This window comes from Equus asinus, chromosome 4, assembly GCF_041296235.1.
Source record: "Equus asinus isolate D_3611 breed Donkey chromosome 4, EquAss-T2T_v2, whole genome shotgun sequence".
Classification (NCBI taxonomy): domain Eukaryota; kingdom Metazoa; phylum Chordata; class Mammalia; order Perissodactyla; family Equidae; genus Equus; species Equus asinus.
The window spans coordinates 108,562,171-109,128,770 of NC_091793.1; the positions used below are offsets into that span (position 1 = coordinate 108,562,171).

Genomic DNA, 566,600 nt, shown 5'->3' on the forward strand with positions numbered 1-566,600 from the left:
TACAAGACAATCACACTACTCGTAGAATCCTGATTTTAAGGAAACGTGTTCTGCTGTCTGGATAATCACATCACTTCCACCCCAATCCAGGTTGAATTAATTAATCAGTTAGGTGTGGTTATTTAGCATTATCCATTTAATGATCTGTCAATGTTTCACAAATACAATAACTTCAATTTCAGCATAATGGATACTATTTTTTGTTTACTCTTTATTTGGATACGAAATTTTTAACAGTCAGAAAACAGTTTCAGTAATTTTTTTAGGTCATTACTAGTTCGAGATAATCAATTTTTTCCCTCAGCTTTGCAATAATGCTTGGACCATCTCTCTAATGCATTCCTGATGGAATCTGGCAGAGCATAACTGATGCATGAGCAAAACGGAAAAAGAGTTCCATAGCAAGGCTTTGAGATATTCATGACTGACACAGGCTGCAACTATATCTCAGACAAAAGTGAACATCTCGTAGCAGACTCATTTTTCTGCCCTCTTTACTGGACTATTTTTGTTACGTTGACTCCAACTATGAGTGAGCAGAAACATCCAGATGGTCCTCATGGGAGCAAGTTCCTCATAATAAATCTCTCCCTCTCTCTCTCTCTCTCTGTACACACACACACGTATCGTTTCTGTTTCTCTGGAGACAGTAACACGTGTATATACCACATTCTGCTTATCCATTCGTCTATTGATGGACATTTGGATTGCTTCCACCTTTTGGTCATTATGAATAATGCTGCTTATGAACATGAGTGTACAGAAAATGTTGGTTTTTATTTATAATAATTAAATTTTGATCTTATTGTGGTGGGCAGAATAGTTGATGCCGCTGAGCTAAGGTACCTACATGAATGTGAAATTTTGTGCCTTCTACCTCTCTACTAGTCCTTTCTCAGGTTCCTCTTCTCTTCCCTAATCTCTAAATGTAGATGGTTCCCAAAGTCCTTGACTCTTTTTCCCGCTGACTTATTTCCCAGGGTAATCTTATCCCGTCTCACAGATGTCTCTCAGATTCAGTCCTGCCTTGCCCAGTTTTCTGCATTCCGGTCACATACTTCCAGCCACCTGCTGGTCATATCACATGGATTCCCCACTAGCGATATTTCAAAAAACAAAATTATCATTTTCTTGTTAAATATTCCTTTTCTTTTAATAGCACTGGCGTTCTCCTAGTCCTCAAGTTTAGAATCTTGGAGTCTTTCATGACTTTCATAGTAACTGGTTGCCAACACTATAGGTTCATCTATATCTCCCTTCCCCCTCCCCTTTTTTGATCTTCTAGATCTCTGTTCAGGCCTTTACCGCCTGGTTCTTGCCTCCAGACTCTTGCTCTCCCGCTCTGTTTTGCCCACCATTGCCACTATAATCTCAGAATGCACTTTTGTTATATCGCTTCCCTGTTCAGAACAGTTTCAGGGTTCCTCCATTATTTTAAAAACATGGCCCAGGGGCTGGCCTGGTGGCATAGTGGTTAAATTTACATGCTCTACTTGGTGGCCCAGGGATTCACGGGTTCAGATCCCGGGCGTGGACCTGCACACCACTCATCAAAGCGTGCTGTGGCAGCATTCCACATACAAAAAATAGAGTAAGACTGGCACAGATGTTAGCTCAGGGGCAATCTCCCTCCAGCAAAAAGAGGAAGATTGGGAACAGATGTTAGCTCAGTGGCAATCTTCCTCACTCACATGAAAACACACACACACAAAAACATAGCCCGTACTCCTTAGTGGCATTCAAGTCAAATCTTTGAGTGACTTGGTCTCAATTTACCATTTTACCCTTGTTGTTTGTTTACTTTATACTGTTTATATTCCAGCAGAAATAAATAATCAGCCCTGAACTACGTTAGTTCCTTGATTTTGTTCATACAGTTCCTATTTTTAAAAATTTTATTACAATTTTTAAAATTTCTAACATACATAAAATTTCTAACGTAGACAAAAATAAGTAGAATAATATAATGAACCTGTCATTTACCCATCATTGAACCCTAGCTACCATCAACCACTGACCAATCCTGTTATATCCACATTCCATCCACTACCCCAGACAACACGTCATTTCACTCATAAATATCTCAGGACGTCTTTCTGAAAGTTAGACTCATTTTATTTTATTTTATTTTATTTTATTTTATTTTATTTTATTTTGAGGAACATTAGCCCTGAGCTAACTGCTGCCAATCCTCCTCTTTTTGCTGAGGAAGACTGGCCCTGAGCTAACATCCATGCCCATCTTCCTCTACTTTATATGTGGGACATCTACCACAGCATGGCTTTTGCCAAGTGGTGCCATGTCCCCACCCGGGATCCGAACCAGCGAACCCCGGGCCTCCGAGAAGCAGAATGTGCGAACTTAACCGCTGTGCCATGGGGCCAGCCCCTAGACTCATTTTAATATAACCGCAATACCATTATCATATTAAAAACATTAACATTAACTGATTAACATGTTACATTTAAAAACTATTTTTTAAATACAATGTTTTACATTTATAAGACAAGTGAAAATTTCAACAATTTTAATTTTTTGATTGTCTCATAAATGTCAAAAATGGAAATTTCTTTTACAGTTTTTTAATGCAATATATTTCAGCTGGAGTATTTTCTCCATTTCATCCTGCAGCTTTGCATTTCTAAATTCTACTCATCTATCGAGGTCTAGCCATTTGCCACCTCCTCCACAAAGGCTTCCCTAATCTCATAAACTGAAAGTCATAGCTGACTTTCCTCTTGTCCACTCACTCCATCTGTCAGCCCCTAAGGGCACAGTGGTGTTGTTTATGTAAATATCTTATCTTCCGTATGAGACCACAAGCCCCTTGAGGTATGAGTTATCCCTGTCCTACCAGTGCCTGTAAGAATCAACGTCTTACACTAGGGCTTCTCCAAAGTGTGGTTCCCCACCCAGCAGCATCACCCTCATCTAGGAACTTGTTAGAAATGCAAATTCTCAAGCCGCTCTCCGTTCCTACTGAATTAAAAACTCTGGAGCGGGTCCCAGTAATCAGTGTTTTCACAAGTCCTCCAGGTGATTCTGATGCATGCTAAAATTTGAGAAACTGCCTTAAATACAGTAAGCACTCTTAATGCCACCTATAAAATATGAACCCAGCTATAAAATATCTTAACTGTACTGTGAAGGAAATTAATGGTACTGCTCAAGGGGCAACTCTGTTGGGTCCTTTGGTGATCCAAGGAAACGTTTATGGATGTAGGTCATGATCATTTCTAGAGAAGAATGCATGCATAAGACTGATGGGGGGGGGGTACGTGGAACAGCTGTAGCCAGGTCACTTATAGTAGTGTTATTGTGGAATGCCAATATTCCTGGGAGGCTAGCCAGAATGGAGGTAATTATTTTCTGAAAGTCACTAGGGTCTAAACTCAGTCTGAAATAAATCCATTTTACATTGCAAGGTGACACTAGAGAGATCTCAAATACAATTTATTTTAAAGAAGGCAGATAAGCTTGTGATAAAAGGATAATGACCACGCCCAGAGACATTAAAGGTCAATGCCTCCAAAATATATTTTTGTTTACTGCCACTGCACAGGTGACACAAGCTAAAGTCAAATATCCCTAAATGATGTTGAATTGCAGTGAGCACTATATCTCAGAGATTAATGGTTCATCATATGATAAAAATATATCTTGTGGTTATATAATATCTAGAATGGCAAAACATACTGAAGAAATTCTAGCCTCTCTCCTACAGACTGCAATTTAAAACAGGCAGAGTTTATTGCAAATCAAAACCTCAGTAAAATCTAAATGAATCCAAATAAGAAAGTTCTAGAAAGAACTGGAGTTATTCAACTATTGGAATTAACTAAAAACAAGGCAACAGTACAGGGTTTGGAGACTGACTGTAGTATTAAAAGATTTTTAAAAGGTCATTAAAAGGAAGGAAGTCATTAGGACAAGCAAATCATGCTGGGGAGACTGGAGTACTGAAGATAACTCTGAAGAAAATGAGCAACTGAGGGATCCTGGGCATAGCCAACATGGACAGTGGATGGGATTCCAGTGCGCCTTACGCTATCCTTCACTTGTCCGGGTCAGGGATCCCACTGAGAATCTTGTGAGAGCTGTGGCTGCTTCCAAGAAATGTGCACATGCACTAACATTTTGCATACAATTTCAGAAAGTGCAATGACCTCTAAATAAATCAAATTCAGGTTATGGACTCCTGGCCTACTGCCTAAGGAGATTTGGCTAATATTAGATGCAAAAGCACGCTCTCTTAAAGATTCCTTCGGCTCAAAAGTACTTTGGCACAGCAGAGTTCTAGTCTTTGAACAGAACATGGAGCAATCAAAAGCAGAGTTCTATCACAGGAGGAAGAAAAGGTGTTGATTCTGAAGGGAATGGTGGTTGAGTGTGCAATTTTCTGAAGACCCTCATTATGCAAAGGACATCTAGCTTGATTCCAAGATGCAGTGGTGATAAATTCAGATTTGGCTCAGCTCTCTCGGACTTCTCTTTGCTCTCAGGCTACAGGAGAAGGTTGAAGTTTGTGATCAACTCAAAGACTTAGATCCATAAGTATTTAGTGTGAGAAAGAAGGAGGATGGAACAGAGGGAAGGAGGGGGAAAAAGAGAGAGAGAGGAAGAAGAAGAGAGAAAAGAGAGACAGAGGAAGAGGCAGAGATGTCACAGTGCAAAGGAGAAGCAAGAGAAGAATTGTATAAGACTGAAATTGTATCACTTTGCCCTACTTCCATTCTGATAAAGAATCTTGCAATTGGAGATCAGCTCCACTTTTACAAACTATTTGGCAAAATAAGAATAACTAATGTTAATTACAGGAAATATTTTTTGAGTGTTTACCATGGGCCTTAGATTAAAAAAGAGAATGAAAGGGCTGACCCCAGGGCCAAAGTGGTTAAGTTTGCTCACTCTACTTTGGTGGCCCAGGGTTTGTGGGTTCAGATCCCAGGCATGGACCTACTTACCACTCATCAAGTCATACTGTGGCGGCATCCCACATACAAAATAGAGGAAGATTGCCACAGATATTAGCTCAGCAACAATCTTCCTCAGGCAGAAAGAGGAAGATTGACAACAGATATTAGCCTAGGGCCAATCTTCTTCACCAAAAAAAAGAGGAGGAGAGAGAGAAAGAGAGAATGAAAAGGAAATTCTAAAAGGAGAGATGCAAGAACACACCAATCCTGCATCCATGAGAAAGAGTGGAGTAGTGCAGATCTCAAATGAAGTAATCAAGGAAAAAATGCCTTAGGGTAAAAGTTGAGAAAGTAGTATAAGGAAGGGTCAACCACATACAGGATGCACAGAAGGAGTAGGACACCTTATATCAAGGGAGAGATGAATTAAGATGGAGCTTCTAAAATTTGATGTGCATAAGAACCGCGTAGGAAGCTGACTAAAAAACACATTTCTGGAGCATTTTCCCTAAGAGTCTGATTCTGTGATCTGCAGTAGTCCTGGGAAAACGCATGCAGGTGGGGAGACCACAGTGGTCCACAGACCACACTTTGAGAAAGCCAACCTCAAAAGGAGGCTGAGGGTGGAGGCAGATGTACCCTTTTTTGGATCGTGGTCTGTGTAGCTTAAACTTGGCTCTGCTGCACCATTTGGTGAACTGATTTGAGACAAACCTTAACCCTAACTTTAAACTTTTAACTTTTAACTTTTTTAACTTTAAAAGGACTCAGCTTATCAAGCAGGCTCTAGTATTGGAGGGAAAAGCTCCACGTAAAGATTATTAGTACCAGACAGAACCAACTCCTGCATCTCCCTCAGGCCGTGACCCCCAGAGGGTAAGTACTGGGGTGCATTCCCACCCAAGCCACAGCAACTCTGGCGGCAGAGAGCAAACTGAGGAGGACTAAGGAAATGCTTATAAAAAGATGTCCCACAGGAACAAACTCATAAAACACATATAAGTGTTATAGAGGTGGAAGTGAATAATTCCCAAGTCTGATGGGCCAAGTAAGTGTTGTTTTCTTTTTTATTGTTTGTTTCATTTTAAAATTTTTGTATGAGTTGCTTTTTAAATTTGTTTTTATTTTATAATTATGTAATATATTTACGTGGTTTCAAAGTCAAATCTAGAAAATAAGTATATTTAAAGAAGTCTAGCTTTTGCTGTTCCCTCCACTCTGTTCCCTTCTTTCCTTATAGATAAACTTAAATCATTTTTTTATTGTTTATTCTTCTATTCTCTTTAAACATAAGCAGATGTGTATATATATATTATGCTTTTCTTAAATAAACATTATATATAATTTTCTCCACCTTAAAAGAAGCTTTCTTGACCTCTCCACTTTATAACATTATCTCTGTGGAAAAATGTATTTTGATTTTAGAGTAAATAAATAACATATATGTATATATATATATATATATATATATATATATATTGGTAAGGAAGATTGGTCCTGAGCTAACATCTGTGGCAATCTTCCTCTATTTTTTATGTGGGATGCCGCTACAGCATGGCTTGATGCTGTGTGCAGGTTCGCACCCAGGATCTGAATTTTGAACCCTGGGCTGCTGAAGCAGAGTGTGCAAATTTAACTGCTACGCCACGAGGCTGGCCCCCAACATATATTTTTTTAAACAGAGCCACTTTGTAAGTTAACACTCACATCAAGTCTTGTTCAAAAATTCATTCATTCAAGAAACATTTACTGAATAACTGCCATAGGCCCAGGGACATTTCCAAGTTTTGTGGGATCTAAAGCTCCTCTAATATTGAGACTTCTCTTTAATAAAAAGAATGTAAAATTATTAATATGCTCTGCAACTCCCAGCAGCTCCCAGCAATAACCTGAATGACAGGGCCTCGTGCACGCTTCACTAGCTTCATAGGAAAACGGCTCCACCCGGGCCTGGATGAGCAGCTGCGCTAGTGCCTGGTCCACAAAGCAAACAGGATCCCTTATTTATTTATTTTATTTTTTTGAGGAAGATCACTCCTGAGCTAACATCTGCTGCCAATCCTCCTCTTTTTTCTTGTTTTTTCTTTTCTTTTTTTTTTTGCTGAGAAAGACTGGCCCTGAGCTAACATCCATCTTCCTTTACTTTATATGTGGGATGCCTACTACAGCATGGCTTGCCAAGTGGTGCCGTGTCCACACCCGGATCCGAACCGGCGAACCCCGGGCCACCGAAGCAGAACGTTTGAACTTAACCGCTGCACCACCAGGCCGGCCCCAGGATCCCTTATTTTATGGAACTTGTACTGTGGTTCAGGAGAGATAGATTAAACATATAAACTCAAAACAAATATGTGACAAAATTGTAACTGAATCCCAGTTATGGGCTGAATTGTGTCCCCCCAAATTCATATGTTCAAGTCCTAACCCTCAGTATCTCAGAATGTGACTATTTGGAGACAGAGTCTTTAAAGAGGTAATTAGCTTAAAATGAGGTCATTAGGGTGGGACCTAATCCAATACAACTGGTGTCCTTGTAAGAAGAGATTGGGACACATCCATATAGAAGGAAGATCGTGTGAAGACACAAGGAGAAAGTGGCCAGCAAGCCAAGAGGCCTCAGAAGAAACCAACTCTGTCGACACCTTAATCTCAGAATTGTAGCCTTCAGAATTATGAGAAGATAAACTTCTGTTGTTTAAACCACCCAGTCTAGTACTTTGTATGTCAGCCCCAGCAGACGAATACAATTCCTGAAAAGAAAAGAGTGTTTGAGAGAAAGCACTGTTAAAGGAATGGTGAGGATGCTGGGCAGAGAAGGTGTCCACGAGGAAGCACAAGGATATAAAAAGACTAAAAATGATGAACTATGGAGAATAAGCAGATTTAGCAGATCCTGTTAAAAGACAAAAGGAATTAAGGTGCTTTGGCTTCAGTTAATTATCCCACAGTCTACGGAACCAGATAGTCCTCAGGAGACAGTCTTTCTAAATTAACTACCTAAGATGAAAAGCTAATGCACAGCCAGCTTCATCACAGTCCACAGACTCTGAAGCCTTGAATGAGCAAGAAGTTGAATTTTTAATCGTAAGACAAAACGTATTTGATACCATTCTCACCTTGATTTAAGGACAAGACATTTCTGAAGAAAATGAATATTATGAAATATGTAGCTCAAATACATCTTAGAAAAAGAATAAAGCAAAGTAATGTCCTTCCTCATCGCTCATTAAAAAGATTATGGAAATTAGAGAAACTGTATATGCAAAACGAGAAAGCCAGAAGCACGGACTCTGATTAGTCAAGGCTAGTATCTCATATAGAGTACCTCAATAAATTGATTTGTCTTTGGCAAGCTAGTGTGTAGCCTCACTTTTAACTCAATGAATGATAAGAATTATAAATCACAGGTTAGACAAGAGATTCCCTTATTTCTTCATGGGATGCCACGTAAAGTACTTCTGACATGTGCTAATTCCGTTTGGCTTGTGAGAGATTCAACATACAAATGGACAACGGCCAAACCAAACATGACAGTAGAATTCTGACTCACAAACTCTGAAGCAAAACTCCCAGAATGATTAGGACTTGGTCAATGACTGCCAGTTTCCCTATTTTTTGCCCCTGCTTCCAACTCAGGACCAACTAGAGAAAGCCGACTACGCTCCCCAAACCAATCACATAAGACGCTCTGCTTCTAGTTAAGCCATCTCCAGCTTGTCCATGCCAACAACTTCTAATCAGAGCGTATCTAAAGGCTCCCTTGTTTTCACTATAAAGCTTTCCTTCACCCCTGCCCACTTTTGAGTCTTTGTCAAATACAAGTGATTGTGGCCAACTCTTACTATGGCAAGTTCAGAATAAATAGCCTCTGTTCTCATTTGGGTGGCCTTCACCCACTTCCATACTTGGCTGTCCCCAGAGAAGAAAATGTGTGCAGGGTCCCAAGGCCATCAGTAGAGGATGGGACTCAGAGCCACCTCCGAGCCCTGAGATGCCCATCTTAGTGTCACTTGATATTTCCTCCAGGGAAGATGTCAGTGACTGGGAAGGTAACATAGCCACTGCACCCCCATAACAACAGTGTCTCTGCTGTCAAAGGATGGGATAAGCCATTCAACAGAATTTGAAGTGGTGATTCTGTCTGTGAAGTTCTCCCAGTGATATGGCAGCTGGCCAGATATGCTTCTGTGTCAACCATTTGTCTCTCAGGACTACACGAAAAAGCTTTTTAGTTGGAGTGATGATACAGATGAATTCCATTCTCGTCTGGGTAGTTAAACGCATTTGAACTAAGGTGATTATAGCCTCAGCTTTTATTCATTTTGCAATTGATTTAAATCTCACCTACGTTGGCCTTGACCAACCTGGACACAGCCTAGACTAAGAAGCAGCTTTGCTCTGGAAATAAAATTTAGTCCCCAAACAGGGCTCCTGCACTAAGCTGGGGCAGGTTATCTGTACATTTTCTCATCACTATAACAAAGATTACTGGACCACCATGAAGTTAAAATTGGATAATAAGAGAGTGTTTTTAAAGGTAAATAATTGGAAGAACATAAATGCAAGGCGTTCTAAAGCACAACTGAGTTTTCAGCACAACTGATTTTACCCCAACACATGTATCATTCGGATCAGATTAGCACACCAGTGGGAGAACAGAGGGTGGGTGTAATTCATGGACTGCTTGTGGGCAGAGCAAACTATGGGAGAGCCAGTGCTGGCTGACTACTTCCTGATTCTCCTACTGAAAAGACAAGAATGATAAAGGAGATTGGTAAAGCTCTCACCCTGGATAGAGATTAATATGCATTTCCTGGTAGTCATTTAAAGTCGCTTTCTGAAAAATGACCTGGTGTCGCTTGTGATCCCACTTTGTGACTGTCAAACTAGAGTTCTCATCCACAGAATCCAGGCTGTATTTTAATTTCCTTCCAGGTGAACATCACAAAAACTTCAGTGAAGACAGCTGCCATCAGCATGCCCTGTTTTATCAGGAGTACATTTCGATTGTCTCCATTGCTTCACCTCTTCTGGCCCACAATCAAGTTCGTATATAAACTGTCACCAGCTGGATAATTTCTCATTAGAGTTTTCTTTAATTCTAGAGATAGGCTTTCTGAAGTCTTGACAAAAAGATAAATCATCAGTGTAAAAATCGAATTTAACAGGAAAATCCATTTATATCCAATAACTTACATATTAAAAGTATTTAAACTTCTTAACGCTTGACTTTTGGGAGGGGGAGGAGCTTAAGGCTGAAAGAACAAGTAATATATGAACTACTTTATCACAATAATTCTCAACCCCAACTTCACATTGGAATCGCTTGGAAACTATTTTTAAAATAGCAGTGCCTGAGTCCCCTCACCAGATATTTAACTTGCCTGGGAAGGACAAAAGTATGACATTTTAAAAAAGCGCCTCAAAAGATTTTAATGGTCAGTCAAAACATTTCCTCCAGGGGAGGCAAAAGAGGCTGGGAAGGTACCTATAAACACTGGATCCCCATAACAATGGTGCTGTTAAATGATGGGGCAGGACTCCAAGAGAAATTCAAGGTGATATTCACAGCTGGTGAAGAAGGTTCCTATGAAGGAGGCTATGATTAGCAAAGACAACTATGAATGGGAAGATAACAAGTAAGGTTACCTACCTCCACCCTCCACTACCTGGTGGGGCTTGAGTGCTTTCACAGGAATCCTCCAATCCTCAAAGACATAATTTAGCTCTAAATCCAGCATCTGGCTTCTGACTTGGATCCGTAGGTCTCTTTCAGCTGCCCTTCTGTTTATTCCCATTCTACACGTTTGCTTCGGTGGTTCCCACGTCCGTCTACCGAACACTCTGTTTTCCATAGACCATTTTGCTGATTGGTCAAAAGCCCTTCAGAGTCTATTCCCATCTTTCTGTCACATGAGCAACTCCCCAGTGCTCTCAATTGTATTCTCCGCTCAGTAAAAATATGACTCTGTCCTAACATTGTTCTATCTTCCACGTATTTCCTTCTCTGTTGCATATATATCATATCATTCTCTTTGCTAACAAAGAAATATCACAATATTTTTATTTAAAAGTCTGCAATCAGAAAATAATCTGTCATATCATATAAATTTTTCATGCCCAGATATTTACTCATCTGTTTTCCTCAAAGACCTAATAAAATAGTCAAAGAGCCGCAGTCTATTTTAAATTAAAATGCATGGCTTTAAGGGCTATTTGACATGCAGTAATTATTTGCATAGTCTTCTAGCCAAGCATAGAAATTGCTAATGTCTCTGCCCTTGAGGGAAATGAACTGTGCAAAAAATTTAGAGCAAACATGATCCAACTGTTCACACAAAAGGGAGGTTGCATAAGAAATTCATTGTGTCTCAACCCAAATTTTCCCTCGACTTGCCACAAATTAGCATGTACTTCACCTCTTTGGCACCAATTAAAATCATAAACAGATGAGCTTTTTAGCAGAGGAGGGCCGATGTGCCCTCTCCACACATGGTCAGTATCACATGTTGCAGTAATGGCTGGACACGCCACAGGGGTACCGTATAAAAACAGACTGAGAGCACTGCAGCTCCAATTGCTCCATGTTTAGAATTGCCTCTCTTTCAAGATGGATTTCCTTCATAGGAATGGAGTGCTCATTATTCAGCATTTGCAGAAGGACTACCGAGCTTACTACAATTTTCTAAATTTTATGTCCAGTGTTGGAGACCCCCGGAATATCTTTTCTATTTATTTTCCTCTTTGGTTTCAACTTAATCAGACAGTTGGAACCAAGATGATATGGGTAGCAGTCGTTGGGGATTGGTTCAATCTTATTTTTAAATGGTAAGACTTCTGTTTTGTTTCATTTTTCCTAAAGCTTATTCTTGAATTTGTAGATTTGGCTTAATGATCACACTTCAAATGCGTGTAGTTTTACTTGGAAAATCTTTGAAACATATCAGCTAACTTGAAACATCGATTCAGAAATAGAACTTACAAAAGCATAGAAATGTATAGTTTATCTGACTTATAAGTAAATTCCAAAACCCTGTAACACATATGCTGTGATTAACCAAGAAGTTAGTTAAATAAGCAGCACCACAAAGAACAGATCGAGGATTCCAGGGACCACTTTGATATTCCCAGGCTAAGTACCCAAAGCACCCACAGGATTTCCCCTGCAAGGAAAAAAGTCCCTGTTTTATTGGAAACTAGGATGCCCAAACTCCAAATGACTGTGTCATCCTCCATAATGAGAGACAGACAAGAATCCAAGTTCTTTCTAAGTCTCTTAACCATGAGATTTCTCCATCAACCCTCTGCTTGAGTCATTTTTAGAGATGAGAATAGCTAGTCTCCAATTCAGTAATAGTTGTGTATTTAAATACAAATGCATATTTATATTTCCTTAAATACAGGATATTATTTGGTCATCGGCCCTACTGGTGGGTCCAAGAAACTCAGATTTACCCAAATCACTCAAGTCCATGCCTTGAACAGTTCCCCACTACATGCGAAACAGGTCCAGGTAAGCAACTATAGCAGCCTCGAGTTACTAAAGATATTAGAGAGTCATTATGTATGATTATCATCTAATAACTGTATGATACTATATAGGGTATTAAAGAAAATGTCGTGGGTGAGGATGCCAAAAGTTCATAAGCACAAAAATTGCTAATGAGAAAGGAAAGAAGTTTTATGAAGAATCAAATTTCACTTTGTTATTTGTAAAAGGGTAAGTTAGGAGAATACTACCCAAATGATTTTATATTTGGCATTTATTTCTTGGAAGAACGTAATGCTTTGATACTAAAACAGACAAAAAAACAGCTAGAACCAATTCCCAAAGAACTATATTAAAATCCCAGAAATGTAGATTTATCTGCTGCTGAGCAGCTTTCAAAGTTATTATAGGTTTTCTGAGAATCTCATGAATGAAGGAAGAATAGACAAGTTTTCTGTACGAAAGGTAAGGACTTCCTGGTGTTACTATTGCCAGTACAGATTATCTCTAATCCTAGAATGATTTCTTCAAAATTTCTTTTTTTCTCTCATGTATATAGTATGTAAGTAGATTTCTTGGACCCTTTCCCTTTTTATTATAAGTAAGATTCTGTATGAGTGTAAAATCTTTACTTATGGAAGTTGAGTTATTGAAATACATATATAAAGGAAAATTTTGAAGGTTTTTTGAAATATATATATAAAGAAAAATTACGTTATTTTAATTTCTAAGACTGTTTTATGGTACCTCACCACAGTTTGTCACATAGCATAAACTTCTTGCCATTTGACATCTTGAAACTAACCCTGATATATAGTGAATGTGTAAGTTCTCAATGAATTTTCTGAACGTCTTTCTTTTTTGCTCCCATAAGAGTACACATCCGTCTGTTATATTATGTACCACACTGTACCATTGTTAATTCTTTATATGTCTGGTTCCCCCAATAGACTGTGGGTTCCATCAGGTCAGGGAGGGTGTGTACTTTATCTTTGTGAAACTAGTTTGTGATGGACGGATGGATGGATTGGAGGATGGATAGATGGATAAACTTTGAGACAACTGAAATGCTACCTTGGTTTATCCCAGTATTTCCCAGCATGTGTTCTATCTTATGAGACCTTTTTCGGAAAAAAAAAAAAAGAGAAAAAGAAAAAAAATACTGCATTCTATATTCACTCCTTGGAAATTTACAACTCATTTAAGTATATAAAAGGTTCTGAAAATTCCCACGTAATAAATAGATTTGAAAGAAACAGATCTATGAGAAATAGATTTGTCTTTGTTTAATTTAGAGTTTTTCAAGAAGAGACTGGTATTTAACCTGAATGAATCTCCACTTGGTGAAAACTCAGTGAGAATATTAAAGTAAAGTGATAAACAAAAAACCAAGCAGCGTGGGAAAGCTATTCTGAGAGTAGAACAGCTATGTGTCTGCAGACTTCTTCTCCCAGAATTGATGCCCCCTTTCCCGCTTCTCTTTGTCCATTTAATAGCAAAGATTCCCATTGTGGTGGCCGGCCACAAGATGGGCATACAGGTAGCTGCTAGTACCTAGTAGTCAGTTGGTAAATCAGACATGGTAATGACATCCTTCAGATGCTTAAGTTTTCAGCCCAAAGAAAATAAACTGATTCAAGATCCAACACAAGTACTTTCATTTTCTCGTCAATTAGAAACAATTAGATATGAAGAATGAATACGGATGTGGCAGATTTTGGTGCAACACCCTGAGTTCTTAATTAGCCTTGAATGTTGTAATTTCTGGAATTTGATGAACTTGAAAAATCTAGAAAAAAACTTTTGAACTAGTGTTTTCAGGCTCAATCTGACTCAATTTTCTTTATTTCTACCTATGTCTAAACACTACCTATAATCTGTGCCCTCTGGTGTTTTCTGAGTTATTTGTAATTTTCATGGCTAATATGCTATTCTGCTGTCCATTTCTGATAGTGATACTCTATTAACTACCATTCAAATGGATTGACATTTTGTTTTATCAGGAAGTCCCTCTGGCCATGCAATGGGCTCATCATGCGTCTGGTATGTCATGGTAACGGCTGCCCTGAGCCACACTGTCAGTCAGGGGGATAAGTCATCGACCACTCTGCACAGGTGAGCTTTACTCCAGTTTCTGTAGCACTGTAATACGACAGTTTTGAACACAAAAAGTCTTTTTAAAAATTCATTTTAGCCTATTTTTCATTGTTGAAATGTGCTTATTCTACTCTATCATAGCCAAAATAGCAAAATGAATAGAAAATTAATATTTTGCTTTATGATAATGTCATAATTAGCTCACAGCTATTACTGGAAATGTTTAATTGATTGATGATTTGCTAAATGTGCCTTTGGGTTTCCATAGTACAATAATCACTTTGGTAGCTCATAAATAAGTCATCTAAAATTATGTAAGGAAATGTTTTTGCATGTACATTCCCTTGCTTTAAGATTAACTAGAAATTTTGAGAATCATCATTCCCCTTGAACGCATCAGTTAATTTAGTATAATTATGCTTCCTTCTTTGAATAGCCAATACTTGTGACATCAATAACATGCATTCTAGCTTTAAAGACTATGCAACCTTTTTAAAAAACTAAAAACGTTCTAGAAGCAAACTCAAAAGTGAAAATCAGTAGATTTAATGTTAGTAGATTTGTAATGTTTAGAAAAGCCTAGAATTTTAAATTAAGATTACTTAAAATTTTTATAGGAATTGGACTGTTTCCTTTTCTTTCCTGAAATATTTTAACTATCATTAAAACTATCCTGAGCACAACTTTAATCATAAATTTTTAGGCTACCTGAGATAAGATTTGTCAGCTAATTGCTTAAAAAATATTATAACATATACCATTAGATAAAAGTTCTTTTAAAATAAAAAATTTCTGAGATCCACCATATATTCCACTTTTTAGAGTAGTATTGGGTAATATAGGAAACAAATGACCAAAAGAATTTCAGCATCTCTAAGGTTTATTCTAATAAGACTGCAGCCTATATGCCTTAATGTATTCATTATCCAACCGAAAACAACAAAAGCAGTAGAAGGTTGTTGTAAATTAAAGAAATTAGCATTTTCCATCCAGAGACAATTTCTCAAAGTAGGAATCAAGATAACCCTCACCTTTTCTCTGTAGTTCATTTCTTCCTCCAATTTCCAAACCTAGAAAAATATTTCTTTCTTCTAAACAATTTTTTTCTTAACTCATTTTCAATTGTTATAACTGCAAGATTTACTTCATCCATCAAAATTTAGTGAGTGCCTACACTGTACCTTAATATTACCAAATCCTTTTTGACTGTTCTTCCATATTCATAACCCCAGCTTACTGCCTCTTTGAAAGTCTCATTTCTCTCTGTTCCTTAATCTTTCAATAACCAAAATTTGGTCTGGTTATCTGGAATAAACCATTCAGAACCTCCAAGGATTCCTAGAACTCAATATTGCTAATTCTTTTTATTAAAATGATGAGATTATTTGGATTTTATTATTTTTATGATTTTTGCATGTTGCTGCTTCTAATCCATATTATATAACCTATAGGTCAATTCCCTTGTTCCTTATTTTCTATATGTCAAAAAACGAGGAACCAGGACTCGAGAGTCTGTGAAATTAAACCTAGTGAGAGCCGGCCCTTGATGGAATGCCTGTGTGCTTTTCATCAGAGTGGCAGCTGCCTCTCCAGCGAGTTTTCTTCAAGCAAAGAAAGCTTGAGAGAGGAGGGTAAAGAGGAGGCACATATGACAGGGAGTAAAAATATGTGTAATTCATTCTTGATCATTCTGGATATTAGTAATGCCCCCAAACTTGAATTTCCCCTACATCATTAAAATAACTCTCAGGATGTCAATTTGGTTTCCTTGTATAGCATTTATTAAAATCTCAGGATATAGCACTGGTTAAGCTTAATGCATTGATAAATGTAGAAACCTCTATTAAATCTTTTCAAATTCTATGGAGCACATGGAGACAACATTTTAAAAAAAGACTCTAGAATCATGATGTTATATCACAGCTAGGAGATTCCTCTGGGAAAGATCATTTGGTGTCACCCCCCTGTTTTTATGAGTGATACAATTTCTTTGCTTTTTATGTTTGTATCTATTCTTCCATCGTAGACTGACCTGGTCATTTCTTTGGAGTCTTTTTTGGTTGATTCAAATCAGTGTCTGCATCTCCAGAGTATTCATAGCAACACATTTTCCTCATCAAGTTATTCTTGGAGTGATTGGTGGTAAATATGATCACTTACCTTTAGTTGGGTCATTGGAAAGCTTTAGTGTCAGTTCATGTTGTCAGATTCTTCCTGGTAATCACTTCCCCAATCTCAGGTAATTCTGTCAAGGCACTGATACTTAATGCTACCATGGGAGCTTAAGTGGTTCAACACACCTCTCAAATCCTCCACGTCTGCAATGGCACACCCAATAAACACCCAACCTCTTACTGAGGCAGGCTTCTCTGAAGTGACTAGAGCTAAATCCAACTCTCAAACCACCACTTCAGACAGCCTGCTTGTGTCTTGGCTTGGGGGACTTAAAAACAGCCTTCCATCCTGCACACCACGCCACTCTCTCTGAAACATCTGGAGTGATTATTACATGGCTATGTACTTCATTTAACGGCTGCTTTGTATGCCCGAAGCAGCATTCACCATGACTGAGTCTCTGCAGTTCAGCCCCACATGCCTTTCAAAGGCTTTCTAAGGTAATTGGCTATGGCAGTTGGAATATCAATTGCAGGCACCTAGATCAGTGCTCTGCCTATAAAGTAGGTTGTCACTCAGTGCTGTGGACCCCTGAAAGATCTACCTGTGCTAATGCAGATGATGAAAAGACCATGGGGCAAGTGTGTGTTTTTAGTTATTGCCTAAAAAAAGGCTTTGGAAAATGGATAGAACCTGGGTGTCTAAAGCCCTTTATCAAACTATGGCTAAATTCTTTAATTCAGAGAAGAATGATTCCCGAGGGGCTCAAGGGCAAATAATCATCTTCAGTGTCTCTTTCCTAATCCCCAGGCATGCTTGTGGCAGAGGCCTTTGAACACACTCCAGGCATCCAAACAGCCAGCCTGAGCACATACTTGAAGACCAACCTCTTCCTTTTCCTGTTTGCACTCGGCTTTTACCTGCTTCTCAGACTGCTTGACATTGACCTGCTGTGGTCTGTGCCCATAGCCAAGAAGTGGTGTGCCAACCCCGACTGGATCCACATTGACACCACACCTTTTGCTGGACTTGTGAGAAACCTTGGGGTCCTCTTTGGCTTGGGCTTTGCCATCAACTCAGAGATGTTCCTTCAGAGCTGCCGAGGGGAAAATCGCTACAAGCTGAGCTTCCGGCTGCTCTGCGCAGCGGCCTCACTGACCATACTGCAGCTCTACCATTTCATCAAGATACCCACTCACTCGGAGCATTTATTTTATGTGCTGTCGTTCTGTAAAAGTGCCTGCATCCCACTCGCTGTGGTTGCTGTCATTCCCTATTGTATTCATATGTTAATGAAACCAAGTGAAAAGAAGATTAATTAGAGCTGTGCACAGAGTTATTGCTCTGTGGTCCCAGGATGACCCTCATCCTCCATCCTCCAGTAGAACCACAGAGCAGGGAGAGACTGGAGGCTTCCAAGCGGAGGTCACAAAATGGCAGCCACAGGCCCCATCCCACGTGTGTTTAGTTTGGCCTTCACAGTGGTCTTCTTTTTGTCTTTATTTCTATTTTAAATTAGTTGGCAACATTTAAAAACCAGAATATTTGACATAAAAATCTGAATTTCTGTATCGTTTTGAAAAATCTGTCAACATGGCAATAGGGAGGTCTGCATTCCCATCTGGAATCAATCAACTATTGCTGATTGTGCCCAAAAGGAGGCATGTACTCCATTTTATCACAGTCTTCAGCACCCAGACAGGGGTCCCAGTATCAGACACCTTTATCATCTTAAGGTCAGGCTGCTTCTGGCTCCTGTGGAAATCGTAATGGAGACCTTAGTCAAATCCAATCCCCTCAGTTTTCAGAGAAGACAATGGAGGTTCACTCAGGTGAAAGAGCTTGCTGTTGTCACACCACCATCAAAACAGGAATTAGAACCCAAGTCTTCTGACATGCATTTCCATTACACTATGTTTTGTTTCTTTATTTTCAAGAGGTAAAAATCTGTAAGAGTGAATGCTTTTATGTAGATTGTATGATAATTGCCATGTAAGTTAGCTATTTTTCCAGAAAAGACATTAAAATGCCACATTCTACTCGACTTGGGTCTTTATGGAGCCAGCAATGGCTCTAGATATGGACACATATCCAGAGGAAAGGAAACAGGCCAGGCTACTCTCTAGCCTTGAACTTCTGCCTAACCCCTGGTCTCTGTTTTACAGTAGTGATTTCCAAAATTTCAATAAATTCTGCTGAAGATACTCTGCTTAGAACATTATTTACCCAAAAAGGCTTATCTCTTCACTATGACATCCCCATACTTTTTTTTGAGAAGCCAATCTTTCAAAACCGGGGAAATCAAGTGACTTCTTCAAGGTCATGCTCCAACCCAGGAAAACTATTAAATGCTTGTATCTGTTAGCTGGGTTGATCTCTATGTATACTGAACTGTGATGAAAATCAACAGCTTTACTTTAGAAAATTATTACTGATGGAATATTAATATTATACTAAGAATTTCTCAGTAAGGGTTTTTTTTCCTCATTGGACCCAGTAATTCTGGACTTTAAGTTAATAACTGTGCCATTTCAATCAAGTACATTTTGAGTCAGATTTTGCTACATATCTTAGTGACCTGTGATCCATCTCAATGTTTTATGTAACTCTTCTCAAGAATATCAATACATGAATTATTTTAGATGATGACATGTTAAATAACCCATAAATATATATGAAAACAAAACAGTTGAAACGAATGCCATTTGACAAGATATTAGTTGAGGATAACAAAACCTCTAAAATCAAAGTAATTATTGGCTCCCTTCTAAGTGTATTTATAGACTATATACTGTTGCTTTTACAAAACACACTTAATAACTTTCTTTTTAAAAGGTTACTGAACTTGATTTCAGCGGTTGGGTGATTCCTAAGCAAAAAGCTAAGGTATGAAGAAAGATTATCTTGAGAATCAAATTTGTCTCATGTTGATGTGACATTTGGGGTAAGGAGAGAAGAATGATTCTTAAAGTGATGACCCTGGTTCATTTGTTCAAGCCCGTCACCCAGTGTTGTGTTTAGAAGGTCATTTCAATCATTTAACATGTTATGATGCATTGGCCCCATCACATAATCTTTTGCAGTTGTCAGAGATCTCATTCCTGTCTAAGTGCCCTTTGCCAAAGTTTCTTTTGAGAGTAATAATAGTCTTGAAGAATTCTCCATCCCATTACAGTCTCAGCTTCCTCTTACCAAGGCCTGAGGAATCTGGGCCGTTAATAGCCGGAGCATTGTGTCACAATGCTTGACTCTACCATAAATGCCTCCTTGGTTCCCAGAGAGAAGCTCTCTTCAGCCACCCCACAGTGAGTGCTGTCCGTTGGGTGATACATGATCTCAGAAAGGGACTAGGATGAGGTGTGGGCTCATTTTCTGTAATTGATCACCAACAACTCTTTCCCTATCTGCTGCAAGGCCCTAGAGTCCCTGTGTGATGAGATCTCCCTTTCTACTCTAGTGGAAGTCTCCTGGAGGGATCCATATGGTGGCAAATTGCTTTTGCAATTGAAATGGCCTAGGCAGCAAGAGGAACAGCTTCTCACAGCCTTGGAGAAAATGCCTGCCTTTAATAATGATGGAAAAGACTCTTCGGCTTCCAATTTATTTGCCAAAAGTAAGTAGAATTGAGCTCATTTGACTTACTGGTACTTTGTCCATATATTCAAAATGCCTGCACACCTACATATTCAGGAGAAAAATGTTGATATCATGAGCTTTCAGAATGAGAAAATCTAGACAAGTGACTTGAGAAACTATCCAAACATATATTTGAAAAGAAATGGAAAGAAATTTATTATTGCTGAAACTAGCTGTCAAAAGGAGTGTTGAATTTCTTTTCTTTGACAACCTATTGCTTGGACATCTGCCTTGGAAGGTTAAATTGGTGCCTTCTCTTGACCTATTTCAATATAAAAGAAGAGTGATTAAAAAATTTATTGTAAGATGTCCTTGAAACTCAGTTATATTTCTAAATGCTTTATATTTATTCAAAACCTGTAAATAAATTAAAGATCAAATTATACATACACATACGAAAAAACCTTGGTATAAGAGAAAGTCAAAAGACTTGGTTTTTGAAATGTGATTCATTTCTCAAGTATATTAAAACTACATATTCCAGCACTCTTTAATTAAACTTTTTACAACAACGGAAATGTTCTATATCTCTGTTGTCCAATATAGTAGCCACTAGCCACGTGTGGCTATTGAACTGTTGAAATGCAGTGAATGCAACTGAGGAATTGCATTCTTAAATTTTATTTACTTTTAATTAATTTAAATTTAAATAGTCATGTGCGTCTAGTGGCTACTAAAATTAGACAGCACAGATCAAGTCCCACAGTGCTTTTCCCTGAAAAACAAAGTATTTTTTTATATTGTCATCTGTACCACATTCTTGTGAGACAACGTGACTCAGTATTAACTGCTTTGTTTTATGCGAAGAAACTGAGACATGAGTGATTTGTTGGCAGAACATAAACAAGGTATGTTTACCCCTGACCAAGAATCTTTTGATTAACCCACAGATGTTATTTACTAGATGAAAAAAAATAATAGTTAGTGTTAACAAGGTATAAGACAGGTGTGGTAACAGGTAAATCCCATCATAATCTTTACACCCTTAAAAGAAAACTTTAACTCACGTGGTAACTGACACTAAACATTTCTGATGCTTGAAGGATTAAAGTGACTTTGAAAAGTTAACAGACTCGGCAGCATTTTCAAGGGACATCCTCCGTGGACCTGGGATTCTGTGCAGCTCTCTTCTCTCCTCCTCTGTCCTGTGAGCTCTAGCCGCCTTGGTCTCCCCAAACTCTTAGCTCATTGCCTCAAATCACAGAGTCTGGATTCCCCCTCCCCTCGCCGTGTCGTGAAAATGGGTGAGGCTTTACCCAATATTCATGACCGCATTCTGGATGCTTAGATGACTTCCTGACGAAGTTTTCCTGCTTGTCTGGGTCTACCAGACCTGTATGCTGGACACCAGCACTTCTGTCGATATTCAGAAACTGTTCAAAAAAGGGTCACTGGTGTCCAGTTGCATCTGAGGATTCTCCCCTCATTGACCGACTGTTCTAGCCACTCTGGAAATTGCTGCTTTCTGGATGAACACCTGGACTTCAATGTTGCCAAGAAACTAATGTCAACCTTCAAAAACAGAGGCAAAGCGTTTATTTGGGATCAAAGAATTGCTACTCAGGGAGCACAGTTTCAGGTAGAAACCCATACAGTGTCCCACTGGGGAGTAAAAGTCGAGGGCTTTTAAAGGCAAAGAATAGGAGGTTGTATTACTAGGAATTTTAATTGGAGTGGGAAGCAGAGAACTAGTCTTGGCTGAACATTGATTGACTATTGATTCTATCTTCAGAAAGTCCACAGTCCTTGTTGTTTATGACCAGGATGTCTGTTCTCCTGCTGACTTCCCAAACAATTGCTTATAAAACAATTTGGGCTTTGGCCCAGTCCAAGGTTTGAGACAGGAAGGCAGTTTCTCTGGAAAGGCAGCTCCGGCTCCATTTAAAATGGCTCCACTATAGTCAATTATGACACTATGGTGGCATGTCTAACATCTCTTCTCCCCTTTACCTTTAATGCTTTTCGACGGTGATTCCACGTGGAAGGTAATGTGGTGCTATTTGTTGACTTTTTTTAAAAAGAAGATTTTATTTTGTTTTTCTTTAAAAAAATGTTAACAGCAGGAAAGGTCTATAAGAAACAACAGCTCCAGAAACCTCTGCCAAATGACAGCAACTCGTGGGAAAATTCTAAGAATTACAAGTGCTTCATTTTAGCTCTGCAAAGGACAAATGCAGTTTATGTCAAATTTGAGGCTGAGTTGGTGTGGAGTGCTAATTACTGTCTTTGCTCTTTGATGGAAATCACGGTAATGACTTGGAAGAAATCACATCTCACTTCTTTTGGCAGAACAGAAGTGATTGCTTTCAAGGAGGGAGGAAATTCAGTGATTGAGGTTATGAAGGTTAGCGTAAAGCTGATTAATTATTTTCTGTTTTGAATTTTTAAATTTCTTAGAATCTTTTCTTCGCTTCTAACATTTTTCCGTGTGATTCTGAAAAGAATCTGTCTTCAGTTCATGAACCGTGACATTTCCCCCGGGGAACACTATGTTCTGAAGGAGCTGCTGGAACAGGGAAGGCAATCAGCGAAGGGCAGCAGCTGTGGCCCTGCCGAGTGGAGTTTGTGGCGCAGACCAGGACTGCCCAGAGCACTAAGGTCCACCTCCAGTGCTGGCCCGAGTGAGAGCAGAAACTGCTTCCCTGGGACAATCTGCCTACTGTGCAGGAGGAGCAGGCCATATGTGTGGCTGGAAAAGAAACCCAGGACTAATTAAGATGAAGAGCTGCTTTCCTCCTCTAGCTCTCAGCCACCCTTGCACTTCAATTAGGCCAATCACACTCTAACTTCTTTTCAAAGAACCGACTTTTTCCTGGATTCAGTCTGTCTTATGAACAGTACTGGCCAGACTGTCATCCTTGCTCACTCATCCTGCCATTAATGGAAGAGTTTTCTAAAGGTGGGCGTTGCATTCACTCATCACTACCTTTGCCCTCAGCTCACCCTTGCCCTCAAGCTCAATAATTCTGCATTAAAAGCATCTGATCCTCGAGATCTCTTTTTTCTACAGAATCATTCCAAACCCTGCCTTTTTTACAATTCTTTGAATGAAAGAAATGGTAAAGGCCCTTCTAGCTTTCTATATGAAGATTGCATTGACTTAACAAAGGAAGAGTAAATGTTCCTGTCTGAGTTTGTGAGATTTTATTGTGCATCTTATTCTTTTAGCATTGGAATGTTGATGCCCTGCTCATGCTGTCAACCAAGAGGCCGTGCCACACATCCCGATACAAAGGGTATCGGAACATGAGAGGCAGGTGCTAGCAAATTCAAAGACAGATAGATATACAACATACTTCCTGGAGTTTGGCAGTAAGCATCCCGGACTGGAGTCACCAGACTTGCACTCTAGTCTCTCACTGCATCTAACCACTGTGATGCGGCGAGGCCATTTAACGTTGGTGGCCTCAGTTGCATAATTTCTCAAATGAGGGCCTTAAAATGGGCTTAGAACGGAAGGTTTATTCCAGCTTCAACATTCTGAGGATCTCATTCAATAAAATTGGAAAAAGAACCAGAGCATATTAAATTTTACTTACATGCAATGAACAAAGCTGTAAATTCTAAAGAGTACTCCATTTTGTAATTCGCTACATTAATAAACAATTTTAGATTTATGTAATACATTTCAGTCTTTAAAACATTCTATTCCAATTAGGATCTGATTTTTATAGCTATGAAAAGAGATGCATGGAGACTTGAAATAATTTAACTGATGTAATGGCGCAAAATTATTAACATGAGAATATTCATAGGCTTCCTGTTCACCTATCTTACAAAAGAGATCCTGTAATTAAATTACCAGCTCCATTTTCCCTTCCTCAACATCCTAAAGGGGAAATTCTTCTTGCTGGAAGAAAGAAGTGGGTATACATAATAAGAAGCTGAGTGAGGAGAAGGGAAGTTTGCTTTGTGGAAGGGGGGTTGGAGATGCTTAACCAACTGTGCTGTGTGAGGAAAGTGACTAGAAGTTTGAAATAGCATTTTAGTAGCTTCGTTTTGGGCTGACTGTGGATCACTCAAAGACGTAAAGATAAAATTTACTTTTTAATTCTATATGGCTGTTGAAGTGTGCTTCTTGAATGCAACACAACTCTAAAACCAAATTATATGATACCAAGATTTTTGAGAACAACCCTGCTAAATGAAAATTAGAGATCCAGTTCCAAATAGCTTCTAAAATCTTCTCTGGCTCAAACAGGACCTATTCTGTCCGTGCTTTTCTCTTCTCTCTAATCCCGCTATCCATCCACCTGACAAACACTGGTTAATTGCCTTTAGGTGCTAGAGATGCAAGGATGAGTTCAGTATAGGCCTTTCACTGGGGAGATACCCATGAGTTCTGGGCTCCCTTGTTGCAGGTCTGGTTGGAGTCCAGGAATATCTCTGGCCTGTGGGCTTGGAAGGATTGGATTGAGACTCTATCTAGCTACAAATTAGCTGGTAACATTATTCCCCATCTCATACAACCTTCGCTGTTTCAAACTCATCCTCTCCTTGAGTCACTTTCTTTCCAACTCTGGTTATAACCTGCCGATGGAATCCAGACCATTCCCAGTCTAACACCAGTTTTATCATGTGAGAGGATAGGAAAGCATAATCACGAAATGCTAAGTTCCTAAGTGAATGCCTCCTTCACTTAAAGCATAATAAAGCAGGACACATGGAATGTTCCTAGAAAACCACAAGAATGGGCCAGAAGGACTTCCATCCAGTGATATCTGCTTTTCATAGCAATTTGGAAAAAGGCTATGATTAATTCCTTCTTTCACTCAATATTTTTGGAATGTCTCTAGATATAAAGGTCATATTTTAAGGTCAGTTAAGCACACATCAATATTTTAATACTGCATTATTTTTTTTATACTCCTGTTTCAGTATTTTTATTAATAAAAATCTAACTGTATCTTTTGTGTTAATCCATAATTAGCAACAAAACTACAACTGCAAAAAACTACCTCCGTGGCTTAAACAGGTGAGAGGTGTCTTTTTCTCACGTAACAGGATGGCTGGAGGTAGGCAGCCCAGGCTGGAGGAGCGACTCAAAGATATCCAGAAATCAGGCTCAATCTGTCTTCCTGCTCTCCCATTTAAGGTGTGGGTCTGTCCAAATGACCACAGCATGGCTGCTGTGCATCCAGGAAAGAAGAAAGAGGCAAGGAAAACAGACTTTCTCTGACCCAGGCTTTATCCCAGAAGGGAGAGCCTCCATAGAGATTTGTGCCTATATTTCATTGAGCAGAACAGAGTCACATGGCCTCCCCTAGCTGCAAGGGAATCTTGGAAGATAAAGACTATACTTTCCAATCTCTGTAACAGAGGCAAGCAAGGGATAAGGGTGTAGGATTGAGTGTCAAGTGAGCCAACCTATGACGCCTGCCATCATGACTTCTCACGGACATAACAATGAATGCAACTCACAGCTGTGTTCCTCCCCTGCAGCTGCTAAATGGTTTCACAACAACATACAACAATTATGAGGGCAAAATGCTTTCTAAATTATAAAATGCTTTATGAGTGTTACCACAAAGTATATTTAAATGATTGAATTTTCAACTTCCAAGAAATTTTATTAAAATATTGCTCATCTCTTACTTTGATTCCATACTTGATATATTAGAAATAGATACTCTCAACCAACAAGTTGAGAATCTCTTTTCTTTCCTGTAGTCATTCATAATAATTGTAGGCGCTGTTCTGGGTTGCCTTGGGTGAACATTTCCCTTTCTATCTATCTCCAGCTATTCTGTTGTTCTTGAATTTATCTCTTTGTATCTGAGAGTAGGAGCCGTACCTGAATTATTGAAAGGAGGAAATTGCCAATTCACCAGCTGGCTGTGTATGCTTCTTCCTTTTTCTACTGCACATTTTGTCCCAGTGCTATTTATTGGGTTGAGTAGTTGCATCCAGACAGCTACATGCCAATCACGTGTACCCTGATTACTCATTATGAGCCCTAGGATACCATACAGCTCACTAATGAGCACATTATAATGCTGGCCAGTGCTAATTAGATGATAATCATGTGCACCGCTTTATTTACACTCTACCCATTTAAATTAATTGGGTATTTAATTGAACACAGTGTGAAATAAATTGGAATTGGATTTCAAAGTTCATTTAAGTTACTTTTGCCTACCATCTCTTACAGGCAGGTGAGATTATTCACTTGATGTGGAAATTCACAGCAAATAAAAATGGACATAATGCTTATTTTATAATGGTACACACGCACATATAAATGTATCTCAAAATATGTGTGGAAATAGCAACCAAATTTGCAATTTTTTAAATTTCCACTAACATCCTTATGTGACCTGATTACAGAGACATTCTGCATGCATAAGAGATATGAATAAATCCAGCCCTTAGTTGGAAATGTGAGGTGCGATCCTAAACCAACCTGATGAGAATGTTCTGATATTTTCTTAGGATAGGAAACTTACATTTAATTCATGAATAAATATGTGGCAAACTATACCTAATTAGGATCCTCTGTGTTTTCCTCTTTCAGGACATGATATCAAAATATTCCAGGACCTACATTTTCAAATGAGTGTATAATTGCCAAAAATTGCATGCATGAGTGCACCATTAAATTCAAAGTGTCTTTTCATTGAAATAATTTCCTAAAAGCACATGTAGAGTAGACCTAGAGTAATTATATGAAAAACAGTTTCTAGACAAAAGAATCTAGAGGCCAACTCTTCTACTTTTTTCTCAAATAGCATTTCTGGTTTGTGGGCATCTGCTCTCCTGCAGTTTTGAGATGCACCAAATGACTGAGGGTCTCTTCTCAAAATAAGTTGGAAAAATGTGCTGCTCCAATTACCCATATGAATTGTTCACAGAAAAAAATCATAGGGGCCGGCCCTGTGGCTGAGTGGTTAGGTGTAAGCACTCTGCTTCGGTGGCCCAGGGTTTCACTGGTTCGAATCCTGAGCACGGGCATGGCACCGCTCATCAGACCATGCTGAGGCAGCATCCCGACATAGCGCAACCAGAGGGACCTACAGCTAGAATATACAACTATGTACTGGGGGGCTTTGGGGAGAAGAGGAAGAAGAAAAAAAAGAAGATCAGCAATAGTTGTTAGCTCAGGTGCCCATCTTTAAAAAAAAATCATAAATAATTCTTGTAAGTTAATTGGAACAAAACTTGTTTTGGGAAGAGGACCTCAGGGGGATTAGATAAAAGGGAAGTTTTTAAAGTTATATTGTGTTACACTAAACTATCATAGTTCTTTCTGACTGTCAACTCAAACAGGTGAATCAAGTAGAATGAATGATGTAAAGAGTTTTAACCACTCTTATAAGGCAAACATGATTCTCTTTGTAACTTCTGATATCATAATGTTTGATTCTACCAAGTTCTCTCCTTAGTCCAAATGGTATCATGACCTTTAGCCTAAAAAAATTTTGCAAAGTTTCCAAGTACAGTATAAGAGCATATTCCAAGGAGAAGCCAGACCCATGTTTCTATTAAGGCTCAAATTGTGGAGGGACAACTGAGACTCAGACCAAGAAATCCATGAACCTGGCTGCTTTAACCTTATCTGTCTGACATACAGCCTCTAGTCACTTGTAGCTACTGAGAACTTGACATGTGGCTAGTCTGAACTGAGCTGTGCTGTAAACATAAATACACATCAGATTTTGAATATTTAATATGATAAAGTAATGTAAAATATCTCAATAATTTTTATATTGATTACAAGTTGTGATGACAATATTTTGAATATATTGGGTTAAATGAAATATATTAACATTGATTTCCTTTGTCTAATGTGACCAGAAAATTTGAAATTACATATGTGGCTCACATTAGTGACCCATATTTCAATTAGAAGGCCCTGCTCTAACCTAATGGGTTAGTTATCTTGAGGCTGACAAATTACAGACTACTTGCATGAATTTAAAATGATTATTCAACTAAGATGTTGAGCTACCCCTGTGTGCCAAGTACTTAATAAGGTACTAGGGATATTCAGATGAACTAGATACAGTCCTTGCCCTCGAGGGCCACAGGCATTCAGTATGTGCAGGGCGCTCTGGTCACAGAGTGGATGAATGCCTAGAAATAAAGGCTACCAAAATTTGGGTAGAAATCTTTCCAGACATTGAAGCATACAGATATGTACAAGCACACACACACACATATACACATAACAGATGTGTGAGATGTGTGTGTGTGTTTGTGTATGGATAGAGAGAGAAAGAGAAAGAGAGAGAGAGAGGGATAGATGGCATCATACTCCATGATAATCTAAAACTTGCTTTTTCTACACAACTTATCATGGACATTGTCCCACAAAAACAGAAAACATGGGTCAATATCATCATTTTATTGGCTTCATGATAAACATCATTGTATATATGTGCCAAACTAATTTTACCTTTTCCCCATCCTTTTATTTATGGACTTTTAGATTATTTCCAAGTTATTGTGAGCAATGCTGGAAGAGACAACCATGCTCACTTTTGTGATTAGAAATTTAGAATAAACTATGAGAAATGGGATTCCTGGTGAATCTATTTCTGGATACTCTTCTCTTCCACTGATACATCTTTCAAATCTAGTTTCAGTGTCTACTGTTTCCTATTTTCCACATCCCCTCCAAAATTAGTTGCTTTTGTCTTGGTAATTATAGCCATTCTGACAGGTGTTAGGTGATATCTCATTGAAGTTTTGATTTGCACTTCCCTGATGATTAGCCTATCCCTTCATCCCTGAGTTAGAATGAGGTCCATATTATCCTGTTTCTTTGTTTACTTGTTTTGGGGAAACTCTCTTTCTGTGGCTTCCTGGGAAAAGCTGCATGGAGAGTAAAAGTTTTGAGACTTTCCAAAACTGAAAATTTGTTTAGACTTCTCTCATTCTTAAGACTAATTTGCTGAATATAGAATTCCAAGAGGGATATCTTTTCCCCTCAGAATTTTGAAGGCAAATCTTTGTCTCTTCTGACTTTTAGTGTCATTTTCACTAGGTCCTATGTCATTATGATTCTTTATTATATGTAACTGTCTCCCCCTCTCCTGGAAAATTGTAGTATCTTCCCCTTTTCCCCCAGTTATCTAAAATTGCATAATAGTGTGCCCAGGTAGGATCTTTGTTTATTTACTATATTTGACACGTGGTGAACTCTTTCAGGTTAGAAATTCATGGATGTCCAATTATATGAAATATTCTCGGACTGTTTAATAATCTCTTCCCCTCAGTTTTCTCTACGCTTTCTTTCTAGAACTGCTATTAGATGATTATTGCACCTCCTGGTTTGTTCTACATTTTTTCTTTTTTTCTACTTCTCATCTCTATCTTTTTATCCTATCTGCAGGGAAATTTCCCTAACTTTATCTTCTAATCTTTCTGTTTTTTTCCCTTTGTGAACTTTCATTACCTGGGGTTATCAGAAGAGTTTGCTCACAGCACAAACACACGCTGAAAACATTAGAAATTACAGAAAGACTTGAGATAAGTGTCAGACAGAAAGATTAAGCAAGTCCCTGGGTCATCTGAGAAACATTAGCAATATGAAATCAAAGATATCAAATCTGTGTCAGGAATGAAGGATGCAAGATAAAAATGGAGACATTGGCACTCCTTGGTGTTGTAAAACAAACTTGCAACTTTATTCTCATATTTTTGAAGTTATAATTCTCCCTCTTGTCCCTGAGCCTCAAAAAGCAATCATTTGCCCAAATCATTTCAAGCCCTCTCCAGTCGACATTTTCCCTCTCATCAAGAACTTCCAAGTAACTGATGTGAAAAATAGTTCTTATTCATTCCTTTTTCACACCCCACACATTTCATTCCAGGAAACTGGAGCCACTCAGCACAGAGCTTATGTTATTTCTCTTTGTAATGCAAACTTAAACAAATGGATTTTCGTCTTTTTTCTTCAGTATTATAGGATGAGCATGTACTTACTGCAAAACTTAATTCCTTCTAGCTGCATCTTTATTCTACAACTTACTTGTCACTGCCATTTTCCATTACTTAACCAGAATGCATTCCTCCAACCTCTCCCTCCCAGACATGGCAACCAGCTACTCTTCTGATCTAACTGGTTAACCTGCTATGCCATCTTTATGTCTATTTACCAGGAAACACGGGACCAGAGACATCAATAATACACCTCGATATACAACAGCTCAGGCTTAATTTGTAGGGAGAATTTCATTTGCTGGTCATGAGAAGAAAAAATGTATACTTTGAGTGGGCTTGGGAAGGAGATGACATAAGGAGAAGACATCTTGATGGCGGGACCACTTCTTGGGAACTGTCACTCCTCCTATTGAATTTTTCATTTCTGCTATCAAGAGCTCTTTTTTGTACGTTCATTTTTACGAACTCTTGTTTTTATTTAAATAGATGGGAATATCTTCTCTTATCTCATGGAGTAAATTTATCAGCACTATTTGAATGTTTTCCTAATCTTGCATTGTCTCTGTTACCTCTAATATCCTTTTTCCAAGGTGTTCTGTTGTCATTTTTGCTTTTTATGTTAAAATATTTCCTTGTTGTCTGGTCATCGTTGGCAGTCTGCTCCCATACAAGAGTGAGGCTCTGAAAAGCCAATGGCAGCTCTGAGTGAGTGGGTGCATGTTGTTGGCAGGTGGGCTTCGCAGTAGGGTAATCTGACTGGGGAGTTTCTTTGGAGGATCCTTAGCATGGACTAGTTGGTCTCTTTCCTTGGAATGGCCAGTTTCCCAGAGAATAACACTTCAATCTCTTGTGAGAAGAGTGGGCGGGGAGCTGGAGATTTTTTCTGTTCACATATAGCTTTACATTCAATCCCGTCTCCTGTATGTTAGCTGTCCCTTCAACTGTGACTTGTGTCCCTAAGCATGAGCCTTTCTGTGAGCTTCTTCAGAGAGGGAATATCCAGTCTTCTGCTGGGATTGGCGGAGGGTAGCCATCCGGCTGCAGAAGAGGGCTCCACACTTCTGTTTCTATGTGGGCTTTCAGCCCATTCTTCTGTCTTCAGTCCCATCTGCCCTCCCCTCACCCTTACCAGAAAGATCCATTGTCTTTCCATTCTGAGCCTTTCTTGGGATCTGTGGTACAAAATGAGTTGTTCCTAGGCTTCCCCCACTAACATATTACATCTTTGTTTTCTCTCCTCTTTTAAATCCATTATCAGTTGTCCATTTGCTTTCTGGCTCCCAAAATATGTTGCTATCATCACTTTGTTTTCTTCATTCTTGTGAGTTTTATGCCTTCTGGAATTCTTTTAACGTCATTTAGTGGTGTCCTAAGGGAACAAGGACAAACCTTTTTCTGCCATGTTTAACTGGCTTTTTTGTATAACACTATATGAAGCTACACTAGGTAAAATGCACTGTGTTTTATTTCATAGATAGGATTTTGTAGAAACAAAGAACAGCACCCAATGTGGAAGGGTCGATGAGGAGCACAAGGCCTGGGATAGAGTCCACTGCTCCAGCCACACCTGCAGATTCTCGTCTAGTAAATGGTGACTTCACCACCCACACCCCACAGCCTGAACCTGTAAATCAACACCTCTAACTGGTAAGCCCCTGCTAATACTTGCTCCTTTCTGCCTCCCTCAGCCTGAGAGCATCCAGTGTGTCAAAGACCTCCTTTCCCCATCCTCATCTTAGTGATGAATGAATCTGCTTTCACAGGCAAGAACACTTTTCAAGAAATACAGTTGGTCTTCAGTTTTCACATATGACCTTGGTCTAACTCAACAAACACCTGCTGAGTACCCATTATGGACCAAGTTCTGTGTACATTGAGGGTTCAAAAATACAAAGGGCAGTCCTTTGCCCTTGAGGAGTTCAAAGTCTCATTTACCCCAAGACTTCTTGCTAATTCCCATGTAGTAATTGGGACTGGCTCCTGCATGGAGAAAGTACTGGGTGATGGCTGAGCAGCTGCTTGACACTAGATTTTTACTCATGCTAATCCTAGTTTCTTTCATTTTCTATATATAGACACTGAAACTAAATTATTATTGAAGGTCACTAGAATTGAAGGGCACCAGAAATTAGCTTAGATCCTAGTGTACAACAATGTAAAGTAAAAGTAAAAGTAAAATATCCACATTTCTCCTTAACAACAGCAACAAAATAACTCATAGCACCCCTGTTATTGGCGCATCATCTGTGCATGAAGTTCTTGAGTCAGGTCAACTGATGGGGGCTCCTGTGGTGACAAGTTTGTAGTAGGCTTCTTTTTGGGCCATCAGTTCCTCGTGGGTCCCCTTTTCAATCACTATCCCCTGTGACATGACAGCAATGATATCCGAGTTCTGGATGGTGGACAAGCGATGGGCAATGACAATGCAGGTCCGACCTTCTCTGGCTTTGTCCAGGGCAATCTGCACTGTCTGTGAAGAGAAGACAGAAAGTTGATGAAAAGGCACATGATTGTTCCCAGGTCCACCGTTGCAAGAATTCAATTTAATACCACCTGAATAATAATGCTATACTCAGGCGTCAAACTCAAAGGCTTGACATGAGAGAGAGGACTAAATAAGTATTTGCTGAATGCAATGCATTAATGATCTAAATTGCAGTCCACAGGCTGAGAAATTTCAGTGAAGCAAGAATGAACCAAACCATGAGGTCACTACGTAATTTTACAATACTTGACGGTCCGGTTTGCTAAAATGAAAGCAAGGAAACAATGTAGGTTAGCAATTAAGTGGTCATTCCTGATACTGTTCTTCATTGAGGACATTTAGCTCCCTCCAAAATGGAATCCTGATTTTTAAGGAGTTAATTATAAGTGGTAAATTTCATAATGCTCAAATGCATTTCCTTTCATGCAAACTGCGTATCAGATACTGCCTCTTTCTTTCCATTGCATGCTGTCTGCTCTGCCATGTAGCTTTAGAACTATAAGATACAAAATGCCTAACAGATGACCTGGACTATTTTACTTTACTTAAGAAAGCTAATTATTTGCTCTTGAAAAAAATGTCACCTAGCCTAGAGAATCTTAAAAACAGTTCTTGGGGCTGGCCCCATGGCCGAGTGGTTAAGTTCGTGCGCTCCGCTGTAGGCCGCCCAGTGTTTTGTTGGTTCGAATCCTGGGCGCGGACATGGCACTGCTCATCAAACCACGCTGAGGCAGCATCCCACATGCCACAACTAGAAGGACCCGCAACGAAGAATATACAACTATGTACCGGGGGGCTTTGGGGAGAAAAAGGAAAAGAAAAAAAAACCAATTCTTATTTTAAAGTTCATTTTTTTAAAATTTGAAACAATCCTATTTTAAATCACTTTCTCCAGATTGCTGTCTTTTGGTTCCACAAAGTATTGGCAATTCCTACTATTAATGAATTGGAAAATTGAAAATAGTGCCATTTTATAAGGATAAATCTTACAGCAAAAGAGTCATTTATAATATCTAAGACTTTAGAAAGTCAATACGTACCTTTTCACTTTCCGTGTCTAAGGCAGACGTAGCTTCATCCAGCAGCAAGATTTTAGGATCTCGTACAATGGCCCGAGCAATAGCAATGCGTTGTTTCTCCCCTCGAGAGAGCTGAGACCCCTGGGACCCAACATTAGTTTCATATTTCTGGAAAAAAGTATGGTTAAGTTTGAGAACCAGAAACAACCATGCTCCTACGCCATACGCAGCCCACATCAATGACCTCTCTGTGAATATAAACAATTTGTTGTTTTTGAAATTGGAAGTAGTGAATGAGTCCATCTATAAAGGATGTCAAATCCATTTAGGAATATAAGAAAAATATGGAGTTTGTGACCTTTCATGTTTGGAAACGAGGGGACATTATAGCCCCTCTCTGCGTTTCTTTTAGGTTTATATTTTTAATCTCTTTCTCCCTGACTATGAGATCCTCCCTGATTCGAGATTCCCTGATTTCCAAATTCCTATGTGGAAGATCTTTCCAAGACATCATTCTGGAACACAAGCCTAGGTTCGAATCTCTACTCTGCTGCTCACTAGCTCTGTGATCATGAATAAATTATTTAAATTTATTTGAGCTGTAAACTCATCAGAAAACTGCAGATATTAATAACTAGTTCACATATTTGTTGTTTTAGATGGAATTATGAGGGAAAATCCCTAGCTAGATGCCTTGCATAGCTACATAAGTAATAGTTAACATTCATGGAGTATTTACTATGCCTTAGGTATTGTGCTAACTATTCTAGCCAGATTACCATGGAATATTCCCAGAAATCATTTTCTCCCTATTTTATAGATTACAAAACTTTGGCACAGACAGGTAAGAAAATTGTGCGAAGACAAACAAATGAATGTCAGCGAAGGTGAAATGTAAATCCAGGTGTGTCTAGCTTCTGAGCCCTTGCCCTTGACCACTCCTCTACCTGCCTCCACAACAACGTCTGTTCCCTGCCCCTACCTCCCTTGGCTCCTGACGAATGCTCAACCAAGGCAGGTGAGACTCATGACACCATACTTCATCCTTTTGGAGAAAAAGTGCTCAGTGAAGGCTATTATGGGTAAGTCTGTATGAGAAAAAAAGCAATAAACCAACTCTAAGCCAGTGTCTTCCAGAAAATGAGTAGGTGCTCAACAAAGATTTTTGGAAGAAATCAGTTTTCCAGGGAACACACAGCTTTGCTTTTCACTCAGGATACAGCAAACAGTAATTTCCACATGCTTGTGGGTTAGGCTAACCAGATGAGAACTGGGCTGAGCCCAAGACTAAGGAGCCTTTTTGAAAAGAACAAAGAAAAAAGCCCACCACAAACACCACAAAATCTATAAACATGATCACTTACAAAAAAAAAAAAGCAATTTTCCAGTGTTATTTAAAAGAAAGAAGTGGAAGAGGTAAAAGGTAATATTTGGCTCCTAAAATTCAGTTTCCATGTCTTAATTTTCCTTGTGATCAAGCACCAAGAGACACCCTTGGTGGATGACAAAAATGCAGAGTCAACATTGTGCTTGGTTCAGACTTGGCTCTGGAAAAGTGAGATGCACCAAGGCAGACGCACCCTCCCCCACACGCACGGTCTAGGCTGCCAAGGAATGAAATAACGATGACGACAATGAGAACAGCCGCAGCTGTCTTCCTGTGGCTATTATGTATATTCTTTCATTTGAATGTTATTTTTTACATTTTGCAGATAATTGAGTCTCAGAAAAGATAAGTAATTGTCCCAAAGTTAGTAGGTAGGTTAGCAGGTAGTAAGTGGCAGATCTTGGATTCAAACCAAAGTTTGCTCCAAATCCCAGGATTCTTTTCCACTATGCTAGGCTGATGCTCAATGTAGTACTGTTTGACGTGCAAGTTCTATGCGTCTTTTGTGTCAGGTAATACAATATTTTCCAAAACTAAAGAGTATGTTGATGAAGGACTTTTATTTTGCTTAAAGACTGAGACAATCTCAGGCACTAGGAAATAAATTGTGTGGCCTTTGATTATCTCCTTGAGCCACAATCATAAGACCTTTTGGTCATTCTACTCTCTCCCTCCCCACCCGTCATAGAGAACGACTCTGACTTGGTACTCACCTCTGGGAGTGACATGACAAAGTCATGCAGCTGAGCCTGCTTTGCAGCTTCTATGACTTTTTCCATGGGAATATCTTTGGTGTTGTCCCCATACTTGATATTGTCCATTATGCTACAGGCAAACAACACCGGTTCCTGGGAAACAATTCCAATGTTCGAGCGGAGAAACTGGACATTCACTTTTTTGCTGTCATGCCCATCTATCATCTGCCAATAGAGGTGACAACCAGGGCATTTAGTTTTAGATTCCAGCAACCAGGAAACTTTATATTCTAGAGTTAGTGCTCTGCAGGACATGTGCTTTGCTTAAGAGACAACAATCCCAGAGCTTCTGGAAATAAATGATGTTGCCTTTGACCCCTGAAGGTGGTGTCTCTCGGGAGCGGTGTCGAAGTTATGATCAGATTATGGATGTGTTTGTCTCACAAACTCTAGCTCTACAGGTGGCACAAAGGACAAAGTCACTTGGGACAGTATTTAGTTAAAAAAACTTCCCCTTCTACTTCGTTGCAGCGCATCCTGTAAAGTAACGTAGAACTGCTCAATTCCGAGACTCCACGGGTTATGAAACAGGTTTTTCTGTATAAAGCTATGGGACAATATAAGAGTCAAACCTGTTTCCTTGATTTTACTGATACTAACCTCTCAATAATTGACACAATACACCCAAGTAAGACAGCAGTACATTTATTCACTTAGCCAATCAACAAATATATATTGAATTACCTTCCACAAAGACACCATGCTAGGCAGTCTCTTGTCTACCATATGAAGAAAAAATAATCTCTGTTTTCTAGGGACTCATGGTCTAGTTAGGCAGTTAAGTACAGGAATTCAAATATCTACCATTTGAGCTGTTTAACTTAAAAACCCTAGAATAGTAAAGGTGCAGCATGTCTAAGATACTACTGTAAAGTATCGGCCCTATGATTTCAGAAAAAGATTATGTTCAATGATGTCAACATATTATGTTTTAGATAATTTCTCAGCAATGGAAAAAGCAAACACTATTAGAAAAAACGTAAGGCATTCCTCAGTAACGATTAGCCCTTGCTCATCTTCCTCTACTCATTTTTCATAGTACTTATAGACGATGCGAAGCAAAATTTAATACTTAATTGAATACAGTCATGTGCTAAATCATGTTTCGGTCATTGATGGACCACATATATGACAGCGATCCCATAAGATCGGTACCATATAGCCTAGGTGTACAATAGGCTATACCATCTAGGTTTGTGTAAGTACACTCTGTGATGTTCACACAATGATGAAATCACCTAACAACACATTTCTCAGAACCTGTCCCTGTTGTTAAGTGACACACGATGTACTGGAGCAGTTTGCTAATTGTTGTACATGTGCTAGTATTTTAAGCTCCTGAAGACAGAAGACATGTTTCATGCTCCTTAGAATCTCCCACAGGGCCTAATGCAGTACTGCACATCACAGGTTCCAATCAAATGTCAAAAACGTTGAATGCCTGCATTTGGTAGCTTCCTTAAGAGGAAAGAGGATTTTTAAAAATTGCATAAAAGGTGGTATTTTCCTACTTAAAAATATTTGTAGAAATGTTTTACAATGCTATAACAAAATATATTGTATCTATGAAATGCAAAGAATCACCATGATTTCTTCATGGGCATTGCTTCCTACCTATGACTAGAACATTCACTGAGCACATTGAGAAAAGTGTACTTAATACATATGTTATTGTTGGAGACGTGAAACATGAAGGATTCAGGTCCCTGTGTGTCACGTGGTTCACAGTCTACCCAGGTGATAGACATGACAGATCTGACATTTTGGGAAACTGGACCCTCTCCTTTGCAGGGATCAGACCCCCATGTGCTTTCTAGGTTCATTAATCACCAAATACTTTCAAACAAATTAAAATCTTTAGAACTAAAATTAATAATAGAAGTGATCATAAATTACAGATCATCAACTTTTACTCCTTATTTTCATAATTTCCTGGATTCTACCAATAACTGTTTGCTCGTTTCCTTGCTTTGCTTTATAGAAGGGAATCTGCTTGTCTCTTTCAAGTTTCTCTCAGCTTTTCTCTTCATAGTGTTATCCATCCCCATTGCAGTGAAGATTATACTATTCAGAAAGGTCTTTTTCAAAATATTAGGATTAAACAATCATCAAGTATAGAGCAGAATAAAACATTTTCAGACTCATGCCTCTGAATCATTTCTTAGAAAACTACTTGTGGATGCACTCCAACAAAATGCGAGTGAAAGCCAAGAAAGAGAAAGATATGGGAACTAGGAAATAATGGATCTAATCCAAGAAAACATGGCAGGAAACTCACAGGGTGACAATTGTTCAGCAGGTGCAGGTTGTAATTAGTCCAGGCAGTGGCAGAAATAAGGGAAAGAAGCAGGTCTCTCAGAATAGGTAGCAAGATAGAGACAATGGAAGAACATAAAGATTTTATAAAAACAGAGAATGCAAGAAAAAAGAAAGTCTTTTAGAAAAACAAGAAAGAAAATGTAATGCTAATATACTTCACTACTTGACTATGGGATGAACAATATTTACATAATCATAATAAAAGTTGTTAACTGATTTTCAACTTTTAGAATCAGCCTACAGTGAAAGCATGAAAGACAGTAAATGTTATAAACAGAATGTAAGCATTTTGTATTCTTGACAATATAAAAGTGCAGTTATTAGGATTTGAGAGGTAAAAGGAGAGAGGAAGAGGTGAAAATAAAGGTAGAATTGCTAATATTCTCATCTTAAAAAGTGAGAATTCAAGAGATGTTATTTATAGGTGTTAGAAGAGAAACAGAAGTGTGTTAGTTAAATTTACAACTAGAGGAAATGTAAAAAGTGATATATCTATAGTGGGAGGAGGTGGGTAAAAGGATAGGAGAGATGAGGGTCAGCTAAATTTCCATCTCGAGAATAAGTCAACAGAGAGTATAAATTTGTTAAATTGTGAAAGAGCAGTATACACATATTATTCAGAGACACTGAGATAATCACTGGGAGATCTAAAAACATCAAGAGGTTAAAAATAGTCTCCTTTGAGCAGAAAAATGGGGGGGGTTGGAAATGGTACAATAGGTGTTGCTTTTTATTACAAATCTTTCTTATTTTATTCTGCACTCCTCTGCATATATTATTTGGAAAGAAAGAAAAGACAAGAGAAAAGAAGAGAAAGAAATGCTGTAGAAATAAGCAATGAAGCAATCTACCAATTTTTCAAATATCTTCGCCAAGTTTTATGGCACATGACTACCGATTTGAGTTCCTTATATTATTTACATTTAAGCTTCTTGAATCAGGATTGTCTCAGATTTTTCCTACAAAAGCCTCTTTCTTGCTCGTTTATCATTGTGTTCCTTATCACCCCCACTTTTTCCGTTCCCAGTCATTAGTTTCCTGATTAGTCTGCACTTTCTGCTCCATTTACGGGCAAGTGAATGCTTCTGTTAAATACACATCTCCCAGCTTTACAGTGTGCCCAGTTTTCTTTGCCTAACTGGTCAGCAAGCCATCTGGAACTGGGAAGAATATGATGGTAGAAATTGTGAGGTAGAATCAGGTCAACTAGCAAATGACTGAAACTGGAAAATATCCATGGCAAGCACTTTAGAATGAGTCCAGCAAGGCACAATCTTGAAGACCACTTTTAGGGGTTGGAGATACTCTGCAGAAAGCAAAACTCTCAAAAGTATTTGCATTCTTACCACCTTCCCTCGGTCAGGATCATAGAAACGTTCCAACAGTTGAATACTGGTGCTTTTGCCACATCCACTGCTTCCAACAAATGCCAGTGTTTGCCCTGGACTAACCGAGACTGAGAGACCATTCAGAACTTGTACATCAGGTCGAGAAGGATATGTAAATTTACAGTCAACAAAGTCAATCTGCCCCTGGAAGTTGTCCTGTGGATGGGAAGATTGGAATTACATATGACCCTACTAGAATCTAGAATACTGAAATTGCACCTAAATCTGAGTTTTAAATCCCTGCTTAAGATACTCTCAACACCATGCCTCCAAAGTGCAAAGTATAAAGACGGCGATTTAATGGAATGGTATTCTATTGCCTATTCTGGCAGGTGTGGAATAGAGGGAGGCTTGAGCAATGAAATTAAAGATATTTGATCTCTAATTCCTATTTTAACCTAAGGGGATTTCCTTGTCTTCCATTTGTTGACATTCTGAATGGAAGAAACTAGCTAGAAGATATGATTGCATCACAGAAGCAAGTAGCTGTTCAGACGCCTACAGCTCTGCTCCCCCGAAGATTTGAAATGATAGCGTTACACTTGGAATGACTTAGAAAGTTTCTTGAGTCCTGTATTGCAAAGGTGAATCCCTTCAGTTGTACTCCTGGAATCATGAATTCCAGAAATAGATAGACATTAAATAGACCACACAGAGACTTTCCTTTCATTGAGCTGAAGGAGAAACAGGTCATTTGACCAATTTAAAAAGATTTGTGAATTGAATTTAGCTTTGCTAGGGTTTAGGTTTGTTTGGCTCTCTCGGACACACTGGGATATTAAAAACTAGGCAGGAAAGATTAAAAAACATGTGTGGGGACTATCACTTAGAAGAAAAGATATTTTGTTGAGATCAAATTAATTTTCTGGGAGTCCACATGAGCTCAAACTTGAACACAGATAATCATGGATTAAACCAATATTATTGGGCAGGAAGAACTGGTTTTTCTACAGTCCATACAAGAACATCAGCAGAAAACATGGTGGTTGGTAGGTCTCAAAAGATGTCTAGCTTCATACATTCTGGAACCAAGTGTGTTTTTTTGTTTGTTTGTTTTTTGAGGAAGATTGACACTGAGCTAACTGCTGCCAATCCTCCTCTTTTCGCTGAGGAAGACTGGCCCTGAGCTAACATCCATGTCCATCTTCCTCTACTTTATATGTGGGACGCCTACCACAGCGTGGCATGCCAAGCGGTGCCATGTCCGCACCTGGGATCCGAACCTGCGAACCCTGGGCCTCCGAACCGGAACGTGTACACTTAACCTCTGCGCCACCAGGCTGGCCCCCAAGTGTGTTTTATATTACACGGAATTTAGCATTCACTGGATATCGTTGCCTTATTCAAATGCCAGCTTTATGAATAATTTTTAAAGCTAATTTACTTCATTCCTTTATAAATCTACTGCCTGTCCATTCTGAGTGAGTACGAATGAACCTATATACTGTAGGAATTTAGAAGCTAAGTGGTATTATGTGACCGGCCCCAGTGGCTGCTCTGCACACGCACACACACACACACACACACACACACACACACACACAGTGCAACTCTCCCTCACTGTCCTCCTACCCCGACCTCAGTACTTACCCATTTTTCACCGGCATTGCTGTATACATTGATTGGCGGTTGTCGGTCCAGCAGTTTAAAAAAACGTGCAGCTGATACTTTAGCTTTGGCATAACTTGGGGTGTAAGAAGAGGCTCTTCCAAGAGCTGTTGCGCTCAACACAACTGAAGAGATCACCCTGCAAAGGGACAGACACCCAGGTGGAGAGGGGCGGGGTGTGGTTATGGGATGGGCTAAGAGGCAGGAGTTTGGGGCTCTAGACAGGGTTCTGAGCAGCCTTGAGCAGGTCACCTTAAACTTGTCTGGGAATGCGGGGTTGGAGAGATGAGCAGTTTTCAAAAGTTCTATGAACAAAGGGTGAGGGGAGGATTGAATAAGAGGGGCTCAGATGTCCAAACCCTGCTTCAACTACAATAGACTCTTTTTTTAATTTGTTTGAGAAAAAAAGACTTCTTGGGAAAAAAAAAAGGGGGGGCTTAAAAGATGATTAAATTAGGGTGATTTTTTACAATGCTAACATTCTTTGAATCTATGATAAGTGTATAAAAGATAATGATTGGTGATAGAAATATCAATTCTGTACCAAACATGCATATCATTCATGCTTCAGACAGCATGAGAAAGATATAATTGCCTGTATCCTTCTACTTGTCCTAGCCTCTAACTATATTCAACATGTGCATAATTAATGAGCAAATGAGTGAATGCATAAATGAATGATAAACACGATGAGAGAGAGTTCTGTTGCTGTATAGACTATGATGCGAAGGGCATCCTCCAAAGGTCTCCACCTGCACTGCGTGCGCATAGGACCTCGCTCGGTGGTGGTGGGGGCAGTGTCTCTGTGTGTTTTACTGCTCAGTTCATAAGCAGGAGTTGTTTTAGGCCAGACGTGCAAACCCAAACATCTCCAGAAGCCCAGACCAAAGCTTAAAGCGATGAAAAACATCTGGAATGAAATGGGAAATGGTAGAAAGTGATCTTTCAGTTTTTAGAGAGAAGCAGAAATTGGGAGTTTTCCGTAGTCTCCCAATCTTCACACGTTGGCAAATAATTCTTCAAAAATGTTTCATAACCGAAACAAGTAAACAGTTTGTGATTTCTGATTTGGGTTTGTGGCTCTAAATATGCAAAACTTTAGAAAAAAGACTTTCCTAAGTTGGGGTGGGTGTAGTGGGGCAGGAGAAAAAATGTCTTCATCTTTTTAGAAGAAAGATGGAAAGTAAGAAGACAGAATTCATGGCTTGAGAATGAACCCAAAAGAATAGATTTCTGTTGGGACCACTTTTCCTAATGCCCTCCAAAGCTTTCTCAGACCATCTCCTCCTCACCCCTCCACCATCCCCACTCCACCACACCACACCCATATACATGTGCACCCAGTCCTTTGGCACCCTGACACCCTACTTCTCTCACCTCTGGAGCTCAAAGCTAATTTTATTAGAACAGCCTCCAGCTATAAGAAAGGAACATAATTCCCCTGTAGTGGCCTTTGCTGTCTCTACCTAGGAGAAGTCAGCTGGAAACATGCCCTCTTTGCAAGAAGTATAATTCAAATAAGATAGTTCTATGAACCATCTCATTCAAGGCTTCTAGATTTTGTTCAGCATTTAACCAGTAAGGTAGATTGTCAAAATGGTTAATTAATCCTATTACTCTGTACACACCCCTTTGCAATATCACTTTTTTACTTCTCTGTGATATTGAGATTTATAATAAGAAACATATATTTGGTCTTCAGTACCCATTCCTAGCACAGAGCTCCTAAACCTTAGGAATTTCATAAATTTGGAGAATGAGCAAGGTGTCTTCTTTTATGCTAATGAAGTGACCTTTGGAAAGAGGGTAGGCAACCTAAGGATGGGAGCCTGTTGCCAGGGGAAGCAGCCATATGATTAGAGGGGTGGAACTTTCAGTCCCACCCCCACCCCCACCCCACCCCCACCTCCAGGGAAGAATAGGGTGTCTGAGGGGTCTGAACTGGGTAGGGTGGGGAGTCTTGTAGGACTGGGCCCTCAATCTGTAGGATCTGATGCTATCTCCAGGTAGATGGTGTCAAAATTAAGTTGAATTATAGGAGATCCATCAGGTGTCAGAAGTGTTGTGTGATAGCCGTGTGAGAGTAAAGGAGAAATGCACATCAGATGCTTTCATCAAAAGGTGGATTCCATTTCTCTATTCTTTAAATCTGGGCTTGGTAGTATGACTTTCTTTGGCCAAAGAGATATTAGAAAATGTGATGCATGCAGAGACTTGAAAAGTGCTTGCACATGGGGCTTGCTCTCTGTTACATTTGGAACTCTGAGGACATAATGTGAAGAAAACAAGTTCAGGTGAGCTGGAGAAGCCACATGGGGACAGAAGCCCCTCAGAAGCCTGCCTGAGTTGGCCCAGTCCAGAAGAACCATGCTGACAACTCACAGACTCTTCAGAGATAATAAATCCCAGCTGTTTAAGACACCAAGTGTGGTATGGTTTGTTAAGCAGCAAAAGCTAACTGATAGAACCAGGCTATTTCTCCCTAGAGTGTTGATCTTTTATGATCTTGGCTGGACAGACCTCACCTGAACACATAGCTGAAATGGAGACCCTCATTGAGAATTAAGTAGCCTCCATATCTGTAGGAAGCAGAATTCGCAACAAACACTATGCATTGGGAAAAACCAAAGCAGAATCCATAAATATTCGCTTTTCGAATAGCTGTCTTGAATGGCTTCTCCAGCTCAGTCTCAAAGGCTCCAATAAACTGCCTCTCCTTTCCAATTCCAGCAACAGTGCGGATATTACTGAGGGCTTCACTCGTAATCTGGAGAATGAAAAAGAATCTTAGGTCGAAAAAAGCAGAAATGACTACTTTTGTGACATCAGCTGTTAAATGATTAGATCTGGAGCAAATGGCAGAATGTGGTGCAAATCAGAGAAGAAGGCATCATCTGGGAACACAACGAAGTTGCTGGAGATCAACCCAACTGCACTATGAGTCAGTTAAACTCAAGTTCTACTTAATACTAACATGGCTTTGTTGCCTCCACTTGTTGTAGAAGAGAGAAGGGAGAACAAGGTACATGTGGTTGTCCTTAAAAGCTTTTTAGCTTCTTTCTGAATTCATTTGGAATATCTAAAATAGTTTCTTTAGATATCTTCTGAGACAAAAGATATTTAATAATATAAATTTAAAATATTATATGATGTACACCTGAAAGTTATATAATGTTATAATCCAATGTTACTGCTATAAAAACAAAAATTAAAATTAATAAATTAATAAATAAATAAAATAGATTCTATTTTCTTAAAAAATTAATCTGGCAAATATTATATGAGATAAATTAAAATTAAGTGTAAGGTTTATATTTTAGTCTATACTATGAATTTGTGTATTTGTTTCAATGCACACTCTAGGGTAAATAATTGCTGTTTCTCAATTAGGATCCTATCCTAATAAAAGCACAAAGGTGGGCTACTTCCTACCATTGGCATATGAAATCCTTTTGGCTTCTTCCTACTTTGGCAGTGTTCACATTCCCTCTCTTAAAAGAGACAAAACTTAGATTATAGTAAATTTGTTAACAGAGTGAAGCTGTATATACATGTGTGTGCATGGTTTCTTATACCTAATAAATGTCTGTGCCACCATCCCCTCGTTTACCCCTGGTAACTAGATAGTAAGTAGAACATACTTTTAAAAGTGCATTTGGAATCTAAAACCTAAGTGTATTTGAAACCTAAACTGTCCTTCATGATTCTATTTAGGAAAGATATTTGCCACAAGTCTAGCAGATACTAAAGTGTGAAGATTAAAAGTGTACGTCATTACAAAGGTGATGGTTCCTTTCTGTGTGGCCAATATGACCTGGGGAAATCATTAAGCTGAAAATGCCAAATAGACAGAAAACTGAACTATCCACTCTTGCAAATGAAAAGACACCAAATTGGGATATGGAAAAAATAACTATTTGAGTAGAAATTGAACACATCACTCTCTGTATTTTCTCCACTAGCTGTCCACAGCTACTCAAACTCATAGCCTTATAGCTTTATTGTCACAGCCTTTGGGTGGAGGCACATATGAAACGGGCTGGTGGGAGGTCGCTAATCATGGATGTTTGTAGGCTAACAGTTTCCTTAAGTCTGTTTGTACTACTCATTCTTAACAGTTTGTCTGACAGCCACTCAACCATAATAGTCTGAAAATTGGGTCTAAGATTACCTGTCCCGCCATCTCCAGAGCCTGCTTGTCTTGAGAGGCAAATCCTGTCAACATTCTGGTCTGTACAGCTCCCGATAAAGCCAAGAAAGGGAAAAAGCACACTATGACCAGGCTTAGCTTCCAGCTAAAGGAGAAAGCAATGATCATGGCCACAGTGATGTTAGTGAAGGAATTGACCATCATCCCAATTTGTGAGCCGGCAGCCTGCAAAGCAAAAGCAATGAGCCAATCTCAGACACACAGTCTCTTTTACCAAGTACTGTTATGTGAAAAGGCTATTTTATACCAAAAAGGTAGATTTAAAAAAATTATTGTGATAAAATATATAGAACATAATGTATATCATTGTAGCCATTCATAAGTGTACAATTCAGTAGCATTAAATACATTCACAGTGTTGTGTAACGATCACCACCATCTATACCCAAAACTTTTTCATTGTCCCCAACCAAAACTCTTGTACCCATTAAATAATAACCCCCCTTCATCCTCTCCCCAGCCCCTGGTAACCTATATTCTACTTTCTGTCTCTATGAATTTGCTTATTCTAGGTACCTTATATAAGTGGAATCATACGATATCCTTCTGTGTCTAGCTTATTTTACTGAGCATAAAGTTTTCAAGGTCCATCCATGTTTTAGCACGTTTCAGAATTTCATTCCTTTTAAAGTTAAATAATATTCCATTGTATGTACATACCACATGTGGCTTTTATTCACTCATCTGTTGATGAACACTTGGGTCGTTTTCACCTTATGGCCATAATGAATAATGCTGTTATGAACACTGGTATACAAATATCTGTTTGTGTTCCTGCTTTCAATTCTTTTGGGTATATACCTAGGAATGGAATTACTGGGTCATATGGTAGTTCTATGTTTAAAGAGGTAGGTTCTTTTTCTATTTTTTAAAATTTCATTTATTAATTTATTTATTTTGCTAAGGAAGATTCACCCGGAGCTAACATCTGTGCCAATCTTCCTCTATTTTGTATGTGGGTCACGACCAAAGCATGGCTGCCAGTGAGTGATGTAGCTCCACACCTGGGAACCAAACCCAGGCTGCCGAAACAGAGCATGCTGAACTTAACCACTAGGCCACAGGCCCGGCTCCTAAAAAGGTAGGTTCTTTTAAATAATGAACTCCTATAATGCATTTGAAGGCTGGATTAATGAAAGTCCGTTTTATTCACAGCTTCTTGGGAGCTCATCTAGCGACTAATCTCATTTCATGAGTGTCAGAGTTAGAGAAGTCAGTCTGAGATTAATTCAGCCCTAAGCATGGGCTGCCCATGTGTCAGGTACCTATGCATTTGGCTTGCTTGAAAATGCCCAGGCATTGGGCTTATGGTAATATTTCTGATTATTCAGTGAAGATTTATGCTTGCTCTATAGTTCGAGTTTTGAAATTCATACAAGACTGTTATAAGACACTACATTGATTCTCGTTGAACTTAGCCTACTCACTGGCACAAAGCTACATGCTGACTTAATATACAACTGTTTAGTCAACACAGATGGACAAAATGGATTCAGTCCCAATGTAGGTGGATGTCAGACCACTGTGATAACTATTATATATACTAATCAAAAATATTCGATGATTCCAAGTCTTCATTTCAGTTGCAGCTATGCAGATGTGACCAAAGGTTGATGCCTTGTGAGTAGAAAACACTTGGATGGTTACAACTAGAGGACTACTTGTCAAAATTGTAGAGACTTTAACGTTGTTTAAGACAAAGAAGATAAAACAACCAAAGGTAAGGTGTTAGGTAATCACCAGTGCCAAGGCAGTGCTGTTCAAGAAGAATCTGCAGTTTCACACTGTATTGAAGACTCAAATGGAACAGGAACCCTGTGGTCCAAAGAATTCCCATGTGTTGGTACTAACCCCCTTGAGGACAGGAGTAAAAAGCTAAATTAAGAGTTTACTTGTACGCCCATGTTCATAGCAGCATTATCCACAATAACCAAAAGGTGGAAGCAACCCAAGTGCCCATCTACAGCAGAATGGATAAACAAAATGTGGTCTGTACACACAATGGTATATCATTCAGCCTTAAAAAGGAAGTGAAATTCTGACACATTCTACAACATGGATGAACTCTGAAAACATTAAGCTAAGTGAAACAGGCCAGACACAAAGGGACAAACATTGTATAATTCTGCTTATATGCGGTTCCTGGAATAGTCAAATCCATGGAGACAGAGTAGAATGGTAGTTATCAGGGGCTGGGGAGAGGGAGCAATAGGAAGTTACTGTTTAATGGGTACAGAGTGTCTATTTGGGATGATGAAAAAGTTCTGGATATGGATAGTGGTAATGGTTGCCTAACAATGTGAAAGTACTTAATGACAGAATTATACACTTAAAAATGGCTAAAACAGTAAATTTTGTTTTACCACAATTTTTTCTTTAAAGAATTTCTGGTTGGCAAGGACTGTCAGGCATTTCTTGAATGTCAGGCAGTATTTGAAAAACAGCTGTGCAGTTATTCTTTGGGATATCATTATTTTGTTTTCTTTTACATTTTATTTGATTGATAACTTAAAACCATTTTTATTAGTTAATTTCTGTTCTCTTATCAATTTCAGGAGCACTACACATATTAGAGTTATTAAGTATATTAATTCTTGTTACAAATGTTTTCTTAGTTTATCATTTGTCTATACAAAAGTTTTACATTTTTATGTAGTCTGACAAGTCTGCTTTATGGTTTTCTGTCTTGCTTAAGAGACTCTCCTCTATTCCTACAATTACTGCTCTACTCAAAAGTGTTTGTAAGTTCTAGTAATGAAATAAACAAGCAAATAAAATAATTGGTATAAATATTGAATAAGAAAGGAAGAGATAAAATTATCTTTGCACATAATTTTTGCATATTAAAAAACCAGACTATGTAAATTTTTTTAAAAATTCTAATAAGAGAATTTGAAAAAAGTGGACAGCTATAAGATAAATATGCAAAAACTAATAGCTTTAGTCTCAACCTACAAGATTCACTTAAAAATAGAATTGAGCAAAATATCCCATTCAAAATAGCAAAAAAAAAAAAAACCCATAAGAAAAAATGAACAAGATAGAGGGATATATTAACAAAACTGTAAATCTTGCTAAAAACCAAAGAGTCCTGTTTGTATGTCTCTCTCGGAAACTTTTAATATCCCCACAAGAGCAATCCATGGGTGTGTTTAATCAGCATCAAAATGAAATTTTTGAAGAAGCGAAGATTATTTTAAAGTACACTTAGAATAATTAATGTCCAGGAATAGATAAAAGGGGAAAAATTTGAAGGGGAAAGTTATTGTGAGAGGAATCTGCCTTACCAGATAATAAAAGCTTATCATAAAGCCACAGTAATTAAAACTGTAAGATTCTGACATAGAATAAATGAACTTGATCAATGAAAGAGAATAGAGAACCCCCAAATAGTTCTAAGTGTACATTGGAAGTTGATATTCACTACAAGCAGTAGGATTTCACATCAGTGGAAAATGGAACCTGTATTAAATCCTTTTGGAATGTTGTCTATCCCGCTTGAGGGAAAAAAAAGCCAAATTTCTACCTTATACAATCTTAAGATAAATTTGACCTGCATTAGCTACCTCACTTAAACAGCAACTACAACAAAAATATTAGAAAAACTCTTAGAAACTTTTGTTTTTTGAAGGGTTAGTAAAATTTTTGTAAGATGGTTAGATGCTACTCTCTGAATTCTGGTTCTAGTGAAGAACCTGAAAAACCCCCTTGCAGACTGAAGGATGAAAAAATAGAAGAAATAAGATTATGGCTTATTTGTTTAACCTAAGTTCAAGAGTTAGGTGAACTGGACACTGGAATACTCAGACGATGAAAGTGAAATTGATACATTTCTTACACCATATGCAAAAATAAACTCAAAATGGATTAACGACTTAAATGTAAGACTAGAAACCATAAAGCTCCTAGAATAAAATATAGGCAGTAAACTCTTTGACGCTGGTCTTAGCAAAATTTTTTGGGATCTGTCTTCTCAGGCAAGCGCAAACAAAGCAAAAATAAACAAATGGGATGATATCAAACTAAAAAGCTTTGCATAGTGAAGGAAACCATCAACAAGTGAAAAGGCTACCTACTGAATGGAAGAAGATATTTGCAAAAGATACATCCAATCAGGGATTATATCCAAAATATATAAAGAACTCATACAACTCAATATCAAAAATTAAACAATCCTATTAAAAAATAGGCAGAGAGGGGTTGGCCTGGTGGCATAGTGGTTAAGTTCGCACACTCCACTTGGGCGGCCCAGGGTTCACAGGTTTGGATCTTGGTCACAGACCTACACACTGCTCATCAAGCCATGCTATGGAGGCATCCCACATATAAAAAAGAGAAAGATTGGCAATAGATATTAGCTCAGGGCCAATCTTCCTCACTAAAAAGAAAAACAAAGGGGCAGAGAACCTGAAGAGACATATTTCCAAAGAAGACATAAGATGGCCAACAGACACATGAAAAAATGGTGAACATCAGTAACAATAAAAATCTCAATGAGACATCACCCTCACACTTGTCAGAATGACTATCATCAAAAAGACAACAAATAAGAGTTGACGAGGATGTGGCAAAAAGGGAACCCTCATACAATGTTTGTTCAGCCACTATAAAAAACAGTATGGAGGTTCCTCAAAAAATTAAAAATAGAACAACCATACAATTCAGCAATTCTACCTCTGGGTATTTAGCCAAAGAAAACAAAAACACTACTTTGAAAAGATATATGCACCCCCATGTTCATTGCAGCATTATTTAGAATAGCTAAGATATGGAAGCAACCTAAGTAAGTGCCCATTGATGGATGAATAGATAAAAAGATGTGGTATCTATATATACAGTGAAATATTACCCAGCCATAAAAAAGAATGAAATCTTGCCACTTGTGACAACTTGGATGGACCCAGAGGGTATGATACTAAGCAAAATAAGTCAGACAGAGAAAGACAAATACGATATGATTTCACTTATTTGTGGAACCTAAAAAACAAAACAAATGAACACAAAACAGAACAGAAACAGACTCACAGATACAGAGAACAAACTGGGGTGGCCAGAAGGGAAGGAGGTAAGGGGTTGGGCAAAATAGGTGAAGGGGATTAAGAGGTACAAACTTCCAGTTATAAAATAAATAAGTCACAAGGATGTAATGTACAACATGTGGGAATATAGTCAATAATATTATAATAACTTTCTATGGTTACTAGACTTATCATGGAGATTATTTCGTAATGTTTAAAACTGCAGAATCCACTGTCATATACCTGAAACCAACATAATATTGTATACTTCAATAAGAAATAATAATCCTAAAATAAAATAACAAAAAAGAAAGTGAAATTGGCACAAACTTTCTTTAAGCAGTAAGACAATGCATAATAAAACCCTTCAAAATGATTACACGTTTTGATCCAGTGATTACATTTTGAGAACTAAAAAAATAATCAAGGATGTTCCAAGCTTGATGTAAAGTGATACAAATTGCTTGGGGGGCTGGGCAACAGGGAAAAACATAAATAGGCAATTCTTTAAGAAATGGTGATACATTAACATGACGAATTATTCAGTCATTAAAAATCTATTATAGAAGAATATTTAATGACGAAAATATGCTCACATCAGATTGTTTTAGGGGAAAAAAAGAAAGATTACAAAACAATAGGTAGAGTGTCACCCAAAGTCTGTGGGAAACACATGTGTACATAGAAAAAACCTAGAAGGATGGAAAGTAAAATATTTACAGGGATTTTCCTCTGAGTGAGAGGGTTCCATGTGCCTTTGGAATTCTCCCATACCATCGTCCGCATTTTTGGTGGAACTGGCTAGGAGTCAAGACACACGGCTCAGCACTATCAATCTGGAGAGTTTTTTTCTTCCATTAACCTCCCAAACAAACCACGATTTTTCTTTTTTCCTTTTTTTTTTTTTCATTCTCATAGAAAAGGAGTAGAGGTGTTAGGAGGCAAACTTGATTCTCGTCACTTTAATCCAAGTGCCTGTTTTTATCAAGGTGTAACCTCATCTTATACATGTGTGTAGGTCCCTTGAACAAGGCTGCAGTTTCTGGGGATTAGAAATCACAGCTTTGCCTGTTGACAGGGGCTCTCACAGAGGCAGCTCAGAGTAGCTTCTCCTTTCCTAAGACTAACTCTGCCCTGGGCACCTGTGTAAGGAGGCTTTTGTCCCGCACACTCTTTGCCTCCACCCCCTGGGGGATGCTATTAAGTCTTGTGGAGTCTGAGCCTCTGGGCCTGAAAACCATCTGAGGAATGAGTCTCAGGGAAGTTCTTCTCAGTTGCTAGACTCAGAGGAAATCCAAAACCCTGACAGAATTTTGACTCCTGATTCTGAGACCTGCCGAGGAGACGCTGTGCTTTGGCTGCTGTTTGTCAGCACTGGAAATGGGGGACATGCGGCTCGAGGGTATCTCAAGCCAGCAAGTTCCTATTCTATAGAAAATACATAGATGGTTGTCAGAAAACTCGAAGGAAAGAAGGTCTACTTAACGCCCCTGGTTTCCCCCAGAGCTCACCCCTTGAACTTGGGAAGCGTCTGTAGCAAGCCTTGTGGTTAGCGCTCCAGGGCTATTTCTGAGGTCATCAAACCAGCCAATGTCTTGCCCCAATATTGCTCTGAAACCAAATTTGCGTAGCCTTTTTGTGAGGAGTTCTCCAGATTTAGCAAAAGCATACCCCTAAAACAGAAAGGAGTCTTTAGTGATATTTTTAACATGAAAAGAGGAGAAATAGCTAAATTACTAACTAAAAAATAAAATTCCTTACCTGCAGAAATTGAGTGCAAAGGGATACACAGCCCATTGCTACAAAGAGCAGGCACACACCATTGATCTGTGACCTTTGTTCTTCTTTATCAGGAAGTGAAAAAGTCTTTGCAAGATGGTGAGCAAGGAAATAACTTTATTATCAAAAATAATACCGAAAGAAACAAATTCAAATGTTTAAAAGAAATTTCTCTTAAGCCTTGGGTTAAAAACAGTTTCACTTTAAACAAACTAGTAATTAAACCAAAGTTAACTGGGAATTTGTGCATTTTAATTCCATATGGGGAAGGAAGCCTGGTGAATGAAAAGCCATAGTTAGGGTTTTTGTCTTGTTTCTTTGCCTGATGTAGGCAGTTGTTTTGGTTTTTCTTTGATAGAGATGAAAAATATAATGAAATGCTTCAAGTCCTTTATGTAATAAGGCGAAGGAAAAACAGGAAGGAAGGAAAGGAGGAAGGAAACAGGGAAGAAGGAAGGAAGGAAGGAAGAAAGAAAGAATGGAAGGGAGGGAGGAAGAAAGGTGAGGAAGATACTTGAGAATCTGAGAATGTTATCTGGGACAAAATTCAAAGTATTGTTACGACCTCTGTCTTTCTCAAATAATAGATGCAATAAAGATGATTTTCACACTCAGGTATCTTACCTGTTATAAGTTTTATAGATTATATGTATACAAATAATACAATCGTTAAAGAAGCAACTAGCTATCAGGACACTGACAAGTTTGTATCCATCTGAGACTGAGGTTGTTGCCTCGACATCACTAGAAGCTGAAAAAGTTCCCCCCAAAAACTCATGGAAATTGAGGGTGTTTTGTTATTTTTTAGTTTATAGTAAGTAGTAAGCTATACTCATAAGCATATTGTGAACTGTCAGCCACGTGCTCCAGTAACTGACTGGGGACCATGCAGTTGCAGGAAGACAATGGGAAGAACAGCTGCATATTCTACCGACATTGACCTACAGTGACACAGATTTTAGGTACAATAAAACCTTCCCAATTCAGACTAAGGGAGGCAACTGTGAGAGTTCAGAAAAAGTATGCATTAGAGAGCTGTACAATAAATCCCTATTTATTGTTCTGAATTAATTTGAGTAACTAAAACAAGGCCAACAAGCAGTTGCTCAAAAAAATCCCATTTATTCAATAAACATTCATCGAGTACCTGCCATATGCCAAATAAATCTCCTGAAAGCATTGTGCACCATTCCACTGACAAACGTGAAGCAAAAATAACCTGTTCAAATGATCACAAATTCCAAAAGTGGTGGGATGGGTTCTACATTCATGAGATCTACTGGTTTCTAGGACAAGAGTTTCTAGAGCCTTCATGGTTCTTAACACAGATGAAAGTGGGCTCAGAAGTCACCACAGTCATTCTTCCCAGCATGGAATAACTCGCGTGTTTACAGGGTTTGCAAATTCAGGGGTTTAAAGACATATTTCAGTTTGGTTTTAAATATCCCTATACGGATCTCCTGCAGCCCCAAGCTGCGATGTGACAAGTCCCTTTCCTCCCTACAGGTCTCCTATCATAATCCTGGACTGTAGAACCACAGATTAGCCAGCTCAACTCATTTTACAGATGGAAAACTAAAGCCCAAAACATCGAGTCTTCTGTCCAAGTTCATTTAGCTAGTAGTTATTATTGGATAAGGAAATGCCTATTTTTAAGATTCCAGTGCAGTGGTTTTCTTCTGGACACGTTCTCCTGGTTCTTGGTATTACCCATCTTCTCAGTGTTAAAAAAGAATGTGTGGCTAATGTTAAACCCACACAACTGTCCAGTTCAAGATTGGGCATCTATCTATCCATAATCTTTTTTCACAAAATTCTCCTCCATGAGTTCTTTGTACATTCTTGTTGAAACGCAACCCAATGGGCTGCCCGTCCATAGGTTCCTCTGTTCTTAGACTAGCTGTGGTTTGAGCATCCGTCTGTGCCATTTTTGTAATGCTAAATGTGCCTAAGGATAAAATGAACATTCAAGAAACTCTTAATATTTACCAGACGCCAAATGTGCCACTTAATTTAATTTGAGAGAATTTCCTTAAATTAGGATCCTTAAAACAACCCAGTGAGGTAGATTTTCTTGCTCCATATTCTAGATGAGGAAACTAAGGCTCATCAAGGAGAGGCCCCTTGCCCAAATGCACACAGAGAGTACAGAGCAGAAACTTACTACAAATGCAGGGCTGGCTGACTCCAAAGTTCATGCTTTTCCCCAGCATGCTACATCCAAATTGCTGTGCTTGGAACATTTGGCACATTTTCCAAGTCAAAGAGACCCAGGGAAAGCGAATCAGATAAATTATGCCTTACATGTATACTAAGACTTCACTAGATTAGCAACCAGGTTTTTAACAATGCCCAATCATTTGCTGGGTCCGCGTTCCCAAATGTGGTCTCAAAACACCAGATGTGAATATTGTGCCCTTTAGATATGTCAGAATGAAAATAGCACAATTGAAAACAGACTATTATCCGATTCGTGATTATACCCTATGAGATGAAAGCATCGTGAATCTGCTGATGAATATGTGATAATTATGCTAAGAGACAAACAGAAACAATCTTCTTTATCAGAGAGAAAAAAATAGTAGTTTGTTTAGGTTCATTCTCTTAGCAAATCCAACCATATGAGAACAGTATCCAGGAGCAAACTTTGGATCTCACTCGCTAGATTCAGCTACTCTGGTCCTGCAGCCCTTAAGTGAAAAGCTCCATTGCTCGGGCTAAGTCCTTCCTAGGACTTCTGGTGGTGATCAGAAGAATTGCCCAGAATACTCTCACCACCAGTATCTGGTGGGTGCTCTAGGAAGGCAGGGGTTATTGATGAATCAAGTGTTTTCTGACTTAGCCATTTCATAGACCACTTAAGCTGGACGTTTGTCTTAGAAATCATCTTTGTCAATCCTTCATGTTATAATTGAGGGAACCGGAGGCCCAGAGAAGTGGCATGAGGTGACCTCAGGGCATACAGTACTTGATAAGTAACCAGCACAGCCAGTTTCAGAGTAAAGGTCTCCTGACAGGGAACCCAGGACTTTTTCCACAGCAGCTCACATATAGGGTTTAGGTGCAGTTAGATGAGTATATTTCTTAGTCCGCTTTTATAAGAGAGAAATGATCAGCAAAGATGCTGACAACCTGGATTTATTTTAAAAGCAAACACCTAGAGCACAGTCTTGGGTCTTTATGGATTCAACTCTATCCCCCATGCCTTCTACAGCTACATCAATGCTCAGTGAGATGCATTTCCAGAGCCTCTCCCTGCTAGAATGTCAGCTTTATGAGGGCAGGAAGGGGCTCTGGTTTTCTCCTTCACAACTCTGACCCCAACATCAGCAACAGTGTCTGGTAAACAATAAATGATCAATAAATATTTGTTGAACGATGAGTGGATTTTTCTGTTTACTCTCTGTCTTCCTCATGGACCTGAATCTCCATTAGGGAAGGCACCATGACTGATACTGCCCTCCCAAATTCCTAGCACTGCATCTAGGGGAGATAATCAACACATATCTGTTGAATGAATAAACGACATTTCTATTATATTTAGTATATTGTAATTACTAGGCATTAAGAGATATAAATTAATTATTTCAAATATTTTCAGCATAAAATTTTTCACATAACCAGAAATTCAATTTACCAGAGTTGAAGGTCCCTATGTTTCCAATTTCCTACCTCCCTGAAATTAACATGATTTCCTCACTCACCACAAGGGGGCAGTGTGAAGACTGAAGCCGTGGCTGGAGCCTTCCCCACAAAATTGATTGTGTTTGCAGACTATCCACCTCTTTCTTTACAACCTATGCCTGTGGGAACATTTTTCTGGTCAGGACTTCTACCAGAGAGGTGGCAAGAGAGAGATGTAGAAGGGGAAACTAAACCTTAGGACTCTTACTAAGCTCTGACGGTGTGTCATGCTGGCAAATCCTTTAGGCTAGGCTTCAGAAAACTGGGTTCTAGTCCTGGCCCCATCACCTAACGCCTGTGTCACTGAACATGTCAATAAAGTACTCTAAATTCTAGGTTTGCCTCCATGTTGATCTCACAGGATTTGCGTGTGTGTGTGTAAATTTCAACTAAGAAAACATGATAGCATTTTGATAGCTAATTTTGCAACGATAAGCTTTTATTAGAACCTGGCTCTGCAGTCACACTGTCCGGCTTTGAATCTCAGAGTCCACTTCTTGCTATCCTAAGTTCTCTATGCCTTGGTTTGCTCTTTTGTAAAATGGGAACAATAAGAATACCTACCACAGGTGGTTATTAGGAAAGTTTAGTGAACTATTATATATAAAGTGCTTAGCATTTAATGAATGTTTGCAGTTATTATTATTATTTTATTATAGCAACAAAGTCAGATAGAGAATACCAAAACTCCTAGGAAGTGAAAAATTGAAATAAACTTATTCTTTATCCATGCCTTATTTTACTTCTCTCTTCTTTGTCCTGTTTCCTCCTCACCTCCCCCATTTCAATGGTGCCATCAGCAGGAAAGCAAAGAATTATACAACATGCACTAACATCTGCTATTATGAATCAGACTTTGTACCTCAGCTGTTCAGCAAGATCAAAATGGCCCTGAAATCCTTTCGCATTATTCAATGAACATGCTTTGCATTATGATTTGGTTTGCATATAGGTAAATCGCCCTCTTCTAACACTAAATTTGCAGCCACAGTGCCATTTTTTACAGACATGATGACTCTACGAGTGTCCTGCCAGCCCAAATGAGTGCTCAGCTTCGCCTTCTTACCTTCTGTGTGATGGAGACTCGAGGCCTTTTTAATCCTTTAGAGATGAAAAAAAAGAGCTAACCAAAAAGAGCTGAATACGTTAAAACAAAGAGCCAACCTACCAAAAATGACACTATCTACTGATGGAAAAACAAAAGGTATGAGGAGAATAAAGCTAGTCCAGCCTTTTGCTTACCCCAAGAATCTGGCTGAACAGAAAGGCATAGACGGGTGTAACTGTGCCATTGACAGCTGCACCCACGGTCCCTACCAGCATGTAGGGCCATTCCGGAGCATTGAATTTCAGAATCCTTCTAACTGGGGCAGGTTCAACTTCTTCTTCTTCCACAGGAATGTCCTTGTCCTTGAGGGGAGAGAGGGTTACAGTAGTCATTCAGAAATGTACACACAGACATTCTGCATCTACTCTTCTATTACACAGCAGACCACTCAGCAGCCACAGATTTAAGAGTCATGGATTGATTGGTTATGAGTGACCTCAAAGATCTACGAGATGCAGTGATTGTTATTTTGTGAGGAACAGTCTTGAACTGCTTGAGACCATGCTATGACTCGGAAGGGACTGAGCCTAGAGGGAGAACTCATCTGGAGGTGACCTTACAGTTCTCATTTCATAATCACATACGTATTAACTCTCAGGGAGTAATACATATGTTGGATCTTTCAGAAAAGGAACCCTCTAATTTAAAAAAATTTTTGTGCTTTAGTGATATTTACATATTTGAGGACTTCTGAAATTTTCAAGATATGCCCTTCCTAAATATCAAAGCTCTTTAATCTAGTAACTGGCTAAAGCTCTAAGGCAGGCCAGTGTATCTGAAACAGGCAAAATAATTTAAAAAATTTATTAAGTGCTGTCAACAATTATAATTTACATGTTTTTTGTAGAGTTTTTCTTAATGAGTACCCAGAAGTACATGATAACCCATTTGGACTTCTAACTTCTACATTTTCATCACAAGGAGTAAAAATTATTTCAATATTTCCCTATCCTGATCTCTTTAGTTGCATTAAAATGTCAGAGCTAGCAAATTTTTATTCTCTTGAAGGCAAATATTATTTCCAGAAGTCTATTATTATAACCATCACTTTTCCTTGCTATAGATATTACTCAGTCTATAGGCCCATTTATTCAATGTTATCAAATTTATTACTCACTTTGTTTGAGAAAGGATTTTAGATGGTTTATATAGATCTATATTGAATTTTTTTTACTTTTTCTATTAAAATATACTAAAAATATGTATAGCAAATTGACTACAAAACTATTAGTTAGCACTCTCTTTCATTAACATGTAGTAATTTACCCTTTAGACAGCTGAATGTCAGGAACAGACAATAGTGAGGAACTTCAAATACTTTCCTTCGGTTTACAAAGTCAAAGACCACGTTACCAATTCCATTTAAATATATGTCTGGTGTCATGTCCATGTCATGATAGTTGCAAGCCAAACAGGATAGAGGAAGGCAACTCAGCTGGTGATGGATTTGTTAGTGCCTCCATTTCAAGTTCTCTCTTGGCCCGCCCTCAACACTTGGACTTGTCATTACTACTCCCTCATGCAGCAAAGCCTTCTGTTCAATGATTTCATCTCTGACAGCTTACTAGCTCTAGGAAATCAATGCCAGAGAGAAAGAAGCACACCTAGGAAAGCATGAGTGGAACAGATGTAGAAAGAACGGGGTTCTTGGATGAGCCCCTTACGACCACCAGTGTAATACACCACCAAACACTTTAGCTCTCTGGGGCTCAATATCTCATCCTCAAAATGACAGAGTTGGACTAAGTTGTTTTGGGAAGGCAAGTCTATATCAGTCTCTGATATGTGCTTCTGCATATCTTGTGAACAGGGGCACTGACTACCTTTGTTTAGATTATTTTTTCAGGGATGTTTGTGTAGCAAATAGCCTTGGAGCACAGAGATGGTGCCACCATCCCAAGAAAAGAGCAGGTGTGCTTATTGCCCATTATAAATGAATCAGGTGCCTTAAGCCTGGGATTTCTTTCCTGTAACACATGCCCCTTCACTTGCTGGTATCATCTAGCCCTCTTTGCATCAACTTATGGGAAGTAAGCATTGGGCTGGGAAAACAGTGCAAATGCTGTATTCTGGCTACTGCTCTTGCTGTGAGTAATAACGTCTTTTGTCTCTGACATAGGACTCGTGTATTCTGCCAGCATCCATGAAACTGTGGCAGGCTAACTTGATAGTTTGCAAAAGAGCAAAATATCAGACCCTTTACAGTTCTAGACAGTGGTTGGTGTCCAGATGTGGGTGCATACTGACTCACGTGGGTCAATGATCAGATATACAGGTTCTTGTGCCCCATCACCAGAAATTCTAATGTAGTAATCCTAAGTGTGTATCTGTATTTTAAAAAATACTCCCCGGGTAATTCTGGTAACAAAGCCTAGTTTGTGAGATCCTCAGTATATGATCTTCAAGACTCCTTCCAGCACTAATTGTCTAAGATTCCACAATTACACATTTTGAAAGTGTCAGCTGTGTTGTACCCTGTAAGGGCATTAAACTCCAACATTCCCAGAACCACTGCCCTACAGGATGATCCACTCACAGCCTGACATGACAGAAATTTTCCTGGCCTTCTGATACCTGAAAGTAAACCTAACTCTAAACAACAAAACCTAAGACATTTAAAAGCAATATGAAGTAACTTTTGTCAAGTAGTTATCATTCCAAGATAAACTAACAAGAGGCAAAATTTAATTAATTTGAATACAAGTTTGACTTTAAAGAAAACTCTCCCCCAAGCCCAAAGGCGATGTGATTATCAAGTCTGAATGATGCAAAAACTAGGAAACCTGTCTCTGAGTAATTGATTTTTAATTGACATTTATTTGATATAGCTAAAAGAATAATAGAAGAATAAAAGAAAAAATATAATTGAAGTCATTATGTATAGAAGGGCTTTAATCTCTGATTTTGCAAAGCTAAAGACGTGTTTACTCATCTAAAAGCTAAAGATGAATTTATTCATCTTCCCTCTATATATAAAGGGAGAGAGAGAGAAAATGGCAAAAGTCTACATGTGTTTCAGCACTGCGGAGTTCCTGCCCCTGTTGTAGCAATGTCAAGTTGCACAGTGCTCTTTTATCACATGTAAAGAAAAATCCTACCAGCAACTCCAGTGCAGGGAGGAGGACAGTGGCTCTTGCTCATCTTTGCGTTCCTACCACAATACCGGGCACATAATAGGTGTGCAATCAATGTTTATTGGATGAAAGAACGAATGAAGCTTTTATGCCCATGGTGCATACATGCAACAAAACATTTACTTGAAAAAATACTGATGGCTCCCCTACTATGGAGATGGTTCAATGAGAGACACTGGACTTTTCCCAGTTTCCTTCCCTCCCTCTCCTTGTGTAGGTCAAGTGAAAATAGAACTTCCTACTTAAATATTATGTCTTGCTTTCTCTACTTTGTTACACTGATTTCATCATGACAATCCCCAGGGGCCTCCTGCCTCAATAATGGCTTTAAGATTTGATGATAAGAAATGGTAATTATGACAAGGGAGCAGAGAGTCTCCAAATGAACAAATACTGATAGTCATTTTAATGGGTCCTGTCTTTGTCCTCTCTCTTAACCAATACCTAAAGCCTATCTTACAGTTAGCTGTAACAAAGTGATGGGTCTCTAATATTTGACCTTGACTTGATCTCATATATATTCTACCTTGTTTTTTGGTTTTCATGAAAGAGATGCCTAGATATCAGAGACTAGAACCTCTAACCTGCAGGTTTCCCCTAATCCTAAAGTTAACTTTATCAGCATTATGACTAAGATCTGACTCCATTTATGGGAAGCACGAGCACAGGTTGGAGAGCAAGAGAGACAAGCTGTAGTTTTAGTTCTGTCACCAGCTGACTATGAGATCTTGGGTCAGACACTCCTCAGATTTTGGAAGCACAGACTTATGAAAATATCTCTTCTATGTTTTCAGAGTCAAAACTCTAAGAGACCACAAGATGGAGATAACTCCTTTATGTAAGTAATCCTTTTGCACTGCAACATAAGACAGAACATCTCCCAATTAAAAGAAGGTAAGGTTAGAGCTTCCCCAACAAAATGAGGAAAAGAAAGGATTTCACCAGGACTTGTGCTTGCAAGACTTAACTATTAAAGTACTTTAAAAGATACTTGGGATTAGAATAACCCAGATATTTAAAATATTTTAAAATTTAGTTGGATTAGAAATCCCATAAGTTAAATTTTATTAACCCTAATTCTGTTGTTTCCTTTTTAAAAATACGGAATTCTTTAAATCTAAGAGACTCCAATATAATTGTCACACAAACAAGCAATATTAATACAAGCATAAGACGTTCTCCTCTTGGAGCTCTAGCAAAATCGTGTTGGCTTTCCTGTCATTTTTTTCCTTCTTCTTCCTTTTTCTCCCTTAACTAGAGAGAGAATATAAAGTGGCATCTTTTTAAAATTACAGTCGCTTACATTTAATTGAATTGTTCCATTCTAATTTACAATGCTGATGAGTAGAATATTATATGGAGCATTTTTATTTCTCTAAAACTAATCTGTATATTTGATTGAGGTTTCCTTTTATTTCAATGACTCCCTTCTGAGTTTTCCCTGCATCATAAGAACTCTATGGGAATCGATGTCCAGGTCTCCGGGAATCTAATTGTTCTCTGCAACTATGCTGGGCCATCTACCAATTTCAGCAATAACAACAACAAAATCAGATTTTCTTTTCCTTCCTTCCTAACTCTCTTGCTTTTATTGTCAAACGTCTACCTAGAAACTAGAAAGAAAAAACATGAAAATGCAAAAATTGAATATGATTGGTGCTATTATGTTTGACAATTCAGTGTAGTGCTTTGTCCCTTCTCCCTTGAAGTTCTATTAAAGTCCATACATAATGCATTTTGTAGTTATTAGTGGCAGCACCATGGACATAAATGAAATACCCATTTCAAGAACTAGAAGAGGAGCCGAATCGTTAATGGCAAGACGCAGTAGACAATCATGCTTAGAGAAATACATTTCTCTCATTGTGGTTCATCCTGCTGCTTCTGAGAACAGGTGTTCTTCTATGAAATTTATTTAAACCAACTCTATTAGTTATGAGTCCTCTATTCATTCATTACTAATACGTGAAAACTGAAAGAGAGCCTTAACAATCCTTCTACCATAGTCACCAGATCATAAGCAGTACTGTACTTTTTTCCAAATTTGTCATTGTGAACCAACGTTTATAATTACTTCCAAAATGAATTCTCACATTGAAATTTTTTAAAGACACTTTGCAATTACATCATGCATAATGGATGTGCTTGTAATTAAAATACTCTCTGACTTATTTGCTTGGATAAATCTTGTGGTTTGGGCTTTATTTTATTGTAGAAATTCAATTTTTCATCCTACTTCTAAAATCTCCTGATGTCCTGCTAAGCGCAGGGCACTGGGCTAGGTGCCCAAGTCCATACAAATACAAATAATACTTAGTCATTCACTTTGGAAACTTTTAATTTAGTAAGGGGATAAGACAGCATGACCTCAAATGAGGCTCAGTAAGAGAATTGCCATGAAAAGACTCAAATGAAGAGTAACGGGGGATGGATGTGAAAGCATCAGGGCTGAAGAGTGAGGTACAGTGATCAAGGAAGGCTCTCAGGAGGAGGGATGTTCTCCTTACCTGAAAGTTAGACTGTGCCCACAACAGCTTCGGCTACTTGCATCTTTATGGAGAAAGTTTTATATGGCTCTAGGAGTTGATTCCTCTCCCATCTCTTTAATTTTTGTGTTATTTTGAATTATGTTAAAATTAATAGTGTTAGTTTTAAATGCATTCTAAAACAATTATTATAAAATTGTATGAAGTAAACAAATGTCCATAAGACCAAACCAGCCCCCATTAATTCAAAATTTGTGATGACTTGTATAAGGGCTAGCCTTATCAAATACCTTTGTTGACAAGACAATTCAGGCAATTATAATTTAAGAAAGAGATTTACAAATTTGAAAAAAAGTTTTCAGATATCCTTAAATTGGTGCCTGACCTGTCTGTCTTCTGCAGGAGTAGACTTATGATCTATAACACCTACTGGAGGATCATGTACCAGGTAAGAAAGCTGAGACTTGGAACGCTGCCGGATGGAAGATCTGTAAACAAACAGAAAGATGAAAGAATCTGTAGACTGTGGGCAGGCTAGAACAGGACTCAACTAGTGTCCAAGGTTGCATCACATGTGTCAAATAAACAGAAATGTTCACTAGGTCACATGGTAACCAGATAAAGGAGCTTCCTTGTTAGGTTTCACAAACCTCTTCTTAGGGCAGAGCTAATCAGGTTAGTTGCTGTGGGTCCCAAGCTAGACTTTGATTCAGAGTGTACCCAAGAAGAGAGAAAGAGAAGGGTGTTCAAGTTGTCCCACTAGTCCGCCAAAAAAAAAAGTCTAAGACTCAAATCCATTCCAAATCTACATGGTTCTGCTAATTGCTATAATGGCAGTGGTCCATCGGCTTTACCTCCCTTCTGGTTGTAGGTTGTAGTTTTGATCTCTTTCCCTTTCTCTGTCTATATTTCATGTTTACTTTAGCATAATGCCACGTGGATACAAATGAGCTAGCTGGAGGAAATAGGGCCCCTAGTAAGATTTTCTCCAGGCTATGTACCACCCTTGGGGATGCACTTAGTTAACAAATATCTTACTGAAATATAATTTAGCTTCACCTGTTCGTTCATTCATTCATTCATTCAACAGAGGCTTATTGGACACCTACAACACGCAAACCATTGCCAGGTGCTGGGGGGATACAAACACTGGTCAATCACAGACTTCTCCCTCAAGGAACGTAAAATCTCATAGATGAGCAATGTGTGCACCCAACCCTGATGTAAGGAAGAATGTGGTAAGTGCTGTAAGGCAGGTTTGAATAAAGAAATGTACGGCAGGCATTACCATGAAAGGCTTCATGGAAGAGGCGGCTAAGGTAGGATTTGGGTATTTGTAGACTAGAGAGGGAAGAGCATTTCTGATTGAGAGAACAGTGTGAACAGAAGCACAGAGGCAGGAGAAAACAGGCTTACTGATTACATACACTTAGTACGAGATAGACAGGAAGCGATTGGTTCGGTTGCTTTGGTTTTTTTCCTGAGACTTTTGGGAAGAAGACTCCTACTCTCCTCTGAGTTAAACTTGAAAGTGTGCAGCACTGGGAGCTGCTGGCAATTATGTCAAGACCCTCAAAGTAAGAAGCTTCCTGAAAAATGAAGCCAATAGTGAAAACAGGTAGAGTTGAGAAGGGAAGAGGGAGAATCTGTATGTATCTTGGACGTATCATTGAAGCCCCAGCCTTGCCTGAAGCCAAAGCATCCTTGGACTATTTAGTTATCTTAACTGATTCCCTCATTTTAAAGGTTAAACCAGGTGGGGTTAGATTTTGAGTCATTTGAAAATAGTCCTAAGTGATAGAGGCAATGCTGAAGACTTTAGAGGCAGGCAGTTACGTTACCAAAGCACGTAATCTGAAGTAATATGTTGTAAAGAGAGAGATGTTAGAGAGCAGAAGACCTGCATCAACTGTTTTAGTGCCATCTAGACTTGGGAACCATTCCCAAGTCTCTCTCTATCATTTGTATTCAGGTGAGATTAGACTGAAACAAACATCAAGGTGGTGCCTGCCTATTATATGTGGTCATCCAGCCTTCTTGTGAAGGCAGTAACACACCAACTTAACCATTTTAATTTGTTCCCACATTCTGTTAATGGCTTTGCCATTCTCTTAGTCACCCAGGTTCAACAAGGTGCATTTACCTCAAGTAATCCCTCTTCCTTGCTCTTGCACATTCAAGTTCTTGCAAGTCTTATTATGACCAGGCACGAAATCACTCCTCACTCCTACTCCTGCTGCCAGACTGGCCTCCGGGACACTCCAGTTCCCTCCCACCAGCCCCGAAACTTTACAGCAACAGAGTCGTTTCCTTGGGTTAGGTAACCAAGGTTGAGATGTCTTTTCCAGAAGGTGTGAGGAGTAGGCATGTGTCAACTGGAGAGAGCAGAGTCATGATAGAGCTGAGACTTAGGGTCATGGACCTAAAAAGCAAACTCAGAGCCTTGGAAGCCAAGGTAGGAGTATGTGGAAAAGGAGAGGGTCTCAAAATATAGTTGACTTCTTCTGGTTCTGGGCAAGGAAGACCTAAATCCTTGTCCCCTTGGATTTCTACTACTTCAGTCTTATATTTCTTAAGTCTCTCTCTCTCCCTATTCCCCAAACCCTTCCACCTGTCTAGCATAGGCTGTCCCAATGAGACTGTGGGCAGTAAGGGTGCTAGGCAGGTACCCTACTTGGCAGCCACTTGCCCCTCTTATGGTCTACCATAAACTCCAGAGTTAGGATTCTATCACACCCCTTTTCAGAAACCTATAGCATCTGCGTCTTCCTTTCTCAGAAGCTGTGCACCACTTCTCACCACAAATAAAAACAGCTAATTCAGGGAATAAATGCTCTCTCTGTTGCAACATTATTATTTAGAAAATTAATTACTGTCATCCATGAAATTACTCTTGAACCTAAAATATATTACTAAAGAGGGACTTAGCCATCAGAAAGATCAAAGCCAAGGAAAGAGGATACAAATTAACATTTCATTTGGTCATCTTTTAGCAAAAAAATGTGTCAGCGTACACAATGAGATATTTTTAACAGAGCTTCTTACTCAGACTTACAAATCTTTCTCTGCAGGAGGTTAATAGCTACTTCCTGTGTATAGATTATATTCCTGGATTTCTCATCCTAGTCATCAAAATGTAGAATTTGTGAGAACTAATGGCCAGATAGGAAATGTTTATATTAAAAATGGTTGTCTGGTCCTCATAGTGAACTGTAAGTAAACTACTTAGAATGGGTAGAATTTTGTTCATCTGAAAAGTTAAGAAAATATTGATCTTCTTGTTAACAGACCATGAGATAAACCTCCTCTCTGCAACCTTTCACCTAGTGATCAATAGAGATGCCGAGGCATTCTCTCTGTTGAAGAAATTAGTTGGTATCTTCAGGTTGTGATTCTAATGGCCCTTATAATTTAATTTTTTTATTCCAATCAAAAAAGCATGATTAAGTGTAATGCCAGATGTCTATAAAAGTTGCCTAATAATTTTGGCAATTTTTATAGCTTTTACTTTATAAAGGAACTTGAAGCTATGCTTTATTATTTTCCAAATTCAATAAATTCATTAAAGCTAGCAATTCTTGAAAATTTTCTGAATAGACCTGTTCTCAAAAGGAAAAATAAAAAACCCCAAGCATAAACTCAGTGAACTACTCTTCAAATACTAAAATAAATACATCCATGTTTGAACTACTTGGAGTTGTTACCTGAATATTCTATTTTAAGCCTCTTTAACCAATTTTCAATAAACAATTCGCTATCTTGAATGAGCAAGTCCTATAACTGAGCCTTCGCTCAGAGCACAGCCATGAATCAAATATCCTAGAAATGGTGAGGACAACTGTAGAGAAATAAGCTGTCAGCCCATTGCCTACCAATAGTCTCTTAACAAGAAAAAAATCTTGAATAACATTTTCACAAATATAGACAAATACTCTGGGGCAGAATTTTTCTTAATACACAAACTTTTAACATTAAAGGAAGTATTTTATTGAAACTCTTAAACCAGGATGGAAGACTAAAATTTACAGTCTTGCTATAGCATACGCCAAAAATATGCTTTGAAAGTGATTACTCCTATTTTGATCCACAGAAAAATAAATAGCTCATGTTTAGGAAAATTCTCTGTAAGGGTTAGAAAATACACTTCTTGGGGCCAGCCTGGTGGCATAGTGGTTAAGTCTGCATGCTCCACTTAGGTGGCCCAGGGTTCACAGGTTTGGATCCTGGGCACAGACCTAGCACCACTCATGAAGGCATGATGTGGCAGCGTCCCACATACAAAATAGAGGAAGACTGGCACAGATGTTAGCTCAGTGACAATCTTCCTCACAAAAAGAAAAAGAAAAAGGAAATACATTTCTTATTTCATCTAGTTAAGGAATGATTTCACTTTGGATGGGTTACTCTGGGAGCAGAAATATCTGTAATTCAGTTGTAGCTCCGCAGGTTAAAGAATGGAGCTAAAGGCATGCATTTGACCTTCATATAAGACAGTGCTTCATACTACAATTAGTTTTGGGGACCAGACTCAACACAAATTTTTTTTAAATCTCCTTTCTAAGCTCAATAACAATATTTTAACAATAGAGCATCTCTATCATGATCCCATCCCCAATAAAATGAGAAGCCAAATTTAAATTAAAAATCTCCATGAACTGGAGACAGAAATGTCAGTACTGTAACCAAGGATTCCCTTACATGTTTCTATTACACGAGACCTAGGGATATGCTTGGGACTCTCCTTGTCGTACTCAAGATACTGTGACCTGAGGGTCACAGCTGCAGAAGGCTCCTAAGAATATCTGAAAACTTTAAAATCTCCCCCACCACTTAGGCTTACCTTAAACTAGCCTGGTAGCTCCCTCTGCTAAAGGTCTGTTTTCTCTCAAGTAAGGCACCTTCAGTTTCATCTTTTCCTATTCAATACAACATGAGTGATTCCTTAGTGTGTACAATAAGCAGAACCATATACAATAAAATTATTTACTATGTTTGCCTAGCACATCATTACTATATTTGATGCTAAGACAGTCTATTAACTTTAGTGCAGTAAATGAAACTTAGCACTTGTCCAGCACCTTCTAACGAGAAATTCCAAAATACTCAGCAAGATTGAATCTTAACCTGAGACAGCCTATGTTTTATCAGCACAGAAATGGATATCCTATAGCTATAGCCTATATAAATCATTAAAAACTTAAGGGAAGCCCACTAGAAGTGGGAAAATAAACGATAGACTCACCAAATTTTTAAAAACTCTTTTTAGAATAAATTACATGTTCAATGTTATCATACCCAATGGAGTTCACAAATCCAGATGTGATATGGTAGAGAGAGTTTGAAGTGGTTGGTTAATGTAGGCTGGGATAAACCAGCAAATCTGAAAATTCAGATTGAAAAAGAGAAGGCACCCTAGGGCCTGAAGTACCCATTTACATTAGTGAAAATACGCATAAAACATTTTAGTCATTGATTAGTTCACTCAGCCAGTAAGAAGAGAGCTCCTACTGTGTGCAGGCACTATAGGAAGCATCTTCTATTTGCAAAGTGTTGGGGGGGGACAAAGAAGGATGGAATTGAAAGTTCTTCCACAGAAGACCTGGATTTTACTCTATGACTTGATCAGGGAGCTAAACCTCCTGAGCTTCTGTTCTTTCCTACATCATCTATATAATGCCTCCCAGGGCTTTGGGGAGAACAAATAAGACAGTGTATATTAAAATGCATAGAAATCCATAAAGCACTATATATGCTAACTATCTAGTATAATGTGCAAGCATAATGGAAAAGTCACTTGCCCTTTATGTCCTCTTCATTAAGAGCTTGATCTCCTTGACTTTGCAAAGTCACTAGAGTGAAGTAAACTCCTTTTCTTTCCAGCAGTTCTTCATGGGTGCCTCTTTCCACTGCTGTACCTTGTTCAAAACCAATAATGACATCGGCAGCTCTGACTGTGGATAGGCGATGAGAAACTGAAATGATTGTATGTCCACGCTGAATCTGCAAGAAGGTAGAGTGCACCATTAAACGAGACTGTAAGACAGAGCCGACATCGACATTTGGATCATCTCAGAATCCACAAGTAAGTCAGAGCCTTGTCCCTGGGAAAATCCTTCAATAATAGGCTGTGCAGATATTAGAAAAGACCGGCCCACTTTCTCATGGTAATAAACATCATCACACATTGATCCAATTTCTGCTATTAATTAACAGCTAAAAACAAAAAAGGAAAATTTTTTAATCACATAAGTTAGACTTAACAAAATTTTAAATTTTACATGTGCAGCTTTTGGAAACAAATCATACTGTCTTCTATTCAACTTTGAGGAACATTGTAGTCAGCCAATATTTTTTAACAGTCAAACTGGATACACTGACCCATGTAGTCTCTCTCTCTCTGTCTGCTCTCTCAATAAGCTGTGTTTCCTACAGCAGCACAAGCATTTCCACATGGACTCATAAAATGAGCTCAGATTTTCAACAAACCTTACTCAGTGCCTCTTGTACCATGGCTTCACTCTCATTGTCCAACGCTGAGGTGGCCATGTCCAACAGCAGGATCTTGGGATTTCGGACAAGGGCTCTAGCAATGGCTATTCTTTGTTTCTGGCCGCCACTCATCTGGCTTCCTCCTTCTCCAACAAGAGTGTCAAATTGCTAGGAAGAAGGTGACACCAGTAATGAAGAAGAAGAATTTGATGGCTCCTGAAAGTGATCCACTACGAGATCCTTTCTAACTTCCTCCTCAAGCATGAATTTTCACAGGTTCAACTTTCACTGAAATACCCTGTCCTGAAACAGGTTATTATCTAAGCAATATTCATGTGTAAAATGCAGAAACTGATTTATTCTTTCATTCCCAGGTTTACTGGGCTGTATAAATGTTTCTCTTTAGCTCAATTTCAAATAAAATTTTTCCACCAAAGTAAAAGTTGCTCAGGGTCCTGAAAATCCATCTTAAAGGATTAAAGCACATATCAAATCCTCATCTCTTTTCTCTAGCTAGACAACATCTCTAGTCTTTATATTGGGAAGGAAAGCTCAAACTAGCTTTATCATCATTACCATCAATAGCAAATAGTTACTGAGTATCTTGCATGTCTAGCATTACACTAGAATCTCACAACAAGGCATGATTGTGAGACTCTTATCTTGCTTGTTATTACCCAACATGACTTGAGCATCTACCATATATAAAGCATGGAGCTAAGCTCTTTACACATATCAGCTCATTTAGTCCTCACAGATGCCCTATGAGGTAGGTACTGCTGTTCTCCTCAACTGACAGCCAGGGTGTAAAGGGTAGAATAATGTGCACAAGTTCATAATGCTTGGAGGTGGAGAAACTGGAATTTATATGGAGGTAGTTTGATTCTAAAGTTTTATATGCTTTAACCACTAGATAAAGCTTTAACCACTAGATGATATCATACTCACAGCTACAATTGTATTCATACAGGTAGTTTAGAAGGCTGAATAGGAAGTGTTCTAGAGCACAGACTCTGGAGCCAGACCATCTGGGTGTGAACCTTGTCTCTCCTGCCTTGAGCAAGTTATTTGAACTCTCAGAACCTCAGTTCTCCATCTGTAGATGGGGGTAATAAGAGTAGCCGCCTGACAGGATGGTTGTAAGAGTTAAATGAGTTTATAGATGTAAAGTACTTAGAACAGTGCCTGGTATGTAGTAAGCACTATATATGTGTTAACTAATAATAATAATTCTTCTTTGATTTAAACCATTGGTTGCAAAATCCATGTAACTATAATAACATGGAGTTGTTTTCTCTTGTCTTTGTTGTTTACAATGAAGATAAATGAGGAATTTTTCAATATGTTAGATACAGTACTGAGGACACAATATCAGCTGCCTAAGAACAAGAAAATTAAAGAGCAGTGACAATGGTAGACATCAAAAAAGCCTCGTGCAAGTTATTGCCACATGACAAATTTATCATCTGCTTAGACAAATGCTTAATAGATGGAATAAGAAAATTGTATCTATGTCAAAGGGAGCTTTTACAGGAAAGTTCCCCAGTTTGGTCAATTTTTGATATATTAACAATGTGTTTTCAGACAAAGGGGAAAACTCATGGTACATTTCCAAGCATGAAACTAAAACATGGCATTAAGAATTTAATGATTTAGGATTCAAATGAAAAGAAATGCATGTTATTGTGTAACTTTCTTTCCTTCTGTGACTTCTGGGTTTCCCTCTGGAATGAGAGGTTCAGGGTACCTGTGGCAGGTCCATGATGAAGTTGTAGGCATTGGCTTCCTTGGCAGCTCGGACTATGTCTTCCATCGTTGCATCTTCTCTGCCATAGCGAATATTCTCTGCAATGGTGGTGGAAAACAGGACAGGCTCTTGCTCCACTATACCAATCTGAGCTCTAAGCCACTGAATGTTAAGAGAGCGAATGTCATGGCCATCCAAAGTCACCTAAAGAACATGAGCACAACATCATATCCCTTAGAATCCTTCTGAATCATAATACTATGGTGCACTTGACCTACAGGGAGAAAAAATAGGGACTGACAAGATTGTAACAGAAACGATTCCTCTTGTAATGTGGTTGTTAGTATAAAGACGACAATATATAGTATAAATCAAGTATAGCTGTAGGACAATTCATTGTAGAAACACAAATGAAGTAAGGGTCACTTAATTTAACAGTATTGGTCCAGGAATGGAGAAGTTTTTAATTCCTCAATAAAGAGTGGAATCACTTGTTTATCATGCTTTGAATATTTTTATTATCTTTTGACGGGTGACCAAAAATGGACTTCAAAAAGATACAACAAAAATAAGCAATGATCCCTATCTTGTATATATGTTTTATAGTAAAATCTTGCTTTCTGGCCAGATTCATCAAACAACATTTGGCTGTTCAAAAGCAATTGAAACTGTAAGTGGGATGAACAAATAAAAATGACTATTAGCAAAAACATGAAAATTTTACATCAAAAAACCATTTCTATATATTCAGAGTATAGTTATGGTGATATGTAGCAAAGAATACCCAATCAGAGAATGAAATATCTGCCAAAAAGGAAAACTCAGTTATGTTTGCCATGTCAGTATAATAGTACATGCATTATAGAAACTCATTGCATTCAAGCCATTTAATATACGGTCAAATGATTCTATCTCAAGGCATCAAGGAGACGTCAGCAAGGATAATTTTGAGACAGAGAGAAAAGAGCATAGGCTTTGGCATCCAACAGACCTGGGTTCAAATCTGGGGCAAGTCTCAATTTCTTTAACTCTCTGCTTCCTCATTTGTAGAATGGTCATATTTCCCTTTGGAGGTCATTGTGAAAATGACTAATCATTTTTATAAAGTACTTGACAAATATGTAAATAAATGACAATTATTAATATTTACTTAGTTTCAGTCTATATTTATAGTCAAATAAACACAAGGCAAAAGAGACTATGTAGTCTGTGAAATTGTTTATTTTTTTAAAACCTAACTTCTCTAAGTAGTAATCAAGAGCTGTTTTCCATGAATCCTAGTCATGTAAGCTTTCCTATATTTAGTGTTTGGAGAACTTTAGGAAACAATAATGATTATGTTACAACATGAAGAAAGAAATGGAAACGTTAGTTCACTGAAGAGGCAGTTATACCATTTTGAATGTATCTGCCCATTCAGTTACATTACTGAGTGACTGGGTTGGTTATTCATTGAACATGACCACAACACAGGGAATTAGTCCAGTCACTTCAGTCTAAAATGATTATCAACTATGTATGCCAGATGGTCTCAGTGTATGCTAGGCCTTTGTGTTTGACCAATAGAGCACCATTTGCAATCTCCTATCCCCATGTACTGAGAGGTTTCTGGAAGACACATACCATGCCTTCACTGGGGTCATAGAATCGCTGAATGAGCTGTAGTGCTGTGCTTTTCCCGGCTCCACTGGATCCTACCACACCTGTCATTTCCCCTGATTTAATGACCATGCTGAGGTTATTTAAAATCTGTGGAGAAAAGAAATGAACAATGTTTAGATTGTCAACAATTAGGCTACAAGTTAGGATGCTTCGTGAGGACACTGTGTATGTGTTTACTTACGTACCCAAAACAACATTCATTGATACTCATCAATAACCAACAAATTAGTAAACAGTGCCTAGGATGAGGCTTTAGCATTTAACGCATTAGTTATTATTTAACTCATAGCTGCAGCCAACAAATAAAATGATGTGTAGTAACACTGTTGAAATAAATAAGCCATGCCAACTATTAAAAGTATGTTTCAGAATCTAATTTAAAAGACTTATGCCATATTAGGATACCTCAAGGAGACTGCCTCAATTAGTTAAGGGAAAAAAGCCATTAGGTTAGAAATATAATACTAATTTACTGATCACGGTTTAATAACAAACCAATTAGCAAATTTTAAGCTGTGCCACACTTGTATTCAAACATATTGTTTGAATAACTTTACCCAACAAATGTTGACAGTATTTGCTAGGTACAAACCACTGTCAAAGGTGGAAACTGAATGCTGGTAAGTCTAGAAAGGGAAGAACAAGAAGCTAATTCACAGCCATTTGTTGGATATTTTCACGAAGTCAGTGGTGATTTTTGTCCTTATTGTGTAAAGGTGGCTTGGGGTCCTCTGTGTGACAAAAATCTCACGTCTTTCATTTCACACTGGAGAGTCAGGCTTGCAAATACATTTCTGCTCACTGGACTGTATAGGACTATACTCTCCCCTGAGGCAAGCAGGCCTTGAGAGTGCTTTTTGTTGTTGTTGTTGAGGAAGACTAGGCTTGAGCTAACATCTGTGCAATCTTCCTCTAGTTTATATGTGGGTTGCCACCACAGCATGGCTGAAAAGTGGTGTAGTTCCATGCCCAGGATCCAAACCGGCAGACCTGGGCCACTGAAGCGGAGCACGCTGAACTTAACCACTATTCCACAGGGCCAGCCCCAAGTGTGATATCTTACAGTATAGCCCCAGTACAATGTAGCACCCAGCAGGGCTAAATACATACTCGTGGTAAGAATGAAGAACATTTACAGAGTAAGTAAGAAGATTTTATTAAAACAAAATTTGGTATTGGAAATAGAAGATAAAACAGAGATGAAATAAATGTGTTTCAATTCAACCGGTATTTGTTGAACAGCTATTATGAGTTGGTTCTGAATAGATGTAAGAAAGGATGTTTTTAGCCATTCATTCAAAAATCTTTACTGAGTGACTGCTACCTTGTGATTTATATTTCACAAATCTCTTTTACGTATGTTATGACACATATTATATACATATGTATTTAATGTTTACATACATATGTGATATATAACATTAATCAAAAATACACTTTAGAGGGGTTGACCCAGTGGCATAAGGGTTAAGTTTGCATGCTCCTCTTTGGCGGCGTGGGGTTTGAGATTTCGGATCCCAGGCACGGACCTAGCACCACTTGTCAAGCCAAGCTGTGGCAGCATCCCACATAAAATAGAGGAAGATGGGCACAGATGTTAGCTCAGCAACAATCTTCCTCAAGGAAAAAGAGGAAGCTTGGCAACAGATGTTAGCTCAGGGCCAATCTTCCCCCCCACACACACAAAAATACACATATACTTTAGAAATGTAAAAATAAGAATATATTATGTCCCTATGTTATATATATATGTATGATATATGTGTGTGTGTATATATTTACCTACATTATAGGTATGTAGAATCAGAATTAAGTTGCTTGGGATTTAGTTCTGTGGGGATCACAGAAGTGTTATCAAAACAGGGTGGCTAGAGATACTCTGTTAAAAATGAATAAGTCTCATTTCAAAGCCAATTCATTCAGGGACAGTAGATCCTAATTTTCCTATAGAGTGAATTGTCTTTAAAGATACCTGCTTGGCAGGTGCAGGAAAACTGTAAATTTTCTTCACTACATGCCTGGACAATCACCTAGTACAAGGCACGTAAGCACAATATCACAAGATTACCTTTCCTCCAAGGATGGATCGAGTGACCCTTGTGAAGTTACAGACAGGAAATAAAAAATGACAAAGACAGCAGCTTTCCTTTGCCACTGCACGCCCTACCCACTGAGTGTGCTCCACCTTCTGCAGTCTCGAAAGAGGTAGTTGACAAAGCTGTACCTCTCGATTGTTCTGACTGCCTCAGAGTTATTTAGCTTTGCTTACAATGACAGGACTCAGCACTCATTTCACCAGAGCATCACACAGTTGACTTAACCCGAATGTGTGCCAGACTGCGTTCCCAGCAGAGGGATTTGCACATTATTGCGATCACAAAGGAATGTGGCTTGTCACCTGAGAAATGACATGACACCTGAGGACACATTAAAGAAACATGCTTTCTGTTCCTTGTTCCTGGAAACTGAGTCATGCTTCAGAAAAACAAGTAACTTGTGGCTCTGGAAATGAATCAAGAAAGAAGAAAATGCCGTTGTTCCTGGGGAAAAGGTTGGCACTTACCTGCACCTCTGGTCTGGAAGGATAGTGGAAGGTCACATTATGGAACTCAATTTCACCCTTAATTCGATCCAACTTGTAACCATCTTCTGACATGCAATCAATGATGGGTTTCTGGAGTGGAATATAAAAGAGATACAGCAACAACATGTATTATATGCATTTACTGTCCATCTTGGTTTGAATTTACTCATAAAACAGAACAACAACCAGGTAAAACATTGCAGAGATATGCTAAAGAAAAATTACTTCCACATTAAATAATTATTTATATTAGTAATAATACTCACTACCAACTATTGAGATAGTAATATGAGATATATTACTATATATTAATAGCATTGATATGTTACATTACATATATAATATATTGATATATAATCAAGCATACACAAATTATATACAATTAATTATAATTGATATAAAACACATCAATTAACATGTTATTGCATTAGTAAATGTAATTTAATTAGTTTTATTATTTATTGATAATTACTATGTCATACTATGTTATTACATAATAATATAATATATAGTATTGACATAATTAATATATTTGTATATAATATGTTAATATTACCATGTATTGTCATATTATTGAGATATAATGAAAGACAATGTACAAGGTGTTTTAATATGCTTTTTTCATTTATGTAGTTTCCCTATGACCTAACTAGGCATTTTTTCATTTGAGGAAGCACAGGGGTCTCAGAGAGGTTAAGTATTTTGCCTAAGGCCACCCACAACTAGCCCACCAAGCCGGGGTCCAATAGGACTCTAGATTTGAGTATCTATTGTAGATGACTAAAAATAACTGAACGTCCTCCAGCAGTGTCTTCAAATGCTACCAACTTTCAACTGATGTGTTGAATTCCACCTCTGTTGTTACTAGTGAGCCCAATCTAGAACTTAACCATTCTAGTTAATCAGACAAGACTGAGGGCCATCTCCTGCTACCAGAACACTTTATGGTCATCTTCTTCCCTCTTCCACACTAGTGAGAAAAATTTGTCATCATATCTCTATTTGCAGCTATAGTGTAATCTACTTTCTTCTTCTTGGGTCTCTAGTAAAGATAATAAAATAAATTTTAAATGCCTTAATTGTTTGTAATAGCTTCAGGGGTGTTTTAGACTCATCCTCTTATTTGAGCATATACCAACCCTAAGAATGAGGTAGAATTTGAATTGTCCAACATTTCTATGTGGTTTTCAACAACCTCTTTATACCCTAATATATGAAACCCCAAAATATAAAACAGATAAAGTGGTGAGCAGTTTCCTCAGATAAGTTGTAGCCTCATTGTTTGACAAAAAATACTTAGGATTTAGGGGACTCACGAAGCACCCTTGGATTTCCAGGGCTGCTGACTCTTAGCCCAGGGCATTTTTTCAAAGAGGAAGAACAACGTATTGCCATCTTCCCTCTTCTGTTCTTGGAATTTGACTTTCTAGCTTGATGGCCAATGTGCTTCAATAGATTAACCAGGAAAATCCCAGCCAGGCTACCAGGGTCCTTTACAAGCTCATAGAGAATTCCTGTCGCATTTAGAGGACAATCCAATCTTATGAACCTGGCCCCTTCCCATCCCTCCAGCCTCTGTCCCTTGCTCACTCTGTTCAGTCGCACCAACTTTGTTTTAGTTCCTTGAATTCACCAAGCCGTTTTCCAACCTGGAGCTCTCTCTTACATGAATACCCTCCCTGCTCTCACCTTCATGCACCACTCCTCCCCCCAGGCCCCCTTTGCACTGGCTGATTCTCCTCCTTTGTGTCTCAGGTCAAATCCTGCCTGTTCTGAGATGATGTCACTCATCATAAAGACTCCTTCCCCCACCCCAATCAGTATCACATTGCCCTATTTTATGTCCTTCATTGTACTTATCACTGTCTAATATTATCTTTATTATTGTGTGCTTACTTCTTTATTGCCTGTTTCCCAGTATGACATGAAAGCAGGGGCCGTACTTGTTCTATTTCACTCTTGCTCTCCCAACTCAGAATGGGGTCTGGCTCATGACAGCTCTTATTAAGTAACAGTGAATTAAGGGCACTGTGATAGTTCCCCATATTTTTTAATTTTGAAGGTGAAAGTCTCAGGAGTTCATTCCTCTCCCCACCCCCAACTTGCTAATTGCCTTTACTTTTGGCTTTTACCTACCCGGTCTATTGTCTCAAAAATACTGGTGGCTGCTGCACGTCCAGCTGCAAAGGCTTCCAAACAAGAAGAAGCATTGCCAAGATTTAAAGCTCCTACTATGACACCGAGGAAAATCTGAAATGAAAAGAGATAGACGTAGTTTTCATGTGTTTTTGTCTATTTGTCAATAGTGCTCACTATCATTTGGGCTATCCATGTGATGTCAGAGACTTCTCAGAAAGACTCCTACATGGCAGTTTGAAAACTAGATAGCTCTTTGGAAACACCTGGAATAGTTTCTGTTCCGTAAAGCATCTCCAATATTTCTACTTTTATGATGTAAAAGACTACATTGTTTTTGACTGAACAATACTCTTCTACAAAGAACATGTGGTTTGTTTTGTTTTGTTTTGTTTTTGGTGAGGAAGCTTGGCCCTGAGCTAACATCTGTGCCAATCTTCCTCTGTTTTGTGTATGTGCGGTGCCGCCACAGTGCGGCTTGATGAGTGGCGTGTAGGTTTGCACCTGGGATCTGAACCCGCAAACTCTTGGCTGCTGAAGCAGAGCACACAAACCTAACCACTACACCACTAGACCAGCCCCTAGAGAACATGTTCTTAAGTGAGTAAGAGGTCTAAGTAAGTCAGCATATAGACACAAAGTGGGTTAGAATAGTGATATGATAATTTGATTCATTATATAGACAGCCTTATAATGGTTTTCTGGTTAAAGGGTCACTGAAAACAATAAAGACACTATGGTTAGCTTGGCTGTCCTAGAGATTGCTACATGCAATATATCTAGTTCTGCTGCTACAACTACTACACTACTACTGGCAACAATAATAATAATAATAGTAATAGTAATAATATGTTTCTAAGTTCTTTACCTATATTACTTGATTTAATCCTTACAACGGAAGAGGAAACAGAGGTACATGGAGCTTACCTAACTTACCCTATGTCACAACGTGTATGAACCTAGGCTCTCGAATGACATTCTGTCTAGCTTCCAGGCTCATTTGCTGCTGGCCGCATGCAGGTGGAGTGGCCAGATTACTGTGCAGAGCTGGGAAGCTGTCCTTTGACTCACCAACCCAGCCAAATCATTAAGTTAGGAGAAGCCTACCTGATCAGTACCAGATGTTCCTAGCAAATAGCCCTCTTTATTAAGAGGCAATGAGGCAATTCCTCATACTGGCCTCTACAAGGAGCACAAGACTCCTTCTCCCCACCCCTTCAACCAAAGAATGGGTGTTAGTCATGTGACTCCCATGGAGGATGCTTCATTGGCCACCATCTTTTGGAGACTGGAGTTATTTGCTGAGCTAAAGGTTGGCTTTTGCAGGAATATAGTCCTTTCCAAGTAATCAAATGATCCTAGTCTGTGGCGGTTTCCACGAGCTGGATTCTCTCACTGGTTACATCACATCAGGGCTAAATACTCCAGAGTCCCTCCTGGCTCTCTTTCTTCCTTGTGGCTGGACCATGAGGCTTCTCAGAGCCTCCCAGCCATTTCCTTCCTTCTCCAGTAACCTCTCCATTCCACACATCACAATGATGTGGTCCAGCCCCCTCTTACCTTCTCCCCAAATTCCTCACTCTATATATAGGGACAAACATTTTCTCTTCATCTGCCCTTATTGTTCCTTTTTCTTAATTATGACAGGTAATTCCTCCCATGGACAGATTACTTAATCTTTCAAGCCCCAATTTCTTTATCTGTAACACATGATGATGATAGTATATACCTCATGAGAGTGTTATGAGGATGAAATGAGATAATATGTGTAAAACTGATTAATCGAATGCCAGCCACATAAATGATAGTGATGATGGTGATGAAAGAAGTGAGATTCCATGCTCAGGAAATGATAAGGTGAAGAGACAGAACAGTAATTGTGGTCTAAGTTGCGTTAAGACAACCTTCACCAGAGGGCTTCCTACCTGAGCAAAGGAAGCCTTCTACATGTCCTGGATCAGGGGTCAGCAAATATTTTCTATAAAGGGCCAGATAGTAAATATTTTAGGCTTTTCAGGCCATATGGGCTCTGAAGTAATTAGTATTCAACTTTGGTATGTAGTTCAAAAGCAGCCATAGATCACAGTAAACAAATGATTGTGGCTGTGTTCCAATAAAACTTTATTTACAAAAACAGGCATCAGGCTGGATTTGGCTTGTGGGTCATAGTTTGCTACCCCTGGTCTAGATTCTAGACTGACTCACTAGGAGCCTAAACTGAGGTTTGGGGTCAAACTCTTGCTCAGCCTGACTTTGCAAGCATTACCTCCAGCAAATGTCTCTCGGGTTTCCTAGGGGGGAAGTGAGTAAGACAGAACAGAGGCATATACCTAATACCGTCACAGTAGCTAGCACACATCCCAACAGACCATCGTTCTCATCCCAAATATCACCTTCTTCAGGCCTGCAGAGAAGGAAGAGGGAGGAAAAGAGAGACCACTTGGGAACAATCTATCCGTTGGCATGCTATGGCAGAGAAAAGGGACAGCACCTCTTGGAAGACGGATCCAGAGGTAAGAAAACAGTGGTCAATGGATCAGGCCATAGAGTCACAGAGGCCTGAGTTCAAATCCCTCTCTATGCCACTTGGCACGTATTTCTCAACCTCATGGCTCTGTTTCATTTCTAAGTGGTAGTATGACACCAATTACGAATGAAGTTGTGAGTATTACATATGGTAATTATGCTAAATACCCCACTCAGTGCTTGACAACTTGTACACCCTCAATAATGCTACTCTGTTAATACTGTGTATGATTTTTTATTATTGAGTCCAGAAACTTAAGCGGGGCATGAAAGAGCAGGCTTCTGCACCATTCAGTTCCCTTTCATCTTTTTTGTCTGTGTACAAGTGATACTGATTACAGTCTTTATGTGAACTACTTACCATTTATGCCCAATTACCATGCAGCCTATAATGATTTTGTGCATCACAAAATGTGTTAGATTAACCTAATTGTTAATTAGTTTAGTGGATTAAAAACACTCAACTTACCTCAGGCATACTCAGCCATCATAGTTTGCTGCTCAGAAGTACAGCCAAAAATGTGCATGCATATGCGAGCGAGAGCAAGAGAGAAATAGAGAGAGAGGAGAATAATCAATGATTATGCTGTTAAAGGATGTCTCTCATCTTCCCAAAGAAAAATTTCCTATGGTGTAAGCGGAGGCTTGCAGGAAGAGGTTAGGAGTAAGAGGTGAGGTTAGTAATTGATGATTAAAATGTTAGAGACACATAATATGCCTTGTCTGCACATAGTAAGTACTCAAGAAATACCATGAAACTTGAAGGTGAGAACTGTTAAATTAGGTAAACAAGGAGGCTATTAGACTAAGGTGGCTTTAATGCCTTAATGGCCTATATAAGCAAACCAAAACCCAAGCCTGAATGCCTCAAAGTTGAGAAATCAAAACCTAAGGACAGCTGATCACAAACAGCCAATTAGGCTTTCCCAAATAAGATCATCGCTTCAGGAGTAGCCAATCAAATCATTTCCTTGCTTTGCTTCCACCTCTTCTCTATAAAAGTCTTTCCCCTCTACTCTATGATCCAGGAGAAAAAAAAACAAAACTCTTTCCCCTGGCTCCAATGGGTGGAGTCCCTCTAATGACTTCTGGATTAGAGCTGCCTGATTGGAATTATCTTTGCTCAAATAGATTCCTAAAACTTTTAATATGCCTCAGTTTATCTTTTAACAGAACCATAAAATTGGATTCTTGCTAGAAAGATCTACCAACGGTTTTTTTAAATTCAGCGTTTCCAATTGGAATTATGTATTTGTTAATTTTCAATTTACCAATTCATTTTCCCCTCTGAATTGTTATTTGTGCACACCTCTGTCCCCTCCTTGCAGCATGGAATGAAAGGAAGGATGTCTTTCTCAATGCATATCTCTCTGCAGAATGAGCAGATACTCCGGACTAAAGTCAGCTACTGGTATCTCTGGTTTGGTAAATGTTGAAAATTCTTAAAAGTCATTAGATCAACAAAGACAGGGAATTTTACAGCCAGGTTTCAGACCTGCAGTACTTTCACTGGCTTTTCAAATGTGCAAAGCTACATTAAAGTTGTTAAGAAAGGTGCTTCAATTATGATAATAGTAACACTTTCCATCTATACTATCCTTTTAAGGTTTGCAAAACACTTTAACATGTATCATCATATCTAATTTTTTTAAACAAGTTTCAGATGATGCCAGTTGTTCACCTTGCAAAGAAGAACTGTATTTTAAAAAGCTGCTCTTAGTGTTTTATCATGCACTTAATGAAATAAAGTCAGTGTCTTAGAATGATTATAGTTTGACCTTGATAGTCATTTCTATTTCCAAATAAAATTCCCATTCAACTTTCCCTAGAAATGTATTTATATTAAAGAAGTAGATCTCAAAATTGCAGGCAATAGGCTAGCAAATTTCTCGTATACAAGATTTTGGTATTTTTCACTGTTTAATTGGTACCTGTCCTACCTAGAATCTGGAGCCAAAATATTTTATTTAAGAATCTTATATGAAACCACTTCCCATCCCCATGCTTTTTAAATAATATACTTAATTAAATAGTTAATAGGCCAAATGAAACATGTATTTCATGTTTAACCTCCCTGACTTCAGGGAGCTTAGTGCCTGAGGGCAGGAACGGGTGGAAACCAATGTACATAAGTGCAAACATTCAATTTCACTCAAGTGCTCTGAAGGAAGAGTTCAGCAAGCCATACAAGAGAGTGAAAGGTTAGATGAGCATGGAGAGGTTCACTGAGGCAGTGCCATTCAGCTGAGAATCTGAACAATGGCAAGTGTCTAACTGCAAATAGAAGGTCCATAAGCTAGGGAGGAAAGGCCTTGGGATAGTGAGTAGGAGAAAGAGCTTTCCCTGACCCCAGCCATACCTGGTTACCCTGCTATTCACTGCCAAGTTCCCTGTCCTCTACTTTGTAGCATGTTACCATTTGTCATTATGTGACTATTTAATTGTTGTTTATCTTCCCCCCCAAACTATAAATTCCACTAGGGCAAAGATGACATCTCTTTTGCTCACTATTGGATCCCCTGCACTTTGTATGGGCCTGGCGTATGGCAGATGCTCAATAATTAATTCTTGAAAGGACAACGAAAAGGACACTGAAAATTAAAGTAGACATGGCATTAGCTATAGCATGGCTATAGCACAAGTGACCCATAAAAGATGTGTGTATTACTTACTTAGTTGAGGATATTATTGGCTTGATATTTTAATAACTCATTAAGTTTCACAAATACATCCATTAGCACATATCTTGTACTATGATTAAGCTTTACTGCATGAGCTGTTAACTCTTAGCTGAGAGATCACTGACTTTCCATTTTCATGGCATATTATCTTTTGGACTCAATCAGAAAAATCATTGTTTTACAGCTGTAAAATCTTCAGATAATTGGAAATCATTAAATCGCTGGTCTCATCAATTCAAATGCTCAGCATCCCTTTACTACAACATGTATAAGTATTGCTTGTTTCTGCAGATGGACTCCATCAAATGATCGATGCTTTCCTCTCTCCGACACTAAAGGACTAAACAAAATGCCTTAACTGTGGCCTTTTCTGAGATGCCAGCAGGAAATGTTACATCTAGTTCATCAAGATCAAAGTACCTGGACAAGGGTTCCTGCTGTATATTCTCCTTCATCCAGGACGAGTTTGGAGCCATACCAGAAGGCCAGTGCATAACACAAGAAGATGAGACACCACATGAATCCAGTAAAGAATCCCATCACTATCCCTTTTCTAATTCCCCAGCGCTGGGCAAACACAAGATTTTTCTCATACCTGTGAAGAGAAAACATTTGAGTCTACTTCAGCAGCAGCTGCAGCTGCAGAGCAAGTTAGAATGTTACAAGTCCCCAATGTAGCAGTTTTACTCAATGATTACAAAATCACCCCAAACACAGAGCAGCTTTAGGGAAAGAAAATGGCAATAACTTCTGTGTAGTTATTTAAAGTTTGTTTCAACCTGGCAATGAAACGTGTTGAAGGATGATGCCTTCTAAGAAAGCTCTCATAGTTGATTACTTTTTGGATCAGTACAGCAGTGTAAGCTTTGCGCCAAGAAAAAATTTCCACACAAATGCTTGGACATGAAAGACCTAGTACTATTTGTGCTTGAACTGTTTTATGAAGTCACAAGACATGCTTTCTATCTGAAAATGATGCACCTGTTTGCCCCCCAGGTTTGAAACTAATGTTTGCACCAACCCATCTGCCCTGTGACCAAGAATGTTGTGTTGCAACATGACTGGTCAGGTTCACAGCCGTGGGACATGGGTAACTTTGTGGAAATTCAACCCAAGCACTAACCTGCAGTAAGTCTGTGATTTAGCCGTTAATAATGGGCATTGTCTTAAAACTCAGGCATTCTGTAACTTCCTTCCTATATCTCAAAAACTAAATGCATGGAGAACTTTCAATATTTCATAGGACAAAACTGAATGTCTATCCTATGTTTGTTAACATTTTTAACCATTTAAACCACTTCTTTTATTAAGAATAAAAGATAATATCTTTCATGGAGGAGGGAGTATGCTACTGAAATTTTTTTATGAGAAATAACGTACTTTTACTCCACAAACCAAAAGAAGCAAAAGGAAAAAAGGATAATTAGGGATTGTAAATTCTGTTCTCTTTTTTATTTGGTGAATTTGGTGGCAATTGAGAATAACATCGGACTAGATCTACAACTCACGAAATAAGGGTTTAATTAAGTTGGTGGTTATTTTATAAAATCAGTTCCTGGCACATGCTAAGTGCTCAATAAATACTAGGTAAATGGAAGAATAAACAAAAGCAAATTTTTGACATCTGTGTTGTCACTAAGGTTTTTATTTTCATTAAGAATTAATCTCCTAGAATGATGGTCTACAATATACCAATGCTAGATTTTGTTTGATCAAATGGAAATCTTATCAGACTTTATAAAGAGCATGTAGTACAGTAGCTGAATAAAACACATTGAATAAAAAAATTCAAAAAATGTGTGAATTGCAATTTAGATCATGTAGGCTTTTCCTTAATGGCAGCAAACAGTGTTACAGACTGGCATGAAGTATAGTATGCATACATAGACATCACCAGAGTTTAAAATAAATATCTAACCTAAGAAGCCTTTCTAAAAATCACCCACTATAACATCTTCAAAAACACATAGCTAAAGGCTTGGGAATCCTTTCAGTGCTTTGACCAATCTAATTACTCTGCTTGGCTACCTCTTGAAAAAAATCTCCCTCAGGGTACCATAGACCACGGTGAATCTGCCACTTTGTACAAAATGGGGAAGATTCAGGGTAGTATGTGGATCAATGAAATTCAGCAAAGTGGCAGACATTTCAATTAACCAACCTTTCAACCTCTTTTTTCTCACCACCGAAAGCAGCCACTGTTCTCATAGATGAAATGACTTCATCAGCCACTGACCCTGCTTTGGCATAGGCCTTCAATTCATGGTCAGTAAACTTGGACACACTCTAAAATCCAAAAGAAAATAAAATGTGAAGACTAGGCAACTAGGTAAGTCAGCCTGTCACTCAGTGATTCATTTAGCAGAGCAAACATATGGCATGGTTTAATACAAGACTAGATTCTCACTGTAATAGAATTTACCGAGGAAAGAATTTGGTCCAAGTTGATTCATGTTAAGCCCCATCCGTGAGTGTTTGGTTGTTGACATGTAAAAATGAGTCCATTAAAAGTCAGCCCCAAAACCTCTCTCACAGAGTAAGTCCCAAATAGGACATTCTGTGAGACCACAGTGTTTCCGTCGTTATGCTAATAAAGGTTTCAAGTCAAACCATGGTACATTTCATTGCTATTGGCCAAAGGCCGTTGTATAATTTACAGACAAACACCAGAGGCAAAGATGGGAGGCCCATGCAGGCATCAAATTGGTTAGAACATAGAATGAGGGAGAGGTTCTGAGCATGCAAAGACAAGGTGCTGCAAAGGCCATTCCACAGGAGAGAGCTTCAGATACATGTGACACTATTTCTACTCAACTGGAGGGGTTTAACTAACTAGCTTTGCTTTTTACAAAAGGAAATAAAAAGCACTTAATATTAAACAAATCACTTTTTCTAAATTTGGACTTGGATTAAGTCCTAGTTGGAATTAACCACTAAAGAATTCCCTGGCACAGATTAGGAAAGAAGGGGAAGAAGTAAATATTGTGGAAGATCAGCTAACTCAGAAACCTAAAAAATACCCAGACTAAGTACCCAAATAGGGAGTTCATTCTCCAAGAGTTTTTCCAAACTTTTAGCAGCAAAACTCTTATCAAACAAAATCTTAAGCAGAATTCTAAGATACAAAATAAGTAAAAATAGCCTTTTACTACAATATATTTATCACACAAGTCCATATTTTATAAAATTTGGGAATTAAAAAGGCAACAATAGGGAAAATGAGGCTATTTTTATCAACATTAAAGTTTGAATTTGGGTGTTATGGATGACTGCAGTTTTTATCACAATCCTCTTCTATTTTATTTCTGAAACATGTTTTAGCAGCACAGTAAGGAGAAAATTAAGTGGTTGTGAACGATAATCTGTTTTTGTTGTAATGGCATATTCAATAATCTCAGGATACTTCAATTAAGCTGATATAGCTTAAAAGATGCGTATTAGGAAATGTCTAACAATTGCTCACATTTCTCATTGCAGGGATAAAAGTCAGACACAGGCATACAAAACCCACAACAGAGGCTGGCCCATGGCCCAGTGGTTAAGTTTGTGTGCTCCGTATCGGTGGCCCACGGTTTTGCTGGTTCAGGTCCTGGGCGCCGACATGGCACCGCTCATCAAGCCATGCTGAGGCGGCGTCCCACATGCCACAACTAGAAGGACCCACAGGTAAAAATATGCAACTATGTACCTGGGGGCTTTGGAGAGAAAAAGGAAAAATAAAATCTTAAAAAAAAAAAACCCCACAACAACTTCTAATGCGTCATGAAGTACACCTCCACCTTTTTTTGGTCCTGCTTTTGAATTGAGCCCAATGAAGCTGCTTCTATCATTTTACACAAACATGCATCGACTTGAATTCAAGAAAAAACCAGCGAAGAGCTACAGCATTCCAAGTCAGTGAGGCATTTACAAGAAGTTGAAACATGGGCACTTGTCGTGTCAGTTTGGTAGAAAAATTTTGTCTACAGTTTGGTAGAGTTTGGTAGAAAATCTATTGGAAAGCTTGTGTGATGTGGTGGATTGGAAAAAATAAAAGCTAATATCTCTTTATCAATTAATTCTGTATCAGACACCATGCAAAGTGCATAACATGGGTTATAGCTTGAATCATCAAAAAGACTTTGGGAGATATTATTCTTATTTTAAAGATGAAGAAACTGAAGTTTTTTGGTTTTTTGTTTTTGAGGAAGACTGGCCCTGAGCTAACATCCATGCCCATCTTCCTCTACCTTATATGTGGGATGCCTACCACAGCATGGCTTGCCAAGCGGTGCCATGTCCACACCCGGGATCCGGACCAGAAAATCACAGGCCTCCAAAGTGGAACATGCAAACTTAACCACTGCACCACCAGGCCGGCCCGGAAACTGAAGTTTTGACCAGTTAAACATATCTTTCTTGAACCAGGTGGTACAGCCAGGTGATGACCTAGTTAAGTGGAATGAGCTTTTTGCTGTTGTCACTCTATATTACCTGGGAAACATTGGAATAATATCGCCAGTGGATTGTAGAGAATATTTGGCTGGAAAATATCATCACGGTACCTGTTGCTCAATGATGTGTGAGTGTGTCTGCAGCGTTTCACTTGAATTCTATTCTTTTACAATTTATTATTAGTGCGCCTGGTCCCATGACCTGCTATCTACTGTGGCTGCTCTAAAAGTAAGAAATAATAATTTCTCAGTTCTTGGGAGAGTTTTTTAACTTAGATAACCCAAAATTCTTACTCCTACACTTTGTCTTGGCCTGCATACCTGGGGAAAGGAGGCTGGGACCGGGATACTGCTCAGGACGGATCAGGTAACCTCTCTCTCAAACTGATCAGATGGAATGGAGAACACAGTGTGATTGCAGAAATCTCTTTTATGTGCGTGTTACTGATCTGGGTATGTTTATTGGGCCTTTTTGAAGGGAGCATCTGAGCTTGGGAGACCATGGGAAGCAATGGGTGTATTGCAGGGGGGGCCTGGGATTTGAAGTCAGACTCCTTTGACCTTGAATCCTATTCTGTCATTCGCTAGCTGTGCAGTCCCAGACAAGTCCCTTTATCTCTCTAAGCCTCCATTTCATATATTTAAAATGATGTTAATACTTTATAAGATTGTGGCAAAGATTAGAGATAATGTATAAGAAGCCCCTAACACTGCCTGGCAAAGCAGTAAATGCTCAATAAATGTAGTTGTTATTGCTATTAATACAATAATACTTATGTTGTTAAAGCATCATTAGTCCCTAATCTATGGAAGATTATTTGGTACTGGGGAATAATCAAACAAAATAAATCAAAATAGTAATAATGATGTTGACTAAACAAACTGAGAAGAGAATCAAGCTTCACATTTTTTACTGTTTCTGGGTGCAAATGTCTTTCCACAGAGAAAAGTGAGAACACATTCTTACCAGACCAATGATGGCTGCTCCAATCCCAATGAGAGGGCTGACAGAGATAATCACCAAGGTCAGCTTCCAGCCCTGGTAAAATCCCAGCAGGAATCCACAGACGCTTGTGGTCATGCGCTGAATGAAGATGGCCATTTGGTCGGCAATGGCATCATTGATCTTATTAACATCACTGGAAACAAGAGGCTTTGATCACTAAAACTGGACTTGGTCAATTCAAATGTCTTGCTGAGGAATCTCAATCTTTCCCTTCCAAACATTCCCATCTCTGTACTCCATTACCCTTGGGAAACATAGCCTCTCACATCTTAGAAAAGTTGCTGCAACTTGGGAAGTTATCAAGCCTCTCCCCTCATAGGCAAGTAAGTTTGTCTTTAACCCAGTTTTCCCAACTAATGTCCATTTAATGTTGTCAAAGCCTTTTGGAAACTACTTTATTCGTCTCATTCTTTCTTATAGCTGATTTCCTTTGTCTGTCTTGAAGGCCCTTCTTTCCTTCTTTATACGTGCCAAATTCTTTCAGCCTCAAGGTTCTCCTCACACGTCACCTAATTCATTAAACCCTATAAACCCCCCAGGAAGAACTAACATCTTTCTCCCTGTGTTCCCATAGCAATGTAATTAATCTGTATACGTGTGTGTATGTGTATGTATAAATTACTGTCGTCTGCTTAGGGGCAGTATAGAATAGTGGTTAAGAACACAACTCCAGAGCCAGACTCTGAATTTGAACACAAGCTCTCCTTAGGCAAATTACTCAACCTTCCTGTGCCTCAGTTTTCTCATCCGTAAAATGGGGATAATAACAGAACCTACCTCAAGGAATAGTAATGAGGATTAAATTGGTTAATATATGTAAAGCATGTATCAGTGCCTGGCATATAGTAAGTAATTAATATGTATTAGCTCTGATTATTTATTTACTTGCACCTTTTATTCTTCCTTCTAGACTGTAAGTTCCTTGAGATCAGGAGTTCTGTCGTCTATCTTTGTGCCTTGTATAGGGTAAGTGCTTGAGAATATTGGTTGAATATAATTGCATTAAATTCATATTCCCAGCAACATTCTCATAATCTCTTGTCCAGTTGAAGCAAACAGGGCTTGGGTCTTGATAGCAAAAAAAGGACGTAAGACATCACTCAGAGATTAGAAAATTGTATTCTAGCAGGGTTAAGTATCTGTTCAAGGTCACAATAAATAAGGGACAGAATGAGAGCTGGAATGTAGGAGTCCCAACATTCGGTCTGCTTGTATTTTCACTGCACAGTCTTTCATGGGACCTCAAAGTTCAATTCAATAGGCTTCAACAGTTTCTAATTACTAAGGGCTCGTTCAGAATTAATGGGGGGCTATTAATAACCCAAACTAGTATTTAGGTGTAAACTGAACTTAAATCCAGTTTTCAGTTTGACTAGTTCTCAAACTATTTTGGATTTCTTTTTGTTTTTTGTGTGTGTGCAGAAATTGCCTCAACAGGCAAAGCAAGATAATTAGTTCTAATTGTATTGTTTTTCTTACAGACACATAGATTGTGACATGTCTCAATTTCTTCTTTTGAGTCCAAACAACCCTATTTCTTTTAACTCTCTTCCATAATACTTCGTTTCTAATATTTTAATAAGGAGCCTACAAACCAAATTATAGTATCCTGGCGCTCAATTTTTAATGATCACATTTGATAAGACATTACCTATGAAAAAGCCATGCTACCTACAAAAGCCCAACTTAAGAGACAAAACATATAAAAAATAACTGAAAATGTGTTTCCAATTGTTATGTAATTTAGAAACAAGGATTTTATTATCAAAAAATCACACATACATTAAAACATCCTACTAGCTACTTACTCAGAAAATCTTGTGCTCAGCTCTCCCACTGAATTGCAGTCAAACCATCCTATTTCCATTCTCATTATTCTTCTAAAGTAAAATTTTCTTATTTTCTGTACCTGACGAGCTGCAGCAATTACCCAAAAGCATATCTGGAAACAGAGCAAGGACTGTTTAGCATCATGATGTAAAGAATATTCGTTAATTCCTTTTCTGTTTTCAGAAGAAAACATTTTCAGTAACAGTTGCAAAAAGGAGGAACGTAATTCACAAAATGCCTCTTCTTGAGATCTAAGTCTGAATTCTGGCATCTGCTACCAAAAGTGGAGGTGAGCAGAACAACTGTGAACAGGAAAGCCAGGAAATTTGGGTTTGAATTCAACTCTGACATGTTTAGACTTAACTTTATTGAGCTTCACTTTCCTCATGTGTAAAATAAGGCTCACAGAGCCAAAAAGTCAATTATTGCTCTTAAATCACTATTTTTCCATGCCACTTCTGAGTCAACTTTTGCCCTGGAAGGTCTGCCAACAAGTATCCATGCATAGTTTTCAGGCTGTTGGACAACGATTTTCAGAGAAAGTACAACAAAAATTATAACATATGCAGGGAATCGACTGAGAGTGTCCACCAACCAAGCAAAATAAGCCTGTCGTTAAAACTCTCAAAGTCAGAACCGGAAAAATGGATTCATTTCTCTTTACAACTAACACTAACTTCCTGGAATTCTTGAATATATAGGGGTGGGAAGATTCATTATTTTTTCTATAGAGGAAGGAAAAAGATGAAATACTTTTCTTCCTTAATAAGGGTTAAGAAACTCCAAGCCTTTCCATGGCTTAAATCTAGAATATGCTCTAGATTCGGTTTACAGAATTGGGGTTGGACTCTAGCAACGTTTGGTGAGACATTAGCATTGAAAGAGGAAAAGAAAGTAAAGCTGGCTTTCCTCCAACCCCCCATGCCCGGCTTTCTCGAGGCTGCCCACTCTCCCTCTACAGACACGCCCACAGCTATTTCTGAGTTTAGGAGCGAGGATGAAGTCAGAGGGCAGGGAAGAACAGGATGTTGAAACTAAAAGTCTATTCTCCATCTCCCTAGACAGCTGCTGGTATCCTCCTCCCCTCACTGAGAGGAAGAACCTGTCCCATTCCCTCACGTTCCCCCTGGAATTAAACTGTAGTCCTTAGGGCTTCCGAATAATTTAAAAGTTAAAGAGTACCCTTTGGATTTCATTGTAGTGTCTTTGAACCCAGATGTTGATCTATAAATAAAATGGAAGTGCTACTAACTTGCATATATCCTGTGATAAGGACGGTGACAGCGACTACAGCATAATAACTGGCAAATCTGATCATTTCACTTTCAATGTTCAGCAACCTTCAAAAGAGGGGGAAAAAGGTTAAGACTCACAAGCAGGATCAAGCTACCAAAGATTATATTTGTGAGTACAGAAGAATTTAAAATATATGTATTATATATTTCTATTTAATATTGGTAAAGCATTTTATCTATGTCAAACTATAATCAATCCAACCAAATCCCTAAATAAACGTTATGGTACCAATCACAGCAAAGATGCTTACCTGCTTCATTTTTATAGGCAGAGGTTCTAAGGTTGTAAAATAATTAATTGGTGGTTGTTGGAAGCCGGGGGACCCTAGATGGCAGCCCAGTGCTCTGTCCACTCAGGCTCCTTTCACTCATGCTTGTTACGCAGTGCTAGAGCACTCATAGCCAGAGAAAGTTATTAAAAAGCCAGACAGATGTCTGAAAAGACCCTGGTAGAGAGATGTGTGCTGTAAATCAGGACGTTTACTGTTACCCGCTCTAGGAATCTAAACCAGCTTTTCAACTCCTCTATATCAGAGGGACACTGTGAGAAATGTGTGTCATCTTCCCATAGAGGGAGAAAAACACTTTATTAACCCAGTCTTTCTGCTGATTGCAGCCCATGAAGCTTCATTCTCTAGGACAATTTCTAAGATTGAAGCCAAAGAGCTTGTGGGAAATAGCAAGAAAGCTCTACAGCATTTTTCCAGCACAACTATCACACTGCAGCCCAGGGTTTGGGATTGGCAGGGGCAGGGAGGGGAGGAATTATTCTGAAATTGTGATACCGACCCTGATATCAGTTTCCCCACATTAAACCCAGCATATATGGGGTTAAAACCAAAACACTCATTCCCTGCTTACTCTCTGCCTTCCTGGCTCCAGAATCCGCTATCCGCCATGGAGATAAACACCGTCAAGGACAAGCACCTGGACTATCTCCTCCCCACAAAGAGATAGGGGCTGGTGGGAAAGCTGCTGACCAGCAAGGTCACGGGCTCCCTCCTCTCTGCAAGTGTCTCAAGGCCAAAGACAGGCTGATGGGAAAGCTCCGACCAGCAAGGCCATATGCTCCCACTCCCGTACCTAAAACCCCAAATAAAAACCCTTCCTTTTAGGTTTTCGGGGAGTTTGGGATTTGAGCGTTAGCTGCCCTCTCTCCTTGCTCAGCGCTGTGCAAAAGTAAAATTCCTACTTTCTTCCACCACACCCGGTGTCAGAGATTGGCTTGCTGCGCAAGGGGTGAGCAAACTCACTTCAGGTTCCGTAACAATTGCTTTCAGGAAATTAGGAATTTCGCATTTAGAAAATTAACATATTGGTTGATGAGAATTCTGCTCCTCGGGGACAAGCTAAATCATATAGAGTCCACTTCTTTAGCAAATCAGAAAGCAGCATCTTTAGCATAGATGTTCCCATCCTACGTGCTTCCTGCTCTCAGGCCTTCCTTTGTGACCCAAGCTTGAATTGTTCTCTCCCTCTGTTGAACTCAGACCAAATATTGAAGTATAATACAGAGCAAGCTATTATTCCACAACAGATTTTATTGCCATCTTGCACTATTACTCAATATCTTTACTGAATATATTTTTATTGAGTATATTTATGTTTGTCTTGCTAGTAAATTGCAAGCTACTTGAGGGCAAGAGCTAGGTTTAAGCTGCTTACTCACACTGCCCGAATCCTAGTACAATACCTTACACACAGTAGGTACTGAAGAAATGTTTGTTGATTTTGCTTTGACTTTAAAAATATTAGTGAGGAAGGGAAATAACTGCCTTGGTCAACCTCTCTGACAATCTCCAAACCAGCTTATACATCTGTGTTCACCACATTCCCAGCCTTTCATGATGATTCAGGGGACTCAGAGAATGAACAAGACCTAGAAAATCATACAGTTATATATAAATATCCACAATCAGAGGCTCTTATAAGAGCTAAGTACCTCCACAGAGAGTGTATAATGTAATATTACCAGTAAAGCCTTCTAATATATAAAGTAGTCCATACTCTTTGTCTTCTGTTTGTGAAATGAAATTTGGGTGTCCCCAAAGGGAAAACTATGAGCGTTTATCAAAAAGTTTACTTAGATTTCCTGCAGTGCATTCATTCTACAGACACTCTAAGCAGAGGTGATAAAGCGTCTGTCACAAAAAACACAGCTGCCAGTTATGAACAAACTTAGGCAGATCGAGAGTCCTTGGTACTCCCTTAACCCCTGGCTACCACTAATCTGTTGTCTATTGCTATAGTTTTGTCATTTGAAAAATGTTGTATAAATGGAATCACATAATATACAACCTTTTGGGATTGGCATTTTTTCACTCAGCATAATTCTTTCAAGTTTCCTCCATAGTTTGCTCCTTTTTATTGTTAAGAAGTGTTCCGTGGTATAGATGTATGGCAGTTTGTTTAACCACTCACCCTTTGAAGGTTGTCCGGATTGTTTCTAGTTTTTGTCTATTACAAATAAAGCTTCTATAAACATTTGTGTACGGATTTTTATGTGAACATAAGTTTTCATTTTTTCTGTGATAAATCTCCAAGAGTAGACTTGCTAGGTTGTATAGCAGTTCTATGTGTCATTTTTTTAAAAACCTGCAAAACAGTTTTCCAGGGTGGCTGCACCATTTAACGTTCTCATCAGCAAGGTATAAGTGATCCACTTCCTCCAGGTCCTCACCAGCCTTTGGTGTCACCACTGCTTTTTATTTTAGCCATTCTGATAGATCTGTACTGATATCTCATTTTGATTTTAATTTGCATTCCCTAACAACTAACATTGCTGAACATTTTTTCCTGTGCTCATTTGCCATCTTTACTTCTTAGTGAAATACCTCTTCATGTATTTTTCCCATATTCTATTTGGAGTTTTTTAACCATTGAGTTTTGAGAGTTCTTTATATATTCTAGAGCCTAGTCCTTTGTTAGATATCTGATTTGTAAATATGTTCTCCCAGTCTGTAGCCTGTCTTTTCATCCTCTTAACAGTGTCCTTTTGCAGAGCAAAATTTTTAATTTTGATGATGTCTAATTTATTAATTCTTCCTTTTATGGATTGTGCTTTTGGTGTTAAGTCTAAGAGCTCTTTGTCTAGCCCTAGACCTGAAAATGATCTCCTACATATTTTTATAAAAGTTTACAGTTTATTTTTTACATTGAAGTTCATAATTCATTTTGAGCTAATTTTTGTATAAGTTCCTTTTTTTCCCATGGATGTCCAGTTACTCCAGCACCATTTGATTAAAAATTTGTCTGTCCTCCGTTGAATTGCTTTTCTACCTTTGTCAACAATCAGTTGGACATACTCCTGTAGGTCTATTCCTGAGTTCTCTATTGTGTTCCTCTGTCAATAATATACAACTTTATTGCTGTAGCTATATAATATGTCTTGAAATTGGGTAGTTTTTTCCTCAGGCACTATTTTTTTCAAAGTTGTTCTAGATATTCTAGTTCTTTTGCCTTTTCATATAAATTTTAGACTAATCTTGTGTACAGTTACAAAAAAATCATGCTGAGATTTTGATAGGAATTGTATTAAACCTGTATATCAATTTGGGGGATATCTTTACTATATCTTTATATCTTTATCTTTATTATAGTGAATCTTTACTATACTGATATCTTTACTATATTGAATCTTCCAATTCATTAACATGGTATGTCTCCCCATTTATTTGTCTTCTCTGATTTCTTTCATCAGAATTTTGCAGTTTTCAGCATACAAGTCCTGTACATGTTTTGTTAGATTTACACTTAAGTAAATTTTTTGAGCAATTGTAAATGGCATTATATTTTGAATTTTGGTGCCCACATGTTCATTGCTAATTTATAGAAATACTACTGAATTTTGTACAGTCACTGACTTACAATGGTTTGACTTACGATTTTTCAACTTTATGATGGTGCAAAAGTGATATGCATTCAGTGGAAATCACACTTCGAATTTTGAATTTTGACCTTTTTCCAGCCTAGCGATATGCAATACATATCTCTTGTTTGTGATGCTGGGCAGTGGCAGCAAGCCACAGCTCCCAGTCAGCCATGCAACCAGGAGGGTAAACAACCAATACACTTACTACCATTCTGTGCCCAGACAACCATTCTGTTTTTCACTATCAGTACAGTATTCAATCAATTACATAAGATATTCAACACTTTATTATAAAATAGGCTTTGTATTAGACAATTTTGCCCAACTGTAGGCTAATGTAAGTGATCCGAGTACGTTTGAAGGTAGGCCAGGCTAAGCTATGATGCTTGGTAGGTTAGGTGTATTAAATGCACTTTCAACTTAACAATATTTTTAATTTATGATGGGTTTATCAAGATGTAATGTGACCATACATCAAGGAAGATCTGTTTGTTTATCTGGTATTTTATGTCCTTGCTGAACTCACTTATTGATTCTAGGAGATTTTTGGAGATTCTTTGGGATTTTCTATGTCAACAACGTCATCTCCAATAGAGATGTGTGTACTTCTTCCTTTTAGATCTCTAGTCTCTTTTTTTTGTTTTTGTATTTAAAAAATTTTAATTTCAATAAAAAACACGTAACATAAAATTTAGCAACTTTACCATTTTTAAGTGCACAGTTAAGCAGTAAGTATTAGATCAGTATTCCTTCTATTTCCTCTCCTTCCTTACTGTACAGGCTAGAACTTCGAGTGCTATGGTGAATTATAGTGGTGAGAGCATATGTCTTTTGCTATGTTTATTTTCTGTTTTCTGTTTGTTTTCTCCCTTTTTTATTTCTCTGTTTCCTTTCTCCTGCTTTCTTGTGGGCTACTCAAACAGTTTTTAGAATTCAGTTTTGATTTATTTATAGTGTTTTCAAGTGTATCTCTTTGTATAGTTTTTTTAGTGGTCCTCTAGGAATTATATTATAGGCATACCACTTATCACAGTCTACTAGCATCGTCATTTTACCAGTTTGAACAAAGTACAGAAATTTTATCTCTTTTTACATACCTTTACTCTCCCCTGTTAATAATATAATTGTCTTTAATATTTCCAAATAAATCTCACATCAGACAATGTTATAAAAGGACCATATCAGACAGGGTTAGAGTTTTTGCTTCGACTATCAAACATAATTCAGAAAACTCAAGAAAAGAAGAAAAGTCGATTGCATTTACCCATGGTTTTGCCTACCATGTTCTTCCTTCTTGATGTCCAAGATTTTATTTTAAACCATTTTCTTTCTGTTTACAGAACTTCCTTTAGATCTTCTTTTAAGGTAAGTCAGCTTACAATACTCTTTGTTTCCTTCACCTGAGAATGTCTTGATTTCCCCTTCCATGGAGATGATGGTGAACGTTCTAACTCTCTGACACTATCTGAGCAGGAAGGGGAAAGAGTGCCTCATTACAGTAAGGATGGTTCAGGCCTCCACATGTTCTCGATTGACACCACAGGGGTGGGGTAGGGGAGAAACACAGCAGAGGCTCAGTGCCACCTGGCAAGGGGGGAGGTCTAGGTTCCCAACTCAAGCTTTGCTGGCATGGATAAAAGTGAGGTTACAATTTTTTCCTGTAGTATTTCTGTAGTGCTGGAGTACAGTAGTTATTGTCTGAAAGTTTTCTGTTAGTCTGCCTCTTTCTGATCCATTATCTAGAGAGAGCAGGATTTTGTTGGGTCTTTTGTGGACTGAACTCATTATATTCCCAGGTTGTAGCTTTCCCAGCACCCAATATAGTAAATATGAGGCCTAAAGAAAACCTAGGGAACTCAGAACCGTGTTATTACTTGTGTCTTGAGATCTCTAGTCAGTCTGCCTCTTTTAGTCACTTTTGAGAGTATTACATTTGTTTTATATATGTAATAGATTAAACAATCCAATCAAAAGGCAGAGATTGTCAGACTAGATAAACAAGCTCCAACTATAGGCTGTCTACAAGAGACACATTTTAGATTCAAAGATACAAACAAGATGAAAGTAAAAGGATGCAAAAAATATGTCATGACAAAGAGCAACCATGAGAAAGCAGGGGTGGCTGTACTAACAACAGACAAATAAACTTTAAAACATTATTGTTAGAGATAAATATCATTTTATAATTATAAAAGGATCAACCTATCAGGAAATTATAACAATTATAAAAATATATGTACCTAACAACAGAGACCTAAAACACATGAAGCAAAGTCTAACAGATTCATGGGAAGAAACAGATAGTTCAACAATAATAGTCAAAGACCAACTATTCCACACTTTCAATATTGGATAGAACAACTAGGTGGAAGATCAACAGGAATAGAAGATTTGAACAACAATATAAACCAATTAGACCTAACAGACATCTTCAGAACACTCTACCCGATAACAGCAGAATATATATTCCTCTCAAATGCACATGGAACACTCTTCAGTATAGACACATGCTAGGCTATAAAATAAGCTTCAATACATTTAAAAGAATTAAAATAATACTAAGTATGTTCTATGATCACAATGGAGTGAAAGCAGAAATTAATGACCAAAAAATTGAGGACTTTCACAAATATGTGGAAATAAAATAGTACAATCAGAAATAGCCAATGTGTCAAAGAAAAAATCACAAGAGAAACTAGAAAATACTTGGAGATTAATGAACATGAAAACGTAACATATAAAAACTTATGGGATGTAGCTAAAGCAGTTCTTAGAGAGAAATATATAACTCTTTTTGCCTCTATTAAAAAAAGAACAAAATCTTATACCAATAACCCAATGTCTCACCTTAAGTCACTAGAAAAGAAGAGAAAACTAAGCCTAAGACAAGCAGAAGAAAAAAAAGTAAAGATTGGAGTGGAAATAAATGAAATAGAGATAGAAAAACAATAGAAGATGTTTGATTCTTCAACTCCCCCATCCCAAGAACTTTAACTTGATCACATCTGCATAGATTCTTTTTTCCACATAAGGTAACATTTACAGATTCTAGGAATTAGGATTTGGATATCTTTGGGGGCCATTACTTAGCCTATTAGAGCTACAATCAAAATATAGATAATAAGTGTTGGTGAGGATGTGAAGAAATTGGAATTCTCATACACTGTTAGCGGGAATGCAAAATGGTACAACCACTTTGAAAAACAGTCTGGCATTTCTTCCAATGGTTAAACATATAGTTACTGTATGACTCAGCAATTCCACTCCTATGTATGTACTCAGAAGAATCGAAAACATGTGTCCTCACAAAGCCTTGTACACAAATGTTCATAGCAGCATTACTTGTAATAACCAAAAAGTAGAAACAACTCAAATGTCTATCAACTGATGAATGGATAAACAAAATGTATTATATCCATACAATGAAACATTATTCAGGAATAAAAAGAAATGAAGGACTAATTCAGGCTATAACATGGATGAACCTTGAAAACATTATGTTAAGTTAAAGAAGCCAGTCACAAAGGACTACATACTGTATGATTCCATTTATATGAAATGTCAAGAAGAGACAAACCTACAGAGACAGAAAGTAGATTAGTGGTTGTCCAGGGCTGAGGGAGGTTGGGGAATTGTGGAGTGATAGCTAAGGGGTATGGGGTTTTTTCTTGTGGTAACGAAAATGTTCTGAAATTGATTGTGCTGATGGATGCATAACTTTGTGAATACACTAAAAAAATTGAGTTGTATACTTTAAATGGGTGAATTGTATGGTATGTGAATTGGATCTCAATAAAGTTCTTTTAAAAAGTGTATGGTCTTTCAGTGTCTAACTTCAAAATAGTGCTTGAATGCATTAACTAAATGTACGTTGCTAAGAAAATAGACTGAAATCCAAGAGAAAGTACAGATTCAGATGAGTACATTGACACAATCATTTGTGGGGCAAGCGAGGCCATGAGCTTCCCAATGGCTATGGTAGTCAGCCTCCAAGGAGCCCCTAATGATTCTTATCTCTTGGTATTCACACTCTTGGTAGTCCCCTCCCAAACTGCACCAGGGTTGGTCTGTGTGACCAATAGGATGTGGCAGAAATAGTGGTACATCACTTCCACAATTAAGTTACAAGACTTTGTGGCTTGCATTTGAGTTTTTACACTTCAGTTGGATAAAATAAAAGGAAAATAAACTGCATTGTGATATTTAGACTTCCCCTTATTTCATCTTCTTTTATTCTTTTACCTTATTGATTAACTCCTCTGAGCAAATAAATTCTAATAAGCAAATCAGGAGGCCTGATGTTCTGTAATCCTTTTCAACATTATTCACTGAGAGCCATTTGGAAGGCTTTAGCTTAAAAATTCCATCCAATGGATTGTAATTGATATGTGGAAACCAATATATTGAAAGAGAAAAACAAAACAATCTCCTACCATTGTACATGCATTCTAATGTTGATAAAATCATTGAGTTGCCTTATGTAGTCCAAGATTAATACATCTATTACAATAGGTGCAGAAGTTTACTTTTAATATACCTTTTCCAAGAAAGAAAGTTGGGAAAGAGTTGGGCAATTTGGAAGGCATATTAACTATTTACAGGTAGAAAAATGTCCTCTCCCTTCTCCTTTATCCATCTCCTCTGTCCTCAAGTCCATTTTCACAGTGATTTTACTACATAGAAGCTGAACAAACATTTATTCAGAACAGCAACAAACAGTATCATGTCAGTTACCATAATAGCTCACAATTAAAGTATTTAACTCATCAAAGGAGTTCTTGGTAAAGCAATGGCCTAAGAAAGGTGTGGGCCACACAGTTCCGAATATCTCTATGAAATTTTTTTTAAAAAAGGACAAATGCCCATTTACTTCATGTGAATTCTGCCAAAGCCAATGAATTTCTGAAAGTCCCTCTTTGTTTTGCACTACTTGCTCATCTTCAAGTGTACTACCCAGTAAGAATGAATAAAGTGTGAGTAATGCGCAGCCATACTGAATTCCTTTCTAATGGATGCCTATGATGCAGGCATTAAAGGTAGATTCATTCTTTAACTCATCTAATAAATGTTTATGAGCACCCAATACCATAGATATATCTGAAATTTTGGCCCCTCTAACATTTATTTCCAAATTTTAAGGCACAACAGGATATAGTTACAGGAATTTTCCCTTGAAAAATTTATCTTCATCAGTGTTATTAATGATTTGGATCAATTTGCATCATACATAAGTCTGAATGCATTTTTTTTCAAAGGAGGAAGTGACAAACATCACATTTTGCAGTTATCTTACTCTGTAAAAAGCAGTTCATTTCTGTCCTCCAACGCAAATGAAAGACTTAGAAGATTGTCATTGAAGACAGTCTCTTGTACACAAACTGTTCTGAATTATACAGATGAAAAAAACTTTCAAATTTAGAAAGAAACATACATATTTAGATATTAGGAAATTTATTTCTAACAAGTAGGTTTATTATTTTTTAAAGGGAAATTCTGCACATTGTATGTTATCTTGTGCTTTTCTGTCAAGCACCAACCAGTTTGCAGCTACATATTTATCTGAAAGGTGATTGATTTAATGATGGTCTCACTGACTAGACTTAAGTTCCACGAAGATAAAGACCATGACTCTTAAGATGACCACTATATCCTTGATACTTACATGAGCTCCTAGTACTTACTTGACATTCAAAAAATGTTGATTGAATGAGTGAATGAATGAAAGACCCTAAGAATAGATAATATTATGGAAGAGCATCAGTGCTTTAGAAGAAATTGTTCATAATCTGGAACCAAGCCTGTTGGTAATTTTAAAAATAAAAGTGAAAAAATACAAATTCACTTGGGGGAGCCATTTTAAGCATCTTTCTAGCCAGGATGTGCCCGGCCGTTGGCTCTTGAACCTGAGTGTGTGGGTTCATACGTGCAAATGAGCTTGTTCTGGCCCTGAGGCATCATGAGGCAGGCTGCAAAGTCCACGCTATGATGGTGAGTCAGTCTGTGTACGCTACAGACTCACTGATTACAAGGCAGCCTGTCGGGCTTACCACAAGGAGAACAGTAGCACAGTGAGCTCTGACTAATTCTTCACGACTGCCCTCTGTTCAGAGCACCACACCACTCTTCCATAGAAACTCAACCACTGAGACTGGCGGCCCCTGCTCCAAGTCCTGTAGCATACTAATGAAATTCCCCTTAGAGAGAGCCGGCTGAGGATCAAGTGAGTCATCAACCACAGTCAAGAAGCTGAGGAACAGAAGGGAGTTAGCAAAAGAAAAAGGAAGTCTTGGATATGGGACACAACAAGGACTCAAGTGAAATTCATGGGTCAACTTCCTAGTAGCAATAACTATTGGTAGTGTCATCCTCAAGCTTGTAGTCTAAAAAGAGGTTAAAATTGGGTGATGTATTTTTTTTTTTGAGGAAGGTTGGCTCTGAGCTAACATCTGTTTCCAATCTTCCTCTTTCTTTTTTTTCTCCCCAAAGCCCCAGTGCATAGTTGTATATCCTAGTTGTAGGTCATTCTAGTTCTTCTATGTGGGGTGCTGCCACAGCATGGATTGATGAGCGAGCACTGTGTAGGTCTGCACCCAGGATCTAAACTGGCAAACTTTGGGGTGCGAGTGCACGAACTTAACCACTTGGCCACAGGGCTGGCCCCTGGGTGATGTAATTAGTGGCCAATTTCCAATTCCATTTTTTGTTAGGATTTGAAAACCTGTTAGGATAGGAAGAACCTTGGGGCAGAGTAATTTGTAGACATATTGATAAATTTATGTTTCTCTTCTCTCTGTGTTAGATACCACCCCAACTCAGTCAATAAAGTCCTCTTTACACATTTTGAATTACAATTTAAGATATGAGCAAAAAATGGAAAAAGTAAAAAATATCAGCCTACCCACAACGTGTTGCATTTGTCACGTTCTCGTTGAGGGAGCTGTTGATCCACACTATGGTGTTATTCACACACGCTTTTCCCGGGATCTTGAGTTCTTGTAATTCAACATCATAGTCAACAAAAGCATCTGTCATTGTGCCAAAAATGAGTAGCACGCCTGGATAGGCTAGTCCATGGAGAAATGCACATAAAGCTCCCACAAACATCAGCCAAATGTCACTTGTTGAAGAAAATCGAAACTTGAAAAACAAAAGGATTCACAGGTAATTTATGGGTGAAAGGCAGCAGAGGTCGGAGGACTGCTGAATTTTAGTTACTAGATTCTGATAAATAACAACCAACACCAAATTTTATGGGCATCATCTTAATTGAACAGTCGAGTTCTCACTAATTATATTGAAATAAATGATCATCAATTATCTAAGACATTAGACTCTTACATTGCTAATTCATGGTATTTCTTTCCTAGCCTCTGAATTCATCCTTTTTACCTCAAGAGCTTACTTTAGTTCTTGGCTATTCATCCACAACTTGAGGGAGAAACAATCACTGGCACTGATGTCATCGCCGTGTAAATGTACTGTGTGGGCCATTCCGCAAAAGTGTAAGGTGGCTCCCAGAACTGATACTGACAATGAAGAGTGCCTACTTTTGCCTAGAAATGCTTCCACCCCATGTAAATTTGGAGAAAATGCCTATACTCCGAAATTTCTAAGGACTTTAAGAATAAATATACATGATCTGATTGCTATGATGGTTTTCCTTACTAAAATGATAATTATGGGCTTAGCAATTATTTTCCAGGACACTTTCTGATCTATCAGATAGCATTTGTGTGTTTAATCAGCAATATATTTCTAGTTGCTATTCAGCATGTTATCACAGAGATAAGCTTTAAGAAAAAGTGGTCACTGTAGTTAAAAACCTGCCAATATGACTCAAGTTTTAACACTTTCTCCATGATCTGAACAATTCACAGTTGCAAAACCTATGTCATAAATCAGCACAGTTTTATTACCAATTGAAAGAAGCCAACTTGACTGCTGTTACTTTTCTTCTCATCTTGTAACCTGAGAAGAAAAACATAGGGATTTACAGACCATCTTTTCCAGAACAATGAGAAATTCTGCCTAGGTGGTGATTTCTTTTTTAAAGATTGGCACTTGAGCTAACAGCTGCTGCCAATCCTCTTTTTTTTCTTTCTTTCTTCTTCTCCCTGGAGCCCCCCAGTATATAGTTGTATATTCTAGTTCTAGATCCTTCTGGTCGAGCTATGCGGGACGCCTCCTCAGCATGGCCCAATGAGCAGTGCTAGGTCTGAGCCCAGGATCCAAACCTGCAAAACCCTGGGACACTGAAGCAGACCGTGCAAATTTGACCACTCAGCCATGGGGCCGGCCCTAGGAGGCAATTTTTTGAGTCATTCTTTAGTAAGAAAGAAAGTCTCCACTGGCTGAGAAATTCTTGCCAAACCTGGCATCTTAAAAACAAGCTTTTATTCTTGAAATTTACTTCTTCTAGAAACTTCTGTATAACTATATCTCATGTTCAGCAGAGATTCAATGAGGTTTTTCTGAGAGGTATTGAAAGAAAATAAAAATGCTCTAGGTCTGGCCCAGTGGTATGGTGGTTAAGTTCACACACTCTGCTTCAGCAGTCCACAGTTTGCAGGCCCAGATCCCAGGCATGGACCTACACACCACTCATTGAGCCACGCTGTGGCAGCATCCTACAGATAAAATGGAGGAAGATTGGCACAGACATTAGCTCAGTGACAGTCTTCTTCAAGCAAAAAGAGGAAGATTGGCAACAGATGTTAGTTCAGGGCCAATCTTCCTCACCAAAAAAAAAAAAAGTGCTCTGTACTTCTGGTTACAGAAACAAATAACTATTGGACATCAGCCTTTACCCTCGACCTACTTCTACCTACATTTTCTTGTGGGTAAATTAAGGTGGTTGAATTAGCTGATTTAAAGCTTCCTTGTAGCCCTTAAAAATTTGACTACATAAAATAGTATTGATATGATGAAAATTCAGAAAAACTCCCAGACTTCCCATAAAATCGTATTTCCTTAGTATTTCTTATTCATTTCATTTCTCATAAAGTTGTGCTTAATCCTTCTTTGACCTTCTCAACTCCAGGGATCTCTACTTCACCTGAGTCATCTGTTCACGGACATACGCTGGACCTTGCTTTTACTGGGAACCACTCTACTACATTGGCACTCTGGAACTGCCCATGTACCTTGTTTTAGCACTTCCCTCCTCCTTCCACACTTATTTGTCATCTCAGTTGAGACCTGCAGTCCCTTAAACCCTTCATTTACTTACAGTTGCTACACTCCATGAAGATTTTGCCTCCTTCTCCACGCATCTCAGGTCCCACTGCTTGCCATTTGGACCACACTCTCACCATCATCCTCAATCCTTTTCCCCAAATGCTTCCTTGGAAAGTCCATCTCTGCATCCACCCAGCTGTTTGCCCTTCTCCTCCTGAAGCCGGCCTGCTGGGCCTGCTGGAGACAACCTCTCCCCATGTGAACTGATGCCGACACATGCCATGCCTGGCACTCAGCTGCCCTATGCTTCTCTTCTAGCTCAGAGTAGAATGCCAAGTTCCTGCTGAAACGTCCAAGGCCCTCCACAGTCTGGCCAGTTGGCTCTCTGACCTTGTCTCCTCCTACTGTACTCCAGTTCTCACCACCCAAGCCACCTGGCCTCTTTGCTGACCTTTGTCCATGCCAAATTTGTTCCCACCTCTGGGCCTTTGCACTTGCTATTTTCCTCTCATCAGAATGCTCTTTCTTCAGATACCTGAATGGCCAACTCCCTCACCTCCTTCAGACCTTCTCTCAAAAGTCAGCTTCTCAGTGGGGCCTTCCCTGGCCAAAGTCTTTAAAATTTCAACTTTCCTCCATATCATTTTATAACTCCATTCCAATTTTTACTTTTTCTTCCTAGAAAGAAAGTGTTAGATTATCCCTAGCTACTATACTATATATTTTATTTATTTATGGTGATTATTGTGTCTCCCTCACTAAAATGTAAGCTCCTCAAGGGCAGAGGTATTTGCCTATTTTGGTCTTTTCTGTATCCTCAGCACCTATAATAGTGTCTGACTACTGATAGGCACTCAATCAATACCTGTGGAATGAGTGAGTAAATAAGTATTGTCTCCATCATTAGCTTGATCCAACAACCCTGTACTTCCTCCCACATCCCCACGGATTGCTCCCATTCTCCTCAGCAGATGTATCAAACTTTCACTGTGATCGTCTCATTCCACGTTACCGCACCCATCAGAAAATAGATTCAATTCCTCTAAAAACCAAAGAATTCACTCCACCTTCCTGCTCATCCTCTTTTTGCCATTTATCTGAGCCACATCTATTTTCATCTTCTCCCTACCCAGTGAGAAAAGTGTGGTTCTTCTGGGCACAGGCTGACCCTACCACTCCTAGTCCAAAGCTAATGTTACCACATCCAACACCTCCCTCTGCCGTGAATTACTTAAGATTCCTGAAATACCTTCAACCTCTCCCTTTCACCATCTTTATTTCAGGAGCTTGCCCTTCTGTCTCCCAAGTTAGACTCCATCTAATCCTGCTCGAAGTATGATTAGCTGACATGTGTTTTATATGAGGATTTAAACTCTTAAACTAAAGATAAATATCTAATAATTAAATTTTAGATGTCTACTATTTGCCTATGGGAAGAATTTGGGGTGTAGGGACCTGCCCTGTGCCCATGAAACCAAACTTGTCCAACTTTGCCTCTGCCTGTTTCGATGAGAAATTCTGTGGTGTTCCCAGATGCATAGGGGAGATTAGGACCTAATCCAGAAGGGATATTCCAAAAGGTTTTTGAAATCAAATTACAGAAATGTTTTTAAGAGAAAAAGAACGGATTATCTATACCACTTTATAGAAAGTACAATATGCACAAAAATATTCTCTCTACTTTGTGCCTTTTATAGGAATATTATGGAGTTATTCTAGAAAGGAGGTTGTGTTGTCAAAATAGTCACTTACCTTGAGTTTTTATCATTGCTATCTGTCAGAACAAAAACAATGCATAAAGCAGTTAATGACAATGACAAAATGCAACATAGTCATTAACAATTTTGCTCTGGAAAAACATTCTTATAAGTTACTTTTATTTGTGGAACATTGCAAAGTGATTATTTGCTTTTACTCCTTTCTCTCATATTCTCTCTCTCCCCACAGTATAGAAGAGGACATTCTTTCAGGTTCAGGACTGCTGGCTTGACTACATTTCTGGACTTTTCTCCAAGATATAAAATATTTGTATCTTCTGACATCAACTGGAGACCAATATTTCTAAATTAGCTAAAGAAAATCTGATTTTTTGAATTACCAAGTAAAACGAATATTTATTTATTGTTTGGTTCTTTAGAAACATGAGAATTTATCTGTTTAAAATTTAGACCATAAACTAACTAGACAATAAAAGGTCAATGACACATCCATGCCAGTAGAAGCCATAAGATTAAGCCACATATTATTTTCTCCAGCATAGATCAGAGCAGATGGAGGGTAGGAAGTGAAAGTGGCGGCTCAGGGTCATGAGTGTAGGGAAGCCAAGGTGCTAATGTCAACCATCACCATGGGACAGCACATCCTGATTCCCCTGGCATTTCAACTTAATTTATTTCAAGTAAGAGTAAAGAGGCATTATAGTGTAGACAGAGATTAATATTTTGGGTGTGGGAATCAGACAGAATCGAATTAGGATTATGGCTCCATTAATTACTAGTGAAGTGATTTTTGCCAAGTTTTTAAAAATTTATCCAACTCTCAGTTTCTTTTTATGTAAAATCTAAAATCACAAGATTTGTTTTCAAAAATAATGACTACTTTGAACCAGCTGTGCTCACTACATGCTGGGTATGAGTGTGTTTTCACCTGGCTCTTTCAGACATTCCATTACATGGATTCTAGGAGCAACCGCCCATGCATGTGTAAGAAACGTGTCCAGTAAGGATCCTACATAGGATTGCTGATTTTCTCTGCCCCTTAAAACTTCGCTAGCTTGTTCCAACCCCTTTGTGCAAGAGATGGTGAGAGAAAAAGGCCACTTACGTGATCCATCTGACTCAAAGCCATAATTCTCTTCTCCAAATTTCTTTACACTGCGAAGAATTACTGAGTCAGACATGGTGATTGCAATTTGCAGGCAATAACCCTATAAAAGAAAACAAGACCAAAAAAAAGAATTATTGCAATTATTATCTCTTTTCTCTGTAATCAAAGTAGCCAAATGAAAGAACAATTTGGTTCAAGAAATAACCTTCACTAACAATCACAGACAAAAGCAGGTTTTTTTATTTGGTTAGTAACTCCATGAAACAGTCTAATTATTAGGAAAGATAAACTCAAACATTGATAATGATTTCTTCTGGTCGATGAATGGATAGTTGTTTTTTATTTGTTGTTCTTTCTGCTTATCTGTGCTTTATGTATTTAATTAATTATTTATTTTTTAAAGAGTAAAAATAAAAACCGCTAGAAGGGCACAACCAACTGGCAACATTCTTGGGTTAGTGTAGCTGACCAGCAACGCCCAAATAAATACTGCTGGGTTGCCTTAGTGCTCCTTTGTAAATGCAGCCCCTACATCCAAGATATGGAGAACCCAGCAGGGACCAGGGGAACTGCTACCCAGTGCATTTTATAAAACAAGCATAACCTTGACATAAAAACAAACAAGATGGTTATAAGAAAAAAATAGAATTACTTTTGAAAATAGACTTAAAAATTCTAAATAAGATGTTAAATATAATTCATCAGTTTATGAAAAAAATATAATGAGCAACATTGATCCCAGCAATGTAATGATTGCTTAGTGTAAAATATTTGATCATTTTGATAGATGTGGAAAAAATATTCAATAAAAATCAATATCTATTCCTGATTTTTAAAAGCCTATGAAATTAGAAAAATCATTATTTTACAACCCCAATGAATAAATTTTGGGCAATGATCAGCAATGAATTGTTGTATACAGCGGAGTCAATTGCAACTTCTAAGGACCCTGTGTACAGGAGAGGGGAACACTGCCTGGTCTTCTTGCACCATCCTCTCATCTTCTTGTGCTATATCAGAGAATGTTCAGCACCTATTCATAGGGTTTTTGTGGTCAATTTTTTCAGAAGTGAGTGACCAGGTCCTTCTTCCTAGTCTGTCTGAGTCTAGAAGCTCTACTGAAACCTGTCCACCATGGGTGATCCTGCTAGTATTTGAAATACCAGTGGCACAGCTTTTAGCATCACAGCAACATGCAGCTGCCACAGTGCGACAATCAACAGATGGGTGGTGTGCTTCCCCGACAAGGAAAGGACCTTGGAGGTGAGAGCACCAAATCTTAACCACCAGACCACAAGGACTGACTCAAACATGATTTATAAAAAATAACTTGCAAAAAATAAATTCAATATTAAGAAGCAGAGTGGGAAACATTATTTAAGTAGTTTACGAGGTAAGTAAAAATTAAAAGACAAAATGAACCAGATTCAAAATTCTTTTATTCAACAACAAAATTTGTTCAATATAAGTAGTATTATATTCAGAGACTGCAATGTTTGCTGGTTTTATCATTTTTGAAATTTTAACTCTCAATTTTTTTTCAAGAATAAAAGAAAGAAATTCTTTGAAAATAAGAAAATAATAAAATGACTAACAACAGTTGTAATATTGCATCTCTTAATTTTAAAATAAGACTTTTTAAAACAAATCAGTCTCCAATTATTTTTTTCTTGGCTTAGCTCTTCATTTAAAATGGTTTCTTCCCACTGGTGTGCAAGTACTTGGCAGCACTTAGAGGCCAATGGTGAAGTGTCTTGCTATGAACTTTGACATCTCACAGACCCAGGTACTGCCTATGGCTTCACTCTACGTTGTTGGACGTGCTTTTTAACCTCTCTCCAGGCCCTAATTTCTCCATCTTTCAAGTCAGGGAGCAGCGGTGACCGTGCTAAAATCTGCCAAACTGCTGTGAAAATGAAATGAAATTGTGTCTGTACATCAGCTGGCAAAAAGGGAGAAGGCTGCTGAAATTCCCTCTACCCTTCAAGCTTAGAGATGGAGCCGCCCCCTGCCCCGTCTCCTACCCCTCCCTTCTGGGGTCATTAATAGTAACACACTTCATATTAAGGAAGAAAATGCTGATCAACGAACCTACTCTCTTCACTTTCCCTCTCTGTCCTCTCAGCAATTCTGTACACTAGATTTCATGTTAGGTTTGCTTACATTTTACTTCCTTCTGAATATAGTGATTTTTGTGATTTCTATTTTAATACTAAAAAGTAACATTCTCAAAGATGAAAATCCAGGCATAGCAAGGATTTCTATCTCATAGCATTGTCAATGCCCTTCAGCCAAAGACCACTAGGAGCACACCTGTAATTGAACAATCTGGATTTATTACTTATTGCAGGGAGAGACAACACACTGTGGGGGATGATAGGGTGTCTCGGTTATGGGGTATTAGGAAGAAAATCTATTACAGGACTTGGGTTTTAGCTGGGTGGTTTCGGAGAGCGTCCAAGGAAGTGGGGGTTTGCTCCAGATTCTATGCTGTCAGAAAGCTCGAGCAATTCTATGATTGAACACAGAAATAACAGTTACTCACTTAGCAAGACAAAGAGATGTTTAGTATTTTGAGGATTGCACAATGACCTTGTTTTTGCCTGTGCTTGGACAAAATTATGAACTGGCCTTGCTTTGTCATATTTTATCCTGATCTTAGAGTGACCTTGTCTGAGGTTGGTGCGATGGTTAGTTTTACGTGTCAATTCGAATGGGCTAAGGGTTGTCCAGATGGCTGGTAAAACATTATTTCTGGATGTGTCTGTGAGGGTGTCTCCAGAAAAGATTAGCATTTGAATTCGTAGAAGATCGCCCTCAGCAATGCAGATGGACATCATTCATCCAATCCTTGGAGGGCTTGAATAGAACAAAAATCAGGAAAACTGAGGGCAGAGGACCTGAATAGAAATTTTCCAAAGAAGACATCCAAATGGCCAACGGGTACATGAAAAGATGCTCAACATCACTAATCATCAGGGAAATGGAAATCAAAATCATGATGAAATATCACCTCACACCTGTTAGAATGGCAAGCGATAACAAGTGTTGGCAAGGATATGGAGAAAAGGGAATCCTTGAGCACTGTTGGTGGGAATGTAAATTGGTTCAGCCACTATGGAAAACAGTATGGAGGCTCCTCAAAAAATTCAAAATACAACTACCATATGATCCGCCAATCTCTCTTCTGGGTATATATCCAAAGGAAATTAAAACAGGATATCAAAGAGATATATGCACTCTCATGTTTATTGTAGCATTATTCACAATAGCCAAGACATGGAAACAGCCTAAGTGTCCATCAACAGATGAATGGATGAAGATGTGGTGTGTGTGTATATATATATATATATATATATATATATATATATACACACACAATGCAATATTATTCAGCCAGGAGAAAGAAGGAAATCCTGCCATTTGCAACAACATGGATGGACTTTGAGGGCATTGTGCTTAGTGAGATAAGCCAGACAAAGATAAATATTGTAAGCTTTCACCTATATATGGAATCTAAAAAATTTGAACTCATAGAAACAGAGAGTAGCATGGTGGTTACCAGAGGTTGGGGCATGGGGAAGCTGGGGAAATGTTGTTAAAGGATACACACTTGCATCTAGAAGATGAGTAAATTCTAGAGATCTAATGCACTGCATAGTGATTAGAGTCAACAGTACTGTATTGCATACTTCAAAATTGCTAAGAGACTAGATCTTAAATGTTCTCACCACAAATAAGAAGTGATAATTATGTGACTTGATAAAGATGCGAGCTAAAGCTATGGTGGTAATTATATTGCAATATACAAATGTGTCAAATCAACACATTGTACATCTTAAATTTACACAATGTTATATGTCAATTGTATCTCAATAAAAAAAATTATCTAATTTTTTCTAAAGACTGAGGAAGGGTGAATTTACTTTTTTTCTTTAGTTGGGATATCCATCTTTTCCTGCCCTGGGACATTGGAGCTCCTGGTTCTCGGGCCTTCAGACTCAGATTGGAACTTAAATCATTGACTCTGCTGGTTCTCAGGCCTTTGGATTTGGACTGGACCTATACCACCGGCTTCCCGGGGCCTCCAGCTTGCAGCTGGGACTTTTCAGACTTCATAATCCCATGAGTCAATCTCTTATAATAAATCTCTCTCTGCATATCTGTATGAATCACTTTGGTTCTGTTTCTCTGGAGAATGCTGACTAATACAGTTGGTATTCTTTGAGATTGTTTTTTTCTAATAGGAGAATGACATGGCTTAGCTGAGAGTGCCAGGCCAGCTACTGAATATCTGCGGCTGCCCTTTTGTTTGTTTCTTTTCTTTCTCAGCATTCAGTGCATCACCCTGAACTTTGATAGTCCCTGTTGCCTTTTGACATACCAAAGAGCAGTACTTCAAAAGATGTATACTCTCTAGCATTACAGGGCATGCACTGGTTGCTCAGTTAGAAATGGAAGCTAGCTGCCTTATCTCTGGCCAGCTCAGAAATGGCAAGGATGACTTTTGAGGGCTTTATGTTGAAAATGTTAATTACTTGAGTGCTCCCACAAAAACAGCAGCAATTTCATAATACTAAATTTGGGAAAATGCAATGAGATACCAAAATTACTGGAAAGAATAAACCAAGGCCTTGCTTATAATATTTTCCAGAAAAGGTGATGTTTCCAGAATTCGATGTTAGATGAATTGCCTCATATTATTACAGGTGTAGAACAAAATTCTGACATATCATTAGACCACGTTTTCTCCCACTGGTTAATTCCCTTTGTGTTAGAGAAGACCTTGGAAAACTCATAAAGCAGATGGTGGAGAATATCTCTGCTAGTCTCTGAAAGCCTGGAAACATAGTGGGAATCTCGTTTTCAGTGATAAACAGATTTGTTTTATAGGGTCAAGAGAGGATATCCCCTCCTCACTTGTATATTCTATAATTCAAGAGTGCAATGGTGTTTTGTCACGTTATTCTTCCCCATCAATATAAGCAGATGTGACGTCGTCTAATTCTATTCTCTCAGCTGCTATCTATGACAGCTAAGCTAACAATTCGTTCTTGAGTTTCCTGAAGTGTGTGAAAGGTACTTCGATATCATACATTGCAGAAAACTTTGATTAGGGATTCTTAACAGCTGCCAATAATAAAATTTTACTTCTTGGGGCCAGTGTTGTGGCCCAGTGGTTAAGTTCGCGTGCTCTGCTTCGGCGGCCCAGGGTTTTGCTGGTTCAGATCCTGGGGGTGAACATGGCACCACTCATCAAGCCATGCTGAGGAGGCAACCCACACGCCACAACTAGAAGGATCCACAACTAAAAATATATAACTATGTACCGGGGGGTCTGGGGAGAAAAAGGAAAAATAAAATCTTTAAAAAAAAAATTTTACATCAACCAACACAAAAGAACTCACAGTTGAAAATAATGTACCATGCTATTTCCTTTCACTCTGCCTTTTTGTTTTTTGGTTTTTTTTGAGGAAGATTAGCACTGAGATAACTACTGCCAGTCCTCCTCTTTTTGCTGAGGAAGCCTGGCCCTGAGCTAACATCCATGCTCATCTTCCTCTACTTTATATGTGGGACACCTATCTCAGCATGGCATGCCAAGTGGTGCCATGTCTGCACTCAGGATCCGAACCGGCAAATCCCAGGCCGCTGAGAAGTGGAACCTGCGAACTTAACCACTGTGCCACCAGTCTGGCCCCCACTCTGCCTTTTTATATAGTAAATTATTTTAATCTCTTTGGGAACAGATTGAGAATTTTCAAGGTCTTCCAGAAAAATTGTCTTTCAATGAACTTAAGAGAATCTAGGAGTTAAAGCAGGAAATCAAGATTTTTAAACACTAGTCGGCAGACTTTGGCCACCTAATCATGGAACTCCCCAGGAATTCTTAATTGCCCATGCCAAGACCAGTGTCCCTCTCTGCTAAATGGCATGTGGTCTACAACCTATGTACCACGTTGTGCTTCTGTTTAACTATCCAGGGTTGAAGTTTTCTTTTCTGTGATAAAATGTGTAATCTTATCAAGACATAAACTCATTAGAGGACAATCTCCTGACCTTTATGGATGGACATATCAAAGATTTTTCTACCTTAGAACATTAGTAACAACATTCTGGAAGACCAACGCTGGGGAAGAGAAAGCAGCACCTGGATGGGTCACCCAAGAGAACCTGGGACATTGACAGACCTCAGAAAGGGGGCTAAGTGAGCAGTGCCACAGGGGACTTGAGGTGTCAAAAGTGGAGGAGATACAGGGCTCTACAAGCCACGCCAGGAGCAAATCAAGGATCCTAAGAGTAGAAAATGTCAGTGCCCACCATGGGACATGACACCAAGGCTGCTAGTGTGACTTTAAGACAGAGGCCTGCAGCAACAGATGAGTGGGTTGACCTTCACCAAAGGCTGGGATCAACACTAGCAACTGGCTCTTGATGCTGCAGGAGAAGTGAAAAAGAAAGAAAGAAAGAAAGGAGGGAAAGAAGGAAGGAAGGAAAGAGAGAGAGAGAGAGAAAGAGAAAGAGGGAAACCGAGAAAGTGAGAAAGAAAGAGAGAGAGAGAGAGAGAAAGGAAGGAAGGAAGGAAAGAAGGAAGAAAAAGAAAAGAAACAAGTTGGGGTTGAGAAGAGTTCTCCCAGGAGCTAGAATCCTGTCAAGCTGAAGGATATGACTACAGTAGCAGCATTTAGTCCACTGCCTGTTTTTATAAACAAAGTTTTATTGGGACACAGTCATGGCCATTTGGGTTTGTTTTGTCGTTGGCTGCTTTGGTGTTACAATCGCAGAGATGAGTAGCTGTGACAGAACCTATACCCACCTCTCCCCACCAATGCCTAAAACATTTACTGTCTAGCCATTTACGGAAAATGTTTGCCGACCCTTGTATTATGAGGTCAGTTCAGTACAGCCTGAAGCCGAGGGAGACATCCTCCAGATCCTGATTTACCAAACCTAACAATCCTTTGGAGCGTCAGCCCTCCATTCAGCCCAATCCTCATTGAGCTTATAGAGTGGCAGGGAAGACAGGTGGCACGTAAGAAATTATAAGCATGATGACCGAAAGTAAAGAGGAAGCGTGGGCGTCTCCTAGACCCTCAAGCAGAGGACTCCCTTGTCTAGAGAGTTGGGGAAGGCTCTGGAACCAGCGCAGTTAGCATGGGACCTTGAAGATGAAGGCAAGTTAGGCAAGAGAATAAAAGAGAGAAGAGTGTTCCAGGCAGGGAAGAGCACAGGCAAAGACCCAGACCCAAGAGACATGCAAGGACCCAAGGAGGTCCCTTGAGTCTGCAGGAAAGTCGATGGAGCAGCTCTGAAGGATGTGGCTGGGTGATTCCTTGGGGTCTCATAATTCTTAACGTTAAGGACTTGGGATCTTATCGCAAGGGCAATAGGAACTAATAAAGACTTTTAGGTGAGAGAAGGATACGATCATATTTATGCTTTAAAAAAACCTCAACACTCTGAGAAAGCTTGGGACTTGGGAGCCCACACCCAGAGAAACTAGGAAATCAGTCTGAGAAGGACAGAAATCCCCGCAGGCCAAGCAGGAGCACACCCTCATTCAGCAAGGCCAGCAGCATATGCAGTTCATCTCCCTCCCAGGCGTATCCTGAAGGATTGAAGTGACCAAAGGAAACAGGCTGTGTGATGCGACACAGCCAAGCCAACGGTGTCCAGGCTCTTGTCACTTTAGGAGATGACCTCGCCACTCTATCAGTACTCTAGGTTTTGAATTTTCTCTGGGGAGATTTGTTCTGCTTTCCATTTCATTTTCTCCCAAATACTGCTTTTGAAACGTGTTGCTCTTGCTTAGGCTGAATTCTGGAAGAAGAGGTTGAGTTTTTTTCCACATCCAGGCTAAGATGGTTAGGAGGATGTAAATGCCCTAACAGCCGTTGAGGAGCTGGGAGGACAAGAAGTGTGCAAGGCCAGGCTCAGGAGTGGAGGGGCCCTCCCCAGCCCCACATCATACTGTGAATATTCTCCTTGGCTTTTCTCCTGTGAAATCTTCCCCTCTGTAAAACCTCCCAAGGATGCCAGTGCCACAAACTCCCCTTCCCTGAGCTGCTCAGAGAAAAAAAGCAGAACTTTAGTCCATCTCAATTGTGACTCTGTGAAGAAAGGCCATTCACGTGTCCCATGAGGTTCACTGTGTATTTCTTTCCCTTCCCCATCAGATGTAGCCCTCAGGGCTAAAGGGACCCCATTTTATCCTACGCTCAGAGCAAAAAGTAGTCACTTTCTAAGCCACAAATTCCAATTTTTTAAAAAGACTTTAAAATTTCTTTCATTGTTGACACTTAGGGATGTAGGTAGGTTACCTTTGGTATTACCAAACCCAGCAATTGATTTATTTCTCCAATGATTATTAGAGGAGGAAAGAAATATTAACTTATGCTAAGAAGCAAAACAAAAACAAAAGAAGAAAAATATTGATTTACAGATCAGCCAGTTGTGTGTGTCAAAAATGCAGAAAACACTGTCCAGGGATAGGATAAAATGGGGCCCCTTTAGCCCTGAGGGCTACATCTGATGGGGAAGGGAAAGAAATACACAGTGATCTCCATGGGACACATGAATATCCTTTCTTCACAGAGTCACAACTGAGATGAAGAACTAAGAACTGCTCTTCAACAAAATAGAATTTAACGCCAAAGTTACTCAGAGCTCTGCTTTGCCTCTAAACGCATAATTCTGTCATCTTCACAAAGCAACCCACAACTCTAATATGTGATTCCTGCAGTGGAACTCAGGGGTTTTTTAGTGCTTTCAGTGACTTTTAAAACCACAGAGTGAGCAATTTTTTTCTAAAGTACTTCCTAATCCACTTCCAGCATTCATCAGCAAATATCTGTCACCATTCCTCCCGGTAGTAAGATACACAAATTATTCAGGAGGCTTGCAATCAAGTGGGGAGAGGGGCATCTGAACAGTAACTCCTAGGCAGCAAAAGGGAGGCTTCAAATAGGAATAATTAGAGTTACGGAGCGGAGTAGGAAGGTAACTACGTCAGGAGGGGTGGGGGTGTGGGATGTGGCTGCACACAGAAAGGCTTCTATTAAACAAGAGCCTATAAATACGTTAGTACTTTAACAGTTTAATAATAACCACTATTAGATACCAATATTAAGAGTTTTAGATACAATCATTATTATTTGTCTCTAACATGTCAAGAAAGCTATTCTCCCCTCAAAACAGTTAGAAACACTGCACTTTACTCTCAGTCTTATATGTAAATGGTATTTGACCTATGTGTTCAAAGCATCAGCAACATGCGATTTCTACTGGCTAGGGAACATAAAAAGGCAGTTAGATTCTAGAAACCAATTCTCCCCCTCCAGCCATGCATCCAGAGCTCACATTGTTTAGCATCTAAATTATCGAGAACTGGGAGAATGAGGTAATGATCGTGCCGTTGAAGAAAAGATAGTCGGTATAGTTCTGTATTAAACCAGCAGCAGCTTTGCGGGGTAGGATGTGCAGTTATCGGTGGAAACAGAATCGTCCTTTCATAAAGCTAAGTTAGAAAAGAAGTTCACTGGCATTTTTACTATGGGTAGATTATTCTATCTATTCATCCATTTGCACCACAAAACCCCATACACCGGACACACACATACACACACGCGCACACTCGCATTCTCAAGAGAATTGATGCATAAATAGTATTGCTATAAACGAGATAGCAACCGAGAGTCATCTGTATTGTATGTAATGTTATGAAATCATTAATGCATTCTGCAAGTTCCTATCCAGGCATTATAATATTCTTTATCATATGACAGGAGACCAACCTTCAGTGAATGAGAATCACAATCCCCCGCTGCGAGCCTTAGAGGAAATGGGCTTGCAGAAACACAGTCCTCAACTCCTGTAGACAGTATAAGTCACTCACCTGTGAACGGGAACTTGAGGAAGCCAGAAGAAACAACGGACTCCACTGTGGAGAGTCAAAGGGTTTTACAACCTTTTCCGACTTCAGTTTTCATCGTTATAAAGCACTGAACAGAATTCAAGCTTTTTCGAGAACGTTATCTATTTGCTTAAGGGTCAACGCCCGGAAGGCCAGCCTGAGCACAGTTCAGTGACATCTGAAGAAAGGTTGAACATGCTTAAAACAATAACCCCAAACACAGAGTGTACTCGGAAGCCCATTGCGAGTACACTTTGCAAAGTGTAGTTTGGAAAGTGCTGACTCACCTTGGAAGGAGAGGCTTTGGAAAGTGCTGACTCACCTTGGAAGGAGAGGCAAGACGGGGCAGCCAGCAAGAGCACCGGGATTCTGGCTATGTCCAACTCTTCTTCTCAGAGGCCTTTATTTTTGAAAAGTTACTTAAAAGCATAAGAAGACAAAAAAAAAAAAAACACCTTTAGACTGTTCTCAATTTGAATGATTACTCTTGGAAAATCCTTAGGTTGCAGCCCGTGAGTACATTCTTAGGTGCAGCCCCAGAGTTTCACGGGAACAGATAACCTAAAAGAACACCCGGAACAGCCTTTTGCTGGAAACTCTGAGTGCTCAGATGACCCTTGCACTCTGGCCTGAACAATCGATAACCTCAGGCTCTACCCACCAGATGAAGCCTGTGTGAGTAGAGATTAATGATTTTTTACGAAGTTCAAATTAACAGAAATCCAAATCAAATAAACACATACAGCTTCTCCAATGGCTTTGTGCCGCCGGTATCTGTTCTTCTCCCTTCTTGTTAATCCTTCCATTTTCTCAAATGCTCTTATTTTTTACCTATCTCCCTGCCTGAGCTAACCTTTTGCTAAGTGTGCCTCACTATGATGAATAGCAGCTAAGATTGGTCCAGTCCTTGCTGGGTACCTGGCTCAGTTGAAGAGTTTTCTTTGTACCATCTTATTTGGGCTTCTCAACAACCCTAGGAGGTAGGTGCTATCATCATTATTCCCATTTTATAGCTGAGGAAATTCGAGTATGGAGAGGTCTTACCTCTCATATGCACCCCAGGTCTTACCACTCATAGGTCTGGAGCCTTTGGTCCCGACCACTCTGTGCTAACCTTCTTCCACCCCATGCTCTGGAAGTCAGTCAATAGGCCAGTGCTTCTCAGTTTGTGAAAAATAAGATCAAATTAAATGAGAAGATCACATTGTCTCCATTTAAAATTTTTCTGCCATAAATTTTCCTTTAAAATTTAGTATCTACTACTGTTTATCTCTATTGGAATCTATATACAAGATGGTTTACGATTTAGCCCCAAATTTTGTGTCGTTATATTTTATGTGTTAAAATTTCAATATGTCAAGGTCAGAAAAGAAAAGAAATTTCTAGATATTCCCTTATCTAAACTGGTTTGAGAAGCCCTGGGATGGGTGGACTTCTGAGTGATAATACTGGGTTTGGTACTTATTAGGACCCAGGAAAAAGATACTTCTAAGACTCATGTCAAAGAGCACACTGCCTATGTTTTCTCACATTCAAGTTTTAAATCCATTTTGAGTTCATTTTGGGGTATGGTAAAAGATAATGGTCTACTTTCATTTGTGACCATGGCTGTCCAGTTTTCCCAACTCTATTTACTGAAGAGATTTTCCTTTCTCCATTGTATGTTCTTGATTGTTTTGTCAAAAATTAGCTGTCCATAGATGTGTGGGTTTATTTCTGGGCTGTCAGTTCTGTTCCATTGAGCTGTGTTCTGTTTTTCTGCCAGTACCAAGCTGTTTTGATTACTATAGCTTTGTAGTATATTTTGAAATTAGGGAGTGTGATATCTCCAGCTTTGTTCTTTTTTCACAGGATTGCTTTGGCTATTTGGGGTCTTTTGTTGTTCCGTATAAATTTTAGGATTCTTTGTTCTGTTTCCGTGAAAAATGTCATTGGGACTTTGATAGGGATTGTATCGAATCTGTAGATTGCTTTAGGAAGTATGGACATTTTAACCATGCTAATTCTTCCAGTCCATGAGCACACAATACCTTTCCATATTTTTGTGTCTTCTGCAATTTCTTTCAACAATGTTTTGTAGTTTTCAGTTACAGGTCTTTCACTTTCTTGGTCAAATTTATTCTTAGGTATTTTATTCTTTTTGTTGAGATTGTGAGTAGGATTGTATTCTTGGATTTCTCTTCCTGATATTTCATTGTTAGTATACAGAAATGCAACTGATTTTTGTGCATTGATTTTGTGCCCTGCAACTTTACTGTATTTGTTTATTATTTCTAACAGTTTTTTGGTGGGTTCTTGAGGGTTTTCTATATATAAAATCATGTCCTCTGCCAATAGCTTTACTTTTTCCTTTCCAGTTTGGATCCCTTTTATTTCTTTCTTTTTCTTCCCTAATTGTTCTGACTAGGACTTCTAGTTCTATTTGAATAAGAGTGGCGAAAGTGGGCATCCTTGTCTTGTTCCTAGTCTTAGGGGGATAGTTTTCAGTTTTTTACAGTTGAGTATGATGTTAGCTGTGGGTTTGTCATCTATGGGCTTTATTGGTTGAGGTACTTTCCTTCCACACCCATGTTATTCAGAGTTTTTTTAATCATAAATGGGTGCTGTATCTTGCTGTATCTTTTTTGTGTGTTGTCCTTGTTTGGTTTTGGTATCAGAGTAGTGTTGGCCTCATAGAACATGTTAGGAAGCATCCCCTCCTCTTCAATTTTTTGGAAGAGTTTGAGAAGGATAGGTATTAAATCTCTTTGAATGTTTGGTAGAATTCATCTGGGGAGCCGTCTGATCCTGGACTTTACTTTTTTGGGAGGTTTTTGACAACTGTTTTGCTTTACGCAGTTGGGTGCTCCTGTGATGGGGGCATAGACATTTACAAGTGTTATATCTTCTTGTTAGATTGTTCCTTTTATTATTATGTAATGCCCTTGTTTATCTCTAGTCAGTTTTTGTTTTAAATTTTATTTTGTCTATATAAGTATTGCTACCCCAGCTTTCTTTTCATTTCCATTTGCATGGAATATCTTTTTCCATCCTTTTACTTTCAGTTTGTGACTGTCTTTAGATCTGAAGTTGTCTCTTGTATGCAGACTATATATGGGTCTTGTTTTTTAATCCATTCAGCCATCCTAGGCCTTTTGATTAGAACATTTAGCTCATTTACATTTAAAGTAACTATTGATAAGTGTGTGCTTCTTGCTATTCCATTACTTTTTTCTCTGGATGTTTTTGTAGTTCTTCTCTCTTCCTTTCTTCTCTTGCCCTCTTCCCTTTTGGTTTGATGGCTTTCTTTATTGTCCTGTTTGAGTTACTTTCTCTCTTTTTTTTTTTGTATATTTATTATAGGTTTTTGGTTTGTGGTTACCATGAGGTTCACAATTAATAACTTATGTATATAGCAATCTATATTAAGTTGATGCTCTCTTAAGTTCAACCTCACACACTTTTACTCTCTGCCTGACATTTTGTGTTTTTGACATCATATTTTACCTCTTTTATTTTTGTGTATCCCTTAACCTCTTATCCTAGATATAGATGATTTTAGTACTTTTGTCTCTTGACACTTATACTGGCTTTACAGGTGATTGATTCACTACTTTTACTGTATATTTCCTTTACCAGTGATATTTTTTCTTTGATAATTTTCCTATTCCTATTTGTGGCTTTTTCTTTTGCACTTAAATAAATCCCTCTAACATTTCTTGTAAGGCTGGTTTAGTGTTGATGAATGCCTTTACTTCTTTCTTGTCTGGAAAACTCCTTCTCTCTGCTTCCATTCTGAATGATAACTGCCAGGTAGATTATTCTTGTTAGTACGTTTTTCCTTTCAGCACTTTGAATATATCATGTCACCACCTTCTAGCCTGTAAGGTTTCTGCTGAAGAGTCAGTTGATAGCCTTTATGGGATTTCCTTTGTATGTAACTTGTTGCTTTTCTCTTGCAGTTTTTAGGATTCTCTCTTTATCTTTAATTCTTTATGTTTTCATTATAATGTGTCTTGGTGTGGGCTTTCTTGGGTTCATCTTATTTGGTAATCTGTGTACTTCCTGTACCTGGACGTCTGTTTTCTTCCCCAGGTTAGGGAAGTTTTCAGCTATTATTTCTTCAAATAAGTTATCTGCCCCTTTGTCTTTCTCTTCTCCTTCTGGGACATGTAATGCAATGTTAATACACATAATGTTATCCCAGAGGTCCCTTAGACTGTCCTTCTTCTTCTAAATTCTTTTTTCTTTTTAATGTTCAGCTTGGGTGGTTTCCTCTACTCTTTCTCCCATCTTGCTGATCTTTTCTTCTGTATCATCTACTCTGCTATTGATTCCCTCTAGTGAAGTTTTCATTTCCATTACTGTATTCTTCAGCTCTGATTGGTTCTTTTTTATATTTTCTATTTCTTTGTTGAAGATCTCACTGTGTCCTTCTATTCTTCCCCCCAGTTCTGGAAGCATCATTATGATCATTAGTTTGTACACTTTATTAGGTACATTGTTTATCTCTGTTTTGTTTACTTCTTTTTCTGAGGATTTGTCTTGTTCTTTTATTTGGAACATATTTCTTTGTCTCCTCATTTTGCCTACTTATCTGTGCTTATTTCTATGTATTAGGTAAATCAGCTACTTCTCTCTATCTTGAAAATGTGGGCTTATGTAGGAGACGTTTTATGGGGCCCAGCAGCATGCTCCCCTCCCATCACCTGTGCCAAATGCTCCAGGAGAGTCCTCTGTGTGGGTTGTGTGTGCCCTTCTGTTGTGGCAAGATTGCTATTTCTGTGGGTACACAGATAGGCTGGGCTGGCTCCAGGCTGGTTGGTTGTGAGACCCAACCATGTGTGGCTGTTGTGGGCATGTTTATTGGGTGGGCCAAGTCCCTGGCTTGGCTATTTGCAAAGTCTGGTAGTACACAATTACTGTGGTTTTTCAGGTAAGCGAATCAGGCCCTCAGTGTGGCTGGTTGCTAGGCCTGGGAGGTACACAACTATTTGTTGCAGGCTCCTGGTGTGGCTGGCTCCATGGCTCTGCTGTCCCTGGCTGTCTCAGATGCATTGGTGGGCAGGACAGGCTTCTGGAGAGACTAGTTGTGCAGTGTGCAGCTATTGCTAGCTTGTACTTAGTTGGCGCTGGCCTCTGGTGAGAACTGGCTACGTGACCTCGTGGTGCACAGCTGCCTCACGAGTGCTGGTGGGTGGGGCAAGCCCCAGGCTCATCATCACACAAATATTTCAGACATTGTCAGGTGGAACAGATGTCCTGTGTGGCTGTTTGTGAGGGCCAGCAGCGCAAGTCTGCTATGGGCTTGCTGGTGGGCAGGCCTGGTTCCTGGGGTGGGCTGCCTGCCCTGCCTTATTATGCTTGATTGCCTTACATGCTCTAGTGGGAAGACAGACCCCTGAGCTAACAGGCTAGAGGAAGGATTCCAATGGTGCCTACCAGCGTCTGTGTCATCTGTGTCAGTGCAGATGAACTAGGTCACAATAATGGATGCCACCAGTGTCTAAGTCCCTGGGAATGGGCCCAGCCACCTCCTACCTGTCCAGGATGCACTGTGAGCTTAGTAAGTGAGTCTCTTTTACCAACGGACTATGCAGTTTCCTATCTGGTGTTTTTGTGTTGTTTTCTGGGTCAACTGAGTCTGTGCATGGGCCCTTTTAAGGCAGATTTTCCTTTCTCTAAAGTTCTGTAGTTTTCCTGGGTGTATTTCCCCATCGTTTTTCAAAGCCAGGTATTTGGGATCTCATCTCTCTTGTGCTGGATCTATGGGCTGAGGTGCATAATGTGAAATTCGAATTTCCTGCTCCTCCGGGAAAAGCTCCGTACCTTGGAGATCGCTCCTGAACATGAAGTACCACAGCTAGAGTATGATTTTTTTCTCAGCAGTGCTATATCTCTGCCTCTTCCACTCCTCTTTGTGTTGTCCCTTGTTGTGGAGGTTCTTTTGATCCAGTTTCCAGATCTCTCTCAGAGGAATTGTTCCACAGGTAATTGTGGGTTTGTTGTGTTCATGGGAGGAGGCAAGTTCAGGATCCTCCTACACTGCCATCTTCCAAACTCCTCCTGAATATTTAAATGTGTGCAGATTCATGGCAATACTGTGCAAGGAATTAATTTTATTTTGTGGGTTGTTACCTAAGCACTTTGTCTTCCAAGTCTTTCATTCATAGTATTATACATATATCTTTTGCTTGTTGATTCATCTTCTCATTCAGCATTGCACTTTTGTTCTTTTTTTTTTCACTAAATTGTCTTCTTTCATTAAGAGAGGTATCAGTTTCATCCAAATACTAGGGTGCATATGTGTAACCAAATGAAGCCACAATGAAACCCAAACTGTGTTATTTCATCTTCTATGGCAAAATTGCCTTTATGGCCAACTAGTTGTGCAGCAAAAATGTTTGCAGCAAAATTGCTTGTGGCAAAGATTCTTGAGGCAAAAATACCTAGAAGCTGTATCCTGGTTCTGCCACTTAGTTGCAATGTGATTTTGTTAAGTTAATACTTGCTAATTATTTCCCCCTCATATAGAATCCAAAAGGCCTTAAGTGAAGGGAGGTTTGTGGCCAGGGAAGGTGCTTTGCTCCACAAGTCATCAGGGACCCAGGCTGATAGAGGTCTGCCATCCTTAACACGTGGCTTTTTCAAGGTCTTAACATGTGGCTTTTTCAAGGTCTCCTTGGACAATGACGTCTAGCCGTCACACAGAGGAAAAGAAAATATGGAACATTATGGGTGGACAGTTTCCACAGGCCAAACCTGGAAGTGGCATCCATCACTTCCACCTACATGACATTGACCATGACTCTGTCGTATGGCCACATCTACCTGCCAAAGAGACTAAGAAATGAGGTTTAACTGTATACCCAGGAGGTCTGGTTAGAGGCTAGCCAGTCTCAAGAGGTGGGCTTTGGAATCACAACAATTTGACTTTACTTACTAGTTATGTGACTTTGGGCAGGTTATTTAACCTTCATTACCTTCAGTTTCTTAATCTGCAAAATGGGAGTGGTGATACCACCTTCAAAAGGTGTTGAAGCCTGTGTGAACTCATCTGTGCCATAGATCCTGGGCAAACATGCTGCATGTGGAATGAAAGTGTTCTGGATGCAGGGGCAAAGCAGTTTCTCCTCCAGCAGGCATGGCACCCACCAGTTGACCTGACTCGCAGGGATTATGCCCTAAAATTAGGAAGTTTTAGTTTTGAGTCTGAGATTTCGGTCTATCTGGCTGGCAGTGAAGATACATCCCAGACCCAACCTCCTCCAAGCTGCTGATTAGGTACCCTCCTTAACCATACCCTGCAACCGTAAGTCTTGCTGGCTCTGCCCTGAAAAGTGTGTTTAAGATTCTTTAAATGAACTTTCCCAATCTCATTCTGTCTAGTCAAAGGTGCCCCTGATTGCCCCCATGATAAGATGTCAATAATCCTGGGGTGGAGTCCCTTCCCCATGTCGGTGATATCCAAAAAAGTTGGGCAGGGTGATTTGGCACAGTGTAGTAGGAGAACACTGTGAACCAGTAACCCAAGTATTTTTCCTCTTCCACTTTCTTTCATCCTGTGATTCTCCCCCAGGCAGGCAGCTAGGTGAATTTTGTATATTTTGCCTCTACCAAATTAGTATAAAATTAGTATATTTTAGAATAAAATTAGTATATTCCTAATTTTGTTTTGTAGACATGTAAAAAAGACAAAATACATGAAAATATAAAAGTGATTATCTATAGGTTATAAAAATGTAAATGTAGGTGAGTGTTACTGTATTCTTTGTGCTTTTCTGCATCTTCTAAATTGTATACAATAAGAGCGACCTTGTCTTTTGGTAATATACAAGTTATTAAGTGGAAAGAATGAAGTATATGACTAAAGTAATGCCTATAAGGATGCTTAATAAGATTTATACAAATAGTGATTTTTAAAAAATATATCTGGAGATTCCGGGAGTTCTCTAAATATTAGCTGTGGTTCAGTCAATGCTTTTCTGCCCTGAAAGCCATAGCCTCTGCCAAAAATATGGGGCCCTCATCTGGCTATCACAAGCAAAGTTTCTGTGGATTTGAAGTCTTTGTCTGCATTGCAATCCTGGCTTATCCTAACGCAGACCAGCCCAGGGAGGTGGTGCCTGAAGCTGCTACTCAGTGGTATGGCCCAATGATCCTAAACCTGTAGGTAGCCCCATCCCACTTCAGACCTCTGCCCCTGGGCCCACTTCTTCCAAAAGCTCGCTGTAATCTGAACAGCCTTCAAGATCCCCTTTGGCTCCATGAACAGTCTGTCCCAACCCTATGTCATGTCTGGCCTTGACTCCTGGAACTCCTCTAGGCCCTGCTTGTTTGGCTAATTAGAGTCAAACACTTGACACATACAACACTTCATGATGGTCTTCAAATTGTGTTTCTTTTAAGATGGTCAAGGGGATAAAAGTTAAAAGTAGTGACTTGAGTAACTTCAATATGTTTTTAGATGTTTTATGCTCTCTCTGTAGAATTACCAGCACCGAATAAGACCATTTAATCACACTCTTAGCCGGTTATAGCTTACGATTATCTGAATGAAATACCTTAAACTCCCCAGCTATTTATCTTCTTCAGCACTAAGTATTTGATCAGAATTTCTGTTTTTGTTTCTCTCTCTAATAAGGAAAACTGGCACAAAAATATAGCCTTTATTCATGAGCAAATCTTTTGTAATATTTTTGAGCGTGGTATTTCTCATCTTTCTCTGAGGGCTCATCATCGCACATATAGTTATAAAAATTATGAGGGAACGTCAGCAATTGGAGAAAGGAGAGGAATAGGTGAAATAAACAAAGAAGAAGAAAATCAGAGAGAATCTTGCTATAGAACAAAATTCGTTAGCAAGTGGTTGTGCCTACGGTGTTAAGGAGTCATCTGAACTGTCCAGTGAATTCATTTCTCCTCAAGGAGGGGCAAGCCTACCTGAGACTTTGGGCAGATTGGGTTTTCATGTCTCTGCTTCACACAAGGACACCTCTCTTCTTAAAGTGATGTATCAGTCTTGGAAACCATTCCTTTGGTGACCTAAGGTTATACATAAGGTATGAGTAGTATCTACTACTCCCTCGCTTAAAGCAAGGCAATTCATTCTTAACACAACATACCTTGGCAACAAGGAACCAGTTTTACCAAATTAGTCAACCTGTCTTTGGACAACAATCCAATAACCTCGTAAAACCAAAACCCAGTTCTCTATGTAAGCTTTTCAATCCAAGCAGATGTTAGTAAACTAGTGTTTTTACCTTTGAGGAGAAAAATTGAAGGCAGACACATTATTTTTATTGTTACGTTTGTTGCAGATGGCTGTTCATTGCTCCCCAATTCCACTCTTACAAACTCTGGGTGACCCCTCACTATATCAGGAAACTTAGCTTGTGAAACGCTGCTTTAAAGCAGTGAGCTATCTAGACCTGATTCACTAATTCATTCCTTCTCACTGACACTTGTCTAGACTCACGCTTGAGAATGTCACAAATTTAAATAACAATGATTAAGAATGATTATCTAGGGCACCCTGGTCACAAGCATCAAACCTCAAACTGAGATAGGACAAAATAAAGGACTGGCAGCCAAGTCCAACCAGAATCTGACTCTGATAGAAATGTTGAGGTGGCTGCCATAACGCTAGGGACTCTCTCTCAGTTCAGCCCACGGGTTTCAACAGAGCTCCTGTCAGAGTTCACACTTACCTCTCCCACGATGCAGTCAGACATCCTTACCTTTAGATCACAGCCCATCCCACATTAGCTGACGGCCACATCCTCACTTCCTTATTGGGTATGGAAGGGTGGTTTCCTGCATTCTTAGGAACTCATTTCAGAAGCAAAATTATAATGTGTCATATTTTAAGTTATAAAATTTCTCTCCAAGTCAGACCTCAAGGAATTGTATCTAGTGACCATGAGGTGACATACCAAAAAGTGAAGAGCCACATGTTGACGATAGCAGGGTAGAAAGATAGAAACATCCTGAGCCTTGATGATATGACTGAGCCACTAAAACCAACCCTGAAACTAAATACCTCCAGATTTCATGTAATGTGGAAAAATTGCTCTTATTACTTGAGTGACCATTACCAGGATCTTGTTTCATATGCAGCTAGATATATGCTAATGAATTCTCCTTATATTCCTAGATAGCTCCAGAAACTAAATGGCATCATTACTTTTCAAGGAGGTATAGGCAAACACACACACACAATTTTATACTTTCTGAAGATTTTATCGTAGGGAATTCAGAAAATAACACAAGAGAGTAAGAAAAGGAAAGATGGAAGAAACAGTCCAACTAAGTGACTCTTCAATGATTAATCTCAAATTTTCATTCCAATGACTTCTCATGCCTTCTCGGAGTGATCCCCCACTGAAGTGATTATTAACTTGCCTCTCCTCCCTCTCTTCCCGCTTCCTGATGTGTCACTGCTAGTTCAAATCCACTGTTAAAGCATTAAGCTTTTCTCTCCTCCACACCTCTACTTCCTGGATCCCTTCCATATTATCAGTCTTGTGAAATACCTATACCCAATTCAGTCAGCTATTCAGAGTGACAAACTTTCCATCCTAGAAACAAGGGCCAATTTGTCCACAGCCTCACTGAGAAGGCTCTGATGCTGATAAATGCTGCTAAGACTTACTCAAAGCTGGGATTAGCCACATTTTGGCATGACCTTAACATTAAGCTTGTCTCTCAAACCCCTGTTGAGATACCTAGAACTACTTAGAGCCTGAAAAAAATAATCCATAGTGCTCAAACTGGTAGCTGCAAAAAGCTCACAATTAAGGAAGCTGTGCTGAATGGTTTGGTGGCTGCTGAGTTGTGGATGTGGTTTTATATTGGTGAGATTATAGGCAAGTGTGGCATCATTGGCTATAATGTTTGAGGACCAATCTTTAACATCTGATTATATTTGTTTTATTATTTCGGTGTTCTTGGACTATGTGTGATCAGATAAGTATCTGAATAAAATAAGATAATGTATGATTTAAAAAATACCTACCCCATCACGCATGAAACCCCATTTATCACTTCTGATATCTCCTACTATGTCCTAAATTCCAAAACATTCATGTTTAAATTTTATAATAGGAGTAAAATTCACAGCACTGCTAAGTTCGCACATCCTTCCTCATAATTTCCAGTGTTGCTTCCCAATCATCAAGTTTAAATCTCTAAGCCCCTAAACTACTTATAACTCCCACTCTGGGAAGCCACTTCCTCTTTTCTTCACACTCCCACTGGATTCACATTTTTTTTTATTTCCCCTTGCAAGGGCCTGCAGCTGTGTTTTCTAACACAGTTGTTGGATTTTATCTTAACTCTAGTGTCCTTTGCTCTCATTTTTATTTCGTTCTATCATCATAACATTTCTGATAAATCCCTCTTATATACCCATGGTGTTTTGAACTTCTTAAACAATCCAGTGGATTTAGCTTCTGTCCTTCTTCATTGGTAATTCCTCATTCATCTTGAACATACAGAAGACTCCTCTCCTGCCCTTAGCTCATCTTGGTATTCCATTCCTCCATCCCAGAGCCAAGTCTTTGAACAAAGCAGACCACATTCCTGACACACACGATGGGGAGAACAAGGGAAAGTTAGGAGTTCACTCTCATTGCTGGAATGTGGGCAGGTACCCAGGAAAAAATTATTGCTTGTTACTCCTTGGGAAGAATCAGATTAAGACTTCTTCTGACCTCTAACCCATTCATTCTCACATTTATTCATTCAATTATTATTTATTTATCAATGACTATTAGCTTTGCGTCTTCATAGGCACTATGGCTAGAGATGGTAAGGAAAACAGACATGGTCTCATGAAGCTTATAGTCCGAAGGAGAACCAATAATAAATAATCATACACATAACCATAGAAATGATGATAAAGATCATAAGGTCTATTAAGGAAAAGTTCAAGAGGCTATGGGAGAGTTGAGCAGAGGGATTTAACTTATATTGAGGATTTATAGAAGGCTGGCCTAAGGAAGGGATGCTGAAGGGATTGGCTAGGAAAAGGGTGGGAGGAAGAGAACAACAGAAAAGGGAAAATAGCTCATACAAATGCCCTAAAGCAGGAGGGAGTTTATACATTAGAGTAACTACAAGAAGGCCACTGCAGCCTGATAGTGGTGAGAAAGGGAGTGGTCTGTGGCTGAACAGGTGGGTAGAAGGCTGATCTTGCAGGACTTCGTGAGACACCTTAATGAGCTATGATTCATCAGAAGAGTAATGTGATCTAATTTGCATTATAAAACATTCACTCTAATTGCAGGATGAGTTGAGGGGGTGGTAAGCATGGAAGCAGAGAAACAGATAGAAAGCAATTGGAATAGTATAGGCAAAATATAATATGGCAGCTAAATTTATGGTGCTGATAGTGGAATTGTGAAGAATTGACCACTTCCGAGAAACATATATAGGATTAATTATTATTTACTAATTATTAAGATTAATAGAGTTTGGGGGTCAGGAGGAGTGGAAAGTCAAGGATGACTCCAAAGTTTCCAGGATAAATGACTAGATGGATAGAGGTGTCATTTAGTATGATAGGGAAAAACCAAAGAGAAAAATAACTGCAAGAGTGAGAACTAAATGCTTGCTTTTTAATATGTTTGAGATATTGTGAGATATTAAGAAATGTCAAGTAGCAATTGGGTCTGGGTTCAGTAAGTTACTCTGGACTGGAGATACCAATTTTGTAGTATCTTTGGTATTTACGGGCTTGGAAGAATACAAAATCTCCTAGGAGAGTATAGAGTGAAAAAAAAATCCTACAGTTGATCCCTAAAGGACTCCATCATTTAAGTTTGGGCCAAAGAAGGGAGAATCAGCAAAGGAGATTAAAAACTCACTTCTAGAAATGTAGATTAAAAACTGGAAGAATCTCCAGTAGTGGATTCCGGAAACTAAGTTTTTCAGATAGTCCATCTTTTCAGCATATCAGAGAGCCAGACATTGAGCCAGAAAAAGATCCTACAATTATCCTCCATAATCATCAAAGAAGAAAGTATACTAGAACGTAGAAGTTAAATTAGTAGTATTCAGATCAATCTGCTATCCAATTGGAGATATACAGAAGGAATTCAATCATCATCCAAGTGGACTGGTAACATCAGTGAAGATGGCAGAGTAGGGACCTCAAAGGCTTGTCCCTCCCCAGAAACACTAAATAATATGGCAAAAACTATGAGAATAAACTTTCTTGGAACTCTGAGAGATAGGCAAATGTTTACAGTAATTAATTGAACATTTAACCAGAAGAAAGGCCACTAGAACATAGTAAGAGAACTCGGTGGCATTTTAACTTTCCCTTACACCACCATCCCCCCACCAGCATGGTTGCAGTCTTCAAGATTGCAGCTAGGATCCCCAATATGAATACATGGTACTGGAGGGAGTAGAGAAAACTTTGTTCCCAAGGAATCACATTTGTTTTGACCTGTCTGTAGGTTCCTTGAAGAACTAACACAAGGAGCTTGCCTTTGTTTCACTTAACTTGGAACTCTCTCAGGGTGGAGAATGTTCCTCAAACATATTGACAGCCAAATGAATAAGCTGCTGCCACCTGGGAAAAAATCAACAGCTAAGGAACACTAGACATGACAAAAGCTGAGAAGAAAAAGCTGAGGAGTAAGACTCTTTGGGGAATGAAGGATTTGAAAAGCTCCTGAGTGTACCAGGTGTATGGGAGGAAGATAAATTCTCTACCCTCTAGGTCCTTCCAGCGGGTCTGTGAAATTAATTGACAGGAGACAGAATAACAGGAGAAAATCAAACAAAGCTTTATAACACGTATACATGAGAGAAACCCAGGAAAACTGAGCAACTTACCAAAATGGCTGAGGTTGCCACCTTAAATACTATTTTTAGCTAAAGACAAAGGAAGGTGTTGGGGATAGTGGTTTGGGACTTCAAAGGGGAGGAAGGCAATTTACATGGAGCTGGAAATGCAAGTGGGCCAACTATAGACAATGTGACCTGAGAGACACATTTTACGTTACATTACAGTTATCTTATGGTATTAGCTCCTTCCTGGAACAGGCCCTTCTATTTTAAATTTTTTTAGGCAGTTGCAGGGGTGGGGAGGTCAAAGTTTCTTTCAGAATCTTTTGTTCTCAAAAATAATCAAGGCAGGGGCTGGCCCTGTGGCATAGTGGTTAAGTTCACATGCTCCACTTTGGCAGCCTGGGGTTTGCAGGTTTGGATCCCAGGCACGGAGCTACACACTGCTTGTCAAGCCATGCTGTAGCAGCATCCCACATACAAAATTGAGGAAGGTTGGCACAGATGTTAGCTCAAGGACAATCTTCCTCACCAAAAAAATAAAAAATCAAGCCAAAGAGACACATTTTGGGGTGGCCAATTCTGATCCCCTACAGTTCCACCTTTGAAACTTTAAGAAGCTTCACAGTCTTTTGAAATTTTAAGAAGTTTGATGGTTCAGAAGCTGAGTTGGTAAATTGTTCCATCTCACTGAACATGTTTCTTAGTCCTCGTAATAGAACAATCCCATTAAATCCGTTTTAGAAGCCAGTGATGCAGGTGGGCTCCCAAAGTCAGGCCTGTATTGTGGAAGCAAGCAATCAGGGTTTTAGTGAGAAGCATTTCCACGAAACAAAAAGAAAAACAATGTTAATGGTTGCAGTGAATTATAAACCGGTTTCTGATCCCAGGGGACAGCCAGTCAAGACTTTTAGACGTCAGAGTTGAAGCATCTTTTGCAGCTTGAAATGTCTCTGGTGATGTCCTTGAGTATTCAGGTATTCTTTTAAGTGGCTTACACAGCAGCAGGCATGCTATCATGGTGATCTCTCTTAAGTTTATATTAAGTTATTCGGCTTCAGTTTGCAGGGCTTTAAGAACAAGGGTAGTTTCAGTTTTCAATGATTTCAAATAAAAATGATGGAAAATGTTAGTTTGGAGATTTGTGGCCAGATATTTCAGGACACTAGCAGAATTCAAGATCCAGCTTGGTTTATAGGTAGAAAACAAAAACCTCAAAGACAATTAATAGAGCTAGAATCTAATATTCACAAATGTGTACTATAGTTTTTTACTGAAATGTTATTTTTCTCTCTAAAATCACCCTCATTGTTACCAAAGATAGCCAAATTAAGGGGCTGTCCCCATGGCTGAGTGGTTAAGTTTGTGCGCTCCGCTGCAGGCGGCCCAGTGTTTCGTTAGTTCGAATCCTGGGCGTGGACATGGCACTGCTCGTCAGACCACGCTGAGGCAGTATCCCACATGCCACAACTAGAAGAACCCACAACGAAGAATACACAACTATGTACCGGGGGGCTTTGGGGAGAAAAAGGAAAAAAATAAAATCTTTAAAAAAAAAAAAAAAAAGATAGCCAAATTAAGACTACTTGATTTGTAAAGTAAATCTAGTTTCAATAAATTTGGCTCAATTATTTACCTAAGTACAGCAAGAATAGCAATTGATCATATAGGCTCTTTTAAACCCGCTTTGCAGGAACATTTTATAAGGAATATCAGATTGAATTTTATAGGCCTCTTGAGGCCAGGAAAACTAAGTCAAAGACTTTGTCATCAGACTTTGCCTGCAATAACTATAGCTTTGGGTGAACGTCTCTCTTCTTTTGAGGTTCCCCCCAAATATTTCAAGGTTCCAGGCACCTGCCAGAGGAGTGACCTTCTTTACTCACCTGAGGTTGCTGGAAACCCTGTAAACAAGGTAGCAGGCCAATATTTCCAAGAGGCTTTATTTCATAAAGTCCAATCTTCTTCCTCAAAAGCTGTCTGGCCATCTCTGAGTCTATGTATGTTTCTCTCAAATATGACATTCCAGTCAAAGCTCTGGTAATATAACCAATGTTTCCAATTGTGTCCTGTAATAAGGAGAACAGATTCATATCAAACTTATGCAAATAACTATATTGCCATGAAAATAAGAATATTCACTCACTAAGAGTTTTCAAATTATGGAGGGATCAGGTAGTGAGAAAAAGATAAATGTTCCAATTCTGTTTACAAACATATGATTTACCAAATTTCTATAGTTCATAGCTTAAGAGAAAAGAGAAAATGTTTTCCTTAATCTGAAAAAATAAAACATTGTTCAAAATCAGCGATATTTTAAATAAAAAGTCACACAAATTAAAATCATCCTCATCAGTTCATTCAGTCCCATGTAATCAACTTTTGATCTTGATCTTTTATTGGCAGTTTCATGAAGTCATCAGTTTCTCTGTTAGAGTTCTATAATTTTCTTTTACCCTGTCCAGTTTTATGATCTGAAAGTTTATCAGAAACATGTATTTTAGAGGAAGTGTCAGAATCTTTTCTGTGAATCTCTCTGAAATGAAACATATTTTCAAAAGCATCAGAGTAAAATAATAACTGTCTGTAAATGACAAAAGATTTGAAAATGACAATTGACAAGGAAACTTGGTTATTTCTGTGACATAAAACACTAAAATAATAACTAGAATTATGACCGACAACCAGGATAGATTTGAATTTCAAGAATGGTATATAATTTTTAAAACATTTATATCAATAACATTTACCCACATAATATCATAGGTCCCTTGGAAACAATGTTTAGCTATCCATTTAACCATGGTGACAGTTGAAGATTTTGAGACGAATGCAGAAGATCAAATAGCTATAAGGAAAACTTAACACCTGTGATTAAAGACCTGATAAAAACAATACAGGAAATTTATTTTGATAAAACATAAAATCCCTACCCTTCTGGTAGACTACTCAAAGAAAAACCCTTTCACAATCCCTTTATTCAGAGCAGACTAAAAGTTTAAGAAAAATTATCCTTTTAAGAGAGGGAAAAAGCCAAATTCTAATTTTTCACTAGCTTACTTTTGATATTAAAACTCATTTTCTTAATTAAATTCATTTTAATCTTAGCCAATTTGATCATGTACAAAACTTTTTTCAGAATTCCTCTTTCACATATCTTCTATAACTTTCTTTTTTTACATTCAGAATTTGTCCTATGCCTTTTTCCTTTTTTTCCTCCTGGTACTTTAGGACAAACTTATCCTTTTTAACCAAGCAAACAAAAGTATTTCCATTCTTTATACCTTCTTTACTGAAAACATACACCTTACTTTCCCTGAATACAAACATGTTTTCCTTAACTTTTAGTAGCTTTAATCACAATTAGAATTTTTAGCCCTTAGAAACCTTAATTTTTAAGTAAAAATTAACTAAGCAATTATAAACTGTCTTACATTAGCATTCTGTGGCTTGGCAAGTTATAAACACTTTTTGTAATTTCTAGAAACATTTACTTTTATAGTAGGATCTTTTAATAAAATTCAAGACGTGTTTACTAATATACCCAAACACTTTTTAGTTTCTCTGTAAGACAAAAGTAGGTAAACTTAGATATGTTTAGCAATTAGTGTTTTAGTATTTTATCTTATTTGGAAATGATCTAGATATTCAATGAGTTTTCCATCATTTAATTTAATTGAGCAAAACTTCAAAGTTTCAAGTCACTAAAGAGATTTTGGAAGCTATTAAAAACATGTCATAAAATATAATTATTGTTAAAAAGTTTAAACTTTTATCTCATTTGCACCAAAATTATTTGTTCCCAACAATTATGTTTAGATTACTCCTGAAAACTTCATGAGACATTAGACAAAATTAGCTATCATTCTAAGCTATTTTTGCTGACAAGTTTGTAAAAGGGATAACAAGAGATTATTTCACTAGTAAACCCAGACTGCATGTCTGCATCATATCTAATGCTGATGACTCTGAGGACATGTCTATTTTAATCAAATCTATACTTAAATAAGTTTTCATTCACCAAAGATTATTTCATATCACGTTAAGCTGAAAGACATTTGGGTTAGTTTCTATTATATTTAGAAATAATTTATGTAAGCGCTTACTTTAAGCCAGTTAAGCAGAGCTCTTAATTTTTGGCCATACCATCTGGAGGTGAAATATCACACATGCATAACATACATATAGACACACATGAACACACAGGTTGACACAGACAAAACTTATAGCTTCTGTTAAATTTTTTTTAAGAATACAAAACTCACTAGTTTATGAGAAACATTTGCATTTCAAAGAATGGCTCTCAGGTCCTAGGGAAGATGGGAGCAGAAAATCTTCATCATAAAGACACAGAGAAAGCAGTCAAGTTTTCTCCAAGATCAAGTTTCTGGGGCATATTTGCCTTATCAGTTTCTAATGTCTCAATATTTTGTCTCAGTCAATATCTAGGAGCATTTTGGGAGGAATAGGGGAGGCTTTTGGATTTGGCAAAGTACAGTGAACTTTGAATTGCATTCCGGAGCAATACCTCCTGCCTTGCAGACATTTGCAAGACATAGACGGTTGCTTCTAGTTCCCCAAAGAACTGGATTACAGTCTGAATGACAAAAAGAAATTGATGCACACTACAGCTAAATTTTTTCCAATTGCTTCTTTATATCAGGGAAATTTTTAACTTAAGAGGTAAATCAAAAGATTTTTGTGTTCTAAAACTTCAGGACAATGCATCACACCTTGAAAAGTCTGCACAAAGCATTTAACAAAGGCCCTTTTTTCTAAGTGTACATTTAACCCTAGACCAATTTACTTTGGGGGAGGGGAGAGATTTTATTATCTTTTTTATTAGCACTTGATATTAGCCTCTAGTTTTTATCTCATATGGTGTAGTTCAGGCAACCCTATTGACTTCCCTTTAGCATGTTTAATTAAGACTGTCTGAAGGGCAGGTTTATATGCTGTCTTACAATCAGGCATGCAAAAGGTTTCCTTTCCTCAGTGAGACACAATGTCTATCCCCACAATGCAATCCATAATACAATCAGAAAAAAAGAGATACAATCACTTCACATAAAGCCTATAACTATACCAGTTTTTCTACAAAATTTCATCTGAATTCCATCAACAATTATGCCTCTAATCATAGCTTTCATTAGGACTTTATCAATAGGTCTTTGTGTCATAATTTTGGATAGGGGAAGCATTCCCAGTCAGACATTTTAAAACACACTCAGGCAGAGATGATGTAACCTCTTTATATAAAATTAGCTCAAACATTCCAATCTTTATAATCTTAGCAACATTTGCGCTTTTACATTTTCTCAATTTAATTGTAACCTGACTCAAGGTCTTAAGGATAGTCTTTTTTATTTATTTTGCATTTCTTTTTTTAATTTGGCCTCTTCATATGCACCAATAAAACAATTATGATGAGAGCTTTCACAATTTTTTCCTCCCAATTTAAATGTTTCCCCAATTTAAATGATCATTGGTCTGGCTACATCGATGAGTAGGATCTTAATAGTGACTCATACCAATAAGCTTAACCATGGACACAAGAGGCATCCCCAAAAGAGATCAAGAAAGTTCACTCCCAAAAATAGTCTAAGAGAGCAAAGGCCATCATTGCACATCAAGCAACAAAGGTTGAGATGAGAAAGGCCCCTGATGAAAGCAATTGGCTCCCCTTATGACAAACTCCCCTGAGAGCTGACATAGCTGGACAAAGAGAGTGTGTCTCAGAACCCCAGTCTACTCAACTGGCTGATGAGATGTATGCCAGTGCATGCATCCTCCAGACGGCAGACACCAGAAAGGTCACAAAACCAAGCTCTCAAGACATAGAACAAGACAAAAGAAAAATACCTCATCTTATATGCATATTAACAGCTTTAGCTAAGCCTTTCATCTCTCACAGCCAGATTAATGCCTGAGAGGGAGGTGCCTCAGAATCGGGGAATGTATGTGGTTTTAAAGAGTATCTCATCATTGCAAGGACATTTTCTTGTGACTGACTTATCCTTTCACAGGAAACTTCTTGAGGTGGCAAGCACCCTAATGGCTCTTAACTGTTCGACCAGCACCCACCAAATTTACAGCCTCTTTGGCTTCCAAGATGCCCTTGGCAATAGCTTTCACCTCAGGCACATATTTCCGGACAACAGGCTTATAGACACCTGCATCTTGCCCTATGGTTTTTCCTTTTTATGACAAATGACCAAAAAATAGACAGACAAGGAGAAAGACTCTCTCTGGTAGGAAAAAGGTCAATATACCAAGGAGTACTCAACCCAAATCCTAGGGTCTCTGAGTCCAAGAACATGGTTTCACCAATATTTTCTCCTGCTAATCTAAATTTAGAAAAGGAAAAAAAACTCACCACTCTTGCTTCCTTTGGACCCTGCAAGCAGAGATCTGGGAGACTGATGTGGTAAGAACTCCTACTTCCTGCCAGCTCTTGTCAGGGGTCCAGGATCTCTCAGCTGCAGTGGTACAGGAGCCAACAGTGTCCAGCCAGTGGAATTTTATCCCATCCAAGTCGCCAAACTATAGGAGAAGAAGATAAATCCTTTACCCTCTAGGTCCTTCTGGCTGGCCTATGAAATAAATTGATAGGAGACAAAATAACAGGAGAAAATCAAATAGAGCTTTATAACATGGGGGAAACCCAGGAAAACTGAGCAACTCTCCAAAACAGCTGAGGTCATCACTTTAAATACTATTTTTAGCTAAAAACAAAGGAAGTTGTTGGGGGTAGTGGTTTGGGACCTCAAGGGGGAGGAAGGCAATTTACATGGAGATGGAAATGCAAATGGGCCAACTATAGATAATGTGACCTAAGAGATACATTTTACATTACATTACATTTGTCGATGAAAATAATCCATAACCAATCTATAAATGAAAATTTGGGTGAGTTTATTCTGAGCTTAAATCTGAGGATTATAACCCTGGAGAGTCTTTCCACAAAGGAACAGAGCACTCCAAAGAAGTGGGGGTATACAGGATGGTTATATACCCTCAAAGAGTAAGTTTCACATATGATTGAAATGTCCCTTTTACAATAGTCACGAGGCTGCTCTGTCAGCACAGCGATTGATGGAAACAGAAGATAGGCCTGCTGTCTCAGTGAACCCCGCAGGCTGGCAGGTCCGTTGCCTCGAGCTGGGCAGTCACAGATGAGCGCTACAATCAGTTCCCAGGCTAAAGAAAGATGCTTAATCTTTAAGGAGATGCCAACATTGGGAGGGGGAGGGAAGTTGCACCTTTATCTCAAAATGTCTAAGCAGATATACAATGCATGCTCAATGGCCACAGTCAGGCCCTTTTGGAAAAACAAAGTCAGGCCGAATTAGGTTTATACCAAATGGCTTCCTCATATACTCCAATATATCCTATTGCTTGCCATTTTTATTTGTCACATTACAGTTATTTTGTGGTATTAGCTCCTTCCTGGAACAGGCCCTTCTATTTTAAATTCTTTTATGCAGTTGCGGGGGAGGTCAAAGTTTCTTTCAGAGTCTTTTGTTCTTAAAAATAATCAAGCCAGGGGCTGGCCCAATGGCCGAGTGGTTGAATTCTCGCGCTCTGCTGCAGGCGGCCCAGTGTTTCCTTGGTTCGGATTCTGGGTGCGGACATGGCACTGCTCATCAAGCCACGCTGGGGCGGCGTTCCACATGCCACAACTAGAAGGACCCACAACAAAGAATATACAACTATGTACCGGGGGGCTTTGGGAAGAAAAAGAAAAAAATAAAATCTTTAAAAATAATAATAATAATAATAATCAAGCCAAAGAGACACATTCTGAGGTGGCCAATTCTGATCCCCCACATAGGTAATCTAGAAAGCCATGTGCATGCCCAGGGCAGCATGCATGCTCAGAAAAGACTAGAATAGACTGTAAGTTTTCACTTCTAGTCGATTGTTAGGCTCAGCATAAGCAGGAAGTGATGGCTAATTCAAAGTTGCAAATGGGCTGGCTAAGCATTGAGGAGTGGCCCAACACAGAACCAATCTGTAAAGACCTGGAAACAATTTCCTTTTTTTTTTCTTGGCTCCAGCATTTCCGGAAGTATCTATCAAACAACTAGCTGACTACTAAGCTAAAAAAGTAGAGACTTCAGACATCAACAAAGAATACATTTTTTGCAAAAATAGCTTAGAAAAGTCACTAAACAAACAACTACAATTCATGAACTAAGGAGAAGGGAGTAGGGGTCTGGGACTTCAAAGGGGAGAAAGACAATTCACAAGAAGATGGGAAAAGCCAATGTTTGGTAAACAAATGTTTGCCATGCCACACAGAAGCAATGGGACACAGACAAGAATGTGATCACCAGGCCCTGCCGAGCTCCCCGCCCTAGCTTACCACACTTACCCCTTATCCTTTGTAGTTATCTCTGGTTATAGATGTCTTTCTGAACCAGGCTCTCTATTTTAGACAGTTAAGGGAAGGTAAAAACAATTCTTCCTGAGTCTTTCGGGCCTTGATTGTCTTCAGCTCAAAACAGTGTGCATACCAAAGTGGCACATTCTGGGGGAATGTGTTCTGAATCCTATAGGGGAGCAGAATTTCTCACCCTTAAATACGCCTCTTTGACATAAGGATTATTTTAAAGAAATTGCAGACACAGGAGAAACTCTGAAAGCTGAGTAAAAATTACCCTTTTGTAAGAGACATTTACATTTATAAGGGAAATATCCATTTGTAAGGATGTCTCACTAGCTGGACCAGGAAGAGGGGGAGGGCCAAATCTCTAGAAATTCTTACAGAATGGAGAAAGCAGTGACTTAAATTTGCATAACAACCTTACCCTTGTTTTCTGTGCCTTTCCTAGTAACTGCTCATATCTGGCCCCCCACCCCCAACATCCTCTTTTGTCTTTAGCTGAAGACACTATTTAAGGTGATGGTTTCTGCCATTTCAGAGATACTCAGTTCCCCTGAGTCTCTCCCACGTATACATGTTATTGAACTTTTGTTTGTTTCTCTCCTGTTAGTCTGCTTTATGTCAATTTAATTATTAGGCCAGCCAAGGAATCTAGAAGGGGAGAAAGAAAACTTTTCCTCCCACAACCCCTTCTCTGTTTTTGTAAAACAATAAATATAATATATATTGAGACACACAAACACATATCATAGAAAAAAAGACTAAATGTACTCTATATTTTAATAGTGATTAGAAGTATAATGGTATGGATTTTGAAGTAAGACAAATCTTGGTCTGAGTAACCAGGTAAGTAAATTTGATGAATTACTTAACCCCTCTGAGTCGCAATTTTCTCAACTATAAATTAGTTTATAGTCTAACAACTGATAGGGTTGTGAGGATTAAATAAGATAGAGCTTGTTGTCTAGTGCTTGGCAAACTAAATGAAAGTCTGTTAGTCTTGTTCTGATTTGCTAAATAAGAAATCATTTTTCTGTCTTTTCCCCATTTTTCTCTGATGAGACTGCTTTATTTAATAACAAAGCTGACTGAAAAGAATAGTAAAAAACATTTCTTGGAATTATTGAGATTTTGTTTAAATGTTAAACAAGGCTCCATACAGATGGAACAGAGTCAAAACCCAAGTTCCACAGCCCCCTGTTCAGCAAAGGAAAGGCTCCCCACTAGAGAGCCTGTGGAGAAACCAGCCCCCCTGCATTGAGAAGCTGCCAGTCAGGAAGTACTCCAAGTGCGTTGCAAAGATAAGGCACAGATTTCACCTGGGACATTTACTTAAATGTTTGGTGTTGCACTGAGGGCCACTGATAGCTGGGCAGTTAACCTGTAAGTAAGCCAGATCTACTTTATTGTGGGCCGTCTTCTGTGCCTGCAGCCAACCAGCTTCAACAAGGTGTTGTAATGACGATGTGTCCACCTTTTTGGGGTAGGTTTCATTAACATTGCCATTTCCAGGATGTGATGTTTTGTACTCAAATTAGTTTATAGGCAGTTTGCTTTCAAGCTAATAACTTATGTTTTAAAATAAACAATCACCAAAAAGCCAAGTTTTACTTAATTGCATTCAAGCAGGACAAGAACATTATATTCAGAAAAAGCAAAGAGGCAAATACTATTTCAAAAATGTTGGTCAATATAATAGTGTCAATAAATCTTGCAAACTAAATGAACCCAGTGCATCTAGATGATAAAGATATTTAGGTTTAAAGGCATTAATTGTTTCAAACATTGCAAGCTTGTTGATGGCCAATTCTGTGTTCCATATTATTTGTATTTCCCGTAACACCTGGCAAAGTATTTTGCACAAGAAATACCGGGGGCCTGGTTGGTTTTGTTGACTAATACCCAATACACTTGAATTGACATTTCAGCAATGTTGCCTTGAAAATACAGGCTTGACTCCATAACCATAGAGAAAGCACTTGATGCATTTTATGAAGCAGCAGTGAGGTATCTTAATCATTATGGCAAAGGAGCAGGGAAAATTTGAAAACATATTTAGAAGTGCAAAAACCCTACAGCAAAACGACACTTTCCATTAGGTGGGCAGTCTATTCTTAACAAGATGTTCATCCCAGGCACAGGTTATGAGACCTGAAGGTAATCTCAGCACGTCCTCCTCCTCTATGATGCTTTAATTCAGGAGAACATTGATTACATATATGTATATAACATATATACATATATATAGTTTACTTAATTGTATTCAAGCAGTACAAGAACACTATATTCAGAAAAGCAGAAGGCCAATAGCATTTCAAAAATTTTAATATCTCTCTCCATGTATACATATATGTCAGTCTTTCTTTTTAATTTACTTAAAATTACATTTAAAATTTAATTTCTTTTAAAACTACACACACGTTTGTAAAAAATTTTACTAAATAACAAAGTGTGGTTATATCATGTTTTAAATTTTTTTGTAATAAGATATTTCAAATATACATAAAAGCAGACAGATAGTATCCCGATCTCCCACATACTCGTCACCAGCTCCACCATCAACCCACAGCTAAACCTGGCCCAGCCACACCCTTATCCACTCCTCCCACTCTTGTAGTATTTAGAAACCATTCCCAGACATGATATTATTTCATCCATTAATATTCCAGTAATTAGCCTAAAGGATAAGGACTCTTTTTTAATAACCATAATGCCATCATTACATCTGAGAAATGAACAATAATTACTTAATATAGTCAACTATCAATTATTTAAATTTCCAGTTGTCTCATAAACATTGTCATAAGTGGATTTATTGTTTTCAAGTATGTTCCTAAAGAGCACTACTGCCAGAAAAAAAATAAAGTATGTTCCTTTGAATCAGGATTCAAACAAGATCTGAATATTGCAATTGACTACTATACCTTCTAAGCCTCATTTAATTAGTAGATTCCTTCCCCATTTTTGTATGTGTGATCTATTTTTATTGAATAAATCATTTGCCCTTAGAATTCCCACCTTGATTTGCTGATTAGAACTCCAGGATATAGTTTAACTTGTTCCGCTTTCCCTGTATTTCCTGAAAATTAGTCATTGGATTAAAAGCCTCTATTAGAGTCAAGTTTTTTTGTTTTGGGGGTTTTTTTGGCGGGGGAAAGGGGAGTGCCAGGACTTTTTCCTAGCTGGCATTGTGCTGGATAACACCATTTTCAGTGCAGTCTTTTTTTTCTTTTTTCTGAGGAAGGTTCACCCTGAGCTAACGTCTGTGCCAACCTTCCTCTGTGTTATATGTGCACTGCTGTCACAGCATGGCTGCCAACAGGTGGTGTAGGTCTGCACCCAGGAACTGAACCCACACCACTGAAGCAGAACACGCCAAACTTGACCACTAGGCCATGGGGCCAGCCACTCAGTGCAGTCTTTTAAAAATGTCTTTTCCTTTTCCTCTTGCCTCATCCTCTCTTTGATTCACCTGCGCCACCTATCTACAAGTGACCCATACCAACAACCCACTACCTATCCCTCCACACTTTCTCCATGTTCACTGAAACATCTTTATGCACATGCATACATGTGCATGTCTGCTTTACAAAAATAAGATCATGGAAAACCTTCCAAGCCAAATAGTAGAGCTCTGATTTGTTCTTTTTAATGGCTGCAAAATAATATTCCATGTGCACATCTACCACAATTTACTCAGCCATGCCACTTGGAGCAGCAGTCACTTTGTTCCTGGTTCTTATTGCCGTATCTTGTTCATGTATACATATATACTGGCTTTTGTTTTTATAGGATGGATCGCCAGGAGTGGGATTGCTGGGTCAAAAAGTAATATGTATTTTTTATTTTAATAGATGTTTCCAGATAGCTTTCAAAAAATGCTGTCGCCGTTCACATAGCCACCAGCAAAAGATGAGATCGTCCTTTCCACCACAATCTAAAACAGTCTCAAGAAGTGAAAAAATAGTCACAAATGAGAGTCACATGTTGGGAGCCAGCAAGGAACAGGGGTCACTCAAGGGGAGGATGAAGCTCTAAGGGATTGCTTAATCAGCAGTTGACGAGCTTATGGTGAGTGATTCATCAATGGAAATTCGTTCATTTTGTATCTCGTGAGCCTAACACAGGCCTGGCACTGAACAAACAATTCAGAATACCCCCAAACAGTCTGAAGACACTAATCTCTAACTGCTGAGAATTATCTCTAACTCTTCTCCATTTCATGGATCCCAGTTGAGTTCTTTCCTACTGCATGGTACTTGCATATACACGCTGTGATGTATCTAGCATCTGCTCTTAATTTCATATGATTCTTTATTTATCTCAGCTAAGATTTGGGAAAAAGTTGTCTTGGATTGGAAGAAACCATTAGGAATTATTCTTAAATCAGGTCAGGTTTTTTTCTTTCAACATTCTACATGTGATGGTCACACCAAAAGGAGTACCCACTTCCTTCCCTCTGTGAGAGACACATTTTTCTTATTAAGTCTCCACTCTCATTTCTTGAAAATTTCCCTGTTCCCATTGTTTCTGGCCCTTTACCTCCATTATCATCCATCTTCTTTCTTGCTCTATTCGCCTTTCCAGGACAATGATCCCCAATACAATACTCCTCACCCTACCTTTCAAACCAAGACCTCTTGTTTGAGTATGCTAAAAGAGCGTGTGTTATGCAAATTACAAAAGTCTTTTTTCAAAGAATCTACTAAACGTTCCCATGACTCAGTCCCTAACTATTAGTATATCTAAAGATCTTACAGTATAGGAGAACAAAAGATTAGCCCAGCTTCATATTACAGTGGGGAAAGTCAGGAAATGCCAAACGACTAACAAATCTCCTAGTTTTGACCAAGCCTAGCTATGCATTTATGGGCAGTATTTGCAATTAAGCTGATTGCATGTCAAAGGCATTGTTGACGTAGTAAGGGGGAGTTTTATGGTGGAACCAAGAGAGCTGTCTGTAGACAGAGGGAGGAGGCATAAATTACAAAGTCCACTTTTTAAAATGTGAAGTCATGATGCCAATTCATAGTTATTCAGAGAAACACACTCCACTGAAAATAACCTTGAAGAAATGATTGCCTTATTAGGCCACGAAGGAGGAGGTCAACATGGACACTCCAGAAACAGCCTTGCCCTTGGCACCCCACAAGAGTGACACCAGACATATTCCAGGAGTTGGATCGACCATAGCTTGTAGTGCTGGGGTAAGTGCTTTTCTCCATTCGACTCCCATTTCAGGATTATCTGTGGCTTGGAGCACCCCAGCATGGTGCAGTTGCAAGAAGCCCGATGTATGTCACTTGAGACAGCCTTGAATCTGGATCTTCTCCTTGTGTTTTGGTGTCTGGAAAAGGATAGAGAAGGCACCCTTGAGCTGAAATTGGAGGGAAATATGAGGAACACATGAATTTAGAAGAAAAAGGAGAGTCTCATGTTTAGTGTTTTGTCTATGGCAGTATCTAGCTTAACCCCTATTTAATTACCACCCAATGATCAACGTCGAAATTTACATCTGAATGAAATCCACAGTGCAATCTTCTGTTTTAAAAAGGATCTAGGAAAAAAATAGAATAGCAATTTGGTTCTGGATTTTGTACATCACCTTTGATGACCAGAAGTCTAACGTAGGCAGAGTTCTGAACAAATTCGCACTTTTGCACTCATAGGTTACCTTATTAAGGAATGGAATGAAAGAAAATTTAGCACTTAAGATGTGAATTTGAATGCAGATATGCTTACAGTCCAGATAAGGCATTGGTGACAAACGATTCCATTAACTGAACACCTAAATGGGACTGTTTGACAAGGAGAGCAAGTGTTCCAACACTGGTGCCAGGGCTATTGAAACTGAACTCTTACATTGGGTCCACTGGAATTGAGGGATCCAGACACATGGCAAGAATTCCAGTTCTCGATATGCAAATCTGTCAAAACATCTGATTTTTCGAAAAGCCTATTCGGGAAGTTTTAAAAACAGGGCTGCACTACATAAGAGTATTGAATCAGAAAAACTTACTAATGTTACAGCCTTTCTTTGCCCTTTTCCGTTCTCTGCTCCATGACTGCCCAGGTGCCTATAGCTCTTGCCACCTCTTGGTGACAATAACTTGCTCACAGGAAGGGTCCAACACTAACCATTTATGTCTTTCTTCATGTAGGTTTAGTCAATGTATTATTTCTCTAAGAGGTTTTCTATTTAATCCTTGACTTGTGGAATGTTAAAGGGGAAGAAGTCTATTTGGCAGCCTAAATCTTTAGCTGAGTAAATTTCAGTCTTAGTTTTTTGTTCTTTTGAAGAAAAAATATCTCTGTTTCATTTCCAGGGTGATAGCAGTGTCTAGACTCTACCTAGACAGACATGTTCATTCATCCAGTCACCCCAGCTAAACCATAATAAACTGTATTTTTCAAAGAAGGAACACAGAAGCCTAGGAAATCTGAGACTTACAGCAGAAAATTGGTATATAAGGAAACTGAAAGTAAACAATCAGTGGAGTTCGTATGCGCCTGTCTGTAGTGAGGGTAGGGGGTGCATATTAGCACCATCTCTTCACCCTCGTCACCTGCAGCCTCAATACTTTCCATTGCAGTCCCAGGACATGCCAGGTCGATTGTGACAGATTAGCAGACATTTGGTCCTTTTGGTGTGGACCAAATGTCTTATGGAGTTTGGGACAGGACCAAATGTCTTGCAAGGATTGTGATAAGCTCTGAAACAGACCAACTCTGGGAAGGGAGGGAGCATCCTTTCCTATTCTCAGTGATCTAAGTTCCAGAAACCGCTTCAGTAAGATCTCTTTGTCATACCTTAAAATACAAATTAAGACTCATAAATAAGTCTAAAATCTTGTTTCATTAAATTGTTTTGATCTCCTTGCTCACCAATGTTAAAAAAAAAGGGGGGAGGTGAAAAGAATCATCAGAGATGGATCCTCCCCAGCTACTATCTTAGGAGGGAAGGAGTACTGAATCAGCAGAGGCATGTTAACGGGAAGAAAAAAAAACCTAGTGATCATGAACAACAGTCATAATTTAAAAATTAAATGATTAAAACAATGCACCAGGCAGTTTACAAAATGCGTCCATGTTACATTATTTCTGCTGCTGAATTTGGTCAATTCAGCAAAATTTGGTACAATTTTGATTGTACCCACAGTTAAAGGAATGTTATCGATCATTTTTAAGTCCCTTCTAAAGGTTGCTGAATTTAATCTAGTGAAGATACTGCGATTTCTTTGGAAACACATGACCCACAGCTTCTTGGCTTCTTTAGCCACTGAAGAGAGATTTAGTCATCACCCAGTGTCACAAGGAGGGTGACTCACAAACTGGGAACCTGAGCACTCCTCACACATATTGGTACTCAAAGCTTGACGGACGGCAGCCCAGGCTCCTCCACCACAAGAGGACCAGCGAGGTCAGGGTGGCTCAACTCTTCCTTCCTCCAGCGCAGCGGGCAGGTTGCAATCGGCCCAGCAAGTCCACAACAGCTTTTGTGTCCCAGTTCATCTTGAATAAGGTAACTGATGACTGAGTTTTGTCATTTATTCCTTCATTTCTTATGTCAAGCTGCCAACTGTCTTTGATTTTCCTCACTCTTACAGAATTAATCAAGTTGTCTTTCATACTGTGGTCAACTGTCACTATAAAAAAATAATCATAATATATTAGAAGGCTGTGATGAGCACTGGGTCCATCTCACCATAGAGGTGATGTCAATGTCACCCAGGACCTTGCCTTGAACTTCCCCAGGTCTCCCTTTGAATGTTCTTTAGCACTAGAGTTACAATTAAATTTACATCTGGTTATTCTCTCTGTGCCTTTTCAACACCATCTGTGAGTCTTATAATTAAAATTGGAAACTGGAGCGGGGAGGGGCTTCAAAGAGAGGAATCTTGGCTGAGTTTCTTTCTGGAACAACAGTTTGGCTACCAACTGTGGGTCTGATCTGTTTGCCCACCTGCTTTACCAATGTTACCAGATGTTAGTTTAGGCAAATGCACACACACACTAAACTGAGTGAGAAAAATGCCTTTTGGGTCAGAAGGAAGCAAAGGAACTGCTCACAGGGCACACTGGGTTCCTGGATACTGGGATGACAGCAATAAACCCGTTTTAGATATTTACTCTCCATTTGATGGTAAAGTGGTTGGTATTTTACCTGAAAGACATTGGATGGCGGACCGAGTCGAACTCTATTCTCACTTTGACTCCCAACACTCAATGGGAAACAGAAAAAGTCAGTTTAGTGGCTTCTCTGCCACTTACCCTGGCAGCCCTTATTAAAGGTTTTATTATTCAAATGGTGCTATGGTGCATGCTCTCTCTCAGTAAATTGATCTTTAGCAGTTGGGGGAAAAGTTTAAAAAACCACATTTCTAAACTAAAAATCAATTTAGGGCTGGACAAATAGTTCTGAAGTGTCCCGCTACACTCTTTAACTCCAGGATAAGAGTTGTGCTTTATTTATCTTAGTATTCCTTGGCATATATTAGGTTCTCTAAAAATATCCTTGGCTTGATGCTGCATAAAATGAAATTTAAGTGTTGTATCACATTTGTGTTGTATTTTTGAGACTTGAAAAGTGTGTCCAATTTTTAGAACAAATCTCAATGTTTAAATACAAGGAAAACATTATTATCTCATACATTTCAAACGGGAAAAATGGGACTTGTTCTTAAAGCCCTTATAGCAAATGTTAGTATCTTAAGGTACTGTCTTTAAAAACTCAGATCTTTTCTTCTGCCTGAAGATAACTGCTATTGAAACAAACATACTGAAGCTTAGAACACACTTTCCGCTTCTATATCTAACGTTCTTTCTATAGTCTAAATTTCTTTGAAGCATTGTAACTATAAGCTATAATAATATACAATATATAATCTCTTCCAGTTAGCAATTTTTATTCAGTAACCACGTCTTTAACAATAATTCTTAACCTACCAATACTGTTAGGAAGCATATTGGCAAAATAATAAACCTAGGAGGGACCAGGAGTATTAATTAACAAATTAATAACTATGGTGGTTATGGCAAATTAAAATTACAAAGTTTTGAGAGAAGGCGAAAGAAAATCAGAGATCCTTTTATCCTTAGGACTAAAAATACAAAACGTCAATCTATGAGGGCCTCCCTACTAAAAAGTGCGCTGGCACACCTCTGCTAGGAGTCTGTCTGAGCCCGCAGCGGAGACATACACTCTCCACACCTCACTGTCCCACTATGCAAAGCAGAGTCTGGGTACCAGGGGCCACCTTCCTCCTGCAGGAAGCAGGATTCGAGGGAAAGGTAACTGCTGGAGGAGTTTCTTCACCCCAGTAAGCGAGGAAACTTACTTTCCATGATGATGAATATATTCATCTCAACTATACCAGCAGCAGCATCATAATCATCGTTATTATTTTAATCAGACCCTCAAAGGAGCATTTGTTGCTTAATGTAAGCCTATTTCTTGTAGAATCCCTTAGCTCCACTTAAAAAATCTTTTTAAATTTTCTGGGTGCCCAAATTGACCATTTTTTCCACAGAAACATAATTCATCAGTCGTATGAATGTGTCATTAGGTCCAAAAGTTCATTTTTCTTAAAGAAAAGCTCAGCAGAAATCTCTGAAAGGCCGCTTGGGTTAAGAAGTAATACAATTTCTTACTTCAATGAAAAGGTAAAAATAAAAAGGAGTTTGGTCTAAGTTAACCAGGTTTACAATATTAAAATGTACGAGGGACATACATGTGCAGACTGCTGTCCACATTAGGAAGCTTGTGCAAGAGAACCTCAAAAAGAAAACATTTTAGAAAGCTATTGCTAAATGCTCTCTAACTGATGTATCTAGATAAACAACTTAGTTGTTGATTCTACTTAGGCCAGGATTGCAACAAATTGAAAGTAGATCAAGATTCTACAAATTCCTTTCAGTCGGTGTGATTAACTAGTTTTGGTGTTGCTTTCTAAAATAAAGCCCCTCATGGAGTTATGTGGGAAGAAAATCAGGTCTTGCAGGAGGAAGTATCCAGAAAGGACCCTCCATTTCTTACAAAAATACCTATGACAATGAAACATTAAGATATTACTTTCTGGGTTTTTTTTTAACTGTGTCATTTATTTTCAAAGCTCAGAGAAAGATGAATAAGGGAAGTGAAATCAAAGGATCTCATTTTAGACTTTTTCCTAGGAAAAGAAACTCAGGAAGAGAAAGTTAAAAAAAAAAAAGCAGACGTGAAGAAGGACAGTAATCAAGTTGCAATATTTTCTCATAGCTACAAACAGTTACTATTTTTAAGCATTTTGCAGGCAAATGAAAGAGAAAATTAGTTCTCCTTTCTTGGTTCCTTTTGAATCTTTGTGGTATGTTAGAGAAGTTTGAAAAATTATTTTCTGATTGACTGATAATGTGTTAATCTCTTTGCAGTTCTTCCTTTTTTAAAAAAGGAACTGGTTCTTTTTAACAAGTTTAGGAGGTCAAAGATCAAAATTTTTATTTTGTTCACCCTCTGGCAGATGACCTTATGTATGGTAACTACCCTCCTTAGCTCACAGAAATATCTTGACAGGTGAATGACATAAATATTACTTGAACACTTTTCAAAATTTTTTAAAGTTAGGAAGTGTGAATATTGTATTGTTATTATTATTATCCTTTGGGCCTGCTGATTCAGAGGGCTCAGAGACTAATCCAATTATCACCAGGACCCTGGGTTAGAGTGGAGACTTCCTTCTTCTCTCTGTCTCTTTGTTCTTTCCTTCCACGACATTTGTTTACTCACTGCCAAGTATCACGCAAGGCACCCACGATGTAGAGAAGTGCCCCATAGCCCAGACCCCCCAGAGCTGAGTGGGAATCTGGGTGGCCATGGAGCCGAGGATTAAAGCATGGATGGTGGGATCAGAGGGGCCTGGAAACAGTCCTCGAAACAGCACCTCAATTGTACCTTGAGCCAATTAACATGCAATTCCAAATTAGGTTCCTCATCTATAAAATGGAGATAATTTCATTATAAGGTTTACATGAGGTAAATATTCATGGATCCTAGTGGAGGACCTAGAATATGGTGAGCACTCAATAAACCATAGCAGAGTAATCTCCTTCCTACTTGACTGGGTCAACTGGGAATCCTAAGGGCCAGGGGTTTTCTAGGAGCATATTGTGAACTTTATTGAGTCAACTGGCCACACCTGAAGGGGCCCCCCAGAGGAGTCTGTAGTGGACCAAACTCAAAATCCTCAGCCAGAATTTAGGCCTCGCAAATGCTGTGAATGCTAATTTAGTAATTTCTAAATTCACAAGTGGTGTCATACATGAATTTGGCTTTATTCAGTGCCTCCTATCCTCCTATGACAAAAAGACTTTTTTTTTTCCTAAATCATAGAAATTAATGCTTACAGCAGCAAGATATGAGTAATATTTATAAATAACAAAACTTTTCTGGTAAGGCTATAAAAAAATAAACTCTCTTCAATGTGGCACTACCAAGGAACCAAATGACTGAGTTCCCAGAGAAAGTAGCTCTGGGGGCTGTGAAGCTCTGGACCCCCAAGACGAGCAAGCTCTACAGCAGTGGTTCTCAACCGGAGGTGATTTTGTCCCCCCGGGGACGTTTGGCAATGTCTGGAGACATTTTTGGTTGTCACAACTGGTGAAGGGGGTTACGGGCATCTAGGGTAGAGGCCAGGGGTGCTGCTAAACATCCTGCAATACACAGGAGGGACCCCGCAACAACGAGTTATCTGGGCCCAAATATCCAAAGTACCAAGGTTGAGAACCCCATGCCTAGATATGAGCAATGCATATAGCAGACTCTCCCAAAGTGCAAGTGATCCTGCCATAATGAGAAGGCTCTTCCAGTGTACCAGGCGTTAAGTCACTATTTTATCAGATACTCTCCAACATAGATGCTATGATCTCTGTTTTACAGATAGGAAAATAGAGGCTAAGACAAGATAAGTAATTTGTCCAAAGGCCTTCTGATGATAGAGGAACTGAGAGCGACCCTCTACTTGCCTGTTTCTGAGGCCTGGGCTCCTAACCCATGCCCTATTGTCACGTGTGTGTGTGTGTTTGTCTGGCCTCGGTCCTTGCTTCCCATATTTTTACTAGCAAAGTGGCTAGTGTTTATTTTTGGATTAAGAAAAAATCTCCTTGACCAGTTCAGAGGATGTATATTTAGAATTGCACCCGTTCTCCTGCACAGCAGTGTAGGGGCTGCAGATCTGCTTTCCCTTCCTCTGTTCTGAGCCTGGATGAGCCCGGAGGCTCCTAGGCACTGGGTGCTAAGAGGACTGGTACAGTCAGAGGCGCATCTTGCCTTGAGCCAAGAGATTGTATCCCTTTTAAGCAGTTTGTTGTGAGATAAATTGGGAGACATAGCAGAGAAGCAAACAACCCAAGCAACTAAGGTCGGTGCCGAGTCTCCGAATTGTTGGGTCTGGGAGCCATGTGGAAGTGACCACAGCCAGCAGAGCATGGTTGAAGCAGCCCTATTACTGCTGTTACTCATTTACTTCTCAATGATCAATGAACCAATCAGCCATCAATCAGCTTCTGTATACAGGTCATGTTCCCCATGACTCTGACCAAGGGCTGCTGTTCAGAGGTGGCCTCTTGGCTAAAATACTATTAGAGGCCAAAGGTGTGCGTTGGTTTGTGGCTGACTTAGACCAATGACCTAGAGGAATGTGAACCTTAGGGATTGAAGATGAACCAATATTTTTGGACAATAATATTTGGGGTGAGGGTTTGCAAAACTCTAGGTCAAAAAGTTGACAGTCCCTTAGATTTAGGCTGCAGGCTGGGACACCAGCATCTGAAATGACCCTCAGTCCAGAGGTGTACCTAATGAGGACAACACATTTTAATGTGAGCCCATTCTTAACAACTGAAACGCTCTTATCTGTCATCACCAGGGAAAATGAGTTTGGCGAGGTAAGGAGGAGGTTGAGGGGGAGATGTAGATGATAAGGAGGGAAGAGGGAGTCTGACTGCTTTGGTTTGAGTTTTTGTTTTTCTCCAGTGGTTGTGAAGGTGAACTTTCCAAAAGAGAAGGCAGGAAACTTGGTGACCAAGCTCACTAGGTTCTGAAGTCCTGGGGTTCTTACCTATTACGTGCGGGGAACCCAAAGCAGTCCAATGAAGTCTTTTCTCTGAAAAAAAATGTTTTATTTTCTCTAGCCAAATTTTTAACTTTTTATTTTGAAGTAATTTCAAAGTTATGAGAAAGTTAAAAGAATAGTATAATCCAGATTCCCCGTGTTAACATTTTACCATATTTTCATTCTCATTCTCTCTTTATACACATATATGTGTATTTTTAATATGTTTATTTACATATATGTTATTATTATTTTCTGAACTGTTTGAGAATAAATTGAAGACACAGTGCTCCTTAGTAATCTTTAAATCCTTCAATGTGTATTTCCTAAAAAGTAGGAATTTTCTACATAATCATGGTATAACTATCAAAATTGGGAAATTAATATTAATGCAATATTATTTATCAGATCTACAGATCTCACTCAAATTTCACAAGTTGACCTAATAATGTTCTTTCTGGCAAAAGAAAAACAGTGGTTTTCTGGCCCAAGATCACATGCTACATTGAGTTGTCACATCCTTTTAGTCTCCTTTAATCTGGAACAGTTCTCAGTCTTTCTTTTCCTTCATGACTGATATTTTTGAAGAGTACAGGCCATATATTGTGTAGAATTCCAGGACGTGTCCTCCTGCATGATTAGCTTCTGGTTATGCACAGAGGTGCTGCTGTGTCCTTCCCACTCCACCGTACCAGGAGACACACGATGTTGGTCTATCCCATAGCTAGTGATGTTAATTGTTATCACCCGGTTGTGGTGGTATCTGTCAGTTTCCTCCACTGTGAAATTGCTATTGCTCTCTTTTTAATTAGCATGTGTCTTATGGGGAGATTCTTTGAGAACATATAAATACTGTTTCTCATCAAAATTTCACCCACTAGTTTTAGCATCCATGGATCATTCTTGCCTAAGACAATTGTTACTAGGCCAGTTGCCAAATGGTGATTTTCTAATTCCATCATTCCATTTCTAATTCCATCATTCCATTTCTAATTCCATCATTGCTTTTACATTTATTAGTTGGCATATTAATTCTTCTATAAAATGAGGCAACTGATATACCATCTCTAACTCAAAAGGCTGTAGAGAGGATCAGATGAGACCTATAGCTAAACCTGCAGAGAGGAGTGCTTGCCCCGGCAAAGGACGGCAACACAGAAACGTTCCACTCTCTGCCCCAGGGAACATTAAACCCCACGAATATTCGCCTTCTTCAAATAGCTCCCATGGGAGTTCGGATTTCAATGAAAGCTACAGAATCCATGTGGGGAATACATTCCTTAAAATTTCCTTAGAATGTGTAAATATGTAGTGCTGCAAGAGTTAGTTACACCAAACCCCTCCCTCAAAATTATACATTTTTAATGTATATATTTGAGAAGGGGAAATCCTCTCATGGACATTGATTTGCAATAAGTTAATAACTCCTACACAAGAAAGATTTGGGGAAATTATACCAAATTATTAAGTTGGGATAGTCTAAAAACTTGACTGCTTTAGAAATAATCACAGTTATACCACAAGACTCAACTACTTTTCCCAAACTTACTAAACTTACTAAAATAGTATCTACTTCTGATTTGTTTTTAGCAATTGACAATTATTTTACCCTTTCTTTCTTTAGTTACACATCTTTTGGTGGGAAAAAAAGGTGAAAGCAGAGCCCAAAACTTCCTTAAGGAGTAAAGAAGCTGTATTACACTGAGTTGTTTTATATCTGAAATAATCTGTTCCTCATACAGCAGTAGAAATAAAATTGTGTGTATGTGTGCACATGCATGTGTGTGCAGAGTTCTGTGTGTATGTTTATATTCCTTATTAGGGAAAGAAATACATATACAGGCAAAAAAACTGGAAGAAAATGTTTCAAAATTGAGTCAAATGTGATAATGGTCACATCCTTGTTTAATTTTTTCTGTATTTACTGAATTTTTTTTTTACCGTGAACATGTTACATTTACAAGCAGAAAAATGGGTTTTAAAAAATGGGTCAAAGGAAAAAACAAGAAATAATTGTAACAAAATAAAGTCAAAACAAAGTTTTTAAAATTGCTTGGCCTTGCAAGTACTTTTTAAGTAGTGTCCATAAACAGTCATGATTCCAGAAGCATCCATGAGGTCTAAACTTCAATTCAGGTCCTATCAATTGTGCTCCACGAGGCACTCAAGGACCATCTTGATTTTAAGGGTGGATCCGGATCAAGGGCAATGATATTGTGTGGACACGGGGCAAAGCAAGGAAACTTTCTGAGTCATGAGGGAAGGAAATAAAGTTTTTCGCACTTGTGGTGCTTTCTGGGGCCCCTCTTCCACAGGCTGAGAGAGCCAATACGGGCCCAAGCCTGTGCCTCTGTGGGGAGGGACCTGATGATCTTCCCTTGGGTTGCCCTGTGGCTCTGAGTTAGGAGGCCTGGGCCGCCATGATGCTCAGAACTGAGGCAAGCAGGCAAAGGCCCTCTGATTCCTGTTCACTTCCCCCTACAAGGTGGCTTACTCTTCCCGGGCTGCCATAAAAGTCATAGTGTTGGCTCTCTTTGTAAATAACAAACATTGCATTATATGCGGAATTTTATACCCCAAAATAGTTGGAAATCTTTCCCGGAGATGTTTTTAATATTATACTTTCAAATTGATATTACACTTGTTTTCAATGATACAGTTGTCTGATTCATCCACAACTGTTCTTTTGCAGCCAAACCCTTATAGTCATTAGTGGAACTTTCAAGATAGCAGTATACATTTAAATGGTCACGAGTATAAAATAAATACAGTATTCTTTCTTCAACATTTATTTTTAATTCAAAAATAATTGTGATGATATTTCTAAATTGGTGTAGTGAGTGTACATGAAATGAAATTTCCTTAAAAAACTTTTTAAGTGATATACGCTGAGGGGAAATGCAGGTGCAGGCTGCTGAGGAAAGAAGAAAGGAAGCCTTCTGCCTGTTTGATTTTAGGCCCCAGGCTGCCTCTAGCTCTGACAAAATTAGTTTTTTAGGTAGTTCTGCTGCATCTATGGTTAAAGCTTCACAGTTTTAAAGTATGAATTTGCTGTACTTTGTCCTCTATACATGTGATTTTTTTCCTCACAAGAAGCTGGTGTCTAGAGAGGACAGAATTTGAGGATTCAGGACTTTGGTTTGGGATGCTGTGCCATTGGCCATCATCTCTCTCAATCTCTTCCTATTCATCTCACTCTCTATTGTTGAACTCACTGGTGGCCTCAAAACTTTAATATTCTCTACATTGAGTTGTAAGGGCCTCAGAGTTGGGTTGAAGGATGACTTTAACCCATTTATAATAGGCAAATGGAAACCAACTTGGAAATGTTTTTATAGTGGCAACACCAGAACACTCTCCTTTTCCTGATAATCTGAAAATAATTGAGTCTGATAGAACAATTACAATTGAATGACACTTTCTAGTAGATTTTGAGTCTATTGTGCTCTTGGATTTCATGAAGTAGCAAGAGGTAAGATTTTACGTGAAAGTCTATCTTTCAGATAGATAAATTCACATATGAGATAAGTGACACATCAACCCAATTCCCATGTCAGCACAATGACACTTGCCAGCTTTGCCACAGCACCTCTCTCTCTCTCTTCCATTTTCTTTCTCTGACTACTACTTGGTTAGGTTTTGCATTAATTTAGAGGGATGGTTGAGCACTTAACTGGTCATCTTACCAACTGAATAAGAGTTATTATTTTTTAACTATCTATCAAATACATTAAAATATTTCATGGATTATAATATCTTGATGGTTCTAATTTGAATTTTCTTTCTAATTTTGAACACTTAGAACATCATCTTCTTTTATTGTTCGAGAAAGGACTACCCCTGTCACATACAGGAGAAAAATGTTCTTTTGGTTGTTAGCCCTCCTGATCCTCTGTCATTTTCTGTGGAATTATAAAAGACAACTAAAGATTGCAGACATCACTGATAAGTACATTTTCATCACTGGGTGTGACACGGGCTTTGGAAACTTGGCAGCCAGAACTTTTGATAAAAAAGGATTTCGTGTAATTGCTGCCTGCCTGACTGAATCAGGATCAAAAGCTTTAAAGGCAGAAACCTCAGAGAGGCTTCACACTGTGCTTCTGGATGTAACTGACCCAGAGAATGTCAAGAGGACTGCCCAGTGGGTGAAAGACCAAGTCGGGGAAAAAGGTGAGTGCTATGGGTGTAGGAAGAAAGGGAATGGGAGTGGCGAAGTAACTAAAGCTAAATAAAATGTGTTGGGATTTTCAATGGCCTTTCAAGAAAAATCTCCTAAAATATCAGCTGTGTACTGGAGAAGATTGGCGGAATCATAGGGTAGCCCCTGAATAGTTTCAAGTTGCAAGCTCTCTGTGTACATGAGAGACACAGCTCAAGTTACCCTCAGTCTTAAGTCCCAGTGGGTAAACTTAGAATTGAGATGGAGGCATTGACTTTTCTTTGTCTTCTCCCATGAAGCGCTACTCTAGCCTCATGCAGAGCAAAGGGACACAGGGCTACCATCTACAGGAGAACACGGGAGCAATCCCAAAATTGCCATGTGGATACCCGGGCCCCACTTCTCACTACAAAATGTTTCCAGAGCTCATACATTTTCAGTAGGAAAGGCAGAAGAAGGTCTGTGAATTTGAGCACGGTCTATCAGATAGTCATGAGAGAGCAGTGAGCCAGTGGACCTCATTCTGCGTTAGATTCTGCTAAGATGGCTGCATTCTGAACTAAAGGGCTTTTATCGGTTTGAGTGAAGTTTGAAATATTTTAACAGATGAAGATACTTGGGCCCACAAAAGAAAAAAAAAAAGTATGTGATTTTTCTCTATCACATCTTTATCACATAGTTGAGACTCCAAAGCTCAAAAGCAATGGTTTGATAAGGCTCCAGACCATTTTTAAAGCTTAAATTCCAAACCCTTTCACCAACGCTAAATGTTTCCCTTCATAAAATAAACTAAGCAGATGATGGCAATTTTTACCAAAAATAAATGTGAAGCAGATGAATGTTGTTCTTTGTCCTTATAGAACAGTTCATAAATATTCTCTGCCCTTGCCATCTAGCAAGGTAGGAAAAATAAACCCATTTACTCTACATCTGGGATTTAAAAGCAAACCATCTCACTGAGACAGTATAGGTATTTGACATTCAAAACCAGAAATAGGACAACTGTGAGATTGGATTCCAGTAACGTAACTTCAACTATTTCAACTTAGCCTCCTACCCTCTCTGCTACCACTCCCTAAAACTGCAGTGTTTCAGGGCAGGAGCATGACCAGGAGGAAATGGCACCATTGTACAAAGCAGGGGCCATACTTCCAACAAGGATGCCCATATAAGTGTCACCTTCTACCATACCTCCTTTCTTTCCTCTCTGTTCTGTTCCAGGACTCTGGGGTCTGATCAACAACGCTGGTGTTCTCGGTGTGCTGGCTCCCACCGACTGGCTGACGGTGGAGGACTACAGAGAACCTATTGAAGTGAACCTGTTTGGACTCATCAATGTGACATTAAATATGCTTCCCTTGGTCAAAAAAGCTCGAGGGAGGGTTATCAATGTCTCCAGCATTGGGGGTCGACTTGCATTCTGTGGAGGAGGTTATACTCTATCCAAATACGCAGTAGAAGGCTTCAACGACAGCTTAAGGTAAAGCAAACAGTGATACATTATTAGGAAATAACAGTTGCTAACATTTATTGAATGATTATTATGTACCAGACACTCTGTTTAGTGCTTTAAATTATTCCCAATTTACAGATGATATCACTGAAACTAAGCGATTAAGTAACTTGCCCAAGGTGACCAGCTGGTAGGTGGTAGAGCTGAGATTTGAACCTAAGTCATTGAAGTCTTTTTTACTTTTTGCATTAATCCATGATGTGGATAGTAGTGGCGAATTTATATTCAACAGGCTAGTTTGTTAGAGAATCACAGGCAGAGGCTAAATCAGGGTAGGTCTCTCCACTGATCTTACGTCAGTTGCAGACACAACAGTACTATCCTATGTAAATCCTCGGTAGAAAAGCATCTGGTAAAGTAAATGTAATTATCACAAAGCAATGACTCAGCTGTGCAGCTTTTTTTTCTCTTGGTGCAAATTCTGGTCGTAAATCTTCATACATCTCAGATGCTAGAGTTAAATGGATGGTAACCTCCCCCACTTCACCCCAAGGACAAGAAAATAGCTTTCCTCTGATGCTTCCGTTCCCAAATGAAACTCACAGCAGGAATTTGCTAATCAGAGGGGAAGATTTCACTACCACAAGAAAGCCCTGACCACATCTTTTTGCTCTGTCCTACCAGGGAACCCCAGAGCATAAAACAGAGGACCAATTTAGCAAAGGCCCAACTCAATGCCCCAGGCATGGATTTCTTTGGGTTTATGTTTGAAGTTCACAGGGCTTCTTGAATCTGTAGGTTGATGTCTTTTGACAGATTTGGGGAGTTTTCAGTCATTATTTCTCCAAACATCTTTTCTTCAATCTACTCTTTCTGTTCTCCTTCTGGGACTCTAGTACAAATGTTTGACCTTTTGGTTTTGTCCCACAGGTCCCTAAAGTTCTGTTCACCTTTTCAATCATTTTTCTCTCTGCTGTTCAGATTGGATAATTTCTAATGCTCTATCTTCAAATTCACCAACTTTCCTCATCATCTTCATTTTGCTATTGAGTCCAACTAGTAAAAATTTTCTTCTGGTTACTGTATTTTTCAAGTGTAAAATTTTCATTTGATTCTTATTTATATCTTTCCTTTCTTTTCTGAAGCTTTCTAACTTTCCATTACTTTAAGAGTGTTTTCCCTTATGTCTTGGAGCACTTTATAATAGCTGCTTTAAAGACTTTGATAATTCCAACATCTGGGTCACCTCGGCATTGGAATCTGTCCATTATCTTTTCCCGTGTGAGCTGAGACTTGCCTAGTTCTTTTTATGCATTGTATGCTGAACACTTGGAGTAATATGAGACTTTGGGCCTTATTTAAGTCCTACAGAAAATGTTGATATTTTTGTTTAGCAGACAATTGACCAAGTTGTGTTCAAGTGACAACTTCCAACCAAACTTCTGTGGTTTGAGATTCCAACATTTGTTCAGTTTTCAAAGCCTTTGTTGTGCCCTTCAGATCTGTCCCACGTATGCACTACACAGTAGCCTGTCTGATATGCAGAAGATGGTCTGTTCCGTAGTTGGGTTCTCTGAGTCAGATCCACACATCACATGTGCAGTGCATGAACAACGTGGTGGGGTCACTTTCCTTGGCCCCTCACTTTCTGTGACCTCTCCAGTTTCTTGTTTCCTGGGACTACCCTCCAGCCAGAAGTTACTCCATTCTGTCATCTACTTCCCAAGTGTGTAACAGGCACAGGACCACGTGATGGAAGGAAAGAGAGAGACAAAAAGCAACAGGGTTTCTTCTCACTCTCTTGGGACTACAGTAACTCTGATTGGAGAGGAAAAGTCCCCTCCATCAGAGTTTTAGGCAACTACAGGCCCCCACTACTGCACTATTGGGGCTGCCACTGCCATTGCCACAAAGTTACCTGGGAACAGGGTTAAGAGAGAACAGAGAAAAGAAAGCAAGGAAGGAAGAAAGGATTCCTCTCCCTTTCTCTGAGTGTTAGGATTCCACTTGCCAACTCCTCAAGCCAGATCAATGGGCTTCTCCTGGAGTTTTCTCTGCTTGTGAATAGTGTCTCTCCTGGAACTCTTTCCTTCTGCTTCTGAGCTTCAGGTTGATTTGAGTTCAGACCATGGGGTCCAGCGGCACTTCAAAATCTGCTCTTCTTCCCCAATTTGCCTACAATCATGCTGTTAACAGACAAAATTGGGGTTCTCTTACCCAATGCATATAAAAAAGCCAATTATTATGGCATCACATTTTGGGAAAAGAAATGTAGCTTTATTTTATTTTTTATTTTTTGGAGGAAGATTAGCCCTCAGCTAACTACTGCCAGTCCTCCTCTTTTTGCTGAGGAAGCCTGGCTCTAAGCTAACATCCGTGCCCATCTTCCTCTAGTTTATATGTGGGACGCCTACCACAGCATGGCTGCCAAGCAGTGCCATGTCCGCACCCGGGATCCGAACCAGCGAACCCGGGCCGCCGAGAAGCGGAACGTGCGAACTTAACCGCTGCGCCACCGGGCCGGCCCCAATGTAGCTTTATTTTGGAGATTGATCTGCAAGGAGACAGGGGGTGTGTGTCCTCAGATCTGTCACCCTTATCCAGGACTTGGGGCACAATTTAGGGGATGAAAGGCAGGGTGATCTGAAATGTGGAGATAGATGATTGGAGGTAAGAAATGAGGTAATTGATCTGCACGAGCGTAATCAAACTTCATGCCTCTTCATAGGACGCATGTTCACAAAATGATGGCGTTACCATGATCTGAGGGTGGAATTTTTAGCTCCTTGGCATCAAAAGGTTCACTTGTAGAGCATTTTCACAGACCCAGTTGATAGGTTGGTGGTCTCAACCAGCCTGAACTGGACAACGGGTCTCAGTTCCTGAAAAACCACTCTTAATTACTCTGTTGATAAGATGGGGTCAGTTAATCTGGTCCTGGAGGGCCTGTGGTTACAGTCCGTGCTTATTAGAAGATTCACCTTCCTCAGTTTTAGTTACCTGTGGTCAACTGCCATCCAAAAATATTAAATAGAAAACTCCAGAAATAAACAAGTCACGATTTTTAAATTGTTTGCCATTCTGAGCAGTGTGATAAAATGACTCCATCCTGCCCAGTATGACTCATCCCTTTGTCCAGTGCATCCACAACCCTTATTTTACTTACTAATGGCCCCAAAGCCGGCTTCATTATCAGTTGTTAATCTCGTACTGTCCTAATCTATAACTTAAACTTTAGTATAGGTGTGTACGTATAGGAAAAAACATAGTGTATATAGGGTTCAGTGACTATCCACAGTTTCAAGCATCCACTGGGGGTCTTGGAATGTATCCCTCATGGATAAGGGGGGGTCTACTGTACTAACATTTGCTCCTCAGGCTTCTTACATAGCTATTGCATGCCTTCTGTCCAGGTATTGCAGCTGCATTCAGTGGGAGAGACAGGAGTGTGTGTGCTTAATCCATCTTCTCTGAAACCAGAACCTATCAGTATCAGTTCAAAGCCCCTAAATTGCAAGTGGTTGTATCAGTCAAGGTTCTGGCACGAAATGGAGGCAATTAAAATTGGGTAAATGGAGCAGAGTTTACTCTGCTGAGTTTACCCTGCGGAGTTTAATCCACAGGATTATTTGCAAACATGAGAGCTGTATAATGAAATCCCAAAGGATAGTGTAGTATCGAGGGGCTAATGACAGCAGGGGCATTTCTGTCCATAAGACTGAAGGGACAAGGAGGTTCCAGAACCTGGGTACATAAAGGCTGTCACCTTCAGTTGAGGGATGAAATTAACCAGTGCCAATACCACAGGAGGAATAACTTGCCCGATCTCTCCTCATCTCTCCCTCTGATCTCCTGCCGATACTCCCAATTGACTGTACCCAACAGAAGCCAAAATACAGTTAATCGAGGTCAGTCTCCCAGGATACAATTCAAGCAGAAGGGTGAAGGAGACTAGAGAAGCAGATGGAAGGTATCAGGCTGAATGGTGCTGTAATAGGCATGAAGGAATACAAAATTAGATACAGGCTTTTCTTCAATTCATCCATCTATTCATCTAGTATTTGTTGAAGGCACATGTCAGAGCTTATGATCTATACTGTGGATCTAGGTTTAGCTTACTAATAAAAGGTTAGATTATCCCACTGAGATTAATAAAGATAGAGCAACTCCATTTTGCCATTTGATCAGGTTGCCAGATTTGATTCTTCCGGGAAATAAACACAATAATGTCAGAACAATGTTTCACAAATGTAAATGTGCATATGAATCACCTTGATCTTGTCAAGATGCAGATCCTGATTCAGTGGCTCTAAGGTGGGGCCTGAGTTTCCGCATTTCTAACGAGCACCCAAGTGCTGCCCATGGGCCAGAGCTGACACTTTGGGTAGCTAGGTCTTGAAGAACCTCCATTAGTTTCCTTGGTTGCCTTTTGGTTCCACTCTATCAGCAACAATGTCATAATAAAATTTTAGTATTTTAGAGATTTACTCACTTTTAAAAAGAGATTTCCGCGAGAGGGTTTGTAGGATTTGCAGTGCAGATATACCATGCCTGAAAGTAATGAATAAAGAATGTTTATTTCTCTCAAAATCATGGAAATGGTATTGGAAATGGTTTTGTGCATGCAGGCCACAGTCCAGGGGCAGCTCCAGAATTTCTACATCTAGGAGGGTTTAGGGGCAGCAATCCAGTTGGGACAGGGTTGGGGCTCTTTACAGTTGTGTTTGCTATACAAGTTGTATTTTATATACTGGTTTCACGCTGGTTTTACTTACCTGGTAAACTTAGGTGGGTGGCTTTAAACAATTTGTCCCTAGATTGTACGTTATTTTCATGAGTTTTGGGCAGACAAGTCTTCCCAAATACCCCCTTGGCCCTGTTACTGTCTAAAGTCCAAAGCAGATGAAATGATAGGTGAGTAAAATATAATTAAGTTGGAAAATAACCTTTTTTTTCTTAATGCAAGCAATATACTTTTAAAAATCTTTCAAGGTCAAGCAAATTTGCAATTTTAGTAAAATATGCTTCAAACTAAACAATAGATATATTGCTAGAAATCAGAACCTAAGATTAATTAAATCATATTTTCTCACTGGTAGAGTTCTTAAAAAATTTTATGGTGAAGTCTTCTGTAAAATGAATAATTACTTTCTTATAAACTCCTGGTAGAAATATAAATTAAGTGTGAGAAATGATTACTCATGTAATGGTTTGTAATACATTGATTTGCTTTAAAGAAAGGGACACCATGATTCCACTAAAACCTTGGTGCCCAGTAAATGAGTAGACTTCAGGTTTGCTGAGGCGACATGATAAAAGAGCTTGCTGAGCAGCATAGGGAGCAGGTTAGTCAGGTCAGGGATTGTCACATTGTGTCCCATAGCATATCCTCATTTGTGATGCAATCTCCTCACATTCCTAGAATGAAGGTTAACTTGTCCATCCAGGCCAGTCATTAGTCGATTTCACCATTAGGTGCTCTGAGTCCTGAGAAGAAGCCTGTCCTTAGTCCAAATGCTTGTCAACTAAGTATGGCTTAGGGGGAGTACTGGACTGCGAGTGGGTCCATCCAGATCCCTTTCCTGTTCTGCCACTAAACCAGCCTTCATTTCACCCTTTGAACATCAGTTTCCTGCAAAATGACAGGGTACAACAAGATGCTCCTTTCCAATGCACCCAATTCTGTGATCCCATGAAAGGATTCACCAGAAAATAGTCACCCAAATAGCAAACATTCTCCAAATAAACCTGGATTAACCATCTTCAACGGGTTCTTTTCATAGACGGGACATGAAAGCTTTCGGCGTGCACGTCTCATGCATTGAACCAGGATTGTTCAAAACAGCGTTGGCAGATCCACTAAAGACCACAGAAAAAAAACTCGCCATTTGGAAGCATCTGTCTCCAGACATCAAACAGCAATATGGAGAAGGTTACATTGAAAAAAGTGAGTTTCTGGGTGGACCTAAGATCCTCTGGGATTCCTTGTCCTAGGCAGCATGGAGGACACTCAACTATAAATGAAAAAAATAAGGTTCCCACAGTAATACACCAATAGGGATCTTAAATATGGAGCAGGGACCCATATTGATTCCAGTGCCATCTCTTGCTTCTCCTAATGTTTATAAACATTTACTAAGTGCCAAGTTCTATACTAAGCACCATATGAATTATGTCATTTACTTCTCTAAAGAACTACAGGAGGGGGCCGGCCCCGTGGCCGAATGGTTAAGTTCGCTCGCTCTGTTTTGGTGGTGCAGGTTTCGCCAGTTCGAATCCTGGGCATGGACACGGCACCACACATCAAGCTGTGCTGAGGCGGCATCCCACATACCACAACTAGAAGGACTCACAACTAAAAATACACAACTATGTAACGGGGGCTTTGGGGAGGAAAAGGAAAAATGAAATCTTTAAAAAAGAACTACAGGAGTAGTGAGCAGAGGCTTGAGAAGGTGAAATGTCCTGCCCCGTGTTATACAACTCCACCTGTCATGCCCAGACTAGAGTCCACAGTCTTCACTTCTACGTAAAACTCCTGTTTTTGGTAAACACCAACCTCTGACTCAACATTGTTTCAGGATTTATGGAGGTTATGTATATAAAGACTCAGACTCTGACCCGTAACTAGCTTACAATCTAGTTGAAAACAAAAGGTAACCAAGTGAGACTATAAAACAAAGAGATTGTACAGCATACAAGAAAATTGATGCTTTACTTATTAGACATAGCCCAACAGCCCAGAAGGGGGCTAGATGTTGTGGTCCCTAATTGCCCAAGGAATTCAGAGCAGGAAAAAACTATTGCTGGTTAAGAAGCCTTTATGAGACAGGTCACGTTCGAGTAAAGCATAGAGGACAGGAATTAAGTGGGTAGAAAGGATTTTTTGGGTAGATACTTTCTGGAGCAGGAATGCCTGGGGAACAGAGATGGAAGGAGAAGTAACAAAAGTCAAGAGATTGAGTCAGGGGTGGAGGAATGATAATAAAGATTAGACTATGATGACTAACACATAGTGAACATTTACCACGTCCTTGTCACCATTCTAAGAGCTTTACATAGACTCTTTCATTTAAAATGCCCAAATAAATCTTATGAATTACACACCACCTTCATTTTATAGAAACAGGCAGAGAGAAGTAACTCACTCAAAGTAGCACAGCTAGAAAGTGGAAGAGGCAGATTTGAACCCAGGCAGCCTGACTTTGCCATTTATTCTTGGGCGCCACATATAATGTGAACAAGGCATTAAGGAGCTTGTTGAACCTCCTGTGTCAGGGCTCCACCTCCACCTCAAACTTCCTGGTCCTGTTGAAGTTGACTTGATGTTCCTCACTTACTAAGCTCCTGCTTTGAGCTGAACAGGGCCCCACCTCCCTTTGCGTCACTCTATCTCTCCACGCTGTGATCCTGCCCTTCATCAGGGCGCCTGGTAAGACAGCCAACTGTGGCAAGGTTCAAGGCCAAGAGTTTGCAAGGTGGAGTCAAGAGCCAAGTCAGATCTTCCTGAGGAGACACACAAGCACAGACACACACATATATATCAACTAGAACGACTGGTTTGACAAAAACTCCCAGTGCTAAAATGTCACTATAGGTTTAGAACCACTGACATTAGATGCTCTGTTTCTCACTCACTTACTGACTTTGAAGGTTCTCAGTAGGTTCAGAAACAAAATTCCTCATTTAGAAGAGCTTTCTCTGTTTGATATTGACATTGACACTTTCTAAATGCCTATGAGTATATCATCAAACTTCATCTCAAAATTATTTTTGACTTGGCCCCTGGTTCTGTTGTCCTGTCTCAGTACCCAAAGGCTTTGAGCCCAATTTTGCATTGGTTGATCTTAGTAGAATTCTCCAAGTCAGGACTTGCATCAGCCAGACTCAAGGTTCTAAAGCAGACCACAAATTTAAGCTCACATTTCTTCACTTCCCAGGCTGGAGTAATAGGAGTTTGACTCCCATTAAGTGGAGTCCTATTAAGACTCCACTAAGACTTATTAGGTACCTTCAGTTAGGCTCTTTGAACAACTTGTGGCTACTGGGGCCTAAAGTTGAAAGGAAGATTTAAAATAATAGATTTTTTCCTTGAGAAGACACAACTCAGGTATGTTTTAAGAGCATAGGAGGAATGGTCTAAACCATTGCCAACCTCTTGATAAAATACCTGCTCTTTAAAGCTGTCTTAGCTCACTACTCAAACACTTCATTTGCCTGAGAACCAGGATTCATTTAGCTTCCTGAGTCAGGGCTTTTGGGGGATGATTCTCTCTTTATTCACTGAATTATAGAGGCATATGGTACATGAGTGCACGCACGCATGTGCACACTCACATTTGCTGTAAACATAGTACTCCCTTAAAACAAATTCAGAATCAAACCCGTAACTTGCTAGGTTCAGGGGCCTAATAGACTTTACGAAGTATCTTTCCCTCATTGCTTTAAAGCATCGCTTCTCAAAGTTTTGACCCTGGACCGGGGCCATCAGCATCACCTGGAAACTTGATTAGAAATGCAAATTCTTGGGGCAAGCCCAGTGGTGTAGTGGTTAAGTTCGCCCACTCCACTTCGGCAGCCCAAGGTTTGTAGGTTCAAATCCTGGGCATGGACCTACACACTGCTCAGAGAGTCATTCTGTGGTGCCATCCCACATACAAAATAGAGGAAGATTGGCATAGATGTTAGCTCAGCAACAGTCTTCCTCAAGCAAAAAAGGAGGAAGATTGGCAACAGTTGTTAGCTCAGAGCCAATCTTCCTCACAAAAAAAAAAAAAAGAAAGAAAGAAAAAAGTAAAAGAAATGCCGATTCTTGGGCCTCACTTCACACCTACTGAGTCAGATGCTGGGAGTGGGACTCAGTGATCTGGTTTTACAAGCACTCTAAGAGATTCTGCTGCCTACTCAAGTTTGAGAGCCAGTGGTCTAAAGAAAGCACTGCTGCATCCTTTTCTGAGGAATAGATAGAAACTATGTCACAAGGGGCCTCAATTATAACGGTAAATTCAAACTAAATTCCTGCACATGCATCCTCCCCTTCGCACCCTAGCCTCACACACTCCTCCTTTTCCCCGTTATCCAAAGAGTCAATGCGCTTTTGCCTCTTTTTACAGGTCTAAACAAACTGAAAGGCACTTCCTCCTTTGTGAACATGGATCTCTCCTTGGTGGTGGAGTGCATGGACCACGCTCTCACAAGTCTCTTCCCTAAGACCCATTATGCTGCTGGAAAAGATGCCAAGACTTTCTGGATACCTCTGTCTCACATGCCAGCAGTTTTGCAAGACTTTTTATTGTTGAAACAGAAAGTAGAACTGGCTAATCCCAAGGCAGTGTGACTCAGCTGACCAAAAATGCCTGCCCACAGCTATGAGATTGGCTGATTTCAAGGACACGTCTCCTTTTCAATGTCATCTGTTACCTAATCCAACATGGACTCATTTAGATCATGCTTCTTTTGATAAATGAAGGGGTCCCACCATCACTGGTGATGTCCGAGGGGCCCTTCTCAAGCCTTCGAAAAGAAGGGCAGGGATGGCACCTGCCCAATATTTGGGTTTTACCTGCTTGGTATGATGAAAGGGAAATTGAAAGCTTTCCCATCCAAAATGATCTCCATTGCTGCCTGCCCCATGCTTCTAGTCCCCACCACTTCGAGTAACCCCTGAATGTTAAATATTTATCCCTTATCAAAATGTTCAGAGATAAGTAGAATACTTTCATAAGTGGATTAGATGTGCTCTGTTATCTTGCTAAGAATAAGACTGACGAACTGGAGCTCAGTTCAGAAGGCTTTGATGGGGCAGGAGAAAGAAGGGTAATGAAGCCTTACATATGTGACTGGTATAAGCGAAGGGGCAGCAGAAAAACACTAGGTAGGACTAGTAGGAGGGAAGGAAAGGAGGAAAAGGAATAAGAGGACTGAAAGAAAGAAATAGGTAAAAAGTGGAGGTAGGGAGATCCCAAGACAAGCCAGCCCATCTATTCTAGAGGGAGCTATGGAGAATGAACAGCCTGTTCAATGCCACTGTGAACTCTGACGCACACACAGCTGTCTGTGGAAAGATGGCAACAACAGAGAAACCACTCATTCCGAAAGAAGAAAAATGGGGGCTATTTACGTTTATTCTGGTGATTGTAAATATAATAAGACCCAGAACAGCTGATACAACTTACACCTGAGATGGTTGGAAATCCTGTATTTGAGGTGTCTCTGAAGACCCTTGAAGATACAGAGCTAAATTAGAAGACTCTCTTTAGCCTCAGTTACAGTGAGAGCGGGCCTGTTCCTTGCTCGCATTCATGGTTCTAAATTGAGTTGACCCTGGGCCCACACCTCATCCCAAAGAAACAGAGCCCTAAGTGGATGTTTCCCAAGATTCCAGCACCCAGCATCACTCACAGAGGTCGGCTGAATATTTACTTGAAAAAGCCTGAAGTGTCAACATGCAACATTTGTTGTAGAATAATGTAGGCTGAAAGAGCCAGAGAAATTATTCAGTGGGCATGCACACACACACACACACACACAACTTACTGTGAAGAAAATATTTGATATCTGCTGCTTGAAACCATGTTCACTTGAAGATACCAGTAATTCTATTCATTTTCATTCACTTTTCTGGAAACATCTGCTTATGAGTAACATCTGGTTATGAGTAACATCTGCTTATGAGGTAACTTTCTCCTTTCACATTTACAACATATTGATGACTTTGAAAACTCAAATTTCCAATGGTGTCAGTCCACCTGGACATTTATTTCATTATTTTGAGGGAAGATACACTCACCCTTTTTGCATAAAAATGAAGAAAATCACAGCAAGAATCAGATAGAAGAAGGCTCAGGCAAAGTTATCTCAACTACTGTCACTACCTTCCTGTGAAGTCCTCTCCGTCTTGGCCCCAGCCCCAGAGACAGTCTACCTGTAGATCTCTGATTTCTTCTGGTTGCATTAACCCCCTATGGGTTATGTGACTCTTGCTCAGCTGGCCCTTGGAGCTGAAGATCACCAACATTGTTTGCAGGGGCTCCTCCTTCTCATTTTGAATTCTCAGATCTTGTCTTCATTTCACTGCTTTAAAAATGCCTGGCCAGGAGCCGGCCCCGTGGTGTAGTGGTTAAGTTCAGCACACTCTGCTTCAGCAGCCCAGGTTCACAGGTTCAGAACCTGGGTGGACCTATATCACTCATCAGCCATGCTGTGGTGGCCACCCACATATAAAGTGGAGGAAGATTGGTACAGATATTAGCTCAGGGCTAATCTTCCTCAAGCAAGAGAAGAGGAAGATCAGCAACAGATGTTGGCTCATGGCTAATCTTCCTCAGCAAAGAAAAAAAAAGAAAAAGCCTGGCCTGCTGCTCTCTGACCTTCCAGACCTCCAGGGCTGCCTAGACTTTTAGAATCTGCAGGAACCACCTTTGCTGAACTTCCAACCAATTCCAGTCATAACTAATAGTATTTCCTTTGTTTTGCCTAGACTGGAATTCTTTGCTCATTTCTCCAGGTAACTACAATTTTTAGTTCCCTGTTTCATCCAACCAAAAAATGCTCTACTTAAATAAATGCTCCCAAATATGGTATCACCTCAAAGTAAAACCAAATATATTCACCCAAGCAATTTTTAAAGGAAATGAGAAGGTGGGGTTATTTGGAGTATAAAGGCATAATCTCAGTGAAAGCACAAGACCAGGGTGGGAGGGATATCAGAGGTCACTGCACCAGGAGTCTGAGGTATGGGTTTCTAGACTTCATCTCACCATCACTTGTTATATTCTCTGTGCTCTGTGCTTATATATTGGGAAAGTATCATATTTTTATCTATAATATTTTGGAGGACATATGTGCTGGGCATTCTGCTAAGTACTGGTCTACAGTAAGGAACAAATGGATATGGTCCCTCCCTTCACAGATCTTAATATAATCCAAAGGCTGAGGCCACTACTCAGGATGCCTTAGAGGAGCTTCTCCAGGAATCCGTGGTCAAGATGAATTGAGACGTTGTCTTCTACCACATCTAGTTTGGGGAATCCTTCCTCATTTACTTTGGATGGACCAGGAGAATTTCCCAGACTTTCCCTCTGATCTATCTGAAAATCCACCTGTGTCCTCTATAGCCCTATCTGGACATCCACAATATACTCAGATCTTGAGTTTCTGTCTCCCTTGTGCCACCTACCCTTTCCAGTCCAGCACCAACTGTGTCAATTTTATCTCCTAAAGAGATCTCAAATCCATCTACTTCTCTTCATCTCCAGTGCAGTCATCTGTTTAAAGCATATTTATCCTTGCGTACCTTCAATGATTTCTCCTCACTGCAGTCAGAATTGTTCAAAATTAAAATCTGATCATTCCATTCTTCTTCCCTCCACCACTTTCTTAAACTCTTCAACACGTTCCCATTGCACCATGGTTAAGGACTAAAATGCATAACATAAACTACATTGCTCTGGCACTCCTCGTTAGCCTCATTTTAGGCTACTATCTTCCTCAATTTGCCACTTCAGGGCCTTTGCACATGCTCCTCCCTAGAAAGTTCCCATTTTACTTGCTTGTCTAATTTCCTTGTCCTACAGATCTCAACCCCTTCCTCAGGGAAGCCCATACAATCCCACATTCTGACCACCACCTTTTCATCCCAACTAGGTTCGCATCTTCTACATTCTCACCACACCCTGTAATTTACTTCAGAGCACTTATTACAGTCTATAATTCTATATTTGTAAGGTTGGTTAATTAATATTGGCCTCCCTATCAGATTTTAAGTTCCGTGACATCAGGAACCATGATGCTTTCTTATCTTTGTATTCCCTTGTCTAACACGTAGACAAGGGCACATAGACCAGTGTTCAATAAATATTTGTTGAGTGAATTCACAAATCAGCCTACATTAGCCTTTCTGACTAAAGGTAAGCTATCACTTAAGATTAAATTTGCCAATCCCATTAGCTGTGCTATCAATGTGTGAGTCAATTAAAATCTTGTAACTCCCTTAAGCCTTTGAGTACTTCCACAGGGGCTCCCTACCTCTGGTTCTGCTCTCAGCCTCCCCTCAGAGACTAGTTAGTGTTACCATAGTGATTCCCCTGACCTGCTGGTTCAGAGACACTGTGAAGGAGACTCCCTCCACGTGGAGTCATCCAGGGCTCGGTCGTCATGGAACGAAGAGAGCATCAGAAATCGTATAGCCCATTTCTCTCCCTGTAGGCAGGACATGTCCAAGCCCTCCAGGCTGAAGAGAATCTCTTCAGTTTAAAATCTCTCTAGAAACTCCATAACTTCTGAGTGGGCAACTCAGCCAATATTTAATGAGGGAAACTTTTAGGAGCTTCTAAGAAAAATGATCCATCTTGGCTGTTTTCCACACCATTAATCCCAATAATTCTCAAGAATATGAGAGATCAGTCCCAGCAGTGTGGAGGAGACAGCTAAATATTCTCAGAATGAAAGCTTTTTAATATTTAGAAATGACTTGTGACAACTCACTGTAAGTCACAGTTTATGAAGACAATGCTGGCCTACGGTTTCATGAATTTTTGCATGTTGAAAAATAAGACAATTCTCTTGATAGCCATAATACTGACATACTTCCTCAACTCTGCACTTCATTGTTAAAAAGAAAATATGAGTCATTTCCACCCTAGTATGAGGCACTAAAATAGCCAAGGCTTTAATGTGGATTCTGGTTTCACAGAGTTTCTAAGCTCTTTTTGCACACGGCACCTGCAAAAGAACCAGACCACAGCTCCTGCCTGATTCATCTTTGAAAATAAATAGGACTCCAGCCTGAAATAAGTCAGGCAAGGGCAATAGCAGTCTGTCGCATTCTACAACCAGTAACTGCCAGGAACAGTTCCATGTCAGTTGCCTTTGAGAAATTGGAAAAGGAAAGGATTCTGCTATGGATACACAGCATAAGCTCTAAGCAAAACCCATCCAGTCCCATGCCCAGGGAGCAGATTTACTCTCAGCCCACTAGATCTGTTTTTCCCCACTAGATATGGCAACTGGAGCTCGAGTATGATGCCACCCAATGAATGGTGGTGCCTGGGTTATGGATCAGGTGGTCCCAGGAACTGGCTTCCCACTGGTACAAGAAGAAGAACAATAGAAATGGTTATTTAACACTTAGCACATGTCAGGTTCTTAATGCATTTGACTGTACGTTACATGAATAATTTCACCTAACCCCAACCATATCTCATTGATGATTTTTTTTATTTGTTTTTAATGTGGTAAGAACACTTAACATGAGATCCATCCTCCTAACAGAGTATTTTTCTAAACTTCAATATTGGGTCTATGAGAACAAAACCTCTGTTAAATTAATCTAACATGAGTCTTACCTAGACAGTAATAATTACACATGAGTGATGCATAATTTTGAGCATAAATATATGCTCTTTTTTTGTTTTCCTACATTCTATTTTTAAATTTTTCTCACTTAGGATAAAATAACAAAAGCACTTATACATCATTTCTCAGGTCCTTGAAGTTTTCTAACTGGATTTCTAGATTTTCTTTCTTCCATCTTCCTTTCTTTGTTCTTTTTTGTTGATTTTATTTATTTGGTTAATATTGATGCTAGTAGTTTTAGGATTTTATATATAGTCACTTTTTGCTAATCTCAATAAAGACTTTAGATCATCTGTCCTAAGGCAAGACCAACTCTTGAATCTTTTAGCTTTTAAGACCAGAAAAAGGAAAAAGGACAGAAGACTAGGATCCTACAAACACTATGTCTCCTTATGGCTATATTTTCTTAAAGCATGGCAGAGATGCTGTAAGTACTAGTAGTGGGTAATGGGGTGGACTGTCCTCCTCACCATGGCTAGCGCTAGCCCTGGGAAGACTAATGAGAGAAATGAGGGGATCTCAGCTGCACTGAGGTCAGGGCCTCCTGGTTCTAACATGCTGCAGTCTAAGACAAAGCTAGTAGGTAGCCAGACATTCTGATTTGGAAGAGGACATGTAGCCCAGCATCTGTCTCACAGAGACATTTCCACTAACAACATTCCCAGTATGACAAGTTTCTGCTCCAATACCACCAAAGAATGGGAAGGTCACCACCTTCTAATTACCTTGTTGATTAGTTCTAGTTAATAAAAACATTCTTTATTATTTTTGAGCCAAAGTCTATCAGTGGAAAGGGGAGAAGGGAGCAAGGGTTGCTTTTTCTGCAATCATCGTGATAATAATCGTTCATGTTCATTGAGCCTTTCAAATGAGCCAGGGTTCACCCAGAGTACTCTCCACGCATTTTCTCGTGTAATCTTTCCAACTTTCACACAACAGGTACTTTTACTGCCCGTTTTACAAATGAGGAGGCTACTATCCAATATTCTTTCAACTCTTATAATCTACGATTCGTAAATTCTCCCTGGGAAAAAATACTAGTTCTCAAAAAGAAGAAGGAAAATAGACAATGGATTTTAAAATCCAAAATGCTTTCTTAAAGTTCTTTCTGGAATGTTGGAGCCAGCCTAAATTAAAAACTCTAAAATTCTGAGTGCTGAAAGCATAAGGCAAGCCTCCTGCCCAGTGAGCCCCAGGCACCTGCTCCACGCCTTTAGACCCCTGAGAGAAATGATGAGCAAGCATATGCAGGCTTTTCTCATCTCCCTACTCATTCCCCATCCCTGGTGCTAAAATCCTTCTAAGAAACAGAGCTTTTTGTCATGAGCAGAAATACAGAGTTATCTTCAAACTTTACAAATTCCAGTGCTCATTCTGAATGAAATAAACAAAAGCATTAGGTGGGGAAACTTCCCAAGCACTCGAGTCTTCTTTGGGACCCACCTTCCTCTACCAGCTACTCTTTCACTTCCAAAGTGGAATGGAATCTGATTCACATTCTGTCCCTGAAAAGAACATCTTTTATCACTGATTAGACAGAGACCCAGAAGCAGATTTGTTAAGCCACCAAGGAATACATGAGAACATAGGATCTGGGTCTAAAATGCTTCTGTGAGTTCTAAGCATGGGCTGACAAGATGAAATGATATGGGGAAAGATGCAAGGCTCTGCTGTGGTTCCCAAAGAGCAAGCATGGGATCCAGAGCCACATTGTGGAAACGACTGAGGCATTTTATGCAACAGGTGGCTCGCAGTGAGTCAACAGTGTGGTGCAATGGTATGATGTAACTGCCCACCCCCACTCCCTGCCCCTGCAAGGAAAAGCAAAGCAAGTGACACTTTGATCTTGGTTTAAATTTTAGATTTACAACGTATAGAGTAAGGTTGGCAACGGCTATGTCTACTCGCAACTGCTGAGAGCACCGGCAAAATTTTGCCTTCACTGTTGGGAACCCCATCTCGCATAGCCACATTCATTCTGGAGAAGGCAGCCAGGAGACCACGGTTATCTGAAGGCCAGGTTAGCCGAGGCAGAGCTGAAGATTCTGGAGTTAGTTACTTGGAAGAAGAGCCTGAGGAGAGTCAGGCAAGCCCACTTGAAGGGGCCTCCCTGTGAAACAGGAATTCAGTTCATTCCAGTGGCATAGAACGGTAGGGCCAGCATCATGGGCGGAAGTTACATAGAGCTGAAGTTCAGCACCATATAAGGAGGAGGTGTTTTGCCAGTAAGAGCTAGACTGAAGGGCAAGCACAGCTGGTGGGTGAGCACAGGAAGGACAGCCCTAGGCGTGGGGATGCTGGAGAAGAGATTCAAGTGATATTGGGTCAGGGTAGCTGACTTGGTTGACATTTTAAGACTCTCATACACCTAAGATTCTATGATTGGGATGAGGGACTTTCCTGTGATAGGGCACATACCAGTATATAGATGGCTAAGAATTGCCAGTCTCTAAAGCCTGAGGAAGCAACAAGCCAAATGTTTGTCACCCCACTTCTCCCAAGGCCTGAAATTTTAATTCTTCAAGCCCTGAAAGCTTGCCTTAGCCTCTGACAAGGAGAAAGGAGAGGGGTGTTCAAAGGGGAGCTAAGAGACATCAAGAACTGAAGCCAAGCTTCACACCATGCCCAGAGCAGCCCCAGGGGCAGCAGGGAAAGGAAGGTGGAAAGGATTCTTCGAGCTTCGAAGGAGCCTGCAGTCTGCATGTCCGCAGCTGGTTCAGGTGTGTGCGTGCAGATACCTTAAACATGAGCTTACTTTTAAAAATAGATATGGTATAAATAAACAAAACTATGCAAAGGGTATACAGGCAAAACCTAGCTTTCCTCCCACCAGAACTCCAGTCCCTAGCTAGGAGCTTCTCACGTGTCCTTCCTGAGACGAGCAGATAAATATTGTTGTAACATGTGTAGGTCTATAGATATCCTCCTCGAACTCCTTTTACACAAAAGCAGTGCTAGACTCTACACGGTTTTCTCTGTAACACGTTCAAATTTTAATGAACGAAAGAGTAGAAATCTCTTTAAAAAGTGCTCACAATTTCCTTTTCAAACCTGGCCAGTCTTAGGCAAAAGACAGCTATGGGCCCATCATTTTACTTCTTCAGTGCCTGACTTAAACCAAGATATAAAATCATTCAATCATGGGGCTGCTATTCTTTCACTAAATACATATTAAAAATTTGTATTCCCTACACTCTGGTTTCCTCTCTAATTTAGGCAATGATCCTCACCCTGGATAAAATAAGAGAGGAAATAATTGTGTTGATTGTAAGCAGTTCTTAATAATGCTATTTATTAACTCTAGGAGTTACAGGTGGACTCACCAATGTGTTAGTAAATGATTCTGAAGTTAAGTTCCTCCTCTATGAGAATTAATGAACTCTTTCAGGAAATCAATTAGATCAATTAGAAATCAATCTCTTTTGGGGATGTCTAATTCCTGAAGAGTGTTTGACTCACTGAGAGTCCCTTCCACGTCATCAACAGTTAAGGGCTTCTAAAAGTTAGACACTACTTCCTTTTCACCTTTATTTCTTAAGCCTGCTCTTTCTAATTTGGTAAATGAGTACCCAGAGATCCACTTTTTTTTTTTTAAAGATTTTATTTTTTTCCTTTTTCTCCCCAAAGCCCCCCAGTACATAGTTGTATATTCTTCATTGTGGGTCCTTCTAGTTGTGGCATGTGGGACGCTGCCTCAGCATGGTTTGATGAGCAGTGCCATGTCCGTGCCCAGGATTCGAACCAACAAAACACTGGGCCGCCTGCAGCGGAGCACGCGAACTTAACCACTCAGCCACGGGGCCAGCCCCCCACCCCCCGCCCCCTCAGAGATCCACTTACTTCACTGTTGATAAAAGTATCGAATGAGGCATTAACAAATTTGCCCTGTTGGACTCCAAAAGCTAAGCCTTGCAGACAGTTCCCTGGTAAGTAAATCGCTTCTCTACTGTGGGGAAACGGAGTCACCACGCTGATTATTACTTCTAAATGACAGAGAGGAACTGTTATGGGTTGAATTGTGCTCCCCGCAAAAAAAGATACAGCAGAGTCCTAACTCCCAGTACCTCAGAATGTGACCTTGTTTGGAGATAGGGTCTTTTCAGAGGTAATCAAGTTAAAATGGGGTCATTAGTGTGGGCCTTAATTTAGTATGACTGGTGTCCCTATAAAAACGGAAATTTGGACACACAAACAAACACACATACAGGGAAGGCAATGTGAAGAGACACAGGGAGAAGATGACCATCTACAAGCCAAGGAGAGAGGCCTGGAATAGATTCTCCCCCACAGCACTTAGGAGGCACCAACCCTGCTGACACCTTGACTTCTGACTTTCAGCGTCCAGAACCGCGAGACGATAAATTCTCGTTGTTTAAGCCACTCAGTTTGTGCTACTTTATCACAGAGCTATGTGATGGTATTAAGGTGGCATGGGTTTGGCAGAATCATGGAGTCAAAACAATCCTAAAGAGCTTGTCTAAGCCAGCTTCTTGCCTTTAAGCATCTTTCTCAGATAAGTACCTTTAAAAAATTGTGAGGAGGGGCCGGCCCCATGGCCGAGTAGTTAAGTTCGCGAGCTCTGCAACAGCGGGCCAGGGTTTCGCCGGTTCGGATCCCAGGTAAGAACCTAGCACCATTCATCAGGCCATGCTGAGGCAGTGTCCCACGTACCACGACTAGAAGAATCCACAACTGAAAATACACAACTATGTACTGGGGGCTTTGGGGAGAAGAAGGAAAAATAAAATCTTAAAAAAAAAAAAAATGTGAGGAATCTGCCTAGAAGTGCTTCACAAGTGGTTAAGAACAATGACTCTGAGATCAAGCTCCTGGGGTCCAAACCAGCTCTGCCTTTAGCGTCAGCCTCCCCGTCCGCAGGTTACTTATGTCCTCTAAAACTTAGTCTCCTCATCCGTAGACTGAGGATAGGAAGACTACCCATCTCAGACAGTTACAAGAATGAAACTAGTGAACGCACGTCAAAGCTTAGCGCAGTGCTCCGTAAATGGTAGCTATCGTTAGTATTCATTTTGTTGGCACCTTCTCAAATTAGCTTAAGTTCATGGCAGAACTTAGCTGTAGGTCAGCTCCATCTTGGCCTGTAATTTGAACGGATTGGCCAAAGACAAGGACAAGAGCAATATTCTGACTTTTGTTCTTCCCAATTGTTTAAGTTAAGTGTGATAAGAAGGGATTGTATATCCACAGTGCAGTACTCAGAATGACGAAAAGGAGAAGAACCGAGACCTGTGCAAAAAACAGCAACACCTCCCTTGCTCACCATTTCCTCAGCACCCGCTCTGGAGAGTCCTACCTGAGCTGCTGTGACTACAGAGGAATGGAGTCCAAAGGCAGGGGGCTGCCCTGACAAGGCCTTCAGTTACTAGGAGGCTGTTAGAATCGAAAGTGGCAGCGTTGAAAGGCCCTTCAGATCACTGACCCAAATTCTAATTTCAAAGAAAAGGAAACAGAGGCTCTGAAAGGTGGGAGACTTGAATACAATTGTCAGATTCACAACAGAGCAAGGCTCAGATACGAAGTGGGCTCTCTCTGTTATGAGAAAGATAAGAGAGTTCTGTTATGCAGAAGGAAGACCGACTCTAGAGAGTGACAGATAGAACTCTAAGATCCCCAACATCATCGTCCCTGAAGAGATGCAGAAAGAAGATGATGATGATGTTACCCAATATTGAACATCTACTGCATGCATGGCACTGTTAATTATTTTGCATACATGATTACCTCATTTAATCCTCACACAACAACTTTGCAAGGTGGTTCCAAAGAAGATTAGAGCTCAGACAGGATACTCTACTTCCCCAGCACCTACAGGTAGGGAGTAGCAGTGAGGGCCATGTGCTTCTACTTTGGGCAGCCTCTTAGAGGCAGCCACAAGCAACAGATGCTGCTAAGGGCCCTTCTGGCTCTGTGAGTATATATTTTTAGAACATTCAAGCCACATCAATGAGAAGTTATATCTTTTACTAGTGAAATAGATTCACTTGGTCTTCCACATAGTTTTGAACTATGAAAACTATCATTATCAAAACCAACCACCACAGTCGTCTTGGTGTAAGAACGGATTCTCAGACAAAATCTTTGGTGAGTTTGGGTCTGGTATGGATTGCTTTTGTGCTACCATAAACTTGCTGAAATCATTGCTCCTCTCTTAGGTAACGACATAGTAGCATTTTCCCTTGTACTTCTTTAGCACAGTGTAATGAAATGCAGTGGAAACCACAGGAAATATTGTGGTTGGGTTTTGAACTTGAGCCATCATGCTCAACCTAAACACTGTGACAAGGGTACCATGGAATAAGAAAAGGGATGACATAATTGGAAGGTCCCAGTCCTTCTTTAGGTGACAAAGGAGCCTGGGAATAAAGAGAGAAACATGACTTGGGGGGCCTGACTTACGGTTCTTAGTTACAAATGTCTCCATTTAAATCCAAACTAAGAGCAAACCAAGGAGATTCCACTCGGGACGCCCCCTCAGCTCCGTGAAGCAGTGTGCTGACGAGAGGGTAGGTGAGAGGATGCCTGCATGTGGATGTCTTGGCATACTCCCTGGCTGTTAGCATCGTATTTGGCTCTAAGTTGTGTGACAAGCATTTCCTGAGTGCCTTCTGTTTTCAGAGCCAAGTAGAGGGCTGGCAGAATGTCCTGTTGCGGGATTGCATAAGATCTCCCTCTTGGTTAAGATTTAGATCTCCCTAAATGGTTAAAGTAGCAACTGCTCTTCCATTTCAGCAGGAAGTGAAGTAAGACCACCTGTACTTCCGTAAATTGCCAAGGAAGTTTGCAAAAGGTACATTATGAATCCAAAATAAATCAACACAGAAAGAGTGAATGAGTAATAGTAGAAAGACATACCATTTTGTGAACAATTTTAATGTGTATGTGTGCTATAATGCATTATCGGACCATCTTCTCAACAGCCTTATGGTAGGTGCTATTACGATGCCTCACTTTACAGATGAGAAAACGAGAGATTTGGGGGAGGGTGAGTACCACGTCCAAGGACACACATGCACTCCTACACACACACACACACACACACACACACACACACACACACACCGACTTAATCCTGGTTCATCAGACACCTGATGTGGGTGTCTCCATCCCTCCTGTCCCTTCCCTCACACGCAAGGCAAGTTTTCAGAATGACCTACTCATATGTTCAAATTTACTCTCCTTTCTTTTAAATAGTTAAGACTACAGTAAGAGAAGTTAGTCCGTAAAATACCCCCACATTTACCTAGGCTACCAACAATCCCTCTTTTCTCCCTCCACAGTAAAAATGGAAGGCGGAAGAGTATTTTCCAAATAATCCAAACTCTTCTGTGATAGAAAAGCTGCCCCAAATAAAGACAAGAGAAAATTAGAAGCTAAAAAGATTTGAGATTTGTCAGGAAAATGTTTTGATATTACATTGGAGTGAGTCACTAGGAAAATCTATTCATGACTCTTAGTGAAGCCGGAAGCTCTATATCAGCAAGACAAGGGGTGTCACTGTCTGGAGGTCCCATGCCACTGACTCCAATGCCACCTATTAGTGGATTACCTGATCCGGCCGGCAGGCAGTGCAGGCTTCAACCCGCAGCAGTTTCCCATAATCAGCAAAGAGCAAATGGCCACATCTAAGCTGGAAATGGTTGCACGAGCTACTTTAGGGTCACGTTTGAGGGAGATGTACTTTTTAAAATCAGTTAAAACAGAACCCCCCCCCCCCCCACACACACACACACATGCGCAAATACTTGTAATATTTTTGTAGATGGAAATAGCATATACATGAAGCCAGCCTATGCAGCTATAGGTCAAGTGAATTGGACTGGAGAAGCTGTTTTAAATTGGGGGTGAGGGACAGGCAAGAGGTAAAGGGGGCTAGGATTTACTAAGAAGCAGCGGGCACTTCCCATATGTTGTCTCATATCCTAGTAACCCTGAAATACACTTATTCCTGCCACCATTTTGAAGGTGCCACCATAAAAAAGGTTGAGTGCTTAGTCCATGGTCACGCTGACAGGTACTGGCTACGCTAGGAGTTGAGCTCTAGTCTCTTGAATTCCCAAAGCCAAACTTTCGCCACTGCACAGACCTGGTCTCCTCGTGATGATACTCGGTGAGCCCTGGACACGGTCCGTCCTTTCTCCAAGCGGTCTAGCGGCAGGACACTGTGGATTCCAGGGGACTGGACAAGCCACTTCCTGAAGCCAGCCCCCTCCCTACCTCCACTCCTTTCCCAACACCTCTGGCCCCAGGAAACAAATGGAAATTCAGCGAGATCCCCCTCCTTACTCCCGTTCTGTGCTCGATTTTTGTCCACTACAGCATGCAAGCCCAGTGGGACCACTTGGACACTAGGGGGCGCCTGATGCTCATAAAATCTCTGGGATTCCCAGGACGGGTCCTGCAGTTCCTGTTAGACCTTATCCCGAAGGAACACTTTCTGGACCTTTACCCCTAAGAAGTATCACTTCTAATGCATCAAAATCTACCATATTTGAAACAAACTCTTTTCATTGTTTCCCAGCTTTTCCTACTGGAGAATTCTTCCTTTTAGACCACCTAGATGCAGGATGCCTCTAGTTTAGTGCTATGAGAACACGTAAAAGAACAGGTCCCCTCTGTCCGATGGAAAACCGTCATCCTCCCAGCTCTGCTATTGCTAGCCCCTATGATAACCCAGAAGAACACAGAACACAAACAATCAATGATAGAGGTAACTAAAAAAAAAAAAAAATAGGTGATCAAAAATACTCCAAGGCATAAAAGAAAAATAACCTCCATGTCCAAAGTCCTGCCCCTCTCCGGTGCCCGCAGCTCACTGTGCTTGCACGTCCTCATGGAGAAAGGAGCGTGGACGGGTGAAGTCAGCCACTGGGAGAAGCTAGTTCCTACACATGGGAAAGCCCAGGGAGCAGCAGGAAGAGGGGGCGGCCCGGTACCCTCATTTGGTGAAGCCCCCCGGCACAGAGGCCCCAGGTGTCCCACTACGTGCTGAGGCCTTGCAAAGCTGGGCTCTTGGTAACAGCCTTTGAAATAACTGAGAGCTGGCAACACCGGTTTGACATGAATATGCAAATAAGAATACTCAAGTCTCCCACTTCAGGCTTTTGGATCTTTTTAAAAATTCAGCCACTAACCGTGACTAACAAAAAATAAAGGAGAAAGAAAAAGTGGTCTGACCTTCACTTGGTTTCTCTCACTGACCTCCTTGTGCTGGAGCCAAAGCACTTTTCAGACCAGAGAGAAAGATGGCTGGGGTCTTAACGAGGAGCTGGGACCCACTAATGCTAAAGACATTTTCACCACCCCCCTCCCTAACAAAAGTCTTGGGATGAATAAATAGCCACCACTCAATTCTGTCAGTCAACCTCCATTGCTCTATTTTTATTGCTACCAAGATGTATAAAAAGCTAACGTTTGCTACAAAGCCCCCATCAATGTATTCAGGGAAATCATGGGGAAGCTTAATGAGTAATGTCTGTAAACTTGCCAGGCCACTAATTGTGCGTATCCTTTCCTTATAGTCTCTCCATCCTGTCACTCTGGGCCCAATAATCACTTTGGCTTCCATACTTCTTCCTTTGTTTGCCTGCTCCCCAGAGATGGGCCTGCAGGGAGGCGCCTCAGGGTCAGGCACATCTCTATAACAAGATGTGACAATGAGTTTGGGGAATTCGCTGGCTGAACATAATTATGAAAAAGAATTTTGTATCATTACCCATTGCTTTTCTGAGACATGAACGTGAGTGGTAAGGTTCTGCCGTCCCTACCACCGTGAGGACAGGGTCAGGCACATGGCCGGGGCTGACTGACTGACTGACTGACCCACCCTGCAGTGGGGGATGAGGCAAATTTAAATAAAGCCTGACTCTACTGTCAAACTAAACCTAAGACAAACAGCTGAATGGTGAAGAAACAAAAGAAACTTGGTTAGTACTTAGAAGATAAATTACACCCATGTTCAAAATTCGTGGCACCCTTTGAAAGGAATCAGAGTTTGGGTAGGGGACAGGCAAAGACTATAGAACCAGGAAGAGGTGGCCTTACTGTCACGTGGAACATGACCACCATACTAACATGGATAAAAAGAAACCCTTCCAGGTCCCACCTCTGCAGGCTGGTACTGCCATGTCCCCAACCCATACCCACCCTCCTGGGTACATTCTCCAGCTCCTGGTCCCTAATTCTCTTCCTGGTTTAATGAGCAATTTTGCCTTTGGTTGGAAACACACTTATGCACCTGCAGCTTCTGTGGCCACCGCCCCTACACAGAAACCTTCTCTGAGGCTTCAATGCCTATTAATGTTTCTTAGATTTTTATCTCCTTATTGAGATGGAGACAGGTATTTAAGGGTCACATTTTTTCAGATGGGAAAAGTGAGGCCCAATGACCACAAATGACCTTCTCAGGGTCACAGAGTATCAGAGCAGCACTGAGCATCAAGCTCTCCCTCTTCAGCCCGGGGGCCACAGTTGTCTCCTGATCAAGGGAATGTGCCCAGGTGCTTACTGCCCTTGGCCTTTGTCCTTTTGCCTCCCCCTGCAGATCTGTTGAGTCAGCTCAGGGCCTTTGAGTCCCCACTGGGCGGTGGACACAAAGCAGCTCTTTTCTGGCAACTCTCCTTGATGGGGTGGGGGCAAGGGTGTGGATAAGGTGGAACCCACTCATTAGGCTTAGGTTTAGGAATTACCTCTTAACTTCTCTGATGCAATTCCTACCCCCGCTCCGGCCCCCAACCTTCATTATTGGGAGTAAGAAGGACATGCTTCCATATTTTTTGAAGATAATCTAATATTTCATAATCTTTGAAAGGAACTGCAATGTTCTAGAGAACATAATGTCCAGATAGCCCGTTAGAAGCTCTGCTGCATCGGGTCGACTTCCAATGTCCCATTTCTTTGTTCTAATCCTTTGGCAACAACTCCTAGCATTCTTATTGCGGGCAAGGAGGGGGCAGGAGGCGGAGGGAAGGGATCTGGCTGGCCTTTGGGTGAAGCTCTGTCAAATCGGTTTGCTGTTGCTAACAAGGGGAGGCAAGATCTAAGTGGAAGCAAGCATACTTTATGTAACCCATTTGGTCCACTAACATTTGTACCCATCTGGCCAGCTCCTCATATTTCTCTTCTCTCTTCCTCATGAGAGGGAAGTGGGAAGAGACTGCAAGCTGAAATCCATAGGGCAAATCTCCAAATTTCAACAGTTGTGTATTCCAGAAGTCTCTTTAGAAGAGGAGCTCTGGTTCTGACACTAGCCAAGAAGGTCGCATTCAGGCAGGTGGGGTGGGACTCTGGGTCCTTCTGGCACCCAGGAGGCTGTAGACACCAATAGTCCTGCCTCACTACCCGTGCACTGCTCTCCTAGCACATCACAGGCTCCTTCCCAGCACCCTGCATCCCTTCGGGTGAGCCAGTGGCTCCTTGGCTGCTGAAGAGTTATCTGGTCATCCTTCCCCACTCCCTAGCCCTGACATGGCCCCAGTCACGGCACTCCCAGGTGAGAGGTAAGAGGACCTTTCCCACGACATGATAAATCTTTGATGGGGTACGTAAAAAAGGACTTTCCTCTCTGGGTTTCTTTAACATCCCTAGTGTTGCACGTCTTACCTTGGCCTTCTCTGCCTGCTTATTAAGCTGCTTTCCCTGGGTTTGTGCCACAGGCCCCCTTAGGAGGCTGGCTGGGAGAGAATTAGGTGGCCACTCAAGACGTTCCTTGCTGCTGAAACTCAGCTAGCCTCTGGACCAGCAGGTGCATCCGCATTCTCTCTTCAGGTTGAGTTCTTTCCCTTCTAGAACACTTTCTAGAATGTTGGGGAACTCAAGTATCTTTGGCCTCCAGTTTGCACTCCCTCCAATTTGTCCAAGAATTTTCTGCCCTGGGGCTGATTGTCAGCCCCAGCGTCTGCCTTTACCCTCCCTGGGGGGCTGCAGGTCTTTATTATGCAAATAGAACTCCTCTATGCCCTCCACCAAAAAGAAGTCTTGATTTGTCTCGACGGCACAACAGGGCACAGAATGGGTTTCATTCTGAGATCTACTCCATCAATCATCTGTTTGGAATTAAAAATGGGTTTCTCATAGAAACAATGTGTCAACTGGTGGTTCAGGTCCTTCTCCAGTTGGCAAGAGCCCATTGAACCCAAAATGTGGCCCAAAATGTGGCTCCGCTGTAGAATTAACTGTACTAGGCTTGGTTCTGTGTTTTGCAAACAGAATTCACACAATCAGGAGAGAGGAGAATATACAAAAAAGAAAAAGAAAACATCTTTCTGCTTTTCTGGGTACAGGACTAGTCCTGGGAAAGTTCCTAAAACAAATGGAGCACAATGCATCTTTGGCTTCCTCCCGTTTCCCCATGTGCCCCTTCCCCAGCACCTAACGGGCCTCTCCTCAAGCATTCCAGGATCCCTGCTGCTTGAAATCGCTCAACTTGGCACCCTACCCAGTCTGGCCCACCCCCAGCAGGCTCCAGGAACCAGCATTACACCTGCCTCCCCAACCCCCCTGTCCCCTTCCATAGATCTGCCCTCTCGCTGAGTCATAGAAGGAAACCAGCCAAGTCAACTCAGGTCAAGTGTAGGATTGACTGTGTTTTGGCCCTCCCGTGAGTCTGCACAAGAACTCCTGGTGGACGTTCGGATGGGTAGGAAGCAGGGAGCAGGGATGCATCCCCGGCAGAATAATATCAGCTCTGTTTCTGCAAGCACCAGTCATGCTCCAGGCCCTGGGCTAAATAGTTTGACTACATCACTTATCAGCAGATATTAGAGCACCAAGAACAATGATGTGAGCATTAGAGCGATAGCACAGATGAAGCAAACATCCTTGTCCCCATGAGCTTCCATTCTCGTGCGTTATCTCTTTTGGTTTTCATAATAAGCTAGGAGCCCACTACTGTTACATCCCCATTTAACTCGATAAAAAACCCTGAGGTACCTGGAGATTAAATAACACACCACAAGAATATACTGGTTAAGTAATGAAACTAGGACTCCAAGCCAGGCTCTCTGGGATGCCTGAGTCCATGTCTTCACCACTGGGTCTGGTCCTATGGGAGCCAGAGCTCTCCAACTCGCCCCCCATCACAGATGGGCTCCAAAATCTTGCCTCAATGGCACAGGCTGTTCTTGCTTTTGTCAGCCTCTTCCCTTCCTTGTCTTCTGAACCCCCAATTCTCAAGGGTCCCCACATTTCCCCTCAAGCTGAGGGAAGGGGAGCAGGGACAGGAAGGCTGGAAGCAATGGATCATGTGTTAACTGGGGCTGTCTTTATGACCACAGCCTCCGTGGATCTAATTAGAGGTTTCCCCAAGCCTCCTTGAAGCCTCAAGAACAGATAATTGTAAAAGGGGTGAGTCATTGTGTTTCAAGGCAATTCATCTTGAAATAAAACATTTAGAATAATAGATTCATTCAGAAGCTGTTTCCTGGAATTTGAAGGATTGGTATGTTTTATGCAAAAAAAAAAAAAATAGAATATCTAACTTCCCTTTGCAATCCCATGAGAGACATTCACACTCATTAGTCAATGAGTTAAAGAAGCAAGTGAAGACATCTAGAAGGGCCAAGGTTCCCGTGAGATCTGAAAGTAGGCACATTTAGTCAAGACCAGCACAGTCTCAACCACCTCTGACCTTTCTAGAATTGAATATCTGTTTAATTCTTTAGGGTAACTCATTGTTCTTCAGAGACAAAAAAACAAAACAAAACAAAACCCAAGACATGTTTCCTCTGCTAAGGTTTGATCTCACAGAAATGCCCTTTATGTCTGCAAGATCAGAATGCCTCCCTTATGCGGTATAGAACTTTTGGTGCCACCTAAATCAGTTTTAAGCTCTGTATTCTCAGAAGACCGTGGGCCATCTCCTTCCATTTAGAACAGCTATCACATGTGTAGTTCTGGTCAGCAAAAAGATGGTGACCCAGAAAGAGGACTCCCACCCCATCTCTTCACCCCTGCTAGGACCCCATTCTGCATGTGAAGGTGCTAGCCCCTTCCCTCCCTGCCCCGTCAGCCTCCTTTTCCAGGCCAAAGCCAAAAGGACCAACCTCATACTCCTCAAAGGCTGCCTCTGGGGAATGAAACTGACAGAGAAGAGGGAAAGGGAAGCGAGAAGGTGAGGGGAGAGAGGAGGGTAGCAACCTTCCTCTGCTGCTTACCCTTGGGTTGGCTGCTCCATCAGGAAATCTGGCAAATGGAAGGCCAGGCCATTTTTATCTTTAAGTTGATTCAAACTTTGCTAAATGCAGTACGGTTCTGGCTGGGCAAATTGTTCTATGTTCCATACTGGCAAATCAAGTAAGCTAGGGTACAGTGATAGCATCAAACGGAAGTTGAAGACTTACCTAATGGTCCTTCCAGATCCCCCTTTGAAGCCTATGCATTTATCCCCAGCTGCTAAGGGCTCCAGGAGGTGTCTTTGATGTGCTTGCCCTCAGCCAGTGTGCTGCCTTACCCAAGGTTATGGGAGAGTGCTATAGACTGAATGTTTGTGTCTCCCCCAAATTCATATATGGAAACCTAATCCTCAATGTGATGGGAGTGATTAGGTCATGAGGGTGGAGCCCTTATGAATGGGATTAGTGCCCTTTTAAAAGAGGTCCCAGAGAACTCCGTTATCCCTTCTGCCATGTGAGGAGACAGCAAGAAGATGGCCATCTGTCTGTGAACCAAGAAAAGTGCCCTCACCAGACACAGAATCTGCCAGGGCCGTGATCTTGGCCTTCCCGGCCTCCAGAACTGGGAGAAATGAATTTCTGTTGTTTATAAGCTACCCATCTATAGTATTCTGTTATAACAGCCTGAAGAGACTAGCCCAGGGTGGTTGGTGGCCAATGCCAGGCTGATGTAGAGATCAAAGCCTTGGCCTCAGCTCCTGAGCATCCTGTAGGATTGGCTGAGGCCTCCACGGCAACTGCATCATAGTTCAGCTTCTCTCTCTGCCCCACCCTGCCTTAATCCCACCCATGCTTATAGATGTACATAAGGCTTTCCAGAACATTCTTGACTCCCATAATATTAATATTTAGTTTCATAAAGGGATAGATCCAAGCATGTTTCATATATGTATATATATGAGAGAGGATGAAGAAAGTCTTTTCTTCAACTCCTTCAATCTGTACATTAATTGAGTAGAAAGGCAATAGGTTTGCCATCTACTGAGATCTTTAGAGAATTTCTGCTGACGTAGAAGATTCTCCACCATCCATGAATACAGTTATGCTACATCACCTGGCCTTGAGGGTCACCCTGCTCAGAGTTAGATGGGTATTAGCTGGCAGCAACAGAGCATTCCCCACTTCCTATGAATTGCTTCAGTGGGGAAAGCCACTATCTAGGGTCCAGCTTTCACTGAATCTCTCCAGTCAGCTTCACGAGGGAAAAACACTAGATTGTGAAATTTCAGAAGCAGGTGGGAGCTTCAAGGCCATTCCACCCAGCAACTTCCAACCTAGGATATATAGACTTTTCAAGAGCAGAAGTGGAGCTCTTTGAATTATTTTCAACATTTTTAAAAGCTGAATTGAAATGGCGTGCTTACTCTTTAATAGCATGAGCTAACACACTTGTCGATACCAAGAGTCAGTTTATTTGTTAGTTCAACAAATTGGTTAAGCACCTACTAGGTGTTAGGTACTGAAAATACAGAGATGAATAAGGTAGAGGAGCTGCTGGCCTACACAGAAAGTTACATTCTGTAAAACTTACAAACTTTTAGTCCATAAAAGATGGTGGCTAGGTTGAAGAAAGAAAAGTAATCAGTGATGTGACACAGAAAAACAGAGTGGAAACTGCTTTAGGCAAAGTGCACAGGCAGGACCTCACTCAAACTGCTAACTCGTTTGACTTAATTAATAACAAATGGAAAGCAAAGTAATTGTTAGTCAATAAACACAGTCTTTTGATAAGAGATATTTTTCAAAGCATGAGCCACGTGGAATTAATAAAAGCGGTCTTCCTTTATGGAAGATTTTAAAACACTAATCTTAAATCCCTCATTTAAGAACACAAAAACCAGGCAACTTGTTGAGATCACATCACTAATTTTTGGCCAACCTGGAATAAGACTTGGGTCGCCTCCTGCCTGGAGCAGGGCTCTTTCCATTACATCATGCTTCAAGTCACAGAGAGGGACCCTGGTTAGAGATGTGGCTCTGGATTGAAGCCTCCTGGCTCTGATTTTGGGCAGGCTGTTCTAACTCTGTGCCTCAGTTTCCCCCTCCATAAAATGGCTGTGCTAATAACAGTACCCTCTCAGGTTGTTGTACACATTAAATGAGATACTATGTGCAGAACCCTAAATGCAGAATATCATAAGGTAACTGCCCAGTAGACCAGCTATTAGGCCTGGGTTCCTGTGGAGCCTGGTCTCACAAAGGCCAGAAACCCAAAGTGCTTTCCTGAGTGGCTCGCAGCAGCCCTGTTGGGTACACAAGCACTGTTAACTTTTAGGGATTAAGTGGCACGGAAAGAGTGGGGCTTCTCTACCTACATCCAGGGGAACTTTTAGTAATGCCTCATTTTTCTCTCAGTAATCTTTCTGGAACAGCATGAGGTTAACTCCTCAGATGTTTTTTAAACAGCATTTGACCATTCTATTCAATTAAGAGCTTCCATCAGTCCCAGGAGGTTAGAAGAAAAAAGTCAAAATATAAATTTAAATGGCACCTTATGGTGACCAGAGCAACATCACACTGTTGACCCCTCTGCACCACCCTGTGAGTGGGCAGGATAAGGATGTGCCCATGAGATGGGTCACCTTTCAAACTGGAGGCTCAGGATTCGATGGGAGGATTTCTTTCTTGCCTGAGCCTTTGACTTTTTTCCCCACTGATTTACTCACCTGACATTTATTCAGCACCTATTAAGCACCAGGTTCAATGGTGGGGGCTATGGATATAGGAGTGAAGGTTAGTCATTGTCCCTGAGACACTCATACAGGGTAGGAGAGAGAGAGAAGAAAAAGGATGATTAAAATATGCGGCAGGACTAAAACAGAGGTGAGCTTAGAAGGTCTGTGAGAGTGCAGCCAAAGGGCATGCATCCCGCTTGATTAAAGAAAGACCCACCCAGGAAATTACGAATAAGATTTAGGATGGAGTTAGCTGTCTGAGCTGTTGGACTCCACCATCCATTTTGAGGCAGAGCTCAGAAAAGTCACTGGAACTTCCTTTCACATTTTTCTGCTTCTTGATTTTCCAGGAACGAGCGCCTTGCATGGTCGGCCTCAGCAGGAGGTGTGCCACTAATATTCAGCCTGTCCTGGTAGATTTATTTCTCCACAGACTAAATCAAAGCATTGGTTCATTATATGTTTAAATGCTAATGACTGGTGTAAAGAAAAGGTTAATACTGGTTGGCACAGCTAGTCAGGGCTGGCTTGGTCCTTCACAGGGGGAGAAGCCAGCACCCAACTGGGGAAGGAGCCAGTCCAGCACAAGGAGGTCCCTCATGTGACCGGAGTCCTCTCCTCCAAGTGTTCTTGTTAAGTCGCATTAGTGTTAACAGAAGGTAACACAGTAACACACAGGGGCCGGAGCTGATTTATCTGCCTCAGTAGAACATGAGTCACTGAAGGCTTCCTTTGGACAGGAAGTTTTGATGAGAATGAGGAAAAGTTGTATACTAGGAAGCTGTTGGGCTGGAAAGGCCAGGTGGAACACGGGTGGAGAGGGAGTTCGGTCTGGGTGGGTTCTGTAGGACAACCTATGTTGGAACTCAGTGGGGCATACGATGCAGAGTGCAGACCGAGTTAGGGTCCTGGACCCAACACTTAATAGCTGTAAGACTCTGTACAAGTAATTTAACCTCTCTCACCTCAGTTTGCTTATCTGTAAAATGGGGATGATAATAATAATCCAGGTCATGGGGCGGTTTCGAGGATTAAATGAGTTAGTACCTGGAAAGCACTTAGAAGAGGTGTTGGCACATAGGAAACATTCAGTAAATACCTGCTATTATTATTGTTGCAACACAGTACAGGTCACTTAGAAGCAAGCCACAGAATTAAAAATGAAGGAAGTAAAGGCAAATTTTTCCTAGGTCATGATCTTGTGCCAAAGCATGTTGTATTATGCTTTATATTTTACAGCATCGTCCTGTCTATTATCTCAGTTTTCTGATCTATAAAATGGTGAAAGTGGCACTTCCCATATAAGGCTTCCAGGAGCGTTAAATGAGATGCTTCATCAAGTGCTCAGTAAACGTCAGCTGTTCCTATTTGGTGCTAATCCCTGGTACCTAGTAGATGCTCATTCAAATATTGTTGAGTGAATGAACAACTATTATCCTTGTGAGAGCTCTATGGAGTTTATTTTCTCCTTTTTTTTTAGATAAAGAACTGAAGTTTAGAGAAACACAACAGCTTGTCTAAGGTCAGCCGGCTAGTTAGGAAAGAGTCATGGCTCCAACTCTAGTTAATTTTCCAAGATACCAAAGCTGACTGCTAAACCAGGACTTGGTGGCCATTTGCTTAAGCTAGCAATATTGGTGGCTTGACAGTCTAAACACCACAGCCTCTACCCATTAGGAGAAGTAACTCACGTGGCCTTGAAAGGTGACTGGGGAATTTCCTGCTGGGTGGGGCTGAGTTGAGTTGTGGTTCCTGCCATCTTTTCATGGCCTCTGACACAGTCAGGGATTAGAAGGAAATACCATGCCTCAGGGATTTTCAAAGCCATTACCGGCAGCCTTCTAAAGCCATCTTGGAAAAACAAAAAAAGCCCCAGATGTCAGGTTGATGATTAAAAATTCACGTTTAAAATTTTATATGTGTTTTACCACAATTAAAAAATAAATTCAAGTTTAACTTTCCAAGAATGGAAAATCATGATTCATTTATTTTCCCTCTAGGTTCATTTGTTCTTTAATCAGAGACCACTCACGGGCCTGGCACGTATCACAAGTCAGCAGGACACCATTTGTTCTTCACAGGTGACTGCCTGCTCCTCCAGCCAGCCTCACTCTCTGGAGAGGGGCCCTTCATGTGCCTCAGGAAATTCAGTGTGGGCTCGGGGCCCCGTGAAAGTCTCTTGCAGCCCTGGATCTATAGACGATCCCCCCACGGGAACTTTCAGCCCTGAAATTGACAGGCAGCCTTTCAGATACTTCAATAAAAGGATTTTCTAAAACACTTCTCTCTGATACTCACCTAGAGAGGACAGCATTTGAGAATAAAAATTATGATGCTATAACTGAATCTGCCTTCTTTGAAGCTGCTATAATGAGCTTAGAACTTACTGAAACAGCTGCCGTGAGTTTCAAATGAACTAAATTCCAGATGAAGACTGAAGTAGAGGTAAATCATTGAACCACAGCACGTAAAAGCTAGAGGAGAACTTAGAGATAACCTTTTCTGGCCCCTTCACTTTCCAGATAAAGCTGCTAATCTGGAGGAAGGTGAAACGACTTACCCACAGTCACATGGCCAGTTAGAGCTCCGCTTGCTCTGGGAGAAGCACGACTGGCAACCAGCCGTTTACACAAGGCCATTGGTGAGGGCCAAAGACAGACACATGGACTCCCTGCCCGAAGCCTTGGTACTACCGCCATAATGTGAGCAACCGTTTTCTGTGCTGCCAGCAAAGCCTCCATTGCCTCTACCGAATGTATCTGGTCCCTTTAAGGTTTGGAAAATATCAGCCAGGCACTTTGCCAAGAACAGCTCAAGGTTACTTATCTTCTAAAATGGAAGTACGGCTCTCAAATGCTTTATTCTTAGAAGTTTCCCCAAAATAAAAACATAAAAACTCAACAAATGAAGATGTAGAAGCAATAAATACACAATTGCATGCTTGCAAATGGATCGCATCCTACCTGTCTTGCAGTAAAAGTCTCTTTAGTGTCAGGAAGGCTTGGGACTTTCCAAAGTCTACTATTCCCCTGGCCGCCGAAAGGCTTCCTAAGGTAATGACAGCCACAATGGGGCTAAGGAGAACTAACAAATAGAGCATAATGAAAGAGAAGTCCCACGGAGTTGAGTCTGGAAACACGGGAAGGGACTGAAGAAGAAATTCCTACATCAACTTGTTCTTTGTCAATGAAGGTCTGGGTGCTAGACACTGGGAATTTTGTGGACGGCCCTAGCCCTGGCTTGTTGAAATGTGGATCTGTCCCCCATGCTGGGACCTGAATATGTACTTTACCTTTCTCCGCCTTGGTTTCCCATCTTTCGTGTTCAGGGCTATTTATTGCTTTCCCATCGCCCTTAAAGGACAATAAAATGAGACTCAACATTTTATCATCTCTACTCTAGCCTCACTACAGACAAGGTACGTGCATTCTCCCAAAGGGCTAGATAAAATCTTGACTACCCCCATAACATCTTTCACTAAAAAAAAATAAAATAAAAGATTAGGCACTTCTATTTAGATTTGTAGTTCCAACCCTGGCTGTACATTAAAATCACGTGAGGAGCTTTTAAAAACACGTTTCCTCTTTTTAAAAACACGTTTCCTCTTTTTAAAAACCTCTTCCCTTCCCCTCCACTTAATAATCACAGCTACCATGGATTGAAGGCTTGCTTTGAGCCAGGCATTGGGCTGCATCCGCTCTTTATATACCTTTCCACATTGGACTCACACAGCCAACCTCCCTGTTTTATAGAAGCAGCAGCTGAGGCTCAGAGATTAACAGCAGGAGGATGGTCTAGCCCCCGTGATGAAAGTAATTGGTTGCATAGTTGTTTTTGTTGACCTAAATAAAGAGGTAAACTAAGGCAAGCTCAAAAAGATAAGTTTATTTGGGAATAGCAGAAGAATTGCAATTCAGGACAAGCAAACTGTAGCAAGCTACAGGCAAGTCCGTTGAGGGTTTGGGGCAGGTTGTATTTATGGGCAGGGAATGTAAAGAGGTGAGAGCCCAGTTAGAGTCAGTTAAAAGTAAAAACAAACGGAGACCAGCCTCAAAAACTTTCCCAGCAGATGAAATCAGTCCAGTCACACAAACAAAGCTCCATTCAGCCCACTTTGTGAGACTAACCCGACCTAGGGCATCTCCCATCCATGCCTCTGGCAAAACTTCACAAGTTGATATGAGGCAACGTCTGATCAACTCCCTATCATCCAAGAAAATTCCAACACTATCAGCTTTCTGTAAATCAGGCATTTATAGGAAATCCTTAAATTTTGTCATTCCGAGGGCACGTGCAAGAGATTCTTCATTTTATATCCTCCGGTTCCATTTTAGATTGAAATTCTTTCACATCATCTTCGCAAATGACTATCATTAGGCGACACTAGTTATCAGAGGAACAGGAATATGTGCCCTTTTCTCTGGCCTGCGTAAGCCAGGGACAGCATTCAATGACCGGCCATATTGTAGCTCAGTGGGGCTCAATCTAATAGTTTCTAGAGACCTATATGATTTGTTTCCTATCACTTATTCCAGAATATCATGGACACAAACAAAGTAAATGCAGACGCTTATTGATTTTCAAAGAAAATGTTCTGGATTTACTTCCCGGAAGGAGTGGCCCAGAATTGGTGTGACCAAAAGCACTTAAAACGACGAGGGGTCAGCAAGGCTGGTAACTTTCCAGAATTGACACTCCCAGGCACTTTTTTTTTGTGATCCACCCCTTGCAGTGGCTGTGGTGAGGGTCACTGGTGGTGCGAAGCAAGATTCTCCCACGCTGGCCTTCATCCCCGGAGCATTAGAGATCTTTCACAATACCAGCACATCCTGCTGCCTTTTAAGCTACATTTGTGGCCACCACATCCTGTCCTCTATGCTCTCAAGCCAAGTAGTATCCCATCTATCAACTTTAGACTGCTTGCTCTCCCCAAACACCTGTGTCCCTTCCTACCATCCCGTTTTTGCTGAGGCTGCCTCCCCTCGTCCTTGAACTCCTTTGCTGGCAAAATTCATCTTTCCAGGTCGAATCTGAAGATCTGTGATGAGCGTTGCTTGGTCTTCTGTTCTCCCACACCACATTTTAATGGGGTTGGTTTCCTCCACTAGACTATGGGCTCCCTGAGAGAACTGGCCACAGTAGTGGGTTGAAGAGCACCAGGTGGGTTTAAATTCTAGCCCTACCACTTACTAGCTGTGCAACTTTGGGAAAGGTATGAAACCACTCGGTGCCTCAACTGTAAAATGGGTATAATGGTACTTACCTCATAGGATTCTCATGAGGAGAAAAAGAGAAAAAACACAGGAAGAGCACAGAACTGAACCCGGCATGAGGTAAACATGCCACTATTATTATTTGTATCCCTGGTGCCTAGAAGACAGGGAAATAGGAATATTGAACTGAGTGTGATGGTGGCAATTTGTGAATGTGGATTATTTGGGTCCTGGGGGAAGAGATTCATGTGTGATGACTGGACAAGTACAATTGAAGGATCTGAGTATTTAACTTATTCAGGAAATTTTCAAACATACACGAGAAGAGGGAAAAATAGTATAATGAACTTGTGTACCCAATGTCTAGCTTCAACGATTACTGATTGTGGCCGATCTTTCTGTACCTATATCCTGCTCCTCGCCCTTTCCCCAACACACACACACTGGGTTATTTCAAAGCAAATCACAGATGTAAAGAAAGTAATTTATACTTTTAAAGGAGCTTTCAAACAGGAAAAACATAATCATATATTTTCATTACTACTTGTGGCTTATGACCGAGATGAATGCAAAGGGGAAGGTTGAAGAGAGGCTGCGAGGTCGAGGGCAGCCCAGGGCTCCAAGCTGCAAGTCAAGGGCTCTTTCCAGGACATCTGGGAAAGCTTGTGCATCTCCAACAGCTTCCCCAGAGCCCTCCCTCACCGAGAGCCTAACTAGTTCTTAAACATCTTTGAGCTAGCCCGAGATATTCCACCTCAAAAAGCAAATAATAGTGGTTTTTTCCCAATTCAGAGAAAGAATCAAGTTAATGGATGGAATTCTCAATTGAAAGTCTCACATATTTTCCTGAAACCCATGGCCTCTGCATCCATTTGTCTGCAACCGAGTGCTGGGAGACCACAGTGAATAAACAAATCAATAGTAAGAAAAAAAAAGATCAATGGGAAACCCCAGAAACAGCAACCAGTGTGATTTGACAGCTTGCTGTGGACACATCTGCCTGTGGTTGTGACTGCATATTGTGCGGAATAATACATGCTCTACTAGTAAAACTGCTCTGCTTTATGTGATGAAATGATGAGCACCATCAGCTTTTCAGTCCTGTAATTAGCGACCCGTCTCTTGGGTGCTCCTCCACCTGGCAGAACTCCCCAACAGCTGCTCCAGCTGTAGAGAGCGAGGCAGGGACAGAACTGGGGCTGGCAGAGCCCACCAGGAGGGGCGACGTGTGTCTCTCACGCTCCAGTGCCCAAGTGCCAGCATATGGGAGAGGACGGGACACAGCAGCAGGCTTTCTGGTTCCTTTCTGGGGTAGACTCAGAAATGAAGCTAAGCAGGAAACTAATTCTCATAAAAGAAACTCCCCAGAATAATTTCTTATTGAGCTTAAGACCCAAGACAAATATCACAGCTGGAAATTACAACCCTTTCCAAGCACAGGTGATCTTGGCTCGCTTTTACTCCTGGTATTCACACTTTCTCTTGGCTCACATATCCCAGAGTTAGGACATCAGATACACCCCAGTAAAGCTCAAATCCCAGTTCTGAACAAAACCCTCTCCCGCTGTGACCATTCTTGCTGTCTTCAGTCTCAGCATGAGCAGCAGTGTGATCCCTCAGCAGTGGGTACTTATGCTAAACTCTGAAACACAATTAGATCCAAAATGGGGAACTGGGCTCAGGGCCTAGGATGTAAGGAAGGAAAAGGGGAAGTGGAAATTGACTTTGAAAGGCAATTAAGGGGGCTTCCTGCCCAGAGTTCAGGTGGGAACCTAAAGGAGCTTACTCTTCTCTCTGAGATCACCCCACTGGGTCAGTCAGGGCTGGGTGTGCTGTAAGTTCCTCCCCACCTCCCCGAACCCTGGGTATCCTTGGTACCCAGGTTGCCTCACATTCAAAGCCCCAAGCTCCGCACAGCAATATACAACTTATTCGTGACCTGGGCTTCAAAAGCACACAGAAGTCTGATAAAATACACATTTATTAGAAATTTTTCAGCAGCATCATTTCCATCTGCTTTTCTAATCAAAGTACATTTCAAAGTAATTACAATAAGCACTCAAAATATGAGCAAGAAATATTTTGAGAACTCAGGAATAAAATAATCAGTAGTATATGTTTCATCCATCCATCCATCCATCCATTCATTCATTGTTTTAAAAAGGTGCAATATTAGCACTGAGAGCCAGGAATGCTACTTAGCATGGAAACTGTATATTCCTGCCATGGTTCCCGTGGAGACTATACTGACTATTCAAGATAAGAGCTAGGCTCTACAGTATATTCTGATACAAATGTACAGATCTAGCCAAAAGACATAAAAAAGGCTCAATAAGAATGGTTTCCCTTTCTATTCATGTTCAACTTAGGAAATAAATAGTCATAATAACGATATTTTCACATACAGAAACAAAACTTAGTTGAGGCTTTGCTTAACCAGTGTTTGTTTTGCACCTTACTTTATGAAGACACAGATTTGGTTTTAGTAATTCAGCTACCGAGCTCCAGTTTCTAGGATAGGTGACCACCCGAGATGCCAAGGCAAGGAAGTAAATTGCCCTACAGCCCATCAAGCGAAAGGGTTCATTCGATTAAATACAAACTCTTTGCAGGATACTTGCACTTAATGACAGGGCATGTTCTCACAGACATTGCAAATAGCTATGTTGACTTGACAGCTAGAGAGAGAACACACAGGAAGCAGAGTGTAGTGTTTAGACAACACAAACATGCAGAAGAGTGAGACTGAATTGCTTTTCTACCTTCTGCATTATCTGAGGCATCTACAGTCAAATCCCAAAGTCTGTACAACACACAGTGCTCTCTATCAATATGCCTATTAACCAGGTTACATGAAAGAGTGAACATTAATTAAGTGCTGATGCGTAAAAATGGACCCAAGAGTGGGGCCTGGATCCCTTTCCTGGATAATTCTATAGGAGACATGAGTGGTGCCTCTTCTTCAGACACGGCTAAAGGCCCCAAGTCAACTCCTTTCCTCACTGGATCATTTACTGCAATGATCACCAACCAATTCAGCAGATTCTTTTATTAGCAAATTTAATGATGTGATAATCTTTCCAAAATTTACAAATGTACAATATATTTATAGCCTTACCTTCAGATAGCTTCAGTGCAAAGATATACATATAGTACATGGTGATAATTATTTGTAAAAATATGAGATGGCATAATTAAAAAAAATAAAAAAGACACGCAAGGCATAGTTTCCACAGGCAGTTCCAGCCACAGGTGAACAGGGGAAAAATATTCTTTTTTTATTATAAAGTACTGAATGTTAACTTTTTTCCATCTGTTTGTAAAAAACATATGTGCAAAAGTGTGTTTCTAATTGTTCCCTAGATTGCTGGCGTGGCTATACCTCAGAGTCTTCTCTAACAAGGTTTGCAGTGTCTTTAAAAGTGTCTTCCGTTGCAGTGTAGGTTGGAGCTGAGCTTCTTTTGGAAGGGATTTCGGCAGCAGGAGAAGGTGATGGCAGTGGGACGACAGCGGTGGGACCACTTTCTTTTTGGTCGTCGTCCATCTAGGACCACAACAAAACATGAATCAGCCATTTATTCCCCCAACAGGAATAGTTTTGCGTGAAGAAGACACATCTTTGCCACTTTGCTCAGAATAATCTGAGTGTATGTCCAATTTAACCAGGGAAGTTATTTCTAAGAAAGGATGCTGGTGTCAAGAAAAAAATGTGAAAAATTACCTCTGCATAGATTGGATTTTCAAAATTGGTAGTTTGTTTTGGTTTTCGTTTGAAGATGTTCCATTTTGTTGCCTAGATGAAAAAGGAGAAATAGAACACCTTCAGGAATGGAACTTTTTTTTTTTCTGGTGAGGAAGATTTGCCCTGAGCTAACATCTGTTGCCAATCTTCCTCTTTTTGCTTGAGGAAGATTGTCTCTGAGCTAACATCTGTGCCAATCTTCCTCTATTTTGTATGTAGGATGCCGCCACAGCATGGCTTGATGAGTGGTGTATGGGTCCACACCTGGGATCCAAACCCGTGAACCCCAGGCTGCTGAAGCAGAGCACACAAACTTAACCACTACACCACCTGGCCAGCCCCCTACAGTTTTCTGATTTAATCTTCCCAACAATTCTGTGAGGGAGATGCTCTTATTATCTCTATTTTACAGATGAAGAAACTGAGTCACAGCAAAATTTTTATAACTAAATTGTAGGTAGAAGAGTAGGCAATGACTATAGGACTCAGGGGACGTAAACTGAAAAGTCCAAAGAGAAATCAACCTAGACTATGGTGGGTGGCTCCTCTCTTGCTGAAAAGTTGCTCATGGTGGCAGTGCTGGCCACAGCTCAGGCTGCCACATGGAAATCTGGCAGGAGACAAAGGCATACACAGTCTGCTCCAGCAGGTAGCTGAGAGAGCCCACATGTTTTCTGGGGTATCTCTTGCTCTGTGAGTAGGAGGCCAAGATGTAAAGGAGAGGGGAGTACACGCCTATAGGAGAAGTAGAAGAGGCCATTCTCTTTAACCTCTATTTAAGTGAGCACCGACTCTGTACATGGCCACCACCAAGAGGGCGATGAAGACATTCAGGTCAGAGCCCAGCCTCTGGAAGCTTATACTTGAATGGGAAAGGTCAAAACTCTTCAAAGTCATTGCTTCAGTATAGAATGACTACTTGCGGTTAAGCAGTTATTACTAAGAGAAATGGTGGTGACTCATCTTCTTGGGAAACCCAATGCATTTCAATGAGACTTTCGGAAAATGACAGAACTGAGTCACAGGAGTTTATATTTTCACGTTGAGTCCTTTGAGTAGATTGACTGATGAAAGATACATTTGTGAGACTCCTTGGCACAGTAATGTCAACCAAGGGTGATCCTAACTGAGTGCGTCCACTGCTGTCAGCCACTCCTGCCGTTATCTCACTGCCCAGGAGGCAACAGACACAGCAAGATCCCTGGGTATCCAGGGAGGACAAACCTTAAGAAAGTCTCAGCCTTGAATGACTAAAAAAAGTAAGAACAAGAACCAACGTACTGCAAAGATGGAGGTGAGAAAGAAAGGGACTCTAAGTGGTGCAGATCTGCTCCCCTTTGAAAGTCTTTCAGCGTGCAGTTTGTTCCTGATGACTGCTGTTCAGGTCAGAGGTTGTGGCATCCCCACCACACTCCTCTTCCTGCTCAGCTGGGAGAGAGCCCTGTCCAGGCAAGAGCATCACTAGACTCCAGATGGACCAAGAAAAAAATGTCGAGAATATAAAATAAATCTGGCACTGCCTTGGAGTTGAGTCAGACTTGGGGAACCACAGACGTGACATTCAAGTATTCTAGTGTCTGTGGAAAATCAATCCTCAAGATCCATTTTCTAATGTAGCTTAAATTAAAAAATTCAGTCCCTTGAAAAATATGAAAGTGAAAATTCCTTTCTAAGACAATATTCATGTGTGTGCACGCACTCGTATGCATGATGGGAGAAGGGCTTACTAAATGGAATATGAAAGGTGGACAAAGAGACCTTTGGTATAAGATCTTCTCATTAGCATCTATTTAGTTCAACTTTTATTTTGACCCAAAAGAGCAGAACAGGAGGCCCTGAAAATCCAATATGACTTCCAAGGTAACTTTGCAGATGCCAATTCTGCTTATAGATTAGCAATGTGAGAAATGAGGATTGTATAGATGGTAAGATTTCTAACTACCCTTAGACATTTGTTGCTTTACATTACTTCACAGAAGGAGTCAAAGAACCCTAAACTGAGACATCTCAGATCCTACTGTTCTCAGCTGGGAGTGTGTGAGTGTGCAGGGGGATGGTTTCTGGGATCACAGTGCATCGGAGGAGACACTCCTGAATATTAACATGTGCTGCAATGCACAGGATACTTCTATACCACAAAGAACCGCCCTACCCACTCTAGCACCCAGAGGTAAAATAGTTTTCCCAGAAGCAAACAGCTAGATCTGGAATAGCTTCATATGTGTCCATTAAAACTAGCTGTATATTATCCATCAATACAGTTTTATATCAATTTATTGAATTTCTCTCTGTAGACCAAATAGCCTACAAATTGTAAAGGGCCTGCAGTCATGGTAGAGAAGCTCCATCCAGTGGCCCTTTTTTCTTTTAATCTCCATTGTTAAACACTCTGCCTGGCACAATGAGGGCAACAACGGTTAAACAGTTAGATGGATGATGAACACACAGATTGATGGACAGAGGAAGAGCATATGAATTAGTGCCATCTAGTGGTGAACATAGGTAGCAACATTACAGCTAAGAAAAACATTATCTAAGGGAACAATGATGTACACAGTACAGAAATCACATTACACAGGGAAGGGAAAGGTCTTCTATGTGTATTCTTGACACAGTAAGCTCTTTATTCACATAAAATCATTCTTTCAAAGTAAACGCCTCTGGTGTGAAGAGGCTGCAGAAATCTGTTGCCCTTCTATTCCTCATGGTCCCCCATGTCACAAAGGACATCATTCCCATCACAATCTTAGAATGTAGCTTTGCTTTGTGGAAAGTTTTTCAATTTGTGATTTTTTTAAATTATCTTTATTAACTGCCTATGTATCTGGGGATCTGTGAGCCTATCAGGGTCTTTCCTAGTTTGCCGAGGATTAACAAACCCAGCAACTCCAAAGTCCTTTCCAAATCCCCTATCATTTCAGCAGTCAGCCAGTTACCTGAGTTCCATCAGCAGTTGGAGAAGCTGGCTGTGTGTCTGGAACTATCTCAGAAGGGTTTATGGGACTTCCATAGTTCCTGTTATCCACATTTCCGGATACAGTTACCTGTGCGCATATTGAAGGCTGTTATCCAGTTTTGAAATGATTTGGTAATAAATAAATTTGCTACAAAGTTTCTTATCAACTCTTTGGTCCTATTTACCACCTCGCTGTCTCACAGACATGGTCAGGCACCATTTTTACTGTAGGAGACCCACCTGGTGGCCCAGGACTAAACACCACTCCCATGTCCCCAAAATCAGGAGCACCAACCACTAAGTCATCTTTCTCATGCCTGAATCCTGGGAGGCAAATGCACCCCCCACTGGTCACACTCTCACTTAGTAATAGCACATTCCACTGTGTTCTCTATTTCCCCTTACTCCCACTGTTGACCATATTTTTGGATAAAAGATACTCTGGTTGTATAGTGGCAGCCAAATCCTAGAACAGCATGAGTTATTCCTAAACTCACTGGCAAATTGAGAATCTTACCTTTGGATATTTAGAATAAAATTAGCAATTTCAGAGGACTGCTTAAAAGAGGTTGAATTTTTGAAAAAACAGGCGTAATGGAATAAATACTCTTCTAGACATTTTCTGTAACATTCATAGGATTCCAAGGTTCCCACTCGAGCCCAAATTACAATGGATATATAATTAATAAATTACAGAGTAGAAATTCACTCTTTTTCCTATATATCCTGAGAAATGTATCGTTAGGTGATTTCATCATTGTATGAACATCATAGAGTGTATTGAAGAACAAAATTTGCCAGCCCCAAAACATATGTCTTTAACATGAAGATTATTTTAGGCTGATTATTTTTAAGAAACAAAAGACTCAGAAAGTTTTTCTTGTTACCTCCCCCTTAACTGCCTAAAAGAATTAAGATAAAAACACCTGTCTCAGGAAGTAAGCTATCACCTTAGCACAACATGAACTAGGTGGTGGACAGGGAGGAACCCAGAAAAGCTTGCTTATTGAGCTCCCCTCTGTGTTCTTCTGTTTCTGTGTGGCCAAACACTTGTTTTCCAAACATTTGCTCCTTTTCACCTACCTGTGAATTGCCTTCCTTTCCCTTTGAAGTCCCTGGCTCTCCCCACCCTCAACATCTTCTTTTCTCTTTAGCGGAGGACAGTATTTTTTTTTTGAGGAAGATTAGCCCTGAGCTAACTACTGTCAATCCTTCTCTTTTCACTGAGGAAGACTGGCCCTGAGCTAACATCCATGCCCATCTTCCTCTACATTATACGTGGGATGCGTACCACAGCATGGCTTTTGCCAAGCGGTGCCATGTCCACACGCGGGATCTGAATCGGCGAACCCCAGGCTGCCGAGAAGCAGAACATGTGAACTTAACTGCTGTGCCACCAGACTGGCCCCTGAGGATAGTATTTAAGGTGAGACTTTTGGCCATTTTGGTGAGTTATTCAATTTTCCTGAGTTTCTCCCATGTACACGTGTTATTAAACTTTTGTTTGTTTTTCTCCTGTTAATCTGTCTCATGTCAGTTTAATTCTTAGACCAGCCAAAAGAACCTAGAAGGGTAGAGGAAAATTTCTTCCTCTCCTGCAGGACTTACAGAAATCTAGACGGTACAGCCTACTACACATCTCGGCTATATGGTACTAATCTTATGAGACCAACATCATATCTGCGGTCCATCATTGACCAAAAGGTCATTATGCAGCACATGACTGTATTTTTACCATTCACCACTTCATTTCTTCTAGAACTTGGACATGTGTTTATATATATGGCCTCATTTTATTTCAAGTGAAAATGCCAAATAAAATGTCATATCTATTTCATCATGTGATTAAAGTTTTGCTATCTGAATATCAAAGGATCAGGCAAAATGCTTTCATGATTCAAATATCTCTGGTCCTAAGAAAGCCATTCATAAAATAAACACTTCTATCATATATTAAAATATGCCTTATCATGTGAGTTCAAAGGAAGTTTAGGTGTTAGCAATGAAAGCGAATTTCAGTGAGGCCGTAGTTATTCCGGCAAAGGAAGTACAGGCCAACAGGTGACAGGCATGGGGAGTGGTGTTGGAGCTATTGATCCAGACCTAATGAAAGCTCTTTCCCTTCATCCCTGCTCCTCCTCATCTTCACGCTCCTCTCAAAGATGAGTGAGTAATAGGGCCGTACCAAAGGAAATACAGGTAACTGCCTATCAACTTCGGAGAACTTTCTACTTTTCTGAACAGTATGGGAAAGGCTAGCATAGGGAGGTCACCTCAGATCACACCCTTATGATACCAACAAGAACCCAGAGAGTAGACCCACTCCCAAAAGTCTCTGCAGAATGACCTGATGATCATTTGCTCATTCATTTCACAAAGGTTTATGGAAAGCTTGTGCATACCAGGCACTGTGTTTGCCAAGCCTCTGAATGGACTCCTACCTCTTGCTCTGACCACTCGGAAGGAAAAGGCTCTTGGTCAGTGCCCCCAGAATGGTTGTCAAACCTCAACAACTGTGCAACAAAACAGGATTCTGATCATCTTCACGTCTCTTTTTCTTGGGTCTGTCACTGCAGAGAGTGAAGCTGAGGAATGGACCACTGTGTTTCCTTCCATTTGAGGGAAGGTGAGGAGGACCCTGAGAGGGCATTATTCAATGGAACAAGATCCAGCAACAGCAGTACTTGAAGGAAAGGACTGTGTGATTCCTCACCTGAGTTGGCTGAACGACTTTGACAGCACTGTCCTTCTCCTTGGCTGTATACATTGGGTTTTCAAATATTATGGGCTGCTTCCCCATCTCCATAGCAAAGTGTTCACTCTGATGGGGAAAAAAAAGATCATAATGTACTGACCTGGTTCACACACAGAGCAAGTTACCCCCCTCACACCTGGAGGTAAGCTAGGCACTATGCTAAATTTACCCAGAAAGAACGTACAACAAAAAAAGCCAGCAGAGACTCAAGGCCTCCATATGGCAAACCATCATGTAAAGTAACATGAATGCCCTTGTTCACTAGCACAAGAAAAGAGAAACACTCTTCCTATATTTGAGTTCTCCAAAATAAGTCACTTGGGGACTGGGGTTGGACAGAGAAAAGGATGTGATGGAAGAAGAGCAAAGAGAACAGGGAGAGGGGGAAAGAAGAAAAAATGGATATTATTGTATTTTCAGGCAGGGGAAAAATGAAAGCTTTGAGGGAAAAGCAAAATACTGAAAGCGATTCCCCAATACTGATTATAGAGACTATACATGTCTCCTCATAAGGTATCAATTTGGTCCTCACAGGAGGTATTATTATACCCACATTACAGATGGGAACAGTAGGGTCAGAGAGACCAAGCTCCATGCCTATTACTACATAATTAGAAGGTGCCAGAGTTGCTATTTGAAGCAACCACTAACTCTAAAATCACTGTTTATTCCATCACTATCCATCAGTGGGAAAATAGATGAGACTAGTAAACACTTATTTTCATACTCCTCCCTTTAAATATACAAAAAGTCACCAAATAAAAGCAGAATATTATGCACTCTGTCTCCTACTCCCTAAAAAAAAAGACTAATTTAAGATTCCAGTTAAACTTAAGACTGTTTATGATTCTAATTCAACAGTGTGGCTTCAAGCAGAGACAACTTTTAATTTTATTACTAATATTTTTAGATACATTTCTGCAACAAATCTAATGTTTTCTAACTTTGTCTGTATAGTGAAGACTATTCTGAGAGGCATACAGTCTTTCATTTTTTTTCTAGGTTAATTTTATTCTTAAAGTGTTTCTTTTATAAAACAGTAAAAATGGTAACGTTCAAATAGTCATTTTGAAGGCACACTCACCATCACCATTGATCTGTCAATAGCAGATTCAGGCCCAAAACCAGACACTCCAATATCCATGTTAACATCCGCCCCTGATCTGAAGGTCACGCCATTTCCATTTTCTGAGGATTTGACAAGACTGCTTAAGCTGAAAAGAAGTAAATGAAAGTCATTATTTTTTTAATAATCTTTTGCAATAGTACTCTTTCCTCCATATCGCTAAATCTTACTTAAATGAAATGCTCAATTCACACTCTGAATTTACACATCAAATATGGTGGTAAGTTCTCTTAGCCACCTGGAAGTGTTAAAGCACGTTCCCAAATGCTTGAGATCTAAGACAGGGCCAGTTTGGGACTTGCAGGAATAAAGTCTGGTCCATCCCACAGCCAGCTCTGTTCTCCAGTCTAACCTGAATGCCCACCAATAGGCACCAACCATTTGGACTATCAAACGTGCTTTGCACTCAGGCTTCAAAGAAGCACTTGATTAAGAAGTTGTGATTTGAACTGCTTTCAGTTCACTACTTTTTGTGTCTGCAGAATAGGTGAACTGTGTAGTGTGCTTTTTTTAACTTAAAAAAAAAAAAAACTAAGTTATTCACATGGGCACATTACACAGGTTGCTAAAATCAATATTCTACATAATGAAACTGACCTTGGCAGCTTGGGCAGAGCAGGCAAAAGGGAGCCGGTTCTCCTATAGTGGAAAAAGGCTAACATTGCCAAAGCTCCAATTATGATGATCAGGATGACTGTCAACAGCACGGCCACCGCTGCCATTGAAGAGGGGGGGAAAAGCGAACATATCAACATGCAGAGAAGGAAAAGAGCCAACCGACTTAGCAGTAGAGGCTGGGGTCCAGAACCATTCATTCTTCAAAGACTGGGTTAAACAGAACACAAACAGCATTCAATTTAGAGGCTATGAAGTATTTTCAGGTTGCTTATGTTCTCAAAACTTACTTGTTCCTGGAGGGACGCCTTTTGAAAGCCCTGCTTCACAATATTTTCCCATGTAGCCACTCAGACACCTGAAAATAAAAGAAGACTTGTTCACGAGCTGTCGCCTTCTGAGGCTTCTACTGCAATTTTGTAAGCACACCTTGAAGGAGAGAGAGGTTCGACTGAGTAAATTACACGTTGAACAGACAATGTATCCTGTATGACTTTTGTTTATTCCACCAAGAAATAAACAAGCAGAAAGAACAGTAATTTGACTTTGTGGAAATTCACTTTCAGTGGAGTAGCTGTGACGCCTACAGGGTCAGCCTCATCAAAGAAAACCTATTGATGTGTTCTCTAATCTATGGAATTCTGCCTTAGAGAGTAAAAATGGAAACCATGATTGTGTTCTTTCCTTTGATATGTTTTCATTAAATTTTTAAAAGACCTCCATTCATCTTGCTCTGTGATAAAGCTTTCTCAATAATTCTTTTCTTTCCAAATCGTAGGCCCAGTCTCTGCTCATCATGAGTGCCTCGTACTGAAACAGCTCTGCTGCCAGCTGCTCTCCCACAATCCCATTGTAATTAACCATGCCAGGTGTGTAGGAAAATGCAGGTGCCGTTTCTCTAACTCCTTGCTCCCCAAAGCGTGGCCCACAATTCTGTGGCATCTCCCAGGACCTTGTCAGAAATGCAGAATCCCTGTGCGTGAGGTGGGCATTTGACCCAGATCTCAGGAGGTTCTTAGGCACATTATAGTTTGGGAAGTACTGCTTTAGTTCTCTATGGACTCCCCCAAGGGAGGGCAAGCTGGTTAAGATGTGAAAATTAGTGAACAGGCAAGGTTCCTGTACTTGTTTTTCTAGCTACTTTAAGGTCTTGAATTCCCCCAGAAGAGGCAAGGGCTACAGCTTGGACCTCAACATTTAGACTTACTTGCATTTGGGGAGGTCATTCTCATCAAAATAGCAATTTCCTCCGTGCATACACCTGCATGGGGGGGGCATCATGATGGGACTTTCGATGGCTGCAGAAAGGGAAAGCCATGCATGTGTTAGTCAGCCATACTCAGCAAAGCACCCATACCATGCAAACCTGCTTCAGACCCAGGGGAGTGGGGGAGGGGGTGGACGGGGAAAGGCCAGCTAATTAGTCTTCCTATCAAAACATTATCTTCCCCTTAAGTCAGATGAATTTCCTTATCAATAAGGTCTTGGAGAGTAACATCCATTTGGTGGAAAGATAGAGACAGTTTATAGCATCCCCCACCCCCAAAACAGTGGAGAGATGCTAGACTCTAGAACATACGTTAATAGTTAAAAGAAACTTGTGGTAAAGGAATCTCTTAGGACATTCACGTCCTCATTTGAAGCTGTCAGAATTCTCCGCTGTGAATCCAGTTAACATCAAGAATTCAATTTAGATGCACCTCAAACCTCAATTAAAGGCTCTGAAGCATCAGCGATCCCTCCATCAATAGACAGACACATAGATGCAGATACATAGATGCTTAGTGGACAGTCGGGTAGAGATCGCCTCATTTTTAAGTCCTACAAAACTGTGCTTGCTCTGGGTCTCTGCTCCAGCTCAGCCCCCACATACTCTCTGGATGTGCCTGAAGGGTCATTCGTGTTTCCATGTCTTACACCTAGAAGATGCTCAAAAAGTATTTATCCCGCCTGTGTTTATTCAAGGTGTTCAGATACGCTTCTAGCTCAGTCCCTCAACTTGAGTCTCTACTCAAAGTTCACTTGATCAAGGGGCCTTCCAGGAAATGTCTGTCTAAAAAGGCAACCGACTCCCACCCCACCCTCATCCCTCTTACCTGCTGTAGGTTTCTCCTCTTATTTTTACCACCTAAGGTTTCTCCTCTTATTTTTACCACCTAATGTTATATATTTATTGGGTTCTCTATTTATTGTGCTACTAGAATATAAAAGCTCCACAAGAGCAGGGTATTTGTCTGTTTGCTCCCTTCTGTTATCTCCAGCACTTAGAACAGTGCCTAGCACATAGCAGGCACTTAATAAATACTTATCAAATTAATTGATTAATTGATATACCAAACCGAGACCGTATATGGAATGATTACCATCATTAACGTGCTTACTTTGGTTAATGTCTTTTTAAACAGAAATCTTAATACGATCCACTTGGCAAAAAATGTAAATGAGGAAGTAGATTAGATGACAACTTGCACAACACGTCTCCTTCAACATGAAATTGTAAACAAACATCAGAACGATCCATCTACAGCACAGAACGAATCTCAAAAGCTTGAAATTGTCCTTTTGTTCAAAATATCGCTAGGTATTGTCATCTTGCCAATATTTCCCCCGTGGCGCTAGGATGAGAGTGGGGATAGGGGAAGGGAGGCGGAGGAAACAGTTTTTTATCCCCGATTTCATTCTCTAAACCTCCCAACTTTTCAGCCTGGCTGGGAAGAGTCAGAAAGGGGTGCCTTGTTTAACCACTTGCTCCACCTGGTGGTAGAAGGTGGTTAAGCCTCTTCATTTCTCTGTTAACTAAAACTGGGGGAAGGCTGCTAGTGAACCACAGGATGATTTTTTTTTTTTTAACGTGCTTATCAAGCATTGGATCCTAGTTAGGGACACTATTTATTCCCCATGGCTTATTAACTCCTTAATTTAAGAGTCACTGAAGAAAGGTCTTGCCAAGAATAGATCATCCACAGCATTTGGGATGAGAATTAAACCACTGCTTCCTTATTCCAGACCTCATCTCCCAACAGCATAAGGCACCTCCTGAAATGTGGCCCTTCTTCAGTTGTCAAAACTTTGAAATGAGCATGTGAGGAAAACATGAACTCCTCTAGCCCTCCCCTCTGTACTTCATAAGCCCCCCACCTCAGGAACCTGGTTCTCACCTCGAGGAACTCCTGATAAGGCTGAATGGATTCTGGGGTGACAGGAATCCAGTATGGGGCAGAGAAAGGAGGAAGAGCCCTTATAGAAAACTCATTCTTCAAAATGTCTTTACAAAACAACATAACAGATCTTAGCAAATAATTCCCAGAAAGCCCTGGAACACAAGATCTGTTTGGCCCCTCACTCAGCTCTGTGCATATTTCCCACATCTCTCCTCTCTCCTTCTAGCCATCCCCACTCTATTCTGTAAAGAACCCAGCAGGCAGGGCTCCTCAGGCTCCTGAAGAATGGGAAGCACAGGTAGGGAACTGACTGCAGAAGGCAGAGTAGCTCTCCCAGGCCCTGTGGCTGCCCAGGCAGTGCTCCTACCTGCATTACACTCGGTGATGCTCCCCGCTATAAAGGTGGAGCCTTGGGGACAGGCACAGCTGTAGCCTCCAGGTCTCAGGAGGCAGAGGTGGCTGCAGACCTTTTTACAGCGGTTGGGTACTGGAAAGCAGATAAGAACAGTGGTTAGGTGCTGAGGAGGAAATGAAAACCCCCAACCAAGGATATGCCCATCAACTGAGCTGTGCACCGGCCAGGTGATAGGAGAGACCAGGCAGCATCCCAACACTCCTAAGCCATGTGCAGCTTGGACCTGGCTACTCACCCTCATTTAAACTACCGTCCCCTGCCACCCCACCAAGTGGCACAGTCTCTCCCTGTGCCTTCCATGCCACTCATTTTCTACTGGCTTCGCTTATTTCCTCTATTGCCCTGGCAGGTTTGGAAGGTAGGTGTGTGTATGATTCACTGAATGACCTCAAAAACTAATCAGTGCTAAGCAATCTGAGATGGTTCAAAAGACCAGTAAGAGCCCATTATTACATCAAGATTTGTCATTGCCCAAATTCGGATAGCTCATAATGTGTGGTCCCTCCAAAGCATACATTGGACGTGATTTCCAGTCCCACCTTCCAAGGAGAACTTTTCCTGGGCTTCAGTTTCCTAATTTTCAAGATAAGGGAATTTAGAGCTATGATTATCAGAATCACCTGGGAGCTATTCACAACTATTGATGCCCAGTCACAGAAATTCAGATTTAAATTGGCCTGGGATGAAGCTCAAGTATTACTGTTAAAAGCTCCTTAGGTAATTCTAGAGTCTTCTGAATTCTACCTTAGCATATATTATGATTTATCCAAGGAATAAATGATCTCTAAATTGCTTCCCACACTAACATTCTGTGATCCTGATACTCTGTCATCCAAAATATAACCATAGGCAAGGCATGGCTATAAAATAACGACAGATTCCAAAAGCCTCACTCCAAATCTGTGCCATTAACATTTCTTCAGCTCTCTAGAGCAGAGCTTTTCAAACTTCAATGTAATACAAATCACCTGGGGAATCTGATTCAAAGGGCTAGGATGGGGCCTGAGGGTCTGCATTTCTACCCATCTCCCATAGGATACTAGTGCTACTGGTCCACACTCTGAGTAGGACCTGGAGCAGGGATTCTCAAAATGTGGTCCCTGAACCAGCAACGTCAGCATCACCTGGGAAATTGTTGGAAGTGCAAATTCTTAGGCCACCTCAGGCCTGTTAAGTCAGAAGCCCTTCAGGTGGGAGCCAGCCATTTGTGTTCAACAAGCTCCTAGATGATTCTGATGTATCCTAAAAATTGAGAACTATTCGTCCAGAGTAAATGCTAATCTGCCACAGCTGGGCTGGGTCTAGGGCCTACACGGCATTCAGTACTTTCCAAAGGGGGCCCAGAGCATCAGCTGGCTGAGATGCTTTTCAGGGGATGTCTCCAGATCTTCCTCTGCCTGACTCCTAACCTGCTCTCTCTCCAGGGGCCAGAGGGGGCTCACCCGGTGTATTGTGCTCTCCCCTCCTGCCTTTAAAACTGCCAAGCATGAGAGCCACAGGAGCATTTAGGACACAAGACCTATTATATTGTGGAGTCCCGAGTGTTTTGGAGAGGGGGCTGGAGAATGGCAATCACTACCAGCAACATAAGGGAGAGAGGACCTAGAAAAGGTGTTTGCCGCCAGTATAACCCCCTGGGAATCTCAGCTCTGGGTTCCAACTAGCCAAGGCTGATCAGGGTCTCCGAGTATCAGTGGACTCAAGGGGACCTCAGGCTCCACCTTGGTTTCACAGAACAGGGATAGAAATGGAGGTGACTTGTCAAAGGCCACACGGCCAAAGAATTCAGTCTGGAACTAGGTATAATGATGATTGGAACAGAACAGAAAGACCCTGAGATTTGGGGTTGAATGGAATTAAATTTAAAAATCATGTCTGAGTTTAAAACTCATCCTGTGGTTGTGTGACTTAGGCACACGGGTTACTAAATCTCTCCTATCCACAGTTTCCTTATTTGTGAGAAGAGAACAAAACCTCTTTAAATAGTTTTGGAGAAGATTAATTGAAGTAACAGATGTCTGGGTTAACACTGAAGAGAGAACCTGACACAGAGGACTTAGTCCATTTCCTTCCCTCACTTCAAAAACTTCCCTTCCCTTTCACCTTACTCCACACAACGGTGAAGGATGACTTAGAACACAGTTAACCTGATGAAGGAGGACTCAGAACTAAGAAAACGAGAAAGAAGGGAGGGGGTAGAAATGCATCTGACTGACAATTTTAAACTAAGGCTCACGTAGCTCAGGATAACTTAACGAGCCTGGGCCTTGCAAGTGCAAGAGTGGGTAAGACTTCTGATGTCCATGAAACCCATTTTGTGACCTGTTAACCCAACTCACATTTTGCAGAGGTCTGATGACTGCTGGATTCTGGAGCCTAGAAGTACGTACCCATAACTCCAAACCCAATGAAGACTGAATTTTTTTTTTTTGGCTGAGGAAGATTTGCCCTGAGCTAACATCTGTTGCCAATCTTCTTCTTTTTGTATGTGAGCTGCCACCACAGCATGGCCACTGACAGACAAGTGGTGTAGGTCCACGCCTGGAAACCGAACCTGGGCCACCAAAGTAGTACGCACCAAACTTAACCACTAGGCCACTGGGGCTGGCCCAGGATTGAAATATTTTTACTTCATATCTGCTGGTACTGCACACAATTTCATTCACCCTCCAGTTTTATCTTTCTTTGGTCAAAATGGTTTAAATACACACACACCTCTTTCATGCACTGAGAGATCAGCAGATTATTATCCACTACCATTTTCCAACAATAGAGCCATTAATTTGAAAGAAGTTTTCCCCAGATAATAAGGAACATTGTCTTCCAAGGTTGGCGATTACCTGATTGATTATATCTGTACTGCTGAAAGATTCGAACTTGAGTGAGCCAAGGATTCACTACCAGCATTTTCTCTTTCTCATCTCGCCCAAATTTATCCTGCTTCCATACTTCTCCTTTATCCTTAGATATCCAGTATAACTCGCCCTCGAAGATATCCAGACTATAAGGGTTCACTGCTGCTTACCCCCAGGGGAAAAACAAAACAAAACAAGGTTATTGAAAAGAAAATACCCTAGCCCCACTTTTATGTCAAATGTCACTCTGCTTGAATTAATCCCTAATGCAACGCCTTGAAATCCCAGAAACATTCAGGAAGACTTTCTGTACATGTGACTGCGAAAGTGTCCTGCCTGGGAGATCAGGATGACAGAAATTACACTACTGGCTGACCTCAATTATAGTGGAATTCCTCAATTTCAAGTTGCTGATTTTATTTTATTTTTCATAAACAATTTGTATGGCAGAGATTTTGTTTTTTTCTTTGAACATAAGACACCACTTAGGAAACCTGCTATGTGCTGGATTGTTGCAGTTCTGCAGAGTCTAGATGAGAAAACAAAATGCTTCTCTCCTTCTAGACATTTCCAGTTGGACAAAATAAACTATCTAGCATATTAAAGACTAATGTGTCTAGAAGTGGTTAGACATGGATTACCATTGGCACACACGAGCGCCATCTCTGTCCAGGCAACCTCACAGGAAACTCAGTTATTTCAATATCTGCTGCTGAGAGCACTTAAAAAAAAAATTATGTAAAAAGAACAAAAAGGACTTAATTATTGCTAATGGGTCCATTTTAATTTAAATCAGCAGCTAGGAGTCCAGCAGAGTGGTTTCTAACAATATAAACCATTTTCTAAGATCAGGGATCCTTCTTGAGAAAATGGGCAAAGAGAATGGGAAATATATTAATCGATTATTTAATATATTAAATTCTAACCTGCATTTACAACGGTTCTCCTATCAGTCCCATCATGTTTCATGGTTTCAATAACGTTCTCCTTGAAGTCACTCCAGTAGATCTGGTCATTGTTCAAATAATCAATAGAAAGGCCAGTTGGCCAACCAAGGTCCTCTTTAACCAGGATGATCCGATGCTGCCCATCCATCCAGGCAGACTCGATTTTAGGCTCTTTGCCCCAGTCAGTCCAGTACATAAGCCTGTAACAGAAGGTTTTCCCATTGCAGCTTCATCTAGTGGAGCTTCTCCACTAAAGCAGAGCACGGACTTCCAACAGGGAAATCAGCTGGCTTTCACGGAGGCCTGGGTACTAAGTGATGCTGTTTTTACACTTTACAGAAGACAGGGAAAGAAAATGGGGAGCTGGTGCATCTGTGGTCTACCCTTTCTGAAAACTAGACTTCCTCAATAGAAATTGGCCAGCCCTGTCCAAGGATATACATTCAGACCCTTTAAAACATATAATTACAATTATTGAATGCCAATGTGTGGGAGGCAGTGTCCTGTGTTTGGGATGTATCAGAGAACAAAACAAAAATTCCTACTCTCGTAGAGGTAACATTCTAACTTTTTAAAAATGTATTATTTTTCACCCAGTTAATACTTATGTGTAGAAGAATCAAGTAGACCAAGGATTGCACCACTTCAAATACCTAGAAAGGACCAGGCAGGCAAGATAAACGAGTGGAGCAGAGCAGTTATGAACGTCGAGTGATGGGGAGAGCAAGGCTCTGTCTGAAAGGTCCAGGCAATAGTGCATCAAGGAAGGCATCTCTACCCAGTGTTATCAGTTCTCCTGATTTTTCAAGCCAAAAACACAGATATTTTTTAAAAATTTTAAATGTTAGCAACTAAGTAAAAAAAAAAAAATTAAATAACTTAAAGCTCTGTATAGTTCAAGTCAAATATGTCTATGGGCCATTTTAGTCCACTAGCCACCACTTTATAGCCTCTAGTCCTAATCAGATATAGACCTAGACCTGACAGACCAAGAGGTCTATCCCTAAATTCCTAAATAGAATCCTTAAATTCTATTGAAAAATGTGCGAATTTTAGACAAGCTGGACTGTGGAAAAAATGTAGCCAGAGGACTTCCCCTCACACAGAATCGGTCTGAAGCCTAGTTGCTCCTAAATGATCTTTAGAGTATATTACAATTCTTAAAAATAGTCACAGAAACCACCCAAAAACAGTCCAAGAACAATTTGAGTAGAATGGGGAGAAAATAATTAAAGACATGTAATTTTTTGAGAATCCAGTGGAAAATATCTAGAACATTAAGATCCCTTCAAGTACTTACCCTAGTTTGGGATTCACAACCACTGCCGCTGGTTGATCCAGTTGGGTGGAAATCAGCCACTTTCTGTACCTTCCATCAAGTTTAGCCACCTCAATCCGTTGACTCTTGGCATCTGACCAGTAAATATGCCTGAATTTAGAGAGACAAAAATGTCTGAAAAGTCTGGACTGGTCACTTCTGGGAAGGAGGTTTGAAGATGAGAACACATAGTTTGGCAGTTCTGGCCGGCAAGACAGCTACTCAAATACCAGTGATTGGAGCACAATCTCCCTGGCTCAGAAATGCCCCATCTCTTCAGCCAAGGGGACATCTTTGGAAGGTTACAAGTGGAGGAATGAGGAGTGGAGGAGACTCCTGCCTGATCAGGAAAAGCAGCTGAATCATCCAGGATCAGTAACGATGGTGGACCTCACATCTGGCATTATTTTATGACACAGCCCTCCAAGTAGAAGTCTTAAGGCACTATTGGGTCAGCCCTTTAAATTCTGAATGCCCGTGAGTTGGCTTCCTCCTCAGCCAAGAGCCCCGTTGGAATCAACAGGAATCTGGCATCCGTTCCAAGAATGAGTAGAAATAGCCTTTCAAAATAACAAGCTCAGCCAGGCCATCCTGCCCTTATTCCATCCCTAAGGCTGCAGGTCTCAGTCTCTCCCAAGTGGAAAGAGTTCCATCAGTTTCTAAATTCACTCATTCGTGAAGGCTGGGAGAGAGGTAAAACTTCAAACAAGAAGACAGATCTGCCATCGCCCTGGTTGGTTTTCAGGAAGGAAGTGTTCAAGTCTACAGTTTCAAGTTCTTGACTCTCTGAGGCCTTGCTTCCTGACAGAAAATGCTAAAATGAGTCTCCTGTTAGCCTGCGGGCACAGTGGGGACCTAATTAACTTCTTCAGAGATGCTCAAGTCTTCCAGGAACACCAAACAAGTTTGTTAAAAGGTGAAAATTGATTTATACTGCCAAGACTCTGCATTCTCCCAGGGGGCAGCAGGCCACTGAGCCTTCCCTCTCAAATGTTTTTCTATTATTAATTCATTTTCAAGGACATAGGCGATTCTATGAATGCTTGAGCTCTGATTCCAACCTAATGTAATCACTTTCTACAAATGTGACTCCAATGCAAGGTTCTTCCTTGAAGAAGGAGCTTACTGACTTTTCCTCATCAGTTTGTATTTCATGCATCTACTGATAAACCTACTTACGGTTCTTACTTAGGAATCATCCAAAATGTGTGGCTCTGGTCCCTGGGGTTCTAGAAGGTCTAAAAAGAGCAGAATAGAGCCAACACCTCTACTAACAAAAAACCTGAAGATTAAACAGGAAAGTCAAATTTCCAATCGGTTCAGATGACATAGCCTGCTAAAAACACAAGATGTGGATTATCTCTCCCTGAATTATCAGAGAGAAAATATTTCATCTCAACTGCTTTGCTGGGAGAACTGTGAGGCTGGCCCATTTCTTCACAAAATGAACAGTGCCACCATACTGAAAGTTAATTTTGGAATCCAGAACTCTGTTGGCAAAAATGTTCTTCTAGATATAACATAGATTCTTGACCTTGGTGCTTTCCCAAACTTTTCCATGGCACACAGAGAATATAGGAAATGATCATGTTTATATGACATGCTGGGGTAAGCAGAGATGGTTGCTGGGGCTAGAGCAAGACCAGGCAACACTCAGCTGCATCAGTGGCTGAGTATACCCATATCCAGGTCCAGCTTAATGCATATGCCCATGCAAGCAGTAGAGAGCTCCAGCCAGGAAAATAGAATAGGCAAGAGGGGAATATGGCTAAACTTACCTTCCAACCCAGTCCACTGCTAATCCATCTGGCTGCGCTATGTATTTCAGGTCCAAGTTAACTTCCTGCACGATATTATTGTTTTCAGATTCGAAGTTGGGGATGTAGGCACGTTTGATAGCACCAAAATTAGAGCCATGTCCTAGCACAGTGTAATATACGACACCTGCAGAGACAAGAAACACAGGTTAGCTTCACATCAAGAACATCAGGTAAGGGGAGAAGCGGGGTCTAATCAGGTGAAATGCTGTACACATCTCTACCTTCTTATTGTTCCTATAATACTAATAATTCAATTACACCAATATGATCAAACTTCAAAACCAATCACACTTAAGCTATTAGCTACAAATGCTTCAATTTATAACTAATTGATACTGACTTAGTTGTCTCTATTTGAAGGTAATTTATTAAAATATATTTCAGCCAAGAGCCTATTTACTCTGTTTGGGATCAAGTTCTGGTTTCCAGCAATTCTACTTTTAGGAATTTATGCTTCAAGTACACTCCACTTGTGCAAAATGATACATACACGATGTCCATTACAGCAGTTTTTAAAAACCGAAACGTTATTAACAATGTAAATGCCCATCCATAAGAAATAAGTTAAAGAAATAAACTGTGGCATATCCATGCAGTATAACACAGTGCAGTGCAAAAAGAATGAGGAAGCTCTTTACATCCTAACATAAAAATGTCTTCAATATATTGGTGAGAGAAAAAACGAGGATGCAGAACAGCGTGTATGGCATACTCCACTTTGTGTCTGAAAAGGGAGGGAGAATATATTTGTATGAACAGAATATGTGTATATTTCCTTATAAATGCATAAACTATCTCTGGATAGTAACTGAATGGCTGGGTTCAGCAATGGGAAGGAGATGTTTCACTGTATATCCTGTTTTGTTTTTTTTAATATTGGACTATGTTAAGTATTATCTAAACCTTTTAAAAATGGAAACTAATTAGCCAAAAATTATAAAATAAAAAACTTTATAAAACAAACAAACAAACAAACAAACAAAAACTTTTGGTTTCCGAAACAAAATATATAGATAAACTAGGGGCAGGCTGTTGAGAATTTGAAACCATACTCAATAACTGGCAATAAAGAAGCCAGAAGGATGAGAAGTCCTATTTTATGTACAGACTAAAGGATAGTGGACAGCAGGCATTTTTAAAAGCATAGGAAGACTGTGACTTTTAAGTAGTATACTTTCTTAGGTATATACCATTCTTGAAAAGCTTATTGTATTACATAACTAAGTGTGAAAACATAATAATAAATCTTACATTGCATAGTTATTGATAGTTTGCAAAAGCATTTTCACATCTTTTCTCTCTTTTCATCTTCAAAACAACTCTCAGAGGTAGGCAAGCAGAAAAAGATTACTGCTCCTATTTTCAGATAAGAAATGGAGATCCAGAGAATTGCTACAACTATTTAAGGTCATAAAGCTAGTGGATGAGGGAGACAGGCATAGAAGACAAGTTTTCTGATTCCTGCTCACTACCATCTTCTACGTACCATTCAGAGCCATGAGATACTCAACGGCAAGCATTACTCAATTTTTCATTCATTGAACTAAATTTTTTGAGCACCCACCACATACACTTACTAGATGTTGGGTCAGGTGCTGGGCACGAAGTCATAAATTAGACTCAGTCTCTAGTTCCAAAAAGCACATGGTTATGGGTAGGGAGAAAAATATGTGGACAACTAGCTGTAACTCAATGTAACACGTGCTTTAGTAAAAGCATGCATAAAATGCTACAGGATCATGAGTGAGCAATCATGGGACTGTGCTGGGAGGCATTAAAGAAGATGTCACAGAGGAGGTGACATTTGAACTGAGTCTTTGAAGTTTGAATAGAAATTTTCCAAGTGTACAATGGTGGCGATGAACAAGATGTGCATGAACAAAGACAAGGAGATGAGCAAAAACAAAGGGAGAGGAGGTGATCCCAAAAGGATAACCCCCGGAGATGGAAAAAGGTTTGGTGAGAAGTCAGGAAAGGTTGGCTGGAACCCATAGCCATGCTAAGGTGTCTGGAGCATGGTAGATAGGAGGGACTTCCTCTTCCACTCATGCAACAAAATTTACTCATTACAAAATAAATTCCCAAAGTTCAATATCTTATAATTCAATTAATATCAATGACAGATGCCAAAGTTCATACTCACTGAGATCTATGCCGTCGGGATCCCAGTCATAATCAATAGCCTGAATATGCTCCTCATCTTCAAGATAATCTGCGTACTTCTCAGATGAGAGATTATATTTTCGAATTCGCACATTTTCAGCCAGCAGGAACAAAGGAGGATTACCTGGAAACAAACAAAGGAAGCTTTACTGTTTGAATTCTGGCTGAATTTTTTTTTTTTTTGGTATACAGTAGGATATAAAATAGCAGGAATCCTCTCCCTCTTTAAACAAAAATGAGTTTTTATAGGAGTCTGACAATCTCTGCTAATGAAGAGAGCTAACTATCCAACTGGGTTGCAAAATCCATAACTGTGGACATTCTCATCGCCATTTCAGGTGGAAAGCTAACATTTCTCTTAGGGATCTTCTCAGTTCTTTATTCTCTGTTGTCAGTGGGAAAAAGTTTAGAGCAAGGAAATGCTGAGACCCCTAGATAGCATCCTCTTTTCCATTGATTTTTCTCTTTATTCACTGACAATAAAATAGACACGATTGTAGACATTCGGTCTCACAGTAGAAATGCAATATGTATAAGCTTACTAAAAGTATTCCAGAAAGTCTACATTCTTTACTCTGTCTTAATGACAGATTTTATGATTCTTAGAGCAGGTAATCAGCACCACGACCCAATTTAGCTTCTAGCTAATAACAAAAAACAGCTTGCTCTTGGTTTTTTAAAAATTTTTTTACTTAAAGCAGCTATGTAAATGGTGACTCATCCTGGGATGCATTATCTAGAATTATTTAAATGTAATTTACTTTCATAATGTCAATCAAATCTAATTTAAGTAGCTTTTGAAAGTTCATTTTATACATTTCTTCTATCTTGACATTATGTTTTATATGAATATTCTAATTTATTTCAGTTATCTTAGTTAAAAGATTTAAACCATTTTTAATTTGCGGCTTAATCACCAAGCCAACTGTTCAAATGCCTTTACCCTAGTTTTCACTCAGTGTCAAAAATGTTTGGACAGTAAAATATTTAAGTATGCCAATCAAATGTATGCTTTAAAAGTCCAATTTGTATGAAGAAACTGAACAGCTTTTTTACTCTTAATTTGAAAAATAAAATGCTATTTTCTTATCAAGTTCCTTAAACTCTAATACAAACTTAAAATTCAAATCTGTAAGATCATTAAGACCTATACATTTTAACTGAGATATGCTGGTTTTAGGTTAGACCTCTGGAAATTTGGACTGTAAGACTTCTAATTTATAGTCTTTCTCTTTTGTCATTTCTATCTAATGCTAACTACTGCTTTCTATCAGGCCTGATTCTCAGATACTGGCATTAACTTAAAATGTAGAGCTAATGACTGGAGTCACGAATAAGCCAGGCTCTTTCTGTCTGTCATCAGTAGTCCATAAATGATATAAAGGGATACCTCAACAGCATCTTTGATTTGGCCCAATTGAGTGTGACTGTTGTTTGTGGCCCACCTTGGATTAGAGGGCCTCACACCTTGATGGCAGTGCAGTGGGAGCCAGAGGGATTCATCAACTGCCTTCCATTGACAACCAAACTATAGGCAAGTTTTCTTGTTTGAATCTTCTGGAGAGTGTCGTCTTGTCCACTTTTTGAAGTTTTTACCAAGGTGGACAAGAGGCTAAGGCCAGAATAATAAGCTCTATAACATCTAACTCTTGTTTTAATTCGTATGTATTTGTTGGGGGATTGTAGTTATTGTTTTAATCTACCAGAGGAAGGGAAAGAGGAGACTGGATGAGTGTTGAAAGAAAAGTAACTGGTGAATTAAAAATAAGACTCTGAGAGTCTAAAGTTTGTTTTCTGGTATATTGTACTCCTCAGCATTTATTTCTCCGAAAGTCAATTAATCATGACATGAACCCATCATACCATCAGCTGCGCACCGTTTTCCATAGTCATCACCCATAGACTTGAAGCCTTGGGCACAGGAACATTCATAACTTCCTTTGGTATTGTGGCAGTTCTGGGGACAAACCCCAAATTGCTCACATTCGTTGATGTCTGTAGGCAAAATAAAACCAAATATGCAACATCTGCTTCCATCCATTCCTTAGAGACCCTGCTTCTATTTAAATCCACATTCATAAGCAATTAGGACCGAGAAGATTGCAGATGAAAATAAGCAATGATACCAACATTTGTGGAACACTTACCAACTTTCAGATACTGTTTCACATGCTTTTCATGTCTTTTCCTCATTTATTCTTCCAAAAAGATCCTATGAGGTATGGACTACTATTAAACCCTAAGTCCCAAAGCTGGTAAGCGATGAAGACAGAGTTTACACTGAAATAGTTTGACTCTGTACAACAGCAGAACAAGATTGCCCCTTTCAGGAAGCAGCTGTTGTGTTGTTGTTTGAAACCAATTCCCTTCTGCTAACTAGCTTCAGGAATGGGAGTCATTGCTCTGGTTTTTCAACTGAGTTCTAAAGCTTCAGCTTCCAAAAGAACTGTTCCAGTCATCCGAGTATAGCACATAATGAGTTAGAAACAGTAAATTCAAATAATAAAAGACACTGAAAAGCATACTTATCACTTGCTCTCTTGATTAGATACCTTCTGACTCCATACCTTAGAACGCACTTACGTCTGACATAAGTAGATGCGTAATAAATATGTGTTGTTTAGCTTCAGATGAAGAAAGTTAGACTCGTGTTTGTTAAAAAAAAAATTCCATCTCACACATTGATACAATAAGCAGCCATCAGCACCGAGACCTTCATAAATCATATCAATTCCACAGACATTACAGATGATGGGCTATCTGCCCATTGCTCTGGGAGGCAGTGGTAACAGAGCATGGAAAAAAAGCAATTGGCATCCAAATGTTTTGGTTTTTTTCATGACCCAAGAATTTAATGAGGAAAATAGATCTTGATACTTGCCATCATTGGTTATAGACATCAGGAATGTATAGTTAACAACCTCATTCAGAACTGATCATCACCCTCTAACATTAAATTATTGGTGTACCTGAGTATTTTAATGAACTAGAACCATGAGTTTAGCCCCATTAAGAGAATTAAACAGTGGTTTAATAAAAGCGAATGAGTGGAGAACCTAAAAAGTACAAGGTTCTCCTAACAGAAATTGGAGGAAATGTACTCTACCATCACAAGAGTTTCTGTCCAAAGTACTGGCTTTGAATCCAGGTCTACAGGTGCAGATAAATCCTCCTTCCTTTAATTGGGTACAATTATGTTCACATAGATTCTCAGCACATGATCTTTCTTTTCCTGTATCTGAAAAACAAAATTCCAGCATTACAAATGAAAGGTATAAACCAAGTCAGCCAAAAATACAGTCAGGTGGTGTATCAGAAGGAACACATACCCACAGCCAACTATAGGAAATCTTGAGATGACCCCTTTCCATAACCCTATGTAGAGGATCAGGGGCCTCTCTATTCAGATATCTGGTAATGGCCTGAACGCCATTTACACAACTGTATGTAATGTTAGATCTTTGAGGCAATTTTCTCATCATACTCAGCACTGTCAGGCTCACCCTCAGAACATCCAATTCTGGACTCCAGGACTATGAAGCCAGAGGCTCTGTATAGCTGTCATCATCTGCTCCACTATCTTTAATCCTAATCCTATTGTGTGTGTGTGTGTATGTGTGTGTGTGTGTGTGTGTGTGTGTGTACATAAAGGACAGTGATACAGGTTAGAACAAAGTAACAAATAGGAGGAGACTATAAAGTTAAAGAAGAGTATAATTTGTCTGACACTGACCAACTGAGATGGATAGATAGATAGAGATAGAGATATAATCAAGTGTTGGCCACGTATAATCGTAAGTCATACAACTGCTATTAGAACCATAAACTGGCATACCTGGAAAGGAATTTTGCAACAAGTACGTATCAAGGACTTTAAAAATATTCATACTCTTTTACCCAGTTATTCCGCGTTAATAAATTTTTCCTCAAGAAGGAATAAAAAATATATGTTATGATTTATGTTTAAGGTATAACATTATTAATAATGAGAAAATTTTTGAAACATCTTGAATGTACATTCAACAATAGGAAATAAATTATGGTATACTGTATTTTATCAAATCTAAGATGCCACTGATGTACTATTTTTATGTAACACTAAAACAGAAAAACTTTAGGACTTACATACGACACGTTATCAATTGTAAGATGCGTCCTGATTTCAGAGATGTTAAAATGTGAAAATAAATATGTATCTTAGAATCAATGTTATGATCATCTACATAATTAATTGCTGTGTAATCATTAAATTCATGGTCTCAAACAATACTTTAACATGGGAAATATCTATAGTAAAAATGGAGAAAAAAGATTGTAACACTATTTAGTATAGGATATTTCTTTAAAATTTTTTAAATATTAAGAAATATTTTTGCACATTTATGTGCAAAAAATACAACAGAAGTACACCAAACTTTAAGATTAGTTTTCACTTAGTGATGTGATTCAAGTGATTTTTACTTTTGAGTATTAATATATTTCCTGGATTTTATAACTTTTCTCGTAAAAAAAATAATTCAACCAATAGTTTATTTTCGCAGAGCCCATATGAATGACCCTTGTTATCTCTGTTGTTCTGGTGTCCAGATGCTCCAGGGCAGACTTTTAATAGCTCAGACTCCACCCAGACACTTCATTTGCTCATCATTGCCCCCAGTTCTTGTCTCTGCCAATATCTGTCCAAACCATCTGCCTTTCATTCTTGTCATTCTTGTCAGTTTTCTTCTTTTATCCTGAGTCTCCATCTACCCCTAAACCTAGGTCTTACAGGAAAGCTGACAAAGATGAACATAGATAGCGAGTGATAAGGGGGGTAGGGTTGGGGGTGGTGGTTATCTCTGTAAGGAATTCAAGCTTCATCTATTTCTCAAATGAAATATCTCTTGGTCACAGCCTTCTGAATATTTTAGCTAAAGAGACTGTGGTATCTCCTGGCTCAATTCTTTCAAATAAAAATATATTTATATCTATCTGTTTTCTACAGTAGGCAAAGAGGTAAACTTAATCACTTTTCAGGGTCTCTTAGGGTACAATGATGACAAAAGTATATGTAGTTTGAATGGACTAAAAACACTGAGTTTCGAAAAAGAAAAATAACCACAAAATAAAGCACAATGACATTCAATGGAATGCTCCCCTTGCAGTTCATACTTCAAAGCCATATATGGCCCCATGGCCGAGTGGTTAAGTTCGCGCGCTCCACTACGGTGGCCCAGGGTTTCGCTGGTTCGGATCCTGGGCACGGACATGGCGCCACTCATCAGGCCACGTTGAGGTGGTGTCCCACGCACCACAGCTAGAAGGACCCACAACTAAAATATACAACTATATACTGAGGGGATTTAGGGAGAGAAAGCAGAAAGAAAAAAAAAAAGAAGATTGGCAAGAGTTCTTAGCTCAGGTGCCAATCTTTAAAAAAAAAAAAATCCATATACATAAAAGCCTTATAATAAAGGTTTAGTCTGAGCTCTTAACAAGGACATATTGCTAAATAAGTCTATTAAGATTTTCTATTTCTTCTTGAGCCAGTTTCAGCATTTTGTCTTTCTAAAAATTTGACTATTTCACCTAAAGTGTCTAATTTGTTGGCATAAAGTTTCTCATAGCATTCTCTATCATCTTCTAACTTTCTGTAAGGTTGGTAATGACGTCTCCTATCATTACTCAATAAATGTGAACTATTTTTATTAACCTGAATAGCCTTGAGCCAGTCAAATAACCTCTCTGAGTCTCATGTGCATAGTTAGGCTCTGTAATCTCCTCCCAGCTCTAAAATCTATACTATGATTAGAGGTCCCAGGAGGTAAAAATTTCTGGACCAAGTGCTCTGCTGAGTGAGGTGTACTCTTGTAAAGCAAGAGTCCTTAACAAGAGCAGAAACCACACAGTATTATGAGCTTCTTCCTCAAATTTGAGGACTTCTTTCGTTTGAAAACAATCAGCATTTTAATCCATATAACATCAGATTCCCTCAACCCAGAGATACTCTATTTATAAAAGAGACACTTTATATTCATTTTACGAAGAAAGAATAAGAACTACCAGAGAAACAGCAAGTCAATCACCTTTATAATCACATAAATCATATTTGCAATCTGAAGTTAACTTCTTTCCTTTATACCTCAAAGCTGCTAGAAAAAGTTAATGTCTTTCCTTTCCTGATTTTAAAATATTTTTTAAAAAGCAAACTTTTTTAAAAAACAAACAACATCAGTGATCCTGTTTAAAAGAAAAAGGAGAAGAAGAAGGAGGAAAAGGAAAAGAAAAGAAAGGCAAGTGGATTAGCAGCACCCAAGAATTGGTATTTTAAGTAAGAATTCTATGTCTCGGCCAAATTATTAGCCCACTGCAGTAAGACTGAAGTCCATATCACATTTCCACTTATCTGAAATGTGAATATCTGAAAAGAAATGCTGCTTCCATACCTAAATTAATGTCTGTGCTACTTGTTTCCTTTAAATAAACCCTGCTTTTAATTAAATGTAATTTGAATTAAAAAGCACTATAGTCAATTTTAAGCCTTTTAATTGGCATGGGCAGCTAAAAGACAAACCAATGTTTGACCCAAGCCCAACTTGGAAACACTCCAGACACCTGGAACCAATCATATATTAGTCTCTGGGCATCAGGACCCAAATCCACCATCCAGTTTTGCAAATCCTGTCATGTTCAAGCTTTTTAAATATTTAATTAACTCATTTTATTATGTCAAAAACTCCAAGCCTTGCTGAGAAAGTGTGTGAAATAAATGGCAAATCAATTCAATATGGCTGGTTATTCATCTTCCTTTGTAACCCACAGGAGAAAAGTTGCTGGGAAATCCCTGGGATGCCTCGGAAAAAAAATGATTAAAGCCCAAGAAGTTGAAAGCACATGGAGCTAACTAAAGCGACTAAGTCACAGGCTCCTCAAGGTAGAAGAACTCCCTCCTTTTTCCTGTGAAGAGACTGAGGGCTAAAGACATCAGTAGGCACCCAAAGTGGCACAGCTCATGGCAGAGGAACTAGAGGCCAGCCCTCCTAGCCTGGAGTCACAGGACTGTTCAAATTCTGCCTCTGCCACTCTGTGTGACCTCAAGCAAGTTACTTGAGCTCTCTAAGATTTATTATTATAAAGATAGGCATCATAACAGTGATCCACTGGGGCTAAGCTGGGTGACAAATTAGATAACGTATGTGAAAACATTTCATAGGAGCTATAAAGGACTATAAAGGTGTGAATTTTTAGCATGTCATTCCAACACTTCCATCACAGAATTGAGCTAGAATCATCCCTTGGTTATGTTCATCATCCTTTTCCTACACAAAGTCCCCCCTCTACTTTAAACATAAAAATAAATGTTCCTTCCAAGGTCCACTGTGACATTTCCATCCCTTAGAAGCTCTTCCCCTAAGTGCAAGGATACTGCATTTTGCTTAAGATGAAAAAATGTGCAGACTAATAGACAAAATACATAGCTTTAAGGTCCCAAGAGGCACCTAGTAAACCGAGAAGGGGATGTGCTCTGCAGCGAGGTAGGTGAGAGCTCAAATCCCGACTCAACCTCTTAATGGCAGAAAGACATGGCCAATATATTTAACCTCTAAGCCAGCTTCCTCACGTGTTTAAGAGAGAGCATGCGTGCGAGAGAAAGAATACCTAACTCATAGGATCATTACAAGGATGAAACGAGATACCTTATGTAGTGTTTAGCACAACTTCTGGTATAGAATAAGTGCTCAATAACAGGTAGTTATGGGCTGGACTGCACTTCAGAGCACAAAATAAATTAAAGAGAAATATGTCATTATCAACTACGTTATGTTATTGCGTGCTGTCATTAGGTAAATCTGAGTCACTACAACAAAGTATGAACAAAGTATTTACTTACTGCAACCTGTTTCATCAAAATGGTCACCACAGTCATCAAAATCATCACACACCAGGTGCTGTGAAATGCAATGTCCATTGCTACACTTAAATTCATCTTCTTTACAAGGTCTAGGGGTCGGATCTGCACCTATAATTTAAGAACAAGTTAAAGTCAAACTTATTCTTCTGTGAAACAAGATGCTTCCCTCTGTGGCAGAGACACTTATTTCTCCCAAATAAGCCTGTGTTTCCCTGCATTATCCAGTCTCCCTTGCAGTTAGGTTGGGACCACGTGACTAGTTCTGTACAATGCATTATGAGTTGGAAGTGATATCGCAGGCTGAAGCAATTAAAAACCCACGTGCCTTCCTGCTTTGGCAACCTTGGAAGCCATGTGTTCAGGTGGCTGAGCTACAAGACGAAGGACGGCTGTGCAAGCTGCATTGGCCTTCACATGAGTGATAAATAAGTCTCTGTTACATCACATCGCTGAGAGTTTGGAATTTGTTGGCAGCTAATATTAATTACCCTGGGTAATATATAAGTAGGGTACTTTCATAAGAAAACCTAAAATATTTGGCACTGGTTTCACAGTGAGGAGGCAAGTAATAAGGAAAGCGCTATTGGAGGCAGGAAAGACAGAGACCTGTGTTATGTAATGGCAAAGCATCTGGCAAAGCTTGGAAAAATTGGAAAGTAGACCACTTGCTTACCGAACTTCCAATCTAGGGAAAGAGACTGGAAAACAGAATGTTAGTAAGTGTGCATTGCTTGCCATTACCTGAGTTTGGCAAGATCTATAAGAAAGAGATAAGCTCAGGGAAGAACTGGTTGATTTACAAGTAGAAATTAAAGAAAATAAAGTCCATAAATTTGCTGCGTGGGAAAAGCCAGTTGCATTTAGATCCCAAACAGTAAGAGTCGTGAGTTTAAAAGGCTTTGAGACACAAAGGCCCAGTAAAACCTCTTATTTGGATGAAATGACTGCCCATCAATTTTTCTAGATAGCCTGAATGTAACTGACAATCAGTTGAGACAAAGGTGCATGACGAACCACCAGTCAGTATGCTTTTGAGAGTGAAAGCAGTACTATTAATAAAGCCACCAGGGCAACAGACATAAATCAGGACTATCCTGGGACAACCTGTGTCACCTTATCCCAGTGGCATTTCAGAATTGCTACAGACTGGTGATTGCAATGTCTCTAATTCTTTCTTCCCCCACGAGAATTATGCTTCCCCAGTTCTACCACTGTCTCCTGGGGTCAGGGGGCATAAATAAAGCTAGTCTATTAGTTTATGGGTCGCCAGACCAAGAGGAACCACATCTGGAACGGATGGCATGACTAATGCCTATGATCCAGAGTTCCAGATTTCAGTTACTGAATGGGACTATTAGTCACGTCCCTTGGGAAGGGGTTAAGGGTCTTCTAAGGATGGGAAGATAAGTGTAAGGAGATGTTTAGTGACACAAGGGTAAATTGGGGTAGAAATAATTGGTATTCACTATGTTTTCCAGTCTCCCTTACAGTTAGATTGGGGCCATGTGACTAGTTCCAACCAAAGGACTGTGACCTGGCGCAGCGTCTGTCACTTCCAGGCCCAGGAAATTAAGAACCTGTGTGCCTTCTCCATTTCTCTCTTCTCCTGTCCCGGCAACCTTGAAGACTACGTGTTCCAGATGGCATAATTACAGGACAGAGGAGGGCTGCCTGACCTTGATCAAACTTTACGTGAAGGAGAAATCAACCTCTGCTGTCTTAAGCCATTGAAATGTTACAGTTTGTCCATTGTGATGGCTAGGAGTGCTTTCTCTAACTAACATCCCGCTCCTCAGGAAGAATAAAAGTGTACTACCCCTTCTTTCTACTCTCAGATTTGACCACGTGCTACAATTGTCTTGCTCCATAAAAAAGATGAAATCTTGACATTTGTGACGACATGGACGGACCTTGACGGTATTATGCTAAGCAAAGTAAGTCAGACAGAGAAAGCCAAATGCCATCTGATTTCACTCATATGTGGAAGATAAACAAACAAACAAACACAGAGACGCAGAGAACAGACTAGTGGTTACCAGAGGGGAAGGGGACAGGGGGAGGGCAAAAGGGGTAAACCTCACATGTATATGGCAACAGATGGCAACTAGACTTTTGGTGGTGAACATGATGCAGTCTATGCAGAAGTCAAAATATAATGACGTACACCCGAAATTTATATAATGTTACAAACCAGTGCTACCTCAATAAAAAAAACAAATACAAAAACAAAAAAATGGGTATTAAAAATATTAAAAATGACAAATGCAATTCTATGCAACTTAAATTTTTTTTAAATATGTTTACAAGGCAATATGTATAATAGATTCCATATATACATATATCCCTAAATTGATATCATACACATGAAGATTTAAGGATGTAAATGTTAGCAGTATTTTCTCCAGGTGGTGAGATTTCAAATCAGTTTTTTATGTCTATCTGTATCACCTTCGTGTGTGTGTGTGTAAGCACATACAAGCTTTTTCTAAATTTTTTTTTTTTAAGATTGGCACCTCAGCTAACATTATCACCAATTTTCTTCTTTTTTAATTTTCTTCTTCTCCCCAAAGTCCCCCAGCACACGGGTGTATATTCTGGTGTAGGTCCTTCTGGTTGTGCTGTGTGGGACACAGCCTCAGCATGGCCTGATGAGCGATGCCATGTCCGCACCCAGGAACCGAATTGGTGAAACCCTGGGCCGTGGAAGCTGAGTGCGCAAACTTAACCACTCGCCATGGGGCCAGAACCCTACCCTTTTTTAAATTAAAGAAAATTGTGTTTAAAAAAATGGCATTAGTAACAGGGGAAATGGAAAGAGAGGAGGGGAAGGAGAAACCTGCTCAAATTTTTTTTTGAGGCTTTATTTCTGGGTTTTCATCCTTTTGTGCTATGCCTCAAATAAACCTATTAACAATGTTATATGAACCACAGTTTCATCTCCGACAAAAAGAAGGGGAGAGGGGTACAAACGTGAACACTGCAATAGTGTCAAAGACCTCCTGACACACAGCCCCCTCAGAGATGAGAGTTGGCCTTGAGCAATCTAAGGCCACAACAATACAAGAGATGGAAAAGAGAAGATTCAGACATTTATCTAAATTTTCCCAGATAATATCCTTATGGGAAAAAAAAGGGAATTGGAGTCAGGGAAAATAATTTTCCTAACAGACTCTTTCTGGGTAAATTCAATTGTCCAGAAAATTAATCAACTCTCTCCTTCAATGGACAGATTATAAAACATTCTCAAAATGGAGAAGCACAGATTTTTCAATATCTAAAACATTAAATGCAGCCTGTTTGAAACTTCTATCTTAAAATAATCCATCATTTTTCTCTTCTGGGAAATGAAAGTTCATTTTGAAAAAGGATATTAGACAAGCTCTGCTAACACCAGTGCTGCCTTAATTAGTGTGATCTTTTCATCTGGGCATTGAGAAGTTGACATCCCTAGGTTAACAATTAGTAACTCTAGGCTGAAGAGGGACCAAACCCCATCTTTGAAAATAAATAAACCATTAATTTGTAGAGTGACTCAACCAGTATGTAGTGTTTGTTTTCATTTTCTTAAGAGAAAAGAGGAAAGAAAAGCTTATTGAATGCTTAAACCAAGACTAAAAATGGAGGGACCTGCCAACATCTGGCTCAAGTGAGATAGGAATAAGCAGGGAAGGGTTGCATCTGAGTCAATGTGTGTGTTTATAGAGTCTTGTAAAGAATTATGTCAGCAGAGATCTGCAGCCAGAGGTACAGTGTGAGCCTCTATAGAACAAACTGTAATCCCAGAGGTCCATTTTGCAAACAGCAAACAATTTGGGGCCCTTAGTTTTTCCTTCTCCCTTTTGACTTTCGCTCACAGTTCTCCTTTTTCTCATCACTTCCATCTCCACAGTCATCGATTTGGTTACAGAGCTCATGACTATAAATACAGCGATTGTTGTCACACCGGAAACGGTTTGGTGATACACAGGTAACATTCACTGAAAGGAAAGATGGAAAAACAAAAGCACAAGTTAAGAGGAGAACATAAGTGTCAATATCTAAAACACTCACAAGCCAGTGCTAGGCTTGCTTCATTCATCCTTTCATTTGCTCATTTGATTAACCAATCCACAAATACATCTTGAGTATCTAGTACACACCACGGCACTGTGCTAGGCACCAGGTACAATGCAGAACAGGAAAGGTACAGTCCTTGTCCCCAGGGAACTTTCATTCTAGCAGAGAGGCAGACTTTACAAATCAACCATTCAGTTACAACAGTAATATGAGCCACAAAGGAGATGTGCTATGAAAGCATCTACTGGGGGAGCCTGATGAAGATCTTGGGGAGGAGGGGTCAGAAGAGGCTTCACATGGGAAGATTCTGAGTCAGGAGGGAACATGGCAGGCATTTGGACCCAAATAAAGGTCTCTGTGGCTGACCACGGAATGAGGACAATGATGGCCATGAGGCTAGAGAGGATCATGAAGCTGGAGAAGCTGGCAGGACCACACATGGACTCTTATCCTAATAGCCAAAAGACCATTGTTTGTCCCTCTGACTGCAGTTGTCACTAAACCTCTAGAGCATAAGGTTTTACACCATGATGGACTTTCATTCCTGAATTCCCTCACCTCTTACATTTAAAGTTGATTTCTCACAATCAAACCCTGACTTACCTGTTGTCCAGAGTTAGATCTCTAGCTGATGCTTGTGCACCTGCAAGGAACCCAAGGGTAGAACCCAGCTCCCTTACTAGTTTGGTTCAGGGACCTGGTCCTCTATGCGTGTACCATGAATTTGGTAAACTGAACACACATACGTGTTCTTTCTTCTTCCACGTGGAGAACTTTAGCTGTTTGATTTTCCTTCTGCCTTTGCACCACACACAGGGAGCAAGAGGAGAGACTTGTAATGAGGTTGGTTGGAGTAAAAAAGTTAGATCCAAGAGCTGGTTGTTCAAAGTATTGTTTATAGGACTACTGCAAGAATTATTTGCTGTGAAAGGCAAGTGCAACATTATGAAACCGTGTTGGTCACTTTCTAATGTGGCTGTGTCTCTGCCTCTCCAAAGTTTAATTTTATTAGCTATGGGCACTTTGTCTTAGAGAGGGAAGCAACTTCCTGAGGACTTCTTTGAAAGTTACACTTGCTTAAGATATTTTTCAAGATGCCTCAAGTTAAGAACAAGACAAAACATGGTTAGTTCCTAACAAGAAAAGAGGTGGCAAGAAAAAGGTTGGGATGCCACTGTGAAAATATAATGTACGCTAATTAAAGTTCTCTGAAAGGAAGAAAATACTCTGATACAGTATTTTCTAGAGTCAAACCCCCAGGCTAAAAATGAGTAGCGATGAATCTAAGAAACAACGGAATAGGCGACGTGAACTTCAGAAGCAAATTGCAGCTGAGTCAGACTGAGAGATAATCAAGAGCTCCAGCAGGGATGGTTCTGGGGGTGATTTCTCCTGTGTTGAGGGCTTTTACTTACACAAAATTCTTAACCTTTAGCTTGCATCAGGACCACTTGGAGGACTTGTTAACACAGAGATTTCTGGGCCCCACTGCGACAGATTCAGATTGGATAGGTCTGGGGTAGGCTCATGAATTTGCATTTCTAACAAGTTCTCAAGTGATACAGATTCAACCAGTAGAGCAATGACACTTTGAGAACTACTTCCTAGTGTCTCTCCTATGACTCAAAGCATGTGGCTTTGATCAGGATCGAAACAAACCCCAATCAGTAGTTCTCAACCGGGAGACTAAATTGAAGCTAAGGAGCTTTTCCAATATATGTTTGTCCAGGTCCCATCCCTGGGGATTCTGGCTCATCACGTCTAAGCCTAGGGTGGGGCCAGGGCATGTGATTTGAAACGCCTCTCCCCAAGTGGTTCTGATATATACCCAAATTGAGATTCACTGGTTAAAAAAAATAAATATGCATCATACAACAGAAGGGAATTAGATGGCCTTGAATTACAATGTAAAGGGAAGTGACTTTATAGATTAACTACTCTTGAAATTTCCTAAAGGTGTTCTAAGAAGCTGTAGGGGTTTGGAGGAGGTGCTTTGAGGAGCACGGAAAGTAGACCGGAGCAGGAGAAGTGCAACAGCTCTACCCTAGTCAGACTTCAACCACGACAGATCTGCCTCTATGCATGCATGTTGGACTTCCAAATAAGAGTTCTTTTGAACAAATTGTTTTCTAAGGCCATAAAATGTTTAAAACCATGGATGTTTGCCCAACTTTCTCATGTTCCAAAGAAAGAACTAAGCTAGAAGGCCAAGTAAAATCACAGTCATGCAGATCATGTGTCCAGTACTCAAAAAGTATACAACTGCCCTACAGGATCACATGCACCACATAAGAAACACTGAGATTTTGCCAGACAATGCTATTCCCATTCACTCTATTTCTCTCCCACTTACAGCACAGATGAAGTTCTTCATCAGAACCATCACCACAGTCGTCGTCCCCATCACATTTCCAAGATAACTGGACACAGACATGATTTTTACATTCAAATTCAGTAGCCGGGCAGTATGCACCATTGGGAAAGCGAGTGGCTGTTGGTGGGGAGAAAACATATTCAAATTATTAGAAAAAGTTACTAGTTTTGGAAAGCTAGCTAGCTTTCCATTTCTCCTCTATCGCCTGCTCTTCCTTATTCATTCAGATGTAGTGTGGCATTAAACTGTCTGAAATTCCGATGGAATATTTCTTAAGACAGTGGTCCAAGCTCAGTTTTCAATGACGTGAGTCATTCTGTGGATAGCACTGGACTTCCTCTTTATAGGCAAGTGCAACTCTTCAGCTGTATCAGCACTGGTTTTACCCATCATCCATTTATATAGTCTCTTTAAAACCAGGTTTTAAGATGTGGCAACCATATCATCAATGATATCTGCCATGGATAATCATCAACAGTTAATATTTATTGAGTGATTCATAAAGATTAAAATGTGAATGATCATGTTGTCTTTACATTTTTAAATAACTTTTCATATGCAATGATGCAATTCAGAAAACTTCTAATGCTGTAAATTCAGTATGTTCTAATACCCCATCCAAGTTCTTCATATCCCTTTATTCATTGCTCAAATATCCTTCTTTTATCCACAATGTTTTTATCGAATTAATGATTTGCATAATAACTGATAATATACAAATACTTTGGTTAGTCCATATACTTAATATATTCTCTATGCACAATATTGTTAACGAAAAGTGCTTGAATGACTATTGTGAAATATATGGACATGGTGACTCAAATCTCAGGTGAACTGGTCATTATCAATGAATGCTGAAGAGAAAATACCTATGGCCTTTTAATCGAAGAAGTGGTGGCTGATGGGGGAGGTGGTTCAGATAAACAGTGCCACAGGTATCTAGCAACTTACGACAAGCGGCTTCATCAGAAGAATCAAAACAGTCGGCGAATCCATCACATTTCAGCTGATCAGGCATGCAGTGTCCACTATTACACTGAAAATACCCAGGATGGCAGGTTCTCATGTCTGAAGAGAAAAGATTGGCATTCTCAGAAGGCCTTTCCATTCTCAGACAGGCATTAGCTCCATGGAGTGTTGTAAGTACTCCATCACATTCCTATCCACACCCCGTGACTGGCTCACAGCAAACCCACAACTTGTCGTTAGCGAGTAAATGAACTCTCAAAATTCACACCTTCCCTGTTAAGATATGGAGATGGAAGTACCTATTTCTCCACTATTAAATAATCTTTAGCTCTTAAGTTTTTCCTCAGAAATCTCAATCCCCCAACTTTGAATGTTTGCTGATTTTTCTCAGATCCAACCCTTAATCAGTCAAGAGTTATAAAAATTACTTGGAGTTTATGATTACTATTCTAATCCTGTGACCTCTACACCAGGGAGCTACTAGGGCCACTTTCTGGAGAATAGTAGGAAGAGCAATGTTTTTACTTTCTTTTGAAGGGCAATGCAGATTAAAGTCTGCTCCTAGGAAATCTTTAAGTTCAAATGAGATTTTTTAAAAAATCTCTTGCTATTTTCCACTATTACTATTGATCTAGACTGCTATGAGTTAAAGATAAAGCATAGAAAATACAGAGCAGAAGGTACTGTTTAATGCTATGGTTTATATATTAAACAAATTACACAAAAATCACGTTACTCTAGAAAACCTTACAAACACTCAATTGAAGTACAAATATGCTGATCCTAGTACATGACTCTATGGAAAGCCTCTCAAAAAACTTTGACAGTTACCGCAATCCCGCTCATCTGAGTTGTCCCCACAGTCATCAAAATGGTCACAGATCTGTCGAGAGGGAATGCAGCTCTGATCACCACATCGAAACTCACTCTCTGTGCACTCTCGGGGGACTGAAAAGGAAAGCCACGTGGCCATCAGTGGGCACCAGGAATCATACACAGGAGACAGGCTTGTGAGTTATCTTAAGTGCCCTCAGCACCCAACACCCTCTTGTATCCCAGAGATCTGCTTGGGCAGGCTCTCCATCCTCCAAAAATAGACCTTCCACCTCAACTTTAAGTCTGTAAAGAATGGCCTTTATTAAGAGGTTTGCCCAAAGGTGATTTAATCTCAAGATAACTTGATTTCATGAAACTCTAGATAACCTCCTATAGGATTCAACATAAACTTTCTTATAAACAATAAACTGCCAATTGGATTGCCCTTTTGTATAAGAAGTTTTTAGGTGATTGATATTGGCAGGTGTAATCAGCATCCTGATTCTCTCAATTTTCTATTCTCTCATTTTTTACATCCAAAAGCTGACTAAAGTTAGAATGTATTTCTTTTTAGTCCCTCTGAATTTGACATATGTCATGAGTCAATGATGTATGTTCAGGCCTAGGCCTCATTAAAGTTGTTTTCAAAATACACTCAATTATTCAGGACTAAGTATCTAACCTTTGACTGTCTTTCCAAGACCTCCCTGTCCAATTCCTTGTAGTCAGCACCTTCACTGGGAGAGAAGAACTAAAACCTGACCTGTCATTTGACCATTAGACCTCTTAAAATAGTCAGCTATTCCAGGAAGGATGACAATCCAAAATACAAGTTCTCTTTCATCTGCTATTAAGGCCATTTTGGGGCAAGAGCTTAAAAAGCAGGGTCTTTGGATTAGCACCTTTCCTTTCTGTACTTCTCTTGGTTCTGATTTTCTGCTTCTATTCTATTTATTTTACTATATTTGTCCTTTATTGTAAGTCAGCTCAAGTTCTTTTTGGAAAAAGAAGTTGGGTGTAAATAAATTCAACAGACAAACGATATACTTGGGCAAACATCCTCCTCCCAAAGCTTGATTATAAACATCTCAGAAGGAGATGCTTATGTCTTTAGTTAAAGAAAAAGTAGAAATGTACCAGTCAGCAGAAAGCAAGATGTCAAGTAGCTGTCGCCGTACCCTTTGAGGATGAATGGCATAGACAGTTGAACTAAGGACAAAGAGCAGACATCACAGCTCTGGGAGCACATAAGGATGAGAGAATCCTGAACTCACCACAGTCTTCCTCATCTGAGTGATCTCCACAGTCATTGTGCCCGTCACATTTCCAGCGAAGAGGGATGCAGCGGTGATTTTTACAGCGGAAATCTCCCACAGGGTTACACGTCATCTCCTCTGCAGAGTAGTCATTGCAAAGACTTCAGAAGCCAATGGTCAAGAAATACCAAAATAGTACTGGCTTCCTTGCGAGACAGTCTGAGAATTATGCTACCATATTCTCAAAACTCCCAGAAAGAGGAATGCCAGCACTATTCACTGCCAAATTCCTCTTTTTGCTAACCTGAACCTATCCTAATGCTTGAAACTAGACCCACTCTCTTTTGTAGAAACTGTTCAAAAAATGAATTGGTATCTGGCTTGTAATTCACAACAAAGGCATAGAAAGGAAGTTAAGTGATGCCACCAGCGAATACAACATTTCCAACACATTGTCTTTAGCTGATTAGATTCAGTGTTATTATTAAAATAACATTATTTTCCTTACCTCTCTCCCAACTAAATCTAACACACATATTCATAGACGTTTTGATTTCAAGTTAGCGTATGCCTAATCTTGACAAATTCCATTAATTTGTTTGGCCTTTTATCCATAAATTCTTTCCTAGTTGCCAGAATGACTACAGCTGTCCAATAGATGATATGGAAAGTCAGAGAGACATTCAGAATATGAAAATCTCCAAATAAAAAAATTCTGATTTTGAAATATTCTCTTTAGCAACAGACACCAAATCTTTTCTCTACTCCTCCTACCAATTTCTATCAATCTGTAAGATCAGACAAACAATTTAAACTTGTCAAGTGTAAATAAGGATTCTACCTTCGGGAGAAATTACACGTTCCTAATATCTTAATAATGTCTTCCCCACTATAGTATCCTTTGGGATGAGATTTTGGGTAAGATGATATAAATTAAACTCCCACAATAACCTGTAAAATGCTATAAAAATATAGCATAGTATTAGAAGAATCAATAGATGGCCCTTTTTCAGAGGTAAACAAAGAAAGATGACATGCAAATCCACTCTCATCCTCTAATAATGGCACTTGACACTTAAGTTTTCTTGTCCCTTCCCAACTCCCCTGCAACCTCTCCTACCACAGCCTTGCTCATCACTGTTGTCCCTGCAGTCATTGAAACCATTGCACACAGCCCACTGTGGGATGCAGCGGTAGTTCGTTCTACAGCTGAATTCCGTATAGTTGTCACAGCGATGGGCAGCGCTCACTGAAAAGAGAGGAAGTAGCAAAGTCAGGACTAAAGTCTCAGTCCTGCCAGGAAATGCCACCAAAAGACATCTTTCCATTGTCATATTTAGCATGTGGTGCTGAGTAACAACTACCCTGTCACCAGCTAAATTGATTTTGGCAACATGTGTCTGTTTTAGGTGTGATCTGTTCACCAAGAGCAGAAAGATAGAGTCCTAAGTACTTTTCCTGGAAGATTGGCCCTGAGCTAACATCTATTGCCTCCTTTTTTTTTTTTCCTTTTGTCCCCAAAGCCCCAGCACACAGTTGTATATCCTAGTTGCAGGTCATTCCAGTTTCTCTATGTGAGATGCTGCCACATCATGGCTTGATGAGCAGTGCATAGGTCTGCAATCAGGATCCAAACTGGTGAACCCTGGGCCACCAAAATGTAGCATGTGAACTTAACACTCAATCACTGGGCTGGCTCCAATAGAGTCCTAAATTTTCTCACTATATCAGTACCACTCACTCATGTCGCAGTACAAAATTGGGGTGGGGGGTGCTGGGGGAGACTAGGTTTGAAGTAAAAAAAAACCTGGGTTGAAGTATCCGCTCTGCCACTAAACAGAAATGTGACCATGCACTTAAGGTGAGCTTCAGTTTTCTCATCTGTAAAATGGGAATTGGTAACACTCACCTTCCCTACCTGATAATGTTTCTCTGAGGCTCAAATGAGAAAGTACTAGATATACAAAATGTAAGTTCTTGTTGGCATATTCTGGACAGTTAGACATTCAGTGTATCAAGAGGAGGAATCACCCACTTCAGAAAAAGGGTCTGGTTCAACCTACAAGCCATATAGCTATATGTTGCCTGCAGTGCCAGAGTTAGGAGGGAGAATCAAGAAGGAGTACCCCGTGGGGCTGAAGCAGAGGACTCCACATCCTCTCTCAGTCCACACAGAGTTTCTTTTTGTTTCCTGCTCCTGGTGAGGCCACGCTCCTCCCACAGGAACTTACTGCATTCCTGGATGGGCTCATCTGAGTAGTCTCCACAGTCATTGTCTACATCACACTTCCAGTTCTGAGGGATGCAGCGGCCATTGGCACACATAAAATAGCCTGGCTGGCAGATCCTCCTGGCACAGTGGGAACTGTCTTCATCTGAGTTATCCTCACAGTCGTTCTCTGAGTCACACTGCCAGGCTTCTGGGATGCAACGTTTGTTGGCACACTGCCATTCATTGGACTCACACTGGTGATGCTCTGCAAGCAGGGTCATTTGGTTATCAGCTTGGAAGTTGTCAGGAACAGAAGCTCCTAATTTACACCAATCAATCCTGGAGAACTCGATGGTAATTTCTTTTTGGAGGATTTATGTCCTAATGCACTTTTATCGGCTAGTTAGCACATGGGCACTTATTCCTTTGACTATTACTGTCTCCTAAATTCTTAAATATCTTTTTCTTGCATGCAGTACTAGAGGATAAAAATTGAATCACTGATGGCCTACTAAATTCACCTTCTCCTGTCCCTTTTCTTCTAATGGACAATAGTTTCCAAACTTTGGTTTGTTGCTGTTGTTGATATGTTGTTTTTAGTTTGGAGGGTTTTTGGAGGGGAAGCTTTTTAAAAGTGGAAAAATAAGTAAATGCTACAAGAGAGAGTCTTTATTTAAAATGAGGGTGGGAAACCCTCATTTTGCCCTCAGCGTTAGCTCTCAAGGAGGGTTCTATGTATCACATATGGTAAAGAACCACCAATATAGACAACTTATGATTTACCTCAACCATTTGCCTTGTAGAGACCTTAGAATTTCAAAATATACTTTATAAAAATAGATATAGGATGAATTCTGAGTTTTCTCCTAGGACTTTGGATGGGTTTTTGGTTTACGATATTCAGAAAATACCCACAAAATAATGATTGTACACAATCAACTATAGAGGTGGGCAAAGAAGGCATAAAGCAATTCAACACACCACAAAGAATATGGTCTTCATCAGACCCATCAGGGCAGTCTTCGTGAGCATTGCACAGGAAGTGGGGGCTGGTACAGTTGCCGTCCTTGCACTGGAACTGTCCTAACCGGCAGTAGCGCGGTGGGCAAATGGTGGGTTCATCGGAGCCATCTGAGCAATCTCTCTGCCCATCACATTTCCACCAGATAGGAATACACCTGCACAGAGAAAATAGAGCACTTCTCTTAGCGAAGCACTACGGGTAGAGAAGCAGGCAACAGCCATCTGGAAAGATGTCAAAACCGAACTCCAAGTAATGACATGCATGAGCTCTTTCACGGCCCTAGAAGAGGATCAATTAACCTTGGTTCCTGTGGTGTATTTTCAGAGAAAACATTAATAGATGAGACAGAACAAGTCTGTTAAGACCCAAATACACGCTGAAAAAATGCTTTGAATGTGATGATAAAATTCCTGCCACAACAAACAGTGGCGTGTGTGTTTGGAGCCGTGGTTCTGGAAGCAGAGATTGGTTGGGACTGTCTGCTAAGGTGATATAAAAGAAACACTCACGTATTAGCTGGGAAGCGGAGGACACTCATGTTTGTTGAGAGCCTATGTGATAAGTGTATGCTAGATTCTTAATCTAAGATATCTATTTAATCATCAAAATAATCTGCCATTGAATCTTAGATGCTATGATTTGCATTAATGCCTCTCCCCACTCCACTCTGTGATTCATTCCCCTTAGTCATCAATGGCCTATGGCCATTGTTAGGGAAATAATCTGTGGCCATGTTTCATAGCAAACACGAATGATCAAAAGTAGATTTGAATGTGTACCTGGACATAGTAAGGAGCTACGCCAATATATGTGCAGAAAAGACAGAGAAATTCTGTCACTCTTGAGGGCTATTTTTCAGTATACACTTATATACACTCTGGCCCTGACACTTAGAACAATTTGTTAAAAATAAAAAACACATGGTTTGCTTCCTCTCTAGAGATATAAAAACTTGCATACATAAGCATAACCATTTGGTTAACAAATTCCATCTGTTCATGAAAAAATTATCTGAAGCTGGAGACTGAGAGTCTTGCCAAATTCCAAATGAACCAAATTAATTAGCCAAAATCTTGGTTCATTGGAAAGCTCCCACCTCCTGAAGCCTTGAAGGTCTGTATGTCCAAGGGACAGAGAGGTAGTGTGGAGAGAGAAGAGAGAACCTTACTTTTCATTGTTAGCACACAGGAATTGGGTGCTAGAGCACAGGGGCAGGCAGTGGGTTCTGTCATCCAGCCTGAGGGCTTGGAAGCTATCTGGACACTCACAGGTGAATCCCTTTCCTCCTGCTTTGATGAGGCAGAGATGCGAACAGCCACCATTGTTGGTACCACAAGGATTGTTCACTAGTGAAAGGAGAAGAAACAGATATGTTTATTCAGGTTACTAAGCACAAATGAGCTGATCACCCACCTCATCAAACTTATCACCTCTTTAAGAGTAAGAAAAATCCTAGTTTCATGCTTCTTCCAAGTCATAAACAGGACAGATGGTAGAGCTGTATAAGCAATCCTGTGCTTTGAGAAAACAGATGTATGTGCTGCCAGAAGTGAGGCATACCCACTTGTGTTTAGCGCTAAAAAAATAGCTGTTTCTCAAAGTCCTTAGAGAGGAGGTTGGAAACTTAGCTTACGATCACGTGCCCAGAACCCAAGTTAAAGTTTTAATTTCCAGCAGATACTATATTCACTCATTTTAAGGATATAGGCAACAAAAGTATGGCCAAGAATGAGGAGGATGGACAAACTGAGCAATTCTCTGGGCTGCCACTTGGAGGGGAGGATTAATTGAATCCATCCTCTCCCCAAAGTGTACTCCAGACCTTTGCTAGATTACCTATAAATCATAAAATGGCTTTAATTGCATGAAAGGAAATAAAAGTTCACAAGCAAAAAAACACATTTCCTAACTTATGAAACACTGAAATGTGATCCTCTCAACATTATTACCTTCTAGAAAATGAAAATAACATATATTTAATATACAACACAATATCATATGCAAATAAACATTTAATAAATCACATCTTATACTGATTGTAATCTTCTTTTAAACATTTCTTTTAAATCAATCATTTCAATAGATTAATCTTAATATTAAGGAATGATCGTCAATCTCTTAGGTGTTATAATTTATTGTGGTTGTATAGGAAATGTCCTTATTTTTCAAAAGAGCTTTCTTATTTAGGGCTGCAGTGTCATGATATTTTTAACTCACTTTAATATACTTCAGTCCTCCCACTAAAATAGATGAAGTAAATATAGAAACATGACAATTGTTAATTCTTATCAAAAAAAAAAAAAAAAAACCCAGACTGGTCTTTAAGAATAGAGCAAGTTTTAAGAAAAAGAAGAGTTATAAGCAGCCTTTCCCAGGAGTAGGAGAATGAACTCTAAAGATACTTCCATACCCTCAACTCTCAGCATATGTTTTGTAGAAAATATTAACAAGTAACACCAATCCCTTTATAAATAATGACGTTTATGCTTAAAAACACAAGAAAGGCATACGGAGAACCTAAAGCAACTGTGCCAAACTTCTGAATCGCCTACTCACCAATTGGCTGCCTATATGGATGATACACATGGATGTCAAATGGTTTATGTGTTGTGTTCACCAGCACCATCCTATCTGATCCATCATATTTGTTTCCCTTTTCAACTGTCCTTGTATTCCAATCTGTCCAATAAATAGTGTCTTCAAAAATGGTAATAGCAAAAGGGTGAGGCAGCATCCCATCATACACAGTGTGCCGATGGTTGCCCTCCAAATCAGAATACCTGAGGTAAGAGGAAGAAAGAGTTACTCAATGAAGATAATGCCTCTCCCCTAATGCCTTTAATGACAGATGAACTGACAAATCAATTAATACCATTCCACCTTCCAAAGGAAACTGAAGTTCAGATCCTCCCCAAAATTCCTAGTCTTTAAATAAGAGCTAAACTTAACGTATATTTTGACTGAACAAAAGAAGTAAAAGTTTGCTTTAAAAAAGCGATGCTTAAAAGATAGGAATAGCCACAGGAGTTTAAACAATCACTAATTCCTAACCACAGCTGCTTTCCTGCAGATGGTTCAGCTGTCATAGGCTTATAACCTTTTACAACGATGTTTTCCATTCATCATCTTTTTGATATACTGGGATGAATCCCAAGTTACTGGAAGAAATCAGAGAATCACAATATAAAGCTGGAATTCTGCCTTCTCCTGAACACTTCAGAGGAGAAGCTGTTCTAGGAGATAGCTGAATTCTCAGTATAATCTGAGAGGAATATACTAGATGAGTCAAATTATAGGCCCGCAGGCTTAACTTTGCATACACTGGCAGCACATTTATTATTAATCATGCCCTGGGCACTACTGATGAATACTTCTCCAGGTGAATAAACCTCCAGAGGAAGTTCTCTGATTTCAAGATGGTACAAATCATCCACAGCCAAATTTCCAGGTCCTCCTAGTTCCAACGTGTCATTCATTACTATGAGTCTATGTCAAATAATTGATATTTTAATATTTTTAAGTTTTGGAGCAGCCCCTAAAATTCAAACAGGAGGTAGAAGGAGCTAGCAACTAAGAAACTTGGTAATGTTAGCCATGCAATATTAAAAATATTTTCCAAAATATTATAATTTACAGTAACTTATAGAAGTCAGGAAAACCTGAAGACCTTTTTGGCCTCTGTTGATAAAACTGCAGGTAAATGACCAGAACTTAGTCACTATCTGCTTCTTTAAAAAAGTCATAGACCAGAAAGTAGTCTCAAGATCTTCCTTTTTGGTTCTTGCGTGATCCCGGTATAAAGATCTCAGACACACTTATTTTTGGTCAAGTGTAGAATCACAGGGCATAGCTACAAGGATTTATTTGCACATCCCAACAAGTACAATAAATGGATTGGATGCTCTATAAAAATGTATTGCTTTACATAGTCTATGAAATCTATTTCTGAACATAGGCATTGCTACCCCTCCAACAGCTGATCAAGTCAACATGGCTACATGAAAATTAAAGTTTCATTCATTCTCAGATCACAGTGCCTGATACTATGCTTGGATTTTTATATGGTAACTTATTGCCTGAATTTTAAAATCCAGCTACACAAATAATCTATAACATATTTTATCAAAAAGTGAACAGAATATTAACTAGCTAGAAAATTCCTTTTTGCCTCTAATGTGCCTTCAAACATTATCAAGGCTGCCTATTTCATCAAACCTACTAAGCTTTCAAGACCAAGAACCATCTATAAGTCCTGAAGGACAACAAAAGTCCAACAAGAAAGTTGTTGAAGCTTCTTTGAATTCTTTGATGCTTCTATGAATTCAAAGTAGGATTTTATGGAAAGCTAACTAAGCTCTATGATGTCCCTTCAAAGAGGGGATACATACACTGTAGGAAGGGCCAAGGATGTCACCACCTGAATATTACATTAAAATGGTACAAATAATCTGGAGGTAATATTCTACTTCTTCTGACCAAAGTTGATCTCTAAGAGTGAGTTAGCATCTGCTATGGTAAATTCTGCAAAGAGAACACTAAAGGATTGCCTTAGTATGTCAAATGAACAAGGACAAGTAAGTATTCCCAAAGCATCACATGCCAAAATCCCTATAACCTTCAATTTTCCAAAGTCTTCTTTCCTACTTACCCTAAACATATCTTAAAACTAACATCATACAACATGGTAACTATAGTTAATAATACTGTATTGTATATTTGAAAGTTGCTAAGAGAGTAGATCTTAAAAGCTCACATCACAAGAAAAAAAAATTGCAGCTGTGTGGTGATGGATGTTAACTAGACATACCGTGGTGATCATTTTGCAATATATATATATTAAATCATTACACTGTAAACCTGAAACTAATGCAATGTTATATGTCAATCATATCTCAATTTAAAAAGAAAAAAAAAAAAACACTAAGATCATGAGGTAATTCCAAAAGGCTGAGCTCAAAACAGACGTTGGAGAGTAGCAGAGGCTGATGGCATAGCCGGGAGAAACAGCCCAGTATCTTCTGCTTTCCAGGCCAGGGGCGGCAAGGAGTCCTCATCACATGTGTTAACTGGAAAGGATTCCGGGGAAGCGTCAGTTCAACAGAATAGGGCTCTGGGATTGATTAACAATGTCTGCCATGAGCATAGGAGGAGAGAGCACTAGCATGTGTGCCCAGTATTCCTTCTTTCTCAGTAGCATGTTCCCAAGAGAGCATAAGATTAGAGAACTTCAAAAATTTCTACACTAACTTTGGCAGCAAAATAAATTTAACAGAATGAAAGAAATTTCAAAGGCCTTTGAAATAGCTTTGCTGAATTAATGGCAATTCCATGCTTTTGAATGCAACAGGTTGTATATCTGGGTATTTTTTCATAAATAATTTCTTAGAAGACCTTACTGCAGACCAATTAGGCCATAACTAGCAGTGCCCCAAAATAAACATGTTCTAGTTGGTTAGTAATGTGTATTATCTTTTTTACAATCAATGAGTATTTTTCATTGAACAGTATAATTTTTAACACACTTTTAAAAAATTATCCTATTACTAGAATGATTTAAATGCATTATCATATGAATAAATGTTAATACACTCTACTGCTACATAAAACGCTTCATTGTACTTATCAATAAATGCACCAAAGTATTTTAGGGAAAACCTTTTCAACACTTTTGCTCTTTTTATTTTTTCAAATTCTAAAATCAATTAACCATATATTTGGGAGGGATGGGAAAAGTAAAGGGATAAAGAAATTAAGATGAGTTGAGCACTAAGCTGACTACCACAGGGGAGAGATTACTAGCTCCATTTTTGAGACCAAAAAAACAATAAGAAATGAAAGTACCTGGATAAAAACCTAATCTGTATGATTTCAAAGTTCACGCTCTTTCTACTGCACCATACTATAGACCTCAGAGAACTGCCTATAAGCAGTGTCAGATAGAAGTGATCTTAGAGTGACTTCCAATACATAGGCCAGTTAGAAGCTGCATGGGAATAAAACACTGGCAACACAAGCCCTGGTGTTTGGAATCAACAGTTACCCAGTTTGTTTCATTCTTTTCTAGGTACGTACTCAATGTAACCCAGGTGAGCATCTGCCCAGTAGAGTAGATCATTGGTGTAATCAATAGTGATGCCATTGGGCCACACTATCTTGGTAGAGATAATCACAGACTTGTTGGTTCCATCCATGCCTACTCTCCCAATGTACGCTCGGCTAGCCCAGTCTGCCCAGTAGACATACCTGTTGGAGCAAACACAAAGGGTCAGTTCCTAAAGCCAAGAGAAGTCAGTAGCCAAAAGACATAGTTCTTCTCCAATTAGAGAAACAGAGTTTACATTCTACAGAGACTCTGGGAAAGAAAAAAGAACTAATAGAAAATAATCTAAAAGAAGATGAGGTACAAGAAATCCTCAAGAATAAACATGATTAACTGGGGATTTCAGTAGATTTGACATGGAGAGTCCAGAAAAGGTGGGTTACTTTTTTTTAACCGTAATATTCTTTACATGCAGCCAAAATATGTGACTTGAAAGTGAAATGGTGTGTCATGGCAAAGAAAATAGAATAGCTGATGAATATCATTTGAACAAGCCATGTTTCTACCCATTATACTAAACCATTTAGCAGGTAGGAAAAGCAGAAGACAAATCCCAGCAAAATACTGGCCTTGAGATAACTACGTGAACAGCCTATTTGGTAACAAATGCAGAATTAGGGCAGTAAAGAAGAGCCCAAGATTACAGGGAGACAATACCCATATTGAGGGTGAAGGACAATTCCTCTGGGATTTTCAAAGCACAAGGTATTGTTGGCATCCATACAGTGCTCAGCCAGCTTGCGGCGGTATTGACCATTCAGCTCAGAGACAGACAGGCATTTCAGGTAGGTATCTAACCAATAAAGCTTTCTGAAATGGAGAACCAGAAGTTACCGATACAGCTATTTTGCTTGTGAAATTGCATTTTTAGCCACCCAATTTCCTATGCAAGTTACTTTGGAATCACACCAACAGCTGTTAGAAGGCACTTCTCCCCAAGCAAACAAGGACAAGGGAAAATAGTTGACCTTCCTGCAATGGAAGATGCAAGAATGTGTGCTATAATTCCTACTTGAAAGTGATGCCACATAGGGAATTCTGGGGCCACACCTCACACAGGATTCTGGCTTTACTTTCTTCATGCAGCATAAGGCATCCTCCCTAGGCAATGCAAAGGCTTAGAGGAGCAGGGAAGGGGGAGTGAGAGCAATGAGTGTCATGAACTAGAGTTTAAATGGTCAAGTTGAGGAAACAGACTTGTCTGAATGTATCAGTGAGACTGCACAAAGAAACTGAATCACGGCATCCTTAGGATAGAGAAATCTTACTCCTCCCTGGCTCCACCAGACTAGGCTGGCAAAATGAGTTTCTTATCCTGTGCTAGGTTTTATTTAGTCAAACTTAAAAAGCTATAAAAATGTGTTAGAATCTCTCAGAAATTCCTACCTCAAGGATATTTCAGTTCTAAATATATTGCTAGTCAATAGGAGCCATTTATTTTCTCTAAGGCAGGGGTTCTTAATTGGGGTCCCTAACCTGATATCAGGGTAGCTTGCGCTTTGGGAGGTCTGTGAATCCTCTAAAACTGATGCAAAATTGTGTGAGCATAAAATGTGTTAAGTACTTTTATCCAGCAAGGGGTCCACAACTTTCACCAGAGACCTAAAGTGTCCATAACCTTCCAAAGAGTTCAATGCCTCTAGAATCTGAGTGTCGTTTAGGCTCTCATAGTCAATTCCAACTGGAAGGAGAATGATTTCCCTTCCAAAAGGACCAAATGTCTCCTTGCAAAAGGTAAGCACTGATCCAACCATGCTGGGTGTCAGAATATTTAGCTTAGGACAGCAGCATCCTTCTTAGGCTTGAGGATGAGGGAATTTATGAGCATAAATGTACAAGCCTTGCCAGTTCATTCAGTTGAGTAAATCCTGATGAATGAGATGGCCACAGTCTTGGATTCCATCAATGCAGAAGCAAAGAATAGCAGCTATTTGTTGAATACTTACTAAATCTCAGGCCCTAGGCTAAGGACTTTTTAAAACATTATATTATTTAAGATCACAACAAGTCTAGGAGCGGGTGCTATTATCATCCCTGTTTTCCTGATGAAGCTGCTCAGGTCCTGAGGTTGTACAATTAGCAAGCAGGTAGAGCAGGAATTCAAGGTTGGCTACACCATAGGGCACATCACTCTATTGAGCTTACTGCCAACTCATTAATTTCTCTTCATTCCACAGTCAAAAGACTGGCCTTGTCAGCAGACTCTTTTTAAGAGACACTCCATCCCCACTAATGGAAAAATTAAGAGGACTAAGAGCCAGCACAATCTTCCAACGTACGTAATGGTGCTTTTAAAAACTAGTGTATCAAGAGTAAGGACTTTGGAAACAAAACACCCTTAGGTTAGCAGTGGCTATCTTTATTGATGTTGGGGAAATGTTTCCAATTTCAATGAAGTTAATATCTTAGAAATCTCCCCTACACACTTAAATGTAACTGGGTGCTATTCTTCCTTTGTGTTTTAAGGAATGTTTAGCCTAGTTGTGCTCCTTCTTGAACATCTGAGAAAATACTTTGGTCATAGGATATTTCATCCTACCCTCAGCCTAGAGTTTCTTGCTCTAGCTTCCCCGCTACCACACATGTACCTAATTCTCTCCTGTGGTCAAGAACATGCCTACATGGAGAGGAAAGTAGCTAAAATCCAGGGGAAAATATCATCCTACCAGTTTGAGGGAGAGAGGGCTGAATGACAATATCTCAGGGTTAAAATATTTTTTTCCCTGAATTGGAGCAAAGGATGGGGCAGGAACAGTACCATATTTAGTTCTCTTCCTGTAAATCATTAATCACTATGTTTTTTGACACCCAGTAGAGCCACTATAAATAAAATGCTCATATTCTCATAGTCAATATTTTATTCACTACTCAGCAGGCACTTATTGAGTCCCAGGGCAGGCCAGCTACTATTCAGGCAGAACTAGGAAGCAAACTTTCCACCTCCCCATTTTTGGATCTTTACTCTTAAGATGGTCAAATATGGAAGCTGTGGAAGAGTCCTCTGTAGGTCTGGGCCGACTGCAGCAATAATATGTGCAGCACAAGTGCCTGCAGCTTCATGTCCTTTAACCACAAAGCCAACTACTTTATGCTGCCAAGTATCTGATAGATTCAATATTCAACAGCAATGTTAAGAGGTGTTGTTGATCTGGTAAAGTTCAATTAAAACACCACCTGCCACCTTAAAGACCCTCAGCTTCTAGAAGAACTATCTCAAAATAAAAGAGCTTCAGTTTGGCTGTCCTTTATTGTATGACCAGCCCAGGCTGGGAATGACTAGCGTTGTAAGCAAGCCTGTGAACTCCAGGAAAGCAGGGGCTGAGTCTGTCTTGCTTACCTCTAGACCCCTTGTGCCTGGCACAGCCTGTAGGAGGCACTTAGAAAGCAGTTTTAAATGACTGAATGCACCAACGAATTTATGAATCACCCTTAAAATCATCTCTAGTTCACTGAATGGCCAGCAATAGCAGAGCTCTTTCCTCCTTTGTGATGCCCCTCTCCCATAAAAATTACACCATAAATTCTTAAAATCGCTAGATTTTAGATTCTGTGGTATCCTATTTGAATATTAGGTACACAGCAGGAAAAAAACATGCAGGAGCATTAAATATATCCACATATTAACTCAGGTTGAAAAGATCAATTCCCTGTTAAGACGAAAACATGGTTAGAATATTTTTTAAAAAACAGAAAACTTTTTAACTTTTAAAAAGCTCTTTGGTGTTTTCTTACCTAGTAACCCAGTCTACAGCCAGACTTTCAGCAGCTGGTAGTCTATGGTTTATGACTGTCTCTCTGTTTGTTTTATTCAGAAACATTCTCTCAATGACTTTATTCTCTCTATCAATCCAGTACAGTCTTTTTTCTACTCGGTCAAAATCCAGGGCCACAGCATTGCCCAGTCCTTGCAAAATGAGGGAGTAATAATGGCCATCTGTAGTTAGATTTCTCAAATAGTAACGGTTGCTAAAAATGAGATAGGGCTCGATGTCACTGTTCTGCCGGCAGTTCTTTCCATTTGGTTCTCGAATGTAGCCCGGGGCACACTTACAGATGTAGGAGCCTATTACATTCTCACACTTCTGGCTACAGACAAAGGGTGTCTCTTTGCATTCATCAATATCATTACAAGTCCGCTTGTCAGACATAAGCTTGTAACCAGGATGACAAGAACAATAGAAACTGGTTAAAGTATCTGTGCAGTTTTGGTCGCAGCCACTGAGTGAAGCGTCATTGCACTCATTAATACCTGTAAGTTAAAGACAAATATTAGAGAACCTAAAATGGCAGCAATGGCGGTCAGCCCCGTGGCATAGTGGTAAAGTTCATGTGCTCTGCTTCGGCAGGCCAGGTTTTGCAGGTCCAGATCCTGGGCGTGGACCTAGTGCTGCTTGTCAAGCCATGCTGTGGCAGCATCCCACATAAAATAAAGGAGGATTGGCACAGATGTTAGCTCAGTGACAATCTTCCTCAAGCAAAAAGAAGAAGATTGGCAACAGATGTTAGCTCAGGGCCAATCTTCCTCATAAAAAAAACAAAAGCACTAAAAAACTAAAATGGCAGCAATGGATCCACGATAATGATCTATAGTCAGCATTTCCACTCTACATCACCAATCCTTAATGAATCATGCTGAAAGTAGACAGACAATAAGGGATTTCTAAAGGCCATAGATTACTCAAAAGTCACTGTTTTTTAAACTTTCTCCTCAACTTAATCTTTCACCAGTGGTTTGAATATCTAATAGAACTAACAAGCTTAAGTTTGACTTTGAATCCTATACCAGCCAATCTTCTTTTAAACAATAATTTAAAAAGTAAAATGGCAGGAGAGAGAAGGAAGAGCAGTACAAAGAGCGTGGCCAGTAATGTGCTGGTAAAACCGGTCTCTGGGGGAACAAAATGCTCTCACTGGTAGCATCTTCCATTTCAGTGGTGCAAATACACCATGACCAATTTCAGACTACCAGTGTGACATCACTGATCACAGATATACATTTGGCTCTCACAAAGTGGGATGAGCCATCCAGCACTCTACCTCTGGCTGGTTCTGTGACACATGGCCAAGCTCACCCAAAAACTATACACAGAGAGAAGAGAACACGTTCTTACTAATTGTGTGTATTACAAATTCTACACTGGTTTACTTGTGGAGGTTGGGGTGAGGGGGAGGTTAAAACTGTCCCCTTCAAACACCTGAGGATGAAAATGAAGAACAGGCTAAGGAATTCTAGCAGATGGACAGTCCAGGTAACAAGTCATCCCAAGGGTTCAAAGAGAATCAACATTGTTTGCCTTGTTTAACAATGTTGTTAGGTACTGATGGCCTGAATATGCTCATCCTCCATTCTCTGTAATGAACTGCCTAACTGACGAATTAGTCCAAAAATGTTTGTGTACTAACCTCATATACCAAGAAATCCTTGTCCTTTGGTAGACAAACAATAGTAATCTGGTAATTTTCTACTCAGAGGACAAACTGGAAGGTCATAAAGAGTTGAGAATCCACAATCAGTCTCCCGTTTTCTTTCTCCCAAATCTTCCGCAACACTCACCACATCCTTTCTCGTCACTGTTGTCTAAACAGTCATCTAGGTGGTTGCAGACTTTCACCATCTCAATGCAGTTCCCGTTGTCACACTTGAACTGATGGGGGTGGCACGTGGTTTCTGGGGTGTGGCACAGGTGCTCCAGCTCATCAGAGTCATCTCCACAGTCATTTTCCCCATCGCAGGTGTAGACCTTATAAATGCAGATCCCATTCTGACAGGTAAACTGATTCTCATTGCAGGTGGGGTAGGAGCATTCCCTCTCATCACTGTAGTCACCACAGTCATTACGCCAGTCACACCTGTGTTAGGAGACCGAGTATCACTCTTGGAGAGGTTGACAACAAGTCTCAACTATCACCCACTTGGGGCTTTGCTTCCTCCTCCATCTACCTGAATGCCAGGTCGACTATTTCAATACCAAGATCATCACTGTCCTTAAGTCCTCTCTCCCCCAGAATCCTCTTCCACCCCACCAATCTCTAGCTCTAGATGAATCTAATATTTAGCATTCCATACAACTTCCCCAGGTGTTGGTTGATACCATGGAAATGTGGGTCTAGAGCTATTAAAAATAATTGCATTCCTTTTTTTCCCCAGTTGATAAATTAATTAAATACAGCTTTTATAATTTTGTTGTTCATCAGATCTATTCGTCGGATAATGAGACAGTTTATCAACACTGGCAATATCTTTGGTAGCCATATGATAGAAGTGCCCATACTCAAGTGGAAATTCATAGGGTAAGTACTATATATTATAAATGATAAGATTATTAGATGTGTCCTCCATGAACACATATCTTCCAATTGGAGTAATGTTTGCAGTAGCAGTCCTGTTCCTTCCCTTTTTCATTATAACACTCCTGCTACCTACCATGACATGTGAATGGTTACAGTGTTGAAAAGGATGGAAAACTAGTAGATTAGCATGGACAATCGGCAAAGGAAGGAGGCATTTCATAGTTCTAGGAGGTATTTGGGGACCTAACGTTCCCAGGCATCCTGAGGACATTCCTGAAATTCTGTGAGCCAGACTAGTCTTTCTTCTCTACATTATTCCAAGATCCCATGAAAGTCATGATTACTGAGGGGGGGGGGGGAGGGAGGTCCTGCTAACAGTAACAGTACTCATCCTAAGTATAAAGGAGTCTTGGATGGGAACAACTAATGTTTGACAATTCGTAAAATAATTCACTACGGAAGGCATGGGAACTAGAGGCAGAGAATTAAAAAAACATTAAGATTTCAAAGTTGAATGTGGTCAATTTTACAACTGACCTGTGGTCAGGTCTTCTAATCAGCACTCCCACCCACAAACCTAGGGTACTTCCAATGTGATTTATACCAAAATGCGTGCAAGTAACTGTAAAGAGAGCTGTGATCAAAGCAAGCTGGCTCAGCCCCATTTGGTCTCCAGATCATTTCCAAATGATTTGAGATACCAATGCTTTCTTTCCTCTAGTTTAGATTCAATCCAAGAGGAAAAAAAAGTCAATTAGGCAAGCAAATCACTAGGTTTTTAGACACAATTGCACGTCAGTATTCCAGCGAACTGCTCACAACTCAGTCTTATCCAGGTTCTTCAGGAGCGTCAGTAATAAGTCCAGAGAGAAAAAGTCAATAGGAAAAATGACTCCTTGTACCATTCTATGAAATACAGGAGCACACATTCTGCCAAGCAAGCAAGAGGGTGCACATTAACAGCGCACTTAGTGGTGGCTACTGGCACTCCGGGCAAACAGAATTTGGAGTTATTTTAGACCCCATACCAGAAAAACAGTAATTTTTTCTCCTCTGTCATAAACCCTTGGCAAAAGCAATTCAGAAAGCTCACCGAAAAAAAGAAGAAGAGAGAGAAAGGAAATAAGGAAGGAAGAAAGGAAGGACAAGATGAATGAAATCCGTAAAAGTCTGGCAGGGCTGCAAGATCATAGTAATAATGTAGGCAGAGCTCAGAAAGCTCAGAAAGCCAGAAAGGGAGTGAGATAACCTAGAGTCTGATCAAAATCAAGACCTGATATAATTCTATTCCCTAGATCCTATGTCTAGGTTTTCAGAATAAATCTGACTGATGGTATTAAATATTTACGTAATTCAGAAGAACCAAATTGCAGTACAAAGTAATAGAACTCTTGAGCGAGTAGGGAGAAAATACAGATAAAGATTTATTCCCTTCCACTTACAGAGAATAAAAATCTACAGATCACATCCATATCAGGTAAATACAGACTAAGCATATTTAAATGCAAGTTCACCACAAAAGGAGACAGCTCTGTCTCCCGAATGTCTTCAGGTTGTCAATACTCAAGCTATCACCTCTCATCAATGTCTACTTGGGCTTCATCAGGGGACGACTCATCCCACAGGAGTATATTTTCTAGACAATATTTATCTACTTCTTTAATCACTACTATTTTTTGGCCATAATGCCACATCCCTGCTCCTTTTGTAGCCTTCACAGGACATGATCTAGCCTTCTCTGACTTCCTCAGGACCACCGTCATGAACACATAGTTCTGTACCACACTATACGCCACCAGTACCTCAGGGCCTGTTGAGGAGCTGCCTGCCCCTAAGCAAATGGCCCCAGAAGCTCTGTTGGCTGCTCTTGTGACGTCTTCCTGTATCTTTTCAATTTCCTTCCCTAGCAGACTGTAAACTGACAGTTCTTGTTCTCTCAATAGTGTGTATGCCCTTTAACAGTCCTCGGCACATGCAATATCTCTTCTTATCTCCAGTTCCATGTATCCAAATGCCTCATACATATTAGGCACACCAAGAAGTCCTACTACATCAAACTCACCCTCCATCTTGAGCAGACTCCCTCCTGGACTCACTATTTGTGTTAATGTCCTCCTATTCTCCTATTCCATCAGGATTGAAACTTACACGTCATTTTCCTTCTCTATGGTCCCGAAATCCAAATTTGCTAAGTAGGGATAGTGAGAAGTTGGGGCACTAAAAAAGTATAAACTTTTTGAAATACCACATGTGGAGAAAGTAATAAGAAATCAAACATACAAACAGACATTTTTCCAAAGAAGATATACAGATGGACAACAGGCACACGCAAAGATGTTCAACGTCACTAATTTATTAGGGAAATGCAAATCAAAACTACAATGAGATATCACCTCACATCCATCAGGATGGCTATAATTAACAGGATGAGAAACAATAAGTGTTGCACAGGATGTGGAGAAAAGGGAACCCTCATACACTGCTGATGAGAATGCAAACTGCTGCAGCCACTATGGAAAACAGTATGGAGATTTCTCAAAAATTGAAAGTAGAAATACCGTATGACCCAGCCAGCTGTCTCACTACTGGGTATTTATCCAAAGAACATGAAATCAACAGTACAAAGAGATCTATGCACTATGTTCACTGCAGCATTATTCACAGTAGCCAAGTCGTGGAAGCAACCCAAGTGCCCATCAACTGATGAATGGATGAAGAAGATGTGATATATATATATACAATGGAATACTACTCAGCCATAAAAGAGACAAAATTGTCCCATTTGGAACAACATGGATGGACCTTGAGGGTATTATGTTAAGTGAAATAAGCCAGAAAGAGAAAGACAAACACCATATGATTTCTCTCATATGTGGAAGATAAACAAACACATGGATAAAGAGAACAGATTAGTGGTTACCAGAGAGGAAGAGGTGGGGGGGGGGGTGAAAGGGGTAAAGAGGCATGTATGTATGGTGATTGATAAAAACCAGATTATTGGTGGTGAGCATGATGCAGTCTATACAGAAACTGATACATAATAATGTACACCTGAAATTACACAGTGGAAAAAAAAAAAAGAAATCAAACAGAATACCACAGGAGAGGTCCCCCAAAACTGGCAAGGTGTGAACTGAATCTGTTTGACCAACGCAGTGTTCTTAGAATTTTAAAATTTGTTTCCAGCATTTAAAATCAGAATATTTCATATGAAAATCCAGATTTCCAATATCTCTCAAAAAAAGAACACTCTTGCATGATGCTGAGCAGCATTTGCATTTCTTATCTGGAGCATGCACTCTCAGTTCACCTGCCTTTCCTTGTGTCTCACTGACTCTGAGCCTAAGTGCCAAGCTCCATTTATCATCATCAAGTATGACGCTTGTTATTTTTCTTATAGCAGAGAGAAGTGAAGGATTTCTTGTACCCATGCCTCTACTCCAAGCGGAAAACTAAGAGGATCACTTGCTTCAACAAAGAATTTTCTTATATCAAGCCCACTTCATTCATCTCCCTGGCCTTTTATGCAAGGTCACATTGTGCCTTTCATAAGTCCAAGGCACTTTTGCCTTCATGGGCCCCTTCCTCCATAAAAATATTTAAAATTATATTTAATGACTACACTGGTATAAAGGCAAATATATTAATATTAAATACTTTCTTTACCCTGAAGTTTCTTTTTCTTATTTAAAAAAAATCTAAACATTTTCATGAGCCACTAAAAGTACCATGGCACTAGGCACTGTGACCACCATGCCTAACAGATAAGTCCGCCCTGCCCCCATGGATACTTGAGGTTTTCTGGGAAATTTTTAAATCCCCAATTCACCTGTAAGAGTGTGGGACACACAGTCCATTGCTACAGGTGAACTCATTTTCAGAGCAAGACCTCCTGGTGCAATTCTGATGCTCATCATAGCCGTCAGCACAATCTGCGTCGCCATCACAGACCCAAGATTGGGGTATGCACCTCCTGGATGGAGGTGTGCTATGTACACAGTGAAACTGAGAGCCGGAGCAGCTGCGATTCTCTGAAAGCAAAGCACACAAGAATCAGAAACATGAGAGCTCATTCTACAGTCAAATTCATTCTGAACCATTATTTCTCTTGCTTTATGCTACTTAACAAAATGAGGGGAAAACAGGTAGACAAATTATGTTGCTATGGTAACAATAGATCATAATAAAAACACCAAAATTCCATTTCAATTGCTTTAGACCTTAGATTTTTTTTCAAAAGGAAGAGATAAGCATTTTTGTTCACAAAGTGTAATCACACAATGTAAGATAGGCATTTTTATGCCAGTTCTACAGATGAGAAAATTGAAGCTCAAAATGGTTAACTAGACAGCTCAAAGTCATAGAAATTTCTAAAGAGCTAGGGCTTCAAATCTAGGGTTTTTTTCCTCCAAATTTAGTGCTTTTTCAACTACATCATAGCTATCACTTCAAGTAGAATTAGGGTATACAAGAGTTGTCAGAAACCATGACACTGTTAGGAAAGAGATGAGATGCTAATACATAACCATTAATGCCCGCAGAATAACAGAACAGACGTATTATTCAATCTCACTGTGAGTGTATGGGAGACAAAAGGAGGGAGGTCCTGGCAAGGGCCGGTGGGAGAAAGTACATGCTACAGTTCATGTTTGTGCAGCTGCCAACAACCCGTTTTAAGGAATAGAGTATGTGTGGAGCTATGGCCCATCACCAAAGTTGTAGATATATGAGATTAGATCAAATGCAAACATCAGGGAGCCATTGTTTTTTACTGTTCCACCATGGAAAGACGCTTCTAAGACACCTTAGCTAAGAGTTCCATGCTCTGTTGGTCTGTTTGTTCCATAATCCAATGAAAAGGCATAACCCTCCCCTTACTCCCTCCCCCAAATAAGGGGCCTAAAGTATTAGATGAAACTATGGGCACAGTTAATTACTACTCTGTTAAAGCTGCTATTAAGAGTGGCCAACTGAGATCTCGTCGTCTGCTCAGGAAAAGTAGAACATTATTTCCATTAGCTAAATGCAAGAGAAAAAGAATAAACATTAAAATCATTTCTTATCATTTTAAAGCATTTAAGCAAATGATAGCAAACAATTCCAGAGTGGAAAAATCAAGGTAGCATTCTATCCGTGTGCATTCAATTAAAGAGGAATCTGCCTGACAATCATACTCTCCAAAGGCAGAAAAGTAAATCGACTGAGTTTCCCCGGAATGTGACTCTGCTGAGGAATTAACGGGTTTCACTCACCACACTGGTGCCTTTCATCTTCATCACTCATGTCCCCACAGTCATTATCACCATCACAGATCCATTCTCTTTGGATGCACCTCCCACTGTCACACTTGAACTCATCGCTTAAGCATGTTGGTTCATCGTGCACTGAAAAAAAATTCAAAGCACTCTTGGTGAAGAGTGGTTTGCAGTCCAGAAATCTTGAGAGAGGCCTGCCATAGCCTGGGCTGTCTAGAAGACTGATTCAAATTCTTCAATCATATCCTTACATGTCCCTATTCAACTAAGCAAGTTTTCATAGGCCCACAAACCCAGGGACTCCTCAAAATTAGCCTAGGGGGAAGAGAAAATTTAACTATTAAAAATACAGCACAATGATATCAGTAAGGAGAAGCAGTACCTCTCATAAGCTGGTAAGAAAAGAGTATATATTGATACAGCCTTTTGAAGAGACATAGCCCCTTTGACACAGCAACACCATTTCTAGAAATCTAGTTCACAAGAATCTTCCCACATGTGCACAAAGAGTTTGTAAAAGGATGTTCATCCCTGTGTTATTTTGCGTAGTGAAACAACGGAAACAATCTAAATGTCCATCAGTTAGGAAAGGGATAAAAACACATGGAACATCCACACTTTAGAGTAATATTCAGTAATATTCAAAGGAATGAGGTAGATCTGTATTTGCTAACATGCTGACACGACATTGTTAAGCTAAAAAAGAAGGGGGGTGGAGGGCAAATTGCAGGAAAAAAATATATATAGTAAGGTGTTTTAAAATCTACGTATCAGGATGTATAGATAAAGGTAAGAAGAATTCAAACCCATCCTTAATAGTGATTATCTCTGGGGAAGAGGAGATTGGAGAAAGGGCGAAGAAATAGGAATTATGCTTTTTTGTATATGTCTCATTATTTCTTTAAAACAATACATCTGCATATTAAGAGAATGTATTCATATGTAGATTCTGTTTGTTTTTATTTAAATATGTCAGGCAGTTGGAACTAATTGCTCTCACTATGACTTTGGTTCCCATGGAAATCTTCATATTTTTAAAATTATGTAAAATAATGTGCATGGATATAGATTACAATTTGCAAAGGTAAATAGCAGCCTTCAAATACAAACAAGCACAACTGCCTCCAGGAACTGGAGGGTCCCGGGAAGTTTTTAGGAAACTCGGATGGCCATGGGACCTTACTTCATAAGCTGGCACACAGACACAACAAGAAGAGGATGTGTGTCCATAATATGCCCCTCTTCCCCATGTCTATGATGATTCCAATCACTTTTGGATCCTCCTACAGTGTTATCAGTTTGAATTCAGCCAAATTCAGAAATTCCAATTCAGAGTCAGTTAAAATTGAGTTCTACAAGCCAGGTACAGTATTAGGTGCATCACCAACATAATCTCATTTTATCAGCATCAATCAGCAACCTCCCTATCCTGGTCAGCAACCCACACAGTGCCCTGCACTAAGAGGTTCTTAATGAATGTCTGCTGAGTTGTTTCAGCATCTCAGCTGAAAGAAGGAGCAGGGAGAGGAAACACGCAGCAGCCATGACCCTAGTCTGTATTTGAAGAGGCTGTCTAGTTGCATCATAATGCTTTTCACGCTTGCTTACTCTCTTACCACAAGTGGAAGGTTCATCAGAGCCATCAGAACAATCTCTTTCTTGATCACAATACCAATGGATAGGAATACAGCGCCCAGAAGTGCACTGGAACTCAGTGCTGCTGCACGTCTGAGAGGCTGGAGGAGAGAAAGAACAAAAGCCATGAGCAAAGCACAAGCTGCTTCCCATCAGTATTAACAATTTGCCTATCTCTCTGAACTATGTAATAGTTGCCAAGAAAGAAAGACTGAGCCTGGGACATGGGCTTATGTACAAGCTTTCCATAAGAGTATGGTAGAGAAAGAAGGCAGGCGATTCTGCTCTAGTTTTCCAGAAGTTTTTTCTAGATTCCAGAAATCCAAAAATAAATTCTATTTGTTAGAAATGCCAAAGAAACATTTTTTGATGCATAAAATCACAAATTATGTGAAAGAAGACTTGGTTCTATGTTTTCTGCTATAACACAAAATTAAACAAATTCCATTGAAATAATAATTAAAAGCAAAAACAACAATATGGTCTGAGTTCACCCTATATACAACCTTTTAGCCATGCTAGACCATAATTCTAGAGAGTTAGCAAAGTTCTGCTCTTATTTGTCCTTGTAATATATATGGGATCTTTATTTGAGTAAATGACTCTGCCTACATGTGAACATTGATTCTTTTCTCACATAACCTTAAGAAGCTCTGGTCAGATGTGTTTTCTAAATTGTTATGTGGGTACAAACCAGAATCAAGTCTCTTAATTCTTCTGGTCTGCTAGGATCCCTTGCTTTGGCCCATGATATCTGACGACTTACCAGGGAAAATCTGGTAAGGAAGCAGAGGTGCCTGAAAGGTTCGCACTAGTTCCAATCTGCCTGTCCCTATCTAATGGCTGTGTCCTGAATTCTGCTTCCTCTTGTTGCTGTTATTTCAACCAACTCCTGCTCTTGGACTGTAGCCTCACCTGGTGACAATTACTAAACTCTTAAATTACGCATCTATTTACACTAACAGTCTGAAAGTTATCAAGCTTAAGAAAGGCCTTTTAATTTCAATTATAAATACAGGAAATAGTTTGATTGAACCAAATTGCTAAATATGAAATAAAAGTTTCTGAAATTCAAACAGACTAAAAAGATACACAAATTCTTTCAGTTACTAATGGCTACCATAACCCTACTAAGAGTAAATATAAGGGCTTAATGTGCAAATTCTGCCTGGAGTTCCTGAAGACAAAAGGCCTTCAACTCTGAGAGAAATGGCTCTGCCATTGTAGAAGGTTAGGTATCAGAGCTAGTCTCTGGAAGAAATATTTGGATTTGGACATCCAGCCAAGGAACAGAGAAAAGAGGCTTCTTATGCCCCTTCAACCACATCCTAAATTAATGGCCTTCTCCATTTACTTACAAGGTCAACTTGAGATGACGAACTGAAATTAGCCCAAACACCCAGGCTGTATATCTTTGTATTAGCTCAAGACATGCAACCCTGGAACCACAGAAAGAGAGGTAGGTTTATCTTACCACAGAAAATGGGACTTTCATCACTCATATCTCCACAGTCATTGTCTCCATCACACAAGTAAAGACGGGGAATACAAATATTTGTAGTCTGACATTTTATGTATCCAGGACGGCAAGTGCGATCAGCTTGAAAAAGACAACCAGATAAACATTGGGAACATATCCACCACATATATATCATAAAGAATGTCCATGCTAACAGATCTATTGCAGAACACAAACCACCAGAAGGAAGGCATTTTCAAAGCTATCACAGAAGCATGATCCATGACACTTATGTTACACCATAGATTCTATAGTAAAGAGATATTTCCAGCTAATACTGGGGGATGAAGGAGGGGAGTGAGGTTACTTTACGTTTAAATCACCTGTTTTCATTATTTAATAGTATCGACAAGAGTCCGACTCTTGGTTAAATAATCTATGACATATCCACACAATGGAGTAATATGTAGCTGTAAAAAGTAATGAAGAAGATCCCTATATGTTGATAAGGAAGAATGGTATGATCTCCAAGATATATTGTTAACAGCAGGAAAGCAAGATTCAAAACAGTAGGCTATCTTATGTGTAAGAAAAATGATGATATGAGTGTGTGTGTGTAGCAAGAGAGATGCTTATATCAAAAACAACAACTACAATGAAAAGATAAACTACTGAAAATTGTCACCCCTATGGGTAGATTCAGAATAGTATGGACAGAGCAGGGTGGAAAGGATAAGGATGAAAGACTTCTGTGACTGTACCTTGTTGCATAATTTTGACTATGGAACCATGTACATTATTTCATAGAAATAAAAACGGAAAAAGGAAAGTCATTCTAAAATTTGGAAATAGTAACAAATAAAGGTAACAGTAAATCAAGTTGATAACATAACCATACAGAGAAAAAAATTCAAATAATTCTAAAAACCAGTATTTTGACTGCCTATTCTTAGCAGGACATAATCCAAGAACAAGAAGGACCTAAAATCTTAAATTACATTTAGTAGATTTATCCAGGGTAATACTATTCGTGTGGTTATTTTGAAATTATTATGGGCATTGTGAATTCACTGTAGAATAAAGCCAATAAGTAAATATGTCAACATCATTAAAAACCAAGATTTTAAGTATAACAGAAGAGACACGATTATAAAATCTAAGAAGCAAAAAACCTGTCATCTTAAATTAAAATGGGAAATACGACGTAATTTTTTTTTCCTTAAAAATTGTATTTCCTAGGTCTATCCACTAAAAAGGCCTAGAAGCAACAAAAACCATGTAGGAATGGGCACCCCAATACTGTGGTAATTTCTAAATATCACAAAAGGAATGAGGTTTTCTTGGATAAGTGGCTAATTCCAGGCCTGAGACAGGAAATATGCAAGTCTGCACTATGGAAGACTAACCAGGGCCATGTTAGAATAACAGAAGAGCCAACTTAGCAGGGCAGCCACTGACCTAAGATAGGACAATTGAACACAAAAAAGAATAAATGACTTCACTGCATTAAAACACATCACAGGTAAAAATCCATGGGTTTAATACAATAGTAAAAACAAAACAAAACAAAAACTTAGTGCTCATTGGTCACCAACGCATTACTCTGAAAACTGACAAAGGGAAAGTATCAAGCATTTATCCTGTAGAATTGTATTTCAGTGTAACAAATAATTGATAAGGAAAATTTCTTCTTTATGGAACCTCAGCTAATAAATGTGGAAGGAATAATAGAATTTTAAAATGCCTATTTTGTATCCCTTAAAGAAATAATGGATTTATGAAACAACCATCCATGGATGCAAAAACCATTACATTAAAGGTTGGTGGGGACCTCCTAAGAGAAGATTCAGGCTAACCTCTAAATGCAGTGATTAATTTCATCGTCACTTCAAGTGGAACAAACAAGCATAAGGTGCCTCATATGCGATGTAACAAGAAACACACAGCTCCACCTATACTGTGCTCTCACCCAAAGAACTGAACCTAATGTAATCAAAACTCTACATCCAAATTCCAGTTAATAGGAAATAAGAGGGATAAAATAACAAATCAAATGGCTCAACTATGCAATTAGTCAAATCCAGAATGTGGGACATTCCACAGGACAAATCAATGGCATTAAAAATAAATAGTGAGGGGGCCGGCCCAGTGGCACAGCAGTTAAGTGTGCACGTTCCACTTCGGTGGCCCGGGGTGCTTGCCAGCTAGGATCCCGGGTGTGGACATGGCACCACTCAGCAAGCCATGCTGTAGTAGGCATCCTACATATAAAATAGAGGAAGATGGGCACAGATGTTAGCTCAGGGCCAGTCTTCCTCAGCAAAAAGAGGAGGATTGACAGCAGATGTTAGCTCAGGGCTGATCTTCCTCAAAATAAATAAATAAATTAGTGAGGGGCCAGCCCAGTGGCACAGCAGTTAAGTGCGCACATTCCACTTCGGCAGCCCAGGGTTCACTGGTTCAGATCCCAGGTGCGGACACTGCACCACTCAGCAAGCCATGCTGTGGCAGGCAGCCCACGTATAAAGTAGAGGAAGATGGGCATGGATGTCAGCTCAGGGGAAGTCTTCCTCAACAAAAAGAGAAGGATTGGAAGCAGATGTTAGCTCAGGGCTGATCTTCCTCAAATAAATAAATAAATAAATAAATAGTGAGGGGGGCCAGCCCTGAGGCTTAGTGGTTAAGTTCAGTGTGCTCCACTTTGGCAGCCCAGGTTCAGTTCCCAGGTGCAGATCTATACCACTTGGTGGTGGCCATGCTGTGGTGGTGACCTACATACAAAATAAAGGAAAATTAGCACATATGTTAACTCAGGGTGAATTTTCCTCAACCGAAAGAGGAAGATTGGCAACAGATATTACCTCAGGGCGAATCTGCCTCAGGAAGAAAAAAAAAGTGAACACTGTTGTGGCATCAAAAAGGTTACAGAGTTTTAACTCAATCACAAAACATCAAACAACCCAATCAAAAAATGGGCTGGAGACATGAACAGACATTTCTCCAAAGAAGATATACTGATGGCCAATAGGCACATGAAAAGATGCTCATCATCGCTGATCATCAGAGAAATGCAAATCAAAACTACACTAAGATATCACCTTACACCCGTTAGAATGACAAAAATATCTAAAACTAATAGCAACAAATGTTGGAGAGGTTGCGGAGAAAAAGGAACCCTCATACACTGCTGGTGGGAATGCAAACTGGTGCAGCCACTATGGAAAACAGTATGGAGATTCCTCAAAAAACTAAAAATGGAACTACCATACGATCCAGCCATCCCACTACTGGGTATTTATCCAAAGAGCCTGAAGTCAGCAATCCCAAAAGTCCTGTGCACCCCAATGTTTATTGCAGCACTGTTTACAATAGCCAAGACGTGGAAGCAACCTAAGTGCCCATCAACAGATGAATGGATAAAGAAGATGTGGTACATATATACAATGGAATACTACTCAGCTGCAAAACAGAACAAAATCATTCCATTTGCAATAACATGGATGGACCTTGAGAGAATTATGTTAAGTGAAATAAGCCAGCGAGAGAAAGACAATCTGTATGACTCCACTCATATGAGGAATTTAAAACTATGGACCAAGAACAGTTTAGTGGCTACCAGGGGAAAGGTGGGGTGGGGGGTGGGCACAAAGGGTGAAGTGGTGCACCTACAACATGACTGACAAACATTAATGTACAATTGAAATTTCACAAGATTGTAACCTATCAATAACTCAATTAAAAAAAGAAAAAAAAAAAAAGGTTACAGAGTTTTAACAACCAAAATCAGTGTATAGACCTTGTCTGAATCCTAATTTGAACAGGCAACTGTAAAAAGACATTTTGGGGATAAGTGAGAAAATTTGAATAGGGACTGAGTAGTCAAGGATATCAAATATGTATTGTTGATTTTGCTAGACATTATAATGACATGGTCGTTGTTTTTCAAAATGTATTTATTGGTGATATGCATGTCTGGGAGTTGCTTTAAAATCCTCAGAAAAAAAATTGAGGGAAATGGGTGAAACAGATTGACCACTTGTTGATAAATGTTGAGGCTGGGTGATGGATATAGTAAACTATTCTTTCTACTTTGGTGTATGTTTGAAATTTTCCATAAGAAGTACTTCTTTTAAAAAGCATACCTAAATAAATATTGTGTATAACTCTACCTACAAAAGTGGCAGAGCAGGTAGATACATCCAAACTGAAAATATATTTGTACTTACGTTCTGCCCTTTTGTTTTCCCAAGATGCTAAAGCGCAAATGCCAGAAATTTTGGAAAAACAAATTAACTACAGGGCAATTTACCAGAAAAACTAAAGAGACAAATCTTTTCAGTCAACATTGTACTGTATAGCTTTTTGCACAACAAAGATTAACCACAACACATCTATGCAATAATTTTTGTCTGCAACTATTGTTAGAGCTTTAAAACAATCGAAAATTTTGTCAAATGAATTTTTAGTCTGGCAGATATATAAACCAAGGATAAAATATTTAAGGTTAAAATAGTCAATGGTTGTATGCATCCATAAATTTAGGTAAATAATTCAAATATTAGGTACAGTTGTTTTTAAAAATCATTTAGTAGAATGTATTAAAACAAAATTTATGTTTTAGATGAATACTTAGTTCTTTTTTCAGAAAGCCTTTCTTTCATATAAAAATTTCATCTCCCACGGTCTAAGACTTCCGACCCCAAAGCACAAGAAATACTTAAGGTGAACTTACGGCAGTTTTTCTCGTCTGAGGTATCATTATCGTGGCAGTTGTTTATGCCATTGCAGACAAACTGAAGAGGTATGCACCTTCTGTTACTGCAAGTAAATTCCGTGGTGGCGTTACAGTCCCTGAACAGGCACCCTGCCTCATCACTGTTGTCACCACAGTCATTGTAGTGATCACAGCGATAATGATATCGGACACATCGCCCATTGTCACAGGTGAAGGCTGTCAGAGGGCAGGTGTGAAACGCTAAGAAGAGGAAAAAACATTGAAGAAACCTCTTGACTAAAGGATCACTCTAATTGCTAAAAAGATACAATCAAATAAAGTAGACACTTTGAGTTTACCTTCCAAGGCAAAAACAGCTGCAAAACGGACTGCTTGCAAAGTGAGACAACACTAAATTAGTTAGATTAAGCAAATATGTTGGATGCTTTTTTTGCAAATGAAGCATTTTAAGCAAATGAAAATGTCACTCCACTTCTCTATCATCTCAACCTAAAAGTTTACCTCAATCACAGAAAAGCATGAAAATATAATTTATTTGGGAAAAATAAAACTCTTAGCCCCTACACACTCTACTAGAAAAAGGTAACTAACCTCAGAACTTCCTGAGAAATGTCAGTATTTTACTCACCCTATTCAGATGGAAGCTGAATATTCGGAGAGATTTCAATAAAATTATTGAATTAATGATCCTTGAGCTATGAAGATTAATAAAATGCTAACAATCACTGATTGCAACCCCTAGCTCCATGCTAAGTCATACTTAGCATCACCAAGTGCCATGCTGTGTTTTTTATGTATTGTTTTCTCTTACTCCTCACAAGAATCCTAGTAATAGCTCCATTTTACATATGAGGTGTTTGAGGCTCAGAGAAGTTAAGTAACTTTCCCAGAGCTATACAGATTGTAAATACCATAGCCAGGATTTGAATCCAGCACTTTTACTCTTAACCACTACAGAAGGGCTTCCTAATAAAGTATCATATGCTACTCCACAGCATATACATCAGCTTATATGTGATTTAACAGAAACGCAGTCTGGATTCTCAGAGTAAATGTTCTTCAGTTCTAACAAGATGCTTAGGAACAAATTTCAAACTTATTCATACACAGCAGGATTCTGTACCAAATACTTGGCATAAAGACATTGTTAGCTCCTAACAAAAAGCTCCAAGAGTCCAACTCACCACAGACACTTTCCAGCTCATCACTGCCATCACCACAGTCATTGTCGTTGTCACATTTCCACTGCTCTGAGATGCAGTGCCCGTTGAGGCAGGTGAACTTGGAACTATCGCACCGTGTACCATTGTCCACGATGCAGTGCTTATTGTCGTTGGCCAGATACCACCGGCCCTCATGTGGACACTGGCACTCAGCACCATTTGGACCTGAAGAAGGGTAGGTCCAGAAAAAGGAAAAGATTTGTGGAGTGAACACTTTCTCCTCTAAAACAGCACTGGCAACAGCTCTGTATTAAATGTGCCATAAGACAAGCCATAGAAACTCTTCCCATCAACCTTTCAACTATATTCTGAGTCATTTTTCCATCAAAAAGAATAACCACCAATTTCTAATAAATGTGTCTAATTCACCCTAATCTTTAAACAACCGCCTCTCATCTACACGGAAACAATAGCCATGATTCTCCCTTCTCAGCAAAATCTGCAAAGCAATGATATCATATCAAAAGGCATATCTTCCTATGAACTTGTTGTTCTCTATAAAACACACTATGAAGCACATACTACATTCTAAAATATCATCAGAAATCTTTCAAGCTATAAATTGTACCTTCCAAGTGGAAGAATGAGATCCTTTTATAAGGAAGGTAAGCTCATTGACGGAATTTGTATTCAAGTCGTAAAGTGCGGTAGACAAACCCTCAACTTTCTTTCTACCTCCATCAAGCTTGAATTAAAAACGCCTTCATAAAAGGGCTCCATGTTGGACAGGAAATAAACCTGTCAAAGTCTTTCTCTCACTAGACAAACCCCCAAATCTATTTTATGAATTACTCTGAAATCAAGGAGAATTTGGATTCTTTTTTCTCCTGTTAGAGCTGAATATTCCTTCACCTTTTCCTAGCAGTTGTCACCATTATTGCTACTCTGCACGATTGTATCTTCATGGGCAATGCCTTACCTGGTGCACAAATATGGCTGCAGCCCCCATTAAACTCATCACAAGGATTACTGCACTGCCGTTGCTGGTCCTTCACAACAACACGAATACCCTCAGGCTCGAAGCTAAAACGTGTAGTCATTGCCATCTGACCTGACCCATCATATTTGTTAGCTCGGTAAACTTTTTTTGCAGAGAAGTCAGTCCAGTAAATATACTGGCCATAGAGAGTCAAGCCAAAAGGATGAAAGGTTGCACTGACAATGACCTCACGTTCCAAGCCCGTTAGAGTGCTGCGTTCAATCTTCAGCCTAAAATGAAGTTAAAAAAAAAATTGCTGGAATCCAGAAAGATTAAGTTCCTCAACTGGCAGCCCAATGCCTGGGCCTAACCATTGCTTTACATAAGCCCCCAACTTTCTTTTCAAGTGGAGCATATGACAGCAAAAACCAATATCTGGTTGGTGTAGTCACTGCAATAAACTCTTCTATTGATCCAGTCAAAGGCAATGCCATCAACAGCCCCTATATCTGGACATATGCCAACAAACACACATACAAAGCTGTTAGAGTTTCAATATGCATTTTAGAACCACTGGTGATGGGAGGTCTAACTTTGCTTATCAAACAATGGCCTATATAAATCATAGATTTCCAAATAGTAATATAGCCTATGAGTAATCCTACAAAAGAAACCAGGCTATCATTAGAAACAGGAGAGGGGCTGGCCCAGTGGTGCAGCGGTTAACTCTGCATGTTCCACTTCAGCGGCCCAGGGTTCGCCAGTTTGGATCCCAGGTGAGGACACAGTACTGCTTGGCAAGCCACGCTGTGGTAGGTGTCCCACATATAAAAAAAGTAGAGGAAGATAGGCACAGATGTTAGCTCAGGGCCAGTCTTCCTCAGCAAAAAGAGGATGACTGACAGCAGATGTTAGCTCAGGGCTAATCTTCCTCAAAAAAAAAAAGAAAGAAAGAAACAGGAGAATATTATGAAATAATACATACAATGCATAGAACTCGGTCTTTAGAAAATGGTAGTTACTCAACAAAATATGAATTACTTTTCCCTTCCCATTCCCTTCATGACTTTTTTGGTTAGTAATTTACCAAGTACCTTGAGAAATTTACCTAAAATGATCCAAATTTAGACACGAAACATCATCACTTTGTTTCAAATGAGAAAATAAAGAAAAGATGAGCTTCTTGGGTGCTCAGTGTCACAAGACCAAAATCATAAGATAATAAGCAAGAAAAGTTAAGATTCCTGACATGTAGACACCAGCCATAGCAAACAAAATCATTTCATCTCTTCAACTATTCCATTAGGATGATTGGAATGCGAGTAATTTCAGGGGTACTTGAATTAATATAAAACTAGAGTTGACAAAAATTTATAAGGAAAACATTATGAAATTGGCTGAGACCAAGCTGGCAGGAGAAAAAAGAATCTTTTTGAGAAGATGACCAAAAGTCAAAGACTAAAAGAAAATGTTTTTACAAGACACTGAATGCTTAAGTCCAGAGAAACCTTAACATCAGTGTACATTTAAAAGTCATTCACATTTTATGGTAGTCACATAGGGCCCACGGATTATAAATTGAATGATTATATTTGTAATTATAGTTGACATTAATTTATGTAGTAAAGCGTATTTAGATGCCGTTTAGTTTACAATTATTCAATTTCATGTTATAGATCAATTTTCACAGGTACATTCACCAAGCTAGAATATAGTTCCCAAAACTGTGATTCTACATTGTGGCCACATCTATTTAGCATATTATATTTTTATGGCATTATGCAAATCCTTCTTTTTTGGAAGTGGGAAGAACTCTTCAACACCCACACGAATAACCAAAGACACATACAGACTGGCATCCGCCCAGTAGAGAAGGTCTTCCTCAGTGTCCAGAGCGAGTCCATTGGGCCAGACCAGGCTGCTGTTCACAATAGGTACCCGGAAGTTTCCTCCCAGTGTGGCTCTCTCAATTTTGGCATTAGTATCCCAGTCAGTCCAGTACATGTACCTAGTTATCCAAAAGGAGTCATAATTAATTCAGCACAAGGAACTTCATAATCCTTTTTACTTAAAGAAGAATGGCAGCATTCTTTAACTGCAAATTGACATTAACATGGCAGATGAAAGCCTACTCCATTCCTACCCACACAACTTGCCCATAAGGGATGTACTGAGTCAGAGCATTGATTCCCTAGTATGCTGCCAACCTTTCTAGCACCAACGGGAGTTCCTTCCCAGGTAAAGTCATTCATGCTCTTTCACCTTGAATCTGTAGCTACAGTGTTACAAGTGCATAAAACGTTGGCTCTCTATGAACATAAAATAATTTCCGGCCCCACTCCCTCCAGAAATAAGCAGACAGAAATATGATGAAAAGACCATTGCATACCCACGGCAAGGGTCTAACACAATTGCTCCTGGCTTTGAAACATGGGCTATCACGGTGCGCTTAGACCCATCCTCGGCCACAGAGTTAATTGTCTGGTTGGTGTAGTCACTGTAATAAATTCTTCTATTGATCCAGTCAAAGGCAATGCCATCAGCAGCCCCTATATCTGGACATATATCAACAAACACACATACAAAGGTGTTAGAGTCTCAATATGCATTTCAGAACCACTGGTTATCCACATGTGTTGATCCCTTTGTGTCTATTTCCAAGATAAACTGCACCTGGAGTGCACTTACCTGAAACAATGACAGTGGGAGAAACAATTCCTGAATTCAGGTTGACATAGGAAATCTGACTATGTCTAGGTGATAAGGAATGTGTGAAGTAGATTCTGTTATGTATGCTGTCATAATCCAGGTCCACAGCAATTCCTTCCACACTTATTGCTTGGAAAGGTGGGTTATGGTTTTCAGGGTCCAAGTATAAGCTTCTCAAGGAATCATCCATGGCAAACACAAGGAAATGTTCTGTTGGAATGGCACAGCTCTTGCCATCACTTTCCAGGGTCCCAAAGGCACAGCCACATTTTGGGGTGTGCAATTCAGGCAAAGCAAAGCAGAGATGGGAGCATCCACCATTATTTTCCAAGCAAGGGTTGTTGTTGACTGCTTCTGGTGACCGGGGCTGGACTCGCTTGTCAAAGATGGTCACATCTCTTAGCCAATTGATATTGTCCCTTATCACTGTTGGTAGCTCTGTGTTATCTGGTTCCTTGCTAGCTTTGAAGATTTTTTTTAAATTCCTGTCTACCCATATGATAGAATCTTCAAAAACAGTGATGGCATAAGGAGTTGGGTAACGACTGCCATAACGAATTACTTCAGATTCCTCTCCCTCAATATTGATCCTTGCAATCATATCTAAAGAATCATCAACCCAATAAATGTAGCCATTGTTATGGTCTACTGCCAAGCCCCGTGGTGTGACAATGCCCTCTGACACAAGCACAGTTCGATTGGTACAGTCAAGAAAAGAACGTTCAATCTTTGGGTTTTGTCCATAGTCAGCCCAGAATAGGTATCTGTTCTTGGGGTCTACAACAATATCCCTGGGCATATCCACTATGACTTTAAGGAGAACACGGCGGTAGGTGGTATTGATCCGCAGAACTTCTATCAGCGTTTCAGACAAAAAAGCATTGGTGAAATAAAGATTTCCTGCAGGAAAATGAAAGAGCATGCTGATGAGTGGAAAACCAAGAAGAAAAGAGAGGATGCCTTTTCAAATTCATAACAAAATATGTAAAGGTGGAAGTTTGGGTCAGTATATGTTGTCTTTTCCAAGATGATAAACAAATGTCTCAGTTTAGACTTATAAAAATATATATTTACTCTTAGGAACCAAAGAAATTGTTTCTTCAAATTTAAAGACAATATGCCTTTCTTCAGTCTCTAAAGCAGATTAGAATTCATAGCAAACATTTTACTGAAAGGTCTATTTTCCAGAATGTCCTTCCTCTCCTACCTGAATGTTTACCATCTAAATCTTCAAAAGACTCTAAATACACATTATCATGACATAACTTCTACTCCAACATGAGGAAAGGAGCAAAGAGGGAGAACTAGCAGCATCTCAGGTTATCGACATCATCAAATGCTCCTTGTGATTAGTATTAACGTGAGGTCCTTCCCTAGTCTTTCTAATTAGTGTAGAGGTTTTCATCCCATGAACATTGTAAAGCCACTGAAACAAAAGTCCATTTGCCTTCGGGCATTAAAGAACAATGTAAACACTAGAATAAAAAGACCACAGTGCGAGGAAAAAATATTGAAAGGAGAATGATCCCATATTGATTCCATGTAGTTGAAAATCTGCTGTCAAACTATCAATACTGCTATCAAGGTACATCTGTTTTGTTCCTATATCTAACTCAAAACTGCCTTAGAGAAATCAGGTCAACATGCAGTATGTTACTGATCTCTTTTCATTACCTATCTCTAATTGCAACATATGTATATTCCAATCCTACAATCCAGGATTGGCAAACTTTTTCCATAAAGGGCCAGATAGTAAATATTTTAGGCTTTGTAGAGCATACGGTTTCTTTCACAAGTACTCAACTCTGCCATTGTAACATGAAAACAATCATAGACAATACACAAACAAACGGGCATAGCTATGCGCCAGTAGTACTTTACTCACAAAAACAGACAGTAGGCTGCATTTGACCTAGGCCATAGACTGCTGACCCTGCTTTACCTATACCCTCAGAAATAATGTAGTAAATTTGTTAACGGGGATGGGATTTAGGGACCCAGTTAAAGCCTTATCTAACTATACTACCATACATACTATTTGCAATAAAATCTTATTATAGTACCGAGACTTTCATAATATAATTTAATATTTATATAATATTTACAAATGATATCTACTTACCAAACTTGATAACACACAATGAAACCTATTTTTATATAATGGGATTATATTCTGAACTTTATAATATATTTAATACATTTGTTTCTCAGCATATCATCAAAAATCAGTGGTAATTCAAAATTAAGTGTGTGAATCAATATAACTAAATTAATGTAATATTGGATCAGGTCAAGCATTTCGATTTAACTACAATAGAGAAAGTACCTACTGCTCAAAAGTGATTTAGACATTAACAAGAGGAAGCAATTAAGAATTTGGCAACTAAAATTGCTGAGCTTGAAAATAAATGATTATCGCTTCATGGTTTACATTATACTTTAATATCTCTTTCTCTTTGAAAATTTAGACATTTCCAATTTAGAAATTAGGTGCTAATCTAAGTGTGAAAAAGAACAACTCCATATAATTTAATGTTTCTAGTCATTTTGCCTACAGTTGAAGAAAATAAGATAATCTATTATAAATCTGTCAACTGAAAATTTTATCATTAACTTAATAGACATATAGCTTAGTCTAAAAGCACAATTCAATTTATCTTAAATCTCAATATCTGTTTAGAAAAACAGATCTGTAGCATATATAATGTTATGCTAAACCTTCTGGCATAAAATAAGATGATAGAGATGCAAACAAGAAAAAGCTTTTCAGTAAAATCACTCTATAGCTCACCTACCTGCCACCCAGTCCAGGGCAATACCCCGCACTCCATTTTCTCCTATCCCATGTGTAACGATGTTCATAAAAGCAGACCCATCTGGTTTGATTCTACGGATGGCATTATAATCTGCCACAGAGCTGCTAAAATCACACCAATAAATAAAACCAGAAGATACATCAACATCCACATGCAGTGCATTTCGTCCTGAAACATTTAAGAAAAGATCATTAAACAATGCTCTAGATGGAACTAGAACTTTTAAATGTCTGCCCTTCCTCTCAAACCTTCATTCTCAACCCCCTGCTCTGACCATGACTTCACTACAAAATAAAAATACTTGTTTCCCAGTTGCAACGAAAACACCTGCCCAGGAGAAATGGTTGATTATAGGTTTGGGGAGGGAAGATATGAGGTGAGCCTGGAACCTTTTATTATACCAAAAAGCAAGAAAGCATTCAAACACTAACAGGATCGTGTCAAAAGAATAAAGGCAGCCATTTCAAAAAGTTCTTTCTGACCAAAATGGGTCAACCGGATTACCAAAAGAGTAATTATGGTAAATGGTTACAACACATTGAATTAAAAAATAAAAACTTGAGTTCATGTGATAATAAATTATTTTTAAAGATAAACTTGGAAAGAGAGACAGCTCTCCTTTATAGAAGAATATTATCAATAAATGTAGAAGGAATGATAGAAGAAAATCACCATATTGCCAATCCCCGATTAAACAATCATTTCAGACAAGGATCATCACTGGCTGCTCAAACCAATGGGTAAAAGGTATTTGGGGAACAAGATATTCACAGGGGGCCAAAGTGTGACCCCAAAGATTTCATACAAATTACAAAAAGAAAAATATACTGTTAAAAAGCAGAGATTTCACGGTGACCACCTTAACCAAGTGATCAAACTTAAACATCACTAAGACAGGGACGAGCTGACATTATGTCCTTCCTAATGAGATTCTGCATCAAGGACACAGCTTCATCCATGAAGTATTCTTGCCAAGTATGTTCAACCCCAATCCAACCAAGCAGTTAGACCTAACTTTTATTTTATGGGAAATTCAGGGTATAAACGGAATGACAGGTTAAATGACACCATAAGGAAATAATCAGACAAATCCTCAATGTGAGATTCTGAAAGACCACAGTTGTGTCTCTTCAAAAATCAATATCATAACAAAAAACTGGGGCAACTACTACAGATTAAAAGAAACTAAAGAGACATTCCAAATACAATGCATGAATCTTGATTAGATCTTGAACAGAACAAAACAATAGCTATAAAAAATATCCTGAGGCCAAGTGGAGAAATATGAATATATGTATTAGATGATAATGCCCTTAGGAGCTGCACGCTAAAGTATATAGGGGTGAAGTGTCATGATATCTGCAATATATTTTCAAAAAGTTCATTAAAAATGTATGTATATATATATGTATGTATATACACACAAATACACTCCGAGAGATTGAGAGCTCAGATGTAGCAAAATGTTAAAAATTGTTGAATCTAGGTGAAAGGTGTAAGGATGTTCCCTGTACCTTTCTTTGACCTTTTCTGCATTCAAAATTTTCCACATGAAAGCATGGGAGAAAAAAATTATTGACTTTATAATATCTTTACAAGATGGTGGCTTAGATCTTTCACTTTTTAAGATCAGAGATGACAAAGACAATTCATGAGTACATGTGAATATGGTCATCAAGGAGGAGGGTGTGCGGTGCCAGAAGCACGCTGACTCCTTTCACCATATGCAGCCCTGTCTCTTCCAACCATCTCTCCCACTCCTTCATTCCCTTCATCCTTTTTTCTTCCTTTTATTTCTGTCATCAACCTATGATACACTCCTTGTGATGCTAGTAAATGCTTAGTTCTTCCCATGGTTACAGACACCTAGAAACCCCTTGGTTCATCCAGAAAGCAAGTGATCATTTTATATGTTCACAGTAGGCAAGCATAAAGTGCCGTAAAAATGTAGTTATTAAGGAGAGACTAATACTGTCAACTTATTTATTTTAACTCATCAAATATCTATGAAAAGATCAGACTGTGGACTATTTCATTATTATTCTAAATAGTATACCCTCTACCCTACATCTCCATTAACTACTCTTTTGAACACCAACTCTGTAACACTTAGTGCAATCTCATGCTACACTCTATGTTGCTCTAGGCCTCTCATTCTCAATGTGGTCCATGCACCAGCAACAGCAGCATGACCTGGGAACTTGTTAGGAACGCAGATTTTCAAGACCTACTCCAGACTACATCAGACCACATCAGAAAATGTGAGGATAGGGTCCAGATCTGTGTGTTAACAAGCCCTCCAATTCTGATACACACCAAAGTTTGACAAGCACACAAGGCTGAGACACATTATTTAAAGGGAAAGAAGCTTCGTTATGTGCTGAATCCAAACATAGAGAAACGCTTTACAGCACCAAGGATTTCAACATGGCAGCAGGTGGAGTCGAATCTTACTTATATTGGAGTTGACATACCTTGGCCTGCCACTGGCACCATGGCTTCTGAATGATCTGACAAATCCAAGTTAAAGCCTCTGATTGCAGACAGCATGGAAACAACAATGAAAGACTCATATGGAGAGCAGGTCTGCTGATCAGGATTGAGTTTAAATCCAGTGGCACAGGCGCATGAGAACAGTCCTCCTGGTACAGGCAGGCAAATCTGCTGACAGGCATTTACGTTGTTGCTACAGCCATTTGAGGATTCGGCAGCATCTAAATGAAATCAAAATTAGTTTGCAATTTTTTCACTCCACCTACTTGCCACTCAGTCTCAAATTTTTAAAATTGGGTCACCAAACAATTTATTGTAAAAATTAATAATAAAATATGGTATGTGAGTTAATAACCAAAAAACAATATTGAAGCAACTAGAGCTTATACTGTTAACACCATAAAGGTATTAAAATAGGACCACAACTATCATATAGCAATTAGAGAATGGAGCATCGCTTGCTTTTATTCCATAAATCATGCAAGAATTAGAAGAATGAGGGAGGTCAGTATACAAACACTAATATATTTTTTTGCCCTCTTGACCTAAGTACTGGCATTTAAAATTATATCAGTTTAAACACATGATCAACAACATGATGGACATTTGATTTAAGGTATGTTAAATAAGAATATTTAAAAGTTTTTTTCACAAGCAATAAAAATAAATACCAAATGACAAACCTAGGTTATAGGACAGCAAACAATATTCTTGATAATCTTTGTTTAGAAATTAAAAGCTATAAAATATGTCGAAACTATAAAAAATAAACTCTAGATCATAATGCTAACTTAAAGGGGCAAACCAAAAATTAGATTATCTCTTAAAAACCTTTGGAAAAAGGCAACACCTAAAAGTATTCCTTTTAAGATCAAAAATTCTATCATGCAAAATGCCTGTCCTTATGGAGATTACATTCTAATAAGTAATACAGACAATAAACAGATAGATACGTCAGGAAGTACTGGGAAGCAAAAGCAAAGGAAAGAGTTTAAAGTGATGAGGAAAAAATGGGAATAAACTCACAGTGAAGTCAATCTGGCTTTTCAGATGCCAGGTTAGTCTTTGAAACTCAGCCATGCTTCAGACATGGTTATTATTTTAAACATATTTTGGATAATTTCAATTTGCATGCAGTGTATGTACATGGGTTTGTGTGTGGGCATGTGTTTATACACGTAAGTGTATAGACCTGAGAATATACATTGTAACAGCCATGAATGTGTATGTTTCAGTCATAAACACTTACCACGTTTGTAATAAACTCGAAGTCCCCTCAGATGTGGAATATTATCTCTCAAGACTACTTTGTTGGCCCCAGTGTTCTTGTCAACTCTTTCAATGACCTCATAGTGTTCATCAGTATAATAAAGAAAGGAACCATGGACAGCAATTCCCCAGGGGTGGGAAAGATAGTTAACCAGGATTGTTCGATCTGTACCATCCACATTTCCTCTTTCAATCTAAAAGATCAGAATGTTTGTTATTGACTGATTCATGGTAAAATAAGAGAAACATTTAGAACGAATATTCTCTTAATAATAATATTTCACATTTATATAGCATTCTATCATTTACAGAGATTTTTTTCATATCTATTTTCTGATTTGACAGTCACAACTACATGGAGCTGTAGGTCAGGCAATGTTCACTGATAATGAAGCTGGAGCTCAAATTAGTCAGTTAACTTCCTCAGGTAGCATGGTGAAGAAAAAGGGACTAAACCTCTTTAGTTCCTGCATGCGATATTCTGGTCCAAGATACACATTTAATGCCTAACTGTGGGCCATTACACAGGAATTGACTGACCATGCCTGTAATATCATCCCCAACAATTTCTGCAATGGGGTTGGAAATGTGCTCCATACAAGCACAGAAGACAGGAAGACTGGACAGGGCAGAAGGTAGTCCTGCTCTATCAGAACAGGTAGTAAGCCTTACTCAAAATGACTGATAAACTGGAAAAGAACTCACCAGAATGAAGGTCCTAATGAAAAATGACAAGTCTACTTCTGGAAGAAAAACAAAATGTAGACACAGCTGGTTTGATTTCATTTCAAGAACTTGTCTCAAGTGCCTCCTCTGTGCCAGGATCTGAGCTGAATACAGAAGAGGTCTGACTCTCTGCCTCACTGGACAAGAGATCCCAGCAGGTATAACAGCAGGTTATGCCCTAGAAACTGACAGAAGTCCCAGAAGGCTAGAGCATAGGGAAGATAAGCTTGAGGGGAGCTGCTGAGGGAGTAAACAGGATCAGATTAGCTGACCAGGCTCAGCTGAAGTGTTTGGAGCTACTCCTCTAGGCTAGGGTTCTGGGGTGAGCAGTGATCAGACCTATTCGTTATAGTTTTATGAAGACAACATGTCTCTCTCATGAAAGCAGGGTTCAGTATCGAGGGCCATGGTCTAGTCAAGGCTAGAGAGAAGTGGCTCAGAACAGTAGAGGCAGCAGAAAAAGGCTGGGCCTGAGAAAAGAGGTAGAGGATGAAAGGCCAGGATTTTGTGATAATTAAAGAAGGACATAGTTACCAGAGCGAAGCAGAAATATGAGAGTTCTAGCCTAGGAGAAATCATAGAGGGTCACTGGGCTAACAAGCTCACAGATTCAGGAAGGCAGAGTAGATGTAGAAATAAGAAGGGAGGGAGATGGAGAGTACTGTCTGGGACATGCTAAATTGTATGGAGAAATGATACCATGTGGCAAGAGCTTCCCCATCATTGCACACATGCATCAAAGTCTGCAAAGTGCTTTCACACATGTCACCACTTCAAAGTTTATCACCATTATAAGTACATATTAGGAGTGAAATCAGAACTTGTCGAGCTGATAATGAACTGAAAACCAAACCTACTGCACAATATTACAGAGAGCATCAATATCAAAGACAGATCTGAAATCACTACTGTTTAAAAATCAAGGAAGAGACTAGCACACATTCAATGCAACATCCAAAGCAATATTTTAATTGATGAATAATTATTATTGAGCACCTTCTTTGTGCCTAGTTCCAGCTTAGCTGCATAAGCACAGCGGTGAAGATAAATATTTCTGCAAATGAATGAAATTATATAGTTTCTGCTTCTTATTGCAGAATATAGTGAACTCAACCTTGGAGTTTAAAATCACCAGGAAAGGTAGTTTTCACGTACGCATCTACCATGTTAGGACATTAGAGAGTAATATGTAGCTACGAAGGGATGCTGAGCTCAGAAGCTTGCTATATAGAGGTTTTTTTAATCTCTACAATTGAAGAACCTAATGACCTTTTAAAGAAAAGCATTGAAATCATTAAAACATGAAAGAAATGGCTCTTAAAATACAAATAAGAAATGAGGGAAGGAATTATTTTATCTTAAAGAAAAACAAAAGATAAAAAAAGTAATAAACAGTATTCTATTAGGAAGTATACATGTACTATAAAGAACTTGACTTCCACTCGGGCAAGATTTGCTCAAGGGAAAGAAGTTATTGGGAGAAAGGGCAATAAAACACTGAGACAAATTGCCAAGTAAGATTGTTCAAGAACCAATGCCAGATAACTCAAAACGATCAGCATCAGCTACGCAAGCCCAGCAATGAAGACCAATACACTAAAAGAATGCTCACAGGAGCCAGCCCAGTGGTGTAGTGGTTAAGTTCGTGTGCTCTGCTTCGGCAGCCTGGGGTTCCCAGGTTCAGATCCCAGGTGCAGACCTAACACCACTCGTCACGCCACACTGTGGTGGCATCTCACATAAAATAGAGGAAGACTGGCACAGATGTTAGCTTAGTGACAATTTTCCTCAAGCAAAAAGAGGAAGATTGGCAACAAATGTTAGCTCAGGGCCAATCTTCCACAAAAAAAATAAAAACACAACAAAAAAAAGAGTGCTCCATACCACTCCCCTGCTGGTAACCGCCCAGTAGATTTTCTGTTCCTGGAGGTCAAGGGTGATAAACTCCACATGTTCAAGGTTCCCAGTGAAGAGAGTTTTTGAAGATGTGCCATCCATGTTCACACTTGCAATCTTGGCAGGAACACCACTGTCAGTTCCTTGGTCTGACCAGTACAGTTTCCTACAACCATGAAAAACACGAGCATTTAATGAAACAGAAGATTTCATTCAATATTTAAAAGAAAAATGTGTATTTCTTGTCCTTCAGATGTGCACAATTCAATGGAGGAAGTCTGACATATCAATATCTTTCTACATACAATGTGGAGGAGTACTTAACCAGTGATCTATCAATGTCTGTATATTTCCTAGTTATTATTGAGGTAGAGGCCACTTAAAATAGTATCTAAAACACGAGGCTAGCATCTTCCATAGGTGGGTGCTCCTTTAGCTATCTCACCTCCTGCTACAGCCTCAATAGACAATCCTCTTAAACTCTATTCCCCCAAGTCTTCAAACCCCTTAATTCCAAACATCTTTTTTTTGCACACCTCTCCCCCACCAATCCAATATACCCACCCCATGAACCTCACCTCCAACTCTAAACTTCTCTACCTCTAAGTTCTCAAACTCAGAAATTCTCTGCTTCAACCGAACTCTCCCATCTCTTCCCTGCTCCTATTTTATTTCTCCTATTGACCCTGTTCTTTGCCCTCAAAACTTGCCTGAGCTCCCAAACCTCCAGTCTCTCTATGCCTGGACCTCATACCTAGCCATTTTGACAATATTCTTTATTATCTTGACCTCCCATTGCACCTACCTTGCTAATTGCTAACGCTAAGTTCCTGCCGTTATTTTCTTTCTCCGCTCCCATTCCAGGCTACGAAAAGTTTCTGGACAAAGTCACAAAACTCTTGTGAACTCTAAGTTCACTAAAAATTCATGCTACCTAACCTTAGCTGGGAAGTCTCATCCCTAGCTGAACCTGTTCTCCTAACCAGCTTCCCTGCCCCTGGCCTCTTCCCCTCCAATCCTGGCCAATCTTTCCAAAACACGGATTCGGTTCTATCACTCTCTCCCTCCAAATTCCCTATTGGCTCTTTATTTCTCAAAAGAATAAAGTACAATTCCTTAGCATGACATTGAAGTCCCTCCATGATTTGACACCAAATGACTTTAGCTGTCGTGTCTCCCACGTGGTCATCTGTCCCCTACTCTAAGCCTCTGGTTCTAGCCGTCTACACAATCATGCTAAACACTGCCATGATTCTGCACATTCACTGCTCACTTGACCTCAAGTGCCACTCCCAGTTGTGACCCATTCTGCACCTACTGGAAGTCTTCTCATACCCTCAAGGTCCATCTCAAATGTTATCTACCCCCTTAAAGCTTCCCACATTCATTCAAAGTCAGAATGTATTGTTCATTCTTATAATGCTGTTTTAAAATGCCTGAGATTCTTGTTTGTAATTAATTTTAAGTGCAGTGTTATTAATTTGAAGAACATAGAACAAAACACAAATTATATCCTTCACATTAAATATAACTCAGAGTTATTTCTCTTTCTCACTGAGATCTATATTTTTCAAGTGTTGGCATATGAAATCAGAAAAGGTCCCAAGTTTGAAATCTTCCATTTTATCAGACCATAACATTGACAAGAATGGTGCTGGATAGAAGATGTCTGCCACGTATGAACACTCACCCATTAGCAGGATCAACAGTTATGCCAATTGGAAACCCAACTCCAAAAGCTGTCCCATCATTGGTAATCAGTGTTTTTCTGTATCTGACATTTCCTCGGAGTGTCAAAACCTATAGCATAAAATCACTTATTAGAACTGAGTTTTATAAGGGGAAAACAAAGAAAGCTGAGATGAAAAAGAACTTAAATACACAACAAATCAGGGATGAACTGGAGGGTTTGCGTGAAATTCAGATAATCCCTAATTGCACCTCAGGGCTATAAGGCAATCAGCTCAAGAGAAAAGGAGAATAAGAAAAGCAAAATCATCTCTCAAATTCCTATTTTCAATTCACCTAAGTTGCAAGAGAGGAAATTTATATGAATAAAAGAAAGATTCAAATGAGTGAACATAGAGAACCATTGCCTGGGAGAAATCACAAAAATGTCTTCAGAAAAAGATAAAAGAAAACTTCAGAAGACAAATGGGAGCCCCACAGCTTTCCTGCACTCCAGTGACTGGACCATAGCACCCAGTGGCCCATCAGTGAAAACCCAGTGGATCAAATGGTCCAAATTTACTCAAGAGTTACAGTGAGTTCTGTGCCAAGTTAACAGCCTGAATTAAAACACATGAGTTCAAGTCCCTGCCTTGCCAGGTCTGACTGTGTGACCTGAGGCAAGTAAATTAACCTCTCTGAACTTAGTTTCTTTCTCAGTAAAATGTGGATGATAATGGCACCATCTGCATAGAGCTCACGGGACTGTGAGATAATACATGTAAAGCCTTCCGCACAATTGTGTTCAATAGGTGTTTCCTTTTTCTTATTGATCCATTTATTGGGCACTTAGTATGTAGCAGGCATTATACTAAGCTTTATTGGATTTAATCCTCACAATAATTCTGTGAAATAGATACCATTATTATGCCCATATTACAGATAATGAAAAAGAGGTCTAGAGAGGTTTAGTGGCTTTCCCAATGTTATCCATTTTCAATTATTATTGCCATAATTGTTATAACCACAATGTTAACAGAAACCCTGAAACATCAAAGAGAAATATGGAATATTGGACTAGAAGCAGTTTCTCATAGGAACAAAGCTATTTTAATATGACCTTGAGACAATCAGAGGAGAAACTAGTAAAGAATTAGAAAATGCCTGTTGGTTTGAACAAAGGTTTTTCTATAAAGTTGCTTTTCAAAACAAATAGATTATTGTGTATCTGTGTTTATGTTTCCAACTCTGCCCCTCTCTCTGCCTCTATATGTGTTTTCTCTCTCTCTCTCTCACGTACACAGATAGACATACACAATACACACACACATACCCCACACCCTTCTTTTCTCCCTTACTCTCCTCTCTAAACTTTTCTCTCTCCTATCTGATATCTTTCTCTCCTACTCAGACTAGGATAATTTTTCTCTTTTCAATTTGCCTCTTTCTGCTGCAATTTCTCCCCTTTTCCTAGGCCTAAGGAACTCTTTGGTTCAAAGGAAAGTTCCTTTTCTTGTTTTTTAGAATATATCAGATTCTCTCTCACATAGCCATTCTGTGGGCTTCACTTTTCAGCTATAAAATTGCTTTCAGTGAATGGGCACACAGCTACCCCTAGTGGAAAACCATTTCTTCAATGATCCTCTTTTATTTTCAAGTTGGAATTAAATGTGAGTTACTCTTATGCTGGAAGGGAGATTGTACAGGTAAACAGTAAGTGAACACTATTCCTGTGTTCTTAAGCAATCTAACATTCACCTGGAAGGGTCACAATTGGTGTCACCAAAGGAGAAAACCAATAAAAAACACTAAAAGGGCAGTTTATCTTTGGATGATTATTCTCACAGGTCCTTTATGGATATTCTAACTATATTGATGATTTGAGGGAAACAGGACTCTGTATTAACAGGATACCTCAGTGTCAAGAAGTGCTTTCACTTACTGAGCTATTAACCCCATTTTACAGATATGGGAGCAGAGGCTCAGAGAAGTCAAGTAATTTGTCCAAGTTCAAACACCCTGTGAATAGAGGAAATACAGTGCTGTCCCCAGTCGCAAAATACATTTTCATATCTTAGGGTCTTTATTCAAGTGTTTTTCTCTGTCTGAGATGCCTTTTCCCTATTTCTTCATTTGGCAGAAATAAATTTTGGTCATCCCTCAAGACGCAGCTCACAAATCCCTGCTTATAAGAAGCCAGCCATTCTCCCTCCCGCCATTTTACCTCTGCCCCCAATCCCAAGGCACTTTATAGTCACTGCTTGTGTCACACTTATTATACTGGAGCAAAGGTATTTATGTTTCTAGCTCTCAGATGTGTGAGCTTCTTAAAAGCATAAAAAATGGATATTTTTATGAATAATATTCTTCTTTAAATATCCAGGAGTAACCGTGAGACTGATTCAGAGAAAGCATTTACTAGCGTTTGTTGAATGAATGAATAAATGAGCAAACAAGCCAGACTCAAAGCCAGGTCTTTGGACTCCAAAGCAAATTATCTTTCCTTTGTACCTCACTACATTGGGGCACAATGACAAACGTTAGGTTTATGTGATTAAAGTGGCCTGACCAACACACACATATGCACACGCACACACTCAGTTACTCTTCAAGTGGTGTCTTTCCATTGTACTTGACACTGATGGAGGAGCATGTTTTCTGCTTTTGGAAAACTATCTGTCTAAAGGGAAGACCCCCATCTACAAAGCGAGAGACCAAGAGACGGAGCAGGAGCATTTAACGGTCATGTGGAATTAGGACAGCTCAGTTAGCGGGTGTGCATACTGGCAACATGCCTCTCATGAATGTTACCACTCCTGCCTGCCCTTGGGGATGTTGTGAGGACTAAAGGAGATGATGTTTGTGGAAGACCTTTGTAAACTGTAAAGCACCGTTCTGATGTTGGAATAAGCACCCCTCCTGTCGAATCTGCTCTAAATTTGCCACGTGACTGCTGTGTGCCTTTCTCATCTTCAGCATCTATCTTTCTGAATGTCCCAAAGAGAACCAACTTACTAGCTGCATGCCTCACCCTGAGCAGTGGATTGTCACTCTACAATCCCTCTCACAAGACCCTCCTTTTGCTTTAGGAATTTTCACTTTCCAAATTATTATCAATTAATAACCCCTTACATGTTTCAACCTTGTTGCAGAGTGGAGCAAACCAATACCAGTCAAGTTACTTCTGATTTACTTCATGTGATTTCATACCTGCACCCCATCTCAAATTTCTTCCGGGAATTACAGTCAAAAGAACACTTATCACAAAGAGGAGATTATCAAAGGAATTAGAAGCAAGTTTGTACTTTCTATTTCACTGTTAGAAAAACTACATTGGAGGGGTCAGCCCCGTGGCCGAGTGGTTAAATTCGCGCACTCCGCTTTGGCGGCCCAGGGTTTCGCTGGTTCAGATCCTGGCGTGGACATGGCACCGCTCATCAGGCCATGCGGAGGCGGCGTCCCACATGCCACAGCTAGAGGGACCCATAACTGAAATATACAACTACGTACTGGGGGGACAAACAGAAATAAAAAAAGGAAAAGAAAAACTGCATTGGAGCCATAGAAATATTTCCATCTTAGAACAGACGTAACCTATAAATTAGGTTTAGAACTGAAATAGCATTGAAGATTTGATGAGGAAAGATAGTGAAAATTCCCACTATAATCTTCCCTTTAAGCTGAATTTCTTACATAATTTTTTATTTGTGTTTTTATATCTTTTTATAAATTACCTATAATTATTTTATATGCATATGTTAGTATTGATAGTTAGAAGGAAACAAAATAGGGCAATAGAAAGTTCCAATAGTTTAAAAGTTGGTTTTCTTCCTTAGCTTTAGACATTTTGATACTTCTAATAAGTCTTCCTTTTCGCTTCCTGCTTAAAAATAATTTCAAAATCCATGAGAGCATTTCCTGAGAATAGATTTTACATGAATCAGAAACCAGTGCTTGTGTAAATAGTATTATAGAATCATTACCTCAATTGATTGAGTTCCAGGATTGGTATAATATAAGTTTCTTGATATCCAGTCTAAAGCCAGGCTCATAGAAGACCCCAGCCTGGATAGAGGAACGAAGATTGTCCTGTTGGTACCATCTGTTTTCACTCTGTGAATTTCACCCTGGAAAGAAACACAAGGACAGGTGAGCTGTTTCAAGGCTTCTGTGTGAAAACACTTTCTTCACTGCAGCTACTGCCAGTTGCTGTGTTTCTTTAACACTCTTCACCTTTGGAGAAAAGGCAAAGGTTTGGCGCCATTGGGTGGGCTCATTGCGTATAATGGTAATGCCAGCAGCACTTTGAAAATACTGATAAGTGTGTCACAGGAGGACACAAGGATTTCCATTCAGGTTACCTCTGATATTGGCTACAGAGATTTCTTTCTTAACTACCACAGGGCAAAGAGTCATAAAATAACCTAAGTCACAGGTGTGAATCAGGAGGCCAGGAGTACATTTTACATAGACGTGACAAGCAGTAAACACACAGACCTTTCCTCTCTTCCTCATTTGCATTCTCTTTGCCCCTTCCCCATCCTCACAGGTTTCTTCCCTAAAGGGTGAAGAAAGGGGCCCAATGCGAAGGCAGTTGGTGGAGTGTTCTTTTTATTCTGGAGGCAAAGATTCTGAATGAAGGCCCCAGTAGCCACATCAAATGCTTTCCTAAAAATTCCTTAGGGAACTACTGATTTTTGTCTTGAGTTATGATCATTTTTATGTTAGTCTAATATCTTCTACTAGTTTAAAACTCCTTAAGATCAAGCCTTGTTATTGTTTCTTCGTGGCGTATATTCTGCAGTTGAAAGTAGCTAGTTCAGTGTAGGGCAAACAGCAAGCACTTAATAAATACTTGCTGAATGAATACCCAATAGCTTAAATGTGCTTATTATTCTAAAGCTTAAGAGTTTTCTGATCTTTGTTCCAGGTCGACCTCCCATTTATATCCCCCACTGAATCAAAAAACGTGATGGTAAATTAATTTCTGGACAATTTCTCTTTTATCCACCCAGCAAAAGTTTACCTATAAAAAGACAGCAGCATGGATAGGCTCTTGGAGAACAAGTCATATACTTTCAATGTTATTCAAAAAACTTACTGGATTCTCGACCCAATAGATGAATTGCTCTGAGTCATCAAATTCAACATCATAACCATTCATTATCCCTGCTATGGGAATCATAGCATCATTGCTCTTCACCTCAGGATTAAGGGAGATTCCAAAAATTATACTGTGTCTTACAACTATTAAGAAAGGTTCATCATCTGTGAAAATAGCAGAATATCAGTCAAAATCATATCCCACTATTCCCAGACATGGAAATTAATGGAAGGCAGTGGATTATTACCATCTTATGGGATAAAATGCCACTGCAGCATTGCAGCAACAATATTTCAAACAATCCAGGGCCTTCTATGGGGTTTCAAGGAGTTGCTGGGTCATCAGACCTCCAACTCCACACACAATGATTCTGCTCTTTCCTAGGGCAGATTAGTATTTACCTTACTCTTCCTTAATTCCTTACTTATACCGATAAACCATCCATGTGCTAAGAGTCACAGTCAAGAAGTTCTTCCATTTCTACATGCAGACAAACCTCACTAACACTGAATAACTCATGGGAAGGAAAGTTGGATTTTGCAAAAGATATGAGAGAAAAATTATACACTATTCTTGGTGAATGGCAGTTTTAAGTATGTTAAGAAAATAAAACAGCATTTCAAGGTATTGCCTAGTGTTTATTAGAGACTATAATATCTAAATAAATCCAATTTATAATCCCACCAATTGTTTTTTGACTAACGTCTGTCTTCCATACAAGATTCCAATTCCCAGAACGCAATGATTGTGTCTGATTTACTATTATGTCCCTAGAGTCTGGCATATAATAGTTGCCTAATAAATATTTGCTAACTAAATGAATGACCACATAAACAAATAAACAAATGGAAATATGTAAATAGTGTCTTCTAAATCTCACAAAGGTATCTGTACAATGTGACTTAAACATCCTCATAATATCTTGTTCAAACTATTAGTTCATTTAATAAGAGGTCCTTTTTCAAAGATAATCCTTACGCTAGCTTTTGTCCCCTTAACAAAAAAATCTAAATTAATGAAATTCAAAAGTGGGGATTTATTTTATAATTCCTCTCTGAGAAAAGGAAAACTTCCAAATGTGAGTTTTCTGTTATTAAGACACACATATATAGCATCTTAAGACAAAATATAAAATGATAAATCATTGCATAATTTTCATGAGCTTTCCATCACCAGCAGGATTATTTTGACACATTTTTCTTTACTTATTTTCACATCTCATTAGCTTTTCTTTGTACCTGACATTTCTATTACTGAGAAATAACTCAGCATTTATTTACCTAGTACAAATTTGAAGTAAATTTTGCAACAATTAATGGTTTATATTTTATAAAATTCTACAATATGTAGAATTTAGTCTTTCACAACAAGCCTGCAAAATTACTTTCAACTGAGGCCAATGAGATTTGCAGGGATTCCGTGACTTCTGCAGGAAAGGGCAATAAGAGATCAACTCACAAGCCCTTCCTCTTCCACATGCTCCACATTGCTTCTCTTCTGAACAACTGCGCTAGCCGTAATAATCGCCCTCATTTATTGAGAATATGTGCCACACAGGATGCACCAGGCAAATATCATTTCACCTCATTTATCTCCTTGAAGTCTCATAACCCAGTTTGTTAGATACTTATCCCCCCTCCCCGCCCCACCAACTTTCAAATGAGGAAAGAAAAAATTAAGCAATTTGACCAAGATCACACAGCCAGGCCTCTTGGACACCAAAACCTATATTCTTAATCACTACTCTGCAAAAAGTGTAGGCTGGGTACTACTGACTGAATATCAAACTACCACCCAATTCATTTGCTTTAACTGAACTAATAAAAACTGAAAACTATATTATGAGTTTCAGATGTACCTTGAAATTATATTGATATTTAATTATTTATTGATTATATGTTATAAATGCTCATTGGTTCCATAAAAACAAGAAATATTTCCCAGTTTCACAAGGGAAATTTTAAATTTTACTTACTCAAAACCTGATACTGCTCATTTTAATAGGTAATTTTCCTTTTGCTTAATTGGAGGAATTCTCAATCAAAGAACTGTTCAGGGCCTAAAAATCTCTGCATTTCTCATCTATCAAACAAGAGCCTTGGGGCCAGCCCCATGGCCGAGTGGTTAAGTTTGCACACTCCGCTTCAGTGGCCCAGGGTTTTGCCGGTTCCAATCCTGGGCGTGGACGTGGCAATGCTCATCAGGCCATGCTGAGGCAGCAGCCCACATGCCATAACTAGAAGGATCCACAACTAAAAATACACAACTATGTACCAGGGGGCTTTGGGGAGAAAAAGGAAAAATAAAATCTTAAAAAAAAACATGAGCCTGATTCCTCCAAGGAGCTCTTCTCCTAAGCACTACTCAGCTCTACTCCTTCTCCAGCCATTACTCCTTCCTGGAGTTGTGTCACAGACCCTTTATCTGATCACCACTGGCATATCTGAGAGGGCTGACAACCAACAAATATTCGCGGGCAATGGACCAGAGGGTGGGGCATCATTTAATGCTGCACTGGCAGAAAAATGAGAGAGCCGAGGTGAAGGATGATGCGAGAAAAGCACTAGAAAGCACTAATAGGAGGGTGCATGAAAAGTTCTCTGTGAGAAACAAAAGAAGAAAAGCGATTTTATGACACTATAGACCTATAAATGAGCAAATGGGTGAAAAACACAGGCCTAGAGGAGCAAAAAAGGATATGGGAGGGCTTGTCATTCACTCAGCATTTACTGAGTGCCAATATGTGCCACAGGTAATAAGCATACATCAGTGAAGCCAGTGGAGCCTTTATCCTCAAGGAACTTAGAGTCTAGAGGGCAAGACAAAATATCTGGGCCCTTAGGATTCCCGATGATAACAGCCGTGAAGGAGTAGGCACAGAAGCACCTGGGGTTGGATGGAAAGGAGTGCAGGAGGACGTGGTAATTAAGCTGTCCTAAGTCAGTATGTCTCAGTCTTTTGAAATGAAAGATCATTACTTCATTTTTATTTTTCATGTCATGATCCCATTAAGATTAGTGTTAGCTGAGCAGAGCAGGGAAGAGATGACAGTCAGAAATTGGAAACACATCATAATTCAAGGGCGACATTTATGACTCCCAAACCTAGGTCCTCCTTAAGTTAGAACTTGAACAAACTGATCATCACTGCAAACTTTCTGAGAGTATGGGCAACGAGCGTTTTCTTCTTATATTTTTGTTTTTGAGGAAGATTAGCACTGAGCTAACTGCTGCCAATCCTCCTCTTTTTGCTGAGGAAGACTGGCACTGAGCTAACATCCTTGCCCATCTTTCTCTACTTTATATGTGGGATGCCTACCACAGCATGGCTTGCCAAGCGGTGCCACGTCCACACCCAGGATCTGAACCGGCAAACCCAAGACCGCGGAAGCAGAACGTGCGCACTTAACCACTGCGCCACTGGGCTGGCCCCTGTTTTCTTCTTATTTTGCACATAATCACTGAAGCAATTGCCTTGTGTCCCTCAGACTGAGTCCAAAACCTATTTTGGATTTGAGGTTTCTTATTTTAGGGGGTGCTGGGAAGGTGGTTTGGTTTGAGTTTAGTTTGTTTATTTGTTTTTGGCATTGTGGGGAACATATTTTCTAAAGGAAAAAAATCCTACCTCATACAGAGAAAGCTCCCACTTTAAAATTTTATAATATAAAATTAGGAAAAATAGAAATATCCCATAATTCCCCTACTCAGCTGTAACCACTCTTGGCACTCGTGTGTGTTATCTTCCAGAATTTTTTAATGCATGGTTTCACATGGCTGATATTAGACTGTATCAGCTTTTTCACTTAACCTTATCACATACATGCTTCCAAAGTTATTCCAGACACTTAGTAAACACTATTTTAAAGGCTACTGAACATGTAAATCAAGTAAAAAGTTTTCATCTATAAATGTTCACAAGTCTTCTAAGCTTCTTGTTGAAAAAGAATGTGCAACTATTTTTTAGTTCATATATATTGGCACTCAGTTACTCATCTGATGCTCAGAAACCAGTTGGGAAATACTGTAAAAGTTCCACCTCAGGAAAGTCAGCCCATGGAAAAATCACTAGTGGAATTATTTGTGACACATCAAAAGGCACTATTTAGAATTAACTCATCAATCACCACCAGATAGTAATATTGATTACACCAATTCCCAATGCACAGTCCAACAATCTTTGTGTGGTGAAAGAATGCTTTGTATCCAAAATGTCTATAGCCCAGTTTAATCTTCTGCTGAAAGACTCTGAGGACACACTAAATTAAACAATGTCAACAAGGATTAGGTCCGTAATAAGTCTCTGAAGAAAAATGGTAAATGCCAATCCTTTTGTAAACATTACCAAATAATTAAAATCTTTCATCATGAATGTATCATTGCAAAATATTACATGCTGAAGGAATTCAATTTTCAGTAAACCTTTAGCTACATAATCTGTAAACACCGTAAATTTCCTGGATTGAGCATATATTTTCCATTTGAAAACTAAATTTCCTTCTAAATCAAGACTCTACTTTCTCTTACTTTAGGAATTATTTTATCATTAAACATTTAATTTTAACTTGTCTACAGCAATTTTTATCAGTATCAGAATACATTTACTCCACTGAGAAATGAAAGAAACTTGGGAGTTTAGAATAATTCATTAGATTATTAAGCACAGGCGAGTGATTTTTTGGGTTTATTATACACCAAGTACATACTCCAGAAGAAATCTCTTTTTGGACGGACTACATCTTTTCCTCCCTTTCTTACTCCCTAACGTACTTAGTGTAACCCTCCATATACTCTTCAATCAACCCAGTAAAATATCTAGGATGAGATGAAGATTAAATTGCTCAAATTATCACTTATAATATTTCACACAGAGAAAACTTTCATTTTGAAAGTATCAGAACAGTAAAGGTACTGAAATTGGAGTCAGAAGACCTAAGCTAGAACACTCATGGACTATTGGTTATGAGAATAAAACTGAGATAAGGAACCTGTTAAATGAAGCCATATACTAAGGTCAAGAATTTTTACTCCTTATGTGCAAAATTTGGAACATCCTATTATCATAGCTTGTCTAACTATAACGAGGTAAGAGAAAATGTGAGGTTAAAGATTACTGAATCACATGCATACATAATGTTAACTCCATATACAGAAAATATGTAACTGAAGTGCTCAATTAAATCAGCCCATAGAGCATGCACTCCACAGACACCTGCTGAATCAGAAAGAACACAGCACACAGTCAGCAAGTGCTTTAGAGCTTACATTGCTTCTCACAAACTATGGCAAGCTCCATAGGGCACACTTAAGGGGCACACTGTACCTCTCACGCATGTCGCAGAATCCTGAGAGAGACTCCATCCCGAAGGACAAACACAGGAGTAGAAGTGCGGCCCCTCTGAGGAAAGCAGACATAGATGGCTGCAGGGGGCAAAGGTACATGAATTTTCACCTGTAACAGAAAGAGAAGAAAACATTTGTGAATGGACAACCTCCCACATGAAACTGCACAGGAGGAAAGTATAAGGAAAATGTGGAATATTATTCAGCCATAACACAGAAGGAATTCTTGCCATTTGCAACATGGGTGGACCTTGAGGGCATTATGCTAAGTGAAATAAGTCAGACAGAGAACGACAAACACAATATGATCTCACTTATGGGTGGAATTTTTTAAAAAATGAAGTCATAGAGAGAACAGATTGCTGGCTGCCAGAGGCGGAGGCTGGGGGATAGGTGAAATGGATAAAAGTGGTCAAAAGGCTTGTACTTCCAATTACAAGAAACGTAATTTGTGGGGATGTAATGTACAGTGACGTTAGTTAACAGCACTGTATTATATATCCGAAAGTTGCTAAGAGAATAGATCTTAAAATTTCTCAACACAAAAAAACAAAAAGAAATTTGTAACTGTCTGTGGTAATTGGATGTTCACTAAACTTATTGTGGTAACCATTTCACAATATATACATATATCAAATCATTATGTTGTACATCTAAAACTAATACAATGTTATATGTCAATTACATCTCAATTTAAATAAATAAATAAATAAATTTTTAAATGTGTAGTCATGCTGTTATTGTCCTCCCAGAGGCCCCTGGTATTTGGAGAGACAGTACGTAAAGTTACCTCTGTTGGTTTGGGGTTTTCCCTAAACTCCTTTACCCTTCTCTAGCATCATGCTTTCAACATAAAATTCATAAGAGGCATAAGGGGGAGGAGTGACTTGCCCAAGGTCACAGATTAATCCAGTCTATAACCGGATTATGAACAAACAGTCACTGAGTAATCTAGAGCTTAGTAATAGAAATACGATGCTAAATAAGATGTGTCTCCTTGCCTGACCTAAAAGAGATCTTTTTACATTAAATGAAACCAAGGTGTGTGTCCCCTATGTGACCTTGACGTTTACCCACTGGTGTCCAAGTTTTGGATAGATGATAATCTTTCTTTTTGCTGTTAATGACACCTTTGTGTGTCTCTGCTCCTTGAAAAAAGGGATCCTGTGTGTATACCAAGCTCACAGGACGTTCTACAGATCTGATACGTGCTTATTACATATGCCTTGCTCGATTCATTAATCCTCTCATTCACTCAAAAAATATTAAGCCTTCACAATATACCAAATATCATTCTAAGCACTTGGAATACTGTATACACGAGGCAGATATTCTAACAAAAGGAGACAAAACTAAACTCATAAATTGTGTGATTTCACAATGTGATGGTAAAAAGCAAAAGAATTATGAGGGGGGAAGCTATTTTAAATGGAGTAGTCAAGGGCCACCAAGAAGCATTTGAGCAGAATTCAAAATGACATAAAGGAGCAACTCATGCAGACGTCTGGAGGAAGGATGTTCCAGGCAGAGGGAAGAGCTAGTGCAAAAGCTCAGAGGTGAGACATAGCCGGGTGTGCTTCTGGACCATAATGAAGGCCAATGTGGAAAGAGTAAGTGGGAGAACAGACCAGGGAGATAGCAGGGGCAGATTCTGAGGTGTGATGAGAAACCACTGCAGGGTTCTGAGGAGAGAAGATTAAGTGACTTATTTCCCCCTCCCACCAGAAAGAACACTACCAAGGCCAAATTTTTAAACCATCTAGCCACCCACACCATATATTCCAAGATGACTTGGAGTGGCCACAGCAGAGCACCTATAGGGCAATGGTGCTGTAATAAACGAGTCCTAAAAATAAGCTGCTTTAAACCTCAGAGTGGTAGTGGTAAAAGGATCTAAGGGACTACCCGGTCTATGCTATATTTGTCAGCTGAGGAAACTGAGACTCAGAGAAAAGTCACAGAGGCAGTAGCCAATTGCGGAATAAAATGACACACTTTAGGTCTGCTGTTGTTACATACGAGGTTTGAGTTTTCCATGGTAAATAAAAGAAATGGAAATGTTAAGACTGGGATGGTTAGTAAAGAGGTAAGGAACATTTATTGCCCAAACAAACTGGTCCACAACAGTGTACATTTAGCATTCCCAGAATAAGTGTTTTCCAAGCTATTCCCAGGTAGGATGACTCTCTGTGTCACTTACTATGTGGTTGTTTCACTGGATGAACCGCAACAATCCCAAGGGGCTGGTAAACATTATACATTATGACTGACTGGTTCCATCCATGCCACTTGTTGGCTTGAATAACCTGATGAGTAGCACGGTCAGTCCAGTACACAGAATCTTCAAAGACAGTCAGGGCATAGGGGTGCCGCAGAATCTGTGAAGCAGGAGAGAACAATGAGACCTCGCCCAGAAATAAAAGCCAAGGTGACCAAAGTAGAAAAGGATATCTGCCCAAGGACATGGTTTCCTTTAGCATCTAATTATCTAATAAAGACTTAGAGAAGTCACTGTTCAAGAGGCATACAGAAAATATACTGCTTGACCTATACCCCACTCTACCACTCAAAATACTTTCACATACATGAATCATTTAGTCTTCATTTTTCCTCTGGAAAATTACACTGAGCATCCATTTTACAAATGAAAGGAAAACTGAAGCACAGAAAGTAAGGTGACTTATCTGGATCACCTATCTAGTTACAGGTTCCTCATCCCCTACTCCCAAACCCTAGCCCTCACCCCATTATCACCACTCCTTATCCAGTGCTATTTCCGCCATCTTATTCTGCCACTCACTGATCCACATAAATCAATACAGCTTAGATGTCTATTTCCTGAAGGTAGGTAGGCCCTCCCAGAGTCTCTTCAAGTCACACAACCTTACACAACAGTAACAGCTCTTTGGTAAAAATACATATTTTCTATATTTTCCCATTTCACTTGTGAAAATAAACTCACCAGAATTTCCTGCATAAAAATACAAAATATATAACAGGCTATGATTTAATTGAGAAACGTAAATGTAACTAAATTTTCAATTTTTGCTTAACCTACTTTTTAAAGGTAGAGAAGCAAGAGATTAGCATGTACAGATCAACTAAATCATACAAGCTATTAATCCTTCCTGGATGTGGCACAATCTGACCATAAACTAGAATAAAAATATTTATATTCTCTTAGTAATAAAAGATGGATTGGCCCTCACTCCTGTTAATATTTCCTGGATTGGCCTTATAATGTCTATCACACAGAAATTAATTTCTTAGTTTTCTTGTTACTCTATCTGCTTTCTACTAACTACTATCGTGCTTTTAGTTTAGTTTTCCTCACTACCAACTTACCAAATCACTGGCGATCACCTGCCTCCGATGCTGTCCATCATAATCACAAAAGTCTATGTAATCAAGATAGGCATCCATGAAGTAGAGCAGTCTGTTGGGGTAGTCAATAGTTAAGCCATTGGGCCAGAAAATCTTGTCCTGGACAACGACAGTGCGCAGACTGCCATCCATGCTGGCTCGCTCAATGCGAGGGTGATGTCCCCAGTCAGACCAGAACATCAGATGTTCACTGTGAAAAGAAACTAGTTAGAAATTGGAGGGGACATATTTCAATGTGGAAAATAACTGTCATTTTAAGTAATAGAACATCATGTTTATGCTCTGCTTAAGTAAATCATCTCCATTTCAGAATATATACACAGAGCTGATTAGTTCCTCTGTGTGTCACAAAATCAAACTGTAATCATAATGCAAACATAAGCCATCTGGGTGTTTTTATAATGTGCATAAAACATGTAGTACATTATGACATGGAAATGTCTCAACACAAATTCACATTTCTGTATGATCCACAAGAGCTGATCTAGAAAAAATCCATCTGCCCTTGTTTGTCTGCCCTATCATATTTAAGATAAGAGAGTCAATTTATTCATCATCAGAGATTCATCAAAAATTTCACTGATGTTTAATACCCTACCACGTCTAGGAAGTCTGCATTGCATTGAACATAATTTCCCTAACTCACCATCCTGCAGGAAAGAATCTGTTAGAGAATCTAAATAAATTCAAGGAAAGAAGCCCTCAAAGCTTTCTAAGCACATAGGAGAATTTCTCTTTCTTCCTTTGAGGATCAGCAGGCAAAAGTTTTCTTCCTCACATGACGTAAAAGGGAGCTTTACTAAACAACACGAAATGAAGCAGGAAAATCTGGCTTTTTTGATGTATAACCATGAGGTATTCAAAGTTACAGCAAACTAGCCCATCTATGGAATATTACTCTATGTATTCATTAGAAGCTTAACTATATAATTCCAAAACAATCACTTCAATAATTGTATTGCCAAGCTAATAAATCCATGTGGTCTTAAAATAAAGTAAAAAATCAATTGCTTTTGTGTACTTTATGAAGAAGACTATTCAGAGAAAGGAAGGATAGCAACAACCGGTTGGATACTTACCACTTTTAGAGAGATGTTTAAACAAGAGATCATTTCAAACTTTGTCACATGTGTATCAGCCACATAATGTTACCATTATTTGTCCCTCATTATAACCGTGTCAAGGCAACATTAAAAAAAAAAAGGTCATACCTAATTCTGGGATCTAATGCTAGTCCCCTTGGATTGGTTACGTTTTCACTAATCAGCACAGTCCTGTGGCTCCCATCCAGTTTACAGACCTCAATTGTTTCCAGAGCATAGTTTGTCCAGTAAAGATGGCGACCCACCCAATCTACCACAATGCTTTCAGTCATGGTGACACCACTGTCAAGAACCTAAGGACAAAAGTGAATAAGGAGTGAATTTTAAAGGGAATAGATGAAGGCAAACATGGAAATTATATGAAAATTTAGAATAAAGCATCTAACTTGTCCTATTATTGCTTGTGAGGATTAGAAAATGTTGTCTTCCCATGTGACTAACCACCAAATCAACAGTAGCGTTTTCTAGGAAAAATATGCAAGATTTTGTATAATTGAATACTCTAGGATAACTCTACAATTGGGTTAGTGTGTAGTTTCATTTTGGTTTCAAAGTTTTGCAATTAAGCAAAAGCTTTACCCATTTGTTAAGCTGGCAACCCTATGAAAATTTATAATGTTCACATGCCAAAATTACTATCTTTATTGGTCAAGCAGCAACAATTACAAAATAAAGTTCTAAAGGGCAGAGGAAACATAACCATCAAGAGTCAAGAAACTGACTCTGGGAGATAGACTGAGAAACATAACTAAGTTAAAGCTAAGAAAAGCAACTCCTTAACTCCCCTGCACTTTTCCCTGCTCTCATCCACTAGAAAAAAAAAAAATGAAAAAGGGACCTCAGAGATTTTGTGAAGTCTCTGCATCATGTGACCAGGAATTCAGAATCATGGATCTGCCTTCAGAGGCCACATTTTTATCTGAAACACTCAGATTAGGAGTTATGAATATCCAGGCTTCTTCGGTGTGACGTGGCCAAGAGGGGAATATGAAACCACTGAGGATAGGGCCTTCTCTCACTGGTGAGGAATAGCAAATAGGCCCAAGACAGGGGAAAAAGTCAAGCCAAAGGTCAGGAGAAATGTACTTACTACTTTTTTGTCTGTTCCATTTTGAAATGCACTCCAGATTTTACCCTGAGTTCCATCTGACCAGAAGACACGACCACTGACAGAATCAAAATCAATAGCTACAATATGAGAACCATCCTGGATAAGTGAATAGATATTGTGGACCTGGGAGGTGATATTGTCAGCAACAATTTGGTTCCGACTTGCCACAAGTAACAGCAGACTTTCGGATGCTGTCCAAGACGAAAATGCCAAAATGTCAATGATTTTGGGAGAAAACACAATTAAAGAGTCTCCTAAATATTTGATGTAATACTTTTGGTAATAGAATGAAGATGTAATTCCAAACTATAGTAATGGCAAAAACAAACAAAAATCTCTATAAGAACGATTTTAATCATTTCTTTGTTTATCATAACAGTTATCTGATTTTCATCAGTCTTTAAATTAAGCTTTGTCCAAAATATCTTTCCTCCTTGAATTATACTTCAGTGTTTGTCTAAATATTAATCTGGAGTGAACCATACTTGCATTCTCCCTGTTACTAGAGTTACTTTTATATCTTTGTTTATCTTCCTTCCTAGATTGTAGGTGTCTTTATAGCAGAAATCATGTCTTAAATATTTTTCTTTTCCCCCAGGCATCCAGCTGTGGCAGAGACGTCTAACTGTCCCCCAGGATCTCCTCTCCTCTTCTTCCTTTTTAATAATAAGCCATGCCAAGTTTTAACTTGGCACACAGCCATCCAGCTAGAGACATTTCTCTGCCTCCATTTCTGCCTGGAGTAACCATACGACTAAGTTCCAACCAACAGGCCGTGCGTAGAAATGACGTATCAAATTCCAGGTCCCATCCTTAAAAAGAAGCTTGCCTTCCACTTTCCCTTTCTTACTTTCTGAGGGAGGGCAAAGACTGGAGCAATAGCATTGGATCCCTACATGGAAGCTACACAATGAGGATAACAGATCAGCTTTACCCCCCGAACTATCTACCATCCAGACTCTTACTTGAAAAAACAGAAACTGTCTATTTTGTTTTAGCCTCCTTTATTTGGTCACTTTTAAAGCAGCTAAATCAATATCCTAATACACAGTAAAGTCACTTTCACATAGTAGAAACTGGATTAATATCAGTTGAATTGAATTCATTAAACATTATATAATGATGCTCAAATACAATATAGAAATTCTTTTTAAAATAATATAAAAACCATTTTGATATTATTTTAAATAATTTAAAAAATCATCTACCACCTGTATTTTTTAACCTCTATATTTATGTATATTAACTCATTTAATCCTCACAAGAAACTGAGATTTAAGGAGGTTACATAACCTATCCATGATTTGAGTCCATTTGACTCTTAACCAACATTGTCAAATGCCTACATGTGACATCTGATCTTAAGCTCTAGGGTGTTCTGTTAAATTAGCTGGAGTTAGTTCACTTTCAAGTTCAGTCATTACCTGTAACTTTGCAGGTTCTCCCATCAGTGTCTAACATATATTCTTTATCACACCAGCACCGGAAAGAACCTCTCATATTGTAACAGTGCTGGCTACAATAGCCTGGAATCTGGCATTCATCTATGTCTTCACAGGTCTTAGAATCATTGGCAAGCAGGAATCCCAATGGACACAGGCATTGAGCCCCAAAGGGCCCTTGAATACACTGGTGTGTACAGCCAGCATTGGAATCTGAGCAGCTCTCCTGGTCTAGAATAAAGAAAGAGAATCATGGAAAAGTCAGGAATCTTTGCTTTTTTGGTTCACTCTATTGTGATATTTGTCAAACAGTCTCAGGCCACCTTGCACATAATACCCAGGTAAGAGCTAAGAGCAACATCCACTTGGATGAGCTCTACAAGCTGTTCAGTGTCTGCTCTGATTTGCCTGAGGATCTACTATCCTTCATATCCACAGGACTTGGACCACTTTTTTCACTGCATTCCTCTATGATAACTCCATTTAGTGAGATGAGAGAAACTTGGGGAAGTATTGTTGACATCAAGAAACATAACTGTCATTGATAAAACATACAAAAAGACCTAAATTACTTCGCACTTGCTTCCTGTCATTCTTCTACCTACACAGAAACAGAACATATGACTTTAACATTTAAGAGCAAGGGCTGGAAGGTCTATGAAAGTGAATAAATGGAAAGGGAAAGGCAATTGGAACGTGAGACGGCATTGATCCACTAGAACGCCATCCTTCCTTACGTCAGGGACAAAACGGGAATGCCAGCTCATACGCCTGAGGATGTCTATTTCTACATTTGCTCTAAATTATTTACGAGAGTCATGATACAAAACATGCACTAGAAGGGGAAGTAAGTCAAAATGATTAGGACATTTTTGGCTCAAACATAACACATATAAAATCGTAAGGATCTAAAATACTTTGCAATCATACCTGGCTGGGGTTCATCTGAGAGTGAGCATTGATTAAAAAGGAAAGAAAGAAAGGACAGTAATTAGGATTACATGCCAATCACAAGATTTTAATCACAGCACACACAAATCCCCGGACTTCATTTGTTTTGTGGCAAGTTCTGATTGAAATTAGAAAATATTAAAGTTAGAAAAACTTACGAGCACATTACCAACAGAACCAAATTTAATTTGACAATCTAACAGCCTCAGATTTTCTAAACAATGACATAAAAAGAAGTAAAAACACAGAACCAAGTGCAAAGGATTTAATGAGAAATATTATCCAGCGATGATTTATTTGAATTCCAGGATGATTATCCCTACACAGATTTGAATTCAGAGAGGAATTGAAATCCCTTCCTCAAAAGCTACATGGTGACTGTGACAATGGTGAGGCATAGCAGCCCACTGCTCAGAATGAATTTATGGCCAATAAACTGTGATCAGGAAACTTACTGCAAAGTGGGGACTCATCTGTCCCATTGGGGCAGTCAGAGATGCCATTACACACCGCACTCAGATTCACACAGATGCTATGTCCAGGGCACTGCCATTGCCCAACGGGACAGTGAAAGGCCTGAGTAGGGCATTCCTTCTCATCACTCATATCCCTGCAGTCATTGTCCCCATCACAGAGCCACTCCTTGTAGACGCAGTTCCCATTGTCACAGAGGAAATGAGATGGAGGACAGGTTCTGGGGGAACAGCCCTGGTGCTCATCAGATCCAGAGATGCAGTCTCGGTGCCCATCACACTTCCAGCTCCCCGGGATGCAGGTACCGTCTGCTTGGCACTGAAATTCATCTGGGTGGCACATACCAGAAGGCCTGGTTGCTAAAAGAAAAGCATGGGGAAAATGGGCTTGCGAATGCAATTCATAATCTCTTTTATATAATTCCTCGGTCCAGAGGAAATGATTTTGGATCAATGGTAGATTTATAATAATGACTAGGACAAATACAATATTAAAATATAAAATGCAATAGGGTCTTCTCTATGTGGTACACAGAAATTTCAATATTTGTCTGATTTGTGGATATGACAACAAAGAACAGTACGCAAGACTCCTAAATAGAAGATAAGTTCCTGAGTCAAAAGAAAATTGTTTCCTGCATTTCTAATGTTCATTCGATTACAGATTAAATAATAAAATCTGTCTGTCTTTTTATTAAGAATCACCAGTGCAGGGCTGGCTCAGTGGCATAGTGGTTAAGTTCTCATGCTCTGCTTCAGTGGCCCGGGGTTTGCAGGTTCGGATCCCAGGCGCAGACCTAGCACCGGTCATCAAGCCACACTGTGGCGACATCCCACATAAAATAGAGGAAGACTGGCACAGAGGTTAGCTCAGAGCCAATCTTCCTCAAACAAAAAAGAGAAAGACTGGCAACAGACGTTAGCTCAGGGCCAATCTTCCTCTCACACACACACACACACACACACAAAAGAATCACCATAGCATTTCAACACAGCTTAAACAGCTTTGGTTACTTTGAATTAATGTGATTAACATCATCTGTTTGGATGTTACAATTTTCCCTCAAATGAATATACCCAATGAAACTCGCACACATTAAATAAACAAAAGTGAAAGTAAATCTTTAAATCATTGCAAACTTTCCACTATTCATTGAGCAATACTTGAGAAATACATAAGAATGCTTCCCTATTTCACAGGGGTAAACCCAAACTGCCACCCAGAAACCTCATCAGGCAACAGCAAGTTAGTGGCCATTGGCAGTATAACTCCAGATCATCGCAGCAGCATTCCATGTTTTCAATGTGAAACAGGAAAATCAGTGATTAAGAATTTCTGAGTGCGGGGCCGGCTCCGTGGCCGAGTGGTTAAGTTCCATGGCCGAGTGGTTAAGTTCACGCACTCCGCTGCGGCGGCCCAGGGTTCGGAGCCTGGGCGCGGACGTGGCACCGCTTGTCAGGCCACATTGAGGTGGCGTCCCACATCCCACAACTAGAAAGACCTGCAACTAAGATATACAACTGTGTACAGGGGCGGTTTGGGGAGATAAAGCAGAAAAAAAAAAAAAAAAGATTGGCAACAGTTGTTAGCCCAGGTGCCAATCTTTGAAAAAGAGGGAAAAAAAGAATTTCTGAGTGCTGTATAAACCTATAAAGTATGTAAGCATTTTATTTAACTTTTCTTTTTATGCATAGATTTAAACACTTCTGATTGGGGAGCAAAATTGATAGAAACCTACTTTTTATGATTCAAATATCATTATTCAAACAAATGACCACCTCTTGACATTTTTTACAAGTCTAAAATCTATTTAACACAAAAAGTGGGCAAGAATAAATCATATCCATTATAGACCTCCAGCCTGTGGAGATTATGGGTTCATCAAATTTATATCCTCCTTGAATCCTCAAGCTAGAAGGAATTTCTTTGCTCTGAACCTCCAAGAATTTTATCTGTATCATTTTTAAGGTCCTTGTAACTGTCTACCTTGCTTTAATTCTCTTACCTTCTCTAATTCTCTTACCAGACTCTAAGCACAAAAACCATGTATAGCATCTTAGCAGACGTTCAATAAATAATAACTAAAAAAATGAATTCATTAGTATCAATATCAAGCACCATTCCATACCATAGCTATATTATGATTTGACCTCCCTACTTAGATTTTAAAGAAACCAGGGGCCGGGCCGGTGGCGCAGTGGTTAGGTGCACACGTTCTGCTTCAGCGACCCGGGGTTCGCCGGTTCGGCGGATCCTGGGTGAGGACATGGCACCACTTGTCAAGCCATGCTGTGGCGGGCATCCCACATATAAAGTAGATGAAGGTGGACACTGAGATTAGCCAGGGCCAGTCTTCCTCAGCAAAAAAGAGGAGGTTTGGCAGTGGATACTGGCTTAGGGCTAATCTTCCTCAAAATAAACACATAAATAAAATTAAAAAGTAAAGAAACCATTAAAGTATCTTTATTATGGTAAGCCTCAAAAATTTGAAACCCACTAATTTGAAATGTCCCAGGAAAAACTAGTAGGGAGAACAAAAATATCTAAGAAATATTTAATCTACCTAAGAGACTATTTGAAAGTGCCCATGTATCCAATCACTTGTCTCACATATTATAAATCATTATTTAGTAATAGCTGGTCAACTTTATTGCATGTTCCATACTGCATTCTTTTGAGAATACTTTGTAATTTAGGCTGTCTTCCCTCCAGTTTGAGTTAGAGAAAATTTGTGGTAATATCAATCCTAGTAAAAATGAAATGATTCCTTTACCTGAAACACGCTGGGTATATGGTACTTACAACAGTCTGACTCATCAGAGTGATCAGTGCAGTCAAAAACACCATCACAGTGATACACGTTGCTAATACACCGATTCTCACTGGCACATTTGAACTGAGAAGCAGTACAATTAATAACTAAGAATGAAAGAGAAAAACATTAGAAGTTAGCTCAAGGAGAAAATGACTAAAACCGAGATTTTTCTAAATATGAATCAAAATAAAGCAATCCACTTACAACAAGCCTGCTCATCAGATCCATCAACACAGTCACTGTCCCCATCACAGACAAAAGATAGGTCAATACATCGATGCCCAGGGCAACGAAACTGGGTAGGTAGGCATGTCTCTGGAAGTTCTAATGTCACCCAAAAACAAAACCAAATAACAGTTTATTTCTTGTTCAACGTGTACCAGAGCTAAACTGAAAAATGCTAAGGAAATACGTAAGTTATCTCAGTTGTACACGCGTTCAAAATTCCTTCAAATCAGCCACATTGCCAAAGCCAGCCAAGCAAGAGCACTCAAAGCTAGGACAGTTTTAAGAAACGGGAATAAACTGTAATGCACCTTGAAAAATAGACCACACTTAGAAAGTGAGCCTCACGGGCTTGGACAGTACTACACCACATAAATTCTATTAAGTCCATGACTCTACGCCAGAGCGAAGCAATGGAGCCCAACTAGGCAGCATGGTTGGCACGAGCCACATGCCTGGTAGCAGCAGTGTAGACAGAGATCATGATAACTGGATTTAATCCAAAGTCTAAGCAGAACAATTCTAAAATCCAGGGTCCTACCTTGCTCAAGAGATACAGCTTTAGAGCCAGATGTGCTGGCTGCCCCATCCACAACATGAAGTTATATTAAATACGGACTCATAGAATGTGAAAGCTTGAAGGAACCTTAAAGCTCATCTAATTCCAGAAGAAAAATGACTTGCCTAGTCATGCAACCGAGATTAGAACTTAGTTCAGGGAACTTTGCTCCACCTTAAACTATTATTGCAGACATGAAAACAAACAACCTACAGGAAATCAGAACTGGCAAGATGAAAAGCAGGTGGGTAAGATTAACGGAAATTTAAGTGTTCTGTGCCTCTTTATTCTATTGCCTTTTTGCCTGTATAATAGGAAAAGAAAAACCAATAGCCATATGTCTAGATGTGTTTATATGATTTAGAAAAAAAACAAATTTGTTTTAAATATCTGCATAGTTAGTTAAAGAAGCATCTTTTTAAGTTTCTATCTGGATGTTAGACATCAGAGACAGTCTCTGTTTTGCTTCAACAAAACTCATTATTTAGGAGGACTCTAAGTTCCCCTGTCTTTGCTCTTATAGCATACTGATACAGGGATTGATAGACAGAATAGAAGTGGCTAAGATACGATGAAAATTGTGTAAGCCTTAGTGAGCAAGCCCTACTGATTGTTCAAATCTATTTACTAGGCTGACTTAGGAGAAATCAGTTCAAAACTTACCGCAATCCTTTTCATCAGATCCATCCCCACAATCATTATCTGTGTCGCAGACCCAGTTCCTTGAGATACAGTGGTGGTTATCACAGGTGAAGGAGGATGCAGGGCAGGAAGTGGGGGTTTGGGTGGGGCAGTTCTGCTCATCACTGCCATCCACACAGTCAGCGTGTCTGTCACAGCGCCAGTGTCCAGGGATGCACTCTCCTCCGTGGCCACAGGTGAATGCTGAAGGTGAACAGGTGTTATCTACAACAGAAACAAATTGGTCATGAAGACACTTGTTTTTACAGCCTTTTAAATGAGTTCTTACTTTGTAAAGGCCTGATTCTTCTCCTTTTTCAATGGGAGCATTATACAAAATGGAAATGTGCAAGTCATTACATCATCATCATCATCATTGACTGGTATTTATTTAGCAATTATCATAAAACAGGCAGTTTTCTGAGTGTTTTATATATTTCCTTCTCTCTTGCCCCTCCTAAGAATCCTGTTATGTACATACAATTATCTGCATTTTATAGACAAGGAAACCGAGGCTCTGAGAGTTTTAGGAATCTGCCCAAGATTCAAGCTCTCGTTGGTGTGATTCTAAGGCCCATCCTTTACTTCTAAGCTGTACTTCCTCCAATCACAATTTCAAACTCAGTTTACAGAAATCCTGAAAATATGTCATTTGAAAAGTGCAAGTTGATAAAATATTCAGGCAAAAATCTGCACTTTTAGAAACAGAAAGATAATATTCAAAAGGAAGAAAATTTTAGAAATTTCAAAAAAAATGTACAAGTGGGCATTTCTATTTTCAAATCTATCACTCTTCTTTCTCTTCAAAAAGACAGGTTATTATTACTATTAATCTCATTTTAATAGAGATTTTTGAGATTTCAACTGTCCTCTATCTTTTTTTTTTAATGGAATACTTTTTTCTTCTGCAGTAGAATTGATTAAGCTCCAAACTTTACAGACTGGACTACCATCAAAAGAAAAATGTAAAGGTTAAAACCACCATTTCACCCCTAATTCATTTCACACCAAAGAGGGAAAAAGGAATATAGTCCACGAGATTTTCAAAAGCTGTTATTGCAAATATCTATTCTGTGATACTATTCTCTCAGATACTAAAGACTATATCCAGTTTATTTTTATTTGACTTTTTCAGGGACTTGCCAAGATGTAATGACTGCATTGGTCCAAACAGCCAATGTCAGAAAGAAATTTTATGGAAGATAGTCCAAATCAACACTAGAAATCCTTTGTAACATTATCTATGAATGGTATTTATTGTCTAGCTTTCTAACAGCCTTTGGAGTACGCAAACATCTGAAATTTTAAAAGATATTTTTTCCCATCGAGATAACCCAAGATTTTTTTTTTTAAAGCCCACCTCTCCCTGTTCTAGTCATCCCAGGAAGTACCTCCAGTGTATAAGCTACTTACTAGATGTGCCACATAGATGCTCATCACTGTTATCATGGCAGTCATCAACTCCATCACAGCGGTAGTAAGTAGGTACACATCTGCCATTGTTACAGGTAAAAGAAAAAGAGCCACAGTGCTCTATGGGTGGTTCATGGGAGGGGTCTTCCACACATGTCAAGTGATTAGAAGTCAGAGTCATTCCATAGGGGCAACCACAGACCCGCTGGAGATTTGGCACTGGGAAGCAGAAGTGGCTGCAGTCGCCATTCGGATGTGTGGGTCGATTACAGTAGTTAGAACCTGAAAAAGCAACGCCCTGAAATGGTGAGCTACGCATATTTCCATTAGGTTGATCACAGGTTTGGTTTGTGAAGAAAAACAAATGGAAAGGACATATTTCAGACCCAATACTAAAAGATAGCTTCCTCTTGGAAATCAACATGCCAAATATAACATTCAGTTTGAATACAGAGAAGTGCTACAATGTGTTTTTCCCAACAACACTTTTAGAGTTAGCAGAATTTAAGTCTTAACACTATTAAACTATCTGAGTGACAGGAATATAAAATTTTCAGGAGCAATATATACTTTAAGGAGAAAAGGAGCCACCATATTAAATAAATACCTCCATATAAAAGAACTTGGCAATCTCACTCACCAGTCTGGGTGTTAGCATCATATGATTTCACTTGCATTATCTTACTGATGCCACTTCGAATAACTGTCCTGTCTCCACCATCCGTTTTCCTGACTCGAACAATAGCACCCAATCTCCAGTCAGTAAAAAATAAGTAATCTATGAAGAAACACAGGTGATTAGTATTTTTCTCACAGCTCGCTTTTAAATCACTTGGGAAAATGCAATAGATTCGTAATGCTTCTTGCAAATGTGAGAAGCTTCTTCCATCAATATCTGTAATAGGTTTCTGCAATCATTTTCCATGACTTGTTACTCTCTAGAAATTACTCTTTAGAAGCCTATATATTTAATAATACTTGGTTCAGGCAAGTGTGTATGGAGTACTGTGATGGCATTTAATAGCAATTAGGTTTAGACTTTAGTGGTAAAAATAAAAATTTTAAAAATCTCAGGATTCTTCTGTAGAGCATTAGATGGTGTCTCATAAGACTGTGTTCTTATCCCAGCTAAAGCACTAACCTGCTGAAGTGCTCTTAGGCAAACACTTAACTGTGTGGGGGCTCATTTTTCTAGTAAAATTAAGGAAATAGACTAAATTACCTTTAAGTTCCCTTCCAGGTCAAACATTCCATATACGATGTCTTAATGAGAACATTAAAAAAATTTTTATACTCAACTTTAATAAGAAGCTGTTGAGAAGGAAAAGTACAGATCCAGTCCAGAAAGGAACTTTCAGTATATGTTTGAGGATCAGGAAAACTATCCACAGAAGTGTGCCTACACCTACAACCACAGCAATGTTCCATGAAGCTCAAAATAGTAAGATAGTTAAACAGTAAGATAGTTAGAATGAAAGATAGTTAGAATGTAAGAATCTAGACATTAAAAATTTAATCATGGTCCCTTTATACTAGCTACTGGAGCAGGAATGAAGACATATACAGAGTTTTCAAAAGAAAGAATTGAATCAAAGTAGATTATCTCTTTAACAACAGCTTAACTAACTAAAAATTCCAACTAACCAGAAAATGCCTAAGATGTCACACATTTTATCATTGGGCCGGTTTTCCTTATCTATGGTCTAATCAATGACTAATCAGTCACTCGACTCACTGAATCTTATCTAGACTGACTGGCAATCTCAGTCTCACCACTCACGAAGATATCTTACTAACCTTAAATAGATAAGGAGTTTAATAAACCTTTTAGTCCTGGGTGGTACGCAGACAGCCAAGCAGATGTAGCCTTTCATTAAGAAGATACATAATTTCCACGGTGTTGTGCAATAAAACAACTTTCCATAAGAAATTCATCATGAAGGGCAGTGTTGGAAGAAACAATTATTATTATTTTTGGAAGGTTGTGTTGCTCTCATGGGTGTGCGCTCAAATTTTTTTCATACTGATGAAACCAAAGATACTGAAACTGCATTTTTACCCAATCCCAAAACAGTTCAGCAAAGAGCAGAGAAAATTTAACATTCTTCTAATGTTCCAACGTGACAGCAAATAGTATGTGTCTGACATCATTAGTGAAAAGGGAGTGAATGAATTGGGGGAGGGGGATGAGTATAATTGACTCATCAAAAATCTCACAAGAGCATTTTTAAAATATTTTACAATACCATGCACTCCTCCACAGATGAACAGAGAGCGGGATGAAATATGCACTATATTTACTAGCTATTCATTCCACACTATATGCGTGTGAGAAAGTCTTTGATTTATAGTTAGTATCTAGTTTTTTAAAGCACTATGCTAATTATTCAGGGTAGGAGGTCTCAACCAGGGACACAACTATCACATGCACAGAGCCTTTGATGGATCACAAAATGGCAGCCCTCTAACTGGATTAACTATGGTTTGTCAAGGAGAACTGGGGTGGATTTCAGCCTCCCCTCATCCTCTTGGCCTGGCACTTTTATGCACTGCACAAGCTATACAATCATTCACAGACACCCTGTTTTCAAGAATAAACAAACCACCTGTTTCATGGTGCCAGGCTACATTCTTAATTCCGGTAACTCCACTGACAACAGCACGCTTACACTCAAGAGGGGAGTTGAGAGAAGGAAAACCGATATATTGGTGTGACGGTTGTTGCTGTAGTTTCCCAGAATTCTATGCTCCCAGCAATCTTTACTAGTAGCATTAAATTATTTGGAAAGGTTGATGAAAAAACAACTACATCTTGCTAGTCTTCATACATTTCTATGTAACAAAGATGATGTCAGTTACCCAACATTGTGACTAAAAAGCTTCAGAGACATCCAGTGAGTATAGAGTTGATGAATATGTATAATAGTTTTTCCACAAAGATTCTAACTAGGTTCTTGCAAACATCAGAGAACAAAACTCTGGGGTTGGCCAATGGCATAGTAGTTAAGTTCACATGCTCTGCTTCAGCAGCCCAGGGTCCACAGGTTTGGATCCTGGGTGTGGACCTAGCACTGCTTGTCAAGCCACGCTGTGGTGGCATCCCACATAAAATAGAGTGAGATTGGCACAGATGTTAGCTCTGCGACAATCTTCCTCAAGCAAAGAGAGGAGGATTGGCAAAAGATGTTAGCTGAGGGCCAATCTTCCTCACAAAAAAAAAAAAAGTTACAATAGTTACTGGAAACAGCTCTTGCTGTTTTATTCTTGAAAATGATGAAGGCAGTAACTTACTATTTCTTCCTGTGATATTTATATAACAGAAAATTTGGCATGTTCAATTGTATAATATGTGTAATCTACAAAGTACTATACCCATATAAGTTATTGATATTATTATTTAAAAATGTCTAAAACAAAAAAAATATTCTAATGGTCAAATATTCAGTCAACAAACCAAATGTTTTGCCTATACATAATAGCACCGTTTTAATTTTTTGTCTTCTCAAGTGACCAGCTTTTCTGGAATTGTGAGATTGCCAAATGAGGATGAATCTTTACTGTTACAACTTGCAAAGTATAAAAACAACACACACTTTTATTACTTCAAAACATACCTTGAAAGACAGTAAGTCCAAATGGATGTGCCATCTGCGGTATATGGCCCAGGGCTCTTCTTTCTGAACCATCAAAGGTGCTGTGCTCAATTTTATCAAAAAAGGCATCTACCCAGTACAATCGTAAAGCACTAAAGTAATAAAATAGGGATCTGTTATTCAGAAACTAGCAAATTACCATTTACACTGAGGGCATTCAAAAAACAGTATGTTCAATGACACTTATTAAACAATGTTTTTAAAACTTAAATTATACTCATGAAAAAGTTTAAAGTTTGATGATCCCCCCCAGAAAGATATAGCCTCTTTCAAGAAGTAATTTTCAATTAATTGTCTTAGAAAACTCGAAATGTTACCTTCAAGTTAGGAATTAAATGAACATGTTCAGAATAATAGATAGTAATCTATGTTTAAAAAGTTAAATATATTTCTTCCTTTTATCTATCCTATAAACTACAAGGTTATTTACCCCGTTACTTTTTCCTATATTCCTAGATAGATCATCAATTTCTCGAGAACAATATCTTATACTTCAAAAATTCTCCCAGAGTGCACATAGACAACTATACATTTGTTGGTTAATTGACAAGGACTTTCTATCCTCAACATGCCCCACGTAAAAATGACACATGACCTGCACTTCACCAATCCCTAGCCTACTTCTACTGAAGTTTGGGTCTTGCCTCCTCCATCTTGACCTTCCACGAGGTCCTACCATTCTACTTCTTCTAGCAATTTCCTCAGAATGTTCATGAATCCATTAGTTTTCATCCCAGTGGAAGCTACTCAACCACGTTTGTGTTCTTTGTGTTCTTATATCATTCTACATCCTTCTCCCATTGCCAACCAACAATGTAAAAATATCTGAAGGCAAGCAGTACCAGTTTCCTCACTCCTTCCTATTTCCACATATTGCCTCATGTCTTCCACAGTAAGTGGGAACTCAGCAATTTGGGATGATTCCTACTTACCCCCAATCAATGGCCAACCCATTGGGCCATCCAAGAGTAGTATTTACTATAGGTACAACGTTAGATCCATCACTCCAGGCTCTCAGAATTTTAGCAGGACGGTACCAATCAGAAAAGAATATATACCTAGAAAAAGAGGTAATAAATCAAAGATGTTAACACTGAGACAAATGACATGACTCAGAGAGGTTTAGCACAAACACAGATTCTCCAGAGACTTGCTGGAACTAATTTCATTTTCTGTATATGTTATTGGGCTTATACAGGAGGGAAAAAAACCTGCTTATTAAGGAGATTTAGTGTACAACTGACAATTTTTATTTATCTATTTTTTTGTGTGAGGAAGATTGGCCCTGAGCTAACATCTGTTGCCAATCTTCCTCTATTTTGCACATGGGATGCCACCACAGCATGGCTTGATGAGTGGTGTGCAGGTCCGTGCCCAGGATCCAACCTGGGGCCAGCCAAGTGGAGCGCAAGAATTTAACCAATGGGCAGGCCCTGATATAATTTTTAATTAAAAGTTCAGTTATCAACATATAACCAAAGCAATAAATACAAATGCCATTAAAATGGGCATCCAAACCATAGGACCATCGTGTTGAACTTAGGACCTAAAACTATTGTCATCAAGTAGATTCATTAAAAAGACTCAGTTCAGGTTACATTTTCAATACTCCATGTTGTTCAAAGGAAATAATAAACTGTGAACAAGGAAACAGATTTTAATCCCTCTCTTTTTCTCTGGATCCACCAGATTGCTCTTTATTCATCTTCCACAAGGAGCTGAAAAATTTGCACTCAGCTTTACATCTTTGATGAAGAATGCATCCAAATCAACATAACTCTTAAACAATATCTTACCCGAGGCATCTTTTTTATTCTGAGGAGTGACAAAAAGGTAAGTCTAGGAAGAAAAAAAACTTCTCTTTCATATAAGCCTTAGGAACTAAAATTAGTCTTTTCCAAAAGGTAACTTTCTGAAATGTGACTTCATATTACTTTAAATGAAGGAGTCATTAGGAAACAAATTTTATGGCTTTTTAAAACCAAATCCCAAAGATTTAGCTTAAGATAAATTCATTAGAAAATCAACTGTTTAACTCTCTATAGGGCAATAAAATTTCCTATCAATAATATCGTCAGTTTTAAAATGTTTCTTATATTATTTCACGAGGAGAAAAATAAAATATAAAATAAACACTCCAGAGGTAGCACACAGAGTTGTTAGACACACAGGCTTTGCAGTCAGACAGGCCCGGAATTCAAATACTAACTGTTGTTTAATAGCTGTGTGTCCTTGGGCAAGTTACTTTATCTCTCTGAGCCTCAGATTCATTATCTCTAAAACAGGTATTATATATACCTGGGTCACAAACTAACTTTTGGATTAGATGAGATTATATCTGTAAAGTGCTTACTATGTGTCCTCAGTGAATTGTTTTAGTGAATTACCAGTCATCTTTTTTTAATTACTATTCCATTCAAATACAACTACCTAGCTCAGACTTGTTCTAAATAAACATATTAGCTATTAAACATATTTAAATAAGGAAGGTAAGAACCTGAAAGGAATAGTGTGAACCATTCTGTCTCTTCTTGTCCAACGCTACCAATTATGGAACAGTTAAACAGAAAACTTTGTCTATGGTCTGAAAGACTTTTTATTCTGAAAACTACTGAACAAATTTGCTAAGCTTTATATCAACGTATTAAATCAAGGAAAGAATCTGAGTCTCTCCCGATAATTCTGCTGCATATTCATTCCTTCCCCACTGAATCTGTAGCACATGGTTTGGTCCTCTGCGATTGTGGAAAAAACCACACCCAGTGAAGACAGGGAAAGCTGAAACTAAGGAGAAAATTTTTTTTGAAGGAGAGAAAGTGATTACTCAATCTTATGCTAAAGGGATAAAATTTAAGGTGATTTCAATTTGTGTAGTTCAATCTTCTATTTGCTGAACTTGCCAAATCCCTACGGCATTACTTTTCAATAATTTTAAAAGACGTGAACATACTCACCCAGCAATAGGATGAACCACGATTGATCGTGGGTTATTTACATTCTTGATTATTTCACGTCTCGATTTATCAGCCAGCCTCATGACACTGACGCTCTTGTAGGATGCCTCTGTCCAATAAAGATTCTTTGAAATCCAGTCAAAACTCAAACTTTCGACACCTTCCACCATGGACGCTGTGACAACTTCTCTTCCTATGAGTTAAAATATGGACGTGGTTTAAACTCAGCTCACTTTATGAGACATACATTTTCCTGATACTACATATTTTCATTTTGTGTCAGAATTAGAGCATATTTCAGTAATACATGTGGAATTCTTTAAAAAATAAAACAACTGTAAACTGCTCAGCAACAACATCAGATAAACTTAGAATCTATCCATCCCCGCCAAAGTTTGGATCTCAAAGAATAGATATGATGCTGATAAATAGAACCAGGAGTGGTATGGCCTGGATTTACTCCCTTGTTCAACCTTCCAGAAAAAAATTCTTATTGCAGAACATCTGAAGAAAAGATACCTGAGTTCACATACTCACAAACACCACCCACAGACAGCCCTGATAAGCTGACACCGCCAGGTACGACTAGGGGGTAGCTCTGAGCTCTGAGCTATTACGCCCAACCCTCTCAGCAGTCTTTCAGAGCCACAAAGTTGCCAAGTTTGGAAAAGACCAGCAAAGATGCTAGAAAGAAAATCAGAACTGGTACAGGAGAAAAAAAGATTACTTTCCTCTTTCTGAAATTTTTATGCCTTTTCGCCTCTTTTTTCTTTTTTCACTAAAGAAAATCTGAATCAGAGTATACAATCACACCTCTTTCTTTTGAAGTAAGAAAAACAATCCTAGTACTTTTTCCAGTCACTTATTCAGTAGATTGCAAAAATAAAGTCCTCTATGTGCTAGATATCATACTAGATATTTAGGAAACATAACATTGCTAATAGTATTAACAATAATAGCTTATATTGAGCCCTTACTATGAGCCAGAAACTGGCCCAAGTACTTTCCATGGATTCGTCCATCCCCACAACAGCTCAACAAGTAGGTACTATTATTATTATTTTACAGAGGAGGAAACTGAGTCATAGAGAGGTGAAGCATCTTGAAAGAAGTGTGGACACTGCCTTCAAGGTGTTTATAACTAAGTAGGAAAAAGAGGAGGAGGTAGTTAGGCCAAGAGTCAAAAATAAAAGAGTAATGGGTGCTGTGATGGAGGTATGCACAGGATGGGACGCAAGCAGATTCCGAATGGAGCATATGGCAAGTTTGAGCTGTGGAGAGGTTTCCCAAAGGAGGTAACAAATTGGGGGCTGTAGGAGAGCAAAGACTTGGAAGTGAGAGCAAGAGAGATTAAGAATTCTACATGTTCCAGAGCTTGGCTGAAGATTAATGAGTTAACGACAGAGGGTAAAAGAGTGGGAGGAGTTCAGGGGACCACTAGATTTCTGGGGGTGACGGGAGGGAGAGGAGGAAGAGGTGAGTGGTCATGCTCTTCCCCTAAGGCAAGACGTCTGTGAGAAACGGTATAAAGGTGTCCATTTAGACATATTGGTTTTGAGGTGGTTGTGGGATATCCAGGTGAGAGATCCAAAAAGCACTTGGCACTATGGGTCTGAACCTCAGAGGGAGAGCCTGGATAGAGATTTTTTTTTTTTTTTGAGGAAAATTAGCCCTGAGCTAACTACTGCCAGTCCTCCTCCTTTTTGCTGAGGAAGCCTGGCCCTGAGATAACATCCGTCCGTGCCCATCTTCCTCTACTTTATATGTGGGATGCCTGCCACAGCATGGTGTGCCAAGTGGTGCCATGTCCACTCCCAGGATCCGAACCCGCGAACCCCGGGCCGCAGAGAAGCGAAACATGCGAACTCAACCGCTGCATCACCAGGCCGGCCCCTGGATGGAGACTTTTATCATCACCTGCAAGAAGCCTTCCCTGATCTTTCCCTCATCCCCCAGGCTGAGAGGAAAACATTCAGGAAACACTCTAAGTCTCCCCACACTAACATATAATTGCTATATAGATGGTAACCGAAGACATGGAAGGTACAAAATTATGTAGAATAAGAAAAGAGGACAATGTGGAACACTAGAGATGACAGTTATGTACAGGACAGGCAAATAAGAAAAGACCTCTTGGACCGGCCCGGTGGCGCAGCTGTTAAGTGCACACATTCCACTTTGGCAGCCCGGGGTTCACCGGTTCGGATCCCGGGTGCGGACATGGCACCACTTGGCAAGCCATACTGTGGTGGGCATCCCACATATAAAAAAAGTGAAGGAAGATGGGCACAGATGTTAGCTCAGGGCCAGTCTTCCTCAGCAAAAAGAGGAGTATTGGCAGCAGATGTTAGCTCAGGGCTAATCTTCCTCAAAAAAATAATAAATAAATAAATAATAAAAAAATAAAATAAAGTTTCCCTAATACAAATAAAAAAAAAAATGAAGTTTAAAAAAAAAGAAAGAAAAGACCTCCAAGGAACACTAGAAAGAAAGGTTAAGAAATAGAAGGAAATCCAAAGGAGTGTGTTGTAATGGAAGAAAGCATTTAACAAGATGACCAAAGTGCCAAAGATAAGGACTAAAAGTTTATAACAAAGAGATTGGAGGTGCCCAGGTGAGAGGTGTTTCATGTGACGTGGGCAGATTGCGTTGAGGTGAGGAATAAGTGAGAATGTGGAAGAGGGGACAGGAAAGTACTGACCAACCTTTCAAGATGCTTGTCCATGAAATCAAGGAGAGAGGGCTGTAACTAGAGATGGACATGGAACGGAGGGAGGGTTGAATGTCTTTTAGGATGGGAGAGACTTGAGTATATCTGATGGGGAATATTCAGTAGAAATAGAGAAGTAGGAGAACAGAAAGGAGAGAGCGAGTTCCCTGAGGAATTTTGACTTTAATTTGGTTTCTGACAACTCATTTTTTGCACAAGTACGCATTGACACAACATTCTCCCTCGAAAAACAGAGCAATGTAATACATTCCTCACCAAAGCATAGAGTTTACCCACTGACAATAAGAATATATTAAAAGGCAACTTGCTCAGCATGTGGACATGAAATTGACTAAAAGAACACGATGAGAGGGCTGGCCCTGCGGCCTAGTGGTTAAATTCACACGCTCCACTGCAGGCGGCCCAGTGGTTCGTTGGCCACTCCCCTCTATCTACCTCCTCAAAGAGACGAGAGATTTTCTTCTCTGGAGGAACTGAAGCAGACGGACTGTGGCCTCAGGACAAAATGCACAACTCAGGGGTAGGATGGACACAGAACTGAGTACAGGGGCATTCTGTGAATACTGATCTGGAGGGTTCTCCCTGTCCTCTGTTCGGCTCCCAGAATACAGACAACCAGCTACTCCCCTCTTATTCCCCACCCCAAGAAGGAGAATGGAAGCATCTATTAAGGAGATGTTGACTATCTAGAGAAAACATTTACTAATACTGACGTTTGGGAGCTCCCCAACAAAAAGGCTGCCTCATTCACTAAAATCCACCAGCTGATGAGATCCATTCATATCTACGGATGCTCTGGTCAGCTTTTTATAGCTTTGCCCTTAATATCAAACAAGGGCCACAGAAATTTGAAGAAGGCTTCCTTCATGAAAAAGAAAGTTGAAAACAAACCAAAAGGAAAAAGAAACCCAAAGGAAATGGAAACAGAGGAAGATTAATTTTTTAATGTAATTTATATCTTCATAGAAACAAAAGATATTGAATTTATGAATCAAGAACAGGTTTTATGAAAAAAGAAATAATCATAGAACAAGAAAGAGCTCTTCAAAATTGAATATATTACAAATAAAATAAAAAATTCAATAGAAAAGCAGAAAACTAAAACGCCAAAAAATCTCGCAAGAAAGTAGAACAAAATGATAGAGATGAAAACTAGGAAAGAAAAGATAAGAAAAAAATAGGTGATTAATGTAACATTTTACTCTTAAGAATTACTGAGAGAACAGAAAAACAGAGGCAAGAAAATCTCCCAGAATAGAAGGGCATAAATCTCAAGATTAAAGGGATAACAAAAAGATTCTAAAAGTTTCCAGAAAGGAATGAACACAAAATAACATCAATAGCAACCAAAAAAAAGTCATATACACTGAAATCGTTCTCCGAAGGGCATAGCACTCTCAAAACTGGATACTAGAAGACAGTGGAGCAGTGTCTCCAAATTTCCAGAGTAAAATTACTTTCACCCTATACCCAGCCAAACAGTTAAGATGGAGGGCAAAATAAAAAGACTTTCCGACATTCCAAGACAAAAAAATAAACCCTCCTACTCATTCTTCTTAAGGCACTATATAATGTGTTTCACCAAAATGAGGAAATAAATCTGGAAAGAGAAATAAACAATGTGCCAGAAAGTGGAGATCCAGCACAGGAAACAGGGAAAGGGAAGTCGAAAGACAAGGGCTGTGCACCAGATCTAGAGAGAAATGAGTCCCAACTGGAGCAGGAGACAGAAGTCTCCAGAGAAGAAACAAATTACAGAGTGTTTGCATTTGATAGATAGAAAGATAGACAGGCATTTGATAGATCTGTTGGATCATTTGGGAAAAATATATAATAGCTATATAGAAAACTAAGCAAATGAAGATGGGGCAATTATTAACTCCAGAAATAAATCAAAAATTACTCAAAAAATGTCATCACAGAATAGTATTTGGCTTAGCAGTGAACAATATTTATATTTATTTTAGGTTAATAATATATACACCTACTATTAATTTAATTAAAAAATTACAGTCTAGCTTTTTAGGGAGAATATAGGGAGAGAAGTTGGAGGAAAGGAATGTCAGAGAGCTAAATCTTTATCTATAACAAGGAAACAAATGTCTAAAATGACAAATTGAGAAATAGTAATAGAAACAAAGTGTTTAGAAATATGAAGACAAATAATGGAAGAAACAGCTGAAAGAATGGAAGCAATTACCTTGGAGAGCAGGTCTGGGTTGGAGGCAGGGTGGAGCAGAGTAATATGGTTTTGCATTGATAACAGCTATAATCATAGCTAACATTTACTGAATAGTTACTATTTTCCAGGCGTTTTACATGTATTAACTTAAAATTCTCCCAACAACCTTATGAGCTATGTAGTACTTGTATTATTATTCCTATTTTACAGATTTAGGAACTGAGGGATAAAGAAATTAGGTAACTTCCCCAAGATTACAGAACTAGGAAATGGGAGAAGCCACGATTCAAAACTAGGCAGGCTAGCTCCTGAGCTGGACCTCTTAGTTGCTGTGTTATATTGGCTGCCAATTTTTTTACAACTGCAGACTAGTCGGTTGTAAAATGAAAGTACTGGATTATGCCATCATCCAATAAAGTACCCAATGGTAAAGTGTGACTGGCTATAATTTATCTTCCTGTGATGATTATGAAGATTTTAAAGGAATTCCAATCAATTAAAAACTTACAGTAAATGCATATTTACATGTAATTCATGTCTTTTAAAAAATTATTATTCTTCCAAGTCTAGCATTTAGGTATTCCAGCAACCCTAAAGAGAGGTCTTCCATTGGATCAATCTGGCTGCTTGAATATGAGGAACAGGCTCTAGTCAATTAATCCATTAAAGGCTTTCATACACTTGACACTCCTTTTATGGAGTGTTGACTCCTTGAATATGAATATTTGTCATTGTTAAAAGCGCACTCTCACTTATAACTTATTTTGAAAATAAAGGAAAAGCATTTGCTTTAACTCAACTCATAAGAAAAGCAATAGATTTCTTTTCTCAATCTAAAAGTATTTAGCAAGCTTAGTAAAGGAGTCTGCTTACGAAGTGAATGCCAAGTTTTACTGAGCAAATTCTTACTATTATTATTGAAAACAGACAAAACATGCAAAAGCCATTCTTACCTGTGCCATCGATCTTTTGTTTAAAAATCATGTCTTTTGATGTATCTGAAAAAAAGATAGTGCTCTCCTGGGCATCAAAATCAATCCCAACAAAGGAAGAAGGATTTCCCGTCATTGGAACCATGACATCCTCCTGGGTGGAGAGGGTGAAGGGGATGCCACGAACAGCCACTTCAGATGAAAAGATCAGGAACTGCTTAACAGCTGGGGGGAAAATTACACAGCACAGTCAGCACAGCAGGGTTCTTGCCCTGTTTGAATTCCATCCATAAAGCACATTTGATAATTCTGAAATAGACATAAAAAATAAATCTGTGGAAAACATAGTTAGAAATAATAGGAGGAAAGATAAACAGTTATGAAGGTGATTCAAGTATTACAATCTTGCTTCTTCCTGAGAAGCTTAACCTTAAGACTGATTTATATAAAAGACAGTGTCCATATACTTAATTTCTTTTTTCTTTTTTTAAAGATTGGCACCTGAGCTAACAACTGTTGCCAATCCGGTTTTTTTAATATATTTTTATTTTTTCCCTCTTCTTCTCTCCAAAGTTCCCCAGTACATAGTTGTATATTCTAGTTGTGAGGGCCTCTGGTTGTGCTATGTGGGACGCTGCCTCAGCATGGCTTGTTGAGCGGTGCCATGTCTGCACCCAGGATCCGAACTGGCGAAACCCTGGGCCGCTGAAATGGGGTGTGCGAACTTAACCACTCGGCCACGGAGCCGGCCCCAATAAACTTAATTTCTAAAACAGTATTAACTGGACTGCATAGTAATTGCATCAAAATTCTCAAGTTGGATTAACTTTTGTATAGAGATCTATACAGAGAATCCTACTGCAGTTTTTGAAGTATTAAGATCAGTAAAAGAGAAGAATTAACAGCAACCAGTAAATTATTTAGGAAGACATAAAGAAGGGAAAAAAGGAAGGAAACAGGAAAGGAGTGATGTTTAAAATCAAAGAAGGAGACAGTGACAATGTGTCAAAAAGGGAAAGATGAAGGAGTTATACCCAAGACAAAGAGAAAAATTGCAGAAGGAGTTTAAAAGTGAAATTATTAGATAATGTAGTGTTAATTTTTTAAGTGAGGGTGATTTTTATCTGAATCTAGGATGACCCACAAAGTTAACAATTCATCTGAGTTAGAATAAGATAATTTACATAGTAAGACAGAAGCAGCCAGAATTTGTCAAAAGTATTAAAAAGGAGAGTTGTCAATGTGAAAATAAGAGAAACAAATATCGTAGGAGTGGATTTCATCAGCGGCTGAGGCAATAGCCTACTGATGAGTAGATGTGTAGGCAATCGAAGAGGAACAGGGGAAAAGTTTACGGTAAAGAATGAAACTCAGACCATAGAGGCAGAAATAAAGAGAAAGTCTGAACTGAAAAGTGAAAAACTAGACAAGGAAATGAGCCATGCCAATGCTTAGGAGTTTACTTTGGAGTATAGCAATATAGACAAGTGGGATCGAGATGTAATTATATGACTCAAAGGGGCAAAAGTGGCAGTTTAGGAGAGGTCAATAAAAGTGATGGGAAGTGTTTCCTGGTAACATTAAGGCTTACATCTAAAGAGGAAAAGGTAAACACAGCAGAAAAAAGAACTCAAAATTAAACCCTATGAATTTCAAGAACACAGCTGGAAAAGGAGACACAGATTTCAGGAAGGAGACAAAGGGGAAAGGGAGACCAATTAAACAAAGTCCCAAAGGAGAGAAATTTATGTCTTCAAACACACCTCTGTATAAAGGCAGGGAGTGGTGCCTACTGAGGAGGGCAGCTAGTGGGCTACCAAAAGCTTATTCCCAGTGAAGAAGCCAGACAGGCAGCTGGCCCCATCCAAGAACAGCACATACCCCTGTGCTGCCCGCCACAAAGTCAGCCCCAAACCAATTTCTTACCAACGCAGTGGCGTTCATCCGCATCCATGTCGAAGCCGAGTGAGCACTTGCAGCGGTAACCCAAACCATCATTATCTGTTCTGTGGCTGAGGACACAGATCTGTTCACAGCCCCCATTGTTATCTCCACATGGATTTCTAACTGGAGGAAAAAATGAACACGGTTCAATCTCAATTAGAAATGTTTAATCATCTAAGACGCGAAGCCACTTTGAGCCCTGTAGGGGTAATAGAATAATGGGTTTGAAACTCAGAGACATCATTACCAGTTGTTACTGTATAGGTCCACATCTGGCTGCACTGGCTCTCCCAATTTCATTGCAGCTCTCCCATCTACTCTCAAACTGGTGGTGGCAAAAAATAAGATGCCCACAACTGGATAATTTGGGGGGGTTCCTTTTCCCCATAAATTATGCCAGACTCTGTCTGCTAACCTCAGTGATTAGAAAATAACCGAAAAACACTTTAGTGCTATTTTACCATTCGTAAGGTATAATAATTAATTATAACTCACTGGATGCTTACTATGCAAGTAAGCCAAATTATAATCAGTGACTCTAAGAGGTAAGTAATATTCTCAATTTTGCAGAAGAGGAAACCCAGTCTCCTAAAAAGGAGACAACTTGCCCAACATTATTCAGCGGCTAAACAGCTAAACTAGGATTCAGATGCCACTCTGATTCCAAAACCCTACATGTCTGCAATACAAACCAGTTTATACTTCCAAAAACCACCCTTGAAGCAGGGACCTCAGGAAACTCACTGGATACAAGGCTGCCACAGCCAAAAACGTTATATCCACTTTTGAAATTGTCTTCTTAGACTTTGACTTATTCTTTTTTGTTTGTTTTTGTTTTTGTTTTTGTTTTTGAGGAAGATTAGCCGTGTAAAATAGTGTTTTTACCTTCTCAGGTGGACTGATTTTGGGAAACAACAGCGAGATGTCATTCTCAGACAAATAATAGAAATAATTTGGATGATAAAATTGGGCAATATTTTTGGTCAAGGGCAGATGTGGATTTAGTAGCTCATGAACTGACTATTCCAAATAGAGATTTCCAAAATGTTTTCAGATACAGTATTCATTTTCGGATAAAGTATGTTTCCCAAGGATGACTACATTGAAGGATATTCATCTGAACGTATCAGTTCTAGTGGTTGGGTTTTTTTTCTTGAAAAGTCAACCTAATTACTCTATAGTCTTTCTCCATCCTAAAGTCACACCCATCACTTAACATGACAGTTTTAAAGTGAAATCTGTCTTTCTCTGAATTACTGTTCACTAACAGTAAGCTTTCTACCAATATAGTCTAGTTTATTGTATTTCTTTGATGCACAAGCAAATACAGAAAAGAGCCATACACAGTCCAGATAGTCATACGAACCAATAATAGGTGCCGTACATATACAACAGAGATGAAGAAAAGCATGGCTGTGACACTACCTAAAATGAGCACTTAGGCATGTCATTTTCTTCTGCGCCCCAGTTTCCTCAACTATATTACAGGGTTGAATTAGGAGATTTTTTTCCCAGTAGAATGAGGATAGGTGCTTTAGTCTGGTTTCTTTGCCATTCTAAACTTAGCATCTAGACAGGTTGGCACATCACAGATGCCAATAAATATCTGGTAAATACGTCTCTAAGTGCCCTGAAGATTTGGTATTTTAACTCTGAAATACATCAACTTCTCCAGAACACCCATGATCTCCAGAGCCAATTTCAGAGGGTTTAACCCTCTAGATAATTCATCATACATTGGAGAATGCCACCAGATCTCATGAGATCTGTCATCACTAACTTCCTTAACTTTGAGAAAAGCTTTCGACCAAGGCCAGCACCAAGTAGGGTTTCCACTGCTCTGGGGCATACCATAGGGCTGCCTGAGAGGATGGTAAACAGTCACTCCAAAGGGCCTCAGGGAAGTCCGGTAGTAGGTTTCTGGGTTGGTCTCCGTGAACTTGTTTGCCTTCATTACAGCCATCTTTGTCCAATCGGTAAAGAACACATTGTCTTCAAACAAGCTTATTCCAAAGGGATGAGGAACAAGTGAGCCTCCATGAACTACTGTCTTCCTGTTACAAAAGATACACAACATACAAATGTTTGCTTTACTTTAATTAAAGGTGGAATTTGTTCAAGTAAATGCCTGAAGAGGTAAGTAATTTCTTATTACAAACATAAAATATATAGAATACATTATAAGATGCAGGTATATTTTCATCTACATTTGATAAAAGGATTTTCATGTTGTCTCTTGGAAAAGATCCTTGAAACCTAAATGCCAGTCCCAGTCCTAGATTTTTTTGAAAATTACTGTCTCGCTTGCTCTTCATTCTTTTCAGGTTGCCCAACATACAAAAGGGCTAAGGTGTGACATCTCATTTTGAAATCCATAGGCGAAAGAATGTAACAAGGGAGTGGCAGTCTGGTAGAAGATGGCTCCAACACTTACTTCACACTGAACCACTGAGTATTTCTCAACAATTAGGGAGCAGGACAGTGAGTGGTAGAGTTCAACCCACAGCAAACACACAGACCTATTCCCGACGTCACTCTAGGGAGAGCAAAAGCAGTGCTACACCGCTATGGCTCTGCTTGATAAAATCGTCAAGCACCAACTCAATTACAAAATGGGCAGGGGACATGAACAGACATTTCTCCAAAGAAGATATACGGATGGCCCATAGACACATGAAAAGATGCTCATCATCACTAATCATCAGGGAAATGCAAATCAAAACTACACTAAGATATCACCTTACACCTGTTAGAATGGCAAAAATATCCAAAACCAAGAGTGACAAATGTTGGAGAGGCTGTGGAGAAAAAGGAACCCTCATATACTGTTGGTGGGAATGCAAACTGGTGCAGCCACTATGGAAAACAGTATGGAGATTCCTCAAAAAGTTAAAAATAGAAATATCTTATGACCCAGCCATCCCACTACTGGGTATCTATCCTAAGAACCTGAAATCAGCAATTTCAAAAGTCCCATGCACCCCTATGTTCATCGCAGCATTGTTTACAATAGCCAAGTCATGGAACCAACCTAAGTGCCCAGCAACTGATGATTGGATGAAGAAGATATGGTACATATATACAATGGAATACTACTTAGCCATAAAAAAGGACAAAGTCGTCCCAGTCACAACAACATGGATAGACCTTGAGGGTATTATGTTGAGTGAAATAAGCCAGACAGAGAAAGACGAACTCTGTATGACTCCACTCATAGGTGGTAATTAACATATGGACAAAGAGAACTGATCAGTGGTTACCAGGGGAAATGGGGGTGGGGGGAGGGCACTAAGGGTGAAGTGGTGTACCTACAACATGACTAATAATGATGTACAACTGTAATTTCACAAGGTTGTTAACTATCATAACCTTAATTTTAAAAAAAAATCGTCAAGCAAGCACAGCAGTTAAGTGCTCACTTTCTGCTGTGGCAGCCCAGGATTCGTCGGTTCTGATCCTGGGTGCGGACATGGCACCACTTGGCACACCATGCTGTGGTAGGCGTCCCACGTATAAAGTAGAGGAAGATGGGCATGGATGTTAGCTCAGGGCCAGTCTTCCTCAGCAAAAAGAGGAGGATTGGCAGCAGTTAGCTCAGGGCTAATCTTCCTTAAAATAATTAATTAATTAATTAAAGGGGGCTGGCCCTGTGGCCAAGTGGTTAAGTTCACATGCTCCACTGCAGTGACCCAGGGTTTCGCCAGTTCAAATCCTGGGTGCGGACGTGGTACCACTCATAAAGCCATGCTGAGGCAGCGTCCCACATGCCACAACTAGAAGGACCCACAAATGAAAATACACAACTATGTACTGGGGGACTTGGGGGAGAAAAAGGAAAAATAAAATCTTTAAAAAAAAAAAATCGCCAAGTGATCATACTTGTAGTGGTGGCACAGAGTGCCCAGAGCTGCTTAAACAGAAGAAAACAGAAGTAAAAGGTGCTAAGCAGGGAGAAGTCAACGGTGACTGCCATGACGACATCTACAAAAACAATAGGCCACATGAAAAAAGTGAGGTGGAGCATGGTTCATGAGACAAAATTCATTTTTTTCTTTTGGTATAATAGAAAGACCTCAAAGAAAAATCTTAGTAGCCCCTGAAAACTAAAAAATACAATAGATCTGTAAGCTCTAAGAAAATACTTGAAGATACTAAAGCTTGAAACACACTAACGGTGAAAAAAACAAACAAACCTAAGGTGGCAAGTTAGCACACAATTTGACATTCAATAATGACATGGTACATTAAGATTAGAGAATGGTTTTCATTTTCAGTTAGCAAATTCCAGAACCCTGAATGCCACCTGCTGCAAAGCAAGAGGCAATGACTTTATTTCAGCTATAATCATGAGCTTTAATATCTCTGACGTTTCTTCACAGCCAGCGAACCACTCACAGACTTTCCAAAATTCCATTTGTTTTTATCTTTTACATCCTACTTGAACTTTAGCATAAAAATATTTACACTATGTAATACAATGCCAAAACACCTGTGAAAGAGAAAAACATCCAGGCATTTTTTTTTTCATTAAATTAATTCATATTCTCACTATGGGAACCAGTTTCAGTGGTAAAAAGTCATAGTCTTAATACCCAATCACTTAATTTAACCGAGGAGAGATTGTTATAAGAATATAAAATCTAGTGATAAACTGTGATACCATTCTTACAAAATAGCGATAAAGGAGAAAACACAGCCATAATATCCCTTTCATTGAGAAAACAATGAAATCAAGACATTAGGATTGGTCAGCTTATTGTTTGCTGAATTCACAAAGCGTAATTTTTGTTGGTCAAAACTTGAGGACCATGTTATAACCAATTTTGGAAAATAACAAAAAGAGAAGATCTAAAATGGTTACCAATTTCATTAATTTATAGTTAGCTCTAATCAGACTAAGAAGATGAAGAAAAAAGTACACTATATTCTACATTCAAATATTCTTTGCAGTATATCAGGTAAAAACAAGGTCAGAATTTCTCTTTAAAATTTGAAATACATATAAGAGCAGAGTAAAATCCAATTAATTCCTACCAGATAGTGTTAAATAAATAATAAAACTTATGTACATATTGGGAGAAAGTTAAAAAGCTAAAAGAACGTGTTCTTTGGAAATGAACCATAAGGGATCCAGAGAAAAACAGGATCAGAAGTGAATGAAAATATGTGAATCATCTGGGAGTGGGGAAGGAGTTGGAGAAGCGAAATCAAAGAACAAATGCTCTAGGTAATATTAATGAGTGTTATTACGGAACACAAGAAAAGTTAACAGAACTCAGAGCAGGTCACTTCACACACACAGTAGGGCAAAAGTCATTCAATCTATAATGTCAACCAACAAAGCACCATTTTAATTCTGGTCCTTCGGTATCCCTCTCCGTAAATTTTATGTACTTTCCCTTAAATTATAAAGTTATAAAAAAAATACTTCTGGGGGCCAGCCTAGTGGCACAGCAGTTAAGTCTGCACATTCTGGTTTGGCGGCCTGGGGTTCACCGGTTCGGATCCCTGGTGTGGACCTACATACGCACTGCTTGTCGAGCCATGCTGTGGCAGGCGTCCCACATATAAAAAAGTAGAGAAGATGGGCACGGGTGTTAGCTCAGAACTAATCTTTCTCAAAAAAAAAAAAAATACTTCTGGGGCTAGCCGCTTGGCGAAGTAGTGCTTCACTTCCGTGGCCTGGGGTTCGCACAGCATCCCACATACAAGAACTAGAATGACCTAAATCTAGGATATACAGCTATGTACTGCGGCTTTGGGGAGAAAAAAAAAGAGGAAAATTGGCAACAGATGTTAGTCCCACCAATCTTCCTCACCAAAAAAAAAGAAATACTTCTTACCTTTGAATCCCATCATAAGTAACAGTCTCAATGTAATCAAAACGGCAGTCAACCCAGTAAACACGCTTTGATACCATATCCAGAGTTATCCCAGCAGGCCATCCCAGCTTCGTTTTTACCAAGTCTTTACGGTTGGTGCCATCCATGAAAGCCCTTTCCACCTTAGGTCCCCCAGAAAGGCTCTCCCAATCTGAGAAAAATAAATAACTACAAAAGAAAAACAAAAGACGATAGAGTCAGTTTTTCACAAGTTTACCTAGAAAATATTTTTTTAGATTGTGTGTTTGGATCAATGGAAATTTCCTCCAGTTCATTAGAGAACCATGGGGTATAAAAAAACAGAGAAATGAAAAAGTATTAAAAATCAGAGAGTGTGAGGGCCAATCATGAGAGTCAACAATTCCAAATAGCAACTATTAAAATGTACTAATATGGCAGCCTAAAAATTCATATCTACCTTCTTACCTTTCTCCCCTGTTCCTTGGCTCTGTCGTTCGCTTCTCTTTTTTACACCCAGGAAAACTTAACAAATACATCTTAAAACAAGCTACCAAGCCATCTCCCTCCTTAACTCCCTCATTCTAAGGCACTGTCTGGAGAACATAACCATCATTTTCAAAGATGGGCAGCTGATATCATGAAATAGAAATGAATAATCCCCATTCACCAATACTTAAACAGCCTCAAGTACATCCAATAGTCCTAAGACCCAACTGTGAAAATCTAGGAGAAAGCTGGTCTTCTGTAACTGTTCTCAAATGTGGAAATCAGGAAAATTTGAATTTACACCTGGAGAAAAGTTAGCATTATCAATCATGTTGGGTTGATTCACTCTGAACAACTCATAATGAGGTATTAGCATTGACATCTCAATCCCAGTCTATAAAAAGAAATCACTAAAAAGGATAGTTCCAATCTTCTTTCCCCTCTTTAAAAAACTTTACAGCTAATTTATGTTAGAGTAATCATCTTAATAATGGTGAAACAGAAGTAAAGTTTAGTTGTAACAATATTATTAGATTGAGTCAGAACACAGAGTCCAATCTCTCAGCCAGGCAAATCTGGCAAACGCTAAGAATAAAATTCATATCCTAAAACACCACATATTCTTAGTACACCCATAGGTGTGTTTGGATTATATATCCTCAAATGGGATTATATTTAGCCAACTCCTTTAAGCGTCTATGAATAGAGACATAAAATAAACATGAGTTCCAGGGGCCAGCCCAGCAGTGCAGTGGTTAAGTTCACACGTTCCGCTTCCGCGGCCCAGGGTTCATCAGTTCAGATCCCAGGTGCCGATCTACACATCACTTGTCAAGCTGTGCTGTGGCAGAAGTCCCACATATAAAGTAGAGGAAAATGGGCACGGATATTAGCTCAGGGCCAGCCTTCCTCAGCAAAAAAAGAGAGGAGGATTTGTGGCAGACATTAGCTCAGGGCTAATCTTCCTCAAAAAAAAAAAGAAAGAAAAAATAAACATGAGTTCCAGAGTATAGATCCTAAAAGAAATCAGGATTAACCTTCAATTAATCCCATTGATGTTTTATGTATAAGGGGAGAGATAAAACTCCAAAAATACTGGAATCAGTATGTTTTCACATCACTTACCCAACAGTTGGGTCCAGGGCAATTCCTCTAGGATGCCCCAAGTTTTCAGTGATAAGGATAACCCGCTGGCTTCCATCCAAATTTACCATTTCTATGCAGTTGACCCTGGTCTCCACCAAATAAAGTTTATTATTAACCCAGTCCACAGCTAGATTCTCTGGATCATCGACAGAAACGTTAAGAACTTCTTGGATATGTAAACCATTAACGTCAACTGAGAAAACCTGAAAGAAAAACAAGAATGTTATACTTAAGCATAACTAACTGTGGGCACTGTTTTCTTATGCTTCATTCAGTGTACCTATCTGAGCTGTATAAATCAGTCATCTGGACTAAAAAAAGAATTTCACTAAAGATTTGCTCTTTTTACATCTTGGGTTACTGGGAAAAAATGTTTCTTTAAAAGCATGTTAGGCAAATATAAAAAATTAGCTTTAAAAAAAGCCTGTAGTTTTAATTCTTAGTATTATCTAAAGTTTAATTTTAAAATGTGGATTTTTTTGGTGAAGGAGGTGGTGGTGGTTTGTTTTGATTTTTAGCTGTAATTAAATCAGAATTGCTGGGGCCAGCTCTGTGACCAAGTGGTTAAGTTTGCACGCTCCACTTCACTAGGCCAGGGTTTTGCTGGTTCGGATCCTGGGCGCAGACATGGCACCACTCGTCAGGCCACGTTGAGGCAGCGTCCCACATGCCACAACTAGAAGGACCCACAAGTAAAATATACAACTATGTACTGAGGGATTTGGGAAGAAAAAGCAGAAAAAAAAAAAAAGAAGAAGGTTGGCAATAGTTGTTAGCTCAGGTGCCAATCTTTAAAAAAAAAAATCACAATTGCTAATAATCCAAACTCTCAATTTTTAAAAATTTTATGCATTATCACTTAACTGAATTAGAATTTTATCATGGTACAAGGAAATGCAAAAGGAAGAAATAAAACTCCATAACTGCTTAGGAGTCTCCAAAATGTGTTTTAAAAATCTCCATTGCATTACTCAAAGTCAAAATTAAATCCATCACACTTTCCAAATAAGACAGCATAATGAAATTTTGGCTGTTAAACAAAATACTGTCAATATTTGTTATCCAATCCTCAATTATGGTTCCACTTAGAAGATGCAGGTAAAATCTGATTTTTATCTTCCAGGAAAGCAAAGTACTTTTTACATTTAAATGATCAAGTTTCAAAAATTACTAGCAAATATCTATCCAGTTTTGAAGGAATGTCTACTATTTCTTTTAATTAGGCTTTTGGACTCCATTTCGAATAAAATTAACATTCACTCAAGGCTAATCCATATAATAGACTGCTTTGTTTAATAGGGCACATGTAATAGTATAGCATGGAAAAGGTGCTGATTAACATACAATATCTCAAGGGCCTGTTTTGTTAGAAAACAAAGGAACTTTCCCCTCTACTCCCCCCAAAATGGAAAGCTATCAACACTTTGTGCTTGGGGTTCTATCAGCTCCCAAGCTACACTACTGAAATTTCTATTTACCTTATCTTGCACGGTGTCAGTCCAAAAGACTCTGTGCAGGTGATAGTGAAAATCCACACCCACAGCCACTCCATGATTTTGAGACTGTACTAGCATCTCAAAGGTCCTTCCATGAATATCACCAATTAGCAAATCCCGACCATTAGAGAAGATAACGGAGGCCTCCCCAGCTAAAGGTGAAGAAGGAAGGTATTATCACTCCTTCAAGTGAACAAAGATGATGAAATAGCTTATAGCTGATACACTTTCTGCTTTTTCAAATACTTCTTTCTATGTTTTCTTATTTGATTCTAAAATAAACTTCTGAGGCAGACATATAGGTGCCATTCTACTCATTTTACAGGTGGCCAAATTGATGCCCAAAGATGCTGAATGACGTAGCCAAAATCACAGTAACTTAGGAACAGAGTCTGCCAAGAATTAAGTGTCCTGACTGCTAGTCCAATGCACTTTCAATGGCACCGAGGAGAATATATCAGGTATTTTCAAGAATCCTTGATGATATGGGCACCTTATCTAAGAGGCAATTTTATATTGTGTAAAACACAGATCACACTTTAAGGATTACTGGGAAATAAGTCTGGGAAAAACATCGCAATGGTGGATCCAAATCTGCTATACATATACAGTTACAAGCACACAAAATGAATAAGATTATTCACCACAGTCTTGTTTGCAATAGCAAAAGATAAGAAATGATATTAAAGTCCAACAGTAAGGGACTAGTTAAATAAATTATATACACCCAAAAAATGGAATACTATGCCACTAAAAAAATAAAAAGAATGAGGAAGAGCTCTCTGCATTGACACAGACAGCTCTTGAAAATACACTATGTAACATTAGCAAGATGCAGAACAATGTGTATAGTTTACTACCATATATGTAAAAAAGAGTTGAATAGTTGTATATTCTTATTTATGCATTTAACAACTGCTAGAATTGAAATAAACCATGATTACCCAAGGGAGAGGGGAAACGGAAACTGGGCAGAGACAGAGGGAGACATTTCACTATGTATCTTCTTGTCACTTAAAATTTTGAATATATGTATTATCTATTCAAAGATCAATAAATTTAATTGTTAAAAATCAGCTGTACCTAAAAGTTAGTACACAGCAAATCAGGTATTTCCACACAAAAACAACTAGAAAATGAGCCATTCATCAACCAGTAATCAGATAAGTTTCAGAAGGCCAGCAAAAGCACTTCAAAATCAAGTGTGCAAAAAACAATTGGAAAAAGGAATAAAGTTGAGACCTTCTTACCCAGAAATGAATGGTGAGAAAAATGCTTTGGGGGGGCCCATCTTTTTTCACATATTTTCTCCATGACTTTTCTCTACTACGGTATTCTCAGATTAATTCCACAAAGCATCCCAGAATGAGGGCATTCTCACAAATTGTAACACAAATTTAGTAGGTCCATTTTGAACCATCCCTAAACTTTGCATAAATGATGCCAAAATTATTTCTATCGATACTTGTCACCTATGTTTACGGTAGGTAAATTAATTAAAAGTTAAATATCCAAATAGGTCAAATTAGGCATAACATTTATTCCATGATTAAATGTGGTAGATGACAAAATAGCCCAGGCCCAAAGTGAACAAGCAACCAATAAAAGAAAACTATTAATAATGGTCATCATTAATACACATATTGGTCCCTAAAAAAGTATAAAATTAACGTTGACCCATTCTTCCAGCAGCAGGTGCTCCTCCTGATTTGTTACGATAAAACCCTGCTATCTGCATAAATGCTGATATTTCTTTTATTATCTGCTATGGAAGGAGAATATTAGTCAGAAGCTTACAATTCAGAGATACAAGGGTCATTAATTTACTCACAAGAAGTGTTAGCTTTGCAATGCCGCTGATGCTCCAAGATATAGCCTTCTGCACAATGGCACTGGTGATGGCCAACTCGGTCTTCACACATCTGGTCACAAATTCCCCATATCTCGCAATCATCAAAATCTGCCCCATGGAAAAAAAAAATAACTGTAATCATGTTTACCAGCATTTCTTGAGCACTCTCTGAAAAAAATCTTGGACAAGCTGCACAGGAATATGGTGATGCCCATGTCTAAACAAGCACAGATTCTAAGCATACAATAAAAAATTCAGAACAGGCATCTTCACACCAGGAAAACCTAAGAGCACTTAAGCAGCTTTATAAAAATCGACATGAGGGATAACTTTAAAGAAGATGCACAAAACAGCTTCAATTCATAGCCCTGTGGTATTGCATCTCATTTATTACTGTTGATTTACAACAGATCTGAATTTTCGTGTAAACGCTTCCCTCTAAAACTGTGCTTTCCCATACGGTAGCCACTAGCCCTCTGTGGCTTCTTAGATTTATATTTATATTAACTAAAATGAAATGAAATTAATAATTCAATTTCTCAGTCACATTTGCCACGTTTCAAGTACTCAATTGCCACATATGATTAGTGGTTACCATACTGGAGAGGGCAGAGACAGAACATTTCCATCACTGCAGAAAGTTCTGTTGGATAGTGCTACTTCAGAATAAAGTAGGACCTGCCAGAAGACACAAATCTGTGACGACAAGAAAGTATTTGGGAAGATCTGTTTACCCAGCTGCCTTTCCTCTGATGTCAAAAAGTCATAACCAAAATTAAATTAAAATTATTTTTAAGACATGAAAAATGTCTTCTCTTCTGCTTATTCATTCACTTATTACTCATTCATTTAATGTGTTTATTCAAAGTCCAATACATTCAATACAATTGATGTATAAATAATACAATACAGGGAGAAAAGAACAACACAAGATATAGTCTTTCTTAAAGATTGTAAAGTTTAAGGGGTACAGAAATTGTCTTATCCTTGGTAGATTGGTACCAAATATTTTGTTTGACCCTCCAAGTTCACATCCATTCTTCACCTCCTTCACCCTGCTCTCTTCCCTGGGAAGATGACCTCCACAGCCTATACTGACAGGATTCCCATGACTTCAGGCTAGCAAATTCCCAAGTAAATTATAATGCCTGAAACCACTGTACCCTCAGGTCTAGAATTCTCCAGAGATCTAGGATCTGATTACATTTGCAGCAAATGTAGGAGTTGTAAATTGGGTTCTACCTCAACTGCTGGATGGCCCACCATCTCATGACTCCCCAACTAAAGAGCGCAAGAAAATCCTGGGATCAAGCTAATGGTTCCAGTTTTCCTCCAGACCAAGTATAACAACATGGGCCAGCATAACTTTCTTTCCAAGGACTGTGACTAGCCAAAGAAAAAAAACAATCAAATTTGGACATAAAAAGATAAAAGGACATGTGGGTGAAAATAAAAGGACTTCATTGATCTATCTCTTCCACGCCCTCACCTCACCTCAGCCTTGAGAAAGTGCCAACTAAGGCTTCGCCTCAGCAGGAATGAAAGTACAGGACATTCGCCCTCAAACTCCCAGAATGTCATGACCTCATTTTGAATGCAAGACCAATAAAACTACGCCTAAGGGTCTGGAGCCACCCTGGGAGCAGTAGTTCTGATGTTAAACAGAAGAAAACCAAAGGTGGGGAAGTCACAACTAGGAATTCTGGGGTGCAAATGCCCTTCCTATCACCTGGGCTACAAGCACTTTCAAGGTTTGAATGGGTGTATAAAATCACTGTCACTTTTAAGGACTGAATAAGATTATACTCTCCATTATGGGGAAAAATGAAGGCTAATTAATATCCATCATCAACCAAAGTGAAGACTAGAAAAAAGAAAGAAGACTTGAGGCTCTTCATGACGGTAGGAAAGGTAGAGGAAACTGTCTAACACACTGCTTTACAATACCCCCTCCCACTCCATTACCTTTTTCTGTTTTTCTTTCGTTTTTAATCTTTGTCCCCTCCTACCAACAACACTGCTTTGAAAATAATTCAAAAACCACTTTTTAGCTTAGACCCCCTCGGACTCCCTCTGAAGCATCTGGCTATGTGAAATCCCACCATGCTGAATGACCTTCCTGCCCTAACTCTGCACCACAATGTCATTCCGTCAACAAACAGCATGTCCTGTCAATCAGAAACAATAACCCCAGTAAACTGCTTCAGCATGCCACAGAGGCTCCACAGCCAGGTCAAGACTACCAGGGGCACATGAATGGTAGAAAGACACAAGATTTCGTGTCAGGATTATTCAATTTTATTCTTGATTACCACTGAGGCATTCACTGGGGAGCCATGTCTAAGATGATAAATGTTGCGTAGGTTTCCAACACCTGAAGCCTCTGAAATGAGTCAGTCATGCAGAGGATTAGAGCCATACAGAGAGTATTGGTTGAATTGAAATGCCTGAGAGAGCAAACCAAAACAATCCCCCTAAAAGCTCAGCTGAAACAAGTGTAACTGGTTTTATAATGTCATGTATTGAAATGGAGTTCTCCTTAGAAAAAGAGCAAAATATAGCCTTCTTTGAAATCAATGTGAAATAAATGTTAAGCCGGCTTCAAAACTCAGGAGCAAATGATAGATTCTTGAAGGACAGAGAAGGTCACAGAAAAGGTCTCTGCAGATGTCAGGGGGCCTCACATTCACAAAGGCCCTCAAACATAGACTTTTGAGCTTATCTCTAAATGAGGTTATCTGTACTAAAGTCCCAAGCACATACCAAAGGGATTGAAAGATGCTCCTAATGGAACCAAAAACTAGTGTCCCAGTATCAGACCACACTACTTCCAGTGTGCTATGAAGTGAATGTGTTCTATAAATTCTGAAATTATCTCGTGCACAGAATAATACTGTAATTTTCTATATTACAATCATAACAGGTTAAATGTAAAAACTTGTTATGATAGGGCTGGCCCCGTGGCTGAGTGGTTAAGTTCGCGCGCTCCGCTGCAGGCGGCCCAGTGTTTCGTTGGTTCGAATCCTGGGCGCGGACATGACACTGCTCATCAAACCACGCTGAGGTGGCGTCCCACATACCACAACTAGAAGGACCCACAACGAAGAATATACAACTATGTACCGGGGGGGCTTTGGGGAGAAAAAGGAAAAAATAAAATCTTTAAAAAAATAAAAAATAAAAATAAAAATAAAAAAACTTGTTATGACAGTTTTTCATTTCTTATGGGCTGCAAAAAAATTTAAGTGGCCTAGACCTCTGACAAATAAGAAGCTCTAGACACTTGGAAATATAACCCAAACCTCATCACAGATTTAGATATTAGAAAAGATGTTGGAAAATGTGCTACCTGGATTCCAGAGTGAAAAAAAAAAAGACTGAGACCAGGTTATGGGGCATCACAAGACTGAACTAGGGATTCTGAAAGAGTAAATCACTTTTACTGAAAAGACTTCATGGCCTATGGAGTTCCAGTGGCCAGGCAGCCCAGCCCCAACTCTTCTTTGGAGATTGAGAGAGAGAAAAAGAGAAAGCTGAGGTAATACTGAGAATGTGGCTTCTGGTATTTCTATGGGAATTCCTTTTCTACTAAAAGAAAGGGAAAATGCCTAGAGAACTAAAAGACTGGAAGAGGGATTGGCAGCAGGGTGGCAGTAAAAGGGAGTGGAGAAAGAAGGCTGACATTTGCCAAAGACAAAGGAGCAGCCTCACACCCACAGATGAGCACCGATCTGAGAAAAATGGGATGCTGCCCTTGCAGCGATGCCAGGAAGCACAGGCAGGGCTTTCAAAGTCAGAAAGCCACCTAACAAATGAAGACATTCATGTGAAAAGTGTTTTTAAATTACATGATTCTATTCCCAGTGTTATGATGATGATGATGACAATGATGATAAAACACAAAAAGTGTCCTGTAATCTCATTTAATGCCAGTTTCAGATCATAATGTTTTATTTCTAAAATGTTTTGAAATTTGGGGGCATTCTTTTTTTATTAAAGGTTGGCTGACCTGAGCTAACATCTGTTGCCAATCTTCTTTTTTTCTCCTCCTCCTCCTCCCCCTCCTCCTTCTTCTCCCCAAAGCCCCCCAGTACATAGTTGTACATCTAGTTGTGAGTGCCTCTGGTTGTGCTATGTGGGACGCCACCTCAGCATTGCCTGACGAGCAGTACCATGTCCACGCCCAGGATCCGAACCAGGAAACCCTGGGCCACCCAAGCAGAGCGTGCAAACTTAACCACTCTGCCATGCGGGCGGCCCCCAGGAGCGTTCTTAAATAATTCAGAGTTCTCTCTGAGTCTTTAGGATCTCTTGGGTTGACTTGCATAGAGCACTTGATCTTAACATGTCCTGTTGAATGTAGTTACTTAAGAGGAGCAATCTGATCATAGGCAAACGTTGGGACATGGTCATGATGTTAGAAACCTAAAATTACATACTTTGAACACCACAAAGACAACCTCAATTGGATTGCTTTACCAGGTAGAAAAATCCCGTTTTTCTTGGCATGTGACACATAAATGAGCCCCATTATTATAATTCTCAGTAACACTGAGATATAGACTTTCTCAAGAGATCCAAGTTTAATTCATAAACCAGAATTGATTTCTGGGATTAAAAGATTTACTTGCTATGGGTAGTAGCTATTAAGATAGACTATATTTAATGAAGTATAGTTAAGTTGAAAAGCATGAGCTCAGACTAAAGACTAAATAACTTCATTAGGTTTATCCAAATTCAATATTTGGGTCCAAATTATAATAATATTTTATAAATAATTTCAGAAGAAACACTTTTCTAAAACTATTTCTTATGTATGCCATGTTTACTTTTTTATCCAGAAAGCCCTGAAGAATCTCAAATTTCTAAGGATATCAAAAGAACACATATACACTGAGAAAATTCTGAATCATCTATCTTTTAGAGATCCATAAATGACCACCAAACTTAATTTTAATGAATCATTTCAGTTGCCTTCCAGATGCCTTTTCCCAACACAAGTAAAAGCAAAGTTTTTTTTTTTAAACCTCTATGGTCACTTCCTGTTAATATGTCTGTTGTTCACATATCAAAAATTAGAAAGAAGGAAAAAAATCAGAGAATTAAAAATTCATTGTTCAAATCATGAAAACCTGAAAATTGATGCTACTTGGCTATGTCTAATTGTTCCATCATAAGACCCCATCGTAATCATAGTGGGATGCAAAGCTGGCTCACATCAGAATCATATATTCCCCAGTGGGAGAAATAATTCTTACAATTCAGATAGGAGAGATGTGGGAAATATTTGGTGCGCTAGTGTCTAGTTCAAGTCCAGCCACTAGCTGGAAGCAACATGATAAGCTTTCGTTCTTCTTGAATATTAGCTTTACGTAGAGGTGAAAATTAGTGGGATTAACAACCAGCACAGCATAGCCACTAACTAGCCAATGTAGTCAGCTGAGCAGTGACCTGGTGATCCTCTGCTGTGTCAGGTTAGTTAGTTGCTGGATCCTGGGGAGATTTGAACATCCTGGAGAAGAGCCAGGGTAGCAGGATAGGGTACTTGATGGGTTCAATAGCCGCATGGAAGTATTTCAGTATTTAACAACTAGTATGGCCATACCAACCCTGCTTCCAAATACTTAAAAAGAAAACACAAAAGACTACCCTCCATCATCGGGTAGTAGACAGGTATACATGTAGCTAGTAAACTCACTCATCACAGAACTCCTTTGCCTTGTGAATCTCACAAAAGCTTCTCAGAGTTAAAATTTTATATTGTCCAGGTTTTCTGTGAGGACTGTGTTGCTTCTTGTTACACAGACCGTCACTCCTATCCACAAGTACAAAGTCCTTGATGTCAGAGATCATGGAACCCTTCAGTGCCACAAGCATGTGATGAAAGACCAGGCGCTCTGACCTGTCACTTACCGACACAGTTACGAGTGCTGTTTTGGTCGACAATAAAACCTGAGGGACAATAACACATCCCTCCATGCGGTGACATGTGGCATTGGTACTCACAGCCCAAGAGAGGACACAAATTCACATCTAAACAAAGAAAAACACTTTGTTGAATGAATGGTGACCTGTAGATACGAGTGATTTACCTATAAAGTAAGAGCTTCTTTTTTCAAAAGTAAAAGCTAAGTAAACAGAGTAGAACCCCAGGAAGTTTGTCACCATTCAAGCCATACTGCAATATTATGCAATAAAAGCTCAACTCATATTTAAAAAAAGAAGTACTTCTAAAGTTATAACTGTACGCAAGCTGAAGTCATCTTAAGTGCTGTTTATGGAAAACTCAGGTCATAAGCCTATCTTTGTGTCTACCCAGTAGAAGGTGCCAAGAATTCCCAAGTGACTGGATTAAGAATAACACTAAAACTGTTAACCATGGCTAGCTTCAAGTGGTAGAATTTTCAGGTAACTATATTTTTTTCTTTCTGTTAATTTTTATTTTCTAACATTGTACTATGACTATATAGCTCTTGTTAATCTTTAAAGCTTTTTTGAAAGGGCTCCCAAATGAAATGGCAAAAGAAAAGTCATAGAAGTCTCTGCATATTTCAATATTGTAAGTTTTTCCAGAAAAAAAAAAAATCTTACGGTTACAGTTACATGGCCACTTCTCGAGAACTACTACCTAACTTAGAGAGGGCACTATTGATGGAATCAAGGGCATAAACTGTATTCCCTTGCAGGATAGTCAGCTGTCCACAGAGTTGATGGGTTGATGGTGGGAGAACATTCTACAGCCACAGAAAAAGGGGAAAAAAAGAAAAACTAACTCAAAGTATATATCATAGGAACCAGAATCTTCTTTTTTGAGTATAGGCAGACAAAGCCTTTTTCCCTAAGTATAAGGCAGGGAATAAAATCTCCCGAACACCTTTAGAGTCATCAAAATTGCCATTATTTCCATTAAAACCATTCTCCCTGGGAAGGGAGGGAGGAAGCCACAAAAATTTTGAAGCTCCTCTCATCATGAGATGGAGTCTATTTCCTCAGTCCATCGATTCTGGGCATGGACAAGTGACGTGTTTTGACCAATAAGAGAGTAAGCAAACATGAAATAAGCAGAGGCTTAAAAGAGCTTGTGCACTAGAGTTTGCCCTTTCTACCACTGTGCAAGCAAGCCTGGACCAGCCACAGCTTTTATTGCAACATCCTGACATGTGAGTGAGCCAGTCTAGACCAGAAGAACTACCTAGCCAACCCACAGAACTATGAGAAATAATACGTGTTTATTGGTTTAAATGGACTGTCTTGGTATAGTTCATTATGCAAACATCAACTGATACTCTCTGTATTTGAGAATCTGTTATAGAAAAACAGAAACTTTTTTTTTCTTTTTGAGGAAGATTAGCCCAGAGCTAACATCTGACACCAATCCTCCTCTTTTCGCTGAGGAAGACTGGCCCTGAGAACATCTATGCCCATCTTCCTCTACTTTATATGTGGGACGCCTACCACAGCATGGCTTGCCAAGTGGTGCATAGATCCGCACCCGGGATCCGAACCCGCAAACCCCAGGCCACTGAAGTGGAACATGTGCATTTAACCACTGCGCCACCAGGCTGGCCCCCAGAATCATCTTTATCTGAATGCTATCCAGATAAATTTCCATACTCACCACAATTTTGTCCTTGAGTGATGTTGCTTTCATCTTCTCCTGCTGGACAATCCAGAGTCCCATCACAAACTTTTCCAATTGGGATGCATTTTCCAGACCCTGGACAAGCCCATTCACCAGGGTAACATTTATGAATATGATGAGTACTGCTTTCTATGGGGAAAAACAAAAGAGAGAGTTACAGGCCATATGAGAGGTAGAGCCAGCTCTTTTTCAATCCACGGTTAAGAGAGGCTATAGATCAGGTAGACAAGAGAAGTCTACAAATGACCTATAATTTACAATAAAATTGTGGTTTCTAACTCTATCATTGGCCTTTTATTGAGATTCCAAGGAGTGGCAAAATGGAATTATTTAAGTTCCACTCTTTGTAGGGCAGGCAATCCTCAGCCAGGTAATAAGAGTAAGATGCAGAAATGGGCTTGAATTTGATCAACAAACTAGAGTCATAACTCCTAGGAGAAGACTCAGTTATTTAAATCATGAATGATATAACTAGGACTATCAAGGTCACGTCAAGATTCCTGAGTTTTTACTTTGTTTTTGTATTTTTTGGTTGTTTAATTTATTTTGTTTGTTTACTAAAACGTCAACAGTGTAAGAAAACCTATAACCCAAATGTAAGAAGAATACTTCCTGGAAGACGAAAACGTGACACCAGGGGATGTTCCCAGAACAAGTATCACTCTTATTATACCTGGGGCTGGAACAGTACAGGGAACTTGTTTTATGGTGTGGGTGTTAGTAATTTCTGAACTGTTGGAGGTACTGTTAATGATAACAGCAGAGTGAAGGGGATGGATATCATTGGCAATTTCCGTCTCACAGAATCTTTAAATACTTCCCTGCATAGCAGCCTCTCTTCTGACTACCCATCCCTAGCTCCCTCTCACATGTTCCCATGTGGCCTGTCTTCCACCTCTGGATGTCAGTGACTCATTTGGAAACCAGAATTTCAAAACAGAATGAAACTGAAATGTTACCAAAGTTCCAAATCATTTTTAAAGGTTATAAAGTCTAAGACAAATTATGTTTTTCCCTATTTTTCCTCCTTCCCAGCCTACTTCTTTCATAAGATAAATCTACTTAAAGTAAATAATCTTAAAGGGAAAAAGTCAGACTGGGCTATAGAAGGGGGAGAGACTGTCCTACCTATTTGCCTTAATGATAGGAGGGAAGGGATTATAATTTATGCTATATTTGAGTTCTAGGTCTTTTTAGAAAAAGCTAGCGGAGTCATTTGCTTCTTCTCCCACTAAGTCCCTTAAAACCCAGCCAATTCTGAGACTTGCTTGTCACACAGATAATTTCTTTTCTTTTCTTTTTTTTTTTTTGAGGAAGATTAGCCCTGAGCTAACATCTGCCACCAATCCTCCTCTTTTTGCTGAGGAAGACTGGCCCTGAGCTAACATCCATGCCCATCTTCCTCTACTTTATACGTGGGAAGCCTACCACAGCATGGCTTGCCAAGCGGTGCCATGTCCGCACCCGGGATCCAAACCAGCGAACCCCAGGCCACAGCAGTGGAATGTGCAAACTTAACTACTGCACCACTGGGCTGGCCCCTCACACAGATAATTTTTAACAAGAAAAGTAGGAAAAACAAGTTCTGGCAGATACTTTAAGAAAATGCTTTTCAATCAGAATCTCTTCTCCTCCTTACCACATCCATCTTCATCTCCATTATCTGTACAGTCATCCTCTCCATCACAAACCCAGTCTTGACTAATGCAGTAGCCACTGGGGCAAGTGAACTCGTTGCCTCTGCAGGTCTGATAGGCTGGAAGAAAACAAGAGCTGCACTCCAAAGACACAAATCACTTGGAAAAAAACAAAGTGCTCACCTCACTGGCTAAACTGAGATTCTAGAAACTGAAATTTCTATGTCAATTTAGTCCCTTCAGTATATTGACAAAAGTGAAAACAAGGAGGAAGTGAAAGAAAAAGAACAGGAGAAGAAACAGAAGATAAAAGCAGCTTTGGGTCCTGGAAACAAACTCAGGTGCCAGGCTGTGTTTCTCAAGATTAAAAATAATACAGTATTGCTATAGGTTGACACAGAACAGAGAATGCAGACTGATAATGCCAACGTCCGACATTCTCTTACTTTACCACAAACACTGTAATTGCTATCTAGAACCAAATGATTCTCAGTCACCTATTCCATGATGTCACACTCTCTTTAAATATGGCCACTGAAATAAGCCCAGGTGCCAGAAAGGAAATCAGGCATGGCTCATAGAAAATTAGGGTGATATTGAAAATATTTAACAATCCCTAAGGCATGGGGAACAACCAATCAAAAGAGGTGTGGAGAAAAATCATACATTCTAGTAAATAAATGACCACAAAAACCTGCCAACTTATTGGAATTAGCCTCTCACAGAGACTTCAAACTACATATTCCACCAAAGTGAGTCCAGAGGTGGCAACAACAAGAGAGAGGTGGTTGCACTGCAGACGACAGCATGGAAGGAAAATTAGAGTCAGAGTGAAAAAAAGTGGAGGCAACAAAAGGCACCTGCACCACACTGAAACTCTTTTGACCCTCCAATTTTAACATGCTAAGAATTTCAAAATAAAGAGGAGAGTTAGGACCACTGCTATTAGGGACCTTCTTATCCCTTTCAAGTCCTTCTCTCACTCTACTATCGAGGGTATCAGACTCATTCCCGAGGTACGGGTAATTTGAGAGTCCAATGATACAGTACACCCTGTATCCTTGTAGCCTAAGGAAAGAATGCAAACTGTCCATCAGCAACCCTTCAACGCTACACAGATCCTCAGGAGATAAAGGAGCCCAGGTCCAGCAACACTGCTGAGGTTCATGCCACGGGCCCTAAATAATCTTCTGGCTCCATCTGCCATCAGATAGTAACCCCTTTGTTTGAAAAGAGTGGTACATTGGTAGGAAAGGAAAAAAAAGCACTCCTAACAACATGACTCAGCATAAGGAAATCACCGTACTGCAAGAATTTTCATCACTGCCGTCTTCACAATCATGGTCATGGTCACAGAGGTAAGCATGAGGGATGCACTCCCCACTGCCACATTGAAACTCGTTCTGCGAGCATATCTTAGCTGGGACACAAGGTTAAGAAGAGAAAGAAAAGAGAGAATTTCAATTCCACTATAGCCATTTAATCTCATAAGAAGATTCTGTCTCAAATTTAAAAAGAGATTCTGATTATGCAGTAGTATGCTGGTAAACGTTTAACAACCAGTTTTCCAGGAACAAAAAGGCCCTAACTTACAGTGTTTGCCAATTTCCATGGTGTAATTACTCCCACCATGACTGACTTCAAGCTACCCACATGAATTCACTGAACACAAACTTGAGAAGAACTGTGCATAATTGGCCATTATAAGCCAGCTTCAGCCCACCACTGCACATCCTGTGCACATTACTTACTGCAATTGTTCTCGTCAGAGGAGTCTCTGCAATCAGCTTTCCCATCACATACTTGACTAATATTGTAGCAGGCTCCATTGGCACAAGTAAGCTGCGTACACGTTGGGTAATCTGAAAGAATGGAAATAGTACACAAACCTTAAATTAAGACATTCCTTCAACAAATATTTCTTGAGTGACTACTAGACACTAGACACTAAATGCTGAGCGTATACTGGTAAACAAAAAAGAGACCTGGTCCCTGACCTCATGGAGATTACAGTTGGATAGGGGAACGAAACATTAATCAAATAATGACACAAATAGCAAATAACAAACTGGATTGTGTGCCAATGGGGGAAGTATAGCGCACTGTAAGAGTGCATAGCAGGGGGGTCTGGGAGCCCAGGGAGGTCTCCCCTGAACAAGTGACCTGTGAGCTCAGAGCTGAAGAATGAGAAGGAATTTAACTTAGTTGAAAATGGAACCTTCTTTTACACAATACAGACAACATCGCAGGAAACTAGTGTCCCACCACACATGCTTTGGGAAATGAAGGGCCATTTGCTAGTGAGTTATCACAGGTGAACTTTTTAGTTAAAAAGCTTTTTAAAATATTTTGAGGGGCCAGGCCTGTGGCCTAGTGGTTAAGTTCAGGGCACTTTGCTTTGGTGGCCCGGGTCTGGTTCCTGGGCATGGACCTACACCACTCATCAGTGGCCACGCTGTGTTGGCAACCCACATACAAAATAGAGGAAGACTGCCACAGTTATTATCTCAGAGCAAATCTTCCTCAGGAAAAAAAAAAAAAACTGAACTTCTCTTTTATGGTCTTTTAATACCCTTTTTCTCACAAGTGTGATATCTTTCTTGGTCTGACTATTTCTTTTCATTAAAGATTGTTTTCATAATGATTCTCAGATTGTCTTCAGATTTCTTTTTATTAAAGGTATGTCTTAGCTAAGATCTCAAAGACCAGACAGCACAGTCCCACTTGGAGGCTCAATTCTGCATTTAAGAACCCAATTTGAGCTTTTACAGACATACATACTTCAGATAAGTCTTTGGATAGTCCCAAAGTGTCTTTCAAGGAGGAGCAGTACACAAAATTCTGTGCTGAAACTGTATTAAACTTGTCCCGTGTTAACAACTTGCACTTTAAAAAAAAAGGAATTCTCAAATGATCTTTTTCCATTTTTTGTATAGTGAAGGAATAAGCACAAATATTCTCATCTCCAGCAGTTCAAAACTAGTCTATTAAGTGTCTTTAAATATCTAAATTGCCAAAGTTACATATAGGCAATCATATATTAAAATGGAAGGCATTTTAAAATCGCTGATTAAAATTTTTAATTTCTTCTGAATTTGATTTTATTTTTTAATGGTCTGAGAACCAGCCACTGCTTAGGGTTACTGCTGTCTTTTCATCATTGAGATGGTATGCATCGTAAATGTGCCTTCAAAGGCTCACACAAGTCTGTTTATTAATTCTCCTTTCAAGAGATGCAAGAGGCCAGTTGAGTCCGGCAAGCAGTTCCCTTCTGCTTGTGTGCAGGATAGCACCTAGAGTCAGTATGTTATCCAGCCTTTTAAGAGCATCAGCAAGCAGGAGAGAAATCTTAGAAAACTCAGCTCTTTGCAATAGATACCTGTCAGGAGGAAAAATTTGGGCTTAGACTGTGACTACCTCATTCAAGATGATTAATGTAGATATGAAGGATCTGGGGCAAATATGCTGGGTGGATCTTTTGCTGTCCCTGCAGTGCTTTTTTTTTTTTTTTTTTTGAGGAAGATTAGCCCTGAGCTAACATCCACCACCAATCCTCCTCTTTTTGCTGAAGTAGACTGGCCCTGAGCTAACATCTGTGCCCATCTTCCTCTATTTTTTTGTATGTAGAACACCTGTCACAGCACAGCTTATCAAGCTGCACATAGGTCCGTGCCCAGATTTGGGCCAGCGGACCCCGGCCACCGAAGTAGAGCGTGCAAACTTAACCCCTAAGCCATGGGGTCGCCTGGACTCCATCCTGCTTTTTGAGAGCCAGTGCCATAAAACTGAAATGGGAAGAACTAAAACAGTATCTACTGACCTAACTAAAAGTTTACTGACACGGCTCATTCTCCCAAGAAACAACAAGGCCAGCTTGATGTCGTCAGGGAGAGTATTGGAATGGTCAGAGGTCAGCAGTTTGACACTCGGAATGAGGAACAAACAGCTTTCTTGTCTTCGTCCACGTGATAATGAATCTCTCTCAGTCACCCCAGGACCTGCCTCAACCCTTGCACACCTTCTGGTCTCTTCTGTGCACAGCTAACCAGAGGCATACGCCCATAGGAACAACTGCACACAGAGCTCCCTGACTCCACTAAATACTGAAAATATTTGGAAATCTGTTTCCAAAAGTTTTTCCCCCTTTGTAGACCCACATAGAGGGAATGGGTCCAAATTGTTCATACTGAGCAAAGTAAGAAACGAGCAGATTCTATTTCCCTTAAAGATTTTAATTGTTAAAGATGTTAATTAATGAGTTTCAATCTACCCTAGGAAATAGGAAGTCACAATACTTTGAGATTCAGGGACATCTAAAATCTTATTTTTTGGTTTATTTGCTTGGCAATTCTGAGTGTAACCTTGTAAACTTTCTCCCATGGAGCAAATCCATCATGCAGCTAAAATGTCCTGCAGGATCTAAGTAAAGGGAAAGTATAATAAGAGAGGAGACAATACACAAGAACACCAGAGAAACTCATCCTTCTAAGTTTTGTCTTAGTGGAAAGATTGATGAGTAACTATTCACTAAGCCCCAGACCTCTAAAGTTTACCTGACAACAAAAATGAGAGAACACCTTGGCTCACACCACCTCTCCTCTCTCCCTTCCTTACTCTCTCCAAATTCCAAATGATACATGCACAGTTTTGTTACCCCCAAACTGGGAGTTTCCCCCAAATACACATATTAGATTGGTGCTTGAATATTTAAAAAAGGGGTCGGCTCTGTGGCCGAGTGGTTAAGTTGACGCGCTCCGCTGCAGCGGCCCAGGGTTCGGATCCTGGGTGCGGACATGGCACCGCTCGTCAGGCCACGTTGAGGTGGTGTCCCACATCCCACAGCTAGAAGGACCTGCAACTAAGATATACAGCTATGTACGGGGGAGTTTGAGGAGATAAGGCAGAAAAAAAAAAAAAGAAGATTGGCAACAGTTGTTAGCTCAGGTGCCAATCTCTAAGAAAAAAAAGAAAGAAAAGGAAGATTGGCAACAGTTGTTAGCTCAGGTGCCAATCTTTAAAAAAAAAAAATTTTTTTTAATTTTTTCTCTGCTAATGATTTGGTTTGGAGCAAGAAAGTTCCATGCTTTGTTTACATGATCAAGGAGGATGTGGTTTGAGGACCTCGTAGACCTCCCAGAATGAAAATCATTCACAGCAGAGTAAGATACAAATAGTAGACACTACTCTTTATCATCGTGACAGGAAGGCCATTTTCAGAATTTGACAAAACAGCCAAAAGAACACAGAAAAGAAAAACTAGCTGATTATAAAGAAAGAAAAGTCATCTTAAAGGTAGATTATGAAACTTAAGCCAAGATTTAAAGGAAAGCAAGAAGTTTCTGATACAAGTCCTGCCCAAACACCTGGAACTTTCCCAGGTCCCAGAGCCATCCTTTCCAAGTTACTCTTCGTGACTCTGGTTCCAAGGTAGGCTAATCCAGTCGAAGGAAGGATTTACCAGAAAAAGCTTACTAGTTTGGACACAAGCACTTAGTTGCAAGTACTACCCATAAAGTTAAATAAGCAATAACAATAATAATCATCAATGACATGTATTGAAAACTTTGTGCCAGAAACTTGTCTAAGTTACTCAGTATGTATGAACTCATTTCATCCTCTTAACAACCCTATGAGCTGGATACTACTATTACTCCCATTTTATAGATTTATATTTTCTAGATTTTATATATGTGCCTCTCTGAGGCACAGAGAGGTTAAGTAATTTGAACAAGGTCATACAACTGGTGAGGTGAAGAGCCAGAATTCAAATTCAAGCAATCTGGCTCCACAAAGCATGTTTCTAAGTACTACAACAGATACAGCTACTGCTTATAGGCTTCAGATAAGTAATAAAAAGCAGCAAAAAAATTACAGAAGAAAGAATGAAATTGAATGAAAGAAAACAGAAAATTTTTAAAAGATAATATGAAAAGAAAGAGAACAAGTAACCCAGGGGAAAAAAAGGTTTCCTTTCTTCTATTCAGTTTCCTATTCCACTTTAGGAAGTCTGGAGAAGTGAGGCCAACTTTAGATTTCAGTAATTTATGGCATATTCTACTAAGGACTTCAATCTGATACAATCTAGGAATTCCAGGAACCCTATGCTAGGAAACAGCTTTCCAGGACTCCCAGGACAACAAGAGAGTCAGCATCAAAAAAAAAAAAAACAAAACCAGACCACAAGTAGCAGGGGATCCACCACCTACACCTCTGTCAAACTCAAGTCCCTGAAAAGACTGCCACCAAGGGAATATACAGGGGGACATGGGAGAAGCATTTTCTGCCTCTTTCCAAAAATAATTTGAAGTGCCTTTAACTAAAAAACATATACATAAGGTTTATAAAATGAAAATAGCAATTCAGCACCTTGGAAAGAGAAAGTAAATATGGTCATCCCAGGAGCTGGGAGAATCAGACTAACGTCCAGGTTAGTCTGAGCAGGCCTTCAGGAAACTGAAGCCAAAAAAGGAAACATGTTAAGTTATTTAGTTTTTCTTATCGTGCTCTCTTTGAACTACTGGGTCTTAAGTCCCAAATCCCCATCCATGGTGACCTGATCTTAGACCTAAATTAGAAACGCGCCTGAGATGCCTGCTCCAAAGAATGTGGATCTCTAAGCCCTCCTTCTTGCCATACTCAGAAGTATCACCAAAATCTGCAAAGGAGGTAAAGACTGACGTAGCTTTAAATTCTTAAAAAATAATGAAAATCTCACATTAGCTCCACTATAGAAGTAATTGGGCAAGAAGATGGAAAATTGTGCATCAAATGCTCCGAGGAACAGTGTGAAGAAGGAAGATGGCTTCTCATGGGTGAACAAACTTCTATGACGTGCACCAGACTTAGTGGTACTGGTTCTATATAGAAGGAGTTATGGCGCTCTATGTTTTTATTTAGGGCCACAGCACCTTGGTCTCATACTTGTCTCTTCCTTTTGGCTATCCCTAGTGACTCATCTGGGCAGAACAAACAGGCAATGTCCCATGGAGGAGACAGGAAGACTAGCTGCAGCCCAGAATCATGAGAGGGACGACCTTCAAATCACAACTAGAAATGGTGTGGCTCAGTCCCCCTGCTGGGAACCTGCCCCCAGATAATCGCGCACTCATCAGCAAACCACGGCTGGATGAATGCGAGTGTCCTAGAAGCCAGTTATTCTATAGAGCGCTGCCTTCCTCTTCTATTCAACATACATTTTTTGAAATCCACCTTCTTAGACACTGCGCTAAGAATTGGATAAAGTGATAAAATTACAAGTGAAGTAGAAATTCCCGGAGCTTTTTAATATTTTATTCAGCAAATAATTATTGCACACCTATAGGAGTGCAAGGTACTAGAGATAAGGTGATGAACTTCATGAAATCCCTGCTCTCGTGGAACTTACTTTATTTGGGATAGTGGAAGGATAGACATTAAAATAAATGTCACCTAGAAAAAAAATGTTATGGAAATATAGCAGGGTAGAATGCTAAAGAGTGACAGTGAGGAGTAACTCTTTGATAAGGTGACATTTGAACAAGAACTATTAGGTGTAGCAAAACCTAATGGTGGCATTGACAAACATTTCTTTCCAGAGATTGGTGGAGATGAAGGACTCTTTTCACTGAGTTCAAGAAAGAAAGAGAGGGAATGGAGACAGGAATTAAAGACAACTCTAAGTGACTTTGTTGTGAAAGGGAGCAGAGAAATTGGGCAACAGCTGAGAGGGCTCTTAGGGTCTTTGAAAAGATGAGAGATATAATGTACTCGTATGATGGAGACTAAATAAGAAAGTTTTCTCTTTCCTCGAGGTTTCAGGGCTCTGAATCCTACCTTAATTGTAAGAATGCTAAAAAGGTATGTCTGTGATGTGATACGGAAGATGCAGCCAGTCTCTCTGCTTCTTTCTTACCTGAAGTAGAAAAAGGATAATAAGATCAAGCCTCACAGGGCAGCTTAAATGCGGAACCGAGTTTGAAGAACAATGTGTTCTTCATGTTTGACATGAGTCCAGAGAACAGTTTTTGCCAGCATGTTTATTTCCCTCCAACTGTTCCCTGGTTGGAGTTTCAGCAGTTAGATATATAAAGGAAAACGTGTAAATTCTAAAGTAAAGAAAGTCTGTAGAAATAAAACTTCAGGACAAAGCAGCCCCAGTTACAGGCAGACCAAATACTGCTGATTACCAGCAAGAAAGCCTTCATTGTAACAAGGATTTTACCCTTTCTGTGGCATTCCTAAGGAACAAAAGAGAAGTGCTGCAAACCAATCACAATTAGCAATAGTTTTACTCACACTAAAATCATTCTAATGTGGTATTTGATAAAAACAAAATAATCTGTTTACTTAACCGGGAAGAAAACGTACTATTTTTGAGCAACTGAAAGTCACTGCAATATATTAATTGAATGGCTCATAATTACTGCATTGTTCTGATGTTTATCTTAGACTCTGCATGAGTGGGTTTTCCTTGATGCTAATCCCATTAGAAGTAAAATGGACCGCAGTTTTGAATCTCTCTGTTCCTTAAAATAAGTTAAGTGACAACGTGTTTAATAACAGGTGCCGTTTTACTGATGTCCAGATTAAAGAGTAAAATAACTTAGAGAAAATGAGTTTTCACCTTTTTCACAGCTTTTAATATATATATTCAGAAATAGTTCTCAAATAGTGGAATAACTGAAAATAACTTATGCATATAGGAACACAGCAGACAAAAAGATAAAACATTAAGAAACATTCGTACCACACCAAATTTATTTCAAGGATAACCTTTTTATTGAGACCTTAGTACCCTTGCCTTTCCACCATCTCACCCATTCTCTTCCCTCCCCTTTCTCTGTCCCCCCAGGAGGACTCTTACATATTATTCTTTGTTCTATAAAAGGAATGTCTGGAATGGACACAAGGTGCTCTATCTGGGAGCTCAACGTCTTGATCTTAGAAGCTTGAAAGGGCAGGGACTATAACATAGGAAGGGATCTGATCTGACAGGCAGGACTATGAAGTACAGAGTCAAGCTTCCTGCTCCTTTTGAATATTTGGGGAAAAGAATCAAGTCCTTGTTTGGAGCTTTTCCAACATCCATTACTATATTTAAGTGGTTTCTAGATGCTTCATGCATTAAGACCTGTACCTACAGACAATCTTATTTCTGAGCAATAGAAAAATAAAAGTCATATTCATAGGCTGATTCTAAGTTTGCCCATAAATAATGATTCCTATGCATCAGGACTGCAGAAATAATGGAATAATGAGTCATGTCTCATGAAAATGATTTCTGGGCAAGCCTCACTTAATCCTTCATCATGAGGGAACACTGTCATTTAAAACAACTAATAAACAGTTGCTATAGATCTGAAGTGACATGTAAAATAGTGAAGTACCTCTATGGCTAAATGGACCTCACTAACAATCTTCAATGGCTGCTAACATCACAAACAGAGAGACAGTTAGACATTGTGTGCCTCCTAATGCAAATATATACCTTTATATACAAAGTGTTGTTGCCCCTCTCCCCCACCCCCCACATACAAATCCTTGTATCTGTTCAAGCTAGTAGACTAGTGCTATTCTCAGCTGGAGCAGGGGAGGGAGATTTTGCTCCTGGAGGACATTTGACATTGTGTGGAGACATTTTTGGTTGTCACAACTGGGAGGTGTTGCTGGCTTCTAATGGATAGAGACCAGGGATACTGTTGGACACTCTACAAAGCACAAGACAGCTCTCCACAATAAAGAATTATCTGGCCCCAAATGTCATTAGTACCAAGGTTGAGAAACCTTGCTCTAGATCTAGCTACCAATTTCCAGGAAATACAGGAAACAGGAGAACATGTTAAAGGACATCAGGGGATGCAATGAGCAAAACCCACACTGTAGGAAACTCCAGACAAGTGATGGTTCTTTCAACCAATAAATTGCAAGGGGTAAAAAAAAGAAATGGAAGGCAAACCTACACATTGAAAGACAGCAACCAATTCCAATGTATACATTTTATTTGGATTTTGATTTAAATGACACTAAAAATCCATAACAAGACAATTGGGGAATTTTTAAAACTGACACTATCTGATTATTTTAAATAACAGCTGTTGACTTTTTGGTGTGATCATGATATTCATATGTTATGTTATGTTTTAGTCCTTATATTTTAAGATAAATACTGAATTATTCAAAGGCAAAATTATATGATGTCTGGGATCTGCTTCAAAATAATGGGGAGAAGAATAAAAAGATATAGGTAAGACGAAATTAGCTAGGAAATGATAATTGATATAACTGAGTGATGAATACAAAGGGATTCATTATACAATTCACTGTGCTTCTGCTTATGTTTAAAGCCTTCCATAATAAAAAGCTTTAAACAATAATTTTTAAAAATAACAAAATAGTTAAGTAAGTTTCAGGCAAAAATAATTTGTAAACTTCCATTACTAAAGAACAGTATTCTGAGGGCATGGGCATAGGGTTTAGGCCTGTGTTAAAACCCTGGCTTCTCCAACCTTGCCTCTTGACAAGCTTTATAATCTCTGGAAAGTGGAGAGAGTCATCATACCCACCTTGTAGTATTGATGTAAAAATTGCATGAGATACTGATGGATGCCCCATGAATGGCAATTCCCTTCCCCACTTCTCACAAGAGCACCAAACAAAGAAGGAAAACAAAATGAGTGCAATGCTGCCCCCTCCCCAACTACTTTGATCTAGGCCATTCATTTCTTTCTTGTATGAATCTGGCTGTGGCCAGGAGATCAAAGCACTAACAAGGAAGGATGAAGATTCTTTTCTTAACTTCCCCTGACTTATTAGATTTTTTCACTCTCCTCCATAAACAACACATAGCAATAAATAAACAAGGTAGTGACAAATAGGAAAGAATACTTCATTGTAAAACCCCCTTACATATGTGAGATTCACTTTAGGGCCATGAACCCTGAAGGATTCATGACTTGTATGATTCCAGAAACAATGAGCTATAAATGTGGTTCTCTTTCCTAAACAAATCCTTGTTTCACCAATTACTTGTACTTAAAAAAAACAAAACCAAAAAAACACTTGATTAAAAATTCCTGCCCAGATATTTTATAAAGCTCACTTCCTTTCCTTCATTCCTTTCTATAACAGCTGCTTGCATGCTCATACCCTGCCAGCTTTTTTCCAGAAGTTCCACTGGCAGTCATGAGGCAGTTGTACTGGTGACTTTAGACTTGGCTGCAGAATGTTCACATGGAATAAATCCAAACAGTCTGTTTTGGCTGCCTTCTATTTTCCCAAAAGTAGCATTTCCTTCAGTCTCATTGCATTTGCAATAAAGCACTCATTTTTATCCACTTGTAAATTAGGAATAAAGACACAGGCTGTTGGCTGGTGGCACAGGCCTCTGGGTCTCTCTTAAACTTGTACAAGGTAAAACTTTCTCCTTCTGTAAATAAAGTCCTTCATGAAGACCAATCACTACACTTGGAACCAGAAAACAGGTTGAGCCCTGGCTCTGCCACACATTACACAACCTCTACCTTTTGCAGTTTTAGTTTCTTTATTCATAAGAAAGTATAATAACACCTGCTCTATGTCCTAATTGAGGAACCTAATGAGAATAACAACTGGAATTTATATAAGGCTTTGAAGTTTACAAAATATTGCAAAATATAATATATGATTTACCAGTATTATTAATCAAAAATATTTTCTTCACTTGCCACAATGAAGTATCTATTGTTTGCTTTACAAAGTACTGAAAGGAGAGTCCTTGAGTCATGGACCTTCTATTTTGTGACATCCAGACCCACAAGACCATCTCTAAAATTGACAGTACTAAGTCTAAATTATCTGCAAAATTTCCAAAGTGAAAGGAGATCCAAAACAGAGGCAACATAATCTCTCTCAAAAGAGAATATTTAAGTCAAAAATTATACCACAACAGAACTGTACCAGGAACTCTGCTAGGAAATGGAGCTACAAAGACAAATAGCACGCAATCCTCTCAAAGAAAAATAACATCCAAGGGAAGAAAGCACTGGAGAAGTGTTGTTTTTTAAAATATACCATGTGATCATGGTGTGGATGCAGCATGAATCTGGACAAGTCTGGGCCCAGGTCTTTCCTGTTCACATAGACAAGCATTTCTTCCATTAAGAGTACAGTGTGAACAGGACAGTGAGCAGAGTAAGTGTGAACAGTACAGTGAACAGAGTACAGTTTGAGCAGGACAGTACTGGAACAATTTGCTCATAACCAGTTTGTGTTAGCTCCCACACTAGGCATGGCACTATATTGCGAAGTGTAGCAAAGTACACAGAAGATGGCTCTTTCATCAAGAAGCATAAAATACATCATTTGGACCAAACGAAGGAATTTGGAAACAGTCCAGAGAACTAAAACTAAATCAAAATGATCAAACAATAGGCAAAGTGTCCCATGAGAATAAGCCAAAACTTCAATCTTTAGTTGAGGACATAATAACTAAGAAATTTATGATCAAGACTTCTAAGGTACACAAAATCTGTCTACCGATTATTGGAATACTGAAATACTAAAATAACTCCTTGAAGTTTAAGAGCAAAGGAAAAGAAGTACCATTACTTAGCTCACAGGACACTTATGAAATGCAGTATACCAAAACAAATGTCAGGAAAAATGCATAAAAACTCAAGGGAGTTCTGGATAAATTCATAAATGATAGGCTTATAAAGACTTTTAAGAGAAACTGGATTTTGGGGTATGTCTGAGACTTAAGACAGAGTTAGATGGACATTAGGACTGACACAGTAGAATAATTTCTTTATTCTTGTATTCTAACAATTTTATATAAATCTCAAGAGAGGCAGATTAGTCTTTACTAATTTTTAAGAAGTACATCACACACATAATTGCACTCTCTTTTTTGGTCATGGCAATACTTAAACATTATACACAGAATACTGTGATTTGTATGCCTTATCATGTGGTAATCAGGTACAAACTGATGTAGCATGCTGCCACTGTAGAGAAAGCCATTTTCAAAATGTAACAGTTTCCCAAAGGTAATCTGGAAAATATCGAGTCCATAAGAGCAGAAAAAATAATGAGACATTTGATCTACAAACTTAGCATAATAATGTAATAAAAGTTAAAATTGACCAAACTGGATTTTGTACTCAATGTATTCAATGACCTTTCAGGATTCTATGTTAATGTTAAAAGTTTCCTACTTCAAAAAATACAGAAACTTGATGTGCTAAAGCAGGACACAGTTAGTATGCCTTGCTAAAAATAGACTCCTATCAGAACATCACCTCTAATCCACAAAAGAATCTGCCAAGCGATTTCAATAACAAGAGGCATATTGTAAGCGTTTCTGTCCATCAACAAATCTAACAAATTGATTAAAATGCCAAAGGGACAAAGGTGAAACCAAACACAGTGCAAAGACTGAAAGGGACTCACGGCAGTCTCTCTCGTCAGTTCCGTCTGAGCAGTCTCTCGTGTGGTCACATCTGTATTCATTCGGGATACATTCACCACTGGAGCATGTGATCTGATCGCTTGAGCAGGTTGTCCCACCTGTGAAGGGGAAAAAATATGACTTTATAATTACTGCCAAGTGCAGACCAATCCACTGACATTTACCAAATATGAATGAAGAAATTTGAAAGCAAAGGCAGGTAGAGCATATGTTGAATATAACCTTTACAGGGTCACAAGGTAGAGTACCCAGCTACCCCAAGGTGGAGAGCTTACAATGCAAAAGTAAAGGTATTATTATCAGGGTACTGTCAAAATGCCCACAGAATCATATCAACACTCAAGCACGTTAGTGTACACAATTATATCATTAACATGTGTTGAGAATATAATATAGATTGAAAACCTATATGGTAAAGAGAATGGATGAAATAAGAATTTTGCAGATACAGGTATTAATCAAGGATTGGTAAGGTCCCCTTCATTGAAATCTTTGTTTAAACAAGAAGAAAATATGCCAAAGGGTTAAAAATGGTTATTTCTGAGTGGTAGGAATATGGGTGATTTTATTTTTTTCTTTAGAGTTTTCTCTATTATATAAACTTTCTATGTTGAACACTTGTCAATTTCATAAACAGAAAGAAAAAAATTTAAGCTAGCTTGATTTTATCCTATGTTGATTAGGGTAGGTGAAAGCAAGGCATCAGTAGTTTATCAAATTCGCCTCTGGATAAAACAGCTAAAGTCAAATGAATTGATGTCACAAGCATCACATGAATGCTATTCTGTAAGTCTGAGACCGGAATTACCATGGGATTTTTTAATTGTCCACATAAAAAGAGAAGCAGTTGGGGAAAATTTGATCCACTAAAAAGTAATATAATCATCAAATGGAAGAAAAAATTTTCCCCTGAATTTTTACAGAGTTTCCTAACTTTCACCACTTAGGTTCAGCAAAATTTGGCTTTCTGATGAAATTACATATCTGTTAAAGGATGTGCCATCTAAACTTAACAAGAAAAACTTTTCTAAAAGAAAAGTGGACAATGACAGCAATAGAGTTAGCAATTGAAATTTCAAACATAGAAAGACTACCATACGATAAATAAGATGTAAAAAATTAACCATAATTACTACACTTTTCCATGTTTAATTGACTACATCTTTCTTGTCACCTTGTTCCTTCTTCCTGTTTAACTAATAAAATGGTTTCATTATGAATGTGTCATGTAATTCTTAAATAGCAAATAAAATTTTCCCAGTCAGCCTATGTCTGACACTTTCAAAGTATGATTTCATATTTTCTCCCAGTACCTTATATCTGTGGGTTAAATTTTACTTCTATTAATAAACTTAGAATAGATCAACTTTTCTAAAAGTCACTTAAACATTTGAATTCTTCCCAAAGCAGAGACAGTATCTGAATAAACTTAAAAAGATTACTACTTCCTCATTAAATTCCCATATAATTTAAGTATGTATTGCCAATTTCCACTTAAAAATAAAGAGCTTTCTTTTATTACTGAAGAGGCAAGTCATGAATAGTCCTAAACAAAATATGAAAAGAAACTAAATCAAGTGACAATATTATTTTAATTATCTTGGCTTTCTTCTTAAATTCAAGTCCAAATCAATTCTATATATGTACTTAAGATTTCAAAGGGTGTATGAAGAAGCAATTAAAAGCTCATTCAAACATAGAGAAATGACAAATTAAAATTATATAGTTCCACCAACCAATCTAATGCTGGAATTCACTTATTCCTTTGATGCATAAACACCTATTATGGGCCTATCATGTGTCACAAAGTGCACCAACGATGAGATTATAAAGATGAATAAGGCACAATCTTTACTTTCAAGAAGCACATATTTTTCTGAGGGAGACTTTAAGAAATAATTGGAAAACGATAATGAAAGTGAATTGTAGGCACACAAGGAATTATAGAGGCATCAGGGAGAGATGCCTAAGTCACTCTGGGATGAGGGTACAGACAGGGATAGCTTCCTTAAGGAGGTAACATCTCACCTGGGTCTTAAAGGAGAAGCAGCCATTAGCTAGGTCAAGAGGAAAGAAGGACTGTCTACCAACAAGCATTCAGGCAGCATGCACAGAGGTGAAAGGCTGGACACAGCATGGTATGCCCAAGGGATCTACAAGCACTGCTGTGGCCCCAAATGGACATCAAGGCGGGAATGGCAAGTGATAGACAAGGAAAAATAAGCACCAGTCACACCTTAGAAGCCACTGTAAACCATGTTAAGGAATCTGAACTTTCTCCCTCAAGTGGTGAGCTACCAAAGGGTTTTAGTTAGATCTTTCCAGCATCAGTGTCAGGGAGAAGCTGAGAAGGCACAAAACTAGATGCAGGGAGGCTAGCCCAGAGGCTGGTGCAGTCACCCGGATGAGAGATGTTGGTAGTGATGGCATACATGGGAGAGAGATGAACTTTAGAGATGTTAGGCAGGAGTTGGTGATTTAACGTGGGCTGCGAAAGAGAGGAACGAACCAAAAGAGACTTCCAAGTTTCTAGCTTGGGTGCCTAGGGGATTGTGGTATCATTTTCATGCTACTTGAGTACATCTTTAATGTCACCTACAGCCAGCTTTTTTTCCATCCAATAAAATGCTTTCACTCTAAAATATGTTTCATGAAATTCTAAATTAACAAGGAAAACAGCCTCAATCTGCCTATTTCTGATAGTTTGAGACTGATTTTGTACTTTCTGCTAGTACTTTATAGTGGGTTAATTTTATTCCTATAATAAAGATAATACATGTAGACCAGCAAATATAGAAGAAAAAGGTCTACATTTTCCCCAATTCAAGGGGGAATATGATTAACTCCACTTGGGACACCTTGAGTTTGAGGAGTCTTGGAGTGTCCAACAGGCAGTTGAATATACAAGACTGAAGTGTAGACAAGATGAATGAAGTCACTGCTCTTCACAGATTCACAGTCTAGCCCTATCCGGTTCCCACTGAGCATCCACTACCTGCAGGTCACCCCTCATTCCCCTGGGACCTTTGAGAGGCCAGCCAGAGAACGCCGTAGCCTAGACAGATTTCCTGTAAACAAGGATTTCTTTTTTTTTTTTTTTTAAAGATTTTATTTTTTCCTTTTGCTCCCCAAAGCCCCCCGGTACATAGTTGTATATTCTTCGTTGTGGGCTCTTCTAGTTGTGGCATGTGGGACGCTGCCTCAGCATGGTTTGATGAGCAGTGCCATGTCCGCGCCCAGGATTCGAACCAACGAAACACTGGGCCGCCTGCAGCAGAGCGCGCGAACTTAACCACTAGGCCACGGGGCCAGCCCCTGTAAACAAGGATTTCTTCTTGCACCCTACTATGCCTAGCACTTTTCCTTCCTCCCTTTAGGACTTTCGAGCCACCATCCCCCATCTCCCTCTTTCAGATCTAGTGGTCTCCTTTTGCCACTCCACCTCAAATCCTGACACATAACTGGACCTTATTTGGATATGCCAGCCTCCTGATTGGCTTTGAGTAGCTCCTGTCCATGCCTTCCTCAGGACTGCCATTTGTCACCATCACCACCCTCCACAGCCCTACATAGTTTGCTCAAAGCTACCAACAAATGTTTTCTTTCTTTCTTGAGTGTAACATAATCTGAATTAAATACTGAGAACCTATCCCCTTTCCAAATCGCTGGGGTATATTTCTAATTCTTCAGCACATTCACTCTTTCAGTATCGTCCGACCCCTGAGTGAGATTGCTGGCATATGCTCCCTTGTCATTTAAGGCCCAACTCAGCATTTCTAAGGAATCATTACATTGTGTTTTGCAATTGTAACAGGTTATATGTTAGGTGTCCAAAGAGCCAAAAGAAAATTCCTCCATAAACACTTACGGCAATGCTGTTCGTCTGAGCCATCCTCACAGTCGTGCTCATCGTCACACACCCAGGAGTGGGGGATGCATACCCCTTCACTCTGACACTTGAACTGGCCTGACTGGCAGGAAGAGGGAGCTAAAACAAACCAGAAAAGCACTCATGTCAAACATCCATCCTATGACATCAATAAGAAATGCTTAATTCAAAGGAATGTACATCAGCTCCTGCTCAATACATTTGATAGCAAATAGTAAACAACCCTATACCAGAGTCTGTGGACTCTAACCAGTGTTCACCATCAAATAATCTGAGTGATGTCATCACAATAAACTGATAATACATACAAAGTTATGACAAAAAGGTATTAAATTAAATTTATTTAAATAAAAATTAACTATGAGTTTTATTAAATTAGTTTAAATGTTTTGTAGTAACTAATCATAAAGCATCTTGATGAATTGGAAAACCCATGAGATCTGGAAAAGAAGGCCCAGAATCAAATAACTATTATTTCCACAATTTACTTGCTTCAGGATCTTTGGCAGGTTCTCCAAGCCTCAGTATGTGCATCATAAAATAGGGATTGTATTTATCTCATGGTTTGCTATAAAAAATAAGTTAAATAATGCATGTGAAGGTGCCATGTAATATTAGTTGCTATCACTATTGTCATTGGTATTGTTGTTATTATCATTGTTACAGGACATTGAAATGTAATAATCTCTGAAGAGTTGTTGGTATAACTATTCATTTATTCCTTCATCCCAGAATACATTGTTCTTGGTTTTCTGGTCCTAGTATTTAATCTAAAATGAACTCAGTAAGCCCAGAGGAGGCAAATACATAGCACATGACCATGTCTCTACACATAGAACTACTCCCTTGCTTAAAGCGTGGTTCATAGACTAGCAGCATCAGCACCAGCTGGGAGCTTGTAGAAATGCAGAATCTCAAGTCCACCTCAAACATATGGAATCAAAATCTGCACTTTAACAAGCTCCCCAGGTGATCCATTTGTGCACAAAAGTTTGAGAAGCACTGTATAGGATCTATTCCCCACCCTTCTCTTATTTTCAAATACATCATTATCCAAACAATACACCAAAGTTTGTTCTGTTGTGCCATAGGATGGCCAACAATTCAAAACAAAATTAATTTTTCACCTGCTTTCTTGGATTTTGGATGATAACCCTTGTCTGTTCACCTATCGGAATGAATGAAATGGGGTAGTGTGATCGATCACCTACAGCAAGCTGGGAAGGCCATGTACGCAAGGGTTTAGATTCATGCACCAACTGGGAGGCCTTGAATAAATGACAACTTCTCCACACTTCCCAGTTTCCTAATCTGAAACCTACCTCAGAACTTTGTTCAGAGAATTAAATGAAGAAATATCTGTGAAATTGACTTTATAACTAGTTAAATTTGTGGTTGACAATATTATCATGTTTTTAACTATAACTTTTTTTAACATAAAACCACACTAGCCGCTTCTCTGATCTCTTTATGGTAATTCACGCAAGTTCCACTACAGCCTTCAAATAAAAACAGACTCCTCCTTCATTTACAAATCACAGAAGTTCAGATAACATTATTTTTGTTTGCTCTTGTTGGTGCACAAAATTTCCAGAGTGAATAATTTGAAATAGTCCCTTACCAGCTTCAGAAAACTTCTCACAAATGTTTCCATATCAAAGTCATGGGGTAAGAGTAAGATAGAAACTGATGTGAGTTGAACCCTTCCTCAAAAGGGGCTGAAACAATTATTAATGCCATCAGTTCTCTATTCAACTGCAGAGATCTCAAAAGACTTAAGCCCAGTCCCGAATCTATCACTAACTGCACAACTCTTTCTCTTTGTGACAGCTGAAATCACCATGAAGCACTCATATTACTCAAAACAGACCTTTGCCCGGCCCCTCACTTACGGCAGCCAGTTTCATCCGAGTCATCCAGGCAGTCTTTCGTTCCATCACACCTCCAAGACGCAGGGATGCAATGTCCATTTTCACAGCGGAAATGCTCACTGTCGCATTCTGCAATCCCACGAGCAAAGAAAATCAGTTTAAAAACTCACCCATACAGATGTTTCACCAAAGAAATACAAATTTTTGATAAAAATAAAAACTTAATTAATTAGTAATCAAAGGAATGTAAATTATAAAATTAGGAAAATGTCTTTGTAATGATTATATTCTCTGTTTTGGGGTTTGCAGGAAGAAGGTCATTTTCATACACAGCTGACTAGAGTGTACCTTGATGTAATCAATCTGGAAAGCAACTTCACAGCACATATATTGCCTTTTTTTTTTTTTTTTTTTTTTTTTTTTTTTTTTTAGATCAAGCGCCCTGGGTTTGTTTCCTGGTTAAGGAACCACACCATCAAGTCAGTTGACATACTGAAGTAGTTGCATGTTGCTGTGATGCTGAAAGCTATGTCACTGCTATTCAACTACCAGCAGGGTGACCCATGGTGGACAGGTTTCTGCGGAGCTTCCGGACTAAGACAGACCAGAAAGGACCCAGCCTCCCACATCCAAAAAAATGGGCATGAAGACCCCATGAATAGCAGCAGAGTGTTGTCTGATACAGCACCAGAAGGTGAGAGGATGGCACAAAAATCTCAGGCAGGATTCCACTCTGCTATACACAGGGTCACTAAGAGCCATAATCGACTCCATGGCACTAACAAATCTTGCTTCTTGAAAGTGCTTATTCTTTAACTTGGTACTTTTACTTCTAGGTATTTGTTCTCTGAGGAACTAACCAAAGAATTAGACAAAGATTTGTGCATTGAGATTTTCATCACAACATTATTTCTACTAAAGGAAATTGCAAAGCTCCTGGATGTCCAATAATAGGAAAAGGATTAAATTTTCTTATATCTATGTATTGACATATTAGGAATTAAATGACATAAATCATTAAAATGATTATGAAGAACCTCTAAATGATTTGGAGAAATATTTATAATATAATGTAACAAAGACAAGAATGCAAAAGTTTACCTATAACAAAGTCATATATGGAGGGAAAAAAGCGTAGGAAAAAACCAGAATGTTAACAGTGATTATCTCTGATTGATAACATCATGAGTAACTTTTCACTTGTTTGTGCTTTTTTCAGTTCCCCACATTATATTGTTTTAAAGTGCCTTTTTATTCCTAAGTCATATACAGCAATTTATGGTCCCTCATTCTTAGATTCGGACCAATATTTTAGCTTTCTGTTTTTTAACTAATTTGTAAGATGCCAGGTCTGCAAGCTCATCTCTGCAAACAATTTTTTTTTTTAAAAAGTCAAAACAAACCAAAAAAAATCTCTACAGCTAAGCACAGTGCACAAACTTGCCACATTCCCAAGCAGCAGTGACATGCCCTAGTGATGCTAGACAGAGAATATAACAAACAAGTTCATTTCATTCAACTAATATACCCTGCAATTTCCCTGAGTCTCCCCAAGGGACAAATTCAGCAGTTGGTTCCTCTGAGTTTCCCCAAATATCTGACCAGTGACCTCTCCATGCATTATGTGCCAAGTAGAAAATTTTTTTAAAGAGAGCAGCCAATGCCAGCCCAACTTGGAGAAGACTCAAAATTATTCTTTCACAAACTCAAAGTGGTAGAGGAGTAATTTGGGGGGATGAAAGAATAATTGAATTTTCCCCATGAATTTAAGTAATCATGCTAAATTACCCATTTCAATTTGGGGCTAATTAACCCAAAACTAGGTAAATATACAGATCAATTACCTACTTCTAAAATAAATAAACAATGTGCTATCCTGACTTGTGTAAATGCAGGCATATCACCAGCATGACATAAACATAGTTAAGTGATCTATTCCTAGGGGATATAGGCTACTTTGTTCATGGAATGTTCAAATCTGATTGTCTGGTAGTGACATCCTGATTTATAATGTATGCTGCAAATGGTCAGAAACTTCCCTTGGCTAAATGGTGGTACCGAGTGGTACAGGAATACGTACACCCAAATACCTTCTATAGACTAATGCATGATGGTGGTTGGTGGTGCAGGTCTGGGGTTGGTGGTGCAGGTCTCTTATCAACTACCTTTAAAACACAACAACCTCCCTTGCAAAAATGCCCCTAAGGAATGTACAAATTCACTCTGGAATCCCAGAACTTCTCATTGGATTTTGTTCTACAAAGCAATATTTCCATGGGAGATTAGGGGCTTTGGAGGTTTAGCTATTAACACAACATATATTAAATCACTTTTATCAATTAGGTCTATTGTTAGTAATCCAACATAAAACATTTGTAGGTTCAGTACATTTGTCTCCCTTAGTATCTAATAATTTCTGGTTGAAAAATTATAACAATCTAAAGGTCAGTCTACTTACAAAGAGTTTCATATTGCTATGGGAAAAAGGAAAGCATAAACTTAGAAACTGAGTATACAGAAGAAAATTTTTAGAACAATATGTTGCCTGTTTTTAATGCACATAATTAGTGCCATTTCTTAAGCAACTTTTACGACAAGTCAGATTTTGAGGTGGGTTTTTATTTTTGCTAAAATATGAAGTTAAACACATCATGAAAAGAACACAAAATAGACACCCAAAAGTCCCTGTTTAAAGCACTTCAAAGCCAATTATTTAAAATCACACACACAAAAAATGAAACTGAGAGCGGAAATTTTGAAATTAACTTGCTAATTAGCATTTTTCACATTTGATCTCCCAAATACTCAGTTATCTAAAGTAATCTACCAAACCCAATTTATTCAATTTATCAACAGATCCATGATAATTCATTTGTCAAATTCACCTTTTCAATATGAACTTCCATGCCTGTTATAACTCCCAAATGACTATTGTTTGGAAATATCTCTCCAGAAAAAACAAACTGGTACTCTATCATTGCTGGGTGGCCTTCTAGCAATCAATCAAAATGCTCCACTGGCTCCAGAAGCCTGTCAGTCATTCTATTATAAAGGCAATATGTGCTATTTAAAAACAAACTGCTAGTGAAAAGGTCTAGATAAGGTCTGATAACAATTGCAGGTGTCTCTGATTTCAATTGGTCTATATGCACTTTATTTTCTGTGTTCTGTTTTAAACAAGTAGCTTTCACTCACAACCCCTCCAAAGGTTACTAGATATTATCTACTCTTTATTGTTTAATAATTTAACATTAAAAAAAGGGAGGGTGGATTTCACTGGAGCAAACCACAGAGTTTAAAGAAGAAAAAACATCTAAGTAGAGCAAAAGTTAACACTTTTTTCAACCAACGGTCTCTAAACATCCATATTCAACCAATCCAGTTTTAACCAAGAGGTAATTTTGCAAACAATAACTTTCAAAACTTTAAAATATTTTCCCTCTAATAAAAAACGAAGGAGGAAAACATTGTAATCCACACTGAAATAAAAACCTTTTGTTAAGAACCAGGCAGCCATTGACAAGGAACCACTAGAACCAAATGGATACCCGACCTCCCCAGCACTAGCTCCTGCCATTCCCAAGAACCAAAATAGATGGTACCAAGATGAAAAAGAATACTCATATGGTGCTTGAATGACATGCACCATTCTAAGCACTTCCTCAACTTCAAGTCATTTAATCCTCATAACAACCCTACGAGATAGATGCCATTAGTATGAACATTTTACAAATAAAGAAACTGAGGTACAAAGCAGTTCAGTAACTTGCCCAAGATCAAATAGCAAATATGAACAAAGCAATGATTTGAACCTGACAGTTCTGGTTCCAGCATCTGTGCTATATTGACTATTGTTCTATGTTCCCTTTCACCAAAAAGAAAATTTTATTCCAATAAACTCAGGAATGAATGTAAAAATTTGATTTTTTTTCCAAAGTTGCTATCAACACTAAGTGAACTCATTGATTGGGCTGGTGTGGAATCCATACCACACCATAAACTCATAGAATTCAATTGGAGAAGAAGAGTAATCTACTTAGCAACAAACAGTGCACATAAAAACTCATGGGCTAAGGAGAATTTGCAACAATCAAAAGCAACACAAGGAAATGAAAAAAAGTTTTGATCTCTTCAAGAAAATTTATGTTAGACGTAGGGATAAACCTGTTTTCCAACCTTAGAGAGCCCCAAGCTGGAGAAAAACAAGAGTAATCCTTTCTTCATAAATAGCCATATCCCAAGCTTCCTGGTCTAAGCGGTGGACTAAGAATGTGTTAAGATAAGATATTAGAGCAACAGATAATGCCTAGAGAAGAAGTTGTTTGTTTGTTTTTCCAGGGCAGGGAACAGCACTGGATTGAGAACACCACTTCTGTGTCCTTTACAGCCTCTAGCACAGTGCTGGGCACACGTGGGATAGTCAACACATATTCGTCAGGTAATGAAGACTCCTCTTGGGGGCCGGCCCCGTGGCTGAGTGGTTAAGGTCACGCACTCCACTTTGGCAGCCCAGGGTTTTGCCGGTTAGGAGCCTGGGCACAGACATGGCACCGCCCATCAGGCCATGGTGAGGTGGCATCCCAAATGCCACAACTAGAAGGACCCACAACTAAAATATACAACTAGGTACTAGGGGGATTTGGGGAGAAAAAGCAATAATAATAATAATAATAAAAAGATTCCTCTTTGTACAATTCAGTTTGTTGGGAACATTATATATCAGAGATATATAAAACCATCAAGGCAAACAATGAGACTTTAGAGTTTACTATCTTAAATCCATAGAAAGAAAAATAAAATCTGGAATAATTTGAAATAAGAGGACTATCCAGAAGTTTAATAAAAGAAAAATATTGAGTTATATTAATAGCAGTTTTATTATTTTACCCTCTCCTTATAAAAGTTTCTTTTCCTGCTCATGAATTCTCTTCTAAGAAGACAAAGGCAGTCTTAGTCAATGGAACATTGTCCAAAGTCAACAGAGTAAGGTAATTTCTATGGCAAATCCTATTTCCTGCTGGATCTTAACATGTGCTGGTCCTTCCAGACACTTGGTCTTCCTGAGGAGCTACATGCTCTCTTGTTAAAAACTTGTAAAACTATGTGACATTTTAATAGTTCTACCTGTGCTGATCTCAAACAAACAAATAAATTTAAGAGGCAATTCCTTAATACAGTCATAATTTTTACTTCACTTTTTCTGTACTTTATTTTTACCCCCTTGTATCAATAGACATACTCCTGATGTTTATATGTTGGGTGATGGTTCACAACAATTCTCACACCTTATCCACACCAGCAAGGCCATTCACCTTCTGAAGATTTAGAATCACTTGCTTCTTTCCAAAACTTTACAGTGCAGCCATGACAGCCAAGCGTAACAAATTGTGTGGAAGACACTGCCCTGCCTAATGTCAACTGGTGGAATGGCCAAGGACTCAACTGATGGAACTGAAACAAGACATGCACAGCAAACCAACCTACTAGTCTCTTTCTGTGCAATATTTTAGCTGCCTGTTTTCACAACACATCACCAGATAGGTGGCAGGAATTCTTCTTTTTCAACCCAGTTTTACAAGCCACTAAATCAACTGCTTTTTCCAAATTATTGTTTCAGAGCCCTGATGTTTTGATAGAGCAAAACAACATTAAGAGGACATTTCAAGAAATCAAAGACTTTGAGGCAAAACCCACAAAGCCAGTCTTTTTGTTTTTTTTTTAAGATTTTATTTTTCCTTTTTCTCCCCAAAGCCCCCTGGTATATAGTTGTATATTTTTAGTTGTGGGTCCATCTAGTTGTGGCAAGTGGGATGCTGCCTCAGCATGGCCTGACAAGTGGTGCCATGTCTGTGCCCAGGATTTGAACCGGCAAAACCCAAGGCCGCCAAAGCGGAGCACACGAACTTAACCACTCAGCCACGGGGCCAGTCCCTACAAAGCCAGTTGATGAGTGATCATGTATACACATCAGTAAGTGTAATTAAAAAATAAAAATGACCAGGGGCCGGCCCGGTGGCGCAGCGGTTAAGTTCGCACATTCCGCTTCTCGGCGGCCCGGAGTTCGCTGGTTCGGATCCCGGGTGCGGACATGGCACTGCTTGGCAGCCATGCTGTGGTAGGCGTCCCACGTATAAACTAGAGGAAGATGGGCACGGATGTTAGCTCAGAGCCAGGCTTCCTCAGCAAAAAGAGGAGGACTGGCAGTAGTTAGCTGAGGGCTAATATTCCTCCAAAAATAAAAAATAAAAAAAAATAAATAAATAAAAATGACCAAAAGAATATGTCAGATTCACTAAAGCCACAAAAAAATCATATCTACTATGTGCAAAACATCGTTCTGGGGTTCATGAAAGAAACAAAGGAAGATAAGATATGGTCCTTTTTTTACAGAGCTTACAAACTTATTGGGGGAAATTTATCTATACATCACTATAAATTAGTCATGCAACAACAATAGCTGCTATTTATTGAGTATCTAATATGTGTCAGACAATATATAAAGCTTTATATACATCCACTGGATCCCCTTAGAAAGGTACGAAGTGAGATTTATACCTATTTAATAGAAAGGGAAATTGAACCTCAGGGACATTGCTCAACTTCCCCAAGGCCACAGAGGCAGAATATGTCAAAGTCTGATTCCAAACCAGGACCCTGTTATAATTCCAGAGTCTATGCTCTTTTTCATCCCACTTCCCACAAAACAAACGACAGCTTTCATTTATCCAGAATTGACTATGTGCCAGCAGTATTTTCAATCTTTCCCATAGATTATCTCACTTGTCCTCACAACCACCCTGTGAGATGGTATTAATAGCTCCATGTCATAGATGAGGAACCTGAGTCTTGACCTACTCTCACAGCTAGTAGGTGGTGGATCAGGGATTCACGCCTGGGTAGTCTGATGCCAAAGCTGTGCTATGTGACAGTAGATGATTTGGTTCCAAATAAGCAGCAGAGAGGATAAGAACCAACTAGTCTCAGGGAGAAAAAAATTAATACCACAGGCTGGAGCAATCAAGAAGGCTTTGTGAAGGAGAACAAGACTGCACTGGGCCTTTGTGAATGAGCAGGATTTGGGTCCGTGAAGAGGAGGGACCAGGCTTTGTGTAGGCCCCAAGCAATCTGAGAGAAGCCCAGCATGGGTGAGGGCCTAATGACCGGGCCTCCATGGCCCAAGCACAGGGAACCTCTCCTAGAGAGGTGGACAACAAAGCTGTGGAAATAGAGAACAAAGAGCCTTGAATGCCAAGCAAAGTGTGACATGATCAAACGGGTTGAGAGAGAGAAAACTTAGAGAACACTAGTACCGGTAACTGTGTTAAAACTCAAGATCGCTCTGGGTGGATGCAAGCCTGGGCTAGGATATTGACTTTGGCCATGAGAATGGCTGAGGGCTCCACTTTATTCTGCAGAACCCTGCCCAGAGCATGAGCTCGGTAAGCAGGCTGGTGGCTGGTTCACCAAAATGCTGCTAGCCGAGATGGGTCCCACTTTATAGCCCCTCCAGCTGCCCCAGAACTGATCCAAAGCAGCTCCACTTGCATGGCAAATGGCCAACAGGTTCCACAGGTGCCACCAAAAGGTATCCTACTGTATTTTCCCCATCGTCCTCTTCCAGCTGAATGTGTCTGAGCACCCAGACTTTAGAATTCAGTTAGACCTCAAGATCGTCAGCTGATCTCAAAGATTGCTTAAGTATTTGCTTAATCATTTTTTAAACTGCCTTTTCAGTGATCAAAAGCCAGCAGAATCACGTGATGAACCAATTCTGAGAAGTGGGAAATTAAGGTTCCACCTTTTCTAACCGAGCTACTCCTCTCCATTTTCATTCAAACCCTAGTTACCCGCCTCTTCCCTTCCCCCAATCTCTTATATCCCACTTATTTTTCACTGACCCCCTCCTACCCCTAAAACGAGAGTGCCAATGAGCGCTGCAGAGCATTATAAATAAAACTACACTTCTCAGGGGTTCTCGAAAGGACATGACTGGTATTTAGGGTGGGACCTCTTACCACCCCACTTATTTTTCATTGAGGACCTCCTACCCCAACAACCAGAGTGCCAATCAGCATGCAGAACATTATAAATAAAACCACACTTCTCGGGGGTTCCCAAGAGGACACAATTGGCATTTAGGGTGGGACAGTTATTCAACTGCCCTGGGCAAAGCAGAATGTATAGTGTTCCTGGCCCCCATATGTGGAATGCCAGTAGTGCCCATCCCCCAATCACTGTGACAACAAAAAACACCCTCATACATGTCCAAACACCCCTTGAGAGTGGCGGTACCACCCCCAGTTGAGAGCAACTTAGAATCTCTAAGCAGCTTGGACATTCAGAGCTCAAAAAGTCTTAACCCACATGAAAGAGATCATCTAAGAAAACCCCTATAATAAATTCTTCCCTTCTAAAGATAATAAAATTTCTTAAACAGCAATCCCACTCCCTCCCACTCATCAATAAGAGGGCCTGGGATTGGGCAATATCACGCTGCAGCTGCTAGTACCAGCAACTTGAAATGAACTCCCCTGGGAGGGCGATAAAGAATCTAAGTTCCAGGGAGGCCTGCTTCACCCTGGAATGCTCCCCGGTGCGTCCACGGGCTCACCCGTTCAAGGGTGGGGGGAGTCACACAGAAAAGAATAAGCCAAAAATCTGAAATCTTCAAGCAGTTCTTCATGAACGTAAAGGATGGTTGCTATGAAAAATCAAGTCATAAACACACCTGATGTATGGTGCAACCTTTTCCCATCTGTATAATTCTCAGAACAAAAAATAATTTCTTCAAACGTCCTCTCCCCACCCCTGCCAAATACACTCAAACAAAATAAAAATATAAATTGACAATCACATAAGAGGCTGAAACACTCAAAAGAATCTCCAAGTTTTACCAAGAGCACTCAGCAACGAAAACTTCCTGCCAGCAGGTACCAAACACTGAAACTGTATTTGTATTAGTCTCTTCTGTGCTTCCCCAAATAATTCCTGCAGTGCTTTCTGTATCAGCTAAGTCACCGAGGTTCCTGCAGACGGACTCGCCCTCCACGTGGGAGAAAACTAAGCTCACAACCTTTGTCCCCACTCTCCCCAAGGGACTAGCTAGTTATCCACCTCTTTAATGGCCAAAGAGCTACACGTAGAGGATGCTGAAAAGAACACCAGCCAAACAGAAGAAAATTTAAGATGGTCCGCCCGCTCAGGTAAATAAGGACCCAATGAATCAAACTACACAAGAAAAAAGTAAAACGCCCTTCAACACTTAATGATTTAATATGCCTTGTCCAAAAACTATAAATCACCCTCATTTAGGAGCAGATTTCCAACCCCAACTGCCCAAAGTATTTCTTTATGGCTTATTGATTAGCAATATAAATCATCGGAAAATGGTTGAATGGAATCAAACAGTAAAAACGAAAATAGACACTTGTGAGAAATAAGTGACTATACACTTCTCCAGGCAGCTTTCCTGCCTACAGCTTAGAAATGGCGTGATAGGCCCGCTCTCAACCCCAATGCAGTGTTTGTAGACAGCATCAAACCAGGGTTTTTCTGATTCAGTAGGTCCAAGTGTTGAACCATAAATCAAATTGATAGAGATGTGTTAAAGCTGCAAGCATCTCTACTATTGAGGTCATCCTTTTCTGGGAGGGTGTTGTGTTTTTTTTGCAGTAACACTGGTTTATAACATTATATAAATTTCTATTTGGGTCCTCTTAACAAGAAGATTAGATCACTAGGTCATCAACTGAACAATGGCTTGATACTGGAAATTATGACAATAGCAGCAACAGGAGAAGAAATTGACTCCCACCTGGTGGATTTGGTGATTCTCTATACTCATAGGCTAAATCATTTGTAACTACTTCGTGGCTGAACCATACAAATGCCTTGCTGTATTCTTTCTCCTTTACTCCATGTTATTTAGTTCTTGACTATCATAACACTTACACCAACAAGTTCTAAAGACATGAAAAGGGAAAGAAGAGGCAGAAATAGAGTAGAAGAAAGAGACAAAGTGAGAGAGAGGAAAGGAGAGATGTCAAGGTTAAAAATCAGTGTCCAGATACCAAATTAATAAGACCCAGCATCTTGCACTCTAACCTCAGTTTGGTACACAATGGTAAATTATTCTTATTTAGCTAAACGTGTACATTTTCAGAAAGTAGAGATCAGGTATTTTATATATATTATATATTTTATATATTATATAACATATATAATATATACTTACATATTATATATAAACTAACTAATTATATATAATATACAAACATAATTTACTGTGAGGAAACCAATGCTTCCACATCAACAAGCAAGCCTGATGACAACTCTGATCAGGAATGTTGATGCCAATAATGGGCTCATTACATTGTTATTTACACAAATGCTGACCTGTATAAATAGTTCATTTGTTAGGAGACTCACTGAGGTGCACACATGCATGACTCAACCTTGATGATTTCACTATGGGCATGTATGCTTTCTGCCAACAAAGAATTTTCTTAAACTCTTAAGAAATATTGTGCAGCAAGAATGTGAAAAGATTTCCACCAGTAAGTTTAAAGCCTTTTTTGGGTAATAAGTACTGATAATTAATCATCTGGTAAACTGAAGTCAACACACTTAATAAAAATGGATTATGTCATTACCTTTTTCAAAGACTGGTTTTGCTGATGTTTTACACAGTGTGTTTGTATTTTTTTCCTTCTAGTGACAATAATAGCTCAGGATTTTATACAGAAGCTCAAAATTCTCCCACCATGATGTGATATACGGAAAATAAAGAACAGTAGGAAGCAGATGAGATTAAGTGAAGAAGAAGAGTGATAAATACCATCATGATAATCTCTACCATGAATAGAGCATTATTCTAAACTGTGAGCTCCTAAGGCAGGAATAAATACCTCTGTAATCCCAGTGCCTAGCAGAGTACCTCCTAAAACTCAGATGACCCTCAATAAATGAACAATATAGATGCATTAAAAATATGGGTGAAGCCAAGATGATTTCCAAAAGATGGTAAAGTCTTCAGATCTTCATGATTTGTGAACTTTATAATGGATCCTACTGCTTAGCGTCACTGTTTCTTCCAATCTAATTAACAGCTCAAGAATCACCTTCCACGCTGACCTGGATGAGAGGGCAGGAAGACTCAAGAAGTCAACCCCAAATCCTTGGGAGCCTCTTTATATGTTCAGATCATTCTCTGCTAAATCAACAAAGGATGAGACCTCCCCATGTCATACAAAACATTACATTTATATGCAGCACTATTCTGGAGTGGAGAGAGTACTCTGTACCTCACTCCCCCCAAAAAAGGTTACAAGAAAACGTCTGAGTCCACAAATCAAAATTTGTAATTTTAATTAAAAGCAATTTGCTAACACACTATAATCATGATTTTAGTTTCCCTATACAGAGTCAAAGGTAAAGTTGATTTTGTTAACTTGGGAATCTATAAAATAGGATCTATTACATCTGCAAAGACTTTCATGGTAGAATGACACTAAACTTCCAGTGTCTCCTCTCCCATATTGATTCTAACAGATTGAGCAAAAAGAACTTCAGAACATGCCTCACCAGCAGGTTATCTGTTACACAGGGAGTTCTTTGGCCCTGGTTTGTTGTGCCCGGGCTTCAACAGAATTTATAGGTCTCCAAATCACTTCCAGGCTCTGTAAATGTCATCATCTTATGTTATAATGTGAGTATGATGACTTGGAGCAACTCATTAGCTTTTTGACACATAGTCCCAACAACACTGTATTGTTACCAACAGATATCCATGTGTAATGAAATGGTATTTGGGTTTCTGACTATAGACGGTGAATGTACAACATCCCAACATTAAGAGAAGCTCAAATAAAATTACAAATGTATCTGCAATGAAACAGAGACTGTACCACCCTCCTAAGCCTGCTTAGGTTTCCTATTTTCTTCTTTATGCATTTTCTATTTTCCTACAATAAGTATTTTTATTATTTTGTCTATTTTACATCATTCTATCTCAGGTGATCCTCTGGAGTTTTTATGTAGACTAAGTCTATAATTTTAGGGTCTGGCGCCCTGGTGTAGTGGTTGAGGTTAGCACACTCCATTTCGGCAACCTGGGTTTATGGGTTCAGATCCCAGGCGTGGACCTACACCACCTGTCAGCCATGCTGTGGCAGCATCCCACATACAAAGTAGAGGAGGATTGGCACAGATGTAAGCTTAGGGCTAATCTTCTTCAAGCCAAAAAAGAGGAGGGTTGGCAACAGATGTTAGCTCAGGGAAAATCTTCCTCAGCAAGGAAAAAGGAAGAAAAATGAGTATAATTTCAATACCAAAAAAAAATTGATGGTAAATATAAAAGCTTTCCCCAAGTGGACCTTAAATCATTATACTGAGACATGGTTACCTTTTTCAGTCATAAAAGCATTCATAGTGACCTCAGCTCATGCTTCAACAGACGGCATAGAATTAGGGACATAAAGAAATTCAGGATTTTAATCAACTGAAACTGAGCTAAAAAGCTTTCCATTTAGAAAATTCAGTAATTCTCCAGGTCCCAGGTTCGAAAGAACGAAATTTCAAATTCTCCTTAAAAATGCTAAGATATTCATTATTTCAGGTCTCTAAACTTTCTCTTACAGAAAAATGCTACAAATGCAAACATCTTCTTTGACCAAAATAATTTGTGATAATGCATTTACAATACATTCAAAGGAAAACTTTATATCTTTTCTGGATGAATGAGAATAGGATTTATTTAAACCTAGACATTCAACCTCTCCGCAAGGAGGAATAAAATATCCCATTGCCATGACCCCAGCCCCAGGCTTCCCTGGTAACGAAACAGAGACCTCACCACCCTCCTAAGTATTCTCCAGCTCACAGAGCAGATGTTCCAAACTCATTCAATCCAACAAAGACGTATTGACGCTCTGACGGCCCATTTATCTGTGTGCTCTTAAGGAGGCAGAAGAACAAGTGTCAGGTCACTACTGTAAAGAGAACAAGCCCACAACAATTTGGCTGTCTTCAAACAAGCCAGTACACCATCCTCTCTCCTGCCAGAAACTACGTGAAGCCGTTCTTCCCCGAGGAGGGTAACGTTCGCTCTGTTTCCTAAGAGCATGCAACACTCCACTAGGTTTGGTGGGCAAAGTTACAAAGAACTTAAAAAAAGGGAAAAGCAACTTAAACTTAAAAGGCTCTTCTGATAGTCCAGGAATGAGGTGATTCCAGCCTTATCTAGTTAAATGTCCCCACCTCTGCCTCATTTTCCCCACTCTGATCTAAAAATCCTTTCCTTCTCTCTCCCTGGGATCCGCACAATGCAGAGTTTTCATGGGCTCTCAACTCTGGCCCCTAAAATCTGCCCCCAAGTGAATTTACTCACACCAAAGTTTAAGTGATTTTCAAAGCCTTCCATGGGTATTCGCACTTTCAGCAGAAAATAGGAAGTCCTCAAAGGAACAAGTTTTCTAATTGTGGCGTGATAGGCATGCTCTAATGCCCACATACCTTCCTCATCAGCTTGATGCGGCAGATCTTAGAGGGACAGAGTATCTTACCAGGGTTCCTAATATCCTACTACATAGGCTGCGGTACACGTACAAGGCCACCCTTGCTGATGCAGAAACCTCATGGGCAGTCAGGTAGCATTTTTCCATAAAAGCACAGGCCAGTTAAAATACAGTCAAAGCATTTCTCAGGAGAATTGGTGACATCTCTGGATCAGTGTAATGTGTCTTAGATTAATCCAGGCTGAAGAAAAATGCACTAACGAAATATTGCAACAGCAATGACTCCAAAGACCTCGAGAGAATCAAGTAAAGAATGAAAGTGATTTATTGAAACACTGTACTTTTGGTTCTTTTGTAAACTGAAACCACTTTCTCCTACTTTTTGTAACTCAAAAAGACCCTTTCACTGGGAATACGAGTCACCAACTCTACCCCACGTGGAATATATGCGTATATATGCTTGTAACACACACACGCATACCCATAAGGAAGACCAATGTTACAAAGCTTGCTGATCAAGAAATGGATTGCGATGTATTTCTAAAGGTGCACCTCAAATCAATACATATCAAGTATAGACATCTTTATTTCCCTTCTTCCACACAGCCGAGTATGTCTAAAATCCAACAGTTTTTCCACAGAAGGTTAAGAGACGAAGTCTGAATAACCAGACAGCTCTATGCTCGATATACTACTTTAAAACTTGGGGAGGGGACGGGAGGCAGTGAGGAAGGTGAGGGAGGAAGGGAAGACTGCTTAGAAGCCAAGTACCTTTCCAGAGGTGAGCCCTGGAGTCACACGGCCTGGTTCAAACCCCCACTCCATCTCTTACTAACACTGTGGCGGGCGTGTTACTTAATTTCTATGCCTCACTTTCCTCATCTAAAAGCGGGGATAATAAGGGTTCCTACTCATAAGGTTAAAATGAAGATAGAATAAGGAGTATGGGCCTGGTACACAGTAAGTGTTCAACAAATGTTAGTATTGTTACTATTTTTAGACAGGTGTTTTCTGAGCCTTTAAACTGTATATATTATCTCCCTTTGACTTTTTCAATTTTTTTGGTTTCATATGTATTTGCTTATACTCTAGCATTCTATATTCATAATCTGCAACCCAGTCTGAGAATCGTTTTACTTTTTTTATTTCTTTTGTTTTTTTGAGGAAGATCAGCCCTGAGCTAACATCCTCCTCCTTTTGCTGAGTAAGACCGGCCCTGAGCTAACATCCATGCCCATCTTCTTCTACTTTATATGTGGGACGCCTGCCACAGTATGGTTTGATGAGCGGTGCCATGTCCGCACCGGGGATCCAAACCCACAGACCCCAGGCCGCCAAAGCGGAATGTGCAAACTTAACTGCTCTGCCACCGGACCAGCCCTGAGAATCTTTTAAAATTAACCTATTTATATTGATAGCTTTCTTCCCAAAGAGTATATTTAATACAGAAATTTTAGTATTATCTTATTACTATTATCACTTTTATTTTAAATTATACTCTCTCCTTAACTATTTCTTATATTTGAGGTTCACAAGGAAAAAAAAGTATATTCAAAATAAAACTGAACTAGAAAAATAGAACTTAATTCACAAAGATAGGCAAGTTTTCAGGCACACACCTATTCTATGCACTTTCAAAAATACACCACTACTTGGTGAAATAATTAACTCTTTGCCAGCTTATTTGTCTGGTTGATAATATCTCTGTTTTTAAGACATTTCAACAATTATATTCAGAGGTGTTTAAAACATTTCATAATAAAAAAGAATTCACGTTTAACCAAATAACATTAAGCCATTGCCTAAACACAGATATCTTAGCCCAAAGAAGTTGACAGTGACAGTATTTGCTGAATTACTGAGTTAGATAATATGGAATTACTAAACTCTGATATTAGTGTCTGCAATCTAAGAATTCTCCTCACTTCACCCTAAGTGTGGAAAGTGCTTCTGACTGGATGACATTTTCAAAAAGGTCAAGCATGAAGGAAATAGAGGCCACATCTCACAAAAGGAAAAGTCCTGAACTTTTCAAAATGTAAACTGCTAACGGTATCACTATAGCAGCCATTAATTAAGCAAAGGAGATTCTGATATAAAGAAACCAGAGAACAAGTAGTATTTCTAACCTCAAAATCAGAGATTCGTGGATGCATAATATGGTATCCATCTCTCCTATATAACGTCAAAGGTTAAGAGAGAACTTAGAGTCAAATTCCAACATTCTTTTGGTGCATGCTACGTGCCTACGACTTCCTTCCTATCCCTTAGAGTCATTAGAAATAGGCTTCATCCTTCTACATGATGGTCCTCTGAATGTTTGGAGAGCTAGCCTTTGTTCCCCTGGTTCTTCTCTTCTCCAAAAGAAACATCGCCAGTTTTTCCATCATTCCTCCCATAACATGGTTTCCAGTTCTCTCATCATCCTTGTTTCTCTCCTCCAAATTCACTTCAAATTATCTGTCTCTCCCAAAACGTGGTCCTCAAAGCTGAACAAATGCTCACAGTCACCTGACCATCTATGGCCAGGACCACAGTAGTCCACCTCAATATTCATTCCCCCATCCTCTTCAGAAAGAGAATCCCAATTTCATTCAGTGAGCAATGTGTTCAGCTAAAAGGCTACATTTCTCAGACTTCAGCTAAGTGTAGTCATGGGACTAAGTCTTGATCAGTGAGACAAAATGCAAACAGTAATGTGTAGGACTTCTCAGAAGTCTCCTTTAAAGAGAGAAGGCACCCCCTTCTTTTTCCTCCTCCATTCCCACTACCTAGCCGGGCACAGAGATGGGTCTGGCTCTAGCAACCGTTTTGGACAATGACGTGAAGTTAGGGATGGAAGCCATCAGCAGAGGATGGTGGAGCAGGAAGATAGGTGCCCAGATCCCTGATAATACCGTGGAAATAACAAACCAGCCTTCTGCTGCTGGTTATGTAAAAGAAAAACAGACATTTATCTTGTCCAAGCCAAACAAAATCCTCTCTGCAAAGCAGTCCAGAGTAGACCACGCCTGTCACCTCCCCTAGGTGATGGAGTTGCTTCACTACCACTCATGGAGTTCTTTTAAGTTTCCACAAAACAAAGATTTTTGGAGTTCCTCCTTACACATGGCTCTATGCCAGACACAGGATACCAGAGGAGGCAGGCATAACTCTGACATCAGTGGTCCTATTCTAGAGGAAGAGATAAAATGCATACATAAATAATTATAATTCACGGTATGATGATAACTGCTGTAAGAGAGGTTCAGATAACATTCAGTGGAGATCAAGTAAGGCCCTGTGGAGGAAGGCAGATTTAAGCTACGATATACAAGTCTGAGGGGAGGGTATGCCTGGCAGAGGGAACAAACTGGAACTGGCACAGAGGTGGGAAAGTGTAAGGCCTGTCCAAGAAAGAGCCACATTCTTCATCCAGTGTCACTGACATGCCTATAAATTACAAAGATCTTGCTTGAGGCAGATTCCCTTTTATTGGAAGCAAAAAACAAATCTGCAAGATCACGGCATCTTCTATGGAGCACCAATTGTTTTGCCATCAAATGAGAGTCTCTCCCAATCCGTAAAGCCACTCTAATTCTAAACAAATGTCAAACATTTTCCATATTTTAAAAAACACTTGGAGGTGATACTTTGCCAATAGTCTACCAAACTGTAAGAAATGTTTCCAAGAGGTAGATTGTAAGATTTAATAAACTATAAGTACACGGTGCAAAAGTGTTTCTCCTTTTCCTCTTATAATTGATTAATTTATTTTAGTAAATTGAGTATATGTTCAATAAAAGTTACAGAATCAAGGGAGTAAAGCATGTGGAAATAATAGAGCATTAGAGTTAAGCTTGCAAGATCCAGAACGAAACCCCCTATCCTGCCTCAGTTTGCTCATTTGTAAAATGGGGATAGTAATGGTATTTACCTCCCTGGACTTTCCTAAGGACTAAATGCTATAGCTATGGTGACTATATCCCAGGCATGTAGTAAGTTTCTGTAAATGTCATCTCTTACTACCAGTATTATTTATTTTTGCCTCTTTGCTCACTCTCTATTAACCAAGAAGGGCCCTCAACAGAAAAACTATTGGCATTTGGTATTTGACAACTCCTTGTAGTATGGAACTGTCCTGTGTATTGCAGCTGGCTTAGTATCCCTGTCCTCTTCCCTCCAAATGCTAGCAGTGACACTCAGGCATTGTGATAACCAAAAATATGCTCCTACACATTTCCAGATGCTCCCTAAGGGAGCTGTACCAACTAGGAATCAATGAGCTAAACCAAAGAAAACATCATACGCCATGCCCAGATGATCAATAAGCTAGAACTTTTTCTGACAAGGGGATTCAAGAAAATACCATCAAGTATTTATTCTTGTAAGTAACATACATTACACTGAACAGACATATCTAATATTCCCGTAAATAAAACATAACTTACAAAACAAATAATGGGAATTATCAAAAATTGCAACAAGGAAATCCTTCCTCTACATTCCATGGTGACTCTGCCCCCTTCTCGTCACCTCCAGGTCCACAAGTTTATTTCGACCCTCGTCATCTGTCACTCAGATAATTACAGTAATTCTCTAATATAACTGGTTGATCTGCTTTTCATCATTGCAGCAAGCATTATCTTTATAAAATGGAAGTTTGGTCATTGCACTTCCCAGCTTATATTTCTTCAAAGGCACCAAACTGCTTAGCTTGACATGCAAAGTCCTCCACAGTCTCACCAGAGACCCCTCTCCCAACTCCGCCTCCTGCTGACACACCCGCCCTCGACACTCAGCTCAAATGGCAAATCAGTGCAGTTTTCTTTGGCTCTTGGCCCCCTCAGGCCTACTTGACTTCCTTACTCCCTTTTCCTGTGCTCCTAAACCTCTATTATATGCCTGGCACTTTGTAGCGCAATTGTTATTCACCTCTGTCTCCATTTCCGGGAACAATAGGCTCTCAATAAATGTTTGTAGAACAAATAGATTAATGATAATATTAACCTCAGTTATTAACCAAATCTGGCTTGACAGCTTTCTCACCTGTTGAACATCTCACAGACCTTTCTCTAGTTTCCTGAAATATTAGGAAACAATTATAAGAGGAAAAAAACACATTCTTGACTGTTATTCTTACATGTTCTGCCTAAAACCTCTCAAAAAGCTAAGTGTTCACCTTTGAATATACTCTTCCCTCTGGAAATCCTTCTCCTTGACCAGAGGACACACCTGACCTCTACCTGGACCCATGCTTCCATCATTCTTGTTCTCAGAGTCACAGAGATGTTATCAGTAAACTCTGCATAGGACCAAGTTTACAGGAAGCATGTAGAGGACACATGAAATGGAAACACTGGGTCCATCAAGAAGTTTGAAATTCCCTGTAACATGACATTTGGATCTATGCTTTCAAGACCCAAGAGGTGAAGGACCAAACACTCTTGGCTGTAGAAAGGCAAGTTACAAGGCCTGTCTTCTAATGCTTCTTTGTCTGATAGTTTTACCTCCTTAAAAAAGCTATATTTTGGGGCCAGCCTGGTGGCATAGTGGTTAAGTTTGCATGCTCCACTTTGGCAGCCCAGGGTTCATGAGTTCAGATCCTGGACGCAGACCTACACATCAAGCCGCACTGTGGTGGCATCCCACATACGAAATAAAGGAAGATTGCCACAGATGTTAGCTCAGCAACAATCTTCCTCAAGCAAAAAGAGGAAGATTGGCAACAAATGTTAGCTCAGGGCCAATCTTCCTCACCAACAAAAAAGCTATATTTTTTCCCCAGCAAAGTCTATGGATAGAGAACTTGACAAGTGGTTTCTTTATTTCAAAAGACCACAGCATGGTGGCTGCCCTGCTGCATTGACCTAACTGAGAACTGGTCAACTATGAATAATTTAGCAACAATTTCCCTGTGGGGCCAATGTTTACTGAATGCTCACCAAGTGCCAGGACCTTGCAAGTTCACAGTGTCCTTTAAATACTCCCAGAAACCTGTAGGGTAGAAATTACTAACACTCATTGTATATTCCAGGAAACTGAAGGTCAGATGGGTAAGCGGCCCAAGGATACACATCTAGAAAGTGACCGAGCTCAGTCTCCAAGTTCCAACACTAGGAAGTGTCCTAGCAGCAGACAGGGTTTGGCCACAGGTTAACTATGTCCAGGGAAGACCCTGGAGAAGGGGCAGTGGGGGCATGGCCAGAGAGCTTCAATAATAGGCAGAGCCCCAAGTTCTGCTTGGCAGCCGGACCTTTAAATTTATAGCACTGGCTTCAGCTCATTCCCACAATTTAGACTCCCTTCTATACCTTCAAGGAAACTGCAGGAATTTTCTCTTCATAAAATGTGAGTGAATTTAGCATAGAGTTTTTGCAAATATGTAAATATGCACTAACTCCTCGAAAGTTATTCAAGATGCCAAATATTCCTTCTTGAAGCAATCCTGAACAACCCCATATCGTTTGTACTACAATGCAAATCCCCTGAGTGTCCAGTGCCTTTCAGAAAATGCAATGACGCAATTGAGAGTACGGGAGATGGTTTTGTAATGTTCTGGCTCACATGTTTCATTAGAGACCAAGACATAATAATAAACTCATGTAAGCAGGAGAGTATAAAGATTTTCGAGTATAAGGATTCTAAAAAGTAACATTTTAGTTGTATACTTGTACGGTATTTTAAAATGGCAATCAACCTTTACACTCTAATGCAATCAATATTCCCCAACATTTTTATACATTCCCTCTAAATAGAGCCCCTAAAGTTTCCATTAAAGTTTACTTCTAGCTAAAAGCCAAATTCTGTTTCATTTTAGTATATTCAATCAGTTTTAACTGAGAAAAATGAAAGAAAATAAAACATATTAAAATTGATAGTAAAAGCTTATCCTAGAGTGTTTCATCATTGCTTGCCACTCTCATTCTCCCTTAATGTTTTCATGGACACACTTACTTTTAAGTTTCATTTCAGTAAATCGTTCTTTCAAAATGTGCTGAGATGAAGGAGCAAAGGTGTCCTTCAGCCTGACTTTTCCTTAAAACCACATGTTAAAAGTTACCGCAATTTGTTCCTCTCAACCTGTGGCTAGCTTAAGAGTTCTCATTTGTAAGAGTAAGGTTGGCAGGGAGGGAATAAGATGAGAAGGAGAAAATCTCTAATTTGTCATCAATAAAATAAATCAGGAAATAGCCTTTAATCTTAAGAGTACGATTTACTGATTTAGTCATTTATTTACAAAATTGATGGAAATTGTTAACAAGGAGTAAATTGATTTAAGTCACCTGATTACCACAGTTAATTAACCACACTGACTTAATCTTCTTTGAAAACATCAACTAATCATTTCCCAGGTGTCAAGGGGTAAATCGTTAAATAAAAAATAAACCTCTGTCCTCCTCTTAAGGGAGATTTCTCAAGTGTGTTTTCTTTGCAGATTCCGATCTAGCAAAGCCAAGTTTAGGGAACTTTTTTCTTATATGGCTATACTGAAAGAGCTGCCATCTTTCCAGAGTTTATTTTCTCCATTATAAAAAAGGAAAACCAGCCTTGCGAGCTTACCATCTGTGTCATTTTGAATTACTTCAAAAATGAGCTAGGAACACTTCTTGAATAAAAATGAACAAATGAAAGGCAATTGAGACTTTCATATGGGAAAGTGAGTTTTAAAAAAAAGAATTTAAAAACTTTATTTGGAGGGTGTGACTACAAAAGAATAGCATGAGGGAATTTGGGGGTGGGGGTTGGTGATTGAACTATTTTAATCCTGATTGTGGTGGTAGTTACACAAATATAAACAGGTATTAAAATTTGTAGAACTATACACACCACAAAGTCAATATTAGCCTATGTTAATTTTTAAATAAAATAAAGTACTTCATTAAAGCCAATACTCAAAGTCTGCCCTTATGAGAATTGTGAAATCTTATTCCCTTTTTTACAGATAGAAAAATTAAGGCCAACCATTTGCCCTCCCCCACCTCAAAAAGGGGGAAAGAAGGCCTAAGAAAACCAGCACTGTAAGAGAAAATCAGAAAGAAGACATCCTACATGTCTCGTGTTGATCCAGTTCTCAATTAGTAGATGCACTGCTTCTTTGCAAGAAAAACAGAGCTAATTGTCTTTGATCTACTGGTGCACCCACAGTGCGAGAAGGTTCTGGAGGGAACCAAAGTCCCAGGTCACTGTGACAAATCACACTTAGACCTTCTGAAGGAAAGAGTGCTGGGGCCTTAATAAAACACCATGCCTCTTCCCTTTACTTTCTCATTCCCTCAATCACAGCAAAACGCTTGAAAATAAACCTGGATTGAGTGGGATTTTGTTGCACATACTCACAATCAGCAACAACTATTAAAGACCTCTTTGATTTCCCTTACAGGGAAGTGAGAGCATTCAACACAAGATGCATCCTTCTTAGCTCAGGTCCCACCTAGCTCAAGTCCCATGTTTTCTCTTGTCTGCCCTGCTGAGTTTAATTATTTATAGCGAGAAGCATCTAACTGACACTATCTCCCAGTTAGTACATTCAATTTTTAAACTGTGCATTTTGTTTTTCACTAGAATCTCAGCTTCCAATGATTACTTAGCAAATTCTTTCAACACCTCACTGCACCAAATACTTGGGAAGAAGTAAATTTTTAGGTCAGAAGTGCACTGGAAAAGTAATTCAGAGTTTTGGTACATAAAAATTAACCATTTAGCAACTGAATTGGGAAATGTATGTATTTTACTTTATTCATTTGCAAATCTGTTTTTTATTACACAGTAACTAGGAAAAAAAATAGGATTTCCTATTAATAGTCATCATTATATAAGGTCTAGAAAAATTATAACTGCCATGTACATTAAATCCAAAAGCCTCCTCTCAGTCTTACCTGGCACAGATGGATCCACTAAGGAATGATTGATAGAGTCTTGCAACTTTGTTGTTTTTAGGGTTAACCTCTCCTTTGTTCTAACAATCCTATTTCAATCCAACTAACTAGAGGGAGGAGAGCCAGACTAGAAGGTAAGTTCTTTCTTTGAGGTCCGTGACAGATTCACAACAGAAATTCTCCATGAAGCCAACCAAAGAAAAAGCACAAGCAAAATATCTTTTTTCCCCAGAAAAGCTAATTTAAGCAAAACAATTAAAGAGACGAAGTTGGCCCCCTTTCAAGACTACCTCTCACCTTCTGGTACCTTCTTCTCTTCTTTCGCCCCCATCAAAATATACCAGCTTGGGGTCTCATTCTCTCTGAACCTTGCTCTGAAAAAGGTTTACTGTGCATTACTATCTCAACTAACTACTTATCCTATAGGGTTAAACATTTCTGCACTTTAACCAGAGTTTCAGGGGAAAGCAATGTCATACTCTAAAGAATTGGCCCCACTGGTGACAGAGCAGACATCTTTGGCCAGGATGAGAGATGCTTTGAGCCCAAGAGACATTTCAGCACTTCCAGCCCATAGGCAAATGACTCCCCCATCTCCAGAAGAGCAGCCCCCTCAGACGTAAGAGAAATTCAGTTCCACTTGATTGTTCATTACTTTCTTCTAGGACTCGGAATAAGAGAACTTAGTAGGAATTTTTCCATCAATATTAAACAACTACAACCTTTAAAAATCTGTACATCACTGCCATCCCTAACGGGAAGTTAGAATAGAACTCTCTGATTGGGTAAGTGTCTTTTGAATTAAAAGACATGCAATTATAGAGAAGAGGACATTTCTGGATAATGGAATGGTAGAACAGGAGAAAGCCAGCAGGCAGAAGTCATTCAGTAGCTAAAGAGTACAGAGGGAAAACTAGGTCAAAAGAGAAATGTACTCTTCTCAAGAGTATGCTGTTTTGGATAAGCCTGTGTTGCAGGAATATCTCTATTCTTGGTTGTACCTAATTACATCATACCGGAGCACAAGGTCTCGATCAACATGTATTGAATGAATGAATGAATGAATGACTGCCAAAAGCAGCACAAAAATATCCAAGAGTTGGGTTGCAAAGGGACCACCTTCTGAAATGAGGTCACCTTATCATAATATGAGCCATTAAATGAGGCTTTGCTCGATTGTGTACAGAGGCACTATCTTCCACTTGCTTCTACTTATCCACGATAAGAACATGTAGGAATAGGGCTCTGGGTTCAAATCTTGGTCCCACCACATAGTAATTGGATGGATTTGGCAAATTACCTCACCTGTCTTTGCCATGGTCCTTTATCCATAAAATTGGGACTGTTAATGAAGAAGTAGGTAAACTAACACCTGTAGAACACTTAGGACAGTGTCAGGCACGTACAAAGCACTCCAAAAAAGTTTAGCCATAATTATTTTAGTTCATTCTGACTTCTCTACCCATGTAACTGAGTCATTTCTCTGCTTCTAACTTATTTGGTCATGGTTGTGTATGAAGTCCTCAAAAGAATGGGATTTGAAATGAGAAAGATTGTGCCCAGGAGACAAGCGGCCAGGGGCATTTTTCAGCAGTCTGGGGCCCTCTTTGGTTGGGCCCATTTTTCCTCCATTCATCAGGAACAAGACCCATGAATGTCCTGACTTGACATGCGATGTTCTTTCCACCATAGTCCATGCTGCCTCCCTGAGTCGGGAAACCACTCCCCTTTTCAAAGAGGGGCTTTTGTCTGATCAAGGCTGTTTTCACTGTGCAGTGGTCTCAGACAGCTTTCTTTTGTGTTCTGTTTAAACAGAGAATGACAGTCCACCAACATAACGTCTAAAAACTTTGGCTTATCTTTTTGTAAAAGCTACTGTATCAAATCTGTCCTAGAAATAGCAGAATGACCCATTCTCTATGTACAGGGGATTCTCACAGGGTAACCAAGTGTCTGGGATACAAGTTAAAAAGACTGATATAGAATCAGCTACTCTCAAATGCATTGAGAATCACCAGCAGTTGGGGGGCATGGTGGGAGGGGTAGGCAGCCAGCAGAGGAAAAGGGAGAGTCAAATGGAGAGAAACAGTGTTGCTAAGCCACTTGTTTTGATAGAGACAGCAATTTTCTTTTTTCTCCATCAGGGCCTTGAAAGGGCCTCCAGGAGCCTGGGGGAATTAAGGGCTGGCCATCCCAGTGACATGGTGATGAGCTGGGGATGCCCCTTCCTAGCTTTAGCATCCATGGTGGCATCTATCCAACTATTCATTCAACTTTATATTTATTTATTTAGCCCTATTCTGGACACTAGGGATAAAGCAATGAAGAAAAGAGATTTTAAATCCCTGCCCCCGTGGAATTTACATCTTAGGGAAGAGAAGACACAGTAAATAAATAAGCAAACGAGTTATATACATTATGTCAGATGGTGATAAGTGCAATGGAGAAAGTAAATCAGGAAAGAATCAGAGAAGGCAACACTGAGAAGGCGACCTACAAACAAAGACCTGAGGCAGGAGAGGAAGCAAGTTAGGCACAATCCAGGGCAAGAGCATTCAGGAAGAGAGAAAACAAGCACAAACACCTTAAGGGGCTCACTATGTTGGGAAAAAAGCACGGATATCACAGAGCCTAGAGCACTGTGAATGGGGGAGAAGAGAAGATGTCAGGGAGGTGATGTGGAGGCCAGATGATTGAGATCTTGTAGACTATTATAAGGACTTGGACTACGACTCTATAAGATGGGAAGTGATGGTAGACCCAGAGATGGGCCACCCAGGTCCCCTTCAAGTAAGGACCAGCTGCAGAAAAGGACTTTTTACCTACACTCAGCTCTTTTAGGTTCCACTTCAGTTGTAGAAAGGCACCTTGCCCAAGGTCATGCCCTTCCCAGGGCAGGCTACATCTAATAACAGAGGAAGGCCATTTCAGCCTCACACAGAACACTCTCATGGACAACTCTTGCTCCAGAGTCCCCCACTAGGTTGACTGAGGCCTTATCAAAGTTCAACTTCTTCCTCTGTCCATTCCTGCTTCCTCCCCTTTCCTTTACAGACACTGATCTTAATAGATATTTTGCAGGCCAAACTCCATCTCAGTGTCTGTTTCTGAACAACCCAACTTGTGTGTGACAGAGCCACTGGTGTTTTTGAGCAGAGGAGTGACATGATCTGACTGATGTTCTAAAAGATTATTGAGAGTAGGCAGAAGGGAAGCAAGGTGATCAGTAAGGAAGCTATTGTAATAATCCAGGTAAGAGGTGATTGTGACTTGGATCAGTGTGGTAGCAGTGAAGATGGTGAAAAGTGATTGGATTCTAGATATACTTTGAAGATTAAAACAACGGAATTTTGTGATGGATTGGATGTAATGTATAAAAGAAAAACAAGAGTCAAAGCAGAGTCCAAGGTTTGGAGTCTGAGAAAAGATGGAGCAGCCATTTACTAAGATGGGGACGCCTATGTGGAAAGCAGATTTGGGGCATTGGTGGAGATCAGGAGCTCAGTTTTGGACATAAGTCTGAGATGACTATTGGACAGCCAGGTGGATATGTCAAATAAGCATTGGATATACGGGTCTGGAGTTTAGGGTATTGGTATAGATTAGATTCATAAATTTGGAAGTTGTCAGCATAGCCATGAGACAGAATGAGGATACCAAAGAAGTAGTGACATAGATGAAAAAAATCAGGTGGATAGACAGGAACAAGCATGAGTACCAAGGAGACGCCAGCAAAGAAGGAAGGAAACCAGGAGAATGTGGTTTTTTGGAAGCTAAATTAAGTGTTTCATGGAGGAAGGCAGGCTACACTATGTCCGATACTGGTGATCAGTTAAATAAGATGATAGCTTAGAATGGATCATTGGATTTAACAATGTGGAGGTCATCAGTGACCTTGGCAAAAGAAGTTATCTGCCAAGGGTGAAGGAAAAAACTTGAAAAGTGCAGATTCAACAAAAATTGGAGAAGAGTAATTACAGTGGATATAGATAAATCTTCCAAGGAATTTTGCTGTAGAGACGAATAGAGAAAACAGGTGATAGCTCAGAAGGAAATGTGGGAAAAGATAGGATTTTGTAAGAAAGGAGACAATCGGTGAAAGGGGAAAGAGAATGCAATCTAGAACATGAATGAACTTGTTGGACTAAAGAGCACGAAAAGTCCATCCAGAGTAAAAGAGCTGAGGCGCAGGTGATGATGGCTGAGTTACGGGAGTTTGTGCAGTTCTCTCCTGATTGCTTCTATTTTCACATTCATAAGAAATGTCACCTGAGCAGGTGGTGTTGGAGGTTTGAGGAAAAAGAAGATGTAAGGAAGTGGGAGAGTAAAGAGCCTGGCCAGGCAGTAGGTCCTACTCTTGAGATTAGTTTCATGAATTTAAAGTGAGTCCAGTCAGCATAGTTTTGTGTTTTTCTCCCGCCACATTTAGCACAGCAATGCAGATGTGGAGAATTAGATTTAACTAGGACTGAGGTTTTGCAGAGCACAACAGAGCAAGATAAAGGGGTCAGACTGCTGAGGGTGTAGGCAAGGAAGTGACATTAATGATGGGCCATAAAATATAAACTGAGGAAGTAAATAAATGAGGGATTTGAGGAACAGTGAAGAAGTTGTAGGTCCCACTGGGGTCAACAAAGAGTTAGGCTTAGGATATAAGGAAATGAGCTATAAGGTTTTCCAATACTCCCATTCCAACCATGGAATAGATGGCTGCTTTAGATGCCAGGAGGCTCTTTCAGGGATGCTCTGACATGAATCCCTGACTTGGGTGAGAAAGGATTAGAAGACTTCCAACAGTTGTTCAGTTCAAAGAATCTAAGGTTCTTAGAATGGGAGGAAGGTCTTCAAGGGTGTCCAGGGAAAGAGCAAATACAATTAAAACACAAACAGTGGCTATCGGGAGGGACTGTCATATTGTCCAGGAAAGGAGATGGCCAGAAATGGGGGCAGTACTTCACAGTACTCTCAGATGTAAAAGAGAGTTTTCCTCGTTACTGTAGCTACCTTGTAGCATCCCCACCCAAATGAGAGAATAGATTTAACAGAGCATACTTAACTGCCACTGGAGGGAATTTGCAGTGGCAAGTTAGCTCATTTCTAGGTTTACACAACTAAAAACTGAGAGAGCTTACCCAGATCAGTTGTTCCCAAATTGTCCAACCCTCAGAATCACCTAGAAATTGCTAAAAAAAAAAAAAAAAAAAAAAAAAACAGATTCCTATAACTCTTGATTTAGTAAGTGTGGATTATTGGCTTAAGAATCTGTATACTTTTTACAGCTCCCCGGGTGTCTTGATGGTATGCCATGTTGGGAGAGCTGGCTGACTTCTATCTAGGGTTCTTAAAATTATAGCATTCTATAAGTTGTGAAGAACTAATGCTTTTGAGAACATAAGTGAAATCTTCTCAAAGTTGAATTGTCCCTAGATATGATCAAGAAAACGTGTAGCCCCATTTGCCCCGGCAGCTATAACATAACAATATGGGAAGCCAGACTGAAAACAAAATTGAAACCTAGAGGGGAGCAGAGTCAAGGAAAACACAAAGAAAGAGAACTGGAGCCCTGACTGCACCTCACCTGAACCCCATTCTGCCTCAGAAGATTTTATTTACATGAGCCAATAAATACCCTTCATTGTTTAAGCCAGTCTGAGGTGGGTTTTCTGTTTCTTTTTTCTTGCAAGAAAAAGTATCCTCCACACTCTCCCCCACAGAAAAACTAAACTAGTGTGGGGCCAGCCCCATGGCCTAGTGGTTAAGTTCAGCATGCTCTGCTTCAGCGGCCTGGGTTCGGTTCCAGGGTGCTGATCTACACCACTCGTCAATGACCATGCTGCCATAGTAACCCACAGACAAAAAGATAGCTCAGGGCAAATCTTCCTCAGCAAAAAAAAACACTAAACTAGTATGGAAGTACATGCCAGCATTTTCTCCTCTCCCTTAGTGTGATTAAAATGTGAGTGAGATTGACATATTTCAGATAAAAATACTTCTATTTTTAAATTCAACCTTACTTGAGGATTTCCCTATGAAATAAGTGATTTTAATTTTTCAGCCTTTGCTCAGAAAAGCTTCTCCTTGTTGATGAGATAAAAACCAAATAATTTGGCCCAAAGTGACAAGCAAATCTCTGACACTGTAAGACAGGATATTTTTATATGGGAATCCAAAAAAGTTTAGTATAACAGAATTGTAGCTACCATCTTCCTCCCCTTCTTCAGGTTTCCACAACACTTATTGGACACTCAAATGTAGATACGTTGTTATTTAATGTGAATCAGTAGATCAGTGAATAAAGGCTTATTTTCAAAGTGACAAAGAATCTTCGTGCGTTATTGGCTGATGGTACATAAACTTAAGGAGACCTCTGGTATTGCTTACAAACTTGGATCTCAAGATCTGGACAATAAACAAGCCATTGTATCCATGGCAACAGTGGCTTAACTTTTCAACGCACAGAATGGTAATGACATTTCCTCCTTTCATTCATTTCTCACTGTTTCCAATAACCTTCAAGGTCAGGCCTGACTGAGGGGAATTACCAAAAGCCCGAGATTTCAACATGAATCTTCACATTGTCCAACCTGTCATTTTCTCAGAGAGACTTACATTTCCTTGTGTTATGTGTCAGCCCTGTCCTAAGTCAGAAATATCCTAATATAAAAGTTAACCATCTTACTTTCGGAACAATAATGTTTCCAGTTTCTCAGCACATCCTATTGGAAATAACACTTAAATTAGAGACCAGCAAAATAACCATCAGCATAGGGTGTATACATTTGGCATTTCTGAATTAATCCTGTGAGGAGTAAAAGACACCTGTTTTACTATTTATGGAAGAAGTCCCTCAGTTAAACACTAGGACTGTTAGATTTGCACAGAGATGCATTCTGTCTCCATAGAAGCATCTTAACGTCTCCAAACCCTTCTTCTCTCTTCTTTCTCTCAACCCCAATCTCATAGCCAAGGTCTAGTGCCTGAAAAAGGGACAAAGTCTTAGGAATATAAACAAGAGAGCACAGTTGTTGGAAAAGGAGCAAGGGCCTAGGATTCACAAAAAAATGAAATCATACAGTGCACTCAAGAGCTCCCGTACTCTTATCTCTAAGCTAATTTCCAGAACTTTCCTGTCCATCACAAAAGTCTGCTCCAAATAAGAATCCTTTAGGCTACAAACAAACCTTCTAGCAGTCCTTCTTTCTCCTATTCTGCTTCTAAACTTTAATTTGCAACATGATCACATGAACACCACGCACCACGTCTTTTGCGGTAATGTCTCCAATACTTTTCCCCTTCAATTCATTGAGCTATCCCAAGACTGCATGCTCTTGAGAAACTTCTACAGTTTTTCCAAGTCTGTCTTCATATGTAAAATGAACATAACATTGGTTGGTTTTATCTGATAAGGTGTTCTAGACAACAACCCAGCATCTGTTCACCATTACCCTGGTAGCCTTACCCCAACTCCCCTCTGGGGTTCATCCTCAGTCCATAACTGCTGGGACTGAGCATGTGACCCAAGTGGAAGACATGGGCACACTTCATGACCCTGGATACAGTGATTGGTTCTCCAGTGAGCTTATGATCTAAGCAGAGCCCCTGAGATGCAGCTGAGACTTTTGCAGGGAACAATTAAGACAAAACCTCTTGCTTTTTCCAGTGGACATGACATGAAAGCATGTGGCTCCAGGAGCCACTAACTGCCATCTTACAACACCAGAGGAGAATACATCTGAGAACAAAGTCATGTCAGTGGCAGGAGATACAGAGAGAAACCAGATCAGCATAACACAGGCTGAACTCCCATTTTATATTAGGCTGAACCAAGTGAAATTGCCAATAGTTGATTATTTATGACCTAGAAAAATGGCAATTCCATATGGTTCAACTTAATAGCCGCATCTTTTCAATTATGTATTTCAATAAACTTCCTTTTTGGCGTTAAGCAGTTTAACTTGGGGTTCTGTCATTCACAAACAGGAGTCCAGACCAATATGTAAGGTTGTTGTAGACACTAAAATGACATATCATCATGCACAGGTGCATCATTCAAAGGACCACTTGTAAAAAAAGAGATAAAGATACTGCAATATCTTCTCCTAAATTTCTAAAGAGTTAAATTCTTAAAGAGAGTAATAAAAATGGATAGAAATATATGAGACTTCACAGTCCATAAAACACTTCATACTCACCTGGTTTAATTGGCATAACTACCCCATGGGGTAGATATGTGCCCCTTTTATGGATAAAAAACTGATCCAGAACAGTTGAGTGTGTTGTACTGAATTTCCCAAAGAGTAAAGGGCAGAGCCAGGATTCAAAACCAGATCCTCTAAACCCAAAATCTCACACTCTTCCTACTTCGTGGCACAATGCTGAGATTATTAAAAAATTTCTTAGGAAACATTTGCACAGACCCGTAAGGAACACACAAAGCATCAAAGAAATGTCACCAACATTTCAAAACAACTACCAATCTGATCATCTTAAAGAAGTAGCCCAAAACCCTGAGGGTGAAACATGTGAAAGCTTTCTAATGTTGGTGAGATCCTGGACACAGTTACCAGGAACTGGAGAATGACTACATCAGAATCTGAAATGCAAAGTTGCAGTTCATTTTAATTGTGAAATCTAGACTTCCCTTTTCAGTTCTCATCCTCCTTAACCTTCCTGTAATATTGATACTGACTCACCAGCAGACCGTAGACACTTAATATTAGTAAATGTTTGTAGAATATGCCACAGTAGTGACAATTTTTAAGAACTCTTCAAGATCACAAAGTTAATACGATATGATATAACCATATGACATAACCCCCAAAGGCTCCATCAAACTCATTTTCCCCCTATTAGAACAGGGCTTCACAATTAGTACCGTGTTGGTAGTTCCATATCATGCAGTCAACCTTGAAAATCCCTTTCCTTTCCATTCAATAAACTTTTGTCAGCACCCTCTCTCTACTTTCTACATACCTTGTTCTAGCTACTAGAACTTAACAGAAACCTCAATGCCAATATTACAATGTGTTTCTAGTCACACAGGAACTACATCTAGGTTCTGGATATCATTTCTAAAAGATGACGATGAAAATTTTTAATTAAACATTTTTTAAAACCTGACAGTGTTCTCAGAGTAGCTGCCTAGAGAAGACAGACAATGATTAACCATGACCTAATAATTACCTTGAATAAGACTAAAAACCTAGTCATGTAGCAGCCTACATTACAAAACCCAGAGATCTTCAGGAATGTGCTTTGATGGCCCAAAATTTTGAAAAATGAAGCCAGAGGTATGGTCTTTGGGAGATGGAGCACTGACATGGCATAAGCTCTGGACCAAGCAGAAAGCATATGGCACATGTTCTTATTAATCTATCATAGCATTACTCTTAGGCAGTCCTGGGACAAGTGACCCATCCAGTTTTTTAAGAAAATTCACCAAGGTCATCTTTTCATTATACTTTGCCTCATCTGATAAGTCACGTAGAAAGACTGGAGGAGGAGACTTTAGATTTTAGCTTTATCACAGGCCACAAGCCCTTAAGCAAGGCACTTAACCCCCCTTCCCAGTCACTCCTTCAGTCCCCCCACCCCTGCCTCCAGGCTTTAGTTACTTATCTATAAAATAATGCAAGTAGACCAGTTGATATCTAAAGTTTCCTCCAGCTGTAAAAGTCTAAGTTTCTGTTAAAAGAGAACAGGCACATGATTGAGGGAGTTTAAGCAGAAGCCATAAAAACTGGTAAGGAAGACCTTCAAGCAGAGAAAGAGAAGTCAACTGCTGTGAAATAGAAGCAGAAGTGAGGTATCAGATGTGTGAAGGAACCATGTGTTGCATGTTTGCTGTTGGCCCCACAATCCTTTTAAACATAAATTTCACTGGAAGATGTAATTGCCATAAAAGCTGACACTAAACCAAACTTTTATTGGATGAAAGACTATAAATTTGTTTAAGATCAATACCCTTTTCTCAAAAAGCTTCAAATCACATCCTGGGATCTGGGAATTCCTCAAAGAAATGTTAGTGAAAATGCTTAAAGACTTTCCTATGTGCATTTGGAAATTGGAAATATGAATAGTAAGCCAAAGAATATGTTACTTTAAGTGTTGGTCAATATAATAAAAACAGCTACTAGTTTATAATCATTGTCTATATGCCTTACACCATGCTAAGCACTTTTATCTCTTTATGTTCATAAAATGCCATGGAATAGATTCTCTTATTATCATGTCAATTTTGCATGTAAGTAATCTGAGCCATGCAAAGTTAAGTGACTTCCCCAAGGTCACACACCTAGAAAGTGGTAAAGACAATGCTGGAACCCAGACAGCTTGACTCTAGAGTTCAGACCCGGGGCCAGCCCAGTGGCACAGCGGTTAAGTGCACACATTCCACTTCAGTGGCCCAGGGTTCACTGGTCCAGATCCCAGGGGTGGACACGGCACCGCTTGGCAAGCCATGCTGTGGCAGGCATCCCACGTATAAAGTAGAGGAAGATGGGAATGGATGTTAGCTCAGGGCCAGTCTTCCTCAGCTAAAAGAGGAGGATTGACAGCAGTTAGCTCAGGGCTAATCTTCCTAAAGAAAAAACAAAATAGAGTTCAGGCTCTCCCAAATTTTTTCTTAAAAAGCATTATACAAAATATGAGGAAAAAGCAAATAATTTTTAGCTATAGATATGCTATAATTTTTTTTAAAGACTAACCGTAAAACACTCAAAGTTCTTTTCCAATTTCTAATCATGCAAAGTTTGCAGTAAGATCTTACCTAAAATGTGGTGCTAAAATAAGGACATTTAAATTGTAATCATACTTACTTATCAGTTAAGTCAGAATCAATATGACAGGAATCTAGAAATCTCCTTAACCTTCCAGCTGAGGATATTCCGAGGACACGTAGGTAAAAATGATCAAGAAGGAAGACGGGGAGTGAGAATACTTGGATTCAGGTCATAGAAACCTGAAGAGTTTCTGAAAAAGTATCCGCAGTTATGGAGCAGCAAGCAGATTTTACCTTATGTGGCAAAGACTTGCAAAATGCCCCTCAGCTTCTGTAGTAACCTCACGCATACGTGGTAACTTAGGGAGCGTGACATTTTTAGCACAAAAGAAAAGAGACAGAGAAACAGACAGAGAGAGAGCCACACACTACAGTGGTGATATTATAGCCTCTGGAGTCAGAATGTCGGATCTGCCTCCTAGCGCTGCCATTTTCTAGCAGTATAACCTTGGGCAAGTTACTTAATTGCTCTGTGCCTTCATTTCCCGTTTGCAAAACAGGGAGAACAAGAGTACTTTCTGGGTCTGCCCGGAGGCCCAGCGGTTAAGTTCGCACGTTCAGCTTCCGACGGCCCAGGGTTCACCGGTTTGGATCCTGGGTGCTGACACGGCACCGCTTGGCAAGCCATGCTGTGGTAGGCATCCCACATATAAAGTAGAGGAAGATGGGCACGGATGTTAGCTCAGGGCCAGTCTTCCTCAGCAAAAAGAGGAGGGCTGGCAGCAGATGTTGGCTCAGGGCTAATCTTCCTAAAATAAATAAATAAAGTCATAAAAAAAAAAAAGAGTACTTTCTTTTTTTTTTCTGCTTTATTTCCCAAACCCCCCAGTACATAGTTGTATATCTTAGTTGCAGGACCTTCTAGTTGTGGGATGTGGGACGCCACCTGAACGTGGCCTGATGAGCGGTGCCATGTCCTCGCCCAGGATCCGAACCCTGGGCCACCGCAGCAGATCGCGCGAACTTAACCACTCGGCCACGGAGCCAGCCCCAAGAGTACTTTCTTCAAAAGGAAATTATGAAGATTAGATGAGTTAATAAGTGTCAAGTACTTAGAAGAGGGCCTGCCACATGTACAAATGTATGGTATGCTACAATTACTATACATGATATTATTATGTATTATCAGAATGGAAGATGGATGGATGTGAACTACCGAGAAGATTAAGTACAGGTCATTCGGTGACTAAACCATCAATCCAGGGGAGAGAACACCTGTTTTGGTTGTATGGGGACAACCCAGGTGTGTCCCAGTTGAATCTGGACAAGATTTCCTTTTGCCAGGCACAGACAGGAACATATAGTAAATCCTGCGGCTATATTTAGGACACAAGATATATATAACCCTAAACGCTGGGGCAAACCGTCCACAATAATAATAAATCCTCTTTCTGTGTTACCAACACTGAGAAAAGGCGTTCAAAGGAAGAATTATTAATGGTCTCCCCCTGCCCTCCCTCTCTTTCCAAAGATTTTTACAAGACCAGTGGGGTATGTTGGCGTTTCCGAACTTCTTCCCAGGAAGTCTGAAATGGGTACTGCTAGGAGTTGCAGTATAATTACTTAGCTGATTCCCTCTAAGGAGCTTACGCTAAGAACTGAGGAAAGAAGGCAGATTAACCATTTGAATACATGCCACGGCCCATCCACAAGCCCTCCTCTCTCTCCACCATAAATGGGGGCTTCTACAGTCCCCACCCGTCAACCCCAATATGTGATCCACGGAAATCAATGTATTGCTTTGGCTAATCCTTCAACAATAGGGGTTTCATTTTCATTGTAGGGCAATTAAGTTGTCCGACGAGAAGGAAGGAGCAGGATAGGAAGGGGGGAGGCGGGACTCTTCCATCCCCACAGACAGATTAGTCCCTGTGGAGGCAGCAGCGTCCGCTCTGTCTGTCTGGTGGTCGGTCACACGCAGCTCCCGGCTGTTACCTAGCAACGCAAAGCCAGGGAGAGAGCTCGCCGGTTCCCCTGCCTCCTTCTCGCCCTTCCCATTCATCCCTGGTTGCTCTCTCTCTCTCTCTCTCTCTCTCTCTCTCTCTGTCTCTCTCTCTCTCTGTTTCTCTCTCTCTCTCCCCCACTACTTCTCCCCCCTCCACGCACTGCTGTCTTCAAGCTCTCTCCCCACCCTCTCCTTTTCTGCCTTTTCCTCTCTACTTGCTCGTCGTCTTCTCTCTCCTCTTTCCCTTTTCTTGTTTTTACTCTCTCCACTTCTTCCTCCCTCTCCTTCTCTACCTCTGTTTCTGTAAAGACGTAAACTCTCCGACAACTTGAGACAAGTTTAAAGAGCTTAATACCAGAAACTTTCTTCATCCGAGCCCTCAAAACTCTGGCCGCGCAGACGGGCTCCATTCATCAACACAAAAGGCCCCACCTCTCCGTTGGAAAAGAAAACCCTTCAAGAAAAGGCTCCACGACATCAGCCTCTCTCCCAGCCAATCCCACCTCCTAGCCTTATCTTGGCTCGTAAATGATCTGTACCGAGATGCGGTCTCTTGAGGGTCACCGCGGGACCAAGTTTCGCCGCAAAAGGGGGGGGGGGGGGGGGCGGGGGCTCCAGCCGGCAGTCCAGGGCGCGCGCCGGGATCTCCCCAGCTGGGCGCTGCAGGTGGAAAACTGCGCGCCGCGCCGAGGACCGCTCAGCCCGGGAGAGAAGAAAGCAGTGGGGGAACCCGGCTGCGCGCTCGCGGGGGAGAACCTCATTCTCCGGGTTCCAACTGCAAAGTTTTTCCGGAAGAGCCGGACAAACTGCCGTGGGAACAAAGACGGGGTCCCCGTAGTGTGCGCTGTCACCCAAACCGGAGGGGCTGCTTTCTCAAGTTTGCGGCTGTTTAGTTCCCGGGCGGACGAAGGAGGGGCGCTCCCGCTCGCCGGGCAACTTGAGCGCCCCAGGGGGAGCCGCTCCGGCGCTGCCGCCCTGCCCTGGCCCCTGCCGCGCCGCGCACCCCTCCACCCGCCTGCGGACTCGACCCTGCCGCGGCGGGGAAGTCAGGCGCTCCGCGCGGAGTTCAGGCCGGCGGGCGCTTACCTTGGCCACTGGCCGGCGCCAGGCAGGCGGCGAAAGCCAGCAGCAGCGTGCACGCCGCCGCCGCCGCCCCGCGCTCCATCCCCGCGACGGTCCCGGGCCTCGGCCTCGCCGTTCCTTCCCCGCGAGCGCTCCTTTCGGCTCGCACCTCGCCGGGCTGCTAGTGGCAGAAAGCCGGGCCCGGCGCCCGAGGCATCCCGTTTTCTACCCGAGCCAGTCCCCACCCTCCAGACAGTGCATAAAGCCCTTTAGACCCGACCGCCCCGGAACTAGCATGCGGGAGTCCAGCGGGGCAGGCCCCCTGCCTCCCGGCCCGCCCTCTGCACTTTGCAGCGAGGGAGGAGTGGGGACTCGAACACACCGCGCTCACACACGCACATTCCACACGCGCGCGCACCTACAGTCGTACTCACTCAGTCTCACACAGTCGCACACACTCTTCACTGTCACACAAACCGACACGCACAGTCTCACACGCTCGCTCACGCGCACACACACAATCCTCAGTCACACGCGTGCGCGCCCTCCACAGTCACACTCACAGACACTGACACACACGTGCACGCACACTTCACAGTGACACAGTCATTCATAAGCGCACGCACACTTCTCATGGGCACACACTCACATGCTAACACTCACACGCGGGCACGCGCTGCCCCAGCCTCCCTGCAGGACTTGCCGCCTCATAGAAGTCGGCTAGGAGGTTCACAGAGAAATCAGACTTAGAAAAGAAAAATAAGAGAAGGAAGAGAAGGGGAGAAGTTAAGAGCCTGCTGGAGAGAGTTGTGACCATTCTCTAGTCTGAAACCCCTAGGCTCCCTCAGACACTCTGGTTTCCCCCCATAGAGTCGAGGCGCTGAGATGGGGTGCTCCATTTTCACAAGTTATGGAGAGAGTTGGGTCAACGTGGGGAGAGGGGGTTGGATCCTTGTTTAGCTTTTCTTAAGTACCACATCTACAGGTGGCACGGCCAGATTGCGCTTCTTACAAGTCTGTTCATTCCGAAGCAAAATGGAAAAGAATGAACGTCGTCTTGGTCTTGCTGGCGCCCCATTACATGAAGGAGAAACGGACGGGGTTCAGAGAACCCCGCGGCTCCCTTCCTTGGGGCAGTGTTAAGCAGGCTGGCGGGGGACTGGCCCCCAAAAGCACTGCAAGTGAACCTTACACTCACCCTCAGAGATTCGTCCTCAGCCGGTACGTGACACCAGAGCCAACAGAAAAAAAAAAAAAAGACAGGGATGGTGCAACCTGTTCCCCGGCCTTAGGAGCCCTGTGGCGAGGAGGGGATGTTTCTGGGCCTGGAGTCGCCCCAGAATCTCCTGTCCCGGGCCCTGGACTAACTCGGCACCGGCACCCCAGGCGCCAGGTCCTGGTCCACGAAGTCGGGCGCCCTTTCCCTCAGTCAGAGGGGCCAGCCCTGAATCCACGAAGTCCCCGGGCACGGTCCCTCCGCCTCGCCCGCCCTAGGGGCGAGAACCTGCCGGCTAATATCACCCCTTCTCTCCACAGCACGGGTCGTCTCGGGCTCTGCTGAACCCCAACAATCCGGATCGCGTACCTTCGGTGGGCTTTAGCGGTTGGTGAAGCTTTGCGGGGGGCGAGAACGGGATAGGTATTACTTTTAAAAGACAAAAAGAGAGAGACAGAAATAGACACAGGAAGAGAAAACGACTTAAAAAGAGTAGGGCTGCGAGGAAGGGCGGGAGAGATTTCGTGACTTTCTTTTCGAGATTTCTGCATTTGGAAATCCAGAATTCTCTGCTCTGATCAAAGTCACTGAAACGCGATTTGCCTCCCCGCAGGGTTTGGAGCTGTGCGGCGCGGAGGAGGAGGCAGGATTGGGGACCTGAGGGGCACGGGGGCTGGGAAGTGAGAGGGACGAGCCGGGTGGGAGGAGGGAAGCGGCGAGGGGGCGAGAAGCTGAACTTTAGTCTCCGCGGGTGATTTATGCCGGTTCCGGGCGGCCGGGGTGATGGTACGAGACCGCGCCGGGGTCAGGCCGTTCCGCCGCCGGCTGGGGCCGCGCTGCATAGTCAATGAGCGTCCCCGCACCGCCGAGTTACAAAGAGCCGCGGCCGGCGCAGGGGAGGCGCGCGGGGGGACCGCGTGCGCGGGAGGGGCTGCGTCCCTCCCAGTGCGCGCGTGGCGCGTGGAGATGCGGGAGGGTGAGCGCGGCCGGGTGTATTTGTGTGTGCGCGTGCGTGCGTGTGTCCTTTCACTGTAGCAGCCGGGGCTCCAAACATTCCTTTCTGCACTGAAGGGTTTTCCTCATTGTTGTTGTCTTTGTGCTCCAGTGTTGCCAACTTACTGGAATTCCTGACGTGGTTGCACAGCAGGGCTCAGGCTGACCGTAAGAGCCAGCTGCGTTTGTGTATGGGGCCGACCCTGCCGTTAATCCCAGAATAACGCCGGAGAAGGCAGAAAGAATGGAGGGAGAACGGGAGGGAGGGGAGCAGAGAAAGGGTGGGGACGGGGCATGAGGGACCACTAACGGAGCACAGTCCATCATTCCCAGCACTCTGTGTGTGAACTCACACATCCACACTTTTCCACCAGAAAACCTCATTTTCTCAATGCAGCCCCAAACTCGTGCCGCTTCAAAACAGTCATCTTTTTCAGCCTGCCCCAAGCTCGTGTTTATCTCCCATATCTATACCTGAGAATTCTCGTTGCTAGATTTGGAGGATTGGATCTAAGGACCAGCATCTGGGAAAGCCCAGGTTAATGGAGTTGTGATTTAAGGCAGCATTGTTTCTATATAATGCAAAAGTGTAATGTCTTTATTTTCTACATTTCTCTCTGCATATATGCATATAAGACTTTACAGAGTAGTTAACCAAAAGAGACAGGAAAGTGCTGAAATTTATTCTAGTAAATTTATGTTAATTCACTTCCTTGATATATTTTTGACTTGTCTATATTATTTTACTTATGCATCTCAACACCAAATTACTGGAAATATTTTCAGAGCATTTGTTCCTGTCCTGAGCCAACTTCTGCTTCCTGCAGTGGGCATGAAGTTGTAAAATCTCCTTGAGTAAAATCCAACTTCAGTTTGCTATGAATCCGGGCCAGATTTGCCTCCTGAGTGCCATGGAGCCAACTGTTCACTGGACAGCTCTGATCCAATGTCCCTCAGACCACAAACTCAACATGATGGAACCTGAACCATAAAACCTCCGTGTTCTGTATCTCAGTAAGAGGCACCATCCACCCCAGAGGCCGGGGCCATAATTGTCCTTCTTGACTTCTCCCCTGTAAGCAATCAATCATGAAATTCTGTTAAATCAGGTTCCTCAATTCACTCACTTCTCTCTCAAACCCACCCACTTCTCTCAACCTCATTGCCAGTAGCCACCAACCTCTCCCATCTGAATTATGGCAAGAGCCTTACAATGGGCTCCTTGCTGTCAGTGTTACCCTCTCCCATCTATCCACCTATTTTCTATTCTGCAAGCAGATGATCCAAAGTGATATTTCCATGAGACTAGTGCTTTCAAACAAAGATCATTACCCATTGGAGGGTTATGAAATCAATTTAGTAGGTCAGACAGAATTATTTTGATATGAAATAGAACAGAATAGAAACTACAATAACGTTTATATGGAAAAGATATGCATTGTTTCACAAAACTTTTGTTTCAAATATAGATAGGTTGATATGCTGTCTCACCATGTAAAATATATTTCTTATTATGCATCTTGGTCAAAAAAGTTTGAGATCTCTCCCCGCAATCACTTATTAATTAAAAAGAGAAAATAGTAACTATAAGTAGAGACCCTGGCAGATGTTTTAATAGGACTTATTATTATTTAGGTATGTAAGGTCAACAGATGAGGAGACGACTGTCATTGAACAGATAGTTTATTATATTCACAGGTCCCAAGAGAGGGAATACAGGTCACACCTTTGGGGGCCACACAGAGAACCACTGGATTCTTCACTCAGAAAGAGAACGGGGGGATTGTGGGCAAGTGCCTTCTCTGTGATTTCTCTTGGAAGGAGCAGGCAGGCAGGGTAAACAGGCCGAGGATTGGCTAGTCTGCGTTTGAAAAGCACTCGCTGGGGAGAACTCCTGAGGAGGGAGGCAAGAGGTCAAAGCAAGGTGACTGAGGTATATTATCAGGTTGTCCAGAACAAGGTGTGTCCAGCATATGCATGAAGGGCAGATGTTAAAGCATCAAGATCACGGAAGATAGAAACATGGCAAAAACAGCAGATACCACCTGGTATTATGACAAAAATGCCTAACCTGAATCTAATCATGACAAAGCATCAAACAAACCCAAAGTGAAGGTCATTCTATAAAAGAATCAACTTGTATTCTTCAAAAAATGGCAAGGTCATGAAAGATAAAGAAAGGCTGAGGAACTTTTTAGAGATATGATGACTAAATTCAACAGTAGGGCCTTGGGTTGGACTGAGACGGGGAAAAAATAGCTCTAAAGGACAATATTGGGAAAATCAGAGGCATTTCAATATGGACTATAGATTGGATAATAGTATCCTATAATGTTAAATCATCTGATATTGGTCAGGAAAGAGAATGTCCTTGTTCTTAGGAAACACATCCTGAAGTATTTAGGGGTATAGGAACATGATTTTGCAATTTATTCTCAAATTTTTTTCACTATTATTTTTTTCCTTTTTGTCCCCAAAGCCCTCCAGTACATAGTTGTATATTCTTCGTTGTGGGTCCTTCTAGTTGTGGCATGTGGGACGCTTGCCTCAGCATGGTTTGATGAGCAGTGCCATGTCCACGCCCAGGATTCGAACCAACGAAACACTGGGCCGCCTGCAGTGGAGCGCGCGAACTTAACCACTCAGCCACGGGGCCAGCCCCTCTCAAATATTGCAGAAAAAAAAATATGTACGTGTGTTTGTATTAGGAAGAGAGAGAGCAAATAAGCAAAGAGTATGTGGGAGTTTCTTGCACTTTTCAGTGAACTTGAAATTATGTTAAAATAAAATGATTCTTTTTTTGTTTGAGAAATTTTGCATTAAATCATAAGTTCCACAAGGATAGTTTCTCTCTTTTCTCCCAGTGTTTGCTCCTATTATTCCCTCTGTCTAGAACATTCTTCCCCTCCCAGTCCTTCATTTGGTTAACTCCTATTCAACTTTCCTGACTCATCTAAAATATCTCTTCTTCCAGGAAGCCTTCCTGAGACCCCATACTGACTTAGGAGGCCCGTCTATATGCCTTCATAGCTCTCTCTTTTTCCTTCAGCCCAACTCTGTCACACTTGTTGTTTTCTCATGGCCTCCTCAAAGCTTCTCCCTCTGCTACCAGAATAATTGGGGCAGTCATGCTGACCATGTCAATCACTTCGTTATAACACTTCAATAGTTATCCCATTATTCCTGGAATAAAATGCAAAATTTTTAGCTTGGTCTACAAGCTCTTGCATGATGTAGTCCCTGGCCATCTCTTGAACCTCATGTGACAGTCCAGACACACTGGCCACTGCTTGGTTCCTCAAACATACTATTTGCTTCGCCAGTCTTGAAGATGAGATTCAAAGACCTAGGGGAGAGATAGGCAGAAGTTCATCTTGCTGCCTAAATTCCTGACTGTGCTCCAGGTCTAGTTCCTACATAGTATATCCTTACAATAATCCTCCTTTGGCTTGAGCGAGCTTGAGTGGATCTCTGCCACTTGCAAAACAGAGCCAGACTGAAACTATTGAAAAAGTACCAAAAAGACATCATTAAAGTATCTGACCTTCCAGGCAGGCCCAGTATGCCTCTAATGTAATAATGACTGCAATCTACAAGGGAATTTTATATTTAAGAGTGCTCCTCCCCGCCTCCTTTTTTTTTTTTTTTTACAACATTTTGACTTGCCAGCCTCAGAACCAGGTCCTGAGCCATGAGTCAGCTGCATGTTCCTGGTAGTTAGCCAGGGCCAGGAAAGCCACAGCAAGACCTAAAGGGACAACTAGGGCAGCAGCCATGTTTTCCAAACCAAAACTGGAGATGCCAGCTATAATATGACAAGGGAATCCTCCTGATTTGCAAATATAGTCACATGCAAAGTCTCAGCAGAGGTTTAAAGAAACAGTAGGGAATCTAACAAGTGTCACTGATTGAAAACAAGTTCAATAAAATTAGGACTTCCCTGAAAAATTTAGGACTTAAACACATGATGACAGGAAGCCCTGGGAGTCAGGCGAGCCTAAGGCAGGCACAAATGTTCTGATCAGGCCAGTATCACAAGTGCCAGGGTTAAGAACCTGTGCAGGGGTACTTCACAGTGCACTGTGAGGAAAGCTAGGAGGACGTAGCAGGGTCAAAGTGGTCAGCCCCATTGCTTTTAAATTCTCCCTTAGGAGCAATTTCAGCAATCAAAGGTCAGTGAAAACATCTGCCTGGATAATGACTCTTGAGAGCCAGAAGACCAATACAATTCCATCAGTCCCACAGTCCATCTCTTATCTCAGGGATTGTGAAAGGCTGGAGGTTGAAGAAAGGTATGTGATAAGGAGTAGTATATGCATGAAGAAAAGGCCTATATAAAGTCAGGAGCCATATATGATCCTTCAGGTGAAATCAATTAGGACAGTTATCTCAATATCACCATCTCATGTAAATCGAGTCTTCAATGTCCAAAAGTTTGGGGACCTGCTCCAGAATTCAACCAGGCTCCCCATCAAAGGAGCTGCATCTGTCTTGTTCACTACCAAATCCCCAGAACCTGGCAGAGATCCTGATACATGAGAGGCCCTCAATAAATGTTTGGTGAATGAAGGAATGAAATAAAACAGCATAAACTCTGCATTTGGTTTCTGGCATTTCACCCAAATCAGACCTTACAAAATGCAGTTTATTCTGAAGAGATCTGGAGATCTTGTATACTATGAGAAGCATCCTCAGGGTATTTCAGAGTTTTAGCTTCTCCTTGCCTTGAGGGCCTATAATTAACTTTGCAATCTGAGTCAAAAGGAGCAGTATTTCTCTAAGGTCCTGCAGGGACATGTGGCACTATTTGGAGACTTTTTTGGTTGTTGAGACTGGGGCATTCTACTGTCGTCTAGTGGGTAGAGACCGGGGATGCTGCTAAACATCCTACAATGAACATGACAACCCCTCACAACAAAGAATCATCCGCCCTCAAATTTCACTAGTTCAAGTTGAAGAAACCCTGAAATAGCACAATCAAATGGTTTGTGACAACAAAATCTTTAAGGATTTCAGACCTTTAGATCAAGAACAGAATCATAAAATCTATTTAAATACCACTTCTGCTAGCTTCGTCTTCCTATTAAGCAGACGATCCAGTGGGCAAAGGACTATAATGCCATAGATCAGAGTCCAGTGAAGAGAAACAGAAGTTAAGATGGGGCATGCCAAGAAGAATTTCAAAATGGAGAAGATGCACATCCATTCCTATGCTTGAGCGATGTTTAAGTAAAAGCAAACTGAACAGGAAAAGTACTTACTTCCCCTCTTCTCTCTGGTTGACCAACTGCTATTTTTCCCTCAAGCCTCAGCTCAAATATTTTCTCCTTTGTGGTAAAATCTCCTCCACCCCTCCCAGAGGGCCTCTTTCTCTTCTGTAATCCCATCCCCCATACGCTTACTTTCATTAGGGTTTTCACCACATGGCATAAGTTCTTTGATTACATTCCTATCTCCTCCAGTAAACTTGGTACTCCTCACAGTCTCTTTTTTCAGTAAACTTTTTAATTGTAGAATAAATTTACATAAAAATTGCAAAGAGAGTACCGAGAGCTCCCATATATCCCACACCCATTTTAGCAAATCATTAGCAACTTACATTAGTATGGTACCTTTGTAACAATTAATGAGCCATTACTGACATATTATATAAACTAAAGTCTATACCTTATTCAGATATCCTTGATTCTTACCTAATGTCCTTTTTCTGTTCCAGGATCCCATTCAGGATACCACATTACATTTTTTTTTTTTTTTTTGAGGAAGATGAACCCTGAGCTAACTGCTGCCAATCCTCCTCTTTTTGCTGAGGAAGACTGGCCCTGAGCTAACATCTGTGCCCATCTTCCTCTACTTTATATATGGGATGCCTACCACAGCATGGCGTCCCAAGCGGTGCCATGTCCACACCTGGGATCCGAACCAACGAACCCCAGGCCACCGAGAAGCGGACCGTGTGAACTTAACCACTGCGCCACCGGGCCAGCCCCAAATGTGGAGGATTGGCAGCAGATGTTAGCTCAGGGCTAATCTTCCTCAAAAAAAAATTAAAAAGTAAGTAAATATAAAAGTTAATTGCAAAATGGAATCTGAAACCATGTCAATAAACTTTTCATCCTCAGTTATATTAAAGTCCATTGGTCTATCTTTCATTTTGAATGGATTTTGTAACATCTTGCACTGGTCACTTGGAAAATATTAGTTCACTGTTATGCAGTTCTTCTAAAAGTTGATATATTTCACTATAGAATTTTTTTAAATCACATTGGTTAATATCACCACAAAATTCATCTAAAAAAAAGTCTTTAGGTATTCTTAAACTATCAAGCTCCCAGTGGCAGATATAAGTTTTCCAACATTCTAATTTTTCCATTGAAAGCATAATATGTTCTGTCTAATGATTGCAGGGCTCTCTATTGTTACAGGAACCTCTTTAGTAACAAATACATCACAAAAAGAATAACTCACGGGGGTCGCCAGTGGCGTAGTGGTTAAGTCCTGGCACTCAGCTTCGGCAGCCCAGGGTTTGCTGGTTCAGATCGTAGGCACGATTATCAAGCCATGCTGTAACAGGCGTCCCACATGTAAAATAGAGGAAGATGGGCATGGATATTATTTCAGGGCCAATCTTCCTCAGCAAAAAGAGGAAGATCGGCAGCAGATGTTAGCTCAGGGCTAATCTTCCTAAAAAAAAAAAAGTATAACTCACTATGTTTGAATATATTGCAAGACAACATTTGGATGATGTATCATAAATGGTATGAATAAAAATGTACCTAATTCTCTTCAGAATTTGTCCATTCTATTGACACAAAGATGATAACTTTAGGGGCCGGCTCCGTGGCCGAGTGGTTAAGTTCGCTCGCTCTGCTTCGGCGGCCCAGGGTTCGGATCCTGGGCACGGACATGGCACTGCTCGTCTGGCCACGTTGAGGCGGCGTCCCGCATCCCACAACTAGAAGGACCTGCAACTAAGATATACAACTATGTACGGGGGGCGGGGTTTGGGAAATAAAGCAGAAAAAGATTGGCAACAGTTTTTAGCCCAGGTGCCAATCCTTAAAAAAAAAAAAAGAAGATTGGCAACAGTTGTTAGCCTAGGTGCAAATCTTTAAAAAAAAAAAAAAAAGATAACTTTATAAAACAATATTTAAGCCTAGAAATACAGTACCTCAACCTGAAAGGCAAATTAATCTAAATAGAACAAGTTTGTTAAATTATGGTAAAAATAAAAATACAACCTACCATTAATATGTTTGGGAAGGTGAGTATCAGAGGGACATTGACCCTGCTGCCATCTGGTTTCACTGACCAGGGTAATTGTAGATAAATAGAAAACTTTTTGACCAAGTAGCTCCAAGTAGCAGTCATTCTTTAAAACTAATTTACTATTTATGTGACTCTTTATAATCAAAATCCTTATTATTTCTCAAATTGGGAACGTAGGAGGTGCTTTTCAACACAGGTTTTAGAAGAGAGATCTGAAAATTCTTTTCTTCCAACGCAGCACCTTCCAGGGGCAGATAAAGATAAGGGTATTTTCCATACCTGAGTGCCTTCGCCTCTGTTGCCTCAGAGTTGGCTGATTTTCATCTGGCTTCCTATCTTCTCTTACCTGTCATGGGAAGGCTTCTCTCTCTTGTCCTTTCCTGTTCATATAGTTGTTTCAACCAATAATTAGATAATTACCTCAGTTATAATAGGAGAGAAAGGGTGTTAGAACTAGGACTTTACAAATTAAAATTAAAAGAACAACTTTAGGGGCCAGCTCTGTGGCCAAGCGGTTAAGTTCACGCACTCCGCTACAGCAGCCCAGGGTTCGGATCCTGGGCGCAGACATGGCACTGCTCATCAGGCCACGTTGAGGCAGCGTCCCACATCCCACAACTAGAAGGACCTGCAACTAAGATATACAACTATGTACCGGCTGTTAGCCCAGGTGTCAATCCTTAAAAAAAAAAAAAAAACTTTACGTGCCTTCTTAAAACCCCTTACTTGTAAATTGACTCTAACTTAATTGCCATGTTACTTCAGTTATGAAAAACTTAAAGGATTAGCTTACTATAAACGTTAAATATTATTTTTATCTTTATAAAAATGTTTAAGTAATCAGTTTGCAGAGTAACATTTATTATATGCACTGTTCTGTTAAGCTGCATACGTGTGTGTATGTGTGTGTTGTGTTTATTGAGAAAGAGAGAGAAGACAGATGCATGAGATCAAGAGCAAGCTTGAACTCTGCTCCAAAAGAATGGTCACTGAAGCAGTAAGAGTGTCTACCTTCAAATGGTGGAATTTGGGATGATATTTGTTAACTTTTCTATATTGTTTAAAATATCTACAATGAACACATATTTATGAAAAGAGAAAAAAAATCAAGTTACTTTTATTGGCCATAGTATAGTTTCTGAAGTTTATTTGATTACCTAATATCTTACTCTTCGTAGCTTAAAAACATTAAGGAAATTTCCTAAAGTCACCAACCAACAAGTCACACAGCTAGAATCCAAATTCAGGTATACTGACTGCTAAACTGGGATCTTAGTATGTACTTACTGGGTTTTTGCTTCTTAGTTTTTTGTTTTCCTTTACACTGTAAGAGAAAATGCAGCAGAAATTGACTTTGCCAGGACTCTTAAGGAAGCTGAAGTAAGCTCTTTCTGCAAAGTCCCTGGGTTGGCATTTTATGATACCACGGATCTTCTCTTGAAAGACTCATAGAATTGACATTTTCTCCTTGAGATAATATCCTGTTTACCAATTTTCTGTCATTTTCCATAAGCCACAAGACCCTTCATTTGAATCCACCACTGAATCCGTCCACTGAATAGGATGCAAAATAGGGCACCTTAATGGAGGGAAAGGGTGAGAATATTCATTCTTTTTGTCACTGGCTAACAGATTGGCACTAGTCATCAGCAATAGTGAATGTAAAAATTGTGAATGGCAAAAATATGGGTTCTCAGTTTAGTTCTCATCAGGCTACAACTAGTCTTGGCACTGAAGTTCCTTTCCCCTCTTCACCTACTTTATGACTGATACGTGGCAGGCCCTCGTGTTCTGACTCCGAAATTCATAGCAATAGCAAATGATAGTCACCAAGGGCCCTCACCAGCATGATCTGACTAGTGATCCTTCAGAAACATACTGCTAATCAGGAGAACAATGATTGTTTGCATTGGTGATGTCAGAATGAGTAAAGAATCTGAGGTTTTTACTAAGTTTGCTCAAGTGTTTTGTCTTGCATTCTACCTGTGTGTGCATTTTATATATTTTCCTGTGGTATAATTTATTTCTTTCAGGAAAAAAAAACCTTAACGATATCTTTATAGACACAAAGACATAGTTTTTCACAGAATACATAAATAAATCCTTAAAGCAAGCCGTGAAGGACTTTTCAGATGGTTAAAGTTGTTATATCCCGCATTTAGCCTGTATACATTTACCAAATTCCTATATGCCAGGCACTGAAGTTAGAGAAATGAATAAAACTTTGTCCTCTTTTTTTAAGGAATTTAAGGTCCAGAAAAGCAATGCAACCTGATAAATATTATAATCAATGTATTCACAGAGTGTTATGACAGCACAAAGAAGGGCACACCAACAGTCCTTTGGGCAGGGTAGGGAGAGAATAAGGGTTGGAGAATAAAATAATCTATAAGCTGAATAGAAAAAGATAAGTAATTCATATGGTTGACAATGAGGAATAAGGAATGTAATAACAATCCTTTATTTAGGACATTATAGTTCTCAACAACCTTATGTGATAGGTATTTTTATCTACCCAAGTTTTCCTTATCATGTATTATTTTTATCCAAGTTCTTTCCAAATTGGAAAGGAAGAAGCAAAATTATCTCTATTCAAAGATGGCATGATCTTGTATGTGGAAAACCCTAAAGAATACACACACACACACACACACACACACACACATACACACACAAACTATTAGAGCTAATAAATAAATTCAGGAAAGTTGCAAGATACAAAATCAACACACAAAAATCACTTGTATTTCTGTATACTAGTAATGAACAATCCAAAAAGGAAATTAAGAAAAAATTCCACTTACAATAGCATCAAAAAGAATAAAGTACTTAGGAATAACTTTAAACAAGGGGACAAAAGACTTGTACATTGAAAACTACAAAATATTACTGAAACAAATTTAAAAAGACATGAATAAATGGAAAGCCATCCCATGTTCATGGATTGGAAGACTTAATATTGTTAAGATGGTGATATTCCCCAAAGTGATCCTCAGATTCCATGTTATCCTATCAAAATCCCAATGGCATTTTTTGCAGCAATGGAAAATTCAATTCTAACATTCATATGGAATTGCAATGGACCCCAAATAGCCAAAACAATCTTGAAAAAGAAGATCAAAGTTAGACAATTCAACTTCCTGACTTCAAAATGTACTACAAAGCCGCAGGAATCAAAACAGTGCACTGCTGGCATAAATAAAGACATACAGATCCATGGAAAATAATTGAGAGTCTACAAATAAACCCATACAGCTATGGTCAATTGGTTTTTGACAAGCACACCATAGCCATTCAAAGGGGAAAGAATAGTCTTTTCAACAAATGGTACTGGAACAACAGTGCATCTACATGAAAAATAATGAAGTTGAATCCCTGCCTCACACCACAAATAAAAATTAACTCTAAATGGAGCAAAGACTTAAGCTAAAACTATAAGACTCTTAGAAGAGAATATACGGCAAATCTCCACGACCTTGGATTTGGCAATGGTTTCTAAAATATGACACCAAGAGCACAAGCAACAAAGGAAAAGTTAGATAGGGGCCGGCCCGGTGGCGCAGCGGTTAAGTGTGCACATTCCGCTTCTCGGCAGCCCGGGGTTCACTAGTTTGGATCCCAGGTGCGGATATGGCACCGCCTGGCAAGCCATGCTGTGGTAGGCGTCCCACATATAAAGTAGAGGAAGATGGGCACAGATGTTAGCTCAGGGCCAGGCTTCCTCAGCAAAAAGAGGAGGACTGGCAGTAGTTAGCTCAGGGCTAATCTTCCTCAAAAAAAAAGAAAGAGAAAAAGAAAAGTTAGATAAATTGGACTTCATCAAAATTAAAAAACTTTCTGCATTAGAAAATGCAATCAAGAGAGTAAAGAGACAGTCCACAGAATGGGAGAAAATATTTGCAAGTCATATGTCTGGTAAAACTTTCATATCCAGAATATATAAAGATTTCCTACAACTCAACAACAAAAAGACTAACAACTCAATTTAAAAATAAGCAAAGAATTGAATAGACATTTCTCCAAAGAAGATATTAAAATATCCAAAAACACATGAAAAGATGTCATTAGTCATTAGGATAATACAAATCAAAACTACAATGAGATACCACTTCGCCCACATTAGGATGGTCATAGTAATAAAAACCAGAAAATAGGAATGTAGAGAAAGCAGAACCTATATGCATTGATGGTTGGAAGGTAAAACAGTGTAGCTGCTGTGGAAAACAGTTTGGTGTTTTCTCAAAATGTTAAACATAGAGTTATAATATGACTCAACAATTCCACTCCTGGGTATATAACCAAAATAACTGAAAACAGGGACTCAAACAAATGCTTGTAGTCCAATGTTCACTTTAGGGTTATTCACAATAGCCAAAAGGTGGAAATAACCCAAGTGTCCATCAACAGATGAATGGATAAACAAAATATGGTATATCCATACAATGGAATAGTTTTCAGCCATAAACAGGAATGCAGTTTTCATATATGCTACAATATGGATGAACCTTGAAAACATTATGCTTAGTGAAATAAATCAGATACAAAAGGATAAATATTGTATGATTCCACTTATATGAGGTACCTACAGTAGTCAAATTCATAGAGACAAAAGATAGAATGGTGATTAGTAGGGTCTGTGGGGAGAGAGAAATGGAGAGTTATTTCTTAGTGGGTACAGAGTTTCTATTTGGAATGATGAAAAAATCTGGATAATGGTGATGGTTGAATAATACTGTGAATGTATTTAACGCCACTAAATTGCACAATTAAAATTATGAAAATGGTAAATATTATGTTAAATGTATTTTACCACAATCAAAAAAATTCAAACAATAGGAGAAAAAGAAATGAAAGTCAACAATAGAAAGCCAGCTTTACCCTACCTTCTTTTTGTAGAAAATCTACTTGGTAATCAACATCAATTGAAAAGTACTTTCGGATCTTCTCATGTTTTTGTCCTCCTTAGGGGCTTCAGAATTTCTTGCTCTCTTTCTGCATACTGATACAAACCCTTACCCACTTTTCAAAAGCAAATGTGTAATGTAAAACATTTATACTCCAGATGAACTCAGGAGTTTTTGTAAACTTCCAGGTGAAGGGATTGCTACATTACTCCTTAGGCTCTTCAAGCGGCAACAGTATTTCAGTGGGTTGACTCTGCTCATGTAAAGTTGCACATCGAAATCTATCACTTTTTCATTGGTTCTCCAAACTTCCTTGTAGCTGAAAGAATAAAAGGATAAATAAAATGATCATAAACCACTCAAGTTTTCTGACTTTTTTCAGTGATGCAGGTGTGTCTTCCTTTTATTCCACATCAATTCATCAAATAACAATTAACTTGGCTATTGAAAGATTTTGTGGCAGGCGTTGAATGAGAGAGACACAAAGTTGTCTAACATGTGGTTCTTGCCTTCCAGGGACTAGCAATCTTGAATCTTGAGTTCAGCAAACTTCAGGTCAAATCCACCAGCTGCCTGTTTTTGTACAACTCACAAGCTAAGGATAGTATTTCACAATTTTATATGGTTAAAAAAATAAAAACAGGGCCAGCTCCGTGGCCAAGTGGTTGAGTCCGCGCACTCCACTTTCACGGCCCAGGGTATCGCCGGTTCAGATACTGGGTGTGGACATGGCACCACTCATCAGGCTGTGCTGAGGCGGCGTCCTACATAGCAAAACTAGAAGGACCCATGACTAAAAATACAAGCTATGCACCAGGGGCCTTTGGGGAGAAAAAGGAAAAATAAAATCTTTAAAAATCTTTAAAAAAAAAAAAGAAGAAGAAGAAAAAGAAGAGTATTTTGTGAAGTGAAAATTATGTGAAATTCTAATTTCAGTGTTCAAAAGTCAAGTTTCATTAGAATATGGCTATACTAATTCATTTGTGGATTGATTATGACTGCTTTCATGCTGCAACAGCGGAGCTGAGTAGTTATGACAGAGACCAGATAGTCCACACAGCCTAAATTATTTACTCTCTGACCATTTTTGCCATCCTCTGATGGAGAAAGTGAAGTGAAATGCATATGGAAATAAGAGCAAACTGAGGCAGGATGGGGGTAAACCCCATGTGAGTGGCACCCACCCAGCGCGGAGTGCCCGCAGACTGCAATGGAGAGCTGGGTGATCAAAGAAGGCATCATGAAAGAACCTGCTTCCAGACTGGTCCTTGAAGGACAGCAAGGGTTTCAATAAGCAACAATTCAGAAAATTCTAAACAAAGGAAAGAGTTTGCACAGAGAAAGGAGAAGGAAAAGTATAAGCCAGAAAAGACTTTGGGGATAAAACACCCCAACTTTATAATCAAGTAATTATTGGGAGCAAAGACTGTGAATAGCCAGTAGTTGCTCCCTCTTTATTACATGCTACAAATCATTAATGATCACAGACATCAAATTTTAAATATGGTAGCATTTTAATTCTTACTCAACTCTCTCATCTGGAATTCAGTGCATTGCAAGAACTGTTAAAGCAAAGTGTGTTAAAAAATTGTGGAATCTGAAAGAGAAGATTCATTTGGATTGGACTGGTCAATAGCCACACTACTGGTGATTTGAATAAGATGGACATGAACTTGTATGATTCTATTCTTCAGATGTGTCACTCTACCCAAAAAATGCCCCAGCATTTTGTAACTGTATTTTAATATGTCAAGTCTACATCTGCATGTCTGGTGGCTTAAAAGTCAGTTAATCAAAATGTGCTAGTCCCCAGAATTCCTGTACGATTGCCAAAGTAGATGAACTGTGTCAGTAATCCAAAGGTCCTGAGCCCGCTGGATTGATGGTGACTAACTGGTGAATTTTTTACCCCTTTGCCAATGTGTTTTCTTTCTTAGGAATCTTTCCAGAAAATCATCTCTTAGGAAAAAGCAAAGTTCCAACCTTCGGACCTTAAGATGATTCAGGTAACTGTTTTACTTGATAAACCATGGGGAAGGTTAGAAAAGGAAATGTTTAGCTCTTGCTGCTGCCTTTGTACACATTCGAAGTGTAAGCGGCTTCATGGACAAGCTTGGCTGGGAAGCACTGCCAACCCCGGGGCTAGTAGCACTTCTCAGGGAAGCCTTGCTGGTGTTACAGAAAGAGGTTATTTTCAGCGAGTTCCTCTAGATGGTCCCAATAATAAAATAAAGCTAATGAGTCTATTACAGGCAACTTTCACCACAAAGGCTATATTGCCTGAGTTCAAATCTCAACTCTACTCAGTTCTTATTGATGGCTCCAGTATATGAGTCCTCTAGAAAATTGAGATGCCTCCTCTTCTCTTCCTGTCAAAGAGTCCTGGGTCCACTCTGTTAATGGCCGCATATTTTTCACTGTATAGCATAAACTTCCGTTTCCATGAACCCTCTTTTCTTACCACCATTCATCAGACCCCACTGAGATCCTTTACGAGATGTTAATGACTTCAGCCTCAGAAAAGGCCTTCTCTTAATTTGCAAGAAGGATAAAAACGCTAGAACTCTATTATCAGAGGTATCTATCTATTACTGGATAGTCAAGCTAGAGACCACCTGAACTGTATTATATTTACAACTGAGGTCCCCACAGCTGAGAGTGGGGCCACAGATAACCTTAGATCTTCCAAGGGTCCCCAAAGATCTGAAAGCCCTTGTTGACTAAAGATATTCCTCTAACTCAAGAACTGGGTATATGACTATTAGCATAAGAATCAGTGACAAAAGCCATTAACATTTACTACTCAAGAAGTCTCATAAAAACAAAGTTAAACAGGCAGGGAGTGGTGGCCAGAGCTTGTTGTTGAAGAATTATCTGTGAAAAGTCAGCTCTTTCAAAGGAGCTTCATTAAAGACTGAAGTTTTGTGCTATCAAAGATCTGATATAGTGTCTAATTTCAAACATCTTCAGTGAAATGGTTTGTTTTGTTTTTTGACTTACGAAATGTCGAGATCAACTGGGGTCAATGGATTCATTTCAATGATAAGAGAAGCTCCTGAAAAGCAGTCTCACTTGCTTTGAAAGCTTTCTAGTACTGCACCAGAGTCGATTACAAATGACTAATTTGTGTCTTTTGGGCTGCTGAGGATTCATTAAGAAAAAGGATGCTATATTCTCTTTTTCCATTCAAGATATACAGCCAGGTCTTCATGTTTGAGTTTTGGGTTCCTTTGCCCCAGGAGAGATCGAAGTGTTTTGTGTGTTTTGTAAACTTTGTTTTGGGAAGGCTTAGTCCATGGAAGAAAATGATATGAAAGCTTCTACACCTTCAAGGAAAGGAGAGGGCTCCCTTGGACTCCCAAGTATTGTTGGATCCCTGCAAGACTGGGAGAAGAGAGGGGCAGGGCTCTATTAGGAAGGCTAGCCTCCACTAGGTTCCCTCCAGTGCCCTGGAGTTGACGGAGGGGCTGGGCACAGGGATGCCTGTGGAGGACAAGAGCCTTGGGAATAATTATGAGGCTCTCCATGACCAAGCCTGCAGAAATTAGAGAGGACCTCTGTGAAGGATTTCTCTGTGTTCTATCTGGAGCCAAACACTGAAGGACCAGTATGTGACAGGGACATCACGGAGCAAGAGGAGTGGATTAATAATGGTGACCACTGTAGTTCAAAGTCCCAGCCCTCTCCATCCTGTCCATAAGGCCAGGGTTCTTGTGCATTTCAATGGCAGGTGAGTGATTTATATTCAATTGTTTATTGACCTTGGCAAACAGGAATTCAGAAATAGATTCAATTTTATTTCAAAAATCAAAACAATGTGACAAGTTGTTATGGAAAAATTCATATCTGTTATGGATTCATTTACTCACCCATAAAGTAGGAATAGTAATAACATCCATCTCAGAAGTTATTGGCTGACCAAATGAGATATACTGTGTAAGGTATGAAGTGCACTTCAAATGTTTCTTGCACTGTTACAGCTATCCGTGGACATGTTTAGCATAGACTTTTCTTCCCTTGCTGGAGAGTTGAGAGAGTTGACTAACCACTTGCCCTGTCACCTCTCTCCTTTGTACTTAAATAAGTGAACCGGTTCATTGCAACTAGCAGAAATAGTTCTATGAATGTCAGGAATAGGAGATTAGTACTCCAGAGATAGACCTATGGCCAGGTTCTGCTCTTTTGAGAGTTATCTTCCTTTCTACCTTCTAACACCCAGTGCTAACAGAAGGCCATGGAGCAGAAGCTCATACTGATGTCCAGGCTCCACCCCAGACCAATTAAATCAGTCTCTGGGAGTAGAGACCGGGCATTGCTAATTTTTAAAATCTCCCAAGTGATTCTAATGTGCAGCCAGATGGGGAACCCTGACCTTGGGGATGCTATTGCTTAGACAATATTAAGAACTTTATAGATCTGTGCAGACGAGATAATTAAAGGAAGGGTTTGAAGGAGGTTGAATTTTTGGTCAATTATTGTAAGATTCCTGCTGGCCTTGTTAGGACTGTCTTTTGTAAAGTATGTACCTATGAAAGGGTTTTCTAGGTCAAGTCTATTTTTCCAGGCAAGGGAAATTGATTTAACCCTTTTCTGCACACAAAAAAGAAAAGATTCTTAATCCTTCTCTGTGTTTTTCTTCTCTTTTTTTTTTTTTTTAACATTTCTCTTCTTATCCACTCTAGAAACGACGTCTGAAGTTACAGTGACTTTTAAGCATGTCTATGGTGAACACAGAAATCTGGCCAAACAAGGTAGGAAACTTTGTTCAGCTTGAAAGTCACCACTGGGACTCTCTTGGAAGAATTCTATTGAAGGGGAAATGGTTTAAAATTCTGACTTGGAGGGACTGGCCCTGTGGCTAAGTGGTTAAAGTTCCATGTGCTCCGCTTCAGCTGCCTCGGTTCGAGGTTTCGGATCCCGGGTGTGGACCTACTCCACTCATTAGCCATGCTTGGAGGCATCCCACACACAAAAAGTAGAGGAAGATTGGTGCAGATGTTAGCTCAGGGCTAATCTTTCTCAAGCCAAAACAGAGGAGGATTGGCAAGGAATGTTAGCTCAGGGCAAATCTGCCTCACAAAAGTAAATAAATAAATAAAATTCTGACTTGGAGACTAAGGGGGTAATCAGACAATATAGATCATATTTAGATGAGTGTCTAAAATATGCAAATGTACCACTCTTCTTGGAATTTTAGTAAATGTTCTGTAAACGATTTCTTAAAAGTTGCTAGGGGATTTCTTGATTCGCAAAACTTTTTATGGGAATAATCACTCTCTAATATCCCCTGCAACAACCCTGTGAGGGAGATGTTCTTAGCTCCACTTAACACAAAACAAAGCAGCTTAAGAACATTTAAGCAATTTGCCCCAAGTTCCAAGACCTAGGAAATGGCAGAGCAGGGATTGGAGCCCATATCTGTCTGAACATAGTCAAGAGTCTAGTCTACGAAGCTCTAGCTGGGGTCATTCTAGCTTTCTGTACAACAGCACCAAAAATCTTTTGCTTCCTTCAAAGTCTTATCTAGCCCAACCCAATTCCTCCCTCAAACAGGGGTCCCAAACTCAAAGGCCTACAGAGCCCAGGCTGGTAAGGCAAATGAGTTAATATGGGTGTTATTTAAGAAAAAACCCAGGGGCCAGCCCACTGGCACAGTGGTTAAGTTTGCACATTCCACTTCGGCAGCCCAGGGTTCGCGGGCTCGGATCCCGGGGGTGGACATGGCACTGCTTGGCAAACCATGCTGCAGCAGGCATCCCACATATAAAGTAGAGGAAGGTGGGCACGGATGTTAGCTCAGGGTCAGTCTTCCTCAGCAAAAAGAGGAGGATTGGCAGCAGTTAGCTCAGGGCTAATCTTCCTCAAAAAAAAAAAAAGAAAAGAAAAACCCCACACGTTCTACAGCGTATAACTTAGCTACTGCTCAGCTTCAGCCAATTATTGTCCTGAGAGAAGTGAGTCCTAGTATTACCGACCCCTCATTTTGTAACAGAAACAAGAAATCTGGATTTTTGTGAGAAACACCCCAATTTTCAAATGTTGACAATAAACGTACTTGTTTTTAAAAGAACACTACATGGGACAACACTGAGCAGGCTAAACTAAGTGAGCCACAGTTTGGGGAGAAAAGGGAGACTCAATCAATATTCTTGTCTTTTGATCACTGTTAAACATTAGTTGATTTAGGTACAAATAAATGACTTCCTAGACAACACAATAAGAGAAAGGAATAATACCCACAAGTCAGTGGTAGGAAAAAAATAGTCAGCTCATTAGTTAATCAAAGTCTCACTTATACATATACCATGACAATAAGCTTTGGTGAACTTAAATCAGATTTCATTCCTTGACAACAAGGGTAAATGTATAAACATGCTGTGTACCAACTACTGAAAATATACATGTTATATGAAATTTATGCATATCTCCTCTGACAGAAAATTCATTGGAGTAAATTTAAACTAAATCAAAATCAACTAATTCCTTTATGGCAAAAGCTCTCTTATCTGCAGCCAGCCAGGGAAGCATTATCAGGTTTGGAGGTGGTTTTTGTTTTCCCCAAGGAGTGACAACTTAAATGAGAAGCGCTCAGGTTGAATTACAGCAAAAAGAAAAAAAATTCCTATTTTCTAAAATCTTTCTTTCACACTGACTCTCAGATCTCTGAACTAGAGATAGTGCTGGAATGTGGATGCAGACGGGAGTAGTGGTGCCGGACTCTTTTCAATGAATGTGCTTCTGAGCACACTGCTTTTTAAAGAAGTTTCCCAACATCACTCAGAGGAAAAAAATATTTATTTAATCTCTGGGCCTCAAAATAAGTATTGAACCAATATTTGTTGCTCCATTTCATTTACACCAGCCATTCACATTAGTAACTATAGCATTTTTCATTTGTCTCTTTGTTTTTGTTTTCTCCTCTTAGCTACACACAATTTTTTTTTTAAGATTTTTTTTTAAATTTTTTTCCTTTTCCTCCCCAAAGCCCCCAGGTACATAGTTGTATATTCTTAGTTGTGGGTCCTTCTAGTTGTGGTACACACAATTTTTTAAATAGTGGCTGTGTTTGAAGCTTTGTAATTTGAATTATTTTGAATGCATCATTGCATTTGTAAAGACACAGCTTCCAAATAACATGTACTGCAAGATTGAAAGATCAAAACAGTGAAAGTACAGAACAAAATAAGTCTCAGAGACCCATTTTCTCTTTGAGTTTACATCTAGTACAATGATTTCATTCTCAAGTTGAGGAAGAATCACACCCCTTCTATCCAAATGCAACTTTGAAAGTCATTATTTCTTGTAATGCCCAACATGCAGCTTGATACATAATAAGTAGACCATACGTGGAATTGCTGAACTATAGGGGAAAGATTTTGTAAAATAAATGTTAAACAGCATTAAGTCAAAATGTTTGCTGTTTGAAATTCTGTCTGTTTTTGTTTACTCATGGGTGTCTTTGGTATAGCTTGAGATGCACAGGGCTGAGACCTAGGAGTTTCAACACACCTTTAGGAGGGAGCCAGAGAGTATGCTAAGTGAGATAAGCCAGACAGAGAAAGACAAATACTGCATGGTATCACTTATATGTGGAATCTAAAAAAAGAGGCGAACTCACAAAAACAGAGAGTAGAAAAGTGGTTGCCAGGGGCTGCAGGGGTGGGGGAAATAGGGAGAAGTTCGTAAAAGAGTACAAACTTTCAGTTATAAGATTAATAAGGTCTGAGGATCTAACGTAAAGCGTGGTGACCATAGTTGATAACACTGTATTGTGTAATTGAAATTTGCTAAGAGAATAGAATTTAAATGTTCTCACCAAAAAAACAAAAAAAGAAATACGTGAGGTGATGGATTGTTTAATTACCTTGATGGTAGGCATCCTTTCACAATGTATGCATATATCAAATCATCACATTGTACAGTTTAAATATCTTGCAATTTTACTTGTCAATTACACCTCAATAAAGCTGGGGAAAAAAGATTGGGAGCCAAAGGTAGTAAATGACTATATGAATGAAATTAAAATGTTGACAAGGGGACTGGCCCCATGGCCAAGTAATTAAGTTCACGTGCTCTGCTTCAGGGGCCAGGGTTTCGCTGGTTAGGATCCTGGGCGCGGACATGGCACCGCTCATTAGGCGAGGCTGAGGCAGCGTCCCACATGTCACAACCAGAAGGACCCACAACTAGAACATACAACTATGTACTGGGGGGACTTTGGAGAGAAGAAAAAGAAAAAAAAATGTTGACAAGGATCTTGCCATTTCTGAATGTTTCAAACTATGTAAGGAGAGCATTTTTCATTGCTAAATTTGACATATGTATTTTAAAAATTAACATTCTGGGGCCGGTGGCACAGTGGTTAAGTGTGCACATTCTGCTTTGGCAGCCCAGGGTTTGCTGGTTCGGATCCCGGGGGTGGACATGGCAGTGCTTGGCAAGCCATGCTGTGGCAGATGTCCCACATATAAAGTAGAGGGCCAGTCTTCCTCAGCAAAAAGAGGAGGACTGGCAGCAGATGTTAGCTCAGGGCTAATCTTCCTCAAAAAAAAAAAAAATTAACATTTTTCTTATTTCAACCAGAAAAGGGAAAGCGAAATTGAAGGAATTTCCCCTACATTTCAAAAGGATTTTTTAGCAACTTTGGATACAAAGAAAAAGAGCAGCTTCATATGATGAGTTATCATATTAAAAAAAAAAAAGGTAGCTAATGAATGGGAATACAGAGACAACTATCACTATATTTCTAGAAAGCTGATAGTTATTTTACATAGAAAATGGTCTAGGTTTTCTACAATTAATTTAGATTTAAGAAGTCCAGAAAGCTGCAAGAATTGCACTTTCTCTGGTGGGCCTATAAGAATGCTGTATTTTCCATAGTGATGCCTTAATTAGAACTTTTAAAGGCGAAAATCGTGGCAAAAGATCAAAGAATGAGAAATAGGTGCCAGTTCTACATCAACAGCTCTCAGCCACCTCCTCCTCCTATTTCTTGATAAAAACCCATTAATTCCCACTCCCTTCTGTGCTAACATTCATTTCAAGAGAAATATGCTCGGACCTGACTTGCACATGCCTTTCACACAGAGGAGCAGAAGTGTAGAAACAGGCAGAACATCTGAAATAGCTCTGCTCCACTCATGGCTGCGCATCTGGCCCTCTGCCCCTCCTCCACCCATGGACAACGTCCTTGCAGGGCCTGGAGGAGGAATTATCAGCCCCTTTACTGCCTGAGGTGGAAAGATCAGATAAGGGCACATGAAAAGGTTATACAGTGGCCAAACAGGAGACAAGCATTTCTAACTCTGGGCTCATAGCAGTAATCAGAAACCTACAAACCCCTATATTTTTCCACACAATTTGGGCAAAAGAGGTAGATTTTTATGTGTGACATTTCTTAAATAAATTAGCTTATTTTGGTGAAACTGGACTTCCAGGAAATAAGGAAAGGACAAAGGTGGAGGATTAAATATGACCATTCTAAAATGTGAACCTCTGCCCTATCACTACCTGTTTCAATTCTTACTTTAATGTGGGTAAAACATAGCCCCTCAAACTCTTAATGTATAGATGGCACCTAGCCAATCTATATCCTTCTAAGTAAACTTTTTAAGTTAAAGAATAAAATATATATATAATCAATATACAAGTCATTAAGTATGTAGTTAGATGAATTTTTCATAAATTAATCCATGTAGTCAGCACCAGATCAGGAAAGAAAACCTTACCGACATCCTGGAAACTCCCCCTCATGACCCTTTGGGTGACTCTCTTCCCCTAAGGGTAACTGCTATTCTGACATCTCAAGTATCTATTTTAATGCCATTGATCTGGGTCTTTTTAAATAGTACTTGGCTCCAGATAAAATCTGCAGATATGTATTGGACCAACCCAGCTATCCCAAGCACCCATTGTTTGACTACGCAGCTATGCTGAGTACTACACAATAAACATCATTTTGGAACAAAAGACCCCAGATTTAGTCCCTGCTCTGCCACTAATTAGTTGTAAGATCTAGAGGGAGTAACATCTCCATTTAACATTTCCTTAAATTTCTTTTTCTAAAGTAAGTACATTTAACTAGAAAAGGTATAAGTTCTCTTCTGAAAGAATATACTTATCAAAATGGAAATATTAAGAATATATACTTTCAACTATGTATCATTTTCAAGTATATATATAATTGTATTTCAAATATAATTTCATATTCATATGAATATATTCAATCATATATAAATACATCATTCAATTATATATATATAATTTATAGTTTTATACTGTATAAATACATAGTTTTATGAAATATTGTGCCTATTTACCTCCCTTCAAATACAAATATTTATTACAGCATTATGACATTATGTATGCAGTAATAAGAGCATAGCTGGGGTCCCTGCCTTCCTACTGTTTTCAGTCTTGCTCTGTCTAACTTAAAGAAATTAAATAGTGATTAATAGTGGAGAGAGAGAACCATGGGACTAAATACATATGGGTCATTAGATGACATTTCTTCCCGAAGAGACACAGAATTCAAGGAAATAGAGGATCTCTATGTAGAACTCTAACGTAGAGGAAGGTTTATCTGTAGTGTCCCAAGCCTGAACAATCTTTGCTTTTCCTCTACTCAGTGGGAACTCTTTCTCTTCCCCAAAGTGCCCTTCTCGCTCCCTATCAAAAACTGTTATTAAGATTAGTTTATTCTCCTTAATGTGTAAATGGTTGCCAAGGCTGAATGTTCTCTTTCACAGAAGTTTTTACACTTACGAAGACATTTTGATTTTAAGGAGCGAATTTCTAGCTACAGAATTTCATGTATCAGAATGTCAGGAGGACAAGATCTCTTTTAGACAAGGAACAACTAAAATCACCCTATTCATGTAACCACTAAAGCAACCTTGTCTCCTAATGTTAGTGGCCACTATTTATTGAGTGCTTACAATGGGCCAACATTGTGCCAAGCTCTTTACATAGATCATCTCTTTTATTTCCACAGGTAGTACCGTTATTATCAGTTTTATTTCACAGATGAAAAAACCATTAGTCCTTAGCCCAAGGGCATACAAGAGATGGCACTAAATCCCCTATTTGCCTTTCTGAAAGGCTAGTCAGACCCTGGGTTTGGCACCAGTTACCAGGCAAAGGCAAAAGTAGAAACTGGAGGCCAAAGTCTTCCAGAGCAGCTCCAGGAAGGGAACTCATTCTTCCGGAACATTGGTGGTGGAGGCCTGAGAGGCAAGGAAACACAACTATTCTTTCTTGTGCTGCTGGCACCTCCGGCCCTCCTCCTTTGCGTTGGACGCTTTCAGAAGCTGCATTAACGCTTTCAAGGCCCTGATAAGTTAAACAGCAGCAAGGTTCTAAAGGTGCATTGAAATACTGCTCCAGAAATCCTACAGCTCAACCTACCGGGCTGCCCTAACTTAAAGTCATTCCTGACCAAGGTGTTATGGTAGCTTCTGAGGCCAAAGGGACATCAGCACAAATCAACAGCAGCGTCTGAACATGCTAACAGGGCATAATACATCCAACACTCACCTCTAGACACAAGCGTCAACTGTTTCTCCTACCTCTCAGAAGGCAGTGCTGCAGAGTCACTCCAAAGGGGCCTGCTTTATACAATTTGTAGAATTATAAAGGGCCATTTACTAACCAAAGGGTCTAAATACTGCGCTGACAAAGAGAACACAGCTTAGTAACAGGTATCCCCCAGCACTGAACCCACAGGGTATCTCTAATGATTTCAAGGGATAGGAAGAAATACTCTAAAAGTGCTCAAAACCAAATAAACTCAAAACCTAGATAGACAGCTTCCCATAGTGCTTGGGATGGGAGGGGATGTTGAAACTCAGCAGCAGAGTCCAGCAACTCCAAAAGGTTAGGAATCATTGGCAACCCGTTGAAGCTATATCTCAACACATGATGATTGCATTGGTTTTAGAAAGATTACTGGCATTTTCCCAGAATGGTTTCAATGTCAGTGCAACATAATGGAAGGGTAAATTTGGGGCCACAGCAACCCACAATCAGAGACTCATTTGGGGCAGCCTTGTTTATAGGATGACATTTAAGTCTCAAACTACTAAATTCGAAGAAATGAAAATATGCTCAATCCAGTTCAATAGCTCAGAAAGTAATGAAATAAAGCTGCATTATTTTAATCCAAATGACAGGTTTTTAAAAATGTTATTTGCAAATATCCAGTTTTATCTAATTTTATGGTGTGCTCTCTTATGGACCCTTACAATGCTATGGTGTGTCTTAGGGGCCATGTTATGGCTGTGGCTTGGCTTAAGTGGACCACCAACTTCTAAGGAGATTTATCAGGGAGTGTAAGATAAACAGAAGTCAGAGGTATGTTCAGGATTGTTGGAGGGGTTTGGAAGGAGGAGGAGGAAAAAGGGCATCAAAGACTTGCAGACCATCAGAGGTGAGCATGTCCAACTTCTCTGCGTTCCATTTCCCCTAATCTAGATTGGCATGTCTGACCAAATTCTTGCCTCCGGTGCCACTTTTAAAATCCTAAGAGATGAGAACATCAGAGCACTATTTATTATCTTCAAAAACACATGGTCTCAACTCAGTCTAAGGCAGATCTGTATTGACTGATATGAAGCAACTTCCAAAATATATTATTAAATGTAAAAAAAAATAATAAAAGTTTAAGAATGGCATGCATACTGTGCAATTTGTATATAAAAAAGGGAGAAGATATGTATACATAAGTGTTTGTATATACATAGAGTTTATCTAGATTCTAGAAGGATACATTAGAAAGAGGTAAAGATAAAGGTATCATGGAGCTGAGATGTCCCCCTACACTACACACCTTTTGTATTTGTACCTTTTTCTCAGTTTCAAAGGTAATCATGAAATAAAATGCACCATTTCACTAAGAGAGCCATATTTTCCAGGCCAATATTTGACTCCTGGGACCTTGAAATTTTACATAGTCAGAGAGTACTGTGCAGAAATGAAATCATCCAGTGATGTCTTTATGCAGCCGCTCAAGCTTCACCCAAGAAGTGTAAAAGTGCAAATGTCAGTCCATTTTTGTTAAAGCTGCTTCTTTTGCTGCTGTTTTTAGCCCTTCTTTTTCTCCTCAGATTTTCTGAAGATGAAAATCTTCACGGTGCTGAAAGAGAAATCACAAAGACTTTAAAAGAGCAAATGAGTTATTATGTTAGCTGTTAAATAAAATCGTTCCCCTAACTCTCCGGAGAGAGAATTACAAAGAAAAGCTGAAGTCATTTAAGATTTATTTCCCTTTCCTTAACTACTTGTGAATATGGATCAAGATTGACACCCAGTGGCCAAATTCAATCCTTTTTTTCACTGAAATTCCCTTTCTGTGTGATTAGCTATTTTCTAAAATTTCCCTTCATCTGTTTTAGATTGAAAATATTACTTAAATTTATGACTTGTTGACTGAAAGTGAATTGTATCTTATAAAGCCAGGTTAAATCAGTAAGTCTCGTTTCATACATAAGTGATGGGTTTATTTCTACATCCTCTTTGTCTGCATTTTTTACCTAAAATTAAAAAGCAATTTGCCTTCGGTTAACAAAACAATGTATTCAATTTCTAGTAAAACTAATGGAACAAATTGGAATTATGTAGCAAACCTAATTAGACAACAAAATAATTTATATCGTTAATTTCTCCTATTTCAAATAGCAAAATTACCTATTTCTGATAAGTTACTTCTAATAATTTAACATTTAATAATTTTGAAAACTTGAGGGTGATATAATTGTTCATGAAATATGCTAATTAGAGAACCCTATCAGAGTTTAATTTTACCTCTATTTAAAGAGAAGGAGGAAAAAAGGCACAAAATGTATAATTTTGTCGAACGACCTCTTATATGAGCACATTGGAAGTTTTGTGATGAGGTTTAAATGAAATATATTGTGGCATCCATTTTAATGGTTCTAAAGAAGAGAAAGAAATCTTTTGATGAAATTAATATTTTGGCAAATACATCTCATAAGTTTAACACAGAATACCAAACAAGAAAGTAGTGAATTTAAGAGTCGGAAAGATCAAAGTCCAAATTCTAACTAGATAATCTTGGGCAAGCCTCAGCATTTTACTAAATTTCAATTCCCTTGTCTATAAAATGGAGCTATTAAGCCTGCCTTGCAGGGCCATTGTGAGGATTTAATAAGATGCAAACTTAACATGCTTATCATGGTACCTGGCACATAATGATATAAACAGTAGCTATTATTATTATCAGAACACCAGAAAAAGCAAAGTTATGAAAGTCAACCCACATGAAGCAGACATCTCTTCTTTTTTTTTTTTTTTTTTTTTTGAGGAAGATTAGCCCTGAGCTAACATCTGCTGCCAATCCTCCTCTTTTGGCTGAGGAAGACTGGCCCTGAGCTAACATCCGTGCCCATCTTCCTCTACTTTATATGTGGGACGCCTATCACAGCATGGCTTGCCAAGCGGTGCCGTGTCCACCCTTGGGATCCAGGCCGCTGAAGTGGAACGTGTGCACTTAACCACTGCACCACCAGGCCGGCCCCAGACATCTCCTCTTGAATCAACTTTCTAGTATCTGCTTTGATGTAGGAGAACAGTGGCCCCCGACAATCAAAAGTACAAATAGTCTAAGAAATCCAATAATCCAAATAAAACCTTTTACAACTGGGTTTCTATCATACAATATTTTTTATGGCTTCTTTACTTTCACAATCATTCTTTAATCAAAAAATTAAAATTAAATTGAAAATCAGGGCTCTCCAAACGTTTTGCTTTTTAGGAAAAAAACAAGATTAGTGCTTACCCCACAAATCTCCACATATGATGTATAGCAATTAATTTATTCATAAATCATATACATACTATTACACTATTTATTATAAAATACGCCCCCAAAATAGAAATTTTTAAAGTCTGAGATAAATATAAATCCAAGTGGAGACATTCTTTTCTGTTCCCCAGTGAAGTATCTTGCCCATGCCTGAGGGGGTATCCCTCACTCTGGAGGCCAACACCCTAACAGTTCTCTGACTTCTCACCAAGAAGAGGAAGAGAGACAAACTCACTAGTGATCTGGGAGCAGTGGAACCAGCAAGGGCTTTGAGGACCCCAATCCTGCATTGAAAACGCTCTCCCATTTATGGCTGGTGTAGCCTCAGGCAAGTCTCTGCATCTCTGAGCCTCAGGGTCTTCTTTCAAAGGAGAGTGATTATACCTACAAATGATACTGTCTGGAAAACACAGTGCTTGGAGCACAGTATCGTGATTACTCAGAGCTGAAAGAAGCTTTCTAAGGTCACTTAGGACACTAGGCTAGAATCACCCGGTCTCCCAGATTTTTAAAAAGGCCAGGAGACTTATCAACAGCCACATAGCTGGCTGCAGACAAATCCATAGCACATCCTGTTCTCTTTACTGAGCTCAGGCTACCTCAAAAAGGGCACTGTCGGGCCAGGTTTCCCTAGGACTGGGTATTTAAATTTTGCCATAAAATTTCCCATAAATTTTATGCCATGTGTAATCTACATAGAGATATAATGAAAAGTTACCCATATATTGTTATTATTATACAGCTTAAAAAAAATCCCACAAGTCACAGAGGAAAATATATCCTATTACCAGCACTAAAAATCCCTTCAATACATTTTATTTTTACATCTGTACAATGGGAAAAACTCCGGTCTGGAAGAAATGCTACGTAGATCCTAGTCCCAACTGTGACATAGACCATTCACTTGATTACACTATGCCTTGTTTTCCTTCTGTATTAAGCAGAAATGATAACACTCACACGTGTTACAACAATAGCATACAGTAACATAGGACAGTGAAAGGATTCTCGGTATAACAATCATTATTGCTAATGTCCTCTCTTCCCACAACAGTAAAATTGCCACACACACACACAAACACCCATTTGATAATTCAGTATCCTCCCAGACAAAAAGATCACTCCACCAGCCCACAAGTAAGTCCTACCAAGAAAAAGCACTGACATTTTCTGCCTTCTCGGGTTGCTCTTTTTGTCTTCTGATCCGTCTAGGGGCTGGCCTCAGTCCAAGGCCCGTTCTGAGCCATGCCTTATCAGCAACCCCAGGTCTTCCAGCCTGTAGACAAGGTTTACAGTTTGCTATGGATGAGCTTTTCATTCCACGTAGGCAGGTCACAGCCTTTCCTACCTGACCTCTCCCGGACCAAGATGTCTCAGCCCTTCAGACCAAGCATCTGCCTTGGCTCACCTGTTTGGAGCTCCTGTCCTTTACTAGGTCTGATGTCCTAACCAATGAAGAATAGATGTCGTATTACAGGCCTACTCCCATGCTGGGTATCTACATACAGTGTTTCTAATCCTTACAACAACCTATGAAGGTTTCACTTTACAGTTATGGAAACCGATTCAGAGAGGTTAAGTAACTTCCTGAAGTTACACAACTAGGAAAGGGAAATGTCCAGATAACCATTTCAGTCTCGCTTCAGATCACATGCTCTTTCTAAAATATTTCACATCCTGATTCCTACCTAGTTCCTGCCTAATCTACCCCTAGATTCTAGATCCTGTTCCCATGCCCTTGCAGGGGTCCTACGAGAAATCACTGGACTAGCATACGCCACCATCTCCTGCTTTTAGACTTACCTACTAACTGGAGCACATATTGGAGCCCACAGGAGCATTCTCTTACGCATGTATTTACTAATTGCCTGCTGACAAGCTCATATTGCTACACCCTTTAGGCCCAGAGTATTGTGTTGCATGGCTTCCCACCTGCACACTTTCGTTTCACTCAACTCAGTCGCAGCTTCCTTCTGTTTCATGCCAGCTGATGTTCCTGAGATCTCAACATGCTTCACATCTGAACCTGCCTTACTTTTTTTTTTTTTTGAGGAAGATTAGCCCTGAGCTAACATCTGCTGCCAATCCTCCTCTTTTGGCTGAGGAAGACTGGCCCTGAGCTAACATCCATGCCCATCTTCCTCTACTTTATATGTGGGACGCCTGCCACAGCATGGCTTGCCAAGCAGTGCTATGTCTGCACCTAGAATCCAAACCAGAACACTGGGCCGCCAAAGCGGAACGTGTGCACTTAACCGCTGCACCACCAGGCCAGCCCCTGAGCCTGCCTTACTTACAACACATACAGCAACTTATTATCTCCCTAGAATGACGACTTAAGGAACTGACAAATTATTCACTACTTTGGAAAATACCATATTTCATTTGGATGAATAATTGTGATTCACTATTAAAAAGAAAAAAACAGCGGACATTTAGACTTGCCTTTTAAATACAAAACAGTCATTTGAATTGAAAATATCTGTGAGTATTGAGAAAGCAAAAATCTTTTTAATCTCTATAGATACACAGGGATTAGAGTGGGATGGCACTCCCCCCTCTTTTTAAAACTCAGGGACATTGATATAAAGCCTTAGTAGAGGCAATAATCCACATGAAATTTTAATGAGCTCTCCCTAACTCTCCAAGTTCTGAGAAATAGAAAAAGCACTAAAATCACATTTTTATAGGTATTTGAAAAAGATATTTAGAAAGCATAAACGAACTATGATGTTCTGTGAGCCTTGCAGTCTTACCGATGAGGATGATGCCTAACGTTTGCTGCTGGTCATTTTACTGTAGAGTTAACGCCCTGATTCACAGGAAACATCCTGCACTTCTCACGCTGCGGTGAATGAAGCTAGCTCCGAAGTTGGGGCTTTAGCCCTGATCCCAATTACATAAATTTAGGAATCAGTTTGCAAAATACAGACCAATAAGCAGAAGGTAGGCACGGGGCTCTTAACAAAGTGGCTTCAACTACTAGATCAAAAAATAAGGGGCCAGCCCCGTGGCTGAGTGGTTAAGTTCGTGGGCTCCGCTTCGGTGGCCCAGGGTTTCGCCAGTTCGGATCCTGGGCACAGACATGGCACCGCTCATCAGGCCATGCTGGCACGGCGTCCCACATGCCACAACTAGAAGGATCCACAACTAATAATACACAACTATGTACTGGGGGGCTGTGGGGAGAAAAAGGAAAACTAAAATCTTTAAAATAAATAAATAAAATTTGAATGTGTTTCATATGAGGCAACTGTGCAAGAAATAGTTACACAACTTTTATCAAGATTAGATGGGGTAACTCTGTTCCCACCATCAAGAACGTGTCCTGAGAAATGTGCCAGGCCCATATGACACCTTTGCTCTAGTTAGACTTCGGGGTGATTGCACACACAGCACTTTCTCTCTTCCTGTCTGGGGACCAAACAAGTATCAAAAGTTGGAATCTGTATGAGGCAGAAGGATTCAGTGAGGCCAGGTGGATGGGGAACCTTAGAACATGTTTATACTTCAACAAGTGACTGGGCTTCACTTTGGTTGGCATCGTTTTCTTCTGCATCAGAAACTGTAATGCCAAGTACTCTACCATATTTGTGAGGAATGGTAGCACATGACCCTGGCAGCACTTGTACAGCAGCCAAATTGCTAAGAGAATCTTAAAGGGTAGAGGTCAGAACTAATCAGTGTCAGGGGCCTAGCAAAGCAGCTAGAGTCTATTCAAAACTTCAGACTTCAAAGAAGACAAAGTTGGTTTCCACACAAGTTCCCATCGACGTTGACAAGGTCATGGATGTCAACCTGTGTCAGAGCTTTTTCATGACTTGCTGCTATAATAATATTGTGTGTTTAGAGAAGATTTTCATGCCAAGGAACCACTCTGATTCTTTTAAATTTGCTACCAAAAACATCAGAAGTCTTGTAGTTAAATATAGAATTGATCTTTACATTTTCCTAAGCCTCTAACAGAGATATCTTGGCGAATGTCATCAGAAAGGAATTCATTTTGGCTGCCCTGGAGCACAGGGAGGTACAAGTGGCCTTGCATATTATAATTTGATGTTGACGTTTTGGGTTTTTTGTGCTCCTATTGCCCCCTGGTTCATAATGGGAGGGTGAGTAGAGGAAGTTGCTGAAGGATCCCATATTAGTTTTGATGTCATAGGTCTTGCCCCAGACACCTGCACATTCCTTGCCTTTTTATCTGTTGCCCACAGATAAGCAGCTACACAGCATAATCACCAAAACCACGGATTTTCCAAAGTAAATAACTAAGAAATTCTGATTAAAAACTCATAGTTCCATATCAAACCTCTACTACAATAATCACAGCTTCATGTCATTGGTTAACATCACACAGATTGCCAGACACTGATATTTTGACAACACACTGTTAAAAGATAATTTTCAGGGGCCCGGCCTAGTGGCACAGTTGTTAAGTGAACACCTTCCACTTCAGGGCCCGGGGTTCCACAGTTTGGATCCTGGGTGCAGACATGGTGCGACTTGGTGAGCCATGCTGTGTTAGGCGTCCCACATATAAAGTAGAGGATGATGGGGATGGATGTTAGCTCAGGGCCAGTCTTCTTCAGAAAAAAAAAAGAGGAAGAAGATTGGCAGCAGATGTTAGTTCAGAGCTGATCTTCCTCAAAAAAAAAAGATAATTTTCAACAAAAGATAAAATCGTGATTCTCACACAGATATAAAAATGAATGTATGTTAAAGATTTTACTTAACTCAGTGAGGAAACTGAGGAGGTGTTAACAACCAATTCAAGGGAGAAGTCAAAAAAACAAATTTACATGAAGTAAAGAAATGTTGAAATGAATGTGCAAATGGAGGCAAAACTAGCTTCTTCTATGGTGGGGGAGGGTAGTCAATTGAGCCTCTACTAGACAGGACAGAATTTGCATGTCTATAGACAAGAATTGTTTTATATTGCCATTAGTATCTACTGTTTTTAGAATTGTAAAAAGCTCCATAGAATCAGAGTCAGATAACATGGAAGTGTGTCCTCTAGATAGTACATAGTTTTTCATTGAAACACAAAATTGTCCTGACAACATCTATATTTATACCAAGGTGAGATTAAGGAATTAATGGATAGGTAACTTTTGTCCAAGTAAATAGTCTGGAAGAATAGTACAAATTATCAAAGATATTTCAAGGTGTGTGGCCAATAACACTTTCCCAGTTTCATATCATTAAAATGTCACTCCATGTTCAACAATAGTAATAAATACTGCTATGTGTCTAATGCTACATATAGTTGGTTCCAGAATGCTGATTGAACCATTTTATTCCATGTTCCTTGAGGAGCTATAGCCCAAAGCTATTTATTTGAGATGTTGTTCTATCTGCACCTAAACTTCACTCACTGTTTTTAACACAAGAGTAGGATCTGTAGAAATGAAAACAAAAAGATCTCCTGGTACCCTAATTGAGAGAATGATGGCTCTTACGTACCATGTTCCAAGTTCAGACGTGCACTTAGAACTGCCATGTTGATCAATAATGAAGGTCTTCCTATACTACCTCCTCTAGTACTATTTGGGTTTGATTTTACTTATTTTTATTTTATTTTATTTGGCTCCAACAACTGAGATCTCACAAGTCCACAAAGTGAAGCAAGTAATAACTCCTCCCTAGTCACCACAATTGCTGAAAGGGAGTCAACCGATATTCCCACACCTGCTTGTATAACCCAGAGACAACCTTATAAATGGCACTCTCTCCCTTGGTACATTATAAGCCAAATGGAGACCAGTGGAAATATATGCCATGAGCCTGCCGAATATTGGGGTGAGGCAGGATAATACTTTTAAAAAATTAAACTGAGGCAGTTTTGGTCTCAAACCACCTAGTAACTCCTAGTTTCCCTGAGGTTTCCTACCTACCCAGCCTAGAACAAAGAAGCCAATCAAGTTGCTTCATCAGCTCACAGAAGATGCAGCAGCTTGAAAGCAAAAGCAAAGGGACTGAGTTGCAAATGCTTGAAAAAGTACAGCCATGGTTTTGTTTTGAATTGCAAGAGGATTTGACTTACAAGATCTCAGCCAAAGCATAAAGGACTATGCATAGAATTTTATATTAGCCATGGCAACAATACCAAACTGAAAGCAAGGGCAGTTTTTAACCCCACAAGGAGGATAAAGACTGTCTAAATTGGGAGAAGGAGGGAAGTTCAAATGCAAGTGAAGGATCAGCTCCTTGGTTCCCTCCTCCTTTCACCCTGGATGAAATTCAAGCAGTCCCGGACTTTTCCAGTCATTCTCAGAAAATAAAAAGCCCAAATGGTCACATTGAGTTGCAAAGTCTCAATTCAGGAAAATGAAATTGTGCAATCTCAAATAATTATCAAAACGTTGAATTTGATTTAACAGTTAAACTTCTTCACTCTTTCAACTGGGGTGTTTGTAGGTAAGTCAACCAACGAGTGGAACAGGATTCTGTTTCCCCACCCTAGGCTCCTATCCGTTCTCTCCTATCTCACTATCTCGTTAGCTGTGTTTTCTGACTCCTCAAAGTCAAAGCAGGAGGAAGAGAGAAGGGACAGGGGAGCAGGAGGGGAATAGGACAATAATTACTTGATTGGGACTGTCATAAAACTGGCCTTGCCCTCTGGTCTGACAGATGTTTAAAGTTGGCTGTTTAACTTATAAGTCCCTCTTGTGGGTCCCTTCAGAAATCCTCACTGGGAACCGTTTTGTTTCTAATCCTCGTGGATGCATTTTCCTCTGCCTAGCTGCTCCACCTCAGCATTCCACAGTACATTCTCTCATCACTCAGTCCAGGCTTGGACAAGATTTAACAGAGCCCCAGGCCTGTTCTTTCTCCCAGTGACCACATCTGATAGAGGAAACACGCACGTATCATTTGCTCCCATCTTGCATCAGCTGAATAGTCCACATTCCTGCTTTTTACATTTTCAGTCAAAAGTCAGACACCAGGCCACACTGCCACCCTCTGTCCTGCAACTTCAGGAACCACATATCAAGATTTCTGAGGAACTCTTTTCACCAGGCTGTGATGAGGGAAAAGGAGACAGCGAGAGCTCACAACAGAGCTCTCTTCAAAGACATCCTGTGTCCAATCCTCTCTTCCCATTTCCAGTCCTACCTTTAGAACTTCCATATGAGAAAGGTTTAGAAACTTCCCTTGAAATTTTACACATCTTCCTGAATGATCTCACAATCCTTTCTGCCATCTGGCATTTGTCATCTTGGGATGTCAGCCTAAACTTCCATTTACAGATCTTGCTACAAGTGTTTCTAGTATTAGAGGAAAAAAGGACTCATGAATAAGGTAGACTCAGTTATAGAGACTAAAAGAAAGTTAAATGTTAACACACTAAGTTATGACTAAATGTTGGCCCAGCTTGATTCTTGTTTACCCTCACATGATACATGCCTTTAACAGGAGAGAGTCCTAGAAAACTGGGGTCCCTGAAAAACCCAGTAGAAACAGAAAGCAGCTCTCTGGCCAAGAGAGGAAAAGCAATAGAGTGAAGAGGTAAACAAGTTGGCAATCTCCTACAAAAAGGTCAAGTTTTCCCCTCCCTCATCAACATCAAAAACATTTGTGTAGGGTCTGGCCCAGTGGAGTAGTGGTTAAGTTTTCAAGCTTCACTTCAGCAGCCCGGGGTTCGTAGGTTTGGATCTAGGGTGCGGACATAGCATTGCTTGTCAAGCCACACTGTGGCAGCATCCCACATAAAACAGAGGAAGATTGGCATAGATGTTAGCTCAGCAACAATCTTCCTCAAGCAGAAAGAGGAAGATTGGCAATAGATGTTAGCTCAGAGCCAAGCTTCCTCATACACAGAAAAAAGTTTGTGTACCCATAGCTCTGCAGCCCCTGAAAGACGTACATAGAGAGAATAATTTAGTCAGTTGATGGCTACTTGCTCGGTCTGTATCTTCAATGGATGCAAGAGATAAAAATGCTCACAGCCAAAGAGCAAAGACAGCAGAATCAGAAGCAACAGTGGAGAGAGACAATGGTTTGACTGGAGTGAACTTGAATGAAAATTCTGACTTACTAGATTAGCTGCTTGTTGGACATCTCAGGAAATGCTGGGTGACTGAGCGCAAACTGAGTGTGCCCAAGGGCTTAAATACCCACCTATAAGAGGAGTTCAGTGGTATTATTTGCAAATTAGATAAATGAGTTGTATAGCTTGGAGTCACACAAGTTCTATGTGAAGTTAGCCGTATAATTGTTTGATATGGTTCCGTTTACTAATCTTCTTAACATAGCTTCCTGTCAGTATTAGAAACACTGTTTCAGATGTCACCAAGAGTGCTAAGAAAGGGGAACAATGTCACCCAGCCAATATTCCATGAAAGCTGGGGAAACTCATGAAAGACTGTACAGAATAAGAGAATATTAGTATTTTCATTCTTTCACGTTCTTGTGGTTGTCTGTTAGAGTAACATACATGAAAGACAACTCCCAGGAAAGTATCAGAACGATAAGGACTGTCACAGGACGGCTTACTCATGACCTACCTATGTGTTTAAAAATTTTGCTTCTGCTCAACATAATCATCTCCCAGCCCAGCTCTCTTCCCCTAGAATCTGATAAATCTACTCTTTGATCCCTTCTATTTTTAGTTACTATCGCCATGCAGCAAATTACTCCAAAACTTAGCAGCTTAGAACAACCATTTTATTATGCTCATGAATTCTGTGGGTCAGGAATTTCAACAGGGTACAGCAAATATGACTCGCCTCTGTTCCATGATATTTGAGGCCTCAGATGGGAAGACTCAACAGCTGGGATTGACTCTACAGCAGAGGAGAAAAAGATGTGCTGGAACCATCTGGAGGTATATTTACTGATACGTCTTTAGGTAATGCTGCCTGTGAGCTGGGACCTTAGCTGAGGCTGAGCACCTGCATGCGGCGTCTTGTGTGACCTGGATTTTCTCACAGCATGGCAACATGGGAATTTTTTTTAATAGTCTATTAGCATTTTTTATTTAATTTTTTTTTTTGAGGAAGCTCAGCCCAGAGCTAACATCTGCCAATCCTCCTCTTTTTGCTGAGGAAGACTAGCCCTGAGCTAACATCTGTGCCCACCTTCCTCTACTTTTTATATGTGGGACGCCTGCCACAGCATGGCATGACAAGCAGTGCCATGTCCGCACCTGGGATCCGAACCAGCAAACCCTGGGCTGCCAAAGCAGAACGTGCACATTTAACTGCTGCACCACCGGGCCGGCCCTTTTATTATTATTTTGCTGAGGAAGATTCACCCTGAGCTAATGTCTGTTGCCAAACTTCCTCTTTTTTATATGTGAGTTGCCACCACAGCATGGCTGCCAATGAGTGGTGTAGGTACATGCCCAGGAACTGAACCTGGGCCACCGAAGCAGAACACGCCAAACTTAACCACTAGGCCACAGGGCTGGCCTGAGCATGGAAACTTACATGGTGGCTCAGGGTTTCAAAAGCTGAATCTACATCACCTTTCTGATCTAGCCTCAGAAGTCACACAGCATCACTTCTGCTGTATCTATTGGTCATTAAGTGAGTCACAAGCCAGCTGAGATTCAAAAGGAGAAGATATCTACCTCATCTCTTGATGGAAGTAGTGTCAAAGAAATTGCAGCCAATTTTTTTTTTTTTTTTGAGGAAGATTAGCCCTGAGCTAACTACTGCCAGTCCTCCTCTTTTTTGCTGAGGAAGCCTGGCCCTGAGCTAACATCTGTGCCCATCTTCCTCTACTTTATATGTGGGATGCCTACCACAGCATGGCATGGCAAGCAGTCCCATATCTGTCCCTGGGATTCAAACTGGCAAACCCCGGGCTGTTGAGAAGTGGAACATGCGAACTTAACCACTGTGCCACTGGGCCGGCCCCAACAGCCAATTTTTTAAAACATAAATATGACAATGTCCTACAGGCATATCTCCCTTTTTGGTCATCCTTCCCCCATTTTGAGTTATCAAGCAATGTGAGGGAAGGCTTCTCTGAGATCTAGCACTCCGCTTTCTCCCCTTCTACCACCTCACCCGGCCAAGTACACACACAAGCTCATGAACATACATACACACCACAGTTTTCAAGGAATTAATTATGCAACAAATTTTCTTTGCTGTGTTTAAGATTCAGGAAAACTGTCAGAGTCAGTTTTAATTTTGGCTGCAAGATTTGCAAGAAAATCTTGAATTGCTCACCATCCACCTAAATTAAGCTTTCATTTTCACCTTTCAGAAAATATTAGTAAGCTTTCTATCAACTCTTTTACACCCATTGATTCAATTTTTTTAAACATAATTAACTTTCACTCTAGCCATTGTTTCATGATATACAATTATATAAGCAATGTTTCAAGGTAAATGTTCTTTCTGGTCCATAACAGAGAAATAAAATATTTAACCTATTAGCGTTAAAATAATTCTTATCTTTTTTAAAAAGATAAATTCTTAATAGCCAAGCAAACAATGACTATTGCTAAGGAAGTTGAGAAAAACGTATTCACTTTGAAACATTTTTTCCTTAATCACAACTGTTGATAGAAAGCACTATATTGCTTAGAAACTCTACCATCCTTAAAGGAAAATTTCTTTTTCTGATCATGTTTTTGTTCCAGTTGAGAAACATTTATTCTACATCACACTTTGATACAATGGATGCATACAAATCATTCCAGTTTTCAGCAAGCCTTGTTTTGTGGCTTCTGGGCATATCATTTGCTGCTCCCTGATTATCAGCAGACCCAACACATTGGAGAATAGCTACTCTGCCCACAAATCCACGAAAATGCAAAAAGAAAATATCTATAATTTATTTAGTAAATTCACCAAACTATTCTATGGTTGTTGTTACCAGATTATGCAAGGATAATCAAGGAATTTCAAAAATGTTTCAGATTAATGAGATTTGACAGTGATAAACAGCCGTGACAATAAAATGGAAGAAAGATAAAATGCTCCAGGGTTATCCAGGCTGACTTAGCCCAAGAGAATAAATCCATATCTCCTAGGAGAGTTTACATTTATAAGGTTAGTTTAGAGGTAACTGATATAAAGCAGAATGTGAAGGCCATAAGAGAGATTCAGAGTGCTTTGGGGATTAAAAGGCTAAAAGCACACAGGTTGGAGGAATCATGAAAGACCTCATAGAAGAAGTGGCTACACACAGACTTCCAAGAAACTGCTTAGGGTTCCACCCTTAAATATAAATGAATGTTCAAGATTTATTAGATATTTCCGGAAGACAACAACATGGAAGAGAGAGAGCAAAACCAGCAAACAATATGAAAAGAAAGGGAGAAAGAAAACTAAAAAATTCAAGGGGAGGGGAGGGAAAAGGAGTAACACATGACAGGAAAGAGAGAAAAATTTACAAACAAACAAAGAATAGCCTCAGAGAAATAAGAGAAGATGTACTCTGAAAAAAAGAATAGGTGCTATGAAAACAGATAATCCAAGAAGAGGAAAGAGCTCTTGGAAATTAACAATTTATGCATTAAAGTTTTTAAAAATTAAATAGAAGAGTTGGAAAATAAAGTCTTCCCAGAAAGTAGGAAAAAAGAGAGCAGGGGAATCAGGGGAAGATAAAAAATACAAAAAATAAGAAAATCAGATAATCTGTTCTGGTTATGGAATATCTGATAGTTCTGAGTGCCAGAAAGAGAAAAAAGACAAAATGAAAGAGTGATACTCTAAGAAATCATTCAAGAAAACCAGTGGAGCTGAAGGACACAAGTCTGTAGCCTGAAAGGACTCACCAGGTGACCCACTCCAAGGACATTAATTTCAAAAGTCCCACTGCAAAAGCACCATTATACGATTAGAGTATTAAGGATAATGTGAAAATCCTTTAAGTCTTCAGAAGACAGAATAAAAGATCACATAGAAATGAGACACAGAGAAATGAAAATGGTCTTGAACTTCTCAATAATGACTCTAGGTGAAAGAGAAAAAAGATCAGAAGTCTTAAAAATTTTGAAAGATGGACATCAGCATCATGGTGGAATGAGTTGTTCCACTTGTCTCTCCCCTCTATGTTATAATCAGTAGGACACTCATTGACCAACGAAAGATTCCCTACATAGCACACCAGAATGCCTGAGAGATCCAGAAATCTATCCATCTAAAGGTGGTGGGCTGGGCCACCAGGAAGCAGTGGAACTGGGGGAGCAGCCCCCTCCCCCTTCCATGGTAGAGGTGACTCCAACACCAGACTTCCCAGCAGCGGTGGCTGAACCCAAAATGCAGATATCTCCAGCAATTGCAGCGGTGCCCTGACCTGAGATTCCAAAAAGCACACCGTTGCCAGAGACTACAGGCTGCAGGATCAATAGCAGTGTTCATGGCTCAGTCTATCCCTCCCCTGAGCAACGGAAGAGGGCACCAGCAATCTAAGCCTTCTGGAAATGCAGCAGCATTCGTAGCTTAGCAGATACCACTCTTCCAGCAGTGGCAGGTAGCACCTGCAATCTGAGGCTTCAGGAGCCACAGCTGTACCCATGACCCAGCTCCCAGTGGCAGCACCCCCAACACCAGCTCTACCAGCAGCAGGGGATGCATACAACACCCCAGGCCCCTGGTAGAAGCACTAACAACCTGTGAACCCAGCACCCCCAGCAGCAGTGCTACCAACATCCCCAGAAAACCTGGGAGCAGCAGCAGAGGTTGTGCACATGGCAGCAGCACCCAAGACTGTGAAGAGCCAGTGGAGGAACATGAGACCAGGGACACAGGGATAGTTCAACAGCTACAAATCAATCAATGTGATACCCCACATCAACAAAATGAAGAATAAAAATCACATGATCATCTCAATAGATGCAGAGAAAGCATTTGACAAAATACAGCATCCATTTATGATAAATACTCTGAATAAAATGGGTATAGAAGGAAAGTACCTCAACATAATAGAGGCCATATATGAAAAACCCACAGCCAACATCATACTCAATGGTAAAAACTAAAAGCTATTTTTGCAAGAACAGGAACAAAGCAAGGATGCCCACTCTCACCACTCTTATTCAACATAGTATTGGAAGTCCTAGCCAGAGCAATTAGGCAAGAAAATGAAATAAAAGGGATCCAAATTGGAAAGGAAGAAGTAAAACTATCACTATTTGTGGATGAAGTGATTCTATTTATAGGAAATCTTAAAGAATCCACCAAAAAACTATTAGAAATAATTAACAAATACAGAAAAGTTTCAGGACACAAAATCAACATACAAAAACCAGTTGCATTTTTATATACTAACAATGAACTAGCAGAAAAAGAAACCAATGGGGCCGGTCCCGTGGCCGAGCGGTTAAGTTTAAGCACTCCACTTTTAGTGGCCCAGGGTTTCTCCAGTTTGGATCCTGGGCGTGGACACGGCACTGCTCATCAGGCCACGTTGAGGCGGTGTCCCACATGCCACAACTAGAAGGACGCGCAACTAAAAATATGCAACTATGTTCTGAGGGGATTGGGAGAGAAAAAGCAGGGGAAAAAAAGAAGATTGGCAAGAGTTGTTAGCTCAGGTGCCAATCTTTAAAAAAAGAAAAAGAAAAGAAAAAGAAATCAACCAAGAATACAATCTCATTTATAATCACAAAAAAAAGAATAAAATACGTAGGAATAAATTTAACCAAAGAGGTGAAAGAGCTGTGCACTGAAAACTATAACATATTACTGAAAGGAACTGAAGAAGACATAAAGAAATGGAAAGATATTTCATGCTCATGGATTGGAAGAATTAACATAGTTAAAATGTCCACATTACCTAAAGCAATCTACAGATTCAATGTAATCCCAATCAGAATTCCAATGATGTTTTTCACAGAAATAGAACAAAGAATCCTAAAAGTTATATGGAACAACAAAAGACCCTGAATAGCCAAGAGCAATCCTGAGACAAAAGGACAGAGCTGGAGGTATTACACTTCCTGATTTCAAAATATACTACAAAACTATAGTAATCAAAATGGCATGGTACTGGCACAAAAACAGACACGCAGATCAATGGAAGAGAATCGAGAGTCCAGAAATAAACCCACACATCTACAACAGCTAATTTTGACAAAAGAGCCAAGAATATACAATGAAGAAAGGAAAGTCTCTTCAATAAATGGTGTTGGAGAAACTGGACAGCTGCATGCAAAAAAATAAAAGTCGATCATTATCTTACACCATATACAAAAAATTAACTGAAAATGGACTAAAGACTTGCATGGACGACCTGAAACCATATAACTCCTAAAAGAAAACGTAAGCAGTATCAGTCTTAGCAGTATTTTTGAACATCATGTCTCCTCAGGCAAGGGAAACAAAAGAAAATATAAACAAATGGGACTACATCAAACTAAACAGACATTTTCCAAAGAAGACGTACAGATGGCCAATAGGCACATGAAAAGATGATCAACATGACTAATTAGGGAAATGTAAATCAAAAGTGCAATGAGATCTCACCTCACACTCAGAATGGTTATTACTATAAGGACAAGAAACAATAGGTGTTAGAGAGGATGTGGAGAAAAAGGAACCCTCATATACTGCTGATGGAAATGTAAATTGGTGCAGCTTCTATGGAAAACATTACGGAGATTTCTCAAAAAATTAAAACTAGAAATGCCAGAGGCCAGCCCAGTGACACAGCAGTCAAGTTTGCATGTTCCACTTTGGCGGCCTGGGGTTTGCCAGTTCAGATCCTGGGTGCGGACCTAACACCACCTGTCCAGCCATGCTGTGGCAGGCATCCCACATAAAATAGAGGAAGATGGGCACAGATGTTAGCTCAGGGCAAATCTTCCTCAAAAAAAAAAAAAAAAGAAATGCCATACAATCCAGCTATTCTAGGTATTTATCCAAAGAACATGAAAACACTAATTTGAAAAGGTATATACACCCCTATGTTCATCACAGCATTATTCATAATAGCCAAGACTTGGAAGCAACCTAAATGCCCACCATTGGGTGAATGGATAAAGAAGATGTGGTATTTATACAATGGAATACTACTCAGCCACAAAAAAGGTGAAATTGTGCCATTTGTGACAACTTGGATGGACCTTGAGGATATTATGCTAAGTGAAATAAGTCAGACGGAGAAAGAGATAAGTATGACTTCATTCATATGTGGAAGATAAACAAACAAACACATAGCTATGGAGACCAGATCGGTGGTTACCAGAGGGGAAGGGAGTGGGAGGGGGTCAAAAGTGGTAAAAGGGCACATGTGTACGGTGAGAGATGGCAACTAGACTTTGGGTAGTGAACACAATGCAGTCTATACAGAAATCAAAATATGATGTGCACCTGAAATTTATATAATGTTACAAAGCAATGTGACTTCAATAAAGTACATACATTTTAAAAAATCTTTGAAAGATAATGACTTTCAACCTAGAATTTCAACCTAGAATTTTATACCTGGTCAAGCTTTAGAGTAGACTAAAAGTATTTGCAGACACACAAAAGCTAAACAAATTTACTTCGCTTCTTAGAAAGCTAATGTGCATCCAGCAAAATAAACAAATGGATCAAGAAAAAGAGAAATCATGGATTCAAAAAAAACAGTGTGTCTAATTTAAGAATAAGTCAAACAGTCGCAGGATGACAGCTGACCTAGAGAATAACCAGCCTAGAGTGATCCCAGAGGGCTCTGGGAGGAAAGTTCCCAGAAAAATGAATGAAGTTAATAAACTATCTAACTTGCTCAGCATTTGAGAAACTACTGAGAGGAGTTTGTCAAGTCTCATGGAAAAAATTAAGGATAAGTACTGAAAAGTATGCAAGTAAAACAAATGTGGCAATCATCAGTTCCAGGAAAAGCAAGCACAAGACTTATAAAAGCAAGGAAATTAGATCATAATACATTATTTGGCTCATGAGTGAACAATATTTATACAGTATGATGTTATCCATAACTACCAAGTGAACCAAAAATTATGATATAATTCTATTATGAGGCTGGAGTGTTGTTGCCTACCCCACATTCCTTCCCTCCCTCTCCCACTTTCCGCTACCTGGATTTTGTTCAGGTATTTACCATTTTCGGTCTGGCAATGTGCTTTAGGGGAGGCTGATACCAACACAGCGCCAGAGGTTAAATCTAATTAGTCCCAATCATGACAATCCCATTCTCTTTAGTTGTGGTAGTTCTAGGAAGAGGCATAGACGCAAGTCTGTTGAGGGCTTCTTACACAGAAATACAAGGAAGAATCAGTCTCCTCTTCTTCCTCTGGATATGTGGAAAAGACAACTAAATTTGCTGCCATCATCTAGCAATCATGAGGGCAGTCAACCTGAAGACAAAGTCAACACCCCAAGGATAGCTGCTCAAAGATCAAAAGTACCCAGGTTTTGATGATGCCACAGAATTATGCAACCTTGAGAGATACTATTTCAGATGTATGTTAAATAAAGATAGTAAATTTCCTTCTTAGGCCAGTAGAGTCAGGGTTTTCTGTAATCCTCACTTGAAAGCATTCTGTTTTGGAGGTCTTTTTGGTGGAGGGCTGGCGGGGGTGGGGGTGAGGGCATAGCCTAGCAGTCAGAGTGGTAAATTGTTAAATCCACATCTACCATAACAGAGCATATGTAACTTACTCTCTAAAATTGCTAAATCAAGATAGAGCAGTATAAATCCCAAATTTAAAAACATAGAAATGACATTTTTCACAGAAATAGAACAAAGAATCCTAAAATTTATACGGAACAACAAAAGACCCTGAATAGCCAAGAGCAATCCTGAGAAAAAAGACCAAAGCTGGAGGTATCACATTCCCTGATTCCAAAATATACTGAAAAGCTATAGTAATCAAAACAGCATGGTACTGGCAGAAAACAAACACCTAGATCAATGGAAAAGAATTGAGAGCCCAGAAATAAACCCACACATCTATGGACAGCTAATTTTTGACAAGGGAGCCAAGAACATACAAGGGAGAAAGGAAAGCTTCTTCAATAAATGGTGCTGGGAAAACTGGACAGCCACATGCAAAGGAATGAAAGTAGACCATTATCTTACACCACACATAAAAATCAACTGAAAATGGATTAAAGATTTGCATGGAAGACCCTGAAACCATGAAACTTCCAGAAGAAAACATAGGAATTATGCTCTTCAACATCAGTCTTAGCAGCATATTTTCAAACACCATATCTGACCAGGCAAGGAAAACAAAAGAAAAAACAAACAAATGGGACTACATCAAACTAAAGAGCTTCTGCACAGCAAAGGAAACCATCAACAAAAAGAAAGACAACCTAACAATTGGGAGAAGATATTTCCAAACCGTACATCTGATAAGGGGTTAATATCCAAAATATATGAAGAACTCATACATCTCAACACCAAAGAAACAAACAACCCAATTGAAAAATGGGCAAAAGATCTGAACAGACATTTTTCCAAAGAAGATACATAGATGGCCAACAGGCACCTGAAAAGATGTTCAACATTACTAACTATTAGGGAAATGCAAATCAAAACTACAACGAGATATCACCTTACACCTGTCAGAATGGCTATAATTAACAAGACAAGAAATAACAAGTGTTGGAGAGGATGTGAAAGAAAGGGAACCCTCATGCACTGCTGGTGGAAGTGTAAACTGCTAAAGCCACTATGGAAGACAGTGGGGAGATTCCTCAAAAAATTAAGAATAGAACTACCATATAATGCAGTTATTCCACTGCTGGGTATTTAGCCAATGAACATGAAAACAAGAATACATAAAGAGGTATGCATTCCTATGTTCACTGTGGCATTAGTCACCATAGCAAAGACTTGGAAACAACCTAAGTGCCCATCAAGGGACAAATGGATGAAGAATGTGCGGTATATATACACAATGGAATACTACTCAGCCATAAAAAAGATGAAATCGTGCCATTTGTGACAACATAGATGGACCTTGAGGGTATTATGCTAATTGAAATAAACCAGAGGGAGAAAGTCAAACCCCATATGAGCTCACTCCTAGACTCGGATAAACACCCTGTTACACATCTTTATAACACTCTACCCTTATCACGACAGTTATCAAATAATTATTTCTGAAATGAATTATTTCATGTCTGTCTCTCCCACTAGATAATAAGTACCAGGAGTCACACATTGTGTGTATTTTGTTCAGTTTTACAGTATCCAGCACGATGCATGGCATATTGTACATGGTCAATAAATATTTGATGAATAATTGAAAAAAAAGGAAAACGATTTTTAAACATGTTAAAAGATGTTCAGCCTCATTGATAGATAAAGAAATAAAAATGAAAACATCAATGAAATATTATTTTATTCTTATCAAGTTGAAAAGTTCAAAAAATTTGATAACACACTGTGTTGTTGGCAAGAGTGAAGTATGATAGGTGCTCCCTAGTGGGTGTGCTGTTGGTTGGCAGGCTCTTTGAAACAAACTTAGGAAAATATTTCAAGACTTAAATGTTAATTTGACCAACGTTAATTTGTCAAAAATCCTTCCACCCAACAATTTCACATCTAAAATTTATTCTACTCTTATACTCTCATTTATATTCAGACACATGTACAAGGATGTTCATGATTTTGCTTAAAAAGAAAAAGAATCCTAGAATCATACAATAAAGAAAAAGTTAAATAAATTATTGGTACAGCCATATAATAAACTACAACACAGCAGTAAAAGAATGAGTTAGAGATATATACATATACTGATTTAAAAAAATATGCAAGAGAAATAAGAGAAGAAAATAAAATACAACATAATATTATATTCACCTTTATAGTTGTTGCAGTTTTTAAAGGGTATATACATGCCTATAGGGCATATCTGGGAATATATATAAGAAACAGGGAACAGAAGTTGCTTCCAGTGGGGGAAGATGGGAAAATTGGAATCTGGGACAGAAGAAAGACTTTCTTTTTACTCTATATCTTTTGTACTGTTCAAATTTTTTAGCATATGCATTAACACATTTTTTAATAGAACAGCTTGTTTAAAAATCTAATTCTTGAAGGAATATTTTTCTAGACCAGATGAATAGACTTTCTGCTTAGATTTTTTTCTTTTAATCAATTTGCAATTGTAAATATGTAAGATGACTAAATTCTGATTCAGATTATTTTGGAGATGCTCTCCTTAATGTACATTTATCATATGTCTCTGCTTAGAATAAAAGTCTCCCTTATATAGCTAATAATTTTTTCTAAACAGAGACAGGAAATAAATGTCTACCAAGGAGAGTCTCTCTAAAGTAGCTATAACATATATATATACTATATATATACACATATATATAGTATATATATATATTATATAGCATATAAGTACTTTCATTGAATGTACAAGGTACATTTCTCTTCTGAAGTGGGAGCCATATTCATTCCTTCATTCATAAGAATAAATCTAATTTAATTTCTATGGCCATGCATGTTATGAGAATTATATATTTTATGAGTTTTATCCTTAACGTTATTAAGAAAAATAAGACTTATGTGAGACAGTTGGAACTATTGGCTAGTTGATGCCCTGTCATAGCTGAGGATGTAATTTTACCCGACTACAAGTCAAAACGTGCATAGCATGGGAGAGCATATCTCACATGTCTGGAATCCTAGTGAGAGAACTGCCAAACATCATATGCATTCACTAAAATCCTGCCACCTTGAATGGGGCACTCAGAGTCTAAGTACACCTGAGTCAGAGAACTGTCCTGAAGAATATGGAAACTTGTTATCAAAATAACATAACCTGGCATCACAAGTTTGCTATCAAGTAAGAAAACGGCAACTCATTGAGACATTTCTGGCTACCTCCACTTCGAGTAATTAGTTTTGAAATAGAAGTTAAAAAGTCAACGATATTTTAATAAGATCACTAATTTTGCAAGAAGAATGCTTTTATCTAGTTTGACTAATGTATAAAGTGCTGTAGCAGTTTATTTTTAGGTTGTAATATATCACCTAAATAATAATAACATTATAATTCCAATATAAATGACTATTGACCTAATTATAACTTTATATTGACATTAGTTGTAAAAAATATAATTTTTTAAACATTTTTTAAATGCTTAGAAATTTAGAAACTTTCGACCAGGCTGAAAAGGCACAGAGAAAAGGTTGATTCTGCCATAATGTCAGTCTGCTCAAAAATGAAAAACAAGTACCTTAAATTAAAATGTCTTTGGGGAGCAGAGTGATGAGATCAATTTTGTTTAAGGGTACAAACTTGCAAAGAGTGGTAAATAAGCCATAGAAATCTAATGCAGAGTATAATGAATATTGTACTACAATCATCAAACTTTCTAAGAGACTAAAACTTAATTATCCCAACCACTAAAAAGAAAGAATAATTATGTAATGTGATACAGGTGCTAAATATCACTACAACAGCAATCGTATTACGATACCTAAAATTTACACAATGCTATATGTTCAATAAAAAATAAATTTTAAAAAATTCGGAACTTAAAGTCAGTAATCATTTTGCAGTACACACATATATTTTTTAAAAGTCTTACTATGTCTACAGTTAACTCATTTTAGACAGACAAATTTTTTAAGTGGAACTGAAACAATGATATTCATGTAAATAAATGGATAAATATTAACGTGCTAGGAAATTCAATTATCTTCTTAAGTAAGTAGGGTTAAAAAAAATCTACTTCCTTAAAAATATCCACCTTCTTTCTGAAAATTATTAAGGCATGAATAGTCTTACAATTTCTTCAACTCAAATTGAATACTTTTAAAAGTAAATCTTAGATCAGAGGAGATAAATTAAAAGGCCACAGTATATATTCTGTCCTACACAACTGTTCTCAGTCACACAACCAGGAACCTGGTACTGGAACAAGCCAGTGGCCAGCAGAGGCTACTAAAAGCCGTCACACGATCACGTGACATAATATTTTACAGATTTTCAAGTAGACTCCAATGGTGGCCACACATATAAATCCAGTGAAAAATGACCTACGCTGTCACCAGTGTGGGGCTGCAGGGCCTGTGAGTGTGAAGTAAACCACAGACGGAAGCTCGTTGGTGAGTTGGTGAGTTTGTGGAGTGACACAGACCAGGCAGAGCATAAGTATCCTGCCTGATAAACAGTGTCCTGAAATACTTGGAGCAAACGCTGTTCCTGGCCTTAGACTCCTCGAGGGACGAACTCTTTCCCAGCCTTCTCACCCCTAGCCTCCGGCAGGAGAAGTGGTATCTGATGACATTTCAGAAGCCACACTTTTTTCTGGATAGTCAACCAAGAAAGAGTTTCTTATGAAAACATGATCGGGGCTCTGCCCCTGCCTCAGGGCTCTAGTGGTCCCCCAGCCCTTTCTCAGTCTGCGAACTGCCCACCCAACTCCAGTGTGTCTCCCGACCCCATCCTGCCACTTCCCAGGTTCTTCACTCCAGAAGGGTAGGGTTTGCTGAAAGGCTTGGCAGCACCTCCACATCTCCAGGCTGGCCCTGGATCCCCCTCTGGGGCTGAGAGAAAGAGCTTCCATGGAAGCTGTGGAAATCAGGGAAAGCTGAGGCACGTCTTCCAGGCCACCATGGCATGGTGAGGCATGGGACAGAATGGAAGGGCTGGGGAAGAAACCTGGAGCAACCCCCAGAGGGAGGGAGAAGGGGCCAAGAAAGGCCCCTTTAGGAGACTTCCTTCTGTGCCTAAAAGGAGTGGAGTTGCCAGATGATACTCCTGGAGCTGGAGGTGGAGACCCTAGGAGACCCAGCCAAGATTCCTGAGGTTCCTGGATCCTCATCCTAGATATCCTTCTACAGCTGCTGGGTCAGTGCTGGGGGTTCTAGGCTGTGCATGGGGGATGGGGGGGGGGAGGTAGGCACTCATAGAAGAAAGTCCTAAAGTTGTGTGCTTCCCTAATGCACCGAGACATTCCTCCGTGTTAGGTTTCTCTGTGCGGTATAGACAATAATTTTGGTTATCAGGGATGCCTGAAATAGCATACTCCTCCAGAAAAGCTGTTTACTCTGTCACACGTGCTGCAGCAAGCCTTTGGCTCTGGAAAAACTAGGCCACCCTTCTCTATTTAGTGATGAGTATGTAACCTAAACCCTTTTACAACATTACAAGCCAGGGAGTCGGAATAGCCTCTGGAGGTTGGTTAGAGAGGGATGTGGCTGCAGGAATGGGAGGAGAGGATCAGAGACAGTGTTGTGCATGAACAGAAACATCAGGGTGAAGCTGCTGAGGATCCCTAGCAAGGTCCAGGAGCCTGTTTATCAAAACTTACATATTTTTCCAAGGGTCCAAGAGAAAGTTCTGCATACTAAGAATCTCATTGGCTCTTCAAGGATACAACCATTTGAAAGACACTTCCAAATGCTAGATCGCATGGGATTATCAGTCAATGAGGACGGGCGCTAGCAAATGACCAGTGTCCAGAATCTCGTTTGTCAGGTCTTAGGCTCATAACTGCAAAACTGGGACAGCCCAAGGCCAGAATTTTTCTTGGTCAGGGAGACTTTCAGGTCCTTTTGAGGAATGTCTTCTTCACAACAGATGCTGTGATAAACCTATGTTGAAAGCTGGGTTCTATCCTTTCTGTGCTTATTTCATTCCAAGCAAAACCATTTCTGGTGCTTGATAAGGGCTTAATACTGAGTAACACATCAGACATTGACATTCTTTATTTTAAGGTGCTTTCCTGTCCAAAATAAATTAAAAGAGATGTGTTTTATTTTAGCCAGCAAGAGGAATATAGCCATTAACTGACTTTTTGTGAAAAACTACTGGACTAAAGCTACAGGCTTAGCCCAGCAGAAGCTAAATTAGAATCTTTTTTTTTTTTTTTTGAGGAAGATTAGCCCTGAGCTATCATCTGCTGCCAATCCTCCTCTTTTTGCTGAGGAGGACTGGACTGAGCTAACATCCATGCCCATCTTCCTCTACTTTATATGTGGGATGCCTGCCACAGCATGGCTTGACAAGCAGTGCGTAGGTCCACACCTAGGATCCAAACTGGCAAACCCTGGGTCATCGAAGTAAAACGTGCCAACTTAACCACTGCGCCACTGGGCCAGCCCCTAGAATCTTGAATTAGAGTTGGAGAATAATAAATTTAGACAATTATATCACTCAGGGAAGCAGAAACCACACCAGGTGTTTCAACAGAGAATTTAATATAGGAAATTGGTTCAACAGATCTTGGAAGACTGAAAAAGCAAAAAGGGAAGTCTGAAGCAATATAGAGACAGTAACTGTCAGGAAGCAGCTGTCACCCCTAAGGCTGGGGGAACAAAGGGAAGAGGCTGGAGTCATTAAAACTTAAAAACTCAAAGGAGGGGCCCCATAGATCTGGACTCACATCTCTGAGGAGAAGGTACTACTTACCTGGTACTGGTGCCTTTGAGGTTCTGGGAATGTGATAAAATGCTGAAAACTGGAACCAACTGCTATTCTTTGTATAAGATCCAAAATAATACACCAATTATGGTTTGACTGGTCAATTCACCACGAGAAAGGAATGGATTCAGAAGCAATATCTGTAAGAGGACAACCATTTTTTGCACAAAAGTAAAGCCTGCAAAAATGGCAGGAGACTTAAAACTCTACAATAAAAAGACAAATAACCCAAGAAAAAATGGATTCACATAGACATTCCTTTGAAAGGAGATATACAAATGGACAACAAGCACATGAAAAGATGCTCAAAATCATTGCCATCAAGGAAATACAAATCAAAACCACAATGACATACCACCGTACCCACTAAGATGGCTGTAATAAAAATTTTTCTGGAAAAAAGGACAGGAACAAGCATTGGTGAGGATGTGGAGAAATCGAAATCATCATGTATTGCCGGTGGGAATGTAAAATAGTGCAGCTGCTATAGAAAACAGTTTGGCAATTCCTCAATAAGTTAGACACAGAGTTACCTTATGATCCAACCGTTGGCATCCTGAAAACATTTGGGAATTAGTGGTGATCATTGCATAACTCTGTGAATATACCAAAAGTCACTAAACTGTATACTTTTAAAGGGTGAATTTTATGGCATGTGGACTAAGTCTCAACTTAAAATTTTAAAAAAAATAACTGGAGAGAGAAAAGACAAGAAAAATCATAGAAAAAAAATAGGGGCAGTTTTTTGAGCAAGATAATACTAGACCATGTATATAAATTTGTCTCCTGTTTCTGGAACATTCTATTCAATACCCTCCCTGATCAAAGTGCATTTTGACTTTGGTATTTGCCATTAAAATCTGACTGACTAATCAAGCCCTCAAAAGAAACAGTAAAACAGTACATAGAGTACTTTCATGATTCACCTCTGGCTCACCCATGCAAGAATGCAAGGACAGAAACCTGTAAACCTTTGTGTCCCAGTGTTCTCCAACCTGTGATCGTGGCTCCTGTGATCTGTGGTCCCTGCTGGTTGGAAAGGGGCACCCAACTTTCCATCAGATTCCTCCTATACCCTACCTGGCACTTGCGCACCAATCCTGGACTCCTACAAGACTCCCACCAGGCCCAGGAAAGACCCCAGTAGCAGATGAATTAGTAACTACTCAACTACCCTACTTGGTGCCCACATTCTACTCCCATTCAATCCATAGAATCCTTATCACATATCCTCCCTTGGCTAGAAGAGGACCAGAAACCCAGAGGAGGTAGTGACATCTCAAATGTAGATTTGGCATATTTTAGACACCAATTAGTCTTGCAAACGCTTTCGTCTCAGGGTTTTCCCCCAACCATCTCTTCTCTTCTTTTACCACTGCTTCTTCCAAGTTTATGCCTAGATTGTTGTAATTGTCCCTAGTTTTCTGCTTATAATCTCTCTCATTTCTCATTATCCTGCACACAAATATCAAATAACTTTCCTGAAACATTTTCTCCTTGTCACTTCTCTGAAATCCTTCAATGCCTCCCCACTGTCAATTGAATATTAATGAAATTTAACTTGCGAACCTGGTTTTAGAGCCCTTTATATCTAGTTCCAATCTCTCCAGATTTACACAAACTCCCAATTTGATTACACACAGCTCTCTACACTCACCCTAAGATAGCCCATTTCCGTGTTTTTATATATGCCTTCTCCTCAGTTTCTAATTCTCTCTCCATCACCATCTATAAAAATTCTTCAAGGTCTTCAAGACCTATTCAAGGCTTAGGTCAAATCTTAGCTTTTCCAAGAAGCCTTGATTAACTAGCTGAGTTTAACCTCTCTCCTTGAAACCATCATTATTTTCCCTACCATTTGGCCCTCACCACCCACTACATTGTAGCGTCATCACTTCTGACCTCCCCAGCTCCAGGCTAAACTTCAGGAGGACAATGGAGGTTTGGATGCCCTGAAGCACTGGTCAAATTCAGACTGCAGATCCATTCTACACAGTGATTTTAAAACATTCAGATAGTTGTCAACATTTAAAAATTGAGAGATTTCTCATAAAAAGCTGGGTTTCCTGCTTCTCTTGAAAATTCAGTTCACATTGGACTGAATTCAATTCACACTGGACGTGTACTCCTGCTTAGAAGATGCTGAGGCTGAGTGGCGGTCAACTCTTTAAGATGGGGCCTGTGTTCTCCAGTACACCCAAATTCTCATCTTTTATAATTTAAACCTCTTTCATACCCTGGAGGCATTTGAGTTTATGGTCTCTGCTTCTAACATCTCTACAAAGTAAGGGATGCATGGATGGATGGATGGATGGATGGATGATGGATGGATGGATGGAAGGAAGGAAGGATAAACAAAGAAACTACTCTAATGTGGCAAAATTCACATCCTCCACATATCTCCTGCTGTCCAGGGAGCTCGACACTGAATTGTCATAGCTGCCCACTCTCTCACTCTGCTCTTTTCTTGTCCCAGATCATGTTCAGAAAAATTCTGCTCTAAGCCGGAGTGGAGAAAAGAGGTATTTCTTTTTAATAAAAACTTTCTATTTTCCCCTCTCAGAACTTATAATGAGGGGCCAGTCCAGTGGCGCAGCTGTTAGTTGGCAAGTTCCGCTTTGGAGGCCCAGGGTTCGCTGGTTCAGATCCCGGGTGCAGACCTACGTACTGCTTGGCAAGCCATGCTGTGGCAGGCGTCCCATATATACAATAGAGGAAGATGACCACGGGTGTTAGCTCAGGGCCAGTCTTCCTCAGCAAAAAGAGGAGGATTGGCAGCAGATGTTAACTCAGGGCTAATCTTCCTCAAAAAAAGAAAGGAAGAACTTATAATAAGTGTGAGGCGGCAATCAAGATTTAAAAAAAGAAAAATCGTTCCTATACCTCTGTGTCTGAAACTGGGAAAGTAAAAACTCAAGAGGGATCCATGCAAGTCACAGCCTTTGCTTTGATGTGCCCCTTGGTGACCCACACTGAGGCAACACATGGCTGTGGGTCCCTATTGTTAGAGTAAATGTGACCTTCCTTACACAGGGGGATTGTGGTTTTGATCGATTGAAAGGACCCCATGGGCAGCCAGGGATCAGCATAAAGGGTGAAAAGGTGAACAATAAATATGCCAGTGCATTAACACAATTAGGTTTATAAAAAAGGCACTGGAGCAAAATGGAACATTGGGGGTTTACAAAAGCAGCTGATGTGTTCTGTGTTTCAGAGATGGATTTATGGCTAATTAACTGTCCAGGACCATTCTAACTCCTGTACATAGGAAAACATGAGCTGAGACAAAGAGTGATTGATTTTAGTGGGAAAGTCCTGTATTGTGAAACGAGAGAGAAAGGGAGGACAGTGTAAGGCAATTATCTGGAAGTATTGAGTTTGCACAGCTTCGATGTGGACTCAGGATTTGTCAAGAGACTGGGTTTTGTTGCTGCTGCTATTGTTCTTATTACTGATGTTTTAAAGTATCTTGTAGTAAGGTAACAGTTATATCTGTCATGGAAAGATGGCTATCACATGATTTACCAGAACCTTTTGAAGTTACTGGCATTGTAACCCAATAGGAGAAGGTATTAATCAACTCTCATTGTATAGAGATTATCACGCTATCACTACAAGAGAGGAAAGAAGAGCTTTTGGCTTTAACAGTAATTGCTTTTTCCACATTTAGAGTTTCATCTGGATTTCAGGGGCACTGAGAAAGTGCCCATAATAGGAATGGTTACTATGATATTTTGAAAATATAAATAATTTCTGTTCAAACATTCTGTGTCCTGAAATAAATCCTTTCCATATGCATCCACTTTCCCAGCCTTGAAACACATTCAAACCAAGAGTGTGTATACTACTAATGAATATCAGTCTAATGCCAAATATCTACATTTAAAGTCAGACCTAAGCACAGACAATAACAACAGGAGTGGTCATCTCTCTGGTTCTCTCTTTCCTCCACTCTCTCCAAAGACCAATTGCTCTGACTTTGGTCACCCACTACCTCCTTCCAGAAAAGCTTCTAAGAGAGGTGAGTTCTCTGAGAATATAACCAGAGGAAAACGAGGAGCTAAAGTCTAATAACAGAGAAGACATAGAAAATAGAACATAGAGGGGGGGTCTATCAAGAGGGAAAACGGGTTGCATGAAGTTTAAGTTGGTAGAGAATAGTTAAGATTAAAGATAAACAAATAGCTTGATTTTTGGAAAGGGAAAAACTGGATTCTAGATTCTGTTGATTAGCTGATATCAAGCTCTAGAAAATATAAAGTGGCTTAAACATACAGTTGGTTAGTCCTTAGAAAAGAACCTGGATTAACTCAGAGCAAGTTTCACAAATGAACCTCCTCTTCGTTTCTGATAGGATGTCTACATTGATACATCACTGATGTAAGTTAGGGATTTCTTTTTTTTTTTAAGATTTTATTTTTCCTTTTTCTCCCCAAAGCCCCCCAGTACATGGTTGTATATTTTAGTTGTGGGTCCTTCTAGTTGTGGCATGTGGGACACCACCTCAGCGTGGTCTGATGAGCAGTGCCATGCCAGTGCCCAGGATTCAAACTGGCGAAACCCTGGGCCGCCAAAGCAGAGCACGCGAACTCAACGACTTGGCCACGGGGCCAGCCCTAAGTTAGGGATTTCAAAAAGTCATGTGACAAAGTCTTTCATGATACCCTGGTAGGCAAAATGGAGAAACCAAGGCAATATGATAGCACAGATAAGACTGACAACCTTATGATGACAGGAATTGTCATTGACTTGTTCATTGTTATATCTTCTCTATGCATCACAGCGCCTGACCCAGGCTCAAAAAATTTGTGTTGATTTAGTAAAGTTAGGCATATTCACTGATGATTGAAGAGCAATACCCAAAGCACATTGTTTTCCGGACCTCTGTCAACAGATTTTATTTTATTTGCCTCCATATTCCCAGAGCATTAGAAAGTACCTGGCATATAGTAGGCACTTAATAAAATGTGATGAATGAATGAATAAACCGACAGGTCTTTTATAACATTCTTACAAGGTTCTTTTCTTAGTCTTAACCTAGTCAATATTTTAATCAAATGACTTGGTTGAAGACATATTAAAACAAAAGATTAACAGTTATTGCAATTATACACATTAAAACAATGAATAGATGAAATACAATGAAAGGAACATAGGTCAATACTAATATGACAAAATTTAATATCACTAAATGTACATTCAAAAAGTGTACAAATGAAGGATGGAAGGGTTCCAAGCATGAAATAATTTCTTTTTATAAAGATATGACAGTCATCAAGACCTGAGCCACACAGCTATAAAATCTAGACAGAACACATGGAGCGCTTATTTGAGAACACTGAGAAGGAAGTGATAGCAGGAAGATTTGGGAAGAAGATCAGAATTGGAAGTATCACCAAACCAGCACTGAGTTTCCCCTTCTATTCCCTCCTATCTCTGGCTTGGACTCCAGGCAGCCTGAAACTGAGAAACGGCACTCAGAAGTGGAAAGAGAGTGCTCCAGAAGAAGTCCTCTAGGTCTGGCTCAAGGAGTAAAAAGGAGATTCCTAACACTCAGCAAGAAAAAAGAAATTCACCACTTTCCTTTGTTCACTGTTCTGTCATGCCCCAGAACCCAGACAATCCCATGGCAACAGTGGCAGCAATGACAGTGGTGGCAGCAGAGGTGGCAGGTGCCTAAAACTATGAGGTATCAAACGTTCCCCTCCTATCAGAGGAAGTGTGTTCCCCCAAAGTAGGGCAAACTCCCATTGATTTTTTCCCTCTCTCTCCTCCTGCCCCTTGATCCTGGACACACATGCAATCATAGGAAGTGTGAAACTAAAGACCCAACTTTTTGGCTGGAAGATCAGAAAGGGGAGCTCCAGGGACCTGGGAAATTCTGTAGCGATCACAGAGAGAGAGGAGCTAGGAGAAGCAACCCAGTAAAGTAATTGATGGACGTCTGGGCTCATCCTTGAGTGGCACATGCGTGATCTGACACTGAACAGCATACCATAGACTGAAAATTGAAATGTGGATAGACTACTGCTCAGCTCCTCAGCTGGCCCTTGGGTGGCACAGACACGAGACAGATCCAAATAGCACGACTAAGACTTTACGAATTGAACTGACATTGGAATCACAACCCACAGTGGGTTAGTGAGGAATTACAACCTGCATCCAACTGGGTACTCAAAGTTAATGATATGTCTACTTGTTCTATTGATTACTGAAAGGGAGGGATTGAAGTCTCCACCTATAGTTGTGAATTTGTCTATTGCTCCTTCCAATTTTGTCCGTTTTTACTTCATGTATTTTAAAGCTTTGTTGTTAGGCATGTACACGTTTAAGATTGTTATGTGTTCTTGGTGAATTGACTCCTTTTCTTTATGTAATGTTCTTCCTTTCTGTTAGAATGGATGAAAACCAAGATTCAACTATATGTAATCTGTCTACAAGACACTCATTTCAAATATCAGACATATGTAGGTTAACAGTAAAAGGATGGATAAAGATAGACCATGAAAGCACTAACACACACACACACAAAAAAAGTAAGAGTGGCTACCTAATAGCAAAGTAGAATTCAGAGCAAAGACGACTATCAGGAAAAAAAGGGGCCTTCCGGGGCAGGCCCGGTGGTGCAGTGGTTAAGTGCGCATGTTCCTCTTTGGCGGCCTGGGGTTCACCATTTCAGATCCCAGGTGCGGACATGGCACCGCTTGGCAAGCTATGCTGTGGTAGGCATCCCACATATAACATAGAGGAAGATGGGCACGGATATTAGGTCAGGGCCAGTCTTCCTCAGCAAAAAAGAGGAGGATTGGCAGCAGATGTTAGCTCAGGGCTAATCTTCCTAAAAAAAAGAAAGAGATCTCTCATAAAGAAAAATGGATCTCCAAGAACATGTAACAATCCTAAATGAGTATATACCTAACAAAAAAGTTTTAAAATTTATGCAGCAAAAACTGATAAAACTGAAGGAGAAATGAAAAAATCCACAGTTACAGTTGGAAATTTCAACTCACCTCTTTCAGTAATCAATAGAATAAGTAGACAGAAAATCAGCAAGGATATGGAACTGAACAACACCATCAAAGAACTGGATCTAATTGACATTTATAGAACATTCCACTCAACGATATAATACATGCTTTTCATATGCACATGGAATATTCACTAAGAAAGTGCATATACTGGGTTATAAAATAAACCACACCAAATGTAAAAGAATTGAAATCATACACAGTTCTCTGACCACAAAGGAATTAAACTAAAAATCAGTAACAGCAAGAAAAAAAAGTTTCAAACACATGGAAATTAAACAATACACTTCTAAGTAATCCATGAATCAAAGAGGAAGTCTCAAGGGAAATCAGAAAATATTTTGAACTGAACAAAAATTTAAATATAACATACAGGGGCCGACCCCCTGGCCGAGTGGTTAAGTTCACATGCTCCACTTCGCGGCTCAGGGTTTCAACGGTTCAGATCCTGGGCGTGGACATGGCACCGCTCATCAGGCCATGCTGAGGAGGCGTCCCACATGCCACAACTGGAAGGACCCACAACTAAAATATGCAACTGTGTACTGGGGAGATTTGAGGATAAAAAGCAAAAAAAAAAAAAAAAAAAAAAACAAGATTGGCAACAGTTGTTAGCTCAGGTGCCAATCTTTAAAAAAAAAAGAGTCCAGAATTAAAATCACATCTTAATTTTGACAAAGATGCAAAGGCATTTCAATGGAGAAAGGATAGTTTTTTCTACAAATGGTGTTGGACCAATTGGGTTCCATTTGCAAAAAAAATGCATTTCACCCATATCCTGAACCATATACAAAAATTACCTCAAGGGGCTGGCCCCGTGGCCTAGCGGTTGAGTTCGTGCGCTCCGCTGCAGGCGGCCCAGTGTTTCATTGGTTCGAATCCTGGGCGCGGACATGGCACTGCTCATCAAACCACGCTGAGGCAGCGTCCCACATGCCACAACTAGAAGGACCCACAACAAAGAATATACAACTATGTACCAGGGGGCTTTGGGGAGAAAAAGGAAAAAAATAAAATCTTAAAAAAAAAAAAATTACCTCAAAACAGGTTATAGCTGTAAATGAAAAACATAAAACTATACAATGTTTAGAAGAAGAAATACAAAAAGAGATTTATGGCCTGGGGTTAAGCAAAGTTCTTGGACATAACACCAAAAATACAATCAACAAAAGAAAAAATTGATAAATTGGACTTCATCCCAGTAAAACTTTTACTCTATAAAAGATATTCACTGTTAAGAGACTAAAAGACAAGCTACCAACTGGGAGAAATTATTTGCAAATCACATGTCTGATAAAAGACTTGTATCCAGAATATATTTTTTTTAATTCTCAAACCTCATTAATAAGAAAACCATTTAATGAAAAAATGAGAAAAAAAACTCAAGCAGACATTTCACCAAAGAGGATATATGGAAGGCAAATTAGTGTACTCCAACATCGTTAGCCATTAGGAAAATGTAAACATTAAAACCAGGATGAAATATCACTAAATACCTATTAGAATGGCTAAAATAAAAAATATTGACAATACCAGCTGCCGAAAAGGATGCAGAACAACTATAACTCTCAAGTGTTGATGGTGCAAATGCAAAATGGTACAGCTACTCTGGAAAGCCATTTGGAAGTTTTTTACAAAGTTAGATGCATCTCAACAATTCCATCCTAAGTACTTAGGAGAAACGAAGACTATGTTCACACAAAAACTGGTACATGACTGGTTACAGTAGCTCTATCAAAATTGCCAAAAACTGAAACAACCAAATGCTCTTAAACTGGTGAATGGATAAACAAACTATGGGACATCCATACAATGGAATACTTCTCAGCAATAAAAAGTAATTAACTTTTTTTTTTTTGGTGAGGAAGATTGGCCCTGAACTAACATCTGTTGCCAATCTTCCTCTTTTTTTTTTTCCCTCCCCAAAGTCCCAGTACATAATTTTTAAGTCATTCTAGTTCTATGTGGGACACTGCCACAGCATGGCTTGATGAGTAGTGTGTAGGTCTGCACCTAGGATCCAAACCAGCAAACCCCAGGCCACCACAGCAGATCACACCAACTTAACCACTTGGCCACGGGGCCGGCCCCAGGAATTAACTATTAATACATGCAACAGCTTGAATGAATCACAAAGGCACTATGCTGAGTGAAAAAGCCAGTCTCGAAAAAGTTATATACTGAATGATTCCACTTATACAACATTCTTGAAAAGACAACACTATTGTGATGGAAAACAGACTAGTAATTTCCACAGTTTAGGAGTCAGAGGAATGTGTGATTACAAAGGTATAATAGGAGGGAACTTTGCAGGGGTGACGACCTGTTCTGTACCCCGATTGTGGTGGTGGTTACACAAATCTATACATGTGTTGAGACTCGTAGGACCGTACACTAAAAAGTGTTAATTTTACTGCATGTTAATTTTTTAAAACTATATAAATTTTTATAGTAAGATATGATACTTTTTGGTGAACACAGCTCAATATATGCCAAAAGTTTGACTTAATTACCAAAAAAACCCCAGCTTGGGCTGCAATATCAGAAGAATTAAATTCAAATCAAATGAAGTTATAGACCCATTGGAACCTAAACCGATCAGACCACATTTATAGTATTCTGTTCTATTCAGACATTGATAAAATCAACTATCTAGAGGAAGGAGACCAGAATGGTTAGAGGATGGTAGAAATAATTGAGATATTTAGCCTGGAAAAGAGAAGGAATGACATGCTAACTCTCATACCATACTATAAAATGGCCCAATAGTTTTCTAGGTCTTATTCTATATTGCTCCTGAGGAGAACTGAGTTCCTGGGAAGTAGTTGCAAGAAGGCAGACCTCAAATCACTCTAAAGAAAAGCTTTCTGATAATCCGAGTTGGGAATAAATAAAATGACCTGCCTAGATAAGCAATGAGCTCCTCATCATTGGGAATCATTGAAAATGTTTAAGCAGATGTTAAATAACCATCTATCAAGGTTATTGTCAAAGGGATTACATCACTGAGTAGGAGACTGATCTCTTTAACCTCTAAGGTCTCTTCTACCTCCACTTCCTGTAGTCTAAATTATATAGGATGTTGTAAATCACCCTCACTGTGTGTCTCTCCAACTCCCTACAACTCATTAGCTCGTACATTATATACAGAGGCTCACAAAATCCCCACGGACTCCTCCTAACACTGACGCCTCCAGGTCAGACTTCCAGGCTGTTTTAATGATTTCCAACCAGCAACAGAGAAGACGTGTAGAAGAACAAGGGAAAAATTAAACTTGTGCAGAGAATGGATAGATAACTTCTTCTTTTTTAGTTTTTAAATCTCAACTTTTGCTCTTTGTTTTTGTTTTTTTCCTTTTTCTCCCAAAGCCCCCCAGGTACATAGTTGTATATTCTTCATGTGGGACTCTGCCTCAGTGTGGTTTGATGAGCAGTGCCATGTCCGTGCCCAGGATTCAAACCAACGAAACACTGGGCCGCCTGCAGCAGAGTGCGAGAACTTAACCACTCGGCCACGGGGCCAGCCCCTAGATAGATAACTTCTAACAAGAATGTATAGAAAATGTCTGACCCTGCTCTATGTATGTTTGATAAGTTCTTGTACTATTCTAAAAATGGACTAAAATGAGGTTTGAGACCTATTTTGACTTCCCTGATCTGTTCTTTGCTCTAGTTTAGAAAAGGAAACTGGAAAGTTCCATGTCTTAAAATTTACCAAAAGGCAAAAAGAAATACCTCTATTCTTTCCTGTCCTTTTCAATTCTTTTAATCTTACTCTTTACATTTTACTCTCTGGTTTTCTCAGTCTGAATTATCTAGGCCTACACCTTTCCAAAGTCTGGCTAGGGGCTGGTCCCATGGCTGAGTGGTTAAGTTCATGTGTTCCACTTTGGCGGCCTGGGGTTGGATCCTGGGCATGGACCTAGCACTACTCATCAGGCCATGCTGAGGCAGAGTCCCACACAGAGGAGCTAGAAGAACCTACAATTAAAATATATGACTCTGTACTGGGTGGCTTTCAGGAGAGGAAAAAAAAGAGGAAGATTGGTAACAGATGTTAGCTCAGGGCCAATCTTCAAAAAGAAAGAAAAAAGTTGAATTTTTTTAAAAAAAGAAGTCTACCTACAAATTAGGAGCAAGAGTGCCTAGTTAAGGTCACAGGCAGCAGGCGTAGCAGACATCAAGCTGACAAGGATTGGGACAAGGAGAAGGCTATAGGGATTACTTTTGTCACAGGACATGAGTCGAGGCAACTGATCAGTATTGGTATATCTGAGGTTGGAAGCGTAAGATTTAAGGCAGAGATCAGGCACAAGTTAGACAGGACTTCAATCAGAGGTCAGGTGCCACCCCAATGACTCCAGGAAAGCCAGTTGTGCTGCCCAGGTCCAAAGCCGTAATGATGCCTTCCCACATCAGAGTCCACAGGCCTACCTGGTTGGCCTCATCCCCTTCCTGAAACCCTGGTTGCAAATTCGTTATAACAGCTTTACTCTTTTCAGAGTGCTCATGAAGGTACAATAGTACCCTTTACAAGTCCATTATAGAATTAAAAAGTCTGTTCGGCAGACAATAATCTATGGTATTAGAAATCAGGTCACTCAATGGAGCAAGTAATCACTGGAAGGGAGCATAGTGGGGGGTTCTGAAGTGCTGGTAATAGTTCTTTTTTTATCTTTTTTAAAGATTGGCACCTGAGCTAACATCTGTTGCCAATCTTCTTCCTCTTTTTTCCTTCTTCTTCTCCCCAAATCCCCTTAGTCCACAGTTGTATATTCTAGTTGTGGGTCCTTCTAGTTATGGCATGTGGGACGCCACCTCAGCATGGCCTGATGAGTGGTGCCATGTCCGCACCCAGGATCCGAACCGGTGAAACCCTGGGCTGGCGAAGCAGAGTGCCCAAACTTAACCACTCGGCCACGAGGCCAGCCCCAGGTAATAGTTCTTGATGTAGGTGCGTTCAGCTTGAAAATTCTAGTTGTATACTTACGATTTGCATACTTTTCTGTATTTATGCTATACTTCAATAAAAATGTTCCAAAATTTAGGAGAAAACCCTGGGCAGTGGCTTCCTGAGGCCATTCTGGCTAGTGGGCAGCCGGCAACGCAATCACTAAGCCTCAGGACTAAGCCTGGACTCTCAGCCCTCTTTCTTTCTTTCCCTGTGTGTGTGCCTGCTCGCATAAGCTCACTCATACATGTGCACACACCCAAACAAACAAGATCTGTTCAGAGGCAGCAAGCACGCTCCAGAGGAATGCATTGACCTTACCTCCCCAACCCTGACCGAGGTGTGGCTCCAGGGCTTGGCTGCTCTTACTCTGCACACCAGGGTTTGACATTCTACACCTCAGTGTTGGAAAAGGGGTCCTCCTTCTCTCAGCAGAAATCCAGACCCCCTGAGGTGGAAGAAATAGGATAACTTTAAACCTCAGTTAACTAATGACACCATATGCATATATTTATGTATGTTTAGCACAAAAGGAAATAGATCAAAATGTTAACAATTATTATTGATGACCTATGGGATGAGTTGGATTTTTTTCTTTATCCTTTTCTCCCATTTCTAAGTTTTCTATGTTGATTGTGTACTACTTTCCAATCAAGAAAAAACGTGCTATAAATAAAAATTTATGTTTGTATAGTGCATTATCACTTTCGAGTTTATAAGCATAAGTTTTCTCAGTGGATTCTCTGTGTATTTTGAATATAAGTCTTTTATCAGACATGTGCTTTGCACATATTTTCTCTAGGTCTGTGGCTTGTCTTTTCATTCTCTTAACAGTCTCTTTTGCATAGCAGGAGTTTTTAATTTTAATAAAGTCCAACATCACTTTTTTTCTTTCATGGATTGTACTTTTGGTTGTACCTGAAAACTGATCCCCATCAGTTGTTCTTATAATAATTCTCTGATATTATTATCTCCATTTTGCAGACGAGGAAATGAAGATTCAGAGATTAACTTGACTAAGCTCAGACGGGCAGAAGGAATGGATTTTTGGACTGACATATTCCAATGCTCTTTCCACCACACGGTGTCGCAGTGCTATCTAACCCTATTCTTGCCTTTTTGTTTTCTTTGCCTTTCTTTTGAAGTCTTTTGAAGTTTGTTTTTTTTTTAACTTAGGGTGAACATAGTTTGCCAGAAGAAATGGCAACTTCCAGAGAAAAAGAGATTGATGAAGTTAGTCCCAAGTATATCATAATGGCATTGTTAGAAACATGCTCTAAGGCAGCAATGTCAAGTGTTGTGGGAGCACGGAACCCATGGGAGCATATTATGAAGGTTAAGAGCCCATTTCCCTAGAAACACACATACACACATCGTGCATGCAGTTTTAGGGGTTTTGATGCCATAGCTGCTCTATGACATAGATATATGCAGCATTAGTTGAGCCCCTAGTCATCTGGGAGAAATGTAAAATAATACAAAGAAATAATATCTATGAAAGCACTAGCATAGCTCCTGTGCATAGTAGGCACTCAATAAATTCTCTTTTAATCTGAAGTCTGACTACTTTGGTTAACAGGACTTTTGGCCTTCAAGTAGGGAATTCACAGTTTAATATAGTCTATTATAAGAATTTGCCACAGGGTGTCACTATTGTTCTAGAGAAAAGCTTAAACAGAATCCACCTACACCCCCACTCCCATTCCCACCCCCCACCCCCCACCCCCACTGCTTAATTTAGAAAAACTAAGTAACGCCTGTGTGGTAAGGAGGGGGCAGGGGAGGGCATTACTTTTTGTATGTCAATGGTTTTTTTTTTAATAAATGTAATATTAACATAACCCATTGCATTTGAATGTTATAAAAATATTGCATCAACATCATATTTTAGAGTACTGTACAGTTGTCCCAGGTATAAAAAAATGAAAAAGTGTTATTTGGGTTCAGAGACTTTACTCCAACCCAGAGGATCTATGGGGAGTCTCAATCACTCAGTTACCAAGTCATCAAAGATTTATTAAGTATCTGCTATGTGATAGGCATCATGTAAACCACGATTTGCATGAAGCCTATCACGATGTGCCAAAGGTTTAGGCATATCTGATCACTCTCACAATAGCTCTGGGTAATTAGCCCCCTGCTTAGGATAGCAATAAAATAGAGACTTGGTTCAGGATCCCTATAGAGAACTTGGTCACCCCAAACGGCCTCTCATAGTTACTCAACCCAGAAAATGTCATAATCATCCTGCATCCTCTAGTGCTGTCTGGTGTAATATTCATCCATCACTCCTAAGGTGAGCAGCGAACAATCATCTGTAAAATATCCACCTGGCCCTTGCCTTCCTCCTGGGCACCATTGAAGGCACAAGAGGCAAAGTCAACAACATTCACATGAGTGGTTTTGTGTTATAACAGCATGTTTGAGATACACATGTACTATAAAATTCATTCATTTAAAGTGTACAAGTCAGTGATTTTTGGCATATTCAGAATTGTGCAATCATCACAACTATCTAATTCCAGAGCATAGCAGTCACTCCCTATTCTCACCTTTTCCTCAGGCCCTGGCACCCACTAATCTACTTTCTGTCTCTGTGGATTCACTTATTTTGGACATTTCATATAAATGGAGTCATAACACAAGAACTGCTTTTAAATGGCAAAGGAAAGCAATTCTTTCATCTCTACTCCACTCACCACGGCTTGATTGGGTGGGTGTCTGCTTCCAGAAGAGTGCTTCAGAGCAGTGCCCAATGTATAAATTTATGAATCTTTATAACATACATTATAAACTCCCTTGGGGGAATTTCTTAACGTTGCTAAACAATACAGCCAAATTGAAGTGAAGTTGGTTTTACTCAAGATAAAAGTGGCTGAAATGAATCATCTTCTGAAGTCATTGCTTTCTAAGTATGGTCTGCGAGAATGTGAAATCTGTTTGGACACAAGACTTGTATTTATTATCTTATATTCTGAAAGAGGAGACGAGAAAAATTAACTACAAGGCTCTGCTAGTCTCTCTTAATTAATCATTAAATAAACATCCAAGTCCTCCACGCAGGCCCCTAGGAGAGAATGAGCTGACCACAACTTGCCTGGTGGTGGAGAATATCATCCACAGTAAGAAAATCGTGCCGGGCGTTGTCCTAGCCATTTTCCTCCCACCAATCCTGCAAGATAAGTACTACCAAAAGGAGAAAATGAGACTCAGTGAGCTTCAATAACATACAAAAGGAGGTTGCATCCCTGGTATGTGGAAGGGTTGAGTTATGGATAAATCACCAAATCAGGAGCCAAGCTTTCTGGGTTCAAATCCTGAGCACATTATAAGTGTGACCTTGGGCAAGTTCCTTAACCTCCCTCTGTTCAGGTGGCCTCTGTAATGAAGGGACGCTAAAAACACCTACCTTACAGGAGGTTATAAGGTTCAATGAGTTAATACCTAAAGCACTTAGAACAGGGCTGGCATATGGAAAGCCCTACATAAGTATTAAGTATTACTATCATTAGAATCGACATTTAGCTGGATTTAAAGTCCTTGACCTTGATGAAAAAACATGCCTCTCCACACTCAGCTTATATTCTTGCAGGTTAAAAATGGTGGCCTGGGAGCCAGCCCTGATGGCCTAGTGGCTAAAGTTCACGCTAGGCAGCCCCAGGCAGGTTCCCCGATGGACCCCCACCACTCGCCTCTCAGTAGCCATGCTGTGGTGGCAGGGCTCACTTTGAAGAACTAGAAGAATTCACAACTATACACAACTATGTACTCGGGCTTTGGAGAGGGGAAAGGAAGGGAAAATGAGGAAGATTAGCAACAGGTGTTAGCTTAGGGCGAAACTTCCCTGCAAACAAACAAACAAAAAATGGTGGCTTGGGAGGCCTGTGGCCTGAGCTGAACTGGCAGTGCTGCATGATGCGGCCTCTCAGTCAGTATGCGAGCCTGGGACAGTGAATGCTGGGTAGCGCCGTCCCGTTCACACTCCAGACAATGTTTGCTGCATCTTATTCCCTCCACCCATTATACACAAATACCACAGCTCTTGCCTGCATTGCAATACTATGCATTATAAGGATGCAGGCGAAGGTTGTAAAAGGCTGCTGCCTCCTGCAAGAGCTCTTTACATCACTGGAGAAGCAGACGAATAAAGCCTCACTGACATTTTCCAGAAAAGGGAAGCAAAACCAGGCCAATGAAGTGATAACAAGAACTAATGACCGGGAATGTATTTTCCTGCCTGTGTCCCAAAGGAAAGAGGCAAATAAGCGGATTTACGGCAAAAAAATGGGTCACCATTACTGGCTTTGTCAGCAGGTGTCTTTATTTTAAGAGGACTAGGTCCTTTAGTCCTACAAGTCTGCTTAGATTTCCAGGAGAAGGAACTCCAGGAAGAAAAGCTGTTCCCCAAGACATAAGTAAAGAGGGTAAACTTGAATCTTAAGTTTTCTTAATAAAATGTATTCTCTCTTTATCTGTAAAATTGCCTGCTTGCCTCTCTGGAATCATTCTGGAGAAGAATTAGTAGTCAGGAAATAAATAAATCCCTGCTGTTTGCAACCTTGGTGCTGCTGCACAGGGTTGATCAGTAGAAGAATCAGAATCTAAGTAGAAGCTCATTAACAATCCAATACCCACAATTTGGACCACCTGCCACTGCAACTGTGCATTTGAAACCCGTTTCATTATTCTCTAAACACCTAGGTATTCTGTAAATACCTAGGGCATCTCTCTATCAGAGGAATTCTCAACCTTGGTTATATATTGGAATCACATGAAGAGCTTAGAAACCACTGATGATGCTGTGCGCTCAGAGATTCTGATTCCATTGGTCCAGGGTGCAGCCTGGGCATCAGGAATTTCAAAGGCTCCCAAGTCATGGAGAGCCAAGTTTTAGAACCAGTGCTCGGTTGGTAATCACACAGCCTCTAGTCCTGTCTCAGCTTCAGCTGTTCTGGAGCTACCTATATTTTCAAGTCTCCCTAGAGATTCTCCCACTACCAAGTGAATTTTAATTTTCTATATGCCCCATGATCCATATATTATGTCAGACCATCCCAACCCAAGCCTTCAGGGCACGTCTCCTAAGTGGGCATGAATTAGTGAGAATTAACTTTCTTACAATCTCCACTGAAATGAACCTGATAGTTACCCAAATCCAGAGATAAGCTGAGGGGAGAGGTTGACTATAAACTTTGGAAAAGAACCTTAGTTCTGATAATGAGTGTGGATTGTTTAAAAATTATATTCATAAGTTCAATTCTGTTGCTTTTCTTCTTTATAAGCTAGAATTATAGTACTTCAGTATAGGGTGCACTATAAATATGTAGTGTGATTAAAATTTGTAATTTAACTGTAAAGCAGTGTGTTTCCTTTTTTGCTGTCATAGGAAGATGGAAATCAAATGGAAACTACTGAGAAAAACCAGAACATCTCATGAGATGATTGGGCCAAGGAGAATGAATACTGAGTTGAGTATTGAATTATTTCCTTCCACAACAAACATATATAAAGCTTATATAAATGGCTGGCACTGTGCTAGGTACTCAGGATTTTAAAATTCCCCTTGTGAGGCTGACCATCTAGTGAGGGAACAGATAACGTCAATAGACTGTGGTCAAGGCTCCCCTAGAAAGGAAAACAGAGAAGGAGCCCTGAAGTCAAAGAGGAGAATGGGGGTGGGGTAAGGAAACCTGGCAGAGGTGATGCCTTAGGTAAGTTTTAAAAGATAAGTGTTATCCAAGTGAAGTGAAGTATTTGGGTTGAGGGGTAGGGCCTCACTCAATCATATTCCAGCTTCCCCTGGGTTCTGAACCAACTGAGAAATTGACCCATAAGTCAACTACAGATGAAATCCTGGCTTTATCACTGCTACTTTGCATTACTCTAAGAACAACCATGACTTTGCCAGAGAGAGAGTAGGAAACAGCAATAAAAGGAATCCTATGATTTTCAGCCCCTTACACAGTGTGGTTTCTAGTCATATTGCCCAGAATCTATGGTTATATAAACAGGGCAGTTTGTTAAATATGTTCAAATTATTCCTTATCATTTACTAAGCAAAGCAACTTCATCAGCATTCTTAAAGACCTATGAGGAGAACATATTTTTTTTTATCACAAATAATAATTGAAGAAAAACAAATCTTTTTTGTTTTTATTTGAACTCATTCCAGAGTTAATTCTCAACTGTATAGTCTACTTGGCACATGCTCATTTATGGACATTCATTATTTATTATCACACTTGATCCTAAAAACTAAATGCGAAAAATCAAGACTAGCTTCTTGTAGAGCCCAGAGGCCACACAACTGCATAATAAATTTTTTTTTAAGATTGGTACCTGAGCTAACATCTGTAGCCAATCTTCTTCTTCTCTTCCTCCTCCTCCTTCTTCTCCTTCTTCTTCTTCTTTTAGTTGTGAGTCTTTCTGGTTGTGCTATGTGGGATGCCACCCCAGCATGGCCTGATGAGCGGTGCCATGTCTGTGCCCAGGATCCAAACCGGCAAAACCCCAGGCTGCTGAAGGGAAGTGCATGAACTCAACCACTTGGCCGAGGGGCCACCCCTGCAATAAAATTTTAAGAACTATTGCTGCAGCATTTTTTTAAAGTTGTATATGTGTGCGTGCGTGTGTGTGTGTGTGCGTGTGCATAGAGCAAAATTGGACCCGAAGTGATCAAAGTCACAATAAAACCACCTCTATTGGAGTAGGTAAAATTATATGAGATGCTGAGGAATTCTAATTTTTTGGCTTGTGCTTTTCATCCTTCCTATCCTTTTTTTCTTCTACTTTATTTCCATCTTCCCTAGGTTAAATTTTATGGTTGTCCGCTAATCCTAAAATTACACTAAAGATATATAAAATATAGCACTGCTTAATATTTGGAAACCCTTCATTTAATTTTTGAAAACTATAGCAATTCAATTTTGTAGAAATTGCAGGGGAGGAAGAATACTCCTCTACCCTCTAGGTTCTTCTGGCTGGTCTAACAATTAAATTGACATGAGACAGAATAACAGGAGAAAATCAAACAAATTTAATAACATGTATACATGGGAGAAACCCAGGAAAATTAAGTGACTTGTCAAAGTGGCTAAAGCCACCACCTTAAGTACTATCTTCATCTAAAGACAAAGAAGGATGTTGGGGGTTAATGGTTTGAGATTTCAAAGGGGAGGAAGGCAATTCACATGGAGATGGAAAAACAAATGTTTGGTAAACAAATGTTTGTTGGGTCATCTTCAGACAATGGGACCCAGAGAGAACTTTGATAAAAACGGGCCTTGCTAGGTGCCTTCTTATCTGCCACACCTAGAGTTATCTGCAGTGATAGCTCCTTCCTGGGACAGGTCTATTTTAAATTCTTTCAGGCAGTTAGAGGGAAGAGCAAAGTTTCTTCCTGAATCTTTTGTTCTTAAAAATAATGAAACCAAAGAGACACATTTTGGAGTGGCAAATTCTGATTCCCCACAAAATTAATTTTGATTCACTTAATTGATAAAATGTCCACTAATTTAATTTTTAATTTTAATATTAACATTGCTCATTGGCATGGTGAAATAACAACTGCTATAGCTACTATATTTAAAACTCCTTACTGTGAATTCAATAGTTGTCTGAAATACATTCCTGCATGTAGATTCAGTTACAAATATACTTTTAAAAAGCAATGAAAAAATTTCATTTAAAAAAATGAGATACTGGGGCCAGCCCAGTGGTGCAGCAGTTAAGTTCACACATTCCACTTCTCAGTGGCCCGGGGTTTGCCGGTTCGGATCCCAGGTGTGGACGTGGCACCACATGGCAATGCTGTGGTAGGTGTCCCACATATAAAGTAGAGGAAGATGGGCATGGATGTGAGCTCAGGGCCAGTCTTCCTCAGCAAAAAGAGGAGGATTGGCAGTAGTCAGCTCAGTGCTAATCTTCCTCAAAAAAAAAAAAAGATACTGAAAAAGGCTTTTCTTATCTAAGATAAACTTGTACATTTGTAGGTGAAAAAAAATTATAATCATTTGATCATGTAAAGATTAAACATGGCCAGAGGTTATCAAATGATAAAATTTGTTTCTTTAAAAAAATGCTTTTAAAACAGAAAGTATAATTAGTCTAATTAAAGAAACATGGTAATTTTTGACAAAAGTTGTAGATTCTTTTTTAGCCAATTATTTTTTAGGCAATTTTTCACTTTCATCCAAACCAGTAAAAACATAAAGCTCACTGGTTACTTGGGTCCAGTGTTTGAGAGAGGAAGCTTTCATAAACTAGTCCCAGTTTGTTATGGGCACCTGGATAAGTTATTTCTGGGACTTTCGATCAGGATTGGAGAATACTGAAGGGTCAAAAAGTCACTGATATTGTCAATAATAGGTGTTTGGCATGGGCTGGTGAGGAGCATATAGAGCTCCAACCGCTTGCCCCAAACCCCTCTCCAGGGTGCTTAGATTGTGCCTGATACACAGCTCCACCTGACTCTCATTCCATCAGAAGGCAGATGCTAAAAACCAGTGACTCAGTGAAAGAGGAATGTGTAAGGAGCTGAACACATAAATAGAATCCTATTATGCCTGCTCCTCTTTCACATGTGCTTTGGAGTGAGTGAGTAAGTGAGCAAGTTAAAAAGCATTTTAATTTGAACGACAAAATAAATAACTATAGTATTAGATTATAACCCAAAGAATAAATTAAATATCCATGAGTCCATACTGACATAAATAAATGATTGAATAAATAAATGGAAGAGAAGGGAAAATCTTTCTGACAGAATTCCAAATAATATATGTAGATATTTCTCCCTCCAGGATATGGAACTTAATTCTCCTCCCTTTAAGTTTGGGTTGGACTTAGTAACTCACTTCCAAAGGATAGAGCATGGAAAGAGAAAATAGCAACTTTGCTGTGGAGAAACCTGGGGCAGACACCACCTTAACCAAGTGATCAGGTTGACATTATCATTAATAAGTCATGTTCATACCATGTACCCCCTGATTTGATACCAAATTGCACAATATATATAATATGATCCCTTTACTTCCTTTATACACTTGCCTCAGTTTAGGGATGAGTATGCATGTGTGAGTATGTTCAGGAATATATACAAGAGGTTTGGGAGGAAATAGACCAAACTATTAGCAATACTTACTTGTGGGGAGAAAAGTGCTATTGCAAGAAAGGAGGCAGATGACGGAGGACTTTCATTCTTGATTCTATGTATTTCTTTGTTGTTTTAAAATTTTGTGGCAATCACTTTTGTAATTTTTATTAATTAAAAAAACGTAAATAATCTAAACAAGAGAGAGAGAGAACTCTGGGGAAGATTTGCAACTTTCCACTCCAAAGCTCTGGTCTCCTCCCAAATATGAAGAAGTACTCTCATAAGGCATCTTTTGAAGACCTTTTCTGATTAGTCATTATCTACTTTCACTTATTTTCAAAATACTTGATTCACACCAATATAATTTAATGCTACTCTTAAATTTGAATTCTCATTTCTCATCTCTAAACTTTAGCATCTTTTCCAGCAGGACTGTTAAGACTTAGCTGGGTGGCGAGTGCCTATATGTCTCAACTACTCCACAGGCAAATCCAGGATGAAGTATTGACATATATCAGATGTTGGAGTGTATGTAAGATCTAAATGATGTCAAATGAAAGAAAAGTGAAATATAAATGTCACACTGGCACGTGTGATTATATAACACCAAATTCTATCAATGTGGAGATGGTTAAGTGTAAATTAATGTTTTCCCCTGATGTCATGTAGATATAATCTTTGACTCTTTCTTCACAAAGCTGAATAAATATTTGTTAATTAATTGAAGAATAATACCACACTGAGTGCAAGATAGTGTTATGTGGCAAACGCAATTGGAAAAGATAAAGAGTAGCTCCCATGGCTCTAGGAAGGAGTCCAAGTCCTAATCGTTGCCCATCTCCAGCTGAGGCAAGTGGCAAGTGTGTGAATAAGAGAATACATGTTTTACAGACCAAAGAATCACTGGAGTTAGAATATGAAGCCGATGAGAATGACTATAAGAAGAAAGAACATTCTATATTCTCATTGAATCTCCAAGATATCATTATTTTCATGTGAAAATAGGTATTAATGGATAGGAACCTCAGATGTCAGCAGTATCACGTTGCCTCTAACAATAAGATAAGATTGGCTAAAACATCCATTCCACATTCTGCGCAACATCCAATAATGTCCCCAAGATGTCAGTGATATCCCAGGGGATTTATCTTCTCATAGTTACCAACAGCTCCAAGCTGTGACTTCCTCTGAATTAACTAGTTCTGATTATGGATGGCTCCATCTTCACAAACCCCCATCCCTGTTCTGAGCCATGAAATTTAGCACCTCTTTCTGATTTCTATAGAGGGGAAAATACTCACACAAAACCTTGTGTTTTAACAGATTTTGCTTAAAATTTTTTGAGATAAATGGGTTTTACATCACAATTCTATGGATAATGTAAAATCCAGAGTTAGAAATCCACGCCATTCAAATGACCTTCCACCATTATGTTGACATTGCAATTTCTACTTAACGTTCCCTCTAGACTCCTTGCCTCTCCTCTCCCTTGTTTCTCCCCTCCCTTCACATTATGAGTATCCTGAAGTATATAAGCTGAGAGCCTTCTGGAAAGCATTTTTCACACTGTTTACTTTTTAGTACAGATAATATTATAGCTTACAAAATGGATTTTCTAAGATTTACTAGTTATGTTATGAGTAGATAATAGAAATTCTAAGAAATAGACAATTTTTTTCTTCTTTCTATAATCTCTTTAATCTTTAAAATTTAACCTGATGGGTAACGTACCGTAAATAGTTCCAACATCATCAGATTGTTTTTGTGTTTTGGATTTGCATGAAAGAATAACAACGATTAAACCCAGTCCATTGATAATGTTTATGTTTAATGCTGTGAGGAGGTGCAATTTTATCAGCCCATTGAACATTGAAGCTCAATTTGAGTGTAAAAATCACATTGTAAAGCAAAATAATAACTTTCTAAACGTGTTACTATGTACTATTAACAGCATACTATTAAAATAACTTTGGGCGCCATCATAATATACTTTGGAGGTATGAGTTGAAAATGTTTTATAAAAATTATTAATAATGAAATATAAATAATTATATTTCCCTTGTTCTTTTTTATACAGAAGATACACAGGAGCTATGACATAGTTCAACTTAGATCAAGGCCATGTAATGTGTGTAATACTACAATTGTACTACAATATGGATATAAATGACTGAACTTAGTTTTGGTAGGGTGGCTGCCACAGAAATGTCTATCATTTTGTCAATGATGGTTAATATATAAAGGCTTGCCCATTTTTTAGTGGAGGTTAGGGTAACATAAATATTAATTTAGGAGTATAACTTGACAGTGTGATAGGTTTAGATTGGGGAGGAGGATGTATCCAGGCAGAGAATAGTATAAAAAAAAAAGCAGCACAGGCACATACTGGGAATCAGGAGTTCAATAGTTCAGAATTCCTGGCCATTGGTAAATAGTGAGACGTAACACTAGAATTTTGGGGTCATCTGCTTTGATAATGATAATAATAGAGGATTCAGCCTTTTAAAGGTTAGGGAAGAGACACCGAAGTATGGCAAATGGAACTAGGTGATTCAGCTAGGAGTCATTGGTTTGTTTCCAAGTGGACCAGATTGCAGGTCAATAGGGCTGTTAACACTGGGAAGAGAAGAGGCCTGATTCCTATCATTACTAGTAGCACCAAAACACAGGGGCTGCAGCTATTACAAAGAGAACCATGTAACTTGGTAGGAAGATCTGAGGTGATGGGTACACAGCCTTCTTCTCTTCCCCACCCGACACTTCACTGTTCCCATCAAAGCCAGGATTTGCCTCCTCCGCACAATTCACTGCCTACCATATACACTAAAATGTCAACTGAATCTACCTAAGTGAGAACACATTGACTTTGGATGTGGTACATTAAGAAAATGAACATGTTTTTAAGCACGGTATACTGTTCTTAACAACATATCTTAATTGCTGACAAGTTTAGTCCAAATTGAGAATTTTTGTGTTTCACCTAGTTGCATGAGCAGCATGTTCCTTTGCAGCGATATAAGAAAACATCATGTTTTTCAAGGATGTCAAAGAAAACATCCCATAGAACATCTTGCACATAAACCATAAAGTTTCATTTTATTTTGCATAAACTTGAAATCTTTAAATGGATTCTACAACTTCCTTATAGTAAGAAAATCTCTGTTCAACAAAATACCAAAGAGTTCTATAAATTCAACATTTCAGTACACAGGTTAAGTATTATAAAATAAAATTTTTATAATAGCATTAAAACCCTCTAGTAGCTCTTTTATATTTTAAAATAGTTTGCAATAAACCCTACTCAGGAACTTTTGACATTTAATGATTGTCTTCACATAGAAGTTAAGGAATAGATCAAATACTTGGAATAGTACACATATAATTACTTCTCCCCTTAAAGGCTTTTTGCTTAGTATCAGTTTTCTAATAGTTTGACTTGGAAAGTTGTTTCTAAGTACAATAATTTTGTTTTAAGATACAAATATATTTCAATCAACATTGACTGCCAAATTGGACAAAGAGTAAAATACTTGCACTGAAGCATATTTTCTTATGTAAATCTAGATTTTAGATTTTTTTTTTTAATCTTAAGGTTATAAAATGCATTTTGGCTTCCTGAATGTCTTCTTAGTAAGATGTATCTTCTTGGCAGAAAGAATAGCAACCAGAGGGACATCCATCATATTGTGGACACTCAATGAAAGGCGAAAGCTGACATCTTGGAGGAAAGATTCTCATTCTTACCTGTGAATGCTCAACATTAATAAAGAAGGTGATCATTTTAAAAAGGAGATGGATAGAGTAGGGAGAAGAAGAAATGACTCAGTGATATAATGATAGACAGTTTGTATTCTTGTTTTGACTTTACTGCGCTTCTTTGCAATCCAGCCCACGCACTGCCTTTCACTGGGCTCTAAGGTCATCACACATTTCCCTCCTCAAGCCCTTAACTTTGCTTTTAGGGATAAGTATAAATAGGTGTTCTTTTTTTTTCTATTGAGGTATAATTGACATATAACATTATATTAAAATAGGTGCTCTTGAAAGAAGCTAGCAAGCGAGAACACCACCAACAAATGGTGCTAGAACAACTAAATATTCATATAGAAAATACAGGAACCTCACAGAGGACAAAAATGAACCTCAACCTTCCCTCACACCATCTATAAAAATTAACCTGAAACAGATCATAAACTTAAGTGAAAATCTATAACTGTAAAACTTCTAGAAGAAAATCTTTGTGATCTTGGGTTGGGAAAGATTTCTTAAACAGGACACACACACACACAAAAACACATATTAAATAGAAAAGAAAAAAAGTGATAAATTAAACTTCATTAACATTAAAAATTTAAAACTTCTGCTCTTTGAAAGACAAAAATTAAGAAATGAAAAGGCAAGCCAGAGACTGAGAGCAAATATTCACAATACATATATCTAACAAAGGACTTTACTCTTACAAAATTCAAGAAAACAACTCCATTAAAAATGTGAAATGACATAAACAGATACTTTACAAAAGAGATTTACAAATGGCAATGAGCACATGAAAAGATGCTCAACAGCATTAGTCATTAGAGAAATACAAGTTAAAACCACAATGAGATATTACACACCCACCAGAACCGCTAAAGTTAAAAAGATTGATGGGGTGGGGTGGGGCCAGCCCCATGGCCAAGTGGTTAAGTTCACATGCTCCACTTTGGTGGCCCAGGGTTTCGCTGGTTCGGATCCTGGGCGCAGACATGGCACTGCTTGTCAGGCTATGCTGAGGTGGCGTCCCACATGCCACAACTAGAAGGATCCACAACTAGAGTATACAACTAAGTACTGGGGGAACTTGGGGAGAAAAAGCAGGAAAAAAAAAAGAAGATTGGCAACAGTTGTTAGCTCAGGTGCCAATATTTTTAAAAAAAAAAAAGATTGACAAATGATGGAGATACATTGCTGGTAGGAATGTAAAATGTAAAATGGTACAACTATTATGGAAAACAGTTAGCAGTTTTTTAAAAAGTTAAACATACACCCACCATATGACCCAGCAAGTCCACTCCTAGGTACTTACCCAAAATAAATGAAAATTTACACGCACAAAAAACTTGTGCATGAATGTTCTTGGCAACTTTATTAATGATAAAAACTGGAAATGGGGCCTGGCCCCATGGCCTAGTGGTTCGGCATGCTCTGCTTCAGCGGGCTAGGTTCGCAGATTCAGATCCCAGGTGCAGACCTACTCCACTCACCAGCTGTGCTGTGGCATTGTACTGCATGCAAAATAACAGAGGAGGATTGGCACAGATGTTAGCTCAGGGCTAATCTTCCTCAAGCAAAAAAAAAAAGAGGAGGATTGGCAATGGATGTTAGCTCATTCACATCCATTTTTTTCTTTCTCAGTAAAAAAACAAAGCAAAACAAAACAAAAAACTGGAAACAACCTAAATGTCCAACAGGTGAAACAACCTGCAATACATCCACAGAATGCAATACAAGACAGCAATAAAAAGGCATGAACTACTGATACACGTAACGATATGGAGGAACCTCAAAACATTGTGCCAAATGAAAGACACCAGATACAAAAGAGTATATATAGTACTTAATTTATTACACAATTTATATGAAATTCTAGAACACTCAAAAATAATTTACAGTATGGCAAATTTTATGTTATAAATATTTTACCACAATAAAATAATGAAAAAGAAAAACAATCTACAGTGATAGAGAGCAAATAAGTGGTTTCCTGGGACCTAGAGTTGACTGCAAAGGGGCACAAGGAAACTTCTTGGGGTGACAGAAATGTTCTATAGCTTCCTTATGGTAGTGATTACATGGATGCATATCCTTGTCAAAATTCATCGAAGAGTACACCTAAAATAGGTACATTTTATTGTTTGTAAATTATACCTCAATAAAATTGATTTAAAAAGTAAAAACACAAACACGCACAAACTCTTTACTTGTGAAGGCAGGAGAAAAAAAAAGTCTGGGAAACAAAGCATATGAAGGCCCACTTATACACACATTGAAAAATAGGTCTTGAAGTGGCCGGCCCCATGGCCGAGTGGTTGAGTTCTTGCGCTCCACTTTGGTGGCCCAGGGTTTCACCAGTTCAGATCCTGGAGGTGGACATGGCACCACTCATCAAGCCACACTGAGGTGGCGTCCCGCCTAGCACAGCCAGAGGCACTCACAACTAGAAAATACAACTATGTACTGGGGGAGGTTTGGGAGAAGAAGAAGGAAAAAAAAGAAAAAAAAAGATTGGCAACAGATGTTAGCTCAGGTGCCAATCTTCAAAAGAAAAATAGGTCTTCATTTTAGTCTTCATTTGAAAGGTCCTACTGTGATATCAGTGTATTAATTTAATATTGCTACACAATAAAAGATCACAACATTAGAAGTTTAAAAACAACACATTTATTGTCTCACAGTTTCTGTGGGTCACGAGTCTGGGCTGAGTTCTTTTTTTTTTTAAAGATTTTATTTTTCCTTTTTCTCCCCAAAGCCCTCTGGTACACAGTTGTATATTTTTAGTTGTGGGTCCTTCTACTTGTGGCATGTGGGATGACACCTCAGCATGGCTTGATGAGCGGTGCCATGTCTGCACCCAGGATCCGAACCAGAGAAACCCTGGGCCACTGAAGCAGAATGCACGAACTTAAACACTCGGCCACGGGGCCGGTCCCATAGGGTGAGTTCTTTCCTCAGGGTCTCACCTGAAATCAAGGCGTCAGCCAGGATGTGATTTCATCTGAGGCTTGGGGTCCTCTCCCAGGCTCATTCAGGTTGTTGACAGAATTTGGTTCCTTGTGATTGGATGACTGGAGTTCCTGTTTTCTTGCTGGCTCTCAGCTCCTAGAGGCTGGCCTCAGTTTCTAGCCATGTGACTCTCTCACAACTTGGCTATTATTTCACCAAAGTCAGCAGGAAAATCTCTTTTAAGGGCTCACCTGATAAGGTCAGGCCCACCAAGGATAGTCTCCCTTTTGATTAATTCAAAGGACATTAATCACATCTGCAAAATGCCATCTTTGCCACATAACATAACCTAATCACAGGACTGACATCCTATCATATTCAGATTCTTCCACACTTAAGGGGAGAGAATTATGTAAAGTATGTACAGAATTACGTAAAAGATGCAATTATGTAAAGGATGGGGGAACCTTAGAGGCCATTTAAAATTCTGCCTACCACAGTCTGCCCTCAACAATTTATGCCCCTTCCAGAAGAAAAAAAAATTCACTCCCTCCCAAGGTTCCCTGCTCCTCCCATTACAGCATCAGCTCAAAATCCAAGACCTCATCATTTAAATCATCCATATCCAGTGCAAACGAGGCTCCTGAATGTATAGTCCCCCCTTATCCATGGGGGATAAGTTCCAAGACCCCCAGTGGATGTCTGAAACCACAGATAGTACTGAACTTAATATATACTGTTTTTTACTATACATACCTATGATAAAGTTTAATTTATAAATTACACACGGTAAGAGATTAGCAACAACTAACGATAAAATAGAACAATTTTTATAACAACATACTGTAATAAATTGACAGCCTCACTACTCTTGCACTTTGGGGCCCTTATTAAGTAAAATAAGGGTTACTTGAACACAAGCACTGCGGTAACTCGACAGTCCATCTGACAATCAAGATGGCTACTGACTAACAGGCTGGTAGTGTATACAGTGTGGATATGCTGGACAAAGGGATGGTTCATGACCCCAGGTGGGACAGAACAGGACGACACAAGATTTCATCACACTGCTCAGAATGGTGCACAATTTAAATCTTATGAATTGTTTATTTCTGGATCTGTCCATTTATTTTATTTTATTATTTTGTGTGTGTGCATGAGGAAGATTGGCCCTGAGTTAACATCTGTTGCCAATCTTCCTCTTTTTGCTTGAAGAAGATTGTCGCTGAGCTAACATCTGTGTCAATCTTCCTCCGTCTTATATGTGGGATGCCACCACAGCATGGCCCGATGAGCAGTGGGTAGGTCTGCACCCAGGATCTGAACCTGCAAACCCTGGGGCCACTGAAGCGGAGTACACAAACTTAACCACTACACCACCGGGCCAGCCCCTGTAATTTTCCATTTAATATTTTCAATCACAGTTGACAGTGGGTAACTGAAATCGCAGAAAGCAAAACCATGGATAAGGGGAGATTACCGCAATTCATTAAACACAGTTCCTTGAAGTACAATTCCTCTTGGCAGACCTATGAAACGACAAAGACCAGTTGTCTGTTCCCAACACTCCCATCAAACAATGGCGGGATAGGCATAGGAGAATAGTTAGAGACATTGCAATTCAAAAAGGGAGAAATGGAAAAAAAATGAGTCACTGGCATAAAACAATTCTGATATCCATCTGGGCAAATGTTGGATTTTTCTTAAGTTTTAAGATTTGAGAATAATGTTCTATGGCTCTCAGCTCTGCCCTTGGGGCTCTTGGTTCTACCCTCAGAGTCATCCTTGCTTTTTCATGAAAGGTAGCACATGTTTGCAGGTGAGTAATTTTATCAGCCTGCTTCCTGACAGCAGAATTTTGCTGGGTCTAACAGCCTCGGCTATTTGTTAAGAGTAGCACACCACCCCGATACCAAAATCTTTATTAGTTTTCAATTGCTGCATATGACAAATTACCACAAATTTAGCAGCTTAAAAACAGACATTTACTATCTCCCCGTTTCTGTAGATCAGAAGTCCAAGCATGGCTTACCTGGGTTTTCTGCTTAGGATCACACCAGTCTGCAATTCAGATATTTCCTGGGGCTAAGGGCTCATCAGAAGTTTTGGTGAGGGCCGGCCGGTGGCGCAGCAGTTAAGTTCGCATGTTCTGCTCGGAGGGCCCGGGGTTTGCTGGTTCGGATCCCGGGTGTGGACATGGCACTTCTTGGCCAGCTGCGCTGTGGTAGGCATCCTGCATATAAAGTAGAGGAAGATGGGCACGGATGTGAGCTCAGGGCCAGTCTTAGCAAAAAGAGGATTGGCAGCAGATGTTAGCTCAGGGCTAATCTTCCTGGGAAAAAAAAAGGTATTTACTGAGTACCCACTCTGTGGTAGGCACCATTCAAAGCGAAGTAGGTAGATGAGGCCCTGTCCTCAGAGTGCCCACAGGACAGCGACAGAAAGATCGGGGACCGCCTCAGTTGACATTTGAGCTAGGACTTAAGTGACAAAGCGCGGGCCATGCAGAGACCTGGGAAAACAGCATTCCAGAGAAAGGGGGCGCTCCAAAGGCTCTGAGCCCTGCCCGGCTACAATGTAGGCAGAAGGAGAGGGCAGCACGAGGCTGGAGAGGAGGGCAGGGCCAGATCAGGCGGGGCCAGACATGGAATTCAGAGTTTTAAGTCTCAATTTCTTGTCAACGTAGAAAAATGGGGACAGGGTGTGGAACTGCTTAAGGATGTGTGTTTGGAGGTCAGAAAGGTCACTCAGAGGTCAAGGACACGCTCCTGGGGCGGGGCCAGCGAGGCTTCCCCTTGAGCCTCAAATCCGCTTAACGACGCGATGGGGCCGGGGAAGCGCGCGCCCTACCTCGCGGAAGCTTGGATCTCGGCGCGCGCCGTAGACGTCGTGACAGAGGAGGCCCGTTGCCTTGGAGCCGGCGAAACGCCGCTCGGCCTCTGCCTCTGGGCAGCGCGCGGCCCGCGGGCCCTGGTCATCATGTCTGTGCTGGACGCGCTTTGGGAGGACCGGGATATCCGCTTCGACGTGTCATCGCAGTGAGTCGCCGGGATCCCGAGGGGCCTGGTGCCTGTAGAGGGCGCCGCAGCGCGATTTCGCGGCCCGCGGGCCGAGCCTGCGCCCCACAGCTCAGGGCCCTCGCGAGGGTGGGAGGCGGTTTGCGCCTGTGGTCCACAATTTGGGGGACCCCCAGACTGGCGCCGGGGCTGCGGCCCTTCTGAGGCCGGCGCCACAGCCCGAACGCGGCTAGATTCCGCGGTTTTCGTCCCGTGCGTTTCCTGGCCCTGGGGACCAAGAGGAAGCTGAGCCCAGACACGGCGAGGACCACCCAGGGCTTGGGCGTCTAGTACACCCAAGTGAGACTGGGGCGCCAGTTTGCGGTGGAAGGAACACAGAGCAGGGACTCAGGAAACCTGGGTTTTAAAACTAGCTCTGCAATAGCGACAGACATTGTAGGCCCCTAGACTTCACCATTCTAAGCTTGGATGTCTGTAAAATGAGGGAGGTGGGAGTAAGCATTCTCCAGAATTCCTGACTACACAAGCTTTATTTCCATGATAAGCTTCCATCTAGTTATTCATCTAAATCACCAATAGGAAGAAGGAGCTGCCTTTTGGAGCCTCTCAAACAGAAACCCTGCTTTTGGAAAATTTCATGCTTTAAAGAGAGAATAATTAGAATCCTCCTACCCAAAAGTCCAGGAAAAAAATGCCCATTGGGATGTTAAGTGTTGGAAAACAGTAAAGCTAAGGTTCTTGGGTTAATGGTATGCAGCTTCTTAGCCACTCTTATGATTCCTTATCATGAACAGAACCTTCTTAGGTAGAAAATGAAATATTAATTTCCCAGGTTTAGTTGCGGCTAGGTATCTAATACCAACATGGCCTTAGATCCTTTAAGAAGTTGTGAGGGAAGGGGATTTATAAAATTATAAACCATATTTACATATTGCACATATTCTGTAACTTTCTATTACCCTTGGAGGGTTCTTAATCCAAGCAAAGGTCCATTTCATGAACATTTTCAGTTTATTAAACATTTATCCAATGCTCACTGTGTGCTGATTACTGTGTTGATAGCTAGAGATACGGAAATAATAGGAAATGATCCCCCCCCCCTTGTAGTACAGGAGATACACATAGACAAGTAACTATAAAAAATGTAGTTAATACCATCCTGAATAAAATAAAAGCTGAGGGACTATATAAACAGAATAGTTCATTCTGCCCTTGATTTGAGCCCTGAAGAATGGGCAGGGCCTTGTCAGGGTAAGCAGGAGGAGATTATTCCAGAAAAAAGAAGAAATATGTTAGAAGCAGACTCTCGGAAATATAAACCTCATTGGCTGGAAGGCAGAGTCTGGCAAGTAGAAGATGGAGATACAAATAGAAAGGTAGATTAGCCAGATTTTGAGATGTTCAGCTGAGGATTGTGGACTTCATTTTCTGGACAGGGAGATTAAATGGAAGACTTTTAAGCAGGGAAGTGATATGATCACATCTGTATTTTCAGTGGGTAATTGAGTTGGCTCTATGGAAAATGTGTTAGAAGGCTCTACCACATATTCTGCTAAGGCTTTTTTGACACTCTAGAATACATTCTATCAGCAAACTATTCTTCCTTCTGTAGTCTCCTTTGTCTATCAGTTCACTAGGTCCTGATGATGCTTTGCTTTAACCTGTTCCTCCCATAACTGCCTGACCTCCTCTTCTCTACTCAGATACCTCTGGGGATTCTCCACTGTCCACAGAATAAGGCCCGTACCTATCCGACTGGCATTCAAGGTTCTTCATAATCTGGTTCCTTCTTACATATCCAACTATATTTCCCTCTACCTCTCAATACCCACCTTCTTCTCCAACCACGCCAGTCTTCCCACATTCCCTTATCATTTCTCATTTATGACCTTTAATCATGGACTCCTCTCTCGCTCTTTTACTTTTCCAAATCCTACCTCTCCTTCTAGTTCTGGCTTCTCTTCACGTCTCTGATCACTACAGGTCCCACTGATCTCCAGTTCTTGAAGTTCTTGAAGACCTTATTTTCAAATGCATGAGCATTTGGTGCTGTATCATTTATACTGTTGGCTGTTTTGTATGCTTATGTCTCTTCTCTCTCTAACTAGATTGTAAGCAGGTGTAGTTGTAGCTATAAAATTAAAGCTTTTATATTTATTTTAGACAAATGAAAACAAGACCTGGAGAAGTTCTTATTGATTGTTTAGATTCAATTGAAGACACCAAAGGAAATAATGGGGATAGAGGTGAGTACATTTTCTAATATATTTTATATTTCTGGTTTAATTTACAAATGTTAAATCATATTAGCTAGAGAATAAGATATGGAATAGCATTATATGTAAATGTAGTTGTGAGAGTGGGAGAGTTAAATCTACGTAAGACTTTTCTCAGATTTAAACAGAAGAAAGGCTCAGTATAAACCAGTAGCCAGAGAATACAGGTTCTCCCTCAGAACTTTGGTCCTTCACTAAGTCCTGGTTCTGACATCAGCTTTATGCATTGTAACTGTTAAAACTCCAGGAGCCCTGTTTGCAAGTGGCATGACATAGTTCAGACTTTAGGATCTGCCTCCCCACAAAAAGAATGTGGGGTAGTGGAACATAAGTAGGTCATACCTGGGGCCATGCTTCCTTTTAAGAAATCCAAGAGTAATGCACAATCCCGTAAGACTGACACCTAGAGATGGACATGTGGAGAGCAAATTTAGTGCCGTTTTGTGAAGTCTATTTGTAGGTTAAGTATTGGAAAATCCTGTGAGATGTCTCTGAATGTCACTGAGGAGCAGCCAGGGCTGGACTCTAGAGTCCCTCCCAAACCAAATTTCCCAAGGCTGGAACTTTAAAAAGTCCAGGCTGCGTACTGCAACTGTCCTTGGAGCCAGTGTCCAGTGATCAGCAGGTCTTGAGAGCATCACTGCTGTTATTCAAGTAAAAAATTGGGGATGAGTGGGTAGCTTAGTGTATCTAAAAAGGTTTTTTAGGAGAGAGGAGGTTTAGGAGGGTGGGACATAAACCTCTTATTGAAGAGAGGAGTAAGTGGGGAAAAGGAGCAGACTTCATTCAAGTACCAGGATCAGTAAATCCTGGAGAAGGAACAGTAACCGTTATTGGTAGAACATACTCATGCAGCCTTTTAAGTAGCCACTTGCTTAGATCACATTTCTGAAATGCTTCCTAGTGTCAGCCAGGCCCAGGTGAGAGTGAGGTATGAAGATCTAGCAGCAAACAAGAAGTCTTAGTTTGTGCCTGTGAGGGTGGAATAATAATCTCTCAGTAGCCACATCTTGACGAAACCTGATTTAACTTGAGGAAGCCTGGACAAAGTTTGGTTCTCATATGGATTGGCAGGAACTCTTGTGTGACAGTCCATCCACCAGTCCAAACAAAGACTGTGGGTAATAGAACATTTTTCAATTCATTAAGTACTCATTGAGTGCAGAATCCTATACCAGCACTTTGGAGTAGGGAGGACAAAACACCTCCCTGGCCAGAAATCACCATCACGTTGCCTGAAATCTTACTATTAATAAAAATAACTGTGTGTGCAGACACCTCAGAAACAATTCCTGAGCTGATAGATGTGATGTCTGCTCTTCTCCGATCTTGTGTGAACCTTCCACTCTAGCCATGCTGGGTAACTTATTTTAGTCAAACATACCATGTAATGTTCCTCAGTTTCCCTTGAGAATGCCTTTCTTTATTTTTGGAACCTCCTATCCCATCTCACTCCGGCATTCATACAGGCTTAGTTTCTCTGATTTTAGATACTGCAGGGATTTTCAGGGAGGAAGGAGTATGACCTGGCTGTGGATTACTCATCAAAAGAATTCTATGGTTATAATTTTTTTGAAGAAAAGTTGTGTAAAGCAAAGTTAAGCAAGTTTTATTGTTTAAGGATATCTCAAAGATATCCTAATATGGTAATTGTGTTATAAATCTCTAAGACTCAGTTTACCATGCTCAGATTTACTTGACTTTTTTTTTCTTGGAGCATCTCTAGGAACCACTTATTCCACAACACATGCTTTGAGAAATGAAGTTTATCTAACTTTGTATTTCAGTGTAAGAACATCAATCTGAGGCTAAGAATGAAAAGCATAAAGCCTTAAACAGACTTCAGCCTGGCCATAACTTCATATAAGTAAAAAAGTGCTCACAGCAAAAAAATTGGGTATATAAGTGTATCTGGCTCATTTAAATGAGAACTGCTTAAGAAAGCACTTATTATGGCAGAGATTAGCTTATATATGAGAGTTGTTTGAGAAGTTTGATTTCATTGAATGGCTTTGTAAATGCCGTCCCATACTCATTCTCATTGTATGCATATGACCTGCTGGGTCCCTAGAACAGCTCTCTTCTGTCAGTTTGAGTCAAACTAAGCTGTTGACAGTGAATACCTTCTCCCTTCTATACCTGTCAGATTTTGTTTCTCTGAGATTGTGAATCATACGTTGTATACCTTACACAGGATAGTTATGTGCAATGAATATTTTCAATTAATAAATGTATGAAAAATATCTATGGATGTCGCTGCTGATACTGGACAGAAGTTCCATGTCGACCTCTTTCTTTACTGCAAAAATGAGTCCTTACTTAAGGTAACCTATTTTGTTGGTTTGCTTTCAGGTAGACTCTTAGTAACAAATTTAAGAATTATTTGGCACTCTTTGGCAATATCCAGAATCAATCTTTGTAAGTATCTTTATTAGATAACACTAAAGAAAAGAAACCCTTTGTCAAGTGAACTTACACAGTGGCTTTTGATACCAAACAAGCTATACCATGAAATATGTGGAAAACTTAAATTGATAAAACTTCAGAAATCCTAGACTAACCACAGACTGCATCATAATGCAAAAAAAATGTTTTTCTGTCTGTCCATTTTGTCTCTCATAAGAGAAAGACATATATAAGATTAGTGCTTTTACATTGAATGATATTTGTTTTTGTTTTTTGCTTATTTTTGACAACTTGCTATAACCTGTTTCAAGTACTCCCAAAGAAGGGAGATCTCAATTCTAATGAACGTACAGCCTTTCATTGTGTTAAATTCTGTTTGACTTATTTTTTAAAACTATTTAGATTATCCAGTTAGACTTTTTCTCTCGATGTAATGGTGCTAAGATTTTCAATAAGTAATAGGTTTTAGAGAAGTAAACTTCCTTTTCCCATGTTATGAATGTTTTTGTTTGTTCAAAGAAACAGAATTGACTTTCTAGTTCTTCTAATTATTTAACTTAAATTTGTAGTTATTTCATAAAAATTTTTAAAAGTTGTATTTTTACATATATTTAATTTTTTAAATTGTTAAAAGTTCTGTATATGGAGTTTTTTTTCTCAGTTCATTGTATCATGTTCTTTAAATTCTTTGCTTTTGAATTTTAGCTGTCGGTTACAACTGCATACTAAATATCACAACAAGGACTGCCAACTCTGTGAGTCTGAAAAATCTTATCAAATATGTATATAATGAAGAAACAGATATTTGAGATTGATGTTTGTTTTCACTGTAAATGAGAAATTGCTCTTAAAATTTTACCTTTTTTTTCCCCTCAAAGCATGACATGTTTTTTATTTAAAATATTGTATGGATACAGAATCATAGAAAGGGACACTCACATGGCTTAGAATTCAAAATATCTCATGTTTGAGATTTTTTTTCCCGATTTTTTAAAAAATCTATTCATTGAGGTCATATTAGCTTGTAACATTGTGTGAATTTCAGGTGTACATTGTTATATTTCACTGTAGACTGTATCACTATAGACTGTATCTGTGTTCACCACCAACAGTCCAGTTTTTATCTGTCACCATACACATGTGCCCCTTTACCCCTTTCACCCTCCCCCACTCCCTTTTCCTCTGGTAACCATTAATCTGTTCTCCTTATCTATGAGTTTGTTTATCTTCTCCGTATGAGTGAAATCATAGTGTATTTGTCTTTCTCTGTCTGACTTATTTGGCTTAGCATAATACCCTCAAGGTCCATCCATGTTGTTGTGAATGACACAATTTTGTCTTTTTTTATGGCTGAGTGGTATATCAATGTGTGTGTATATATATATATATATACCACATCTTTATCGGTTCGTCCATTGATGGGCACTTGGGTTGCTTCCAAGTCTTGGCTGTTGTGAATAGTGTTGCAGTAAACATATGGGTGCATAAATCTTTTTCACTTGTTGATTTCATATTCTTTGAATAAATATCCAGCAGTGGAAGACCTGGGTCATATGATATTTCTATTTTTAGTTTTTTGAGAAATCTCCATACTGTTTTCCGTAGTGACTGCACCAGTTTGCATTCCCACCAGCAGTGTATGAGGGTTCCCTTTTCTCCACATCCTCTCCAACACTTGTTGTTTTTTGTCTCATTAATTATAGCCAGGTGTGACAGTGTGTGAGGTGATATCTCATTGTAGTCTTGATTTGTATTTCTCTGACGGTTAGTGATGTTGAACATCTTTTCATCTGCCTATTGGGCATCTGTATATCTTCTTTGGAAAAATGTCTTTGGAAAAATGTCTGTCCATATCCTCTGCCCATTTTTTGATCAGATTGTTCATTTTTTTGTTGTTAAGTTGTGTGAATTCTTTATATATTTTGGAGATTAACCCCTTGTTGGATATATGATTTGCAAATATTTTCTCCCAGTTGATGGATTTTCTTTTCATTTTTTTTTTTTTTTTAAGATTTTATTTTTTCCTTTTTCTCCCCAAAGACCCCCGGTACATGGTTGTGTATTCTTCGTTGTGGGTTCCTCTAGTTGTGGCATGTGGGACGCTGCCTCAGCGTGGTCTGACGAGCAGTGCCATGTCCGCACCCAGGATTCGAACCGACGAAACACTGGGCAGCCTGCAGCGAAGCGCGCAAACTTAACCACTCGGCCACGGGGCCAGCCCCAAGGATTTTCTTTTCATTTTGTTGATGGTTTCCTTTGCTTTGCAGATGCCTTTTAATCTGATATAGTCCCATTTGTTTGTTTTTTCTTTTGTTTCCTGTGCCTGAGTAGACATGGTATTTAAAAAGATACTGCTGGGGCTGGCCCTGTGGCTGAGTGGTTAAGTTCTCGCAGTCCGCTGCAGGCGGCCCAGTGTTTCGTTGGTTTGAATCCTGGGCACGGACATGGCACTGCTCATCAAACCATGCTGAGGCAGCATCCCACATGCCACAACTAGAAGGACCCACAATGAAGAACATACAACTATGTACTGGGGGGCTTTGGGGAGGAAAAGGAAAAAATAAAATCTTTAAAAAAAAAAAGATACTGCTAAGATCAATATCAAAGAGTGTACTGTTTATATTTTCTTCTAAGAGTTTTATGATTTCAGGTTTTACATCCAGTCTTTAAACCACTTTGAGTTAATTTTTGTGGGTGGTCTACTTTCATTCTTTTCTATGTGACTGTCTAGTTTCCCCAACACCATTTATTGAAGAGACTTTCCTTTCTCCATTGTTATGTTCTTAGTTCCTTTGTCCAAGATTAACTATCTGTAGATGTGTGGTTTTATTTCTGGGCTCTCAATTCTCTTCCATTGATCTCTGTGTCTCTTTTTGTGCCAGTACCATGCTGTTTTGATTACTATAGCTTTGTAGTATATTTTGAAATCAGATATTATGATGCCTTTTGTTCTTTTTTGCCAGGATTGCTTTTGCTATTCAGAATCTTTTGTTGTTCCATATAAATTTTAGGATTCTTTGTTCTGTTTCCATGAAGAATGTCATTGAGATTCTGGTTGGGATTGCATTGAATCTGTAGATTGCTTTAGGTAATATGGATATTTTAACTATATTAATTCTTCCAATCCATGAGCATGAAATATTTTTCTATTTGTTTATGTCTTTGATTTCTTTCAATTAATGTGTTATAGTTTTCAGTGTATAGGTCTTTCACCTCCGTGGTTAAATTTATTCCCAGATATTTTATTGTTTTTGTCACAATTGTAGATGGGATTGTATTCTGGACTTCTCTTTCTGCTAGTTTGTTATTAGTGTATAGAAATGCAACCGAGGGGCTAGCACAGTGGCATAGTGGTTAAGTTCGCAAGCTCCACTTCTGCAGCCCAGGGTTCATGGCTTCGAATCCCGGGTGCGGACCTACACACTGCTCATCAAGCCATGCTGTGGTGGCATCCCGCATACAAAAATAGAGGAAGATTGGCATGGATATTAGCTTAGCAACAACCTTCCTCTAGCAAAAAGAGGAAGGTAGGTAACAGATGTTAACTTAGGGCCATTCTTCCTCACAGAAAAAACAAAACGCAACTGATTTTTGTGTGTTGATTTTGTATCCTACAACTTTACTGTATTTGTTGATTATTTCTAATAATTTTTTAGTGGATTCTTTAGGGTTTTCTATATATAGAATCAGATCATCCGCATGTAGTGAGAGTTTCACTTCTTCCTTCCGATTTGGATCCCTTTTATTTTTTTTCTTGCCTAATTACTTTGGCTAAAACTTCCAGTACTAGGTTGAATAAGAGTGATGAGAGTGGGCACCTTTGTCTTGTTCCTGTTCTCAGAGGAATGGCTTTCACTTTTCTCCGTTGAGTATGATGTTGGCTGTGGGTTTGTCATATATGGACTTCATTATGTTGAGTTACTTTCTCTCTATACCTATTTTGTTTAGAGTTTTTGTGATACATGGATGTTGGATCTTGTCAAATGCTTTCTCTGCATCTACTGTGATTATCATGTGATTTTTATCCTTCATTTTGTTAATGTGGTATATCACATTGATTGATTTGTGAATGTTGGACCATCTCTTCATCCCTGGAATAAATCCCACTTGATCATGGTGAATGATTCTTTTAATGTATTGTTGTATTCAATTATCTAATATTTTGTTGAGGATTTTTACATCTATGTTCACCAACGATATTGGCCTGTAATTTTCCTTTTTTGTGTTGTCCTTGTCTGGTTTTAGTATCAGGGTAAGATTGGCCTCATAAAATGAGTTAGGAAGTATCTCATCCTCTTCAGTTTTTCAGAGTAATTTGAGAAGGATAAGAATTAGATCTTCTTTGAATGCTTGGTAGAATTCACCAGAGAAGCTGTCTGATCATGGACTTTTGTTTTAGGGGAGGTTTTTGATTACTGTTTCAATCTCTTTAATTGTGATTGATCTATTCAGATTCTCTAATTATTCCTGATTCAGTTTGGGGAGATTGTAGCATTCTAAGAATTTATCCATTTCTTCTAGGTTATTGAGTTTGTTTGCATTCAGCTTTTCATAGCACTCTCTTATAATCCTTTGTATTTCTGTGGTGTCCATTGTCATTTCTCCTCTTTCATTTCCTTTTTTTTTTTTTTTCTGAGGAAGATTAGCCCTGAGCTAACATCCATTGCCCATCCTCCTCTTTTTTTTTTCCACTTGAGGAAGATTAGCCATGCACTAATATCTGTGCCAATTCTCTGTTTTTTTGTATGTGGGACACCACCACAGTATGGCTGGTGAGTGGAGTAGGTCTGTGCCCAGGATCTGAACCTGGGCCGCCATGTGAACCTTAACCACTCAGCCATGGGGCTGGGCCCTCATTTCTGATTTTATTTTTCTTCTCTCTCTCTCTCTCTTTTTTTTTTAGGTAATTTTTTTTTCTCCCCAAAGCCCCCAGTACATAGTTGTATATATTTTAGTTGTGGGTCCTTCTAGTTGTGGCGTATGGGATGCTGCCTCAGTGTGGCCCGACGAGCGGTGCCATGTCTGCACCCAGGATCCAAACCAGGAAACTCTGGGCCGCCAAAGCAGAGTGGACAAACTTAACCACTCAGCCATGGGGCCAGCCCCTGTCTTCTCTCTTTGTTTGTTAGTGAGTCTGGCTAAGTTTGTCAATTTTGTTTATCTTCTCCAAGAACCAGCTCTTAGTTTCATTGATCCCTTCTGTTGTTTTTTTAGTCTCTATTTCATTTATTTCTGCTCTGCTTTTTTATTGCTTCCTTCCTTCTAGTGACTTTGGGCTTTGTTTGGTCTTCTTTTTCTAATTCTTTTAGGTATATGTTTATTTGATAATTTTCTTGTTTCTTGAAGTAGGCCTATATTGCTATATATTTTCCTCTTAGTACCACATTTGCTGCATCCCATAAGTTTTGGTATGTTGTGTTTTCATTTTCATTTGTCACTAGGTATTTTTTAATTTCTCCTTTGATTTCTTCATTCATCCAGTAGGTGTTCAGTAGCAGATTGCTTAGTCTCCAGATATCTGTGACTTTCCCAGCTTTTTTCTTGTAGTCGATTTCTAGTTTCATAGCATTGTGGTCAGAAAAGATGCTTGATATGATTTCAGTCTTCTTAGATTTATTGAGGCTTGCTTTGTTTCCCAACATATGGTCTATCTTTGAGAATGTTCCATATGCACTTGAGGAGAATGTGTATTCTGCTCTTTTTGGATGGAATGTTCTATATATGTCTGCTGAGTCCATCTAGTCTAGTGTTTCATTTAAGGCCACTGTTTCCTTGTTGACTTTCTGTCTGGATGGTCTATCCATTGATGTAAGTGGGGTGTTAAGGTCCCCTATTGTTATCATGTTGCTGTAAATTCCCCCCCTTAAGGTCTGTTAATAGTTGCTTTATATACTTTGGTGTTCCTATGTTAGGTGCATATATATTCATAAGTGTTATGTGTTCTTGGTGGAATGTCCCCTTTATCATTATATAATAGTCTTCTTTGTTTCTCATTATCTTTTTTATCTTGAAGTCTGCTTTGTCTGCCATAAGTGTGGCTGTAGCCACTTTCTTTTGCTTGCCATTTGCCTGGAGTATCATCTTCCATCCCTTCATTCTGAGCCTGTGTCTTTAGAGCTGAGATGGGTCTCTGGAAGACAGAGTATTTTGGGAATTTTAATTTTTTTATTTGTGTGTGAGGTTGTGACTAAATATTTGTTTGTGAGGTTGTGACTAAATTGAAGTGGTTATAGTTATTTTTGATGCTTTCTTTCCCCTTATCCTTTTTTATAATTGTTTGCTAACCTGTTCTGATATAGAGCTGAAATTTTCTGATTTTGTCCATCTATTTATCTCCCTGGTCAAAGCGTCATATACTTTTGTCTTTTTGTTCAAGTAGGAGAGCTCCCTTCATCGTTTCTTGTAAGGCAGGTCTGGTGGTGATGAACTCCCTCAACTTTTGTTTGTCTGGGAAAGCTTTTATTTCTCTGTCATATCTGATGGATAATTTTGCTGGATAAAATATCCCTGGCTGATAGTTTTTGTCTTTCAGTATGTTGGATATATCATTCCACTCTCTCCTAGCCTGTAAGGTTTCTGCTGAGAAATATCCTTAAAGCCTGATAGGGGTTCCTTTGTAGGTTATTTTCTTATGTCTTGCTGCCCTTAATATTTTTTCTTTGTCATTGACTTTTGACAGTTTTAATTTTATATGCCTTGGAGAAGGTATTTTTTTACATTGATGTAATTAGGAATTCTCTTAGCTTCATATACCTTCATGTCCAGCTCTAGCCCCAGGTTTGGGAAGTTCTCAGCTATTACTTCTTTGAATAAGCAGTCTGCTCCTTTATCCCTCACTTCTCGCTCTGGGATACCTGTAATCCTTATGTTACTTTTCCCAATTGAGTCAGATATTTCTCGAAGAATTTCTTCATTTTTTTTTTTAATCCTAGTTCTGTCTCCTCTTCCACCTGGATCATTTCTAGGTTTCTGTCTTCAGGCTCACTGATTCTCTTCTCCATAAGGTCTGCTCTATTTTTTATGCTTTCTCCATTATTTTTTACCTCATTAATTGTGTTCTTCATATCCAGCATTTCTGTTCAGTTTTTTTTTGGACTTCAATCTCTTTACTGCAGTATACCTTCTGTTCATTAATTTTAACCCTGAGCTCATTGAACTGTCTTTCTGAGTTTTCTTGTAACTCATTGAGTTTCTTTATGACTGCTATTTTGAATTCTCTGTCAGTCAGATTGTAATCTTCTGTGACTTCTAGTTGGGTTTCTGGAGAGCTGTCATTCTCCTTCTCTTCTGCTGTGTTACTGTAGTTCTTCATGGTGTTTAATGAATTGATCCTCTGCCCCTGCATTTGTGGTAATAAACATCTTTCTTAGTTGAGTACAGCTTTGATTACTTTGGTTCTGAGCTGCTTCTGGTTGTATTTCAGAGACTGTACTTTTGACCCTCCACTGCCTCTGCCAGAGGCATTGTCATTGCCCTTATTATGCTGCTTGTGCCTCTGAGGTTGCTGGTGCCTTGCTGCTTTCGATGTCACCACAGTCTCAGGTGTTGCCTCTGGGGTCACCAGACAGTGAGCACTTCTGCTGCTTTTGGGGTCGCCTGGGTCTCAAGTTCCCGTACTTGCTGTCTGCAGAGTCTCCACAGTTTCTGGGTGCTGCTGCCCCCTGCACCTCCTGCACTACTGCTCCAGGATTATCTGTGGGTGTTGGCAGCACCACTGCCAGGGGTGCTGGATTCACAGGTGTTGCTGTTGCTATCAGGGGCCTGGGTTCTTGTATGCAGCCCCTGCTGGTGGTAGAGCCAGTGTCAGGTGCCCCACCACTAGGGGCTGGATCTCAGGTTCTGCTATGTTTCCTGAAGTCTCAGGTTTCAGGTGCCACCTGCTACTGCGGGTGGAGGTGTAGGGGCTAAACCACAAGTGTTGTTGCTGGCTCTGCAGTCTGGTCACGGGTGCCCACCAGTATGCTTTTTGAGACCTCGGGTCAGGGCAGCCTGCTTCTGCTGATGAAATCCACATTTTGCTTACTGTCCCCACTGCTGGAGGGACCAGTGCCATTGTCAGGGGAAGGGGAGGGGGCTGAGTCTCTGGCTTCTCTGTGTCCTGAAGCCTCAGGACATGTGTGCCATCTGCCACAGCTGGGAGGGGCAGGAGCCACAGCCTCTGGTCACTAGTGCTGGTGCTCACACTGATGTCTGCCCTGAAACCTCGGATGAGGGCACCCTGCCCGTGTCAGGCAAATTCACGCCTTGGGTGTAGTTCCCACTGCTGGAAAGACTGGTGCCGCCGTAGGGGGTGGGGGAGGGGGTGGGATTCGGGTCCCCAATTCCACTCTGTGTCCTGAAGCCTCAGGACATGTGTGCCACCCACCATTGCTGGGGGCAGAGGACAGGGGCCAAGCCACAAGTCCTGTTTGTCCTTGCAGCCTGTGATCACCGGCATGCATGCCGGTGTGAGGATCCATGTTTTAGATCACCACCACTGGGGGGGAGAGAGGGCTGCTCCCCTAGTTCCACTGCTTCCTGGAGATCTAGTCCCCTCACCTTCAGATAGATAGATGCATCTTGGGTCACTCAGGTGTTCTGGTGTGCTGTGCAGGAAATCCTTTGTTGGTCACTGGATGTATGACTGGTTGTAACTTAGAGGGGAGAGACAAAAGGAACGACTCACTCCACCATGATACTGACATCACTCCTTAAAATCTGAACTTTTAAATAAATTTGTTCTTACAGAAATTACGAGGCCAAACTGAAGCTCTTTATATACTAACAAAATGTAACAATACTCGTTTTGAGTTTATATTTACAAATTTGGTTCCTGGAAGTCCTAGACTTTTTACTTCTGTGATTGCAGTACACAGGTATGGTAATACTTTATAGATTATTGACTATTTTTAAGGTGATTCCATGATATAAAGATTTAGAGGATAAAGTTTAGAAATGTGGTGCTATCTTCCTCAAAGCTGTATTGCAAATATCCTGAAGCTGTATTGACACACTGCATTATCATTTAATAGACACTTTGAAGGTAATTATAAAACACACAAGTCTACTAAAGATTCATAAAAATTTCTACTGATTCCATTAAATTAGCTACCAAGATGGTTACAGTGAAATAGAGAATTCATTCAGTGTAGTAACCAAGTTGGATAATTAAATTAATGAATTTAAAAGATTATTTTTCTAACAGTAGAAGGTATATTTGGGTGTTTACTCCAGAGTTTTGTGGTGGTTTTGTTTTTTGTTTGCTAAATTCTTCTCTTTTCACTACTTCAGCTCATTTTTTTAACCATCCCTAAGTACTATGATTTTTTTAAAACCTTGGCTAAGATGACAGACAAAATATATATATACACAAATTTATACACACAGAGAGAGATATATATAATACATATACCATTGTTTTAATCTGCATTTATTTTATTACTAATGATGTTGAAATATTTCATATTTTTTTGGCTATTTATGGTTTTCTACTGTAAATTTCTTAATTATGTCCCCACCTGTAATATATGTTGCAAATGTATTTTAGTTTTCTAGTTTGTTGATTTTTTATTTTGTTGGTGACTTTTTAATCTACATAATGGTTTGATTTTTTTAAGATATAATTCATATAACATAAAATTTACCATTTTAAAGTTTACAGTTTGGTAGTTTTAGGACATTCACAAGGTTGTGCAACTATTGCCACTAGCCGATTCCGGAATATTTCCATTACCCCAAAAAGAAACTCCCACAACAGTCACTCCCCATTTCCTCCTCCCCATAGCCTCTCCAACCCCTGATTTACTTTCTGTCTCTATGGATTTGCCTGTTCTGAACATTTCATATACATGGAATTATACAATACAGTGGCCTTTTATGTCTGGCTTCTTTCACTTACATAGTGTTTTCAAGGTCCATCCATGTTGTAGTATGTATCAGTACTTCATTCCTCTTTACGGGTGAATAATATTCCATTGTATAGATACATATTTTGTTTATACACTAGTTAGTTGATAGACATTTGAGTCGTTTCCAGTTTTTAGCTGTTATGAATAATGCTTCTATGTACATTTATGTACAAGTTTTTTGTGAAAACATTTTTCCATTCTCTTGGGCATATACCTAAACCTTAGCTCTTTATTTCACTTTACTTAGAGAAGTAACATGAAATGGAGTGTGAAGGGAGGATGGAAGCTGCTTTTCTTTAACAGTATAAAAATGTTTTAAGTCTTCCCCCCAAAATAATTTACAGCATAAATGGTTTCCATTTTTTCCACTGGTTAAATATTAATGATTATAGCACAAAAGGAAATTAACATTTATTGGCAAATACTTGAATCCTGCTCTCTCACAATTTATATATTAGAAGATTAATTAGAGTAAAAATCAGAAATTTAGCAATGAACATTGTAATTTCTGTGAATGACTTCTGATGTTACTCAGGCTAAGAAAACCCTTTAGTTTCATTAAGTGGGTAAATTAGCCTATATTTTTGTGGAGTAAAATTAGAATTAACTAACAAAAGTTAAGAATTTTCTTTGTATTTATTACTTATCAATAAGGAGACCTGGAAAGAAAAAGTTATAGGGATTTTGTGTATGTACACACACACAGATACACACACTGTCCTGGGGTCCCTTTTGGAGTTGGTACAGATTCATTCTTATTTTCCATATAGATGTGAGCATAATGTTTTCAGGTTGCAGTGAGAAAAGTAATTGAACTCCTGTTTGACAAAACAGAGAAATGAAGGGAAGCATTTTGATAGAAAAAATGATTTCCATGTCTATTATATGCAAGCATTATTTGTCAGCTTAGAGAGAAAATTGTTTTCCTCTCATTTGTGCTAGATGATATATATTGCCTTAAAAATTAGACATCTAAGGGGCTGGCCCCGTGGCCGAGTGGTTGGGTTCGCGCGCTCCGCTGCAGGCGGCCCAGTGTTTTGTTGGTTCGGATCCTGGGCGCGGACATGGCACTGCTCGTCGGACCACGCTGAGGCAGCATCCCACATGCCACAACTAGAAGAACCCACAACGAAGAATACACAACTATGTGCCGGGGGGCTTTGGGGAGAAAAAGGAAAAAATAAAATCTTTAAAAAAATTAAAAAAAAAAAATTAGACATCTAAAAAATAGGTTAGTGAGACAAACTGTGTAAATATTACACTAAAATGACAAACAAAGTCTACAAAAGACTAATCACCAAACTTATTGAAAAGCAAAATTTTTTAATTTACTGTAATAATTATTTGAGCAATGTACATAAGTGCTAACAACTGTATATTTTAGTAGATAAGTAAACATAACCTAAGAAAACTGCGTTTTCAGTTTGGCTTAATGTTTTGTTTATTCTTTTTTATAGAGCATATGAAACTTCTAAAATGTATCGTGATTTTAAATTGAGAAGTGCACTAATTCAAAATAAGCAACTAAGATTATTACCACAAGAACATGTATATGATAAAATCAGTGGAGTGTGGAATTTATCCAGTGATCAGGTATGGTGCAGAAAACAATGAACCTTTGGGGGCAGTGCTTTGGTAATCATTTTTCCAGTTATCATTGGGTTTGTATAGTCATTTAACTCTGTTAAAATTAGCATTATACCTCTTGATAAATTTAGCATTATAGCTCTTGATATAAAATAATATTCTCATTTGTATAGTTTTCTGCTCTTTTAGCAACATTTGTTCTACATAGAATTTAGAGCCGGCATGGACTTTAGTTATCATCTAGTTCAGTCCCTATTCACTTACAGATGAGAAACTCAAGCCCCAAAGAATTTAGTGGCTTCGCGCGTCTAATTCATCCCAGAGCCATGCTCTTCTGCCTGGACTACAGTACCCTCCATCTTGATAATTTATGCTCAGGGGGAGAGCCATGGGGTGGACAGTCATGGAAGCCTTTTAAACTGGTTTTTATGGAATTAAACATATACTTCATTTGGTGACTCCTGTATTCATTATTGTAACTTTCTATTTGCCCTTGAAATTATGACCAGTTCACACATGTAAGCAACTAATAGTTGGAACAAGTAACACATCAATTTCTAGAGAAAAATTTGTGTCTAACTAAGAATAGTTTCCAGCCTTTCTGTGTGTTACAACCGAGATTAGAGTGATAATCACTGTGGTAAAGCTAGAGCATTTGAATGAAGAGCTGCTTGCTAAACATTAAATCATAAATTGTAAATAAACTTTGCTTATTTGAAAAGTTCTAAATTATGATAAAGCTTCTATAGGATATAGACGGCTCCCCATCTGAATGACTTCTCATCAGGAGTCAGCAAACTCTTTTCCTGTAAAGGGCCAGATGGTAAATATTTTACACTTTGCAGGCAATATAGTTTCTGTCCTAACTTCTCAGTCCTGCCATATAGTTTGAAACCAGCCATAGACAATAAGCAAGTGAGCATGGCTCTATTTAAATAAAACTTTATTATGAATACTGAAGTTTGAATTTCATACAGTATTCATGTGTCATGAAATATTGTTCCTTTGACTTTTCTCCAACTATTTAAAAATATAAAAATTTTCCTGGAGCTGGCCTGGTGGTGTAGTGGTTAAGTTTGTGCACTCCACTTCGGGAGACCAGAGTTTGCAGGTTCGGATCCCCGGTACCGATCTACACACCACTCATCAAGCCATGCTGTGGCGCTGTCCCACATACAAAATGGAGGGAGAGTGGCACAGGTGTTAGCTCAGGGACAATCTTCCTCAAGCAAAAAGAGGAAGATTGGCAGCAGATGTTTGCTCAGGGCCAATCCTCCTCACCAAAAAAAAAAAAAAGAAAGAAAGAAAAAAGCAATTTTCCTGAGCTTGTAGGGCATACAAAATGAGGTGGCAGGCCAGATTTGGCTCATGGAACATAGTTTACCAACTCCTGCTTTAAAAGCTTCCTTCTGTGTATTCCTTATGTAGCCTGAACTTAATTAGCACTCTATTCCTACTCTAAAATATAGAGCTTGTCTGTACACCCACATTAGATTGCAGGCTTTATAAGGATAGGGGTGTTCATAGTTAGATCCTTACCACGTAGCATGACACCTGGCATTTTTAATTAATTAATTAAGATGTTCCAGGATCATCTGATAAATTATTTTATTGAAAATAGGGATGTTATTGTCAACCTAATTTATGTTTATTGAAAAATAATAAAACAAATAAAATATGCCCTCTTATTTTTAAAAGTCTTTAGGAGTTTTGCAAGTTGTTTTCTTTTTCTAAAATAAGAGGAACAATGACGTAAAGAATTATTCCTTATAAAATTAGTATTGTTTAATTGGACTTAGGCTAGAAATAATGGGGGTAAAATTTTTTGTATAACAATTTCTTGCAAGATGAGAGTGGAGGGGAGAAATATATATACTTAGACATATATTTATTAGTTTAATTATTAATTGGGAAATAGATGATCTTTTCTGATGTTTCAAACCTGGTCATCCCAGAAGAGGGCTTTTTCGGTTTTGGGTTTGCAAGTTAATGTTTTTCCACAACCTCAAAGTATAAAATAAATTCCTCTGAGTACAAGTGGTGGGGAAGAGGTGGAGAGGAGGTGGAGAATGACAGATAAATGGTAGAGGCAGATAATTTTGGTGCCATCTTATTAGGTCTTGAAGATATTTTTAGACCACTTAGCTATCATCTGGGAGAATTTCTTTCTTCTTCTTCTTCTTCTTCTTCTTTTTTTTTTTTTTTTGCTGAGGAAGATTCACCCTGAGCTAACATGCATTGTCAATCCTCCTCTTTTTTTTGCTTGAGGAAGATTCACCCTGAGCTAATATCCATTGCCAATCTTTCTCTATTTTTTTGCATGTGGGACACCACCACAGCATGGCTGGTGAGTGGAACAGATCTGTGCTTGCAATCTGAACTCACAAACCTGGGCCACCAAAGTGGAACACGCAGAACTTTAACCACTCGGCCACAGGGCAGGGCCCTTCTGGGTAATTTTGAGTAGATGTTGTGGAGCCATGTGACTGGAGAACAGTTTTGATCTGTAGTTAGTTTTGAAGAGCCATAAAATCTCTCTTGTGGACCAGTGGGACTTATCACATGTGTTTTGCCATGCTCTTACCACAACTCCGTTGCCTTGACTTATCCCAGGTTTTGAATAATAGTCATAATAAGATCTAACACTTGTAGACTTCTTCCTATGTGCTAGATACTGTGCTAAGGGCTTTATTTACATGGGTTACGTAATCAAATCTCCATTTTATGTTTAATACAATGCACCAAGAAGAAATTTGCCCCTGGTCAGACAACTGGTAAGTACTTACGGTGTAATGATTAGCGTCCAACCCCAGAGTCCAGGCTCTCCATCATCTACTTGTACTGCCTCCAGTGAATGATGAAGTCATCAATAACTCCATAATACTCAATTCTGGTATTTGCTGCTGCTGTGGTAATCAGAATTATTCTGGTGTTTACAAAATAAAGAATAAGGATTAAAACAAATGATCATTGATGTCTCTCTCACTACTCTCTTTCACAGGGAAATTTAGGAACCTTTTTTATTACCAATGTGAGAATTGTGTGGCATGCAAATATGAATGACAGTTTTAATGTCAGTATACCATATCTGCAAATTGTAAGTGCATGCATTTTGGTGACCTTATTTTAATGTGGAATAAATCATTTCTGTTCAAGTGTTAAGACTTTTGGGTTTAGAGGAATGCTCTTTCTCCCTTTTTAAGTGGCAGCAGTTTACCTGAGAGCATACTTTTAAAGTGTTGGTAATTTACTATTTCAATATAGAAAAGCCCCAAATATACTTGCACTCAAGGAAACAGCACCATTATCAACCTGCTATTAAGACAGAAATATACTGGGTTCTAAAAATTTAAATGGTTATCATACAGATTAAGATGTGTCTTTCTTAGATTCTATTCAGTGGACTTTAGCTACTAGTTTTCCATAACCTTTCCACTAGGCGGTTCCCTGGCATGGCTTTTAGCACACTGATCCACACACTTTATCTTAGTTCTCCTGCCACTTTCTCCTCAAACCCTTTTAGAGCCAGAATTAACTCACCAATTCTGTGAATTAACTGTTTTCATTGTATTCAGATAAAGCATGTAATTGCTTTATTGTTATAGGCTTGGCAAAAGAAATTAAGATGATTTTTAGTGATAATGGTTTTAGTTTAAGTTAAATTAAAGCTGTTAAAATTCAGAATAAGAGACAGATTTGTTTTGGGAGTAGATAAAGGTGGTTCTTTTTACTGTCTGCTGCTGCTATGATAAGAATGTGATTCAGTGAAACAAATAGTAAACTCCAATAAACTAAGGAATTTCATTTTGTATTAAAAGAAACTACTTAGAGGGCTCTAGTGCAAATTAGATGTAACATAAAAATATTAATGAAAATCTGTGAGATTATTCTATGATAATCACTTAGGATAGTAGTCTTAAGACTAAGCAGTTTCATTAATAAATATTTATTGAGTGGATACAATGTATATGATATCTGGAAAATGTCATTTCTTCAAAAGACTTCCTGGCCTATGGGAAGGATAATTCTTTGCACAATATTCCCAAGCCTATCTTTTACCGAATTGTTTGATTTCTGAATTGCTTTAAAATATCTGATCATTCATTTACCAAATGTTGAGCACCTACTCTATGTTAGGTGCTAGAGATACATCAGGAAAATCACGAACCAGTACACAGTTCCTGCCATCAGGGAGCTTTGTCTGGTGGAGAAAAGCAACACATTAAACAGAAAATCATAGACTCTGATAAGAAGAAAATTCTTTCTGGCTGACTAAAGAAACATAAGAATTTATAATCATGGGGCCGGCCCAGTGGTGCAGTGGTTAAGGTCGCACGTTCCACTTCTCGGCAGCCTGGGGTTCACTGGTTCAGATCCCGGGTGTGGACATGGCACCGCTTGGCAAAAGCCATGTTGTGGTAGGCATCCGACGTATAAAGTAGAGGAAGATGGGCACGGATGTTAGCTCAGGGCCAGGTTTCCTAAGCAAAAAGAGGAGGATTGGCAATAGTTAGCTCAGGGCTAATCTTCCTCAAAAAAATAATTTATAATCATGGGTGGGAAGATGTGACACAGTTTACACAAGTATTTGATAAATTAGTGTTTGTATTGTTCATTGTTGTTTTATACTGCATTTGCATATGTTATAGCTTGCCTAACTTAACCTCTATTATGCTGAATAATTACTGAATAGTAAACAGCCTTGTGCTTTCTGTTCTTCAAATAGGATACTTTTTGTTATTTAAGAATACAGTTGCCATATATGGCCTCTGGAATGAATTCAGCCTGGCCCAAACCACTTGCAATCTGATATCATCACAGTCTGTCACTGTGTAGTCATATTCTAACTTCAGCTCTCCGCCTCAGCCATCGCCCTGACCCTACTCCTATAGATATATATCTGTATGTTTCTTCTTGCCAGTTTCTATCTTACCAGCCTGTGTCACCCACAGTCACCTGGCTAGATTACCTGTTGACAACCAGGATGCCAGTGTTCTATGGTTCTTAACCAGGACTGTGTGTAATCCTGGTGAGGTGTGAAGTAGTTCAGATGGAAGGCCAGGTTTTCATAACAATTACCATTTAGTCTCTCTCTGTCTTCTTTCCTCTCTCTCTCCTCATTCTCTTTCTCAACTTCCAGTGCCTATCTGAAAGTGTGATATGCCATCACCCACAGATTACCCTTCTTGGGCTTCTGTCTGCTGGTCATAACATTAGATCCTCCATGGTTCTCTCTAATGCCACCAGCAAACATATTTTGTGTCACTTTCTACAGGTACTACCTGTCATTGTGCTTCAACCCTTCTTCCCTTCTCCAACGCTACTGGTATCGCTGCTCATCTCCTGCTAGCCAAGCTTAATTCTCATGTCACACTTACCTGTTGTTAATTACATTTGACCTATCCCAGACTTCCTTGATAGCCAGTGAGGAATGCTCATAACTTTTTTTTTTAATAAATGGAATAGAGGTTCTTTAATAATTTAGCCCCCTATGATGTAAGAAACAGAAGGCACACATGACTTTTTCAAACTAACCCAGCCTTAAGTGCTACAAAAGATACTGGCTCTCCAGTAACCAGAAGATTACTAGTTATTGGTTTAAAATATTCAGAGAAGTTCTGGACTCCCTGGGGCTAGGGTATATTTGAGTCAGAGAATTTTGTACATATTTCAGAGATGTCTTCTTCCTACTGCCTTAGAACTTTGCTACCTATATCCAGTATGAAAATTTTCATTTACTTGATCTCTGTGGGAGTAAAATAAAGGAAAGAGAGAATTCTGTTCTTTAGACTATGAAAGGCAGTTTCTGTGTAAAAGTTGAAAAACCTTTGTTAAAGAGTCACTACTATCAGATAATAAAATCATGAATTTTTTTTCTTTTTCATTTTATATCTAGCGTTCAATAAAGATTAGAGATTCAAAATTTGGTTTAGCTCTTGTCATAGAAAGCTCTCAGCAGGTAAGACACCTTATATTTTTATTAATCCTTAATAGATTTTTAAAACTATGTGACAGTCTATGTTTTTAATTTATATAGTAACCAGCTTACATCCAAGAAGAATATTAGCCATTACGTGACGTTATATTGAGTTTGGAGTCATATAGAAATTGTCCCCATAGGAAGAATCCTGCTTATGTTTCTTTGTTGGACAGATGTAATCATTATTATCATTATGATTATCATTTTTAATGACAGAATCAAGCCACTGTACTTTTCATGCATTGCCTCAATCTTTACACAACCCTATGATACAGTTACTATTTCTTCCCCATTTCACAGTGAAAGAAACAGACTTTTAGAAGTTAGGAACCTTGCCCGTGGTCTCACAACTAGTAAGTGTTGGGGCTAGGTTCTTATTCCACATCTGACTGGTGCAGAAGACTGTCTTTGAGAAACACAGATATATACAGATACACACACATCCTCTATTTGAGACTTTATACTCTCTCATCTAATTATAAACTGCTATGTCCCATTATGCCAAGTTTTTGTAGAAATATATTTAAATAAAAAATTTACTTATGTACAAAATCACTTCTCTTCTAAATTCTAAATTTAAACATGAGTATCTACTTACTCCTTTCCCCTGGCCTATAGATTAGTAGCTGCCATTTATTGAGTACTTATTACATTGCAGGAACTGTACCAGATGTCTTATGTATTTTATTTAATACAACTTGACAGTCATTTTATGGTGAGAAAATTGAGGCTTAGAAAGATAAAGAAAGTTTGTTTCCAGCATCATACAGCTAGTAAATTTGTTGTAAAGCCAGAATTTGAACTCAAAAGTGTCTGCTCTCAACTGAAAGCATATGCTCTCACTTATTACAGCATGCTACTTAATATTTAACACTCTTCTCCAACCATCTGTCATGGTCAAGTTTCTTTCCTAATTCTTCAAGGAGATAACTTCAGGTAGACCATTCCTTTTCTTCTTTTAATATATAGTCTACCTCAGAGATATTGCAGTTTCAGTTCCAGACCACTGCAGTAAAGTGAACATCACAATAAAGCAAGTCACATGAATTTTTTGGTTTCCCAGTGCATATAAAAGTTATGTTTACACTATACTATAGTCTATTACACGTGCAATAGTATCATGTCTAAAAAAACCGTGTATGTACCTTAATTAAAAAACTACTTTATTGCTCAAAAATGCTAACCATCATCTGAGCCTTGAGCAAGTCATCATCTTTTTGCTGGTGGAGGGTCTTATAAAAAACGCAGTACCTGCAAAGTGCAGTAAAGCAAAACGCAATAAAATGAGGCATGCCTGTGTCCCGTTTCAAGGTCTAGCTCACGAAAAACTTAGTTCCCTTGGCCTTCACAATCTACAGTGTATTTCTTTTTTAATTTTAAAATATCAGGTTTGACATTAACAGATGAAATGGTATGATATCTGGATATGCTTCAAAATAATTCTGAGTGGGTGAGGGGAGGAGATTTGAGGGAGGGGGAAGTTACAGATGGAACAGAGTTGGCATGTACTGTTATTTGTCCAAGCTGGATGATGGCTATGCGGACACTTATTGCACTTTTCTTTCTATTTTTGCAGACGCTTGAAGTTTTTCATAACAAAAATTTTAATTAAAAAAATCATCGTACATGTTACACTCTGAAATAAGGACAGAGCTATGGATTATCATGTACTGTAAATACTATTCCTCAGGCTTGTTTTTTGTTTTTTCGTTTTTTCTTGCAGAGTGGCGGATATGTTCTTGGCTTTAAAATAGATCCTTTGGAAAAACTACAAGAATCAGTTAAGGAAATCAATTCACTTCACAAAGTCTATTCTGCCAATCCTATATTTGGAGTGGATTATGAGATGGAAGAAAAGGTAATTTGTTCAGTATGTGAAATACAGAGTTTGCTGAATTGCTTTTACACAATCTATAAAATTCAGATATAAACACATTGTGTACCATTTAATTTTAAACTGTCTTCTCACTGGCTGCTTAATCATTCATTCCTGCCTTCCTAGGTGAGCAGCCTGTCCAGACAAGCCTCCATATGCAGGGCTCCTCTGATGTAGACAGACTTTAGTCTCTCACTCTGTCAGCTTTAGTTTTATTCTACTTCACCCTCCCACTGGCATTTTGGAAAACCTTACAGGCCTCATGGAAACCACTCTCTTCCTCCAGTGCCCCCAGTCTAGCAACTCCAGGAGTCTGCTCCGTCAGTCTAGCAACTCCAGGAGTCTGCTCCGTCAGTATGTCCTGTGTCCATTCCTATTCACCTGTGCCTCTGCAATACCACTTATGGAATATTTTGAATATCACACCCACATGTCTGCTCTTTGCCTTGCTCTTGACTTCTGGTTCCTGCCCCAGTCCATGCTCTCCAGGTACATCAGCTTTTTTTTTTTTTTTTTAAGATTTTATTTTTCCTTTTTCTCCCCAAAGTCCCCCGTACATAGTTGTGTGTTTTTAGTTATGGGTCCTTCTAGTTGTGGCATGTGGGACGCCACCTCAGCATGGCCTGATGAGCGGTGCCATGTCCGCGCCCAGGATCAGAGCTGGCGAAACCCTGGGCCGCCAAAGCAGAGGGCGCGAACTTAACCACTCGGCCACAGGGCTGGCCCCCATCAGCTCTCTTTTAGCTTTACTCTTCAGCCTTTCCAGCTGGGACCCTTGTCATCTGGTCTATCACTGGTGTCCCTACTAGCCACTCCATTAGAGATGTCCTCACTCTCTGCTCTATCAGTGGTACCTTGCCAGAGTCTCTTTCTCTGGTGCCCTCACTGACCACTCTTATCACATGTTCTCTTGCTGTCTGTTCTTTTGCTGGGGCCCTCTCTGGACACTCTTTTGCTGGTGCCCTTGCCATCCACTTTCTCATCAGTGTCCCTGCTGTTACTCAGCATGTTGAGCCACATCACATCTCACAGAGATTATCTATATCTCTCCTCCTGCTCTTGGACTACAGCATGTGACTAGAGACGATCAGGAAGTAGAGCTGGGCAGCTAAGTGCAAATTCACACTTTCTGACTTCAGCGAGGACCTTGTGGCATGGTAGTGCTCCTTGTACTTAATTTTTTTTTTCTCTGTCAAATTCCATATATATCCCCTAGATTATAAACTTTTTGTGGGTAAGGGCAAGGTCTTTATACCCTGTGCCTAATACCTAATACACCCAAGATATTCAAATATTTGAAAAATGAATTAATAAATATCAGCACTATATTTTATTCTGCTTTACCTTTAGAATATCACATAGAAATCTTAGTTTTTTACTTTTCACAAATTGTATTTAATGACTATTTTGAGGAAAATTGAAAATTTGCTATTATGCAAGACCTAGTTTTTTTTTAACTATGTGAAAGAAAGACAAAATCCAATAAGAGTTTTTTCTTTAAAGATATATCTAAGTATCATGTTAAGTATGTGTTAATTGGTCATTTTAGTTCTTTTCATGATAGTGACTTCAGATTTAAAAGCTTAGGTTTAAGTGACTCACTTTATTAGTCAAGTTAGTTTTAATAGTGTATAAATTATGCAGTGATTTTTATAAGACTTTAGTTTGTAATTGTGTGATCACAGTAAGTATTTACAATTCTCGCAACATATTTTACTAAAATTATTTGTTTAATTAATATTGTCTCTTTGATGCATTTTAACATCTACTGATTTTCAGCCACAGTCCCTTGAAGCTCTGACGGTTGAACAAGTTCAAGATGACGTAGAAATAGACTCTGATGATCACACAGACGCTTTTGTGGTGAGCATCACAAAGAAGAGCTACTAAATTTCTTGTGATTTTTTTTATCTTGTGATTTAATTATCTTGTGAGTCAAGTTTAATTAAGTAATGATTTAAGTGTAAAACATCATAGAAGTTGAGACTTTTGAGTATTTTAAACATTGTTGGAGAGTAATTTTTTTTTAAGTTAGGAATTTTTGTGTGTGTGAGAAAATACTTTTAAATTAACAAATTGGGAAATAGTTTGAGAACACAATTATTCAGAGGATTTCAGACATGAAAAATAGGACATGTTAAATATTATAGTTAATTAAATTAATTTAAAATCTATACATGCTTAATCTTTATGAGATGGGCCACCTTTCAATTTACAGGTGTATTACCTTTAAAAGGATATCTATTTGAACAATAAACTTTCTTGTTTTTCCAAATTTGTATTATTTAGTTAATAGCCAAAATAATAATAATGCTTTCTGTATGCTGTAGTCTATGAGTCTGACCAGAATACCTCTCAGGAACAAATATTTTTAAACATAAGTGTGAAGTTAGTTTGAAATATTTCATTCTAAACTGCTACTGCCTCAAATTACATTGCTTTGTTTTGTTTTGCCAGCATCTTCTTCTAAACCAAAAGTAGGGATGAAATTTTATAGCTTCTAAGTCATTCTTTTTATCTCCTTTCAAGTAAACAATGCTAGTTATACACTAATTACAAAGTACATTTTTTAGAGCTTAAAGCATAACTCTTGTAGACATTAATAATGATTGTCAGAAGAAGTGAATTCTACCAACGTTGTAAAGATAGGTGAGAAAACCGTTAGACACACAGTAACAGAATGTCAAATTCATTTAGTTACAGAATTGTTCTGTAAATTAATTACCTGTTCCTTAGCCTGCTGACCTATTATAATATTATATGTTGAGTATGTGAAATGTAATTTTTTTTGTTTTATAGGCTTATTTTGCTGATGGCAATAAGGTAAGGACATTTTGCTTATATTATATGAAAAAAACTTTCTGTATTCCAACATTTAGTATTCACAAACTTATGTGAAACATATTTTTTGTTTTTTTCTTCTTCCTTGCCCACCTTCTCTATTCCCATCTCATCTGCTTATCTCCCAAAAAGCAACAAGATCGTGAACCTGTATTTTCAGAAGAACTGGGGCTTGCAATAGAGAAATTGAAGGATGGATTCACCCTACAGGGACTTTGGGAAGTAATGAGTTGATCTTGAGTTGAGCTGGATTTCTTTTTAAAGATACGTCAAGATTAAAGATACTAGTCGCCTGCTATAAGGCGTGGAATAGTTTTTACATTTACAGAAAAAGCTTTTAAGAAAGAATTTTTTAATGATTAAGGAAAACCTCATTTATCTAAGATTTACTGCCAGTTTTCTAAAAATTATATTTAAAATTGTAATTGAAATGTATCCAGTTTGTAAATATTTTTATTTTGTACCTAATACTTGTAAATTATTAGTCTGCAGATATTACATGACTGTATCATGTTGGGTTTAATAAAGAATTTATGCAGCACCATTTAACGTTTTGAAAGTATTATTTAAAAGAATAAGACTATTCTTATGGAGTAATTGAAATCCTGCTTTTTTAATTGTAAAAATCTGGTTTAAATATATTATCACATCACTCCAAATGTAAGCCAACTCTAAAAAAATTACAATCCTTAAATTTGTCATTTTTGGGTGATCATTTCTGTGAAAACTAAAAATTATAGCTAACTCTGGAGTATATCAACCACTATGTGAAGTTTTAAGCACTATTTTAAAAATAATTTCAATATAGTTTTGGCAAGAATACATTTATTTTGTAAGGAAATAGTTTTATGTAGTTTGTAAATAAATAGTTTGCTTATTGACCTTCTCCTTGTTTGAATTCATTGAGGCTTCTTTGAAGTTTTCAAAAGTAGGATATATTTTCTCATTTCTTGGTTAAATAAGATTTGGTGACATCTCTGGCATCTGTGTTTTTTGCCACTGGTTCAGTATAAAGAAGCATTGTAAGGAACCTGTGTCAAGGCACTGAAATTAGCCAAAGGAGCCCTCTTTCTCCAGAGGGAAGGGAGTGAGTGTGTAAAAACACTTAAAGTAGGATACAACTGTCTGTATAACCAGAGACACATAGTACAACCAAGCGCTGACCTGAATTTAATAAAAATCAAAGAACAAAAGCTATACATTGGTTTCTTCATTTAAATAGGAAAGGATTTCTACATTTCTAAGGGATGAGGTTATAATAACTTATATTAGAAGAAGAAAAGGTTATTTGAAAAATTTATACAGGTCATAAAATGCTGCCAAGAATATTGTCTAAATAGATTTCCAAGCAAAAGAAACTTTATAAAATTGATGACTAGTAAGAATAATCTCAAATGTCATTTCACGGTATTGCATCTGACTCATTAATCTTTTCAAATGTTAGGTGTTACGTGAGAGAGAAATGAGTCATTTATTGTTTAAACAAGGGAGCAGCTGGTGGTTTTTTCTAGTGTGTTAAACCTTTAGTGGCATCTATAAATGGAAAAAGAGTCAATGAGCTCTTCTTTCAGCTGTTGTTTCAGCAGCTGACAGTACCATTGACTTCACCGTGAGGTAAATTAAGAGGAAAAACTTTACTCATGGATAGAGACCTTGAAGTTTAAAAGTACATAATTCCCTGATCTAGGGGCATTCATTCATTCGACAAATATTTATGGAGCACCCACGAGACTATAACACTGAACAAAACCAAAAAAGCAATCCCTGTCTTCATGTAACGTATGTTCTTTGAGGCATGTTTAAGAATACCAACCTTTAAGCTGACAGTATTCCCACAGCCGCGCTGCATTCAGAAAATGTGACAATATAATTTTGTAATAAAATATTTCATGAAGAGGTATACAATGCCATCTGTATATAAACAAAGGATCGATTTTCTTTCAAATCATGCCTTCTACATTCCATAATTAATATGGTGTTCTAGTATAATCAACTTAAATTATGATTCCAGTTATATATTCTCTTTTTGTATATATAAGGCCTGTTTTCCAAATTCTACAGGTGATATAGCATTTCATCCTGATTTTGCTATATTCTGTTGGTAATATTGTTCTCATGAGGTTGCATCTGTTCTATTTTTAACTTTTTATTTAATAAAGATCATCTTCAACACTTAAAATCACAGAATATCTTTAGTGATCATATTGTATACGTGTGGGGTTTTTTCTTTCCCTAGTGTTGACTTTTAACTGTTTTTTTCTGGTCTTGATGATTCCTTTTAATATTTTGCCTTTATTTTGCTTGTTTTATTATCGTTTGCCACATCCAGTCCTTTGTAGAGCAAAAGAGGGAGTGAATAAATTAAATAATTTTATAATTTAATACTAAGTACAGTTTTTCCACCAAGAATAAAGATAATTTAGAATGTCTTAGAAAATTAGCAGTTTCTTTGCATTTATTATTTCAATTATGATGGGGTATTATTATTATAAAGGTTTCTTTAAAAAAACTATAATTATAGTCCATAAGTAAAAGTCTTTAAGTGTCCTACTTCTAAGAGAAAATTATATATCCCACTGTTTTAAGTAGAAAATAAAAATTTATGTGTAACAGTTACCAGAAAGGGGATCTTAGGAGTATTTAAATGAACTCACCTCATATTCTTGACCTTTGAATCATTAATTCAGACAGTCAAGTAGCTTGCCACTAGACCATTTTTAGCGGACTGATTCATTTTTATGATTCAGTTTTCTGTTTGATAAACATTTTCTTGCGGTAGCCTTTATTAGCGTATCTTCTAATGCTTTATGTATGTTAAGGCTTTCCACTTCATTTAAGTCTCTTGTTTCTTAGCTGTTTCCTTAGTGATTAAAAGTTCCAGTTGTTCCTTTCAATCTGTAACAGCTGCAAGAACAACTCTTTCCAAACTGGCTCTCCTAAATTCCCGTTGTTAGAGTTGGTATCTATATATAGCTGGTGGGATTAAATTGCAAAGGCTTCAAGCTGGGCAAAGCACGCTGATCTGCCTTTTTACAGCTAGACCTGTGTGCTGCGAGGAGCTAAGGCCTTCAGTGTCCCCTTCCTTACCCAGGTTGCTCACAAAATGGATTCCCAGCGGGAACTCGCAGAGGAACTGCGGCTTTACCAATCCACCCTTCTTCAGGATGGTTTAAAAGATCTCCTGGATGAGAAAAAATTCATCGATTGCTCACTAAAAGCAGGTGACAAAAGTCTTCCTTGCCACAGATTGATTTTGTCAGCTTGTAGTCCTTACTTCCGTGAGTATTTTTTATCTGAAATTGATGAAGCGAAAAAAAAGGAGGTAGTACTAGATAATGTGGATCCTGCTGTCCTGGATTTAATCATCAAGTACCTGTACTCTGCCACTATTGATCTCAACGATGCAAACGTGCAAGATATTTTTGCGTTGGCCAGCCGCTTTCAGATCCCCTCAGTGTTCACTGTCTGCGTTTCTTATCTTCAGAAGAGACTTGCTCCTGGTAACTGTCTAGCCATCCTAAGATTAGGACTCCTTCTTGACTGCCCGAGACTCGCCATCTCTGCCCGTGAATTTGTGTCTGATCGCTTTGTACAGATTTGTAAGGAAGAGGACTTTATGCAACTGTCTCCACAGGAACTGATCTCAGTCATTTCAAATGACAGCCTCAACGTGGAAAAGGAAGAAGCAGTATTTGAGGCAGTGATGAAATGGGTGCGAACAGACAAAGAAAACAGGGTTAAAAACCTTAGCGAAGTGTTTGATTGTATCCGTTTTCGCCTTATGACAGAAAAATATTTTAAAGATCACGTTGAGAAAGATGATATAATTAAAAGCAACCCAGAACTCCAGAAAAAAATCAAAGTTCTCAAAGATGCCTTCGCAGGCAAACTCCCAGAACCTAGCAAAAATGCAGAGAAGGCTGGGGCTGGTGAGGTGAATGGTGATGTTGGTGATGAAGATTTACTTCCTGGTTACCTGAATGACATTCCCAGGCACGGAATGTTTGTCAAAGACCTCATCCTCTTGGTTAATGACACAGCTGCCGTGGCTTATGATCCCACAGAAAATGAATGCTACCTTACTGCACTGGCTGAGCAGATTCCCAGAAATCATTCCAGCATCGTTACCCAACAAAATCAGGTGTACGTGGTTGGAGGACTGTATGTGGATGAAGAAAATAAGGATCAACCTCTACAGTCGTACTTCTTCCAGGTAAGGAAGGCTATTTTTATATAAGTACAGGCATAAAGCGAAGGCTGGCACTCACTATCCAGTTAGCTATTTGTGAATTATTCAGGCTGCTTGCATTTTCTCCTAACTGATGTCCTGTTCCAGTCCTTTGCACTTTCACTCCTTAGAGGGCTGACCGAAATACTTAGATCGGTTAATTTAACTGTTTATTAATATTTAATAAAAGGTTTGGTGAAGAATGAGGTTCTAATTAATGTTTCACTGATGACTCAAGATTTTCTTTACACTCTTTTACCCAAAATGTCATGTTTATAGTTGATGACTGTAATCCTTCAAAGCCCAGTATTTTAGTAAAAACTAAATCTTGTCTCCTCTTTCTGGAAAAATAGCCTTAATATAGCTCCCTAAATCAAAGTACTTTACACATTACAAAAAAGTTATGATTGATCAGACTTTCTACCTTTTTCCAAGTTTCCTTGAACTGATTTCAAGTTCTTGGAGGTAGCATTTCATCTCTTATTTATGGCTACTGCCTACAATATAATTTTGTTGAAAATGGAAGAACTTGTGTACATATTTTACACACTTTGGATTAACTTCTAGGAAAAACTATGTACACACGTGTCACTAATTTGAGTTGATTCATTATATTTAGAAATGTTTGTGATAAATTTTTTACTTACGATAAATAAACACATTTATTTGGATCAGAGTTGTACTTCGACATTGTCACAACTTAATCTGTTTTGTGAAACCACAGAAGTTTTCAAGAAAATGAATCCCCCTAATCGATTCTGTTTGAAGGGAGTTTGTTTCATTTTATCAACACATTATACTCTATCAGTTTATGAAGGAATTAACCTTTGTCTTTAATAAAGCCAATACCAGACTTGTAGCTTACAGTTAGCTCAGAAGAGTTTGTTTAGGTCATAGCTGCTCATGGCCTGGGGTTTATGGGCACTCGAGTTGGAAAGGCCAAAGATAAGTAAGTGTTGCATGTCATACCACAGTCACTGTGTTCTCTCAAAGTGTGACATAGTGTGCATTTACAAAATACTACCTTTAACCAGTTTTTCCAATCTTGAAAAATGTAATAATACATGTGAATCATGCATCTCAGTTTTCAAAGTTCCATTGAAGAATGTTAACTATGAAATATAAAAATAAAATAGCTGTAATCACAAGTATTTGAATGTGGGCCAGAAAATTTCCTAAGCCCTAATTTTAAATTCAGATAAATTTCAGAAAGGGAGAATTCAATTAAAAAGGCAATAATTATATCTAGGAAGTAAAAATGACATTAAATCACAGACAGACAGATACCTAGAAATCATAGATCCAAGGAATATTTACAGTCTTATCTTTATTCTGCAGAGGTACTACCCTTACTTTTATTGACATGGCCTCTTATTTCTGGTTCAAGAAACCTGCTTGATGTTCTTTATAGCTACAAAAACAGTTATATAAAGTTAAAAGGGTCAACTCTCTGTCATTGCCCTTGCTCCTTTTAAAAGGCACAAATAGCGGAACAAGATGCCAGGATGAAAACACCTGACTGTAAGAGAGGGTTAGGACTCACGAGAAAATATATGTATGAGAATTTCAGGTTTTGTATTTTCTGCTTGGTCACATCTGTTTAAAATGTATAAAGTTAGGAGTAATATGACCTTTGATTGTATACTATAAATAGATTATGAGAATTTTTTACCTAGGTAAGAGAGGGTTTTTTCATAGAATTAATAGATTCAGCAAATCTTTGAACAGCACAGCATCTTAATGTAATCTAAGTCCAAACCTTAATTTTAAGGATGAGGAAACTGGAGCCAGAGATGTTAAACAGCTTGACAGCTCATCTATAAAAGAGCCGGCAGGCAGGTTTCTATTTCATCTGCTGTAGGAAGTGCCCTGCTGGGGCTGGTGGGGGGATGTAGACAGTACTGTGCAGTGTGGGCAGTTAGCCCTCGGGCTTGGGATTATGACAGCCACTGTTCCCATTTTAAAAAAGAAATTGTGGATTTATAGCTTGCATTTGAATATCACTTAAAAGCTCTGTGAGCTTGGGCAAATTATTTAACCCTTCTGTGCCTCAGTTTCCTCATCTGCAAAATGGAGATGATAATAGTGCCTATCCTGGAGGACTAAAAGAGATGGCCTGTGTAAAACGTTCAGTAAAGCCTATCACAAAGTCAAGACTCCATAAATGTTCATTATTATCTTTACTGTACTACACACTACTTTCTTGATCAAAGGACTTTTTTTTCAAAAATGAAAACATTAGTGATCACAATCTAGCTATTGAAATTAGTGAATGCAAAGCACATGTGGGTATTAAACCACTCATCTCGGTTAGTCTTAACTAGTGCTTTGTTTTAATCAAGGTTACAGATATAGATAGGCTTCCAGAGAGGCCCCTCCCCAGACCACAGCCTTTAATGTCTGCATCTGTTCTTGGTATCCAAATAGTCTTGAGTTTTATTCCCTTTTTTTGTGGCTACATAGAAGTAGCACTAGAGACAACAACAAATCTGTCACTGCACTCCCTCAGAAAGCAGCTTTCTTGTGCCTTGGTGTCCTAAAATGTGAAGTGGAAAATCTTAAAATTACCAGTAGTAAGTGCTGAAACTGATGCCAGTGCTGCCAGAATCCCCTACCCCAGAGCACGGGCACTAGGAGAGCTGTCCTAGGCTTGCAGAAGAAGCAGTAGCAAAAACAAGCAAAGTTACTTCCTAATATAAATTTTAAAAAGAAGAAGTAAGAAGGATATTTCAAATGACTCCAAACAAAAATCTGGGAAATTCACATTAACACCAGCCTATATCAGGTAATAAAGCAAACCATAGAGAACCTAGAAATTTTTGAAGGAAAGAAAAAAGATATTGCCTAACCTCCCAGTTGTCTGTGGCCTGAGCGACAGGTCCAGCTGTCCCGGTGCCGGCTTGGGGAGAGTGTTAAATATAGCATGTGGGGGTCACTCACATGCTGTAACCCTCCCTGCAGTGACAACTTCTCTTTCCACAGTGTCCTGAAAGTATTGAGAGTTCTTGTTAAACATGAACAAGGCAACATAGGAAGAAAATTTGGCAGGAAACCTCACTCACTAAGCTTTGCTGACTCTATTTTATTCTCTCTTTCCTTTGTTGAAGTCCTGCAGATTTTGGTACGTTAGCTATTTTGGTAAGCCAAGTAGATTCTCTCATTTTTCTTGTTAATTCACAGGTAAAATATACTTTTGGATTGTAGTTTTATTTTACTTGCAAGATCTTTGACTATTTCAATGAATTCTAAACAACACATAAAGTATATATTATATGTCAACTATACTTCAAAAAATAAAGTATAGCATATTTTCTGGTACACCTGTAACTTTTTCCTGACAACCTCCACAATTCATATATTTTTTCTTTCAGCTTGATAATGTAGCATCTGAGTGGGTTGGACTTCCACCTCTGCCTTCAGCCAGGTGTCTGTTTGGTCTAGGAGAGGTAGATGACAAAATCTATGTAGTTGCAGGCAAAGACCTTCAAACAGAGGCTTCGCTGGATTCAGTGTTATGCTATGATCCTGTGTAAGTTGGCATGACATTCCCATTTCCTAAGCATTCGGGGATATGAATGCCTATAAAATGTTCATATTTTTAGAACCTGGAATTTACTGACAGCATATAAATTCTATCATCTTCTGATTTTAGGGCTGCAAAATGGAATGAAGTTAAAAAACTTCCTATCAAAGTCTATGGCCATAATGTGATTTCACATAAGGGGATGATATATTGTCTAGGAGGAAAGACAGATGACAAGTAAGTACCCTGAAATATCCTTGTGGTTTATATCCAAATGATTGGTTATTACAAAGTTTCTTTCCTCTTTCATTTGAATCTACATACTGAAATGGGACTTAGTTCTCACCCATATTTTGGAAGTAAAGTTTTAAAATAAAAATTTTAAAAGCTATTGGAGGATATTATGAATGATTTCTGAAGGAAAACTAAATACAATTTAAAAGTTGCTAAAATAAATTTGTAGATGCCCAGCATACTGCTAGGAATGAAAATACCTCCAACATAGGTATTCTTACAGTGGAAAAGCAGCACTTTGGAGCAAAATCAAGTATTTTATTTAGCTAATTTATATTTTACTACATTAAAACCAATGTGCTTTCTTATTCATTTAGCCGTAAGTAGATAAAAATTAAGTGTATCTCTTTAATAAAATACTATTTAAAATATAACTACTAACAATAGCGCACAAAAAATCACATGGATTTGTAATTTAGGTTCACAAGAGAGAATTTAGATAGGTGAGTTTGAAACTGAAAAGTACGGTCAGTGAAAATGGGGCAGTTATTTCCTCAGTAATGTCTCACTTATTTACTCTTGGACAGGGGTGTGGTATTCCAAATATTTAACAAGTGGTCATGAATGGGCACTGATCAGACAGAAGAGATATACCCTGGTATACCCACTAGCATCCAATCTCTTGTGAGAAAAAACAGGATAAAGTTTCATATATAAAGCTAACTTGATTTCTAGGCATTTCTCAAAGGATAGGTAATTAGGAAAGAGATCTTATAATTCAAAGGGAGAAATGAGTTCAGAATACTCCAGAAATCAGTCAGTTAAGCCAGTAGCCTGTCTGGTAAAATGAAGATTTTCAGGTTAAATAGTGAGAACTAATTTCCTGCTCCTGAAAACTCTACCTAATTTGGCTGATCATCATTTGCCCAGGTTGTTTAGTTTATAGAGATGTCCAGTCCTGGAAAGGGAGTCAGAATTAACTTCAAGGGCAAAGTAGGAAAGCAGAGTAAAATGTGGAAATGTGCTAGAAGTAAAGAACTTTATGTTCTGGAGTTGATAATTAATGGTTATTATTCAATTAAAATGACTAATATAGCACAGAAAATGCGGTTTTAAAAGCAATGAGTAGGGGCCAGCCCCACGGCCAAGTGGTTAAGTTCATGCGCTCCACTTTGGCGGTCCAGGGTTTCATCGATTTGGATCCTGGACGCAGACATGGCACTGCTCATCAGGCCATGTTGAGGCGGTGTCCCACATGCCACAACTAGAAGGACCCACAACTAAAAATACACAACTATGTACTGGGGAACTTTGGGGGAAACGGAAAAATAAAATCTTAAAAAATAAAATAAAAGCAACGAGTTTTGGGGTTTTGGGTGTTTTTTTTTTGCCTAGGAAGATTCGCCCTGAGCCCACATCTGCCACCAATCTTCCTCCTTCTTTGCTTGAGGAAGATTAGCCCTGAGCTAACATCTCTGCCAGTCTTCCTCTATTTTGGTATTTGGGTCTCTACCACAGCATGACTATCAAGTGGTGTAGGTCTGGGCCCAGGATCCAAACCCCCGAACCCGAGCTGCCGAAGCATGCCAAACTTAAGCACTATGCCACAGGGCCAGCCCTAGCAATAATTTTTTATGCAATCTTATCTGTATTCAAAGATAACATATTCTGACATTTTGATATCCTCCTTAATCCAAGCTATTACTGTCAAATGAATATTTAAAGGAAAGCTATATTATAAACCCACACAGTGCAAAATCTTATTTTGAGCATTTTTCCCAAGTAAATGGAATGGAAAATCTATTAAGCAGTTTCTGACTTTGGGAACACCATGACCCTGCCAAATGATTTAAATTGTTTCCTTCAAGTAGTATTAGTGACTAGGAAATTGATATGTCCGTAAGAAGCATACAGGTCTGTCAGTAAGAAAACATTAATCTTCTTGAACACGAATAACCAAGACCACACTGCTTGACAAATGCCAAAGTCAGGGACTTTGAAATGAGTCATTATCTATTTTTTCTTTTTTTTGTTGTTTTCTTTTCTTTCTTTGTTCTTTTTTATTTTTTTGTGAGATGTCATTCTGTAAAACTTAACACTGAATTTCACTAGTTATCACCACTGAATTTGCAGAACATGATTTTGTATCATGCTCTTATCAGGAAGTTTTAAAGTAATACTCATAGTCAAATTAAAGGAAATGCTTCTACTCTAGATATCTGGAGGCTTTTATAGAATTAAAACAATTGCCCTCACAAAAACTTGGGTTTTGGTTTGTTTGCTTTTTAGCTTTACCAAATATACCCAGTTAATCAATATTTGGAATTCTGAACTCCCATCAGTAAATTATGGACAACTTTAAGGAGAAGGAACATACTAAGGAGAATAATTCAGATGAGTCCAGGTTTTTCTGGTAGCATTTAGCATATAAGACTGTTCTCATTACTAATCAGCTCAGATGACTAGTTGTCTAATCTATAGTCCCAGATTTCTTGTTTGTTTTTTATTGCAGTGACATTGGTTTATAACATATAAATTTCAGGTATACATCTTTGATAGGGATTGCATTGAATCTGTAGGCTGCTTTAGGAAGTATAGACATTCTAACTATGTTAATTCTTCCAATCCAGGAGCATGGAATATATTTCCATTTCTTTGTGTCGTCTTCGATTTCTTTCAACAAAGTTTTATGGTTTTCAATGTACAGGTTAAATTTATTCCTAGGTATTTTATTCTTTTGTTGCAATTGTAAATGGGATTGTATTCTTAAATTCTTCCTGCTACTTCATTGTTAGTGTATAGAAATGCAACTGATTTTTGTATGTTGATTTTGTATCCTGCAACTTTACCATATTCATTTATTATTTCTAAAAGTTTTTTGATGGATTCTTTAGGGTTTTCTACATACAAAATCGTGTCATCTGCAAATAGTGACTGTTTCACTTCTTCCTTTCCAATTTGGATCCTTTTTATTTCTTTCTCTTGCCTGATTGCTCTGGCTAAGACTTCCAATACTATGTTAAATAAGAGTGGTGAAAGTGGGTATCCTTGTCTGGTTCCTATTCTTAAAGGGATAGCTTTCAGTTTTTCTCCATTGAGAATGATATTAACTGTGGGTTCATCATATATCGCCTTTATTATGTTGAGGTATAAGTCCCCAGATTTCTTAAAATGCATTGGTTTATTAGTGGTAGATTAAAATGAAATGAGCCATCATGTTACATAGGTAAATTTAAAATAGGTACATTCACACCTAATTATTTTTTAAGTTAACTGACTCATTCCTAGGATTTTCAGATAATGAAATAAATGAACTTAACACTTTTGTTACTGAAGCACAATATATTTTTCTTTTACTCTATTCATATCTTCCATTGAATTTAGTGGCAGATAAGAATAAAATCTTCTCTTCCTGGGCTTCTAGGCAGTTGGCAAAAGTAAAGGTACTCTACCTTCCAGTAGTATAATTAAGTTATAAAATAGTTTTGGTCCTCACATTTGGAATTGTCCTTTGCTTGGTGGCATATGTTCAGATTAAGAATACTTCGGAGTTTTTCTGATCCTCTGCTATACTACATATTTCATCTGAGAAGCAAAGCTAAATGATCAGTGAAGTTGCTTCTTTTAAAGAAGGAAGGTTCTAAAAGGACGATTTTGTTCTTTTAATGTTTACAGAAAGTGTACAAACAGAGTGTTTGTCTACAACCCCAAAAAAGGAGACTGGAAAGATCTAGCTCCAATGAAAACCCCTCGGTCGATGTTTGGAGTGGCAATCCATAAAGGCAGGATTGTGATTGCTGGAGGTGTCACTGAAGACGGTCTTTCAGCTTCAGTTGAAGCTTTTGACCTCATAACCAACAAGTGAGTTGCTATATCTTACTACAGCATATGAATCACTATACTTTTTCATTTTCAACTTTGGATAAAAATTAAGCTTTCTAATTAGGACATGGGGAAAGGAAGGCAGCGAGGTAAGGATTAAAGAGGAAATATCTTCATCAAGGTTTCTTTTGTTGTTATTAGGAGTGAAATGACAAACATTTTGATGCATTACATGTGTTTGTAATTTGGAACACATGACCCTCAAGTTAATGTTGGAGTGCCCAATTTGTCCTTATTTGTTATTAACTTTGTGAATTTAGTCATACAAAGGTAATACTTATGAATAATTGTATACACATAGATGGGTATACGTCTCTGTAATCTTACTTAATTTGAAATACAGTCATGCACTGCAATAACAACATTTCAGTCAAGAATGGACCACATATACAATGGTGGTCCCAGATGATTAGTACCATATAGCCTAGGTGTGTAGTAGACTATACTATGTAGGTTTGTATAAGTACACTTTATGATGTTCACACAGCAACAAGATCACACAATGACATATTTCTCATGATGTATTCCCATCATTAAGTGACCCAAGTCTATCAGTTTCTTTAAGGATGAAAAGACCTCCACTTAGCTTGATATTTGTAAGGCATGAATGCTTCAGAAGATTAATTCTTCTATGCTCTTTATAATTTTCTTAAAATTTCCACTTTTAAGCTTTTATTGGCTTAAAGTTAATGTGAAAAGATATTTTATAGCTATTATTTATATAAAATTAGTCTTCTTCAAATTTTTTAGCTCACACATCTGAATGAGAATATTATTTTTATACTCCTAGTTTAGCAATGAAGAAAAAATCAGAGCACTGTTATTACTTTTTTAAGGAACCATGAATGCCTGATTACAAAATAGACTTTAATATCTGAAAATCACAAGGAACTTTTATGGAATAGGATTTAAATGATCATTAAAAATCATGTTTTTGAAGACCATATAATATGGGTAAACACTTATAAGAAGTTAAAGCAGCAGCACACAAAATTATAAATACTCTGTTTTTAGTTTTGTTCATATGTAGAGATGGAGTAAATGTTTATATTTAAATTTATATGCTTTTTTAAAAATGACAAAATTACACCAAAATATTGCTTATGATTATGTCTGGACGGTATGATCATGGGTGATATGTTTTCTTCTATACCTTTCTTTATTTTCCAGATTTTCTACACTGTACATATATTATTTTTATAATTAGAAAATCAGATAATATATTTAGAGACAAATTATGAGGTCCACTTTTAATGCCAGAGTAATGGAATAGAGAGCTACCAAAATGACTCATTCTAGACTCTTGATGTTTCCAACGAATTTAATTGATTTTATCTTTAGTTGTTCTATTTCATATGGCTGTTAACATTATAAAGTCCCCTTAAATCCTTTATTAAAAAAGATGAAATGTAAATCATTAAAAAGAAAATTTCCAACCCTAGTTTCTAAACCATCCTTATCACATGCCTTCATCGCAGAGGATTTGGAGACTTCTTGAGAAATGATGGAGAACAGAGTTTTTGAAAATTTGTAGCAGCATTCAAATGAAATCCAACACAGTAGGGCCTAGGAGCCCTAGAACTGCAAAAACCCCACTGTTTATGGCACTTTGATAACCACTGCTGAAGGTGCTGATGAAGATGAAGGATTCCAGGATGGACATATTGAAGGCTGTATCTCTAATCTGGTTACATCTTTCAAATAAAGGAATATTTAGATATTTTTCAGAAGCAAACTTAATCTTCTAATTTTGGATGCCTATGCTACTTGACTTTTTAAATTATAATTTCCTATAATTGTTTCAGTAAATACATTTGGCATTTCTTTAAGTTTTACATTGACTATATTTTCAATAATTCCTAGATGGGAAGTCATGACCGAATTTCCCCAAGAAAGAAGTTCCATTAGTTTGGTCAGCCTGGCTGGATCCCTGTATGCCATCGGTGGTTTTGCCATGATTCAACTAGAGTCTAAAGAATTTGCACCAACTGAAGTCAATGACATATGGAAGTAAGTTTTCTTCACTCCAATTTTCTGAACCAAATATTAAATCAAATAACTGATAAACAAGTTTGAAGTGAACAGTAAGCCAGACTTTCCCAACACGTATGCTACTTCTTGGTAGTAAACACTCTTTGAACCTAATTGAACTTTTGTGCATGCCACTTACTTGATCAAGTACTGCTTCTAATTTAGCTGTGAGCTTGGGAAAGAACTTATCTGGGCCTGTTTCTTAATCAATAAAATGAGAGTTGGACTGTTGATCCTTTAAGCTCCATTTCAGCTCTAAAAGTGTAATGCTGTAGGCATCCAGGAGGGAAAGGCTACTTACTTACCTTTCTACCAAAGAGTGCTTTAGTTCCTAAGAAAACAGAGTTCTGAAGAAACATTTAACCTCTTGAGTTTTCTATGAATTCGTTAATTCTATTTTGAATCTAATTTAAATAGTTTTCCAATATTTTGAGGATTCAGTTACAAAAGGTTTTTAAAAAAGAAAAAACTGAAAGGTAGCAGTTCCTTTTACCTCCCAGATAGGTGCCAAATAGGTCTCCCAAGTATGATACTTGCAGTTATTACTCAATTGAACTATTTTAGTTAGGCTTAAAATGAATGTATTTAAAAAGAAGTGGGGGTGGATTTTACCATAGTTCCTAAAGCAGTGAATGCCATATGGAGACCAAGGTGTATCCAGGAAGTCTGAGAACAGAAGTGTAAGTTGTGTCATAGAGAGTCACACGGTCGAGGCAGCCTCCACTCCCAAGGCTGGATGCCCTTACCTGGCCTGTCACCAGATTATCCAGAACCTTGGTACTCAAAGTGTGGTGTGTGGACCAGCAGTGTTGGCATCTCCCGGGAGCACCTTAGAAATTCAAAATCCTAGGCCCCACCCCAGACCTACTCAATTAGAATCTTCATTTTAACAAGATTCCCAGGGGATTTGCTTGTACATTTAAGTTTACAGGTACAGCATTGGAAGAGTGATCAGCGAAGGCATATCACTAAGCCTCACAGTGAAAAGGGAATAGTATTTGTCCTATACCTGAACCAGCACATGCCTTATTCCCAGCTGGTGAACTGGAAGGCTGAAAGGCTAGCAGCTTGACCAAACAATTATTTTGTGCATCAGACATCATTTCCTTAGGTTGTTGTAATAGTAATTAGCTGTGTAAAAGGCAAGAAAAAAGTGGCTATAAAATGTAGTTAATATTACCCCTCTCCCCCTCAAAAAAGAAGGAAGGGAAAGAAACTGGAGATTTCCAGGGAGGAAAGAGGACAGGCTTAGCAAGAGGGTGAGATGGGGAAAGGCTGGAAGCAGTAGGAAAAAAAGGATGAAGTAATGGAGGGCTGGGAAGGTTACAGTTTTTGGAAAACAGGGATAGGTACCAGGAGTGAATAGGCAGTGATTCTCATCCCTAGCTGCACATTAAAATTGCCTGGGATGCTTAAAATATACCAGTGCCTGGGCCTTAATACAGACCAATTAAATCAGAATTTCTGGAGGCAGGGCCTAGGCATCACTAGGTCCTAAAACCTTCCCAGGTGATTCTACTTTGCAGCCAGGGTTGAGAAACACTGATATTAAGGAATGGTGCTGTCAATCAGCTAAAGCCCACACGAGCCACTCTTGTTCCTAATGGTGGTCAAAAGCTAAGTTGCTTCAGCAGGAGGAAAAGTATAGCATCTCCTGCTAAAAATAGCCCTTATATGATCCTCTCTGATCATGGTTTCTTTTGCAATTAGGGCAGTGGCTCCCAGGCTTGCTTGCTCATTGGCATCACTAGGGAACTTCAGAAAGTACTGACACCTCTATCCCACCTCTATTGATTGTGTTTAATTGGCCTGAGGTATGCTTTGGGCTTTGGAACTTTCAAAAGAGCTCCAGATGATTCTAATGTGCAGACAAGTTTGGGAACCACTGGACTGGGAAAAGGCCAGAGGGGGCATTCATCACTATCTGCTTGGCTGTAAGATTTTAAATTTAGGTTCTGTTTTCCATTTGGGTAATAAAATCTGGAGCAGTAATTCACAAACCTTGCTGCGTATTAGAATCACTTTGAGAACTTTAAAAAATCCTCATGCTCAGGCCATACTCCATACCAATTAAGTCAATCTCTGGGGGAGGGACCCAGGCATCAATATTTTTAATGTCTCCAGGTGGTTCCAACGTGCAAGTCAAATTTGAGAACCAGTGATCCGCAGTGGTTCCCAAGGCAGCATCAGCAGCACCTGGGGAGTTGTTAGATATGCAAATTCTCAGGCCTCACCTCAGACCTACTGAAACTCTGGGGTTGGGGCCCACCAATCTGTGCTCTGATAAGCCCTCCAGGTAACTCAGATGTGCCACAGAGCTGAAAGCCACTGATCCATAGAAAGGTGGCTGCCTACTTGCCTTCAACTTCCTAGTGAATCTCTATTCACACATGCAGAGATGAAAATAAGATGAAAATTATCAGTGTACCACATTCTAAACCTATAGACCCTCTTACCATGATGTGTAAAAAAAATTTCCATTCTTGTATTTTTTCTTGAAATCATTCCATTATTTGGATTGGCCAAGCTGAAAGTAAAAATACAACTGCCAGGAAGCAAATGCTTTTAATTTAAGCCTCATTTAACCTCAACCTCCTAATGCTTAAATGTGGTCACTTTTTCATTAGCTCATTTAAAACCCTTCTTTATCTTTTAATTTGTTGCCTCAAGTTTTGTATAGATAATTAAGGTCTTTCCCTTTATGAGTGGTAAAATATTTTTTCTCTACATAAAAATCACTCAGTGCACAGTACAACTCTTAAGACCCATTAATGAAGTCAGATATTATATAAGTATCAGCTAATTTTAAAAATTATTATTTTAAATCTCATTCATTCATTGTAGAATGGTTTGGCATATTTCCTATGTGCCAAGTATTGATAGCTTCCAGAGGAGGGAAGATGCTAAGGTGAATAAGATATATTATTTGCCCTCAAATACCTTTGAGTTTGTTGAAGACATAAATATAGGGAAAAAATCAGAATAATTGCTACAATAGATACTATATAAAGAACAATGTGAGAAATGAAGAAAAAGTAACAAACTATGCTTGAGGAAGAGGAGAAAGGCTTCAGAGAGAAAGCAGCATTTAGGAGTTTCTCATGCAGAGAGGGCATTCCAGGCACCAAGCAGAGGAGAGGCGCACGTTTCAAAGGAATTCAGGTTGTCTGTATCTTTATAACCTTGAATATTGAGAGAGGGTGACCAGTTCTTACCTAACATCAAGTGCAGAGTCTACGAGTCGTACTCATACAGGACGATAAAGGGAAGGAAAATATATTCTTATGGAATGACCACTAGTGTCAGGCGCCATGCTGGGAACAACTGAAAGCATATTCAAGGCAACTAGTCCCTGCTCTTCCCAGTTCTTACTCTTAAGGTAAGAGTCTGCTGACCTTGGCTCATAGAGACCAGCCATCTTTATCAGTCCAAAGCTGAATGATTAATTGCTCAACTGTCTATTATTCCTCATCTCTGGACAGCCTTTGATTCCTAGAGAAGGCTTAACTGCCTAAGCATCCAGATTAAATACCATGGCAGTAGTTTGGACATCTGCTCATTCAGAGAATGCATATTTTGGGAGGAATTCAAGCGTTATTCTACTAGTCAGATGCATCCTCATCTGTGTAAGAGCTAGTAGGGTTTTCTTGAAGCTCCCCATTTGAATATTTAACACAGGGAACTCTATTTAAAAACTGCTTATTGATTACTTTTTTTTCTCCATCAGGTATGAAGACGATAAAAAAGAATGGGCTGGGATGTTGAAGGAAATACGTTATGCTTCAGGAGCTAGTTGCCTAGCAACACGTTTAAATCTCTTCAAACTGTCTAAATTATAAACAAGAAGGTGAAAAAATGTAATAGATTGGGAGGTAATTTGTTTGGACAACAGGGCTTTAATTTATCCTGTTTTTTAAAAGCATATACAGAAATTCATGTAGAAATTATTCACTAAGTTATTGTCCAAGAGATTAGCAGTGGGTATCAAAATCTCAAAATCATGGAATCTTCAGTGTAATGATCAGAGCTGAAAACCATTTTCTAATAAGAAATTAAATATTAAGTTGAATAGATAACTTCTTTTGTTAATGTCTCAATTGATTGTAAGGGAGCTTCCTAATTTGAGTTGTTTACTCATCGTTTTATTTGCATTGTCAGGGTACTTTAGACTTGTTTTCTATTACAAATGAAATTGGAGAATGAAATATGTATGTCTATTTTTAAATGTTTAAAATATCAAAAACCTTCCCTCGTGCTTCAAGATATGTCAATAATCCTGTGCATTATGTTAAAGATTACATGCCTTGAGAAAATTTTGGAAATGCTATTTAAGAAGTTGAATAAATGGGTCTCATTTAAAGGGGAAAGTCTCTAAGTAGTCAAATTCAAGTGGTCCTGCTTTTTTTCTTCTTCTTCTTCTCCCCAGAGCCCCCCAGTACATAGTTGTATAGTTATAGGTCCTTCTGGCTGTGCTATGTGGGATGCCACCTCAGCATGGCCTGATGAGGGGTGCCATGTCCACGCCCAGGATCCAAACCGGCGAAATCCTAGGCCTCCGAAGCGGAGCACATGAACTTAAGCACTCGGCCACGGGGCTGGCCCCACAAGTGGTCTTTCTTTTTTCTCCATTCTTTTTGCAACACTGGTATGTTGTGATTTAAATCAAATTGAAAATTTTTAAAATTTAAAACCAGTAAATCACAGTCTTCAAGCCATTAACTACAGTGTCTGTGGTAGGAGAGTGGGGGAACGTCCATAGGAAACGGACTAATTGTTTAAACTGCTGGGGCAGAAGTTGGGGCCAGTGGGTGGTATGGTGAGGGTGTGTATTCATTGTTTTTTTAACCTATACTTTCCATGAAAGAGGTACCTATTTGCAAATTCCTGATAGGTGACTATAGTATTCCATTTTCTGGGATGTGAAACCCTGCATTCAAGCTCTTTGTTCTTAGTGTACACAGTAAGTTGAGGCCTCAGTCTGTCCACAGCCATCACATTCAGCTCACTGCAAGAAATCAACTAATCATCACTTCCTTAGAAGTGTCATGTGCTTTCACAGACATGTTTGGCATCTATCCTTACACATGTTATTTTCTGAGAAACCTGACTTGGAACTAATTTGGAATATTCTATTATTACTTGTCAAGCAGTTACATAAAGAACAGATGAATGTTGATACAACTTTATTTTCTCTACCATAAATATGGAAACATACTCAACTAAATTCCGTTTTACCTTGGATCTTTGAAGTAGAATCCTGAGTACTTTTCTATATCGAGAAATACCGCTCTGAACTATACCAGGAGGACACAATCAACAGATCAAGAAGGTGGGAAACTCTACAGGTTGTTCAGCACATAAATTGTTAGAAAGAGAAAGGGATGGGGGGACACTTCTAGACTAACACAGACTTAAAAGGGTGAGGGGGGACAAATTATATTGTCTGAAAATGCACTGCATGATCTGTAAACTGTAAAAGGTGATAAAATTGTAAAAAAGGAAGCACTTACTATAAGAGCAAGAGAGTGGTTGCTTTGGGGAATAGAGTGCTGAACTATGCAGACATGAAATTAAGTTGTAAAAATAATTCTTTGGGATGATAAAAATGTTCTGGTATTAGATAGTGGTGATGGTTGCACAGCCTGATGAATATACTAAAAACCACTGAATTGTATATTTTAAAAGGGTGGATTTTATGGCATGTAAGTTAAATCTCAATGAAAAAAAACACTTTTGTTTATAACAAACCGAGTTATTTAGAAAAATCATCAAACAAAAATACAAGAATATATATAAAGAAAACCATTTGAATCAGACAGCCTAGAAAAAGGAGAGAAAGAGATGTGGTACATGAGAAGTCAGATTATGTGTAACAATAAGTGAAAGGTACATCAGGGTCATTTAATCAAGATTTCCATGTATCTAAAGTATACAATAACTGGGTTTTTTCATTTATATCCAAAGGAAACAATTTTATAACCCTAATCATCAGCCTAATCGTTTTATTCTAAAAGTTGCATAATAAAATATTTTACCCTATTCAGGGGTTTAATTCTTGGAATCATTTGCTTGGGAAGTAGAACACATTCATGAAAATAGATAAACACTTGGAATTTGGCATTTCAGCCAATACAAATGAATATCATGAGGAAATTCAGAATGAGGGAGACTGGTTACAAGGAGACATCTTTCATTTGCTTACTGTTAGGATTTTGTTTTTCACAAAAGCTTCTGTGAAGTTCACATTTTGCAAAATCATTTTTGGAGCTCAAGTCATGCAAAATAATTTGATATATTAAACAAGTACTTCAACTAAGCCTAAATCAGATATCAATGGACCCAAATACATGCAGGACACACATTTTAAAGCTATTCTTAAGATTCAAGGCACTCTGGCTACCAGCTTATTTTGGAACAGAGTGAATTGAGAGTCATGAAGTCAGAAGATAGCAAGTTTCAGATGGCCAATTAGCTGCACCCAACAGATGCCTGACGGTAGTCACAATATGGCTATCTGCTGAGCACAAATATATCATTCTTGGAAGAAGGGCTGGGGATTATATCACATAGTAGGCCCTCAGTAACTATTTTATTGAATAAATATATTGTAGGACAGAGAGAAAATCATTATTCCCTCAGCATGTGTAGGATCAGACCAGGTCAAGATTGGTCCACTGCCCCCTTAGTTAGCATTTCTTTGCTTCCATTTATAAGAAAACTCCTATCTCCCCACACTTTCTCTTGAACCAGTCAGGTTTTCACACCCACCACTGCACAAAACTACTCTTTTCAAGGTTACAAATGATTTTCACATTACTAAATTTAATGGACATTTCCCAGGCCTCGTCCCACCTGACCCATCAGCAGCATCTGCTCCAACTGCTTACCTCCTCCTCCTCGAAATGCTTTCCCCACTTGGCTTCTAGGAAGGGTTACTACCTATGACTATTCCTCCCACCTCATTGGCCAGCCCTGCCCAGTCTCCTTTTTGGTTCCTTCTCTTTTTCTAGACCTCATGTTGGGGCACCTGGAGCTCAGTCTTCAGACCTCTCCTCCATTCACACTCTCCTCCAATCACATTTTAGTGATTTCATCTACTCTCATCACATTAAATACAGCTAATAACTTCCAAATTTATATCTACGGCCTGGACCTCTCCCCTGACATCCAAACTCATTTATTGAATTGCCTGTTTGATGTCTCCACTTAGATGTTTAAAAGGCATCACAATCTCAACATGTCTCAAACCAAACTCGTGATCCTCTCCCCCACCCCCACCTCCCTCTTCCCATGGACTTCCCCGTTTCAGTCAATGCCAGTGACATCCTTTTAGTTGCTCAGGACAAAACTTAGGAGTATCTTTGATTCCTTTCTTTCTCTCATACTTCATATCCAATCAGTGAACAAATACTATTGCCTCTGCCTTCGAAATACATAAAAAAATCTAACCAGTTCTCATTACCTCCACTGCCACTACTCTCCAATCCACCATCCATTTCTTGTCTGGATTATTGCAATGACCTTCTAATGGGTTTCCCTGCTTAAACACCTGCCCCCTGCAGTCTTTTCTCATCTTGATAGAGCAGCAAAAGTGATCCTGTTAAAGCAAGAGTTCTTATTCCTTTGCTAGAAACTCCCCAACAGCCTCTCATTTCACTCAGGGTAGCCATGAGGTCATATATATCTGACTCTGTTATCTGTCTTACTTTTTATTATACTTCCACCCCCATGTCCCACTTGTTCTGCTCCAGCCACACTGGATTCCTAGTTATTTTCAACATGCCAGGACTATTCCCACCTCAGGACCTTTGCACCTATTGGTCCTTCTGCCTGGAGTATTCTACCCCCAGATAGCTCCTTAAGTCTTTACTCAACTATCACCTCAGTCAGCCACTCCCAGATCACCCTATGTAAAATTACACCCTCCCACAATATTCCTATTCCACCTTGCTCCAAATTTTTCCCCATAGCACTTAATATCATCTAAGGTACAATACATTTTATTCATTTATTTTGTTTGACTCCACTCATGGATGTATCCCCAGCATCTAAAACAGCTGCTGACACATAGTATGCACTCAAACAATGAACTGTAAACTATTTAATTTTCTTAAAAGCTACACGTCTTTTAAGAATTTTAAACAATTTCCGAAGTAGATAGTAGAGAAAGTATTCAATTGTAAAATGTCTGTTTAGTTTAATAGGTATTCAATTGACCTTAAAATCAATCAATTCTACACTATTATTTTTTAATTGAGGTGGGCCACAATTGAAATAAGTTCAAATATGACACACCATGATAAATAGTTTTAAATAAAAACTACGATCATGATTTGCCTTCTCCAAATATGTGTTCTCTCAGGTAGTCCATCCGAGCATCCTTTGTCGACAGTGCCATAGAGTTCCACTCAAAGAGAGGGATCTGGAAAACAAGTAATGCAGTCTGAATGAAAGTTTTAAAGCCACAGCAAAAATCATCAGGGCAGACTTCTGAGCATACTGAACAGAGCTGTAAGAACACTATGAAATTAGTTTACATAAGCACAGCCTTTGAACCCTTTTTGGGAGCCAAGTGGGTCCTTCTTCATGACAAGGCCTAAAAGACCTTTGCTTCTGAGCTCCTCTCAGCTTCTTTCATTCTTCTGTTCACACAGTACCAACAATGGACACTTTTTCCTATGTGCCCAACCTACATGCATGCCCCACCTTTTTCTCTTACAACTCTATCCATCTCCATAGTGCCTCTCTCGTAAGATAAATAGAAAAATCAACAGATCTTCTAGAGACAATAAAAAAATGACGATTTTTATTTACTATTCTTCAAAAAGAAAAACAAGGAAGATGTCCTGTTTCAGAGATATTTTAATCCAACTTTTTTTTAATGTTAAAACAAAAAGATGGGCTGGCCCAGTGGCGCAGAAGTCAGGTGCGCACATTCCACTTCAGCGGCCCGGGGTTCACTGGTTCAGATCCCAGGTGCGGACATGGCAGCACTTCGCACACCATGCTGTAGTAGGCGTCCCACATATAAAGTGGAGGAAGATGGGCACGGATGTTAGCTCAGGGCCAGTCTTCCTCAGCAAAGAGAGGAGGACTGGCAGCAGTTAGCTCAGGGCCATCTTCCTCAAAAAAAACACAAAAAAACAAAAAGATAATTCTAGAACTTTCAAATTAAAAAGAAACATGTTCAGCCAGTGTCACTGGGTTTTTTTAGAGCCTGAATTACATGAGTATTTCATACCTGAATTACACGATAGCCCAAAATTTCCAAATGTCGTTTTTTCATAGCAGATTTTCCTTTTAAGTGAGGGATGTTTCTACAAAAAGCTCTTGGATCTAAAAACTCCAAAGCAATCCTACATAAGATAAAAATAGATATTTACTTCTGAAATTAAAATGAGAAACTAAATAATTACAAGCCTTTCAAGAACAAGGTTGCATCTTTATAAACTAAAAAATGCCAAATGAATAAATAAGTATACAAGTCATTTTTCTACTTAAACTAGTAATTATGAGTAGACAAATAAGCCTACTCATTAGAATTTATACCAAATTATAGTAAATATCTTCATGCTTTCATCCATTTGTTTCTTTCTTCAATATATATATATATGGGCTGGCCCAGTGTCATACTGGTGAAGTTTGTGTACTCTGCTTCAGGAGCCCAGGGTTCACAGGTTTGGATCCCAGGCATGGACCTAGCACTGCTCATCAAGCTACACTGTAGTGGCAGCCCACATAAAATAGAGGAAGATTAGCACAGATGTTAGCTCAGTGACAATCTTCCTCAAGCAAAAAGAGGAAGATTAGCAACAGATGTTAGCTCAGGGCCAATCTTCCTCATATAAAAAAATATTTGTTTGTTTATTTATTATGCACCTACCATATGTAAGGCACTGTGAGAGATACAACGATAAAGTGACAGCTTATAGTCTAACAGAGGACATATGACACACGTAGTAAGTAACTGGAATGCAGTGTAGGAAATGGCTAAGTGCTATCAGAAAAGTAGAGAGGTACGGGAGCACCAAAGAAGAAGATACTTGTCTCCTTCCGCTGAGGACAACTCAAAGGTTAGCACTTTAGTTAGAGATGTCTGGGCTTTGGACAATGAAGGACGAACATTAAGGCAGAAGAAACAAGAAAAGCAAAGGTACTGAGGTAGAATGCATGAGATACATGAGGAGCAGATTCTACTACAATCAATCCTTGATAACTGAGTTCATTATGCCAAACAATGTTTACATAACAAAATCTGAAACTAAGAAATACATTACCTTTCAGCTCCTGGTGGCAGCCTTGATCCAACTATTTGGGTATTTGATCCCCAGTGCATTTCTGGCAGTTTTCCCAAAGTTATATTATGGCTTTCATAAGGAAGAGGTTTTTTTCTTTTATCCAAGATACACTCAAAACCTATAAGGAAGTATATCAATCAACAGTATGAATTAGGTAAATTCTTACAGGCAAAAGTTTAAGATATATTTTAAATATATATACATAAATATGCAGACATATACATACACACACCTACAAAAAAGAATGATGTACCTCCCTAATTATCCAACTAATTTTATATGATCTGGCCCAATGGCACCTCTCTTTGAAAATCGATCAATAGAAACCAACCAGCAAGTATCACTATAGTACTTAACATGGAGCTATATTTAGCACTGCCAGTAGGCCAGATCACATTAGTTTTATTTTAATTTCCTTAAATCTCTTGGTCACATTTGGAGGACTCTAAACCAACTCATCTGAAACCCAGTAAAGACAAAGATTGAAGCATATATTCTGTCTTTCCTGTATGAAGTGTACATAAGGGTAACTAGTTGATCTGGGAAAGTTCTTTTTAGATAAATTCCAGCAAATGAATGCAAGAGGAATGATAAATGTAGATCACTACTTTGCCACTCCTAATGAATGATGGATTTGGGCAATAAATTTTTTTTTTCTGCTTTTTCTCCCCAAATCCCCCCAGTACATAGTTGTGTATTTTTAGTTGTGGGTCCTTCTAGTTGTGGCATGTGGGATGCCGCCTCAACGTGGCCTGACGAGTGGTGCCATGTCCGTGCCCAGGATCCAAACCAGGGAAACCCTGGGCCGCTGAAGCAGAGCGCAGGAACTTAACCACTCAGCCACAGGGCTGGCCCCCGGGCAATAATTTTAATGGCTAAAATCAGTAGGTGAAGAGCTGATGGGAGAACTTTCTAATGCATGAGCTAATGATACACAAACCTACTGATGAATCTTAATATAATAAAAAGAAGACAACCAGCATTGTGTGTCTTCTGATACGATGCAATAAGAAGTAGACACCACCTATGAAATAGTCTGGCCAAAAAAACCACTAACCTGAATCTAATCAAGCCGCTAGATTTAACTACTGGTTTACAGGATAAACAAGGGATGCAGGAACATGTTAAATGACACCACAGGGTTGCAATTGGAAAAGACCAGAATGAAAAAACAATTTTTTTTCAATAAACAAATTGTAAGGGGGAAAAAGAGAGAAAGGTGAAAATTAAAAAGACAAATCAAACAAATGTAATATTTGGAACCCAATTTTAACAAACAGTAAAATAAAACATATAAAAGACAATTGAGATCTGAACATTGACAAGCTATGTGATCTTAAGAAATTATTACGACCGGTTGTAGGGGTGATAATGATGGTAATGTGGTTATGTATCCTTTTAGATATACATTCTGAAATGATATATTATCTGTGATTTGCTTGAAAAGGATCAGGTGGGACTCTGGTGAGTGAGTATTGATAACTATCGATACAGGACGGGGGGTTCATTATACTATTCTATCTTTGTGTATGGTTGAAATTCTTTCATAATAAAACAATCATAAAAGTATTTAAACCAAGAAAAAAGAAAAGAAATGAAAAAAGAAACAATGAATAAAAAAAGAGTAGATTTAATTATCTCCTTTTTACATATGAGGGAAACTGGGGCACTGAAGCATTTTCAAGTTAATTATCAAATGTGAAATATAGTTCTCATTAAGAGAATGAATTCTGGAGCGAGAATGCCTAGGTCAAATCCTGGCTCTACATTTGCCAACTACAAAACCTTGGGCAAACAATGTCTCTGGGCCTCAGTTTCCTTCTCTGTAAAATACAATAATTTATGTACCTTGTAGGGGCAAAATAAATAAATGTATTATATATAAAACCCTTAAAACAGTGTCTAACACATAATAGCAATATATAAGTGTATAAATTAATAGTTATTATATGAAATTGCAGCATTGTTTGACAGATGCACATACCAGCAAAAAATCTTAAGGACTGACTAAATAAACCATAGCACATTCATTCAATGAAATATTACACTCACTAAAAATAATGTATAATTATATTTGTTGACATAGAAAAATGTCCATAATATATAAACTAAGATACAAACACTATAAAATAAGCCATTTTTGGTTTTTAAAAAGTCAGTTAGACTCCAAAAGTAAACAGTGGCTGTATCATGGGTGATTTTTCTTTTTTATTATCTATCCTTTCTGGTTTTTCTATAAGCATGAATCCTGACTTTTTAAGTGTTTTTTAATTGCCTTAAGCAATGCTTCCAATCCACAGTTCTTAATCATATTATTATATTCTCTTAATTATACCATATCCTTATATACAAATATTACCAATTAAATCTTATTTTAATGATTTATATACATTTTCACACATAAATAAGTCTCAACAATTGGAGGTACAAATATGAATTGGAAATACAATGGGCTTGGGATATAATAATCCTAGTTTCAATGCTAATTATGTGTTACGTGTAATTTTTTTTTCTTCTTTTTACTTTTTTGTGTCTTCCAACTGTTTTACTATGGATAAGTACTATTTCTACTTTGAAAGAAATGTTAACAAAACAAACAAAAAGAATAAAATTCGGTAACAGGAATAAAGAACCAGCCATAGCGCCCGTCACAAATTTAGTGCTCAATAATATTGAATTATATGAGATGAGATTACAGATCATTTTCACATTCACATTTTAGCGCATTTCCTTCTGTGAGCATTACTTTTACAGAAGTATATCTATTTTTTAAACAGTAAAGGTAAACAGGAGTGTATCTATCTTTTAAAACAACCCTCTGGCAGAGACTGCAAGTTGTCCCCCAATACCTAACACTTCCCTTCATTTTTAATAATATGAGTCCCTAAATTCTAGCTGGGTACATGGCCACCCAGAATAAAAACCACATTGTCTAAACTCACTTGCAGCCAAGTGTGGCCATGACATATAATTAAAAACAGTTATGTGCAACTTCAGGGAACTGCACTTAAAGGGACACCCTTCCTTTTCCTTCCCTCCTCCTCCTGCTTGGGTTGTAGATGTGCTGGCTAGAGCAGGAGCAGCCATCTTGGACCATGAAGTGGAAGCTACATGTAGAGGATGGCAGATCATAATAAGATAGATCCTGGATCTTCAATATTGGTGGAACTGGCATCCCAGCCCTGGATACCTCGTGTGTACGGGAGAAGGAAACAAACTTGGTTAAGTTCCTGTTATTTGTGGATTTTTGTCACTCAGAGCCAAACCTAATCCTGACTAAAACAATCAAACCACTGACAGTATGTGTTCTGTAGTGCTAGAGGAGAGTATTCCTGACTATCTGGTTCAGCCTCCTGCCGAAATCACTCACTCGCGCACACGCACAAACATACACACACCAACATCATCTGATCATCCAGCCTCTGCCTGAACGTTTCTTCTTCACAAGGCAGCCTATTATATCATTTTTCAACAAGTCTTTCATAAAATTCTCCTTATACTGAGTTAAAATCTGCTTAAATTTTTACCATTTTTTAATCTCTGATAGAGACAGCCAATCTTCTTTCACGTAACAATCCTTCAAACATTTTTAAAGTTATGCTACCCATAAGACTTCTAGTTTTCAGACTAAACATTCCTAGCTTTTTTTTTTAAATAAAATTTATCAAGCACTTACTACATCCAAAGATAGTGCTAAATGCTTTTCATGCAACATGTCAGTTAATCCCATTAAGCAGACATTATTATCCCTATTTTACAGATACAGAAACTAATAAGGTTCAGAGGTTTAGGAATTTGCTCAAGGATTGAAATCCATGCAGTCCCAGTCCTCTCTAGTTCTTTCTAAGACATGATTTCTAGATCCTCTCTTTCTAGGCCCTATTTGTCATGGTCTCTCATAAAATGCAACACTCAAAAAAAGAATACAAGGGCTGGCCCCGTGGCCTAGTGGTTAAGTTCAAGATGCTCTTCTTCAGCAGCCCGGGTTCACGGGTTCAGATCCCGGGTGCAGACCTATACCACTCATCAGCCATGCTGTGGTGGAAACCCACATATAAAATAGAGGAAGACTGGCACAGATGTTAGCTCATGGCTAATCTTCCTCAGGAAAGAAAAAAGAGAATACAATATTAAGATGTGTCTGAAGGACAGAATGCTGTAGGACTACCAACTTTCTTGTTATTAATAATAATATAGTTTATGTTAGTATTTGACTTTTGGCACCCACTTAACATTATTTATATCAAGCTTATAATCCTTTAAAACATCCTGTATGTATGCAGATGTTTTCTAAATCTAAATTTAGAAAGTTTATGTTAATCCTCTTAATATTTCATCTCTTCATTTAAGTTGAATTTAGCAATGTTTAAAAAATTTTATACTGCCATCCAACATATCAGCTAGCTCACCAGCTTTATATCATCAACAACTAAATCAGAATGCCTTCTCCAACTAGACCACTGAGAAACAAGGTTAACTAGATTTGGGTTGAGCATACACCTATGGAAATCTCTGTCCAGGTTGATAATCCAACTTAGTTTTTGAGACGAACTTAAAACGATGAAACTGAAATAAGAAGTCATTTCCCTGACTTTAGTGCACGGAGTGGAGAGGAAACTTTTGAAGATCCAGAAAGGTTCAATGAATTTGAATCTGGGTTTTACTCAGAATCAATGAAAGGCTAAACTTAAAAAAATTTTTTGAAGAACAGCAAACTGCTGATAGTTATCAAAGCTGGCCCTGGGAACTTGAGGATTCATTGTACCGTTCTTTCTACTTTTGTCTGAAAATTTTCAAGATAACTTGAAAAAATTCAAAAAAATTTCTTTTTTAAATTCCAGGTGATGAGATGATTCCATTTAAATTAGCCTAGCCTTCTGGAAGTAGCTAAGAACCTAGCAAAGACTTACCTATTGTGTGGTAATAAGGTGTGAGAACCGAGGCTTTTACAAAATTGATTCCTCCTAGTACCTCTGCTAACATTTTATAAATCTGCTGCTGTGCTCCATTCATGCTGCCGATATCTTTAGGAAAATAAAAATAATTAGTTCACTTAAAATAAGTTAATCAGTTTTTGAATGAAAATCATCCCAAGCCTACAAACTGAAAAATAAAGATTAATATTTCCAACAAGAGCTCCAATGTAATACTATATGCAATGACATTAAATTCGGTACAAGTTCTTTGCTCTCTACCAAAAGAGGTTTGGTGTCTTAAATATTAAGAAATTCTTATAACACAAATGTCATCTAAAAAGTAGTTCCGTTAAACAGGTTATGGCACTCTTGTGAACTCTGGCATCATGGTTAGGTTTACCAATAATAACAATGTACGACCTAGTAATTTACTTTAGAATTAAACTTCGCTATCTGACTGACCCAAAGAAAACTCACACCTTTATTATACTGTTGTTGACAGAAGCGGTCATGAAACCATGGAATCTGATACTCAGGGCATTCCAAGCAGACTGCTCTATTTAATTCCATAAGACGAAACTGGACCCTCATGTTTAGAGATGAACATAAAACTGGAATTAAAAAGAAAAATAATGGATTTTGATAACTTGGACCTAGCAGAGATGATCCATTTTGTTCACATTCATTTATCCCCACTACTGGTTGATACTTTTATTCTCATAAAATCATTTCATTTGCACACACATGCTTTGTATTTTTAAATTATTACATTCAGTGGCATGATTAGGACCAACACCAATGTTGTTTTCACTAATTATGAATGTTACAACTACATTTTTAAAAACACTACCAAAGAATTTTCATTCACTTAGTAGTCCACATTTAGGAATCTATCCTAAGGAAACAAAGATGAGATCAATGATTCATGGATAATAATCATTAGTTCTACAAAAGAAGAATTGGAAATGACCTAAAAGATAAATTTTATTACATCCGTATAATGACAGGTTATGTAGACACTAAAAGAATCGTGACATCAAAAAATATTTAACGGCATGGAAAATCGTTAAAAATATAATTCAATGACAAAAGGCAACATATAAAAGCAAATATATAAATAATCCAAAATTTGTTTTAAAATATATGTAGTAATATAAACTACAAAGAGAGAGACTCCTACTACTAAGAGAGAGACAGAAAACAAAGAAATACTCCAAAACGTTAAAAGTGGTAGTTTTACTTGGTGGTAAGATTATGAGTAATCTTTTATTTTCTATTTTATACTGTTCTGTGTTGTCCAAATTTTCTACGATAAGCAGGAAATACTTTTATAAACAGAAAAAAACACATTATTATCATTTAAATGCTTCAATATAGGTAGAGCTAAAACTTGAACATAAAGTACAAGTGATAATTTCTTAAATTAAAATGTAGATACATACGTTCAAGTTGAGAATCTAATCTGGCTAAGAACTTGATGTTAAAAATTGCTTTTAGCAGATCTTCTGGAAAATACTGAAGAGTGGCCAAAGAGAAACCAAGAAACACTAATTTGAGAGGATCCAATAAACCTAAAACAAAATTAAGATTTTTTTAAAAAAAAATTATAATGCACAGCCATCTCACATATACCTAGCTCACACTTAGTTCAGGTAAACCCAGGTTTTTAAAAAACAGTACAGGGGCCTGCCCAGTGGCATAGTGGTTAAGTCTGCATGCTCTGCCTCAGTGGGCTGGAGTTTGCAGGTTCAGATCCTGGGCATGACCCTACATACCATTCACCAAGCCATGCTGTGGCAACATCCCACATACAAAACAGAGGAAGATTAACACAGACATTAGCTCAGGGACAGTCTTCCTCAAGCAAAAAGAGGAAGATTGGCAACAGACGTTAGCTCAGGGCCAATCTTCCTCACCAAAAAAAAAAAAAAAAAGTATAAACACAGCCTTGACAAAATGTATCTATACCATTATAAGTCAGGATAGTAGTAAAGTGGTTACCTTTGGGTGGGGGTGAAGAGGAAAGAGGGACAGGGGAGAAGAGTCCTTGGTAACATTCTGTTTCCTGATCAGGGTACAGATTCTTTGGGTGATTATATCTGTATAAATTCATACTATATACTAAGAATATATGGATGTTTCTATATTATTATTATTACACTTCCATTAGAAGTTGTTTAACTTGCCTTCAAAAGAGAAAAGAATTCAAAACAAAGGTCAGTTGTGTATGTAAAAAGGAGAAGTGATCCCAGTTTCTACGTACTGATGATAATAATAGTGCTCAAAATTTGTTAGGTATCATGCTATGCACTTTACAAATATTAACTCATTTAAACCTCACTTCAATATACAGTAGTAACAATTATTATCTCTTCTTTATAAATCAGTGTACTGAGGCACAGAGAAGTTAAATGACTTGCCCAAAGTCTCATGTGAGCAAGTGGAGGGTGAGACTTAACTCACAGATTCTAGCTCCGGAGCCTGGACCACTATACCGTGCTGCCTCTAAGGATCTCAGATTAGCAGGCTAAGTGGAGATATGCATGAAGCTCAGGTCTCCCCTGGCACCTCCCCCCTCACCTGTCACTCAGCAGCATGGTGCACGTCCCAGAGTATAAGGCTTAAGGTTATCTACCTGATTTGCCTCATCCAAGAGACATTTCTATGAGAGGGAAGTGGTCATCTGAAATGCCTGATTGGCAGCAATATTCTTAAAAAGGACAAAAAAAGACAATAAATCTTTTCTTTTGGATTTTTTGCTGTGCTTATTTAATAAAGCAAGATTAAGTCATAAACAAGGTTAATAGTGACGGTCTCTCCCAGCAAAACTGTTCTATCAAAACTAATACTTATTCAAAATAAAATTATTATTCCATTAGTTATTTAAAATTTTACTTACAAAGGTCTCCAAGAATTTTCCAAATAATCTCTCAGTAAGTCTTACAAAATCAAAGCTGTGAGCCAGCCCTGATGGCCTAGTGGTTAAAGTTCGGTACCCTCACTGCTTAGGCAGCCCAGGTTCGGTTCCCAGGCGTGGAACCACACCACCTATCTGTCAGTAGCCATGCTGTGGCAGCAGCTCATATAGAAGGACTAGAAGGACTTACAACGGGATATACAACCATGTACTGGGGCTTTGGGGAGAGGGGAAAAAAAAGAAAATCAAAGCTGTACTTCTTAACCTTTCTTTTCTTACCAAAAAAAGAATGTACTTTCATTTCCTTCTGGTGGCTGACACAACTGAACCACCAGGAGAGCATACTCTAAGTCTCATCATTCTACATATACTTGTGTTACTAACAAGGAGTATATATGAATGCCATACACTCATACATAAATAAATATACATATGTTATATGAATATGTGTGTTTATTTACATAGGAATGCCACACATGCATGCACCCATACACAAATAAACATACATGTTATATGAATACATGTATATTTATTTATATAGGAATGCCACACATGCATACGCCCATAAATAAATAAACATATACATATCACAGTCCCATTTTACTTGTCTATTAGAGACAATTAGAGACATGTCTATTAGAGTAATAGACATGGTCAGACACCATCTGGCCCATAGATCCCAAAAAATGTAGCAAAGTCCATGAACATAATAGTGACATAATTAATGTATTTATACCGGTCTCTCACCAGCCTAACTAGAGGTCAATAGGTCTAGAGAAACATACCCTAATATAGAGCCTAACACCTTCTGCCGGATGTGGAAGCTCTCAGTTAAGTATCTTGGTGGATGGCAGATGGTATTTCTTACTCTCCAGACACAGAAAAAAGCTCTGAGGAAACTAGTCTCTGGCTGTCTCTCTAACCTCTTCTCTGACCTACTCAGTCTCCTGCCACTCCTGCCACAATGAATCTGCTGTTCCTGGAAGAAATCAAGCATGTTGTCACCTCAGTGCCTTTGCACTTGCTTTTCTTTGTCCTGGGATCCTCTTCCCCATCCATTGCCATGGATCACTCTCACTTCATTCAATCCATGGTCAAATGACATCTCCTCAGAGGCAGTCCCTCACACCCCTATCTAAAATGGCACTTCATCTCCCCTACCCCTCTATGCTCCATCCTACACACTTACTCTGCTCCAGTGTTCTTGAACACTTTTCACCACCTGATGTTATATATTTATTTACTGTTTATGTTTGTCTCCTCCCACCAGAAAGTAAACTCAGTGATGGTAGAGTCCGTTTTTATTGTCTCCACATCTCCAGTGACTAGAAGACTGCCTGACAATAAGTACTTGGTGAATGTTGACTGAAAAGCAGTAACTACTGGGCTAGATATTTCACTTCTAAAACTTCCACATCACATTGACAAGTAAGAGGTGTGAGTCTGAGAAGAGAGACCCCATAAATCCCTACTCCTTGAAGGCCAAACAGTCCCAAACACAATTCAGGACCCAAAATAAACAATGAAAAGCAAAAAAAGTACTTTCCTACCTCTGCTACCCTCACATACTGCTTCTGCTAAGGCCAACAGTAAGAAGGATTATTTCTGTTGTACTTTTTTCCAGGACTGAAACACTATTTAAAGACTTTTTTAGGAGACACATAATAATCAGCACCAGAGCAGCAATCTTTCTGACAAGAAATATCTACTGAGGCCCTTAAGAAATATTTGTTTTCTATTTTAGAAAAACTCAAACTATTAAAATTGACAGAAGCAATCAGATGCTATATGTCTCCAGATGTGACACAAATTTCAAGTACACTGCACCGCATACAAGGCATTTTTGCTGAAAATATTTTATCTGAATCTAATCAAGCGTCTATACCTAACTTTTTTTTTTCCTGCTTCTTCTCCCCAAATCCCCCCAGTACATAGTTGTGTATTTTAGTTGTGGGTCCTTCTAGTTGTGGTATGTGGGACGCCGCCTCAACATAGCCTAATGAGCGGTGCCATGTCCACGCCCAGGATCCAAACCGGGAAAACCCTCGGGTCACTGAAGCGGAGCACACGAACTTGACCACTCAGCCACGGAGCCAGCCCCTATACCTAACTTCTAACGTACTAGAAATACAGGAGATGGAGAAGCAAGTTAAAAGAAAGCACTCAGACAAATCTAGAATGTTGCACAATTAACAATAAATGGCCAATTTCTTGTATAAAAAATAGATATCAAGAAAAAGAAGATAAGGAGAAAGGGACATAATAAATCAACATTGGTTGCCTAAAAAAAATTATAAAAGACACTCTGGTGACAATTGACAAATCTGATTATGGACTGAGTAGGCAGTAGATGGCACTGTTCATTTTCTTAAGTGTGATACTGGTATTGTGCTAATCTAGGAGAATGTCCTTATAACCTGAAGTATTTAGGGCTGACACTTCAAACGGTTCATCATACATACACACACAGCAAATTGACAAACATTAATCATGACTCCAAAGCTAGACTTTGAGTATCCAGTACACAGATGTTTGTTATATTGTTCTTTCAATTTTCCTGTGTATTTGATAACTTAGATAACAAAAAGTTAGAAAAAAACAAAAATCGTTCCCCTAAGTCAATGCCAAGCAAAAAAAACAAAAAATAGAGACTATTCTAGACTACAAGAAACTAACTCGTAAGAAGTAACAACCTAATGCAGTGAGTGAACCTTGATTGGATCCTGAGTCCAAAATAACCACTCTGAAAGGCACTGTGGGAATAACGAGGGAGATGTAAACATGGATTGTGTGTTAGATATTCGGGGGCTATGAATTTTCTTAGGTGTGATAATAGTATTGTGGTGGTACAGGAGAAGGTCATAACTCTTAGGAGGCGTCTGCCTAAGCAGTTACGGGTCAAGGATCACAATGCCTGCAACTTACTGTGAAATGGCTTAGAGAAAAATAAGAGAGCAAAAGAGACAAAGAGTAAAGCAAATATGATAAAATGGCAACAATTACTGAATCTATCCAGTGAGTATATAGGTGCTACCTGTTGGATTCTTTCAATTTTTTCTGTACGTTTGACATTTTTTGTCAGAAAAAAGTTTCAAAAATGTATCGAAAACGGTTTTTTAAGGTATAGAACTCATGGCTATCGTGGTTACCCTTTAAATGAGGGATATCGCTCAGAGTAGCAGCAACGGTATCCTCCAACCAACTCATTCGACATAATACCAAACAATATACCTACCTAAGTAAGAATTAAGGTGTTGAATGCAAGTTCCGAAAAATTCATCTCTTTGAGGTGGATCATAGTTCAAGATGCTGAATGGAAGAATAACAGCAAGGACTGCAAAAGGATGGATCTGTATACCAGAACAAAAATGTTACTGTTTAAACAGCAGTAAAACAAAACACAACTTAACCTAATTATTATTTTAGGTAGAAGTCTTTATCTAATACGCCTATAGACAAACAAACATGCACATAGTTAAATGATAAATCTATCACTCTGTTTATTAAGTTTTCCACCCTGCTATAATCTATCTAATCCCACCACTAATTTCTAGTAACTCGAAGTGTTAATGCAGAAAAAATAAATCATAAAATCTCCAAATTTATTTTTTTAGGCATAAAATTCTGTTCCAGAATTCATTAGTCACTAAAATCACTAGGAATTAGTATCACTGATTTCCAAGATATCAGTGCATTTTATAGATTCATGATACAATAAAATCAAGGAAGTTTCTTTGTTTACAAGGATTAGAATTCATTTTTCTTTCATTCGTTCATTTTCTTATTTTATTATTCATTCATTCACCTAAAACTTAACTGTCGGGCACTATGCTAAGCAAAGAAGACAGACGTTTATTTTCATTTGTGAGAAATATTGTCTTCTAACTAAAAGCCTTATCCTGACACATATAATAGATTTTGTAAGTGAGCATCTTCTCACATAATGCAAAAGCAGCATTTTACAAGTTCCAGAAATAAATACATAAAAATACACACTAATAATTTAAAAATACTAAAATACTCATAATTTTCTCAGTTTTCACACTTACCTCACACTCTTGAATATAGTTGTTTTTAAATAGTAAAAGTACTATCACAGGATTATAGAAAACAAGGAAAAAGAAAAACAAAAATCATTCACACTCTACTATCCTAATACAACTAGTATTGTTTAGTATTAAGTATTTCCTTCTAGTCAATGAATTTTGACTACTGATCTTAACAATATTGTAATGAACCAAAGGATGACTGCTTATCTCCCCAAATCCGCACCGCTGGAGGGAGAGGCTTTAAGGGGAGGAAGAACAAATTGCTGAATCAGAAACTAGAGTTTCATTTTTAAACTTCATATCCCAATCAAGTTCTCAAAGGACTTATGATAAACACTGATGCTTCTAGATGTTGACAACTATATAAAACTAATGGGTGACATTTTCATTTCACCTTTTCAATCTGCTGAATGACCACTGAGGCTATCCTATCAAGTAGCAAAGTACTGAGGTAGTTAGTTCTAGAAATAAAAGATGCAATCCTTGCCACATTTATGTAATTAATTTCATCCATCAAACGCTGTAAAGTAGCAACTGTTTCTTCAAGGAGTGAATCCGCAAACCAGTCTCCTTTTAAAGATCTAAGCTCTTCCCATAACAGATTCAAATCGTTGCAATTTTGCAGTCTCTGATGAGCATAGTGATCTAATTTTTGAAGCAATTTCAGCTGTTTCCCAGTATTACTATCCAGATACATGTGATCATACTCAATCCATCTTAAAACAGATGTGGCAAAACCGTTCAGGTCACTTAGGTCACACTGCGGCAAAACTGCTTCGATTCGAGATATCCCTGCTTCATCTAGGTGAGGAGAAGGAAGCATCGAAATGGCACAAACCAGGATGCAAATCTCACTAGGTATGACACTAATTTTCAAATAACTATAAAGAAAGAGGGAAAAAAGAACAAAATTAATAAATCAGCAACAAAACCCAAAATAGATGTATTAAAATATGAATATATAATTATTATTACACTTAACAGGTGTGATAGGCTTAAAATATAAGTTATTTAAGAAGGGTTAGATAAATTCAAAGATGACAGGTCCATAAAGAGTTACTAAGGGAAGCCTTAAGCACATCCCAAATTTTTTTATGCAAAAATAAAAGTATAGTCCCTGGCAAACAAAAGGTCAGTGTCAGAACAATGTTTGCAGTGCTGTTGCTGGAGACAGAATTTGAACTAAATTTCTGATACGACCTGTCAGGAGCTGCTTTGACCCAGTACAGGCCCCGGCAGACAGTGATCACTCAATAATATTGGTTCCCTTCTTACTTCTGCTATTTAAAAAGTCTAACCTTTAAAAAAACCCAAAAAACACAGCACATACAATTGACTCCATTCTCTACTCCTCCTTTCCCAAACCTCTGTGGTAAGAGTCACACCACCAGGGCAGCAATTGTGAAAATACAAATAAAAAACTGGGAGCTTTGAAAGAAGCTTTAGGTTTATAAGCACTGGAAGAGATAATCAAATGAAAACTAAAACAAAATTGAGTTACTTTCTAAAATATTAAATTAGCATACTAAAATAATCATAATATTCGACATTAGCAAGGGTGCATTGATACAGGCATTCTCACTCATTAATAGTAAACCTAAAAAGTTGGTGTAACCTTTGTGGAAAGTAATTTAGCAGTATGGCTCAAGAACTTCACAAGTAATTATATCATTTGATATGATCAATCCCTGTCTAGAAAACTAGCCCAAGAAAATAATCTAAAGTGCCTGCAAAGATTTGTGTTAGTTATTCATTAGAATTTTAATGTGGCTAAAATCTGAAAAAAAATCTAAATACCCAATGATGGGAAATAATTAAGTGAATTACGGTACAGTCATATGATGGGTGATATCCAGTCATTAAAAACATTTACAAATAGTTCTAAATGATGTGGGAAAATGCTGATACAGGTAAGTGGGGAAAAAGAAAACCAAAACTGCTTGTTCATGATTCTCAATTATGAAATAAAAATATACATATATATCTACATATATACATATGTAAGTATGTACCAAAAGGAAATAAACCAAATTGTTGACAGTAGATGAATGGGTTTATTTTCTTCTTTATACTTTTTTCTGTTTTCAAAATGATTTTTTTTTCCATGTCAGATCAATAATGTGCCAATGTCATAACAGGTCTGAGGGAGGCACAGCTCACACAATAGTGTGAACACCCAATCATCATGCTTATGCACCACAGAAGGATCTCAAAATTGTTTTTATATAACATTTGGCCCATTGTCTGACACAAAGCAGGTACTCAATAAGTACTAAACGAATATTTTATTCTGATAAAAACAAAAAATTAATACACTATTTTATACAAAGAAAAGAAAGCCCCTCAAAGCTGTATCTGTTTGCAGAACTGACCCAAGGGATAGAACTCTCAAAATTTGCCAATCTTGTGATACTTGTCTAAAAATAAACCCCCAACCACACAATTTCTCCAGTCTCCACTTGATGTTTTCCCGTGTGACGCTTCCTAAAATTCCAAAACTTACATATGCATGTGTGTTTATTTACAATACCACTATCATGGCTAAAATTAGAAAATAAAAAAATACCAAGTGTTGGCAAGGACGTGGACAACAGGATTGTTCACATTCTGCTCGTGGGAATATAAACTGGTACAGCCACTTTAGAAAATTGTTTTGTGGATCTACTGAAGATGAATATATGTATAACCTATGAACCAACAATCATACTCCTTGGTAAATACCCACAGGAATGCATACATATTTTCCCTAAAAGATATGCACAAGGATATTCATAATAGCCAAAAATTGGAAATAAATCAAATATCCCTCAATAGTAGAATGGATAAAAAAAACTTTGTTGTATTCTTACAAAAGAATACTATACAGCAAAAACATGGGTAAATCTCATAAACATAATATTGAACAAAAGAAGCCAGACACAAAACAGCCAACACTAATCCACGCAGTCAGAAATAGGAATAGTAATTAACCTAGGCGGGGGACAGAGAGGGGAACAGGGTAATGAGGAGGGGATGTATATACTTTACACAGATTATATTTCAATATGTTAAAAAAAAAACCAAACCATATTATTCCAGTACATGAACTTGCTGGGTTTCCCAAATGGTTTCAGTAGCTATTTATATCAACACTTATGTGAACTAGTTTAACTAGATCCTGTTCCTTCACACAATCTGCACTAAAGCAGGGGAAAGTGAGTACTCTGAAGCATAAGCACCTATGATTTTATATAACATTTCTCAACTAATTTTGATAAAATTTTAAGCCACAGAGACATGTAAGGGCTGTTGCTACTCAGAATTACTAAACTTCAACATTGTCATGTTTGCTTCAAGTCTTTCTATAAAGGAAGTAAAACATTACAGGTGAAGTGAAATCCCCTTTGATGCTCTCACTTGGGTTTTATTTTTCCGTTAGCATAACTATAGGTAAACAGTATTGCACAACTTAATTTTTTAAAAAACACTGTGCAGACCAAATAAATCATTACACTGGGTCGGTTTATAATATCTAATTTAGAATATAAAATTTTTAATTCAGAGGCTATGTGAAAGTCTACACTAAATATGGAAAGGGTAAAGAAACAATAATCCTACATATAAGCACCTTGATAAGAAGGAAGTTCTTTTGTCAAGAAAAGGGTGAACTTTCTTATACCATACCTCACATGCTCAATCGTCATCTGATAAAGTGCCACCTCTTATTCTTCTCTTCACATCCTTCCTTAATTATAACGGTACATCACTTTATTATAATAAAAGTCATTTTTAACTATGTGCCAATCTTTTGATTACAGCATAGAGCCCCATGCCTGGTCTTTCAGAAATCAAAATAAGAAATCAAACTAGCATGAAAAAATGGAGGGTAAAAAAATTAATCTGGCTTTAATTTCATCAAGTCATTATTCTGACCTTTAAAATAAAAACTTCTAATGGAAAACTCCATGTTAGGGTAATGAAAATCAATGGGAAACTGAATAACTTCTTAGCTGACATATGAATGGTATATCCACAGAAAAGCAGAGAATTTTAACATATAAAGGGGAAATTTTATATGAAAAGACTTTTTCACTCTTATCGTCATATATTTTATTTTAAAAATTACAAATTAAAAAATTTAATATGCCTTAAAACAGGCAAGTAAGTAGACTGAAGATCCCTTAATATGAGCACTCCCAAATGGAGTTTTGCCTGCTTCAGCAGCTCCAATCACTTCCTGGTTATTCTATTCCTATAGAAAAGGAGAATGGCTTGGCTTTTACTGTTACTCATGCCCTAGGGAACTCACCACCCCACTGCCTCATTTCCATTTCAAAATATACCAAGTATAAGCATTGGCAGAATGGGCATGGGGAGGGATAACCGTCTTGATATTTTCAATAAGAAGCTACCCAATTCTGCCTCCAAAAGTTTCAACAACTCTATACATACTTAAACAAAACAAATATTGAGGCTAGATTATAAAATGAAAGACTAAACCGAACTTCTATTTTAATCTTACCTAAGCAGTAATTCTTGGAGTTTCACAAAAAGCTCTTTACTTCGAAAATGTAGAAAAATCAATGCTTGAGTTATCTTCAGTAACTCTACTGGTTTATAGTTATCCAAATTTTTATGGAGAATTGAAGCAATTCTAAAAAGAATGACAAAACATATATTATAACCAGTTCATTCAATTATTTATTAAACATTTACTCAGGAGCTCTTTCATGCCAGACACGCTCTGTGCTGCAGAAACAGCGATGAATGAGAAAAGGTTTTCTTTTCTTGAAGAACTGTCTCAAGATGGTGATAGAAATGTAAACAATTAAAATAGAATGAGGCAAGAGCTATCAATGAAGTGTGAATGAAATAATATTTAATTATCAATAGTAAGAGGAGAGAGAAGCATATAGTTTTACTTTCTAAATAGAAAAATCTCACAGAACAGCCATCAAATTCCATATCCTCCCCCTCAAAAAATCTTTCCCAAGAATTACTAACAATTAGCAAAACTAATTGTTAGTTTTTTGATTAAATTGTTGATTTAATTTCCTTCCTTAAATCCACTGGCCTTCCACTGGAGATGCTTAAAAGCAATGGGAAATACTAAGAGGCAGAAGTTGGAAGAATTAGGGCAGAAGGAATACTAAAAATATATATAATAGATATATATAACAGATAATGAAAAATTAAGTATGTAATAATCTGAACCATGTATTTTTTGCTTCTTAAATCTCCAGTTAACAAAAAAGCCAATCCATGGTAGTATGACTTCAAGGTAACAACTGTGGTGTGAAACAATTCAAATTCACATAGATGTTAACTGTTCTGCAGAAAATCTGCTTTTTGAAAAGCAGGGTCCTGCTCTACACTCTCCACTTTCCTAGACTATGATGCTCTGCTCGAGAACAAGAGCAGCAGCAAATGAAAACTGCTGTAAACAATTTTTAAATTTCTATTTGAAAAGCAAACTATTTAGAAAATAATACCTTAAGTGTTAATTCTTTATTTCTTCAAAACCAACAGCTAGATTATAGAAAAAAACAATTTTTCCTCAAAAACATAACTACTTATGAATGACAACTAGACAAGCATAAGTTTCAGGAAAACTACCTTTTAATCAGATGTGAATTTCGGCTTTCCATCTCCTCCATTGCTCCCATCACTGCCAGGGCTTGCTGGCTGGTCAGCTCCTCTGACATCAATAATATAGTTGACTTAAGTCTAAAAGCAAAGAAAAATAATCTTATGTCAAAAAACTGATGATTAGCTTATAAAAATATTTTTAAGAATAGTTCTTAGGTAGCAAATAGAAAATAAATAATATAAACAAAAACTGAATTCAATATATAATTCCAATTTCCTCCCCACATAATTAGGTATAATATAAAATACTGAATTAAGAAAAATACATTGTCTTCTTCAAAGCAATTAAGATATTAGTATAATCTAATCTTAAACTGTCTCAAAAAGTATAGACAAAAGGTTTTTTAATTCATTTTCAAATAAGATAAGGTTACAATGGTTATAAAATACAATGACTCAGTAAAATTATTCAGTACTAGAGAGCTAAAGAACTAATAACTGACATTCTAACAATATCCCAATTTTTAAAAATTGAGTAAGATCTGATCAGGAAGTCAATATACCTTCATATTAACAGAAATTTTATATACCAAGTACTTGCTCTCACACTATAAACTGAAAATTTACATTTTGAAACCATCCAAAGTAGTGCAGCAATAAAAGTATCTAAATACGTGTGTCTTTTAGAATAATTTAGAAGGCAAGACCATAACATGAAATCTGGAGATAGCAGCATAAACTAATTTTCTATTCATACTAGACAGTTCCACACCATCTTTTTCACCAGCCTTATCAAACATTTCAAACCCAGCTTCTCTTTTTCCCAACCACTTACATCCAAATTTTTCTCTCACTTTCTGGTCTGTGCACAGAATTCACTACCTACATCACTAATTTGACTACTTACTCCTAAACTATACTGCAATGTCACGGTATCTACATATTTCATTTATATATTTCTATCTTCCCAATTGGAATATAAATTCCTTGAAGGCAGATATCCAGTTAAATCCAACTTTTGTACTGCTTTAGCATATGAGATTTTAACAGTACTTAGTGACAAAAAAAAGAGAAAGATTCCAATAAAACTTTTCTTAATAATCATCTTGTTCCCACCTTGATACAGTCTCTTAAAATGTACCCTTAAATTTCTTCATATAATTCAAAGGACTCAAAAATAAAACTCTCCATGAAGTTTTTATCAATAGAGTAATGTCAGAGATACCTCTACTATGCAACTCCAGGAACGCTTGCTTAACTGAACCTACTAATCCTACTTATCTGTTTCCTCATACTTAGGAATCATGTATTAATTTAATATTTGCTCATCTTCAATGTCCCAGATATTTCTGTCCACCTCAATACTGGCAAAATTAGAAATTCTTAAAAGATAGGAGACAAATCAAATTCACACAAACCTGAGATATACCATTGGGAATATATATACTGAGAACACATACCAATGTGCATAATAAACGCTTTTGAGGATGAATATGAAGACAACAGGGCATAAAATGGTCCACTGTTAGGACTACTATAATTCTGAATATTCCACACCCCATTCCCGGGTGGGGGATCTTCAGCCTGTGTAAAACCAGTCACATGGCCTAGGAAGGGAGAATAACAGCACTCCAGTGGTGTTCTCCTTCATCCACTGCTGTGCTGGTCACCACCAGGGGATTACTGGCCCCTTTAGGAACACAGTAGTAGACTAAGAGTTTGAGATGTAAATTAGAATAGTCATAGAAAAAATCAAGGAGCAGACCACGAGATTACTTCCTCTACCATGGGGAATGGGGTGATTTTTGTGCCTTCCAGAACTGCAAGGAGATCTAAGCTTGAACATTCCATATATGCTCAACAAGAAAAGTAAAGCGTTTTTAGCTAAACTTACTGTTTCTTTTCTTCAGGTCCTGCCAAGGGTCCCAAAGCTACAAACAATTTTACAAAGCTAGCAGGCTGGCTAAACAGAGGAATCATTTCAGTTAGCCTCTTTTTAGCCATTATAATAAATTCAAAACTATGAAACTGTAGAGAGTGGTAGAGCGTAAGTATTTTACTGATGGACTCCAAATCAAGGTGGTTCGCATTGCTTAAAAACACTTTATTGCACCTTTCTAATAGTGGGTAATAACTATATTTAATATTTCGAAGAAACTGCACTATTCTTCTTGCAGTGATGACCTGGGAAGAATCTATGCTGTCAAAAAGAAGTTCTGTTTTGTTCACTAATTGTTCTTGAAAACGCTGTGATATTAAAGAAGATATGCTGACCATCAAAACAGACAAGGACCTGAAAAGAGAAAAGATGCAAACATTTTTACATTATTTAAGAATAATGAACAATTCTAACACTAAAGGGTTAGATATGGAAAGGAACTGGTAAAAATATTATAGGTTTTATAGCATTAAATTTTTCTTGTTAACACTAGCAGGACTTGAACTCAGATCTCCTAGTAATTGATCTCCTTTAGACAAAAAAAGCTTTGAAATAATACCTTTTATTGAGTGTTTATAATATCTCATTTTATAGATAACTGCTTTGGAGGAAAATATTTTAGTGATGTTTACTCAGAAATCAATTTGGACCAATAGCCCATTAATGCAACATTAGAGGCCTCATTTTATATTTTTGGAAGTAGACTTCACTTTGTTACTCCTTTCTCTGTATATCTATAATTTATGAATAAAAATCTTAGCAAAATATTTCCCACTAGTGAATAATTTCATATATTTTAATGCTTTGTGTTAGATTGATATTAATATTTGACAGTAAGATGATACTAAACATGAGGTAGCATTTAATATTTCTTCACTCAATAAACACTTTTAAGGAAGAAAAATCACTTTTATAGGCACTGTGGAAGACACTAACATTACAAAGGTGAGGGTCTTGCTTTCAAAAGACAGTTCTTATATAAAATTTAGAAAACCACAAACACAAGAATGCATCTATAATGAATAAAGAATGTAAACAATCTACAAAATAAAAATATAAAACTATCTCAACCATTAGGATAGTGGGACTTTTGCATTCTTTTGTTCCCAAATTTCTTTAGTCTTTTCAAAAAACATACATATATGTTTTAAAGATTTTATTTTTTTATTTTTCCTTCTTCTCCCCAAAGTCCCCCAGTACATAGTTGCATATTTTAGTTGTGGGTCCTTCTAGTTGTGCTCCATGGGATGCCACCTCAGCATGGCCTGATGAGTGATGCTAGGTCTGCGCCCAGGATCCGAACTGGCAAAAACCCTAGGCCACCAAAGCAGAGCGCACTAACTTAACCACTCAGCCGCAGGGCTGGCCCCTTAAAAAATATTTTTTAAAAAACCCAGCTGTACGAGACTTTGGCTTCTCTAATCAAAATGTTTAGTGTTAATATTAACTAACATTAATTAGTAATCTAACATTGCTACTTAGTTTAACCATAAACCCCCGAAATGATTTTTAAAAATTGTACATGGGCCGGCCCTGTTGCCAAGCGGTTAACCTCAGGGTGCTCTGCTTTGGGGGCCCAGGTTTGGTTCCTGGGCATGGACGTGCACCATTCATCAGTGGCTGTGCTGTGGCAGTGACCCACATACAGAATGGAGGAAGACTGGCATGGGTGTTAGCTCAGGGGGAATCTTTCTCAGGCAAAAGAAGAAGACGGGCAACAGATGTTAGCTCAGGTCGAATCTTCCTCAGCAAAAAAAAAAAATTATATAAATATACACACACATATATATATATTTGTAACTGCAGTGTGGAGTGGAGAAATGTTCAAAGGTTTCATTAGATTCTCAAAGGGGTCTATAAGAACTTTTAAAAGTTAAAAAAATTTACTTGAGTGATTTTTATTGTCTCTCCTTTTACAAGCTACTTTCATGTATGTGTGAAAAAATATACACAATGTAAAATTTGCTATTCTAAACATTTTTAAGTGTACAGTTCAGTGGTATTAAGTACATTCACATTGTTGTGCAACCATCTGCAGAACTTTTTCATCTCCTCAAACTAAAACTCCTTACCCATTAAACAATAACTCCCCATTTTCCCCTCCTCCCAGCCCCTAGCAACGACCATTCTACTTTCTATTTCTATGAATTTGACTGCTCTAGGTACCTCACATAAGTGTAATCATATAGTATTTGTCCTTTTGTGTCTGGCTTCCCACTTTTGCAGCATGTGTCAAAAGCTTTCCTTTTTAAGGTTGAATAATATTCCATTGTAGGTACACACCACATTTTGACCATCCATTCATCTGTCGATGGACATTTAGGTTGTTTCCACCTTTGGGCTATTGTGACTACTGCTGCTATGAACACCGGTATATGTTATAAAGTGAATTGCGTTCCCTCAAAATTCATACTTTTTTTTTTTTGAAGATTGGTCCTGAGCTAACATCCGTTACCAATCTTCCTCTTTTTTTTTCCTCCTCCCCAAAGCTCCAGTACATAGTTGTATATCCTAGTTGTAAGTCATTCTAGTTCTTCTACGTGGGACGCTGCCACAGCACGGCCTGATGAGCAGTGTGTAGGTCCACGCCCAGGATCTGAACCCATGAACCCCAGGCCACCAAAGCAGAATGCACAAACTTAACCACTCAGCCATGGGGCTGGCCCCTCAAAACTCATATGTTAAAGCCCTAGTCCCCAGAGTGACTACATGTGGAGACAGGGCCTTCAGGGAAGTAATTAAGGCTAAATGAGGTCATAAGGGTGGCAGGCAAACTTGTTAGCTTGCAAGTAAGGTAAAATCTCAAACCTTTCACGAGTCTCAACAATACTGTGTTAGACACCATATACTTTACCTCTAATTTCCACAGTAACATTGCAAAATAGCTACTACTATCCCTATTTTATAGATGAGGACAGTGAACTTCCAAAAGTTTAAAGTCACATAGCTGGGAAGTGATGTGCATCCAAAGCCCAGAATCTTCCCACCACAATGCAAGGCCCCTAGATAAATTTACCTTAAGTCCTGTATGGTTTCCAAGTTCCTATTTACAATATCAGCTATTTTTCCCATTAATGGACTAAAATATAAGTGTTGATCTGCTAGGCAAGACGAAAATTTTGACAGTACATCAATATCAAACCTGTTAAAGGAAATATACAAAGGAGATCATTAGTATTTATTTCACTTGAAACGGGTAATACACAGTTATAAAATAAAAAGCAATCAAAAATACTAAAATATCACTAACATAAAAGGAATTTTTCTAAAATATTGATATTTATTTTCATAAAAGTAACTCATGCTAACAGTGAAAAAGTCAGATACTATTGGAAGATTTTTAAAAAGGAAAAACCACTCAAAATTATCTGAATCATTTACTTATTTTTTGAGGTGACAGAACAATTTCAATTCAAGGTTATACATTAATAAAATATACAAATAAAACAACCACTACTACAATCAAGCTGTGAAAAAACTTTAGAATTCTATAGGAAAAATGACCAATTTCTTCAATAAGTAAACGGCAAGAAAAAAGAGAGGGAAGGAGAATTGTCATAGATTTTAAAAGGCTTTGAATTCATTAAAAGACAAGCATAAGGAAGTTCACAGCAGCAAAATATATAAAAGCAAAAAAATGCAAACAATCTACATGTCCATCAAGACTACAATGGGTAACTTGCACATATTCACAGATTACCACCCAGCAATCATCGTAGGTCAAACTTCAAAACATATTCAACGAACTAAACTAGACATAAGAGTATATACTACAGGACTCCATTTCTATGAAAACAAAACTAATAGATGAGAAGTCAAGATAGTGGTTACTCTCAGGGTGAGGGGCTGTGACTGGAAGAGAGCATGGAGAGAACTTCTGGGAACCAATGATGCTCTGCTTCTTGATCTTGGCGCTAATACGCAGAGGTGATCAGCATGTGAAAATCCATCAAGCTGTACACCTATGATTAGTGTAATTTTGTATCCTTTTCTTCAATCAAATGTTTACTTACAAAAAGAGAGAGAGAACCTTGAGACATAGCAACCAATGTAACGTAAACATTGTTTGGATACTGACAAACTGCCTATAAAAAGACATTTAGAGAGTAATCAAGAAAATTTGAACACAGACTGGGTATTAGGTGATATTAAAGAATTACTTTTCACTTTCATAGGTATAATAATGGCATTGTGATTATATATTTTTAAAAGAGTGGATATCTCTCAGAAATACATACTGAGATATTTACAGATGAGATTATATAACAAATTAAAACATATTGAGCGGTAGAAGAAGGGAATGGAGGTGATTTAGATAAAACAAGACTGCTATATAATGGTAATTGTTGAAGCTGGATATGGGTACACGAGAATTCATTATACTAATCTCTCTACTTTTCTAAATGTTTAAAATACTCTATTTGAATTTCAAATATATGTTAATTATCCTTGCCAAGATCCATGGTATAGTGCTAATCCATAATAATCCATCCTATTTGAATCATTACATATTATATGACATAAATTCATAGCTATTTTAGCAAAATCATTGATTAACAGCTATTGAACAAAAAATTAACATCAGAGGCCACAACTATAAAAAATCAGAAATTAATGCTTATTCCATGACTTTATTGGAAATACTACATATGGAATACAAATTAGGTTTTTAAAATTTTTTATAATTTGGTATTATAAAAAAATAAAAGTACTGCTACAAATAAAAACCATCACACAGAACAAAGTCATTATCTTCTGAGCTATTTTGAAATGAAGAAAAATTAAAATGAAATGTCTGATTCACTGGGAAGTACAACTGTACATTTGTAATTTAATAGCTTAACTAGTATACAGTAAAGCCAAAATTTTTAAAAAGCATGTATTTTACAACTAATTTGTTCAAGCCATTCAATGCACATAATACTTAATGCTGCTTTGAAGAAAAATGAAAAGTTTTCAGCTATTATCAACAATGACCAAATTTAACCCCAAAGATCCAGTAGTTTGGATCAGGTAGAGATCCAAAAGGTAGAGAGAGTGCAAAAACAGAAAGGATGAAAAGATAAATGGGTTTAGATAATGAGATGAACTAAAATTACAATTTAGTAAATGAACGTAGAATTTCCAAGCCCAGAGAACTGTTGGGTTCCCAGTTTAATTTAATCCAGCACACATAACAAAGGTCTACAGAGCTCACCCATATATGACTACAATTCTAGGAATTTATTATGGTTTATGTTTAAGAAGCAATATGCTAAGAAAGCTTAACATGGGAATGCCTGCTTCTCTCTATCTACAAATAAATAGCCTGTTGTTTCTTCTTTATGTTAGTCAATCCTTTCCTTTCTGTGCTAGGTCACTATGTGATTTAGAGGGGACCCGCACCGTGGCCGAGTGGTTAAGTTCGTGCACTCCGCTTCAGTGGCCCAGGGTTTTGCCAGTTCGGATCCTGGGAGCAGATATGGCATCGCTCGTCAAGCCATGCTGAAGCGGCGTCCCACATAACACAGCCAGAAGGACCTAGAACTAGAATATACAACTATGTACTGGGGGGTTTGGGGGAAAGAAGAAGAAGGAAAATAAAGATTGGCAACAGATGTTAGCTCAGGTGCCAATCTTTTAAAAAAAAACTATTTGGTTTAGAGGGAGAGTTGTTCTATGGTTTTTTAAATACCCCTGTCTCTTTCCCACCTTGATTTTCCCTTTCCTCACTACCATTTGCTTTATTCCACTAAGAATGGACCCTGGCTATCCAGAATCCCTAGGTTTAAAAATTTAACATTTTCAGAAATAGCTGGAGATTCGCCAAAATGAGCTCTGTTATTATCTCAGCTCTTTTCTAAAAGAAGAGCTTCTCACATATTGTTATAAGTATAAATAGTATATTGTAGCATAGACTAGACTTCTCAATACTCATAAGAAGAATCCATCCCCTCAACAAATTTCACATTTTCCTAGATGATTATGGATTATCACAACATGCTGAAAATATAGGTGTGTATAGTGTAGGAAATAGATATGCATTGATACTATTCACAGCAGTGGACCTGGAAGTTTCTAAGTCACCTATGAGCTCTGTTCATTGCCTCTCCATATAGATGGAGTGAAAGGTAAGTACCTACAGATGCTGCTAAACAGTGTTACACAGCTTTCCTTTCTACTAAACTGGTATCGCCTTTTTCCTCTTTTTATGAACTTCTAGGTTTTAACTGACAGCCTTTTCCTCCAAGAATCTTTTCTTTCTGAAGCAGAAGTCTTCCAGGAAAGAAGACTCAAAAACTCTGGTACATGAATAGCTGTGACTCTACCTTATTTATATTTTGATTAATTGTATATGTGGAAAAACATACTACGTTCCCTGCTCTTAAAGAAGGAACATTTGAAATGTTGTTCTTTCTCTCTTAAGGAAAAAGCACACTCCCCATTCTTTCCCTATAAGATTTCACTGTGCTAACGGTGAAAAAGACAACCCCAATCTCAGATGAAGATCCAGAGTACTTGCCTTTCCATCCTTCTCCATGCTTCTGTAACTAGTGCTTCAACTAGCGGGTCATGGGCCTCAACTGCAAACCTCAATAAAAACAAGAGAAAATAATTTTTAATAATTAAAAAATGTATGTGTGTGGAAAACACTTGTAGTAAGAATTATAATGCAAAAGTGAACCTTCAGTTAATATACTATTACACAGTTAGTCCTTATTTCTGGTCCACTTCCATTTCAGTATTGATTTCTTGGTACAACCTAATAAACACCCATATGCTATCTCACGCCCCTCTCATCCTTTTATCTGTTCATTCAATGCCCTCCACTGAACAATTAAAATGTTTAAAGATATATTTCATGTTAAACATACACATAACATGTATTACTTTGCTCTGATTATAAAAATATTTTCGTAAGAGAAAGTTTGTAAAATAAAAAATTTTAATATGGTAATAAAAATCATTTATAGCTCTGCTACTCATAAACAGCCACCATCATTAATTTAGAGCATTTCTTTCCAGTTATTTTTTCTACACACATATGAAATATGCATATTTCTTTTACATTTCTATATCCTGCCTTTTTCAGTAAGTTAACATTACATTGTGGGCATTTGCCCAAGTCATTATATATTCTTCAAAACATGATTTTTAATGATTGTATATTATTCTATTAAGTGAACATGGTATCATTTAGTTAAACATTCACCTACTATTCAAATTTTAGTTTTTCAATATTATAAACATTGCTGGGATGAATATCCATGTATCCATGTACAAGAATCTTTACATGTATCTCAGATTACTCTCTTGGGATAAATCTTGGCAAAATTATTGGGTCCAAGGATATTTTTAAATTTCTTAATACATACTGTACCACCATCAGCATATAAGAAGAGTTCCTGTTCTGGTATACCTTCACTAACAATGGATATTTATATATATAATTAAGCCACATATATTGCATACTGTATGTATAAAAATCTCTCTTTTTAACCGATTTCATCATCTTTATAAGATTCAGGCTATACTGTTTCATCTCCTAAAAGTCAAAGACTTTCAGGTTGAATCATGAAGCAACATCAAACTACATTCTGTTTAAAAAACTTGAAAACAGGAGCTGGCCCCGTGGCCGAGTGGTTAAGTTTGTGCGCTCCGCTGCAGGCGGCCCAGTGTTTCGTTGGTTTGAATCCTGGGTGCGGACATGGCACTGCTGATCAAACCACGCTGAGGCAGCATCCCACATACCACAACCAGAAGGACCCACAAAGAAGAATATACAACTATGTACCGGGGGGCTTTGGGGAGAAAGAGGAAAAAATAAAATCTTAAAAAAAAACAAAAAACTTGAAAACAAAATTACATTCTACTCTTGAAATCCTTTCCTTATTAAAATACGATTTAGAAGGGAAACACAGAAATGCAGTTTTTAAGCAAATCATTACCAAGCAGCCTTTCTCCATCTGTGCCTGACACATATCAGATAACACAATATCTTGTTGTCAAATAAGTTTGGAAAATGCCCCCACTTAGAGATTCACAATATATATTGGCATATTAAAAGGCTCTGAAGAGTTCTGCAATATGGATCTGTTTAATTTTGTCTAATTCAGCATTTTCCAAACACGACCACTGAGAAAGCAAACCTCCTATCTTGCCTGTCATCATTACGTATTCTCTTCATGCACCCCAGAAAGACCACCAAAAAGGGGGAGCCACTCTCTTTTATATAATTATTTTTTTAAATTATTTTACTGAGATCGTACTGGCTTGTAACATTGTGTAATTTCAGGTGTATATTATATATCAGTTTCTGTAGACTGCATCGTGTTCACCACCAACAGTCTATCCATCACCATACATATGTGCCCCTTCACCCCTTTCACCTTCCCCCATCCCCTTTCCCTCTATTAACCCTAATCTGTTTTCCTTATCCATGTGTGTATTTGTTTATCTTCCACATACGAGTGAAATCATCCAGTATTTGTCTTTGACTTATTTCACTTAGCGTAATACCCTCAAGGTCCATCCATGCTGTTGCAAATGGAGCCACTCTTTTTTGGTCTAACATCATCCCCAAAATAAGCCTTAAGCCCCATTCCTGAATATGCTGACTCCCTAATAAAAACAACTGTCTCCCACCTTTGTGCAATGCTGACATCTACAGCTACTTAAACAGCCCTCTCAGGTTGGATAATTGCGTGAGAAAACTGCTGTTTTTCCCACAATTAGACTAGTAAACAGACTAATTGTAACTTTTATGTGCTTTTTTCCTTTATATACCTGTCAAATCTATTTAGGGAATCGAGTTCTTCTGAAGGCTGGATTCCCTTGCAAACAATGCAAAATTTCTTTCCTTTTAAATTTTTTCCCAGCTTTATTATGATTAACAAATAAAAACTGTATATATTTAAGTTGTACAACATGATGTCTTGATATTCATATACAATGTGAAATGATTACCATAATCAAAGAATATCCTCTAAACATCTTAAAGATATGAGACGATCAAGAAAATTATTATTTACAGGGAAAAAACCCACAGTTTTTCATTTTAAAGAGATTTTTAGAAAATTAAAATATAAAAATAAACTACAATCATTTCTATAAAACCTAAACATACTTACTTTTGTGTGATGTACAACACATTTACCAGGGTAGAATCTTTCAAGAATTCCATTTTACTTGTAGTTAAATTAAGAAGAGTAAGAAATTGGGGATGGTTTCTGATACATTCAACATTTTTCAATGAGCTGGTCTTCTGCTTTTGAAACTGCCAAAGTATATTAAATCCACATCCCAATTGCTTTTCTGAAAGGATGGCTTTATTTTTTTCAATAAGATCAAATAATTGCTCTTCATCTGTACACTTATTCATCTGGCTAATTAATGGTTCGCAACTGTAGGGTCGAAATTGAAACATTCTCCAGGAGAATGGACAAACAGCCCTTAGGCGAAGCATATTTGTAACAATTTGTCTAGAAAAAAGCTATCTTTTCATTTACATCACAAATGTTCTTAGGTAAAGAAAACCATTTGCAACTAGCAGTCAGGGGCAATATGCTGGTATAAAAAAAACTGTTTTTCCTTCATGTACTTTGCTTCCATTCTGATGACTCCAAATCCCATTCCAATATTCAGCTTCTGTAAAACAATTGGTTTAACATGGTTATGCTTATATTATTAATATCAAATTAATTCAAAAATTCAAATTAAAGTAAGTTTTTTCTGCATTAACTAAAGACTTTGTTCTTAGTTTTGAACCAGATAGCAGGATTTGATCTAAAACTAAATGTTTCTTTCTGTACTCCACTTAAAAAATGTTTGTTGGGGCCAGCCCTGTGGCCGAATGGTTAAGTTTGCCCGCTCCGCTTCAGCGGCCCAGGGATTGCTGGTTCAGATCCTGGGCACAAACCTACGTACCACTCCTCAAGCCATGCTGTGGAGGCATACCACACAGAAGAACTAGAAGGACTTACAACTAAGATATACAACTATGTACTGGAGCTTCGGGGAGGAAAAAAAAAAAGAAAAGAAAAAAAGAGGAAGATTGGCAACAGACGTCAGCTCAGGGCTAATCTTCCTCACTAAAAAAAAAAGTTTGTTAAATCTGACATTTACATAAAGTTTTCAAATTTGACCACAAAAGCAGAAAGGAAAAATATCCCAAACTCAGAAGCGTCTTTTCAAACAAAAGAGTATAACTGTTTGCAATAAATAAATATATTGCGTTTAAAATTTCTACAGGGGCTAGCCCAGTGCCACAGCAGTTAAGTGTGCATGTTCCGCTTCGTCAGCCCAGGGTTCACAGGTTTGGATCCCAGGTGTGGACACAGCACCACGTTGCAAGCCATGCTGTGGTAGGCGTCTCACATATAAAGTAGAGGAAGATGGACACGCGATGTTAGCTCAGGGCCAGTCCTCCTCAGCAAAAAGAGGAGGATTGGCAGATTAGCTCAGGGCTAATCTTCCTCAGAAAAAAAATAATAAAATAAAATAAAATTTCTACAAAGAGTAGCCATTAATTCAGAGCCGTAATAAAAATAACATTTCTTTTTCAGAAGGATAGTCTCTGGTATATTTGTTTTCAAGATAATTTCTTGCTCCTTTCTCCTTGTACTCTAAAAGAACTCAAACAACTTAGTCACTACTGACCTTAGATAGGTTTTAACCAATAAGCGAGATGATTTAAAGCTCCAAGCAGGAAAGAGGAAGAAATCAAATACTATATTAAGACATAATGAGGCAATATAAGAACCAAAGATAATTACAAAAAAGAAGAATTTGTTTTAAAAATATATTATTTTATATTTATAGTTGAGAAACAATGGTTAGAAAAGCTGGGGCTAAAATCATATCCTCTAACACTTTTGCAACATTTTACAAAGCACTTTTAAAATATATTATCTCGTTACATTCTCTCAACTAACCTGCCAGGTAGATATTATCATTTGCACTTTACAGATAAGAAAAGCTAATTTCAAAAAGGTTAAAACACTACTCTAGTATTAGTGAAGCTGGGACAACCATCCAGCTCTTTCCACTCTTTCAACTTGCACAACCTCATTACATCAACAAATTAACACCGAAAGCACACCTCAGACTCCTCTCTACGACTATGCCAAGGTGTCTGTTCACAAGAAAAAGCGATGAGACAGTATTGGCTACTATGTGGCAAAGAAAACAGCATTCTGACCCAAGCAGACCTGGATCACACGCATACTCAAAAAACCCCGCACAAAGCAAAGGCATCTTCAAGATCCTTCTGTCTATCCACAATTGAAAGTGGAAGCAGTTCAATGGTTAGAACACTAAAGTGTCAAGTCCCCAACTCTGCCCCAGCTAAGTGACCTTGGGGGAAGTCCAACCAAAAGAGGGGCCTTGAGACTTTAAATGAAAAACGTGTACCAGCCGTGAACAGTGCACGGTAATGCACAGTAAACAGTGACATCCTTTGCAAATGTCAGGCATCCTCCGCGCCGGGGACCCAGTCGCGCTGAAGGAATGAACGTGGTCTCCCGGTCCCGGCTAGGAGTGAGCTCAGCCCTGCCCTCGTCTTCCGCTCTCCAGAAAATCCAACGCCCGGAAGGAGCCTCTGTTCGTCAGCCGAACCCTGTATCCCGGGCCCGAAGATGTGCTGGGTGGAAAAAGAAAACCTGCCGCCGGCACGAGGCCCTGCCTTGCGGGCAGGTTCTTCCCTCAACGCCCGGCAACTTTTCAGGAAGATCCTAGGAAGGCCGGTTACCAGGGCTCAGAAGTCAAGGGTATTCCTGGTCCCCAAGAAGGGACGCACCTGGCTCGGTATTATCGCTCACCCCTCCCTCATATCCCAGAGTTTTTAGCCTTTCCTCGAGAGACATCACCTTTCCTCTGGTGGTGTCCGGCCCCAAAGCAGGAAAAAAGGAGGGACAAACGCAGCATGCACGGCGGAAGACACGCACTACATGGTCCAGAAGACGTCGCGGCCAGCTCTGCGGAATAGACGTCGCTTACGCGTTTGAAGGGAATTCTGGGCATTGTAGTTCTTCAGTGAGGCATACTCTGGAGCAGCACGTATTAAACTAAGTTACAGGTCCTTTAGGTCAGTGTTTCTCAACTACCTGAGGTTTTCTCCCAGTCCATGGAAGACAGATACTTTTATAAAATACAATAATAATGAATATTTAGAAAAATTAAATTTGAAAATGTAAACACGAAAAAGGCAGGTTTCTGTTACTTACGATATTCAACATATAGGAAATACCTGTCAAATGGCTATAAAAGTATCTAAACTCTTACCTTCAATTTCTGCACTTGCGCCATGGCGGGCAGGTAACAGCACTTAGACCACACTTTTTTTTTTTTAAGATTTTATTTTTCCTTTTTTTCTCCCAAAGCCCCCCAGTACATAGTTGTGTACTTAGTTGTGGGTCCTAGTTGTGGCATGCGGGATGCCGCCTCAGCATGGCTTGATGAGCGGTGCCCTGTCTGCGCCCAGATTCGAACTGGCGAAACCCTGGGCCGCAGGAGCAGAGCTCAGGAACTTAACCACCCGGCCACCGGCCGGCCCTCGACAACACTTTTTTTTTTTAACAGCTTTATTAAGAAATAATTTACACACCATACAATTCACCCATTTACAGTGTATAATTCAATGGCTTTTCTTAATTCAGAGTTGTGGAACATCACCACAATCAACTTTAGAATATTTTTTATAACTCCAAAAAGAAATCCTGTAACCATCAGCAGTCACTCCCCATCTTCCACCCTCAACACTTTAGGCAACCAATTATCGGAAAGCAACTTTGAGGAGCACTGATTTAGGTTGTTTGGAACTAGATCAACTCATAATAAATTTGAACATTGAGGTTGATCTGAATGCACACAATAGAAGGAGTTTCAGAACAAATGTGAGAAAAAGCGTAGGGATAAAACTGAGCATGACTTGTGTCAATGCCCTTCAGTCAAAGACCACCAGGAATACATCTATAGTTAAACAAAATTGGGATTACTAACTGGTAAGAATGAAGCAGAACACACCCTGAGGAGTGTCAAATTAAGAAGGTGTTGGAAAGAATTTATAGCATTCAGCCTTGAGTTAAGTGATTTGGGGGAGGTTGAAGAGGGACTTTTCTCTAGATTGGATGCTGTCAGGAAGCAGAGGTAATTCCATCATTGGGTATCTTAAACCTTATCTAGGATGCAGAAGGAATGAAGTGAGGTTAAAGCTGTAATTGGTAAAGAAGCAGAAGTCACTCCGATTACCAGGATAGGTGGACATTTGGTCATTTTTTGTGATTTGGACAATGTTCTGTTTTTGTCTGAGTTCAGATATGATTATGGAATGGTCTTGTTTTTGTCTTGATCCATCACAGTCAGAGACTGGCCTTTTCTTATGTCAGTGTTCTGAGCAATTGTTATGTTCAACAGAATACCAAGGCTGAGCTATGTGTGCCAGACCAGCTCCTGGCAACAGTAAGTCCTAAATGATACTGCCAGGACAGTTTCTTCACTGCTGGGGGCTGTTTGTTTCCTTCTCACCCTTTTGTGGAATTATAAGGAGGCTGGCCTAAGTAACAAATGCCAGCAGCTTGCCTTCCTCTGGGATCGTTGTTTGTGTAAGAAAAGGAAACCCTTTTTGTTTAGTCACTATTAGAGACTTTTTTCTTTACTTGCGGTCTAGAGCATTCATAAGATATATATTTATATACAAATCACACCTGAGAACAAAATTAAGGTAATAATTTACATCCACAGCCATAAAATTGTATTTTAGCTAATGATGTCAATCATAAGGAAGCATCTTTTAGAAGGGCTAACAAGTGGTTAACAAAGGGTGGCTCTTAATTTCCTTTTAGCAAATGTCAATGCAATTTCAGCCCAAAACCACAAGAAACCTGCAGTTGAGGTTTACTATTTGTTGCAGCTCAGAAACTGAACACCGTAGGGAACCACTGGGCAGCTCAGTAAAAGAGTACTAGAAAGAACCTATTACTGTCATCCCTCAGTATCCACGGGGGATTGGTTCCAGGACCCCCAAAGATACCAAAATCCCAGGATGCTCAAGTCCCTTATATAAAATGGCATAGGATTTGCATATAACCTACACACATCCTCCCCTATACTTTAAATCACCTCTAGATTACTTATAATAATACAATGTAAACACTATGTAAATAGTTGCTATATTGCATTGTTTAGGGAATAATTACAAGAAAGAAAGTCTGCACATGTTCAGTACATACGCAGCCATTGTAGGCCTTTCAATCCAAGGTTAGTTGAATCCATAGATGGGGAACCTGTGGACACTGAAGGCCAACTGTACAGGATTTGGGCTTTGATTGGGTAATTTTGGGGGAGGGTCTAAGGAAGAGGTTTGCTCTACCTTGGGTGCTGTCAGGAAGCACAGCAATCTTAATAAATCTTAACTATAGGGAAGGCAGCCTACAGTGGGATAAAGCTGAAATTGGTAAATTAGTAGCATTCACTCAATTAGTGAAAGGGGAATCTTTACTATTTTGTGTTTCACAGTGACCTTATCTGATCCTGATGTTCTGGGAGATAGCTTATGTCCAACAGGAGGAAAGTATGCTTCATGTTGTGTCAGATTAGTTTGAAATAATTGAGGCTTAGCTATGAGCATCAGATCAGTTTTCCCAACATGAAGGACTGCTTTTTTTTTTCCCTCACAAATTAACTTGAATGCTTTTTCTCCTGGAGTAATTTTGCCAGTAAAAAAATGTGTTTGTTGAATATTATACCAAAAGCACAGGCAACAAAAGAAAAAGGTAAATTAGACTTCATCAAAATTAAAAACTTTTGTGCATCAAAGGACACTACCAACAGAGTGAAAAGGCACCCCACAGAATGGGAGAAAATATTTCCAAATGATATATCTGATAATGGATTAATACCCAGACTGTATAAAGAACTCCTACAACTCAATGACGAAAAAAATTTTTAATGGGCAAAGGACTTGAATAGACATTTCTCCATGGTGCTGGGAACATGAAAAAATGCTCAACATCACTAATCATTAGGGAAATGCAAATCAAAACTACAATGAGATGCCACTTCAAACCCAATAGAATGGCTATTATCAAAATATCAGAAAATAATATGTGTTGGCAAGGATGTGGAGAAATTGGAAGCTTTCTGTATTGCTGATGGAATGCAAAATGGTGCAGCCACTGTGGAAAACAGTGGTCATTCCCCCCAAAATTAGAGAATTATCATGTAATCTAGCAATTCTACTTCTGGGTATATACACAAAAGAATTGAAAGGAGTAACTTGAATAGATAGTTGTACAGCAATGCTTATAGCAGCATTATTTTCAGTAGCCAAAAGGTGGAAGCAACCCAAGTGTCCATCAATAGATGAATGGATAAGGAAAATGTCATCTATAGATACAATGGAATTTTATTCAGCCTTAAAAAGGAAAGAAATTCTGACACATGCTACAACATGGATGAACCTTGAAGATACTACACTTAGTGAAATAAGGCAGACGCAAAAGAATAAATACTGCATGATTCCACTTATATGAGGCACCCAGAGTAGTCAAATCCATAGAAACAGGAAGTAGAATAGCGGCTGCCAGAGGATGGAGGGATGGGGTAATGGAGAGTTGTTTAATGGGTATACAGTTGCAGTTTTGCAAGATGAAAAGAATTTTGGAGATTGGTTGCACAGCAATGTGAATGTACTTAAGACTACTGAACGGTAACTTAAAAATGGTTAAGATGGTAAATTTTATGTTACGTGTACTTTACTGCAATACAAAAAAAAAAAAAGGATTCAAGTCCAGCCCACTCTGCTTCCATGGTCCAGGTTCACAGGTTCAGGTCCAAGGTGTGGACCTACACCACTTGTCAGCCATGCTGTGGCAATGACCCACATACAAAACAGAGGAAGACTGGCACAGACGTTAGCTCAGAGCGAATCTTCCTCAAGCAAAAAGAGGAAGATTGGGGCTGGGCCGGTGGCACAGCAGTTAAGTGTGCACGTTCCATTTCTGCAGCCCGGGTTCGCCGGTTTGGATCCCGGATGCGGACATGGCACCGCTTGCCACGCCATGCTGTGGCAGGCATCCCACATATAAAGGAGAGGAAGATGGCCATGGATGTTAGCTCAGGGCCAGTCTTCCTCAGCGAAAAGAGGAGGACTGGCAGCAGTTAGTTCAGGGCTAATCTTCCTCAAAACAAAAAGAGGAAGATTGGCAACAGATATTAGCTCAGGGAGAATTTTCCTCAACAACAAAAACAACAAAAGGATTCAAAAGAAAAATGGCCAACCTCACTGGTAATCAGGAAATTACAAAATAAGATGACACCATTCTCTCACCCATTAAATTGGCAAAGACTAAAAAGTGAAAACAACTTCCATGGGGGAAAACAGCCACATTCATACAACTTGAAGTGCTGCAACCTTTCAGAACACTAATTTGACACTATATGTAACAATTAAAAGTGTATGTATTCTGTGACCCAATAATCTCACTTCTGGCTATCTTTCCTGCAGACTCATAAGCATCAATATATAAGGATATATGTAAAAGGATGTTTATTACAATATTGTTTGTATTAATCAAAATTTTAAACAACTGAAATGTCCAATAGGAGAATGGCTGGATAAATTATGGTGTATCCATACTATGGAATGGTATATAGATATCAAAAAGAGATGTTCATAATATATTTTTATGCAAACAAAAGCAAATTTCAGAGTAATATGTGTGATGTGATTTCATTTTTATTACAGGAAGGGAGGGAGGGATACTAAATGAGGATTTTTTTTTTTTGAGGAAGATTAGCCCTGAGCTAACTGCTGCCAATCCTCCTCTTTTTGCTGGGGAAGACTGGTATCTTCCTCTACTTTATATGTGGGACGCCTGGCACAGCATGACTTGCCAAGCAGTGCCATGTCCACACCTGGGATCCTAACCGGTGAACTCCGGGCTGCCAAAGCAGAATACGCACACTTAGCCGCTGCGCCACCAGGCTGGCCCCTAAATGAGGATTTTTAATGTTAGTATAGGATTAGAAAAGAGTATATTGGATATCTCAAGGGAATGGAATTGGAAAGCGTTAGGGGTAATTATTAAATTTTAAACCTCTATGGAATGTTCAAATTTTTACAATAGCTTATATTACTGTGAAATATGTGTGACAACAGGCTTGCATTTTTATAAAGTTAAACATATTATTGGTGATATAGTAGATAATTAGATCAAACAATACTTGTTATTTATCTACGGGTAGAAACAAAAATTTTCATTATTGTAAAGTAAAGGTAAGTTAATCGTAGTATCCCAGACCACCTACTTCCCCTCTTTTGGTATCAGACTCCATTCCTCACACTACAAAGACTGAATTGAGCCAGGCTAGGCCAAACTTAGTACTTCAGGCCCACGGCCTATTAGATGGGTAATGCTATCGGCTATAATGAATAAAGGCAAACGTCAGTGGTTTAACCTATAGAATTTGATTTCTCAATCATATCACATTCCAATGTGGGTATCCCTGGTCAGTGGAGGACTTTTCTCCACACAGAGATTCAGGGAATTAGGCTCCTTCCATAATCCCCAGGGCGTTAAATCCAGCTGGATTTAACTGACAAAAATAGGAAGCGAGGACATGGAGAAGGCATAGCCCTTCATAAACATCTGGCCTAGATGTAATAGATGTAATACGCATTATTTTCACTCACTTTCTACTGATGAGAAGAATTCACATATCATTACTTAGACGCAAGGGGACAGCTAGAACAGACATTTCCCAGTGACACCCCTCACTATGTTAGTGGGAGCACGAATTTTGGGGCTGTCACTGCAACGTTCACCAAAGACTTCTCTGGCATTTTATAATTGGAGCTGGCAGAAACTCAGATCATTAAGATGCAAGGTAACCTCTTAAGGAAGTCAGTCTAAAGAATGAAGCCAAAAAACAGATAAGTAGAATTAGATGAGAGAAGAAGTTCCATGACATTCTATTTTTTCTTCTCTGTATTAGTTATCCATTGCTGTGTAATAAATCATCTCCAGACTTAGTGACTTAAAACAACATTTATTATCCCACAGTTTCTGTGGATCAAAAATTTGGAAGTAGCTTAGCTGAGTGGTTCTAGCTCACAATTCTCATGTAGTTGAAGTCAGATGTCAACAAGGACTGTAGTCATCCGAAGGCTTGACTGGGGCTGGAGGATTGCTTCCAAATGGCTCCGTCAGAAAGCTGCAGGTAGGAGGCCTCAGTTCCTCTCTGACTTTTGTCAGGAAGCTTGTTTCTTGCCACTTGGGCCTCTCCATAGTCTGCTTGAGGGTCTTCATGACATGGCAGCTGATTTTCCCTAGAGTGAGTGATCCAAGAGACGTGGCAAGGTGGAAATCAAAATGCCTTTTATGACCTAATCTCCCCAAATCACACACTGTCATTCTGCATTATTCTATTCATTAGAAGAAAGTCACATAAAGAATTTATGGACCTATTTTAAAACTACGAAACTGTCCAACAGTTTTGTTTCATAAAACAATACATACCCTATTTTACCTATGCGAGTTCAAACTGGGTTTCTCTTATTTGCAAATCAGACCTTTTACTAACACTGGAATCGAAAGGCATATACAGTAAGAGTATTGCCAGTATCTACCAAAGCTGGTCCTATCTATACCCTAAGATCTAGCAATTCCAAAACCAGGCTGTTTTTACTGAAACCGTGCTAGCCTTTGGTCCAACTTTTGGGCTGTTTCACTGGAACTTGCCTGCCCAGCCTTCGGCCTGACTCCCTTGGGAAAAGCC

The 566,600-nt window shown here is 39.2% G+C and overlaps 7 protein-coding genes, 4 long non-coding RNA genes, 1 other non-coding gene and 1 pseudogene across 27 annotated transcripts; 5 read left to right on the forward strand and 8 right to left on the reverse strand.

Annotated features, from left to right (window-relative positions):
• The first annotated feature begins 11,491 nt into the window (after window positions 1–11,491).
• On the forward strand, window positions 11,492–18,819 carry G6PC2 (glucose-6-phosphatase catalytic subunit 2). 2 transcript variants are annotated; one of them, XM_070508515.1, is made up of 5 exons: window positions 11,492–11,744; window positions 12,320–12,429; window positions 14,409–14,520; window positions 16,529–16,644; window positions 17,428–18,819. In XM_070508515.1, exons 1-5 carry the CDS (start codon window positions 11,527–11,529, stop codon window positions 17,937–17,939), a joined length of 1,068 nt encoding a protein of 355 aa, XP_070364616.1. In that variant the 5' UTR covers window positions 11,492–11,526; the 3' UTR covers window positions 17,940–18,819. The 2 variants fall into 2 exon arrangements, with proteins under 2 accessions (XP_070364616.1, XP_044624067.1); XM_044768132.2 differs by lacking the exon at window positions 16,529–16,644 and having other exon boundaries at window positions 11,527–11,744; window positions 17,428–17,452.
• An 11,453-nt stretch (window positions 18,820–30,272) lies between these two features.
• Window positions 30,273–117,183, reverse strand: ABCB11 (ATP binding cassette subfamily B member 11). Of its 6 annotated transcripts, none has more exons than XM_014860545.3 (28): window positions 117,017–117,183; window positions 106,779–106,881; window positions 105,708–105,729; window positions 102,695–102,746; window positions 101,677–101,915; window positions 90,865–90,952; window positions 89,591–89,724; window positions 87,744–87,915; window positions 84,505–84,629; window positions 82,764–82,938; window positions 77,137–77,250; window positions 74,980–75,090; window positions 72,378–72,503; window positions 70,755–70,958; window positions 69,005–69,175; window positions 68,317–68,518; window positions 67,359–67,434; window positions 62,904–63,006; window positions 57,033–57,200; window positions 52,089–52,193; window positions 51,839–52,000; window positions 45,271–45,474; window positions 43,625–43,866; window positions 41,082–41,238; window positions 39,450–39,647; window positions 35,743–35,949; window positions 33,664–33,810; window positions 30,273–32,608 (listed from the first exon to the last, which is right to left on the reverse strand). In XM_014860545.3, the coding sequence occupies exons 2-28, from the start codon at window positions 106,852–106,854 to the stop codon at window positions 32,408–32,410; spliced, it is 3,981 nt and encodes a 1,326-aa protein (XP_014716031.2). In that variant the 5' UTR covers window positions 106,855–106,881; window positions 117,017–117,183; the 3' UTR covers window positions 30,273–32,407. The 6 variants fall into 6 exon arrangements, with proteins under 6 accessions (XP_014716031.2, XP_014716024.2, XP_070364160.1 ...); XM_014860538.3 differs by lacking the exon at window positions 117,017–117,183 and adding an exon at window positions 116,677–116,916; XM_070508059.1 differs by lacking the exons at window positions 101,677–101,915; window positions 102,695–102,746; window positions 105,708–105,729; window positions 106,779–106,881; window positions 117,017–117,183 and adding an exon at window positions 91,159–91,293.
• Window positions 117,184–124,690: 7,507 nt separating this feature from the next.
• LOC106842650 (ATP synthase subunit g, mitochondrial pseudogene) lies at window positions 124,691–127,573 on the forward strand (annotated as a pseudogene).
• A 2,876-nt stretch (window positions 127,574–130,449) lies between these two features.
• On the reverse strand, window positions 130,450–137,112 carry LOC139045118 (uncharacterized). 2 transcript variants are annotated; one of them, XR_011502849.1, is made up of 3 exons: window positions 136,850–137,112; window positions 132,360–132,542; window positions 130,450–131,252 (listed from the first exon to the last, which is right to left on the reverse strand). It is a non-coding gene; the product is annotated as an uncharacterized lncRNA (long non-coding RNA). The 2 variants fall into 2 exon arrangements; XR_011502850.1 differs by lacking the exon at window positions 136,850–137,112 and adding an exon at window positions 134,739–134,924.
• Window positions 137,113–144,082: 6,970 nt separating this feature from the next.
• Window positions 144,083–180,253, reverse strand: LOC139045119 (uncharacterized). The gene is made up of 3 exons (XR_011502851.1): window positions 180,025–180,253; window positions 162,058–162,116; window positions 144,083–144,209 (listed from the first exon to the last, which is right to left on the reverse strand). It is a non-coding gene; the product is annotated as an uncharacterized lncRNA (long non-coding RNA).
• Window positions 146,145–169,920, forward strand: DHRS9 (dehydrogenase/reductase 9). Its single transcript, XM_014860570.3, has 5 exons — window positions 146,145–146,384; window positions 155,753–156,123; window positions 157,334–157,592; window positions 163,349–163,512; window positions 166,679–169,920. Exons 2-5 carry the CDS (start codon window positions 155,811–155,813, stop codon window positions 166,900–166,902), a joined length of 960 nt encoding a protein of 319 aa, XP_014716056.1. The 5' UTR covers window positions 146,145–146,384; window positions 155,753–155,810; the 3' UTR covers window positions 166,903–169,920.
• Window positions 180,254–195,960: 15,707 nt separating the features above from the next.
• Window positions 195,961–394,344, reverse strand: LRP2 (LDL receptor related protein 2). The gene is made up of 79 exons (XM_070508061.1): window positions 394,131–394,344; window positions 357,969–358,076; window positions 356,056–356,175; window positions 352,169–352,285; window positions 340,513–340,623; window positions 340,068–340,181; window positions 338,764–338,880; window positions 337,101–337,253; window positions 335,396–335,515; window positions 329,462–329,590; window positions 327,613–327,782; window positions 326,114–326,337; window positions 324,503–324,709; window positions 320,511–320,713; window positions 318,642–318,782; window positions 316,737–316,940; window positions 310,871–311,063; window positions 308,849–308,974; window positions 307,878–308,008; window positions 304,904–305,041; window positions 304,264–304,545; window positions 302,833–303,075; window positions 301,590–301,709; window positions 301,373–301,489; window positions 298,552–298,929; window positions 297,128–297,376; window positions 295,683–295,894; window positions 294,701–294,885; window positions 293,451–293,679; window positions 292,306–292,483; window positions 290,086–290,214; window positions 284,764–284,930; window positions 283,646–283,789; window positions 279,685–279,794; window positions 277,983–278,160; window positions 275,353–275,566; window positions 274,085–274,324; window positions 271,590–271,778; window positions 268,774–269,694; window positions 268,475–268,640; window positions 267,935–268,093; window positions 266,086–266,375; window positions 265,128–265,331; window positions 263,941–264,183; window positions 259,224–259,349; window positions 257,731–257,850; window positions 256,112–256,243; window positions 254,689–254,890; window positions 250,123–250,418; window positions 248,301–248,817; window positions 245,226–245,378; window positions 244,541–244,711; window positions 241,025–241,248; window positions 239,637–239,814; window positions 238,426–238,622; window positions 237,464–237,709; window positions 236,353–236,481; window positions 235,251–235,370; window positions 233,992–234,108; window positions 233,143–233,259; window positions 232,171–232,308; window positions 229,616–229,738; window positions 225,741–225,869; window positions 220,977–221,108; window positions 219,734–219,865; window positions 217,851–217,994; window positions 215,666–215,831; window positions 213,870–213,998; window positions 212,549–212,769; window positions 211,608–211,784; window positions 208,720–208,839; window positions 206,399–206,489; window positions 205,482–205,549; window positions 205,174–205,291; window positions 204,535–204,664; window positions 203,409–203,516; window positions 200,676–200,783; window positions 197,719–197,790; window positions 195,961–197,541 (listed from the first exon to the last, which is right to left on the reverse strand). The coding sequence occupies exons 1-79, from the start codon at window positions 394,207–394,209 to the stop codon at window positions 197,374–197,376; spliced, it is 13,971 nt and encodes a 4,656-aa protein (XP_070364162.1). The 5' UTR covers window positions 394,210–394,344; the 3' UTR covers window positions 195,961–197,373.
• A 26,722-nt stretch (window positions 394,345–421,066) lies between these two features.
• Window positions 421,067–477,374, reverse strand: LOC123285243 (uncharacterized). Its single transcript, XR_011502854.1, has 3 exons — window positions 477,240–477,374; window positions 476,422–476,622; window positions 421,067–421,620 (listed from the first exon to the last, which is right to left on the reverse strand). It is a non-coding gene; the product is annotated as an uncharacterized lncRNA (long non-coding RNA).
• Window positions 476,964–506,436, forward strand: BBS5 (Bardet-Biedl syndrome 5). Of its 3 annotated transcripts, XM_014860653.3 has the most exons (12): window positions 476,964–477,427; window positions 479,570–479,652; window positions 482,035–482,100; window positions 482,794–482,843; window positions 490,816–490,943; window positions 493,433–493,568; window positions 496,564–496,659; window positions 499,459–499,521; window positions 501,266–501,400; window positions 503,198–503,281; window positions 504,218–504,241; window positions 504,392–506,436. In XM_014860653.3, the coding sequence occupies exons 1-12, from the start codon at window positions 477,213–477,215 to the stop codon at window positions 504,491–504,493; spliced, it is 1,182 nt and encodes a 393-aa protein (XP_014716139.2). In that variant the 5' UTR covers window positions 476,964–477,212; the 3' UTR covers window positions 504,494–506,436. The 3 variants fall into 3 exon arrangements, with proteins under 3 accessions (XP_014716139.2, XP_044624686.1, XP_070364166.1); XM_070508065.1 differs by lacking the exon at window positions 496,564–496,659 and having other exon boundaries at window positions 477,134–477,427; XM_044768751.2 differs by lacking the exons at window positions 496,564–496,659; window positions 499,459–499,521 and having other exon boundaries at window positions 477,133–477,427.
• Window positions 491,469–507,173, reverse strand: LOC123285242 (uncharacterized). 2 transcript variants are annotated; one of them, XR_011502852.1, is made up of 5 exons: window positions 506,914–507,052; window positions 497,899–498,043; window positions 497,672–497,763; window positions 496,349–496,488; window positions 491,469–493,133 (listed from the first exon to the last, which is right to left on the reverse strand). It is a non-coding gene; the product is annotated as an uncharacterized lncRNA (long non-coding RNA). The 2 variants fall into 2 exon arrangements; XR_011502853.1 differs by lacking the exon at window positions 491,469–493,133 and adding an exon at window positions 493,568–494,368 and having other exon boundaries at window positions 506,914–507,173.
• Window positions 507,005–522,541, forward strand: KLHL41 (kelch like family member 41). The gene is made up of 6 exons (XM_014860639.2): window positions 507,005–508,472; window positions 511,859–512,016; window positions 512,140–512,247; window positions 515,920–516,105; window positions 517,990–518,136; window positions 521,885–522,541. Exons 1-6 carry the CDS (start codon window positions 507,363–507,365, stop codon window positions 521,994–521,996), a joined length of 1,821 nt encoding a protein of 606 aa, XP_014716125.1. The 5' UTR covers window positions 507,005–507,362; the 3' UTR covers window positions 521,997–522,541.
• Window positions 522,542–525,158: 2,617 nt separating this feature from the next.
• Window positions 525,159–559,858, reverse strand: FASTKD1 (FAST kinase domains 1). Of its 6 annotated transcripts, none has more exons than XM_014860597.3 (15): window positions 559,691–559,858; window positions 556,955–557,471; window positions 554,347–554,415; window positions 550,861–550,986; window positions 547,800–548,198; window positions 545,933–546,043; window positions 544,839–544,970; window positions 540,732–541,218; window positions 539,524–539,638; window positions 534,814–534,942; window positions 533,851–533,982; window positions 533,366–533,479; window positions 528,435–528,573; window positions 527,399–527,513; window positions 525,159–526,579 (listed from the first exon to the last, which is right to left on the reverse strand). In XM_014860597.3, the coding sequence occupies exons 2-15, from the start codon at window positions 557,287–557,289 to the stop codon at window positions 526,484–526,486; spliced, it is 2,499 nt and encodes an 832-aa protein (XP_014716083.1). In that variant the 5' UTR covers window positions 557,290–557,471; window positions 559,691–559,858; the 3' UTR covers window positions 525,159–526,483. The 6 variants fall into 6 exon arrangements, with proteins under 6 accessions (XP_014716083.1, XP_070364163.1, XP_014716113.1 ...); XM_070508062.1 differs by having other exon boundaries at window positions 559,621–559,715; XM_014860627.3 differs by having other exon boundaries at window positions 559,236–559,715.
• Window positions 542,443–542,545, reverse strand: LOC123285411 (small nucleolar RNA U13). Its single transcript, XR_006527157.1, has one exon. It is a non-coding gene; the product is annotated as a small nucleolar RNA U13 (small nucleolar RNA).
• Window positions 559,859–566,600: the final 6,742 nt, after the last annotated feature.

Excerpts from the sequence above, each read along its gene's own strand:
- G6PC2 (XM_070508515.1), top strand. The coding sequence starts at position 11,527 with ATGGATTTCCTTCATAGGAATGGAGTGCTCATTATTCAGCATTTGCAG. Across the intron at positions 11,745-12,319 it reads TTCAATCTTATTTTTAAATG|GATATTATTTGGTCATCGGC; the intron begins GTAAGACTTCTG and ends CCTTAAATACAG. Across the intron at positions 16,645-17,427 it reads TATTCTTGGAGTGATTGGTG|GCATGCTTGTGGCAGAGGCC; the intron begins GTAAATATGATC and ends CCTAATCCCCAG.
- ABCB11 (XM_014860545.3), bottom strand. The coding sequence starts at position 106,854 with ATGTCTGACTCAGTAATTCTTCGCAGTGTAAAGAAATTTGGAGAAGAG. Across the intron at positions 87,916-89,590 it reads CTGAGCACAAGATTTTCTGA|TGATGTTAATAAGATCAATG; the intron begins GTAAGTAGCTAG and ends TCTTGTTTCCAG. Across the intron at positions 72,504-74,979 it reads CTTCCAGACCAGAGGTGCAG|ATTTTAAATAACCTCAGCAT; the intron begins GTAAGTGCCAAC and ends TTTTCTCCACAG.
- DHRS9 (XM_014860570.3), top strand. The coding sequence starts at position 155,811 with ATGTTCTTTTGGTTGTTAGCCCTCCTGATCCTCTGTCATTTTCTGTGG. Across the intron at positions 157,593-163,348 it reads GGCTTCAACGACAGCTTAAG|ACGGGACATGAAAGCTTTCG; the intron begins GTAAAGCAAACA and ends TTCTTTTCATAG. Across the intron at positions 163,513-166,678 it reads AGAAGGTTACATTGAAAAAA|GTCTAAACAAACTGAAAGGC; the intron begins GTGAGTTTCTGG and ends CTCTTTTTACAG.
- LRP2 (XM_070508061.1), bottom strand. The coding sequence starts at position 394,209 with ATGGAGCGCGGGGCGGCGGCGGCGGCGTGCACGCTGCTGCTGGCTTTC. Across the intron at positions 279,795-283,645 it reads CTGGAACTCAATCAATTGAG|GTTTTGACACTCCGAGGAAA; the intron begins GTAATGATTCTA and ends TTTATGCTATAG. Across the intron at positions 235,371-236,352 it reads CAGTGATGAGCAAGGCTGTG|AGGAGATGACGTGTAACCCT; the intron begins GTAGGAGAGGTT and ends ACTACTCTGCAG.
- BBS5 (XM_014860653.3), top strand. The coding sequence starts at position 477,213 with ATGGGGCCGGGGAAGCGCGCGCCCTACCTCGCGGAAGCTTGGATCTCG. Across the intron at positions 493,569-496,563 it reads GGAATTTATCCAGTGATCAG|GGAAATTTAGGAACCTTTTT; the intron begins GTATGGTGCAGA and ends TCTCTTTCACAG. Across the intron at positions 503,282-504,217 it reads ATCACACAGACGCTTTTGTG|GCTTATTTTGCTGATGGCAA; the intron begins GTGAGCATCACA and ends TTTGTTTTATAG.
- KLHL41 (XM_014860639.2), top strand. The coding sequence starts at position 507,363 with ATGGATTCCCAGCGGGAACTCGCAGAGGAACTGCGGCTTTACCAATCC. Across the intron at positions 508,473-511,858 it reads TACAGTCGTACTTCTTCCAG|CTTGATAATGTAGCATCTGA; the intron begins GTAAGGAAGGCT and ends TTTTTCTTTCAG. Across the intron at positions 512,017-512,139 it reads GTGTTATGCTATGATCCTGT|GGCTGCAAAATGGAATGAAG; the intron begins GTAAGTTGGCAT and ends TTCTGATTTTAG.
- FASTKD1 (XM_014860597.3), bottom strand. The coding sequence starts at position 557,289 with ATGCTTCGCCTAAGGGCTGTTTGTCCATTCTCCTGGAGAATGTTTCAA. Across the intron at positions 554,416-556,954 it reads GTGTTGTACATCACACAAAA|GTTTGCAGTTGAGGCCCATG; the intron begins GTAAGTATGTTT and ends GTTTTTATTGAG. Across the intron at positions 539,639-540,731 it reads TCATTCAGCAGATTGAAAAG|ATCCATCCTTTTGCAGTCCT; the intron begins GTGAAATGAAAA and ends TCTGGTATACAG.